The sequence below is a fragment of the Oncorhynchus nerka genome, linkage group LG21, assembly GCF_034236695.1.
Source record: "Oncorhynchus nerka isolate Pitt River linkage group LG21, Oner_Uvic_2.0, whole genome shotgun sequence".
Classification (NCBI taxonomy): Eukaryota; Metazoa; Chordata; class Actinopteri; order Salmoniformes; family Salmonidae; genus Oncorhynchus; species Oncorhynchus nerka.
The window spans coordinates 5,294,039-5,777,543 of record NC_088416.1 but is presented as its reverse complement, the minus strand read 5'-3'; the positions used below and the strand labels follow the sequence as shown (position 1 = coordinate 5,777,543).

At 44.8% G+C, this 483,505-nt stretch overlaps 9 protein-coding genes, 2 long non-coding RNA genes and 1 pseudogene across 12 annotated transcripts in view; 7 read left to right on the top strand and 5 right to left on the bottom strand.

The window, feature by feature from the left end:
- LOC115103712 (growth factor receptor-bound protein 2-like) overlaps window positions 1–15,239 on the bottom strand; it is a 39,397-nt gene extending 24,158 nt beyond the window's left edge. Inside the window, exons 1-2 of the mRNA XM_029624592.2 lie at window positions 15,069–15,239; window positions 14,027–14,316 (exon numbers count right to left, since the gene is read on the bottom strand). Of these exons, the coding sequence (XP_029480452.1) occupies window positions 14,027–14,104 (78 nt within the window). The 5' untranslated portion in view covers window positions 14,105–14,316; window positions 15,069–15,239. The remainder of the gene's footprint in view (window positions 1–14,026; window positions 14,317–15,068) is intronic.
- An 18,891-nt stretch (window positions 15,240–34,130) lies between these two features.
- Window positions 34,131–34,759, top strand: LOC135563670 (uncharacterized). The gene is made up of 2 exons (XR_010460427.1): window positions 34,131–34,540; window positions 34,711–34,759. It is a non-coding gene; the product is annotated as an uncharacterized LOC135563670 (long non-coding RNA).
- A 494-nt stretch (window positions 34,760–35,253) lies between these two features.
- Window positions 35,254–38,063, top strand: LOC115104404 (melanin-concentrating hormone receptor 1-like; annotated as a pseudogene).
- A 9,455-nt stretch (window positions 38,064–47,518) lies between these two features.
- Window positions 47,519–178,648, bottom strand: LOC115103711 (ubiquitin carboxyl-terminal hydrolase 43-like). The gene is made up of 16 exons (XM_029624590.2): window positions 177,630–178,648; window positions 160,938–161,087; window positions 118,727–118,833; window positions 105,437–105,529; window positions 103,957–104,092; window positions 92,728–92,872; window positions 82,556–82,718; window positions 79,532–79,643; window positions 70,180–70,283; window positions 60,217–60,294; window positions 59,951–60,080; window positions 59,311–59,430; window positions 58,896–59,154; window positions 58,475–58,633; window positions 56,267–56,473; window positions 47,519–51,444 (listed from the first exon to the last, which is right to left on the bottom strand). Exons 1-16 carry the CDS (start codon window positions 178,263–178,265, stop codon window positions 50,231–50,233), a joined length of 3,813 nt encoding a protein of 1,270 aa, XP_029480450.2. The 5' UTR covers window positions 178,266–178,648; the 3' UTR covers window positions 47,519–50,230.
- A 2,246-nt stretch (window positions 178,649–180,894) lies between these two features.
- Window positions 180,895–193,757, bottom strand: LOC115103710 (cilia- and flagella-associated protein 52). Its single transcript, XM_029624588.2, is given in 15 exon segments — window positions 180,895–181,303; window positions 181,578–181,689; window positions 187,074–187,176; window positions 187,999–188,150; window positions 188,397–188,542; window positions 189,182–189,330; window positions 189,723–189,820; window positions 189,822–189,894; window positions 191,043–191,143; window positions 191,249–191,365; window positions 191,832–191,931; window positions 192,098–192,226; window positions 192,449–192,585; window positions 192,801–193,000; window positions 193,453–193,757. Coding segments are annotated over 15 exon segments (1,860 nt in total). The 5' UTR covers window positions 193,514–193,757; the 3' UTR covers window positions 180,895–181,121.
- Window positions 193,758–197,378: 3,621 nt separating this feature from the next.
- Window positions 197,379–203,883, bottom strand: LOC115103536 (TBC1 domain family member 24-like). The gene is made up of 8 exons (XM_065006137.1): window positions 203,358–203,883; window positions 202,738–203,113; window positions 201,911–202,570; window positions 201,500–201,601; window positions 200,573–200,636; window positions 200,392–200,490; window positions 199,861–200,182; window positions 197,379–199,524 (listed from the first exon to the last, which is right to left on the bottom strand). The coding sequence occupies exons 1-8, from the start codon at window positions 203,785–203,787 to the stop codon at window positions 199,346–199,348; spliced, it is 2,232 nt and encodes a 743-aa protein (XP_064862209.1). The 5' UTR covers window positions 203,788–203,883; the 3' UTR covers window positions 197,379–199,345.
- Window positions 203,884–208,238: 4,355 nt separating this feature from the next.
- Window positions 208,239–257,485, top strand: LOC115103709 (syntaxin-8-like). Its single transcript, XM_029624587.2, has 8 exons — window positions 208,239–208,350; window positions 209,016–209,115; window positions 210,891–210,985; window positions 211,328–211,438; window positions 216,467–216,597; window positions 219,908–220,000; window positions 249,718–249,819; window positions 256,664–257,485. Exons 1-8 carry the CDS (start codon window positions 208,334–208,336, stop codon window positions 256,726–256,728), a joined length of 714 nt encoding a protein of 237 aa, XP_029480447.1. The 5' UTR covers window positions 208,239–208,333; the 3' UTR covers window positions 256,729–257,485.
- LOC135563669 (uncharacterized) lies at window positions 250,641–255,259 on the top strand. The gene is made up of 3 exons (XR_010460426.1): window positions 250,641–254,842; window positions 254,933–255,193; window positions 255,224–255,259. It is a non-coding gene; the product is annotated as an uncharacterized LOC135563669 (long non-coding RNA).
- A 350-nt stretch (window positions 257,486–257,835) lies between the features above and the next one.
- LOC115103708 (netrin-1) lies at window positions 257,836–357,771 on the bottom strand. Its single transcript, XM_029624586.2, has 7 exons — window positions 357,498–357,771; window positions 356,152–357,217; window positions 299,284–299,472; window positions 286,991–287,140; window positions 284,501–284,554; window positions 265,603–265,677; window positions 257,836–261,859 (listed from the first exon to the last, which is right to left on the bottom strand). The coding sequence occupies exons 2-7, from the start codon at window positions 357,164–357,166 to the stop codon at window positions 261,531–261,533; spliced, it is 1,812 nt and encodes a 603-aa protein (XP_029480446.2). The 5' UTR covers window positions 357,167–357,217; window positions 357,498–357,771; the 3' UTR covers window positions 257,836–261,530.
- A 4,127-nt stretch (window positions 357,772–361,898) lies between these two features.
- On the top strand, window positions 361,899–389,591 carry LOC115103706 (phosphoinositide 3-kinase regulatory subunit 5-like). Of its 2 annotated transcripts, XM_029624582.2 has the most exons (19): window positions 361,899–362,007; window positions 363,450–363,532; window positions 374,887–374,999; window positions 375,884–375,999; window positions 376,222–376,290; window positions 376,380–376,518; window positions 380,239–380,308; window positions 382,303–382,477; window positions 382,666–382,834; window positions 382,967–383,035; window positions 383,236–384,134; window positions 385,890–386,015; window positions 386,115–386,246; window positions 386,420–386,513; window positions 386,898–386,974; window positions 387,108–387,201; window positions 387,381–387,466; window positions 387,997–388,112; window positions 388,465–389,591. In XM_029624582.2, exons 3-19 carry the CDS (start codon window positions 374,900–374,902, stop codon window positions 388,610–388,612), a joined length of 2,679 nt encoding a protein of 892 aa, XP_029480442.2. In that variant the 5' UTR covers window positions 361,899–362,007; window positions 363,450–363,532; window positions 374,887–374,899; the 3' UTR covers window positions 388,613–389,591. The 2 variants fall into 2 exon arrangements, with proteins under 2 accessions (XP_029480442.2, XP_064862289.1); XM_065006217.1 differs by lacking the exon at window positions 361,899–362,007 and having other exon boundaries at window positions 363,285–363,532.
- An 8,549-nt stretch (window positions 389,592–398,140) lies between these two features.
- On the top strand, window positions 398,141–416,327 carry LOC115103707 (phosphoinositide 3-kinase regulatory subunit 6-like). The gene is made up of 20 exons (XM_065006218.1): window positions 398,141–398,316; window positions 401,532–401,626; window positions 401,752–401,853; window positions 402,646–402,737; window positions 403,252–403,320; window positions 403,888–404,020; window positions 404,252–404,321; window positions 404,551–404,743; window positions 405,723–405,873; window positions 406,476–406,571; window positions 407,168–407,660; window positions 408,059–408,158; window positions 409,882–410,004; window positions 412,166–412,276; window positions 412,779–412,881; window positions 413,042–413,112; window positions 413,385–413,475; window positions 413,825–413,877; window positions 414,103–414,209; window positions 414,612–416,327. Exons 2-20 carry the CDS (start codon window positions 401,614–401,616, stop codon window positions 414,769–414,771), a joined length of 2,331 nt encoding a protein of 776 aa, XP_064862290.1. The 5' UTR covers window positions 398,141–398,316; window positions 401,532–401,613; the 3' UTR covers window positions 414,772–416,327.
- An 86-nt stretch (window positions 416,328–416,413) lies between these two features.
- LOC115104403 (bMERB domain-containing protein 1-like) lies at window positions 416,414–463,385 on the top strand. The gene is made up of 6 exons (XM_065006219.1): window positions 416,414–417,344; window positions 442,569–442,689; window positions 458,136–458,209; window positions 462,041–462,155; window positions 462,446–462,516; window positions 463,030–463,385. Exons 1-6 carry the CDS (start codon window positions 417,260–417,262, stop codon window positions 463,143–463,145), a joined length of 582 nt encoding a protein of 193 aa, XP_064862291.1. The 5' UTR covers window positions 416,414–417,259; the 3' UTR covers window positions 463,146–463,385.
- The last annotated feature ends 20,120 nt before the right edge of the window (window positions 463,386–483,505 follow it).

Below are 483,505 nucleotides of genomic sequence, written 5' to 3'. Positions count from 1 at the left end.
AGCTGTGTGTTATGTGCTAGGCTAGGAGGTGGTTGTGTTGTACTGACCAGTACCCGGTGTTCGCGGGGTCCGACATGTCAATCAACCTGCTATCTGCCAATCACGGGAATGCCTGGAATGTTCTGATGCCGGGCATCCTGGTGGTTGGCGGAGTGGCGTGGAGGGGGGTTGGGCATTGAAAGTTAAGACCAGGTTCAGCCTTTGTTCTCTCTCTCTTACGTCTGGGCTTCACAAGAGAAGGTCACGATTGGCTTGTGGGTTATCTGTCATCTATTTGGCGTGCGCTACGGCCCAAACAGTAGCCTGTGTAAAGTTGGTTCAATAAATCGTCAATTCGCAAACTCAAGCCTCTGTCTGGACAATTGTTCATTTATGATCTAGTCAGGTCATTACATTGGTGTCAGAAGTAAAAACGTCGATACAAGTTAGCCAGCTAGCTAGCTGACTTTTGTGGCTAGCTACCGTAGGTGAGAACGGGGATTGAAAATGCTTCGAGGGAATCCGAAAGTGAAGGTGGAGGTAGGGGACGATTATGGCCAAGGAGGTGCGTGTGAATGGACGTCGGGGGTTCTGTCTGAGGAGATCGCCAGGGCGTCGGAGCGCAGAGGCCGCTTGAGGGAGGACGTTAGAGTGATGGTGGCTGAAGCGGGCATGAGTGCTTCGTCGAGTGTATTTCGCGCGGATTCTGGTGGGCGGACCAGTGGCGCGTCGACGCGGCGTGACGAGGAATCTGGGGCTCAGGATGTAAACAAACATGGCGGCGCCCAGTTCCGGCTGCGTCCGTATCTGTTAAGACCCCGAAGTATTCCGGTAAGGCGGATTGGGAAGCTTTTCATGCTCAGTATGAACTGTTAGCTCATTTTAGGGGTGGTCGGATGAAGAAAGGGCACTGCAGTTGGCTTTATGCCTCACGGATGAAGCTCTGTCCTGTTTGATATTGATTAGCCCCGAGGACAGGCATGATTATGGTGCTCTAGTGGGAGCACTGAGGAGCGCTATGGACAGTGTGTACAGCCCGGGCTACTGCGCTCCGAACTGAGGAATAGACGCAGGCAGCCTGGAGAGCCTCTACGGGTGCTAGCTAATGACATTGAGAGCCTCTCTCGGCGGGCATATGCTCACATGCCCCCTCCGTGCAGAGCGAGCTAGCACGGGACCAGTTCATACAGGCGCTCTCCCCTACGGAGCTGCGCATACAGACCCAGCTGGCTCATCCTGAGTCATTGCAGACAGCCTTGAGGAGAGGGGAGCTGGTGTGGGCTGGGGCTTCAGCTGGGGCTTTGGTGGGGGTGCAGGGAGACACACCCTCTGTGCGAGCTGGGGGCAGAGCAGCCCGGAGCCGGAAAAGCCTGCTTGGGTGGCCGAAATGACAGAACTCATTCGGGCTGTGTCGCTACAGGCGGCACGAAACACAAGCCCTGGTCCCAGGGTCTGCTGGGGTTGTGGCCAGCCAGGCCATCTGCGCCGAGATTGCCCCATGTCCCCAGAGCTCAGGAACGGCTCGGGGTCCGCATAGACCGGGAAGTGCGGACCCCTGGCTTTCTATCCCAACCACAATCATCTTCAGGAGGAGCCCACCGGCACAGACGGGGAAGCAAGGCTCCACTTCCCCAGAAGCAGACGAGGGCAAGCGGAGGGAGCCTGTTGTTGTGGTGGGCCGGACCTGTGTTGGGGACTTTTGTCATGTCCCTGTCACTGTGGAGGGGGTGCCCTGCTCCGCCCTGGTGGACACTGGGTCCACAGTAACCCTGGTGAGGCCAGATATTGTGCCAGGTTGGACTCAGGGTGAGCCTACAACTGTGCAGCTCCGCACAGTCACAGGTGAGCTGGCACCCATGAAAGGGAAGGGAATAATGACTGACAGTAGGGGGCAGGACTGTGCGTCATCCTGTGTGGGTGGCGGCTGTGCAGGACCCTTGTATCCTGGGGTTGGACTTTCTTAGGAGCACAGGCTGCCAGTTAGACCTAAATAGGGGCACACTGAGCTTCCAGGGAGGGACGGAAGTCACCATGGCCCCCCCTAATGTCACATTCACTCAACCCAACAAACCCTTTACTCCAACAGTTAAAGCAGCAGAGACTCATGGCTGCGCCCCCTCCCCCACAGCTGTGTGTGACTTTTCCCCAGTCCCCCTGTCACCTACGGCGGTGTGTTACATTCCCCAGCTACCTCCATGACACAGCCCTCTGTGAGCCCGGGCCGCACCCCCCAGCCCAGCTACCCCAGATGGGAGAGGAGAGGACACTGTCTGCAGTGAGGGAGATATGGGGGAGGAACTGTGTTGGTCTTGACCCTGAGCAGCAGGAACGGTTGTGGCAGTTGCTGTTTGAATTCAGAGACAGCTTTGCGTTGAGTGAGGAAGAGGTGGGTCAGACTCTTCTGGTGCAGCATGAGATCGACACAGGTGATGCTCGACCCATCAAGATGCGTCCCCGCCGTATCCGCTGGCACGCCAGGAGGCGGCAGACAAGGCTGTGTTGGAGATGCAGCGGGCAGACTTCATTGAGCCCTCAGACAGCCCCTGGGCGGCGCCAGTCGTCATGGTTCCGAAGAAGGGGGCAAGCTGAGGTTCTGTGCGGACTACAGGCGGCTGAATGAGGTAACCAGGAAGGACTCATACCCCATACCACGTATCGATGAGTCGCTGGACCTGGTTAGGGGTCCTCCTGGTTCTCCTCACTAGACCTCCGCAGTGGCTACTGGCAGGTGCCCCTCTCCCCAGAGGCCAGAGCCAAAACTGCGTTCTCCACTAACAGAGGACACTGGCAGTTCAAGGTCCTGTGCTTTGGCCTGTGCAACGCTCCAGCTACTTTTGAGCGTTTGATGGACAGGGTGCTGGATGGCATCCCCCGACAGCAGTGTCTGGTATACCTCGATGACATCCTGGCCCATGGCAGCTCCTTCCAGTCAGCCCTGGGGGCGCTACGGCGTGTGCTGGAGAGGGTGGCTGCCGCAGGTCTGAAGCTCCACCCCGAGAAGTGCCACTTCATGAGGAGAGAGGTGTCCTTCTTGGGCCACCGAGTGGGGAAGGAGGGGATCAGCACCATGGAGGACAAGGTAGGGGCTGTCAGAGACTGGCCCACCCCACCGACCAGCGTCAGCTGAAGAGCTTCCTGGGCCTGGCCTCGTACTACAGGAGGTTTGTACGGGGCTTCTCAAGCGTTGCTGCTCCACTGAACCGCCTGCTGCCGAAGGACAAGGCTTTCACTTGGACAGTGGAGTGTGAGGAGGCGTTCAACACCCTCAAACGTGCACTGATCGAGGCCCCCCGTGCTCGCCCCCTGACCTCACCTTGCCCTTTATCCTGGACACAGACGCGAGCAATGTGGGCATGGGTGGGGTGCTGGCCCAGGTGGGGCCAGAGGGGAGAGAGTGGTGGCGTAGTTCAGCAAAACATTTGACAAACATGAGCGCCGCTACTGTGTCACCCGAGGCGGGAGCTCTTGGCTGTTGTGGCTTCCGTCAAACACTTCAAGTACTACCTGGGTGGTCTGCCCTTTACTGTAAGGACTGACCACTCTGCTCTCCAGTGGCTCATGTCTTTCAGAGAGCCAGAGGGGCAGGTGGCACGCTGGTTGGAGGAGCTTCAGCCGTATGACTTCACGGTGGTGCACAGGGCAGGGGCACGCCACTCCAACGCCGACGCCATGTCCCGTCGGCCCTGTACTGCAGACGGCTGCCGCCACTGTGAACGGAGAGAGGGACGGGGAGAGAGCTGCGGGCAGAGGAGGGTGTCTGTGCCACAGTGTGTCGGGCGGCGGGCCTGTCTGCTGTGAGCTGCAGACTGTCGACGTGGCTGAATGGCGGCAGCAGCAGGGACGGGACACAGACCTACAGCCAGTGCTACAGTGGGTAGAGGCGCAGGTGAGGCCACCATGGGAAGAGGTGACAGCGCTCTCACTCGCGACCAAAGGGTTGTGGTCGAAGTTTGAGAGACTGCGGCTGGCTGATGGCGTGCTACAGCGGGCATGGAAGGAGTCAGCTACGGGAGAGGAGAGGTGGCAGGTGGTGGTCCCAAAAGCATTGCGGGAGGCTGTGCTCCAGAGTACTCATGGGGGGTGGGGACTGGACACTTTGGGGTCACAAAAACACTGCGCCGTCTCCGTCAGGGCTTCTACTGGGGGCAGCACAAGAGGGATGTGGAGGACTTTTGTCGCCGCTGTGACAACTGCACAGCGAGAAAGGGCCCCCAGGCCGCTCTCATGCTCAGCTCCAACAGTTCCCAGTGGGGGCTCCCATGGAGAGGGTGGGAGTGGATGTAGTTGGGCCGTTCCCCACCACAGACAGTGGAAACCGCTGGGTGCTCACGGCCATGGACTATTTCACAAAATGGCCCGAGGCCTATGCTCTGCCTGACCAGGAGGCAGAGACCATCGTCGACGCCCTGACAGCGGGGATGTTCAGCAGGTTTGGAGCTGCAGAGTCCATCCACAGCGACCAGGGCAGAAACTTTGAGTCCCGTGTGTTCGCCACCATGTGTGAGAGGCTGGGTATGCACAAGACCCGCACTACTCCTCTCCATCCTCAAAGTGATGGCCTTGTGGAGCGCTTCAACAAAACGCTTGGACAGCAGCTGGCCATCGTCTCTTCCAAACACCAGCGTGACTGGGACAAGCACCTGCCTATGGTCCTCATGGCATGCCGCTCCGCTGTCCAAGACTCCACCTCCTGCACGCCTGCCCTCCTCATGCTGGGGGAGAGATCCGCACCCCTGCGGAGATGGCGTTTGGTCGGCCCCTGGATAGCCCTCATGTTCCTCCGGGGCCGGAGTATGCCCGGAGACTCCAGGACCGCCTGGAGACAGCCCACACCTTTGCCAGAGAGCAGCTGGTGAATGCAGGTGTGAGGCAGAAAGGAACTATGACGTGCACACCGGGGAAGGCACTTTGTGGCTGGGGAGCTGGTCTGGGTCTACAGCCCCTAAGGAAAAAAAGGCAGATGCCCCAAGTTGGACAGTCACTGGGTGGGACCCTGCAGTGTCCTGGAGAGGGTAGGGGAGGTTGTGTACCGGGTGCAGCTTCCTCCCAGGGGGAGAAAGGCGGCACTGCACCGGGACAGGTTAGCCCCATACAGAGGGGCCTCTTCTCCCCAAACCCCAGGAACCCCCACAATTCCCCTCTCTGGCAATGACATTCTCCAGGCACCCACCCTCAGGTGCCGCAGACAAGGCTCCAGACAGCCCACTCCCCCTGTCTCCCCCCCCGTGTCACCGCGTGGTTCCCCAGAACCACGGACTGTATTACCCGTTCCCGCTTCCTTGTCCCCCATATCCCTGCCTTCATCCCCTGGTTCCCAGAGGGGCACTCTGCGACCATCACGGCCACGCAGGCAAAGGAGACCTCCGGGTCGCTTCAGAGACTTTGTTTGTTCCCTCGGGGACGAGGGACTTTGTGGTGGGGGGGCTGTGTAGCGACCCGCACAGACAGCTGTGTGTTATGTGCTAGGCTAGGAGGTGGTTGTGTTGTACTGACCAGTACCCGGTGTTCGCGGGGTCCGACATGTCAATCAACCTGCTATCTGCCAATCACGGGAATGCCTGGAATGTTCTGATGCCGGGCATCCTGGTGGTTGGCGGAGTGGCGTGGAGTTGGGCATTGAAAGTTAAGACCAGGTTCAGCCTTTGTTCTCTCTCTCTTACGTCTGGGCTTCACAAGAGAAGGTCACGATTGGCTTGTGGGTTATCTGTCATCTATTTGGCGTGCGCTACGGCCCAAACAGTAGCCTGTGTAAAGTTGGTTCAATAAACCGTCAATTCGCAAACTCAAGCCTCTGTCTGGACAATTGTTCATTTATGATCTAGTCAGGTCATTACAATATATTTAGCTTGCTGATGGACGTGACATTTGTATGACTTGTAATATGTGTTTTTGAATGTTTTAGACTCCTGAGCAAACCAGACTGTCATCTTGTGAAACCCAGTGCAGTGGATGTAAAGAATCTAGCTTAGCTAGCTAAATTCTACAATTTTGATTCTACAAATTTGTAAGCTTGTTTTGCTGTTCATGAACAAATATTTACACTTCTTTATTGTAGTAACTTAACTAGGGCTGTGAAATTTGGATTGTTGATGTTAAGAAAATCCCTAACCGAAAAGCGTTTTTTTCCCTCCTTACTAAATTTAAATCACAGCGCAGTTATCACAAAGCTACCACCAACAGGTCCTGATCAGCATCATAAAGGGATTTATTTTTTTATTTTACAAATACTTAACGCAACAATGCTGTAACATTTAGTAGGAGAAAAAAAACTAATTTTTACCTACTTCAGAGCTGTACGAGGGAGCGCGAAGCAGAGAAGCAGCCAGCCAGGCTCTTGAGCGGGGGAGGGGCCATGCCTTATATATATACACTGCTCAAAAAAATAAAGGGAACACTTAAACAACACAATGTAACGCCAAGTCAATCACACTTCTGTGAAATCAAACTGTCCACTTAGGAAGCAACACTGATTGACAATACATTTCACATGTTGTTGTGCAAATGGTATAGACAACAGGTGGAAATTATAGGAAATTAGCAAGACACCCCCAATAAAGGAATGGTTCTGCAGGTGGTGACCACAGACCACTTCAGTTCCTATGCTTCCTGGCTGATGTTTTGGTCACTTTTGAATGCTGGCGGTGCTTTCACTCTAGTGGTAGCATGAGACGGAGTCTACAACCCACACAAGTGGCTCAGGTAGTGCAGCTCATCCAGGATGGCACATCAGTGAGAGCTGTGGCAAGAAGGTTTGCTGTGTCTGTCAGCATAGTGTCCAGAGCATGGAGGCGCTACCAGGAGACAGGCCAGTACATCAGGAGACGTGGAGGCCGTAGGAGGGCAACAACCCAGCAGCAGGACCGCTACCTCCGCCTTTGTGCAAGGAGGAGCAGGAGGAGCACTGCCAGAGCCCTGCAAAATGACCTCCAGCAGGCCACAAATGTGCATGTGTCTGCTCAAACGGTCAGAAACAGACTCCATGAGGGTGGTATGAGGGCCCGACGTCCACAAGTGGGGGTTGTGCTTACAGGACGTTTGGCATTTGCCAGAGTACATCAAGATTGGCAAATTCGCCACTGGCGCCCTGTGCTCTTCACAGATGAAAGCAGGTTCACACTGAGCACATGTGACAGAGTCTGGAGACGCCGTGGAGAACGTTCTGCTGCCTGCAACATCCTCCAGCATGACCGGTTTGGCGGTGGGTCCATCATGGTGCGGGGTGGCATTTCTTTAGGGGGGCCGCACAGCCCTCCATGTGCTCGCCAGAGGTAGCCTGACTGCCATTAGGTACCGAGATTAGATCCTCAGACCCCTTGTGAGACCATATGCTGGTGCGGTTGGCCCTGGGTTCCTCCTAATGCAAGACAATGCTAGACCTCATGTGGCTGGAGTGTGTCAGCAGTTCCTGCAAGAGGAAGGCATTGATGCTATGGACTGGCCCGCCCGTTCCCCAGACCTGAATCCAATTGAGCACATCTCGCTCCATCCACCAGACTGTCCAGGAGTTGGCGGATGCTTTAGTCCAGGTCTGGGAGGAGATCCCTCAGGAGACCATCCGCCACCTCATCGGGAGCATGCCCAGGCGTTGTAGGGAGGTCATACAGGCACGTGGAGGCCACACACACTACTGAGCCTCATGTTAACTTGTTTTAAGGACATTACATCAAAGTTGGATCAGCCTGTAGTGTGGTTTTCCACTTTAATTTTGAGTGAGACTCCAAATCCAGACCTCCATGGGTTGATAAATTTGATTTCCATTGATAATTTGTGTGATTTTGTTGTCAGCACATTCAGCTATGTAAAGAAAAGGTATTTAATAAGAATATTTCATTCATTCAGATCTAGAATGTGTTATTTAGTGTTCCCTTTATTCTTTTGATCAGTATATTGGTTTATTTTATTTTATTTACACACCACACACACACGTAAATAAATAAAACAAATGCCACTTTGGGAACCACATAAGCAAAAGTTATGGGTGTTTTCATGCACATTATGTTGATGGAATTGTGTTCCATCACGACAGCTAAATTACAGGATGGGAAAGAAGAAATTGCTTAATTTATCTCACACACACGGTTCCTGAAACAATTACGATTTCCTGGAATGGAAGCAAACCAGTAAATAATCTTGCAGTGAGCATTTAGCCTGTTCCCTCCAGTTCCCTGAAGTATACAAATAGAGTGAGAACGATCAATATCAGGAAGTGGCTCTATTGACATCACAGTAAAGACAAATGTGGTGTGAGAAGGCAACTTGTGCATCCAAAATGGAACCCTATTTTCCTATATAGCGCACGACTTTTGATTGGGCCCATAAGACTGGTCAAAAGTAGTGTACTATATAGGGAATAGGGAGCCATTTCAGGGTGTTGTGATAAAAAAACAAACATTTAAAAGCTCAGGGGATGGAGGGAAAACAAAGCTTCTAGTTAGAAAGCCATCCGTATATAGCTAACAGGCCAAGGTATTGTACTGTATGGTTGGTCCACATGGGAGAAGGCCGGTTTAGGTTTAATCAATAGTTAAATAATTTGACTGGGCTTAGAGATATATCTTTGAAAGAACACTGTAGAGAGGGTGAGAGGCTGTGTGTGGTGAGAGAGAGGTGTGGGAGAGGAGAGGGTTGTTTCCAAGGTATTAGACAGAGCGGTGTTGGGGAACGCAGCTTTGAGGAAAAACATCATGTTGAAGAGCACACACTAGTCCCACTGCGGATTAGTTTAGTGTGTGTGTGTGCATGTGTGTTTTCTAGGGTGGGCTTGACACAGTTGTGTGTGTGTGTGTGTGTGTATGTATGTATGTATGCATCTGCTTGCATGCGTTTTATGAGGCTGAGAGTCAAGAGAAGCATTAGCTGTGACAGGAAAACATGTCTTGCTTTTCACACTGTCGGGCCCATGATCACACTCCTAGCTAAAGAGCAGTAGGGAGTGTGTTGTGGTGAGCCTCAACTACTGTAGCCCTGGAGAGAATTAAGACTGGCTGAAGTCAACCCATGCAAAATGAAACTCTGGCAAGTTGTGAGGTCTGGAAATTTCTGAGCACACCTGAAAAGATAGTCACTCTTTTCTCCTGAAATTTTAAAATCCCTCGTTCTTTTGATGTTGTCAAATCTCAGGACATTCCCAACAGAAATGGAGCGAACTCGGCATCTACCCATCCCAAACCACACAGGAGGACAAGCAGGAAAACAAGGAAGCAAGGCTCCAGGATGGCTTCAAAGCGAAGGTCCCTGAACACAGGGGTAATAAGAGCAGCCTTTGGCATTACGAATGGGTCAGACAGTAGCAGTAAACGTATATCTCTCTCTGTGCATGTGTGCACTGCCAGCCCTCCAGTCAGACGATCTCATACTGTAATTAGGTCAGATTCACTTCCAAGGGTAATAAGCATCATCTATGCTGCAGTAGCAAAAATCTTTTGAACACCCTGCCATTGTAGAGGGGAGTGCACGATTTGTTAGAACATCCTAACTTAACCTAGGGGGAGTGCACGATTTGTCAACACCCGGACATTAGTTCACAAACCTAACCTGATACATGATGGCTTTATGCTTAAAAATACCCTTGTTCTATCAATTTAGGTCTGTTTTTTTGGTTTTTAAAGTTGTGTCCATCGTGTAGTAAGGCAACACGATACGTCTTGGGATTCGGAGCCACTAATCTCATCAAGAAGGTTCCTCAACACTCGTCTACCTCTCCGTCTGCCATCCCACCCTCTCTTTCTTCGTCATGCTTTGTTTTTCTGCACTGTAATTGAAAACTTTATATACTGTAACTCCGTACACACAGTGATGGGAGGTGACGAGAGATCGCCTTGCACAGGAATGTGGGTTTACTTTAGGCCTGTTCTCCCTCTGTCTTCTTTAGCACCTCTAGCAGGTCACATGCTCTGACATGGGACCTGCTAGTTTGTTTAGGTCTTTCACTCACTCTCTTTCTGCCAGGGGAAATAAATAAACAGGGCCTCGTTCTCTCTATCAACAGTGCTTCAGTCTGCAGGATGAAGAGAACGAGGGATGAAGGGAGCAGAGGAGAGAAATGGAGAGACGGAGGAGTGCAGCCAGCCGCATCGCTCACCTTCATTTCCTCCTTCTGGAGGACAAAGATAAGGACAAGAGCTGTGACAGAGAAGGGCAGATGGATTAATGATTGTTCCGTTCTTCTCTCAATGGGGACAGTCAATGTGTGTCTATTGTCTTTCCTTGCATCGCCCTTGTCTTGACACTCATCTGGATAGAGTGGTGATTCCACCTTGTAATGGGAGCGTTGATATATTGTACATTCGCCCTGTCAAAGGAGTCAGTGTCACCCACACGCAGGTGCACACGCACCCATACACACTCATAAGTATACACATAGAAATGCTATGGTCAAATGGCAGAAGAACCTACTATCCACGACATAAGTGACCCATAGGATGCAGCTTTTGGTGTATACGGTCCTAAGAAACCTAGCCAGGTTAATATCCGCCATGGGAATGAGTTCAGTTCACTAGATCGTGTTGACAGACGCTGCCTGTACTTTACTGTACATTGACAGTACATCCCGTTTTAGCTCCCGCTGCCTCTGGCATTATGGGAGAGTGGTGTGGAGTGCTTTTTTTCTTTCTCTCCCTCTCTTTATCCTTCTGTGCCTGACTGCCAGCTCAGAAAACAGACTGCTGACGTCCCTGGGTTCACACCAAAAAGCCAAAGACCCAAAGTGAGACCAGGCAGGTCTGAGATCTGTGCTGTATAGCCTTAGCCAAATGGCACTGACAATGGCCATAGAATTTGGCTAAGCAGCAAAAACTAATCTGGGACCAGGCTAAGGTGCTGCTAATTCCCTAAAAACTATTTAGCCAGACACAATCAGGTGACTTGAGACCAAAGCTGTTTGTAGTTTCCTTCTTCTCCTTTGTTTGACCAGAAGTGATGCTCCATTCTCTTTGGACTTCTCTGTCACACACACAGACCTTGACCAGGTTCCTGTCTCAGATGGTTCTTCTTTCCACTCCTTGCTTGCAGGCTAAATTTAGACCTGATGCTGCCCGGCTTTTGTGCTGCAGCCTGAGTTGACAGAAAAAATAAAGGGAGAGAGAGAAACAGAGAGACGTTGCATGTCCCAGAGCCATTGAATGTCTGTCCTGAATCAAAAAAACTCTGTAAACAAAAACTGAGGTCTCCTCTCGTGCCCTTCTAAATGCATGAGAAAAACCGAGATGTTTGTGTTACTCAAGACAAGACTTCTGGCAGTAAGCGTTATTTATTTCTGTTATTCTCTTCCTGACAACTCAATTCCAGAGAATAAACTCCTCCACCCTTTGTACAGTGGGGGATGGGGGAGTTACCCTACATATTAGGAGGAAATAATCTCTCATCTTCACAGATCTCTAAAAATATCCATGAGAAATTAATGTCCCCTGTATTGTAAGGGGATCTCAAGAACCGAGCTAAATCGATCATGGACATGGCACGTCACGCATTGGCTGTATTCTAATTCTCAGCAATTCCCCAACACAGTAGGCTTATTCCATAAGAGCTCAATTCATCAAGAGAGTACACCTATTTCACAACAGCCACTTGACTGAACATCATGTAACACTTGTGTTACAGTACATGCTGGAACAGAACTGGGGTATTGACACAGTGCAAGGCCAGAAGCTTTGAAGTGTGTGGTTAAGAAGAGGACACCTATGGGTCCCGAGAATTGTGTCAAAGAGCCCCGTTCTCCAGCCATCCTCCCGCCACGGTCAGAATTCAATTCGGAAAAGAGGCGCAAGATCACTGCCGACGTTCCTGAATCCACTCCAGATTCTCCCTCTATGAACTCAGAAAAGCCAAGACTGCGTCAGCAGAGCGATCCCGGGAGGTTGCAAAAACGGAACTCGACAAGAACCCTTTCGCAACTCCAGGCGGAGTTTGTGCATGCATGCTGCGCTACGCAGGAAGAACCGAGCAGGGAGAGAGAGAGAAAAAAAAGAAAGAATAGCCTCGGGTGTAGTAGCATTTTTACCGGCAAGTTGTTGCCACACACCACACCACACTCTTGGACGATTAATATTTATGTGGCGCCCGCCGAGCGAGCGAAGCCTAAAGCCCAGGGGATGGAGCAAGCTGCCTGGCATACTCCCCATCAACTTCTACAGTGCTGAGATAAAGAATGTTCGCTCTCCATTGAGCTTCATTTCTGTGAACAAATCAGGTAACACAAGAAAGAAATCTATTGATTTGCCTTTTAGAATATAGCCCACTCCCAGATTTGTTTGTGCCGTCTTGCCAAATGCTATGGTCATTGTCACGCCGGCTAAAAGCTTGGCTAATACAGGAGGGACATTGGTTTGGGGGACAGAATGTACTATACGGATAGTAAAGGTTACTTAGACTAGTGTATACTGTATGCAATATAGCCTGCACTCACATGCCTCCTATCACCGATCAGCAATCGCACCAATTGTCCTTCAGATGCTCCTCTTGGGCAACCACAGACTTGTTAAGTCGGTAGATGCAGCCAGAAACGGCGTGACAAACACTGCTTCTCTTTGAAGTATGAAAGCCGCTGCATGATGAACTGAGGTTGACTCAGGCAACAAATTGACTGATAACTTTGTTCACTGTTTTCACAGCTCGCGGCCATATTCCTTTTAAGGCCTCATGATCAGATTTGTTCCTGTTTCTAGTGTGAACATCTTCAACTGATGTTTCTCTTGAGGAGATATGAATGCGTATTCCTGTCCTGGTTCGCCGGATCTGTTTCTGCCTCTGACCATGGCGTTGCCGGGGTACATTGCCAGAGTAGAGGAGAACAGAGCACAGGGCCAGACTGTTCTCAAAACACCAGCTGAAAGAGGGAACTGGAAAGAAGACAAGACTGCACACAACCAGACATTTACCTCGGACACACACTTCACTCTCAATCTTCTCTTTACTGCATATTGTTTTTATTACTATTTTTTTTGCATATGGTTTTAACCTGAACTGACACCAGTATTATGATTGCAGTGCAGGCAGTTGTGTCAGCGTGCAGTTATGCCACAAAAAGCTCAGCTATAATAGAGCTTTTATAACCATTATAACATGTCTTGAAGCAGAGCTGTTAAAGTACTGTTCTGACGCTGAAATGAAGGAGCTGTCATAATCCCAGCAAGGGAAGGGGTGTGGTTGTAAACATACTGCCAGCTCATCCTCTCTCTTTAGCTCTCCTTCCTTCTCCGTTTCTGACTGAGTGAGGGAAAATGTATAGAAGCCAAGGATGATACTGGAGACTTCCTGTTTCAGCATTATCACAGTCTCCTTAACCACAGAAGTAGTCCAATATTGCTGAACTACTGAGGATAATGAAAGGATTCAATGGAAGAGCTTATTAAGTGTAGTTTTTAACAAACTAGGGGGAGGGTTACTTACTTATTCTGTCTCCTCTTGTAGAATTTCTTTGACTAAAAATTGTCATATAGGCTACAAAGACTAATTTTGGGGTTGCTCATTCTGGTTCTCCACACAAAATGACGACTGCATGTAAAATGTGGCGTACAGTATAGGATGCTTGTTATAGGATGCGAGAAAGACAGAATTGTGTCCTGCCAAAGACTACCAGTGCTATCCTTTTCCATATCTGTACGGAAACAATCGCTGAACTTTTCCTTGAAAACATGACACCGATTACCATATGACTTGCCATTGACAAAGACATTAGCTGCCCCTCATTCAAATGTGTTGGAACCAAAGGATAACACCCATGCAACATGTTTTTCTTTATATTCCCTCTCATTATGTAGGCCTATCATAATAAATAGACCTCTGAAAAGACAAGATAAAATCTCTTACAAAATACTTGATCGAATATCGACCAATTCAAGTGAATTAAGGGACTTACTGGTTACACGTTTTTAGATAATGTCCTTAAAACCAGTTACAGGAGTGTCTAAAATTAAGACACAAAATGACCAACGACAAAAAATGTAACAGGCTATTGTAAATAGTGTAATAACTAGACATATTAATAACCACAAAGGAAAAATATCTGACACATTTAAGCATATAAATAGTGAAGCAATGGGCTGCTTACCTTCAACGTTTCTCCACGTTTAAAACTCAACTCATCATCTGCAGTGGCTTTGAAATCGTATTTGGCAATGGCCTCCATGGTGAGGATTGTTGGAACACCTGTATGCTGTGTTGATGAATGCACAAGTACCCTTCTGAAGTCTTTCAATTGAGTTTATTCCTCAAAGGAATGATGAAAATTATGAACAATGTCAGAAGAAAAAAAACAGAACAGCTCCGGTCCCGTTTTCCCCCTGGTCTGACCAGTCACTCCGAGTAGCGCAAATACCCTCACTGCACGCCGCTACAAACCTGTGAACAAGAACGCAGATAGAGAACCAGAGACTATGTAGCAGCAAATTAACATTAACCAACAACGAAAAACAATGGACTAATATGATAGTTTGTGATGTGATGCCGCGCCCATAGACAATACTAGCATTCTGACGCTCGCACAATCAGGAGAGGAAATATATAATCTGATTGACGTCTCCTCAGGCCAACTAAAGCACATCATCTCCACAATTGACCAATCGGATGTGAGAATACTGTCATATCCAATAGGTCTTCTGTAGCTGTGCAAAACCAATGGGATTGCTAATTTACACGCTTTGTAGAGGATTTTTTGACAGGCAGATGTGGTTGATGACTCAAACCTCGAGCTAAATGTAGAATGTCTAGTTTCGACTCAAAATCGTTTTATGTCGCGTACAATATTTTATGCCCTCTTTCCTTGCCATTAGCCAAGTCCTCATTTTGTATACCTTTCCAGCTAATTTGAGTGAAACATTGTGGAGTAAAAACAAAGCTGTGATATTTATTGCATTGTTACAATTTATTGTTTCCAAATTTGACAAGCAACAGTTTGTTACAAAGTTAAAAGTAACCTAATTGTCACAATTGCTAAAACTACGAAATGAGACTTGTAGGCCTACTTTAGCTCCAACAGAAGAAAGATTACGTAGATACGACTATTAGGCTATTGTTGTGCTAGTCCTACAATGTAGGTTAATTAAACAAGAATATAGGCTAAATCATTTTTTTTAAAGTGATCGATGGCCCACCAGGTCTTGCTTGAAGTGAAACTGTTCAGGTCTCCGAAGTAGCCTTGTCCACCTACACTCATTTAATGTTACCTTGTTTTCTACTTGCTATCCCTTGGAATTATACAAAAAAACGTGTTATTAGTAGGCTATCCACTTCCTAGAACGTGAGCTCTGTATATAGGAAGCTTCCTATCGCGACATTTTGGGATTACTTAAATCTGCACAGAAATTTGCCCACTCCCCTGTTCCACTGCTCCGCCCTCTCTCTCTCTCTTTGCAATTCAAAGGGCTTTATTGGCAGGGGTAACATGTTTAGATTGCCAATGGAAGTGGAATAGAAAATAAACAAAAGTGAAATAAACAATCATAAATTAACAGTAAACAAACTCTCAAAAGTTTCTTAAAGAATAGAGACATTTTAAATGTTATACTTCTGGCTATGCGCAGTGTTGTAACAATGTGAAAAGTACAAAAGCGAAAATAATTAGACAGATGAATATAGTTTGTTTTTTTAAATGGATTTTTAGCTTCACTGGTTGTCCTTTTGTGGCAACAGGTCACACATCTTGCTGCTGTGATGGCACACTGTGGTATTTAACCCAATAGTTCATCAAAATTGGATTTGTTTTCAAATTCTTTGTGGGTCAGTGTAATCTGAGGGAAATATGTGTCTCTAATTGGCATTGGCAATGCTCCTTATATGGACACATCACTGCACTCTAAACTCCTCTGTAAACTGGCAATCTCTGTGTACCCGTCGCAAGACCCACTGGTTGATGCTTATTTATAAAACCCTCTTAGGCCTCCCTCCACCCTATCTGAGATATCTACTGCATCCCTCATCCTCCACATAAAACACCCGTCTGCCAGTCACATTCTGTTAAAGGTCCACCAAGCACACACATCCCTGGCTTGCTCGTCTTTTAATTCGCTGCAGCTCGCGACTGGAACGAGCGGCAAAGCACACTCAAACTGGACCATTTGATCTCAATCTCTTCATTCAAAGACTCAATTATGGACACTCGTACTGACAGTTGAGGCTGCTTTGCGTGATGTACTGTTGTCTCTACCTTCTTGCCCTTTTGTGCTGTTGTCTGTGCCCAATTTGCACCCTGTTTTGTGCTGCTACCATGTTGTGCTGCTGCCATGTTGTCATGTTGTGTTGCTGCCATGCTATGTTGTCTTAGCTACCTCTTTATGTAGTGTTGTGTTGCTGCCATGCTATGTTGTCTTAGCTACCTCTTTATGTAGTGTTGTGTTGCTGCCATGCTATGTTGTCTTAGCTACCTCTTTATGTAGTGTTGTGTTGCTGCCATGCTATGTTGTCTTAGCTACCTCTTTATGTAGTGTTGTGTTGTCTCTCTTGTTGTGATGTATGTATTTTGTCCTATATTTTTATTTAATTTATTTGTATTTTTAATTCCAGCCCCCGTCCCTGCCGTTTGGTTGGCCGTCATTGTAACTACAAATGTGTTCTTAACTGAATTGCCTAGTTAAATAAAGGATACATTTTTTTTTACATGAGTTATACATTTGGCAGGAGGTTAGAAAGTGCATCTCAGTTTCCACCTGTTTTTTTTGGTTAGTTCTTTCCAATGTGACAAGTAATTATATTTTCGTTTTCTAATGATCGCTCTCTCTCACACACACAAACACACACTTTTGCATGAATATACATGTGTGAAGAGTAGAAGACAACATTTAGTTTGGCTCTAGACCTCACCTGTTGTAGACTTGTCATAAGGTGTAAGGTACATGTCGGCCTAATAGGTGTGCAATTCCAACCATTGACTCCATAGCAGGGATTACTTGGCCATCTAGTGGTACAAAATTAGAATAAATTGTAAAATGATACAGGAGAAAGAATATGCATATAATTGGATAGGCTACATACAGGTAATTGCCCCCAAAAATGGATTTAACACTTTAATAAATTAGGGATACAAAATATATTGAATGCAGGTGCTTCCACACAGGTGTGGTTCCCGAGTGAATTAAGCAATTAACATCCCATCATGCTTACTGCCCTGCAACACTATAGACATCGGGCGTCCAGCATTGCCATCAGCAATCAGATCAACTTCCAAATATTGTTTTACAAAGTAAAATGAGAGCGCAAGAGACAGAAAGGCTTTTTCCATGAGCTCATATGCCATCACCAGCAAGACTCATTGGGTGAGTCAGTGGAACTAGAAAGCATTTTTAGGACTATAATTTTGAGTTGGATGACCGTTAAACTAATATTCCCAGTCGGGAACTTGTTTTTCCCCGATTTCTCAGTTGCCTTGAACACACTGAAGTCGGAGACTTTCCCAACTCCTAATTACCAGTTTTTTGAAACGCAGAATTAAAAACGATTATGCCAAAGTCTCCAGTCTTCTAAAATGACGTAGAATTGCATGAAATGCGTTTATAAAAGGCCCAACATTTCCCGGACACTAGGCCACAACATTTCCCGGACACTAGGCCACAACATTTCCCGGACACTAGGCCACAACATTTCCCGGACACAAGGCCACAACATTTCCCGGACACTAGGCCACAACATTTCCCGGACACTAGGCCACAACATTTCCCGGACACTAGGCACAACATTTCCCGGACACTAGGCCACAACATTTCCCGGACACTAGGCACAACATTTCCCGGACACTAGGCCACAACATTTCCCGGACACTAGGCCACAACATTTCCCGGACACTAGACCACAACATTTCCCGGACACTAGGCCACAACATTTCCCGGACACTAGGCCACAACATTTCCCAGACACTAGGCCACAACATTTCCCGGACACTAGGCCACAACATTTCCCGGACACTAGGCCACAACATTTCCCGGACACTAGGCCACAACATTTCCCGGACACTAGGCCACAACATTTCCCGGACACTAGGCCACAACATTTCCCGGACACTAGGCCACAACATTTCCCGGACACAAGGCCACAACATTTCCCGGACACTAGGCCACAACATTTCCCGGACACTAGGCCACAACATTTCCCAGACACTAGGCCACAACATTTCCCGGACACTAGGCCACAACATTTCCCGGACACTAGGCCACAACATTTCCCGGACACTAGGCCACAACATTTCCCGGACACTAGGCCACAACATTTCCCAGACACTAGGCCACAACATTTCCCGGACACTAGGCCACAACATTTCCCGGACACTAGGCACAACATTTCCCGGACACTAGGCCACAACATTTCCCGGACACTAGGCCACAACATTTCCCGGACACAAGGCCACAACATTTCCCGGACACTAGGCCACAACATTTCCCGGACACTAGGCCACAACATTTCCCAGACACTAGGCCACAACATTTCCCGGACACTAGGCCACAACATTTCCCGGACACTAGGCCACAACATTTCCCGGACACTAGGCCACAACATTTCCCGGACACTAGGCCACAACATTTCCCGGACACTAGGCCACAACATTTCCCGGACACTAGGCCACAACATTTTCTTCCCATGTGTGTAACTTCTGTAAGTGCCTCTACTCTACGCCACTACTCAAATGTGATGATATGCATGACTTGCTTTATTATAAAGATGATTTTCTATTGCATTCTGGTACCTCACCACACCCTCATATGCCATGTCTTGAAATATGCATATAGACGGACTAAAAGTACATTTATACTGTAAAACCGTGCTTTTACACCTGCATTGTTTGCTGTTTGGGGTTTTAGGCTGGGTTTCTGTACAGCACTTTGAGATATCAGCTGATGTACGAAGGGCTATATAAATAAATTTGATTTGATTTGATTTAAAACTTCTGACAGCCAACTTTCTAACTCCATCCACAACTTTTGGACATTATGGCACTGCAGAAGGCAGTTGAGTCACTGTTAGTTTTAGTTTGTGAATTTTGTCTCTTGTATAATCAATTCTGTACATTAATTTAGTTACAGACCAGCTCCAGACATAAACATATCAAACTTTTAATTTGTTTAGGAACTCAGTCGAGAATAGTAGAATACACAAGGTGCAAAAGTTCTACATTTTGTTGTATCAACAGTTTCTCTTGTTTGGTCAGTCACGGACAACTAGCCATGTCAGCTAACAAGTTTTTAATTGGATGTGCCCTGGGGACCTGAGCTCCAGGGGGACCCATTGATTTTGTTAGTCACGGTCACGTTGTATAAATGATTGGAGACAGCCGCAGGAATACGTAATAAGGGGTTTTAATACTCCACCCAAAAATACAACATGCCATGAAAAGGCATCGGGACGAAGCCCAAAACAAACAGGTATACAAAAACACTCTGGGATGTAACCCAAACAAAACAGTGAGGTTAAACCTCTAATAAATACACGGGACATTACCCTGAATAGCAATACACGGGACGAGACCCGTAATAACAAGTGCACAACAATACACGGGACGAGACCCGTAATAACAAGTGCACAACAATACACGGGACGAGACCCGTAATAACAAGTGCACAACAATACACGGGACGAGACCCGTAATAACAAGTGCACAACAATACACGGGACGAGACCCGTAATAACAAGTGCACAACAATACACGGGACGAGACCCGTAATAACAAGTGCACAACAATACACGGGACGAGACCCGTAATAACAAGTGCACAACAATACACGGGACGAGACCCGTAGTAACGAGTACACAATACACAAAGCACGAAAGCCGAAACCACAAGGCACAGGTACTCACAAGCCCAACGGACATGGGAACAACACCACAAAAGGTTGGTTCCAATAGTCTTGGTTCTAATAGTTAATATTGTTTTCTGTAAGGTTTTGTATATCTTTGTATATCTTACCTATCATATGGGTATACTTTTCTGACTTAAATAGCAATCCCTCAAGTTGTTATAGTGTTCTTAACTGTGAAGTTGTTCATGTTCTTAGCTCCATCCTTTGAAAACAGACATGTGAAAAGATTCTGGGATAAACATGCACATCTTCAATATGTTCCCATTGTTTCTCTTTCGTGCATTTAACAACATGTCGCAAGTAAAAGCCTTGGACTCCTCCATAAAGGCCTGATTGGTGGAGTGCTGCAGAGATGATTGTCCTTCTGGAAGCTTCTCCCATCTCCACAGAGGAATTCTAGAGCCCTGTCAGAGTGACCATGGTGTTCATGGTCACCTCCCTGACCAAGGCCCTTCTCCCCCAATTGCGCAGTTTGGCCGGGCGGCCAGCTCTAGGAAGAGTCTTGGTGGTTCCAAACTTCTTCCATTTAAGAATGATGGAGGCCACTGTGTTCTTGGGGACCTTCAATGCTGCAGAATTGTTGTTGATGGTACCCTTCCCCAGATCTGTGCCTCAACACAATCCTGTCTCAGAGCTCTACGGACAATTCCTTCGACCTCATGGTTTGTTTTTTTTCTCTGACATGCGCTTTCAACTGTGGAACCTTATATTGACAGGTGTGTGCCTTTCCAAATCATGTCCAATCAATTGAATTTACCACAGGCGGACTCCAATCAAGTTGTAGAAACATCTCAAGGGTGATCAATGGAAACAGGATGCACCTGAGCTCAATTTCGAGTCTCAGCAAAAGGTCTGAATACACGTGCCTGTATGACCTCCCTACAACGCCTGGGCATGCTCCTGATGAGGTGGCGGATGGTCTCCTGAGGGATCTCCTCCCAGACCTGGACTAAAGCATCCGCCAACTCCTGGACAGTCTGTGGTGCAACGTGGCGTTGGTGGATGGAGCGAGACATGATGTCCCAGATGTGCTCAATTGGATTCAGGTCTGGGGAACGGGCAGGCCAGTCCATATCATCAATACCTTCCTCTTGCAGGAACTGCTGACACATTCCAGCCACATGAGGTCTAGCACTGTCTTGCATTAGGAGGAACCCAGGGCCAACCGCACCAGCATATGGTCTCACAAGGAGTCTGAGGATCTCATCTCGGTACCTAATGGCAGTCAGGCTACCTCATCTTGGTGTTCTCTAGCAAATGCCAAACATCCTGCACGGTGTTGGACTGTAAGTGGACTTCGGGCCCTCATACCACTGTTTCTGACCGTTTGAGCAGACACATGCACATTTGTGGCCTGCTGGAGGTAATTTTGCAGGGCTCTGGCAGTGTTCCTCCTGCTCCTCCTTGCACAAAGGCGGAGGTAGCAGTCCTGCTGCTGGGTTGTTGCCCTCCTACGGCCTCCTCCACATCTCCTGATGTACTGGCCTGTCTCCTGGTAGCGCCTCCATGCTCTAGACACTACGCTGACAGACACAGCAAACCTTCTTGCCACAGCTCGCATTGATGTATCATCCTGGATGAGCTGCACTACCTGAGCCACTTGTGTGGGTTGTAGACTCCGTCTCATGCTACCACTAGAGTGAAAGCACCGCCAGCATTCAAAAGTGACCAAAACATCAGCCAGGAAGCATAGGAACTGAGAAGTGGTCTGTGGTCGCCACCTGCAGAACCACTCCTTTATTGGGGGTGTCTTGCTAATTGCCTATAATTTCCACCTGTTGACTATTCCATTTGCACAACAGCATGTGAAATTTATTGTCAATCAGTTTGGTTTCCTAAGTGGACCGTTTGATTTCACAGAAGTGTGATTGACTTGGAGTTACATTGTGTTGTTTAAGTGTTCCCTTTATTTTTTTGAGCAGTGTATTTAACGTTCTTCTTAACCTACTCCAGTCGACCACTCTCTGCAGTGTCTTCAGCCCAACTCACCAATACATCATTGAACTTTACCCACCCTTGCATCTTGTAATCCAATCACTTCAATGCCAGAACGGAAACCCCATTGTCATTTGTTAATTCAAATAACTCAACCCCTGCATGCAAATCCCATTGGCTATTTGCAACCATTTTAAATCTAAACTCATTAACACATAATTCATTTCTCAATACACCACATTCTATTTTTAGTGATTATTTTTATGTCTGCTGATAGTTACTTTTTGAAATGATTTGTTTGACAATAAGATGAAAACATCATGATGGTTGTGTTCATGCCAAATGAAAAGGTAATACAAACAAATATACTGTTACACTATTGTTATACTGTTACTGTTATACTGTTACTGTTATACTGTTACACTATACTACACTGTTACACTATACCTCTTTACTGTTAGGCCTCGAACCTCACGGTATAATTAATAATATGTTCACCACCATCAACAAGACACCAAATGGAATTTGTGGAAGAATGGTGTTGCATCCATAGCAATTAGAACACTTACAGACTGACTACGCCGCTCGCGTCGCATCCGGGAGCGTTGCAAAATACATTTTGAAATAAATCTATATTATTCAATTATTGCACCCACACTGCTCGTACGCGCCAACGAGGGTCTGCGTGGCCAAGGGCTAAAATAGAAGTCAGTTCTATTTCTGACGCAGATCGCGCTGCAAGTCCTGCCTCTCCCATCTCCTCATTGGTTTATAGAAGCAGGTGCCATCTCCTCATTGGTTATACCCACGTGGGTGACTGAAAGACGAAATAGGTCAGTGGCGGTTACCTAATTTATGAAAGTTGCCAATCGCAATATAAAGTCAAGAGAAGAAAAAGGCTGGAAGGAAGAGAGATGAGTAGAAACGATTCGTTTAACCATTTTATGTGTGGATTAATTGGTGGAGTTGAGGAACCTTGTGCATTTCAGGTAAAATAACAACTCAATGTTTATATCCCAGGACAAATTAACTAGCAACAGCAAACTAGCTAGCTAAATTGCCATAAATGTTTAATGCTTTTTCGATCAAATTAATATAATTGGTTCAGTTTGTTTTGATAGTTTACCCTGCGTGTTGTGATCGTGTTTGGTGTGGGGGGACAAAATACATTTATGCGCGTGTGCGGCAGTCGGTTTGGGTTCCGTGTTAGGATCTCTATGGCTGCATCCTTCCAAATTTAGTTCCAGACACTTGTAGGCATTGTCTGACGTTCGATGGCGTCACTTCTACGACACACAATAATGCCAACCAAGGTGCATTGAAGCTGTTCTGGCTCTTGGTGGCCCAGCGTCCTATTACGATGCTTTATGTTTATGTTTCCTTTATTTTTCGCAGTTAGGCTACCTGTAAGTTCCCAATTAGTTTTCAATTATCATAAAAATGTCACAATGAGTGGAACATGTTCGAGGTCATTTTGTCACAAAAAATAAGGATGGGTAGCAATAAAGTCCGGCATTGGATATGCAACAGTTTAAAAAAAAACGTGAAGTATGTTGGTGAAGGTATTCTTTCAGGTTAAGCTATTGGTCATCAAAGAACAAGGAGGACCACTCTTCATGCCATTAAAATGCCTTTATTGTGGTGCCATGTTAAAATGGAACAAAATATTTACAACATTTGAAACAGTATTTAATTAAGGCTTTCAGTAGCATAAAAAAAGTACACTGGCCCTCCTTGATCTTTGAAGTGGCTGTCAAAATGCATTAAATAATCGACATGTGAGACAAGACAACAGATACAGCGGTATACATCAATGGTGCCAGCTGGACTTCTAAACAGAGGAGTTGTCCTCGAAACTTCATCCTCAGCTAATGAAAGACGAAGAGTGCAGTTGCAAATAGACTATACAGTACCGCCGTGCAGCTGCAGGAGAGTTATCAGTCTCCTAGTAAAAAGCTTGAAGGCACTGGGCGTCTGTCTCCACTCCATCCAGCGCGTGCAAACAATATGCTACTAAGCAGTAAAGTCCACTACAAGAGCGGAAACGTTTATTATATTTTGATGGATCTCATGAATAAAATGGAGTGGCATTATTGAAGGTACACTGCTCAAAAAAATAAAAGGGAACACTGAAACAACACAATGTAACTCCAAGTCATTCACACTTCTGTGAAATCAAACTGTCCACTTAGGAAGCAACACTGATTGACAATAAATTTCACATGCTGTTGTGCAAATGGAATAGACAACAGGTGGAAATTATAGGCAATTAGCAAGACACCCCCAATAAAGGAGTGGTTCTGCAGGTGGTGACCACAGATCACTTCTCAGTTCCTATGCTTCCTGGCTGATGTTTTGGTCACTTTTGAATGTTGGCGGTGCTTTCACTCTAGTGGTAGCATGAGACGGAGTCTTACAACCCACACAAGTGGCTCAGGTAGTGCAGCTCATCCAGGATGGTACATCAATGCGAGCTGTGGCAAGAAGGTTTGCTGTGTCTGTCAGCGTAGTGTCCAGAGCATGGAGGCGCTACCAGGAGACAGACCAGTACATCAGGAGACGTGGAGGAGGCCGTAGGAGGGCAACAACCCAGCAGCAGGACCGCTACCTCCGCCTTTGTGCAAGGAGGAGCAGGAGGAGCACTGCCAGAGCCCTGCAAAATTACCTCCAGCAGGCCACAAATGTGCATGTGTCTGCTCAAACGATCAGAAACAGACTCCATGAGGGTGGTATAAGGGCCCGAAGTCCACAAGTGGGGGTTGTGCTTACAGCCCAACACCGTGCAGGACATTTGGCATTTGCCAGAGAATACCAAGATTGGCAAATTCGCCACTGGCGCCCTGTGCTCTTCACAGATGAAAGCAGGTTCACACTGAGCACATGTGACAGACGTGACAGTCTGGAGACGCCATGGAGAACGTTCTGCTGCCTGCAACATCCTCCAGCATGACCGGTTTGGCAGTGGGTCAGTCATGGTGTGGGGTAGCATTTCTTTGGGGGGCCGCACAGCCCTCCATGTGCTCGCCAGAGGTAGCCTGACTGCCATTAGGTACCGAGATGAGATCCTCAGACCCCTTGTGAGACCATATGCTGGTGCGGTTGGCCCTGGGTTCCTCCTAATGCAAGACAGTGCTAGACCTCATGTGGCTGGAGTGTGTCAGCAGCTCCTACAAGAGGAAGGCATTGATGCTATGGACTGGCCCGCCTGTTCCCCAGACCTGAATCCAATTGAGCATATCTGGGACATCATGTCTCGCTCCATCCACCAACGCCACGTAGCACCACAGACTGTCCAGGAGTTGGCGGATGCTTTAGTCCAGCTCTGGGAGGATATCCCTCAGGAGACCATCCGCCACCTCATCAGGAGCATGCCCAGGCATTGTAAGGAGGTCATACAGGCACGTGGAGGCCACACACACTACTGAGCCTCATTTGGACTTGTTTTAAGGACATTACATCAAAGTTGGATCAGCCTGTAGTGTCGTTTTCCACTTTAATTTTGAGTGTGACTCCAAATCCAGACCTCCATGGGTTGATAAATTTGATTTCCATTGATTATTTTTGTGTGATTTTGTTGTCAGCACATTCAAGTATGTAATGAAAAAAGTATTCAATAAGAATATTTCATTCATTCATTGTTCAGTGTTTTGAGCAGTGTATTTAATACTACTAGAAAAAACAGCAAGACAGTTGCATTATTAACTGCTTGAGAATTTTCCCTGAGCATTAACACTATCTTTTTTTCTTTACCCAGATTTTATTGAGGTTACATTGGAAGTTATCAATGGATTTCTGTAATGTGTCGGTCTTGATAACACCTCACCGGTTGCAGTGAACTCACCTGAAGCTTCAACAGGTAAGCATTTATCATGATTTAAAGTATTTTTACAGTTGGCTATTCAGTATAGCAATTAAATAACCAGATTGTAGAAACGTGTAATGGTCACTGCACTGGCGGAAATTTTTGCGGGTTTTTAAAATGACTCATAGCCTACAATGATTTCACATTATCTTATTATGGCACACATAATGTCGGCTATAATGAAAGCTACAGTCATCTTCTTTTTGATTTCATTTGTTTTTCCTTGAAGACGTTAAATGGTTGGTTTCCTTCACTGCTCTGTGTAAAACTTGTTATTCAGAGGGAAATTCAAATCTGTCTAGTAGCTTCCTGAAGGCACAGCTAGTGTCAACCTTTTCCTTTTTGAGTGACTTGTTTTTCGTCAGAATGGCTCATACTCTACCTTAATTTCAAAAGAGCAATGAAAATTCCTGTGAACTGTTAGCAACTATGGTCAAAGATACTGTATATAGCACATACCAAGGGCACTGAAATATATATTACTGGGCACTGAAAGATCTTCACAGGTTTGGTTTATGGATTGCCTTAGTCTACTATACTGTATATCATGATTTATTACAATGTTCCTCTGCTGTTAGTAAATTGGGGGGCTGAGGGGGGCTGTTTTCAAATCCAAACAGTGAGAGATTTCAACAAGACCCCTGATCCCGTGAGCTGACATGAATGTGGTATAGCAACACAGTGCCTTCAGAAAGTATTCAAAACACTTGACTCTGTTATGTAAAAGTGGAAGAAAAACAGAAGTGTTCAACCCCCTGAGTCAATACATATTAGAATCACCCTTGGCAGCAATTACAGCTGTGAGTCTTTCTGGGTAAGTCTCTAAGAGCCTTCCACACCTGGATTGTGTAAGATTTGCTCATTATTCTTTTCAAAATTCTTCAAGCTCTGTCTGGTTGTTGATCATTGCTAGACAACCATTTTCAGGTCTTGCCATAGATTTTCAAGCAGATTTAAGTCAAAACTGTAACTCGGCCCCTCATGAACATTTACTGTGTTCTTGGTAGCAACTCCAGTGTATATTTGGCTTTGTGTTTTAGGTTATTGTCCTGCTGAAAGGTGGGTTCATCTCCCAGTGTCTGGTGGAAAGCAGACTGAACCAGGTTTTCCTCTAGGAGTTTGCCTGTTCTTAGCAATTTGTTTTTTTTTATCCTGAAAAACTCCCCATCCCTTAACGATTACAAGCATACCCATAACATGATGCAGCCACCACTATGCTTGTAAATATGGAGAGCGGTACTCAGTAATCTGTAGTATTAGAATTGCCCCAAACATAACACTTTGTATTCAAGACAAGCCACATTTTTTTGCAGTATTACTTTAGTGTCTTGTTGCAAACAGGATGCATGTTTTGGAATATTTTTTTATTCTGTACAGGCTTCTTTCTTTTCACTCTGTCAATTAGGATAGTATTGTGGAGTAACTACAATGTTGATCCAGTTTTCTCCTATCGCAGCCAATAAACTCTGTAACTGTTTTAAAGTCACCATTGGCCTCATGGTGAAATCCCTGAGCTGTTTTCTTCCTCTCTGGCAATCGAGTTAGGAAGGACACCTGTATCTTTGTAGTGACCATCCAAAGTGTATTTAATAACTTCACCATGCTCAAAGGGATATCCAATAGCTGCCATTCTTTGCGAGGCATTGGAAAACCTCCCTGGTTTTTGTGGTTGAATCTGTTTGAAATCCACTGCTCGATTGAGGGACCTTACAGATAATTTCACTGAGTGACCTCACAGATAATTTTATGTGTGGGGTATGGAGATGAGGTATTCATTCAAAAAATCATGTTAAACACTATTATTACACACAGAGTGCAACTTATTATGTGAATTGTTAAGCACATTTATATTCCTGCACTTATTTAGGCTTGCCGTTAAAAAGGGGTTGAATACTTATTGACTCAAGACATTTCAGCTTTTAATTTTTCATTAACTAGTAAACATTTCTAAAAACATAATTCCACTTTGACATCATGGGGTATTGTGTGTAGGCCAGTGACAACAAATCTCAATTTTATCCTTTTTAAATTCAGACTGTAACACAACAAAATATGTAAAAAGTCAACGGTGTGAATAGGGCTGTTCTGGTGACCGTATTACTGCCACACTGGCGGTCACGAGTCATGGAGACAGTCACATTCCACATGAGTGTTTAGTCACGTAATTAGGCTTCTCCAAGCTCTGACGCTGCTGATGGTCATTAGTAACCTACCAAACGTGCTAACTGCCTGGTACTCAGCAGTCTATTGTCCCTCTAATCACTCTGACATAAATGCAAATGTAATCAAAAATCTAATCAAACACTTCATTAGAGCTCATGTTGCGCAACATTTCTATAGGCTAGGCAATTGGGGGAGTAAACAAAGTGATGGCCTTTATTAAAAAGAGGAGGCTCCGATCAGGCTGGGTTTCTGTACAGCACTTTGTGACATCGGCGGATGTAAAAAGGGATTTATAAATACATTTGATTGATTGATCAGCATTCTATAGGCTAGGCCTACTATATTTATTTCTGAACTTTCCTAATATTAATCACAGCACTTATCTTTACAACAGGAGTATAGCCGACCTGGCTGGCATGAATATGAACCACAGGAAAAGCGTCCTCCATTCACTATTTAAGTGCATAGAGGGGATGCCGCTGGGAAATATGAGGCATTACCAAGTGCTTGTCAAATTGTGAATGAGAGACTGATGAAGTGTGAACAGCCTGCGCAAAAAATAAAGCAGAGCTCATGCCTTTCAAGCGACTTTTTTCAAATCATCAAATCATTAGTCGCATCATGCAGCCTTACAATGTATAAAAAATCTAAACATATAGCCCAACGTTTGTAGAACAACTAAAGTTACAACAATAACTCTAAATTAAGCATATAGGAGGACCTATTTCTTTGTTAAGCGCTCAGCACAGAATAGCCGCATGTGCGCACTCCCTCAAATAGTTCGGAGAAAATATCCTTTCTATTTTATTCAGCTTTGTTCAATTGTATTCTTAATATTATAAAATAATATAAAATAATGCCACGGAATTCTAAGCAAATCTTGTCTGCTAAATGTACTAGTGTAGCCCACAGCCATTTGGCATAGACAGATCAGGACCGAACATAAGGACAACTATTGTGTTCTTCTGAAATAGACTACATTTTCTTCATATCATATTTCTTTAGACCTGTCTAAAATAAGTCATGGATTTATTGTGAAGCTTTAGGCTGTATTACAAGGATTTCTTAGACTTTTTAAAATGTAGATGTTCCAAAGCCTGGAGATGTTAAATGTCTTTGTTAGTCAATTACCGTGACATCAACAGTTATTTGCTTAACAATCACCGGCTGACGAAAATGTTGTGACCGCCACAGCTCTAGGTGTGAATACACTGTGTAACTGACAGTTAGACTTACAGGTTATGTCGTTGTCTTTTGTTTGAATTGTTTACGTGTCCGCTGTGCGGGGGAAATGATAATACAAGTGGAACTACGTAGCTAATACTGTTGTAACGGGGATCCTTATTGTAGCAACACACTTTTGGAGGGAAGGCAATCCTGCGCTGCGTTAGCTAAGTTTTCATGTCATCGGGTGTAGTTCATAAAGGTTGAAGAGTGTATGTTAGGATGAAGTGAGAACTCAATGCTCTTCACGAGCAAGAGAGAAAGAAGAATCTCATCCCGCTGTAAAACGTATACAAGATTCCCAAATCCTGGTAGACCCTGTCTTCTGCCAGATAAGAGCTTTGCACCTACCTGCAAACTAAGAAGAAAATCTCCACATAAGGAAGAATCGTGAGGCAACATAAGGTCAAGACTAACAGGAAAGTCAGACACGCAAGTACAAGTCAAGGTGTTTGAAGATGGTCCTAGCCTTGTGAACAGCTAATAAGAGACTTTAAGATTACAAGTCGTAAGGACTGGAGATAGTTGTGTATTTCAAGACGCTGGTATTATGCATTTGCTCTTTCTATCTTAATGTATCGTTTGTATGTGTGTTACTGGAAAAATGTTCTTTGATACTTACTAAAAAAAAATATATATATAGATAGTTGCAAAACATTAAGGGTCAGTGTACACCTATTAATTATATTTCACCTGTACGTTAATAGTGTAATTGTTTGGTAAGGTGTTTGTTCAAGCCTTTGTTACAAGCATTATACATGTTTATGTATAGGTTTAAATTACAGTGAATTAGAGTATAAATTACCTACTCACTTATCCAAACCTTAGCTAGAATTGATTTGACTTGATTTAGAATGTCAGAAAGAGGTAGTTTCACTAAAGGTGATAGAGATGGGGTGGGTCAAGTTGAGCAGCTGCAGCAACACCTCGCAAACTTCAAGCCTTCATCAGAACAAACAGAACAGCAGGAAGAGGCCCAGACTGGTGTGGAGTCACTTCGGCCAGTGAATGATGATACAGAGGCTGCTAATGAGATAGCAGGTTAACTGAAAAGGGCAGAGAACTGCGCGACGAAAGGTGGAGACAGCTCGAACATCGTTTCAGGGTCAGCTATGAGAAGTGGAAGGCTCTGGTAAAGGAAGCAAAACTGTCACTGACAGCCTGTTGCTCTGAAGATCTACTAGAAGACCTCTTAAACAAGATTAGCCATACCTCTACAGAGCTAAACCTTGTCTATGTAAATTTGCGTCAAATCGACATTCCCGACAACGATATACGACGCAGAGTTGATACTTGTGAAGCAGTTACAATGTCTATTATCAAGACTGTAAGGTGTCATTTAAAAGGCAGGGAAGAAGGTCAAAGTAACCAGATAGAGTTGCACTGGAAGGACAGCAATTCCTTGTGCATGTCCGAACTCTCACATAAGTCAAGTCTCAACTATCAGCCCTCAAGTGCTTCCTCCCAGTCTCAAAGCAACTCAAACGTCAACTCCAGACGCTCAAGCGTGTCATCTGTCAAGAGACAAGAGGCTGCGGCAGAAGTTGCTGCTAACCAAGCAGCTTTAGAAGTAATGGTTAAGCAAGAACGCCAACTAGAAGAGCTTCAGAGACTCGAAGATGAAGATAAGAAGAGGACAGCGGAGCAAGAAGCTGAGGCTGTGAAACGCAGCTTAGAAGAAGCTAGGCTGCGAGTCAAGTTAGAGGTAGAAAATGCTGCCAGACGAAGGATGCTAGAAGACAAGCGTAGAGAGTTAGAGCGCCTAGAAGTGCTCAAGAAACTAAATGCTGCCAAGGTGCGAATGCAAGTGTATGAGCAAGATGAAAACTCAGAGGACGAGAAGAGAGAACTACTCTCTAACTGCAAATCTGTGAAAGAAGTCATGCACAGAAGTGGCTCATTTCACAGTCTCTCACCACAACATGTTGTGACAAGCACACAGCAAGAAGATGGCACCAAGACCATGTTCAGGTTACTAGCGGAAGCAATCAGTGAAAGCCGCCTCCCCATACCAGAACCAGTAACATTCAATGGAGAGCCTCTCTCGTACACTGACTGGAAGGTCTCTTTTCAGACTCTGATAGACAGGAAGAACATACCAACAACTGAGAAGATATATTACTTAAGAAAATATGTCGGTGGGCCTGCCAAGAAAGCCATTGAAAGTTACTTTATGTTAGGAACAGAATCAACCTACCATGCTGCTTGGACCATTCTTGAAGAAAGGTACGGAAACAAGTTCTTCATCGCCAAGTCTTTTAGAGATAAGCTCAATGCATGGCCTACGATAGGATCCAAGGACAGTCTTGAACTTAGAGACCTTGTAGACTTTCTTCGCAGCTGTGAAGCTGCTATGTCTCAGAATAAGGGCATGGAGGTGCTTAATGACTGTAATGAAAACCAAAAGATCCTCGCTAAACTTCCAGATTGGCTAACTTCAAGATGGAATAGAAAGGTCACAGACATCTTAGAAGAAACAGAGATCTTTCCTAGCTTCAGTCAGTTTGTGAAGTTTCTCACGAGAGAAGCCAAGATTGCTTGCAATCCTGTAACATCCCTTCATGCTTTGAAACCAAGTGAAGATGGGAAACTTAAGACGCCAAGGATTCAAAACCCCGGAGCAAGGGTATTAGCAACTAACGCTGATGAGAAAGATACTGTTACTAGTTGTGTCTTCTGTGAGAAGTCAGGTCACAGTCTCCACAAATGCTGGAAGTTCATGGATAAGCCCACCGCAGAGCGACAGAAGTTTGTTCAAGAGAATAAATTGTGCTTTGGCTGTTTAAGGCCTGGGCATCGATCGAAAGATTGTGATAACAGGAACACCTGCGACACGTGTCAGAGGAGGCATCCATCCTGCCTGCACGAAGATCGTACTAAAGAAAGGTTAAGGGATAGGAAGACAGAGCCCCCACGAGATAAGGGGACAAGAGCGTCAAGTGAGGCCATATCTAACAGAGTCGTAAGGGACATTAAGAACACTCACACCTCCACAATCATTCCAGTATGGGTGTCAACCACAAGTGAGCCAGATCGTGAAGTTCTTGTGTATGCACTTCTTGACACCCAGAGCGACACCACCTTTATCCTTGAAGAGACAACAAAGGCTCTCAATACAAGGAAGGAGCCAGTCCAACTGAAACTCTCTACAATGGCTTCAAGGAATACCATTGTGCCTTGCCAGAAGCTGTCTGGTTTGCAGGTTAGAGGGCTTTACTTGGAGAAGAAAATCCCTCTGCCAACGACCTACTCGAGAGAGTTTATTCCTGCAAACAGAGATCATATTCCTACTCCAGAGACTGCAAGAGCATGGTCTCATCTTGAACACATTGCAGAGGAGATTGCTCCTCAACAGAGATGTGATGTCGGTCTCTTAATTGGCTACAACTGCTCCCAGGCTCTCCTTCCAAGAGAAATTGTGTCTGGTAAGGGAAATCAGCCTTTTGCTCAGAGAACAGATCTTGGCTGGAGCATAGTCGGCTATGGAAATCCATGTATCGACTATGGCGACCCTATTGGAGTGAGTCATCGGGTTATCGTTAGACAGGTGATGCCAAGCCTTCAATCTTCTTCCAACCTCACAAATCAAGTACACTATGTTTGTAGAACACGTGTAAGAGAGGTAATCACAACACTGGACATTATCAAGACACTTGAATCTGACTTCAACGAGAGAGCTGCAGAAGAGGACCTCATATCTCAAGAGGATATCCGGTTCCTGAAGAAAATGAAAGAGGGCATCAGACGTAAGGACAATGGACATTATGAGATGCCGCTGTCGTTTAAGGAAGAAAGACCCAATCTGCCGAACAATAAAACATGTGCAGTTCACCGACTCAAGTGCCTGGAAAGGAGGCTAAGGAGAGACAAGCAGTACTACAAGGACTACACAGCATTCATGGAAGAGACTATAGCTTGTGGAGATGCTGAGAAGGTCTCTAAAGAGGGAATTAACAAGCATCCAGCATGGTACATCCCGCACCATGGGGTTTATCACCCACAAAAGCCTGGGAAGATACGAGTCGTCTTTGACTGCTCAGCTAAGTTTCGAGAGACGTCCTTGAATGATCATCTCCTTACCGGTCCAGAGTTGACAAACACATTGCTGGGCGTCCTTTGTCGTTTTCATAAGGGTCCAGTTGCAATCATGTGTGACGTAGAGCGCATGTTCCACCAGTTTCATGTGAAAGCAGAAGATCAAGATTATCTACGGTTCCTTTGGTGGGAGAACGGAGATCTAGAGTCTCAACCCTCAGTGTATCGTATGAAGGTCCACTTGTTCGGCGCAGCTTCATCTCCTGGTTGCGCCAACTATGGTCTCAAACATCTTGCTGCCGAAGGACGAGGAAGCTTCAGCGAGAAGTCTATCCAGTTCATAGAAAGGAACTTTTATGTTGATGATGGGTTGACGAGCGTATCATCTGAAGCTGAAGCGGCCCAGCTGGTGAAAGAAGCAAGAGAGCTTTGCAGCATCGGCAAACTTCGGTTGCACAAGTTTATCTCTAACAGCAATGAAGTTATAGCCACAATTCCCAAAAAAGAATGTGCCGAGGGTGCCAAAGACCTGGATATGGCTCTGGGTGAACCACACATGGAGAGAGCGCTTGGTGTACTGTGGTGTGTCGCATCAGACGAGTTCCAGTTTAGAGTAGTTGTCAAAGAACGCCCACTCACAAGAAGAGGAGTGTTGTCTACAGTAGCCTCTGTATATGATCTGCTTGGGTTTGTGGCACCCTTTGTCCTGGCAGGGAAGCAGATCTTGCAGCGGATGTGTCGTGACAAAATCGACTGGGATGACCCCCTTCCAGATGACCTACGTTCCCAGTGGGAATTCTGGCTCCAAGGTCTACAAAACTTGTCTGAAGTAAGGATCCAACGAGGCTACTGGCCATCAAGTTTCAAGGAGGTGCAGAGTTATGAGCTCCATCACTTCTCCGACGCTAGTACCTCATGTTATGGAGAGTGCTCATACCTCAGAACAATCAACAATGACAGAAATGGAACAAAGACAGAAGAAACGCAAGGATTAATAACATTGTCATCTTGCAAGATGATACTGCACCACGCAACCAGTGGAAATTGGCAAAGGTTACAGAAGTGTACCCGGGACAGGATGGCCGGGTGAGAAGATTCAAGTTACTGATCAGCGACTCAACCCTAGATGAGAGAGGTAAACACATCACCAAACCCACCTATCTGGAGAGGCCCATCCATAAGACAGTCACCCTCCTGGAAGCCGATCAAGAAACCTGCAGACCCCTTTCACAGAAATCACCGGTGATTGGTGGGAGTGTAACTGACAGTTAGACTTACAGGTTATGTCGTTGTCTTTTGTTTGAATTGTTTACGTGTCCGCTGTGCGGGGGAAATGATAATACAAGTGGAACTACGTAGCTAATACTGTTGTAACGGGGATCCTTATTGTAGCAACACACTTTTGGAGGGAAGGCAATCCTGCGCTGCGTTAGCTAAGTTTTCATGTCATCGGGTGTAGTTCATAAAGGTTGAAGAGTGTATGTTAGGATGAAGTGTGAATTCATGCCAGGAATAATAAGTGTGAAGTTTGATTTCCTCCCTTCTGTAATAAGCAGCCAATGAGGTATTTTTTCCTTTATTCATGTGTTTATTCTGAACCCATTATAACGCCGGTTAAACTGTTATGTATGTAAGCACTTCAGAGTTATACCAAGCTAATAAGTCACTCGTAAGATAAGGTTGTAAGAGTGTGCTTAACTGTATTTTTCATTTACTTTATAGTTCTCACGGAAGGTGATAATTCTGACTAAAACTACAGAATAAAGCCGCCAGTTAAAATCAAGGAACGGTTGTGCTCGTGGTTACTGAAGGGAGCTACACACTGTATAAAGCTAGGTCTCATGAAAGATGGGAACAACACATTGCATGTTGCGTTTATATTTTTTGTTTATTATAGTATAATCTAATCTGTTCAAAACAGTGGCAGGAGATGCAGCAGTGGTCATTCAATTTTTACATGGAAACCTGAAATTGGTGTATTTATGCATTTGTTCAAATGCACAGATCGCTTTATACACTACATGGCCAAAAGTATGTTGACACCACTACAAATGAGTGGATTTGTCTATTTCAGCCACACCTGTTGCTGACAGGTGTATAAAATCGACCACACAGCCATGCAATCTCCAAAGACAAACATTGGCAGTAGAATGGCCTTTATTGAAGAGCTCAATGACTTTCAACGTGGCACTGTCATAGAATGCCACCTTTCTGCCCTGCTAGAGCTGCTCAACTGTAAGTGCTGTTATTGTGAAATGGAAATGTCTAGGAGCAACAATGGCCCAGCCGCAAAGTGGTAGGCCACACAAGCTCACAGAACAGGACCGCTGAGTACTGAAGCTCGTAGCGCATAAAAATCGTCTGTCCTCGGTTGCAACACTCACTACCGAGTTCCAAACTGCCTTTGGAAGCAACGTCAGCTCCATGGCCGAGGAGCCGCACACAAGCCTAATATCATCATGCACAATGCCAAGCGTCAGAACCAAGTTCTATTTTAGCGCCTAGCACAGATGCTTATTGACGGGTGCGAGCAGTGTGGGTGCAATGATTTAATAACATGTATGTGTGCATTTATTTTGCAACTCTCAAGCACGCGAGGCGAACGGTGTGGTCAGCATGTAAGAGTGTACCACCTGGGTCGCGGCAGCCAGGCTATGTAAATTGATGCTTGACAGTTCTGGTTTATGGATATATGACACATCATACCGGTATTTTAATAACATTCTCCTCTGCTGCTCTTGTGTAGGTGTAGGTGGGAGTCATGATGCCTACTACAACAACGTCATCTTGCCCACCATATTCGGCATCATCTGTTTCCTGGGCATTATGAGTAACTGCATGGTAATCTACACCATCCTGAAGAAGACCAAGTGCTGCGCCAAGCAGACCGTCCCCGACATCTTCATCTTCAATCTGTCCATCGTCGACCTCCTCTTCCTCGTCGGTATGCCCTTCCTCATCCACCAGTTGATGTGCAATGGCTCGTGGTGCTTCGGCGCCACTATGTGCACAGTCATCACCGCCCTGGACCCCAACAGTCAGATCGTGAGCACCTACATCCTCACGGTACCTGGCCACGGTCCACCCCATCTGCTTCAACTACGTTCGGACGTCGTGCGTGGCAACCGCGGTTATCGTTCCAGTATGGACGCTGTCGTTGCTGACCATCATCCCGGTGTGGATGTACGCGGGCCTCATGCCTCTGCCTGGCGACCTGGTGGGCTGTGCCCTGCTACTTCCCGATCCGTCTACCAACATCTACTGGTTCACTCTCTACCAGTTTGTCTTGGCTTTCGCTCTGCCGCTTCTCATCATCTGCATGGTCTTTTTCAAGATCCTCAAGCACATGGCCACCAGCGTGGCTCCCTTGCCCCCAGCGTGGCCCCCTTGACCCCCAGCGTGGCCCCCTTGCCCCCCAGGAGACTGAGGGTGCGCACCAAGAAAGTAACCCGTATGGCGGTGGCCCTTACTACATCCTCCAGCTGGTTCATGTTGGAGTCCAGAACTCCAGCCCAGCCTTCTCCTATGCCTACAACATAGCCATTAGCATGGGCTACGATAACAGCCGCATCAACCCGTTCCTCTACATTGTGTTGAATGAGACCTTCAAGATGCAGCTCATCCTGGCCATGCAGCCGGTCCACAGTACGTTCCAGGTCAACCCCACCAGCACCACGGAGAGTAGTGTTAGTCTGAGATTGACCACTGACAGACCCCAGCAGGATCAGAGCTCCAGGGAGCTGCTGCCTGCCAATATGGCCGACCACTGAGGGCTGTTGCATGACCATTTTTGTTTTGTTGAACCTTTATTGAACAAGACCTCTTTACCGAGGGAGACCTGGTGTGGCCAGTGGAAGAAGGTATGAGATCAGTGTACAAGAACGGTGCATGAGGACAATCTATGGATCAATGTATAGGAAGAACTGTGTATTTCATTACTGAATTTGAACAGTGTACAGGCAGGAACAGTGTATTGAATCAATGTATGGACCCCTGTACAGGATAGGGTTGCAAACATCTAGTAACTTTCCCCAAATCCCCTGGTTTTCCAGAAAATCCGGTTGAAAGATTCCCTGAATCAGGAAGTAATAAGTAAGAAATCCAAAATTCTCCAACCAGGATTTCTATAAAACCTTGGACTTTTGGGAAAGTTGCCAGATTTCTGCATCCCTAGTTTTTGCAACCCTAGTACAGTCTGTGACATTGTGTTGGATCCCTGTATGGGATCAATGATGTATGTCTACAGTTAATGAATCGATCAGAATAGAAGAGTACAATATGTGTGGCATCAGTGTGTAGGATCAGGCTGAGCCTGAGAGGAGATGTTTAACATAGTCAGGATGAGATTATTGAGTACCGGCCAACACATGGTACTCAGTACAGTAAACATAGGTACTGAAACATAAGGATATATATTTTTAAATGATTTGCTAATGATATTCAGTGGATAATGTAAAAGTGTGAGAGTCAAGAGGGTTCATAGCTCAATGTACAGATCAATGAATAAATACATACACAGACATAAATTACCAGCATGATTATGACTAGTTTTATATTGTGTCAGGCATTGTATTCCAATTCTTCAGGGAAGGCAAGTTTTAGCACAATCCCTTACTGTAGTTTTGGTTTGTCAATCTAACTAATGTGTGTTAAATTTCATTTCAATGTACAATGTTCACATACCACTTATATTGTACAGTATGTTCAATACCTAGTACCTATACTGCAATTGCATCATAAATGCATGTTTCACCTTCACTTAATGTTGCGTGTTACTTTTTATCATACTGTACATTTGTACATTGTCTAAGAAGTCATCATGTATGACCAATCATGTATGACCAATTGGATGTGTTGTAAATATATGTCACGACTTCTGCTGAAGTCGATGCCTCTCCTTGTTCAGGCGGTGCTCGACGTCACCAGTCTTCTAGCCATCATTGATCCATTTTTAATTTTCCATTGGTTTTGTCTTGTCTTCCTACACACCTGGTTTCAACCCCATTCATTACATGTTGTGTATTTAACCCTCTGTTTCCCCTCATGTCCTTGTCAGAGATTGTTTATTTTTGTATGATTGTGTATTATGTATTGGTTTTGGAGTTTTGTTAAAAGCTATTAAACTACTTCATTTATACCAAGTTCGATTCTCCTGCCCCTGACTTCCCTGCCACCTACACACACGACATTACAGAATCTCTGACCATAATATGGAGTCAGCAGGAGAAGGTACCCCGGCCATGGAGGTGGAGGAGCGCGTCCAGGAGCATGCGGAAATGCTTTACCATCTGGGCGCTGCCATGGATCTCGTTGTCCAGACAATGGACAGCTGGGAGAGACAGGGAGTTCTTCCAGCGCCTCCACCAGCACAACCGGAGTCTATCCTGAGCGACCCTTTCCCGCCTGAACCCAGTGGGATCCGTCTCTTCATGCCACAGTGGTACAATGGGAGTGCTGCCAACTGCCAGGGTTTCCTTCTCCAACTAAACCTCTATTTGGCCACGGTCCACCCAGCTCCATTGGACCATGAGAAGGTGTCCACCCTCGTCTCGTGCCTCACCGGGAAAGCCCTGGAGTGGGCCAACGCCGTGTGGAGAGGGGGAGATGCGGCGGTGGACCATTTTGAGGAGTTCACCCGCCGTTTCCGGGCAGTCTTCAATCACCCACCCGAGGGCAGAGTGGCGGGTGAGCGCCTCTACCATCTACCAGGAGACGAGGAGCGCCCAGGAGTTTGTCCTGGAGTTTAGGGCCCAGGGCCCTGCCGTCGCGGGATGGAACAACAGGGCCCTGATCGACCATTACCGCTGCAGTCTGCGCGAGGACGTCCATCAGGAGCTGGCCTGCAGAGACACCACCCTCACTTTCTACCAGCTGGTGGACCTGTCCATCCGCCTGGACAACCTGCTGGCTACTCGCGGACGTCCAGATCGGGGTCTGGTGGTTCCATCCTCCCGCACCCCATCTCCGATACCCATGGAGCTAGGAGGGGCGGTGCGCAGGGAGACCGGAGGGGGTTCCAGATCGTGCACCATCTGTGGCGGCAGAGATCACACTGCCGGTCGGTGCCGGGTTGGTTCCTCTGGGAATCGGTCAGCAGGCAGGGAGCTCTGGCGTCACCCCAGGTGAGCCGGCACCATTCTCACCCGGAGCCCTCTGTTGCACATATGTTTGTGTCTGTCACTTTTCCTGAATTTTCCCTGCATTCCCAGCATAAGGCGCTCGTTGATTCAGGCGCAGCTGGGAATTTCATTGATAGAGCGTTAGCTCATAGTTTAGGGAGCCCCATTGTTCCCATGGATGTGCCCTTCCCCATTCACGCCTTAGATAGTCGACCATTAGGGTCAGGGTTAACCAGGGAGGACACCACTCCTTTGGGCATGGTGACGCAGCGGGGTCACGTGGAAAAAAATAGTATTATCCTTATTGACTCTCCTGCGTTTCCCGTGGTGCTGGTTAGCTTGTCATAACCCCACTGTTTCTTGGCCACAGAGGGCTCTCACGGGCTGGCCGCGAGAGTGCTCAGGAGGGTGTTTAGGGGTTTCCGTTGGTGCTACTACGGTGGAGAGTCCAGACCAGATCTCCACGTGCTCATTCCCCCAGAATATGCCGATTTGGCTCTCACCTTCTGTAAAAAGAAGGCGACTCAATTACCACCCCATCGACGGGGGGATTGTGAAATAGATCTCCTGGTAGACGCTGCACTTCCCAGGAGTCACGTGTAGCCCCTGTCGCAGGCGGAGACGGTGGCTATGAAGACAAATGTCTCCGAATCCCTGCTTCAGGGGTACATTCAGCCCTCCATTTCACCCATCTCCTCGAGTTTCTTTTTTGTGAAGAAGAAGGATGGAGGTCTGCGCCTGTGCATTGATTATCGAGGTCTCAATCAAATCACGGTGAGGTACAGTTACCCGCTACCTCTTATCGCCACGGCGATTGAGTTAATGCACGGGGTGCGCTTCTTCACTAAACTGGATCTCAGGTCTGCGTACAACTTGGTGCGTATCCGGGAGGGAGACGATTGGAAGACGGCATTTAGTACCACCTCAGGGCATTATGAGTACCTCGTCATGTCGTACGGGTTGATGAATGCTCCATCAGTCTTCCAATCCTTTGTAGACAATATTTTCAGGGACCTGCACGGGCAGGGTGTAGTGGTGTATATCGATAAGATTCTGATATACTCCGCTACACGCCCCGAGCATGTGTCCCTGGTGCGCAGAGTGCTTGGTCGCCTGTTGGAGCATGACCTGTGCGTCAAGGCTGAGAAATTCCTGTTCATCCAACAGTCCGTCTCCTTCCTAGGGTATCGCATTTCCACGTCAGGGGTGGAGATGGAGAGTGACCGCAATACAGCCGTGTGTAATTGGCCGACTCCCACCACGGAAAAGGAGGTGCAGCGATTCTTAGGGTTTGCCAACTACTACCAGAGGATTATCCTGGGGTTTTGGTCAGGTAGCTGCTCCCATTACCTCACTGCTGAAGGGGGGCCCGGTGCTCTGTTTACCTCGGCTCCCGTACTGGCCCATCCGCATCCCTCCTTGGCGTTCATAGTGGAGGTGGACGCGTCCGAGGCTGGGATAAGAGCTGTGCTCTCTCTGCGGCCTTGAAGGCGTGGAGACATTGGCTTGAGGGGGCTAAACACCCCTTTCTCATCTGGACTGACAACCTAAATCTGGAGTACATCCGGGCGGCGAGGAGACTGAATCCTCGCCAGGCAGGATGGGCCACGTTTTTCACCCATTTTGTGTTTACCCTCTCTTACAGACCAGGCTCCCAGAACGTTAAGGCAGACGCACTGTCCCGGCTGTATGACACAGTGGAGCGGCCCATGGATCCCACTCCCATACTCCCGGCCTCTTGTTTGGTTTTCGGCGGTAGTGTGGGAGCTGGATGCGGACATTGAGCGGGCGTCACGTGCAGAGCCCGCTCCCCCTCAGTGTCCAGCTGGGCGTCTGTACGTTCTGTCTGCTGTCCGCGACCGGCTGATCTATTGGGCCCACACATCACCCTCCTTTGGTCATCCTGGGATCGGTCGGATGGTGCACTGTCTTAGCGGGAAGTACTGGTGGCCCACTTTAGCTAAGGACATGAGGGTTTACATTTTCTCCTGCTTGGTGTGCACCCAGTGCAAGGCTCCTAGACACCTGCCCAGAGGTAAATTGCAACCCTTACCTGTTCCACAACGGCCGTGGTCGCACCTGTCGGTGAATTTCCTAACCGATCTTCCACCTTCACAGGGTAACACCACAATCCTGGTCGTTGTGGATCGTTCTTCTAAGTCCTGTCGTCTCCTCCCTTTGCCCGGTCTCCCTACGGCCCTACAAACTGCGGAGGCCCTGTTTACACACGTCTTCCGTCACTACGGGGTGCCTGAGGATATAGTGTCTGATCGGGGTTCCCAGTTCAAGTCAAAGGTCTGGAAGGCGTTCATGGAGCGTCTGTGGGTCTTGGTCAGCCTTACCTCAGGTTTTCACCCCGAGAGTAACGGGCAGGTGGAGAGAGTTAACCAGGATGTGGGTAGGTTTCTGAGGTCTTATTGCCAGGACCGGCCGGGGAGTGGGCGGCGTTCGTGCCTTGGGCAGAGATGGCCCAGAACTCGCTCCGCCACTCCTCCAGTAACCTTTCTCCCTTTCAGTGTGTATTGGGGTATCAGCCTTGGCATTAGAGTCAGACCGAGGCTCTTGTGGTGGACGACTGGTTCCGGCACGCGGAGGAAACATGGGACACCGCCCACGTCCACCTTCAGCGCGCCGTGCTGCGACAGAAAGTTGACGCAGACCGTCACCGCAGTGAGGCCCCTGTGTTCGCACCGGGGGACAGGGTCTGGCTCTTGACCCGAGACCTGCTCTCGACCCGAGACGTGCCCCTCTTCTGCCCAGCCGAAAGCTGGGTCCGCAGTTTGTGGGGCCGTTTAAAGTCCAGAGGAGAGTGAACAAGGAATGTTATAGGTTACAGCTTCCCCCAGATTACCGCATTAACCCCTCGTTCCATGTGTCCCTCCTCAGGCCAGTGGTGGATGGCCCGCTCCAGGAAGCTTAGGTGCGGAGGTTCCTCCACGAGTACTCCGTTTGATCCATCCTGGACTGGGAAGGGTATGGTCCAGAGGAGAGATGCTGGGTTCCGGTGGAGGACGTGTTAGATCCTTCCCTGCTGCGAGAGTTCCACGTTCTCCATCCGGATCTCCCTGGGCCTCGTCCTCCGGGTCGTCCCCGAGGCCAGTGTCGACGTGCAGCTGGAGCCGCGTGTCAAGGGGGGGAGGATACTGTCACGACTTCTGCCGAAGTCGATGCCTCTCCTTGTTCGGGCGGTGCTCGGCGGTCGACGTCACCGGTCTTCTAGCCATCATTGATCCATTTCCATTGGGAGTTGAAAGTCCGTGTTGCCCAGCAACAGCCCCAAAACATCACTGCTCTAGAGGAGATCTACATGGAGGAATGGGCCAAAATACCAGCAACAGTGTATGAAAACCTTGTGAAGACTTACAGAAAACGTTTGACCTCTGTCATTGCCAACAAAGGGTATATAACAAAGTATTGAGATAAACTTTTGTTATTTGACCAAATACTTATTTTCCACCATAATTTGCAAAGAAATTCATAAAAAATCCTACAATGTGATTTTCAGGATTTTGTTTACTAATTTTGTCTGTCATAGTTGAAGTGTACCTATGATGAAAATTACAGGCCTCTCTCATCTTTTTAAGTGGGAGAATTTGCACAATTGGTGGCCGACTAAATACCTTTTTGCCCCACTGTGTATAGCTTCACGTTCTTGTTGTTATTTTGTTTAGTGTTCTTCGTTTAATAAAGAAGAATGTATTCATATCACGCTGCTCCATGGTCTCATCAATACGACAGAATAACCCACCAAACCAGGACCAAGCAGCGTGAAAAGGAGGAACAGCGCTTAATGGGGAAATGGACCTGGGAGGAGATATTAGATGGAGCAGGACCCTGGACACAGCTGGGGGAGTATCGCCATTCTAAGAAGGAGTTAGATGCAGCGAAAGTGGAGCGCTCTATTCCAGCTCCGTTCCAGCTCCTCGCATTTGCCGGGCTAGAATGGGCATCCAGCCTGGACGTATTGAGCCAGATCTATGTTCTGGATTTTCTCTTTATTAAAAAATGATGGCGACAAAACGAAGAACAAAAACCAAACCGTGAAGCTTTGGGCTAAGTGCCCTGAACAAAGACAAAGTTAACTTCCCACAAAACAGGTGGGGGAAAAGGGTACCTAAGTATGGTTCTCAATCAGAGACAATAATAGACAGCTGCCTCTGATTGAGAACCACACCCGGCCAAACACATAGAAATAGAAAATCATAGAACATAGACTGCCCACCCAAATCACACCCTGACCAAAGCAAAATAGAGACATAAAACGCTCTCTACAGTCAGGGCGTGACACACATGCAATTTTTCCCAAGCATAATGTTTGTTTCTGGTTATAATTAGGGAGTATATATTCTGGGTTGCATTGACAAATGCTGTGTACTTATGTTTCTAGACAAAATAAAACAGACGGTGAATTCATACTGGAAATATGTTTATGAATATATAACATTTAGTAGGGTCTTCCAAGGAATTCATTTCCTTAAAAAATACTCAGAAATCAAACAAAGTTCTATTTTTACCTTAGTGGGCTGAAATGAAAATGTGCTTGGCATTTGGAGAAAAGGAGCCTTCAGAAGCTGACCCAGAGCAGACACACTACAGGAAAGAACACACACATGACCTCTCTCTGGAGGTCATCATCTTTTTTTATAGTGTAGATTAATACTGCATGGGTGGGAGGTGTGTGTGTGTCTGTGATGAGCGTACCTCACAGTCACACAGACCTGATGTCCTGATTCAGCTGCAACATCAATTGCGGTACTTGATGTCTCAGCTTGCCCCAGGAATGATTCAGTATTAAATGACTCTGTGTGTGATTAACTGAAAATACAACGAATAGTACTGATTCTATTAAGAGCCATAGCTTTAACTTATAGGGCCTAATGACTGTCAGCATGTGATTTTTTATGAAGTTTTCTTTAAATGACGTCATCACCTGAAGCCTGGAGGCGCTCGCTGAGAGTTGGATTAAGAGAAAAGCTCCATAGTCCTTTAAAGCTCAATAGTCATTAAAGCTCCATAGTCACCATAGTCATTAAAGCTCCATAGTCACCATAGTCATTAAAGCTCCATAGTCACCATAGTCATTAAAGCTCCATAGTCATTAAAGCTCCATAGTCACCATAGTCATTAAAGCTCCATAGTCATTAAAGCTCCATAGTCACCATAGTCATTAGTCACCATAGTCATTAAAGCTCCATAGTCACCATAGTCATTAAAGCTCCATAGTCACCATAGTCATTAAAGCTCCATAGTCACCATAGTCATTAAAGCTCCATAGTCACCATAGTCATTAAAGCTCCATAGTCACCATAGTCATTAAAGCTCCATAGTCACCATAGTCATTAAAGCTCCATAGTCACCATAGTCATTAAAGCTCCATAGTCATTAAAGCCCCATAGTCACCATAGTCATTAAAGCTCCATAGTCATTAAAGCCCCATAGTCACCATAGTCATTAAAGCTCCATAGTCATTAAAGCCCCATAGTCACCATAGTCATTAAAGCTCCATAGTCATTAAAGCTCCATAGTGGGCTGATTTTCTTTCCACTTTGATTTTTAATTGAGCAAACAAGAGTGGCTATTAAAGGGCATCAGAAGTAATTATATTATTACATTAGTCACCTAGGGACTGAAGTTGAGCCTTCTTCATTTAAAAATCTGAAAGGTTACCAAGAACTCAAGAACTTTAAGTAAACCCTTAGAATGAGGGTAATATGGAAAGTGTAGCACTGCGAGTTAATGACAAAGTCAACTCAAACAAACCCAATGTCCCTTCACCTTATTGGCGAAGCTTAGGATGCTGTTCTTTCTCGTTTCCAAGAACAGGGTAATGTTCTGTCCATTGTGTCTGTTATCTTTGTTCTGTATAGTGGTCATTATCTCATTTAATCCCATTCATTCTACTGAGTCTGACAGTCCACTCTCCAGACCAGAACGCAGCCATAAATCAAGCCAACATGATCACATATAAGAACAAACTGGTTGCATCCCAAATTACACCCTATTCCCTTTATAGTGCACTACATTTAACCAGAATTACACCATATTCCCTTTATAGTGCACTACATTTAACCAGAATTAAACCCTATTGCCTTTATACTGCACTACATAGGGAATAGGATGCCATTTGGGACGTCTCCTCACATTGGTCAAAAATCACTGCCACAGAAAACAGATAAAACTTGTAGTCATTCAAATTAAATGCATCAGATGTATCAATGAGAGTACAATAGAGAGAGCCTGTTAATTTAAGTCTAAATGGGTGCCATCTTTGTGAAGACCGCCACAGGATACCTTTACCCTATTCATTCATCCCTTCTCCTTTAGTTCACACACTGTGGATCTCTGTCTCAGTGTGACTAAAGATAACAAGTCACATCTGTACATGTCTGTAAATGGCTCCGAGCCAGACTGGTCTGTTTCTCCATAGGAACTAAGGAGCTAATTGTATCGGCATCTCTACTGACCCTCAGGTGTCAGGGCAAAGGAGTGTTGAGTGTTCTACCTGACGGCTCACCATGTATCCCATGATTCACTGGTATGAAATCAAATGGAAGGTTAATATACACAATTTCATTTATACACAATTACATTTCTCAAGATGTACATTAAGCATAAATTACATTAAGACAAACTAATATGGATTTGTCTGGTCTCATTGCCTTCAATCTATGACTCAGGGCAGGTTTACTTTTCCAAACAGAATTAGAATGTGAATTTGTAAGTCGCTCTGGATAAGAGCGTCTGCTAAATGACTTAAATGTAAATGTAACTAAACCCGATATGATCAAACAATATAATTTGCACTCAACCACTAGACACAACCATACCAACTGCAATAGTGCCATCTACTGAGCAATTATTGCCAACCATGTGAAACTGACTTGTCTGACTTACCTAAATACTGGCATTAGGGTGAGGAACGTATGATGCATCATAGTGATCAAGTGAATGACAGAATGTCCCATAAAAGCCCCACTCTCTATGTGCATCCAAAACAACACCCTGTTAGGCTCTAGTCAGAGTATTGCACTGTATAGGGATAATGAGCACATCCCTTCAAGAAAAAACAGGAAGGGAAATAGCTTTGATTAACAGGCTGATCTTATTACCATTAAGATAAAAGCCTCTTGCTCCAACACTGTTGACGTATAAAGTACTAGAGACCAATTCGAATTGAAGGCAGTCAATTCAGAAAGTAAACTTCATTTAAAAAAAATTGCATCTATTTTCAATGACTTCTCAATAAACTGAGTAGTAGAAAGAAGCTATTTATTTCAAAAGTGTTTCCATTTCATATATTTTTTAAATCACCACCTGAATTGAATGCCTTCAATTCGAATTGAACCCAGCCCTGAAGTGCAACAATGTGAACCTTTCAAAGAAATACTGGCATGGTAGGTGGGAGAGATGATGTTTATAGGTGTTCTTTATGTAGACGCTTGAAGAGTATGAAGACAGCTCCAACAATGGAACCAGCACCATACTATACCCATGTATACTATACTCACGTATACTATACTATACACTGAGTGTACAAAACATTAAGAACAATAAGCAATAAGGCCTGAGGGGGTGTTGTTTATGGCCATTATTGCCATTATAAACTGGTTGCCAACGTAATTAGACCAGTAAAAAGTTATGTTTTGTCATACCCGTGGTATACGGTCTGATATACCACGGCTGTCAGCCAATCAACATTCGGGGCTCGAACCACTCCGTTTATAATGTACAATACATATGCAGCCAAGTGAGTGAATACATAATAACTGCACACAAGCCCAATTGTGATAAACAATGTGTTTTATTTGCAGTATAAAAAAAATGTAATTGGATATCATTACAGAGACATATTAGGCAGATACAAACCCTTGTTGTAGTTTTACAGTAATAGCATATACCTTGTCGTACTCTTGTGCATAGAAGAACAGTACACACCACAGTTGTAGCCTATACTTGTGCATCAGCCTTAACCTCATAGTCCCGCGATTTATACAAGGCTATGCTACATCATGTCTCCCTTTACATACATTATATAGAGCAATGCGTATTCATTCATTTACAAAACCTTTATAAAATGTAGAAAAGTTGCATATAAAACATCTTTATCCCACATTTCACAAAAGAATTGGAAAAAAAAATCCTTCATTTATAGTCTTCATTTTAAATACAAGTGCTCGTTTTGGTGACATAGAGTATAACTACAATGGCTAATATGGCACTATCTCGACACATTTGAATGAGACCATGTTGTCTATAGATAAGACATGCTATCTATCACCAAGCATAGCTCGGTCACAGAAAAGACCTACGGGCAACAGTGACGTTTTCAGACGGTTGACTGGGAAGTACTGTAGCAACTCAAACTCAACACCCCTCTGTCCCCCAGGAATTCAAGCTGCAAAGACAAATAACAAACGTCACAATTCAGGATTGTAATAGTATCATTTATTTGTGAACTATTTATTTAACATAAAACTGATGTGATCCTCCATCTTCCCAACAGAGTCAATAGTGTCTGGTGAGTTTGATATTGTAAGAAATTGCTCCAGGATAATACCAATGCTTTGACTTGGTCCACTAATTATTGTGAGTGAAAACTGGCTATACTAACAAAGGAAAAATGTGTTAAAGACATCAGCTGAAAACTGCCTATTAGGATTTGGTACCTTATTGTTATCCCTGCTTGGTGTACCAATGACAAGCTGTTGAATTTCTGCCCACAATGCTTCCTTCAACTTACACTTCAGCAGTATATTCTATGTGCAAAACATGGACACGACGTGACCAGACATTCATTCAATCTTTATTGCTTAGAACTGTGCCTGAGTGGCACAGACAGGTGCTAAGTGTGATGAGTTAATTAGTGTCAAGGACTAACTAGTGTGGGGTGTTGAAGTGTTTTTCTCACCCCTACGATAAAGTGCGGCACTGCTAGGTCCATTAAAAGTATCAACTGAAAGCTACATATACTGTAGCTGTACATATACTGTAGCTGTACATATACTGTAGCTGTACATATACTGCAGCTGTACATATACTGTAGCTGTACATATACTGCAGCTGTACATATACTGCAGCTGTACATATACTGCAGCTGTACATATACTGTAGCTGTACATATACTGCAGCTGTACATATACTGCAGCTGTACATATACTACAGCTGTACATATACTGCAGCTGTACATATACTGCAGCTGTACATATACTGTAGCTGTACATATACTGTAGCTGTACATATACTGTAGCTGTACATATACTGCAGCTGTACATATACTGCAGCTGTACATATACTGTAGCTTTCAGGAAGGAAAATGGATGACTAACAGCTTTTTTAACCCACAGTGAGAGCGAGGGGTGTTTCAATCAAACGCCCTACGCCGTCATTAACGCCAGGCGAGAGCTCTGCAGATTGGAGCAGAGGTGACCTTTAGTCAGTGGCCAAAGAGACTTGATGAGAGACACGATGGATGACAGAGAATGAACAAACAAAAAAAGATAAGACGGATCGAAGAGAGAGAGGATGAGAAGTAAGACTGGATAAGGGGGGGGGGGCAACGAGCTCATCACAGTTGATAAATAACATGTATGTGACATTCAGGGGTGGTCGGACCAGTGCATCTACTGTCTACTGTAGTGGACAGTCTGATGATTCAAATGATTCAAATAAATGACCTTACTGTTACAGTGACCTTACTGTTACAGTGACCTTACTGTTAGACCTTACTGTTACAGTGACTTTACTGTTACAGTGACCTTACTGTTAGACCTTACTGTTACAGTGACCTTACTGTTAGACCTTACTGTTACAGTGCATAATCCTTCATTGAGAACTGCATAATAATGCAATCCATCGACACTGCTTGCCTCTCTAATACAGTACCACATAGACCTACATACCAGACTGTCAATGTATCAGCATCAGTAAGTTCAATTACCTACCGGTAGCAAGAATAGATCAATCTGAGGTCATTTTTTATTCATTTAAAACACAGTCATTTCATTAGAATCATAAAACCAGACTTTAGTACTAAAAATGTCAAATTTCCATAAATTTTTTTACTTGAATTTATAATAATGGATTGTGTGGTCAAACTGCATATTTTCACGAGTTTAAGAATAAAGGGGGACGTGTTGCGTAGGCCAAGTTATATTGTCGGGAGGGAATCTTTCTTACTGCATGAAAGGGAGAGTTCGGTACCATTGGCATTGTAGAAAGTGCAATATCATAACCTTCATTTGCAATGTGCGAATCTATATAGCAGCCAGTTTGCAGTGCAAGCAGCACGTACAACCAGTTAAATCATTCATAGTTCAATCTAGGAGGAAATCACCTATTAAAGCTCTGATGTAGACTTCCAATGAATCAATGTTTTTGTCCAAATCATCTAGAGCGTACAGACATAACAACAAAACGTATTGTCATGACACTGTCATAACATCCCTTTAGGTGCCACTATTGGACAAACCGACTGAGGAAGATAAAGTGATGAATGCCATTCATTTACTACGATTTTAAGACACGAGTGTAGATAATGTGTGCGTGTGCATGCCTGTGTGTGTGTGTGTGTGCGTGTATGTGAGTGTGAATACAACATGTGCTTCTGGTGATGACCAGGTGTCCACAAACACATTGGTTTAAATCTGCATATCAGTTACTGAGGCACTTGTTAAGTCACAATCATTTTTTACAAATAAAAATAAATAAAAACAAAACTGGAATAAGAAAATATTCATTCTGATATGACATTTTGTTTATGTTAGCAGGCGTACTTCATGTGTCACCTTTCCTAAATGTTCTCCATGGCCCTGTGACTGGCTCTTTCACTGACGCTATACCCCTCCACAACACCGGAGGGAGCCACCTTGTGTTATATACACATGCCTGTGCTTCTGTGTGTACCTACAGGTGTATCCTTCCAGCTGAGCTCCATTGCTTTGATCAGGGTCAGATTGATTAGTGCACAAAGTCACCGTAGCAAAATCTAGTAAACGTTTTACAATGGAAAACAAAAACAAACATTTCTTACTGGACAAATGAAGCTAGTCCCTCCCTGTTTCAGTCCATTTTCTTCTGTTTGGTGCCTAGTGAAAACGACCCTGGTGTGTGTGTGTCAGGGGGTGTGTGCGTGTCAGCTAAAAGCTGGACTCGGGGACCGTCCTCTTGCGTCCCAGTGAGTTGGTACTATAGCGAGTCTTCTGCAGGGTACCGTAGGAGGGCTTCTCGGCTGAGAGGCTGCGAGGGGGCGGAGCCAAGTCATGGGACAGTCCTTTACGGTGTAAAGAGGCGGTCCTTCGCATGCTAGACTCCTCCTTGCTGGGGATGTTGGATGAGCTCTGAGAGCGTTTGATATCGGCGGCAGCGGCGCGTCTGGCTTTACTGTTGGGCAGCTCGTCTCCGAGACGATTGGCACCCCCGTTGCGGGGGGCTCCATTGGATTTCCCCTCCCCCATCTTCGTGGCCCCTCCTGGGGCTCCACTAGACAGGGACAGCCGAGAGGTGCTGGACCTGCCGACGTCGCCAACTTTTCCAGAGTCGGACTTGCGAGAAGATGACAACTCCTTGTCCTTCTTCTTGAAGTTACTCTTGAAGAAAGACAGCAGCCCCTCGTGGCTCTTGGAGTCCTCCTCTACCTTCTCACCTTTCCTGGTCTTTTCTCCCTCGGGTGGTACCAGATGGTCCCGTGGTGGTGGGCCCTGGAGGCCCTTGGCCCCTCTCCTCAGGGTGCCTTCCCAGTCTCTGTCCTTGAGGCTGTGGGTGCTGGAGCTGGACTGGACGCCTGCACTAGACCCCCTCCTAGATGGGGCCTCTTGGGGCTTTCCCTGGTCCTTCTCCTTACTCTTCTTGGTATTCCTCCTGGTCAGAGTGTTAGTACTACTACTACTGCCCATCCTACCCTCGTCCCTCTGGTCCCCCTGGTCTCTCTGATGCTGATGGGACCCTTTGCTACTTCGTCTCAGACTCCCTGTCTTGTCTGTGACTGGTCTTCTCTGGCCCTCTGGCATCTGCGGAGACTCTGGTTGTCCCATGCAGTTCAGGCTGCTTCCCACACTGGGGGAGCTGATGGCAGGACCCTTCCGGCTCTCAGAGCTCGTCATTAAATTGACTATAGACTCCTTGGTGCAGCGAGGTCTTCTTCCAGACTCTAGGTACTCCACCAGTTCCACAGGGGCAGGGGTGGGGATGGGAGCAGGGGCGGCCTCGGCTGCAGTTTTTCGGCGGTCCTTGGAGCCGAACGACCAGCGTAGGGGGAGGACCTTGTTCAGTGTCTCTTTGTTCTTAGTGGGGGTCCTCATGCTGACGCTACGACCCTGGATTCCCCGTACAAACGGCCTGGTCTCAAAACCACCTAGGGGTGAAAGAGAGAGAGAGAGAGAAAAGAACACTTTACCATAGTGTCTCTGACATTTAAAGCTAGACCAACTTTCATTTTCAAACCCCTTTTTATTAAATTGCAAATAACAAGCACAGTGATGAATATTAGCTTTTCTCCCGGAAACCTTATACAGTTGAAGTCGGAAGTTTACAGTGAGAGAAATAGTATTGATCCCCTGCTGATTTTGTACGTTTGCCCACTGACAACGAGAAATTATCAGTCTATAATTAATGTTAGGTGTATTTGAACAGTGAGAGACAGAATAACAACAAAAAAATCCAGAAAAACGCATGTCAAAAATGTTATAAATTGATTTGCATTTTAATGAGGGTAATAAGTATTTGACCCCATCTCAATCAAAAAGATTTCTGGCTCCCAGGTGTCTTTTATACAGGTAACGAGCTGAGAATAGGAGCCCACTCTTAAAGAGAGTGCTCCTAATCTCAGTTTGTTGCCTGTATAAAATACACCTATCCACAGAAGCAATCAATCAATCAGATTCCAAACTCTCTACCATGGCCAAGACCAAAGAGCTCTCCAAGGATGTCAGGGACAAGATTGTAGACCTACACAAGGCTGGAATGTGCTACAAGACCATCGCCAAGCAGCTTGGTGAGAAGGTGACAACAGTTGGTGCGATTATTCGCAAATGGAAGAAACAAAATAACTTTCAATCTCCCTCGGCCTGGGGCTCCATGCAAGATCTCACCTCGTGGAGTTGCAATGATCCTTAGAACGGTGAGGAATCAGCCCAGAACTACATGGGAGGATATTGTCAATGATCTCAAGGCAGCTGGGACCATAGTCACCAAGAAAACAATTGGTAACACACTACGCCATGAAGGACTGAAATCCTGCAGCGCCTGCAAGGTCCCCCTGCTCAAGAAAGCACATATACATGCCCGTCTGAAATTTGCCAATGAACATCTGAATGATTCAGAGGACAACTTGTTGAAAGTGTTGTTGTCAGATGAGACCAAAATGGAGCTCTTTGGCATCAACTCAACCCGCCATGTTTGGGGGAGGAGGAATGCTGCCTATGACCCCAAGAACACCATCCCCACCCTCAAACATGGAGGTGGAAACATTATGCTTTGGGGGTGTTTTTCTGCTAAGGGGACAGGACAACTTCACCGTATCAAAGAGACGATGGACGGGGTCATGTACCGTCAAATCTTGGGTGAGAACCTCCTTCCCTCAGCCAGGGCATTGAAAATGGGTCATGGATGGGTATTTCAGCATGACAATGACCCAAAATACACGGCCAAGGCAACAAAGGAGTGGCTCAAGAAGAAGCACATTAAGGTCCTGGAGTGGTCTAGCCAGTCACCAGACCTTAAGAGGAGTGGGACAAAATCCCTCCTGAGACGGTCTACGGTCCGGAACCTCCTGAGACGGTCTGCGGTCCGGAACCTCCTGAGACGGTCTGCGGTCCAAAACCTCCTGAGACGGTCTGCGGTCCGGAACCTCCTGAGACGGTCTGCGGTCCGGAGCCTCCAGCAACGGTCTGCGATCCGGAGCCTCTAGCGAGGGTCTGCGGTCCAGAGCCTCCAGCGACAGTCCAGAGCCTCCAGCGACGGTCCAGAGCCTCCAGTGACAGTCGGCAATCCAGAGCATCCAGCGACGGTCGGCAGTCCAGAGCCTTCAGCAGGGGTTCTCAGTCCAGAGCCTCCTGCGACGATCCACGGTCCGGTTCCTCCAGCGACGATCCACGGTCCGGAGCCTCCAGCAACGGTCCACAGTCCGGTGCCTCCAGCGACGACCCACGGTCCGGAGCTTCCGGCGACGATCCCCGCACCAGAGTCGCCATGGAGGATGACGTATCTGTGAGCGGAGTGGGTACTTCGCCCCGCACCGGAGCCGCCCCGACGCCCTGTGTCATCCTCCCCTATTGAGTCAGGTTTTGCGGTTGGAGTCCGCACCTTTGTGGGGGGTGGGGTACTGTCACGCCCTGACCATAGAGAGCTGTTTATTCTCTATGTTGGTTGGGGCGTGATAGTGACTAGGGTGGGTCATCTAGGTTATTAATGATTTATGTTGGCCTGGTATGGTTCCCAATCAGAGACAGCTGTTTATTCGTTGTCTCTGATTGGGATCATATTTAGGAAGCCATTTCCTCATTGTGCTTTGTGGGATCTTGACTATGTATAGTTGCCTAGTAGCACTGTTAGCTTCACGTTTCGTTTGTGCTTTATTGTTTTGTTTGGTGAGTTTCGATTTATTAAAATATGTGGAACTCTACGTACGCTGCTCCTTGGTCCAATCATTATAACGATCGTGACATTAAGAATGTGAAATGTCAGAATAATAGTAGAGAACAGGTTTTATTTCTTTCATCACATTCCCAGTGGGTGAGAAGTTTACATACACTCAATTAGTATTTGGTAGCATTGCCTTTAAATTGTTTAACTTGGGTCAAACGTTTCGAGTAGCCTTCCACAAGCTTCCCACAATAAGTTGGGTGCATTTTGCCCCATTTCGCCTGACAGAGCTGGTGTAACTGAGGCAGGTTTGTAGGCCTCCTTGCTCACACATGCCTTTTCTGTTCTGCCCACAAATGTTCTATAGGTTTGAGATCAGGGCTTTGTGATGGCCACTCTAATACCCTGACTTTGTTGTCCTTAAGCCATTTTGCCACAACTTTGGAAGTATGCTTGGGGTCAAAGTATGCTTGACCTCAATCATTGTCCATTTGGAAGACCCATTTGCGACCAAGCTTTAACTTCCTGACTGATGTCTTGAGATGTTGCTTTAATATATCCACAATATTTTCCCTCTTCATGATGACATCTATTTTGTGAAGGGCACCAGTCTCTCTTGCAGCAAAGCACCCCCACAAACATGATGCTGCCACCCCCGTGCTTCACGGTTGGGATGGTATTCTTTGGCTTGCAAGCCTCCCCCTTTTTCCTCCAAACATAACAATGGCCATTATGGCCAAACAGTTCTATTTTTGTTTCATCAGATCAGAGGACATTTCTCCAAAAAGTACAATCTTTGTCCCCATGTGCAGTTGCAAACCGTAGTCTGGCTTTTCTATGGCGGTTTTGGAGCAGTGGCTTCTTCCTTGCTGAGCAGCCTTCCAGGGTATGTTGATATAGTTTGTTTTACTGTGGTTATAGATACTTTTGTACCTGTTTCCTCCAGCATCTTCACAAGGTCCTTTGCTGTTGTTCGGGATTGATTCTCAATTTACGCACCAAAGTACATTAATCTCTAGGAGACAGAACGCATCTCCTTCCTGAGCGGTATGACGGCTGCGTGGTCCCGTGGTGTTTATACTTGAGTACGGTTGTTTGTACAGATGAACGTGGTACCTTCAGGCATATGGAAATTGCTCCCAAGGATGAACCAGACTTGTGGAGGTCTTGGCTGATTTATTTTGATTTTCCCATGATGTCAAGCAAAGAGGCACTGAGTTTGAAGGTAGGCCTTGAAATACATCCACATGTACACCTCCAATTGACTCAAATTATGTCAATTAGCCTATCAGAAGCCTCTAAAGCCATGACATAATTTTCTGGAATTTCACAAGCTGTTTAAAGGCACAGTAAACTAAGTGAATGTAAACTTCTGACCCACTGGAATTGTGATACAGTGAATTATAAGTGAAATAATCTGCCTGTAAACAATTGTTGGAAAAATTACGTGTCATGCACAAAGTCGATGTCCTAACCGACTTGCCAAAACTATAGTTTGTTAACAAGAAATTTGTAGAGTGGTTGAAAAACGAGTTTTAATGACTCCAACCTAAGTATATGCAAACTTCCGACTTCAACTGTATTTAGGCATGGACTGTGCATGTATAGGAAGAGATTACGTAAATGCACATCCACAGTTAGAGTAGAATGTGTTCAGCTAAACATTAAAGAGGTGATGCACTCTATGCTCACGTGTGGCGTATTTTCAGCAACATGGAATAATAATAACCATTGATTAGATGTAGCATTTTCCAGATGCTCAACGTGATTTAAATAGGGTAGAGTGGGGTAAGTTGAGCCAAAGGGGTAAGTTGAGCCACCCTTGTTTCTAGGAAACCATACACAATAATCATTTGACCAAATATTTAGGAAAAGGTCATCCTTTCTGGAGTCTGTGAAGGAAGAAACCACATGGAAAAAGTGGTAAGCAAGTTAGGTCCAAAAAAATGGATTTTCACAAAGTCAAATTAATGTATTGTGTATTTTTATGATGCTTGTGTCTAAACCAAAGTAGATCATTTAAAGATTGTTCTATACATCAGTTTGGGTCTCTATAAGCTTCAATATGAGGTCCTAAACCTAGCAGGAAAGTGCATCCTTGTAGCTGTGTGGGCTAATATAGTCAAAATGTTTGCCTTGGGGTAAGTTGAGCAATTGTATGTGTTTTCTTCCCAGGTGTAATGAAAGGCATTATCGCTAGGATATGAGGTAACAACAGGGCCTCAACAGTTTCCTGTGTGTGTCAAGAATGGTCCACCACCCAAAGTACATCCAGCCAACTTGACGTAACTGTGGGAAGCATTGGAGTCAACATGGGCCAGGGTTCCTGTGGAACCCTTTCGACACCTTGTAGAGTCCATGCCCCGACGAATTGAGGCTGTTCTGAGGGCAAAAGGGGGGAACTCAAGATTAGGAAGCTGTTCCTAATGTTTAGTATACTCAGTGTATGTAAATATCTTTGTTAGAAAGAATACTATATTTCCCTTGATGGACTCACATTACCCCACTCTCCCCTACTGTAGTAACGGGAAAACTCACCACCACCACCCTTCCACCACCAATGGAATGAAGACCTATGTTGTTGTTGTTTTTACCTTTCTTTGGTTTACCATGCATCTCATGTTTCCCAGGCCCCTCACCTTCCTCCTCTCTGGGCGGGTCATCAAGGAAGACGGGGGACTCTGGGGAGTCGGGGACAGAGGAGGGGCAGGTGGTGGAGGAGCGGGACACCAGACTACCCCTCTTACTGTCCCCATTCAGACGGACCAGCCAGTGGTCCGACGTGGAGGAACTGGTGGAGCCTACAGAGGGGAGAGAGACGTTTCTGTGACTATGGGAACTGGTGGATCCTACAGAGGGGAGAGAGACGTTTCTGTGACTATGGGAACTGGTGGAGCCTACAGAGGAGAGAGACGTTTCTGTGACTATGGGAACTGGTGGAGCCTACAGAGGGGAGAGAGACGTTTCTGTGACTATGGGAACTGGTGGAGCCTACAGAGGGGAGAGAGACGTTTCTGTGACTATGGGAACTGGTGGAGCCTACAGAGGGGAGAGAGACGTTTCTGTGACTATGGGAACTGGTGGAGCATACAGAGGGGAGAGAGACGTTTCTGTGACTATGGGAACTGGTGGAGCCTACAGACGTTTCTGTGACTATGGGAACTGGTGGAGCCTACAGAGGGAGAGAGACGTTTCTGTGACTATGGGAACTGGTGGAGCCTACAGAGGGGAGAGAGACGTTTCTGTGACTATGGGAACTGGTGGAGCCTACAGAGGAGAGAGAGACGTTTCTGTGACTATGGGAACTGGTGGAGCCTACAGAGGGGAGAGAGACGTTTCTGTGACTATGGGAACTGGTGGAGCCTACAGAGGGGAGAGAGACGTTTCTGTGACTATGGGAACTGGTGGAGCCTACAGAGGGGAGAGAGACGTTTCTGTGACTATGGGAACTGGTGGAGCCTACAGAGGGGAGAGAGACGTTTTTGTGACTATGGGAACTGGGGGAGCCTACAGAGGGGAGAGAGACGTTTCTGTGACTATGGGAACTGGTGGAGCCTACAGAGGAGAGAGAGACGTTTCTGTGACTATGGGAACTGGTGGAGCCTACAGAGGAGAGAGAGACGTTTCTGTGACTATGGGAACTGGTGGAGCCTACAGAGAGAGAGAGACGTTTCTGTGACTATGGGAACTGGTGGAGCCTACAGGGGAGAGAGACGTTTCTGTGACTATGGGAACTGGTGGAGCCTACAGAGAGGAGAGAGACGTTTCTGTGACTATGGGAACTGGTGGAGCCTACAGAGGGGAGAGAGACGTTTCTGTGACTATGGGAACTGGTGGAGCCTACAGAGGGGAGAGAGACGTTTCTGTGACTATGGGAACTGGTGGAGCCTACAGAGGGGGAGAGAGACGTTTCTGTGACTATGGGAACTGGTGGAGCCTACAGAGGGAGAGAGACGTTTCTGTGACTATGGGAACTGGTGGAGCCTACAGAGGGAGAGAGACGTTTCTGTGACTATGGGAACTGGTGGAGCCTACAGAGGGGGAGAGAGACGTTTTGTGACTATGGGAACTGGGGAGCCTACAGAGGGAGAGAGACGTTTCTGTGACTATGGGAACTGGTGGAGCCTACAGAGGAGAGAGAGACGTTTCTGTGACTATGGGAACTGGTGGAGCCTACAGAGGAGAGAGAGACGTTTCTGTGACTATGGGAACTGGTGGAGCCTACAGAGGGGAGAGAGACGTTTCTGTGACTATGGGAACTGGTGGAGCCTACAGAGGGGAGAGAGACGTTTCTGTGACTATGGGAACTGGTGGAGCCTACAGAGGGGAGAGAGACGTTTCTGTGACTATGGGAACTGGTGGAGCCTACAGAGGGGAGAGAGACGTTTCTGTGACTATGGGCACTGGTGGAGCCTACAGAGGGGAGAGAGACGTTTCTGTGACTATGGGCACTGGACCAGAAAGACACCTGTCAGTTCCATTCCAGTCAATACAGAAAACACAGAACAACTACACAGATAATTCCTATATACTATATAGCATTCAGCAATAGAAATATCACATTGTGGTTTTGCTGGTTCAGGTAGTTGAGCATGGTGCTTGGAACACCATACATTGCAGACATGAGTGAACCCTGCAGTTATGAGTTAACCTTTAGTGGATAAAGGCTGAATGGTCTTGTTGTATCTAAGACTATCTCTGTACGGAGTACAGCTGTAATGGAATGGAACCCTGAGTGAACTCTCTCCTGTGATGTGTGTGTGTGTGTCCATGCCTGTGTGTGTGTGTGGTACACTACCCACCTCTGATTGAGCTGCTGGCGGACCAGGGGGGGATGACGTTACGCCTCTGGTAGAACAGTATGTAGGCCCCCCTGGTACACACCTCCTCCTCAGGCACCAGGTCCACACTGCTGTCGTCATAGCTGTACCACTGGCCGTCCACTGAGTTCCTGCAGTACGCTGCAAAACGCACACAGGACTGTAGAGACAGGCTGCACCACAATCATTATGTCCTGGGTATAGTAATGTAAGTTGATGTGACCACTATAGAGGAGGGCACTGCACTGTTATGCATGTCCTATGAATCATCGTTATTTGGCAGTAGGCATCTCTCTCACTAACAATATTCTCTCCTCACTTCTCAATCAACAGCCAGTCAGTATACCTCTCTCCTCAACATCACGTCTCCTACACCAATGGTATATCAATGGCCAACCAGTACCTGTGTAATGTCCGCCGTGCATCCCACCATGGTGGTTACACACTGCATAGAGGTCATAGAGGAAGTCAGGAGGCAGGGCCATGTCTGGGTGACTAATATGATGACTGCTGCCTTCAGGCTGTTTCCATGTGGGGGGCCAGGGTCCCAGGTCCCCCAGGTTCCTCATGCTCTGGGACCTCTTCACCACGTGGGGGGCCATGTCCAACCCGGCCAGGGGGAAGCGCACCTGGGTGGACAGCTTGTTGCGCCGCTCGCCCACCTGATTCATTGAATTTTTCAAAAGACCAGTACTGCCGTTTAATCAACGATCAAAGGTTAACACAATAAATGGCTTATTTCCATTGTGGTCCTTTAAGGAAGAACAGACAGGCAAGGGAAGAATGGCAATCCGCTACATGTGATCGGCTCCAGTTACCTGTCGGAAGCGTTTGAGGTGGAGGATGAGGATGTCGGGGAGGGTCCACAGGGACATCTTCACCATGCCCTGCTGGAGCTGCTTACAGTGGGGACACTTCCATGCGTCGTCTGGGGCCAGCTGGAGAGAACACACACACACACACCTTTGTCAGTGGGGACACTTCCATGCGTCGTCTGGGGCCAGCTGGAGAGATAAAATGCACGGTCAGTTGGGAAGTCTCAGGTAAAGTTATATTCTCCATACATTCTGTTTGTCCAAAGCCATATAAAAATACACAGGGACTGGAAATATGAGAGAGAGAGAGAGAGAGAGAAAGAAAAAAGGAGAGAGAAAGAGAGAGAAAAAAGGAGAGAGAGAGAGAGAAAAAGGAGAGAGAGAGAGAAAAAAAGAGAGAGAGAAAGAGAGAGAGAGAGAGAGAGAGAAATCAACATATGAATCAACTAATGCAATATCAAAGCTGCAATATGTACTGTAACTTTTTGGTCGACTCGACCCAATTCACATAGAAATGTGTGTTATAGCGCTGTCATTCTCATTGAAAGGAGGTACAATTCTGCATAGTGCATCTTTAATGTTCAGTACCCCAGGGGCAGGTTAAGACCAGTTGCATTGGACAGTATTGTGTATTCCATGTTACCTGTTCCTCTTTGGTGTAGAGCTGAAAGCACTCGTCCAGGGTACAGCTGTGCTGCTGCAGGTGCTGCTGCTGCTGGACTCTCACACTCTCTGAGTCCTTCACCACCTCCTCCTGGATGTTACCAAATAGACTGACACACACACACGTACAGACAAAGAAAGTTGGGGGTATGAGTGTGTGTTTGTGAGAGGGAGAAAGATAAAGACATTGTGAATCCTTCTATACAATAAATAATGAATGTGTGTGTGTGTGTGTCCAGTGCTCACCATTCTTTGATCTTGTGTTCCCACTCAATCACCAGCTTCACGTGGGGAGGTCCTCCCGGGCCACATAACTTCAGCGCTCTGGAAAAAATGATACATAATGAATACACACTATCTTCTGGGTACAATGTCTACCTGAATACCACTGGATACAATATCTACCTGAATACCACTGGATACAATGTCTACCTGACTACCACTGGATACAATGTCTACCTGAATACCACTGGATACAATGTCTACCTGACTACTACTGGATACAATGTCTACCTGACTACTACTGGATACAATGTCTACCTGAATACCACTGGATACAATGTCTACCTGAATACCACTGGATACAATGTCTACCTGAATACCACTGGATACAATGTCTACCTGACTACTACTGGATACAATGTCTACCTGACTACCACTGGATACAATATCTACCAGACTACTACTGGATACAATGTCTACCTGACTACCACTGGATACAATGTCTACCTGAATACCACTGGATACAATGTCTACCTGACTACTACTGGATACAATGTCTACCTGACTACTACTGGATACAATGTCTACCTGAATACCACTGGATACGATGTCTACCTGAATACCACTGGATACAATGTCTACCTGAATACCACTGGATACAATGTCTACCTGACTACTACTGGATACAATGTCTACCTGAATACCACTGGATACAATGTCTACCTGAATACCACTGGATACAATGTCTACCTGAATACCACTGGATACAATGTCTACCTGACTACTACTGGATACAATGTCTACCTGACTACTACTGGATACAATGTCTACCTGAATACCACTGGATACAATGTCTACCTGAATACCACTGGATACAATGTCTACCTGAATACCACTGGATACAATGTCTACCTGACTACTACTGGATACAATGTCTACCTGACTACCACTGGATACAATATCTACCAGACTACTACTGGATACAATGTCTACCTGACTACCACTGGATACAATGTCTACCTGAATACCACTGGATACAATGTCTACCTGACTACTACTGGATACAATGTCTACCTGACTACTACTGGATACAATGTCTACCTGAATACCACTGGATACAATGTCTACCTGAATACCACTGGATACAATGTCTACCTGAATACCACTGGATACAATGTCTACCTGACTACTACTGGATACAATGTCTACCTGACTACCACTGGATACAATGTCTACCAGACTACTACTGGATACAATGTCTACCTGACTACCACTGGGCACAGTGTCTACCTGACTACCACTGGATACAATATCTACCAGACTACCACTGGATACAATGTCTACCAGGCTACCACTGGATACAGTGTCTACCGGACTACCACTGGGTACAATATCTACCAGACTACCACTGGGTACAGTGTCTACCTGACTACCACTGGGTACAATATCTACCTGAATACCACTGGATACAATGTCTACCTGACTACTACTGGATACAATGTCTACCTGACTACCACTGGATACAATGTCTACCAGACTACTACTGGATACAATGTCTACCTGACTACCACTGGGCACAGTGTCTACCTGACTACCACTGGATACAATATCTACCAGACTACCACTGGATACAATGTCTACCAGGCTACCACTGGATACAGTGTCTACCGGACTACCACTGGGTACAATATCTACCAGACTACCACTGGGTACAGTGTCTACCTGACTACCACTGGGTACAGTGTCTACCGGACTACCACTGGGTACAATATCTACCAGACTACCACTGGATACAATATCTACCAGACTACCACTGGGTACAGTGTCTACCTGACTACCACTGGGTACAGTGTCTCCCGGACTACCACTGGGTACAATATCTACCTTACTACCACTGGATACAATATCTACCAGACTACCACTGGGTACAGTGTCTACCGGACTACCACTGGGTACAATATCTACCTTACTACCACTGGGTACAGTGTCTACCGGACTACCACTGGGTACAATATCTACCAGACTACCACTGGATACAATATCTACCAGACTACCACTGGGTACAGTGTTTACCAGACTACCACTGGATACAATATCTACCAGACTACCACTGGGTACAGTGTCTACCTGACTACCACTGGGTACAGTGTTTACCAGACTACCACTGGGTACAGTGTTTACCAGACTACCACTGGGTACAGTGTTTACCAGACTACCACTGGGTACAGTGTTTACCAGACTACCACTGGGTACAGTATTTACCAGACTACCACTGGGTACAGTGTTTACCAGACTACCACTGGGTACAGTGTTTACCAGACTACCACTAGGTACAGTGTTTACCAGACTACCACTGGGTACAGTGTCTACCGGACTACCACTGGGTACAATATCTACCTTACTACCACTGGGTACAGTGTTTACCAGACTACCACTGGGTACAGTGTTTACCTGACTACCACTGGGTACAGTGTTTACCAGACTACCACTGGGTACAGTGTTTACCAGACTACCACTGGGTACAGTGTTTACCAGACTACCACTGGGTACAGTGTTTACCAGACTACCACTGGGTACAGTGTTTACCAGACTACCACTGGGTACAGTGTTTACCAGACTACCACTGGGTACAGTGTTTACCAGACTACCACTGGGTACAGTATTTACCAGACTACCACTGGGTACAGTGTTTACCAGACTACCACTGGGTACAGTGTTTACCAGACTACCACTAGGTACAGTGTTTACCAGACTACCACTGGGTACAGTGTCTACCGGACTACCACTGGGTACAATATCTACCTTACTACCACTGGGTACAGTGTTTACCAGACTACCACTGGGTACAGTGTTTACCTGACTACCACTGGGTACAGTGTTTACCAGACTACCACTGGGTACAGTGTTTACCAGACTACCACTGGGTACAGTGTTTACCAGACTACCACTGGGTACAGTGTTTACCAGACTACCACTGGGTACAGTGTTTACCAGACTACCACTGGGTACAGTGTTTACCAGACTACCACTGGGTACAGTGTTTACCAGACTACCACTGGGTACAGTGTTTACCAGACTACCTCTGGGTACAGTGTTTACCATACTACCACTGGATACAGTGTTTACCAGACTACAACTGGGATAGAGCGAGCCTTAGGTATCCCATACAGTCATTTCTTTCAATTAGACAAAGGTTTGAGTCTCACTAATGTTTTAAAATGCCATTACGATGGGAGTTGAATTATATGTGGTATTAAACTGCATTTATTGAAGTCCATCTGTAAATGACACTGTAATACACATCAGTATTCTGCAGCATGATACTTTTGTATCAGTTTGTAGGCACAGTCGTCAAGCCTTCGGAATCCAAAAGTGTCAGATATTGTTTTGAGATGCCATCAAGTCCCTGCTAACCTTTCCCTGTTAGTTATGGTGTATGTGTGGTTGTGTGTTTGTGTGGATGCAAACAAACATCAGTATTCTAAGTCAAGCCATTGTTTACCTGAGACTTCCATCATGGTAAAATGCTCCTGACTCAAACGTACAGGTAGTCTTTGTAAGTGAGTCTGATTGATGATAAGAAGTGCTGACAGAGTGAAATACAATGGGCACCGGTTCGTGGGCACAGTGAGAAGCTCTGAAATGCACCACTAGGTGTCAGGCTTCCATAAGGTATTGACGCCAAGAGCAAAATCAAACCACCTTGATCACAGTGTTGATTACTAAAACAGCACGAAATGAAAGTGACTGAAAATAAATAGATTTAATGAAAGAGACTGCTCTCTGTTGGAACTGTAAACGGAGTGCTTTTTGACTTTTCTTTGTGACTTTCAACTGCTGCCGAGCAGCTGCCACAATAGACACGATACTGTCGTGTGACAAGGATCATTCGTCTCCCTTTTGGTCTCACTGACACAAAGGGGTGCTATAGAAGGCAACCTTCAACGTCTCTCTCTTCAACAATCCCTCTCCAGGAAACAGGGAGTTCTGAGGTAGAAACACAGACGGAGAAATCCATCCGGGGAATCAACTTAGTGTCTGAAGCACTGCTGTCAGGAAAACAGTTGTGAGAGGATTCATTTGGTGTGTTTGTTTGTGTCCTTGAAAGTGTACGTTGTAAAGGTAAGTTAGTCCTCGGTTGTGTGACGGTGCTGCTGTCTGCCTTGGACTCAACCGAAGGTCACAGTCCCAGACAGACAGACAGTGATGAGTGATGAATACACACTGAGATAGATCTAACACTTCCTCTACCAGCAGGACACTGGGACATAAAGGACACTGCTTCAATAGTGGATGTCGTCTGACTTCGCTCTCTCTCTCTGTGTGTGTGTGTGTATGTGTGTGTGTTCATGGACCAGGGAGATCGCTTTAGTTTGAAGTCAAAGGAGAGACATCCATCCAGGTCCCAAGAACGTGAATAGAATTGCCTTCAAAAACCATCCACTAGGGGGAACGGTGAGTGCTACTACTTTTAAGTAGGCTGTTGGCTTGCTATAGGGCATTGTGGACAGGGATGGTGGATGGGTGTAAAAGTTGAGCTCAACTCAAAACTCAAAACTATGTTTAGATGCAACGCTGAGGGTTGCATCTAAACATAGTTTTTTAAGCTTTTCCTAAACTTGAACTCTTAACTTTACTGAGAAGTGACACCCCCAGCCCGACGCAAGTGTTTGTAATTTAATTTATGGGGAGTTAGGTAACAGTGTTTCACCTTAAAACATCAAAAACCAACGTTTACCATGACTTCACACATAGACGTTTGGAAAAACATGGACAAACCTCAAATTTCAAAGTGAAACTGATAACTTGTTAGCATGGATTGGTGTGTGTACACATACTGTATGAGCAAAAATAGCTGAATCTGTAAAGGATGTGTTGTGTGTGTGTGTGTGTGTGTGCGTGCATGCAATCATGTCTGGATGCATGTGTATTGTGTTCATCAATATTACCTCAGAATTAACAGCCAGCTTCCCTCCACAGACGACCGCGGCCCCATTAATTCCTTTCACGTTCACACATTATTCCAACCCGCCTTCAAATCCACGCAGAAACAATTGCAATTAAGGAAGAGAGGCTGCTTGTCAAAATGAATCTGACTGTGTAATTCAGAGTTGAAAAGTCTGCCACGGTCTGAACCCAACGTTTTAAATGCCTGCTTATGACTTTACTAACTGGGGGGCAAAGAGCAGGCACTTAGGCACTATAGCAGAGCTGCTTATAGGATTTGTTTTTGTCTCTCTGTCATGGAAGAGATTAAAAAAGAGTTACAGAGATGAGGAGAGAGAGTATGATGTCACTGTTATTCTTTTGACTGGATAAAAATGCTAATCCTACAAAAGGAAATCAAGGAAGATAACCTCGTCCCCCCTTGATTGTATCTTCAGTACAGGATGACCGTGTCAAGAGGCACTGATGTCAACATTCTTTACATTGGATCTTTGTCATATGTACTCTGACTTGGAATTCAAATCAAATGTATTTATATAGCCCTTCTTACATCAGCTGATATCTCAAAGTGCTGTACAGAAACCCAGCCTAAAACCCCAAACAGCAAGCAATGCAGGTGTAGAAGCACCCCATTCAGCCTCAATACACTCAGACCAACAATGCACTCTGATTCAAAGCACTATTGGGGTTCCAATTGCTCTTTCATCCACATGTATACTTGTCACACACACGCTCCTTGAAAAGCCATGCCTGTGTCTCATCCCCTGTCCGTCACACGCCATTCTAATTCCCTTGAGAACAGTCCTACTTCTCAAACCTCCCCCTCCTCTTCACCTTTCCTTTCCCTGCCGATCAATACCACTTCATTTTAGAATACCAGACCTCCTGATACCCTGAAGGAGCGGTTGAAATTAGCACCAGGGGAAAGAGCGAGAGAGAGAGAGAGACGTACACATGCATGCACACACTCCCAGAGAGGGTGGTGGGTGGTAGGAAGCCTGTCGAGCCCTTTCTCAGTGCCCTTGACCTTTCCTTGTGCCCTTTTCCAGTTCCAAAGGGCCTCATCTCTGACCTTCAGAGGATCACTCATTCATGGGAGAGCGAAGCTCAGAACCCTTGAAGAGTGGCTGATGATAATACCATGTCCCCCTGCTGTACAGAGCTGTCCACCTACTCAGTCCTCAGCCAACCAGCTACTTGTCAGTCAGCTGCTATTCCCTCTGACACTCTCTCTCCTCCTGTCTGTATACTTGATCTGAGGAGAAAGTCTCCTGTCTCCCGGTCTGTCTGTGTTTGTGGCTCACCTTCCCCTCTGCCTCTAGCAGAATACCTACCTGACCATACAAATCCCCAATGTGGTTCTTTCCTAAAGACTCCTACTCTTTAATCGAATCTTGTTCATACCTGAAATTGTTGCCTCAGGCTATGTACTGTTTCTGAGGAACATCATGTTCGACATTGGCCAGGGAACATTTGATGAAATAACTTCCATATGACATGTTTGTAAAGCCAACGCTGTATAGAGGTCCATACCCCAAGTCTCCTTGCATGCTCGTTTATGAAAAATGAGTTGGTGCAATTACATTGTAAGAGGAATACAGGCTCCTCTCTAGCTTTAGGGAAGAACACAATTGAAATAGTAACGGTACCATGTTTTCGTTTATAACCGCATCGTAATTCAAGGACCTTGGGAACTGAATGGCCATGATCTTGAGTGAGATGAATTGCCAGAGCAAAGGATAACGGATAGTCAGATAGGATACCACTTGTTCATTCTGGTCAATTCAGTATACTGAAGGGACAACTCAAAGATGATCCAGATCGAGACGGTTTTCTGATCAATCTATGTATCTCTGTATATAACGGATATGCGGTTTAACATTCCATGACACATCTTCTCTTGCAAACGCTGATGAGAGAGGGTCACACAGACAAGCCCTCTTCCCCGAACTCACCCACCCTGAGACAAGTTTACTTTTACCGAGCGTCTGACCCCATGTCCCACCTCCTCAACAGAACTACTCCACTATACCGTCACATCACAACAACAGCACAGCTTTAGATGGAGCTCCCTGTGGCTCCTACGACAGCTGAACCCGCTCTACAGGAGGGAGAATAAAGGCTTTTGTCTTATCTTCACTGCAACTTGATTCCTCTACCTTTGGCTTCTCAAAGACACTGCTTGCACAGAATAGGCAAGTGTTCAGAGACACCATGATTTACCATTTTATGTCTGACAGTGGCAGTTCAGTAGACTGGAAAAGCTACTCAATGACAGGCATTTTAGTGGGCTTTATGTACGAACAGTACCTTAGTTCAGGTATTTTAGACTGACTGACTGACAGAGAGAGAGAGAGAGAGATACAGAGAGAGAGAGAGATACAGAGAGAGAGATACAGAGTGTGAGAAAGAGAGAGATACAGAGTGAGAGAGAGATACAGAGAGAGAGAGAGAGAGAGAGAGATACAGAGTGTGAGAAAGAGAGAGATACAGAGTGAGAGAGAGATACAGAGAGAGAGAGAGAGAGAGATACAGAGTGTGTGAGAGAGAGATGTATGGGTAAACCACTTCTCCAATCTTTTTGGCTCTATAACAAAGAATAAAGAGCAAAAACATATACATGATCAAATACAGATCTTAGAATCAACTATTAAAGACTACCAGAACCCACTGGATTCTCCAATTACATTGAATGAGTTACAGGACAAAATAAAAACCCTCCAACCCAAAAAGGCCTGTGGTGTTGATGGTATCCTCAATGAAATGATCAAATATACAGACAACAAATTCCAATTGGCTATACTAAAACTCTTTAACATCATCCTTAGCTCTGGCATCTTCCCCAATATTTGGAACCAAGGACTGATCACCCCAATCCACAAAAGTGGAGACAAATTTGACCCCAATAACTACCGTGGAATATGCGTCAACAGTAACCTTGGGAAAATCCTCTGCATTATCATTAACAGCAGACTCGTACACTTCCTCAATGAAAACAATGTACTGAGCAAATGTCAAATTGGCTTTTTACCAAATTACCGTACAACAGACCATGTAGTCACCCTGCACACCCTAATTGACAACCAAACAAACCAAAACAAAGGCAAAGTCTTCTCATGCTTTGTTGATTTCAAAAAAGCCTTCGACTCAATTTGGCATGAGGGTCTGCTATACAAACTGATGGAAAGTGGTGTTGGGGGTAAAACATACAACATTATAAAATCCATGTACACAAACAACAAGTGTGCGGTTAAAATTGGCAAAAAACACACACATTTCTTCACACAGGGTCGTGGGGTTAGACAGGGATGCAGCTTAAGCCCCACCCTCTTCAACATATATATCAACGAATTGGCGCGGGCACTAGAAAAGTCTGCAGCACCCGGCCTCACCCTACTAGAATCCGAAGTCAAATGTCTGCTGTTTGCTGATGATCTGGTGCTTCTGTCACCAACCAAGGAGGGCCTACAGCAGCACCTAGATCTTATGCACAGATTCTGTCAGACCTGGGCCCTGACAGTAAATCTCAGTAAGACCAAAATAATGGTGTTCCAAAAAAGGTCCAGTCACCAGGACCACAAATACAAATTCCATCTAGCCACTGTTGCCCTAGAGCACACAAAAAAACTATACATACCTTGGCCTAAACATCAGCGCCACAGGTAACTTCCACAAAGCTGTGAACGATCTGAGAGACAAGGCAAGAAGGGCATTCTATGCCATCAAAAGGAACATAAATTTCAACATAGCAATTAGGATTTCGCTAAAAATACTTGAATCAGTCATAGAGCCCATTGCCCTTTATGGTTGTGAGGTCTGGGGTCCGCTCACCAACCAAGACTTCACAAAATGGGACAAACACCAAATTGAGACTCTGCACGCAGAATTCTGCAAAAATATCCTCCGTGTACAACGTAGAACACCAAATAATGCATGCAGAGCAGAATTAGGCCGATACCCACTAATTATCAAAATCCAGAAAAGAGCCGTTAAATTCTATAACCACCTAAAAAGAAGCGATTCCCAATCCTTCCACAACAAAGCCATCACCTACAGAGAGATGAACCTGGAGAAGAGTCCCCTAAGCAAGCTGGTCCTGGGGCTCTGTTCACAAACACAAACACACCCTACAGAGCCCCAGGACAGCAGCACAATTAGACCCAACCAAATCATGAGAAAACAAAAAGATAATTACTCGACACATTGGAAAGAATTAACAAAAAAACAGAGCAAACTAGAATGCTATTTGGCCCTACACAGAGAGTACACAGCGGCAGAATACCTGACCACTGTGACTGACCCAAAATTAAGGAAAGCTGACTATGTACAGACTCAGTGAGCCTTGCTATTGAGAAAGGCCGCCGTAGGCAGACATGGCTCTCAAGAGAAAACAGGCTACGTGCTCACTGCCCACAAAATGAGGTGGAAACTGAGCTGCACTTCCTAACCTCCTGCCCAATGTATGACCATATTAGAGAGACATATTTCCCTCAGATTACACAGATCCACAAAGAATTCGAAAACAAATCCAATTTTGAAAAACTCCCATATCTACTGGGTGAAATTCCACAGTGTGCCATCACAGCAGCAAGATTTGTGACCTGTTGCCACGAGAATAGGGCAACCAGTGAAGAACACACACCATTGTAAATACAACCCATATCTATGCTTATTTATTTGATCTTGTGTCCTTTACCATTTGTACATTGTTAAAACACTGTATAGATATATAATATGACATTTGTAATGTCTTTATTGGTTTGAAACTTCTGTATGTGTGATGTTTACTGTTAATTTTTATTGTTTATTTCACTTTATATATTCACTTTATATATTATCTACCTCACTTGCTTTGGCAATGTTAACACATGTTTCCCATGCCAATAAAGCCCTTGAATTGAATTGAATTGAATTGAGAGAGAGATACAGAGTGTGTGTGAGAGAGAGAGATACAGAGTGAGAGAAAGAGAGTGTGAGTACGAGAGAGTGAGACAGAAAGAGCGAGAGAGAGTTGGATAATGCAGGTGCTGGTGGTCTTACCTGTCCACGGCAGGGTGGAAGAGAGGGCGTCCATCTTGTGGGGACAGGTAGCTGTAGGAGGCAGATCCTCCCACCACTCTGACCTTGAACAGCGACCCTGCATTCTGCAGGGAAACACAGACATTCAACGGGATAAGTGAGACACGGGATAAGACGAGAAGAGGTAAGATAAGACGCCATGAGATAAGACGAGACGAGGCAAGACGACACGAGACGAGATATCGTACATTTGCAGTGAAACTTGCTATGCATCTGAAAGCTGCCTGGTCACCACAACAGTGGTGGTCGAAAATGTTCAAACTGCTTCTATCGTACCAGTGCATTGTAATACTGTAAGAACACTGCGGGACCAAGCAGTACGGTATCTTTCTTTGGCTAAAATAAAAATGTATCACAAACGGACATAGGTTCCACGCATAACAACAGGTTTGTTAGCGGTGTCTCTAAGCTCCACAGCTCCACCCTTGACTGAACAAGGTGCATTAGGGGATGAATTAGACAAGAGGGGCTAAGTTATTAGAAGGTAGAGAGGAGAATCACGTCGCAAATTAAACCTAATGGTCTCATTTGGAATGAATGCCACTGGAGAATAGAGCCGCAGCCAAGCATACAGAGAAATAAATGAGTAACCCTGCGTCCCAAACGGCAACCTATTCCCTACACAGTGCACTACTAGAGCCATAGGGCTCTGGTCAAAAGTAGTGCACTGTGTAGGGAATAGGGTGACATTTGGGATGCATCCTAGTTAATAAGACCGTGACCACCAAATGAAAACGGCAAAGAAGTATTTTGTTTGGGGGAGTGGACCATACATATGCGGGTGTGGGTTTATCTTTTGTAAGACCATAATGAACAACTCTGCGTTGATGAGCAATTAAGCTGAGTTTATAAGTGAGTTTGGGGAAGTTTGAGGGAAGTTTGGAACTCGAGGGAACTTCTTTGGATGAGGGAGAGTGGAGTGAAAGTGAGTGGAGGAGGTGTGTGTGTGTGTGTGTGTTTGTGTGCATGTTGAAGAATAGATAAACACCTGTTTATTTAATGCCTGTGAAGATTTCCTGTCATACCACTGTCTTTCTGGAGGATATCTGTAATACGTTTAATCTGTCTGGATTAGGGACAAATCAAGTGGGATTAAATATTAAACCGACAAAGCCTTGAGGAGAGAAAATCCTTATCTTCCTTTTCAGCAAATGTTTGTGTATTTGTTGGGTACAGACACAAATGATCAAAAAACACAGTTCGCGAGAACAACAAACTGTATGGTGCAGAAAATACACCAAGCCTGGATAAAATCACAGGCTGTGTCTAAAATGGCACCCTATTCCCTATATAGTGCACTACTTCTATATAGTGCACAACACGCATATCTTTTTCAAAGAGACACATCCTCTCTGAGCCTCAAAGTAATATGTCTTGTACATTATTATCTGTCTTGTAGATTTGATCTAACAGTTATCAGCATACTGCAATCAAATCGGATTTGTCACATGCGCCCGAATACAACAGGTGTAGACCATACAGTGAAATGCTTACTTACAAGCCCCTAACCAACAATGCAATTTCCCCCAAAAATATGAATAAGAAATAAAAGTAACAAGTAATTAAAGAGCAGCAGTAAAATAACTATAGCGAGGGGGGGTATACAGGGGAGTCAATGTGCGGGGGCACCGGATAGTCGAGGTAATATGTACATGTAAGTAGTTATTAAAGTGACGATGCATAGATAATAACAGAAAGTAGGGGGGGGGCAATGCAAATAGTCTGGGTAGCCATTTGACATGATGTTCAGGAGTCTTATGGCTTGGGGGTAGAAGATGTTTAGAAGCCTCTTGGACCTAGACTTGGCGCTCTGGTATCACTTGCCTTGCGGTAGCAGAGAGAACAGTCTATGACTAGGCCTTCCTCTGACAACGCCTGGTATAGAGGTCCTGGATGGCAGGAAGCTTGGCCTTAGTGATGTACTGGCCGTACGCACTACCGTCTGTAGTGCCTTGCGGTCGGAGGCCGAGCAGTTGCCATACCAGGCAGTGATGCAACCTCTCGATGGTGCAGCTGTAGAACATTTTGAAGATCTGAGGACCCATGCCAAATATTTTCAGTCTCCTGAGGGGGAATAGGTTTTGTCGTGCCCTCTTCACGACTGTCTTGGTGTGCTTGGACCATGTTAGTTTGTTGGTGATGTGGACACCAAGGAACTTGAAGCTCTCAACCTGCTCCACTACACCCCCTTCGATGAGAAAGAGGACTGAGTACGCCCCCATTTTCGTGTATTCCACAATCATCTCCCTTTGTCTGAAGTTGACACAATGCTGGAATGACTCATATGTAGGTGGGTACTAAAGCTTTTATGTAGTGTGGGATCTAACGAGTGCAAGATCTGACCTCTACAACACATGGTGTGGCGAGGAACTTACCAAACCATAACAGACACTTCTCCTCGCATGTTCTCATTTCACTGGTCTATTGCCTGTAAATTACGAATCTGTAAAGCAATCTCTTCCTTCCTCTTCCCTGCTAGAGGACAGTTTTGGTGGTGATACAGGGTTGTATATAGTGCTCAAAACATCACTTGTTACAGTGCCTTCAGAAAGTATTCACACACCTTTCATTTTTTCCAAATGTCGTTGTGTTACAGCCTGAATTTAAAATTGATTAAATTGAGATGGTTTGTTATTGATCTAAAAACAATACCCCATAACGTCAACGTGGAATTTTGGTTGTAGAAAATTGTATATATATTTATAAAAAACTAAAGCTGAAATGTCTTGAGTCAATAAGTATTAAACCCCCTTGTTATAGCAAGCCTAAATAAGTTCAGGAGTAAAAACGTGCATAACAAATCACATAATAAGTTGCATAAATTAAAAATTAACATGATTAAATAGACAATTACACACAATAATCCATAACGTCAGAGTGTAATTATTTTGGGGGCAAATCCAACACAACACATATTTTATAGTGTTGGCTGCATTATGTTATGGGTATGCTTGTAATCTTTAAGGACTGGGGAGTTTTTCTGAATAAAAATAAATGGAATGGAGCTAAGCACAGGCAAAATCCCAGAGGAAAACCTGGTTTAGTCTGCTTTTCACCAGATACTGGGAGATTAATTCCCCTTTCAGAAGGACAATAACCTAAAACACAAGGCCCAATCTATACTGGAGTTGCTTACCAAGAAGACAGTGAATGTTCCCGAGTGGCCAAGTTACAGTTTTGACTTAAATATCCTTGAAAATCTATGGCAAGACCTGAAAATGGCTGTCTGGGAATGATCAGCAACCAATTTGACAGAGCTTGAACAATTTTGAAAAGAATAATGTACAACTGTTGTACAATTTTGAAAAGAACAATGGACAAATGTTGTACAATCCAGGTGTGGAAAGCTTTTAGATTCACAGCTGTAATTTCTGCCAAAGGTGCTTCTACAAAGTATTGACTCAGGGGTCTGACAATTTATGTAAATTATATATTTCTGTATTTTATTTTCAATACAACATTTTTTTTCATTATGGGGTATAGTCTGTAGATCAATTTAAATCATTTTGAATTCAGGCTGTAATACAACAATATGTGTCAAGGGGCATGAATACTTTCTGAAAGCACTGTATGTTGTTGAGAAACCTACAGGCGGCTGCATAACATTTTATGAATTTCCTCTACCACAAAACAAATATGAATGACATAAGAAAGCCGGAACAACTACACTTTGAAGTGAAAAATCCCCCAGGGAGTCAAACAAACACCTCAAATACCAAACAATAATTCTGTCCTGAAACTTAACTATGAATTCAGTCTGCATACAGTTTTGCTATGAATGAGAAGTAAAGGGAACCAGACAGTGCAGTTGATGGTCACACAGCTTGACAGAGTTAACTTGACAAGGAGCTTGTTGCCGTGGAGATACAGATCAGTGTGTCAACACTAGGTGTAAAGAAATAGTTCCGTCTCTGTTGAGGTAGGACCTTGTCTGGGGCTTATCAGCCTTAGAACTACCTGAGACTTTGAGCCCAGGGCTGTTTGCTCTGGATAAGGCCTCCTTGTCAAACACTGCACGTCTCCCATAGCGACAGGGCAGCCCGCCTTAGGAGCTGAGGAGAGTTGTGTGTTGTGTGTATAAAAAGGAATGGTCAAGGTGAAGTGAGGGGGTCATTGTGGCAGTGTTGAACTCCCTTGGTCCCCGGCTGGTCGATCTCCAAGGCATTCCTAGTCGATCGCCCACCATTTATGTAAAAAAACAGGGAATATTGCCGCCCCAAAGCCGAGCTGGAGGCAGCGAAAGCAGAGGCGGCATTATGAGGAGCTAGCACGGCAGAGCGGCTGGAAGCCTGAGAGGCACCCCCATAAATGTCTTGGGGAGGGGCACAGGGAGAGTGTGGCAGAGCCAGGAGCCAGACCTGAGCCAACTCCCCCTGTTTACCGTAAGGAGACATGGATGTTATCGGAGCTATCGGCGAAGCTGAGGGCTGAGTCTGAGAGGGTTGAGGAGTTATTGGACAGAATGGAGGAGAGTGAACGGATGGGAGATGAGGAGACACTCGAGGAGGTGTTAATAGAATTGGGGGAGGGTGAAGAGAGAGCAGTTGATTTGGCGTAGTATGCAAGGCATTCGCCCTGAGGTGTGTGTCCCCAGCCCGGTACCACCAGTGCCGGCACCCCGCACCAGGCTGTCTCTCCGTCCCATCAACACAGGTGCTCCCGCCTGTCCGGCGCTACCAGAGTTTCCGCCCCTCAGTCCAGAGGCGCCAGAGCTTCTCTGTCCAGCGCTGCTAGAGTCTCCCGCCTGTCCGGCGTTGCCAGAGCTCCCGCCCCTCAGTCCAGAGGCACCAGCGCTCCTCAGTCCAGAGGCGCCAGAGCCCCTCAGTCCAGAGGCGCCAGAGCTTCTCTGTCCAGCGCGGCCAGAGCCTTCCTCCTCTCCAGCGCAGCCGGAGTCTCCCGCCTGTCCGGCGCTGCCAGAGCTCCCGCCCCTCAGTCCAGATGCGCCAGAGCCCCTCATTCCAGAGGCGCCAGAGCCCCTCATTCCAGAGGCGCCAGAGCTCCTCATTCCAGAGGCGCCAGAGCTCCTCAGTCCAGCACTGCCAGAGCCTTCCTCTCCAGCGTCGCCTGAGCTACCAGTCTGCCCAGCGCCGTCTGAGCTACCCGTCTGCCCAGCGCCGTCTGAGCTACCCGTCTGCCCAGCGCCGTTTGAGCTACCCGTCTGCCCAGCGCCGTCTGAGCTACCCGTCAGTCTGCCCAGCGCCGCCAGTCTGCCCACGGCCGCCAGTCTTCCCAGTGCCGCCAGTCTGCCCAGCGCCGCCAGTCTGCCCAGTGCCGCCAATCTGCCCAGTGGCGCCAGTCTGCCCAGCGGCGCCAGTCTGCCCAGTGCCGCCAGTCTGCCCGGAGCCGCCAGTGCCGCCAGTCTGCCGGAGCCGCCAGTCAGCCAGGAGCCGCCAGGATCAGTTAGATCCGCCAGTCAGCCAGGATCCGCCAGTCAGCCAGGATCCGCCAGAACTGCCAGGATCTGCCAGAACTGCCAGGATCTGCCAGAACTGCCAGTCAGCCAGGATCCGCCAGTCAGCCAGGATCTTCCAGATCCGCCATTCAGCCAGGATCCGCCATTCAGCCAGGATCTGCCAGTCAGCTAGGATCTGCCAGTCAGCCAGGATCTGCCGGAACCGCCAGTCAGCCAGGATCTGCCAGAACCGCCAGTCAGCCAGGATCTGCCGGAACCGCCAGTCAGCCAGGATCTGCCAGAACCGCCAGTCAGCCAGGATCTGCCAGAACCACCAGCCAGCCAGGATCTGCTAGATTCATCAACCTGCCTGAGCTTCCTCTCAGTCCCGAGCTTCCTCTCAGTCCCGAGCGGGGGGGGGTACTGTCACGTTCTGACCATCGTTCGTGTGTGTTTTCCTTGTTTTAGTGTTGGTCAGGACGTGAGTTGGGTGGGCATTCTATGTTGTGTGTCTGGTTTGTCTATTTCTATGTTTAGCCTGATATGGTTCTCAATCAGAGGCAGGTGTTAGTCATTGTCTCTGATTGGGAACCATATTTAGGTAGCCTGTTTTGTGTTGGGTTTTGTGGTTGATTGTTCCTGTCTCTGTGTTTGTTGCACCAGATAGGGCTGTTTCAGTTTTTTTCACATTTCTTGTTTTGTAGATTGTTCATCTTTATTAAAGATGTTTACAAGTAACCACGCTGCGTTTTGGTCCGCCTCTCTTTCCCCAGAAGAAAACCGTTACATCAGCACTGTCAACACTTTGATAAGCCATGAAATGTTCATTCTCCCTACTTCCACTAGCGCTACAACCAGCACTGCAGCTGCAATGAATGAGTAGGAAAGTGTATCTGTAGGCTTGCGTTGTTGTTATTAGCGGCTTGTGTCTATTTTAATAGCGAGGAATATTTCACTTTCTCTGTGCATTACATAGAACTAATGGGGTGCAAGGCAACATTCTCCATCAGCTAGAAGACGGTGTCCCTTTTCGGTCAGTGTCAGCGGAGGAAAGGGAGAGCGGAGGGACGTTGAGAGGCGGACCATAAGTCTGCTGTTCTCTCCCTCCGCTGAGACTGACCATCAGATGCAGGCTCCATCAGCCCAGTAAAATAAGAAAAAGCTAATTATATAAACGTACGCTCACTCAGCTGTGCCTCACAAGTAACAAAACAAATTATCTATTACCGGCGTGATCATATAGCCTACCTCAAATGTTGAAATATGAAATAAAAATGGTCTGAGAAGAACAACAATGGATTGGCAGGGCAATATACGTAGATAATGTTTTGGGCCTATAGCCTACTGCACAAACCTCACTACTACAGTACCGTTTTTAACAGGTTAATGTGACATAGGCTTACGTTTTAAAGTCATGTCCCCAACAAAATGTAACGGTAGATCTCGGCTTCCATTTTCACTCAAAGTGATCTGGACTCAAAGAAGGTTGGTGACCCCGGGTCTATAGAATAAATAATGCATGTGTACCAAACCATGGTTCCTGCTTAATATGTGTATAGAGTATCTCTACAGTGTATAGTGAATGTAGGATGGTCAGGGAAAGGGGCTCATTGCTTACAGTACTTATAATGTCTATCGTGGATCCACTGTAACAAACTGAGGACATACCGGTCTACATAACAGCGGTCTTGTCTTTAGTCACTCCTTGTATCCTGGATCAAATCTGTGTGTTATCAGGGCAGAAGCCACAGTGTGATGTATGGATGCTGACCCCACTCTGCTCAGTGCATCTAGAGTTAATTGCTATGGTGAGAGAACAATGGGGCTGTTCTGGTCGCTACAATATCTATGGTGAGAGAACAATGGGGCTGTCCTGGCCGCTACATTATCTATGGTGAGAGAACAATGGGGCTGTCCTGGCCGGCTACATTATCTATGGTGAGAGAACAATGGGGCTGTCCTGGCCGCTACATTATCTATGGTGAGAGGACAATGGGGCTGTCCTGGCCGCTACATTATCTATGGTGACAGAACAATGGGGCTGTCCTGGCCGCTACATTATCTATGGTGAGAGAACAATGGGGCTGTCCTGGCCGCTACATTATCTATGGTGAGAGAACAATGGGGCTGTCCTGGCCGCTACATTATCTATGGTGAGAGGACAATGGGGCTGTCCTGGCCGCTACATTATCTATGGTGAGAGAACAATGGGGCTGTCCTGGCCGCTACATTATCTATGGTGAGAGAACAATGGGGCTGTCCTGGCCGCTACATTATCTATGGTGAGAGAACAATGGGGCTGTCCTGGCCGCTACATTATCTATGGTGAGAGAACAATGGGGCTGTCCTGGCCGCTACATTATCTATGGTGAGAGGACAATGGGGCTGTCCTGGCCGCTACATTATCTATGGTGAGAGGACAATGGGGCTGTCCTGGCCGCTACATTATCTATGGTGACAGAACAATGGGGCTGTCCTGGCCGCTACATTATCTATGGTGAGAGAACAATGGGGCTGTCCTGGCCGCTACATTATCTATGGTGAGAGAACAATGGGGCTGTCCTGGCCGGCTACATTATCTATGGTGAGAGAACAATGGGGCTGTCCTGGCCGCTACATTATCTATGGTGAGAGGACAATGTGGCTGTCCTGACAGAACAATGGGGCTGTCCTACATTATCTATGGTGACAGAACAATGGGGCTGTCCTGGCCGCTACATTATCTATGGTGAGAGGACAATGGGGCTGTCCTGGCCGCTACATTATCTATGGTGAGAGAACAATGGGACTGTCCTGACCGCTACATTATCTATGGTGAGAGGACAATGGGGCTGTCCTGGCCGCTACATTATCTATGGTGAGAGAACAATGGGGCTGTCCTGGCCGCTACATTATCTATGGTGAGAGAACAATGGGGCTGTCCTGGCCGGCTACATTATCTATGGTGAGAGAACAATGGGGCTGTCCTGGCCGCTACATTATCTATGGTGAGAGGACAATGGGGCTGTCCTGGCCGCTACATTATCTATGGTGACAGAACAATGGGGCTGTCCTGGCCGCTACATTATCTATGGTGACAGAACAATGGGGCTGTCCTGGCCGCTACATTATCTATGGTGAGAGAACAATGGGGCTGTCCTGACCGCTACATTATCTATGGTGAGAGGACAATGGGGCTGTCCTGGCCGCTACATTATCTATGGTGAGAGAACAATGGGGCTGTCGTGACCGCTACATTATCTATGGTGAGAGGACAATGGGGCTGTCCTGGCCGCTACATTATTTATGGTGAGAGGACAATGGGGCTGTCCTGGCCGCTACATTATCTATGGTGAGAGAACAATGGGGCTGTCCTGGCCGCTACATTATCTATGGTGAGAGAACAATGGGGCTGTCCTGGCCACTACATTATCTATAGTGAGAGAACAATGGGGCTGTCCTGGCCGCTACATTATCTATGGTGAGAGAACAATGGGGCTGTCCTGGCCGCTACATTATCTGCTGTGTCACTGCTCCTTGTGTCTCAGGCCACTCCGGTTAATTGTAACGCCTCCCGTTTGTAACTAAAGCCAATTCCCTCTCACGATGGGGTTATTTCATCCAAGAAGTTGTTGAGGACACACATGCACACACACGGTGGCTTGTGTCTTAAGAGTGTCTGCATATGTCATTATGTGTGTGTGTGCGTACTCCCGGATGTGTGTGTGTGTGTGTGTGTGTGTGTGTGTGTGTGTGTGTATGAGAGACTCACTAGATCAATAGGATCTCCACCACTCTCCATTAGTGCATATTGGTAGGCTGAATGTTATTTCTGGTGGTAGTAGCACTAGGTAGGACTGTAATACTGTTTCAGGAAGTAAAGAGTAGGAACCAGTAGTAGTAAATGAATGGTAGTGACCAGTGGTGCCAGTGTTAACTGACCTGAGCCTGTGATCCGTTCAGCATCAGGTAATAGAGCTTGCTGAGGATACTCTGCTGGAGCTGGTCCCAGGACATGGTACGCTCCTCTCTCATGAGGAAGGGAGGGCCGAACCTGGAGGGGGGTGGGGGTGAAGGAGAGGGAGGGCGAGAGAGAGAGAAGGATGGAGAGAGGGAGAAGGAGGAGGGGAGAGAGAGGGAGGGAGGAGGAGAGGGTCAGAGAGGCGTGAAGGAGAGGAAGATGGAGTAGGGGAGAGGGAGAAGAAGAGGTAGCGAGATAAGAGAGAGGGGGTAAAAGAGAGAGAGGGAGACAGAACGGGATAAAAAAATACTATGTTATTTTGCAGTTGTTTGAGAGAGGCAAACATATGTTTGGATTTGCACAAAGTAGAGTACATTACAACCCTGTGGCCTTTTGAATGTGAAACGTAGTTAAGCAGGTCTCTCAACTCAACATGTATTTAATGACCACAGGACTACAAGTGAAGAGAAAGCCAGTATTTTCAATGCGGCACTGTAAGCATATTTCAGGCATGAGAACATTTTGGCTGAGAATGTCGTTTTTAAAATGATGGATTTACATTTCCAATAGCATTGTGTGGATTTGAGAGAGAACTAGTCAGTGATCCGAATGAGAAAACCTAGAAGAAAGCGCTTTCATTCAATGAATTGAACATATTTTCCATCTACTGCTTAGATTGGTTTTCTCATAAAACCAGAGGAGCCTGTTTTGAGACTTCAATGTGTGTGTGTGTGTGTGTGTGTGTGCATGTGTTTGCGTGTGTTTGTGTGCATACATGCACATCTGGTGTGTCTGTGTGAAACATAGTCTGTCCTCGCGACCAGCGCCATTCCGTCCCTCAAAGCGGTTTATTCGAGTGAGCAGGTAAAGCCATTGGCCCAAACTCTACCTCAAAGATCTATGATCACCATCCATTCAAACGTTCTGTTAGACACAAGGTGAAAATCCTCAAATGATGACCAGGATGTAACAACTCAATGGACTGGTTACCTGGACACATTCCTGGAGAATCTCTATTGCATTTTAGTCCAGGACTGAGCTTAATCTGTGTCTGTGAAACGGGCCCAATATCAACCACAGCAGCGTATTAATACCAGTATGTGGTTATGAGCAGTAGGCTTTTCCTCTGTTGTAGAGACAGTTGGGGGGGGTTCTACTTGACAGTAGGTTTCTGTCAAACAGGCAGCAATCTGGGACAACCACAGTTGACATGTGCCAGTCAGGGGGCATACACAGACCACCGGTCTCCCCATGGGGCGAAACATAAACACACGGGGCTAAGATGGGGCCTCCACAGGTACTCAAATATCCTCCTGACATTAACAAGCTGACCGTGGGACTATCCCTCCTCTGGTTCCCCGTACACACACACACACACACACACACATACGTGCACAAACGAGCATACACACTCAAGAATGAGTATGTGGAGGAGGGAGCAGACAGACAGTATATGACAGCATACAAAACTCAAAATTACTTTTTGATTGACAAGCATGGGCCAATAGTGGGCAGTTGGCTGGAGTGAGTGTTATTACATCTCTCTCTCTCTCTCTCTCTCTCTCTCAATTCAAGGGCCTTTATTACCATGGGAAACATATGTTAACATTCCCAAAGCAAGTGAAGTAGATAATAAACAAAAGGGAAATAAACAATAAAAATGAACAGTGAACATTACACTCACAGAAGTTCCAAAAGAATAAAGACATTTCAAATGTCATATTATGTCTATATACAGTGTTGTAATGATGTGCAAATAGTTAAAATACAAAAGTGAAAATAAATCAACTAAAATATGGATTGAATTTACAAATAGTGTTTGTTCCTCACTGGTTGCCCTTTTCTTGTGGCAACAGGTCACAAATATTGCTGCTGTGATGGCACACTGTCGTATTTCACCCAGTCTGTGTAATCTGAGGGAAATGTGTCTCTAATATGGTCATACATTTGGCAGGAGGTTAGAAAGTGCAGCTCAGTTTCCACCTCATTTTGTGGGCAGTGTGCACATACAGTAGCCGGTCTTCTCTTGAGAGCCAGGTCTGCCTATGGCGGCCTTTCTCAATAGCAAGGCTATGCTCACTGAGTCTGTACACCGTCAAAGTTTTCCTTAAGTTTGAGTCAGTCACAGTGTTCAGATATTCTGCCACTGTGTACTCTCTGTTTAAGGCCAAATAGCATTCTAGTTTGCGCTGTTTTTTGGTTAATTCTTTCCAATGTGTACAGTAATTATCTTTTTGTTTTCTCATGATTTGGTTGGGTCTAATTGTGTTGTGGTCCTGGGGCTCTGTGGGGTGTGTTTGTGAACAGAGCCAGGACCAGCATGCTTAGGGGACTCTTCTCCAGGTTCATCTCTCTGTAGGTTTAGGTTTTGATAATTAGCGGGTATCGGCCTAATAGTGTTTTACGTTGTACGCAGAGGATATTCTTGCAGAATTCTGCATGCAGTCTCTCTCTCTCTCTCAGACATTGAATAATTCAAAGCTGTTTACTGGGATTTACAGTATTTGGTTTCTCTCAGGAGCGATGCTCCCTTTGATTCTCAGTAGGAAAAAATACATGTTTTAAAATATGTCCAAACATGATGACCTATATTACCAATTAGTGGAAAAAGATCAGAATTGTTCTCCCTGTGTAAACGCAACCTGTGTAATGTGAACTGGAAAATGGAACTCAGAGCACGTCCCCTTGGGCCCAGTGGGTACTCGTTACAGCTGGAACTAGTAAAGAGAGAGCAGAGCTTTTGCCCTGATAAAATACACTCTGTTCAAACTGTTGGTGCATATTGTATATCATAACTCCTCTGTTCACCCATGAGATACTGTTTCGCTATAAACTAAAAAGGCTTGTTTGATTCACACCTAACCTCATATTTTCAAAATGACCTCTCTCTCCATCCCACCCAATCCAGACTCCCACCCACCCAATCAACCAATCCAGATTCCCACCCACCCACCCAATCAACCAATCCAGACTCCCACCCACCCAATCAACCAATCCAGACACACCTGACGGCCTGCTGGCCAGAGCCTGCCGTGTTGCAGATTACGAGGAGGACCTTGGTGGAACCACCGTGGTTCAGAAACTCTGAGGACAGAGTGGTCGATGGGGGTATCCTTTTACCCTCTGGCCCAGAGGTGTACGGCGAGGATGGGAGGCTGTGGTGGAAGCCTGAGAGAGGAGAGAGAGGTTAAAGGTTAGACACGGTCGAGAGAGGTCAAAGTTGAGCTCAGACACAAGGCCGTATACATAACGGGGGTAGCTTGTGCCAGAGTGTGCTCAAGAGGGGTTCTATCAGGTCTCAATGACTCAAAATGAAACCACCCACAACTGTGAAAACGAACTGTATCAAGTGAAAATCATTATACAATGGAGCAACGATTGTGGTTTACCCAAAGGGTGGCATTGTAAAATTGACATCTGTTACGTCATGTACACATTAATCGTAGGTAATAGCTACAGGGGGAGTGTGTAGGAGGCTGAATCTCTGTCTCCCGGGCAACGTACACATTGTAAATGTTGACATTATCTGAGGTTTTAATTAAACACACTTGTTCAACGCCGCCGAGCAATTAATCACTGTCGCTGTAGAAATGTGTCACACACACACACACATAAACAAGTACACACACACACAGCGGTGCATGTACTGAGGAACTCTAATCATTCAGGAGCACAGGAAGTGTACTGTAACATCGTATCATGTCAACTCAGATATCGAAGCTGGCAGAGAAAAGGCCACCACTTGAGTATCAACGGATGTATTCACCAGTGCATGGCCTTTGGTGAGTAAGACTAAGTGAATGAATAATCAAGTATTCCATTTTAATCAAGTACCCCCCCAGACTCGTCCCCCTCTCTGTTATTGAATTCCCCAATGGGAAGGTAAAAGGCACTGAAAGGTCAAAGTCAGCTTCATTTCAATCCACACAGAAAGGCTAGCCTGTTACCACGACAATAAGGAGCATAAGCAAATAATTAAATACCAAGGACACAAAAGCTTACTTCTCCCACAAGACGATAGCAGTATGCTATTTTAAACATATACAAAACCTACACTTCTATGTCCTAAAATGACAGTGCTCTGTTGGGATAGCTGAGTCTGTGAGGAGTGTGGGTGGGTCTGTCTGTCTGGCTGCTCTATCTTCCAGACAGGGTCTGAGGGGAGAACCCCATGCCAGACTCCCATTCTCACAATCTCGCCCTCATTCCCTCTTTCTCAGCCAGCCAGGAGAGAGGGATATATAGAGTGAGAGAGAGAGAGACAAGGAGGAGAGAGTAGGAGGGCAGTGCTAGTAGAAGGGGAGTGTCGCTGAAGTGTCTCTTCAGGGACTGAGCTGTTTAATTACAATTGTCACACTCCCACAGCTCTTCATCTCCATCTCCCTCCCTACTTCTGTCTCTCTATCGCTCTCTTTCTCCGCCCCCCCTCTCTTTTTAGACCTACTATTACACTATACTTTTTCCACACGCCGACACACACACTAGAAATTATCTCTCTCTCTCTTTCTTTAGCTATTCCATTGATGCTTTGGGGCTTACCTACTCCAATATTCCATTGCTGCTTTGGGGCTTACCTACTCCAATGTTCCATTGATGCTTTGGGGCTTACCTACTCCAATATTCCATTGCTGCTTTGGGGCTTACCTACTCCAATATTCCATTGCTGCTTTGGGGCTTACCTACTCCAATATTCCATTGATGCTTTGGGGCTTACCTACTCCAATGTTCCATTGATGCTTTGGGGCTTACCTACTCCAATATTCCATTGCTGCTTTGGGGCTTACCTACTCCAATATTGCATTGCTGTTTGGGGCTTACCTACTCCAATATTCCATTGCTGCTTTGGGGCTTACCTACTCCAATATTCCATTGCTGCTTTGGGGCTTACCTACTCCAATATTCCATTGCTGCTTTGGGGCGTACCTACTCCATTATTCCATTGCTGCTTTGGGGCTTACCTACTCCAATATTCCATTGCTGCTTTGGGGCTTACCTACTTCAATATTCCATTGCTGCTTTGGGGCTTACCTACTCCAATATTCCATTGCTGCTTTGGGGCTTACCTAATTAACTTCATTGTATCAAAACTGCAGTGAACAAAACCAGTGTCTAGAGTTGATATACACTACCGGTAAAAAGTTTGGGGTCACTTAGACATTTCCTTGTTTTTGAAAGAAACATGAAATTGATCAGAAATACAGTGTAGACATGGTTAATGTTGTAAGTGACTATTGTAGCTAGAAACAGCAGATTTTTTATGGAATATTTACAGTACATAGGTGTACAGAGGTCCATTATCAGCAACCATCACTCCTGTGTTCCAATGGCACATTGTGTTAACTAATCCAAGTTGATCATTTTAAAAGGCTAATTGATCATTAGAAAACCCTTTTGCAATTATGTTAGCACAGCTGAAAACTGTTGTTCTGATTAAAGAAGCAATAAAACTATCCTTCTTTAGACTAGTTGAGTGTCTGGAGCATCATCATTTGTGGGTTCGATTACAGCCTCATAATGGCCAGAAACAAAGCACTTTCTTCTGAAACTCGTCAGTCTGTTCTTGTTCTAAGAAACAAAGGCTATTCCATGCAAGAAATTGCCAAGAAACTGAATATCTCATACAGCGCTGTGTACTACTCCCTGGCTCTAACCAGAATTGAAAGAGGATTGGGAGGCCCCGGTGCACAACTGAGCAAGAGGACAAGTACATAAGAGTGTTTAGCTTGAGAAACAGACGCCTCACAAGTCCTCAACTGGCAGCGTCATTAAATAGTACCCACAAAACACCAGTCTCAAAGTCAACAGTGAAGGGGCGACTCTGGGATGCTGTCCTTCTAGGCAGAGTTGCAAAGAAAAAGCCATATCTCAGACTGGCCAATAAAAAGAAAATATTAAGATGGGCAAAAGAACACAGACACTGGACAGAGGAACTCTGCCTAGAAGGCCAGCATCCTGGAGTCGCCTCTTCACTGTTGATGTTGAGACTGGTGTTTTTCTTTCATCAGCACAACAGTTTTCAGCTGTGCTAACATAATTGCAAAAGGGTTTTCTAATGATCAATTAGCCTAATTAAATTATACATCTGGATTAGTTAACACAACGTGCCATTGGAACACAGGAGTGATGGTTGCTATTAATGGCCCTCTGCTATTAATGGCCCTCTACGTAGATATTCCATAAAAAATCTACCGTTTCATGCTTCAATAGTCATTTACAACAATAACAATGTCTACACTGTATTTCTGATCAATTTGATGTTATTTTAATGGACAAAAAAATGTGCTTTTCTTTCAAAAACATGGACATTTCGAAGTGACCCCAAACCTTTGAACGGTAGTGTATACTGACCAAAAATATAAACACAACATGTAAAGTGTTGGTCCCATGTTTCATGGCCTTAAAATAAAAGATCCAAGACATGTTCCATACACACAAAAAGCTTATTTCTCTCAAATGTTGTGCACATATTTGTTTACATCCCTGTTAGTGAGCATTTCTCCTTTGCCAATATAATACATCCATCTGACAGGTGGGGCATATCAAGAAGCTGATTTAAACAGCATGCTCATTACACAGGAGCACCTTGTGCTGGGGACAATGAAATGCCACTCTAAAATGTGTAGTTTTATCACACAACACAATTCTACAGATGTCTCAAGTTTTGAGGGAGGGTGCAATTGGCATGCTGACTGCAGGAATGTCCACTAAAGCTGTTGCCAGAGAATTGAATGTTAATTTCTCTACCATAAACTACCTCCAACACCATTTTAGAGAATACGGCTGTACACCCTACCGGCCTCACACCCTACCACACCAGCCCAGGACCTCCACATCCGGATTCCTCAGCCACGGTATCGTCTGAAAACAGCCAACAGGACAGCTGATGAAACGGTGGTATATTTCTGTCTGTAATTAAGCCCTTTTGTGGAGAAAAACTCATTCTGATTGGCTAGGCCTGGCTCCCCAGTGGGTATGCCCTCCCTGCACCTCCTATGGCTGCGCCCCTGCCCAGTCAAGTGAAATCCATAGATTAGGGCCTAACGATTTTTTTTCAATAGATTGATTTCATTATATGAACTGTAAAATCGTTGAAATTATTGCATGCTTGGTTTATATATTTTTGTTCAGTATAGAAGATGTAGGGATGCAGGGTGGTCGCACGAGGACATTGGAACACTGTAGCACACTGCACCAGAGCACTCGCAGCACCTGTCTCACATTCAGATAGGAGGAGGGATACGTATTGTAATGAACACCAAAATAACTACGGCTCTAATATATATATATATATATATATTTTTTTTTACAGTAACCCCCAGGGATCTACTTCTTCACCGCAGTTACCAAGGCCTACTTTTTTTTGCTTCACTCCTTTAAGCTAGTTTTAATATCAGAGCCTTATTTAAAACTGTGTTCCCTGAAGTACCATCATGCCGGATGACGACTCGATTATCTCTGTCTGACAAGATAGTGAGAATATATGAATACTGGCTCATTGATGATGACTTGACACACTAGTCTCTTCTATGACAGGGGGATTAAAACATAATACTTTTGAGATGTCAGTAGAAAAATAAAAGTGGGTTTACAACCTATTTGTGAATATAGGTCATAGGCATAAAGCTGTTGTTATCTGGCGAGCCTGCAGGCTTCAGCACATACAGAGCTGCTTGAGTTTAGTCTGACCATACATTTCCAGCTGGTTGTTGTGCCTGTGACTGCTGAATTGAATGCTCAACCGAAATCAATTATTACTGTGTACTAGTAAATATCACAAAATCATGCTTTTCAAATGCTTTACTGCTCCTACAAGCTTAGCCGTCTTGGTTTGTCACCTAGACGAGTGACCCCTGTCAATTCTGTCCACACTCTGTGCTAAAAATACCCAGGGGGTAGCTCTAGACGAGACAGACGTCGCAACATTTCCTGTGTCTGGTTGCCGTCACCACAGGTGACCAGAGGACACCTGAGTTGTCTGCTGCTTGAGTAAATGACAGATGGAGGAAGACAGCAGAGAGAGAGAGAGAGAGAGAGAGAGAGAGAGAGAGAGAGAGAGAGAGACACAGTATAAACCTGCCACACCTGCTCCCCCTTGCCGGATCCCAAACCTACAAAAAAAAAAAAAAAAAATCTCATCACCGCCACTCCAGGTCCCCAAAGACCTCCGACCCCTATGATTGATTCCACGGTTGCCTCCCGGTATCTCGGCAACATGTATCTTGATAAAGTATCTATCTGTGCTATCTATAGTGAATTAGTAAAAAAAGGAAATAGAGTCTTGGGTCTAAAATCCAGTAAATTATATGACACCGACAGTCAGAGATTATAGAGGCTGTAAGACAAGCAGGGGAAGAGCTGGCTCACTGAAGGAATGTTGGTATGTGGTTGTGATTGTGATCAGGCTGATGTATCCTCTGTGGGTGTATAACTAGAGTCTAAAACCACAACTACACAACTGGTCTATTCACATGGATGGCATTCTTTACTGACTTTAGACCTGTGCCCTCCCTCTTTCTGAATGGCTATCGCCCCATCCTGCCTATCTCTGATTGGATTGTGGAAAATATGCCATGACACTACTCCGGATGTTTACTCAGAAGTAAACAATAACGATGAGGAAATCAATTAACTCAAGTTTCTGAAGCAATTATGTTGACGTAACAGTATATCAGTGACAGAGATGAAACACCACGGCCATGCTGCTAACAGCTAAAAGACTGTCTTTCAACATACAGTTGAAGTCGGAAGTTTACATACACCGCAGCCAAATACATTTAAACTCAGTTTTTCACAATTCCTGACATTTAATCCTAGTTAGGATCACCACTTTATTTTATGAATGTGAAATGTCAGAATAATAGTAGAGAGAATGATTATTTCAGATTTGATATCTTTCATCACATTCCCAGTGGGTCAGAAGTTTACATACAATTAGTATTTGGTAGCATTGCCTTTAAATTGTTTAACTTGGGTCAAACGTTTCGGGTAGCCTTCCACAAGCTTCCCACAATAAGTTCCCCTGACAGAGCTGGTGTAACTGAGTCAGGTTTGTAGGCTTCCTTGCTCGCACACACTTTTTCAGTTCTGCCCACAAATTTTCTATGGGAATGAGGTCAGGGCTTTGTGATGGCCACTCCAATACCTTGACTTTGTTGTCTTTAAGCCATTTTGCCACAACTTTGGAAGTATGCTTGGGGTCATTGTCCATTTGGAAGACCCATTTGCGACCAAGCTTTAACTTCCTGACTGATGTCTTGAGATGTTACTTCAATATACCCATCTAATTTTCCTGCCTCAATTTAGTGTATGTAAACTTCTGACCCACTGGAATTGTGATACAGTGAATTATAGTGAAATAATCTGTCTGTAAACAATTGTTGGAAAAATGACTTGTGTCATGCACAAAGTAGATGTCCTAACCGCCAAAACTATAGTTTGTTAAAAAGACATTTGTGGAGTGGTTGAAAAACAAGTATACAGTGGGGCAAAAAAGTATTTTACACACATAATACAGTGGGGGAAAAAAGTATTTAGTCAGCCACCAATTGTGCAAGTTCTCCCACTTAAAAAGATGAGAGAGACCTGTAATTTTCATCATAGGTACACTTCAACTATGACAGACAAAATGAGAAAACTTTCAAACTACAGTATTTCTATCCCAAGTACTTCTGACGATGGGTTTAATAAACAGCACATCATCAATCATTGAAGAACTGCCTTGTAAAAGCAGATGGAGATATGTGGGCTGAGCCATTGAGCACAGCTGGGCCTTTTTCTTCTCAGTATTCTCTTCACCACCCATTAGCAGATACATCCACAACCTGTGTGTGTGTGTGTGTGTGTGTGTGTGTGTGTTGGTTTAAAGATGCTTGCCTTGAGTGTGTAAATATATATATATAATAATAAAATGTGCTCACTAAGGGCAGAGCTAATGGGCTCTGTGTAAGTGCCAATGCATCCTCCACTGCTCAAACAAACACCTCAGAGCTACACAACATTCAACCCCAACCATGTCTCCAGTCAATAGCTTTTAGCATTTTGATAGGATGAAAGGAAACTCGCACTGAGATTCTACCTGAGGACTTTCCATAGAACTCCTCTGTCCATTGTGAAGGGAGATGAATACTGAATACAATGGTGGAGAAAGAGTGAGAGTGTGTGTGCGTGTGTGCTTGTGTGTGTCTGTGTCCATTGACAGATTTCTTTATCTGGGTGGATATGTCCCTGCTTTGCCACTTTTCCCAGAGGGCACCTCTTCTTTCACACAAACCCTCTCTCAGCCTCTCAGCTCTGACCTCGCCAAAAAGACAACTCTGTCTTTAGAGCTTGATAGACTCTTTGATTACCTCAGGGACAACAGGCCTTTTGTAAAGTAAGAGTGTCTACAAAAGTTGGTAGGAAAGTTTCAAAGATTTCCTCAAACGGAAGGTTTTCTGTACTGTAATAGACAACTGACATATCTGTTCTGTTGAGAGATGAAATAGGATATTGTCATATCTGTATAAAGTTTCCTTGATTTTTTGTGAGTGTTTTCTATCATGAGCGCTTGACTCCATGGCTATACCACACTGTTTCCCCAAATAACACATCTCATTACTACAGTGTATGAAGGAGAAGGGTTGATCCAATATCCCTAAGAATGTCTTCCTGTGGTTTCCAGTAACTTCTAATATGAAAACTCAACAGAAATTCAGAACCATGAAACGGTGGAGACGATTCCTCCAGAGCAAAACACCCATCCATAAAATCTGTCTCTTAAAATAGACTATGACTTCCGCCTAAAAACATCTCACCTAAAGTTATATTTGTCCTTCTCTTCTGCCAGTGCAACACAAACACATGCCATTGTTCTACCAGCCAGTGTGTATTTTATACCTCTCTCTCTCTCTCCCTCTCTCTCTCTCTCCCCCTCTCTCCTAATGTTTTCAACAAATTTCTTAGGCTCTGCTAATTTTGACTCCCCACCAGGAGGCCAACAGTCAATATGGGTGGAGACAGCAGTGGTTTGAATGCTAGTCCAGATATACATATACATATACGTACGCGTCCGTTGTTTATTTCCGACGATGACAGCGGTTTACTGACAGGATGTCGCATTCTAACATGGCCCCATTGAAATGAGGCTCTAACAGTCTGCCAAGGTTCCACATCATCTTTCTGTGGCCACAAGAGGTAGGAATGTCTGGGTCTCGTTTGTGACAGACACAGCAGACAGAGCCGTCACACCGATGACGGCTCTGTCTGCTGAGGACAATTTCCTTATTAATTGTGGCTCGGCATGAAAATATCATTACAGCCTAGCCTACATCCTAAAATATATGATCAACCCAGCCCCATTGTTCAGTAGTACATTTCTATAGCTGTTGGATAAAACAAAGCGGGTAAATACGGTACCGTATGCTGAACCCACAGCGTTATGGTGCATATCATAATGCATATTTCAATGGCTCATTTGATTACATCCACATCACCCAGGGGTTCTGATTGAGTGATGATTACAGATGATTACAGATGATTACAGTAATTGGATACTTAACCAGCACAATAAGGAGCACACTAACCAATTAGACAACAATAGGATGTAACAATATCTCATCACGTCCTCGCCACAGCTCTGTAAAGCTAACAGTGCGCGTGCGCACACACACGCACGCACGCACGCACACACAATGTTACTCAGGCTTCTATTCAATCTATTCCATTCAAGCAATGAAGACCCTATTCAATAAACCTGTTACGAGCGTTTAGCTGTTGTGAAATGACCCGCCATTGTTATGGAGACTGTGGGGTAGTTAAGATGGCAGGGAGCTGTCAGAAACAGTAATGACGGTTGCAGTAACTGAATGCATGTTATGTTGAGTCTAATCAGCTCAGCTCAGGTTTTGAATCATTACATTGGTAATAGGAGTTCATTCATCATTCACAGTAGAGTGTGTATAAAAAATAGATAGTTATTGTATACATGTGCGTAATGCATGTGTGCTTTTGAGTGCTAATGAGTGTGTCGGTGTGTGTGTGTGCCTCTTCCTCTCTCCTCTACCCTTAGTCTGATCACCTCCAATAGCGCTGGGACATTATTTTCTCTCCTCTACCCTTAGTCTGATCACCTCCATTAGCGGCACAACATTATTTTCTCTCCTCTACCCTTAGTCTGATCACCTCCATTAGCGCTGGGACATTATTTTCTCTCCTCTACCCTTAGTCTGATCACCTCCATTAGCGCTGGGACATTATTTTCTCTCCTCTACCCTTAGTCTGATCACCTCCATTAGCGCTGGGACATTATTTTCTCTCCTCTACCCTTAGTCTGATCACCTCCATTAGCGCTGGGACATTATTTTCTCTCCTCTACCCTTAGTCTGATCACCTCCATTAGCGCTGGGACATTATTTTCTCTCCTCTACCCTTAGTCTGATCACCTCCATTAGCGCTGGGACATTATTTTCTCTCCTCTGTCTCCAGGTGATAAAGATATCATTCTATCGTTCCCGGAGAGAGATTGAGGATCGTACATTTTTCATGACCCCTTTGAGCACATTATTGAATTATTGATGTGGCCCTTTTCAGGAGCTAAAGAACGTTGGAAAAACACAGTAAGGGTTTCGTTTAGCGGTGTGTTGCTCTGAACGTAGCCTTTCGGTCGGGCGTCCCCCAGGGATAAGAGTTAAGACACCCTCTTTTGGAAACGGGTCAACTAGATAGGAGTCAACAGGTGAAAAAAAGTGTGTGTGTGCATGTGTGTGTGCGTACATGCGTGCATGTGCACTCGCCATATCAATAGTTAATTTGACGGCGCCTGGCAAACCTGGGGCTGATTTCAAAGGGAGGTGACGCAAGGCTGGCTCCATCTCATCCACGTTCACGATTCAAGTATGTGAGAGAGTGAGTGTATGTGTGTCGTGTGTGTATGAGTGAGAGCGAGCCTTTACCTCAGTACATCAAGCCCTGAGCTAGATATGAGACCGTCAGGGACACTGTCTGAGAGAATTTAATAACCTAGACAGAAATACAGTACCTGTCCATGAAATTGAAACAGCTAAGAACTGCACTATAGTGTTCAACAAATCCATTGTGCTGAAGCCAAATAGCTTCAGGCTAGCCTGAGAGAGAGAGAGAGATAAACACACACACACACACACACACACACACTTGGGGCTGTGGATGCAGCCATGGTTACCCGAGATTCTTGTGGAGCCTCCCCGTGTATGGAGGGGCGGAGCCTGGAAGGCATAGACCACATCGCTCTCGGCAACGCTGTTCAGATCGTCGTCGTCAGAGAACGAACGCTGGAAGCCGGTGGCGTAGAGCTCGGACAGGACCACCTGAAGGGAGCCGGGGGGGTGTTGAAAGGAGAGAGAGAGAGAGAGGAGAAGATTTGTTTAAAGAGATGTACATTGCTTAATACAGACACTTAGTACGGAAACAGACTTTATGTATAAACAGCCATGGACATGGCTAAGTGGCTTAGCATGGGGGTCAAACACCACATACACAGGCTACAAATTGTAGACAGACAAGCTATAGAGGACAAACAGGGAATATATGTGGCAAAGCAAACAGAGCAGACATGCTATATTTGCATTATAAGTCTGTTCAAGATCCTTCTAAAGTAAACACATATTAAAGGTCCAGTGCAGTCGAAAATGTGATTTCCACACTATGGGGTTGGAATAAAACTGATATAAAAAAATAAAAAATATGATAGTGTAAGAGCTGTTAGAAAAGATTGCCTGAAATGTCTGCCTGTTTTGGTGGGATGGAGTTTTGGACTGCCTGGTGACATCACCCCTCCCCACTCAGACTACTGTCTGACAGTCCTGGCAAAACTCTTGTGCCGTGATTTGACGATAATATTAATCTGAAGATTTGTTATTTATCTATTTAACTAACTATGTTTAATTGTTGCCTGACTAAATGAATAATGTAACAATTAACTCATTAGGATTTGGGGCATCACAAGAGCGGTTGCTTAAGGAGTCACCATCTCCTGAATTAAACTCTAAAAGTTCTTTACCTATCACATCCATAAACACACAACTTATTAATCGTAACAAAAATCACTAAAGCAGGAGACTCTTACCTCCCTCACTAGTTTTAAGCACCAGCTGTCAGAGCAGCTCACAGGTCACTGGACTTGTACATAGCTCATCTGTAAATAGCCCATCCAATCTACCTCATCCCCATACTGTATTTATTTATTTATCTTGCTCCTTTGAACCCCAGTATCTTTATTTGCACATTCATCTTCTGCACATTCTACCATTCCAGTGTTTAATTGCTATATTGTAATTACTTCGCCACCATGGCCTATTTATTGCCTTTACCTCCCTTATCCTACCTCATTTGCACATACTGTAAATATACTTTTTCTACTGTATCATTGACTGTAAGTTTGTTTATTCCATGTGTAACTCTGTGTTGTTGTATGTGTCAAACTGCTTTGCTTTATCTTGGCCAGGTCACAGTTGCAAATGAGAACTTGTTCTCAACTAGCCTACCTGGTTAAATAAAGGTGAAATAAATAATAATAATAAATAACCTCGTATGATATCACCATTCTGAACCATCATAACCTTTTGCATCTGCAAAAACCCGAGCTTTACTTATGATTCTGTACTACACAAATTGGTTTAATTATATATTTACTAGCTAATTAAATGGGAACACAGGATAAACATGCATTCTACACTGATATTGGAGACGTTATACGCTGAAAACAGATCCCAAGCAGAATGACAACATGGATAACATTGCCACATTCACAAACTACTCTCACCTACAATAACCATATACTTTCCACACAAACCGCCACCCGCTTTGAGCAAGAAATCATGAATGTATTTACGTGAAATGTCTGGGTTCACCGGGGATCTCTCGGTGAACAGGGCAGCCTCTGAAAGGGGGTTGGGCCTTTTTGTGGCACACTTGTAAGGCTCTGATTGTCCGAAATGTTCCAACAATTCTTCTACTGATGTCCTTCTTCATAGTTGTCCGGTATCCGGTGACTTGTCGTGTAGTCCTGAACAGAACTACAGAGTTGATTTTTGCCTTCCATTTACTATTGAAGATGCTTCTTTGAAGTTGGTTCGATGTTTCCCCAGTGGGGTGATGAGAGTGGCATAATGGTTTGAGCAGAGTAACAGGATGGTCCTATTTAAATTTGCTTTTGAAGATACTTTACTTAGGACAGCTAATCTGCCGTATTAGTGATTGTCCAGGAGGTGATTTTATCATCTCCACCTCATGTTGAGGAGGTGGGGATGATGTCATCGATGCACTTATTGATGAAGTCAATGACAGATGTGGTGTACTCCTCAATGCCTTAGGAAGAATCCCAGAACATATTCCTGTCTGTGCTAGAAAAACAGTCCTGTAGCTTAGTATCTGAAAGCAGGAATCAGGAGGAAGGAATTATGGTCAGATTTGCCTAATGGAGGGTGAGGGAGAGCTTTGTATGTGTCTCTGTGTGTGGAATATAGGTGGTCCAGAGTTATTTTCTTTCTGGTTGCACATTTAACATGCTGATAGTAATTTGGTAAAACTGATTTAAGTTTCCCTGCATTAAAGTCTACGGCTACTAGGAGCGCCTTCTCTGGGTGAGTTTTCTTGTTTGCTTATGGCAGAATACAGCTCATTCAATGCTATCTTAGTGCCAGCCTCTGACTGTGGTGGTATGTAAACAGCTACAAAGAATACAGATGAAAACTCTCTAGGTAGGTAGTGTGGTCTAGAGCTTATCATGAGAAATAGCTCGAGATATCCTTAGATATCGAGCACCAGCTGTTGTTTACAAAAATACATAGACCGGCGCCTCTTGTCTTACCAGACGCCGCTGTTCTATCCTGCCTGTACATCGTATAACCAGCCAGCTGTATGCTGATGTTGTCGTCATTCAGTTTAATCTTAAGCGTAACTCGTCAATTTTATTGTCCAAAGACTGCACATTTGCTAGCAGAATTGAGGGAAGTGGGGGTTTATTCGATCACCTACGACCGGACGTGAGTGCCTTCTGCTCCAGTTCCGTTTTATCTTCTCCCTTGATTTACGACCGGACGTGAGTTGTTAATCACAACTAGTTCTTTCCTTCCCCCTCTATGGGTGTAAGGGGGTCTGATTGAAGTTATTCATTGCAAACCTGATTCTCGTGGTCAGTCATGAAACTTGCTTGAGAAATTGCTTTTTTCTAAGAAGCTTTTTTTGTTTATTTTCTGACCATTGTAATTGAAAACAATCACAGTAAGACGCTTAATTGTCACCCAGAAAGGATTTGATTTTGAGATAAAAATGGCTGCATTGGACCTTTAAGGATTCCTTACTCTCTCCTCACATCTGTTTTCTGAGAAGGCTTTTATCAAATCACAAACAAACAGACAGACAGACAGACAGTGAAGTCCCATCCTGCTCCTTCTCACATACCATGACGAGACATTAGGCCCAGCTGTGGGACTGACAGCAGAGTGTCTCTGTCTGAAATATTCCTATCTTTCTCTGTCTATCTGTTCCCTCTCTTCATCTCTGTCATTCTACGTGTCTGGTGTGCTCCAGTCTCTGTCATTCTATGTGTCTGGTGTTCTCCAGTCTCTGTCATTCTACGTGTCTGGTGTTCTCCAGTCTCTGCCATTCTACGTGTCTGGTGTTCTCCAGTCTCTGCCATTCTACGTGTCTGGTGTGCTCCAGTCTCTGTCATTCTATGTGTCTGGTGTTCTCCAGTCTCTGTCATTCTATGTGTCTGGTGTTCTCCAGTCTCTGTCATTCTATGTGTCTGGTGTGCTCCAGTCTCTGTCATTCTATGTGTCTGGTGTTCTCCAGTCTCTGTCATTCTCTGTGTCTGGTGTGCTCCAGTCTCTGTCTGTCTAGCCCCTCTCCCTTTCTCTGTCCGTCTAGCCCCTCTCCCTTTCTCTCTCTGTCTAGCCCCTCTCCCTTTCTCTCTCTGTCTAGCCCCTCTCCCTTTCTCTCTCTGTTTAGCCCCTCTCCCTTTCTCTCTCTATCTAGCCCCTCTCCCTTTCTCTCTCTGTCTAGCCCCCTCCCTTTCTCTCTGTGTCGAGCCCCTCTCCATTTCTCTCTCTATCTAGCCCCTCTCCCTTTCTCTCTCTGTCTAGCCCCTCTCTATTTCTCTCTCCGTCTAGCCCCTCTCCCTTTCTCTGTCCGTCTAGCCCCTCTCCCTTTCTCTCTCTGTCTAGCCCCTCTCCCTTTCTCTCTCTGTCTAGCCCCTCTCCCTTTCTCTCTCTGTCTAGCCCCTCTCCCTTTCTCTCTCTGTCTAGCCCCCCTCCCTTTCTCTCTCTGTCGAGCCCCTCTCCCTTTCTCTCTCTGTCTAGCCCCTCTCCATTTCTCTCTCTGTCTAGCCCCTCTCCCTTTCTCTGTCCGTCTAGCCCCTCTCCCTTTCTCTCTCTGTCTAGCCCCTCTCCCTTTCTCTGTCCGTCTAGCCCCTCTCCCTTTCTCTCTCTGTCTAGCCCCTCTCCCTTTCTCTATCTGTCTAGCCCCTCTCCCTTTCTCTCTCTGTCTAGCCCCTCTCCATTTCTCTCTCCGTCTAGCGTCTCTCCATTTCTCTCTCTGTCTAGCCCCTCTCCCTTTCTCTGTCCGTCTAGCCCCTCTCCCTTTCTCTCTCTGTCTAGCCCCTCTCCCTTTCTCTCTCTGTCGAGCCCCTCTCCCTTTCTCTCTGTCTAGCCCCTCTCCATTTCTCTCTCTGTCTAGCCCCTCTCCCTTTCTCTGTCCGTCTAGCCCCTCTCCCTTTCTCTCTCTGTCTAGCCCCTCTCCCTTTCTCTGTCCGTCTAGCCCCTCTCCCTTTCTCTGTCGGTCTAGCCCCTCTCCCTTTCTCTGTCCGTCTAGCCCCTCTCCCTTTTCTCTCTCTCTAGCCCCTCTCCCTTTCTCTGTCCGTCTAGCCCCCCCTCTCCCTTTTCTCTCTGTCTAGCCCCTCTCCCTTTCTCTATCTGTCTAGCCCCTCTCCCTTTCCCTCTCTGTCTAGCCCCTCTCCCTTTCTCTCTCTATATAGCCCCTCTCCCTTTCTCTCTCTGTCTAGCCCCTCTCCATTTCTCTCTCTATCTAGCCCCTCTCCCTTTCTCTCTCTGTCTAGCCCCTCTCCCTTTCTCTCTCTGTCTAGCCCCTCTCCCTTTCTCTCTCTATCTAGCCCCTCCCCTTTCTCTCACCGTCTAGCCCCTCTCCCTTTCTCTCTCTGTCTAGCCCCTCTCCCTTTCTCTGTCCGTCTAGCCCCTCTCCCTTTCTCTGTCGGTCTAGCCCCTCTCCCTTTCTCTCTCTGTCTAGCCCCTCTCCCTTTCTCTGTCCGTCTAGCCCCTCTCCCTTTCTCTGTCCGTCTAGCCCCTCTCCCTTTCTCTGTCGGTCTAGCCCCTCTCCCTTTCTCTGTCGGTCTAGCCCCTCTCCCTTTCTCTCTCTGTCTAGCCCCTCTCCCTTTCTCTGTCCGTCTAGCCCCTCTCCCTTTCTCTGTCGGTCTAGCCCCCTCTCTTTCTCTGTTGGTCTAGCCCCTCTCCCTTTCTCTGTCTGTCTAGCCCCTCTCCCTTTCTCTGTCTGTCTAGCCCCTCTCCCTTTCTCTGTCCGTCTAGCCCCTCTCCCTTTCTCTCTCTGTCTAGCCCCTCTCCCTTTCTCTGTTGGTCTAGCCCCTCTCCCTTTCTCTCTCTGTCTAGCCCCTCTCCCTTTCTCTCTCTGTCGAGCCCCTCTCCCTTTCTCTGTCCGTCTAGCCCCTCTCCCTTTCTCTGTTGGTCTAGCCCCTCTCCCTTTCTCTGTCCGTCTAGCCCCTCTCCCTTTCTCTCTCTGTCTAGCCCCTCTCCCTTTCTCTGTCCGTCTAGCCCCTCTCCCTTTCTCTGTCGGTCTAGCCCCTCTCCCCTTTCTCTGTCCGTCTAGCCCCTCTCCCCCTTTCTCTCTCTGTCTAGCCCCTCTCCCTTTCTCTGTCCGTCTAGCCCCTCTCCCTTTCTCTCTCTGTCTAGCCCCTCTCCCTTTCTCTATCTGTCTAGCCCCTCTCCCTTTCCCTCTCTGTCTAGCCCCTCTCCCTTTCTCTCTCTGTCTAGCCCCTCTCCCTTTCTCTCTCTGTCTAGCCCCTCTCCATTTCTCTCTCTGTCTAGCCCCTCTCCCTTTCTCTCTCTGTCTAGCCCCTCTCCCTTTCTCTCTCTGTCTAGCCCCTCTCCCTTTCTCTCTCTATCTAGCCCTCCCCTTTCTCTCACCGTCTAGCCCCTCTCCCTTTCTCTCTCTGTCTAGCCCCTCTCCCTTTCTCTGTCCGTCTAGCCCCTCTCCCTTTCTCTGTTGGTCTAGCCCCTCTCCCTTTCTCTGTTGGTCTAGCCCCTCTCCCTTTCTCTGTCGGTCTAGTCCCTCTCCCTTTCTCTGTCCGTCTAGCCCCTCTCCCTTTCTCTGTCCGTCTAGCCCCTCTCCCTTTCTCTGTTGGTCTAGCCCCTCTCCCTTTCTCTCTCTGTCTAGCCCCTCTCCCTTTCTCTCTCTGTCTAGCCCCTCTCCCTTTCTCTGTCCGTCTAGCCCCTCTCCCTTTCTCTGTTGGTCTAGCCCCTCTCCCTTTCTCTGTCGGTCTAGCCCCTCTCCCTTTCTCTGTCGGTCTAGCCCCTCTCCCTTTCTCTCTCTGTCTAGCCCCTCTCCCTTTCTCTGTCCGTCTAGCCCCTCTCCCTTTCTCTGTCGGTCTAGCCCCTCTCCCTTTCTCTCTCTGTCTAGCCCCTCTCCCTTTCTCTATCTGTCTAGCCCCTCTCCCTTTCTCTCTCTGTCTAGCCCCTTTCCCTTTCTCTGTCCGTCTAGCCCCTCTCCCTTTCTCTCTCTGTCTAGCCCTCTCCCTCTCCTTTCTCTCTCTATCTAGCCCCTCTTCCTTTCTCTCTCTGTCTAGCCCCTCTCCCTTTCTCTCTCTGTCTAGCCCCTCTCCCTTTCTCTATCTGTCTAGCCCCTCTCCTTTCTTTCTCTAGCCCCTCTCTTTCTCTCTGCCCCTCTCCCTTTCTCTCTCTGTCTAGCCCCTCTCCCTTTTCTGTCCGTCTAGCCCCTCTCCCTTTCTCTGTTGGTCTAGCCCCTCTCCCTTTCTCTCTCTGTCTAGCCCCTCTCCCTTTCTCTGTCCGTCTAGCCCCTCTCCCTTTCTCTGTCGGTCTAGCCCCTCTCCCTTTCTCTGTTGGTCTAGCCCCTCTCCCTTTCTCTGTCGGTCTAGCCCCTCTCCCTTTCTCTCTCTGTCTAGCCCCTCTCCCTTTCTCTATCTGTCTAGCCCCTCTCCCTTTCTCTCTCTGTCTAGCCCCTCTCCATTTCTCTCTCCGTCTAGCCCCTCTCCCTTTCTCTCTCTGTCTAGCCCCTCTCCCTTTCTCTGTCCGTCTATCCCCTCTCCCTTTCTCTCTCTATCTAGCCCCTCTTCCTTTCTCTCTCTGTCTAGCCCCTCTCCCTATCTGTCTAGCCCCTCTCCCTTTCTCTCTCTGTCTAGCCCCTCTCCCTTTCTCTCTCTGTCTAGCCCCTCTCCCTTTCTCTATCTGTCTAGCCCCTCTCCCTTTCTCTCTCTATCTAGCCCCTCTCCCTTTCTCTCTCTATCTAGCCCCTCTCCCTTTCTCTCTCTGTCTAGCCCCTCTCCCTTTCTCTATCTGTCTAGCCCCTCTCCCTTTCTCTCTCTATCTAGCCCCTCTCCCTTTCTCTCTCTATCTAGCCCCTCTCCCTTTCTCTCTCTGGTCTAGCCCCTCTCCCTTTCTCTCTCTGTCTAGCCCCTCTTCCTTTCTCTCTCTGTCTAGCCCCTCTCCCTTTCTCTATCTGTCTAGCCCCTCTCCCTTTCTCTCTCTGTCTAGCCCCTCTCCCTTTCTCTCTTGGTCTAGCCCCTCTCCCTTTCTCTCACTGTCTAGCCCCCTCTCCATTTCTCCCTCTATCTAGCCCCTCTCCCTTTCTCTCTTTCTCTCCGTCTAGCCCCTCTCCCTTTCTCTCTCTGTCTAGCCCCTCTCCCTTTCGCTGTCCGTCTAGCCCCTCTCCCTTTCTCTGTTGGTCTAGTCCCTCTCCCTTTCTCTGTTGGTCTAGCCCCTCTCCCTTTCTCTGTCGGTCTAGTCCCTCTCCCTTTCTCTGTCCGTCTAGCCCCTCTCCCTTTCTCTGTCCGTCTAGCCCCTCTCCCTTTCTCTGTTGGTCTAGCCCCTCTCCCTTTCTCTCTCTGTCTAGCCCCTCTCCCTTTCTCTCTCTGTCTAGCCCCTCTCCCTTTCTCTGTCCGTCTAGCCCCTCTCCCTTTCTCTGTTGGTCTAGCCCCTCTCCCTTTCTCTGTCCGTCTAGCCCCTCTCCCTTTCTCTGTCCGTCTAGCCCATCTCCCTTTCTCTCTCTGTCTAGCCCCTCTCCCTTTCTCTGTCCGTCTAGCCCCTCTCCCTTTCTCTGTCCGTCTAGCCCCTCTCCCTTTCTCTCTCTGTCTAGCCCCTCTCCCTTTCTCTGTCCGTCTAGCCCCTCTCCCTTTCTCTCTCTGTCTAGCCCCTCTCCCTTTCTCTCTCTATCTAGCCCCTCTTCCTTTCTCTCTCTGTCTAGCCCCTCTCCCTTTCTCTATCTGTCTAGCCCCTCTCCCTTTCTCTCTCTGTCTAGCCCCTCTCCCTTTCTCTCTCTGTCTAGCCCCTCTCCCTTTCTCTCACTGTCTAGCCCCTCTCCATTTCTCCCTCTATCTAGCCCCTCTCCCTTTCTCTCTCTGTCTAGCCCCTCTCCCTTTCTCTCTCTGTCTAGCCCCTCTCCTTTCTCTCTCTGTCTAGCCCCCTCTCCCTTTCTCTCACTGTCTAGCCCCTCTCCATTTCTCCCTCTATCTAGCCCCTCTCCCTTTCTCTCTCTGTCTAGCCCCTCTCCCTTTCTCTCTCTGTCTAGCCCCTCTCCCTTTCTCTCTCTATCTAGCCCCTCTTCCTTTCTCTCTTTCTCCGTCTATCCCCTCTCCCTTTCTCTCTCTGTCTAGCCCCTCTCCCTTTCTCTGTCGGTCTAGCCCCTCTCCCTTTCTCTGTTGGTCTAGCCCCTCTCCCTTTCTCTGTCGGTCTAGCCCCTCTCCCTTTCTCTGTCGGTCTAGTCCCTCTCCCTTTCTCTGTCCGTCTAGCCCCTCTCCCTTTCTCTGTCCGTCTAGCCCCTCTCCCTTTCTCTGTTGGTCTAGCCCCTCTCCCTTTCTCTCTCTGTCTAGCCCCTCTCCCTTTCTCTGTCCGTCTAGCCCCTCTCCCTTTCTCTGTCCGTCTAGCCCCTCTCCCTTTCTCTGTTGGTCTAGCCCCTCTCCCTTTCTCTGTTGGTCTAGCCCCTCTCCCTTTCTCTGTCGGTCTAGCCCCTCTCCCTTTCTCTCTCTGTCTAGCCCCTCTCCCCCTTTCTCTCTCTGTCTAGCCCCTCTCCCTTTCTCTGTCTGTCTAGCCCCTCTCCCTTTCTCTCTCTGTCTAGCCCCTCTCCCTTTCTCTCTCCGTCTAGCCCCTCTCCTTTCTCTCTCTGTCTAGCCCCTCTCCCTTTCTCTGTCCGTCTAGCCCCTCTCCCTTTCTCTGTTGGTCTAGCCCCTCTCCCTTTCTCTGTTGGTCTAGCCCCTCTCCCTTTCTCTGTCGGTCTAGCCCCTCTCCCTTTCTCTCTCTGTCTAGCCCCTCTCCCTTTCTCTGTCCGTCTAGCCCCTCTCCCTTTCTCTGTCTGTCTAGCCCCTCTCCCTTTCTCTGTCTGTCTAGCCCCTCTCCCTTTCTCTCTCTGTCTAGCCCCTCTCCCTTTCTCTCACTGTCTAGCCCCTCTCCATTTCTCCCTCTATCTAGCCCCTCTCCCTTTCTCTCTCTGTCTAGCCCCTCTCCCTTTCTCTCTCTGTCTAGCCCCTCTCCCTTTCTCTCTCTATCTAGCCCCTCTCCCTTTCTCTCACCGTCTAGCCCCTCTCCCTTTCTCTCTCTGTCTAGCCCCTCTCCCTTTCTCTGTCCGTCTAGCCCCTCTCCCTTTCTCTGTTGGTCTAGCCCCTCTCCCTTTCTCTGTCGGTCTAGCCCCTCTCCCTTTCTCTGTTGGTCTAGTCCCTCTCCCTTTCTCTGTCCGTCTAGCCCCTCTCCCTTTCTCTGTCCGTCTAGCCCCTCTCCCTTTCTCTGTTGGTCTAGCCCCTCTCCCTTTCTCTCTCTGTCTAGCCCCTCTCCCTTTCTCTGTCCGTCTAGCCCCTCTCCCTTTCTCTGTTGGTCTAGCCCCTCTCCCTTTCTCTGTTGGTCTAGCCCCTCTCCCTTTCTCTGTTGGTCTAGCCCCTCTCCCTTTCTCTGTCGGTCTAGCCCCTCTCCCTTTCTCTCTATGTCTAGCCCCTCTCCCTTTCTCTCTCTGTCTAGCCCCTCTCCCTTTCTCTCTCTGTCTAGCCCCTCTCCCTTTCTCTCTCTATCTAGCCCCTCTCCCTTTCTCTCACCGTCTAGCCCCTCTCCCTTTCTCTCTCTGTCTAGCCCCTCTCCCTTTCTCTGTCCGTCTAGCCCCTCTCCCTTTCTCTGTTGGTCTAGCCCCTCTCCCTTTCTCTGTTGGTCTAGCCCCTCTCCCTTTCTCTGTCGGTCTAGCCCCTCTCCCTTTCTCTCTCTGTCTAGCCCCTCTCCCTTTCTCTGTCCGTCTAGCCCCTCTCCCTTTCTCTGTCCGTCTAGCCCCTCTCCCTTTCTCTGTCGGTCTAGCCCCTCTCCCTTTCTCTGTCGGTCTAGCCCCTCTCCCTTTCTCTCTCTGTCTAGCCCCTCTCCCTTTCTCTGTCCGTCTAGCCCCTCTCCCTTTCTCTGTCCGTCTAGCCCCTCTCCCTTTCTCTGTCGGTCTAGCCCCCTCTCTTTCTCTGTTGGTCTAGCCCCTCTCCCTTTCTCTGTCTGTCTAGCCCCTCTCCCTTTCTCTGTCTGTCTAGCCCCTCTCCCTTTCTCTTTCCGTCTAGCCCCTCTCCCTTTCTCTGTCCTGTCTAGCCCCTCTCCCTTTCTCTGTTGGTCTAGCCCCTCTCTTTCTCTGTCTGTCTAGCCCCTCTCCCTTTCTCTGTCCGTCTAGCCCCTCTCCCTTTCTCTGTCCGTCTAGCCCCTCTCCCTTTCTCTGTCCGTCTAGCCCCTCTCCCTTTCTCTGTCCGTCTAGCCCCTCTCCCTTTCTCTGTTGGTCTAGCCCCTCTCCCTTTCTCTGTTGGTCTAGCCCCTCTCCCTTTCTCTCTCTGTCTAGCCCCTCTCCCTTTCTCTGTCCGTCTAGCCCCTCTCCCTTTCTCTGTCCGTCTAGCCCCTCTCCCTTTCTCTGTTGGTCTAGCCCCCTCTCTTTCTCTGCCTCATTTTCATTTTTCTGTCGGTCAGAGCAGCAGGGCTTTCCATGATGATCCTGTTACAACGGGTAAAAAGCCTCTGTCTGGGAGGTATGGTAATTAACGGACAGAGATACTCACCACGAGAATGTTACAGTGAGTGACTGGAATAATGAATTTACACCCCATAGACATAGGATAGAGCAGGATAGGGCCTTTAAGATTTAGTAGGCTAACAAGTCTGGCCCACTGACCATGTGTGTGTGTGACCCTTACCTGGTCTGGCGTGGTCTTGCCCTCCTCAGCAACCATGGCACGCAGGCAGGAGATGGAGCCGATGAGAGGCACAGCCAGACCGACACGTAGATACCTCTGACCCTTAGTACCGAACACCAGGGTCACACGCATACACCTGGAGAGGGAGAAAGAGAATCTTGTTCCAGACAGTTCTTCACAAGCACACACACAAAGACAGACATTACACTTGCTGTGCTGGTCTCTTATCCCCTCCACAGTGTCTGTCTGGGCAGGCCTGACTGCAAGGCGATGCTAACGTGTTAGCATTAGCACCACAGGGAGCCTGTCCGTGTCTGCTGAGGCATGCCTATCTACAATCAACAGGAGCTAGCTAGTGCAGAAGATGTGGGCATGACAGGTGGAAGGATGAGCACTCAACGCTATTTGAGGGCACGGGTTTGAGGTACGACTCAGTTTTTTTATTTTACCTTTATTGAACTAGGCAAGTCAGTTAAGAACAAACTCTTATTTTCAATGACGGCCTAGGAACAGTGGGTTAACTACAGATTTGTACCTTGTCAGCTCGGGGGTTTGAACTTGCAACCTTCCGGTTACGAGTCCAACACTCTAACCACTAGGCTACCCTGCCGACCCAGTTGAGGGAAGAAGGGGTGGAGAGATAGAGAGATGGGGGGATGGATAGAGGAAAGTCTGGCAGAGAGACAGGAGCTCTGATGACGCCCCGGCTTCCTGCTTTCCCATCATGCATTATTCAGGAAGTGTCGTCGTCGTCGCTAACAGAGTGCTCAAAGAGCAGAGACACGGGGAGGATGTGAGCGCTGGTTTGTTGATGTTGTTAGACATGCTGAGATGAGACGAGACTGGATGAGAGGCGGAGATGCGGTGTACAAAGTAAGAGCCGGTGATGTTAGTTAACCCCCTGCTGATGTAAGAAGACACGACCATTATTGAGATCTCACTGAGATTTCAGTTGGAGACAGCGGGGCGTTAAGGGGAATATGCCATCGGTAAGTGAGGACAATGACATGAGAGAATTACATCCCCCCCCAAGGGGGGGGGGGGGCACAACGGAGTCCCAAAATCACTAACTGTGTGGGTCTGACTTGAACTGATGAGGATTCATGAAGTCAGTCTCTTGGTTTTAAGGTCATATACTGGATATGCAAGAGCTATACAAGAGTTATACCTTAATACAAATGCGGTAAGTTGCATCGGATAAGAGTGTCTACTACCAAACTAGCATGTTAATAGCATCAGTATATACCGGCCCTGTGGATAGACTGTCTGTGAGATAGAGAGGGACAATGCGATATATACTCTGTCCCAGCAAGCTGTTGTGTATCTATCAGAAACGCCCACCCTGCTTAGCACTAGATCATATTCCACTGTGTCTTGTCACAAAAAGGGAGAACTGGTAACATGAAAAGTGTACATGTCACACACATACACACACACACTCACTCACACGTGCAGTGGCTTTATGACTGGTGTGGCTTACCTGGTTTGCCGTAGGGGAATGGGCAGTGAGATGCAGAGGAAGGGGTCAAAGGTGTTGCTCTGTTTAAGGCAATGTGGACATGTCAGGGAGGACCTACAGACACAACAGAGAGAGGGAGAGAGGGGGTTGGGTTAAAGGGATATTTCACCCCAATTACTAAATGACATATTGGTTTCCTTACCCTGTAAGCAGTCTATGGACAAGGTAAGACAGCAATCCACGCTTTAGTTTTGTTTACCAAGACACTGTATCAAATGCTACCTTTTAAGCATTTGTTTGTGGCACAAATCCAATGCAAGTCAATGCTAACTATATTAGCATTTTTGCGCCTCATGTCCAAATCATCTATGTCACACAACACATTTTTTGATACGTTAGGATGAGTAAGCCAGATCCAATCGAGGGGGCAACCTGGTCAAATCCATTTTCCAACCAGCTCCTCTCACGTGAGGTGGGATGGTGTGGTACATAGACACATGATCTCGGGCACCGTGTGTGTGTGTGTGTGTGTGTGTATGTGTTTAGGTTGAGTGGAGAAGTAGAGATCTAACCTCACCTGGCAGGGCTTCTCTATATGTGTAACGTTATGCATGGCGTATTACAGAGTAGGTGGGCAGAACAGAGAAAGTACATTTAGCTCCACGAGAGACAACACTACACCTGGAGCCTCACATCCCCAGTTAGGAAACACACCGGAATAGACTGAAATATTCACAAGAAAGGAGAGAAATAATGTGGTTTTATTTGAATATTTCAGCAGGTGTTCAAAAACCATGATGGGAAGAGAGGAATGTGGGAACGAAAAAAGCTAAGTCAGAAAAAGAGTCACACAGCAGAAATGAAGTAGATGTAGGGAGGTTAACCGCTACATCGCTTAGCCACCTTAAATACATTTGACCGGTAATGCTTAGGTTCATTTTCATACTTTTGTAGGATTAAATTGGCACGCTTGTATTTCGTTTAGTCGTCATGCATCTTATTCGTCACACGTGCACAGCATGCAGAGCCTAGTTTGAGGAGAGGAATAGCCTACTTACTGCAGTGAAAACTGCTTTCGGAAGCCCAATCATTGAGCAACAAATAACAATTCTAAATGCAATCGCTTGTTAAAAAAATTGGTGTCCATGATTAAAAAGGAGTTCTTTTTATTTCTCAATATCAACTCGTAAAGCGCACCTCCCATTCGCCATTCGGATGCATACGCTGTAGCCTGCCTACCGTCGACTATCAGCGCGTCACCCACCATTTTACAATGTGAGCTTGAGGCAGTATAATTGTTTGAAACTTGAACGTTTACGTCACTTCAAATAATGAGGCATGCGTTACCTTGCTTCAAAGTAGCCTAGCCAAAATACCTCCATAGAAACGTGGAGGCAATTATTTTATAAAGACTTCCTCATGCCATTAACCAGCATTTCTCTCCTGTTCTATTGGTTTTCATATCAACTTTCTTTCATTGTCCAGCAGCCAAAGGCACAATCTTAATCACATTAGCAACCCATCATAGTAGTTGCTATTAGATTCCCCCTCTTTCTAAGTTTCTAATTGAGATGTCATCTCTGTCAAATGGAACTGCTCCATTAGCTGCACAGTTTAGAACTGGGTTTTCCACCAATTGCATTTTGGGTAAATGTTTGAAAAGGAAGTTTTATTAGCTGCTTCATTACAGGAGTTGCATGTTAAATAATAGGCTACAGCCTTTTGACTGTAAGACGATAGGCTTGCTTTGTTCCATGATGAAGATGAATGAAAAATGTCTGGTCCTTGTATGCATGCATATTATTAGAGGAAGAGGTGAAACGAGAGGTTTCACTCTCGCCCAAATAAGTCCAATGCGTTTCTATTAGGGATGCACTGACATGACATTTTTGGCCGATACCGATATCCAATATTTTCCTTGCCAAAAGAAAAACGATCCCGGTAACCGATATTTACATTTATTGCGGCCTTTTCAGCATTCTAGTTCAGTTAAATAGTTGAAACACACCCACACACACACACACTGACCAAAAAGTGATTTTGTTGGCATTTACGTATGTCCCCATTACCAGTAAAACATAATCAATACCAATTTATTTCAGTTAGGCCTACCTGCGGTGCCGTTTCGTTGTTCATTTGTTCAGTCTTAACCAGGATTTCATCATACATGTCAAGAAGTGACGTTTCAGCTGTCTGTCTGTCAGCGACCTCTCTTCTAATGCGCACTGCCACTGTGTCCGTTTCCGTCTTGTCCAGCTGTGTCTGTAACATTTCACATAAACCCTGTTTCTTGTCTGCATCGAAGTAGCGGTCCTTGTACCTAGCATAGAGCATGGTGGTGACACAGAGAGAAAACCACGGAATCTCTTGTTCACAGCCTCTTGTAGAGTACCTTTACAAGTTTTAACCCGACGGTCTGGGTCGGTGGTTTTGTTGAGCAGCGTTTCAATGCCATGACAGAGGGTATCACGTCTTCTGCAGACACAGTTGTTGAGCTTATTTCTCCAGTCAGTTGTTCAAATGGCGCTAAGAGTGTTCGTGTTTCCAAGTTTCAAACATGTTCTCAAATGCAATTGAAATGGCAACAGCGGTATGAGAACCAGCACATTCTTGAGCATGCGGCTTTCCTCAGTAGCGAAGCTAATAGCAGTGACGCCCATAGCGAGTAGCTCATGGATGTGAGTTTCAACAATACCGTGTAACTACGGTAGGGAAACATCTGAAAAATAGCACCTACTTGATAGTGTGTACCGGTGCTCGACCAGTCGGCGAAATCCAACTTCATCCACGATAGAGAACAGTTGATTGCCAAGGGCAATGAATTACATTATCTTGGCTTGAATGGATTTTGCCTTTGAGGTGTCTCGCTGAATTTTCATACTCTTTCAAATGGCTACACGACTTGTTGACTGCTCGATCCACACAGCAGACATTGTGGGCTAGGTTAGGAATGCTGTGTAGAGCTATATTTTTTGTGGCGTCATTACATCATCTACCTACGTTATATAGGTATGCACGTCAGCTTAGACATCGGTTTTGCACATTGGCGATAAACTAGACATCGGGTCGACGCCGATGAGAGAGCCACAGAGGTGATCAGCCCTACAGGGGGATCAGCAGGAGATGAGCCTGGGGGTTAAGCACAGAAACATGGAGGACAGCCAAGAGGACTGTGTCAGCAGCATCCCCAGGGGGAGGGGGTGAGAGGGGGAGAAGGGAAAGGCGGATGTAGAGAGAAAGATGGAGGCAGAGGAGAGAAGGAAGGATGCTGGGTGGTAGAGACGGAAGGATGATGGTTGTGGTAGAGATTGGTTGGAGAGAGAGAGGCAGCCATTAGCTTGTGTAGAACATATTGTGTGGAACATATTAGCTCCACCGTGCTGATACATCTTACTGCTCCTCTCTCTGCTTTCTCTGCTCTCTCTTTTCCTCCTGGTTGTTCTCAGCTGAAAGAGTCCAGGTTATCAGGTGTTCTGCTGAGTCACTCCAGGACAGTGATGCACTCAAGTATAGTCGGTACAGGTCTGAACAAGAGTTGTTACAACACAGGGCCTGTATCCACAAAGAGTCTCAGAGTAGGAGCGCTGATCTAGGACCTGTCCTTATAATCTTATTCCTTTTGATCTAAAAGGCTAAACTAATCCTAGATCAGCACTCCTACTCTGAGAGGTTTTGTAGATATTGTCCCAGATATAATAGAAATAGCATTACTATTTCAAAAGTATTATTTAGTTATTCTATTTCTATGAATCTAGTCAATCTATTTCTATGGATCTAGTCATTCTATTTCTATGGATCTATCACACATTCTGAGAGTTGGTTAAAATGATTCCTGTATTTACTCTGTTTGGGAAAGTGACAGTCACAGCATTAGTGGGGCTTACACGTTACAACATCACTTAGAATGCTCTCCATGGAGTCTGACGCGCACACGCGCGCACACACACACACACACACACACACACAGGCATTGCTTAAAACTCTGTATGTGGAGGCTGACAGCGTTTCCAGTCTGGGGTGTGTGTGTGTGTGTCTGTGAGGAGAGAGTCTGTCAGTGTGTGTGTGTGTCTGTGAAGAGAAAGTCTGTTAGTGTCTGTGAGGAGAGTGTAACGTAATCCGTCTTCCTCTGACGAGGAGTATGAAATATCGGACCAATGCGCAGCGTGGTAAGTGTCCATGTTCATATTTATTTAAACTCAGAACACTAAACAAAATAACAAAGATAATGAAACTAAACGAAACAGTTCTGTAAGGTGACATACACTAAACAGAAAATAATCACCCACAATTAAAATGGGGAAAACGGGCTACCTAAGTATGATTCTCAATCAGAGACAACGATCGACAGCTGCCTCTGAATGAGAACCATATCAGGCCAAACACAGAAGTACAACATAGAAAAAAGAATATAGACTACCCACCCCAACTCACGCCCTGACCAAACTAACACAAAGACAAAATAAAGGAACTAAGGTCAGAACGTGACAGAGAGTCTGTGTGTGTGTGTATCTGTGAGGAGTCTGTCAGTGTGTCTGTGGAGACAGAGTCTGTCAGTGTGTGTGTCTGTGAGGAGAGAGTGTGTCAGCGTGTGTGTCTGTGAGAAGAGTGTGTGTGTGTGTCAAACCTATCCTCTCACCACCATCCACTCTGCATTTGGCTGACTCTCACAGCACCAATCCCCTGGCCTCTAGCCCACAGCAACGAGTTAGCAGTCCTAGCGACCGACGGTCTACCAGAAACCATTATTCATCATTTATACAGATGAGGTTTTGAACAGCCTCTCTGCACTACCTAAATAAATAGTACGTGACCAGCATTACTAAACACGTAGCCTCATATCACCTTTCTTGAACGCAGCATCTATATCGCTCAAGACCACTGAATTACGAGATAATAACCCAAACGGCATGACTGAACTTGCAAGCCTCACCCTATTGGAATGCAGCTCTCGTGTCATAGGCCTACATATAGCACACGCTACGCATCAACATACATGAGACAGAATTCAAACATCATGACACAGACATAGTGCTTTTAGAGAAGGTCTGACCAGTAAATCGGTCCAAGAGCTTTCTTGAACGCAGCTCTCGTAGCAAACAGCTCATACCGGGCATTACCCTGAACCCACATGAGACAGAATGAGACAGAATGAAGATACTGTATCAAACACACAACACAGACCTTCTTGGTGAATACATTTGAACCCACGGTGAATCAATCCCCTTTTCCTTTCAGTTTCCCTAGCTAAAAACCTCTCTCTGCTTGAATAATGTATTTCAATGGAGTCACAGTCGATTTTATCCAAAAATTGAGAGGACAAATGCGAGATATAACTTCCCCAGGGGTTGGAGTCAGCCGGGTCTCATAAATACCCATGTGAAAAGCCCATTTGAGATTCAATATCGCGCCATTGGTGATTTGCATTTTCCACAAAAGTGGCTAAAAGCGAAGTGGTAGAGAAACATGGATGTCATAAGGTGAACGCACCAATTTGTAAGTCGCTCTGGATAAGAGCGTCTGCTAAATGACTTAAATGTAAATGTAAATGTAAACACATTGGTAATGGCTGGGGTGGCAAACGATGCCTGAACAGAAGTGCAAGGAGCCCAATCCCAGACACTGATAGATACAGGCCGGCACATAGGTCGTGATGCCATTCCAGCCCAGTGCCACTCCAGGACAAAGGCACAGGCTCGAGTATCCCCTCAGTCGTTCGACTAACCAATCAATCCACAGAGAAAAGTCTACAGTCTGCCCTGTAATAAGGCATAGCGTCTAAAGTAGAACACATGGCAAGTCCTTCCAGACTTTTACTCTACAGGTCAGCAGACAGTTCCTCCTCTGCTCCCTCCTTTCCTCTCTTCCTCATTTCCTCTCTACCTCATTTCCTCTCTACCTCGTTTCCTCTCTACCTCATTTCCTCTCTACCTCAATTCCTCTGACGAAACAGGGAGGGCTTCTGTAGCCAGAGCCAAATTCCCCTGTCAGTCTGTCTGGGTTGCTGGTGTTTGCGTTGGGTTGGATGAGTGCACTGAGGCTGATCTGCCTCTATCTGCTTCTCCATTAGAGACCTTTAAACAAAGGGCCCACGCCATGGGAAATTAACAGAGGGCTACGCCTCAAATGGGGGGTAGACAATTGTTTTCGGCTGCCTCTCTCTGAGGGGTGTGACGAGTTGGAAGATGAATTCTGGGAGCTAATGCAACGCGGGTTAGGAGACAAGCTGATTGGTCTGTTGAATGCTTCCTGTGCTGGGACATTGTGTTCAACTTCAAGAGATTGAGTGTGACATTTGTGATATTGGAGACAGCACTAAGCCAGAAAGGATGTTCATTTGTTTAAAAACTTTGAGTTGAACCCCCCCCCCTAAAATAGTTGTTGTGACCTTCATCTCACAGTGTTGATGAAGTTTAAGGTTGACCATCCTCATCATCCTGCTCTAGTATTTCCTCTGTTGATGATGAGTACTATCTCAGAGAGTGGCCTTTACAGTCCCAGTGTGTTCATGTCAGAGAGCTCATGAATATGCGTCCGGTTACTGCCTCTATCCACTCAGAGAAGGGTATCTGCATCCGTGCCTGTGTGTGCATATCCTGCTTGCATACTGAGAGGGGCGACGCGCTCTGGTCCCCATCTGCAGTGTGGAGATATGAGGCTAGACGAGGCTCTAAACGTCCCTCTGTCTCTCTGGTCTCGATCCAGGCCGTTGACAGCCTCCTCCTCCACGTCACCAGAGCATTGGGGACCCGGACACCAGTTGGTGAACTCATTCTCTAAACAAACAACGGCGCTGGGCTATCATCTCTGGCAAGCTCCAACTGCAACCACTTACTCTGTAGGCTCCTACAGTACAGATCCAACTCCATAAAAATCAAAGGTACATTGTGAGTGGGGCACGCACATCTGAGAACTCTCAGCTCCTCGCTCAGCTTAAGTACGCAATTTCTCTTTTTATTACCTCAGTTGTTACTGGGGTTTCAACAAGGAGGAGGGAAAACATATTGGCAGTCCTCACAATTACTCCACCGTCCTCAACCACTAGAGTCAATCACATCATGAAAGAGTGTAAATAGTTTCACAGAGAGTAATAAAGCGCATCAACTCTGACAGTACTGGGTCAATACAATTGTATTGGTGTTTGCTTGGCAGAGAGGGGCCCTGAAGGGTAAGTAAACAGAGTAAACTGAACTACTGTATTAGTGGGGTAATTGGCAGACCTGTGTATGTGCGAACAGTGTGTGTGTGTGTGTGTGTGTGTGTGTGCGTGCGAGAGAGAGAGAGAGAGAGAGAAAGTGTTAGTTGATGATAGTTAGAAGGTGTCGGGTCAGAAAGAGGAAGCAGGGCTTGGCAGAGTCTCTATGCTCTGTACGTTCACAAAAAAACACCAGTGGAGAGATCAAAGCAGCCCTCCACTTCAACAACTCTCTAACCCCCACTTCAAAGCATCCAGCCTGGGATGGGATCAGCTCAGAGACGCCCCAGGTAAGGTCATGGTGGAAGGGGGGAAGATGGCAGCCCAGGAGGCCTCCCCAATGAAGAAGGGGTGTAAGTGGGTCATCATGGTAATAAAATCAAAGGAGAGGTTGAATGAGGAGTGACTGTGAACTCTGGATAATCTGCTTTAAAAGGTTTGGCTACAGAAATCTGCACCACCATCTTGGGCAGCTGTGTTGAACTGAAGACACAGGGGAGAGTACGAATAGAAAGACAATATCTATTTCCTCAGTCCTTTGGGTGCCTCCCAAATGGCATGCTATTCCCTTTATAGTGCACAACGTTTAACCAGGGCCCATTGAAGTTGTGTAGCCTACTTTAAAAGCAATAGGGTGCCATTTGGGATGCTACCGTTGACACTAAGAAAACCAACGTTCCAAACTCAGCATGACAGACTGAGGGTGTAGACCAAGACTCATTTGAGGCTGAAAAGTGACTGTCGCTTGTCTCTCTCGTCTCTGCAGCCTAACCCACCAGACAGCCTCCACTCTAATCGCAAACATTTATTCAGATCAGAATGCCCCTGAGGAGTATCACAGATATAAAAAGACTGGCAGAGAGAGAGAGAGAGAGAGAGAGAGAGAGAGAGAGAGAGAGAGACTGAGAAAGGATGATTGATTCAGAAAGAGAATGAAAGAAAGACAATGAGACTGACAGATTCAGAGAGATAAATCCCTTAAATTGACATTTAATTGAGAGAGAGCGAAACAAACTAAGAGTGTATATTATTTTGTTTAGTCTTGCTATTAGAAATGAGCGCCATGGCAACCGCAATTATAGAAGGACAATAACATAAGGAGAAAGTGTGGAGGACGAGTCACAGAACCCAAACTCATCAGTGCCAATGGGTGTTTCTCGATATGTGTACTACTGTGCTCCACACTCTCATGCTCCAATGACGTTCTCTTGACTACATTCTTGTGAGGACGAGTGTGGAGAATGCATAAAACATTACATTTGAGAAGCACTTCCCCTACTCTTTGATCTCACACTGCAGGACAATGGCAACGATAGACAAAACAAGATATACACAAAGCAAAAGTTTTATTTCATAATTATCAGCTAGATGTTTGAATCGTAATAATCTAACTTGCCAGCTAGTTAAACAGGCATAAATGACGTAAAACGAATGTTAAACAAGGTAGAGTTGAAGTCGGAAGTTTACATACATACACCTTAGCCAAATACATTTAAACTCAGTTTTTCACAATTCCTGACATTTAATCAGAGTATAAATTCCCTGTTTTAGGTCAGTTAGGATCACCACTTTATTTTAAGAATGTGAAATGTCAGAACAATACCAGAGAAATGTATTTATTTCAGCATTTATTTCTTTCATGACATTCCCAGTGGGTCAGAAGTTTACATACACCCAATTAGTATTTGGTACTCTTGCACGTTTTTATAGTGTTCAGCTTCGCTGGCGATGAGAGAGAACGCAAACAGCCAGATCTTACCTCGTGACTGTCATTACGTGTGTGTGTTTGCGTTCCCATGTAATTCACTTTCCTCTCAGCATTGCTGACCTTGGCTTGGAGGGAGGTCGATGAGAGTTGGGTAAAAGGGAGAGCAGTAGGTAGGTAAACACATTAAAGTGAATATACTTAAATCTGGGTTGAATCAAAACAAGTCGGTCCGGCTGCCCACTAGGGCTGTAAAGGTTCATCAAATCCATGGTTCGGTGGTACGTATTGCGGTTTTGGGGTTACGGTTCGGTTCAGATTCAGTACAGCGGGAAAATGAGACACCAACCATAATGTAGTTCATTTTTGTTTACTTAAGAAATACAAAGTGTAGATATTCCAGATTCCATATACAGTTGAAGTCGGAAGTTTACATACACCTTAGCCAAATACATTTAAATTCAGTTTTTCACAATTCCTGACATTTAATCCGAGTATAAATTCCCTGTCTTAGGTCAGTTAGGATCACCACTTTATTTTAAGAATGTGAAATGCCAGAATAATACTAGAGAAATGTATTTATTTCAGCTTTTATTTTTTTCATCACATTCCCAGTGGGTCAGAAGTTTACATACACTCAATTAGTATTTGGTAGCATTGCCTTTAAATTGTTTAGCTTGGGTTAAACATTTCAGGTCGCCTTCCACAAGCTTCCCACAATAAGTTGGGTAAATTTTGGGCCATTCCTCCTGACATAGCTGGTGTAACTGAGTCAGGTTTGTAGGCCTCCTTGCTCACACACACTTTTTCAGTTCTGCCCACAAATTTTCTATAGGATTGAGGTCAGGGCTTTGTGATGTCCACTCCAATACCCTGACTTTGTTGTCCTTAAGCCATTTTGCCACAACTTTGGAAGTATGCTTGGGGTCATTGTCCATTTGGAAGACCCATTTGCGACCAAGCTTTAACTGATGTCTTGAGATGTTGCTTCAACATATTCACCTAATTTTCCTACCTCACGATGCCATCTATTTTGTGAAGTGCACCAGTCCCTCCTGCCTCAAAGCACCCCCACAACATGATGCTGCCACCCCCGTGCTTCACGGTTGGGATGGTGTTCTTCGGCTTGCAAGCCTCTCCCTTTTTCCTCTAAACATAACAATGGTCATTATGGCCAAACAGTTCTATTTTTGTTTCATCAGACCAGAGTACATTTCTCCAAAAAGTACGATCTTCTCCCCATGTGCAGTTGCAAACCGTAGTCTGGCTTTTTTTATGGCGGTTTTGGAGCAGTGGCATCTTCCTTGCTGAACGGCTTTCAGGTTATCTCGATATAAGACTTGTTTTACTGTGGATATAGATACTTTTGTACCTGTTTCTTTTGTACCAGCATCTTCACAAGGTCCTTTGCTATTTCTTTGTGGCTATCTGGCTAGCTAGCGAACAGTTGCAGCTAGCCAGTTAGCCCTATTAACTTATTATGGGCTTGTGTACCGTAGGCAGGTGAACATATTAAAATTTACACAGCATGTATTTATTAACATATCAACATAAAATATTCTAGTCAGGCAACATTTTACATGTGAATAAGCAGCATTTCACATTCGAGAAGTTCCCTCCGTGCTCCGCTTCGGCTACTTTGATTTGGACTCATACTCCGACCCTCCCGTGCTCCAATTTGGATACTCGGAGCACGGTAGTATGCATTTTGAAGAAAAAAAACATGGTCTCAGTCACACTACTACACTACCTGTCTTGTGTCTTTAGAAGTCTGGAAGTTAGAACACAGTCAATACTGCAACGTTGAGTTAGAATGTTGGAACGGAGCCCAATGTAACACAACAGTTTGAGTGCAGTGGATAGGATACATTACTTGTGTTGATCTGTATTCATACTCAAATGCACTTGCATGAACAGAAGCACAGTTATAGGCAGGCACAGTGCATTAACGTAACACATACAAAATCAACTTTAAAGATGGTCCCATGGAATGCCAGGCCAGGCAGGGGTGGGGAACAGCCAGGCAGGCTCTACCTCTCCCAGGCTCAACCTGCAAGGTCATCTGTAAACAAGCCCTTCAGCCATCTGCCCCCTCCATCTGTACCTCCCCCCCACCACCCTCCAGCCAAACCAGACAGCCGTTATCCTGCTACCTGGGTCTGTGTCCAAAACTCCAGAATTGCAATTACAGTGTAACCCTGCTACTCTCTAACATTTCAAGCTGTTGAGGTGGAGCCAGGCAGAAAATGACACGGTGCGTTGCGGGAGAAACAACAGAGTTTGGAGTAGTTCTGTAATCACTTTACAGTAGACTGCATAATGTGACAACAACATGTACTCAACACTGAGACGTATCCTTAGGGAGCAGACCATCGAAGTACTAATGACTGGTGCTTTAAGTGTTGTTTTGTAATCCCTGACTAAACACAACACACTACAGTCTACACTCTTTTTCTTTAGCTGTCCCCATTGGAGAACCCTTTGAATAACCCTTTTTTAGTTCCAGGTTGAACCTTGTTGAGTTCCATGTAGAACCATTTCCAGAGTGGGTTCTACATGGAACACAAATAAGTTCTACCTGGAACCAAAAAGGGTCCTCCTATGGGGACAGCCGAAATCCCCCTTTGGAACCCTTTTCTTCTAAGAGTGTACTACAACACCTTGGGCGTACAGATGTAGGATCTTAATTCGAGCTAGTTTACTACAGCGGGAAAATAACACTGCAGCAATGGGAAACATTCAACTAATTATGTGGATTATAATGAATGAAAATGTTTGTAGGGATGGATACATTGTTCGTTAAGGCAAATCAATTCTGAAATGTCAAAATTGAAACTACAAACTTTAGAAGCCGTTTGAAAACTAAAATGCACTAGAAGTTTACAACAAAAGTGGGATTAAATTAAGATCCTACATCTGTATATCCATCTACCTGAGGGGGAAGGATGGTGAGTCCAGACACTTCACAGCTGTCAGCCATAACTGTTTGTCTAAGTAGTGCACTATGAAGGGAATATGGTGCCATTTGAGACAAGAGACACAATTGTTGATGAGAGGAGCTATTGCATTAGCATTCTTTACTAAGCTGTTTAAGGATGCATTTGGAGTGTCTTGAAGGTTACGTCTCAGATTTCCCCTAGTGTCGCTACTCTTATCTGCTAATGAATTAACGGCTAATCTGATAATAGGACGTAAACACATCATAGCCAACAGCCAAGGGGGTTGGATGTTAAAGAAGACACTTTACTTTGAAGAGCAGGAGGGATCATCATCACATTCAAGGGAACACCCGGAATTCCGATATTCTGCCTCAACATTCCGATATTCCATTTTAGACACACATTTTTCCATAAGGGAGAATGGATTCGGAGAGCAATTTCCAATTAGCAGCCTGGAGAGATCAGTCTCCGCAGGGATACAGTGGGTTTAGATAAGTGTATAATCCATAATCCTGTGATGAGGGAGTGGGAATCATAATCTTGTGATTGACTGGGTGGTTAACCCCTGTGTCGGCATCAATACAGTCTAACTGTCTGGGGTTAACCCTATATTGATAGACTCACACTAATCTGCCAGCATGGTGTTAAATCCAATACTAAGCCCGATACAACTGGAGTCCTTTGTTATAGAGAGAAGAGCTGCCTGTTGCCTGCAATCGACTCCCAGCAGATTCTGTAAATTTACATTTACATTTACATTTAAGTCATTTAGCAGACGCTCTTATCCAGAGCGACTTCAGGTCTAATCTCATTCTCTATACAATATACAATGTGTCAAAGTCTAATCATCCGTTAAACTGCTCAGTCAATCCATGTGGTATACAGATCAGTCGTTGGTATCACAAATCAACAAGTGAAACGTTTCAACAGATTGATCTAAGAAGAGGTGGATGGGGAGGAAAGGAGCTGGAGAACATCATGACAAGGCTAGCAGAGGGTCACTGCATTTTTATTAGACTGCTGCTTCGTGTGTGTGTGTGTGTGTGTGTGTGTGTGCGTGCGTGCGTGCGTGCGTACACTGCAGACCAGGAGGAAGAGAGCCAAACAAGATACAGACTAATCCCAGAAAGTGTTCACAGCTAGCTCAACGTGACCTACTTTAGCAGGCTAGCGGTTCTTAACCACAGGAGGGAAAGTGCATGCTCACCTGTTCTGAATACCTATACTATATATAACGGCATGCTATAGATTCTGGGGAGAGAAAACTAACTATGCACACAGACATTACAAAAGCATTGGGATGAGTTTAGGTGTTTGGGTACTCCATGAAGCCTCATGGCGTGAGAAATCGCTATTGAATTGCTGCATAACTTAAGTATGCGTTATTACTTGACCTGTACTAATTGAATGTGACTCTCACCTCTTATCGTCTGTGACTACTAAAGCACCTGTATGATATTGTCTATGACTCGTACCTGTACTGTGCCTGAAAGTGGTCCTGGACGAAGCTGTGCCGCGTCCCAGGCTGTTGTGCTGCTGCTGGGCCGGAGACAGGGCTCTCCTCCCCTCCACCCAGCGGGCCCTGGAACAGAGTGAGAGAGAAATCGTGAATGTGTGAATGACCTGTATGTATAGGTGTGTGTGTGTGTGGGTGAAAACGTCAACACTGAGGCTAGAGCTGGACACCAGCAGGGTAACAAGGTGTTTCAGAGCAGATGTAAACAGGAGCACTACAATAGGACAGGTGCTAAATGAGGTGCTAATGCACGTTAACACACTCTTGTACGTTTTATAGTGTTCAGCTTCGCTGGCGATGAGAGAGAACGCAAACAGCCAGATCTTACCTCGTGACTGTCATTACGTGTGTGTGTTTGCGTTCCCATGTAATTCACTTTCCTCTCAGCATTGCTGACCTTGGCTTGGAGGGAGGTCGATGAGAGTTGGGTAAAAGGGAGAGCAGTAGGTAGGTAAACACATTAAAGTGAATATAATAAATCTGGGTTGAATCAAAACAAGTCGGCCCGGCTGCCCACTAGGGCTGTAAAGGTTCACCAAATCCACGGTTCGGTGGTACCTATTGCGGTTTTGGGGTTACGGTTCGGTTCAGTTTCAGTACAGCGGGAAAATGAGACACCAACCATAATGTAGTTCATTTTTGTTTACTTAAGAAATACAAAGTGTAGATATTCCAGATTCCATATACAGTTGAAGTTGGAAGTTTACATACACCTTAGCCAAATACATTTAAACTCAGTTTTTCACAATTCCTGACATTTAATCCTAGTAAAAAGTCCCTGTCTTAGGTCAGTTAGGATCATCACTTTATTTTAAGAATGTGAAATGTCAATAATAGTAGAGAAATTGATTTATTTCAGCTTTTATTTCTTTCATCACATTCCCAGTGGGTCAGAAGCTTACATACACTCAATTAGTATTTGGTAGCATTGTGTGATAGCGTGCGTCTAGGTGAGAGGTGTAGGAGTCAGGCGCAGGAGAGCAGGGATGTCTGAGAAGCGTGTTTTGATAAGAAAGTCCACCAACACAGGAATGGCACAATCAAAAGGTACAACGCCCTCGACCACAGAAAACCATTACAAACGTACGGAGGAACAAACAAAGTTCCGACACTCATGTACTTCAGAACCCGTGAAAACAAATAACGGTAATACTTAACCGAGCACCTCACAATCAACGACTAATCCCGCACAAACTTAGGCAGGCAACGGGTTACAATTATACACACAGAAATTAACGCAAATGAAACCAGGTGTGAAAAAGAACCAAAGACAAAACAAACAGAAAAGGAAAAAGGGATCGTGATGGCTAGTAGACCGGCGACGCCGACCGCCAAGCACCGCCCAAACAGGGAGAGGAGCCACCTTCGGTTAAGTCATGACACATTGCCTTTAAATTGTTATGCATTAGGTGGCGCTATTAACATTTTTGGATGAAAAACGTTCCCGTTTTAAACAAGATATTTTGTCACGAAAAGATGCTCGACTATGCATGTAATTGACAGCTTTGGAAAGAAAACACTCCAAAACATTCCAAAACTGCAAAGATATTGTCTGTGAGTGCCACAGAACTGATGTTACAGGCGAAACCCAGATAAAAACCCAACCAGAAGTGCAACATTTTTTAAAACCGCCTCATGCCAATGACTCCTTATATGGCTGTGAATGAGCTACGAATGAGCTTACGTTTTCCACGTATTCCCCAAGGTGTCTACAGCATTGTGACGTCTTTTTACGCATTTCCATTGAAGAATAGCCGTAAGGGACCATATATAGCAAGTGGTCACATGGTGTCTCCCGCAGAAAATCTTGCGTAAAATACTGAGGTAGCCATTTTTCCAATCGCTTCTTATGAGAAACCAATTGCCTCGACGGATATATTATCGAATATATATGTTAAAAACACCTTGAGGATGGATCCTAAACAACGTTTGCCGTGTTTCTGTTGATATTATGGAGTTAATTTTGAAAAAAGTTCGGCGTTGTATAAGTAGCATTTTCCGGGCGATTTCTCAGCCAAGCATGATGAACAAACGGAAGCTATTTCGCCTACAAAAATAATCTTTTTGGAAAAAAGGAACATTTGCTATCTAAATGGGAGTCTCCTGAGTGAAAGCATCCGAAGTTCTTCAAAGATAAATTATTTAATTTGGTTGCTTTTCTTATTTTCGTGAAAATGTTGCCTGCTGCCAGCAGAGCCTAGCATAGCATTATGCCATGATAAACTTACACAAATGCTTGTCTAGCGTTGGCTGTAACGCATATTTTGAAAATCTGAGATGACAGTGTTGTTAACAAAAGGCTAAGCTTGTGTTTGAATATATTTTTCATTTCATTTGCGATTTTCATGAATAGGAAAAGTTTCTAGGGGTATTTATGTCCGCTGCGTTATGCTAATTCGTTTGAGGCTATGATTACGATCCCGGATCCCGTTCTGCCCACAGATTTTCTATGGGATTGAGGTCAGGGCTTTGTGATGGCCACTCCAATACCTTGACTTTGTTGTCCTTAACCTGTTAGTACTCTAGGGGCAGTATTTCATTTTTGGATAAAAAGACGTGCCCGTTTTAAGCACAATATTTTGTCACGAAAAGATGCTCGAATATGCTTGGAATTGATAGTTTTGGAAAGAAGACAGTCTTACGTTTCCAGAACTGCAAAGATTTTCACTGTGAGTCCCTTAGAACAAATGCTTCGGGCAAAACCAAGATGTATGACCGACCAGGAAATGCACAGGATTTCTGAGGCTACGTTTTCCATGATCGCCTTATATGGCTGTGAATGCGACAGGAATGAACGGACTCTTTATCTTGTTTCCCCAAGGTCTCTGCAGCATTGTGACGTATTTGTAGGCATATCATTGGAAGATTGACCATAAGAGACTACAATTGCCAAGTGTCCCTCTTGGTGTCTGCGTGGCATTTGGTGCGCAAAACTCAGCTCCCAGTATTTTTCCATTCGAATCTCAGAACAAACCAGGCTACAAGGACGGTGCTTTCAATGGAGAGATATATGACAAACCACCTTCAGGATTGATTCAAACAACGTTTTCCATGTTTCAGTCGATATTATGGAGTTAATTCGGAAAAAAGTTCGACATGTAGGTGACTGAATTTTCGGTTAGTTTCGGTAGCCAAATGCATAGTAACAAAAGGGAACGATGTGTCCTACACAAGAATCTTTCAGGAAAAACTGGACATCTGCTATGTAACTGAGAGTCTCCTCATTGAAACATCTGAAGTTCTTCAAAGGTAAATTATTTTATTTGATTCCTTGGCTGGTTTTTGTGAATATGTTGCGTGCTAAATGCTAACGCTAAATGCTAAGCTAGCTATCACCACTCTTACACAAATTATTGATTTTCTCTGGTTCTAAAGCATATTTTGAAAATCTGAGACGACAGGATTGTTAAGAAAAGGATAAGCTTGATAGCAGGCATATTTATTTCATTTCATTTGCGATTTTTAGAAATCGCTAACGTTGCGTTATGGTAATGAGCTTGAGGCTGTAGTTACGCTACCGCATACGGGTTTGGGCGGACTATGAGGTTAAGCCATTTTGCCACAACTTTGGAAGTATCCTTGGGGTCATTGTCCATTTGGAAGACCCATTTGCGATCAAGCATTAACTTCCTGACTGATGTCTTGAGATGTTGCTTCAATATATCCACATAATTTCCCTCCTCATGATGCCATCTATTTTGTGAAGTTCACCAGTCCCTCCTGCAGCAAAGCACCCCCACAACATGATGCTGCCACCCCCGTGCTTCACGGTGTCAACAACGCAGCCACTGCCAGCTAGCCTACAAAGTCAACAACGCAGCCACTGCCAGCTAGCCTACTTCAGCAGTACTGTATCATTTTAATCATTTTAGTCAATAAGATTCTTGCTACGTAAGCTTAACTTTCTGAACATTCGAGACGTGTAGTCCACTTGTCATTCCAATCTCCTTTGCATTAGCGTAGCCTCTTCTGTAGCCTGTCAACTATGTGTCTGTCTATCCCTGTTCTCTCCTCTCTGCACAGACCATACAAACGCTCCACACCGCGTGGCCGCGGCCACCCTAATCTGGTGGTCCCAGCGCGCACGACCCACGTGGAGTTCCAGGTCTCCGGTAGCCTCTGGAACTGCCGATCTGCGGCCAACAAGGCAGAGTTCATCTCAGCCTATGCCTCCCTCCAGTCCCTCGACTTCTTGGCACTGACGGAAACATGGATCACCACAGATAACACTGCTACTCCTACTGCTCTCTCTTCGTCCGCCCACGTGTTCTCGCACACCCCGAGAGCTTCTGGTCAGCGGGGTGGTGGCACCGGGATCCTCATCTCTCCCAAGTGGTCATTCTCTCTTTCTCCCCTTACCCATCTGTCTATCGCCTCCTTTGAATTCCATGCTGTCACAGTTACCAGCCCTTTCAAGCTTAACATCCTTATCATTTATCGCCCTCCAGGTTCCCTCGGAGAGTTCAACAATGAGCTTGATGCCTTGATAAGCTCCTTTCCTGAGGACGGCTCACCTCTCACAGTTCTGGGCGACTTTAACCTCCCCACGTCTACCTTTGACTCATTCCTCTCTGCCTCCTTCTTTCCACTCCTCTCCTCTTTTGACCTCACCCTCTCACCTTCCCCCCTACTCACAAGGCAGGCAATACGCTCGACCTCATCTTTACTAGATGCTGTTCTTCCACTAACCTCATTGCAACTCCCCTCCAAGTCTCCGACCACTACCTTGTATCCTTTTCCCTCTCGCTCTCATCCAACACTTCCCACACTGCCCCTACTCGGATGGTATCGCGCCGTCCCAACCTTCGCTCTCTCTCCCCGCTACTCTCTCCTCTTCCATCCTATCATCTCTTCCCTCTGCTCAAACCTTCTCCAACCTACCTCCTGATTCTGCCTCCTCAACCCTCCTCTCCTCCCTTTCTGCATCCTTTGACTCTCTATGTTCCCTATCCTCCAGGCCGGCTCGGTCCTCCCCTCCCGCTCCGTGGCTCGACGACTCATTGCGAGCTCACAGAACAGGGCTCCGGGCAGCCGAGCGGAAATGGAGGAAAACTCGCCTCCCTGCAGACCTGGCATCCTTTCACTCCCTCCTCTCTACATTTTCCTCTTCTGTCTCTGCTGCTAAAGCCACTTTCTACCACTCTAAATTCCAAGCATCTGCCTCTAACCCTAGGAAGCTCTTTGCCACCTTCTCCTCCCTCCTGAATCCTCCTCCCCCTCCCCCCCTCCTCCCTCTCTGCAGATGACTTCGTCAACCATTTTGAAAAGAAGGTCGACGACATCCGATCCTCGTTTGCTAAGTCAAACGACACCGCTGGTTCTGCTCACACTGCCCTACCCTGTGCTCTGACCTCTTTCTCCCCTCTCTCTCCAGATGAAATCTCGCGTCTTGTGACGGCCGGCCGCCCAACAACCTGCCCGCTTGACCCTATCCCCTCCTCTCTTCTCCAGACCATTTCCGGAGACCTTCTCCCTTACCTCACCTCGCTCATCAACTCATCCCTGACCGCTGGCTACGTCCCTTCCGTCTTCAAGAGAGCGAGAGTTGCACCCCTTCTGAAAAAACCTACACTCGATCCCTCCGATGTCAACAACTACAGACCAGTATCCCTTCTTTCTTTTCTCTCAAAAACTCTTGAACGTGCCGTCCTTGGCCAGCTCTCCCGCTATCTCTCTCAGAATGACCTTCTTGATCCAAATCAGTCAGGTTTCAAGACTAGTCATTCAACTGAGACTGCTCTTCTCTGTATCACGGAGGCGCTCCGCACTGCTAAAGCTAACTCTCTCTCCTCTGCTCTCATCCTTCTAGACCTATCGGCTGCCTTCGATACTGTGAACCATCAGATCCTCCTCTCCACCCTCTCCGAGTTGGGCATCTCCGGCGCGCCCACGCTTGATTGCGTCCTACCTGACAGGTCGCTCCTACCAGGTGGCGTGGCGAGAATCTGTCTCCTCACCACGCGCTCTCACCACTGGCGTCCCCCAGGGCTCTGTTCTAGGCCCTCTCCTATTCTCGCTATACACCAAGTCACTTGGCTCTGTCATAACCTCACATGGTCTCTCCTATCATTGCTATGCAGACGACACACAATTAATCTTCTCCTTTCCCCTTCTGATGACCAGGTGGCGAATCGCATCTCTGCATGTCTGGCAGACATATCAGTGTGGATGACGGATCACCACCTCAAGCTGAACCTCGGCAAGACGGAGCTGCTCTTCCTCCCGGGAAGGACTGCCCGTTCCATGATCTCGCCATCACGGTTGACAACTCCATTGTGTCCTCCTCCCAGAGCGCTAAGAACCTTGGCGTGATCCTGGACAACACCCTGTCGTTCTCAACTAACATCAAGGCGGTGGCCCGTTCCTGTAGGTTCATGCTCTACAACATCCGCAGAGTACGACCCTGCCTCACACAGGAAGCGGCGCAGGTCCTAATCCAGGCACTTGTCATCTCCCGTCTGATTACTGCAACTCGCTGTTGGCTGGGCTCCCTGCCTGTGCCATTAAACGCCTACAACTCATCCAGAACGCCGCAGCCCGTCTGGTGTTCAACCTTCCCAAGTTCTCTCACGTCACCCCGCTCCTCCGCTCTCTCCACTGGCTTCCAGTTGAAGCTCGCATCCGCTACAAGACCATGGTGCTTGCCTACGGAGCTGTGAGGGGAACGGCACCTCAGTACCTCCAGGCTCTGATCAGGCCCTACACCCAAACAAGGGCATTGCGTTCATCCACCTCTGGCCTGCTCGCCTCCCTACCACTGAGGAAGTACAGTTCCCGCTCAGCCCAGTCAAAACTGTTCGCTGCTCTGGCCCCCAATGGTGGAACAAACTCCTCACGACGCCAGGACAGCGGAGTCAATCACCACCTTCCGGAGACACCTGAAACCCCACCTCTTTAAGGAATACCTAGGATAGGATAAAGTAATCCTTCTCACCCCCCTTAAAAGATTTAGATGCACTATTGTAAAGTGGCTGTTCCACTGGATGTCATAAGGTGAATGCACCAATTTGTAAGTCGCTCTGGATAAGAGCGTCTGCTAAATGACTTAAATGTAATGTAAATGTGTTTTTCGGCTTGCAAGCCTCCCCCTTTTACCCCCAAACACAATGATAGTCATTATGGACCAGAGGACATTTCTCCAAAAAGTACAATCTTTGTCCCTATGTGCAGTTTCAAACCATAGTCTGGCTTTTTTACGCGGTTTTGGCTGATTTCTTTTGATTTTCCATGATGTCAAGCAAATAAGCACTGAGTTTGAAGGTAGGCCTTGAAATACATCCACAGGAACACCTCTAATTGACTCAAATGATGTCAATTAGCCTATCAGATGCTTCTAAAGTCATGACATAATTTTCTGGAATTTTCCAAGCTGTTTAAAGGCACAGTCAACTTAGTGTATGTAAACTTCTGACCCACCGGAATTGTGATATAAGTGAAATAATCTGTCTGTAAACAATTGTTGGAAAAATTACTTGTGTCATGCATAAAGTAGATGTCCTAACCGACTTACCAAAACTATAGTTTGTTAACAATAAATGTGCGGAGTGGTTGAAACATTAGTTTTAATGACTCCAACCTAAGTATGTGTAAACTTCCGACTTCAACTATATATATTTTATCTATTCATTCGGTTTCACAGTGTGGACCAAACCAAGGTCCCTGTACTGAACCACAGACAGTGAGAGACTAACAGTTAGAGAAGAAAACTAAAGGAAAATGAAGGAGGTTTGAGTTATTGTAAGACGTGATACAGTAAATAGAGGTTTGCATGAGCCATTGAAGGAACGTCTAGAACCCTGACAAATCTCTCTCCAACAGTAGATATATCACAGCTAAAGACTGTGTTATTACCCAGATCGACAGGTAAATAAACATATGGATCATACAAGCATAAAGTATAGAGCAGGCCTGAACTGAACCCTCGAGTCACTTTTTGAGAGGGAACCAGGCTGTGGCACGGACGGACCTGAAATCCATACTGAAATCAGTCACAAACCGCTGGTGTATGAATTGACGGCTTTCACAGAGGGACAAAATGTCATTTGGCATAACGTGTCATCAACCTGCGGGACATATTTCCTTTTTACCACAGCCAGTCATCATCTTCTGGCTTTCTTACAAAATCATTCCCAGAAATCATAAGATCGATTATTTTCGCTCCCGGGGAACGAATGGGTCTTTGAAGCAATGTTTTCCACAAGCGCACACACATTGCCACCATATATATGATGGATAAGTGGAGCTACCAGGCACTTATGTGACTGAGTGGCATGACAGTAGTATGTCAGTCTAAATGACACAATAGGAAAAAAACGGATTATTAGGGGGGGGGGGGGGTCTTTCAACAGGCTGATTTGAAGAGATCTGCCTCTACTTTTTAGCCTGTAGTTTTGATAGTAGCGCTCATGAGCCAAAAGTGGTTCCTGAAAATCTGCTGTGTATGCTGCTTGATAGCTGTCACTCAAATGGAGAAGGGCTGAAGCTCATTGACTGGAACTCGAATTGCTATGGGGCTGGCCCATGTGTTAGAATGTGTAGGGGAAATGGCACTGCACAGTTGCTTTCAAATTATGGATTTTGTGGATAATTGAGGTACGAAAGTAATTCTGCTCATAGATTTTGCATGTATGAACTACACATTGACACATCCAGCCCAAAGTGGAAGGTTTAAAGAATACTTTCTTCGTGGCCAAAGTTCCGTTTACCTGACGGGGTGAGAGAAACTGCATTAACCCACAACTATAATTTATTAAAGTGCTTTGGTAGTTGGTGTTTTGAGCTCTGTTCAGTGGACAGCGAAATCAAACGAAGGAGAGAGTGAATCACATAATTACCTGAACAGTGCCTGCTTGATGTAATCAAAGAGCAGCACACTGATATATTTTCCACAAGAGCTTCTAGACTCAGGTGTGTTATATTTTGGAGTGCCTTTAAAAAGACATTAGTCATCATAACCATACTAATCACTTCCTGCTAAGCTGAAGGAGACAGATCCACTGGATTATGGAGCTTATAGAGCTATATGCTTCCATACTGGATATTCATTGATACTCTCAGCCAATGAAAATGATCAAATAGACATTTCAATCAAATGTTTTGTGGCGTATATTATTTGGGACATGTGTGTTGTGTGATGACTTTCAGCACATTTAGTGTACTGGCTCGATAAGATGATTATTGTTGTCTTGGTTGGAGTAGAGGTCGACCGATTCATCGGAATGGCCGATTAATTAAGGCCGATTTCAACTTTTCATAACAATTGGTAATCGTCATGTTTGGACACCGATCACGGCCGATTACATTGCACTCCACGAGGAGGCTGCGTGGCAGGCTGACTACCTGTTATGCGAGTGCAGCAAGGAGCCAAGGTAAGGTGCTAGCTAGCATTAAACGTATCTTATAAAAAACAATCAATCTTAACATAATCAAAACACATGGTTGATGATATTACTAGTTACTCTAGCTTGTCCTGCGTTGCATATCATCGATGCGGTGCCTGTTAATTTATCATTGAATCACAGCCTACTTCGCCAAACGGGTGATTTAACGAGCGCATTCGCGACAAAAGCACTGTCGTTGCACTAATGTGTACCTAACCATAAACATCCATGCCTTTCTTAAAATCAATACACAAGTATGTCTTTTTAAACCGGCATATTTAGTTAATATTGCCTGCTAACATGAATTTCTATTAACTAGGGAAACCCTCTTGCGTTCTGTTCAAGCAGAGTCAGGGTATATGCAGCAGTTTGGGCCACCTGGCTCGTTGCGAACTGTGTGAAGACCATTTCTTCCTAACAAAGATCGTAATTAATTTGCCAGAATTGTACATAATTATGACATAACATTGAAGGTTGTGCAATGTAACAGCAATATTTAGACTTAGGGATGCCACCCGTTAGATAAAATACGTAACGGTTCCGTATTTCACTGAAAGAATAAACATTTTGTTTTCGAAATGATAGTTTCTGGATTTGACCATACTAATGACCTAAGGCTCATATTTCTGTGTGTTATAATATTATAATTAAGCCTATGATTTGATAGAGCAGTCTGACTGAGCGGTGGTAGGCAGCAGCAGGCTCGTAAGCATTCATTCAAACAGCACTTTCCTGCATTTGCCAGCAGCTCTTTGCAATGCTTGAAGCACAGTGCTGTTTATGACTTCAAGCCTATCAACTCCCAAGATTAGGCTGGCGATACTATAGTGCCTATAAGAACATCCAATAGTCAAAGGTATATGAAAAACAAATGGTATAGAGAGAAATAGTCCTATAATTCCTATAATAACTCAAACCTAAAACTTCTTAACTGGGAATATTGAAGACTCATGTTAAAAGGAACCACTAGCTTTCATATTTTCTCATGTTCTGTAATTGCTGCCAAAGGTGCAAAGGAACTGAGTAAAGGGTAAACGTTAGCAAGAACAGTTTTTTTATTATGAGCACTTGAAGAAGAAATATTGTACATTTTTTTACTTTCTTCTCCAACACTTTGTTTTTAAATTATTTAAACCAAATTGAACATGTTTCATTATTTATTTGAAACTAAACTGATTTTATTGATGTATTATATTAAGTTCAAATAAGTGTTCATTCAGTGTTGTTGTAATTGTCATTATTACAAATAAATAAAAAGCGTCCGATTAATCGGTATCGGTTTTTTTTGGTCCTCCAATAATCGGTATTGGTATCTGCGTTGAAAAATCATAATCGGACGACCTCTAGTTTGGAGTGTTGTATGAAGCTACATACTTCCATACTATTACTCTTTCTGTGAATAGCCTACGAGAGAGGCCTTCAATTAGTTGCTATGCAAAAGATAGATAGCCTCAGCAAACAAAGGGGTGACAGTGACATATCCAAGCTTTTATGGGGTTACAACTGATTTAATTGCAATCTAACTCATTCAGTTGAAACCTTGTAGAGAACCCTTTGGGAGCTTTTGGGCCATGGGGCCAAAGTAGTGCGTAAGCCCCATGATACATTACATAGTATATGTGAGCCTATACTGACTGGACATGGGGCCAAAGTAGTGCGTAACCCCATGATAAGCTACATAGTATACGTAAGCCTATACTGACTGGACATGGGGCCAAAGTAGTGCGTAACCCCATGATAAGCTACATAGTATACGTAAGCCTATACTGACTGGACATGGGGCCAAAGTAGTGCGTAACCCCATGATAAACTACATAGTGTATGTAGTCCTATACTGACTGGACATGGGGCCAAAGTAGTGCGTAACCCCATGATAAACTACATAGTGTATGTAGGCCTATACTGACTGGACATGGGGACAAAGTAGTGCGTAACCCCATGATAAACTACATAGTGTATGTAGGCCTATACTGACTGGACATGAGGCCAAAGTAGTGCGTAACCCCATGATAAACTACATAGTGTATGTAAGCCTATACTGACTGGACATGGGGCCAAAGTAGTGCGTAACCCCATGATAAACTACATAGTGTATGTAAGCCTATACTGACTGGACATGGGGCCAAAGTAGTGCGTAACCCCATGATAAACTACATAGTGTATGTAGGCCTATACTGACTGGACATGGGGCCAAAGTAGTGCGTAACCCCATGATAAACTACATAGTGTATGTAAGCCTATACTGACTGGACATGGGGCCAAAGTAGTGCGTAACCCCATGATAAACTACATAGTGTATGTAGGCCTATACTGACTGGACATGAGGCCAAAGTAGTGCGTAACCCCATGATAAACTACATAGTGTATGTAAGCCTATACTGACTGGACATGGGGCCAAAGTAGTGCGTAACCCCATGATAAACTACATAGTGTATGTAAGCCTATACTGACTGGACATGGGGCCAAAGTAGTGCGTAACCCCATGATAAACTACATAGTGTATGTAGGCCTATACTGACTGGACATGGGGCCAAAGTAGTGCGTAACCCCATGATAAACTACATAGTGTATGTAAGCCTATACTGACTGGACATGGGGCCAAAGTAGTGCGTAACCCCATGATAAACTACATAGTATATGTAAGCCTATACTGACTGGACATGGGGCCAAAGTAGTGCGTAACCCCATGATAAACTACATAGTATATGTAAGCCTATACTGACTGCTTTCAGTGAGAACAGTACAGTTGACGGTAAAGAAATTGAGCAATGTGTGAATAAGATGAAGGAGCTATTTGAGTGGCTCTGCCCCTACACATCACTTTAGTAGCTGTTGCCGACCTGGATGATAATGGACAATTTAGATGCCCTGCGTGAGGTAGTGAGATTGAAAATCGTCACCTGGGGACCAGAGCTAAGGGTCGGAGGCGATTTTGAAGTCGACATCAATTTCCGTTTTCGGGGTGAAAGTTCCACCCTGAAGTTTGTGCCTGTCTAAAAATCTCTAATTACCTCAAACTAATTTAGGACACATTTACAGAAAGGTCACATACACACATACAATATCAATATCTTATGTTGTGATATTGCATCCAAATGTGTATCAATAAAACATTAGTACTGTACAACCAAGATTGACAACATAACCCTGGAGAATATCTGTCAGCTTTGTTTCGTCAACATCTGTGATGTCATCAATTATTTGACACACTTCTGTGTCAACAGCAAAAGGCCTAACTGTTATTTATACCTCTCCTCCCCTCTTCGCATCCTAAATGTGTCACCATGTTCTTAAAGAAAGGTAAGAAAGTTCAATATGCTTCCTGTGACGAAGATGTGTGTGGTACACTTTCCTAGCCTCCCCAAAGGCAGGACAATCTCATCGAGCCAATAGAAACACACTCTTCAGAAGAGCACTCACCTACTTTAGGAATAGCAGCAGTAGAGTGTGTGATGCATCTACAGTAAGTGTTAGTAAGAAACTATAGTGGTCTGAAAGTGTGTGAGACATCTAAGTGTTAGTAAGAAACTATAGTGGTCTGAAAGTGTGTGAGGCATCTAAGTGTTAGTAAGAAACTATAGTCGTCTGAAAGTGTGTGAGGCATCTAAGTGTTAGTAAGAAACTATAGTGGTCTGAAAGTGTGTGAGGCATCTAAGTGTTAGTAAGAAACTATAGTGGTCTGAAAGTGTGTGAGGCATCTAAGTGTTAGTAAGAAACTATAGTGGTCTGAAAGTGTGTGAGGCATCTACAGTAAGTGTTCATGAGGACGTGTTAAAGAGTCTCAATAGGTTTGAGTCAGACTCATAATGGCCGTGCTTTCTTCTGACAAACTACATTAGAACAACGTTTAGCAAGAGCTAAGGACAAGGGTACACCAATTAGAAATAGTCTTACGCGTTATTACATTATGAAAGTGAGGAGCAAAACCATGACAACATTTTACAACAACCATTAAAAATAGTTGCATAATGGCCTCCATAATAGCTTGTCATCCAATGTAAAAAAAAACACACACACAAAAGAACATTATGATGCACAGCAAACTCCAAACTAGGTAGTAATAATATTGTTTAGTCTCTTATTAAGTCTTTTCAACCAAGAAGCTATTCCACTGATAATGATGAGCCAAATGAACAAGATGTCTCTTTCAAGCCGTCGAATCCTCAAAGCAATTTTTTCCGTCGCTAACACAATTAAAGATTAAATACAGACATGGATGGCCTGAGACGTGTTGGGGAATAATGGTTTATTGGAGCTATTAGCGCACTCGTGAGAGAGAGCGAGCGAGAGAAAGCACTAGAAAATATTACATCTAGGGATTCTGCAAATTCTACAACACAGTGCAGAAGTTGCGCCATTAGAGAGGTGAATTTGAGTCTCTTGGTTTTGTCTTGTTAGCAGAGTTGTGTACCCGATAAGGTTGGAAGCTGACACAGTTAGCTGACCAGCAGCTCTGTGCCTAACTCAAATGTGACCTTCCTTTCTTTCAAAATGTGGACAAAAACACAGGATATGCTAATAGGTACAGTCCTTCAGGTTAGCTAACTCAAATGTGACCTTCCTTTCTTTCAAAATGTGGACAAAAACACAGGATATGCTAATAGGTACAGTTCTTCAGGTTAGCTAACTCAAATGTGACCTTCCTTTCAGTCAAAATGTGGACAAAAACACAGGATATGCTAATAGGTACAGTTCTTCAGGTTAGCTAACTCAAATGTGACCTTCCTTTCAGTCAAAATGTGGACAAAAACACAGGATATGCTAATAGGTACAGTCCTTCAAGTTACCTAACTCAAATGTGACCTTCCTTTCAGTCAAAATGTGGACAAAAACACAGGATATGCTAATAGCTGACAGTAAAAACCGAGACCAATAGCTTGAGTAGATGGAAGAATCAACACAACTACAGCCAGAGACAGAACTAAACCATAGAGATAGTATAGTATACTAGCATAGTACAGAATCCTCAGCTAAGTAGCCTAGTCCCAGTACTTACACAAATCACCATGGAAACATGAAGTTCCTTTCCCATCAAAATGTGGACTGAGGAAGACATTTTTCATTAAACACAGCATCTCCTTGGAAATGAGTTGTGAGCTTAAAACCACGAAGCACAAACTCTCCCCGCAGCAATTCATCAAATACCTCAACATGCCTTTTAACAGTTGCATATTGCAGAGTTGTGTTTATTCTCTTTTCCTAATAGAGAGGGAGGGAAGCTAGCGGGCTTAACCTGGGTTCTATTGCTTAGGTACCAAATGGGGGAAAACAGACAAACAGGGAGGAACTAGCTGATCTTGATCTCGTAGAATAAGAAGTGCTTTTTTTTAGTTCTCAAGAATGTGTTATTGTAAGAGGTTCACAGTTTCGCAACTCTGCACTACGGAACGTGCTTTCACCCATCCGATTGTTTATAATGCCACTAACAGGTTAAGGTAATACATAAGGCTTTACATAAGTAGATAGACACACTGTCCTGGGGTGTGTAATTCTGTCGAGAGTGAGTGGCTGTTAAAGAGAGGCTCCGGGCGGATGCTGCAGTAGTAGCAGCAGGAGTGTATAGTGGGGAATACCAGCCGACCCAAGGCATGTGTTGCCAGGCACTGCAGCGAAGGCTCGGGCTACTTAATTCTCTATTCATAACAAATCCAAAGCACTGGTGGGCTTCGCTGCACACTAGAACAGGCACCTTCCCCACAAGTAGGTCAACAGGCACTTAGCTGGACCTTAGAACAAACAGCAGATGCCTCCATTCAACTGTGATTTCTCTAAAAGTGGGTGTGTGCGTGCAGTAACATTTTCTTGAATAAATACCCCTATGGTATGTTTCCTTGCTCTGCCATTGTCTGCCAAGGCAGGCGGGGCCTGCCAAAACTACATGCGAAGCGGGAGCTAGCGTAACGTGAGAGATGCTAATATCCAAAAAGGGCTCAAATGTTAAATTGTGTAATCTAAAAGCACTGAATGCTAACAGCTAACAGATCCAGATCCATTTTCTGGGGCCCCTGTTGCTCAGAGGAGAATATTAGCAGTGGCGTCCAAACCCCTCCAGGCTGTGAAATTGATTTCCAGGATTTAGATGAAAGGAGCAGAGCAAGATTTCAGAAGTTATTCCACAGCTAAAGCATATATATATATATATATATATATATATATATATATATATAATATACAATATACACTGGCTATGTGAATCTTGTATCAAAGGGGAATCTATTCCCAAGCAGACAGAAAGTGTGATGTGTCTTTGGTAAAGGTTATTATATATACTGATAGCTTGCGGAATGGGTTTCCCTAAAGTTAGGTGAGAAATCAAGCTTACAGAACTTCAGACATGGGAAGCCAAGTGATCATGTGTATGATCGTGCACTGTGTACATCCACCCATTGTGTGTACTGCTAGGCGATTACATAAACAATACATTTAGTTTCATTCTACGTCTGATTTCTCACCATGCTTGCAGTGAACATTACTGCCCTAGAGCATGTATTGAACACAGGCATGAAAATAACCTTCGCCTTTTCTCCCTCAGAAGACCCACGATCCTTTTCCACTGTTGCTTTTGCCATGACGTCAAACAGATACATATCGCTGCAATCAGCAGAACTAAGGAGGCGTCGCAGGGAGGAAAACACAAGGGTGTACTCATGGGTATTGGGTATCAGAACATCACATTTTTGCACACGCATGACCCGTAGACTCAAGGGCTGAATCCCAAATGGCACTCTATTCCCAGATTGTAGTGTTTCCTACGAGCCCTGGTCAACAGTATTCCATCACAAAGGGAATAGTTTCCCATTTGAGACGAAGCCCAAGGACACGCCCTCTCTTCCGTAACACGAGGTATCAATAGGACGGTCCGGTCCGCTCATGCGGACTGGAACAGCTCAATACGTCACAGCCATGTCCGCTACAGTACGTGTCTGTCTCGACGGTGTGATGATCTCATCAGAGGACACACGTATCAATAGGACTCTTTCATAAGTCCCAGACAGACATCTCCTGCGTGTCCGTCTTTGCTGGACATACCGGGGGGGACATACTCACGCAGGGGGTGTGTGGCTGTGTTTTTGACACAGACATTGCGTGATCCTGCCAAAGTCGGAGACATGGATACAAGCTGGATGGATGATGATCACTGTCACTTCTGGATTCGGCTCAATGTAAAAATGCAGTTGAAGAGTAATAAGTCTCTTATACGAAGCGGTGACCGAATGACATCTTCTCACGATGCCGGTCAACTGCCCCCAAAAAACTGGACCGCTCACTTTTTCGTAAGTGAGGCCGTGTATGCCAGCTGTAGGGCTACGGCAGGACTGGGCAGGGAGGGGACTACCGCTGAGTTTAGCCCAAAAATAGAGCTCTGCTGGCAGAGAGGCAAGCCGTTGTCCTCCCCTGCCAGGACCCACGGACCTAGCACACCTTCTGCAGGAGCATGAGAGACGTTGTGAGGTGTTGCTCACTGTACCACCATATGCTCAGTGCTGACCTAAAACACACTGTTCCTGGGCTGTTGCATCCTGGGCCGTACTCTCCCTCCTGTCCGGGACTCACTATAGGAGATTGAGGTGCTTCTGTATAGTAGGAGCCCAAGCTCTCTAGGGGTCCCTGAAGCTAGCCTGTGACTATACCGCTGGGTATGCAGAGGTAACCTTACAGGTCCCAAAGCAAACAGGTTCTGTTTGTCCCCAACAGGGCTCCTGTACAATTCAACTCACACTCACAACAGTCGCAGTGTGAGGCCTAATTTATTCTGTTCAGGTCCTGTGATATCTGAGAGAAACAGACAGAAGCAGCAGCTCACATAGGACTCTCCATGGTCCTGTGCTCTGTGATCCATGTAGTGGCAGAGACGTCCCTGGTTGCTTCTTCTGAGGTTTTCATAATGCAGCAGCCCTCCAGAACATAGAAACACATGTTGTTTTCCTACCCCTGTTTCACGGTGTACCGCAGTGTGTGTATTTATGCACCACGGTGTGTGCGCATAGCCGCAGGGAGAATGTTTGGAGTTGGGGGTGCTGGGCAGAGGTTGAACAGAGGTGTTTTTAGGAACTGAATTTACATGATAGATTACATTAGAAAAATAATTTTAACACCAAACAAATGACCGAAATGAGTGGCTACTCTGACAGTGATAATATATTCCTCCTAGTATTGTACATTCTGTGTGTTTTAACATTGGGCTGGGATATTGTTTGGTTTCAAGACCAGGTCATTTTTATTGCTCTCAGTAGCCTATAATAAATATATATATGTATTATGCTACAGTAAGCTACTAAATACACTTTCCAGAGCCACACTGACTAACCCAATGATGAAGATGAAGCTCACCGGTGATGGCCCATGCACTCCTGCCATAAGTCTATCACACAATGACAAAGCTACTTTCAAAAACAGTGCCGTAAACTGTTGTTGAAATAAATTGTTAGCTTCTACAGACAGACGAGTCTTCTCTTTTCAGCAGTAGTCATTTGCTTTCCTGTACATTTTTCTCACAGTTGCATTTTGAAATTTGCAAAAGGTGAAACTGACAGCTGCAATCAACTGTAGATATATAACCCATAGATGGCAGTTCCGATTCAAGTCAGGACTGGCAACCATTGCTAATGCAGCCATTAGTTTAACAGTCAAATTACCAGGGTTAGAGGTTCCAAAACCCCTCTATGGGCAACAGTGCCTTCAGAAAGTATTCACACCCTTTGCTTTTTGCAAAATAATTTGAGATTGAGATTTTAGATTGAGATGTTGTGTCACTGGCCTAGTGTACATACAATACCCCATAATGTCAAAGTGGAGTTGTGTTTTCAGAAATGTTTACAAGTTCATTTAAAACTGAGTCAATAAGTATTCAACCCCTTTGTTAAGTTCAGGAGTAAAACATGTGCTTAACAAGTCACATAATAAGTTACATGGACTCACTCTGTGTGCAATAATAGTGTTTAACATGGTATTTGAATGATTACCTCCTCTCTGTACCCCACACATACAATTATCTGTCGAGCAGTGAATTTCAAACACAGATTAAACCACAAAGACCAGGGAGGCTTTTCAATGCCCTGCAAAGAACAGCATCTATTGGTAGAGGGGTAAATATAAAAAAGCCGACATTGAACATCCCTTTGAGCAAGGTGAAGTTATTAATTACACTTTGGATGGTCTATCAATACACCCAGTCACTGAAAAGATACTCATTTGCCGGAGAAGAAGGAAACCGCTCAGGGACTTCACCATGAGGCCAATGGTGACTTTAAAACAGTTACAGGGTTTAACTTCATTGGGATAGGGGACGGCATTTTCATTTTTGGATGAAAAGCGTGCCCAGAGTAAACTGCCTGCTACTCAGTCTCAGATTCTAATATATGCATATTATTAGTCGTATTGGATAGAAAACACTCTGAAGTAGTTTCTAAAACTGTTTGAATGATGTCTGTGGGTATAACAGAACTCATGTGGCAGGCAAAAACCTGAGAAAAGATCCAGCCAGGAAGTGGGAAATCTGAGGTTTGTAGTTTTTCAACTCAGCCCCTATTGAAGATACAGTGGGATATTGATTAGGTTGCACTTCCTAAAGCTTCCACTAGATGTCAACAGTCTTTAGAACGTTGTTTGATGCATCTACTATGAAGGGGGGCTGAATGAGAGGGGAATGAATCAGAGGTCTGCCAGCAGCCATGAGCTCAGTCACGCGCATTCACATGAGAGGTAGCTCCTGTTCCATTGCTTTTCTACAGACAATGGAATTCTCCGGTTGGAACATTATTGAACATTTATGATAAAAACACCCTAAAGATTGATTCCATACATCGTTTGATATGTTTCTACGAACAGTAATATAACTTTTTTGAATTTTTGTTCGACCTTTCCACTGGAAGTTGCACGTTGGAAGTCCGCTGCGTGTTTCGATTTGTTTACCAAATGCCCTAACAAAAGGAGGTATATGGACATAAATGATGAACTTTATCGAACAAATCAAACATTTATTGTGGAACTGAGATTCCTGGGAGTGCATTCTGATGAAGATCATCAAAGGTAAGTGAATGTTTATAATGCTATTTCTGACTAATGTTGACTGCGCAACATGGCGGATATTTATTTTGGCCAGTTTGGGCTCTGGTATGCTTTTTCCGTAAAGTAAAAAAAAAAATCTGACACAGCGGTTGCATTAAGGAGAAGTTTATCTAAAGTTCCATGCATAACACTTGTATTTTCATCAACATTTAGAATGAGTATTTCTGTAAATTGATGTGGCTCTGCAAAATCACCGCATGTTTTGGAACTACTGAACATAACACACCAATGTAAAATTATATTTTTGGATATAAATATGCACTTTATCGAACAAAACATACATGTATTGTGTAACATGAAGTCCTATGAGTGTCATCTGAAGAAGATCATCAAAGGTTAGTGATTAATTTTATATCTATTTGTGCTTTTTGTGACTCCTCTCTTTGGCTGGAAAAATGGCAGGGTTTTTCTGTGACTTGGTGGTGACCTAACATAATCGTTTGTGGAGCTTTCGCTGTAGAGCATTTTTTAAATCAGACACTGTGGCTGGATTAACGGTAATTTTATCTTTAGAATGGTGCCTAATACTTGTATGTTTGAGAAATTTTATTTATGAGATTTCTGTTGATTTGTATTTGGCGCCCTGCAATTTCATTGGCTGGGGTTCCGCTAGCGGAACGTTCCCAGACAGGTTAATGGCTGTGATAGGAGAAAACAGTGGATTGATCAACAACATTGTAGTTACTCCACAATAATAACCTAAAGGACAGAGTGAAAAGTTAGAAGCCTGTACAGAATAATAACATTCCAAAACATGCATACTGTTTGCAGTAAGAAACCAAAGTAAAACTGAACAAAATGTGGCAAAGAAAACATCATGTCCTGACTAAGAATCATGTGCAAATATTGTACAATCCAGGTGTGCAAAGCTCTTAGAGACTTACCCTGAAAGACTGTAATCACTGCCAAAGGTGATTCTAACATGTATTGACTCAGGGCTGTGAATACCTATGTAAATAAGAGACTTCTGTATTTAATTTTCAATTCATTTCTCATGCCCTGACCTTAGAGATCCTTTTAATTTCTCTATTTGGTTAGGTCGGGGTGTGATTTGGGTGGGCATTCTAGTTTTTCTATTTCCTTGTTGGCCGGGTATGGTTCCCAATCAGAGGCAGCTGTCTATCGTTGTCTCTGATTGGGGATCATACTTAGGCAGCCTTTTTACACCTTTAATTTGTGGGATCTTGTTTGTGTGTAGTTGCTTTCTGCACTGCATGTAGCTTTACGTTCATTTTAGTATTTTGTAGTTTTTTCGGTGTCATTTAAAATAAAAGTAAAATGTACTTCTACCACACTGCACCTTGGTCCAATCCATCTCTAAACGATCGTGACAATATTTGCAAAAATGTCTAAAAACATGTTTTACTTTGTCATTATGGTGGTATTGTGTGTAGATGGATGAGCATTTGTATGTATTTTTAACCTATTTTGAATTCAGGCTGTAAACACAACACAATGTGGAATAAGTCTATGGGTATGAATACTTTCTGATAGCACCGTATATGCCACAACACAACCAGCTGTTTTATATAAATTGCGGCCTTCTGGACTGTAAGTGCTTGTGATAAAACATCATCCACAGCTATTTTTTAGAAGCTCTCTGGTGTAGTACTTTGAATTATTTTATTTGTAAGTTCAGACAGGGGTAATATCATTTTTGGCAAAATTATTTTAATGTATCAGGTGGCTATGGGTGTGTGTGCGTACTCATGAGAGAAGTCGCTTAGATAATCCTGTGAACTGAAGGATGAGTGGCTGTGTCGATTTGGAGTGTGAGTGAGTGAGTGAGTGTGTGTGTGTGTGTGTGTGTGTGTGTGTGTGTGTGTGTGTGTGTGTGTGTGTGTGTATGAGTGAGTGAGTGTATGCGAGTCGGTGTATGGATTTGGTGAAGGTGTGTGGGTTTTGGATGACAGCTAAAGATGCTAGTGATGGGAGGGGAAATTGATACAGTTACATATTGCAATATTATTCTTGACTGAAAGTATACATTTGTACCTGCTACTGTAGCTGCTACTGTAGCTTGCGCTAGTCGGCTTAACCTGCACCAAAACGCAGCTATTTTTCATCCTATAGCTTGTTATCTGAGTCAACATGTTTTCAGCACTTTTTTATTTCCATAACATTTACATTTTTTACATTTAAGTCATTTAGCAGACGCTCTTATCCAGAGCGACTTACAAATTGGTGCATTCACCTTATGACATCCAGTGGAGCAGCCACTTTACAATAGTGCATCTAAATATTTTAGGGGGGTGAGAAGGATTACTTTATCCTATCCTAGGTATTCCTTAAAGAGGTGGGGTTTCAGGTGTCTCCGGAAGGTGGTGATTGACTCCGCTGTCCTGGCGTCGTGATCAAAACTAGTTCTCTCATCCTCTCGTCACTCTGCAGCAGACATAGTGAGTTTGGAACATCAAATCGCAATAAAATCGCAATACACATCGTATCGTCACCTAAGTATCGTAACAATATGATATCGTGAGGTCCCTGGCAATCCCAGCCCTACAAAATGCTACAAATGTTTGAATGCAAAGTCAGCGACTGTGTTTTTGTAAATGACAAACGCCACAGTGAATCTTCAGTCAACATTAGACTACTAACCACTAAATGTAAAACTACAGTCATCAAACTACAGTCATCAAACTACAGTCATCAAACCACAGTCATCAAACTACAGTCATCAAACTACAGTCATTAAACCACAGTCATCAAACTACAGTCATCAAACTACAGTCATCAAACTACAGTCATCAATCCACAGTCATCAAACCACAGTCATCAAACTACAGTCATCAATCCACAGTCATCAATCCACAATCATCAAACTACAGTCATCAAACTACAGTCATCAAACTACAGTCATCAAACTACAGTCAAGCTACAGTCATCAAACTACAGTCATTAAACTACAGTCATCACACCACAGTCATCAAACCACAGTCATCAAACCACAGTCATCAAACTACAGTCATCAAACCACAGTCATCAAACTACAGTCATCAAACTACAGTCATATCAAACCACAGTCATCAAACTACAGTCATCAATCCACAGTCATCAAACTACAATCATCAAACTACAGTCAAACTACAGTCATCAAAGTACAGTCATCAAACCACCGTCATCAAACCACCGTCATCAAACCAGTCATCAAACTACAGTCATCAAACCACAGTCATCAAACTACAGTCATCAAACTACAGTCATCAAACTACAGTCATCAAACCACAGTCATCAAACTACAGTCATCAAACTACAGTCATCAAACTACAGTCATCAAACTACAGTCATCAAACCACAGTCATCAAACTACAGTCATCAAACTACAGTCATCAAACCACAGTCATCAAACCACAGTCATCAAACCACAGTCATCAAACTACAGTCATCAATCCACAGTCATCAAACTACAGTCAAACTACAGTCATCAAACTACAGTCATCAAACTAAAGCCAAACTACAGTCATCAAACCACAGTCATCAAACTACAGTCATCAAACCAGTCATCAAACTACAGTCATCAAACTACAGTCAAACTACAGTCATCAAACTACAGTCATCAAACCACAGTCATCAAACTACAGTCATCAAACTACAGCCAAACTACAGTCATCAATCCACAGTCATCAAACTACAGTCATCAAACTACAGCCAAACTACAGTCATCAAACCACAGTCATCAAACCACAGTCATCAAACTACAGTCATCAAACTACAGTCATCAAACCACAGTCATAAAACCACAGGCATAAAACCACAGTCATCAAACTACAGGCATCAAACCAGTCATAAAACCACAGGCATAAAACCACAGTCATAAAACCAGTCCCAGAGCCAGTGATTACTTCCGAGACCAAGATTAAGTGATAATTTCAAAACAAATGTTTTCATCAAACGTAGGACTACAGCTTAATGACATTGGGACGAAGTGCCTGACTTTGGGTATTTTCTGTGTAATTCTGTGTTTGATCTATGTTCATTTGCTTCTACATCCCCTGTGCTTCCTACCACCTATCGTGGTTTTGACTAATTTCAGCAGGAATCAAACCGGTCTCTGATTATTTCAAATAGTTGGACTCTTGAGCTTAACACTATCACCTGTGCTTCCTATAGTGTCTCTGAGTCAATCCCTGCAGCTCCAGAAGCTCAACAGTCAGCCATAGATTCGAGCTGAATCTTAATACCCACTGGGCACAGACGTCAATTCAACGTCTATTTCACGATGGTTCCACATAATTTCATTGAAATGTGGAAACAACGTTGATTCAACCAGTGTGTGCCCAATGGGTAGCGACATGCTCTTGTGGTCAAGAATCCAGAGCATAGAGACATGGGAAGAGGCTTTGACAGGACAGAATTTGGTCCCCTGTGATGGTTTCTGTACTTGGATCTTTTTCCTCCCACACACACTGAATGGGATGTGTGTGTGGGAACTATATGGAGTCTCAGAAGACTGCGTGTATGTGTGTGTGTGTGTGTGTGTGTGTGTGTGTTTGCATGCATGTGTGTGTGTACAAAAACTTTCTTTGGATATGTTCCACAGACACCCCACAGAAGCACATGCTGTAAGCCGGCAGCTCAGTGGTTCTCTGTGCTGTAAGCCGGCAGCTCAGTGGTTCTCTGTGCTGTAAGCCGGCAGCTCAGTGGTTCTCTGTGCTGTAAGCCGGCAGCTCAGTGGTTCTCTGTGCTGTAAGCCGGCAGCTCAGTGGTTCTCTGTGCTGTAAGCCGGCAGCTCAGTGGTTCTCTGTGCTGTAAGCCGGCAGCTCAGTGGTTCTCTGTGCTGTAAGCCGGCAGCTCAGTGGTTCTCTGTGCTGTAAGCCGGCAGCTCAGTGGTTCTCTGTGCTGTAAGCCGGCAGCTCAGTGGTTCTCTGTGCTGTAAGCCGGCAGCTCAGTGGTTCTCTGTGCTGTAAGCCGGCAGCTCAGTGGTTCTCTGTGCTGTAAGCCGGCAGCTCAGTGGTTCTCTGTGCTGTAAGCCGGCAGCTCAGTGGTTCTCTGTGCTGTAAGCCGGCAGCTCAGTGGTTCTCTGTGCTGTAAGCCGGCAGCTCAGTGGTTCTCTGTGCTGTAAGCCGGCAGCTCAGTGGTTCTCTGTGCTGTAAGCCGGCAGCTCAGTGGTTCTCTGTGCTGTAAGCCGGCAGCTCAGTGGTTCTCTGTGCTGTAAGCCGGCAGCTCAGTGGTTCTCTGTGCTGTAAGCCGGCAGCTCAGTGGTTCACTGTGCTGTAAGCCGGCAGCTCAGTGGTTCTCTGTGCTGTAAGCCGGCAGCTCAGTGGTTCTCTGTGCTGTAAGCCGGCAGCTCAGTGGTTCTCTGTGCTGTAAGCCGGCAGCTCAGTGGTTCTCTGTGCTGTAAGCCGGCAGCTCAGTGGTTCTCTGTGCTGTAAGCCGGCAGCTCAGTGGTTCTCTGTGCTGTAAGCCGGCAGCTCAGTGGTTCTCTGTGCTGTAAGCCGGCAGCTCAGTGGTTCTCTGTGCTGTAAGCCGGCAGCTCAGTGGTTCTCTGTGCTGTAAGCCGGCAGCTCAGTGGTTCTCTGTGCTGTACGAGATGACATCTGTCCCGCTGCGCGTGCGGATGAGACAAGCCAATATTGACACAGCCGTCTGTTTTCACGTTTATAGAAGAGCCCCACCGCCTCCTGTCGTTCCTTTCCAGAGTTTGGACGGCGTGAGCGGATTCAGATGGAAGGAATAGCGCAACCGTGTCATCAGCACGCTCTGAAGCTTCATAGAACACGACAGGGAAGGAAAGTAATGGGTCTAGCAGGGCTGAGGTCAATTCCAATTGAAGTAAGTCAATTCCTGAGGTAAACTGAAATTCTAATTACAATGATTATTTTCCTCATTGACATGCATTCCATTTACTTCCTGAATTGAATTAATTGAAATGGAGTTGACCCCCAACCCCTGGTCTCTATCCAGCTCCCTAGTGAGTTCTTCCCTCACCCAACCTTGTTTCCAACTTCTGTCCCAGCATCATGTTCTGTTCCGGTTAAAGGGGGGATTAAAAACCAAACAGTGAGAACAGAGCTACATGGCAGCATGGATGGCAAGAGTTGAAAAGAAAGGGAAGAGGTCAGCAGGAACAGAGAGAGAGAGAGAGAGAGAGAGAGAGACAGAAAGAGACAGAGAGAGAGACAAAGAGACAGAGACAGAAAGAGACAGAGAGAGAGACAGAGAGAGAGACAGAGAGAGAGAGAGAGACAGAGAGAGAGAGAGACAGAGAGAGAGAGAGAGAGAGAGAGAGAGAGAGAGGGAGGGGGTCTGAAATGCTTGCCCTGCAGTAAAGGGGCTGACTCACTCCTATTCTTTTAGCAGCGGAGAGCTGCTGCTAATTCGTGTCTATTCAGTGCAGGCTTACGGTAATGTGGCCGTCTGGTTGATAAGAGGGGAAACCATAGGCATTCTATAACTCCCCTCCCTTCCTCTCTCCTTCCTTCCCTCCCTCCCTCCCTCCCTTCCTTCCTTCCTTCCTTCCTTCCTTCCTTCCTTCCTTCCTTCCTTCCTTCCTTCCTTCCTTCCTTCCTTCCTTCCTTCCTTCCCTCCCTCCCTCCCTCCCTCCTCACACATGTAGACCATCCATCCCTCCCTCCCTCCTCACACATGTAGACCATCCATCCCTGTCTCTCTGCTTCTGTCACCTCTCTCTGTCAGTTATGATATCATTGCCCACTGTATGTCACCTCTCTCTATCAGTTATGATATCATTGCCCACTGTATGTCACCTCTCTCTGTCAGTTATGATATCATTGCCCACTGTATGTCACCTCTCTCTATCAGTTATGATATCATTGCCCACTGTATGTCCCCTCTCTCTGTCAGTTATGATATCATTGCCCACTGTATGTCCCCTCTCTCTGTCAGTTATGATATCATTGCCCACTGTATGTCACCTCTCTCTATCAGTTATGATATCATTGCCCACTGTATGTCCCCTCTCTCTGTCAGTTATGATATCATTGCCCACTGTATGTCACCTCTCTCTATCAGTTATGATATCATTGCCCACTGTATGTCACCTCTCTCTATCAGTTATGATATCATTGCCCACTGTATGTCACCTCTCTCTATCAGTTATGATATCATTGCCCACTGTATGTCACCTCTCTCTATCAGTTATGATATCATTGCCCACTGTATGTCACCTCTCTCTGTCAGTTATGATATCATTGCCCACTGTATGTCACCTCTCTCTATCAGTTATGATATCATTGCCCACTGTATGTCACCTCTCTCTGTCAGTTATGATATCATTGTCCACTGTATGTCACCTCTCTCTATCAGTTATGATATCATTGCCCACTGTATGTCACCTCTCTCTGTCAGTTATGATATCATTGCCCACTGTATGTCACCTCTCTCTATCAGTTATGATATCATTGCCCACTGTATGTCACCTCTCTCTATCAGTTATGATATCATTGCCCACTGTATGTCACCTCTCTCTATCAGTTATGATATCATTGCCCACTGTATGTCACCTCTCTCTATCTGTCCAGAATCTAGATGAAGGTCACCACTATATTCCTATTAGAGGAATACATATCAACTGTTGAAGTGAAGAGCAGTAAATATATGTAATGGGTTTCTCTCTTCAATGTTGGTTATCATACCATCAGACACAGAGAGAGAGGCCACTCCTTTCCAATTTGGCCAAAACAGGCCCACTGAGCACATATGGGCAAGTGTGTGCCTAAAAACTAGGGCAGGGAGGATACCAGTATAGTCGCTACTATTGTGGCAAGGAAACAAATCACACAGTGTATTTCACTTATTTAAGACAACAGTTCTAATGATGGAAACAGACATTATGTTGTCATCCAGAGTCACATGTATTTATTTTCCAAGCTAGTACACAATATTTTACATACAGCTGGTTTTTAAAGGACCAAGTAGTTTGGACTGCTTCGTGTTATCATGTTTTCCATGAAAAAAATATTGCGCCCCGGCCTTACTAAAAACCCAGTGAAACTTGCCAACCAAGCCTTCTAACACTGATCCTAGGTCCTTTAATAATTCGTCCAAAGAGTGCTGGAACTGGGTGTATACTCTCCGATGGCATGGGGCGCAGCCAAACTCTCTGCCCTCTAGCAGTTTCTATGGAGAAGCTCGCTGAACCAACATGCACACACACACACACACACACACACAAAGACAAAGACCAAAAACAGAAAACAAGAGGCCACAGAACAGAGCTCTTGGCAGCTCCTTCAGAGCCAAATCTGACTTGGCAAAGACCAGACAGGGGTGAGAGGAAGAGAGGAGAGAGGAAGAGAGGGGTGAGAGGAAGAGAGGAGAGCGGTCTCTAATTTGCACACTGGCTATGTTCACAGGCAAATATTAATTTCAGAAATAAATTATGCGACCTCAACTAAGAGCGGAAAGAGGAAGGAGAGAAAATCTATTATTTTGTGAAGAGGAACGGGTCGTAGAGGTCAGCGGTTTTTCATTTTGGTAAAAAGTGATGCCTTAAGATAAAACCACATTCCACAAGAGTGCCCATGTGTAAGAGATCTCCTACAAAGCTCCCTTCAGTGCAAATTCCTTTTTAACGTGAAATGTGGGAAAAGCAGAGGATTTGTTTTCTCACTCTCTCGTTATCTCTCTTTCGCTCTATCTGAAAAGTTACAAAGGACAACACCCATTAAAAAAAACATCCTCATATCACTTTCACATCAAATTGGGTTATAAAATCTGGTCTAGGTTGGTTTTATGGTGGGATTGCAACATGGGCCACGTTGTAGAATGAAACCTTGAGTGTCTTTGTCGCCAAATTGAGTGTCTACCAGACTAGAGTTCAAAGGGTTAAGTGGCAATCTCACCAAGTAAAAGAAATCACAACCATTCTTTTAAAGTGACCAGGAAAGAGGACACTGAAAGGGCCAAACATCCAGTTAAACTGAACAGGAGACAAGAGTACGAACTACGAAGTAAACAAAGTCCACTTATAAGACAGAGAAACAGAAAAAAACAGACAAGAGACGGTGAACCAAAACACACCTGTTGCGGTGTTACAAAACAGGCTCCTGTTCCTCTGTGAAGTGGAACGCAGCCAAAAACAAACTCAGGACCGTGACCTTTCTGACCCTCAGGGTTCAAAAATAACATTTGCTGAAGGTAGGTAAACAAAAAAGGACGCTAGTCCGGTCAGGTGTTCAGTCAGAGGAGGGGAGAACAGAATGCAAATATTCTTGTCAGGCCACAAGCCAAAGGGTGTGGAAGAGAACGTCTGTGTTCCTCGGAACAGGTAAAACTACATTATAGCCACCACTCCAGTTATACAGCTTCAGAGTGCCAGGAAGGTATTACCTTATATGGGAGCGATGACAATAAAGATGGGTGTGGGATATGATGACACAAGACAATGGGCCTCAAGGCCAGACATTGTTAACTTGTATTATTGTCAAACAAAAGGCACCACTGTACTCAGTTGTATTCTTTCAGCGCATTTTCCACACGAGCAGAACAGGTTGGCATTTACACACAGAGACTACGGAGACAAAGCGAGACAATGGGAGCGTGAAATAGTGAGGTAAGGAGAATGACAAGTCCTCAAGGCCTGTGGAGTACAGTTGAAGAGGTGGGTCTCACACAATAAAGTCACAGACAGTGCACTTCTCCATTGAAGACTTTCCTCCTATGTAGTGCACTACTTTTGACCAAGTAGTATCAGCACATTAGCGAGAGTGAACTTTAATCGGGACAATGTCCTTGCGGCAAATGCACCTTGTTGCTCCACCTTTCTCTTCCCTTGGTCTGTGTCTGCCACTGGCGTAGTAAGCCAGCCTAAATGAGGAACACAACAGCATCGTACAGAACAGCCCCAACAGCGGGAGCAGTAGCCTCAGAGACTAACAGGAGGTCAACCTCATCCATGGGGACCATTATTACCTTCAGCCCAGGGAAGCTCACTGCTTACAAATCCATCCAGCTGTACTCAAATTATGCTTCAAATCAAAATAATCAGTATGCATTTACACAGGTGTTATTCGTGTGTGTGTGTGTGTGTGTGCGCATTTTCCTTTTAACTCTAATAAAGCAGTCATGGAGAAATCCGCCAGGCACATAAGGAGATTTATTTTTGAATTTCATAAATTAGGAGGAGAATGAAATGATAGTGTATAGCTCTTTAACATTCAAACCATGTGTTGGCGTTCATCAAAGGCTTGAGTGGTGCTTCTCTCCCTGGCTGAGCCCAGCTCTGATTTTACACCCAGAGAGAAAGAGATCTCAATTCCTCAGCACTAACACAACTCAACCTTCCACCAACCAAAATGCTATACACACCAGGCTCGCCCTCAACTTAGTAATGAGCGTCCTTTTTCTCTCTCAAAGGAGGAAAAAAATGTGTTGATGCCGCTGAATATTTTAACTATTCCTGAACTATTTAGGGGGTCTGGGCGTCTTTTGAAATATTCATGGATTTAATCAAATGTTAGCAAAGAAATGTATTCAATATTTCAGGCAGGTGTGTGTGATCCATTAAAGGCCTTTAAAATGGCAACCCATGGCAGTCAGCCGTCTCTGTGTGGCAACTCTGAGGCACCCTACCTCTGTGTGTGTGTGTGTGTGTGTGTGTGTGTGTGTGTGTGTGTGTGCATGTGTGTGTGCGTGTGTATAGAAGATGGGTGGTCTGTGAAAGTGGAGAAGTGGGACAGTCGCATTACTTACCTCCCCGGAGGATAGAGACATAGTAGAAAGGAAATGGTAAAAAGACAGAGAGAGAGTGAGAAGTAGTATGTATATGAGTGTGTTTGGAAGCCATATGTACTCCGTCTGTGTTTGTGTGTGAGAGGAACTGAGGCTGAGTGCCTTTAGAAAGCCCACTGTGTGTGTCCTAGACCCCTTCAGCCCGCACTGTTAGCACTCCACCACACACAGCACTCAGTCTCACCTACATGCATGGTCCGGATGTTACCTTCTGCCCTCTCAGCAGATCGATCCCGGGGATAATGTTCCTGCCATTAATGGAGCGGCGGCCGGCGCTCTTCCTCCGACTTTGAGCTTCTCTCCTGACCCCCAGGGAGATTCCATTTCATTAGCCCCCTGTGGGGCTTCAGGCACAGGCAATACTCTGAGAGGCCTAGCTACCCCACAACGAGCCTGGATGTCCACAGTTAGATAGGGGGTCCCTGGGTAGGGTCCCAGAGCTAGAGTGCTCTCTCTGGAGGCTCTGTGGAAAAGCCAGGGCACATTGGGATGATAATAGACTCTGGGTTGACTCCTGAAGGGGACGCTGAGTCCTGACTCTGCACCATGTTGTGACTATGGCTCTCTGATGCCCCTGTGGGAGCGGTAATTGGCTTGGGCAGCAAGCAGACGCATGCACACACACACACTCTTCCTCCTCCTTTATCTTCATCACTCTGTGGCACGAGCACGACGATAGACTCCTTCTCTGACCCCATTATGACCTCACAGATGATGTCCAACAGCGCTTCAACTTTTCTCTCCTTCCTCTGTCTCCCCATGTGACTCTGTCCCTCTGGTGTGCACTGTGCTGTAACCATACCTGTTAGTCTACTACCACACTTCCTGTCTGGGGGGAAGGAGGGTCAGCAGGGATCAGGGATCAGCTCAAATCCCTGGAAAGCTTCAGTGTGGTGCGAGACAGTTGTTTGTCCTGGTCTGGACTGGCTGCTGGACTAGCTTTCATCTTAGCGAACCAGGCAAGCAGGATAACGGGCTGCTGGTGACTGATTAGGGCACCTGATCCACAGTGATGGTTCTAGCCAAACCACTCAGTACCACTCTCTTAGTATCTATCTCCATCTTTGGCCATCAATGAATTACTGACGGAAGAAAAGCAGGCAAAACCGGAGGAGAGGTTTACAGGGCATCATCTTTTGCAAAGTAAGGCCAAGTGGAAGACAAATAACACCTCAGTCTCCAAAAAGGCTTCGAGCTCTTTCAGAAGCGCTAACTGATCAGACAAACCTAGACAGAGGAGCGTTGATACCTAGACGGCCCAATTCAGCAGGTTTGACAAAAGAACACAAAGCAGCTATCTGCTCAGTTAGGTGAATCCCTGAAGCTGAGAGCTGCTGGTGTCAACAACTTTCTATTTGTCTCTCTCGATACCATGCCACTCCAAAAGCTCACCTGAAAGCTTTTCTTTCTTTTATCCCTTAGAAGCATTTTGAAATGAGTCAGGGAAGGAGGGAGGGGAGAGGGGACGCAAATTGGCCCTGCTCAATCATTTATCTTTCAATAGGTGAATAGTAGATGGAGCCATGTTAGGCGGAAGGAGGCTTTAAAAAGACACGGAAACGGCTCAGGGTGAATAATGGATGAAGAATCCAACGTTGAGAAAAGGAAAAAGGAGGCACGTTGAGAAATATTTGATAAAGCAGAGATTTTTTAAGCGTTTTTTTTTGTTGGTGTTGTAAATCCTATTATAAGGTGAGGTAGTGTGTGTATGTGTGTGTGTGTGTGTGTGTGTGTGTGTGTGGTGTAGTGTAGCGTAGTGGTGGGATTAGTTCCCCCTCGGTCCCAGATTTCCTTCATTCTGGGCCACTTGTTTTCAGTGATAAAAATATACACCACACTGCCACTACTACAATACTACTACAATGCCCCTCTCCACTGTGTTCTTCTTTATACAGTAGTGTAGCAAAAAAAGGGGTATTAGTGGTGATATTGATGTTACTGTTCCATGACAGGAAGCCGCAAATAAGGAGTTTTGCTTCAATTTCCTTCCTCTCCAGCTGCTCAATTTCACACAAAATAGACGTCTATAAAAGGAAAAGGAGATGGAAGCCCATCATGCAGTCAAACAGACAGGGGAAAATCCACCAACAAACATCTCGCCCCATCTCCTTTTCTCCCTCCCTCTCTCCCCCACTCTCTCTCTCTATGCCGTGTGGAATTTGAAGCATCTGAGAAATGTCACTGGTGTTCTAATGGGATTGTGGCTGGGTTTCGGCGGGGCTGGCGGGAGAGGTGTCGTTTGAAGTAACCTGCGAGGTTGAGCAGGGATCGCCGGAGCAGAAGGAGAGAGAGTCTGTGGCCGTCTGCCCCGTCAACCCCTCCGCCCTGATCTTAACACTCTGGCTGCGCTGGGCAGGGCAGCTGTAGCTGACGTCTGGCAACAGCTTAGACAGCTCGGCCAGACAGACATGTGGAGAGATGAGTCAGAGGAGAGAGAGAGAGAAGCAGAGAGAAAGAGAGAGAGGGAGAAGCAGAGTGGAGACTGTGAGCATGGGAGAAAAAGGGAGCGAGTGAGAGAGGAAGCAAAGGAAAGATAAGCGACCTGTGAACCCCAATGTCTAATCAATATATAATACTAATGTGCAAACAGACAAGAGAGTAAAGCTGACTTCATTTACCTCGAGAGCAGTAGATGGATCACAGAGATGTCCAATGGTAGATACATTCTCTCTATATGACGGACTGCCAGTGTCAAGTCTGATGGCACAACTGAATGAGGAGTATCAGAGCTTTAACATCCCAATGGGCAAAACTGACAGGAGACATCCGATACAGCATCCATCAACCCCTACCTGTCTACCTGTCATCGACGTCTGATCTGTATCATAAACAAACACATTTCTCTGGAGAACAGGGCCTCTTAACCCTCACATCCGTAAATGTCAAATGGAAATCCGTCTTTCAATAATATGTTCTATCGCCGCCTCGCCGGCTGCCACAACGTCCAGAGACTAAATTTCCAAGTCTAAGCAGTTTACTTCCATCTATCCAGGGCTGTTTTTTTATTTTCTTTCTTTCCCTCCATCCACTCACTCTGTCAACTCTCTCCGGGCGCAGAGCGAGAAGCCATCTATTATCGACATTTAAAATGGAATAATACTTAGATCGTGCCTCTGTGAGTTAGCAGCGGTGTTGGGGTGCTTGGCATTGTTTACCACTACTGTCCGTAGGGGTGAGACGGGTAGAGAGAGAGAGAGAGAGAGGGGGGAGAGAGAGAGAGAGAGAGAGAGAGAGAGAGAGAGAGAGAGCAAGACGTCCAGATGTAACTATTCTAAACGCAGAGGGAAATTTTTTGCCACGTTTGTCCCGCACTTTGATGATACAAACAAAGTTAGTTTGTCTGATTTATTTTCATTCCGACACCAGAGAAATATTGTGCAAACCGGTTTCGATAGGCCTGATACTTTCATATTATGAGAAATACTGTTGTCAAGGGGTTGGACGAAGGCGACACGCGTTATTTTACACTGGCCCTTTAATCCCCGTCTACTACGATTCTGGTTCAAGGAGACTTGGCTTCCTTCAGCAAACATCCGTTTACTGAGCTGCCTCTGTTGACTGACTTCCTTACGTAACCTTCCACTGGCTGAGGAAAGTGACCCGGCTCAGCTGGTCACATGGCTGGTTGTAGGTATGCTGGACCACAGGTTATAGTAGGTCCCGGTTACTGAACCAATACAGATAAAGTAGGTCCCTGCTACTGAACCTAGCGCTGGGCGATAAATCAGTAATTATCGAGGTAATTACTTCCCTCAATAACGATATAAAAACGTTTAGATTCATTTTCGATAATGTCGATATAGAATAATTAGGTCCAGCAGTCCATTTCACCTCTGTGACGCAGCAGGAACGTGCGGAGAAGTGACAATATGCACGTGGAGAGGTAAACGCCCACTAAAAACCACTTAGCACCTCGAGTGATGGAGTCACCACTATTAACCACGACAAATGAGTCATGTAGGCAAAAACAGTGGCAGTGATAGCCATGGAGAAGGAGCAGCTTCCAACGAAGAAATTATTGATAAAAAGGGTTAAACTGTTTCAGTAATTTGGTTTGGATTTTTGAAGTCTGACAAAGAGCAGAGCAATGTTCGGTGCAAATTGTGCCGTAGACAGGTGGCTACGAAGTCTGGTAATACGACAAACCTTTTTCAACATCTGAAGCAAAATCACTCTTTGGAACATGTAGGAAGTTTGAGTTTGCGCAACAGTATTGATAAACGCCCCTCAAGCACCAGCCAATCTAGGGATGTTTGCCCGAAGCAGTCAACACTGATAGTGTTTATGCCCAACAAGCAAACATCGAAAAGACAAAGACATCACAAATGCTATTATGCATTGCATTGCATTGCTAAGGACATGCTGCCAATTAGCACAGTCGAAAAGGAAGGTTTCAAGAGGCTTATCAATGTAATTGACCCCAGGTACGTGTTCCCTGGCCGCAAACATGGAACAATTTTCCTTAAAGTATAATTTTATGGGTAGCTCATATAATTTTATTATATTAATGTAACCTTTATTTAACTAGGCAAGTCAGTTAAGAACAACTTCTTATTTACAATGACGGCCTATCGGGGAACAGTGTGTTAACTGCCTTGTTCAGGGGTAGAACGACAGATTTTTACTCAGCTTGGGGATTCAATCTAGCAACCTTTTGGTTACTGGCTCAAAGCTCTAACCACTAGGCTACCTGCTGGTTACTGGCCCAACGTTCTAACTACTAGGCTATCTGCTGGTTATTGGCCCAACGCTCTAACCACTAGGCTACCTGCTGGTTACTGGCCCAATGCTCTAACCACTAGGCTACCTGCTGGTTACTGGCCCAACGTTCTAACCACTAGGCTACCTGCTGGTTACTGGCCCAACGTTCTAACCTCTAGGCTACCTGCTGGTTACTGGCCCAAAGCTCTAACCACTAGGCTACCTGCTTGTTACTGACCCAATGCTCTAACCTCTAGGCTACCTGCTGGTTACTGGCCCAACGCTCTAACCACTAGGCTACCTGCTGGTTACTGGCCCAACGCTCTAACCACTAGGCTACCTGCTGGTTACTGGCCCAACGCTCTAACCACTAGGCTACCTGCTGGTTACTGGCCCAACGCTCTAACCACTAGGCTACCTGCTGGTTACTGGCCCAACGCTCTAACCACTAGGCTACCTGCTGGTTACTGGCCCAACGCTCTAACCTCTAGGCTACCTGCTGGTTACTGGCCCAAAGCTCTAACCACTAGGCTACCTGCTTGTTACTGACCCAATGCTCTAACCACTAGGCTACCTGCTGGTTACTGGCCCAAAGCTCTAACCACTAGGCTACCTGCTGGTTACTGGCCCAACGCTCTAACCACTAGGCTACCTGCTGGTTACTGGCCCAACGCTCTAACCACTAGGCTACCTGCTGGTTACTGGCCCAAAGCTCTAACCACTCGGCTACCTGCTGGTACGTTGGGCCAGTAAGGCTACCTGCTGGATACTGGCTACCTGCCTAGTGGTTTGTTCAGGCATTAGTCATCCTTGTGCCTGAAGCAGATATGCACCTTTTAAACATTATTTGATTAATATCGTGATAATTATCATTATCGAATAAAAAAATATATAGATATCGTGCTAATTTATTTGCCATATCGCCCAGCCCTACCTGAACCCATACACCAATAACAGAGGAGTGATCTTAAAATGGAGGACTGCAGGTGCATTAGCTTTGAAGTTTGGTTTCTGCTCTGTTCTATGGACCTTGCAGGCCGGTGTGATTTGTCTTTAGTTTTGCAAAGGTGACAGTAAAAGTGGGGTGTAAGGTTGGAGAAGAATTGGAGTAGAAAGTGGATGTTGAAACTAAGCAGTTATAGAGTTGTAAGGAAATGTACTGTAGAGGAGGAGATACCGTGAGCTACAAAAGTGACATTTTTGCTCTGTACTCCAGCACTTTGAAATGATACAATGACGAGGAGGTTCAAGTGCAGATTGTCAGCTTTAATTTGAGGGTATTTCCATCTATATTGGGTGAATCGTTTAGAAATTACAGCACTTTTTGTACATAGTCCCTCCATTTTAGGGGACCAAAAGTATAGGGACAAATTCACTTATATGTGTATTAAAGTAGTAAAAGGTTAAGTATTTGGTTCCATATTCCTAGCACACAATGACTACATCAAGCTTGTGACTCTACACATTTGTTGGATGCATTTGCTGTTTGTTTTGGTTGTGTTTCAGATTATTTTGCGCCAAATAGAAATTGTAAATAAGGTTTTGTGTCGTTTTGGAGTCACTTTTATTCTAAATAAGAATAAAATGTGTTTCTGAACACTTCTGCATTCATGTGGATGCTACAATGATTATGGATAGTCCCCAAAAATGGTTAGCATGTCTTGAGGGTATGATATTTGTGTGTCGAACTTTCTCACACATCATTCTTCATGATTCATTCAGGACTATCCGTAATCATGGTAATATCCACACTAATGTAGAAGTGTTCAGAGACATATTCTTTTCTCATTTACAATAAAAGTGACTCCATTTACCATTCATTTCTACATGGCACAAAATAATCTGAAGCACAACCAAAGCAAATGCATCCAAGAAATGTGTAGTCACAACCTTTATGAAGTCATTGCATGATAGATATATGTGACCAAATACTTTTTACTACTTTAATACACACAGGTTAATTTGTCTCAATACTTTTTGGTCCCCTAAAATGGAGGTACTACGTACAAAAAGTGCTGTCATTTCTAAACGGTTCACCCAATATGGATGGAAAAACCCCTCAAATGAAAGCGGATAGTCTCCACTTTAACCTCATAGCCATTGTATCATTTAAAATCCAAAGTGCTGGGAGTACAGAGCCAGAACAAAAGATGTGTCACTGTCCCAATACTTTTGGAGCTCACTGTATAAGAAAGGTACCATTCACTCAGTGAAAGAGGCAGGCAGGGTCAGAATGTGTCTCCTCGGGTTTCTGTCAGGTCAGCAGATTGATCTGGGTCTTCTTTGCTCTCACTTGAAACGCCCGTTTCACAGGCTCTGACGACGGAGGTGTCACCCTGCCCTGCTCTCACTCTCTCTCAGCCCATCAATACATACACCCATCCCTCTATCAATCTGTTCTGTCCATTTGCTACCTGTGTGTACGCTCTACGCCGCGATGCACACAATCAGTACTCTAACACCAGCCAATGGAGAGAGAGAGAGTAGGACGGAGGAGGAAAGGAGAGCAGAGGAGACGAGGGAGGTGAGAAAGATGGAGCTATAAACAAACAGAGAATTAATTAAATTACAGAAAATAATTGGAAATGGATCACACACACATACACACAGCGTTCTCTGAAATAGCTTCTTCTTTCTCGGGCCGGGGCGTCGGCGGCAAAGCGGCTTTATGGAGCCGTGATTCAGCGGCGGCTAATGACAACCAGAGCCCTGAGCTGTTGACGTGGCATAAAGAGCCTCCTCTATAGCGTAGCCGCAGAGAAAGGCATTAGCTGTTAGGAGGCGTCGCGATGGCAGTCAATGAGAATAAGGACTTCATTGGCTAATAATAGCGGACGGAGATGAGCAAAAGCCAAAGAGGATACGGATATGAAAAGCAATGAAGCGAGGCATCATTGTAACCATCGCACACCCTAAAGGGGCAATGTGTATTTAAATTTAATTTATTAGAGATCACATTATAAGTCATAGTATGCCGTGCTTTCTCTGCCAATGTGGTACACCCTCCTCTGGTCCCTTCCCCTCTGCAGCAGCAGCCAGAGGAGAGAGGAGAGGGATGGAAAGAGAGAGAATGAGAAGGGGCATCACACAGCAGGCTGCCAATTCAACAACCTCTCCTGCTACACACAAACACACACACACACACACACACACACAATGGCCCGTTTCAGAGGCCCCGGTGGGTAAATAGTAATACAGCCATGAGTGACACAACACTCAGACGCCGCAGTGGCTAGACTCATCATTCCCATTGAGAAAGGGACCAGGGTCGTCAAGGCAATGGGATTCTAAAGCGGCCTCATATCACACATTCCGTGTCTCTTCTTCCTCAAATGCATGAATTGATTTCTGTGACCTGGCTGGGTGAATATAACAAGTACGGTGCTTTTGTACTATTCTCTTCAGGCAATGCAAGAGGAGCTGAGGAGAGGGCCCACGGTGGGGCCTTCATTCCTTAGCCTGCGGCCTGTGCTATTGGTCGACTCTTCTAACGAGCTGGCCTGCTCATTAACATTTACATTACATTTAAGTCATTTAGCAGACGCTCTTATCCAGAGCGACTTACAAATTGGTGCGTTCACCTTAAGACATCCAGTGGAACAGCCACTTTACAATAGTGCATCTAAATCTTTTAAGGGGGGGGGGGGGTGAGATGACCTGCCTCTCATCAAGAAAGTTAATAGTCAGTTATGTTGTCTATTGTTTTTGACTATGTTTGTTTATTGTAATACATATATATACACAATACCAGTCAAACAGTTGGACACACCTACCACTTAAAGGATTTTTCTTTATATTTACTATTTTCTACATTGTAGAATGATAGTGAAGACATCAAAACTATGAAATAACACATATGGAATCATGTAGTAATCAAAAAAGTGTTAAACAAATAAAATATATATTTTAGATTCTTCAAAAGAGCCACCCTTTAACTTGACAACAGCTTTGCACAATCTTGGCATTCTCTCAACCAGCTTCACCTTGAAGGAGTTCCCACATATGCTGAGCACTTATGGCTGCTTTTCCTTCACTCTGCAGTCCAACTCATCCCAAACCATCTCAATTGGGTTGAGGTCGGGTGATTGTGGAGGCCAGGTCATCTGATGCAGCACTCCATCACTCTCCTTCATGGTCAAATAGCCCTTACACAACCTGGAGGTGTGTTGGGTCATTGTCTTGTTGGAAAAAAAATGTCCCACTAAGCGCAAACCAGATGGGATGGCGTATATCACTGCAGAATGCTGTGTAGCCATGCTGGTTAAGTGTGTCTTGAATTCTAAATAAATCACAGACAGTGTTACCAGCAAAGCACCCCCACACCATCAAACCTCCTCCTCCATGCTTCACGGTGGGAATCACACATGCGGAGATCATCCGTTCACCTACTCTGCGTCTCACAAAGACACAGTGGTTGGAACCAAAAATCTCAAATTTGCACTCATCAGACCAAAGGACAGATTTCCACTGGTCTAATGTCCATTGCTCATGTTTCTTGGCCCAAGCAAGTCTCGTCTTCTTATTGTAGTTATTTAGTAGTTGTTTCTTTGGAGAAATTAGACCACGAAGGATCTGGAGAAGGTCTGTATGGAGGAGTGGGCCAAAATCCCTGCTGCAGTGTGTGCAAACCTGGTCAAGAACTACAGGAAACGTATGATCTCTGTAATTGCAAACAAAGGTTTCTGTACCAAATATTAAGTTCTGCTTTTCTGATGTATCAAATACTTATGTCATGCAATAAAATGCAAATGAGTTACTTAAAAATCATACGATGTGATTTTCTGGATTTTTGTTTTAGATTCCGTCTCTCACAGTTGAAGTGTACCTATGATAAAAAATTACAGACCTCTACATGCTTTGTGAGTAGGAAAACCTGCAAAATCAGCAGTGTATCAAATAATTTTTCTCCCCACTGTATGTACACACACGTTTACAGTGCCTTCGGAAAGTATTCAGACCCCTTGACTTTTTCAAAATGTTGTTAGGCTACAGCCTTATTCTAAAATGTATTTAAAAATGTTTCTTCTTCAAGCTACACACAATAGCTCATAATGACAAAGCAAAAACTGTTCTTGAGACATTTTTGCAAATGTATTAAATATAAAAACTGAAATAACACATTTACATAAGAATTCTGACCCTTTACTCAGTACTTTGTTGAAGCACCTTTGGCAGCAATTACAGCTTCGAGTCATTTTGGGTATGACGCTACAAGCTTGGCACACCTGTATTTGGTGAGTTTCTCCCATTCTTCTCTGCAGATCCTCTCAAGCTCTGTCAGGTTGGATGGGGAGCGTCACTGCACAGCTATTTTCAGGTCTCTCCAGAGATGTTCGATCAGGTTCAAGTCTGGGCTCTGGCTGGACCACTCAAGGACATTTAGAGACTTGTCCCGAAGCCACTCCTGACTTGCCTTGGCTTTGTGCTTAGGGTTGTTGTACTGTTGGAAGGTGAATATTTGCCCCAGTCTGAGGTCCTGAAGGCTCTGGAGCAAGTTTTCATCAAGGATCTCTCTGTACTTTGCTCCGTTCATGTTTCCCTCGATTCTGACTAATCTCTCAGTCCCTGCCGCATAAAAATAATCCCCACGGCATGATGCTGCCAACACCATGATTCACCGTGGTGCCAGGTTTTCTCCAGACGTGATGCTTGGCATTCAGGCCAAAGAGTTCAATCTTGGTTTATTCAGACCAGAGAATCTTGTTTCTCATGGTCTGAGAGTCCTTTAGGTGCCTTTTGGCAAACTCCAAGCGGGCTGTCATGTGCCTTTTACTGAAGAGTGGTTTCTGTCTGGCCACTCTACCATAAACACCTGATTGGTGGAGTTCTGCAGAGATGGTTGTCCTTCTGGAAGTTTATCCCATCTCCACAGAGGAACTCTGGAGCTCTGGCAAAGTGACCATTGGGTTCTTCTTCTTCCATTTAAGAATAATGGGAGGCCACTGTGTTCTTGGGGACATTCAATGCTGCAGACATTTTTTGGTACCCTTCCCCAGATCTGTGCCTCAACACAATCCTGTCTCAGAGGTCTACGGACAATTCCTTCGACCTCATGGCTTGGTTCTTGCTCTGACATGCACTGTCAACTGTGGGACCTTATATAGACAGGTGCCTTTCCAAATTATGTCAAATCAATCAAACCAATCAAGTTGTAGAAACATCTCAAGGATGATCAATGGAAACAGGATGCACCTGAGCTCAATTTCGAGTCTCATAGCAAAGGGTCTGAATACTTGTGTAAAACAGGTATTTCAGTTCTATTTTTAATATATATGCAAAAATGTCTAAAAACCTGTTTTTGCTTTGTCAATATGGGGTATTATGTGTAGATTGATGAGACAATTTGTTTTTAAATGTGGAAAAAAATCAAATAAATACTTTCAGAATGCACTGTGTGTATATGTATATATATATTAATATATATATACACACATATATATATATACACATATACACATATATATATATATATATATAAAGATATTTAATAGTCATCTTGGCCGGTGTCGGACACATGAAAGGACCAGTAATTTGCTTTGTTGTCATTGAGACAAGCTCTTCATATTGAGTCTCTATTATATCTCTTGAGAAGAGAAATATGCACTCAGGGGAACCTCAGAGCTGTTTTGCTCTACTGCACTAGGAGTAACCTGGTTAGGTCGTGAGCAAATCCAAGGCTTACAATATGACTCAATTGAATGCAAAAAAAAAACATGTTGATACATGCTAACCAAGTTCAATCTCAAGTTTGCTTATTAGTCCAGTGTTTCTCCTATATTCATTTAGCAAAGGTGGCCCAGCGGTGGCACTAGCGGTAGCAATCTCTCGTCCCAACGGCCCCACCCTACACTATGTACGTGTGTGTGTACGTGTCCCGCTCTAAAGTAAGTTGGTCGATGAGCAAGGCAAGACGTGTGTGCTCATGAGTGGGACACAGGTGATATGATGACTCAAGCCTCTGCAACTCTTCCACCTGAATAAGGAGCTATTATCGGCCTCTGCAACTGTACCTCTGCTCTCACACAGCTGAGACTGACGACGCTGCTACTGTAGAATGCAGAGAGCTCTTTGCATTTCGGATTGCATCCACAGTTGGATAACATAATACTACCATCACCATCACTACCAAAAACCTTACCTCAGCTAAGTTGTTGGCTACAGTACATCTATAATGTGTCATGAGTCAGGACCGATCGATCACAATAGTGATCATTCTTTTTCAAGATGTTTCAGTTTGGTGACAGGTGTTCTTATGTTGAGATGTCAACACAAGACAATGTCTATGATACCTGAATGTCTTTGTGACAGTGTTTGGTCTGCTCCTACCTTTCCGGCTTTGGTCTTGCTGCTGCTGTGGTTGTTGTTGGTGGTGGGGTTGGCATCCTCATGGACGCGGTCCAGGAGCCAGAGCAGGAACTCCAGGGCATCGTGCTGAGAGTTCCCCCTGAACTGAGAGCCGTACTTGGACACAATACTCTGGGGACAGACAGGGAGGAGGAAATCAGATGAGGACATTACAAAAGACATAAAACGACTTTCCAACAAACTACAGTAGAAGCTCAAAGATATTAACCTACAGACTGACCGGTCAACCAAACAGGGAATATCGAACACGGTCAAAAAATGATGTAGGCTATGTAGTCTGTTGGCTAAATACTCTGAGGAAAGACCGGGAGGAAGAGATTAGATACGGACAAGAAAATAAATATCAGTTAGGTTTCCAGCAAAGTCCTTTAAATCTTCCGACAAAATACATGAGCTGAGAGTTTCAAAGAAACTACTGTTCAGAGTGTTTATTTGTAGGAAAAGTTGTCTGGTGGTAAGTAAACAGCGTCTTTCGACAGTGTATTCAATCAGGTCCCCTTAGGCTCGGGGAGTAACTGATAACCTGTAATCAGTTACATGTTATTTGATAACAGAAAAATGTCAGGGGTTCTTAAACTTTTTCACGCAGGCCCCCCATTACCACAAAATCTATGGGCTAAAAAAACCAAGCTAAAAAAACATTAGCTGACATGGGCTAGTTGACCTGGACATTTCTGACAAGTTATAAATAGCTCTCTAAGGTATGCAAAGACTAACATGAACAGAAGAAAACTGATGATGCACTACTCAATTTCTAAATTGCACCTATTAAAACTTTCAGGAGTAAGTTGAACGCCAGACTGAGTTCCTTAAAAATATACTTTTCTAAACAACGACCATAAGATCACAATGCGCAATGCCAAGTGTTGACTGAAGTGGTGTAAAGCTTTTTGCCACCATTGGACTCTGGAGCAGAGCAAATGCATTCTCTAGAGTGATGAGTAAAGCTTCTCCATCTGGCAGTCCGACGGAGGAATCTGGGTTTGGCAGATGCCAGGAAAACGCTACCTGCCCGAATGTATAGTGCCAAGTGTAAAGTTTGGTGGAGGAGGAATAATGGTCTGGGGCTGTTATTCAATTTCCTCTTGACCCCTTTAGTTCCAGTGAAGGGAAATCTTAACGCTACAGCATACAATGACATTCTAAACGATTATGTGCTTTCAACTTTGCGGCAACAGTTTGGGGAAGGACCTTTCCTGTTTCAAAGCGAGGTCCATACAGGAATGGTTTGTCGAGATCGGTGTGGAATAACTTGACTGGCCTGCACAGAGCCCTGACCTAAACCCATCAAACACCTATGGGATGAATTGAAATGCCTGCTGCGAGCCAGGCCTAATCGCCCAACATCAGTGCCCAACCTCACTAATGGTCTTGAGGCTGAATGGAAGCAAGTCCCCGCAGCAATGTTCCAACATCTAGTGGAAAGCTTACTCAGAAGAATAGAGGCTGTTACAGCAGAACAGGGGGGCCCGACTCCATATTAATGCCCATGATTTCAGAATGAGATGTTAGGTGAGCAGGTGTCCACATAGTTTTGGTCATGTAGTATATATTATGACACCTTTCTGTTTTCTCAATGACATAACATTTTGCATTGAAAATGTGGAAAGTTCAAGTTTGTTTCACCTGAGCGAGTCTGACCAGAGTCAGAGACCACTATGTCTACGATGACACACCAAATGCGTTTGATTGATAATTGTTGTCTTGTTCTAATGCCTCTTTTTTTTAATTTTTTTATTTTACCTTTATTTAACCAGGTAGGCTAGTTGAGAACAAGTTCTCATTTGCAACTGCGACCTGGCCAAGATAAAGCATAGCAGTTTGACACATACAATGACACAGAGTTACACATGGAATGAACAAAAACATACAGTCAATAATACAGTAGAAAAAAAAGAAAAAAAAGTCTATATACAGTGAGTGCAAATAAGGTCAAATAAGGGAGTTAAGGCAATAAATAGGCCACAGTGGCGAAGTAATTACAATATGGAAATTAAACACTGGAATGGTAGATGTGCAAAAGATGGATGTGCAAGTAGAGATACTGTGGTGCAAAAGGAGCAAAATAAATAAATACAGTATGGGAATGAGGTAGATAGATGGGCTGTATACAGATGGGCTATGAACAGGTGCAGTGATCTGTGAGCTGCTTTGAGAGCTGGTTCTTAAAGCTAGTGAGGGAGATGGAAATCTCCAGCTTCAGTGATTTTGGCAGTTCGTTCCAGTCAGTGGCAGCAGAGAACTGGAAGGAAAGGCGACCAAAGGAGGAATTGGCTTTGGGGGTGACCAGTGAGATATACCTGCTGGAGCATGTGCTACGAGTGGGTGCTGCTATGGTGACCAGCGAGCTGAGATAGGGCGGGGTTTACCTAGCAGAAACTTGTAGATAACCTGTAGCCAGTGGGTTTGGCGACGAGTATGAAGCGAGGGCCAGCCAACGAGAGCGTACATGTCGCAGTGGTGGGTAGTATATGGGGCTTTGGTGACAAAACGGATGGCACTGTGATAGGCTACATCCAGTTTGCTGAGTAGAGTGTTGGAGGCTATTTTATAGATGACATCGCCGAAGTCAAGGATCGGTAGGATGGTCAGTTTTACGAGGGTATGTTTGGCAGCATGAGTGAAGGAAGCTTTGTTGCGAAATAGGAAGCCGATTCTAGATTTAATTTTTGATTGAAGATGCTTAATGTTAGTCTGGAAGGAGAGTTTACAGTCTAGCCAGACACCTAGGTATTTGTAGTTGTCCACGTATTCTAAGTCAGAGCCGTCCAGAGTAGTGATGTTGGATGGGCGGGCAGGTGCGGGCAATGATCGGTTGAATAGCATGCATTTAGTTTTATTTGCGTTTAAGAGCAGTTGGAGGCCACGGGAGGAGAGTTGTATGGCATTGAAGCTCGTCTGGAGGTTAGTTAACACAGTGTCCAAAGAAGGGCCAGAAGTATACAGAATGGTGTCGTCTGCGTAGAGGTGGATTAGAGAATCACCAGCAGCAAGAGCTCTTAAGGGTAAAGTAATCCAAAAGTAATCAGATTACGTTACCGAGTTTGGGCAATCCAAAAGTTACGTTACTGATCACAATTTTGGATTAGTAACTAGTAACTGTAACATTTAGAAAGTAATCTACCCAACCCTGGCTCTCCTTGAGACAGTGACGGGCGTAGCTAATAACAACACCATCATGACATCCAGGTGGCTACTTTCCATTCCCACCAGCCATTTCTCTCTCTCCCTCTCTCCTTCTATCTTCTCGCCCCATCCACTCTCTCCATTCTTTCCTCCGCCCTCTGAGTAACAAAGCCCGATTCCAGACGCTCCTCCACGCTTCATAAAAAATTGCTGCATCACACCGCCAGTGTTCTAAATATAAACATGGGACAGGATGTGAGGCCCCCTACCTTCCTACTACCTGAGATGGACCACTAATGAGCTTAATCATTATGAAGGGGGCCCTCCAAGGGAGTAGGCATGTTGACTGTGTCTGTATCTGAAATGGCTTCCTATTCCCTATGTAGTGCACTTCTTTTGACAAGGGTTCTGGTCAAAAGTAGTGCACTATATGGGGAATAGCGTGACATTTTGGACACAGACCTTTTCACTAATCCTAGTCACTCTCTCTGCCTATCAAAGGACAGTGCAGTTATGTTATGTTATGTTGCTACCCCAGAAAGGGTAAAAGGGAAAGGGGGAAACAGAGTCTGGGGTGGCGGAGAGAGTGGTGGGGACAGCAACCGATGTGTCCAAGGTTACCGTGGGCCCGCTGTGTCTGGGAAGCAGAAACCTGATGACATCACAGAGCTGTGATGGCTTCATTAGGACAGGGGGTTGAGAGAAGGAGGGCTTGGAGAGAGGGGTTATGTTCTGCTGTGTGCACACATTTTGTTGCGTTGACGTCCAGAGGTGATCCTGCTACTATGGCATGTTAATGGGTCTGCACAGCAACACTGTTGCTAAGTAAGTAAGGACCCCATCGCATCCTTCAAAAACAGATTGCACTTCTCGTTCAAAGGAATTCCCCTTGATATCTGCATAGACATATCAACATAGTCTTTACTTTTCACACCCACCCTATGCCTGAGAGGAGATAGAGGCGTAATCCCACCAAAGTAGTACGAATAACATTCTCCAACATGTTGAGGCCTGTTTGAGTAAGCCTGTATCAGCCTCCATTTATCACCATCATCATAACCAACCAAATCACAGACAGACAGCTCAGACACCTGACACTAACATTTAATGACTGGCCATGAAGATGCCAAAACAAACATGATATACTGTGTTTCTGTCCCCACGGGGAGCATGGGAATAATAATCCAGGCTATTTGGTAATCATTGAAGGGATTTGAGAGAGCCTGGGTGTAAAATGTGTTGGTTGGGACATTTTGAATCGGATTACTATATCAGGAAGTAGAAATGTCAAATGTGTTTTACACATAGTTTGTTGGATTGAATGATTTATGACTTTGTGTGTGTGTGTGTGTGTGTGTGTGTGTCACTGTGTGACAGCTGAAGATGCCAGACCATATTTGCTCGCCTCTTTAAAAGATGTTTGTACACCTCAGCTGTCTTTAGGGCACTGCTGGTCTCCAGGGTGAAGATGCATCTTATTCCATAACCACTGTAAACATAGGCAGACTACACGGTACTACAGTGCACTCTCCTACCGCCATGTCATGGTGCCTTGCAAGTTACTTCTTACTAGAGAGGTGAGGCAAACATTTGCTGGAGGGTGTGACTAGAGACAGATAGAGAGACAGAAATGATTGCAAACACTCAAAATACAGTTAAGGGTGACCTAACCTAGCCTCTTAAATAAACACAGGTACACCATTAACCTGCACAGTCTCCAGGGGCAGTTGACAAAGTCGCCCTCTCTCACCCTCTCATGTCTAAGAAGAGGTTGAGACCCCCACACTCAGGTAATAACATTACACCACACATACACACTCACACACACCACACCTGCCCTTGCATCCAAGACAGTGAGCTGGAGAGTGTTTGACTTTCCCCTGTTTAGCGTTGGTCTCACAGGTACCCCACATCACCTTCAGTGTAAACAGCTAGGTATAAGGAGAGCTCCATCGGGACTAGGAATATGCCATACATTAACAAAATGACTCCTCTCCTTCAAAAACACATCTACAGGGTCACCCCAACTCACCTCACCCCAACCTGGCCTGTCAAATGGACCTTGTTAGATTCCACAATGACACTCTGGGAGGGAGAACCATGAGGAATTATGACATTACATAAGCTTTAGAGTTTGTGATGTTGACCCACACAAGCAAGAGCTTGGGCACACACACACACACAAAAGAGTAGATGTTGCTGCATAGTGGGAATGAGGCTGGACGGTATCCATCAACATAATTTCTGGCACCTCCATTCCTTTTACATTTTTCTACAGCAGCCTTGTGTTGCTGGTTGGCGATCCTCTCCTCCGCTGACCAGGCAGACACTGACGTGTCATCAATTAATTCCTCTCCTGCCCTGCCTCTCCTTCCATTCCCTCCACTCAATAAAGCCTACCCCTTCTGCTCCCTCCCTTTTTCCTCATACTCCATCTCCCTCGTTCCCTCTCCCATTTTCACCATTCTTTCCACTCATCAATCTCAGCTGAGCTCCAGACGACCCAGCCTCCCCCCGTTTCTCCCCTGGAGAGAAACACAAACCTTGGCCCACCGCAGTCCCGGCCACCAAGCAAATGCTCTTGCCTGTCTCCTGGCTCCTGTCTCCTGTCTCCTGGCTCCCCACGCTAGACGCCCCCGTCTGAGTTTTTTTAAGCCTAAAACTCTTTGATCCTGATTAATCTGAGTTATACTGTATCTGAATTCACCCCAAAAAATATATATGATGGCAGAGGACGTACTAGTTTGGATGCTAGACTTCATGTATTCACCTCCAAAAGAATGAAAACCACTATTTATTATGGCAAGACAACATAAGATTTTGGATGCAAGGCTCTCCAAGATTTCATTTCCTCAATATTCTCGGTAACATAACATGAAATTCTCCTCCAGATATGCTGCCAGTGTGTCGAGAGAGTAAAGCCTAAAGCCTTTGCCTTGTCTCCGCGACGACGACCCTAATGTGGGATTTACTACCATCAAGAATAAAGAAGGAAACATAGTATGAATTGTGATTGGTCATAATCATCTTTGAGTGGTTTACAGCCTGGGAAAGGCTCTCTGTTAACACTACTGTAATGGAGAAGTTTAAACTCCTATAGTTGCATCCCAAATGGTACCATACTTCCTATAAAGTGCACTACTTTTGAGCAGGGTCCATAGGGCTCTGGTATATAAAAAAGTGCACTTTGTAGGTAATAGGGTGCCATTTGGGACGCACACTCTACAACTTACAGTAAATGTGCAATTGTTTGGGAAGAACGAGGGTCTGAGCTGTTACTGTATCCTCAATCCACTAGTACATATTTGGGGTGGCCAAACAGCAGCCCTACCACATAATTTACAATAAAGCTGAACAATGGAGTAAAATAACCTCATCATTTGGGATATGGTAGGGTAAGACAGTTGTACTAAGCTCATGAGGCATTTGTGTTGTATTCTTCAAGAATCAATGGGTGTTCTGTATATCATTAATTAAAATGACCACTGAACAGCTGTAAATATTGCAGATTGCTCCTTTAACGGTTTCTGTGCCATTCTCTTCACTATGATAAAGTGGGGAGTAATGTCGTTCCAGCCACCTTCTACGTGATTGGGTGGTCTTACAGCCTATAGCGTAGTTGAAATTGAACCTAGACCATTAATCATGGTGTTGAATACATCCATCAGAAATTTGCTCAAATTGCAGTACTTACATTGCCATATCACAGACATATTTCTCACTGTGGTTTTCATTATATTGTTTTGTCAGAGCTTTTCGGGTAAAATGAAGTAGTAATGCCATGACAATTTCTGAGTAGAGAGAGAGAGAGAGAGAGCGAGAGAGACTGTGTGTGTCAGTACCGTAGCTCTTGAAAGAAAGCAGAGAGAGGAAAACACAAACACTGCCTGTGCTCCAAAACAACCAACATGACACCCACTCACACCCACCACCGCCTACACAGGAGTCATGGAAGAACATGATACAACCACCACCTCCAGACTCAGCAAGGATAGTGAGGGAAGGGAAAAGCTCGCAGAGCCAATTTCTATCCTCACACAGTCACTGTTGAACTTGTTCACCAGGCCAATGCCTCTGACTGGTGCTCTTTAAAAGCACACTGACATTGACAAAAACAATTAGCTGTCAAAGAACCACTGTGCAGAATCCTTCCTCATCACAAACTAGTACCATTCATACAGGGGACAGGAGTAAATGGATAGGTGGGTGTTTTCCTGTCTTTCACCAACACGATTTCTTGTTTGTTTTGGAGCTCACTGCTGCACTCTCCATACGCACCAGTGGAGCTTGCTCAGTAGGGGGTCTCCACCTTTCCCAGGCTAAATGCACTGGGCTGCACTGCTACAGCAGTAAACATCCACATCTCACCCATAGAGGACCAACAGATAGAAATCAGTGTATTGTTCAAGTCAAAGCCATCCGTACAACTTTTTTTATTTTTTTACCTTTATTTAACCAGGAAAGGCTCATTGAGATTCAAATCTCTTTTTCAAGAGCGCCCTGGCCAAGATAGGCAGCACCAAGTCATTACATAAAAATTACAGACAGACAACATGAAAAACTACAAGTAATCTAGTAAAAACCATTGAATTCACAAGAATATAAAACAGCAAATTAAAAACATTGACAGAATCAGCCTCAAAATCCTTCATCTGTGATTTAAAAACACCAATCGGGACTAGTTCTTACAGTTTAAAAGTATTTTGTAAGGTGTTCCAAGACGATGGCGCAGAGTACATAAAAGCCCTTTTACCAAATTCAGTTCGGACATCTGGAACAGTTAGCAGGACAAAGTCCAGCGAACGAACAGAGTACCCACCACATTTCTGAACAATAAAAATGCACAAATAAAAAGGTAGTAAACCCCAAATGGCTTTGTAAATAAAAGTATACCAATGACTGAGCCTACGAGTGACTAGAGAAGGCCAGCAACCCTGGTGTACAAAGTGCAGTGGTGCGTAAGGGTTTTGTAGTTTAAAATAAATCTCAAAGTGCCATGGTAAAGAGTGTCAATTGATCTCAAACATTTTTTTGTAAGTTGTTGAATATGCAATTTAAAAGAGAGGCCGTCATCAATTAAAATTCCAAGATATTTATATGAGGTTACAACCTCAATCTCCTTGCCGTGACAGGTAGTAATTAGGTGAAAGGTTCAGAGGTCTATTTCTTGCATTAGAAAACACCATTAGTTTAGTTTTGTCAGTAATGAGGATAAGCTTCAATTGACACAAGGTATGTTGAACAGTATAAAAAGCAGTTCGCATGTTCTGGAAAGCTTTTGTAAGAGACGAGGCACAACAGTAAATAACAGTATCATCAGCATAAAAAATAAGTTGTGCATTTTGGACATTTTTGTCTAAGTCATTTATATAAATAGTGAATGAGAGAGGACCAAGTACAGAGCCTTGGGGCACACCATTCAAGACAGACAATTTAACAGACATAAGCACCTCAAATCAACTGCAGTGAGAGGAGGGAATGAATGAGAATGAACGAGGGAATACCTATACCCAAGGGCAATTGATTATTCAATAGATCTGAGTACTAATTTTGAGAGACTGCACACAAAACTTAACATATAAACTTCAAAAGTATCTCACTTGGCCCTACCTGTTCTGAAGCTTATGAAATCCTTCACCTCAAAGTCCTCTATCTTTGCATCGCAGTTCGATTTCCACAAATTACTGCTGTAAGCATAATTAGATTAAAGCCTATTAGCCAAACCAAATCAAAATGTCCTAATACAGAATTCTGGTACCATCTATATTTGCAGCATAGGTCCAAAGGTTCCAGCAAATGAGAGTAAGCAATGTCATTCATCCAGGCCCTGGGGTATTCGCTTTGGGCACTGTGCCCCTGGAGGACCAGCCACAGGTGTCCCTGAGGGGCCAGACCATAGACATACAGTTGGAAGTTTACATACAAGTCGGAAGTTTACATACACGTAGGTTGGAGTCATTAAAACTCGTTTTGCAACCACTCCATAAATTTCATGTTAACAAACTATAGTTTTGGCAAGTCAGTCAGGACATCTACTTTGTGCATGACACAAGTCATTTTTCCAACAATTGTTTACAGACAGATTATTTCACTTATAATTCACTGTATCACAATTCCAGTGAGTCAGAAGTTTAACATACACTAAGTTGACTGGGCCTTTAAACAGCTTGGAAAATTCCAGAAGATTATGTCATGGCTTTAGAAGCATCTGATAGGCTAATTGACATCATTTGAGTCAATTGAAGACATACCTATGGATGTATTTCAAGGCCTACCTTCAAACTCAGTGCCTCTTTGCTTGACATCATGGGAAAATCAAAAGAAATCAGCCAAGACCACATCATTTTTTTTGTTATTGATCTCCACAAGTCCAATTTCCAAATGCCTGAAGGTACCACTTTCATCTGTACAAACAATGTACACAAGTATAAACACCATGGGACCACGCAGCCGTCATACCGCTCAGGAAGGAGACATGCTCTGTCTCTTAGAGATGAACATACTTTGGTGCGAAAAGTGCAAATCAATTCCAGAACAAAAGCAAAGGACCTTGTGAAGATGCTGGAGGAAACAGGTACAAAAGTATCTATTTCCACAGTAAAACAAGTCCTATTTTGACATAACCTGAAAGGCCACTCAGCAAGGAAGAAGCCACTGCTCCAAAACCGCCATAAAAAAAAGCCAGACTACGGTTTGCAACTGCACATGGGGACAAAGATCATACTTTTTGGAGAAATGTCCTCTGGTCTGATGAAACAAAAATAGAACTGTTTGGCCATAATGGCCATTGTTATGTTTGGAGGAAAAAGGGGGAGGCTTGCAAGCCGAACAACACCATCCCAACCGTGAAGCACGGGTGTGGCAGCATCATGTTGTGGGGGTGGTTTGCTGCAGGAGGGACTGGTGCACTTCACAAAATAGATGGCATCACGAGTAGAGGTCGACCGATTAATCGGAATGGCTGATTAATTGGGGCCGATTTCAAGTTTTCATAACAGTCGGTAATCTGCATTTTTGGACACCGATTATGGCCGGTTACATTGCACTCCATGAGGAGACTGCGTGGCAGGCTGACTACCTGTTATGCGAGTGCAGCAAGGAGCCAAGGTAAGGTGCTAGCTAGCATTAAACGTATCTTATAAAAAACATTCAATCTTAACATAATCACTAGTTAACTACACATGGTTGATGATATTACTAGTTAATATAGCTTGCCCTGCATTGCATATAATCGATGCGGTGCCTGTTAATTTATCATTGAATCACAGCCTACTTCGCCAAACGAGTGATTTAACAAGCGCATTCATGAAAAAAGCACTGTCGTTGTCACATTCTGACCATAGTTCTGTTAGTTTATTCTTTGTTTTAGTATGGTCAGGGTGTGAGTTGGGGTAGGCAGTCTATGCTTGTTTTTCTATGTTGGTTTTTGTGTTCGGCCTAGTATGGTTCTCAATCAGAGGCAGATGTCGTTAGTTGTCTCTGATTGAGAATCATACTTAGGTAGCCTGGGTTTCACTTTTGGTTTGTGGGTGTTTGTTTCCGTGTGAGTGTTTGGGCCACACGGTACTGTTTCGGTTTTGTATATTTCACAGCACTTTCCTGCGTTTGCTAGCAGCTCTTTACAATGCTTCAAGCATTGCGCTGTTTATGACTTCAAGCCTATCAACTCCCGAGATTAGGCTGGCAATACAAAAGTACCTATTTGAACATCCAATAGTTAAAGGTGAAATATGAAATACAAATGGTATAGAGAGAAATAGTCCTATAATAACTACATCCTAAAACGTCTTACCTGGGAATATTGAAGACTCATGTTAAAAGGAACCACCAGCTTTCATATGTTCTCATGTTCTGAGCAAGGAACTTAAACGTTAGCTTTTTTACATGGAACATATTGCACTTTTACTTTCTTCTCCAACACTTTGTTTTTGCATTATTTAAACCAAATTGAACATGTTTCATTATTTATTTGAGACTAAATTGATTTTATTGATGTATTATACTAAGTTAAAATAAAAGTGTTCATTGTTCATTCAGTATTGTTGTAATTGTCATTAATACAAATATATATATACACAAATCGGCCGATTGATCGGTATCGGCTTTATTTGGTCCTCCAATAATCGGTATCGGCTTTAAAAAAATCATAATCGGTCGACCTCTAATCACGAGGAAGGAAAATGATGTGGATATATTGAAGCAAATGGGTCTTCCAAATGGACAATGACCCCAAGCATACTTCCAAAGTTGCGGCAAAACGGCTTAAGGACAACAAAGTCAAGGTATTAGAGTGGCATCACAAAGCCCTGACCTCAATCCCATAGACAATTTGTGGGCAGAAACTAAAAAAGCGTGTCCGAGCAAGGAGGCCTACAAACCTGACTCAGTTACACCAGCTCTGTCGAGAGGAATGGGACAAAATTCACCCAACTTATTGTGGGAAGCTTGTGGAAGGCTACCCAAACCGTTTGACCCATGTTAAACAATTTAAAGGCAATGCTACCAAATACTAATTGAGTGTATGTAAACTTCCAACCCACTGGGAATGTGATGAAAGACATTATTCTGACATTTCAGATTCTTAAAATAAAGTGGTGATCCTAACTGACCTAAGACAAATTTTTACTAGGATTAAATGTCAGGAATTGTGAAAAACTGAGTTGAAATGTATTTGGCTAAGGTGTATGCAAACTTCCGACTTCAACTCTAAATATTCATACATCATCAGGCCAGACAGACACCTGCGCAGACTCAGCCGTCTGGTATCCTGGCAGTCCCTGACCACAGTGTTGACTTGGTCTGGCTCACTCTCATCAGCACTCGGGAAAACTCCACCACCCCTACATGTGAAGTACCACTCCCTTCCAACCAGTAAGGACATCCAGGGAATGCAGACAAGCTACCTCACCTGGGTTTGTTGCAGGTGGGAGCCACATGGCACACCCACAGCATGCTTATTAGTTAGAAAATGTGCCCTGATGTGTGGTCAATGGTCATTAGGCAATAGGCATTGACACATGGTTTGGACCATGTTTGTGTGGGGGGGGAAAGAAAAAGAGAACCCGAATTTCGACATTAATCCAAACATATGGGCGTTTTGACACTGCCTGTACTGCTAGCACATGTCTCACCTGTTTTGACCGTTGCCACAGGGTCCTCCCCTGAAATGCTACCTGTCTGCTTACACAGAAATAGGACGTGAGAACTGTTGAGTCGGTTCTGACTAGAGGGAGTACAGATACGACCGGAAATGACTTTTTCATAGCAGGTTAAGAGAATTTACGCAGCAGGTTAATTAAGATAATTAACGTGGCAGGTTAGGAGACTTACTGTAGGTTAAGGTTAGGAAACGGTTTAGGCGTAGGGTTAGTTAAAATGCCTCCGATCTTAGCTGTACTCCCTCCAGTCACAACCCACTAGGCACACCACTTCATTTCAGTGTGGAAATGTGGGTAAAATTTGGTTGAGAGGTTGATCAATAAGATTTCAACTTTTATTCACTCATTCATAAAAACAGCCAGAAGTTTGTTGAATTCCCAATGTGTTATCACTATGCTTTCAGCCATCTAAAAGCACAACCAAATTCCATTGAAAAAACAATGTCAGATATTTTGGATTTATACAACAACTTAATGTGTTATTACTGTGCTTCATCTAAAACCACAAACCAAATTTTTTTTATTTTTTTTTTCACCTTTATTTAACCAGGCTAGTAGGCTAGTTAGGAACAAGTTCTCATTTGCAACTGCGACCTGGCCAAGGTAAACGCGTAGCAATTCGACACATACAACTACACAGAGTTACACATGGAATAAACAAAACATACAGTCAATAATACAGTAGAACAAAAGAAAACAAAAAGTCTATATACAGTGAGTGCAAATGAGGTAAGTTAAGGAAATAAATAGACCATGGTGGCGAAGTAATTACAATATAGCAATTAAACACTGGAATGGTAGATCGGCAGAAGATGAATGTGCAGGTAGAGATACTGGGGTGCAAAGGAGCAAAATAAATACCAGTATGGGGATGAGGTAGGTAATTAGATGGGCTGTTTACAGAAAAGCTAAGTACAGGTGCAGTGATCTGTAAACTGCTCTGACAGCTGGTGCTTAAAGCTAGTGAGGGAGATGTGAGTCTCCAGCTTCAGAGATTTTTGCAATTTGTTCCAGTCATGGGCAGCAGAAAACTGGAAGGAAAGACGACCAAAGGAGGAATTGGCTTTGGGGGTGACCAGTGAGATATACCTGCTGGAGAGCGTGCTACGAGTGAGTGCTGCTATGGTGACCAATGAGCTGAGATAAGACGGGGCTTTACCTAGCAGAGACTTGTAGATAACCTGTAGCCAGTGGGTTTGGCGACGAGTATGAAGCGAGGGCCAACCAACGAGAGCGTACAGGTCGCAATGGTGGGTAGTGTATGGGGCTTTGGTGACAAAACGGATGGCACTGTGATAGACTGCATCCAGTTTGTTGAGTAGAGTGTTGGAGGCTATTTTATAGATGACATCACCGAAGTCGAGGATCGGGGATGGTAGTTTTACGAGGGTATGTTTGGCAGCATGAATGAAGGATGCTTTGTTGCGATATAGGAAGCCGATTCTAGATTTAATTTTGGATTGGAGATGCTTAATGTGAATCTGGAAGGAGAGTTTACAGTCTAACCAGACACCCAGGTATTTGTAGTTGTCCACGTATTCTATGTCAGAGCCGTCCAGAGTAGTGATGCTGGACGGGCGAGCAGGTGCGGGCAGCGATCGATTGAAAAGCATGCATTTAATTTTACTTGCGTTTAAGAGCAGTTGGAGGCCACGGAAGGAGAGTTGTATGGCATTGAAGCTCGTCTGCAGGTTAGTTAACACAGTGTCCAAGGAGGGGCCAGAAGTATACAGAATGGTGTCATCTGCGTAGAGGTGGATCAGAGAATCACCAGCAGCAAGAGCAACATCATTGATGTATACAGAAAAGAGAGTCGGCCCGAGAATTGAACCCTGTGGCACACCCATAGAGACTGTCAGAGGTCCAGACAACAGGCCCTCCGATTTGACACACTGAACTCTATCAGAGAAGTAGTTGGTAAACCAGGCGAGGCAATCATTTGAGAAACCAAGGCTGTTGAGTCTGCCAATAAGAATGTGGTGATTGACAGAGTCGAAAGCCTTGGCCAGGTTGATGAATACGGCTGCACAGTAATGTCTGTTATCGATGGCGGTTATGATGTCGTTTAGAACCTTGAGCGTGGCTGAGGTGCACCCATGACCAGCTCTGAAACCAGATTGCATAGCGGAGAAGGTATGGTGGGATTCGAAATGGTCAGTAATCTGTTTGTTAACTTGGCTTTTGAAGACCTTCGAAAGACAGGGTAGGATTGATATAGGTCTGTAGCAGTTTGGGTCTAGAGTGTCACCCCCTTTGAAGAGGGGGATGACCGCGGCAGCTTTCCAATCTTTGGGAATCTCAGACGATACGAAAGAGAGGTTGAACAGGCTAGTAATAGGGGTTGCAACCTTTTTGGCAGATAATTTTAGAAAAAAAATGGTGGGGGCTTTGGCGGGTTGCTGTGGAGGGTGCCGGGCAGTTGACCGGGGTAGGGGTAGCCATGTGGAAAGCATGGCCAGCCATAGAGAAATGTTTATTGAAATTCTCAATTATAGTGGATTTATCGGTGGTGACAATGTTTCCTAGCCTCAGAGCAGTAGGCAGCTGGGAAGAGGTGATCTTATTCTCCATGGACTTAACAGTGTCCCAGAACTTTTTTGAGTTAGTACTACAGGATGCAAATTTCTGTTTGAAAAAGCTTGCCTTAGCTTTTCTAACTGCCTGTGTATCTTTGTTCCTAACTTCCCTGAAAAGTTGCATATTGGGGGGCTATTCGATGCTAATGCAGAACGCCACAGAATGTTTTTGTGCTGGTCAAGGGCAGACAGGTCTGGCGTGAACCAAGGACTATATCTATTCATAGTTCAAAATTTTTTAAATCCAATGACCTGGATTGCAGTTGAGATTACATTAAAAATGGATAGAGCAAGTGATCAATGCTGTTTGATATTCTGCACAGATTATTATAGCACTTGTGAAGATCTCCAGAGTCATGCGACCTCTGCATGTTATCGTAAAACATGCACACTTTCTATGATTACATAAGAAGAACATTTCTGTTACAGTAGGCTAACCTCAAAATGTCACCATTGATGTGTGACTCATTTTAAGGTTGAATAAATGTTGTTTCATTTGTAAGAGCCTTGACTTTAGGCTATTTACTGTATAACAAAAGTAATATTGAATTGTGTTTGTATGGAACTATCCAGGCAGAAGATACATCTCCTTCAAATGTTGATATTTGGTTGCGTTGCCAACCACACTATTCAATATCCAGTTTGTCTATAAATTAATAATTGATATGTTGTATTCACGTCTCCATCTCAACCCAAAATGTAAGTTAAAGAATAAGACTAAATCTAATCTAACTTAAAATCCTATTCTTTAACTTCAATTTTTCGTTGAGATAGAGGTGAATCCAACATATTTATGATTAACTTGAAGATTACATTTGAAATCTACCAAATCTATGTATTATCTATTTTTAGTTGAACCCTGGGTTGAATTGAAACAATAGCTGTTGATGTCTTTGCAAATGCTATATAGGCCTAAATAGTATCATTGATGATACAGTGTATGACTTATGAAGTATGTTTACATTTCATTTACTTTGTTAAACCTACCCATTGGAATGACTTCGATAGCAACAGCAAATATATTTAGCTATTAGGAGATCTCTCAATAATCATTCCTACGATAACTAATAGTCAGTGATAGTAGACAGTGACAAATATTAAAGCTAGGCTTGGTTAAAACCCTGAATGGGAGACCAAATGAATGGCTGTAGATAAATCAACTCTCCAGCTTATTGTATTTTGCTGATTGTGGATATAACATTGAAGATCTGACATTGTTACAAATTCAACATATTTTAGCACATACAAGGTATGCCTATGTTGAAAATTGGTTACAATGATGACATAATCCTGTGGTTGAAATTTCACCCCAAATTCACCATCAAAACAACATTGATGATTTTTTTTCAAATCCAATGTATTTCCACGTAGATTCCACGTCACAATACGTTGACAAATTATGTTGAAACAACGTTGATTCAACCAGCTTGTGTCCAGTGGAAACCTGTTGAGTCTGACCGTTGATATTGCCGCCCACACATAGGCCTACTGTTATTACTATGACAAACCCTCATTGTGAAAGGAACGATGTGTTCTCTTTAGTTAAATATTTATTTTTCTTTTTGAATCATTCGCAAATTCCTATCCTTGTAGAATGAAATGCTGTGCTGGAAACTGTAGCCGACTCGGTGGGCACGCGATTGCTCCGAGCTTTGAACATTTGTCATGATCAGAGTCGCACTGAAGCCGTAAATAGGTCTATAGGTGAACAAGAGCGGGTACTGTTATGGAAATGAACCAATTAAGCCTCCAACATGAGTTGTGTTTGAAGTGTTTTTACACAAGCGACTCACCTTGAATTCCACGGACAGTTGAGGGGTATATTCAAGGGTCCAAAGCGCCCGCACCAAGGACGCCAACTGTGTGGTCACCTCACCCCTGGCAAGTTGCGCGTCCTCGTTTTTTACAATTCCGTTTACTCTCCCCTGACACAAATCAGACTTGTATTGTTCCAAACCAAGGTACTCGGCCAGCAGGTCCGTATTACTGAGGCACTGAACCACCGCATTCATGAAACAAGTGTTTCCATGATTCTTCAGCCCAAGGACTCCGGGAGTTTTGTCGCCATAGCACCACGACAGCCTGTCTTTTATAGATCCATGAGAAGACAAAGTTGAGGCGCTCTTTTTCACCTTAATCTCCCTCGAGACCTGAAGTTCTTCTTTATTCAAATTCCCTGAGTTGGCACTCAACGTGCACGCGGCGCTGTCTCTGAACCCGCCATCATCATCCTCACCGTCAGGTGGCTCGACGTCGCCGAAGTGTGCCAAAGTTCCCAAAGTTTTCAGTATCCTGCTCATAAAATTCCCAACGGACTTCAACGATTTCCTTCTGAAAAGCTTCCCGGCTTTGTATTTCTTCTCTTTGCGTTTTGTAGATTTGGTTTTCATGGACTGTTTCCTTATCTTATTCTCCTTGTGGTTATCCATGGTGGTTGGTTATTTACCTGGTAACGTTAACAAGAAGTGAAAACGAAACAACTACTGAAGCAATAGACGCCTACCTGTCTGCCCTACCCCTCCTCCTCTCGAAACCACTCCGGTATCTGCTAATAGACAATACCGAGGTTTAGGCACATGACTAAACAATGTCCCTCAGACATTCCGGTAATTCCCGCCAGGTCTCGGCGCGCCCTTGTCATACTGTTTCGCTGGTAAAATGGTGAAGCAGCGGGCACCTGTAACCAGTAACCACTGTGTAGGTGAGTTGTCTTCAACTCCATGGTCCTCGGTCGTAGTGAGGCTCAGTACTTCCTCGTCGTTTACTAGGCACATACAGCTGGCGGTCTTTCTCTCTCCCTCCCTCGCCACTCCGAGCGCTGCTGGAGTGGTTTTCTGTTTGGTGGATAGTGCGCGTTATTCCCGCCCTCCTACAATTTTAGACTATATTAAATCAAATCAATGTGTATTGGTCACATCCAATGTTTAGCGGATGTTATTGGGGGTGTAGCGAAATGCTTGTGCTTCTAGTTCCGACAGGGCGGCAATATCTAACAAGTAATATCTATCAATTTAACAACATATACACAATACACACAAATCTAAGTAAAGGGATGGAATTAAGAATATATAAATATATGGACAAGCCATGTCAGAGCGGCATAGACTAAGATACAGTAGAAAAGTATAGAAGGCAGTATATACATATGAGATGAGTCATGCAAAATATGTAAACACTATTAAAGTGAAATTATTAACGTGACTAGTGTTCCATTTATTAAAGTGTTCCACATTGAAGGTGGCGCACGTAGTGACACGACTCTGAAACGGATGGATATTAGGCTTATAGGCAACTTAAACAAGCTTGCTGACACTCATTTAGTAACAGGCTTATAAACTTCCCTTATAATTAGATGCACGATAAGGACTATTGTGTATAGTTGAATCAAAAACTATTGCAAGCGTTCTGTAGGCCTATATGAACAAATACTGAACCTATTTGTATCAGCAATTCAAGGTCTGCACTTTCTTTCCGTTTTTACTATTATCTATATTGGCATGATGCGAGTAGGCTACAGTGCATGGTCCCAACGGAAAAAAGAATGATATTTTTGAGGTGTGTAGGAGCCCCCTACTGTTTTAGGCAGAGATTGTTCTGCGTCCTGGTGATAGGACACTAATAGACTGCACCTGCACCATCCTATCCTCTGATGGAACGCCTCATCTAATAATGCACTGTTGGAGATTTTACTGCACTGTTAGGAGATATTACTGCACTGTTGGAGATATTACTGCACTGTTGGTGCTAGAAACATAAGCATTTTTTTCTGCACCTGCGATTACGTCTGCAAATCTGTGGACACGACCAATCAACTTTTGATTGGATTATTCATCACGACTATCACACAAATGTCCTAAAAATAATTTTGTCAGGCTGGCACATCCCCCTGCCTCACTGCGATCTGGAGACACACACGTGGAGGAATCAAATGACGGGAAAGACACAGAGAATAAATGGTCTTAATGCTACTTGGTAGTGCATGTTTTGTACCGCAGAGGACATACACTGCTGATATTCTCAATCAGTTTCGGTTTTAATTTCACAGCTCGCCAAGACCATAGATTGGATTTAGTGATCCATATGTGCTGATTTACTCAAGCAGATGTATAATATTCATATTTATCTTGCAATATTTTTATAAGCTCACGTATTATTGCAGTGTAATCGGAAACCTTGTATTTCTGAGGAGTCTGCACTCTGCAGCACCCGCTTCCAAACTTCTGCAATGAGTCAGAAACTCAAACGCGTCCATATAGGGCTGTACATTACTCTGATCTTCTAGCATGGCCTCCTGCGTATTCAGTGTGTGTGCGTGCGTGCATGGGCAGTTGGATGGGATGCCCTATTTTACAGAGCTTGGGGTGTAGGTTATGTTTTGCTGACTTTGTCCGTCCATAGCGTACTGCAGGTTTGCTCTCTCTTTTTGTGGGTAGCGGACTAGCTATTAATTATTGCGTTTTGAGCTTCTGAGCAGTCGAGAGGGGAATGCGTTTGGGAAGATGGAGGCATTCCAAGGGGCTCGCTGGTTACACACACACACACACACACACACACACCTTACCGAAGTCTCTGGGGAATCTCCAGTGATAGATTAGCTGACAGTAGCGGTGTGCTAAAGTGCCTGTGAATCTGGGCTTCGTCGTCTCTCTTTCTCTTCTTTACCACAGGACACGCATAAGACAGTCATGTCTGTATGAAATATGCATTTAATGTACTGTGTAGCCTGCCTTTTTACACTCACTGCCTATTAATGGGGAAAAGGAGGATGACACAATCACTTCTGTTCTTCCCATAGAAAATCAGAGAGAATGCTATGCAAGGTTATGATGAGCAGATGAGTATCTTTATGTGACTACAATATCCAGCTTTGCATTGATGAGGTTAAGAGTCCCTAAGTCAAATGATTAGGTTAATTCCATGCATATTAGAACATGTGTGTCTGCCAAGTTTGTTGATGCAGTACATTATTAGTATGGCGAATACCACACAAAAACTATGCAATTACCTTCAACAAGCAAAATGTAGCTAGTAATGCATACTTCAGTCAATATCGCACAATCAAAATTATATCAATTTATTTTCATGAATGAATAAAACATTTGCTCTATAATGGCATTACTGGCAGTGTTCATGACTTCTTCGGAGTTGTTTGGTGTGAGGACAGGTGTGTATTGGGACTGGTCAGGGTCAAGGTCAAAAGTTTAAAGTTTGTAGGGTAGGTGGGTCAAAGGTCATAGGGTCATGTTTTTTTTTAACCTCTGTTCTCCTGGCATCCGAGAGGCACTCTAGGGAGAGGAGGGATGGGGGTACCTCCACCGGAGCACGGCCCCGTCGGAACTGGTGCTCACCATGCTCCCGTTGTCGGAGGAGATTGTGACGCTGGTGATGCTGCCGCTGTGGCCGACGCCCACGTGGGTCACCTCGCCCTCCGAGTAGTCCCACACCTTCACCAGCTTCTCGTCTCCACCTGACGTGGGCCAGCAGAGACACATATACCATGTTTATTTCTACTGCAAAGCCTACAAACATTGATCCAACCGAATGCTGGGTGAAGTCACGCTCAACCAAGTGCCTCTTCACGATTGTCCCGAGCTATTGAGAGTCGATACAGGGATATTTAATGGACAGACCATGGGCTGTCGTTGATTGACGGTAGTCAACAGTAGCCTAGTCCTAGATCTGTTGGAGCTGTGCCAACTCCTATGTCAATGTCAACAAAACCAATGTAAAGGGTACTGTACCAGTGACAAAGTGCTGTCCGCTCTGTGAGATGTGCATGCCATTGATGGCTCCTGACAGGGAGCCCTCCAGTTCTCTGATGGCTGAGCCATCATACACCTCCCAATAACCAATCTGGGGAAAGAAGAAGGCCATTCAGGTATATGGAATATGAATGAGAGAGCTGGTACATATAAGACTCGTCAGATTAGTTTATTTGACATATTCTATGTAAAATTACAAGAAATTACAAAAATGACCATGTATCACAGTGATTATAGTAAGGATGAACGCCACTCCTTGTGTCTTGTCTTCTGTTTGTTCATAGTATAGTAATTCTGCCTCACTGAATTATCTATCTTCATTATTCCAGTGACAAAAGCATGGATTAATTTTTTCTGCATCATTTTTGGACAGAAAGTTTCTGATTTTTGCAATGTTTAGATGGAAAAAAGCTGTCCTCGAAATGGTCTTATGTTCTTCAAAAGAGAGATCAGGGTCCAGAGTAACGCCGAGGTCCTTCACAGTTTTATTTGAGACTACAACCATTAAGATTAATTGTCAGATTCAACAGAAGATCTCTTTGTTTCTTGGGACCTAGAACAAGCAGTGACGAGTTTAATAGTAGAAATATGTAAATGAGGCCGGAGAGAGTCTATCAAGTTTTCGTGCGCCCGCCACCGTTAAAACAACATGTTCGTGACTCTAAATGAGAGTTAATCGTCCCGAGGGTTTGCAGCTGTCAAAGACTTGCGCCTCTCAAAGGCTCAATTGTTATTTGAAGTTTATTTACAGCCGCACAGTAATGCCACAATCTCCACACACACACACGCGCAAGGTCCTTTCTTGTTATTTTTATGACAAAGCTAATTACAACTACAAACTAACTGACGCATATGAGAGGACATTAAAATGCAGCATGTGAGTGCTTCTTCAGGTGTCAAGGAAGAGGAGACTTGCAGCTTAACTGGCTGGCAGCACAGAACTAAACCATTTGTGATTTTAAGTATTGGAACTGGCCAAACTGATTGTACCTGGAAACAAATTATTTCTTTATATGCACAACTTGCTTTATTAACTGAAAATCGAATCATCAACGAGTCAATGTTTCGGCTATAGAGTGAATATTACAATACCCAACACAATCTCCTCATACAGAAGTGAGAAAATGCCTAGTATATCTGAATGAACCAGTTCAGAAGATTCATCAGAAAGGCATAGGCCTATCAGAGAAGAAAAAACTCCAGCTGTATGCAATGAAACAAGTAATGTTACATGGGAGAGAGCTCAGAAAAGCATTTACGAGAATAGCTTCTCGGACTGGATTTCATCTCTTAGTAAGACCACAAACATAATGCATTACGGGACTGAGGAAATGTAATCTCACAAAGACATATCAAATACAGTTTGTAATAATGGGATTGAAGAGAGACAAATGGCAAAAAAACAACAAGGTATTTATAGTTTTAAGAATGAAAAACAGCTCTTAAAGCACAGAGGCAGCCTAAGAGACACATTTCTGTGGGACGGTAAAAAAACACTTTTGTACCTCAATATCATTCAAATTCAATGGAAAAGCTTACTGACTGGAAAACACATTTGTTAGACATTATTGAGAAATACACAACAGTCAGGGCCGTTCTTCAGTGTAATTCAATTCAAATGGAAAGGCTCAAGGTTCTTTGCATGCATCATTCATTGTGAAAACATTTGGTCAACATAATGACCAACAACCATAATTTATGCATCCATTATCTTTTTTTCAATATGATTGAAATTAAATGAAAAAATCCAAAGTTCTTGGCGTGCATTCATTCACTTTATGAAATAACATTTTTGGTCAGCATAATGAAAGAAAGAAAAACCCCTCAATACCAGCAGCAACTAGCTTACATTTTTTATTTTATTTTACTAGGCAAGTCAGTTAAGAACAAATTCTTATTTTCAATGACAGAAAACAGTGGGTTAACTGCCTTGTTCAGGGACAGATTTGTACCTTGCCAGCTGGGGGATTTGAACTTGCAATCTTTCGGTTACTAGTCCATTGCTCTAACCACTAGGCTACCCTGCCGCCCCACATGACTTGAATCTTAATCAAATCACTGGCTATCATATGAGGTGAGATATGACACAGCCAAAAAAGTGAGAGGGAGAAGAGTTAGCCCAGTAGCAGACACAACGCTCCCTCTCTCCAGTATAGTTTGTGTTGTGTCATATAGGGAATGGGTTCAAATCCAGTTTGATTCTCTAGTCACGACCTCTCTCCCCTCTCCTGGTGTCATGGAGGGCTTATTTGAGAGCAGCACCTGTGTGAGAGTGGCCGAGTCACCCTCACCCATCTGTGTTCCCTCCCTTCTCCTGTGGAACCTGGCTGCCATCCACGGCAACATCCACCAGAAATTAATTACATCCAAGGCTAGCATGTGCCTACTGCTAGCATTGCTTTAGCCTTCAATGCAACCTAACTCTCCTATTCAATGAGAGTTAGGTTGAAGCATTAGGTTGCTGAGAGAAGGACATACTGAATTGACTGGCTTGAATTGTGAGAATGACCACACAATTTATTTTCATAATGGTCTATTGGTTTTCTACCCAAAGTTGCAAAGGAAATCTATTTAATAAGCACAAGAGACCAGCAAAATAGACAAAAGAGTGTGGCGGTATAGCAGGAACTATAGCAGCATCTAGTGGTCAAAATATGGTACTTTCACACTTCTTTATGGTAAATAATGCAAGTGACTTCAATGATTAATTTCTCTGAACAGGGGGAAAAACATCACCAGATTCACAGGAAATACACTACAGTATGTAGAAGCAGTACTCCAAGCCACAGCTTCATTCTACTTGTCAAACAGAGAACTGATACTGTATAACGGTTGTTGGGGTGGGATTGACATGAGGTGTGTGGGGCCCGTGGGTGTCTTTTTACTATTTTTTGGGATACCTAATTTTTCTCATTAGTAAGAAGAGGGTTGGTCCAAATTGAATGTTTGGTACTATATTTATTAAATATTATCTGAATCCTGTCAATTAAAATGGCCAAATTAGCTTAATTTCTCAGATATAACATTTCATTTTAGCAAAATAATGTTTCAGGAATGCTAATCTTACCTGTTTCTAACGACAGAAACCATTTCAGAACAATCTGAGATGGTGGGTGTCATGGCTTGCTGAAATGACATGGAATGACTCTTGTTTTAAAGGCACAGTGCAATCAAAAACATGATTTTTCTGTGTTTTATATATATTTACACACCATGAGGTTGGAATAATACTGTCAAATTGTGAAAATGATAATAATGCCCTTTTAGTGTAAGAGCTGTTTGAAAAGATTGCTTGACATTTCTGCCTGTTTTGATGGGATGGAGTTTTGGCCAGGCAGTTTAAGTTAATAGACCAATAACAAAGATCATTTCAAACCTCTCTGCCAATAACAGCTAGTTCTCAGGTTACATATCCCTCCAATTAGGCTTGTCCAATTATGCCACTGACTCAGACCACTCCCAAACAGTCCTAGCAAAATTATTGCTTGAGAAATTGCTCTTTGCTAAGAAGCAATTATTTATTATTTTTGACCATTTAAATTTAAAACATTCACAGTAAAGTGCTTGTTGTTACCCAGAAATGATTGATATTTGGATAAAAACATCTGCATTGGAACTTTAAATTCTAATTGCCTAGCAAGGATGACTTCAGCTATAATTCCTACAATCACTACAATGCATTGAAAGCTACGCCACTGTGCCGAATCGAGATTACATGTCTAGTCTTTTGTGAAATCTTATGGTACAGTATGTGTTGTGTAATTTCAATACCAGTATGTTGAAAACACGAATGCATGCTGTGCCAAGATTAGTCTACATTTTTTCACTCTGTTGTGTGTAGAGTGTTGTGTAATTCCACCTACATGTTGAGGCACTACATCACTGAGGACAGTAACCCACTTTACGAAGGGCTGTACACCGATAAAGCCTTCTTAGCTACTGTGTGGGCTTCCATTTATCCCGACGCTACGCCCAGCCGTGTATTTGACCATGCTAATCCATTTACACATACAGAACCTCTCGCCAACAAAGTATAATCCCCCTCTTTTAATTGAGCATCTCAAGGACGTCCGTCAAACAAAGAAGTTATAGGACGATCAAGAGCTCGCTTCTCTTTTAAACGGAATACTTCAGAAGGTCTTTATTGTCCTATTAGTGCTGGACAATGGGAAGGCCACAGAAGCCTATATACCATGCGTCTGATAACTGACATGCCACAATAGAACACAGGATCAATCCCAAGACCCTGATGGCCCTACACCACAATCAGCCCAAACTGGAACCAACACCCAGGAGTGTTGGGTCATCATCACAAGAGGCTTCTGGCTGACCCCACCACAGAACCACCAGCAGCAGTAGTCCGTTCTGTTGTCTCCGTCCATCCGACAGACTGGAGAGTGTGAAGCTGTCCCCAAAGACCCTCTACCACTGACTGAACTCTGAGCCAAGGAGCTGCTGCATCCAAACCCTCTCTCTCTCTCTCTCTCTCTCTCTCTGTCTCTCTCTCTCTCTCTCTCTCTCTCTCTCTCTCTCTCTCTCTCTCTCTCTCTCTGTCTCTCCCTCTCTCTCTCTGTCTCTCCCTCTCTCTCTGTCTCTCCCTCTCTCTCTCCCTTCTCTCTCTCCTCTCTGTCTCTCCCTCTCTCTCCTCTCTGTCTCTCCTCTCTGTCTCTCCCTCTCTCTCTCTCCTCTCTCTCTCTCCTCTCCTCTCTCTCTGTCCCCCCCCACCCGTCTCCTCACTCAAAGTGTGCGTGTGTATCTGTGTGTGTTACTGTTTGCTCACCCCAGACAGAGCGCCTGTGTCCTGGAGCGAGCAGATGGCGTATCTGGCACACGGGCACTTGGATGGCATAGGCAGGCATCGCATCCGCAGGAAGGCGCCGAGAGCCAGAGCACTCTCTTTCTAGTCTCTCTTTTTTTCCCCTTCCCTCATTTCCTCAGTCTCAGCGCATTCACAGTGCTCGCTAATCAGTACAGCTTGTCCTCACCTCACAGCGTGGTGTTGAGCCAACAATACGGGCCTTATTAGTCTGTAGAGCTTGCGATGAGTGGATATTAAGGTGCATATTGAAGAGGGGCTATTGTGAACCTCGGTTCGCACCTTATGCAACGCGGTTTTTATTCTAGGTAATCAAGGCGTAAAGAGGTGTTACATACACCTGACTGCTACGTCGTGGCTTATGACTGGTAAAAAAAAAAAGAGTTTGGAAACATTTCGAAACACGACAAAGCTGACGTGGGCATGTGAACAAGCTCGGCATGGCCTTTCTACAGCACACTAATACTCGTCTCTCTAACAGAGCTCATCTCGAACATCTAACATCTGGAGATGAGATGAGGGCTAACAAGGATGCCTCGATACGGAGAACAGCCTTACTCTGACTTTCCCGCGACTGGGGACTGGGGACCACACGCTGCACAGAGAAGTCATCAGCTAGCTACAGTGTGCTGTGCTGTGAGTCTTTTCTAATTCCAAACCTTTCTGTCGGTGCCACTGGTGATGATCTGGTACTCCTCAGGGTGGTAACACACACTTCTGAACAGAGTGTTGGCCAGGACCATCTGATTCCTCACAAATCGCCTGCAGTCGGGAGGAGGAGAGAGGGAGAGGAAGGGAGAGGGGAAGACAGAGGAGAAGCAGGTAGGGTACCAGGGAGAGAGAGGGGTGGGGTGGGGGAGGGGAAGACAGAGAGGAGAAGCAGGGTACCAGGGTACCAGGGAGGGGTGGGGGGAGAGACAGAGGGAGGGGTAGGGTACCAGGGGGGAGGGGGGAAGACAGAGAGGAGAAGCAGGTAGGGTACCAGGGAGAGAGAGGGGTGGGGGAGGGGAAGACAGAGAGGAGAAGCAGGTAGGGTACCAGGGGAGAGAGGGGTGGGGAAGACAGAGAGGAGAAGCAGGTAGGGTACCAGGGAGCGAGAGGGGTGGGGGGAGGGGAAGACAGAGAGGAGAAGCAGGTAGGGTACCAGGGAGAGAGAGGGGTGGGGGGAGGGGAAGACAGAGAGGAGAAGCAGGTAGGGTACCAGGGAGAGAGAGGGGGGGGGGGGGGGGAGGATGGAGAGGAGAAGCAGGTAGGGTACCAGGAAGAGAGAGGGGTGGGGGTGGGGGGAGATGGAGAGGAAGGAGAGGGAAGACAGAGAGGAGAAGCAGGTAGGGTACCAGGGAGAGAGAGGGGTGGGTGGGGGGAGATGAGACTTGAAATGAATGTTGAATACAGGAAACACATGAATGGAGGCGTGGTATTAATGGTAGTGGTAGTAATTATGTGTTGAAAGCCTCTCACAGTGGGAAGCCAAGTGTTTGTGTATGTGTGTGTGTGTCTACACAGCTACATGCGTTTATGGATTTGAGCATGCATACATCCATGCGTGTGTGTGTATACATGAGAATGTGCATTTGAACTCACACCAAGTCCCAGATGATGCAGGCCCCATCCGAGCTGGCGGTGACACACTCCTTGTCGTTGCTCTTGATCTTGATGCTGGTGACGGTGGCTTTGTGCTCCTTCATGGTCTCAATGAGCCGGTGACAGCCCTGCAGGATCTCCCACACACGTACCTGTAACAGGCCAGAGACTGGCACTAGGACTCAATACAATGATGCTGTTGAGGAACACCATAGGTATGTAATAATACAAGTTTTTTTGTGGGAAGGATGGGGGAAAAGGAAGAGCTTAAAATATTTGTACAAATGTCACATTCAAGGGCTGGTTCATTAATACTGGTGATTCTTTAATCTATGCTCTCTATTTAAATATAGACTAAAAGGGGTCCTGTGACATGCCAGGGTGACTTTTCATCTGACCTGTCCCTCTCCTCCTCCACTAACGATCCTCTTGCAGTCCCTGGTGCCAGCGATGGCAGTCACGCCCATGCTGTGGGCATTGTGGATGACCAGCATGGCTCTGCCAGTCTCTGGGGCAAACACACGGATCTTCCCATCGTTCCAGGCTGTAAAACAATTGGAACAAGAAAAATATATTAGATGGGAATAGTCGATACATGACATTCCTAAGTATTTCTTCACGGAGATTGTGCCATAATGTGTTGTGATGATAGCAGATCTATTTGTGCCATCATGCCAAACACTGTGGCCATTCAGCAGTCGTTGGCATGACAAGGAGTGGCAAGGAGTGGTATGATGGCCCAAACAGACTAGTATCCAGGCTACTGTGAAGATTGTGTGCTCAGTCCCTCCCTAGTGTAGTACATTGGACGTGTGTCTAAACTGTAAATGGCTGGAATGGAAATGTACAGTCGAGGATCAAACCATTTATTATTATCATGACTCAGTCAAGGCTCCAACAATGAGTAGGAATTTCAGGCACATTCACACCCTCGCTTTAAAAATACTGTCATTATCGTACAGGCTAGTGTGCTCCATAACATTTGACGCGAGTCTTTCATCGTTCTAACTTAAGACAATGCCATACGCTGCAATGATGACGTACCATCCCTCCCTAGTGTAGTGCTAGCCACATCAGGGTTGTGGTTTTGATTCCCGCATGGACCACATATACTGTGTGTGTGTGTGTTCATTTTTTTGATTGACCCCATTGCCAAACAGAACTACTAATGGTTCCTGCCTACCGCTGATGATGCTGTGTCCGTCGATCATGAAGTCCAGGGCGTTGCAGGTCATGTTGGGGACGGAGATCCGCAGCAGCTCCTTGGAGGTCTCGGCGTGCCACACTCTGATGTCATCCTGGGAACACGTGGCAAACAGCTCCGACGAGCCACTGGGAGAGAATCAGAAACGTCGCTGGAATAAGTTTGCGACCAGTCATTCTGCACTTTAGTCCACGGAACAGGAGTTACTTTGTACTGGAGCCACAGGCTATAATACATGTTTATGCTTTAAACATGCTCATATCGCCCTCTAGTGGGAGTAAATGGGCAATGACGGCAAAGCAATGTTGTTTGAGGCAGTCTCTCTTGACAGCATAGACTATGGTTGAGGTGCAGATAGGTAAAGACAGCTATATATTTGAGGTGACATATGGCAATCAGGTAGTAGTGATAATAGAATGTGCGCTGTAAAACAATATCATGGGGGAAAAAAGAGTAAATCACGTACAGTATGTAATCTAGTCTCTAAATGGGTGCCTGTATTTTGAAGGGTGTCACTCACAAAGGGAAGGCCACGTCGTTGACTGCACTGTTGTGACTGGTGGCGATCAGCTCCTCCTTGAAGTCTGTGTAGCCAAAACGGTAGATCTGAGCCGCCTCCTGTTCCTGCAAAGAACTGGTGGCCCTCGCCTCTCACAGCGATGGACGTCACTCCCCCCTCCAACTGAACCTTCCTATGGGGGTTAGATGATGAATGGCAGAATGCCACATTGAGTACATTATGTATTTCTACACATAGCGTTAAAAAAAATCTCAGCCCCACCTCTTGGTTTGCCATCAAATCAAATGTATTTATAAAGCCCTTCGTACATCAGCTGATATCTCAAAGTGCTGTACAGAATCCCAGCCTAAAACCCCAAACATCAAGCAATGCAGGTGTAGAAGCACGGTGGCTAGGAAAAACTCCCTAGAAGCCATGACGCTGACGGGCTGAAGAAATGTAACCACTCTAATGTATAGGCTAAGATACAGTATATGGATGCAATATGACAGTTTGAGATAGATGATATAAACCAGTGGTTCTCAACTGGTGGGTCGCGGCCCAAATTTGGGTCGTAGGAGGTTTTGATTGGGACGCAAAAAAATACTTGGCTCTGAATTGAAACTACTAATACCAGGTAGAAAGTGTGTATAAATTATAATCAACATACATTTTTTTTTAAAATAATTTATTCTCCTAATTGTTTTATTGTATTGTTTTTATTCGATCACAGTATTTATATAAAGAGTTATTAGCTGCGCTATTCAGCAGATTTGGTTCATTTTGTGGTCTCAAACAAGTGAGCTTGCCAACATTCTTCCTCAAGAATATGAGCAATATGGATTCAATTGACAATGAAAAAGTTGTGAATGTTGTCCGCTTGTCTAATATACACTGAACTGGAAGAAAGGGTCATCCCGCAGGGACCTCAGGAATATGACGTGACCGATACAATCTGTCAGTGCCCACCAGTCATGAGAAATCCATAGATAGGGCCTAATGAATTCATTTCAATTGATTGATTTCCTTCTATGAACTGTGACTCAGTAAAATTGTTGAAATTGTAGCATGTTGCGTTTATATTTTTGTTCAAGTATATATTTTGAATTCTCACGCATGCTCACTCTAATATATTTACCCCTGGATTGTTCTTTCTTTTCTTCTTGTTTTGATTATTTGTGTATGTGTATTGTATTTGAGAGGCATTCTACTGCACTGCTGGAGCTAGTAACATAAGCATTTCACTGCACCAGCAAATCTGTGTACGCAACCAATAAACTTTCATTTGATTTGATATAGACAACTTGATATCTTGTCTGTCAACCTGCAGCACTTACTTACTTGATGGTTTTGAAGTTAGGTCCCGAGCACAAAGTGAACATGCCATCCCCAGAGCCCACCAGGATGTCCCCAGACTTCAGCACCTTCAGTGTGTTGACACCCTGCACCAAAAAGACAAAGAGGGACAGCTGTACCAAATCTCAACTGCAGTAGGATCTCAGAGATATGAACATATGGAGGTCACTCAGGACACTGAATAAACCCACCTTGCTGAATTTCTGTTTTCGTGGCCCACAGCTGTTGAGGAGGCGGGTCTTCAGGTTGACCTTCAGGATGTCACCACTGGTGGTTCCGCAGTAAAAGAAAAGGTCGTCGTCTGGGATCTGTGATGCAACGGGGTCACCTTAGAAATAAGCTTTTCGTCTCCACCTGTACTATTTTGAGAGGCTGCTTGATATGCAGGGAAATTCTTTATCTTTATCTTAATTCAGAGGTCAATCGACCTCAGACAACAATTGTCATGTGAATAAAATAACAGGAACCTGAACTTGTGTGTTTACAGATTTCCTCATTAATAAACCATAACAAGTATTGATGAATAGTTTATCTTTGCTTGGTCTCAAAACGTACTTCGAGTGGTTAAGAATGGGTCGTACAAAATCATTTTGGGGGGCATTTGGCACCATTGTGCAATTTACTCACTGGTTGAATTAATGTTGTTTACACATAATTTCAACTAAATTACGTTGAACCAACGTGGAATAGACTAATTGGCATCTGTGCCCAGTGGGTATTCAGTCAGTACCACTATTACTTTGAGCTGTGTCTGCTTTCTATGGTTTAGCTCACCTCAATGCATTTGACAATCCTCTTCAGCTGTCCTGTCTGGCATTCCGTAGGCCGGATCTTCCTATTTGGAAGGTCTATCTCCCAAACACGCATCGTACCACTACAGAGAAACAACATATTACAAGTGTGTTAATTCGAAAGTATTAATAATAAACTGTATGTATTCAATAATTCTCCGTCGTCTTCAAGTCCAATAAAGATCCGTTCTGATTGACAAAGTAATGCTCTATTCTAACAGCAACCCAGAGTCTCTGTAAGTCACTCACTTGCCGGCGGAGATGAAGATGTTGTCGCTGTGGTTGGTGTACTCGATGGTGAGGCAGTGGCCTGCACTGTGGGCAGAGGCCGGGCTCCCACAGATCGCTTCTTTGCTCTCAAGGTTCCACACCACAATGCTGAAAACACAAACCATTCACATTTACAGCCAGACTGTAGTATAACCTACAAATTACTGTTGAAATTCTTCCAATGTGAAAGTAGTTTTTAAAGTGACACACTCATCCAAAGCCTGTTGTATCTAACCAATCTAATCATCTAATCAAAGGTCTAAGGACCAGCTGATGGTGTGTTATAGCAGGACTGGAACAAAATGTTCACTACATTAAACTACCTCTTACCTTCCATCATCCTGTCCACCCAGGGACACAAGGTACTTGTCATTGGGGGAGAAGGCAAGTCCTTCCACCTTCGCTTTGTGGAGCTGTAGTCTGGCGTGGATCGCTCTCTTCTCATAATCCCAGATGATCAGATCAGCCTGGAACAACATAGATTAACTCTGTAATCTACTGCCATTCATGTGTTTCCCACGTTCAACATTCATCTGTAGCCTCTCCCTCCGTGCCTCCATCCAACTGTGTCTGTCTGTATGTCTGCCGTTCGGTCTGTCTGTCTGTCTGCCTCTCTCTGATATCAAGAGGCGAAACATGACTGCTCTCCTAATACTACAACGTTTCACTGTCTTTAGTTTACCTTGAAGCCCATGAAGGTGACCTGTCCAGAAGCGATGTAGCGTCCGCTTTTGGACACAGTGACACAGGAGACGTTGTTGGTGTGTCCATGGAGGAACTCCTGTTTGCCATCTTTCAGGCTCTTCAAAATAACAGTGCAACCAAGAGGATAGATGAAGTGTTCTCGGTCTGGGTGCACTCTGAGGCCAGAAAATACGTGTCCTGTCAACAACAAAAAATGTTTGTAAAAGCAAGTAAAGACATGCTTTAGACCAGAACTAAAGATGAGGATAGGATTATGATTGAACCTAACTCGTCTGAAGGATTCAGGAGAAACTCATCAAGGTAAACAAACATGGATAGATTAGAGTTTTGAAGGAAACTTCTAAATACTTTCCATAAACTGAACAGCACATGACAAATTATTTAGTTGTCTTCAGACACATTGAAAAGATGACAAACCAGCTGAAAGCCCCACTAGCGACAAGCAACAGTAGTAGCTGGTACAGGTAGCTACCATAGCATGCCCTGATCCTAGTGACAACAACCATATCACCCAGGGCAACAAATAACGTTAGATAACGTTAGTATTACTTGTTACCAGATAACTTGGTTAGCTCAGCTGAATATGTTAGCTAGCTAGCTAAATAGGCTGGCAGGATATTTTACATTACCATTGAACCCAATTACAGCCTCCAGCTCAAGCCGTGGAATATCTTGCGCATCTCCAGCCATGATTCAACACAATTGCACCTCTTTTTTTACTTTGAAGGTGTTTACAGCAAGTCTTCAAGCTTGTAAAATCCTATCGAGCTTCAGCTACCTTTCGCTCATTTGCCATCCCGACAAACAAACGTTGCCTAGCAGCTTAACCATTTGTTTGGGATCAGTTTCTATGGTGATGTAGTAGTTTTGTAATGCATTTGGGTGCGTCTTTGGAGTGTGATTGGTCCATGGAGATCGGTTTCGTCTAGAAGGGTTACAGCTTTTGTCAAAATGGACTTTTCGTAGCAGGTTTAAGAAAACTTGCATAGCAGGTTAGGTGACTTAACGTAGCAGGCTAGGAAAAGGGTTATGGTAAGAGTTAGCTGTAATGCAAAAACAAAACAACTTTTGAAGTCAATTTGACAGAAGTTGTATTCCATCTAGACATGGCTAGAGATCTTATTAAATTTGAAACCCTCAAAGTTCCAGAATGGAGTGAAAATGGAAGCTATTGTGGTCAGGGAGAAATCTAAACAAGTCTGGAATGAATATGCAGTAAAGGCATAGGTGATGCACTTCTTGCTTTTACTTACGCAGGAAAACAAAAAGTAAGGCTTTTTGATATATCAGAAATGATGTAATATAAGTATTGTCAACCTAAACTATTATCATATAATTATAAATACAGTTTATATGGACAGGTTTTATACACATTTTCTGTATAAATAGCCTATAACATAAACGTAAATAGACCATAATAAATGTCTAAATTTGCATTTTATTCTAAAGTGTAATTATATGATACAATATCAGTACTTGTTGCAATTACAACGTGTCTAAGTCCTATCCTCAACTGATTGTTTGAACGGAATGTTGACATATTTATTGGCAGTTATTACGAAACATTTATGGGATCACTCCTCTAAAAACTGTCTGGTTAGTTAACAAACATACAGTGCAGATAATATATAAATTCATTGTTTTACACTCTTATCAGAGCATTGGCAAACCATGGTTGACCAACTCCCTTACCAAAATGTCTGATACTTTATATTTCCATCATAAGAAGGTGCATGCCCATTCTAGAATTCTGATTCCTAAGTCTATGGATTGGTCACTGCCAGGGACTAGCCAGGGAACTAGCCAGGGAACTAGCAGGGAACAGGGAAACATAAGCTCTTGGTGTGATTGTGTGGTTGGAGAACTAATACCAGCTGCAAATCCCATAAATCAAGACCTCTACATATACTCATCCCTGCCACCTCCATTCTGCCAGATCGTAATATCTGCTCAGTCCGTTATCACGCTAGCCTTTTGTCTATGCTCAAGATCCTGTTGCTCTGCTGCGCTCATTTTCCTGCCTTACACCATTTTTGTCCTCTCCTTGCAGTTACCTCTCTGGCTCCTGTCTCCTGTTCCACATCTCACCACCAACCACCTTGCTCTGGATATCACTCACCACCATTACCTTGGATTCCCCTCTGGACCTGTTCCCCTGTTCTACTCAGCCAACTCCAACCTCACTCTACACTCCTGGTTTTTGCAACTCATCTGAGCTACCCCAGTTCTGCACTCCCCATTTCTCTGTACTCAATAAACCTTTTTGTGCATTCATCCCGGCTTCCTCTTCTGAGTCCGCTCTTGGGCCCCCCCACCCCCTTTCATTACGCACACCTGTCACCATCATTACGCACATCAACGCTCATTGGACTCACCTGGATTCCTTCACATTTTGATTGTCTTCCCTAAATCTATGTGTTTCCTCTGTTTCATCCCTGTGTCAACATTATTGCGGTTTCCGTTTCCCCTGTCCAGACGCCTGTCCGTTTTCTGTCTCTGTCCTGCTCCTGTCCGTGGTTATTAAATGTTCACTCCCTGTACCTGCTTCTCGTCTCCAGCATCAATCCTTACACAGAGCCAGTTTTAGAAATGTTTCCAAATTAATCAAAAATGAAAAGCTGAAATGTCTTGAGTTAATTAGTATTCAACATGTTAAGATAAGTTGAGGAGTAAAAATTGTACAAGTCACAATAAGTTGCATGGACTCACTCCGTGTGCAATCCCCCATTTCTGTAAGGTCCCTCAGTCGAGCAGTGATTTAACCACAAAGACCAGAGGTTTCCGATCGTTCGCAAAGAAGGGAACCTATTGGGCATCAACGGACATTGAATATCCCTTTTGAGCATGGTGCAGTTATTAATTTAACAGTTTAGATGGTGTATCAATACACCCAGTCAATGGTGATTTTAAAACACAGAGTTTAATGGCTGTGATAGGAGATAACTGAGGATGGATCACCAACACAAACAAAAATCCACAATACCAACATAAACTACAGAGTAAAAAGAAGGATGCTTGTACAGATCTTTTTATTTATTAAACATGCATCATGTTTGCAACAAGGCAGTAAAGTAATACTGCAAAAAAATGTAGCAAAGAAATGAACTTTATGTCCTAAAAATTATGTTTGGGGCAAATCCATCACAACACATCACTGAGTACCACTCTTCATATTTTCAAAAATGGTGGTGGTGCATCATGTTATGGGTATGCTTGTCATCAGCATGAACTAGGGAGTTTTTTTTTAGGATAAAAATAAACATAATAGAGCTAAGCACAGGCAAAATCCTAGAGAAAAACCTGGTTCAGTCTGCTTTCCAACAGACACTGGGAGACAAATTCACTTTCAGCAGGACAATAACCTAAAACACAAGGTCACATACACACTGGAGTTACTTACCAAGATGACATTGAAGGTTTCTGAGTGGCCTAATTACAGTTTTGGCTTAAATCGTCTTGAAAATCCATGGCAAGACTTGAAAATGACTGTCTAGCAATGATCAACAACCAACTTGACAGAGCTTGACACATTTTTTAAAGAATAATGGTCAAATTGTCATGTTATGTCTTGTCCCTGTGCTTTCTCTTCTCTTCGTTTCCCCCTGCTGGTCGTATTAGGTTACTATCTTTCTCTCTTTCGTTCCGTTCCTGCTCCCAGCTGTTCCCCATTCTCCTAACGACCTCGTTTACTCTCTCTCACCTGTCTCCTCTTTTGCCCTCTGATTATGTCTCTATTTCTCTCTCTGTTTCTGCTTCTGTCCTTGTCGGATTCTTGTTTGCTTTGCCCTTGTCCCGTCCTGTCGTTATCTGCCTCTTCAATTAGATGCTGCGTGTGAGCAGGTGTCTCTGTCCTCTACGGCCCGCACCTACCCAGAGGGACCTGCAGTCTGTTGCCGCTAGCCCTGCAATTCTCCCCTACTACTAGTAGGAGGACTCCCCTGCAAAGATAGAGGATTTATGTTTTCCCTGTTTGGACATTAAAAGACTGTTTCTGTTGAATCGCTGTTGGGTCCTCACTCACCTGCATAACACAAATATTGTACAATCCATGTGTGCAAAGCTCTTAGAGACTTACCCAGAAAGACTCACAGCTGTAATAGCTGCCAAAGGTGATTGTAACAAGTATTGACTCATGGGGTTGAATACTTATCTAATCAAGATATATTACTGTTTTATTTTCCAATAATAATAATAACTTTTTTTCACTTTGACATGCAGAGTATTTTGTGTAGATATTTTACAAAAAATGTCAATTAAATCAATTTGATTCACACGTTGTAACACAACAACATGTGGAAAAAGTTGAGGGGTGTGAATACTTTCTGACGGCCATGTATATCCTCCCTTTGCAACCCTATTAACATATGCACAAATATACATTCTCATTGATAAGTAGATGAATAATCAACAAACAAATATAGCACACAATTCAAATAGCCCTAAACTTTTTACACATTTTGTTATGTTACAGCCTTATTCTAAAATTGATTAGATCCTTTTTCCCTTCATCAATCTACACACAATACCAAATAATGACAAAGCAAAAACAGGTGTGTAGATTTTTTTTGCAAATGTATTAAAAATTACAATAACAGGAACCTTATTTACACAAGTATTCAGACCCTTTGCTGTGAGATTCAAAATTGAGCTCACGTCAAATCAAATAAACTTTTATTTGTCACATACACATAGTTAGCAGATGTTAATGCGAGTGTAGCGAAATGCTTGTGCTTCTTGTTCCGACAATGCAGTAATAACCAACGAGTAATCTAACCTAACAATTCCACAACTACTACCTTATACACACAAGTGTAAAGGGATAAAGAATATGTACATAAAGATATATGAATGAGTGATGGTACAGAACGGAATAGGCAAGATGCAGTAGATGGTATAGAGTACAGTATATACATATGAGATGAGTAATGTAGGGTATGTAAACATTATATTAAGTGGCATTGTTTAAAGTGGCTAGTGATACATTTTTACATCCATTTCCATCCATTTCCATTGTTAAAGTGGCTGGAGTTGAGTCAGTATGTTGTGCATCATGTTTCCATTGATCATCCTTGAGATGTTTCTACCACTTGATTGGAGTCCACCTGGGGTAAATTAAATTGATTGAACATGATTTGGACACAGCTGTCTATAAGGTTTCACAGTTGACAGTGCATGTAAGAGTAAAAACCAAGCCATGAGGTCAAAGGAATTGTCAGCAGAGCTTGAGACAGGATTGTGTCGAGGTACAGATCTGGAGAAGGGTACCAAATTTCTGCAGCATTGAAGGTCCCCAAGAACACAGTGGTCTCCATCATTCTTAAATGGAAGAAGTTTGGAACCACCAACACTCTTCATAGAGCTGGCCGCCCGGCCAAACTGAGCAATCGGGGGAGAAGGGCCTTGGTCAGGGAGGTGACCAAGAACCAGATGGTCACTCTGACAGAGCTCCAGAGTTCCTCTGTGGAGATGGGTGAACCTTCCAGAAGGACAACCATCTCTGCAGCACTCCACCAATCAGGCCTTTATGGTAGAGTGGCCAGTTGAAGCCAGAAAAAGACACATGACAGCACACTTGGAGCTTGCCAAAAGCCACCTAAAGGACTCTCAGACTATGAGAAACAAGATTCTCTGGTCTGATGAAAGATTGAACTCTTTGGCCTGAATGCCAAGCATCCTTTCTGGAGGAAACCTGCCACCATCCCTACGGTAAAGCATGGTGGAGGCAGTATCATGCTGTGGGGATTTTTTTAAGCGGCAGGGACTGGGAGACTAGTCAGACAGATCCTTAATGAAAACCTGCTCCAGAGCGCTCAGGACCTCAGACTGGGGAAAACCTTCACCTTCCAACTGGACAACAATCCTAAGCACACAGCCAAGACAACGGGACAAGTCTCTGAAGGTCCTTGAGTGGCCCAGCCAGAGCCTGGACTTGAACCCGATCGGACACCTCCGGAGAGACCCGAAAAGAGCTGTGCATCGACACTCCCCATCCAACCTGACAGAGCTTGAGAGGATGTGCAGAGAAGAATGGGGGAAACTCCCCAAATACAGGTGTGCCATGCTTGTAGCGTCATACCCAAGAAGACTCGATGCTGTAATCGCTGCCAAAGGTTCTTCAACAAAGTACTGAGTAAAGTGTCTGAATACTTATGTAAATGTGATATTTCAGTTTTTTATTTTGAATAAACTTGCAGAAATGTCTAAAAACCTGTTTTTGCTTTGTCATTATGGGTTATTGTGTGTTAATTGATGAGGGGAAAAAACGATTTAATACATTTTAGAATAAGGCTGTAACGTAACAAAATATGGAAAAAGTCAAGGGGTGTGAATACTTCCCGAATGCACTGTAAAAACCCTATTTAGTTTAGCCCATTGTCATCCACACACATAACTACTTTGAATTGTGTGAACAGAAAATATTTCATTATAAACATTAAGAAAAATATAGTCTAATCAAATGGACAACAGAATTAGCAGAAACCAGTTTATATAAGAGGTGGAAACACATGTCAGCTTCCTCTTTTAATGACAGTAAGAGAAGTAGTGTGAGAACGAGGTGGAGTTCTGAATTCCCCACACTTCCAATGACCGGATCTTGAAGTGTCTCTTGCAGAGAGCGGCACTCTCGAAGGTGTCACATTGCTCCGTGTAGCCCCCCTCCAGATCTGCCTGGAGGCAAAGAGCGTGACCCCCATCGCCACCTGGCGAAACAAACACATCGCACTCACTGTAAAAGATGTCAGCATTGAATTTACAGTAATAACAGCAGCCCACTTCAAGCTGCTGCACTTCTCAGTAATGTTGACATCAACACAAAGAATACAAAGGGTGGATGCAAAGAATAGGCCATGTGAGAAACCCTAAGCTGTTTCCTACCACCATCGTCAATGTCGCTGCAAAAAACTATTGTACGTGGCAAGAATGCTCCTTAGGCCATCAGGCCTATTCAGGTTTCAGAAGGTTGTTGATCACTCTTTGTGACACTCTACCAACGACTCTGAACAGCAAACACTTTAGCATACATATGAGCAGCTTACCAATGACTAGCCTCTCGTGGTCTCCGGCGATGAACATGAAGGCCCCTTGTTCCTTGGCCCTCTTGGGTGAGGGGGAGAGAGGTCCGGGGGAGGAGGAGGTGAAGGGAATGTTCAGGTAGCTGGGGTCCTGGAGGGTCCCGGCTGGACAGGTCAGGGTGGTGTGGTTGGTAGTAGAGGTGGTGGAGAGTGGGGTAGAGGAGGAGTCCTCTTTACCAGAGGAAGTGTATACACAGACCATAGCAGCTCGAAGGTCTGGAGAAGGTTGTCTCTTGGCCGTAATGTGAACCACAGCCCGTTGGTAGCGCTCCATGCCTGGACGAAGCTGAAAGAACAACGAATTAAGAAAATGAACAATTAAGTTCCTGAATTGACTGATTGACATGGGAAAGGAATGGAGCCTGTGTTCTTCTACGGCATGATCCGTAAAGATTTCAACCAGTATTTTCTACGCTAACACAATTGTTCAGAATCAAAGGAAAAAACATTAGCAAAATCAGCTATTTCAGATCTGTAGATCGTAATTTCTCTCACCGTGAAAACAAAGCTCTCCCCAGTCCCAAAATACGCAGGTTCTTCTGAATCATACTTTTTCCGCTCAATCAAATCTGTCGACAGGAAGGCACCACAGACCTGTGGAGTGACACAGGGGTAAGAAGTCTGCATGAGTGTCAAAAAATAGACAAAAAAAGGTTGTCTGCTACTGTAAACTCACCTCTTCATCCATAGTTTTCAGGAGCAAGATCACTGGCTCATGCCCCTCAACACGGGAATAAAATCTTCAAATGAGAAAAAAAACTTTAACTACTTTAAGCACTTGTAATGTTTTTAGACAACGGTTATTCAACAATCCCAGCCCCTTGGAATGTCTTTATGGGGGTGAAAGTTCAAAGTTCACTGGATGGGTCACGTCCTGGTCAGGGTCAGACTTTTAATTGGGGTCATCACATCCTGTCACGACCACCCTGTCAGAGAATCCCAATATGGCTAGAACCAATTCCTCAAAAGCATGTCTGCTGTACATTTACATTACATTTAAGGCAGGTCCAGACGTGTCAGACATCCAGTGGAACAGTGACAAGGGGGGGAAAGTCAGAGAATCCCGGAAGGTGGTGAATCAAACTCTTTGAAGGACATCAGAGTCAACATGCCATAGAGCCGTTCCCCTCACAGCTCCGTAGGCAAGCACCATGGTCCGGATCATCAAGAGCCAGTAAAATAACTATTGAACACCAGAGCCTCACAGCGTTTTGACTATCTCTAGGACGAGACAACAGCCAGTAATTGTGACATTGGTATTCAGAGCATTTCTAAACGGATTTGCAAGTGATGAATAATATTACCTTCAACATTTTCTCCTAACAGACCAACAGAACACTTCTAAAGACATGAATAACTGTTGTTAACCGATGCCACGTTAACTGTTCCAGCCAACAAACTGGAGGACACTTGGTCATTCACCTTAAGGCAATAATGTTGTTGATACTAACAACACAGCATTTCACTATTATGTCACTGAACCATAAGGTGAGTTTATACAGCTCTGGGCTGTTGAATTTACTGTAGACAGTTCTGGGCTGCTGAATGTACATGTCTTCACTACTTGGTCCACTACTAAGGTAAAACAGTGAATAAAAGTCACTTACGAAGAGCTGTAAAGTGTTTATAGATCAAAAGGATCCAGGCCCAGACAATCCTCATCTCTGGAATGCTGGAGCTGAAGCTGTCAAAATCCAACGACTGCCTTTATGGAGGAACAGAAACAGTCTGAGAATGTAAAGCAAACTGAGCTGTAAAGAACTCAGAAAGTAAAGAGCTGTAAAGTGTTTATAGATCAAAAGGATACCGTATCTAGGAATGGTTTAGTAGAACGACTGTAGCATCTCTATAGCAAACTGAGCTGGAAGTAATCTGTCATAATAACCCTATGAGGAGTAGGGCTGACTTGGTGATGGCTTGCTATCTTTTGTTTTCCATTAACAGAGAGTGGACCAAGTAGATGTTCAACAAGAGTAGAAACATTTTCTGGAAGAACTCCCTTGACCAACAGCCTCACCTTTTCTGGTGGATACTGATGCCCTTCTGCATGAGTGAGTCCTTGTTAGCGTTGAACAGTAGGTTGAGCTCCCTCCGCGTGGCCAGTTGGATACTAAAGGCCCTCTCCAGCAGCTTCTCCACCGTGCAGTGACGCACCACGTTCTCCACAAAGCTCTTCATGTCTCGCCTGAAGTCCTCCACGTCGGCGACACGAGACGAAACCGAGACCTTGTACAAGCTGAGAAGAGCCAGAGCCACCCTGTAGAGAACCTTGTAACCCTCCAGAAGATAGACATCCAGGACCCTCATAGCGTATGTGAAGGGGAGGTCAGCAAATATCCACATGATCCAATCAGAGTAGAACTCAAAGAGGTTCTGGTGGGAGCTGGCGATGAGCTTGCGGATGCCGCGGCAGTACTTGTTGGCCAGGTCGCCGAAGGTCATGCAGGAGGCCCGGTAGGTGAGGAATGTCTGATCGATGTAGCGCTTGTTGGGGTCATTGTAGGCGATAAGGCGGCAGACGCTGTGGAAGCACTCTGCTTCGTCTTCGCTGAAATGCAGGAGGAGAGCCACCAAGGCTGGGAGGATTGGGCAGAAGTTGATGTCCGGGAGGTGCTTGCCAATGCAGAGGAGGACCTTTTTTACAGAATTGAGACCAGCTTTGTTGAGGCAGTACCTGGGGGTGGGAAGAAGAACATAACATGAGCATAACATGATGTACATGCAATATTGGAAAAAAGCATGATAACTTCCAATTGTCCTGTCAAAGTTTAATGACAAAAATTATTTGATCATGATTTGATCATCTGAACCGTTTTTCTCTGATAGCTTCATAGCCAGTACCTAGGGATCACGCCATCATCCATGTACTCAGGGAACGGGTGTGTGCTCATCTTCTGCTCTCCGAAGAGCTTCTTGGCCACATCCTGGTAATGATCTCGATCCGGTTTGATGGACCTGCAGTTGATACCATGAATTATATGATAATAGGCCTTGGCCCTTAGTGTATGGGGCATGACCCAGAACCCTGATCGACCCATGGTCTTCAGCTCCTGGTGATCCGAATTCAGGATCCTCTGGTAGCGCTCTGAAGCTTCAGGGTCGATCTTCTCCCAGTCCACAAACTGGCCATACTTCATGCCAGAGCAGGAGCTGATCTCCCAGTTCTCTGATTCAGAGATGGTCATCATGGGGACACCCTTTAGACTGCCTCTTCGGCCTATTGGAGAGAGGAAGGAAGAAATTAATAAATTGATTCTTTCAGAAAATATTACAAATCTGTGTTCATCCATAGTAACATTCCTGTTTTTGGATTAAGAACACTGTGTTTGTGCATATTCTGCATTTCTCCCCCCCCTGTTCTTCATATAACACCAGGCATATGGCAAAATACATATTTTTTAAACATAATTTGTCAAATAAACATACATTGGACACTTTTAAACATCCTGTAATTTGCATACCATTGAGATCTCTGCATGGCAAGTGTTTGTTGGTGTTGGACTTGGATCTCTTGGAGTTGAGCCGAGGTAGGATCCCCTGATTCCCATCCGCACTACTCTTCTCCTTCTTCCCGTCCCCACTCTTCTCCAGGGAGTTGGATCTCGGCCTCATGGCGTTGGACCTGGTAAAGTTCCCCTCTCTGTAGAGCTCAGACGTCTCATAACTATAGAAAGACCTGGAGCGTGGCCTGACAACGTTCTCATCTGTCGCCGTCTCGACGCCATACTTTTTGGCGTCCTCTGGGCTGTAGTAGGAATGGGACCTGGGTCTTCTGTGTCTGGCTGCTGAGCTCAAGATCTGGTCCTGGTCAGCGGTTGTTTCCATAGGAGACGGGTCTAAATGTATAGTCCCACAAGTGGAGAACTTGGGCGTTCTTGAAACATGGATCATGCTGCCTGGTACAGTATTCTCCTCTGCAAATGTCTGGTTCTCCTCTGTATCAATGACAAGACAGTCTCCAGTGGCGGTATACTCCCCTTGTCATGTTTTTCATCTGAGTGCCTTGTGGATGTAGGTTTCATACACAGTTGTCAGTTGGTCAGGTGACCAGCACAGAACGTGACATGGGTTTGTTTACAGTGTTTTTGTGTATTCTGAGTGGAAAATTCCTCTGACTTAAGTTCCATTACTGTGGCGACAAGGAATGCCTCCTTTCTTCGACTTCCAACACCAGAGGACAGCAACGAATGAACTAGGGCAATGAAATCAAAACATCACTGAAGTGGCAGATTATTGTTTCATTTGATAATAGGCTACTGTGTAAAGGACAGTCTATACTGCCATATATGGGCAGTGAATGGCTATGCTATTATTTTCATACACACATATCAAAATGTGTATGAAAATCATGACGATACAGACTTGAGTGTTCTCACAAAGCATGTATCCTACTTTTAACCAGGGTATCTTCCTATGGTTTATCTGGTATTGTATCTGGTATCTGGGTTTGCCTGGGTTGATCTTTTCTTGTTAATTTACATGTTAATGGCAGCATTTAGCAAAAAACATGAAAGATTATTTGACTTTCTAACTCTTTTCAGAGGGGTTGGGTTAAATGCGGAAGACACATCTCAGTTGAATGCATTTTCCTTTCCCTTCCCTTTTCCTGGAGGAACATACAGTAGCTCTATGAAACTGTTTTATAGGAAAACATGGGCGTGCCAAATGAGCGCCTCTATTCCTAGAATTAGCAAAGGTCATCATTTCACACAACAGATATTGTTTTGATCAAAACACACATTGTTTTGCTGTGAAACAAAGAAACCTCTGTAAATAGATCAATTTAAATGGGGGCATACATGTTGAGGAGAAACAAACTCAGTGCCTATCTTGATGATTGAAGGAGTAGTAGCCTACAGTATGTTCATACTAGTAGTGGTCATAATCCTAGCATAATGTTACAATAAGGACTTCCATATCACTAGACAAACAGGGGGCAACGTGAGGTAATGTTGACATTTTCCAGATTTCAAAAACAACAAAACATGAGTAGTGGTTATGTCGACCTTTATTGACCTCTATTCCACCAAAACAAAAATAATTACATTGCTGGCTGTCGCCAAGGCAACACAGCCACAGCTCTATAAATAAATAGAAACAAGTGAAGTCATAATATTTATTATAGATGATTTGGATATTGTCTTTTTTATTTATTTATTTTATGAATGGATGAGGGTAGTTACACATCAACACAGTGACAGAGACTGGATGGAAGATTTGTAAACTGTGAATTAACATTTGGTTTGCAGGCTACAGTGAGTCTGGTGTGGAACTTTGGGGACACCAGCAGCTCTGTCAGAGAGCAACATTCCAATTTGATTTGGATTCATTTGATCAGCTTCTCATCAAAGCAACATCGAGGTTACAGTAAACCAGTGCTTCTCAATTTGTTTTTGTTAAGCCCCCCCTAGGAAGAAGTAAACATTTCCCACCCCCCAACTCTCCGCCGCGACTGTAAATAGTATAATTTGTCTATAAAATTGTTATAAGTACACCTCTGCATAACATTGTATCCATTGTATTTGATACTGAAAAGTAAAATGAAATATAATCAATAAATAATACATTCAAATTGATCAGCAACATTAACGCAGGAGCACAATATATGAAACACTTTGACCTATAAAACAAAAATGAATAAAACAATTTGTGCTGATTTAAAAAAAAAATCAAAATGAGGAAGTCAGGATTAATGGCTACAATGAGCACGTTTTGCAGAGCACAGCTTTTTGAAGAGGGGTTTGAAGCATGAGACTGCAACTCTCAGCTCCTGCTCAATGTTTAGCTGGGACCTGTACTTGGTCTTCAGTGGAGCAACAGCAGAGAAGCCAGTCTCACAAAGATAAGATGTTGCAAAAGGAAGAAGAATGCCCATGGCTCTTTGCCCTAAGAGTGGATACTGCCTCTTTACACTCAGCCAGAATTCACTCAGTGTCTGTGATGTGAACCTCAGTATCAATGTGGAGTCAGACGTCATATCAATGAACTGGTCCTCCTCTGCAGAGCTGAAACTAGTTGGAGTTGGTGCATTGAAAGGATCTCTCACCCAGTCATATTGGGAACTGTTTTCAGGGAAGTACTTTTATTTTTGCAGCACTTGAGTCATCCAGCATGACAGAGACCATGTCTGACAGAGACCATGTCTAATGCCGCAGGCAGTATCAGCTCCTCTGCTATGGAGTGGGGTTGTTGCACTGAGCAATTTGGTACGCCACCTTACATGATGCTAACAGTGCTCGCTGGTGTACTGAAGTAGCATTCACAAAGCGGGACGATTGTTGGTAATATTCGGCACGTTTTCGCTGAAAAAACTCAAGCGGCTTATCAGCGTGATTGAGGTGTAATGTCTTTAAGTGACGCCTTAATTTATTTGGCTTGATGCTGTCCAGTCTTTCCTCGTCCCCCACTGTAGTCACAGTTAAGCCAAGCGCTACATACGCTTCGTCATACACTGCTCAAAAAAGAAAGGGAACACTTAAACAACACAATGTAACTCCAAGTCAATCACACTTCTGTGAAACCAAACTGTCCACTTAGGAAGCAACACTGATTGACAATAAATTTCACATGCTGTTGTGCAAATGGAATAGACAACAGGTGGAAATTATAGAGAATTAGCAAGACACCCCCAATAAAGGAGTGGTTCTGCAGGTGGGGACCACAGACCACTTCTCAGCTCCTATGCTTCCTGGCTGATGTTTTGGTCACTTTTGAATGCTGGCGGTGCTTTCGCTTTAGTGGTAGCATGAGACAGAGTCTACAACCCACACAAGTGGCTCAGGTAGTGCAGCTCATCCAGGATGGCACATCAATGCAAGCTGTGGCAAGAAAGTTTGCTGTGTCTGTCAGCGTAGTGTCCAGAGCATGGAGGCGCTACCAGGAGACAGGCCAGTACATCAGGAGACATGGAGGAGGCAGTAGGAGGGCAACAACCCAGCAGCAGGACTGCTACCTCCGCCTTTGTGCAAGGAGGAGCAGGAGGAGCACTGCCAGAGCCCTGCAAAATGACCTCCAGCAGGCCACAAACATGCATGTGTCTGCTCAAACGGTCAGAAACAGACTCCATGAGGATGGTATGAGGGCCCGACGTCCACAGGTGGGGGTTGTGCTGACAGCCCAACACCGTGCAGGACGTTTTTCATTTGCCAGAGAATACCAAGATTGGCAAATTCGCCACTGGCGCCCTGTGCTCTTCACAGATGAAAGCAGGTTAACACTGAGCACATGTGACAGACGTGATAGTCTGGAGACGCAGTGGAGAACGTTCTGCTGCCTGCAACATCCTCCAGCATGACCGGTTTGGCGGTGGGTCAGTCATGATGTGGGGTGGAATTTCTTTGGGGGGCCGCACAGCCCTCCATGTGCTCACCAGAGGTAGCCTGACTGCCATTAGGTACTGAGATGAGATCCTCAGACCCCTTGTGAGACCATATGCTGGTGCGTTTGGTCCTGGGTTCCTCCTAATGCGAGACAATGCTAGACCTCATGTGGCTGGAGTGTGTCAGCAGTTCCTGCAAGAGGAAGGCATTGATGCTATGGACTGGCCCGCCCGTTCCTCAGACCTGAATCCAATTGAGCACATCTGGGACATCATGTATCGCTCCATCCACCAACGACTGTCCAGGAGTTGGCGGATGCTTTAGTCCACGTCTGGGAGGAGATCCCTCAGGAGACCATCCGCCACCTCATCAGGAGCATGCCCAGGCGTTATAGGGAGGTCATACAGGCACGTGGAGGCCACACACACACTACTCAGCTTCATTTGGACTTGTTTTAAGGACATTACATCAAAGTTGGATCAGCCTGTAGTGTGGTTTTCCACTTTAATTTTGAATGTGACTCCAAATCCAGACCTCCATGGGTTGATACATTTGATTTCCATTGATCATTTTTGTGTGATTTTGTTGTCAGCACATTCAACTATGTAAAGACAAAAGTATTTAACAAGAATATTTAATTCATTCAGATCTAGGATGTGTTATTTTAGTGTTCCCTTTATTTTTTTGAGCAGTGTATTTCCTCTTCTTAGCTTTCGGGAGACTTACGTTTGTCTCATTATCTCTGTCTCTCTCCACCTTTCTTTTCATTCCTGTTAAATATTTTTCCATGGTGTCTCTTAAGGGTTTGTTATCTGCACTTCATATCTCCTGCTCTGTGCTGTGTGCTCTTGTTCGGTGCAACAACAAAAAACTACTCCCTGCGGCAAAAAAAAAGCATGTTCCCCGGGGTCACACGCGCCCCCCCTGGCATCGCTCCGAGCCCCCTCAGTGGGGCGCGCCCCACTATTTGAGAAGGACTGCAGTAAAATAATCACGGCTGAAAGTTTGTTGCTCACAGGACACCATCCTGACGTCACACACAAACAGGAAGTGCTCCCTGCTTATCAGACAATTTATGGAGTAAATATCGACACATTCATTAATTATAAGTGGTTAACATGTCTCAAGATCCCTGGTAAGCAGCTTTTAAGGTGGAAATTATGAGTATTTTTAAGATGGCATTTGGATAAAATATAGAAATACGTCTTCAAACCTATATATTTGTGTTATTAGCTAGATAGTTAACGTTAGCTACAGTAACAGTAACTCGTGTCACTTCAAACAGCTACTTTTAAAAATAAATAGCTAGCAACGACTTGACTCGATAAGTTATATTATTATTCCCATTGATAGTTCACACGAAATTAATTACAATGCACTTTCGCTGAAAACAATATACTGTATGCAGGGTTATGACTTAAGTAGCTAGCTAGCTAGCTAGCTAATGTATCTAACGTTACGGGTAGCTATGATGAGGAACAAATTGTCGTCACATGATGACATCTCAAGCGTGAGCTCAAGCAGAAAGATCTTGTGATTTAGATTGAGTACCACCAAGAACTCAAATGACACAGCTCCAGTGCTGAATGACAGTTAGTCTAAACTTGAGACAAAGCTGGTCACACTCAATCAGCCCAAATGAATTTGTCTACAATTGTTTTGTTTGTTGTTATTATTACACCTTGAAGATTTGCAGCATCTTCTTTGGAACTGGCTTTATTATAGTGGTTCATACACAAAATATTTTAACCAAATAAACAACTATACTCACGATAATTTTATAACAACCTGGTTTTGTAGGTTACAGAATTATGATGCCACTTGCCGCCTTGTTCAGGAAATTGCAGAGAACATTCATGAAAGAAACAGACAACAGAGGACAGGAGGGAATCCTGCAAAGGTAAGCGTTTGAAACTATGATGACAAACTGCTAAACTACACGTTTGTTTCCTCAAAAGTATATAGCAGTGCCTTCAGGAAGTATTCATACCCCTTGACTTATTCCACATTTTGTTCAAATTCAAAATGTATTGAATAGATTTTTTTCCCTCAATCATCTACCATACACACAATACCTCATAATGACAGTGAAAACATGTTTTTAGAAATGTTGGCACTTTTTAAAAAATGAAATACAGAAATATATAATTTACGTATGTTTTCAAACCCCTGATTCAATACTTTGTAAAAGCACCGTTTGCAGTCTTTTTGGAAAAGTCTCTAAGATCTTTGCACACCTGGATTGTACAATATTTGCCCATTATTCTTTTTAAAATTCTTCAAGCTCTGTCAAGTTGAATGTTGATTACATTTACATTTAAGTCATTTAGCAGACGCTCTTATCCAGAGCGACTTACAAATTGGTGCATTCACCTTATGACATCCAGTGGAGCAGCCACTTTACAATAGTGCATCTAAATCTTTTAAGGGGGGTGGGGGGGGTGAGAAGGATTACTTTATCCTATCCTGATTATTGCTAGACAGACATTTTTAAGTCTTGCCATAGATTTTCAAGACGATTTATCTCAAAACTGTAACTAGGCCAACCAGGAGCATTCAATGTGGTCTTGGTAAGCAACTCCAGTGTATATTTGCCCTTATGTTTTAGGTTATTGTCCTGCTGAAAGGTGAATTCATCTCCCAGTGTCTGGTGGAAAGCAGGCTGACCCAGGTTTATCTATAGGATTTTGCCTGTGATTATAGCTGTATTGCGTTTCTTTTTATCCTTTAGTCCCTGCCGATGACAAGCATACCCATAACATGATGCAGCAAAGAGTGGTACTCAGTGATGTGTTGTGTTGGATTTTCCTTGCAGCCTTGTTGCAAACAGGATGCCTTATTTGGAATATTCTTATTCTTTGCAGGCTTCCCTTTTTCACTCTTTAATTTATGTCAGTATTGTGGAGTAACTACAATGTTGATGCATCCTCAGTTTTCTCATATCACAACCGTATTAAACTCTGTTTTAAAATCAACATTGGCCTCATGGTGAAATCCCTGAATGGTTTCCTTCCTCTCCGGCAACTGAGTTAGGAAGGACACCAGGATCTTTGTAGTGACTCGTGTATTGATACACCATCCAAAGCCTAATTAACCACTTCAACACACTCAAAGGGATATTCAGTGTCTACTTTTTAAAGTTGTACACATCTACCAATCGGTACCCGTCTTTGCGAGGCATTGAGAAACCCCCCTGGTCTATGTGGTTGAATCTGTGATTCAAATTCACTACTCGATTGAGGGACCTTACAATTATCTGTATGTGTGGGGTACAGAGATGAGGTAGTTATAAAAAAAAATCATGTTAACCACTTTTATTGAACAGTGAAATAGTACATGCAACTTATTCTGCGATTTGTTGAGCACATTTCTACTCCTGAACATATTTAGGCTTGCTATAACAAAGGGGTTGAATACTTGTTGACTAAAGACATTTCAGCTTTTCATTTTCTATTAATTGCGAACATTTTCTACAAACAAAATTCCACATTGACATTATGGGGTATTGTGTGTAGATCAGTGACACAAAATCTCAATTTAATCCATTTTAAATTCAGGCTGTAACACAACAAAATGTGGAAAAAGTAAAGGAGCGTGATTACTTTCTAAAGGCTCTGTAGCTACTGTATTTCATGCTTAGGAATTGATTGTAGAAGTGTTTATGTGTCTGTCCAGATGAACATGACACTGCGAGCTTCGCTACAGAAGCTGAAACAGAACATCAACCAGCTCAGAGAGAGTTTGCTCCGAGTCTCGTCCTCCCGGCGCATGTATCCTTCCTTTCACCACATGATCACTGGTCCTCCTGGTCATGTGACTGATGACACGCAGCACAGTGCCCCAAACCGGTTTGGTTTCACATTCATGACACTGCATAGTAGTTGTATGTGAAGGTCCTGTATGTAAAGGTCCTGTAGAGGGCAGTGTTTTGTAAGAAATTGCATCAATCCTTCACTCTCTGCAATGGAAATCTGTGATTTGCATTGTCTGTTACTTTATAGATGAATGTTAGTAAAAAATAATAGTCCATTTTCTTGTTAATCATGTTGTGGGGTCTAAATTATGTTTTTTTTAAAACCATAATCTCGACCTTAATACAACCGCCCTTCCAGAATGCAGTCGGAAGCCGATCGGAGACAGAACCTTGTTGACGACCTGGTCACCAGGGACAAGCAGCTAAATGCCACGTTCAAGGGTGACGTTACACAGCCAGAGCCCTCGAGGTATTTCTCCCTCTTACAGTTCATTAAGTATAAGTCATTTACACACACACACACACACACACACACACAGCTCATTAAGTCTCCTTTTAGCATACGCCACTCATGGTAAGTGAATGTAAATGGACCAGAACCTGAACAGCAGTCATGGGCAATTGGTGAAAGCCCGTCCTGCCTGCAGAGAACTATCTCTTTCTATCTGCTAGTGCTGCCAATTAATCCCAGTCTTGACTTTGTCTCAGCCCAGATGTGTCTAAAGGGTCTAACGGATCCACGGCCACTAACTTTGTGTGTAAAGGAAGTCTTTAGGCTTCCGTATGACCTTTTGCCTGAGCCCATTGGATGCCTTTGGAAGTCTAGTCTGCCATATTGGGGCCCGGTGCAGGGCAGTTGACTTCTACACCGCTCAGTTTCTCATTCATCAAGAGGCTTTGCTTGCCTTGCACTGGTGATCACACGCTTGGCACTTCCCGAAACTGGTACACTGAGGCTCAGTGAAAAAATTAAAGGGGTCGGATGTGCAACCCAAGCTTTTCGAGTTTATAGTTTATCACTCTCCACTGAGCTCATATCCTCATCCTGTCATCCTCATCTGCCAGTGGACCAATCAAAGCACTGGACGCCACCGGCTATATCCTGTATTCTCATATTATTCTTAATTGTAGTGACAGCTCTGTACAGGAGCTTAGGAAAACACTTTGGGAAATGGTCATTACTTAGCATCGGGCTTGACCTGCTCCATCCCAGGTGACATATATTTGGACAGCCAGGAGGTGAAATGAATGACGCTCACTCAGTGGTAACGACATGGACTTCCGCTGTCAGGTTTTGAGTATGTTTTGTATGAAATTAAATGAGGGTCAAACTCCATTCATTTGACAGGATCGTGTTCTTTTAATAACGCACACGCAACAGAGATAATACAGAGGTTTTCAACTTGCCTTCAAGGAATAGTGGAATAGTGGAATGGCCGTGTGTGGTAAAAGTGAGGTAAAACTCAGGATCAGTCATCGATTGATCAAATGAGCAGACTTTAGAAACGTTAACTATTTTCTTATCAGTCTGATCTGAGACTTTATACGTGTTTTACGTACTTTCTTGTGTGGATTAATCCACTTAGGGGCTGAAAGCGGGGAGGGAAGGGAACACTTGCTTTTATCTTTTTATAGATCCCACAGCCAATTACGAACATTGGTGGCCCATAACTAAATCAAATGGCAACTAATGAATTACACAGTTGATCTTACTCTTGTGATCTTACCGTTTCAAGTTTCCCCGGGAAAATATACAGTACCAGTCAAACGTTTGGACACACCTACTCATTCCAGGGTTTTTCTATTTTTTACATTGTGGAATAATAGCGAAAGACATACAAAATATTAAATAACACATGGAATCATGTAGTAACCCAAAAAGTGTTTAAAAAAAATCTAAATATATTTGATATTTTTCTTCTTCAAAGTAGCCACCCTTTGCCTTAATGACGGCAGGTAGCCTAGTGGTTAGAGAGTTGGGCCAGTAACCGAAAGGTTGCTCAATCAAATCCCCGAGCTGACAAGGTAAAAATCTGTAATTCTGCCCCTGAACAAGGCAGTTAACCCACTGTTCCTAGGCTGTCATTGTAAATAAGAATTTGTTCTTAACTGACTTGCCTAAATAAAGGTTCAATCAAAATGACAGCTTTGCACACTCTTGGCATTCTCTCAACCAGCTTCACCTGGAATGCTTTTCTTTCATTAATTATTTTGAGCCAATCAGTTGTGTTATGACAAGGTAGGGGTGGTATACAGAAGATATCCCTATTTGGTAAAAGACCAAGTCCATATTATGGCAAGAACAGCTCAAATAAGAAAAAAGAAACGACAGTCCAACTTTACTTTAAGACATGAAGGTCAGTCAATCCGGAAAACTTCAATAACTTTTAAAGTTTCTTCAAGTGCAGTTGCAAAAACCATCAAGTGCTATGATGAAACTTTCTCTCATGAGGACCGTCACAGGAAAGGAAGACTCAGTTACCTCTGCAGTAGAGGACAAGTTCATTAGTTACCAGCCTCAGAAATTGCAACCCAAATAAATGCTTCACATAGTTCAAGTAACAGTCACATCTCAATATCAACTGTGCACATGAGACTGCGTGAATCAGGCCTTCATTGTCGAATTGCTGCAAGAAACCACTACTAAAGGACACCAATAAAAAGAAGAGACTTCCTTGGGCCAAGAAACACGAGCAATGGACATTAGACCGGTGGAAATCTGTCCTTTGGTCTGATGAGTCCAAATTTTAGATTTGTGGTTCCAACCACAGTGTCTTTGTGAGACGCAGAGTAGGTGAACGGAGGATCTCCGCATGTGTGGTTCCCACCGTGAAGCATGGAGGAGGACGTGTGATGGTGTGGGGGTGCTTTGCTGGTGACACTCTCTGTGATTTATTTAGAATTCAAGGCATACTTAACCAGCATGTCTACCACAACATTCTGCAGCGATACGCCATCCCATCTGGTTTGCGCTTAGTGGGACTATCATTTGTTTTTCAACAGGACATTGACCCAAAACACCTCCAGACTGTGTAAGGGCTATTTGACCATGAAGGAGAGTGATGGAGTGCTGCATCAGACCTGGCCTCCACAATCACCCGATCTCAACCCGATTGAGATGGTTTGGGATGAGTTGGACTGCAGAGTGAAGGAAAAGCAGACAACAAGTGCTCAGCATATGTGGGAACTCCTTCAAGACTGTTGGAAAAGCATTCCAGGTGAAGCTGGTTGAGAGGATGCCAAGAGTGTGTAAAGCTGTCATCAAGGCAAATGGTGGCTACTTTGAAGAATTTCAAATATAAAATATGTTTTGATTTGTAACACTTTTTTTGGGTTACTACATGATTCCGTATGTGTTATTTCATAGTTTTGACGTCTTTCACTGTTATTCTACAATGTAGAAAATAGTAAAAATAAAGAAACCCTTGAATGAGTAGGTGTGTCTAAACTTTTAACTGGTACTGTATTTTGATGTACAGTGTATTCTGTACTTTGATGCTGATGTGGGGTGGTTGGATTATTTGAGAGGGGGTGGGTAGTGGGTAGGTAGGCCTGGCACTTGGTGTGTGGTCTTTTGGGTGGGTGGGTATTAGCCTTGCTTGGATAACCTAAGCTGTTCGATTTTTTTCGAGGAGAGGGGTTGGTCCGGGATAAGGGGGCTTATTTTATTTGTGAAACAATACATTAGAGAGAGAGATTAGCCTCTAATCAAGCAAAGAAGGGACACGGCACCTCCATTTTGAAGGATCACTGCACCCCTGACCCCTTTGGAACACCCCCCAGCCCCTTTACCGCTCCTTTTCCCTTCATCAATCTCTCCTTATATTTAATGTTTTTAACCTTTATTTAACTAGACAAGTCAGTTTAGAACAAATTCTTATTTACAATGTCGGCCTACCAAAAGGGAAAAGGCCTCCTGAAGGGGACGGGGGCTGGGATAAAATTTGTAAAAATAAGTAGGACATAACACACATCACAACAAGAGAGACACCACAAGTCTACATGAAGAGACTTTATATTTGATCACTCCTGCAACAAGTCGAAATGAGTTCAATCGGCCCTGTCCGAGTTAGAGCCTCAGAGGCCTGTCTGTCTATCGGGTCCTCGGCGGCGGTAGAGTGTGATACGGGCTGCCCAGAGATGCCTGATTAAGTTGGCGGGCCCCAGTGGGCGGTTAATTGGATAAGCTTTAATCTTCACACAGTCGGGAGGAAGTGGAGATCGGCCACGCGGTAGGATAGTTACCAAACATGTCAGAAAGATTAGCTTAGCGCTGGCTGCCGGCCTCCTTGTCTCGCCCCGGCCGCCGCTGCTAAGTAAGCTGGGCCAAGGAGTAAAGAGAGGGAGTTGGGGTGCTTCAAATTTCACACTCGCCCCCGGAAAGAGGAAGGAAGGAGGTGGCGTCATGGCGCTATGCTTGACACACATCACAACCAACTTTGAGCGCCAAGTTTGGACAACCTGTCCTGTCCAATACCAGCTTGAGGAGAGGAACTTCACATCCACAAGTATACCTATTTGAGGTTTCTGATCACACCATTACTTTACCTGGTGACATTGTGGTTTGTTATGAGCCTGGAATCACATCTACAATGACATATCTTTTAATTCTTTTCAACATAGTGTACCACAAGGATTTGATGAGCTGTATAATATTGTAGTAAATGGGCTTTGTTAAAGGAAGTGGAGGAGATTTTTTTAAGTGCCTACTTCTGACAGCCAATGGCCACAATCCTAATTTCCCTGACAGAACATGGCTGTCCCCCAAGGTCCCCTGACACCCAATGCCAGTCCTCCAGTCAGCTCTGTCTGAGGGGAATTGCTGGACCTGGGTCTGACCAGTAGGTGACACTGTCTTGACGGATGGGACTGATCTATCTGTGCTAACAGAGACCTTGACACTTCACCGCAACACAACCTCAGGGTCTGAGGCAGGCTCAGACAGCTTTTTCCCATTACCAGAAAAATAGCTCGAAACCACACAACAGTGTAAAGCGCTACACAACACAACAAGAGCACTCTGGTCTGTTTGTGTGTGTGTCAGTCAGAGTGAAACTCGACTGGAAACTTGAGGGCCTGTGGCTGTGTATGATTAGCATGCAGTGTTTACATGTCGAACAAGCCGGTCCTCATTTTCTTCTTTTTCTTTTAAGCAACAAAAACATATCTGCTTCCTTGTTCAGAACGTAAAAACCAAACAAGAAAATAAACAAGCCTTGTCTCATCTGAAGGGTTCTGAAGGGAAGGACATGTTACAAAAGGCAACATCAGATGAGTAACATGAGTGTTACAGATGTAACCGCTTGCTACAGAGGTTGCACATGTATCCGTTGTACCGTGTTTGTTTGCGGAGCCGAGGGTTGACGGCGCGTGTCAGTTGTTCGGACGCGTGTCAGTTGTTCGGACGCGTGTCCCGGTCAGGTGATTGACAGGCACAGCGAGTGCGTTCGCTACACCCTTGGCATGCTGATCATGTTGTTGTTGTGACATTCCCCAGGTCGACCCTGATGGCTGGGGCGGGGGCAGAAGGGGGGGCCGCGGTCAACCCCTGGCTTGTCCACGAGCCAGAGGAGACCAGGGGCCTGGGCTTCTCCGCCATCAAACAGCAGCAGCAGCACATCATCGAAGGTAAGGTCACACCACGGTCAGATCGAAGTGCATGCTGCAGAACTGTCGGGTGGACTAGGGGGTGTCGTCAGCTCTATTCGTTGTATATCTATCTGCAACGGTCAGAACGTTTCACATCACTGATTCTGAATAGACCCCTGATCAGATCTAGGATTAGCTTGTACCTTCAGAGTCCTAACTTTACCCAATAGAGGAGTGGGATGCAAAACTGACCTGTGATCAGTGCCTCTGGTAGGAAACACAGAGGTGGCGGTCCTCCTCGAGGCTACACCTTGATAACTAAATCCACACTGTCACAGGATGAGGTGAACACAGTAACTCACATTCGGTAGATTCGTTTTCCCTACCTCTCCCAGTTCCTAAATCGTTTCCACATGGACTGTAAAAGGCAACATCCAGGCTGATCCTAGTACAGTTCACCTGACTCAACATGACTCTCCTGTTATGTCTCCATTACGGTTCTGGCTGCGATCTGGCTATTGTCAGTTTGTCAGTATTGTGGGGATACAGTGAAACCGCATCAAGGTTTTGAGCCCCCATTGGGATTTCCAGATGGAAGTTTAGGACCTATAGTGAGCGACCAAATCTGTGGTCGCCCAGATTCCTGTGGTGGTGTCAGTGTCAAATACAGAGACAAGGGGCCTTCTCTCCTCACCAATTCCCTGAACCCCCATGAAGCACATACTAAAACCTGGACAAACCCAGTGTAACACCACTCTGTAAAATTGTGATAGAGAATGATAGTTTCCCACAAGTTCTGTATCCGTCTCTGTCACAAAGTCACTGTTCAGCTGCCCCTCTCTCCTTTTTCACCCTGTACAGTTAGAATAACAGAAGTCAGGCTGAGGTGTGTGTGTGTGTGTGTGTGTGCGTGCGTGCGTGCGTGCGTGCGTGCGTGCGTGTGTGTGTGCGTGCATAAGTGCATGTCTTTGCCGTGCGTTTTAAGTGCTAGTGAGTCACCTGTGGCATGCTGCCCCCTAGTGTTGTTCCCCAGTGCTGAACCCCAATCACGTCATTCCTACTCACCAAAGGGTTGCCCTGTGAAAGCAGTGCATGACCTTTCTCCCTCTCTACCACTGGGTCATTAAAGAAGAATTTCGGCAGGTCTTTATAGTTTTTACCACCTCTCCGCTGCTACATCTGACACATTTTTGTGTGGATGCGTAATGTGCTCTTAGAGTATTTGTATGGCAGTTGAATGGGGTTTTCCTTATTATGGGTTGTTTATTGATGAACTGTATAATGCAGGAATCATCAACTAGATTCAGCTATGGGACCATTTTTGTTTCTTCTTGAGGGGATGGTCAGGGGGACGGAACGCAATTACAAATCATTTGTAGACTGCAAATAGACCGCAAACAAGCCCAAACGGATGTATTTCACTGAAACATCATATTTTCAAACCTTGCTTACATTTGTATGGGATCACGTATCTCTCTCTATAATGAGTGTGAATACTTTGGAACAGATTTCCTAAATGAAGATCCCTTAGAGCTGATTTGGTGTTTTTACCGTCTGGTGTACAACAACTACAACAACGAATACAAATATATACAGTGCCTTCAGAAAGTATTCACACCCCTTGACCTTTTCCACATTTTGATGTGCAACGAGGTGGGATTAAAATGAATTTAAGTGCACTTTTTTTTTTGGTCAATGATCTACACAGAATACTCTGTCAAAGTGGGAAAAAGATTCCAACATTTGCAAAAGAAGCAAGAGAAATTAAACACGAATATATCTTGATTGCATAAGTGTTCATCGATACATGTTACAATCACCTTTGGCAGCGATTACAGATGTGATTATTTCTGGATAAACTTTGCACACCTGGATTATACAACAATTGTACATTATTCTTCAAGCTTTGTCCAGCTGGTTGTAGATCATTGCTAGATCATTGCCATTTTCAAGTTCTACCAAAGATTTTCAAGTAGATTTAAGTCAAAACTGTAACTAGGCCACTCAGGAACTTTCAATGTCTTGATAAGCAACTCCAGTGTATATTTGGCCTTGTGTTTTAGGTTATTGTCCTGCTGAAAGGTGAATTTCTCTCCCCGTCTGAACCAGGTTTTCCTCTAGGATTTTGCCTGTGCCTATCTCTATTCCGTTTATGTTTATCCTTAAACAATCTGTAGTCCATGCTGATGACAAGTATACCCATTACATGATGAAGCCACCACGCTTGAAAATATGAGGAGTATGATGCGTTGTTTGATTTGCCCCAAACATAATTCTTTGTATTCAGGACATAAAGTTAATGTATTTTACTTTAGTGCCTTGTTGCAAACAGGATGCATGTTTTGGAATATTTGTATTCTGTACAGGCTTCTTTCTTTTCACAGTATTATGAATGAACTACAATGTTGTTGATCCATCCTCAGTGTTCTCCTATCACAGCCATTAAACTCTGGAACTGTTTTAAAATCACCATTGGCCTCATGGTGACGTTCTGGAGCAGTTTCCTTCCTCTCCGGCAACTGAGTTAGGAAGGACACCTGTATCTTTGTAGTGACTGGGTGTATTGATACACCATCCAAAGTGTAATTAATAACTTCACCATGCTCAAAGGGATATTCATTGTCAGTTTTTGTCATTTTTATGTATTTAAAAAAAAAAAAAAAATAGGTGCCCTTCTTTGCAAGGCTTTGGAAAACCTCCCTGGTCTTTGTGGTTGAATCTGTGTTTGAAATTTGACTGAGGGACCTTACAATTATCTGCATGTGTGGGGTACAGAGAGGAGGTAGTCATTCAAAAATCATGTTAAACACTATTATTGCACACAGAGTGAGTCCAAGCAACTTATTATGTGACTTGTTTGAGCACATTTTTACTCCTAAACTTATTTAGGCTTGCCATAACAAAGGTGTTGAATACTTGACTCAAGACATTTCAGTTTTCATTTTTAAATGAAATTGTTAACATAAAATGTCAAAAATAATAATAATAAAAAAAGGGGTGTTGTGTGTAGGCCAGCGGCCCCAAAAAAATCTAAATTGAGTCCATTTTAAATTCAGGCTGTACTTTCTGAAGGCACTGTAGATATATACTTTTGAGGAAACAAATGTGTAGTTTAGCAGGTTGTCATCATAGTATCAACGCTTACCTTTGCAGGATTTGTATTTCTTTGCTCAGAAAAGTTGGAGGGCCAAATAAAATCACCCTTGGGCCCATGAACCACCAGTTGGGGAACCCTGGTATAATGTATGGGTCTCTCTCTTATGGAGCCTTTCTCTATTTCTGTCTGTCTCTCTATCATGCTGAACAGGGATGAGTTAACCCCTTTCTCTCTCTCCCTCTCTCTGAACAGTTCAGGATGCTGGGTTGGACGCGTTAGCCGCCGTCATCAGCCGACAGAAGCTGATGGGTCAGGATATAGGCAACGAGCTGGACGAGCAGAATGGTAAGGAGGGGTGTGTGTGTGTCTGTCTGTGTGTGTGTGTGTGTGGTACATCTACTATTGCTTCTGCAACCTACTCTGCATCAATCAGATAAGTCCACCCTACCTTTCAGCCCTACAGTAAGACACAAGCTCTTTATCATATTATGTGTGTGTCTCTCCCTAACAAGGGGAGGGTGTATATAGTTCATGCATAGTTCTACCAGCCACACCCCACTCCAAACCACTGTGTGAAATCAATCAGACACGCTATTATTTCAGTCATGGAACAGGGGTCAGTACCCTTTACTAGTGCTCCAAACCACCTTGGTCAGAGTCACAGAATTAAGTGAAGTGTTCATCCCAAATGGCACCCGGTTACCTACAAAGTGCACTACGTTTGACCAGATCCTGGTCAAAAATAGTGCGCCGTATAGGGAATAGGGTGTCATTTGGGACGGAGACGATGTATGTCTGGTTAAAGTGACCTCACGGTGAGCTCTCAGAAAACGTCTAGCCGTCTTTGGAGAAGCGCTCTGCTGGGGGTGGATCTGTGACTGTGTCAGGCTGTATGGTCTGGTTAGGAGGAATGTGAGCTTCCTGACGCACTGTTTTAATGCGTTTGCCGAGAGAGTCAAGTGCTGTCCTGGAATCAGATCCGCTTTGAGGTAATGTCTGTGTTGCTGTAAATAGCTCTGTCATAGGAGGCAGGCGGCGGGCAGAAGGCAGGTCTGAGCATATCGCTCCGGTTCGTCTACAGATGGAGGCACTTGAGAAAAGGTTGTAGGATGCCAGATAGTCATCATCCGCCTCTCACAGGACCATTAGATCTCATTGTTTCCTCAACTGTACACTCTACATCTCAACTATACATTTCTTAGTTGTAACCACAAGAGACTCCAGTGTCGCCTGATTATTCGTTTTAAATGTCCAATGCAGCCGTTTTTATCTCAATATCAAATCATTTCTGGGTAACATTTAAGTACCTTACTCGGATTGTTTTCAATAAAACCAATCTAAAATTAACAAAAATAGCTTTTGTAGCGAAGAACAATTTCTTCAGCAACAATTTTGCTCGGACTGTCTGGGAGTGGTCTGAGTGGGGAGGGGAAAACGGAAAACTTGCTGTTATTGGCAGAGTGGTTTCTTATTGGTGTATTAACTCATTTACCATCTGGTGTTGTCACCAGGCAGTCCAAACAGGCAGACATTTCAGGCTGCCTTTTCAAACAGCACTTACACTAAAAGGGCATTACCATCATTTTCACAGTATTATTCTAACATCCTAGTGTGGAAATATATATAAAACACAAGAAAATCTTTTTTGACTGCACTTTTTTTTTTTTTTTTTAAAGGCCCCCCCCAAAAAAAAACGATCACTTGCCACTTTTGACCTTTTGTCTACATTCAAAGCGATGTTTTCTGAGGACAGAATAGGTTAGGGCCCTCGTGATGTGTGGAGGACACCCAAAGCCCATAGGAGGCAGAGGAAAGATGTTTGGTGTCACTGTATATTGACTGTAGAGCGTATAGAGTGAATGGGCTTAGTGGTCTGATAGAGGAACGTTACACTGAGTTCATTAGTTCCTGCTTGCTGTTCTTGGCATGTTCCCGGGCCGCACCACAACGCCACAACCCCGGGGGCCAGACAATTAGTGGGCCGTTGGACTAAATGGTGCTTTTCTTTCCTCCGCCATGAGCACAATGTGATGACATGATTGATGTTCTCTCCCTAAAGAGCCCAGACTCCTTCCTCTGGGACATTGTAAATGTAGGCTATATCCCAATAATGTTAAATAGCTTCTTAGTTATCTTGTTTTAGCTATCGATGGTCATAACGGAGAGGAGCGGATGAAGCCATAGCCCCAAAATCACACCACTTTTGTTTATATTGTTCAGCCGTTTTGATGGACACCGATGAATATTCAATGCATATTTCAATGTATTTATAGTGTGTTTGTCTGAGACGGCCAGTTCCAAGTTCGGTCAGATGACTTTGTATGGTCCTTTTCTGAGGCTGTGCTCCGATCCCACAGGGATGCGTAATCGAATGACCTTTTGAGATGGAAACAAACGAGTTTCCCTTCTGCTGCTGGGAACAAACAGTAGACGTTTGGCCTGCGATCCTCCCGAGTCAGAGAGAGGGTAGCTAACGGCTTGATTGTTTCAGCCTGCTCTCCTCTCACCTTATTGAGCTAGAGAGGGATCATTGGTTTCCCTTTAATCCTCAAGAGTCCGAACCGGCGCATTTTTTTTTCCTCTTTTCACCTTTCTTTTTTAAGTGCGTGGCGTGGCTGTGTTTCCAATAACAAGAGACCTCGGGGCGGGAGAAACGTCCGACGCGGCGGCTGTAAGTGGAGTCCGGACCCGATGCCCCTGCAGCAAGCGAGCGGAGCAGGCGAATGAGAACTTCAGCCCTGATACAAAGTGGCTTTCATATTTTAGCGAGGTAGTCCACATTCCCCTAAAGTGCACTTTGTCCAAAGATTTTGATAACGGCTCTCTCTCTTTCACTCTTTCCATATTTTTGATCACGACCGACTGCTTCTCCAAACGCTGCCTATTCCCCTGTGCATGTTCGAACCTCTAACCAGGTCCGCATGGTTGAAATTGAAACCAAACCCGGCAAATGAGAGTGTTAGGAGGCCAGCCTGGTCACACTGACCGGCCCACCTGTATGCCTGTCCCCGGGGGTATTACTTAGAGGTGATAAACAGAAGAATGAGGTGGGGGGGGCTCCAATAGTGGATCAGTCCAACATCTTGCGGTCTCCACCGGCTTCCCATCTGAATTTACAGTGGGGCTCAGAGTTCACGAGACCAACTGACTATAACTCACCCGGTCTCACACATAGGCCCTCAGGGCTCTGGATCCCTCAGGCTTCCTTCGCTTTCTCTCTTCCTCCCCTTGTTACCTCTGCCCTTCTCCTCCCTTCTCTGTATTTTCTCCCCTTATGCCTTGATCCCACCGACAGTGTCGTTGCATTTTGGTAAACCAGAAGTGCATTAGTTTCCAACTGAGCGCCGCGTTTGCCTTGCAGCATTGCGTTGCAGAGGCAGTTGCAGTGTGTTCTGTGTGATGCAGACGTTGGATTTCTCCAACGTCTGCATCAATCTGTGTGCGTAGACGGCTTGGCAGAAATGGTAGCAGAAGGTGAATGTTGAACTTTTGTTGCACACACATCCCGAGGATGCCACGTACCATTTTGCGCAATAACGCTATGGGTGTGATCGAGGCATTAACCTCTCTTTTACCCTCTCTTTCCTTTCTATCTTTCTCTCTCTCACTTTAATTTCCCTCTCTTTCTCTCTCCCTACTTTTCCCTCTTACTCTCTGCCTCCTCTTTACCTCCTCTGCCCCGTCCACCTCTACCTCATCTCTCTTTCTCTCTGCCTCCTCTTTACCTCCTCTGCCCCGTCCACCTCTACCTCATCTCTCTTTCTCTCTGCCTCTTTACCTCCTCTGCCCCGTCCACCTCTACCTCATCTCTCTTTCTCTCTGCCTCCTCTTTACCTCCTCTGCCCCGTCCACCTCTACCTCATCTCTCTTTCTCTCTGCCTCCTCTTTACCTCCTCTGCCCCGTCCACCTCTACCTCATCTCTCTTTCTCTCTGCCTCCTCTTTACCTCCTCTGCCCCGTCCACCTCTACCTCATCTCTCTTTCTCTTCTCCTCTCCTCCCACCTACCCCTCTCTTTCTCTACCTCCTCTTTACCTTTCTCCACCTACCTCCCTCTTTCTCTCTGCCTCCTTTACCTCTCTCGTCCACCTCTACCTCATCTCTTTCTCCTTTCTCTCCACCTCCTTTCTCTCCACCTACCCCTCTCTCTCTCTCTCTCTCTCCCACCTACCCCTCTCTCTACCTCCTCTTTCTCCACCTACCCCTCTCTCTACCTCCTCTCTCTCCACCTACCCCTCTCTACCTCCTTTCTCTCCACCTCCTTTCTCTCCACCTACCCCTCTCTCTCTCCTCTCTCTCCACCTACCCCTCTCTCCACCTGCCCTCTCTCCACCTGCCCTCTCTCCACCTACCCCCTCTCTCCACCTCCACCCCCTCTCTCCACCTGCCCCTCTCTACCCCTCCCCACCTACCCCTCTCTCTCCCTCCTCTCTCTCCCCACCTACCCCTCTCTCTACCTCCTCTCTCTCCACCTACCCCTCTCTCTACCTCCTCTCTCTCCAACTACCCCTCTCTCCACCTACCCCTCTCTCTACCTCTTCTCTCTCCACCTACCCCTCTCTCTACCTCCTCTCTCTCCACCTACCCCTTTCTCTACCTCATCTCTCTCCACTCTCCACTCCTTCTTCTCTCTCTCCCCTCTGTGTGAGTTATGGCCGAGATGTCATGGTCCCAGAAGAGGTGTGGGACAGGTGGAAAAATAGGATATATCACACAGCGTGGTGAGCAGGGGAGGCCAGGGAAGGACTTCAAACAGCCAGGCATACTGATTGTTATTGTCCTGGGAGTTCCCATTCTTGATTTAGGGTCTGAACAGTCCACATAGGGCCCCACAGGCCTTGCGGGTGCTGGAGGAGAGGAAGCCGTGGCTGCAGGCTGGAGAAACTGGTGGGTGACTTGGATCCGCACCAAATCAAGCCATGCCACCCTGAAGACATCATACCACTCAGGTTCTGATGGGCATACTGTATTTGATGCTACAATTAAGAATGTGCTGGTGTTTTAAAAAGGTCTTTAAGCTATAGGGCTATATACACAAATGCATGATGGAATGCGGGCCTGCAGGCACGCACACACTCAGAAACACACACACACACACATACACACACATCTACCTAACAGAACAGTTAATGCTTTATATGCGCTTATATGAGACACAGAGGTTCGATTAATGTTTTCTGCATACTTCATGAGAATAAGCGTTTGGAATGTTTTTCTTGCCGAGTTGTACTTAAATGACCCGTATTATTGCTTCATACAGCTTTGTAGGTGCTGCATTTCTTACTTGTATTAAATGACAAAATCGACAACGTAAAAAGTAACAGGATAGCATAATGCTTATGGAGAGGCAGAGAAAATGTTTTTCATTTGAAAAGCCTAGACTCTGACAGGTCGAGTGTTCCCTCTCTCCGTCTTTTTAGGGGTTCTGTTTTTCTCCTGATCTCAGTCCTGTTGCAGTGTTTCCCTGTAAATAGATTAAGCTCTGTGCCCGGAGCAAGCCTCTGACCCGAGTGCAGTGGAGGTTGCAGTCGGCTCCTTTTTGGGAAAGAGCTTGAAGCCAGGGTCATCTGTGAAGGTGACCTGTTATGAGTGTAAGAAATGAACCCGAGGCCCTCGGGTTTCTCTTCCAGCCCCGTCTTCAAAAAATCATAACGAAATGGCGAGGAAGAGTTGAGCAAAGTAGTAACAATTTCAATCCCCAAGCTTTGCAGGTGTGAACTGTGAAGACAATAAATACTTTAGATCTTTTTCTTTCTTCAATACCTATAAAAAGAAAAAGTGAATCTTAAGTTTTTGGGTGTGAAGATTATTTATGATGTGTGTCATCACCAGGCGTATTCACATTTCCGACATGATGTGGCAGAAATCAACCATATTTCTTTCTTTCCAAATGCAATGTGGCAGAAAATGTGCCTGTGCGTCTCACTAAATGTTCTATATCAACAAAATTATTATTTTTTGCTGCTAGAATCAACTTTGTTTGACTTTATTGGTGTTGATTCGGGTCTGGAACAATGACATCAGCCCGTGTCACAGTGGTCTGTGATTATGAGTGACGGCCAGTCTTGTAAAAGTGGGTCTTTTCGCGGGGCTGTGGAGGGTTCCAGCTGTAGGGACTAGTTTTCCACAATACACCCTCACTTTGGTTGGAATAACCAGGGAAATGGGGGTGTGTGGTTAAGCGTTTGTACACACACACACACACACACACACACACACACACACACACACACACACCATTTCATTCCAGGGTTTGTCTCTCTTCCCGATTACAAGCCTCATTAAAAATCCAACATAGTCGACATGGGCTGATCAAATGGATGGATGAGTTCATTTATTTTCCACACACTGTTTGATGCTATTTGATCAGCCCATTTATTTTCCACACGCTGTTTGATGCTATTTGATCAGCCCATTTATTTTCCACACACTGTTTGATGCTATTTGATCAGCCCATTTATTTTCCACACGCTGTTTGATGCTATTTGATCAGCCCATTTATTTTCCACACGCTGTTTGATGCTATTTGATCAGCCCATTTATTTTCCACACACTGTTTGATGCTATTTGATCAGCCCATTTATTTTCCACACGCTGTTTGATGCTATTTGATCAGCCCATTTATTTTCCACACACTGTTTGATGCTATTTGATCAGCCCATTTATTTTCCACACACTGTTTGATGCTATTTGATCAGCCCATTTATTTTCCACACACTGGTTGATGCTATTTGATCAACAAAGTTTCCCGCTCAACCGAGCCCCTTCAACCCCCCCACACACAAACCTTTCAGAGGAATCAGCCACTGCTGTTTGTTCCATTGTCTTTCCTTCCTCTTTCCTCCACCTCTTCTCCACTTTAATAACTAGACTGTGGTCCCGCGACGACTCCCCCAAATGTCCAGCCGGGACCTCTGTGGGTACTCCTGCCTGGCTCTGCTTTGCTAATAACACTCTGAGTGGATTTCACCATCGCTAGGCAACACGGTGTCCATGTCTTTCTGTTAGAGGGCTATATTTTTGTACAGAAGTGAGCTCATTCGGAACAGAGAGAGGGAAACAAAACTTAATTTAGATTAAGATCTGCCGGTGGAACATGACGGACAGATCCAGAAGGAAGAACGCCTTGAACAGCTAACAATGCACGTGACCTAAACATCCAGGATCGTTATGTCTAAGTGTCAGACGTGTATCCTTTTCTGTATGAGTAAGTGATCATAATAGGAGTCTATCGTAATAGGAGTCTATTGTCAGTGTTGAGTGTTGAGGATGGGCCTATGGGCTAGCCTGGTACCCAGATCTGTTTGTGCGGTTTAGCCAATGTTTGGCATGACAATGACCATACCGTATATAGGACCTGGCAAGATGGCACACAGATCTGCGACCAGGCTATCTCTAGCCCTCAATAGTTAGCACCGACTACCACCCTCGCTCTTTGTAAAGGAGTCTTTATGCTGGGGGGGGGGGATATGATTCTATGATATAGAATTAGTCTGTTAGTTCCCACTAATAATTACATCATTGATTCACTGCTGCATCATCAGAGTCAAGGCCGGGGAACTCTAATGAGGTCCAAATAAATAGTGGAACCCGGGAAGATTCTGGACCGTTTGTTAGAACTGCTGGAGGACCAGTGACCACACCAGTGGGGTGGTCAACCCTGACTGTGGAGAACAGAGCTCTTGGTCACACTCTTCAGAGAAACAGTCCCGCGAACCAATAAACGTACGCTAATGGCGGCGCTCGCCGCCAGGGCAGAGCCGGGTTGCCGGGGCGGAGTCGGCGATTGATTTAACGCCCGTCCTCTTTGCTCCAGCTGCGAGCCAACGGTAGGGTGGTCAGGTAACACCGTAGTAGGGCGTGGGGAGGAAGAAGGAGGGGTGGGCTGGTGTTTGTGTCACGAAAATGGGTGTCGTCGTCATACATGAAGACACGCCCAACTCTTGTCTGGTGTCGCTGAGCCCCACATAGTTGGAAAGAGTGAGGATTCTTCGTGTACTAGATATAAGAAAATACACCGTGTATACCTTCAAGCCTAACACCTTAAAACAAGTCTGTTGGTGGTTCATGGACAGTTCTACGGTTCAGGTTCAGTGTTATGGTGCTTTGGAACGCTGAACGTGTCAAGTGCTACTGCTGGCTGCCGTGTCGTACCCTCTCTCATTGAAGAATAGCCTAATTTGACTTGAGTCACACTATGTTATTTTCCACAAATCTCTCTCTTCTCTGAAGGTGTCCTGTGGAAGCCCTCCTTTCTGTAACAGTCTCAGAGCATGTACATATTTAGTCACTTCCTCTGAGTCGGGGGTTTTATAGGTCAGAGTAGGGACAATGATCTAAGGTCAGTTTAACATTTTCTTTCCTTTTGATTATGGTTCAGATTTGGGGAGGGTAAGCTGACCCTAAATCAGTACCTAGGGTCTGCCTCAGCTTTTAAAACCGGGTTCATGCCCACTTGGTGACTGTGACTCTCTAAACTTCTGACTCAGATGGAAAATATTTTCTGAAAGGCCTGGGAACTTGCCAGAGGTTTTGTGGACAGAACTCTGGGCGAGAAGGTGGTGGGCAGCACAGGTCTTTCCATATGCAGTCATTTTAATAGCCTTTGGGGGGAAAGGACATTTGAAATGACGTATTCTGAATATCTCACAGCAGTTACGCTTCCCTCCTGATTCTTTCTCATAGAGATCATCTGACAAATGTGATCAAGTTGTAATTGAGAAAGATCTGGGAACAACCAATCCAGCGGGAGAAGCTGGTTAAAACCACGTCATTATCCAGGATAATGTCTACATTATCTGGGAATGTCTACTGTGCAGACTAGCGCTGCTGCAGGAATGTGAATTCACTGCCCACCCCATTCATAATGACACTGCTCTGTGATCGAGTGACAAAAAATAGCCAAGGCGGGAAAATGCTAGACGGGCCTCCTGTTTGACAAATCCTGACCTGGACGCGATCGATCATATGCCATCTCCTTGTCCCATGCGATGGTAGTTGCATCCGTCTCTGTCTGGGGCACAGTGTCACTACGGAAGAGTGGAAGGGGACAAAGTAACAATGAGGTGGTGAAGGGGATTCAGGCAAGGGCAAGCGACCACGACAGCATGGTGATGAATGATCTTCTGTTTGCGACCGCTAGCAAATTAGTATGTGGGAACTCAAAGGGTTTCTGGAGAAGGTAGCTTCATCATTCAAACGTCTACTTAAGTTTTCCCTGTCAGATTGATTCACTCTTTTTCACTTCTTCGTAAAGCTTCGTCTTCTTTGACATTCCATTTGTTGGCCTTGCATGTGCCATGTCCCCGATTTTGCAAATGGTTTCACTATTTTCACTTCCCAATGACCTCTTGTGTGAGGTTCCATTTGCTTGTCTTGCACTGTCTCACGAATGGCTAGTGAGGCGTTTGGTCGGTTTCTCCGATCTTTTTTTTGTTTTGTTTTCCAGAGGGGGTTTGTGACAAACATGAGGTGGTCAGGATGGAATCACAAAGACAGTCCAGCTGGAGGAGAGAGCTATGCGGCAAACTGCCATTCATGTATTAAAGAGTACAATTCAACGCAACTGTCAGGATTGATTAAGTCATATCCTTTTCATGGAAGTCCAAGCTTTGGAACTCTGGAACTTCTTCAGGTTGTGTCGTAGTACCGTAGCTTGGTCCCAGATCTGTTTGTGCCGTCTTGCCAACTCCTGTGGTCATTGGCGCGACCCCACATGACCGCACAGACAGATCTGGGACCAGGCTAGTGTAGTACTGCCTCAACCATCGAGTGATTTAAAGAGATGTTATCCCAATGCATGGACTCCTCTGCCAATGGTGGTTTGTGAAGAAAGACCACATACCTAAATGAGTGTCTAATGTTTATTTATGTGGCTGAACTGGAGAAGTGCCAATAGGCTGATTCTCCAGTCACACATTTAACAGTATTATATAGCGACACTGGGGGAAAAGGGGTCATACCTGGCATCGCTCGGGGCTTTCCATGTGTTATACATGTTGGAATAGTTAGTGTTTTGGGTGACACAGTAATTGCCGTTCCTCTCATCTCAGGCACGTCCCATGATTCATATGCAGTTTAGGCTCTGAAACAGCAGACCAAGAATACACAGACGATCTCTGTGTAGATCTGTATTGTGGTCGAGGCTAAACAACTTGTTTTCCCTGTGCAAGTGGCAGTCTACTGTTAACCATTTAAATACTGCCGCAGCTCGGAGACCTCGATAAAAGCTGTAGTTTCTGAGAGAGAGAGAGAGAGAGAGAGAGGAGGGAGAGAGAGAGAGAGAGAGGAGGGAGAGAGAGAGAGAGAGAGGAGAGAGAGAGAGAGAGAGAGAGAGAGAGAGAGAGAGAGAGAGAGAGAATTCTCCGATTTATTGTATTTAAATGTTTTGTTTTTATAGATGCCATAAAGCACGTAGGAGGTATTCCCGCCGTCGGTCCAGGCCGCTGTCTTGCTCGGAGGATCTTGGCTTTGATTAGCTGCTGTACATCTGGAACGAATGTGGCGCTCCGCTCGTGACAGTCGTTAGCAACACGCACACACACACACACACACTAGCAGCAGAAATGAGACCCACATTAAAAGGCAACTGGCAGGAATTCCCAGACGCCGGAAAAGAGGAGTGATCTATGGGTGTGCAAACTATGTGACGGAGAGGGGGCGAAGCACGACCCGGAGAGGGACATTTAACACCTCTTCACACATTCTTTGTCATGTTAGGACAACTGTACGGAAAGTAAATAGAATTATTTAGGAAAGTCCATTCTTTTTTCCCAACCCAGTCTTTTTCTCTCTCTCTCTCTCTTTTGCACCAATAATGTCAGTACAACAAGGGCAATGTAAATGTATATCGCAGGTTCTGGCACATTCACAAACATGCGCGATAGAGGCATATGTGTATAAAGAAGTGTAATTAACAATAATTTGCTGCGGAATATGAACGAGATGACAAGATTAAAAGCGAGCTGTTTTCAAAACACACTGAGGAATGGCAATGCATTGCGGTTAACCCTAATTTAACTTTAATGATCATTTACCCTTTTAACACAATTAGCTCGATTAGAATGTGGCCTTGTTTAGCTCGCTTCACCACCAGAGAGGGAACGGCTTTGAAAGAAGAGGCGGGCTCTCAAAAGCTCTTGTTCGTGTATTTCTTTCTTTCTTTTCCCATTTTGTTGGTCGTCTGTTCTCATTGGCTAAGGGATTGCCAGTGCTGTAGAGCCCTATGGATCGAATGACCCTGAGTCTGCTTTTAAAGGGAGCGGCGAAGCCTGTCCACGGCTAATTGTGCTTGGAATAGCTGGATAAAAAACTCAAACCAAGACAATTCAACCCTGCGTATATCGCCCGTTAAGCACAGCCTTTGCAGTAACACATCCACAGCATCCTCGAATAAACCATTACTAGTGCCAACTTTCCTCCTGACACTTTTGTCAGCAATTAAAAAGACTGCTAGCTGACAACTGTCCTCACTGTGGGGATGTTATTGGTCTTAAAGGGATGAGTGTGTTTGATGAGCGTCTTAGAATGATTTCCAGGGGATGTGAAGATTAGCTGGCTGCCTCTCCGTCTCGTACTCCAGTATAAAGAGTTACTCATCGAGTTACTCATCAACCAGTTGCATCCGACCACCCGTCCCTACTTTTGGCGTGGGTGAAAGTGGAGACTGAGGAAGAAGCTCTCTGGTCCAACACGTTGGTCTGACGCACACACGCAGGCGGGCACACTCAACACACACACACACACACACACTGTTTCTCTCTGATGGAGACAACTCACCACCCCACAGCAGCAGCCCAGGGCAGGGCGTCAGAGACCGAGGTGTCGCCCAGCTCCGGCTCATCTGCACCACGTCTGTTTCTCAACGGGGCCCCAGATCACCTCCAGATGTCCCCTAGCTCAGAGCCATGTCCTGGGCCCAGAGAGTCAGTGGGAGAGGCTCCTCGGTCCTCCACTCACAACAACCACATCCAGATTGCTTGGCAGTGACACGCTCATTCGCAAACTATCAATTGTGTATTTAATCCCTTGGAAAACCACAAACTAATAAGCAGTAATAAGCAGTAAAAATAAGCAGTAATTAGCAGTAAAAACTCCATGTAAGGAAAGTAAACTATGATTTCACCAGCAGGCTCACCCCCCTCGTCTTTACTAGTTGGTTGTTTTAGAATGAGACCATGCTTGGAAACGTTTGGTTCAAGTCGTTCTCATTACCGTGTCTTTGAGTAATCTGCCTCTTTTTAAAGTGTCTTAGATGACATTAAATGGTCTTAGCTGGTGTTAAGGTTTTAAAATGGCTTCTTGTTAGACTGCGCAACACACATCAATCAGATGGTTGAGTCCTGTTGCCTATTAAGGTCAAGGAGGGACTTCAATCAAACTCAAAATGTGTTTTGAAAAATGACATTGTTCTTACACTGAGATAAAACAATCTTGCCAGAGGTTTTGTCACTTCTCCTTCACTTAAAGCTTGCATTTTCACAGTTTTGTGTGTTTGCCATAGTGTGGGTTCGACTGAATTCCAGCATCGATCGACCTCCCTGCGTTTGACCCAGAACTTCTCTTCAGGTGCCTTGACAGCACCGACCTCACTAGCTCCTCCTCAGAAGCCAAGGGGTTAACTATGAATACCGTACCTTCGTTCACATACCCGTGTCACCGCTATTACTTTTCAAGGAGCGTTACCTCACCACAGTGGTATGTGTTCGATTTAATGCCAAACTGGCCTTAACGTCTTAATATCGCTCTGTAATATCCCCCAGGAGGGCTTCATCGCAGATTGCCCCATGGGGAAGGGAAAGTGCATTTGCCATGTGGTGAGGTTGCAATTTCAGCTGGCACTTTCCCTTTTGGTGGAGGGCAAAGGATTCCCTGCAATTTAATGCTACTTTGTCCCTGGCTCGGCTCTCGCTTGGCTCAGCCGGGCCTCGTTGGCTAACGTGAGTGACAGCGAGGACAAATCTCCCACTCTGTTTACTTAATCGCTAACCACTCCGGGTTTGGAAGCCACATCCAACGGTTTGGAACCCGCCGGGGATCTCGGTGGAGTAAATGTATTTAAAGTACCGCCTCTTCTTCGCCACTCGTCTGGAGGTAAAGTGGGTCACCCCATATAACGAGTGGAAGGGCTTAGACTTACCCACCACCTCAGTCCAGCAGGTGGTTCCCATTTCGGCAGGGCTAAAGGGGCAGAGACCTTCATCTACTCTCCCTTTTTAATAGAGAGAATATTCACCACTGTTACTTTTTTAACATGCCACACATATGGAATATACATTGTGTATTGGGCATGTGTTCTCACTCAGGTTGTGATTAGTGAATAGGATAGGTTTGTACGAGTGTGACCGGGTGGCTGAGGGGAGGCTCAAGCTACCTGTAGAGGGTTGGGGTTGGGTGAAATGTTACACAGTCAAATCGAACTCGGTGTTAAGCATGGGCTTAGAAATACACTGTGCAATGGCATTGAAGCAAGGCAGCCTAGAGACGGGTCATTTTCCAATGATTTCATCCATGGAGAGAAAGAGTGGGTGTGAGAGAGATGGGAGGGGGGTGCTTTTGGAAGAAGCAGCCAGTTGAACCACACAGCAGGGACTCATTAGAAGCCATTCATCACAGCCGATGCAGAGAAACGGGGAGACGGAGCTAGGAAAAGAGAGGGAGGCTTCATGTTTGAATTAGGTAATGCTTCATTAGCGTCTCAAAGTCTTTGGTGAGCTTTTGAAGGGCGTCGTTCCATAAGTGAAAATGTGGAGGATGTGATGGGGGGGGCTCCAGACGCCAGGCTTGTTCACAGTCTCTCGGCGATGGGAACGCACGCCTCTTTAGGCTGTTGAAAATGTGGAGGATGTGATGGGGGGGACTCCAGACGCCAGGCTTGTTCACAGTCTCTCGGCTGTTGAAAATGTGGAGGATGTGATGGGGGCTCCAGACGCCAGGCTTGTTCGCCTCTTTAGGCTGTTGAAAATGTGGAGGATGTGATGGGGGGGGGGGGGCTCCGATGGGAACGACGCTTTAGGCAGGCTTGTTCAGACGCCAGTCTCTCGGCGATGGGAACGCACGCCTCTTTAGGCTGTTGAAAATGTGGAGGATGTGATGGGGGGCACGCCAGGCTGCCATGGGAACGCACGCCTCTTTAGGCTGTTGAAAATTGTTCACAGGCTTGTCTCTCGGCGATGGGAACGCACGCCTCTTTAGGCTGTTGAAAATGTGGAGGATGTGATTGGGGGCTCCAGACGCCAGGGCTTGTTCACAGTTCACAGTCTCTCGGCGATGGGAACGCACGCCTCTTTAGGCTGTTGAAAATGTGGAGGATGTGATGGGGGGGACTCCAGACGCCAGGCTTGTTCAGGCTGTTGAAAATGTGGAGGATGTGATGGGGGGGACTCTTGTTCACAGTCTCTCGGCGATGGGAACGCACGCCTCTTTAGGCTGTTGAAAATGTGGAGGATGTGATGGGGGGGGGGACTCCAGACGCCAGGCTTGTTCACAGTCTCTCGGCGATGGGAACGCACGCCTCTTTAGGCTGTTGAAAATGCGGCGCACACATGTTTTACAGTGGAGTTGGTGGGGATGGTGGAATTGTTTATTAATCTGTAAAGACACCTTACTAAGCACATTTTTAAATGGAATTTGTCTAATTGTCAATTCAAGTCAGGGGAGTGTCATTGCCAAGTTGTAGCCTACTTATTACGTTTGATTTGAAGTTGGTCCCATTGTACATTTTGGGGGGCTTCCATGAAGTATTAGATATTGCATGAAATGAAATCCATCTCATATTGCCGTGCTGTAATCCTGGAACATTGTAGTCGTGTGAATCCCGTCTTCTGTTCCAGCCCTTTGCCACAAGTGTCTGACATCACCTGTGAAGATTACTCATCTGAGTTACCGCCATCATGTGACCAATGGCTATCGTGTAAACCCTCAAGTCTTCGCAGAGACTCGCAACCAGTCCCAATCAAAGACTTAAAGAGCAGTTCAAAGGCTTTAATCAAATGATTATTTGAAACCCGCGGCGGATGAGTGTCGCTTATCCAACTTTGTTTCCAAGATGAGGCTTTTGACATGCTTCAAAAGAGGACATCCTGTTTCTGTCCACTCTATTTGATCTATGGTCCCATGTGTGAAATCCACAAGACAAACACATGGAGTGGAGGGTTTGATAAAAGTCGTCATCTTCACGGCTCCCTCCCTGCAATCGTATGGCGAGCTTCAAAAGCAGTTTGCCCTCACAAATGAGCTCTTTTTAGACTCGTTTCGTTAAAGGTTGAGGAGCGCTCTCTGTGTTGTCTCTCCGATCGCCTACGCTCGGATGAACAACCAAGTCCTTTTGATCTAGTCCAGCGTCTTATTTTTCTCCTCTGTTATGGTTTTGGCTTAATACTGTTGCCGTTTGATTCTCGGTCGCTGCTGTTCCGTTTCCCAACCAGGCGGTGTAAAAATATATTTTTTTATGGAGGCCTGCATCCTGAGAAAAAGGCAGAATTCCCACAATGTGAACAGGAATAATACACTGAGTGCACAAAATATTAGGAACACCTGCTTTTTCCATGACATCGACTGACCAGGTGAATCCAGGTGAAAGCTATGATCCCTTATTGATGTCACTTGTTAAATCCACTTCAATCAGTGTGGATGAAGGGGAGGAGACGGGTTAAAGAAGGATTTTTAAGCCTTGAGACGATTGAGACACGGATTGTGTATGTGTGCCATTCAGAGGTTGAATGGGCAAGACAGAATATTGAAGTGCCTTTGAACGGGGTATGGTCGTAGCTGCCAGGCGCACCGGTTTGTGTCGAGCACTGCAACGCCGCTGGGTGTGTATCACGAATGGCCCACCACCCAAAGGACATCCAGCCAACTTGACACAACTGTGGGAAGCATTGGAGTCAACATGGGCCAGCATCCCCTGTAGAACACGTTCGACACCTTGTAGAGTCCTTGCCCCGACGATTCGACGCTGTTCTGAGGGCAAACTGTGGTGCGAGTCAATATTAGGAAGGTGTTCCTCATGTTTCATACACTCCGTGTATGTTGTGCCAGGATCCACGACAGCAAAGTGTTTGTGTTAAAAGATACAGAGTGAAATGTTGCGGAAGAGCAAAGGTGTTACCTGTACCTACCTGTTGTCAGGGTGAAGTAGAGTAGACACAAGGTGTTACCTGTACCTACCTGTTGTCAGGGTGAAGTAGAGTAGACACAAGGTGTTACCTGTACCTACCTGTTGTCAGGGTGAAGTAGAGTAGACACAAGGTGTTACTGTACCTACCTGTTGTCAGGGTTGTCAGGGTGTCAAGTAGAGTAGACACAAGGTGTTACTGTACCTACCTGTTGTCAGGGTGAAGTAGAGTAGACACAAGGTGTTACTGTACCTACCTGTTGTCAGGGTGAAGTAGAGTAGACACAAGGTGTTACTGTACCTACCTGTTGTCAGGGTGAAGTAGAGTAGACACAAGGTGTTACTGTACCTACCTGTTGTCAGGGTGAAGTAGAGTAGACACAAGGTGTTACTGTACCTACCTGTTGTCAGGGTGAAGTAGAGTAGACACAAGGTGTTACCTGTACCTACCTGTTGTCAGGGTGAAGTAGAGTAGACACAAGGTGTTACTGTACCTACCTGTTGTCAGGGTGAAGTAGAGTAGACACAAGGTGTTACTGTACCTACCTGTTGTCAGGGTGAAGTAGAGTAGACACAAGGTGTTACCTGTACCTACCTGTTGTCAGAGTAGACACAAGGTGTTACCTGTACCTACCTGTTGTCAAGTAGAGTAGACACAAGGTGTTACCTGTACCTACCTGTTGTCAGGGTGAAGTAGAGGTGTTAGACACAAGGTGTTACTGTACCTACCTGTTGTCAGGGTGAAGTAGAGTAGACACAAGGTGTTACTGTACCTACCTGTTGTCAGGGTGAAGTAGAGTAGACACAAGGTGTTACTGTACCTACCTGTTGTCAGGGTGAAGTAGAGTAGACACAAGGTGTTACTGTACCTACCTGTTGTCAGGGTGAAGTAGAGTAGACACAAGGTGTTACTGTACCTACCTGTTAGAGTCAGGGTGACCTACCTGTTGTCAGGGTGAAGTAGAGTAGACACAAGGTGTTACTGTACCTACCTGTTGTGTTAGAGTCAGGTGGTACCTACCTGTTGTCAGAGTAGAGTAGACACAAGGTGTTACTGTACCTACCTGTTGTCAGGGTGAAGTAGAGTAGACACAAGGTGTTACCTGTACCTACCTGTTGTCAGGGTGAAGTAGAGTAGACACAAGGTGTTACCTGTACCTACCTGTTGTCAGGGTGAAGTAGAGTAGACACAAGGTGTTACCTGTACCTACCTGTTGTCAGGGTGAAGTAGAGTAGTTACTGTACCTACCTGTTGTCAGGGTGAAGTTAGACACAAGGTGTTACCTGTACCTACCTGTTGTCAGGGTGAAGTAGAGTAGACACAAGGTGTTACCTGTACCTACCTGTTGTCAGGGTGAAGTAGACACAAGGTGTTACTGACCACCTGTTGTCAAGGTGTTACAAGGTGTTACTGTACCTACCTGTTGTCAGGGTGAAGTAGAGTAGACACAAGGTGTTACTGTACCTACCTGTTGTCAGGGTGAAGTAGAGTAGACACAAGGTGTTACTGTACCTACCTGTTGTCAGGGTGAAGTAGAGTAGACACAAGGTGTTACTGTACCTACCTGTTGTCAGGGTGAAGTAGAGTAGACACAAGGTGTTACTGTACCTACCTGTTGTGTTGTCAGGGTGACCTGTTGTCAGTAGAGTAGACACAAGGTGTTACCTGTACCTACCTGTTGTCAGGGTGAAGTAGAGTAGACACAAGGTGTTACCTGTACCTACCTGTTGTCAGGGTGAAGTAGAGTAGACACAAGGTGTTACTGTACCTACCTGTTGTCAGGGTGAAGTACAGTAGACACAAGGTGAATGATCTAGGATAGTCTTCCCAGGGGGTTCGTGCACTGACTGGCGTGTGGATGGGAGCTGATACTGGCTGGAGGACAGAGTCCAGACAGATACAGATCTCGACATCACAGGGCACGCCGGTGTTTCATCTTACCGCTTCCTCCCTATGGCAGCTTCTGTTTCTATGGCTCTCTGCCAGCCGAGGCCATATAGGAAGGAACATCAGCCTTGTACACACTACCTTTTTGACCTTTCAGTCACAACATAACCGTATTTTATCTATACAGAGGTGTCTTGAACACAACGACCAGAACACGAGGAGGACGCTGACTGTCTAGTCAGTGTGCTGGTTGGCTGCTGCCCTGTGCGGTACAGTGTGCTGTAATTCAGCTACCTCGCCACCAGTGGGCAGTAAAGGAGACGACAGCTGAGACTGTTCTGATGAAGAAAGGGGAGGTTTTGCCGGGATTTGTGGATTTGAGGGGAGGTTTTGGGTGGAGGGAAAGTCGTAAAATATCAATTAAGGTTTGTTAATTTGTTTTGTACCTCAGAGGAGGTTTCCCTGTCTGTAAGCGATCACCACCTACTCATGTTCCTCATCAGCGGTGAGGGCTCTCTGTAATTATACAGCATCTGCACTCGCAGCTGTGGAGACGATTGCTGCATAGTATTCCCCTAAAAGCCTCTTCTTTTCACTTAGTTTTCCTATGTACGTTATGTGATGGCATTTAGATAGGTTGCGCTTGTGTATGTTCAGTACATGATTGTGTGAGTGTGTGTGCGCGCGTGAATCCGTTTGTGTGTGTGTGTGAATCCGTTTGCGCGTGTGCACGCTTGCAGCATGTTTCGGTGTGTGTTTTGGTGGCGAAATACCTTCTTTGGTGTCCAGAAGCTACATAGGGGGGGGGGGGGGGGGGGTATTTTTCCTGTATGGATGTTTTTTCAGGAACACTGTGCCTAAACATTTATTCTGGCGTGAGCTACAACAGCACATAGCCCTGCCACGGCCCAAGTTTGTAGGTTTTAAACATTTTAATAGAGGGACTTTTACCACAATAGTATCCCCACCTCTCTCTCTCTCTCTCTGTCTGTCTGTGTGTCTCCCTCACACACACACCTCTCTGTCTGTCTGTGTGTCTCCCTCACACACACACAATCTCTCTCTCTCTCTCTCTCTCTCTCTCTCTCTCTCTCTCTCTCTCTGTCTCTTTCTGTCTCTCTCTCTCTGTCTCTCTCTCTCTGTCTCTGTCTCTTTCTGTCTTTCTCTAACCCACAGTTTATAATGGTATCATAAATTAAAATAACATAACATAAATAAAAACAGCTTCAGGGAAACTTTCAGAAGGGAAAATAACATGTTGTGTATGTTTGAAGGTGACTTTATTATTTCACCTACTTGCTGTTATTTTAGTCTTTGTATGAAGTGCTATGGGATTTTTACAAGCCAATGATATCACCCCTATCAGAGGTGTTACGGAGTTCTTCTGATCCAATCAAAACTTTGAACCCAGGTCACAGCATAGATCAGCAGCAGACTTCAGGTGCACTGTGGTAACGTACTGGAACTTGGAGCCCTGTGACATGTAAGGAACCATTCGAAAGGGCAGTCATGCTAAAGGCAACCCAGCATGCAAAACAACGCTGTATTCTGGTTGTAAACTGGTTACAGTGACGTCTTTTCAACCCGATTGGCCCGCTTGGAAGTACATCCTGTTGGCCTTACCCTTTTGCCCCCTAATGTCTTACTCAGCTCATAGATGTCACTGACTTAATTCTCTCTTCACATGAGTCATTCTCCGATTTGTCAAGTTATCGTGATACTTTTTATTTTATTTTTAATACTCAGTACCAAAACTGTCTCTTGTTACACATTCCTGTACTCTGAGTGGCTAAACAACAGCTGGCGGTGGAATCCTTTTTCCATAACAAAACGTCTCCATCATAGTTTCCTGTTTGAGACACGTCTTTCCTCTGGACTTCTTCTCCACTGTCACTGGACAGTGAGGGACTTGGCGTTATTATGGATGGTGAATCCTCACTCTGGGGTCCTGGCAGAATGTGTGTGTGTTAAACAGGCCCTGTCTGCACGTCAAAGTCCCACTACAACCCTTAGCAGGCATTCAGACACACTCCGTGTACTGCCGGGAAGCTCAGCTCAGCACCACAGGGGTGCAGTATAACTTAGTCCAGATTTGTTTTGTCGGTGAGAAACATACCGTCTCTGCAGGTGGTGTTTACACAGAACACTCACATTGACAATACCTACAGGGTGTTTCTACAGCACTGCTGTGCCAGGCCAGCGAGACGATGCGAGATCCTGGCAATGACCTAATGCTTTACTGCGTCTGTGCCCTCTGTAATCGGCCCAGAGTTTGTGTTTCCTGTTGCACTGTTCCACTTTTCCCTAATAATGATAACAGCATGGTCATTTAGCCGACACTTGTATGCAAAACGATTTCCAGAACTGTCAACCAATTCTTAGTTGATGTGTCCCTTGCGGAACACCCACGCCCCTGGTGTTGCTACCACCATACTCTAAACTGAGCCAGTGGAGGCACAAGTGAAATGTTCCCCCGTTTCAATGTGTTACCCCCTCCTCCAAGGTCTTGGTAAGGAAGTGTGATTTGTGGGTCCGTGCCCACAATGGTTCCCCTGCCCTGAGTCCCGTGCTTCTGGGCCGTTCTTCTGCCGGCACCCTCGTGCTCATCACTCTCCCATTGTTCAGTGGCACCTGGCCATGATCGGAAGCTGCTGGATCAATCTGGAATCTGGCAACCCTCTGAAGCAATATCCTGAATGGCTGCGGCCTGGTGGGTATGAAAGACCTAGGTTTGGTTCTGAGAACCTGGCAACCGACCAGTATACTACGTTCCACGGTGTGCCCGACCTGCGCTGTGGGTTTCTGCTCTTTTTAAAAGAGGCATCATTTTCATTTTTTTGTCCCCTGAGATGATTTCCCAGAACATCGACGATCGGCACGGGAGGGTTGACGTTTACCTGAAGAAATGCTCAATGCATTTTCACTCTCGAAATGGTTCGGATTTGCACGTTCCATTGGAAAGCGTGTTATTTGAAGGATTCACCCCCCCCCCAGAGAAACCCAGCAGAATGACATGATCGTACAACATGACGAACGCAGTCTTTCCAAGTGGTCATAAGCCCCCCACCTTGTCCTTCTACAATGTGGTTAAACCAGGCAGTCCTATCTACTGCTCCCTAACCTCGCAAACCTCTCCTCGGAGACCCCCCAGCCGTTCCATGTGTTTCATCTCTTCCAGAACTAGAACACCTGATTCAACTTATTGACTATTCATCAAGCTCTTGACTAAGTGAGTCAGATGAGCTAATTCAGGGCTACAGCAAAAATTGTGAAACGTCTGAGGGACCCCGAGGAGAGGTTTGAGAACCACTGCCGTAATTCACCAGACTTCCGGTTTCGCTAACGCCAGTCGGACCCAAATTGACTGTATTTTGTCAAAGCAAGGGCACAGCGACGGGATAGGACTGCCCCCGTCAAAGTGAAAGGCTCAGTGGTGGGGATGTCTATGGCTTCTCTTTCTAGTGGAGGTTCCACCTTAAACAGAGTCATCCGTCAACCCGACCTCCATTTTGGGTGTCCGTGTGACGACTGACGGCGAATATTTGGGGTAAATGGTACGGGACCCCATCGTGCTCGGTGGAGGGCTGTGGATTCATGGAGGCAGGGGCAATTCCAACCCTGTGGTGAGACTAATCTATGCACATGTGCTGAGGCACTTCAGAAGACCAGATGCTGGGAGGAAACGCATGGAGATGCTTCAGCTCCAAAAAGCTCCTGGCGAGTGTGTTATTGCTTACAGACAATGACTGACACACACAGGAGGAAGAGACACACGGACACACACTCACACACATCTTCGACCTCGTGGCAAGGCTATTTTCTGGTGGCCCAAGGTGCCATTTGTCAATGCCTTGGTCGAGGCCTATCGATCCCCTCTCGTAAAAGCAGTCCATTCCACACGTACTTTTCAGCTCCGAAGAGCCTTAGAGGCTTTACAAACCTTGTATAAATCAGATTCATTGGACAAGCAACGCTAACAGGGCCAAAAGTAGTGTTTATTTTTTATTATTGTTGATTTTGTTATTTTTGTGGTCACATTTTTTCATCATGAATCAACATGTCTTGAGGCATGTTGTTGGTTTTGGATCCACTTCAGAAATCAAGGCATTAACTTCCCATCAGCAAGTGGTCTTGTAAACCTCAACAGACACGCCATTATGAACAAATAAACGGAGCGCTCTTTTTTTTTTACTAGCTACGCTTGATGGTTGTTAGGAGAAGAAAGTGGCGTTGTTTATTTCTTCTTCTTCCCACATGTCAGACTGGCCAAAACACATGTTCTGCACTGTTTCTTTACCCAAGTCCTTCTTATTGAGACCGAAATGGCTCCTTTTAGTTTTTTCTCTCCACATTATTGGACCCAGCTCATTGTTGCTTCGCTGTCAGTTTATAAAGTCTGAAAGCTCAGAGCTGGGAGTGCAGCCCTTAATGATCCTCACTCAGTAGCCACTCGGGTGCGTTTGTTTACGCATCGAGGCAGGGGGAAAAGTCTTAAGAAGACAAAGAAGACAAAAACTTTGATGGAAAGGCGCAAATTCTTGTAAAATAATGTAATTGCCCGGACACTACAGTGTATTATCCAAGCGGAGTGCTGCGTACACGATGTGCGCCAAGTGAAGTTTCAGTAACGACAGTGTGTTGTGTTTTGCTTGGCAACCAGGGACCTCTCCTCTATACAATTGGGACCACTTGGTAACAGTTGTGGTGGGTAACTAGCGACAGGGGCCCAGGATTCAGAGTGTAAAGTGGAGCTCTCTGCCTGTCATATCCTCAGGAGAAATCACTCGGGTAAGTGCAATGAAACGAGCGCCTGCCGAGTCGTTTTGTGTTTGTAAAAAACAAGCAGCACTCTCTCTCTCTCTCTGTCTCTCTGTCTCTCTGTCTCTGTGCCCGGGCCATCGGATTGGGAAGGCATCCTACAATAACACACACAGTTAATACAGCGTGTCCTGGAGCCATTGGGGTGTCACTGTTTAGAATGGTGCCCCAAAGCCGCAACAGCAAATCCAGTACAAATGAGTCAGCAACTTGGGTGTTTGGAGGGATATGAAGGAGGTTGGGGAGGGAGTGAGTCCCCTCTCATTCATCTCGAAGAGCGACATTGCCCTTTGTTTTGTGTAGGGCTGATGTTAGTTATCTGAGCCCTGTTGTAATAGCCTACAAGAGACATGGTTTGAGGGGGGGGGGGGGGGGGGGAGAGAGAGACAGACAGACACCCACACACACACACACACACACACTCGAGGCCTAGGACTGCTGCTTTGCCTCTTCTACAGACTCTGCCGTGACAGCTCCTGTTGGTGGTACTGGATGCCTATTGGCCTGTGGCCCAACACCACATTCTGTGGGGGATGAGACTGGGAAATCCCTCCCAGGACACTGCATTGACAGACCCCAATACCTGAGCCATTGCTTCACTCAGTTGCACTTCCTGCCCCTTGACGAACTCCACTCCATTTCGTAACTGGCGCCAAGGCCACAGCTCTGCTCCAATGGTCCCGAATGGCCTCTTTACTTACAGTGGGGAGAACAAGTATTTGATACACTGCCAATTTTGCAGGTTTTCCTACTTACAAAGCATGTAGAGGTCTGTAATTTTTTATCATAGGTACACTTCAACTGTCAGAGACGGAATCTAAAACAAAAATCCAGAAAACCACATTGTATGATTTTTAAGTAATTAATATGCCTTTTATTGCATGACATAAGTATTTGATACATCAGAAAAGCAGAACTTAATATTTGGTACAGAAACCTTTGTTTGCAATTACAGAGATCATATGTTTCCTGTAGTTCTTGACCAGGTTTGCACACACTGCAGCAGGGATTTTGGCCCACTCCTCCATACAGACCTTCTCCAGATCCTTCAGGTTTCGGGGCTGTCGCTGGGAAATACGGACTTTCAGCTCCCTCCAAAGATGTTCTATTGGGTTCAGGTCTGGAGACTGGCTAGGCCACTCCAGTACCTTAAGATGCTGCTTACAGAGCCACTCCTTAGGTGCCCTGGCTGTGTGTTTCGGGTCCTTGTCATGCTGGAAGACCCAGCCACGACCCATCTTCAATGCTCTTACTGAGGGAAGGAGGTTGTTGGCCAAGATCTCGCGATATATGGCCCCTTCCATTCTCCCCTCAATATGGTGCAGAAAAGCATCCCCAAAGAATAATGTTTCCACCTCCATTCTTCACTGTTGGGATGGTGTTCTTGGGGTTGTACTCATCCTTCTTCTTCCTCCAAACACGCCGAGTGGAGTTTAGACCAAAAAGCTCTATTTTTGTCTCATCAGACCACATGACCTTCTCCCATTCCTCCTCTGGATCATCCAGATGGTCATTGGCAAACTTCAGACGGGCCTGGCTTGAGCAGGGGGACCTTGCGTGTCCGCAGGATTTTAATCCATGACTGCGTAGTGTGTTACTAATGGTTTGCTTTTCTTTCTGTGGGCCCAGCTCTCTTCAGGTCATTGATCAGGTCCTGCAGTGTAGTTCTGGACTGATCCCTCACCTTCCTCATGATCATTGATGCCCCACGAGGTGAGATCTTGCATGGAGCCCCAGGGGGTGATTGACCGTCATCTTGAACTTCTTCCATTTTCTAATAATTGCGCCAACAGTTGTTGCCTTCTCACCAAGCTGCTTGCCTATTGTCCTGTAGCCCATCCCAGCCTTGTGCAGGTCTACAATTGTATCCCTGATGTCCTTACACAGCTCTCTGGTCTTGGCCATTGTGGAGAGGTCGGAGTCTGTTTGATTGAGTGTGTGGACAGGTGTCTTTTATACAGGTAACAAGTTCAAACAGGTGCAGTTAATACAGGTAATGAGTGTAGAACAGGAGTGCTTCTTAAAGAAAAACTAACAGGTCTGTGAGAGCTGGAATTCTTACTGGTTGGTAGGTGATCAAATACTTATGTCATGCAATAAAATGCATATGAATTACTTAAAAATCATACAAGGTGATTTTTCTGGATTTTTAGATTCCGTCTCAGCTGGCATTGGACCTGAAGGCAATCAGAAACATTGTTTAGAGAAGCAGTGTAATTGTCTTGGACGGGACATGATGGGACTCTGAGAGGGCGCAGTGTAGTCGGCCGCAGAGGAGAAAGGAAAGGTGTGGGTGACGTCATCGCAGAACAACATCTGTGTCCTAAGTCTTCGGCGGCGCCATGTTTCCTCAGAAGAACGGGACCGTCGTCCTACGGTGCACCGGTGTGGTCGGGGAATTGCTGTGTCAAATGACGTCCCTCGTGGCCACGCCTACACCTTTCCTCCTCGGCAACCTGTACTGTACTGCAACCTGAAAACAAAATCAATCTCATGCGAGGGTGCTTTCCCTTCTTTGCATATAGTTGAGAGAGAAAGAGCTCCAGAAAGAGAGGAAAGCAAGGTGACAATGGCGTGTTCCCTTCTGGAAGAGACAGGATTGCGCTGTTTATTTTGCGGTTTGGGAAGGAAAGTCTCTTTTTTTTTTTTTTTTTTTTTCAGAGCTGTGAACTTGGCCTGTCAGTTGACGCGTCCGTGTAATCTCAACAGCACTGCTGTCTCTGTCTTTTGGCTGCCAAACAACCACCCACCCACCCGGTCTTTCCCCCAAGCGACTGCGCCTGGAGGTTTTAATTGTGTTTCTAGCTAAACAAATGAGGTGACAATGGAAACAGTCGGTATCCATTAAGAACTTGCTAATTGCCTCCTACATTTTCTTGAGGAATGTTGGAACAAGGACATAAATATCTTTGCGTAGATGAATTAAGAAAAGTGTAGTTAGTTTCTTGAGTGTGTATTATGACGCTGATAGATTCATGTCTCTTTCCTCAGGGAAGGAAGAACATCGAAGTTGTCTTAATAGTGAAGAAAACTACTCTTGTTTGTTTTTACCAATGTACTCTTCCTCTGACTTGCAATCACTTGTCCCTTCATTTAAAAAAGGTGGAATATTGAGGGCTCGTTGCCCATTTATCTGCATTTTTTAAAGTCTTTGCTTGGAGTTTTTTCGTCAAGTTTTAGATTGCTGTTTTAGATTGGGCTTTCACATTGGTTTGTGTCTGTGGGGATGTGTGGGTGGAGAAATCCATTCATTAAACTTGTTGATGTGCTGTGCACTGAATAGTAAACTAGACACAAACAGCTGTGTCCTGCCAACTTTCTCCTCATTTAAGTTAAGTCTCTGGCATGTTGCTCCTGAATTCTCAAAGTGAGATACTGTCTAAGCAGACTCTTAGCAATAATGCCTCTCCTTGACTGTGGGCTGTATTCTAAAGAGAGCTTCATCACTGACATTGACAAAAGGCTCTGTTGGACCACCAGACCTGAGCACACATTCCAAAGAAAGATGGCTTCCTCTACTTACCAATGTGAAAGGAGGGGGGTGGGGTTGCAAGCCGTCACTTACAGTACACCGGAAACTGCAAGCAGGGCGAATGACACCGCTGTGCAAGTATGAGCCTATGACTCTGTGCTCTCTCCCACACTGTGGGTTTGGAGGTTTATCCAGTGTAATAGCATTTAAAATAAACAACCTTCGTTTTGGAACATGCCATGTATTTGTGGTGTGGCTGATAGGCCTGGTCCGAGCCAGGGAGAGCAGCTGTCATGTATCGGAGCAACGTGCTACATTAGGAAATTGGGAATTATATCTCTGGAGCGCGGCATGCGAAGAGGGAAAGCGAGTTGGTTCGTTGTTTTTTTTTTTTTTTTTGTGTGTCCCAAGGGGTCGCTGGTCGAACTTGTAAGACCGTCTCTTGGTGTCTTTCTCTCTCTTTCGCCGCTCATAAATTGTTGCCTCATGCTAGGATGAGGTGGATGTCCCAGGAGATGTTTTACACATTGCCCTCTCACGTCTCTTCGTCGCCCCTCTCCTCCGTACTTTGCCCCTTTAGAGCTGACGCTGCCTGACCCGTCTCACCCAAATTATCCCCAACTTAATTATCTGAGTTGGGCTGAAAGCAGGTTCAGTCAACCACTGATGACTCCACTTACCGAAGCATGTTTTCTCACTGGCGAAGGGGCGTCTCGAAACTAGGAAAGACAACTTAACTAGAGATAAGAATAGTCTGATTATGACCTTCGAACTCACTCGTGGGAATTTCATAATTTATCCTAGTTGATGTTACACAGGACGGATGCAAATTGTATTGGAGTAATTTTGTAACCTGCTAGAAAACCCTCTCTTAGCCATGTATGTCTGTCTCAGACATCAGAAAACAGGTAGTTTCCTGGAAATAAGAAAGCAGCTTGTTTGAGTTGGCAGCCAAAGGAGACCTGTAGGTGAAAGACTTGCTTTCCTTTCCTGAAAAAACTCCAACTTGCCAAATCGGGTAATATGTGAACAGAGTTTCTGTCCATTCAGTTGGTCTTTTTCTCCTCAGCCTCAGTTTGTTTAAAAAAAAAAAAAATGTCAGTCCACAACACTTCACTGTTCGTGCCCCTAGCATTTTTTATTCTGTCAAAGGGTTTGCTGGAGACTGGAGAGGACCTATCATCAAGGCTTTGAATCGAACAAACAACGAGCCAGTGCCACACAGCTCGATCTACAGACGTACCCCCAAACTCTAAAGATGAAATGGATCATTTAGATTCTGTTTAGCAATAAATAATTTAATGTAGAACTCGAGCAATGAGCCATGCTGTTTTGACACTTTTTTTTCGCTCATATTTCTTCAGATATTTCTTCATGTTTGTGTTTCATTGTTGAGTAATTGCTTTACTCGGCCTATGAGTTGAATGGCAAGTACAGCAGTGGAAACATTTTCAAAGGCTCTCGCCGCTGAAACATTTTCAAAGGCTCTCGCCGCTGAAACATTTTCAAAGGCTCTCGCCGCTGAAACATTTTCAAAGGCTCTCGCCGCTGAAACATTTTCAAAGGCTCTCGCCGCTGAAACATTTTCAAAGGCTCTCGCCGCTGAAACATTTTCAAAGGCTCTCGCCGCTGAAACATTTTCAAATGCTCTCGCCGCTGAAACATTTTCAAATGCTCTCGCCGCTGAAACATTTTCAAATGCTCTCGCCGCTGAAACACAGTTTACTCAATGTCATACAAAAACAGGCTCTTGCAGCGAGTGAAGAGATTTAATATGTAAATGATCACTGCATTTCCCAGGGAGCAAAAATGACTTATTTTATTTTTATGACCAGTTTTTCATTCATTATGACGTCATGTCAACCACTTTTGCCTGCTGGGATTTTGCTGAGCTGTTGTGTTGGATGGCAGTGACCTAAGTCGTGGTGTCGGGTGGTTTCCAGCAGTTGTGGACTACTGTGGCTGTCGTGTCACCACAGCAACTCGTCGTTATGAATCACAGGCCTCCAGCTGGACGGCCTTCAAGACAGGAAGTCCTACTGTATTGCAGCAGCGCCCGGGCCGACGTCTGTTCCACGAGCAGCCATTAAATCACAGTAGAGTCACTGATTAAAGCCAGCATTGATTCAGGAAGTACTGAACGATTTTGAAAGGGAAAAGAGTGCTTTCACACATTCCCCCCCCACCCTATCGCTCTTGTCTTTTGTCTCGAGGGCTGTTTGAGGCTGCCGACAGCCCCTATATAGGCTCTGTTTCCTTCCAAGTCCGTAGGGTTTCTATAAAGGGGGATTTTATTAGCGAGTGCCGAGAGCACAGGACTGTTGGAGGTCTCTGAAATCTGAAAATAATCATACTTTTTTCATTTCTTCAAATCAAATCAAAGTTTATTTGTCACGTGCGCCAAATACAACAGGTGTAGAACTTACAGTGAAATGCTTACTTACAGGCTCTAACCAATAGTGCAAAAAAGGTATTAGGTGAACAAAAGGTAAGTAAAGAAATAAAAACAACAGTAAATAGACAGTGAAAAATAACAGCAGCGAGGCTATAAAAGTAGTGAGGCTACATACAGACACCGGTTAGTCAGGCTGATTGAGGTAGTATGTACATGAATGTATAGTTAAAGTGACTATGCATATATGATAAACAGAGAGTAGCAGCAGCGTAAAAGAGGGGTTTGGGAGGGGGCACACAATGCAGATAGTCCGGGTAGCCATTTGATTACCTGTTCAGGAGTCTTATGGCTTGGGGGTAAAAACTGTTGAGAAACCTTTTTGTCCTAGACTTGGCACTCCGGTACCGCTTGCCATGTGGTAGTAGAGAGAACAGTCTATGACTGGGGTGGCTGGGGTCTTTGACAATTTTTAGGGACTTCCTCTGACACCGCCTGGTGTAGAGGTCCTGGATGGCAGGCAGCTTAGCCCCGGTGATGTACTGGGCTGTACGCACTACCCTCTGTAGTGCCTTGCGGCCGAGCAATTGCCGTACCAGGTAGTGATGCAACCAGTCAGGATGCTCTCGATGTTGCAGCTGTAGAACCTTTTGAGGATCTCAGGACCCATGCCAAATCTTTTTAGTTTCCTGAGGGGGAATAGGCTCTGTCATGCCCTCTTCACAACTGTCTTGGTGTGTTTGGACCATTCTAGTTTGTTGGTGATGTGGACACCAAGGAACTTGAAGCTCTCAACCAGCTCCACTACAGCCCTGTCGATGAGAATGGGGCGTGCTCGGTCCTTCTTTTCCTGTAGTCCACAATCATCTCCTTAGTCTTGGTTACCTTGAGGGATAGGTTGTTATTCTGGCACCACCCGGCCAGGTCTCTGACCTCCTCCCTATAGGTTGTGTTGTCGGTGATCAGGCCTACCTACCGCTGTTGTGTCGTCTGCAAACTTAATGATGGTGTTGGAGTCGTGCCTGGCCATGCAGTCATGGGTGAACAGGGAGTGGAGTATAGGAGGGGACTGAGCACGCACCCCTGGGGGGCTCCAGTGTTGAGGATCAGCGTGGCAGATGTGTTGCTACCTACCCTCACCACCTGGGGGTGGCCTGTCAGGAAGTCCAGGATCCAGTTGCAGAGGGATGTGTTTAGTCCCAGGATCCTTAGCTTAGTGATGAACTTTGAGGGCACTATAGTGTTGAACGCTGAGCTGTAGTCAATGAATAGCATTCTCACATAGGTGTTCCTTTTGTGGTCTTTGAGATGTACTTTAACTGATATTGAACTGAAGCATCGTTCCAACTAACTTTGTCCCTTCTCTCTTTCCCTCTTAGAAATCATTGATGACCTCACCCACCTGGTGGACAAGACGGATGACCGGATCCGCAACGAGACAAGAAGGGTTAAGCTGGTGGAGACTAAGTCGGCTTCCTGCGGTGAGCCCGTCTTCCTTCTCATTTCATCTGCTCGGTGTTCCTAACCCAACTGTAATAAGTCTGTCTCTCATCCAGATTTACAAGCATCGGTCCCATCTCCTTTTTCTCTTTCTGCAGCTCTCAGTACAGTTCAGGGTGCTGTGAATGGCCTAGTAAAGGGAGCATAGACCTTCAGTAATGGGAAAGCCAGACCCAAACTCTAAATGCACTCAGTTATGTGTTATATTGAGTCTCGGTCCTATAATCTTTACTCTCCAGGTAAGTCATTCATGATGGTTAAAGATCGTGTTAAAGAGCTCCTATCAGAACCCTTTAAAGATGTGTTCTCCCAGAGTAGCTCAATCCATCGTTGTCCATTCAGCGATATCATTGCTGTGCCTACCGGAAGCAGACTCGATGCTGCTTAATTGATCAGAAACAACGACATTAATGGCGCCGAAACACCACACAGTGGCGTGGGGATTGTCTCTATCACATCTACTACTCTCCGCTATAGAAAACAGCCACATGTGTCACCCTATCCAATCGCCAGCCCCTTACTCTCTGAAAGGGGCTTCCAAGAGCCAGGCTGTAGTACAGACTCTGTAGTAAGTCAAAAAGCCTTTCTTGATACCACTTTCAAAGGACTCCCAGGAGCCAGTCTGTAGTGTAGTAAGTCAGCACCACCCTCTATTGGTACCAGTCTTTGATGGAGTTCAGTGGTTTACAGAGCTAAAGAGGAGCTGTGATGCTGTGTCAATGGGGCCCTCCCTCACCATTACCCCCCCCCCCCCCCCTTTAATTTGTTTAACTCGGCTCTTTGGTCTAGCCCTTACAAAGCCCGGCTTCCCTTTCTCAATGGCCACCCTGCTTATTTCTCTCTGCTGGGAAAATGATATGCCAGAAAGGGGAGGTAGCTAGGCTAGCTACCGTACAGCGAGAACGGGAATGTGCGACAAAGCTTGTTGGCGTCGTCAAGCTATGTTTCCCTTGTAAACGCCAGTCTGCATCACCTTGGAGATGGTCGCATTGTTGCACCAGGAGGCCCCCACTAACAGGCGAATAGTGGTGCGGGGATACAACAGTAAGATCTGGGGATGCGATGAAGGATCAGCTAATATAACAGTTGATGTCATTTCTGCCCAGTCACCATGACACCCAGAGAAGGTTTGTTTGAGGATCTCAGAACTAGAGTCACTGGGCACATTGTGCTAACCCAGGAGTCTCCTCTCTCTCTCGGTCTCTGTCTCTCTGTCTCTGTCTCTATCTCTGTCTTTTGTATCTGTAAGTGTCTCATTGTTGTCTCTTTCTCTCCCTATCCCTTCTCTTCTCTAGAGTGCCAATGCTTAACAATTCTGTATAGTGGGGGGGAGTCCCCGCTCCATTCCTCCTTTTTCCATCCTCTCTTCTCCTGGTTTGTTTGACACTTGTCTTGGTCTCGTGCAAAGAAATAATTGAAACTAGTACACGCCACACATCTTTTGGAGTGTTTCTCCTCTTGTTCTTGGGTGTGTGTTGATGATTCCTGAGCCTGGGCTTTATTTGTTTTTGGAACCCAGCTCGTCCAAAGCCCAGGCTTGAGTGTTATGTCTTCCTTCAGTTCTCCTATGGGTGGGAAAGACTGGCTTTGACAAGGAGACGTGCATACTTGACATACTTTCTCTCATAAGAGAAGAAACATCCCAGATTATGTACACTGGGGGGCAGAATCCTGATTTAAGATGTGCGTTTAACTTGAGGATTTAACATAAGATGCTGCTGTTAGGATTTGAGCTGTTAGGAGTTGCAGCCTTTAGATGCGTTACCTGCAGCAAATTCACATCTTCTTATATGTGTACTGATGGAACCAGGGGGTTTTGTTTGCAGTTGTGTCAATCTTTAATCAACCTCTTAGACCTTCTGCCAGAGATTTTTTTTTTTTTTAAAACAAGGAGAGAGAGATGAGTGACTGAGGACGCTGTGGAAAATCCATCCTACCTTTGTGTTTAGTTGGCAAGCTGAAGGCTGGACGAGCACGGGCTGAACATGGTTAGGGGTCATCTCTCCGCTGAAGGTTGGAAGGACCCACATAGCATAACATACCGCCATGGATCCGTCCTGCAGCAACGGGTGCATGACTGGATCTCAGGGCAGGCTTGTGAAACATCCTGGGTCTTGTTGAGACAAAATAGAGAGTCGAGACACGAGCACATTACAAGTCCTCCAGCTATCAGTCTCACGGTGCTGAGGTTTACTGGGGAAGAGCCACAATCAGACCACAACACGGTCGTGGATTTCACCAGGATATATTATGGGTGACAAGAAAAAAACGTTCCAAGCTTTTAAAGCTAACTTGGGGTTAGCCTTTTTAAACAGTGTTTTAAGCTTTGAGCGAAATGAGAAAGTTGAGGCTGCCCAGTAAAACGATGCAATAAAGTAAAGCCTACTTTTCAATGTCACTTCCCTATGGGAAATGGGTAGTGAACAGGTTTTGAGGGGGGTAGGTGGCATTAGAAAGGCAGATTACTACTTAGCGCCAAAGGGCCCTAGGAGGGTGGTGTGAGTTTCCCAGGGCTTAAGTGACTCATCAGGCAATGTGGGGGCAGACCTCTCTCCAAAGGACTAATCCCATGGGCCTGCGGAGGCTGGAGGGAAACCCCACACCCACATACAGACTCACAGACTCGAATCCCGCAGGTGGCTTACATCTCAAATAGGCCTGAAATGTTAGGGCTTTCGAGGGTTGTCTTTGAGGGTAGGTAAAGGGTGCATGTAACTTCATTTCACTGAATCCCATCAAGCCTGTTAAAGTAAACCTTGAATACTTTTGAGGGCCAATTTTGATGACAATGCCGATATGATGATGTTTACCAGTCTCCCATGTGCCCTAGCATTCATTTCCCCCCCCAAATACTGAAACAAACCGTTCAAATCGAATCCAAGGTTGTTGCACGTGTGGCGGTGTTGAACCCGTGACCTAGAGGAGTAACAGGTCCCGACGTGTCATGGTTTGTCACGTTTACAAATGCTTACCTCACCTTTACCACTTGTTTTTGGCTGGCAAGAGTGGAACATTGGATGGCTGTAAAACAAAAGATCTGAAACCGCAGTCGCTTTACTGCTTCTTTTTCCAACTTCATAAACATCCGACAGATTTGATCAGCCCCAATGAAATGTGTTATTCCTCTGCGAACGCTTTTCACTTGACTGTATATTACTTCAATATGATGTCTATCAATGTGTTCTGAAGCGATATATTCATATTGCAATGGAGTTGCTGGAAGACAGGCAAAGGGCAAGAGCGGGGGAGGTGTGTGTATGTGTGTGTGTGTGTGTGTGTGTGTGTGTGTGTGTGTGTGTGCGCACAGAGACAGAAGTACAACCTCCACCCGCCTCCCTTTTCTCCACCAATTAAGATTTGTCTCACTGATATGTCAGAAATGCTTAAAAAAAAGGGTGTTCCCCAATCCTTCTTACTCTGCTCGTCTCTAAAAATCTTGGGGCGTCAGTTCGACTGCACTGCAGACCTCCTGGCTTCAATGACAAAGCGTCGTCTCATCTATTTGGCCTGCAAATGTGATTGTTGTCATTACTTTCGTCGAGACTGGGTCAGGAGTAACTTTATTTGGTTACTTAGCGAGACGGGGACAGTCCCAAAGAGAAGGGGAGGGAGTGTTGGTAGGGTGTCTGGGGCCTGAGGTGACTGGGTGGTAGGGAACATATCGAAGAAGATGATGACTTTATTATCCAACGATGTACATGAACGTCTAACGTAATTTGACTTCAGAAAGTTTATCTGCCCTCCGTCAAGTCGAGCTGAATGTAAAGATGACAGTCTACTATCCTGGTTTAATATCCTTCACACTGAAGCGTAGCTAAGTGTGTGTGTGTGTGTGTGTGTGTGTGTGTGTGTATATATATTTCTCTAAGTGTGAGGTGTTTAAAAGGCCATCATGAGGGCTGTTGGGAGGAATGTTCCCACTTGACATTTACGTTGTTGCGGCTCTGCTCACATGTGTAAGTTATCAAGTGGGGAGGTCCTGTCTCGACCAATGATCATTCTGAGAGGTCGGCAACTAGCGTGCTAGGCTTCAGACAGAGCGGTTTGATTGAAAGTTTGAAATCAAAATCATACACAGGGGGAAATAGGACTAATTGGTTGCATGTAGAGTATGGTGCCACTAAGTTGTGCCAGCATCTCCTTCACTCAACTCAGAGAGATTTCCCTCAGAGGGATCTTTCCCTCAGTTTACTGTAATCAATGAAGAAATCCTAAAAGTAGGAGAAAGTGTCGCAACCAACCAAGCTAACGAGGCATCCAGACCTTTGGACTTGCTGCTGCCACATCCAAGCTTCCTAGCCAAGTCCTATGTCTCATAAGAACACCTGATCTAGGATCAGGTTTGCCTTTTAGAACAAAATGAACCAGATTCCACGGGGGGATGGGGGACGGGCGGGGGCTGATCCTAGATTAGGAGTTCTACTCTGACTACGACCCAAGCAATTAGTTCAGCTTGGGTTCATCTTCCCCCTATCTCTCCCTGTGGACCAGACTGCAATTACGCTGCAGAGTAGAATGCACGACGAGAAAGCCAAAGTATGAAAGAAATGTAAACCAAAAGTGAAAAGTCCGGGAGGGGGAAATACCACCTCGCATGCGAAACGACCACGGACAACTTGAGTCAGCCAGAGACTGTCGACAGCCATCAAGCCATCAGATTCTCCAGGATGCAGTTGTTTGAAATCTTCACCCCCGATGGTGATGCCGTTCAAGGAGAAACACCAGAGAGCGAGCGAGAGGAAAATGTGGCTTAAATGTGTCCTTGGAGCTAGTTTTCCATATCAACTGTAATGTGTGGCATGGAGTTGGGAGAGAAATCCCCCTAGCTGAAAGCTGACCCCGGTTGAGAGGTATGACACTTGACACCAGCCGTCCACCAGTCCTTTTATTCCTACCAACACCTTAGAAAGCTGACCCCGGTTGAGAGGTATGACACTTGACACCAGCCGTCCACCAGTCCTTTTATTCCTACCAACACCTTAGAAAGCTGACCCCGGTTGAGAGGTATGACACTTGACACCAGCCGTCCACCAGTCCTTTTATTCCAACACCAACACCTTGAGAAAGCTGACCCAGCCGTCCACCAGTTGAGAGGCATGACACTTGACACCAGCCGTCCACCAGTCCTTTTATTCCTACCAACACCTTAGAAAGCTGACCCCGGTTGAGAGGTATGACACTTGACACCAGCCGTCCACCAGTCCTTTTATTCCTACCAACACCTTAGAAAGCTGACCCCGGTTGAGAGGCATGACACTTGACACCAGCCGTCCACCAGTCCTTTTATTCCTACCAACACCTTAGAAAGCTGACCCCGGTTGAGAGGTATGACACTTGACACCAGCCGTCCACCAGGTATGACACTTGACACCAGCCGTCCACCAGTCCTTTTATTCCTACCAACACCTTAGAAAGCTGACCCGGTTGAGAGGCATGACACTTGACACCAGCCGTCCACCAGTCCTTTTATTCCTACCAACACCTTTAGAAAGCTGACCCCCGTCCACCAGTCCTTTTATTCCTGAGAGGTTGAGAGGCATGACACTTGACACCAGCCGTCCACCAGTCCTTTTATTCCTACCAACACCTTAGAAAGCTGACCCCGGTTGAGAGGTATGACACTTGACACCAGCCGTCCACCAGTCCTTTTATTCCTACCAACACCTTAGAAAGCTGACCCCGGTTGAGAGGCATGACACTTGACACCAGCCGTCCACCAGTCCTTTTATTCCTACCAACACCTTAGAAAGCTGACCCCGGTTGAGAGGTATGACACTTGACACCAGCCGTCCACCAGTCCTTTTATTCCTACCAACACCTTAGAAAGCTCACCCCGGTTGAGAGGTATGACACTTGACACCAGCCGTCCACCAGTCCTTTTATTCCTACCAACACCTTAGAAAGGTTTCAGGATTTGAAACAGCTGTAGGTTAGATGACAACGGGACTAGCCGAGACAACTGGAAAACCCATTGAACGCCTGTTGTCGGCTAGCCATCTAATATTCAAACCCATATAAAACAAGCCAATATGCAAACACAGAACAACGATCCATTTTACGGTCTTGATAATAAATGTCGGTCTTTAACTTTTTAATGCTTTTTCTATAATGTCTTGGCCTTGATTAGAATTCAAACGTGATCTGTGGAAAGCCTCGTGTCTGGATCATTTTGAGGTCCTGTGGGGTAAAAAGCTTTTGATTTAAGTGTGAGGTGGCTACAGTATAATCTTTCGGGGCTCCTCTGTCTCCACAGCTTTGATGGAAAAACATTGATTACCCTCGCTCTCCAGTGAAGTCCGATCCGAAACACATTTCCGACTGCAGTATGATCTGTGCCAATAAACCTGTCACAATTCTAGATTGCATGTAAACGTGTATTATGTCATCTTGGTGAAAATGTGCAGGTAATATGAGGGTAGTAGCCTAATCACTGGGGCGCAGCGGGGATTTAGAAAATTGGGTAGGGCCAAAGGTCTGAGCTAACTAGATAAAGGCCTAGGCCTAACTTTTTCAAGTTTACTGATTGGTTGCTTTTCCACCACCTGTTCCTTTGGTCTGTGGCTGTCCAGCTTAGCCTGATAAGAAGAATTTAGGCAATGTGTAGAATTCCCTGTCTATGTAACTTATGTACTGTACCTGTTTATGTAACTGTTATGTACTGTACCTGTCTATGTAACTGTTATGTACTGTACCTGTCTATGTGCTGTAACTACTCTGTATTAGGTACACTTTGTACAGTGTCATTTTTTGTTGTTGATTGTTTGAATTTCTGTCGAGTTGCCCCCCCGACTTATCCTTCTGTTTGTGTTTCTATTCTTGTTTCAGGGATGCTGGTGGTGATCGTGCTCCTGCTCATTGCTATAGTGGTGGTTGCTGTGTGGCCCACATAAGGAAGAGGCTGAGGGGAGCGTTTTGGACGTCGCACCGTCCGTGGGATGACCACTGAGACTGCGTGGAGAGCCTACAGGGGAGACGAGGTGCAGAGGCACTTATGCAGGTATGTATCAAGCGTGCTGATTTAGGACCAGGTTTGCCTTTTATATCCCAATGAATGAAAATGACATAGACAAGGCAGACCTGATTCTAGACCAGCACTCCTACACTGAGACGCTTGATACATACCTCTGACACACCACCCCTGTGCCCTGTTAAACACACACCATACACTAATAATGACACACAGACTCTTCCACCCCCCCTCTCTTCTCCCTCCCTCTATATTTCCCCTCTCCTTTCCCCTTGTATGAAAACTGAGTGTATTGTAGTTCTCTACTGTACCTCAACACTTGGAGAGTTGAGCCCTGGCTTATGAGGAACCAGCAACAATGTTTTATTTTCTTACGTGGGTGTTGGTTGGGTAAAGGGTAGCACTGACCCTAATTCTGTCTGTGGGCTGAGAGGTCCTGGGTTCCGGGTCGCTAATTCTGCTAGCTTAGCAATTCACTCACACACATCTCTTATTATATTAATTATTCTATTTACCCACTAGCGGTTCTAATGGTATCATTTGTCTTGGGATTTGATCATGTTTGTAGGATAATTCCAGCCAAAACAAATAACACGTATGACTGTCACTTTTTAACATGATGCGAATCAGTTTAGCTCAATGCAACCTTGTCATTTCTAATAAACAACATTTACAGTTAACAGCACGATCCATGGACTCCTTGGTGTAAAGAGTATAGTGTTATATAATATTGGTCATCTACTAAGGATAATGTACTGTATCTATAGCCTACTCTGCATTCTTCCACCATGTCAATTTAAAAGCCTTGCGGATGCCGCAGAAGGTTGGGAGATGCTTGCTTGCGTCCGTGTGAACAGTATAGCTTGGATCTACACCCAGCATGCTTCGCCCTCTACTGTACTGCCCTACGTCACACGTGGAGCTGTTCATAGAAGTGTGTATGTTTACGCCCAGGACTCCGGCTTCAGAGATCTAAAGCAGACATTGAATGATTTTAGGGGCATAAGAGAAAAAGAAAGAGTCACATCAGTGGCGACTTAACAGAGTTTATTTCAACTGAATTCTGGATTTAGTTCTACCAGCTTGGTGTTCAGTAGTTATTGTTTCCTTCTTAAAATCACAACCATCTAAACAACAACAAACAAGTTTTTAAAAATAATAATAATTAAAAGGAAAAAAGACAGAATAAAATCCACAATGTCTCGTGTCATTAAATATATCCATATATAATAACCATATATTAGTACACATCGTAAAACAAACATCGCAAAAAAGGTATCGCAAAGGCCAACACAGCTAAACAACATTTACAATTTAAAAAGTATGAACAAAAGCAATGTTTTGACAGGTCTGTGGTAGTAATATTTCATCAAAGAGGAGGTCATTGTCAATCCATTGCTTGGAAAAGTCATCTAAAATGTATTTACATCATGGGGATACAGAGACATAAATGGGGGGGGGGGGGGGGCGATTGAGGTTTGATTATATATTATGTGCCAAACAGAAATACATTTACATTTAATGTCACGAGTATGGATATAACGATGAAAGGAAGTAACATGTAAATGTATGTATAAATACGTGTAATATGTCATCTGTATATTTCAATACACTAGCACAAAGCATGTGTATGTATGACTATGTACACAGAGAGAAACGGTACGGAACACAGATGCTGGCAATCAGACCCTCAATGTACATCTAATTGGTTTGAAATAAAAACAAGTATGTGGTTTTAATTCATTTGGGGTGATTGAATTACATGATTTTCCTCCTAGTCCTCGTTTCGCCCTGTTCGAATCGCTCTGAACTGAATTAATTTGACAGCCTTGTAAGAGACATCGAATAATGTCTGCAGCTGTTGAATAGCTGCCGCTACGGCATCCATATTAGGAATTCCATGTTAGGAAGACCACTGACAGTTTTGCCTGAAATCGGACAACTTGCTAATATGGATGCCGTACCACACTCAAGACAGAATTTTCAAGAACTCTAGAGTGACAGTCAACATGTAACATGTATATCTTATGCACAAGGGTGAGGTCTATGGACAGTTACGTGTGTGTGTGGGGGGGGGGGGGGGGGGGTGAAGCAAGAGTTTAGAGAGCTTGTGTAATAATGTTTGGAACAGTTCACCGTCAGTCAAGGAGGTAAACTGCACTCTTCCATTTCTGTTGCCTCAATACAACAAAGAAAATACATGCTGTTCTTAGAGGTGCACTCTGTCCATTCTCTTTGCTAAAATCTACAATCAATAAATTGAAGTTAATAATAGTTATATTATTGAGAATTTTCACATAAAAATACTACCTATTCAGATGTTTAATTGTTGGCTGCCAAGGCCTTTGTTTTGTACCTTGGGGAAGAGGCTTGTTCCAATTACAAATGCTTTACACATTGTGATTAAAAATAATAATAATTGCATCCAAAATAGGGTGAATTTAATACTACACAGAAGAATTCTGTGCCAATTGGTGAATAGCCTACAGTATTAGGAAATATTGTTCCTAGGGAGAGGTCATATAAATATGTAACACTTTCAATTCAATATCTCACTGCTTGGTTAACGTTCTCTGAAAACAATCAGATTTGTGTTGTAGCTAGTCTATTTGAAACCTTAGGTATGATAAGGTTTTTTATTCACATCATTGAAAATGCTTCCTTTTGTATAAAGCATGTGTACTGTATAATAATATTAATGTCAATTCATCTTTCAGAAATGTACACCTTCAATATAAAAATGTTAAAAAACATCTATATTCTAAATCTGGGCAACATGGGGAAGAACCACACTGCTTTCTGTCTCTTAGAAGGACTGGCTCCTAAATCACTTGATCATTAAATATATACTGAACACAAATATAAACGCAACATGTAAAGTGTTTTATGAGCTGAAATAAAAGATCCCAGAAATGTTCTATATGCACAAAAAGCTTATATCTCTCTTCAATTTTGTGCACACATTTGTTTACCTCCCTGTTAGTGAGCATTTCTTCTTTGCCAAGATAATCCATCCACCTGAGAGGTGTGGCATATCAAGAAGCTGATTAAACACCATGATCATCACACAGGTGCACCTCGTGCTGGCGACAATAAAAGGCCACTCTAAAATGTGCAGTTTTGTCACACAACACAATGCCACAGATGTCTCAAGTTTTGAGGGAGGGTGCAATTGGCATGCTGACTGCAGGAATGTCCACCAGAGCTGTTGCCAGAGAATTTAATGTTAATTTCTCTACCATATCTCTCTGCCACATCCAGCTTTTTCACATGCGGCATCGTCTGAGATCAACCACCCGTACAGCTGATGAAACTGAGGAGGATTTCTGTCTGTAATAAAGCAATTTTGTGAGGGAAAAGTCATTCTGATTGGCTGGGCCTGGCTCCCCAGTGGGTGGGTCCCTGCCCAGTCATGTGGAATCCATAGATTAGGGTCTAAATCATTTATTACAATTGACTCATTTCCTTATATTGAATTGTAACTCAGTAAAATCGTTCATTTTGGCATGTTGCACGTATGTTTGTTCAGTATAATTGAACCAAACGTTAATAAAATATTAAAGCAAGTGATCCTAAATTGAAATCTGGTTGTTATTGTTGTAATAGCAGGAGTCTTTGAAATCCCAGACATTTTGTCTTCTTGGGAATCCAGCAAAATTATTTTTAAAAACACTAACCATGAAATTAGGCAGCAGCACCAGTCAAAAAGAGAGGAAGGATACAGTGTCCATATTAGGACATCAACTCATCTGACGCTGTCCTAATATGGACGCCATGTATTTGACATAATAACCATCCTTTTTGGAGACAGGTTGACATGCAGTTTGAAACTGTACAAGAGTGTGTTAATCACCACAATTCACAATGAACGTGCATTCATTTCTGATTACTGAAACCGGACAAAGAAAAATGTGTAGATTTAAAATAATATCCTTAATTAAGCGTAGTTAACAATGCTGTAGTCAAATATATTGTACACCTTTAAGAATGGACATGAATTTTCTTTCTTGCCATTTCACTGTCTTCATCTAGGGGCCAACATTCAATCAAATGTACAATATGTCACACCCGTGATATAATAAAGAACGTAGCTAGTTACTGTGCGTTTTAGGTTACATACGACCGGGTGAAGCGAAAGGCAACTTATTTGATAATACATGAAACGTGCATTTCCAAGGCGCAGAACCAATGTTATTTTATGGCCCTTTTTACTGCACTGCCAATAGGATACACAATTTCAACACAAAACGTTTGACGATGCAGGCTGGTTTGTCAGTGATATTATTAGCTAACCCTAAAAACGACAGAAAACAGAGCTTGTGATAATGCAGTGGCTTGATTGGTGGGGTCTTCGCACCAGCACATAATACTCATAAAATAGGGTTATGAAATATCAATATGAAAAAAAAATGAAAACACATAACTTTATATATACTGGTAATAGGTGCAAACTTGGCAAATCCACAGAGACAAATCTCAAAGGAAAAAACAACGAAGCAATGACACCTGCAGCGTGAGCTCCTTCACAAAAGTCCACTAGAAAAAAAATCTGCTCAATAATATTCTCTTCATGCTTCTACTCGAAAAAGTAGCGACAACGCACAGTCCCTTTCTCTCCTTCCTCGGTCTCCCTCGCTCTCCTCTCGCCCTTTTTCAACACCCACTCGTCCGTTCTCCTGTCCCGCGTTCCATTCCCTCGCTCCAGGCGTCGGCCGTCCTTTCCGCCTATGCCTTCTTGCACTTGCCTTTCTTCTCACGTTGCTGGAACTTCCTCAGCCGACGGGCCCATGTGTCTCTCCACTGGATGACCAGGGAGCCCTTATCGGCCACCACTCCAGACTGCCCTGGAGAATCCTCATTGTTACCCAGGAGCAGGTACTTCTTCCCGGTCTTGATCTTTGGACACTTGCACGCCACATCCTTGGCCCTGACCCACAGGAACTGGTCGCCGCGGCGGATGCGGCTCTCGCCCTGCTTGTAGACAGAGATGATGTTGACGGTGAACTTCCACCACTCGCCCGCCTTGTCGGCCTTCAGAATGTGCACCTGGACAGCTGGGGAGGGGGGAGAGAGACTATTTTTGTTATGTCTTTGTGTCTGACTCAGTTCTAGCATTAGAGTTTCCTGCTCAAAGGGATACACGTGACAGTGCTGTTATTCTTATCTCTATCACCAGGGTTTGTGTCTGTATCACAGACTTCAATTAAAACCCCATCCATGTCCTCTTGGCACAGGAGAGCAACGCGGTCCGTATCGTCTGCTCCATTCCTGCTATCCTGACTTCTCTAGACCCACACACCATGATCCCAGCAACAGTTACTATGGCACCCGGGGACAAAATAATTCAGTTTGACCGAGTCAGACATTTCCCATGGAATCCCTTTTCCTTCTTGCAAAAGCTTTGCCTAGACATCTCTCTCTCTCTGGCCATTCAGTATGACAGGAGAGAGGGAAAAGTGCTAGTGTATCTCCCACTACAGATGTAGGATCTTAATTTAATCACCCTGTTGCAAGTTAAGTTTCCTGCAGCGTAGGACATTTAAGAAGTGTAGCGTCTTTGAGTTTTAAAAAGGTTTCTAACGTTTCTCATTTCCACTTTGTAATTTCAGACTTGATGGTCCCTCCCTTACGATACAAAAATATCCAGTCATTATAATCCACATACTAATTTACATTTCCCGTTGCTGCTGGATTATTTTCCTGCTGTAGGAAAGTGGCTCATATTAAGATCCTACATCTGTAAGTCTAGTATGCTACACCGTGTCTAGTACCATCCAGCAGCCAAAAAGGGTATCAGACAGACCGTGAAGCAGGCGGTACTGACGCCGGGTAGCCTGCTGTCTGTAGCTGAATCCTCTAGCTCTTAGTCCTCTGTGTCCACTGGTCCATATGCGTCTCCAGTCAGTGCTACTAGCTCCACAGACTAGCGCCATGAGACGCTGTGATCTCCACTGATGAAGCGGCATTACGGGACACTGAAAACACCATAACTGACAAAGCCTCAAGGGCAGGGTTCTGTTCTATTCTCTTTTTTAAAATAAAAAATAAAGTGAGGTTGGCTTCTCCATCGGCAACTACCTACTCAGCCGGCCCCAGTGGACAGGAGACTGGACCTGTAACCTAACCAGACGCCCATCAGAGGCTTGTATCCTCCAAGGGAAGTGCTGTCAAGACAAACGTCGCCCGGGAGCAGATCCAGCTCCACGTCCATTATAGATGTCAGGGGATTTGATTTGGGACGTGATTAAGAGGCAGGGATGGGCTGTGAGGAGATGGGTTTTTGGGGGAGCGGATATGTGATAGTATGATTTATTACTGAGAGGATCAAGGAGAGAGAGCACCGACAGCTCTCAAAAGCAGCATAGATCACCTTAAAATGGAACAGCAGTCGTTAAACCAGGGGTCATTAGCTTAACCTCCTATACACACAGGCTGACTATCCCCGAGCGTGAATGTCATGGCTCTCTAAATGGCTCTAAATGAGACATATCCTGCACTGCACTGCAGATTTTACACCATGCATGGTAGATCACAGGGTTATCAAATAGGGCCCTGGTGTCCTTTTCTGCTAGCATTAGCATTCCTGGTGTCTTTAATAGTAATATTAGCATGGGCATTGGTTGAACTGGCTGTTGACCTGGTGGCGAACCCTATTGGTGCCCTCTGTCACCCTGTCCTTCCCTGGTGTCACCACTGGAAGGCGCTCTCTGTTTGTGCTTGCACAACAACACAGGGTGAAACCCTGAGAGACCAAACTGTAAATAACTCAACCTATTGTGAAGCCCTGTTCCACTGTCATTTCAGCCCTTTTGTATGGAAACATTGCTGTATCCAAGCACCCTGTGGTTCTCTATGGGGGTTGGAGTGTGTCTGCATGTTATCCAGCACAGGCCCGAGACACTGCACTCTTAATGCTCTCCGCCACACCGGGACCCTCCAGTAAACCTTCCTGAAGTGTAAAGCGCGAGGCGAGTCTTATCCCTGTACAGGACCAGTACAAAGCCCCCCTGAGGTATGGTGAGGCAGGGAGAAAGTGGATTAAACCCAGGCCTTGGCAGGGAGGCTGGACCCAGGGCGGGTTAGGGAGGGCTGCGTAGGGCTTGGGTAATGTTGGAGACGGCCAGAGGGGGAAGCAGAGGAAATGGCCTGTGATTGGTCATTGAGGAGAACAGTAAGAGTGAAACAGTGGGGGTTCCCTTACTGTAGCCTGCTCTGAAGCAGAGGAGCGTGTGCCCTAACCCCACTGTGGACCATTACACACACACACAAAACATGTAAGTCACAGCCTTCCCTGAGGCATGCTGGGGTGGTGTTGGGATCACTCATCAATGCCAGCAGGTCCCCTCTACACACTCCTACTCCGGTGCCTGCCAGACCTGCCTGCCTATGAGAGACTAGGATGGGGGTAGAGGACACTCCCTGTGTTGTTGAGCTGCGCTCTCAACACTGCTGAGTCTGAGCTACGGTGAGACACACTATGATGTCTTGATGACATGCACCTGGGGTGCACCTGGGTAGGGTCCCACCTCACTCCCCATCTCCTCTCCCCTATGGGTCTTCAGTGGGCACTGACAAGTTCTGACTTATAGACAGACTTATTTTCAGTGTATAAGGGTAAGAGTTTGTACAGCTGAAGACCACAACACATCACTGGGCTTCCCCAGGACAGAGTGCGTCTCCCTACGGGGAGTCCATTGATTCTTGCGTGGGCCTGAGAGGAGAAACATGGCCCCGTTACACTCCATTGGAGGTGCATGTTCCAAATCCTCCACCGAGGGCTCCTAATGCCTGACTCACTGGAGACCCTAACTGCTACACCTCCTTCACACATGAGCTCCGCTGCCGGGGATCAATGATCCACAGAGCTTTTGTTTTTTACCACTCATTAAACCTGTTCGCCTACAAATGGCCACAAACTAGTTACTGTGGTGCAGAACTTTTCTTTATTTGCATATGCATGGCAAGCTTATTTTTTATTTTCTTATTTTTGACCAAACACCACACGGCAGAGTATTTTCACATCTATAATCGGCCATCTTTTTTTTTAGCAATTGCCTCTTAAAGAGCTGCAAAGAGAAACAATTTATGCCACTTTTTATTTGTGGCACAGGGGATTCCTCCTGACACCATGCCTGGATCCAACCCCTCAACAACAAAAAAACTCAAGAACAATGCCTGGGCTGTCATTCATTCAATCTGCCAAGGTATTTTCAGGCAGGATGCCCCTTCTTGGTTGACTGATTTAACAGACTGGCTTCAATCAGGTCAGGGTCAAACCTCCACAACCTTCACCAGGGTCTTAACCACCTAAAGCACCTTTTCAACCTTTTCAATGGCCAGGGCAGCCGGATGGGATGGCCACAGGAATGCCCGTCTGAAAAGGCCCATCCCTTAAGTTCCCCTTAATGAGGACCTTTAGACGCGCACCCCAACTGTCCGTCACACCGACTTTGCTTTATACATTATCCGCCTTGCCCTTAAATACCTGCTGGGCTGTCCATCATCCCGGGAACCCCCCTCCCCTTCGCACCCTCTCGATCCTCACACCCTAAGCTCTTCTCTCTGATGGCTTGTCCCCCCCCCTTTGTTTGATCCTTTGACTTTCTTTCTTGAAAAGCCGGAGTAAGCCGTCACTAGAATGCCCAGGAGCTGTAGGGTTGTCCTGGGGGGGATGCCTGGGCTTGGTGTAGTAAATAAAGATGTAGCTAGCTACTAGTCCACCGGGGCTCAGGAGGCAGCGTGAGCTTCTACTGTAGGATTGTAGACTGTACTGCACAGAGGATGGAACTCAACTCACCGTAATCTTTCTTGCAGTATTTCTTCATGTTGATCTTCAGTTTGCCTTTCGACGCCTTGCAATAGGAGTCACAGTCTGCATGTAGGAGAGAGAGAGAGAGAGAGAGAGAGAGAGAGAGAGAGAGAGAATAAGATGCACACTAGGTTAAAACAACTAAAGAGGTAGCAACACAAACTGTGAAAAAAAAGGCAAAAGTGAGACCACATCACATCTCCTTCAAGATTCCTTGCACTTACTCCCGATACACATCTGCCAGGTTCAATTGTGTCTTCCTCTAATAGGGCTTATGGTGCATTGAGAGGAGTGGTGGCCAATAGAAATGAGACCTGACAAAAAGGGTCCTGCGGATGCAGGCGTCCGCCCCGGCCCTATAGCTCTGATGGGAGGACCTCTGGACTGCTGCTTATTGTGCCACCAACCAGGCCACCGCGTCAGAAAACCACTCAAATTAACCCCCACGCCGACCGCCACCCAACATTCCCCTGTCAAAGTGCCAGTTTGGGACTGATTAATGCCTGTAGAAGCACCCCCAAGCCCCCCAACACCCAGAGCCATGGGAAGTAGGGGTGCTGGAGATGCTGCTTTGCCTCCTGATAAATTGAAATAATTTTGCCTAAAATTATAGTACTCTTGGCTGAAAAATTCATGCCCATATACTACACCAGAGAGCATAATTTAGCAGCAGAATCTCAATAGCTTTTTTTTTTTTTAAATAGCTGTGGATTAAATTATCACTTACAGTCAGGAAAGCACTCTAGCCAAATATAGAACCGCTTGTTGCGTTGTGGCCATGGACATATAATCAATAGAAGGGTTTTAGAACCTCTAACACTGACAGTTTGACTATTAAACTCATGGGTACACTAGCAATGGATGCCAGCCCTGACTTAAATGGGAGCTGCCATCTATGGATTATATATCTATGGTTGGTTGCGGCTGTCAGTTTGCCTTTTTCCAAATACAATCGGGATAAAAACATACAGTTAGGAAAGCAAATGCCTACTTCTGAAAAGAGAAGACTAATCTGTCTGTAGAATCGTTTAAAAAAAACTTGATTTTTGAGCCATTTTGACTTGAGTGATTCTGAGCAAACAGCACCGTTTTTCAAAAGTAGCTCATCTTGAGATAGGCTATTGGGCCATCACCGGTGAGTAGCCTTAGGCTTCATCTTCATCATTGGGTAGTGCCACTGAAAAGTCTATTTAGTAACCTACTGTAGCCAAAATTTAAGGGATAAACACCGACAATCTGTACATTACCTTGGAAATAAAATGTTGGTTGCCAGTCGTTCGTTCGATTAGTTCGATATTTATGGACGAGACCCAGTCGTTCATTCTATATGTTCCGTTGCCATGCTCGCTGACAACCTCCATCTTCCTTTCTAGTTAGCACAGTCACGACCTCTGCCGCCAGAATAACAGCAAAGTAGCCGCATTTGCATTTTTTAAAAGCTGTTTTCTATTGACATTCATTTGGATACATCCATAACGATTTTACCTGGCATAGCGAGAAAAGTTTGCCTTCTCGTCAGGACACTCGACACTGTTCATTACGAGGAGATAGCATATCAAACACTAGAATAGAAAAGCAGGCTAAATACACTGAACAAAAACAAACGCAACGTGCAACAATTGCAAATATTTTAATGGGTTACAGTTCATATAAGAAAATCAGTCAATTTAAATAAATCAATTAGGCCCTAATCTATGGATTTCACATGACTGAGAATATCTTTAATACCTTTAAAAAATAGGGTAGGGGCGTGGATCAGAAAACCAGTCAGTATCTGGCGTGACCACCATTTGCCTCATGCAGCGCAACACATATCCTTCGCATAGAGTTGATCAGGCTGTTGACTGTGGTCTGAGGAATGGTGTCCCACTCCTCTTCAATGGCTGCGTAAAGTTGGATGTTGGCAGGAACTGGAAAACGCTGTCGTACATGTTGATAGAGTGCAACCAAACATGCTCAATGGGTGACATGTCTGGGGAGTTTGAAGGCCATGGAAGAACTGGGACATTTTCAGCTTCCAGGAATTTTGTACAGATCCTTGCGACATGGGGCCGTGCATTATAATGCTGAAACATGAGGTGATGGCGGCGGATGAATGGCACAACAATGGGCCTCAGGATCTCGTCACGGTATCTGTATCAAATTGCCATCGATAAAATGCTATTCTGTTCCTTAGTTTATGCCTGCCCATACCGTGACCCCACCGCCACCATGGGGCACTCTGTTCACAATGTTAACATCAGCAAACCGCTCTCCCACACGACGCCATCTTCCCGATACAGTTGAAACTGTAATTCATCCGTGAAGAGCACACTTCTCCAGCGTGCCAGTGTCCATCGAAGGTGAGATTTTTTCCACTGAATTCATTTAAGATGGCAGTCAGGTCAAGACCCTGGTGAAGATGACGAGCACACAGATGAGCTTCCCTGAGACGGTTTCTGACAGTTTGTGCAGAAATTATTTGGTGGTGCAAACCCCCAGTTTCATCAGCTGTCCAGGTCGCTGGTCTCAGACGACCCCCCCAGGTGAAGAAGCCGGATGTGGAGGTCCTGTGCTGGCGTGGTTACACATGGTCTGCGGTTGTGATGCCGGTTGGACATAATGCCAAATCCTCTAAAACGACGTTGGAGGCAGTATACGGTAGAGAAATAAACATTTGATTCTCTGGTGGACATTCCTGCAGTCAGCATGCCAATTGCACACTCTCTCAAAACATGAGACATCTGTGGCATTGTGTGGTATACCAAAACTGCTAATTTTAGAGTGGCCTGTTATTGTCCCCAGCACAAGGTGCACCTGTGTAATGATCGTGATGTTTAAATCAGCTTTTTGATATGCCACACCTGTCAGGTGGATGGATTAACTTGGCAAAGGAGAAATGCTCACTAACAGGGATTGTAAGGACAGACGCTGGGAGAGGAGAAGCAAGTACAGGGAGTTAAACAAAACAAAACAGGAACAGCATCTTGATGAGGGACACAACAACATTAATGCTGACTCGGGAAAGAAACTGAGGAAGTGACCAATATAGAAGGGAAGTAATTAATAATGTGATGGAGTCCAGGTGAGTCGATGAAGCCGCTGATATGCGTAATGATGGTGACAGGTGTGCATAATGATAAGCAGCCTGGTAACCGCAAGAGCCAGAGAGGGGGAGTGGAAGCAGGCGTGACAGGGATGTAAACAAATGTGTGCACACAATTTGAAAGAAGTCAGCTTTTGTGCTTATGGAACATTTCTGGGATTTTTTTTTCAGCTTATGAAACAAGGGACCAACACTTTATATGTTGCATTTATATTTTTGATCAGTGTAGTTTGTTGCTAGCGAACCTGGCAATGACAACCCGAATTCAAAAATACCCGTTGCTGAAAACAGCTGGTCAAACCAGAAACATCCGGTAGGATTTGACAGCATAGCGCCACGCGCATCATGACTGGAACAGTAGGGACCGGGAAAATGTATGTTCATCACTCACCACACCACGTTAGGTCATCAGATGCTCCCAAAAAGGCCTCTGCAAAAACAAATCAATGCTACTGTCGCTAGAACCTTTCCCTTGTTGAACCTGCATTTACAATGTATACAATTTCGGTTTGTGTGGTTTTTGGTTTAGCTTTTTGTAACTTTGTAGCAAGTACAGTCTGCATGTGTAGACGAATATTGCGTAATGATTGCAAGGTGTCCCGATATCTTTTCCAACTGTCCCGTAATCTGGTTTTAATGTCCATTCTAGAATGCCCTTCTAACCAATCAGAAATGAGTACTCAACAATGTTGTGGTATAACATACATTGGGGAGAACAAGTATTTGATGATTTTTGTATGATTTTTAAGTAATTCATTAGCAGGAGTGGGCCAAAATCCCTGCTGCAGTGTGTGCAAACCTGGTCAAGAACTACAGGAAACGTAAGATCTCTGTAATTCCAAACAAAGGTTTCTGTACCAAATATTAAGTTCTGCTTTTCTGATGTATCAAATATTTATGTCATGCAATAAAATGTAAATTAATTACTTAATCATACAATGTTATTTTCTGGATTTTTGTTTTAGATTCCGTCTCTCACAGTTGATGTGTACCTATGATAAAAATGACAGAACTCTACATGCTTTGTAAGTAGGAAACACTGCCGATTTTGCAGGTTATCAAATACCTATTCTCCCCACTGTATATATATTCCCCCTAGTAATGTACAATCTGTGTGTGTATATATATTCCTCCTAATAATGTACACTCTGTGTATATATATTCCTCCTAATATTGTAGAAATGTCTCTTCATTGGCCTGGGCTTGTTGTTCGCATTCAAGACCAGATCATTTTTATTGCTTTCAGTTTGTCAGTGTTAGAGTAGCTGGTCATTTCGGTGTGGTATTAAAAAAGATTCTGCTAATGTTTTTGATCATATAAATGACATTAGGCAACAACAAAAAGTCCAAACCTATACTAAAAAAATCCCATGTGGAAATCCTCAAAATGCCTCTACTCAACGTATGCCACTATGCAAATACAATTAGATATATATATATATATAATAAGATAAAGGAGTTGGCATAGCCACAAGATGTTTTGATTTCAGGGTGCAACATTTTCTCTTGTCAGCTCAACCACTATGTCCCTCCAAACCCCACTTTCCAGACCTATACATTCCCTAGACCCCCACCGACTTACCCCAACTCCCATTCCTTTTCAACTCGCCCCCCAAATCCACCCTTCGAGACCCCCCCCCCTCCCCCAGGGCCGTGTCAAGCTTTGGCATTTATTGCAATGGGGGAACCTAGGGGTGGTGGTCCCGGTGATGGGTGGGAGGAGGGGAGGTAGGGGGTCATAGCCACGACAAAGAGAGGTCAGGAAGGAAATTAGCGGCCCATGAAGCGTTAGCCAAAGCCCTTTCTGATGTCCGCTCCTCCACAGTGAACAAATAAATACCTGACACAGCTAGGGCCCGGCCATGGGCCTCATTTATAACCATTGGGTAAATTTCAGACTAAATATCTGCATGTGCAATTTCTGAAAATAATACGTATGTCTAAAAAAATGTATATTTATAGACTTGGCGCACGCCATACATATGCATGTTTCCCGTTATAAATCAGCCCATCGTAAAACTGTGCATTATAACTCCGCCTGGAAGCGCCCTGCATTCACCTTTCATGGTTACAATAAACTCATTTATTTACTGTATAATCTGGAACTATTAGAATTAGGCCACGGCAGTTTCAACAATAAATGTTATCAAATGTTTATGGAGGTGTTGCCAGAATGTTTTCATCTTTTGCAGTAATTTATTCTGTGTTTGGCAAATGATTGTGACAGTTTATGAAAGAAAAAACAATGGAACATTTATTTGGACCTGTCAGCAGAAGTTAGAATTCAACAATGTTTTGCATTGACTTTTTCCCCAAATATTCCGGACTGTCGTGAATTCTGTATTACAGTATTACTGTACATGCATACTTCAATGTAAAAGATCAACTGTCTGTTCACCTGTGAAATTCGACTGTATGTTATAATCTGCGCTGCCTATAGGATCACATCGGCTACAGCAAAACTAGAAATGCAGTGCCTTCAGAAAGTATTCAGACACGTTAACTTTGTTGTTGTAGTAAAATGGATTAAATACAAAAAAATCCTAAGCAATCTACACACAATAACCCCCTAATGACAAAGCAAAAACATGTTTTTTAGAAATGTTTGCAAAGTTATTAAAAATAAAAAACAGATACTTTATGTAAATAAGTATTCAGGCCCTTTGCTATGAGACTCGAAATGTAGCTCAGGCGCATCCTGTTTCCATTGATCATCCTTGTTATGTTTCTATGACTTGATTGTAGTCCACCTGTGGGAAATTCAATTGATTGGACATGATTTGGAAAGGCACACACCTGTCTATATAAGGTCCCACAGTTGACAGTGCGTGTCAGAACAAAAACCAAGCTATGAGGGTCGAAGGAATTGTCCGCACAGATCTGGGAAAGGGTACCACAATATTTCTGCAGCATTGAAGGTCCCCAAGAACACAGTGTTCTCCATCATTCTTAAATGGAAAATGTTTGGAACCACCAAGACTCTTCCTAGAACTGGCCGCCCGGCCAAACTGAGCAATCGGAGGTGAAGGGCCTTGGTCAGGGAGGTGACCAAGAACCTAATGGTCACTCTGACAGAGCTCTAGAGTTCCTCTGTGGAGATGGGCGAACCCAGAAGGACAACCATCTCTGCAGTACGCCAACGATCAGGCCTTTATGGTAGTGACCATATGGAAGCCACTCCTCAGTAAAAGGCACATGACAGCCCGCTAGGAGTTTGCCAAAAGTCACCTAAAGACTCTCAGACCTTGAGAAACAAGATTCTCTGGTCTGATAAAACCAAGATTGAATTTGGCCTGAATGCCAATCGTCACTTCTGGAGGAAACCTGGCACAATCCCTACGGTGAAGCATGGTGGTGGCAGCATCATGCTGTGGGGATGTTTTTCAGCAGCAGGGACTGGGAGACTAGTCAGGATTGAAGCAAAGTACAGTTAGATCCTTGATGAGAACCTGCTCCAGAGCACTCAGGACCTCAGACTGGGGTGAAGGTTCACCTTCCAACAGGACAACGAGCCTAAGCACACAGCTAAGACAACGCAGGAGTGGCTTTGGGACAGTCTCTGAATGTCCTTGAGTGGTCCAGCCAGAGCCCGGACTTGAACCCGATCGAACATCTCTGGAGAAGCCTGAAAATAGCTGTGCAGCAACGCTCCCAATCCAACCTGACAGAGCTTGAGAAGATCTGCAGAGAAGAATGTGAGAAACTCCCCAAATACAGGTGTGCCAAGCTTATAGCGTCATACCCAAGAAGACTCTATGCTGTAATCGCTGCCAAAGTACTGAGTAAAGGTCTGAATACTTATGTAAATGTGATATTTCAGTTTTTAAAGTTTTATAAATTAGTAAAAAATGTTTTTGCTTTGTCATTATGGGGTATTGTGTGTAGATTGATGAGGGGGGGGAAACAATTGAATACATTTTAAAATAAGGCTGTAACGTAACAAAATGTTTAAAAAGTCAAGGCCTATCTATTTAGACTAGGTACTGTGCAGTATGTATAGAGCCATGTCATCATGGAATGCTCTGCCACCAGAGGTTAGTCAGGCAAAAAGCAAGTTTAGCTTTAAAAAAACAGATGATCTATTTAGGCTACTAGGCCCAATTAAATGAGAGATGCATCATTGTTTGTTGCTACTTCGGGAAAATGTACCGATCCGGCTAGAAAATAGGAGACATTTATTCTGCAGCGGTTATGAAAATAAAATAAACAGGAAATCGATTCCTAAAGTGCCTAAAGAAAGTTTTCACACCCCTTGAATTTGTTCACGTTTTGTGTTACAGCCTGAATTTAAAATTGATTTACTTGATATTCTATGGCCTACACACCTACAAGTCAAAGTGGAATTGTGTTTTTAGAAATGTTTACAAATGAATAAAAAAATGAAAAGCTGAAATGTCAATAAGTATTCAAGCCCTTTGTTACGGCAAGCCTACATAAGTTCAGGAGTGAAAATGTGATTAACAAGTCACATAATAAGTTGCATGGACTCACTCTGTGTCCAATAATAATGTTTAACAGGATTTTTGAATGACTACTTCATCTTTGTACTCCACACATACAACTATAAGGTCCCTCAGTCGAATAGTACATTTCATACGCGGATTCAACCACAAAGACCAGGGAGGTTTTCCAATGCCTTGCAAAGAAGGGCTCGCATTGGTAGATGAGTAAACAAATAAAATGAACAGACATTGAATATCCCTTTGAGCGTGGTCAAGTTCTTAATTACACTTTGGATGGTGTATCAATACACCCAGACACTACAAAGATACAAGCATCCTTCCTAACTCATTTACCGGAGAGGAAGGAAATCGCTCAAGGATTTCACCATGACTTCAAAACAGCTACAAAGTTCAATGGCTGTGATAGGAGAAAACGGAGGATGTAGTCACTCCACAATACTAATCTAAATGACAGAGTGAAAAGAAGGAAGCCTGTAGAGAATACAAATATTTCAAAACATGAATCCTGTATGCAACAAGTCACAAAAGTAATGCAGCAAAAAAATGTGGCAATGAAATTCACTTTTTGTCCTGAATACAAATCTTTATGTTTGGGACATTTCCAACACATCACTGAGTACCACTCTTCATATTGTCAAGCATGGTGGTTGCTGCATCATGTTATGGGTATGCTTGTTATCGGCAAGGACTAGTTTTTTTTTTAGGATTAAAAGAAACGGAATAGAGCTAAGCACAGGCAAAATCCTAATGGAATACCTGGTTCAGTCTGCTATTCAACAGACACTGGGAGACAAATTCACCTTTCAGTATGACAATAAAATAAAACAATTGCTTACCAAGATGACATTAAATATTCCTGAGTGGCCTAGTTACAGTTTTGACTTAAATCGGCTTGAAAATCTAGTGCAAGACTTTAAAATGGCTGTCTAGCAATGATCTACAACCAACTTTGACATTTTTTAAAAGAATAATAGGCAAATATTGTACAATCCAGGTGTGGAAAGCCCTTACCCAGAAAGGTGATTCTAACATGTATTGACTCAGGGGTGTGAATAGTTAAGTAATTTAGTTATTTCTGTATTTAATTTTCAATACATTTGCAAGAAATTCTAAAACATGTTTTCACTTTGTAATCATGGTGTATTGTGTGTAGATGGTTGATTTATTTATTTATTTAATCGATTTTGAACTTTAACTCAACAAATATGGAATAAGTCAAGGGCTATGACCACTTTCTGGTACTGTATGTCAAGTTATTTTAGATTCCAAAAATAAAATACATTGATTTTCACTCTTCTCGCTAATGGCAGCATATTGTTGTTATGTTTTCCAATTTATTTTTGGGGGTTTTGGGGAAAAATCATGTCATGTCATATCCCCAATTTTGCACACAATACTTGCATGTTTTGCAATACAATATGGGCGTAAAATGGGCGCATGCATGTTTTAGGGGTATATTTTATATGTACACAACATTTATAAATGAGGCCTCTGAACTGTACTGTGCTGGCTCAGATATTTTGTTTATTCCACCACAGTTTCAGCAACTATGGTAGATGCATCAGGCCAGCCTAGTACTGCTTGCTTTAACTCGGTTTGGTTAGGTAATGTGAAAAGGTAACAGGTTTGTGATGAATTACTGGGACTTTAAGTGTGTATCCACACAGCCCACTTCTCTGAGTTCACCTTGACAGAAAAGGTGCCATGGCTTTCCTGATTGCCCCACGCTCCGCTGTCACACAGCCAGTCACCTTCAGTAAAGAGTGTATGACGCGAGGCCAAACATAGAAATTAAAATAATTTGTTCCCCTTTATTCACCCCACATTTTTCTTCTTTCCCTCTCTAACTGACACACATTGGATCCAGAGTACTCTATCGGCACAGTTCCCTCGAAACTCTGAAAAAGCTTTAATAGTGTTATCTTTTCACAAAGTGAGAGATGAAGGGAAAGAGAGAGAGAGGGAGTGAGAGGGAAGGATGAGTAGAGGAGGGGGTGATGGGCTGGTAGGAGGAAGGATAAGACCTTTCAGCCAGCCTGAATATGAACAAACTTCATTGTTGTGACCAGGTCCGTGCTCCATGCCTGCCTTATACTTCCCTTTATATTCTGGGTGAATGAGGTTGCCTGGGTAACGCTGAATCGAGGAAAAATGCACCCAAAGTAGAGGAGGGCGGGAGAGTGGCTATTGGTTTGGGAGGGACACTAGAAGAGGACGAAGTTGGTTGGCGGGGTGAGGGGATTCAAGTAAAACCAAAATCGTCTCAGCTGATGGGGTTGGAGAAGGTAGTTGTGGGGGGGGAGTGGCACAGTAGATGAAATTGAGTCTATACTAGGCAGAGCGGCGCCTGATTTCCATGTAAATGATGACCCGGACCTGTGGAAAAGGCTGCTTTTGTTTTCCCATAAACCCCCTTGATGGCATCATGATACTTTCCTTTGATAGCGCTCGTTGGCCATTAGTGTACTCCTGAGACGAGCACCCCCAGATCCCCATACAGGACCAGGCAGTCCCCCACCGCGAGGACAAATGTACCCTTTGTGTGGGACACTCTAGTCAGGGGAAGTGGAATGAGTCCAGTGGCGCTGAGCTCTGTGCACCTCCCCTCCGCGCCTCCTCTCTCCATCCCCTCTCTACGCTCTCTTACTGGGAGGTGTCGTTCCCGTTGTTTCTCGGTTGTTTGAGCGAGGAAGGAGAAGCGCTGAGAGACGCTCTTTTGCCGCCTGGACGTGTCAGGGCTTCTTTAGCAGTGGGAGAGATTGATTGACACCCTCCACACAGACGTTTACAGTCTTTTAAATCCTAGGCACATTTTTCAGACTTTTATCTACGTGGATAAAAGTAGCGCAAATACCTAGACAGGACCCAGTGACAGGGACCTGCTTAGCTGGAACAAAGAGGTGTAAATAGGGGCATGGGGGAGGCCTTTCTCCTCCCTACGTCTTTCTTCTCCCTGAACAAGACTGATTGAGAAACAAATTGTGGCAAATAAAGCATGTAATTAGATTATAGCCACAGTGCCGGGGCTGTTGGGCTGCTGGAACCATAGCAGTAGGGCTGGACCCTGTCCAAAAAGAGGGCGTTTTCTTCATTGTTTTCTTTCTTTCTTTGTTTCTTTATTTCTTTCTTCTCTCTGGCCGTGTCCAGTGTTGTAGTACTTGAGGCCAGTCTCGAGACCAAATATTGAGTGTTCTGTGTAAGGAAGAACAAACTGTTCTTCTGAAATATGAACACAGAACATTTTGAACTGTTATCGTTGGCGATATGACACACTTACAATCATGGTGTTGAATTGGACTTGCATTTGTCTGGTCTAGGTCTTGACTTGGTCTTGACTCGGTCTCGATTTGCTCCGGTCTTGGTCTTGACTCGGTCTCGATTTGCTCCGGTCTTGGTCTTGAATCGGTCTCCGTTTAAATGGTCTCGAACACAACACTGGCCGCGTCCAACACCCACAACAGTAGGCATTTTTGGTATGTGAAAATAGAATGTTTTTACAGTATGTTAAAAAAAAATAGTATGCTTTAAAAGTCATGTCATAATCGTTTCGGCTTTTCATCTACTACAATTTCGCTGCCTGCTATTGAGGAAGATAATCTCTTTTCAGATCCAGACGTGTTTGACAGCAGCTGATAGTGAGACCTGCTGCACCATAATGATAGAATGGAGGGAAACGGTGCAGTTTCACATCAGATGACGTGTTCTCAGTATGGGTGAGTCTAGTATGGTGATATCTGTTGCTTATTGAATACATTTTGACTGAACAGTACGTTCTAAATAGTATGTGGTATGGTTAGGACACAGTATGCAGTTTTAGTAAATAGTAGGCAAGACCGATTTCGGACACAGCCTCTCTCTCTCTCTTTCATTCATTCTATCATCCTGAAGTAAGGGAAAAGTTGTGTTTTCGATCCCAGTGAGTGACAGCTGGGAAACAACAGAGAGCGAAAGCGTCTATTTATGATTCATGACATGATGATTTTGTGGGTTGTTTGTTTTGGGCGGCATGTTCTGTGGAACCAATCTGAAAACAAGAGTGTGGTCATCCCTATTACTGCAATTGAGTTTCAGTGGAGTCAGTGGGCAATGATGCTGGCTCCATCCCAACATGCAGACAACAGACGAGAGTGAGAGAGGCTGATGCCAATGTGTTCATGTTGTGAGAGCCAGGCTGAGATTGCCAAGCCATAAATCATATTGTGAGTTTAGCATCGATGATGATGATGGACACGCTGATACAATGCTATTACGATGCTATTTTCTTCCCGTTCTCTTTCTCTCCCTCACTCTCGGGTCACCATTTCTCTCTCCTCTCTCTCACTCCTCTCTCTCTCATATTAAACTCGGAGCAGGTAATAACATCCCATGACACAACACTAAAGCCCAGTGAGGCAGCAGAGAGTATTAACAGGGTGTAATGGCTGTCGTGGGTTGAAGAAGGTGAAGAGGACCAAAGTGCAGCGTGGTACGTGTTCATGATGTATATTTATTTGAACTACGATCAAAATAACAAAAATAGACCAACACGAAACAGTTCTGTCTGGTGCAGAACACAGAGACAGAAAACAACTACCCACAAACACAGGTAGGAACAGGCTACCTAAGTATGTTTCTCAATCAGAGACAACGATTGCCAGCTGCCTCTGATTGGGAACCATACCAGGCCAAACACATAGAAATACAAAACCTAGACTACAAAACATAGAATGCCCACCCTAACTCACGCCCTGACCAAACTAAAACAGAGACATAAAAAAGGAACTAAGGTCACGACGTGACACAGGGTGTGTAGAGTGGACCCAGAGAGAGACTCATGTCCCAAATATCCAGGGAGTGTCTCACCGCAAATCCTGAACCCTTCCAGCCATCATCATTTTCATCATCATCATCGTGGCCCATTATCTTGGATCATGTTCATAAGGGCACACCGTCCCGAAACGTTTTGTAACTGAAAACGAGCTCTTCTCATTGGACGTCTTTCGACAGTAACTCCCCGTTTTATAACGGTTCTGACTGTTTTCTTCCATTTCGTGCCTAATGAATACCACGTCACTGGTTGGTATCATGGTGGTCAGCTCAGCTGTTATAATCTCCTTCACATTCCGTTGCTCTACAGACATCTCTGTCAGGCAACGACCAAGGGGGAGTGACTACTCACACTATCCGTGACCTAACCGCACAATATGTGTTTTGTCTGGGCCTTGCCTTCCGAGGTATTCGCCATGCATTCCACCCCTCCATGTGCTCTGGGAGGTGGGGAACCCAGAACACGTCGCTGGAGACAAATGAATAGCCCCCCCCCACTTCCCTCAACCGAGTCCGATGGGGTTGAGGTAGGGGGGAGGCACCTGCTGCACAGCTGTCCAGCCTCGCGTATAATCAGCCCACCCCAAGCATACCGATTTCTTTTCCTTTAGTCCAACCTTACAAACCAAAGTAGCAATAAGGTCATGACTCATCACTTAGTCTCTCTATCTAGATAAAACGATGTATAAATATCTGCATATCGCTCTCTCTCTTTCCCTCTACTGAACAAAAATATAAACACAACATGTAAAGTGTTGGTTTCATGAGCTGAAATAAAAGATTTCAGAAATGTTCCATTGCACAAAAAGCTTATCTGTCTCAAATTGTGTGCACAAATTTCTTTACATCCCTGTTAGTGAGAATTTCTCCTTTGCCAAGATAATCCATCCACCTGACAGGTGTGGCATATCAAGAAGCTGATTAAGCAGCATGATCCGTACACAGGTGCTGGGGACAATAAAAGGCCACTCTAAAATAAAAGGCCACACAGTTTTGTCACACAACACAATGCCGCAGATGTCTCAACTTTTGAGAGAGCGTGCAGTTGGCCTGCTAAGTGCAGGATTGTCCACCAGAGCTGTTGCCAGAGAATTGAATGTTCATTTCTTTACCATAAGCTGCCTCCAACGTCATTTTAGAAAATTTGGTAATACTTCCAACCGGCCTCACAACTGCAGACCACATGTAACATTCGGCTTCTTCACCTGCACCATCGTCTGAGATCCTGAGGCCCATTGTCGTGCCGTTCATCCGCCGCCATCACCTCGTGTTTCAGCATGATAATGCACAGCCCCATGTCGCAAGGATCTGTACACAATTCCTTAAAACTGTAAATGTGTCCCAGTTCTTCCATGGCCTGCATACTCACCAGACATGTCACCCATTGAGCATGTTTGGGATGCTCTGGATTGACGTGTACGACAATGCGTTACAGTTTCCTGCAATATACAGAAACTTCACACAGCCGTTGAAGAGGAGTGGGACAACAATCGTCAGGCCACCGTCAACAGCCTGGTCAACTCGATGAGAAGGAGATGTGTGGTGCTGCATGAAGCAAATGGTGGTCACACCAGATACTGACTGGTTTTCTGATCCATGCCCCTACCTTTTTTTTAAGGTGTCTGTGACCAGCAGATGCATATCTGTATTCCCAGTCATGTGAAATCCATAGATTAGGGACAAATGAATTTATTTCAATTCAGTGATTTTGTTATATGAGCTGTAACTCAGTAAAATCTTTGAAATTGTTGCATGTTATATATTTCTTCAGTGTGTGTATATGCTTCACTAAAGACATAGGCACTCATTTGGGGGACTGGTGGTGAGGTAGCCCTGATAAGAACAACCACATCTGTCACCAATCATGTATTGGATGAGATCCCATTTCTCCATGTACTGAGCCATCCAGTGGTTGGCTCAGTTCAGACCCAGTAATGTATGCAACTATGCATCCTCTGGTTTGGAAGCCTGAGTGTTCCCGCCGGACCTCTGTTTGTCTACCCAGGAATCTGACGTGACCGATACAATATGTCAGTCAAAGTGCCCCACCTTGCAATCTGCTTGATTTCAACATCTCCCATTTCTGTAGAACGTTCATAGTATGTCGCCCCATTCAACTTGTATGTACAGTAATTCCCCCAGGTGATTACGTTATGCGGAGTTACGTGGTCTGTATCATTATACGTTACCTCTGTAAGGATGTTTACATTGGTCCGATGACACAGTTTAATCAATAGGATTATAATTGGAGCTCTTTAGTCCTTATTCCGCAAGAACACCTACGCCTTAATGCTCACTCAAATGCAGAGAACCAGGGTTGACTGAACTAGCGAGAACTATGGCAAATTATCAAGCGATGTCGAAAATCAAGAGACCAGTCAGTGATTCACTTGTGAGGCCTTTTGAAAACCTGTGTTCACTGTTCAGGATACAAAAAATGAAAACCCACAGTTTGTTTAGTTCGGCCAGGGAAAAACACCTACTTTTCTTCCCTCACTTAATCACAAACACACTCCACAAGGGAAAATAATGTGTTCACACCAACAATGACAGACCGTGCCACAAAACCAAACTCACACATCACCCCCTTAGTGTTATTAAGAGGAAAAAAGCATGGAACAGAGGAAAAGAAGAGAGGAGAACAGAAGAAGAGAGTCTACCTTTAAACCTACCTAGACAAGATGGAAAGAGAGAAGCAGGAGGAACCAACTTGAAATACTACCCATGAGGGGAAAAGGAATGGCGCCGGAGGGGATGGCTGCCGTTTTACAGGCTCCTGACCAATTGTGCTATTTTGTGTGTTTTTTCCACATAGTTTGTAACTTATTTTGTACATAATGTTGATGATACTGTCTCTTATGACCTAAAAGAGCTTCTGGATAACAGAACAGCAATTACACACCTCAAACTGCACAAATATGTTGTGTTTAATTAGTCTGATGCGAAGGATATTATGTTGCTCTCCAGACAAGGCCCAGATCCCCGTCATTTGCATAAAGAAAATAAGGAAATACAGGGGGCGCAGATCGGGAGAATACGTCGGTGAGTAGGTTACCCGCCTTTACCATCCGTTCTATTCGCCAACATGCAATCACTGGTGAATAAACTGGATGAGCTCTGTTTGAAACTATCCTACCAACGGGATATTAAAAAAGGTAATATCTTATGTTTCACCGAGTCATGGCTGAATGATGACCCGGAAAATACACAGTTGGCTGGATTTTCCGTGCATCAGCAGGACAGAACAGCCTTGTCCGGTAAGACGAGGGGTGGGGGTGTGTGTCTCTTTGTCAATAACAGCTGGTGCGCGATGTCTAATATTAAGGTAGTCTTGAGGTATTGCTCGCCTGAGGTAGAGTACCTCATGATAAGCTGTAGACAAAACTATATTTTTCGTGGCCGTCTATTTACCACCACAAACCGAACCTGGCACTAAGACCGCACTCAACGAGCTGTATAAGGCCATAAGCAAACAAGAAAATTCTCATTCAGAAGCGGCGCTCCTAGTAGCCAGGGACTTTAATGCAGGCAATCTTAAATCCGTTTTACCTCATTTCTACCAGCATGTGCAACCAGAGGAAATAAACTTCAGACCACCTTCACTCCACACACAGAGATTGGTGCAATGCTCTCCCCACCCTCCATTTGGCAAATGTGACCATAATTCTACCCTCCTGATTCCTGCTTACAAGCAAAAACTAAAGCAGGAAGAACCAGTGACTCGCTCAATACGGAAGTAGTCAAATGACGCAGATGCTACGCTACAGGAATGTTTTGCTAGCACAGACTGGAATATGTTCCGGGATTCATCCAATGGCATTGAGGACTATACCACCTCAGTCACTGGCTTCATCAATAAGTGCATCGGCGACGTCATCTCCACAGTGACCGTACGTACATACCCCAACCAGAAGCCATGGATTACAGGCAACATCTGCACCAGGATAAAGGCTAGAGCTGCAGCTGTCAAGGAGCGGGACACTAATCCGGACGCATTATAAGAAATCCCGCTATGCCCTCAGACGAACCACCAAACAGGAAAAGTGTCAATACAGGATTAAGATTGAAACCTACTACACCGGCTCTGATGCTCGTCGGATGTGGCGGGGCTTCCAAACTATTACAGACTACAAAGGGAAAACCCGGACATGAGCTGCCCAGTGACGCGAGCCTTCCAGACGGGCTAAATGCCTTTTTATGCTCGCTTCGAGGCAAGCATCACTGAAGCATGCATGAGAGCACTGGCTGTTCCGGACGACTGTGTGATCACGCTCTCCGTAGCCGATGTGAGCAAGACCTTTAAACAGATCAACAGATGGATTACCAGGACGTGTACTCAGAGCATGCGTGGACCAACTGGCAAGTGTCTTTACTGACATTTTCTACTTCTCCCTGACAGAGTCTGTAATACCTACATTTCAAGCAGACCACCATAGTCCCTGTGCCCAAGAAAGTGAAGGTAACCTGCCTAAATGACTACCGCCCCGTAGCACTCACGTCGGCAGCCATGAAGTGCTTTTAAAAGCTGGTCATGGCGCACATCAACACCATCATCCCGGAAACCCTAGACCCACTCCAATTTGCATACCGCTCAACAGATCCACTTATGCCACAATCTCAATCGCACTCCACACTGCCCTTTCCCACCTGGACAAAAGGAACACCTATATCAGAATGCTTTTCATTGACTACAGCTCAGCGTTCAACACCATAGTGCCCACTAAGCTCATCACTGAGCTAAGGACATTGGGACTAAACCCCTCCCTCTGCAACTGGATCCTGGACTTCCTGAGGGGCTGCCCCAGGTGGTAAGGGTAGGCAACAACACATCTGCCACACTGATCCTCAACACCAGCTCCACTAGGTGCCCCTACTAGGCGGTGTCTGAGGAAGGCCAGAATAATTGTCAAAGACTCCAGTTACCCATGTCATAGACTGTTCTCTCTGCTACCGCATGGCAAGCGCCAAGTCTAGGACCAAAAGCCTCCTTAACAGCTTCTACCCCCAAGCCATAAGACTGCTGAACAATTAATCAAATGGCCACCCGAACTGCTGCTACTCGCTGTTTATTATCTATGCATAGTCCCTTTACCTCTACCTACATGTACAAATGACCTCGACTAACCTGTACCCCCGCACATTGACTTGGTTGAGGTACCCCCTGTATATAGCCTTATTATTGTTATTTTATTGTGTTACATTTTTACTTTAGTTTTATGTAGTCAATATTTCCTTAACTCTCTTTTTTTTTTAACTGTATAGTTGGTTAAGGGCTTGTAAGTAAGCATTTCACGGTAAGGTGCTACAACACCTGTTGTATTGATTTGGTGATACTACAAAACAAAGCGTGAAACGGGGAGAGAAGAGAAGTGGTGGAAAGAGGAAGGGGGGGGGGGCTTTACTCTCCGACACCAGCAGTACCCTCACTTCCCTGTCAATCTGATCTGTCAGAGCAGCAGTAGAGAAATGAGAGCAGCTGCCAGGCGTTCTCGCACGCTACGATTCCTCTCGCTGTCTGAGAGAGGAACACCACTATGACTACACTTTTCCACAAGCTAGGGGCAAAGAATACGTCTGTGGCCTGCGTTGCCCCCTGACAGGTTCTTGTGTTGACTTAACTCGTGGCAAATCTTCATTGTCATCTTTGCTCATTTGTAATGTGGTTCTTAACATTCTTTCCTGAATAGTTTATATCACATACCATGTCTCTGGCTTCATTTTCAAGTTTAACAGATGTTTATATAAAAGTGCCTTCAAATTCCATTTAATCTCCCCATGTTGATTAACAAGATTTAACTAAGGAAGTAGTCCATTCAATTATATATACAGAGTACTGCTGTGTTTTGACAGTAGCTGGTGGGAGAGTGATGTACACTGTATAATTTGGAAGAATTTTCCTCTGAACAAGCTACTGTATCCTCTCTCCTGAATTCGAGAAAGAGCTGGCTTCCCTGATTAGCGCCAGAACCCCAAATTCCTTTCTTTTCCTCTCTCTACCATATTCCCTCTCTTTTCCTCTTAGAGAGAGACACAATCAACAGATCAACAATATCATGGCCCAGCGCGTTGCCGTGCCAACACCCCACTGTGTTCCTGTTACACCCCACTGCGTTCCAGTTACACAGTTAATTGGATGAAGAGTGTAAGATTAAAGGAGCTACATCCCAAGGCAATGGCTAATTGATTTAATATTTATGAACTTTGAGCGAGGGGGGGAGGCAATGGGGATCCAATTTAAACTGTACTCGTTCTAACTAACATTTCACGTGAAGGAAATGTTTAGTTAGAAGGGGTGTGGATGGAAGAGCGGGAGAGCGGTTCTTTCTGTTTTCTGTTCAGCCTAAATACACACTGTAAACCAAATCCTAGCTACAGGCATTATGGGTAGCCAGTGGCATTTAAACAGTTTGATATCAACAAATAAGTCTCAAGAACATGTTCTGATAATCCCATCTTGCAGAGGAATTAGGATCACACAAGCAATATTAGGATCACACAAGCAGAGAGATAAGGACTGAGACGAGCCACTCACCTGCTGGCTTCTCTGTACTGCTGGCTGTGGTTGTCGGAGGAACAACGGGAATCTCTGTTTCCAGGTAAAAACACCGCACAAACACAGACAAAAGTTAGCTTCATTATGTTTTAATACATTCGCCATAGGATTAAAGACAACTGTTATTTTGATGAAAGAGTTATGTAAAATAAGACGAGTATACAATAAGAGTGTTTATTCTCCAGCAGACAAGCTTTAGCATTAGTGTACAACCTACAGTTTTTCAGTAGATGTAGACGTGCCGTGTGGGGTAACCGTACGAAGGGATGGTTACTGGTTAGGTTTCACCTGTAGAGACTTACTCTCTCAGCTGTACAGCATCCATATTAGGAAGGCTTGAGAACGGAGGACTTCCTAATATGAATGCCATACAGGTGGAGCTACCTGGCAGATCAGATCAAAGGGGAACAGCGAGATGCAATCTTAAGATCTGGAGGGGGCGATAGCAGGAGGGGTGTGAAATCTGTAACGTCTCTCCCCTCACGCCTCTATTCGCCCCCACGACGAGGTCTCTGCGGTTTTGCATCCAAGACTTCATTCTCTCAGCTCTACTTCACCCTCTCGTGTCGGCTATTCACAGAGGCAGGAAGTTGACGTTTGAAGTAAGCCATGCATAAAGAGAGCTCCTATTATCTCCAAAGGAGCAGGATGGTAACATTAGATGTAGATATAAAACATAATGCATTTTGTTACACTGGCGGCAAAAGGGGGATAAAACCACCGAAACAGGTGAGTAAGCAGTGAGGGGAAGCAAGGACAGACAAGCACACATACCGCTGTATGAGAACACATAGATCAAAGGAAAGGGTGGCAAGCTAGATAAGATACACAGGAAAGGAGTACAATAGCAGTGTACCGTCATGCATAGATTGAAGATTCTGTGTGGTAAAGGAAGAAAGAATCAAGTCTTTTGATCAACGTCTCTGATTGGATTAGTTTGCAGGACTTATTCCAATCAGGCAGTATAGTATACAATACTGTATACTGTATATAAACATTAGGAATCTAAAAGTTTACTCATCATAGGGGCGGCAGGTAACCTAGTGGTTAAGAGTGTTGGGCCAGTAACCAAAAGGTCGCTCCCGTACTGCCTTTGAGCAAGGCAGTTAACCCTCAACAACAACTGCTCCCCGGGCGCCGGTGACGTGGACATCGATTAAGGCAGCCCTCCGTACCTCTTTGATTCAGAGGGGTTGGGTTAAATTCGGAAGACACATTTAAGTTGAATGCATTCAGTTCTACAACTGATTAGGTATCACCATTCCCTTAATTGTTTCATTTATACAGGCCTAATTTGTTATTTTCTCATTAAGAATAAAAGCGTCTGTCTTGTGACAAGAAAAATAATTGCTGCCAGAGGCCATATGGTTTTTATTCCCTACTGATTACTCTGTGTCACTGCTAATCGACCTGCCAAGCCCTGATAGCCGATCAGGATTCAGCCACGCGTGCCAGATCACATAATAATAATAATGAGCCCCTTTCTCATAATCAACTCGTATGGTCTGATTTATGGCCCTCTACATTGGAAAGTATATGAAGTCAGAGATATGACATTTTATCCCTCCCTGTTAAAACTGAAATTGGCAAGAGGTTTCAGTATCGCTAAATGTTAATGGGAAGGGCTTTAAAAAAGATTATTTAGCAATTATTGAAGAAACTAAATATTTGTGTTGATCCCATCTGATCGCTGGGACCTCAGCATCTCCAAGTTTCACACCTCCGACTGAATGGCTCGACTTTCCCAGGAAAATGAAAGGTATCAGATTCCAATGGAGTTTGTAGGTTTAATTATCCCCTTGGCTTGGACATTGGCCAAAAATATCCCTTCGGAATAATTAATTTCATAAGAGCTTTTGTTTAACCTCCGAATCATAATTTTATTGACTAAAAGCAGCAATTAAAATGTATTGTTTTGGGGTCTGAAAACAAATGCCAAAAAATTCAGATATTTTTGGGGGGAGATGCCGATTGCCCTTGGTCATTGGCCCTTTTCCCTTTTTAGCCAATGAGGGACACTGGTGGATCCTAAAGTTGGTGTTCGTTAACTCGGCTCTGGACATGGCACTGTTGGATTTATGGGGACTGTCAACATAGGGAGGTTGAGGCTTCACAGATGATTCTGGGGGATGATTTGTTTATTTTAGCTTTCAGATTTACCTGTTGGTCAGAACACTGGCTAAATGCTTGTCTGAGGAAACCAATGGAAGAGAGAAAGAAGAAAAGTAGGATTCTGTGCCATGTAGTGTGTGTTTTTCAAGCCAGGATAGAGTGTGGGGGGGGGGGGGGGTTGGTTGGGAGGGTTGGTGGTTGGTTGGTTGAGTGAGTGAGTTTGTTCCTTTTTGTAAGTTGTCAATTTTCTTTGTGGAGGTGTGCATGAATGTTTAAGCATAGAGATGGAATGGGCAAAAGTCATATGCGGCTGGTGAGGCAAGTTCAGGCAACTAGGAAAGGCTGGGTTCCACGTACTTATGCAGGGGGCAATGGGCGAGCGGCTCTGCTGGTAGCCTTTAGCGCAGCGGTTGCACGTGATACCAGTCACGCCGTCTTTACAGGGACATTGACCCGTGGTTTGGTTACAGGTTTTGCCAGCAGCACCCACGGGATGGCAATCACATGCTGTGAGGAACAGAAGAGAAGAGGTAAGAGAACACACGTTTGGCGTGGGTGGGGACACAACAACACGTAACACCCATGTACAGAGAGAGAGCACAGATACAGTACAAAACAACAACAACAGCAGTGGTGGTGGTAACAACAGGGTTGGAAACGTGAGCGTCGAGGACAGAAGAGACAGTGAAGCTTGTGAGGCTTTGCTGCAGGAAGAGTGACAGGACTTACTTGGGTCCACAACACGACAAGCTTGACTTGCAGTGCCATCGCTGCAAGAACACACGAACAGCATACGCTCAGCATATTCAAACTGGGCATACAGTGCTGGTTGACATTGACTGCTGGGAATCGTTAGCTCTTTCTTTGTGGGAAAGAAGGAGACTAGAGCAGGCGACTGTGTTTACTAGATGATTAAATCGGAGTGATAATCCTGATTGGCTGTTTTTTATTAATCAGTGGTTTGAGTTTGGAACCAAAATGGCTGTCAGATTTCCTCTCTGCCTGGGGAGTCTAAGACATATGCTTCTGGAATGCAACATTTTTTGCCTGCACTAGGCTAACCCCCCTGTCTTTATTTTCAACTAAACCCACAGTTGCTCTATCTTGCCAACTAAACTCACTATATCAAGTTTGATAAAGTGTTCAATAACAGATAAACAGTGATAATATATAATGGTAAACTATAGGCAAAGTTTTTCCTTGTGTTTGTACTGTCATATCCAGGCATGGCGTGGTTACCATAACGATATGTCACACATGACACAAATCCTATATTCTAATCAATACCAGAACTTCTCTAATAATCTTTCCTCTAGTCACCAAGCCCCTAAACTCCATGAGACGTTGTTGCCAGGGTAACAGAACTATGTGACTTGGGTCTGGTTGTGTGCATCCCATGGGCTGTGCTCCGTGTTGAATGTCCTACAGAACAACCAACGATGTCGGGGTTTCAGCAAATTTCTGGTTTTCAGCCAGTGATGTCAGGTTTCAGAAAATGACTTTTGGATTCAGCCAGTGATGTCGGGTTTTAGCCTGCGGGCGTATTGTCCTTCAGAATGACCCCTCCCTACATCTCTCTAGTGTCACTTCTCACTATGAGAATCATCAAAGGTCTCAGTTTGAGCTATGCAATTTGAGGTTTTGTGGGTATAAGCGGTTACACTGGTGTTACAGACCACAATGTGCATTCTCGTTCCCCGTGGTGGGAATGTTATGTGAATGTTGCTTAGCCTCTGCTTTTAACTGGAACTCTACTAAATGACTGGATCTAATGACCAGAGAGTGTTGAGATTAGGTACAAGATTTTATGAGAAGCTTTTGTATTTTGGTTGATTACAGGCTATGAGCCAGTCTCTCTCTCTCAATTTCAATTCAGTTCAAATGGCTTTATTGGCATGGGAAACACATGTTAACATTGCCAAAGCAAGCAAGTGAAGTAGATAATATACAAAAGTGAAATAAACAATAAAAATTAACAGTAAACATTACACTCACATACGTTCCGAAAGAATAAAGACATTACATATGTCATATTATGTATATATACAGTGTTATAACGATGTACAAATGGTTAAAGTACAAAAGGGAAAATAAATAAGCATAAATATGGGTTGTATTTGCAATGGTGTTTGTTCTTCACTGGTTGACCTCTTCTTGTGGCAACAGGTCACAAATATTGCTGCTGTGATGGCACACTGTGGTATTTCACCCAGTAGATATGGGAGTTTATCAAAATCTGGTTTGTTTTTTAATTCTTTGTGGATCTGTGTAATCTGAGGGAAATGTGTCTCTAATATAGTCATACATTGGGCAGGAGGATGGGAAGTGCAGCTCAGTTTCCACCTCATTTTGTGGGCAATGTGCACATAGCCTGTCTTCTCTTGAGAGCCACGCAGCCTTTCTCAATAGCAAGGCTATGCTCACTGAGTCTGTACATAGTCAAAGCTTTCCTTAAGATTGGGTCAGTCACTTTTGATGGCATAGAATGCCCTTCTTGCCTTGTCTCTCAGATCGTTCACAGCTTTGTGGAAGTTACCTGTGGCGCTGATGTTTATGTCAAGGTATGTATAGTTTTTTTGTGTGCTCCAGGGCAACGGTGTCTAGATGGAATTTGTATTTGTGGTCCTGGCGACATCAACACCACAGGCCTTTTTGGGTTGGAGGGTTTTTATTTTGTCCTGTAGTTCATTCAAGGTAATTGGAGAATCCAGTGGGTTCTGGTAGTCTTTAATAGCTGATTCTAAGATTTGTATTTGATCATGTATATGTTTTTGCTGTTTGTTCTTTGTTATAGAGCCAAAAAGATTGGAGAAGTGGTTTACCCACATCTTTGTGTTGTTGTTTGTTTTAGTGTTTTCCAATTTTCCCAGAAGTGGTTAGAGTCTATGGATTCTTCAATTACATTGAGCTGATTTCTGACGTGCTGTTCCTTCTTTTTCCGTAGTGTATTTCTGTATTGTTTTAGTGATTCACCATAGTGAAGGCGTAGACTCAGGTTTTCTGGGTGTCTATGTTTTTGGTTGGACATGTTTCTCAATTTCTTTCTTAGATTTTTGCATTCTTCATCAAACTATTTGTCATTGTTGTTCATTTTCTTCAGTTTTCTATTTGAGATTTTTAGATTTGATAGGGAAGCTGAGAGGTCAAATATACAGTTAAGATTTTCTACTGCCAAGTTTACACCTTCGCTATTACACTATCTAGAACGTTTTGTCCAGGAAGTTGTCTAAAATGGATTGAATTTGTTGTTGCCTAATTGTTTTTTGGTAGGTTTCTAAACTACATTCCTTCCATCTATAGCATTTCTTAATATTACTCAGTTCCTTTGGCTTTGATGTCTCATGATTGAGTATTGCTCTGTTCAAGTAGACTGTGATTTTGATGTGGTCTGATAGAGGTGTCAGTGGGCTGACTGTGAACGCTCTGAGAGACTCTGGGTTGAGGTCAGTGATAATGGAGTCTACAGTACTACTACCAAGCGATGAGCTATAGGTGTACCTACCATAGGAGTCCCCTTGAAGCCTATCATTGACTATGTACATACCCAGCTTGCGACAGAGCTGCAGGAGTTGTGACCCAATTTTGTTGGTTATGTTGTGCCTAGGGGGGCATATGGGGGAGGGAATGCTGTCACCTCCAGGCAGGTGTTTGTCCCCCTGTGTGCTGAGGGTGTCAGGTTCTTGTCCAGTTCTGCCATTTAGGTCGCCACAGACTAGTACATATCCCTGGGCCTGGAAATGATTGATTTCCCCCTCCAAGATGGAGAAGCTGTCTTCATTAAAGTATGGGGATTCTAGTGGGGAGATAGGTAGCACACAGGAGGACATGTTTCTCTGTTAAGATCATTGAATTTCTAGCCAAATGTAAAATGTTCCTGTTTTGATTAATATAATGGAATGAGTTAGGGGTATATGCTAATTTGGTAAAGAGCATACCTGAGTCCCTTACCTGTTTATCACCTAATAGTTTGGTGAATGGGACTACCAGCTCTTATGGGACTACCAGCTCTTGTGGGACTACCAGCTCTTGGTCCTCAGACAGAAGGTCTAGGGCTCGCTGTGTGTTTGGACACCAGAGTGTTTGGGGAAAAGTTAGTTTTTTCTTGTATATATTTCCCATTTGAGTCCATAAGGAGTACAATCTGTGTCTTGTGTATGCCCTCAGTGGGTGTGGGGGGTTGTCAGGAGGGCTATCAGGGTGGCTGACAGGGGGTGGGGTGCTCAGAGGGGGTGAGAGCCCCTGGGCTTGGGGTTCTTCATTTGTCTGTTCTGCTGTGATGTCGACTCTATGGTCAGGGTCTGGTGTGGACTGTTCTGCTGTGGGGTCGAGACGTTTGTTGGGAGCTGAGGTGGGCTGTTCTGCTGGCTTCTCTGTGGGGGGTGGCCACCTCTCTAGTGGGTTGTTCTCTGTCACACGCCATCCCCCTCACCCTCTCCTCCAGCAGTCTAATCCTCTCCTCTAGTGCTCTGTTCTTCTCCTGCTCTTGCTTTTTATATGATTAAAGTCGTCTCACCACAGTCCAGAGTGCAGATGTCTCTCTCCACCTCCAGCTCTCCGGGTCTGGTTAAGGGGGTGTTGTTGTGCTGGACTGTTGTCTGAGTCTGTGCTGACTGGAGTGTAATCGCCTGCTGTTCCAGCTCCACCTGCCTTACATCCAGCTGGGTAAATGTATCCTTCATTTCAATGAGGGGGTTGTACTCTGTGCTGGGAGGTTGACTTTCCGCTTGGAGTTGCACGTCTGTGGGGTTCTATAATGAAGAGGTCTGGTCTGACCCGCTCGGGGTGGGGGTATCTTTCTCAAGGGCGAGATTCTCCTGCTGGGCTAATTCTTTGATTAGGTGGACGTCCAGCTGAAACTGTTTGCCCTGTATCAATACTGTTCCAGACTTATAGAGATTTATATTAGCTGACTCCGAGTCCTTGTTGTCTAGTATCCTGAGTTTCCACCCCTCGTTAACACCCCCCCACTCTTAACAGTGTGTTAATATAGCACTGTGCCATGCCAGGGGATGGTTTGTGTGGAAGATGAGGTTGCTGATGTTCCCATTTTTATAATAGTCAGCCAAAAGTATCTCTTGATTTTCCATAAGGAGCTTCATTTGGTGATCTTTTCTTGCCTTATCATTCTTTACATACACAGGGTTCTGTATTTTAATTACCTCTGAACAGCAGGATGCAGTTTCTAAGGCCTCTCCATTTGGTTGGAGTAGACTGTGCGACTCTCCTGCCATTGTTGGGCTAAAAGGCTTAGACAGCTCTCACTTGACACATCAGTGCTAATTGAAGTTGTATCAAGTTTGGCAGCCTTAATTTAGCATTCAGTCCATATAAAGTCATGTCATGTATTTTTCTTCTTGGTTTTTGGAAATAAAATATAGCTTCAGACTAAACATTACTCACTCAGTTCCATGTTGGATGGTGTTTTAGGTTTCTGTTGTTTTCCATAGAATTTGCTGTATAGTGTTGGAATAATAATCTTTGGTAGTTGTAAGCCTTCCAGGTGATTCCGTAATTCCGTCCAAATTCAGGTTGTAGGTTTTGCGTTTTGATTTGGAGTGAAGGTTATGTTGTAGAGGGTAGCATCCTGTATATGTTATGTTGTAGAGGGTAGCATCCTGTATATGTTATGTTGTAGAGGGTAGCATCCTGTATATGTTATGTTGTGACCAAAAAAAAAATCCTGTATATGTTATGTTGTAACACTCCTGAACAAAAAAATCCAAGTTTATCTATCTCCTTTTTTCCTGAACAAAAAAATGCAGGAGCTCATCTGATCACTAAATCTGTCTGTCTGTTGTCTGTCTGTCTGTCTGTCTGTCTGTCTGTCTGTCTGTCTGTCTGTCTGTCTGTCTGTCTGTCTGTCTGTCTGTCTGTCTGTCTGTCTGTCTGTCTGTCTGTCTGTCTGTCTGTCTGTCTGTCTGTCTGTCTGTCTGTCTGTCTGTCTGTCTGTCTGTCTGTCTGTCTGTCTGTCTGTCTGTCTGTCTGTCTGTCTGTCTGTCTGTCTGTCTGTCTGTCTGTCTGTCTGTCTGTCTGTCTGTCTGTCTGTCTGTCTGTCTGTCTGTCTGTCTGTCTGTCTGTCTGTCTGTCTGTCTGTCTGTCTGTCTGTCTGTCTGTCTGTCTGTCTGTCTGTCTGTCTGTCTGTCTGTCTGTCTGTCTGTCTGTCTGTCTGTCTGTCTGTCTGTCTGTCTGTCTGTCTGTCTGTCTGTCTGTCTGTCTGTCTGTCTGTCTGTCTGTCTGTCTGTCTGTCTGTCTGTCTGTCTGTCTGTCTGTCTGTCTGTCTGTCTGTCTGTCTGTCTGTCTGATGTGAGTCAGTAGCTGTTGCTGCTACTCTCGCTTATCTTAATCAGACAACGAAGGGGGAATCCGTAGCCCTCTCCCCTTATCAGGCCGGCGGGCTTTAAAGCGAGTGTAACGATTACCACTTTCAGGCCAATCTGTCACCACGTTTCATTGCCTCATTTTGTCTGGGAGAGGTGGGGAGTGTTGGAGGCTAGAAAACAGAGAGAGAGATAGACAAAGAAAAAAAGGGAGGGGCTTACACAACCTATAAACAAGTGTCGAGGCAAATCAGGCAGGTCTTCAGGCACGTAAAGTTAAGAGCCTGTCAGTGGGGCGGAGGGGAGTGGGGTATGGGGGGGGGGGGGCGTTAGGGAGGGCAAAGTGCGGCCCTCTTCAGAGCTTCTGAGAGCTAGCACCGTGTTTTTAAGAGCGTCTGCCCCACTAACCACAGCTTAAGCCTGCCAGTAAATCAAGTTGCTCCGCACATGGTCTGCAGGTGGGCCGCTCTTTTTCACTTGTTCTCTCGATTTCTCTCTCATTCTCTGACTCTCTTGTTCTCTCACTCTATCGCTCTCACTCGCTCATGCTTTCTCTCTCTCTCTCAATTTCAATTCAGTTCAAAGGGCTTTATTGGCATGGGAAACACATGTTTACATTTCCAAAGCAAGTGAAATAGATAATAAACAAAAGTGAAATAAAGAATATAAAATGAACAGTAAACATTCAACTCACAAAAGTTCCAAAGGAATAGAGACATTTCATGTCATATTATAGCTACATACAGTGTTGCAACGATGGGCATATAGTTAAAGTACAAAAAGGAAAATAAATAAACATAAATATGGGTTGTATTTACAATGGTGTCTCTCTCCTCCTGCCCTTGCTGACTGCAACAGCCTGCTGGGGGCCCACCTGGTGAGAGTTTAAGCTTGAAGTGTGTGTCCACTTAGCACTTAAGTAGCTACGTTATCCTGCTATCCTTCCTCACAGCTACTCCAGATGGCTGGGCAAGATAGGGACACTAGCTAGCGAAAAAGGCTAACTCCTTCCATCCTCCAGGCCTCATTCACACACACTTGTAGAGGGCAGAGAAAGTGCTAATGAGCCCCTCATGGTGAGCTAGTTACAGGGGCTAGCTAGGCTACACTTGAAGTGGGGAGAAAGTGCTTCTCTTGGTCCTCAAGATGAGCTAGTTAAAGGAGCAGTCGGAGAGAATAGGCCTTTTTAGGCTCTGAAGGTTGAGGGACTTGGTCCTGTATATAAATGTTTCGTTCCTCTACATGAAGACCTTGAAGAGGCTCAGATGGAGCTATGCTTGCGTTCCCTACTAGTTTAACACACACACTTTGAGGAGGGAGTTGCACATAAAAGATTGAAAAATGTTCTTGGTTAACGGGGAGGGTGATGGAAGGCATTTCAAAGGAGCTCGCTCTTCATAGGAGACGATCATTGCTCAATGTGAGAATTTTTTAACTCTGCCAATCGTTTACCATAAAGCATTTGAAGTTTGAACTGCAAAGCTCCCCCTCAGTTTGGGTTTGTGCGTTCGGTGCCTATAAGAATAATTTGTTGGCTGTTGGATAAGGCCCAACCCGAGCCATGTCTGTGTTCTATTATAATTAGGTTTCTACTGGTCTGCAAAAAAATGTGTGGAGAGGAGAGATTAAATAGTGTTACATGACTCAGGCCTTTTTTCAATTACATGTTTATCTGATGCAGGGAATGTCGATCTCAATTTGGGTTTTCATAAGTTTTGGTATTTTATTGATACATTTTTTTGGGGGGGGAAACCTTAGGGATGTCACACTTTTGGCCAAGGCAAGAGCCTATGGGCATACAGACAATATTATTCCTATATAGTTTCCATTTTACATGCAACACAATACATGTAAGTCATTATAATTGACAACAGCAACATAAATATGACTTTATTTTTCATTTCCAGAGAAGTTATGACAAACACTAATTATTTTTATTTTTAATCTCTACCATAATGTTATTTATGGTTAATACAGTTCAAGACATGTGGAGAGGAGAAACGTAATCACTTCTACATGTTATTCTAACTGAAAGTAAGAGTTTCCTTTGACAAAGACACATTTTTGTTCTGTTTGTTAAACTTGTTCCTCATGGTTCAACTCACTGAAGTAATGACACACTGGCTGACGTTACGGTGTGAATTACGATGAAAGTAAATGGCACTAATATGGTTCCCCGCTGCACTAAGCTTGGTATTTCTCTCAGTAGAATAACTTTCAGACACTCGCCTTTCATCGTCAGATTTTTAAAAGCATCATAACCAAAGATCCAAGGCTGGTGTCAATGATTTGTTTTCTTTACCGTTATCACGGCATTTGAATATTACTTGGCCACACACCTCCTAAAAGGGGTGCCATGGCAGCCAGCGTATCAAACTCTTTATCAACTCGACTAATATTTGCGGTGCTGAGTTTGTTCGATTCGTAACCAGACCACCCAGAGAGCTTCTACCCTGTTGCCCACCTTGGCTATCATACCATGTTAATTAACTATCTATACTTGCATGGGATTTAGGCCCAACCTCCTGTGTGGTATCAACAATAGGTTCCCTATCCAATAAACTGTAAGCATGGTGGGCCTTGGGCCACGCCCGAACACTGTGCCAAAATGGGATATTATTATAGCTCTGCCAACAAAGGTGTTGGAGAAACGAACAAGATGCACCTTCCAAAAGTAGTCACTTAGGGCCCAGGCCCTCAATCAAAATGCATTCTGTGTTTACGCTCTAGTCAATGAGGGGTGAAGCCATAAATCTAGGCTCTGGGCACTGTTCTTTCGGGCCGGTTGCTCTCAGTTTCCTTCGCAATGGTCTCACATGGGAGTCATTGGAAGTGATCGAGTTTCTCATATAAAAGCAAGACTCTGTACTCTTCTACCCTCTTGTATTGCTAAAGGGCTTATTCTGCCCAAGAGCTACCCAGCAAAGGTTCCCGTTGAACAATAAATGACTGAGGGCCTTAATTGCTGTCACTTTAGTGTAGCTGCATGGTGTGTATTTATGTCACTGGAGGAGCGAACAGACATTAGTTACACGGTTTTAGTTTTCATTGAATTATCTTGAGTTATGATATGCCAGACTTTAAATAATTTTACAAACTAAGCACGAGATGGTTCATAGGAGTTGATATATAATAGGTAAAGCACTGTGTGTGGTAACTTCATTAACAGAGAGACAGCGAGACAGAGCCTGTGTGCCTCTACATACTGTGTCTGCCCAGCTCTCACACATCACACCGAATGTCGATCTAATGTTCGTCCGCAGATCGATCAGCGCACTCTGTTTAATTTTTCACTCGGTTCGCAAATTACGTTCAGAGGTGTTAAGTACTCTCGGCCAGCAAATGCTATTGAGCCCTAAGGCTTGTAAAAGTTCTCGAGAACATAAGTAAGAAGCTTGACTCAATCCTCACTAGATTCCAAAAAAAAAAAAAAAAAAACACAGATGTAGACTCCATTCCTAGAATCTTCTAGAAATAAAAACTGGAACCACGTCATATATATTCCACAACCTGCGTTAAAAACATCACATATAAAGTAACAGGAGAGATGTGTACAGTTTGGCCATCAAGTTGGCAGCAGCGAAGAGGGAGAGAATCAAGCAGTTACGAGCATGAGTCAAAAACATGAAGACCAGCCTGGAGAAAAGTAGACATTGAGATGATGAAGGAGGCACAGAGAGTTCTCGGTTTTCCATGTCGGTAGTGTTGGCAGTTGGTACAATCAAAGGAGTCAAGAGACGTTCAGAGCCTCACATGTCTCGGATGCACACGTTCAGAATTAGATGCCTAGAGGTCCACACTGATGCATTTTTCACAGCTTTTTGACACGTTGTTTTGACATAATATTTAAGGCATCAGTCTCCTGCCATTAAATAATGGACATAATATTGAATTAATAATTTACAGTAAATCCTAACATTTTTTTTTTAAACTAGGAAACTAGACTTGCAAGATCTCAACAGAAATAAAGTTGGTTACTCTAGGCTCTGCAGTAGCTATAGACCCAAACACTCATTGTGCATATTGAGGGTTTTGAGTGGCATTTCAACTTTGGCTTAACTAACTACTCAAAGCTGCAGTGAATCCATTAACGAATTCCTGCTAGTTTGTTGACCCTAATTCAGCTACGTCTGAGAAATCCTCCGTGGCCTCTGACACACACACACACACACACACACACACACACACACACACACACACACACACACACACACACACACACACACACACACACACACACACACACACACACACACACACAGCCTCGGAAATCCTCTGTGGCCTCTGACACACACACACACACACACACCACACACCACACACACAGCCTCGGAAATCCTCTGTGGCCTCTGACACACACACACACACACACACACAGCCTCGGAAATCCTCTGTGGTCTCTGACTCAGAACCAGAGGTCTTCATTAGCTCTCCAAGTAAAGCAAATCATATTTAATAAAAAGCCAGAGTAAAAGGGTTCACCTGGGAGTAAGATGGATTATTCATTTTGGTCCTTATTAAAATCTGCTACGGTTCTGAAAATCGGGGGTAAAAGACGAGCAGTAGTCTTTTGATAGTGGAGCTTCGCACACATATCGGGGAGCACTGCGGCATAAATATAAATGAATAAATGTAATTGATGAATAAATGTCATTGAATTCAAATGTTAATTGAATTAAATATGATTATCTAAAATCAACACGGTGATAAAATGCATCAGTAGACTTAAATCTATCACAGGGAAGTCCACCGTGAGGCTGAGTTATGGTGCTGAAAGAATCAACTCTTGTCCACATGAAAAAAGGGATGGATTTGAGTAACAGAGGTTAAATCCCCAACAATTAGACAGCCTCATAGAGATGGGGAGGGTATATAGTATGGGGGTTAATGATACACAGCCTCTCGTGATGGATGTTTGTTTGCATTCCGAATCGACATTCCCGAAGTGTTCATGTCAGTTGGGAACACTGCAATAATGGGATGGATGGATGTTTGGGTTAGGTTCCATGACTTGTTATTAGGACTTTTTTTCGTGCAGAAGAATGAATCATGCTGGATGTGGTGTTTGGATAAATCGGACGGTTTACTCTTAATCTCTCTCTCTTTCTGTCAAATCTTTTAGAAATGTAACTTTATAGCATGTTTTGCAGTTATGTGAAAATATGACATTGAACAGACACAAGCAAATAATCACAAACAATACAGGAAATAGACACTTATTCCACATTCATACTGTAGTGTTGATGTCAGGTGTGGATAAATGAAGAAAACAACATAACAGTTGAAATACATCGACTTAGGCATCCCTCCTCCTGTGAATAGTGTCTATGGCTTGTCTATGGCTTGTCTATGGCTTGTCTATGGGTTGAGCTGCACAGATGCACTTTTTTTCTCAGACAGACAAGACAGCCTCTCTGTCAAACTGATTGATTTGTTTGTTTATTTACTTCCTCCATGAATAATGTGGGAAAACATGGGGTGTAATATTTCCCTTTAGTCCGCCCTTGGAAGGAAGCGCTCTATAGGGTGTGTCTGTGTGTGTATGTGGGTGTGAATGCGGGGCACGTTCACAGTGTTACCGGGGCCTTGTTTGAACAGAACTTTAGCTCCCTGCTATCAGCTATAGGAGGTTTGAAAACGTCATCTTTCTTTTTGCCCTCTTCTCTCCCGAGGTGAAGGTCAAAAACGTCAGGAAACTGAGGCGTCCTTTCCACCCTCCCACTGCCTGATGAACCCTGATGAGCACACGTGGTGTAGAAGTGCGCGCCCCCCCCCCCCCCCCTCCTGTCGCCTCCTACCCATCCCAGAATCCCTCTCACTCATCTGACCTGCGCCTCGCCCGGGGATCACTTCACACCTCTCCTGTTTGTTTTGCTTGCCCTGTCATCCCCCCCCATCCCTCGCCCCAAATGAAGCCAAATAACTCTGTGTCGGTGAGGAGACCCCCCCCAAACCCCTACCTCACCACAGACTCCCACTGACCCATCTCCACTGACAGAGCTGGATGGGGGTAAGACAGGCCAGGAATGTATGGATCCCTGTGTTTTTCAAATTATCCTGATTCTGCTCTTAACTTTTCCATTGAAGATGTCCCTCCCACATAGCTTAGTGGTTAATTATTCACCAGTCAACATGACTAGCTGGGTTATTAAATAAATATCACAATATGATGTTTTCAGATGAGGAGAATTTCTAAATGTACTCAATTTATGACATAAAGTGTAACTTTGGATAACAGTTGTGTATCATAGAGCTACATGTCACTATAGCGACAAGAGAGACCCAGAGTTAACAGTCAGACCGGGACAGAAGCCCTCACCAGACCCCTTGTACCTTTGCAGGCTTTCCTGTGAGAGATGGTTTTGGACAGGTCTCTGTAGTAACCCTCCTTGCAGTAGTGACAGTGGCGTCCAGCCGTGTTGTGGCGACAGTTGAGACAGACTCCTCCGCTCTTCCTCCCAGACAGCTTGTACAGCTCCATGTTGAAACGGCATCGCCTGGCATGCAGGTTACAGTTACAGGCTGCGGAGACAGAAAGGAAGGGAGAATCAAGGGATGAACAAAGGGGAACAAAATATATATATACATTCTTCAATTGAATTACAAACTCTATAGATTACTGCAGTGTATCTACACCACTTCTGGATGCCTACACCCGCTTATCAGTCTGGTGCCTGACAACCGATAAAGCGTTGTGAATAATTACAGTATTCTCTATGTGTATGTTTACCAGATATACAAATCCTACTTGACACCTGGGCCTCAGCAGATCAGCCCCCCCCCCCCCCAAGGTAAAATACTGTGAGAGTTAACTTCCCTGATAATGAGGTCAAGCACTGAGCTGAGTCGAGTTGTTTTCGCTCTCTCTTGTTCTCTCTCTATCTATTTCTCTCTTCCTCTCTCTCTCTCACTCTGCCCTCCCCTCTCTCTCAAGGTTATTCTCTCCTCCTAGAAGACTCTACCAGACATGGTTTCAGTACAGTATTATCATTCCACACCAAATCCCCGGTCGTGTTTGCTGCTGGTTTACTAATGAATAAAGTTGCTACGGCCAAGTTTAATTAGCCAGCTGATGTTTATTCATGACTCGTCGTTTGGCTTAACTTCATTAAACCCCCCGTCTGACTACACACACACACACACACACACGTCCCGTCCGGGTCTCCCTTCCTCGTCAATGATTTACCACAGGACACAATAGTTCCACTACAATGTACAGCACCAAATACTGCATCACAATGCCAATGCCACAGGAGGGGGGAGGGAGGGAACATGTGGATAGGGCTCCACCCTGACACATCTGCATCTTTTCAGTTCACTCCCTCCCGAAACACACACACTCAAGTAGGCTACTTCCTGTTACCATGTGCACTTGCACCAGTTAAAACAACGATCCATTGAAGGGCTGTGGTGTTTTAGTCCAGACACTGTAATTAGCTCCTTCACACAAGTTATGTTAGAGACTGGAGAGGAGTCTCAGGGGGTCCACACACAGCTCAGTCCCTTATCTGTAGGGTCTGGTTTCCCAGCTCTCTACCGGACACCAGGGGTCCTTAATTAGGGCTGTCCTCTTTTGCTTGTTTTCTTCCCGCTCTGGGACTGTTGATTTTTAGTTGCCTGGGCTCACACTGGGCTTTAGCCCCCTCACCTCTCACTGCCTTAGAGGCATCACGGTGGAAAACTACCCATCTGCCTTGGGGGCATCGCATAGGAAACCTATTCTTCCCTTAACCCTCTTGCCTGGAGGCCCGGAGGTTTAGGGATTGCTGGCAGAGAGAGTTAAGGAACGGACACACCGGTAGCGTTTACCAGCAGAGAGTACTTAGCACCTCTGAACAGAGTGGCAGCCGTAATTTGCCATCCGATTCTACATGTAGAATCGCGCAAACACGTCGGCAGTCACCCGAACGAACCGCGAATGAACGGCAGATGGACACTCGGTGTGGTGTGTCCGCTCCCTCAGGCTGCCGGATCACTGCTCAGACTGCTCCAGGCAGCTCTATAGTTACACTACCCAGACTCCTTCACTTCCTGTCTAATGGTGGGAGCAGGGATTACAACAACTGGGCAATATACATTCTCTCCATCTTTACAAGAACAGAGATATGCTACAGGGCGTGTTGGCTATCATACAGTATGCAACTGGGATGCAAAGGTGTAATACGCTTCAAGCTACAGTAACTGGTTCCAATTGCGACCAATAGGAAAGAGCAAAACACACTTTATCTAAGCTTCTGGTTCTTAGAACCTTAGAAAGTGATAGACCTGCATCACAATAGCCCGTACAGAGTCAGACCTCTTGTCTTCAGTCATCCTCCTGGGCTTGAGAGGGGTTCCAGCAATGCATTGCACCGTGCTCTCAATGCACTGAGAAAGAAATGCCACATGACATTTAAACCGAGCAACATACGAATATCAAAGTGTTTGAGTACAAACTGCTTTAACGATTACATCATTCTGCTAGTTTCCTTCTCTGCTAGACTTAATGAAAAACAATTGAAGATAAAAGCTGACGTGCCGCTTGCTTGTCTGGTATTGGCTTATCGCGTTTCCTGCAATGTTGTGATGTCATTCAGGCTTCATTCAACCCTTATCCATTCATCCAGGTGGAGTCCCCCCTTTCATGACTTCAACCAAATAATCATCTTGCTTTGTCTTGGTGGTAACTATGGCGATACAGCCGCTTGCCATTGAATACCTGTTATACTTGTGGGTTTTTTCTATATTTCCGAGCTCTGAAGACAAGGCCCATGTTGTTTTAACACCTGCATTGACCTGGGACATTCTCTGTGCTGAGGTTTCACAGCCACAGCTCTTCCTGACAGGCCTCATCTGAAGTTGAGACACCTTCACAGTCGCAGAGGAACTAGAGGAGGCTGGAGAGCAACCCCCGCTGGTGCTGTTAAACACACACACCGTGCAAACGTACGCAAACACACACTTCTACGGTGGGATTCCTGTGATGAGACCCCAGCCAAATGAGAGAAAGAGAACAATTGTGTTTTCCGCTACTTTCAACACAGACGCACACAAACAGAAATAAGCTAGTCACACCTGCTCCGTGGGCCAGGCAGGATTCAGGGTGACTGCCCTTCAATAGAGAAACACACAAAAGCTGCAGGCACCTCGCTCCTGCCAGACCTTTCAGCACACACACCTACCTATACGACCATGAGACTCCAATGCACCTCAACACACACACATGGGAATGCCTGGCACGTACTGTGTGTTTTGAAGTGCTTTCTCTCTCCCTCATTTACCAACTGTACAGCCCCTCATTGTAAAAGTTGTTCTTAACTGACTTGCCTAGTTAAATAAAGGTGAAATAAATGAATAAAATACTAATGTTGTCTTCGGGGCATGAGAACACATGATCTACTATTACGAAAGCAAGGTGATAACTGAAAATATTCAACGAAGAGACATGACACAATTATTTGTAGTGCAATTACTACTTGTTTTGTTTCATATAAATGGAACATACTGTACATTTAATGTAAGATTGAATCTGGAAGTAAAAAATTACACCGGGAACCAAAAGTGTGGTAATTTTCAAACCCCATGGGGCTATCAACTCTAACCCTTCAGGTTGGGTTACCGCGGCAACCCACCACTAGTTAATGACCCACAGGTAGTAAAATGTGTTAACTGATCCCTTTAAGCACATATAATTGAGTTCGCTGGATCAAGCTAAGCTGAGTCCTCCTAATGACACTCACACCTACTGTAAAGAGGACCATTAATCCCTCAAATACATTTCTTTAAAATAAAAATTAATTTAAAAAAAAAATGCTTAAAAAGTCATTTGAATTACAACGCCTAAGAAAAAATATCAGAAAGTAAAATACTGTGGTATTTGCGGGCAATATAAAATGAGGCCTAGATCTATCAGTTGTTTCTGTTTCTCGCACATCCTGAGAAACACCCCACATTGGACCACCAGAAAGAGTTGGATCTAAAGAGAGTGTGTTTGTGTGTGTGTGTTGCAAAATTGGCAGATGTTCGCTCCGAACGGTCCCCAGGCTCTCGGACTGACCCCATTGCTATCACTAACACACAGCCCCGCTTCCTCATTTTCCTAATTAACCAAAAAGTTTGACCCTGGGAGTCAAGCTCAAGTTGAGATATGTTCCACTCGACAACTGTTGGTCTAGTTTCATATAGAGATGGATTTGTTCAGGAAATTGACTGCTATGAAGAACTTTGTTACTGAATACATTTATATACGTCTAAACTTAATTGGAGCCATATAAAACCTTCATTAGAGCCTGACCACCCACTCTGCAAGACATTTTCAAAAATGTTCATCTCACTGTCCATCCGTTGTAACATTCAGGGGTCACAGACTGACCTGAGTCCTGTCATCGATATTCCACAAACACCACGAATTCCATCTCCCAGTCGCCTCAACCCTTCACTATCCCCCTAAACCAGACGCAATAGCAACACTAGAGTGTCAGAGCAGGAGTAGGGAGCAGGGGTAGGGAGCAGTAGTAGGGAGCAGGGGTAGGGAGCAGTAGTAGGGAGCAGGAGTAGGGAGCAGGCATAGGGAGCAGGGGTAGGGAGCAGGAGTAGGGAGCAGGGGTAAGGAGCAGGGGTAGGGAGCAGGAGTAGGGGTAGGGAGCAGGAGCAGGGGTAGGGAGCAGGAGCAGGGGTAGGGAGCAGGAGCAAGGGTAGGGAGCAGGAGTAGGGAGCAGGAGTACAGGAGTAGGGAGCAGGAGTACAGGAGTAGGGAGCAGGGGTAGGGAGCAGGAGCAGGGGTAGGGAGCAGGAGTAGGGAGCAGGAGTACAGGAGTAGGGAGCAGGAGTAGGGAGCAGGGAGCAGGGGTAGGGAGCAGGGGTAGGGAGCAGGGGTAGGGAGCACGGGTAGGGAGCAGGAGTAGGGAGCAGGGGTAGGGAGCAAGAGTAGGGAGCAGGGGTAGGGAGCAAGGGTAGGGAGCAGGAGTAGGGGTATCGAGCAGGGGTAGGGAGCAGGAGCAAGGGTAGGGAGCAGGAGTAGGGAGCAGGAGTACAGGAGTAGGGAGCAGGAGTAGGGAGCAGGAGTACAGGAGTAGGGAGCAGGAGTAGGGAGCAGGGGTAGGGAGCAGGGGTAGGGAGCATGGGTAGGGAGCAGGAGTAGGGAGCAGGGGTAGGGAGCAAGGGTAGGGAGCAGGAGTAGGGGTAGGGAGCAGGAGCAGGGGTAGGGAGCAGGAGTAGGAAGCAGGGAGCAGGGGTAGGGAGCAGGGGTAGGGAGCAGGAGTAGGGAGCAGGGGTAGGGAGTACGGAGCAGGGGTAGGGAGCAGGAGCAGGGGTAGGGAGCAGGAGTACAGGAGTAGGGAGCAGGAGTAGGGAGCAGGGAGCAGGGGTAGAGAAAATGGAGCAGGAGTAGGGGGTAGGGAGCAGGGGTAGGGAGCAGGAAGCAGGGGTAGGGAGCAGGAAGCAGGGGTAAAGAGCAGGGGTAAGGAGCAGGAAGCAGGGGTAGGGAGCAGGGGTAAAGAGCAGGGGTAGGGAGCAGGGGTAAGGAGCAGGGGTAGGGAGCAGGAAGCAGGGGTAGGGAGCAGGAAGCAGGGGTAGGGAGCAGGGGTAAAGAGCAGGGGTAGGGAGCAGGGGTAGGGAGCAGGAGTAGGGAGCAGGGAACAGGAGTAGGGAGCAGGGAACAGGAGTAGGGAGCAGGAGTAGGAGTAAAGAGCAGGGGTAGGGAGCAGGGAACAGGAGTAGGGAGCAGGAGTAAAGAGCAGGAGTAGGGAGCAGGGGTAAAGAGCAGCAGGGGTAGGGAGCAGGGGTAGGGAACAGGAGTAGGGAGCAGGAGTAGGGAGCAGGAGTAAAGAGCAGGAGTAGGGAGCAGGGGTAAAGAGCAGGGGTAGGGAGCAGGAGTAGGGAGCAGGAGTAGGGAGCAGGGAACAGGAGTAGGGAGCAGGGGTAGGGAGCAGGGGTAGGGAGCAGGAGTAAAGAGCAGGAGTAGGGAGCAGGGGTAAAGAGCAGGGGTAGGGAGCAGGGGTAGGTGGCAGGAGTAGGGAGCAGGAACAGGAGTAGGGAGCAGGAGTAAAGAGCAGGGGTAGGGAGCAGGAGTAGGGAGCAGGGAACAGGAGTAGGGAGCAGGGGTAGGGAGCAGGAGTAGGGAGCAGGGGTAAAGAGCAGGGGTAGGGAGCAGGGGTAGGGAGCAGGAGTAGGGAGCAGGGAGCAGGGGTAGGGAGCAGGGGTAGGGAGCAGGGGTAGGGAGCAGGGAACAGGAGTAGGGAGCAGGGGTAGGGAGCAGGGGTAAAGAGCAGGGGTAGGGAGCAGGGGTAGGGAGCAGTAGTAGGGAGCAGGAGTAGGGAGCAGGCATAGGGAGCAGGGGTAGGGAGCAGGAGTAGGGAGCAGGGGTAGGGAGTACGGAGCAGGGGTAGGGAGCAGGAGCAGGGGTAGGGAGCAGGAGTACAGGAGTAGGGAGCAGGAGTAGGGAGCAGGGAGCAGGGGTAGAGAAAATGGAGCAGGAGTAGGGGGTAGGGAGCAGGGGTAGGGAGCAGGAAGCAGGGGTAGGGAGCAGGAAGCAGGGGTAAAGAGCAGGGGTAAGGAGCAGGAAGCAGGGGTAGGGAGCAGGGGTAAAGAGCAGGGGTAGGGAGCAGGGGTAAGGAGCAGGGGTAGGGAGCAGGAAGCAGGGGTAGGGAGCAGGAAGCAGGGGTAGGGAGCAGGGGTAAAGAGCAGGGGTAGGGAGCAGGGGTAGGGAGCAGGAGTAGGGAGCAGGGAACAGGAGTAGGGAGCAGGGAACAGGAGTAGGGAGCAGGAGTAGGAGTAAAGAGCAGGGGTAGGGAGCAGGGAACAGGAGTAGGGAGCAGGAGTAAAGAGCAGGAGTAGGGAGCAGGGGTAAAGAGCAGGGGTAGGGAGCAGGGGTAGGGAACAGGAGTAGGGAGCAGGAGTAGGGAGCAGGAGTAAAGAGCAGGAGTAGGGAGCAGGGGTAAAGAGCAGGGGTAGGGAGCAGGAGTAGGGAGCAGGAGTAGGGAGCAGGGAACAGGAGTAGGGAGCAGGGGTAGGGAGCAGGGGTAGGGAGCAGGAAAGAGAGCAGGAGTAGGGAGCAGGGGTAAAGAGCAGGGGTAGGGAGCAGGGGTAGGGGGCAGGAGTAGGGAGCAGGGAACAGGAGTAGGGAGCAGGAGTAAAGAGCAGGGGTAGGGAGCAGGAGTAGGGAGCAGGAACAGGAGTAGGGAGCAGGGGTAGGGAGCAGGAGTAGGGAGCAGGGGTAAAGAGCAGGGGTAGGGAGCAGGGGTAGGGAGCAGGAGTAGGGAGCAGGGAGCAGGGGTAGGGAGCAGGGGTAGGGAGCAGGGGTAGGGAGCAGGGAACAGGAGTAGGGAGCAGGGGTAGGGAGCAGGGGTAAAGAGCAGGGGTAGGGAGCAGGGGTAGGGAGCAGGGTAGGGAGCAGGAGTAGGGAGCAGGCATAGGGAGCAGGGGTAGGGAGCAGGAGTAGGGAGCAGGGGTAAGGAGCAGGGGTAGGGAGCAGGAGTAGGGGTAGGGAGCAGGAGCAGGGGTAGGGAGCAGGAGCAGGGGTAGGGAGCAGGAGCAAGGGTAGGGAGCAGGAGTAGGGAGCAGGAGTACAGGAGTAGGGAGCAGGAGTACAGGAGTAGGGAGCAGGGGTAGGGAGCAGGGGTAGGGAGCAGGAGCAGGGGTAGGGAGCAGGAGTAGGGAGCAGGAGTACAGGAGTAGGGAGCAGGAGTAGGGAGCAGGGAGCAGGGGTAGGGAGCAGGGGTAGGGAGCAGGGGTAGGGAGCACGGGTAGGGAGCAGGAGTAGGGAGCAGGGGAAGGGAGCAAGAGTAGGGAGCAGGGGTAGGGAGCAAGGGTAGGGAGCAGGAGTAGGGGTATCGAGCAGGGGTAGGGAGCAGGAGCAAGGGTAGGGAGCAGGAGTAGGGAGCAGGAGTACAGGAGTAGGGAGCAGGAGTAGGGAGCAGGAGTACAGGAGTAGGGAGCAGGAGTAGGGAGCAGGGGTAGGGGAGCAGGGGTAGGGAGCATGGGTAGGGAGCAGGAGTAGGGAGCAGGGGTAGGGAGCAAGGGTAGGGAGCAGGAGTAGGGGTAGGGAGCAGGAGCAGGGGTAGGGAGCAGGAGTAGGAAGCAGGGAGCAGGGGTAGGGAGCAGGGGTAGGGAGCAGGGGTAGGGAGCAGGAGTAGGGAGCAGGGGTAGGGAGTACGGAGCAGGGGTAGGGAGCAGGAGCAGGGTAGGGAGCAGGAGTACAGGAGTAGGGAGCAGGAGTAGGGAGCAGGGAGCAGGGGTAGAGAAAATGGAGCAGGAGTAGGGGGTAGGGAGCAGGGGTAGGGAGCAGGAAGCAGGGGTAGGGAGCAGGAAGCAGGGGTAAAGAGCAGGGGTAAGGAGCAGGAAGCAGGGGTAGGGAGCAGGGGTAAAGAGCAGGGGTAGGGAGCAGGGGTAAGGAGCAGGGGTAGGGAGCAGGAAGCAGGGGTAGGGAGCAGGAAGCAGGGGTAGGGAGCAGGGGTAAAGAGCAGGGGTAGGGAGCAGGGGTAGGGAGCAGGAGTAGGGAGCAGGAGTAGGGAGCAGGGAACAGGAGTAGGGAGCAGGAGTAGGAGTAAAGAGCAGGGGTAGGGAGCAGGGAACAGGAGTAGGGAGCAGGAGTAAAGAGCAGGAGTAGGGAGCAGGGGTAAAGAGCAGGGGTAGGGAGCAGGGGTAGGGAGCAGGGGTAGGGAACAGGAGTAGGGAGCAGGAGTAGGGAGCAGGAGTAAAGAGCAGGAGTAGGGAGCAGGGGTAAAGAGCAGGGGTAGGGAGCAGGAGTAGGGAGCAGGAGTAGGGAGCAGGGAACAGGAGTAGGGAGCAGGGGTAGGGAGCAGGGGTAGGGAGCAGGAGTAAAGAGCAGGAGTAGGGAGCAGGGGTAAAGAGCAGGGGTAGGGAGCAGGGGTAGGGGGCAGGAGTAGGGAGCAGGGAACAGGAGTAGGGAGCAGGAGTAAAGAGCAGGGGTAGGGAGCAGGAGTAGGGAGCAGGGAACAGGAGTAGGGAGCAGGGGTAGGGAGCAGGAGTAAAGAGCAGGGGTAGGGAGCAGGGGTAGGGAGCAGGAGTAGGGAGCAGGGAGCAGGGGTAGGGAGCAGGGGTAGGGAGCAGGGGTAGGGAGCAGGGAACAGGAGTAGGGAGCAGGGGTAGGGAGCAGGGGTAAAGAGCAGGGGTAGGGAGCAGGGGTAAAGAGCAGGAGTAGGGAGCAGGGATAGGGAGCAGGGATAAAGAGCAGGGGTAGGGAGCAGGAGTAGGGAGCAGGGAACAGGAGTAGGGAGTAGGGAGCAGGGAACAGGAGTAGGGAGCAGGGGTAGGGAGCAGTGGTAAAGAGCAGGGGTAGGGAGCAGGAGTAGGGAGCAGGGGTAGGGAGCAGGGGTAGGGAGCAGGAGTAGGGAGCAGGGGTAGGGAGCAGGGGTAGGGAGCAGGAGTAGGGAGCAGGGAACAGGGAACAGGAGTAGGGAGCAGGAGTAGGGAGCAAGGGTAGGGAGCAGGGGTATGGGGTAGGGAGCAGGGGTAGGGAGCAGGAGTAGGGAGTAGGGAGCAGGAGTAGAGAAAAGGGAGTAGGGAGTAGGGAGCAGGGGTAGAGAGCAGGAGTAGGGAGCAGGGGTAGGGAGCAGGCGTAGGGAGCAGGGAGTAGGGGTAGGGAGCAAGGGGTAGGGAGCAGGAGTAGGGAGCAGGGAGCAGGGGTAGGGAGCAAGGGGTAGGGAGCAGGGTAGGGAGCAAGGGGTAGGGAGCAGGAGTAGGGAGCAAGGGGTAGGGAGCAGGAGTAGGGAGCGGGGATAGGGAGCAGGGGTAGGGAGCAGGGATAGGGAGCAGGGGTAGGGAGCAGGATTAGGGAGCAGGGGTAGGGAGCAGGGGTAGGGAGCAGGCATAGGGAGCAGGGGTAGGGAGCAGGAGGCTCTTGCTATTCTGCCCCTAGGTTTAAAACAAACAGGCGGGGAAGCCCTGACACGCACAGTTTACTTTTAATCCTACGGGCGCCCCTGAAAGTAATCAGATTAGACCCAGAAAGCCCCTGAAGACAAAATGAGAAAATATTGTGTGTCTCTACTTCGGCGATTGTTTTGGTTTTCGAGCGGTTTCGGCGGCGAAGGGGAGAAGGGGAGAAGGGAGGTGTGTGTGTTTATGTTGTCCATGTGTGGAGGGGTTGATGAATTCTGCTTGTTACATCAGCAGCAGAATGGCCCGGTATTACAGCACATTACAGACATTTTTAGAATGCAAGGCATGACGCAACACTGAGCACCAAATGTGTCTCAAAATGACATCGTATGACTTTTAACCAGAGCCCCTCTGGTCACAAAGAAGTGCACTATTAGGGTCAACAGTTCAATGCCCTCTACCCCGCTAACCTATAGACAGCATGCTTAGGACTGGTCTATATCTGGAGACTGAAGGAAACATTACATTAGACACGCACCAGCAGTAGTTGAGAGGGAGTTGTGCTCCATACAGCCGAAAGTAAGAAGATCACCCCGCTCCCCACCTCTTTCAGGAATACCTAGGATAGGATGAAGTAATCTCTCACACCCCCCCCCTCCTTAAAAGATTTAGATGCACTACTGTTCCACTGGATGTCATAAGGTGAATGCACCAATTTGTAAGTCGCTCTGGATAAGAGCGTCTGCTAAATGACTTAAATGTTAAATGTAAATCACATAATTGACGTACAGCCAGGAGATCCCACCTCAGACTAGATTCATGCTAGAGATCTAATACACTTTAATCCACTCTACAAGTGGGTATAAAAGTCTGATTGGAAAAAACGGACACATATGACTGCACTCTATGGTACACCTTCAGCCGTGCCAGACCAACACGCACGCACGCACACACACTCTAATGTACACACACGCGAACGCGCGCGCACACACACACACACACACACACACACACACTACTGCTTTAGATTCCTTGCACAATTTAAAGCCTTACGTAGGGGGTATAATGATATCGTCTGTGATTTTTAAATCTTTCCCATCTTTCTCATACTTCAGCCGTAAGGCCTTGCGTTATAGTTAAAGTGCACCAGTCACAAACAATCATTTTGATTCACACATCCGCAGCTGGCAGCAGCCTCTTAGGCTACTGGCAGACAGCCAGATTCACTCAATGTTGACACTTTCCTTGGCTACGATTTTTTTTATTTTTAAATGTGGTGTTTATGACAGTTAGCTAGGCCCACTTCCCACAGCTCTTGTAGCCAGGACAATATTGAATATATCAGGACTGAGGACCACACCGATGCTGTAGTATGTGTATAATTCACATGTCCTGGAATTCCGCCTCTCCCTCATAAAGAAATAATAGTTTCTCCGCGAACAAAATGACTGTTTTTTTGCTTAACAACCCGACAGCATCTCACTTTCTCAAAGCCCATAAAAACAGCTGGAACACTCAAACACACACACACACACACAAAGCATCAACTGATCTGAGAGAGAGGGGGGGGGGATATTTACGCTGGCTCTGTAGCTATGTCGTATGTATCACACTCACTCAGATATCAACTAATAAATCGGACGCATTAAACCTCATGACAACAATTACATCAATTGCTTCATGTTACCGCAGTGGTTTATTCGTGGTGTGTTATTTTTCCTTTTACATTGGAACAATATAGTTTTTGTTGTCTGGTTTATTTGTTGATTTAGACACTGCCATGGTAAAAGCTGGGCATTAGGTCATTCCGGAGCTGGGAATTCCCAAATAAATCGAATGTATTCAGAGAGTTTAATGGGTGACGTCACACTTATAGGCCTGACAATGTATGTTTTGAGACGGTCCCTTTGGAACAAGTTATAGCATCAAGTCAATATGATCAGATGGTCCTGACAACTTCAAATGATGCATAATATACAGATGAAAGAGCAGTCTGGTGTTGTTTAGTACACATCTAATAACTGCCAGTCAATTCAACAACAACTAAAATGTAATAGCTGACATTCTGTTTTACCTTCGATCGAATGAGGGAGCTTTATTGAATCAGATTAAATCCTCTATTCAAATCATATCCACTTTAGCCAACATCCGCATTAACGGTGGTTTTGGCGGTGTTGGAGGTGGAACTGTGTTAGCGCTGTATACATAAAGCGGACATTGCCATTGGCTGCACGGAGTCGCGTTAGGACAAATCCCATGCAGCCTTGTTTACAAGTTCGAACACTGGAATGTGAGATGTAATCTACACCTCGATTAGGCTGACAGAAATCCTCATTATTTCGTTGAATTCGTTTAAATTTGATCTTTATTATTTCTACAACTACATTTTGTTGTTCTGAACTTCTACGCGAGCGGATCGGTTTTAGTGGCTTCCTGACAGTGATCAAGAGCAGCTGCTCACCAATTTGACAGCTCCAACGTAGTTACAACTCCGACAGAGTGGAAAAAGCATCTACTTTCTTTTCCCCCGATAGAAATAACATCATTCTCCATGCACTGTCAATTATACATTGATAAGAGCTAAGTAAATGAGTAATCAGCTTGGTGAAGGGGATTGTAATTACACATAGCAATAGTTTTAGATGATTTTTGGGAGACATGTAGCCTATTTGAGTCATTATGGACCACACAGGATAAAGCTGGAGCCTGGAGCACGGTTCACAACGACTGGACCCTTGTCATTACAGTTCCATGATTAGTAAGGATTAGGGTAGATTTATGGGACTATTGTTGAACCCTTATTGAAAAAAATGGTCAACCTTCCTGTATTTCACAGATTGAACTTGAATATGACAACTTTCAGGATGAATCAAACCACAGTATTTTTGATTCATCAATATATTGATATATATATATATATATATATATACATACTTTCCCAACCCTAAAAGGTGTCTAAATAATCTACAAAATCTGAGTATTTTTAAATCTACCATTGTTTTGGGTTTTATGCATTAAAAGATCTGGTATGATGGCGCATTGATACGTTATACAGTTTAAAGTCATTATTTATGTGCTTAAAGTAACTGCCCAGTGTTTTCAGGATTCCATTAAATATTACCTGTAATTACTTACAATATGAGTTCAATTGTTTTCCTTCCCAAAAAATTGTAATTAGGTATGTTAAAAAGCCTATTTTCTGTGTTGGAATGGTGTGGGCGTACCTCAATGACAAAATGTTGTGGGCATACCTCAATGACAAAATGTTGTGGGCATACCTCAATGACAAAATGGTGTGGACGTACCTCCATGACAAAATGTTGTGGGCGTACCTCAATGACAAAATGTTGTGGGCGTACCTCAATGACAAAATGGTGTGGGCGTACCTCAATGACAAAATGGTGTGGGCGTACCTCAATGACAAAATGGTGTGGGCGATGGTGTGGGCGTACCTCAATGACAAAATGGTGTGGGCGTACCTCAATGACAAAATGGTGTGGGCGTACCTCAATGACAAAATGTTGTGGGCGTACCTCAATGACAAAATGGTGTGGGCGTACCTCAATGACAAAATGGTGTGGGCGTACCTCAATGACAAAATGGTGTGGGCGTACCTCAATGACAAAATGGTGTGGGCGTACCTCAATGACAAAATGGTGTGTTCAAAATATCCCTCAAGAGAGGCATAATAAGTAAATGTCAAACTCTGTAGAATTGCAGGAAATGCATTTTAAAATGTTTTAAAAAATACATCTGACACCACAATTTCGCCCTTGGTGTAGGAAAGGCGTGTGTAGGAAAGATGTGCCTAGGAAAGGCGTATATTTCCTAAGTCGGAATCGGGCCCTTAGTGAACAGTGTCAACATAAAATAGAAATATGAAATCACAGGCCAAGTGTCAAACCGTGCCCCTGTATTTAAAAGCTGTACACCCCTTACATATACTGCTGGTGCGGTTAGGGAGACGCATTCCTTTTAAGTCGTCCATTCAATTAATGTCTCTCTCATTAAAGAAAACTCCAGCTATTCTCCTATTCCTTCTTCCTTTTGTTCTCCTCTCCAGTCCAGACGGTTTCAATATCATCCGACGTGCGTCAAACATTTGTAATATTTTGCACAAAGCCAGCTGTTATTTTGGACGGGAAGGGAAGGGAACACAACGTCTTGGGTTGGAGCCACGGAGATAATGATGATTCATTTTTACAAGTTACCGGAATGTTCCAGGATTGCTTTGATGGTTTGACGGAAATCTAAACTTTTTTAATTGGAAAAAGAAAAAAGGTCTGATGTGAAACTACAGTATCACCTTGGCGTGACACAAACAAATAAAAGATTAGAGAGAGAAAGCGTACCAGGAAGGAACGTATTAAGATGACGGTTCTTTGATCATCTTAACCAGAGTGGACAAGGCCCCACAATAACAAACTCTGATTTCAGATCAGTTTCCAGGTGGGGAATGAAGGGAATGGAGTCAGCGATATGCTACTAATGAAACACACATTTAACATAGCGGCGGCCTTCGTTTGTCTGAATTCATGGCCGGAAGAGAAGGATTTATGTCATTCCCGTTCAGACAAACACCTGTATCTGTATCGATGTGTAAGAACGTAAACGCTCCGTATTTAATTCGAGACAACTGTCTGTATTGTCAAACAGGACCCCGTCGACTCCATGGTCACTCTCTCTACAGAGGTTACAGTGGAGGCTCAGTCAAAACAAACAAATGCGCTTTGCACAAGTTGTTCCATTCTTCCATGTGTGACACAATGTGAAATCATGTCCCCGCAATGTTATTCCATATTTTCATGAAATATTCATTGAGAGCCATCTGATTGAAAAAGGTGTACCTGTTGTTCCTTTAATTGGCAATCATCAGCACAAGATAGTCATGGCAAGTTTGTAACAGTTTCCCCTTCAGGCCTGTTTCAGGTCCATCCTCCAAGTGTATTCTAGAGTTGTAGATCTTTCTAGGGTTGTAGATCTTTGTAGAGTTGTAGATCTTTGTAAGGTTGTAGATCTATGTGACTTCCATACTTTATATCAACCTCAAGGAAACTACTTAAGCCCACAAATTTAAACCAGAAGCATAAAAGAGGATCAGGGAGCGTAGGAGGAAAGGGAGAGGCATGGGCCTGATTTCTGGAGGTGTGAGGCAGAGGAAGAGGGGGTCAGTTTGTGGGTGTGGAGGGGTCAGTCTGCCAGAGAGGCAGCGCAGGACCTCCCTGAAACTTCCCAGGGATGGAGAGGACAGAGAAGGAGAGGACAGAGGGAGAGGACAGAGAGGGAGAGGACAGAGGGAGAGAGGACAGAGAGGGAGAGGACAGAGAGGGAGAGGACAGAGGGAGAGGACAGAGAGGGAGAGGACAGAGGATGGAGAGAGGGGTGCTGACAGCCTGCTGAGATTCTATCAGGCAAATTTAATTCCATTATCACTGCTAATTAGCAGTATCTCTCTCTCGCTCTCTCTCTCTCTCAAGAATGGCATGTCTCACATGCACACATTTTAATGACTCGTCTCTGGCACATAAAATATTATTTTTATCAGTCTGTTGCTTGTTAAATCTCAGGCTCCACTTAATTAAAGAGATGTGGGTTGTGTGCAAAAGGCCCCCCCTTTTCCTATTTAGTGCACTACTTTTTACCAAGGACCATAGGGCTCTGGTCAAAAGTAGTACACTATATAGGGAACAGGGTGCCATTAGGGACGTAGCCTTGTGCAATTGAGTTTCGGGCTGTATATTCATCAGTGTTTTAAACCTCCTGTGGTTGTGATGAAATATGTACTGGTCTAGCTGTGGGACTGAAATCTGAATTGAACTGTTTTCAAATGGGCAGGATTTTTTACGAACCAAAACAGGCTTTTTCCCAAAAAGTGTCACCTTTTTTTATATCAGTCAAGCTGTTATGGGTTTGTGTCTAATTTCAGAATTTAACTCCGGCAGCCGCTGGCTTTGGATGTTTCTTACACATTTGCATTCTCATATCGTTAATTTTCCTCCTTCAAATTAGTCAATTCCCCTCGCAGACAGACGGGAATAGCCTGAGCTCCTGTGTTTCTGTTCTGTTCTGTTCTGTCAGTTGGCTAATAAAACATATTCCGCCGCAATTAAGAGCTGTGAGAAAGCAGGGTGCTCTGCTGCGGGGGGAATCCTAATGAAGCCGGGGTTCTAAGGCTAAGGTTAATGCTAAGCAGAGAGGATTTGGGACTGGAGGAGAATGAACATTAACTGCAGAGCAGGATTCTCCATCTCAGCATTCCCTCTGTTTCAATCAGGTGGAATGTCTAGTCTAGGGGATTGCCTATGGGTCCAAAATGAAGACTATCCATCCTTTCAATTTGACAGTTGTACTGCAAACAATGTTCTTTCTGAAGACTGAGGGCCCATGGTGACCGTAGAGTACAGTTTGAAATATCTAATGGTACTATACTGTATACTGTCCTGTCGCTCTGGGTAGAAGTTACAGAGGTGAAATCTTCCTTTGGTCAGTGTTCAGGGGTAACTTTATCCCACGGGTGAACTGTGTGCTCCAGGATGTAAACAACTATTCCCATGTGTGTCCTCTCCACCCTTTATGACTCTTACCAGTCCCTATATGTTCCTCATGGGTCACACTTCCACCACCATTTCATCGTCAGCAACCTGCAGTAGCAGAAATCACTCACCCTAAGCAGCCCAGATAAGGAAGCCTCCATGGGGGCAGATAGTCCCACAGCATGGGGACTAATCAGGCCTGTTGATCTTGCCACACTCAGGGGCCAACAACAAAAGGGCCCCAATGGCCTCCTCTTTCCCCGCATTAGCGCCCATTTAACGTCCGGCCTGCCCTCTCGTTAGGGAGCCCTGGTGTGGCCCCGGGCCCCTACACACCCTCCAGGCCCCCGGGGCCACTCTGGCACTTCCACCTCACGCTGGGCTAGTTTGTAAAGGGGCCGGCTTCTGATCTGAGGTGCATCAATTTGCTGAGTAAGCAAGGCTTCTATTGTCTGGTTGTGTGTGGAGAGAGATTTTGTGTGTGTGTGTGTGTGTGTACAGTATCTGTGAGTGTTAGTGTTTCTGTATCTATTCTCAATCGTGTGTGTTTGGATGAGTAATTGCTAAATAAAGCCGCCGTTGCCTGGAAAAGATCTTCCCTCCACTTCTTCAGTAAAACAACGACATACCAACACACAGGGAACACTAAAGGCTTGAGGCTGTTGATCCTGATGGTGCGTTGTGTGTGAACTAAGCTCTGAAAATGCCATGGGGGCAATCTGACGTGGACAGGCCCCATTCAGGCCGTGGCAGTGAAAGCCCTTTAGGGGTGAATAAAGAATACAATAGGGGCTGTCAGGCCTCCCATAGACCCTCACCAAACAATACCCACAAAGACCCAGCCGTCTTAATAGCGCGAGGGACTGATACCCATTGGGGACGCAGTGCTGGACTGGAGGAGCATCCATCCACTTGCACTGTCAGTCACAACTCCGACAACTGTGTCAAGGGTGGGATCCGATTAGGTTCCTGTAGCTAAGAACTCCCATGAGTGAATTTGATTGGTAGACAGCATGAGGACACAGTGCTGGAGCATCCACTGACACTGTCACTATCGCCCTCCGACAACTCTCCCACTGGTGTCAGCGGTGGGATCCGCAAAGCCTGGTTTAACCAGACTGAGCGCTGTATTCACCATGAGTTAAACCGGGATATTGTGGCCAAAAACTCCACGAGTAACCAGGCTAGTGGTTGGTTACTGTAGCCGAGAGCTCCACAAATAAATGAATCTGATTGGTCAATGGCACAGGGAAGTGTGTTGAACACAATACAGATTGAGAATGTCTGGATTTATAGCTTTCGGTGAGGGCAAACCAAAATCTCTGCTTTCACTTATGTAGCGGTTGGGTTTTATTTTATTGAACGGTAAGAGAGGGGAGCATTGGGGACTAGAAATGGGTTTTATTTTATTGAACGGTAAGAGAGAGGAGCATTGGGGACTAGAAATGGGTTTTATTTTATTGAACGGTAAGAGAGAGGAGCATTGGGGACTAGAAATGGGTTTTATTTTATTGAACGGTAAGAGAGAGGAGCATTGGGGACTAGAAATGGGTTTTATTTTATTGAACGGTAAGAGAGAGGAGCATTGGGGACTAGAAATGGGTTTTATTTTATTAAACGGTAAGAGAGGGGAGCATTGGGGACTAGAAATGGGTTTTATTTAACTGTTGGCGCATTGGAGCAGTTTTTCCTTTTTCACAGTCAAATTCCAGACCGAATCGTTGTGCTGAGCTTCGTGCTTCCTTTTGCCAGACCAAAGCTCATCCGATGGGTACTGTGGTAAATCTTTGGATAAATCCTGCCCTCTATCTGATCCTGATCAAACTGAACCAAGACCTCATCACATCGACGGGAAGTCGGGAACCAAACTGTGTAAAACAATTGCTCAACCCTTCGCAGCCCCGGCGCAAGTCCCGGCGTCAACACGACCTTCAAAAGCAATGATAATACTGTTCCACTCTGTTTTCCACAGTTGGACAACCAGCCGTACTACTTAACTGTGTGTCTTCTCCACCTTGCTCAGCACTGGACATCAACAAACGGCTCTTGGACTACACTGACCCAACACTGACCCAACACTGATCAGAAAGATGTGAGACGGATCTCTGTAAACAACGTCTCCCTCCCATCTCCCTTCTCTTGTCAAATATCACCTGCAGTCTATTTGGGCTGCGTTGCTTTGGTTTCTATGAGACCGATTCAAAAAGGGATTTTCTGATCTCACATATTTTGACAGGCTCTTCTCCCCTTGCCTGAGGGCCTGGCTGAGAAGGCCAAGTTGTCGACTAAGACACTGAGACGGCGGGCGTACGGCACTATGCTAACTAAACCAACACTTATCATAACTGCGGTTTACACTAATCCGGCAGAGTCTGCAATTAAGGCGGGCCTACACACACACACACACGGCCTGCGTCTCCAAATGAAGTTATTAACCTGTCATATTAGTCACAAAACAGAGGTGACAGGCAGTTTCTGTTACAGAGATGACTGGCTGGATTTTGAGGGAAAAGATCACATAAAACAGTGTTTGAAGATGAATGGGGTTAGTGTTAGCAAGGCCCTTCAGGCAGGGAAAGGTAGGGTACGTTTCCTGTCTTGTCTCCTCTGATGCTGACGGGAAGAGACAGACATGAGGGGATATCCCCTCTAACACCATCTCTGTGACACGTTATTTTTTGTTCATATGTTGAAAGACGGCGGAGAGGGGTTTGTCGTTCGCTAAGGCTGGCTCTTCGCATATTGGACTTTTGGGAGAGAAAAAAAAAATCCTCGTCAGCAGACGAACCATGGATGAGAGACGGCTAGTAATGTCTTTTTGGTTGGCTAATTGGGCTATGCTTGGTTTTATGGGGTCGTAAAACGCACTTGTTGTGTGAGTCACTCTGGTTTGGAGTGTTATGCAAAATCACTAACAAGTGATGCAAATACTGTAGGTTAGTAACAGAATGTCCCCAAAGTCTTCACTCTCTTTCACCTATAGTCACTGTATAACTATAGGACTGTTCAGTTTAATCAAGTAAAGCAACCCCTTCCAATGGCCTCCTTGGGAGTTTTCAGATCCATTAATCAGAACACACAGCATGTCAAATAATTGCCTTGTTTCTCACTATCTGGCCCAGAGTGATGTCACGTATATCGTAAATCCTGGCTTGAATGTACGATTAATTGACAATGAGGGACTTCTTTAGCGATCAGGGACCTAGAACAAGCATCCACGATAATATCATTACTGTATGATCACAGCCAAGAGGAAGTGAATGGGGGATGAATGAATGAATGAATACACTCTTAGAAATAAAATATCTAGGGTATCTAGAACCTAAAAAGGGGTTTTCGGCTGGCCCCATAGGAACCCTTTGAAAAGCCCTTTTTGGTTCCGGGTAGAAGCCTATTGGGTTCCATGTAGAATCTTCTCCCCAGTGGGTTCTACATGGAACCAAAAAGGGTTCGACCTGGAACCAAAAAGGGTTCGACCTGGAACCAAAAATGGTTCTACCTGGAACCAAAAAGGGTTCTACCTGGAACCAAAAAGGGTTCTCCTATGGGGACAGCCGAATAACCCTTTTTTCTAAGAGTGTAGGAGTAAAGTAATATGGTAAAACCCTCTCTAGTCAATCGCTCTGCTCTATTCAATAAACCAGCTCCACTTCTCTCCTAGCCTCATTAGTGATTATAGCACTAGGGCCCATTGTCACCAGGTGCGTGAACTTGAACCTTTTCGCGCTACCCCCAACCACGACCCGCTGGGTCTTCTACCACCGCAGAAATGTGGCGTGACACTTCTCGGGGGACCGAGGAGAACCGGGGGCTTTCCTTCCCTGCCTGCTGCAGATGTCGTTAGCATGTGTTACCTCTCGACGATTTACCGCCGTCCGCGCTCTGGCCTTAACAAGTTTTCACGCTGCTTTATTAGAACGCAAGTCCACCGCAACTGATTTTTTAATTTTTTTTATTAAAAGGCATGAAAATGACTTTAGTTTGGGCAAAAGGGGAGGAGAGGAGAGGTGGTGGAGAAGAAGAAGAGAAGCGCCAGATAAAGAGGGGGAGTAAAGGAGGAGAGAAGGGGTGTAGAATCTAGATTCTCTGCTATAGGCTATGCTCTGCAGGCCGACTGCTTTCTCTCTCCCTGCAAACTAAACACTTGTCCTTTCCCTCTCCCACTGAGTAAGTTACCTCTCTTTCACAGAGCATTCAGGTCTGGGATATTTAACTTGCCTGATCTTTTCTAGCTCTTTTAACAATCAGTCAATTAGTGCAAAGAGTCTCGGGGGGCTGATCGCAGCACAGGGTGCAATGAAAGAACATGGTTAAACCAACTCAATGACCCTGGATGATGGCTGTGAGCAGAAGAGTCGCAGCTTGGTACTTATTTAAGGTATTTATTGTTGGCTGGCTCTCGATGGTAACCTAACTTGGGAAGCATTCAATGAACATAAATGTTTTTAGGAGGAAATTCGATTTAATTGAAATGACTTGTGCCAAAGTTCTCAACCCCCTGATTCAGCCGTTAAACAGCCTGTTTTTCCAGTCATTTGAATCACACGAATGCCTAAACTGTAGATTCCTAATTGAGTTAGGAACAACTACTTTCATAACAACAATATACTGATATTACATCAACATCCCTCTGTAAACTGGCCTACATGAGATTTGTCAAAAGATACATCTCCAGCCCTCTTTCTCACACACAGAAGCACACATACACAGAGACACCCCCCCCACACACACACACATCTCATGAGTTACAGGTTCTGTGTGTGTATAACTGTGCTCAGAGCGTCTGGACGCAGCCTCAGCCACAGTGTAAATAGAGAGAGACTGGGGCTGTCAGAGAGCTGCGGTCGGGGAGGCATTTGCACTGTCTCAGCTCAGATACTTTGTAAGATAAAAACCCAACCTGTAGCTACTAAACATTGAGCCTGTTCTGTGAGCCTGTTCTCCTGGGCCTCCGGGGCAGACTTCTTCATACGCATGCAGACTTCTTCGCTCATTGAAATGAGGGATGAGGGGGAGAAGGTTGCAGGAGGAGAGGAGCGTATTTGACTCCCTGCCACACATCTAGTGCAGTCTCTCCTATTGAGAAGAGGGACCTAGCAGGAAGCAGCGAAACCGTAAATTAGGAACCTGCGGCGCTCCTCAGCCTTCCCTTGGACACGTTTATTGTTCTTTTCTCCCCACCTCTCTCTCTCGTTCCTCTCTCGTTTGTAGAATGACAGCCACTCTCGCCCAAATTCCACAACGCCGCACATTTTTTCGGGTTTGTGTTTTTCGATTGTGTGTGTCTCTCCACAGTACGACTGTGTGTGTGGAGGAATTCACTTCCCGCCATGGCCCTTCTTTCTCCACCCCTGTTTGAAGCCTTCAAAGCCTCAGCGTGGCTTAGGATGGCTAATAGGGTGTGAAGCCAGCGCTTCTGCCCCGGCTCAGGAGTTGTTCTTGGACGCGGCAGCGGAGAGAGAGCACAGTGTGGAAGATGAGCTCACACTGAGACACTCTGCCAGGTCTAGGCCAGCTAGCCAGAGAAACTCACATCAGGACACTAATACGGAACGGTAATGTTCTAGAGTCAAATACAGTGATGAAATGATGATGATGATGATGCTGCTGTTCCACTGTTTAAGTGAGAGGGAGAAGGGATGGTCATAATGATTTTGTAATGGGCCTGGACCCCTCCACAAATGGGCATACACAGACCTTATTACAGTAGCATATTCTGGATCTTTACAAAGTCTACAGTACATATTTCAGGAATATGTCTGCTGGATGATTCTTATAATAAATCATGGTACATCAATCAATACATCTGCCAAAACCCAGATTTTAAAAAAGCTTGCTAGGACCAGGAAGAGGTCTTTTCAGGGCCTGATAAAAAACAACATATCATAGCTTGCTAGGACCAGGAAGAGGTATTTTCAGGGCCTGATAAAAAACAACATATCATAGCTTGCTAGGACCAGGAAGAGGTATTTTCAGGGCCTGATAAAAAACAACATATCATAGCTTGCTAGGACCAGGAAGAGGTATTTTCAGGGCCTGATAAAAAACAACATATCATAGCTTGCTAGGACCAGGAAGAGGTATTTTCAGGGCCTGATAAAAAACAACATATCATAGCTTGCTAGGACCAGGAAGAGGTATTTTCAGGGCCTGATAAAAAACAACATATCATAGCTTGCTAGGACCAGGAAGAGGTCTTTTCAGGGCCTGATAAAAAACAATATATCATAGCTTGCTAGGACCAGGAAGAGGTCTTTTCAGGGCCTGTGTAGCCGAACACTCAAGCTATAGAAGAACAAGTCTCTTACTGCAACACTGGAGGAGAAACACAATGGCGTGACACAATGCCTCGTTACTCTACAAGTATTTGCACAAGCACTCCGAATGAAAAAGCGAGAAGAACAATGACTTAGACATATTTCTGAGGGGTTGCTTATTATTACGCTAAAAATGGAAACCAGCAGATATCCATATCCAATGACAACAATGGATGGTTATATTTTTTGTTCAAGTGTAACTACACCAGCTGGTTCTGTCCAGGCAGATTGCTTCTGACACTGATGGAGCTGAAAGGTTGTTTCTGAACCGGCTCCCAGAACCGCAGTTACCACAGAACACTGCCATGTCATAATGCCTCTTGCACAGCACCCACCCCCTACCCCTCGCCCCACTGGAATTCTGGGAAACCCACAGCACACACCAACCATTGGATCCCTCTAACTCTAATTGCCGCTATGGAACAGTAGTTCCTGGAGTTTTTTCCCCCCAAACGTTAGTTTGAACGAAATTACAGCTTCAGGTCCCCGTAACCGATTCTGACACTTCTGACTTGCGGGGGAAGGATACAGGGGGGCGTTGAGATGGGGGGTATAAATAGCCCTTCAAATCCTGAAACCCAGAAACCCCAAACCTTGTTGTAATTAACTCATCAGGAGTGGGTCAATTAGGGAACCTGGGCTGGGATTTGCAGAGCAGAGTTTGCGGAGACGTTGAGAGTTTGTTTTTCGAAGTGTTGCGCAACAAGGTCCAGATTCACAAATGGTAATGTCACAATGGAGGAAGTCCTACATTACCACTAAATAATGATTACAAGCTCAGCAAGGCTCTCTAATTGCTGAAACAGAACCGTTTGGAACCGGAGGTGGCCTTGTGCACACACAAAAAAGGCCCAAGTTTCCAAAAAATGTCCAACTTTGTGGAAAGAAAAGCAAACGGGCCTAGAAGTAATTGCTGCATTGTTTGAGTGGAAATGCTGAGGAGTCAGGAGGTAATGATTTGAGGATTTTGGTCCCCCAGATCAGAAGAGTGGGGGAAACATCTCGTTATTTTTAATGTCTCATTTCCCAGTCTGATTTATTCAGATGAAAGACAAGGCTGGGGTAAAAGTTCATCTCTGATGACAACCTTTGGGATGGAAGGCTTTTCCTGTCGAAGGGAGCTGATGAACAATGTAGGCCACAGAGGCCACAGAGGCTACAGAGGCCACAGAGGCCACAGAGGCCAGAGGCTACAGAGGCCACAGAGGGGCTACACTGTGATCAAATGTTTTTCCCCAACCAAAGATGAGTGCTAAAGTACTGTATTGAATCTGGTCGAAAGTTGGAATGGCGACTGAGTAATGGTTCATCAACAGGAAGTCTCTGCAGTACGCACACTGCGATCCCAGGTGTGATTCAACCCTTAGGTCTTCATTGGGAAACTTTGATGTTTGGCACCTGCTCAAAGCCAATGGATGTGCGGATCAGAACGGTATGTTTCTGTCCTTTCTTATACAGAGTATCTGAAGGAAATGATCTGAAGTGAAATGTGCTTGTTTGACCAGGACAGAACAAGGAAGTGACAGAGTGGATAGAATCTCTCAAATGATAAAATATTAACAGTATCAGAAAACACAACGGAACTCCAAAAACTTCCTGTTCCTATCAGATAGCCTATGACATGCCCCAGATTCTACCTATAGGATTTCTATTGGCTCCCTGATACCACTCCTGTGGCCTGTTTGGCTGCTGAGAACTAGTTCAGAGTCATCCAACAAAATGAAAGTGGTTGTGTAATTTATGAAAAGAATAATATTACCTTAAATGTTCTATTGATTCTGTAGATATGCGGTTTTATTTGCTCTGGCAGGGGACTCGCGGTTTGAAACCGATTGTGTTCGGTGGGCCAGGAAAATAAACCATAATTATTGTCAATGGACCACTTAAACATAATCTATTGAAAATGACTTTGGATTAATTCTCTGACATTCTGGGGTGGAAAGGTGTTTTTGTCTCAAAAATGTGCAGCTGATATACTGAGCACTGAAAACTAGGCCTGCATTAACCAATCTAGGCTATTTGGTATAAAAATAAAAAAATATGCATTTTAGATATGCGTGTCAATCAAAAAATATCAAGCATCCTGTTGTCTTTTTGCTTGGCCATCATTGTGCACGTGCCATCAACCAACTTTCAGAATTTTCACTGTTCCAGGATCAGTCTCCTGTCAACATTTGTCTATTGTCATACAGGGGGAGTGACCAATCTGAACAGGCCAGAAAAAAAAGTGTAATTTCCGACTAAGGTCAAAGAGCCATGGTGCAGAGGTGCAGCCCAAACACTTACCTCCACTGTTATTCTATTTCTTAATCCAACTCCATTCTGTCTCTGTCACTGTTTGTTATTGGGGCTCTGAGCTCACTTCAATTTCCCGCCCGTCGCCTTGACAACACCTCCACTTCGCCGGAAACCAGATAATGTATCTCGTGGAAACGCATCTCGCTTCCTCCCCAGATAAATAAACGGTCGTCGACGAGGAGCCCCTGATGCCACAGGGCCGAGATATCAAGGGATGGTGTCACGATCCTTCTCAAGCACCCTCCCTCTCTCTCTCTTTGACACCTAACAAGGACCACATATACCCTGGACCTCAATATCTCACAACACCCCAAGAGGGCAGGGCAAGACGGGAGGGAGTTAAGGCCCCTGTACTGCCACGGTCAAGGTCAGAATGGCTACTGTTGCAGCTCCCATATGCCACAACCACAGTACTCTACCACATGAGTTTTAAAAAAGGTGTTCTGGGTTGGGAGTGAGCCGCCCAACCACCCACCCACTGCTATACGACCGGCCCGGCTCCATCCCGCTCTCTCTCCGCTCTCTCTCTCTCCTCAGACGACGGGAGACAGAAACACAGGCTCTTACGGATCATCTCTCATCCCTACCCTGGCTTTTATCTCCGGCCAGCGCCCTGTCCTCCTAGCAGCCTCCGGGAGAAAATATGAGGAGTCCTTGGAAAAATGAAAAAAAGAGAGGGAAACATTCCCGAATCCCAAGGATCTTAGAGGCGGAAAGAAGGGAGGTTATTCCTCCTGTTCCTGTTGCTTTCGATGTAGCCTACCTCTGGATATCCACTGGATATGTGGCCTACCTCCTGGATATCCATTGGATATGTGGCCTACCTCTGGATATGTAGCCTACCTCTGGATATCCACTGGATATGTAGCCTACCTCTGGATATGTAGCCTACAACTGGATATCCACTGGATATGTAGCCTACCTCTGGATATGTAGCCTACCTCTGGATATGTAGCCTACCTCTGGATATGTAGCCTACCTCTGGATATCCACTGGATATGTAGCCTACCTCTGGATATCCACTGGATATGTAGCCTACCTCTGGATATCCACTGGATATGTAGCCTACCTCTGGATATCCACTGGATATGTGGCCTACCTCCTGGATATCCATTGGATATGTGGCCTACCTCTGGATATGTAGCCTACCTCTGGATATCCACTGGATATGTAGCCTACCTCTGGATATGTAGCCTACCTCTGGATATGTAGCCTACCTCCTGGATATCCACTGGATATGTAGCCTACCTCCTGGATATCCACTGGATATGTAGCCTACCTCCTGGATATCCACTGGATATGTAGCCTACCTCCTGGATATCCACTGGATATGTAGCCTACCTCCTGGATATCCACTGGATATGTAGCCTACCTCCTGGATATCCACTGGATATGTAGCCTACCTCCTGGATATCCACTGGATATGTAGCCTACCTCCTGGATATGTAGCCTACCTCTGGATATGTAGCCTACCTCTGGATATCCACTGGATATGTAGCCTACCTCTGGATATCCACTGGATATGTAGCCTACCTCTGGATATGTAGCCTACCTCTGGATATCCACTGGATATGTAGCCTACCTCTGGATATCCACTGGATATGTAGCCTACCTCTGGATATGTAGCCTACCTCTGGATATGTAGCCTACCTCTGGATATGTAGCCTACCTCTGGATATCCACTGGATATGTAGCCTACCTCTGGATATCCACTGGATATGTAGCCTACCTCTGGATATCCACTGGATATGTAGCCTACCTCTGGATATCCACTGGATATGTAGCCTACCTCTGGATATCCACTGGATATGTAGCCTACCTCTGGATATCCACTGGATATGTAGCCTACCTCTGGATATCCACTGGATATGTAGCATACCTCTGGATATGTAGCCTACCTCTGGATATCCACTGGATATGTAGCCTACCTCTGGATATGTAGCATATCCACTGGATATGTAGCCTACCTCTGGATATGTAGCCTACCTCTGGATATCCACTGGATATGTAGCCTACCTCTGGATATGTAGCCTACCTCTGGATATCCACTGGATATGTAGCCTACCTCTGGATATCCACTGGATATGTAGCCTACCTCTGGATATCCACTGGATATGTAGCCTACCTCTGGATATGTAGCCTACCTCTGGATATGTAGCCTACCTCTGGATATGTAGCCTACCTCTGGATATGTAGCCTACCTCTGGATATGTAGCCTACCTCTGGATATCCACTGGATATGTAGCCTACCTCTGGATATCCACTGGATATGTAGCGTAAGGAGGGAATTGTTAGATTACTTGTTAGATATTACTGCCCTGTCGGAACTAGAAGCACAAGCATTTCGCTACACTCGCATTAACATCTGCTAACCATGTGTATGTGACCAATAAGATTTGAGTTGATTGATCGAGATTCTTGATTGTTCATTTCATGTAGAGGGGGAGGACCATGGTTGAGACCAAGGCCAAGATTCAAACCAACACGGATTAAAGACCTGTGCGCTCCGATTGACTTTTAAATGTGACATCCGCAGCGTTTACAGGATCTCCGTCTCGGACGTCTGGGGAAATTGCTTTTACAAGTCAATCGCCGTGCGTAGGCCGTTAATCTGCGTCGGTTTGAATCCCGGCCTAAATCTCTGTCTCTGTCTATCATTCCCCAGGTCCAGGGGTTCATAGTTCTAAGATAATAACCAATCCTCCTGAAGGGAACGGGGGCCCCCATTGGAAATACATTTCCACTAGAGACCCAGAGACCCTTCTCTCTTGGGCCACTTGACGCAGTATCCTCTCATAAAACTAATATTAGCAGTAATGACGCCATTTTCTTATCGCCCTCATAATTAGGGCCCATTTGTTGGCTTTGTCATGTTCCAGTGCTAGATAGAACTTTTGTTATTAGAAGCAGGAAGGGACCCATGCAGGAACCTAATGGCCTTTTCAGATGGGGATGGGGGACTCATATGAATGACTCACACCGCTGCACACAAACGCACACACACACACACACAGTCTCTCTCTTTCTCACATACACATTTCTGTCAGACCCCCAGACAGCAGTGGAGATGTGAGAAAAGAGGAAGCTATTTAAAGCTCTTACTGGTAACTTGCTGAGTCAAGAGCCCAGCAGCTCTCTCTATAAAGGGCCCATAACGGACCATCAGGGCTGAGTAAGCAGGGGCTCACTGCACTACCCTTCTCTTCCCGGCTGGAAACCAAGCCTAATTAAAATTGATGGAGGCAACAACGAGAGGGAAGGGGTTAATGGGGAAGGGGGAGTGTCAGGCTGACAAGGATGTGGAGCTTATTCTTACTGGCTGGTTCTCTCTCCGTTTCTTCTTACTGGCTGGTTCTCTCTCCGTTTCTTCTTACCGGCTGGTTCTCTCTCCGTTTCTTCTTACTGGCTGGTTCTCTCTCCGTTTCTTCTTACTGGCTGGTTCTCTCTCCGTTTCTTCTTACCGGCTGGTTCTCTCTCCGTTTCTTCTTACCGGCTGGTTCTCTCTCCGTTTCTTCTTACCGGCTGGTTCTCTCTCCGTTTCTTCTTACCGGCTGGTTCTCTCTCCGTTTCTTCTTACCGGCTGGTTCTCTCTCCGTTTCTCTCTCTTGACTTGCTCTCTCTCCCTTTCTTAATAATGTGTGTGTTTGCGGGGGATGAGATGAGAGAGATATGGGCTCCTCTCCCCGACCTCCTATCTGTCTTGTGAGACCTAATGGGTGATGGATTAACCCATGGATCACCCCTGGCAAATTGAGATGACCTCGCAAACTTTCCCGGGAGCCTTCCCAGCAGTACGCATTCCATCCCACACACACTGGTCTCAAACACACACTGGTCTCAAACGCACCCAAACACACACACTCCCGCAAATACACATACTTGCAAACACACGTTCATCTTCTCTTTCTCTCATCTCTCGCGCGCGCGCACACACACACACACACACACACACACACACACACACACACACACACACACACACACACACACACACACACACACACACACACACACACACACACACACACACACACACACACACACACACACACAGAATAGTATGGTCCGGTTGCACAGTATGCCCAAGGTGAAACCCAGTCTGCTGCTATGTTATTATATAAGAGTCACAGTGATTGATGTCAATCTCTCCCCATCTTCATACCTGCTTTATTTACCATAGAACTAGAACAAATAGACTTGTAACGTCTCTAGAAAACAAGGATAGAAATTGGAAGTCTGACAGTCATGCATTTATTATTTTTAGTCCTATCACAACCTGACCGTGAGACCTCTGCTGCCTAAACACACACACACACACACACCACTCTTTGTGACCTGCGTCCATGGTGATACAGTGATTCAATCCAATGCTTGTGGACACCCACCGTCCAACCTCCCTGTTCCTGACATATATGGGAAAGACAAAGATAAATCACCTTCACCCACTTTACTCATCCTACACCAACTCCAGGGATACATTATTTTTGGCCATCGCATGTTTGACTAACTGTCACTGTTTGACTGTCTCGTTTGATCTGACCGCAGGTGTTCTGCTTTACTCGGCCTGTGCCCAGACGTTTTCCCTAACCACAGATCTAGGATCAGATTACCCCGGCTCAAATGCTAACTTGAACTTTCAGAAGGATGAAAAATATATCCGTTAGGGACAACTTTAAACTGCTCTAAGATTTGCAATCCCCTCAGACGTCAGCAGCAGTACCGGAGGGAGACAGAAGGGGGCGCTCTGTCCAACACGTCCTACACTGCAGGGGGATTTGGTACATGTAATAACTTCATGCACACATTAATCATATATAACTATAGACTGGACCCCGCTTTGGGTCCAATGTGCTCATTCTCACTCTAGGTGGTCCTGTCGACGAGCGCAGGGGGACTCGAGCCAGCTGCGTTGCTACACCAAGGGTCTCACCTTGAACCACTCATCGAAGCACACACACACACATTTAGCTCTGTGTCTGCGTTTTATTGCTGCTGTTGTTGCTGTAACAGCCCAACGCTCTAGAATAAAAAGAGTTGATGTGAGTTGTAATTGGCCTTGCAAAGTTTCCCGTTTTCAATGTTCACAGACTTGGATACTGTAGTGTCGCTAGAAGAACACGGGGCTTTAGTGCTTGTTGGTGCTCAGTGCATTGCCTTCCCCAATAGGCTAGAACATACAGATACACTAGGACTCTGACCCAGGGAAATAACAATACACTTAAAGCCTTTTACTGACCTCTACCTTATGTACTGTCATATAATACACAGCATGAACCATAGGGTACTGAATTAGCTGACCAGTGAAGACGCAATTACCGCTCTCCCTCCTCTCCCTCTTTCTCTAGTCCTCTCTCCCTCCTCTCTCTCTAGTCCTCTCTCCCTCCTCTCTCTCTTTCTCTAGTCTTCTCTCCCTTTCTCTAGTCCTCTCTCCCTCCCTCTAGTCCTCTCTCCCTCCCTCTAGTCCTCTCTCCCTCCTCTCTCTCTTTCTCTAGTCCTCCCTCCCTCCTCTCTCTCTCTCTCTAGTCCTCTCTCCCTCCTCTCTCTCTCTCTAGTCCTCTCTCCCTCCTCTCTCTCTTTCTCTAGTCCTCTCTCCCTCCTCTCTCTCTTTCTCTAGTCCTCTCTCCCTCTTCTCTCTCTTTCTCTAGTCCTCTCTCCCTCCTCTCTCTCTTTCTCTAGTCCTCTCTCCCTCCTTTCTCTCTTTCTCTAGTCCTCTCTCCCTCCTCTCTCTCTTTCTCTAGTCCTCTCCCTCCTCTCTCTCTTTCTCTAGTCCTCTCTTTCTCTAGTCCTCTCCCTCCTCTCTCTCTTTCGCTAGTCCTCTCCCTCCTCTCTCTCTCTCTAGTCCTCTCTCCCTCCTCTCTCTCTCTCTCTCTAGTCCTCTCTCCCTCCTCTCTCTCTCTCTCTCTAGTCCTCTCTCCCTCCTCTCTCTCTCTCTCTCTCTCTCTAGTCCTCTCTCCCTCCTCTCTCTCTCTCTTTCTCTAGTCCTCTCTCCCTCTCTCTTTCTCTAGTCCTCTCTCCCTCCTCTCTCTCTTTCTCTAGTCCTCTCTCCCTCCTCTCTCTCTTTCTCTAGTCCTCTCTCCCTCCTCTCTCTCTTTCTCTAGTCCTCTCTCCCTCCTCTCTCTCTTTCTCTAGTCCTCTCTCCCTCCTCTAGTCCTCTCTCCCTCCTCTCTCTCTTTCTCTAGTCCTCTCTCCCTCCTCTCTCTCTTTCTCTAGTCCTCTCTCCCTCCTCTCTCTCTAGTCCTCTCTCTCTCTTTCTCTAGTCCTCTCTCCCTCCTCTCTCTCTAGTCCTCTCTCTCTCTTTCTCTAGTCCTCTCTCCCCTCTCTCTAATTGTTGTATATTTGCCTTGGCTCCTAACACTTGCCCACAGCCCGGTAACCACCTGGTAACCACCACACAGAGGTGCTGAGGTCATCATGTGTGATCCTCCACAGTACCCCTGGCCTCAGGAGCAGGTCACACACACTGCTGAATGGAGCTACTACGACAAACACACACACACACACACGTATTTGTCTACCCTGTTTACTGCTCTCTTTACGACTTCTGTTAAAAATCCAGTGACACTTTAAAGAGCTAGACAACTCAGCCCTGTCTATTACTGTAATGAATCAGAAACAGTTCAACAAGGGCCTGTTGCCACACATGGAGAACCTGATGACTTCACAGTTCACAGAAATGCCCCAAATAAGCACTTGAAGGTCGGGTAAAGTACACAATTATGAGAAGGTAGAGGGTTAAGGAAAGACATACAGTTAAACACTGCTAAGTAATGGAACGTGATAGGGATGGGAAACGGGGCGATGCCGCAGGGGGAAGCTCATCCTGGATGGGGCGATGCCGCAGGGGGAAGCTCATCCTGGATGGGGCGATGCCGCAGGGGGAAGCTCATCCTGGATGGGGCGATGCCGCAGGGGGAAGCTCATCCTGGATGGGGCGATGCCGCAGGGGGAAGCTCATCCTGGATGGGGCGATGCCGCAGGGGGAAGCTCATCCTGGATGGGGCGATGCCGCAGGGGGAAGCTCATCCTGGATGGGGCGATGCCGCAGGGGGAAGCTCATCCTGGATGGGGCGATGACGCAGGGGGAAGCTCATCATGGATGGGGCGATGCCGCAGGGGGAAGCTCATCCTGGATGGGGCGATGCCGCAGGGGGAAGCTCATCCTGGATGGGGCGATGTCGCAGGGGGAAGCTCATCCTGGATGGGGCGATGCCGCAGGGGGAAGCTCATCCTGGATGGGACGACCGTAGAACAGCAGCAGCCGATCTCTCCAGTCCAGATACTTCTTTCTGGAGCCATTAAAGGAACATGTCTGGGTACTGTTGAGGCTCTGTGATGTCTGTGGGTTTTGTCTGTCTACTCCCTGGAGGTGCATGGTATCTGGCACTACAGCCGGGCCTCTGTAGTACATCTCACATGGGCTCTGCAGTACATCTCACATGGGCTCTGCAGTACATCTCACACGGGCTCTGCAGTACATCTCACACGGGCTCTGCAGTACATCTCACACGGGCTCTGCAGTACATCTCACACGGGCTCTGCAGTACATCTCACACGGGCTCTGTAGTACATCTCACACGGGCTCTGTAGTACATCTCACATGGGCTCTGAAGTACATCTCACATGGGCTCTGCAGTACATCTCACATGGGCTCTGCAGTACATCTCACATGGGCTCTTCAGTACATCTCACATGGGCTCTGCAGTACATCTCACATGGGCTCTGCAGTACATCTCACATGGGCTCTGCAGTACATCTCACATGGGCTCTGTAGTACATCTCACATGGGCTCTGTAGTACATCTCACATGGGCTCTGAAGTACATCTCACATGGGCTCTGTAGTACATCTCACATGGGCTCTGTAGTACATCTCACATGGGCTCTGTAGTACATCTCACATGGGCTCTGTAGTACATCTCACATGGGCTCTGTAGTACATCTCACATGGGCTCTGTAGTACATCTCACATGGGCTCTGTAGTACATCTCACATGGGCTCTGAAGTACATCTCACATGGGCTCTGCAGTACATCTCACATGGGCTCTTCAGTACATCTCACATGGGCTCTTCAGTACATCTCACATGGGCTCTGTAGTACATCTCACATGGGCTCTGCAGTACATCTCACATGGGCTCTGCAGTACATCTCACATGGGCTCTGTAGTACATCTCACATGGGCTCTGCAGTACATCTCACATGGGCTCTGCAGTACATCTCACATGGGCTCTGCAATACATCTCACATGGGCTCTTCAGTACATCTCACATGGGCTCTGTAGTACATCTCACATGGGCTCTGAAGTACATCTCACATGGGCTCTGCAGTACATCTCACATGGGCTCTTCAGTACATCTCACATGGGCTCTGCAATACATCTCACATGGGCTCTTCAGTACATCTCACATGGGCTCTGTAGTACATCTCACATGGGCTCTGAAGTACATCTCACATGGGCTCTGCAGTACATCTCACATGGGCTCTTCAGTACATCTCACATGGGCTCTGCAGTACATCTCACATGGGCTCTGCAGTACATCTCACATGGGCTCTTCAGTACATCTCACATGGGCTCTGCAGTACATCTCACATGGGCTCTGCAGTACATCTCACATGGGCTCTGCAGTACATCTCACATGGGCTCTGCAGTACATCTCACATGGGCTCTGCAGTACATCTCACATGGGCTCTGCAGTACATCTCACATGGGCTCTGCAGTACATCTCACATGGGCTCTGCAGTACATCTCACATGGGCTCTGCAGTACATCTCACATGGGCTCTGCAGTACATCTCACATGGGCTCTGCAGTACATCTCACATGGGCTCTGCAGTACAGCAATGCCAGTGTTTCAACAACCTGGGACATGGAAAGTAGCCCTATCGTGATTTATAGCCAATGAATTGGTTGTTAAGATACAGCTCTTTTGGAATAGTCTGCACATTATTGCCATTCTTTGGGGTAAAGCGCATCAACATAATATCAAACCAAAGAGCATATAATGTACTAGTTAATTGCTGTTTGATCGTGCAGACGGTGTGCTCATTCTGTGGTCAGAGTGTCATTGATAAACAGAGTGATTCAGCCCCGTGTGACTGGGTACTGAAACATTACACTGTCTAACGTGTGAATAACACATTGATGTCGTCTGGCGTTGGCTTTAATTGCTCCTAATCGTCTGTTGGCTGCCCAGTCTACCAAACCACCCAAACTTTCCATTAAATATCTCTCCCTCCGTCTCTCCATCCCTCTTTCTCTCATCCCACCCCGTCTTGCTCCAAAAACCAAAATCTCTGAAACACCGCCCTCCATCAGGACAAGCTCTCTCTGTGTCATCTCCCTCTTGTTCTCTCTCGCTCTCATCCCTCCACACGTTCTCACTCGGTCCTTCCCTCGCTCACTCGTCCCTCATCCCTCTATCTCGCTCCAAAACCACTGCTCTGAAACACCGCCCGGCACAGAGACACATAGCTTTTACTACGGCATCAACGGCCCTCCATTAATTCATTAGCTGAACTCGCCCCGAGGGCTAGAAACAACCCTTCTACAATACATCTCTGTACTGTAAACAGCTGTTGGCTGATGAGATGAGTGAGTCAGGTACCGACAAGGACTCATCCAAACAGCTAAACGCGGCTGTCTGGAGCGGGTTGTGTGTTCAGTGCCAAAGGTGGGAGGTGTTGAGTGAAGAGATGTTGGGTGTGAATGGACAGTCGGAGTCAGGTAGACAGACAGCCTGAGGAGCACTGAGCACTGACACTCAAATCAATTCAAGTGTGATTTGTCAAACGCACCGAATACAACAGGTGTAGACTTTACCCGGAAACGCTGGTTTACGAGCCCTTAACCAACGAGGCAGAGTTGAAAAATAAAATAGTAACACGTGGAAGAACATAAAGTACACAAGAATGGCGCTATATACAGGGAGTACCAGATCACTGTGCAGAGGTACGAGGTATTTGAGGTAGATATGTACATGAAGGCAGGGTAAAGTGACTAGGCATCAGGATAGATAATAATAATAAGAGTAAAACAAAGAACAGTGGCAGCAGCAAATGATGAGTGTAAAAGTGTGTGTTAATGAGTGTGTAATGTGTACGTATGTGTGTTTGTGTTGTGTCGTTGTGTGTGTGTGTGTTTGAATGTGTGTGGGTTTTGTGTGAGAGTGTCAATGTAGTGTGTGTGAGTGAATGAGTCTGTATGTGGTTTATATAATCTAGTGAGTGTGTATATGGTGTGTATATGGTGTCTAGTGAGTGTGTATATGGTGGGTGTATATAAAGTCTAGTGAGTGTGTATATGGTGGGTGTATATAAAGTCTAGTGAGTGTGTATATGGTGTCTAGTGAGTGTGTATATGGTGGGTGTATATAAAGTCTAGTGAGTGTGTATATGGTGTGTGTATATAAAGTCTAGTGAGTGTGTATATGGTGTGTGTATAAAGTGTAGTGAGTGTGCGTAGGGTCAGTGCAAAATAGAGTCCGTGCATATAGTTTGGGTACCATTAATTGACTATTTAGCATTCTGGCTATTTAGCGGTCTAATGATCAGGCCTACCACAGTAGTGTCGTCAGCAAATTTGATGATGGTGTTGGAGTTGTGTGTGGCCACGCAGTTGTGTTTGAACAGGGAGTATAGGAGGGGACTAAGCACACACACACACACGTGTTGAGGGTCAGCGTGGCGGGGGTGTTGTTGCCTACCCTCACCACCTGAGGCCGGCCCGTCAGGAAGTCCAGGATCCAGTTGTAGAAGGAGGTGTTTAGTCCCAGGGTCCCTAGCTAGGTGATGAGCTTTGAGGAGACTATGGTGTTGAACGCTGAGCTGTAGTCTATGAACACCATTCTTACGTAGTTATTTCACCTCTTGTCCAGGTGGGAGAGGACAGTGTGACGTGCAATCGCGATTTCGTCATCTGCGGATCTGCTGGGGCTTTATGCGAATTGGAATGGGTCCAGGGTGTCTGGAACGATGGTATTGATGTGTGTCAATACCAGCCTTTCAAAGCACGTCATAATTACAGATGTAAGTGCTATCTATCGCCCTGATAGTCATTTAGGAAGGTTACCTTGGAGCTCTTGGGAACAAGGACAATGGTGGTCATCTTGAAACATGTTGGGATTACAGACTGGGACTAGTATAGTGTCTGTGAAGACACTTGGCAGCTGGTCTGCGCATACTTTGAGAACGCGCTCTGGTATCGCGTCTTGTGATTGTCAACCCGTTTAAATGTTTTGCTCACATCGGCCACAGAGAGCGAGATCACACAGTCATCCGTAAAAACAGGGGCTTTCATGCACGGCACAGTGTTACACTCCTCTAAGTGAAAATAAAAACATTTAGCTAGTTTAGGAGTTCTGCATCACTGGGCAACTCATGGCTGGGTTTACCTTTGTAATCCATTATCACCTGCAAGCCCTGCCACATGCGACGAGTGTCGGAGCTGGTGTATTAGGATTCCACCTTCCTCCTATATTGTCCTTTCGCATGTTTGATGTCTCGCCGGAGGTCGCAGCGGGCTTTCTTGTATGCATCCATGTTCATGTCCCGTTCCTTGAAAGCGGTAGCTCTAGCCTGTAGCCCAGCGCGGATATTGCCTGTTATCCATGGTTTGGATACATTCTTATAGTCACTTTGGGGATGACATCCTCTATGCACTTATTGATGAAGCCAGTGACTGTTGTGGTAAACTCAATGCTATCAGATGAATCCTGGAACATATCCCGGTCTAGCAAAACAGTCTAATAGCCTCGCGTCTGCTTCATCCGACCACTTCCACATTGAGCGTATCACTGGTACTTCCTGTTTGAGCTTTTGTTTGTAAACAAAAAGCAGGAGAATGGAGTCGTGGTCAGATTTGCAGCAGGGAGGACGAGAGAGGGCCTTGTATGCATTTCTGTGGGTAGAATAAAAGTGGTCTAGAATTTAAGCGCCCCTAGAGGCACAGGAGACGTGTTGGTAGAAGTGAGGTAGGACGGTTTTAAGTCTCCCCGTGTTAAAGTCTCCGCCCACCGGTTTCTGGTTTGTTTATGGCCCCATACAGTTCATTGAGTGCCAGAGTAGTGTTGGCTTGGGGAGGGATGTAGGCAGCCATGACAATTACGTCTGAGAACTCTCTTGGTAGATACAATGGTCTGCAGCTTACCGTGAGTTATTCTATAGCAGGTGAACAAAAGCTTGATATTTCCTTCACACTTGAACCAGCACAGCAGTTTTTATTCATGAAAATAAACACACTCCACCTCCTTTCAACTTCTCCGTAGCCGCTGGACGATCCTGCCACTGCATAGAGAATCCACTGAGTACTACGTGCACAGCGTCATCATCCAGCCACGTGACTTCCGGCGCCGACAGAGATGGCCGCCTCGCTCGCGTTCCTAGGAATCTATGCAGTTTTTTGTTTTTTTACGTGTTATTTCTTACATTAGTACCCCAGGTCATCTTAGGTTTCATTACATACAGTCGAGAAGAACTACTGAATATAAGATCAGCGTCAACTCACCATCAGTACGACCAAGAATATGTTTTCCGCGACGCGGATCCTGTGTTCTGCCTTACAAACAGGTCAACGGAATTGATTCCATGCAGCGACCCCAAAAAACGACTTCGTAAAAGAGGGAAACGTAGCGGTCTTCTGGTCAGACTCCGGACACGGGCACATCGCGCGCCACTCCCTAGCATTCTTTTTGCCAATGTCCAGTCTCTTGACAACAAGGTTGATGAAATCCGAGCAAGGGTAGCATTCCAGAGGGACATCAGAGACTGTAACGTTCTCTGCTTCACGGAAACATGGCTCACTGGAAAGACGCTATCCGGGGCGGTGTTTCGTATTGCGTCAGATAACAATATTGACGAATACGCTGATTCGGTGTGCGAGTTCATTAGAACGTGCGTTGAAGATGTCGTTCCCATAGCAACGATAAAAACATTCCCTAACCAGAAACCGTGGATTGATGGCAGCATTCGCGTGAAACTGAAAGCGCGAACCACTGCTTTTAATCAGGGCAAGGTGTCTGGTAACATGACCGAATACAAACAGTGCAGCTATTCCCTCCGCAAGGCTATCAAACAAGCTAAGCGTCAGTACAGAGACAAAGTAGAATCTCAATTCAACGGCTCAGACACAAGAGGCATGTGGCAGGGTCTACAGTCAATCACGGACTACAAGAAGAAACCCAGCCCAGTCACGGACCAGGATGTCTTGCTCCCAGGCAGACTAAATAACTTTTTTGCCCGCTTTGAGGACAATACAGTGCCACTGACACGGCCTGCAACGAAAACATGCGGTCTCTCCTTCACTGCAGCCGAGGTGAGTAAGACATTTAAACGTGTTAACCCTCGCAAGGCTGCAGGCCCAGACGGCATCCCCAGCCGCGCCCTCAGAGCATGCGCAGACCAGCTGGCCGCTGTGTTTACGGACATATTCAATCAATCCCTATAACAGTCTGCTGTTCCCACATGCTTCAAGAGGGCCACCATTGTTCCTGTTCCCAAGAAAGCTAAGGTAACTGAGCTAAACAACTACCGCCCCGTAGCACTCACTTCCGTCATCATGAAGTGCTTTGAGAGACTAGTCAAGGACCATATCACCTCCACCCTACCTGACACCCTAGACCCACTCCAATTTGCTTACCGCCCAAATAGGTCCACATACGATGCAATCTCAACCACACTGCACACTGCCCTAACCCATCTGGACAAGAGAAATACCTATGTGAGAATGCTGTTCATCGACTACAGCTCGGCATTCAACACCATAGTACCCTCCAAGCTCGTCATCAAGCTCGAGACCCTGGGTCTCGACCCCGCCCTGTGCAACTGGGTACTGGACTTCCTGACGGGCCGCCCCCAGGTGGTGAGGGTAGGCAACAACATCCCCTCCCCGCTGATCCTCAACACGGGGGCCCCACAAGGGTGCGTTCTGAGCCCTCTCCTGTACTCCCTGTTCACCCACGACTGCGTGGCCACGCACGCCTCCAACTCAATCATCAAGTTTGCGGCGACACAACAGTGGTAGGCTTGATTACCAACAACAACGAGACGGCCTACAGGGAGGAGGTGAGGGCCCTCGGAGTGTGGTGTCAGGAAAATAACCTCACACTCAACGTCAACAAAACTAAGGAGATGATTGTGGACTTCAGGAAACAGCAGAGGGAACACCCCCCTATCCACATCGATGGAACAGTAGTGGAGAGGGTAGCAAGTTTTAAGTTCCTCGGCATACACATCACAGACAAACTGAATTGGTCCACTCACACAGACAGCGTCGTGAAGAAGGCGCAGCAGCGCCTCTTCAACCTCAGGAAGCTGAAGAAATTCGGCTTGTCACCAAAAGCACTCACAAACTTCTACAGATGCACAATCGAGAGCATCCTGGCGGGCTGTATCACCGCCTGGTACGGCAACTGCTCCGCCCTCAACCGTAAGGCTCTCCAGAGGGTAGTGAGGTCTGCACAACACATCACCGGGGGCAAACTACCTGCCCTCCAGGACACCTACACCACCCGATGTTACAGGAAGGCCATAAAGATCATCAAGGACATCAACCACCCGAGCCACTGCCTGTTCACCCCGCTATCATCCAGAAGGCGAGGTCAGTACAGGTGCATCAAAGCTGGGACCGAGAGACTGAAAAACAGCTTCTATCTCAAGGCCATCAGACTGTTAAACAGCCACCACTAACATTAACACTGACATTGACACTGACCCAACTCCAGCCACTTTAATAATGGGAATTGATGGGAAATTATGTAAATATATCACTAGCCACTTTAAACAATGCTACCTTATATAATGTTACTTACCCTACATTATTCATCTCATATGCATACGTATATACTGTACTCTATATCATCGACTGCATCCTTATGTAATACATGTAGCCACTTTAACTATGCCACTTTGTTTACTTTGTCTACATACTCATCTCATATGTATATACTGTACTCGATACCATCTACTGTATGCTGCCCTGTACCATCACTCATTCATATATCCTTATGTACATGTTTTTTATCCCCTTACACTGTGTATAAGACAGTAGTTTTGGAATTGTTAGTTAGATTACTTGTTGGTTAGTGGTGTGGGGTGTGGGGGCTGTGCTTTGGCAAAGTGGGTGGGGTTATATCCTTCCTGTTTGGCCCTGTCCGGGGGTGTCCTCGGATGGGGCCACAGTGTCTCCTGACCCCTCCTGTCTCAGCCTCCAGTATTTATGCTGCATTAGTTTATGTGTCGGGGGGCTAGGGTCAGTTTGTTATATCTGGAGTACTTCTCCTGTCCTATTCGGTGTCCTGTGTGAATCTAAGTGTGCGTTCTCTAATTCTCTCCTTCTCTCTTTCTTTCTCTCTCTCGGAGGACCTGAGCCCTAGGACCATGCCCCAGGACTACCTGACATGATGACTCCTTGCTGTCCCCAGTCCACCTGGCCATGCTGCTGCTCCAGTTTCAACTGGCCTGGGCCCTAGGACCATGTCCCAGGACTACCTGACATGATGACTCCTTGCTGTCCCCAGTCCACCTGGCCATGCTGCTGCTCCAGTTTCAACTGTTCTGCCTTACTATTATTCAACCATGCTGGTCATTTATGAACATTTGAACATCTTGGCCACGTTCTGTTATAATCTCCACCCGGCACAGCCAGAAGAGGACTGGCCACCCCACATATGCTCTCTCTAATTCTCTCTTTCTTTCTCTCTCTCTCGGAGGACCTGAGCCCTAGGACCGTGCCCCAGGACTACCTGACATGATGACTCCTTGCTGTCCCCAGTCCACCTGACTGTGCTGCTGCTCCAGTTTCAACTGTTCTGCCTTATTATTATTCGACCATGCTGGTCATTTATGAACATTTGAACATCTTGGTCATGTTCTGTTATAATCTCTACCCGGCACAGCCAGAAGAGGACTGGCCACCCCACATAGCCTGGTTCCTCTCTAGGTTTCTTCCTAGGTTTTGGCCTTTCTAGGGAGTTTTTCCTAGCCACCGTGCTTTTACACCTGCATTGTTTGCTGTTTGGGGTTTTAGGCTGGGTTTCTGTACAGCACTTTGAGATATCAGCTGATGTACGAAGGGCTATATAAATAAATTTGATTTGATTACTGCATTGTCGGAACTAGAAGCACAAGCATTTCGCTACACTCGCATTAACATCTGCTAACCATGTGTATGTGACAAATAAAATTTGATTTGGTTTGATTTGGTTTGATTTGATTTTCAGTAAGACATGTAATACTGCAGCTTTTCAAATCTCTCTGATAAGAGACTCTCGAATGAAGCTCATCCACCTTATTGTCGAGTGACTGGACATTTGCCAATAGAACGGAGGGGAGCGCCGTTCAGTGTTCTCTTCGCCTCACTTTCACCAGGACCCCACCTTGTCTCCCGCATCTACGCCTGCAGCGTTTTGGTATGCCGTGCTCACTTAGACTCACTTAGTGTTGAGTCGCTCAACACTCTCAGGCCAATAGGGAGAGAGAAGAGAAGAAGAAACAGAAGAGAAGGCCTTGCTGGTTAACGCAAAGTCCTGTCATCCTCCGACCCAATTAGCTCCAGCTGTTGTGAGAGTGCTGAATGAGAAAGCGTGGGAGTCTGCTTCACATTAAGATGGTGCTGTTTTAACGCACCCAAATGATCAGAGCAGAAACACGTGTCCCATGCCGACCAACCGCCAACCCGTTCTGGAGGCCGTGAGGGGATGACATCACACACGGTGATGGCGGACCATGCAATAAACCAGTGACAGTGGACGAACTTACTACCGATGAGTGGAAGCAAACACAGAGCCAAGGTGGTAATGCAATATTCTCCTTCCACACAACGATATGGCTTCCCACCAAACCACCTCTCTAAACAGGTTCAAGGTTCAGTCTCTAGGAGAGTAAAAGCAGAAACGTGTACTCAAGCAAGCTACACACACACCATCGGTGGTATCTGGGTTGCATTATGCATTTAACCCTAACTCGCAAAACAAAACAAAAGCCAGAGGAAGCCTGAAATTCCACAAAAAGCTTTGAATGAATGCATTTTTGCTATTCTGTCAATCAAACACATCCCACAAGCCCTCAGTGTTATGGCGTGAGCGTTGCCGAAGGTTACGGAATGTATTGTAGCAACAATGTGTTTCCACAGGAGATGGTATAGATTTCCCATACTGTAATCAGAGTATGTGATGTAGAGATTGCATGTGATGTAGAGATTCTCTCTCTCTCTTTAATTTACTGACTTTATTGTCCCCGAGGGGGGAAATGTTGTTGCAGTATCATGTACATGTTTAAAATGGTGTTTTCACGCACAAACACACACACCCTCCCGCTCAAATGACTGTTTTCTGTGTTACCAGCCCCGGCATCTATTCTCCTCATTTGACATTCTCCTCCATATATAAGATGTTACCATTTGGAATACCCTTCCAAAATCTGTTATCTGGGCAAAGCTGGAATTCCGTCAAAGCAAAATTGCGTCTTAAAACAGCCCTTTCACTTCACATCATCCTGCTCAAAATTCCCCTTTTAAAAGACGTCCGGCCAAAATAGACTTCAAGATTTTCAGTTTGTCAAGATAACAATAGAATATCATTCTTAATATGTCTAAATTTCACTAGGTTTCGTGAGTAGAGTTATTGCAGTTCATATGAGCGCAGTCTTTGGGAAGTTAACCAGAATTGTCTCTGTGTGAATCGTCAAAAAACGATAGTTCCTCATCTTGTTGTCAAAGAAAGCGAGAAAGAGACGGAGAGATCCAACACAGGGGGCTCTGACTAGCACAGATTGACCTGCTCGTGTGTTGACCTTGCTGGGGGAAGATGGCCCAGGGGGCTCTGACTAGCACAGATTGACCTGCTCGTGTGTTGACCTTGCTGGGGGAAGATGGCCCAGGGGGCTCTGACTAGCATAGATTGACCTGCTCGTGTGTTGACCTTGCTAGGGAAGATGGCCCAGGGGCTCTGACTAGCACAGATTGACCTGCTCGTGTGTTGACCTTGCTGGGGGAAGATGGCCCAGGGGGCTCTGACTAGCACAGATTGACCTGCTCGTGTGTTGACCTTGCTGGGGGAAGATGGCCCAGGGGGCTCTGACTAGCACAGATTGACCTGCTCGTGTGTTGACCTTGCTGGGGGAAGATGGCCCAGGGGGCTCTGACTAGCACAGATTGACCTGCTCGTGTGTTGACCTTGCTGGGGGAAGATGGCCCAGGGGGGGTCCCTGTCTTTGGGGATATTTTTACTATGTTTTTTTTTTGTATGTACAGTCCATACAGTCCATACAGTCCATGCATTCAAGGTCCTACAGTATGACCGTCCTGGACAGCTGTACATGTGGCCCTTACAATACAGTGAAGTATGGATCCTCTAAATGTCCAAGAAACCATCAAGTTTCAATGTGTCTGTCTTTGGTACCAATGTAAAATGCCATTATGATCTTATTGTCAAAGTGACTGACAGTTAGCTACTGTACGGAATCCCTTACATGCTAAAAAAAACTATGTGCTGTCTCTCACAGCATCTTTCTGTGAGGAACACTGTCCTGGTGGAAAGTTATGAGATAGTCAAACTGATTTAGTGGATTACTGTAACTCATCTGGGACTGATACTGTCACAGACCACGGAATTAATTTTGTCTAAAGACTACGATGATCAAAAGAGATGCCTCAAACTCAAAGCAATCTGCATCAACCCCCTTTACAATCTGTATCAACCCCCTTTGCAATTTGTAGCAACCCCCTTTGCAATCTGTAGCAACCCCCTTTGCAATCTGTAGCAACCCCCTTTGCAATCTGTATCAACCCCCTTTGCAATCTGTATCAACCCCCTTTGCAATCTGTATCGCAATCTGTATCAACCCCCTTTGCAATCTGTATCAACCCCCTTTGCAATCTGTATCAACCCCCTTTGCAATCTGTATCAACCCCCTTTGCAATCTGTATCAACCCCCTTTGCAATCTGTATCAACCCCCTTTGCAATCTGTATCAACCCCCTTTACCAATCTGTATCAACCCCTTTGCAATCTGTCAATCGCAATCTGTATCAACCCCTTTTGCAATCTGTATCAACCCCTTTGCAATCTGTCAACCTTTGCAATCTGTATCGCAATCTGTATCAACCCCCTTTCGCAATCTGTATCAACCCCTTTGCAATCTGTATCAACCCCTTTGCAATCTGTATCAACCCCTTTGCAATCTGTATCAACCCCCTTTGCAATCTGTATCAACCCCCTTTGCAATCTGCATCAACCCCCTTTACAATCTGTATCAACCCCTTTGCAATCTGTATCAACCCCTTTGCAATCTGTATTGCAATCTGTATCAACCCCTTTGCAATCTGTATCAACCCCCTTTGCAATCTGTATCAACCCCTTTCAATCTGTATCAACCCCTTTGCAATCTGTATCAACCCCCTTTGCAATCTGCAATCTGTATCAACCCCTTTGCAATCTGTATCAACCCCTTTGCAATCTGTATCAACCCCTTTGCAATCTGTATCAACCCCTTTGCAATCTGTATCAACCCCTTTGCAATCAATCTGTATCAACCCCTTTGCAATCCCCTTTCCAATCTGTATCTGTATCAACCCCCTTTGCAATCTGTATCAACCCCCTTTGCAATCTGTATCAACCCCTTTGCAATCTGTATCAATCAACCCCTTTGCAATCTGTATTCAACCCCTTTGCAATCTGTATCAACCCCCTTTGCAATCTGTATCAACCCCCTTTGCAATCTGTATCAACCCCCTTTGCAATCTGTATCAACCCCTTTGCAATCTGTATCAACCCCTTTGCAATCTGCAATCTGTATCAACCCCTTTGCAATCTGTATCAACCCCCTTTGCAATCTGTATCACCCCCTTTGCAATCTGTATCAACCCCTTTGCAATCTGTATCTGTATCAACCCCCTTTGCAATCGCAATCTGTATCAACCCCTTTGCAATCTGTATCAACCCCCTTTGCAATCTGTATCAACCCCTTTGCAATCTGTATCAACCCCCTTTGCAATCTGTATCAACCCCTTTGCAATCTGTATCGCAATCTGTATCAACCCCCTTTGCAATCTGTATCAACCCCCTTTGCAATCTGTATCAACCCCCTTTGCAATCTGTATCAACCCCTTTGCAATCTGTATCAACCCCCTTTACAATCTGTATCAACCCCTTTGCAATCTGTATCAACCCCTTTGCAATCTGTATCAACCCCCTTTGCAATCTGCATCAATCTTTCACAATCTGTATCAACCCCTTTACAATCTGTATCAACCCCTTTGCAATCTGTATCAACCCCCTTTGCAATCTGTATTGCAATCTGTATCAACCCCTTTGCAATCTGTATCAACCCCTTTGCAATCTGTATCAACCCCTTGCAATCTGTATCAACCCCTTTGCAATCTGTATCAACCCCTTTGCAATCTGTATCAACCCCTTTACAATCTGTATCAACCCCTTTGCAATCTGTATCAACCCCTTTACAATCTGTATCAACCCCCAATCTTTGCAATCTGTATCAACCCCTTTGCAATCTGTATCAACCCCTTTGCAATCTGTATCAACCCCTTTGCAATCTGTATCAACCCCCTTTGCAATCTGTATCAACCCCCTTTGCAATCTGTATCAACCCCTTTGCAATCTGTATCAACCCCCTTTGCAATCTGTATCAACCCCTTTGCAATCTGTATCAACCCCTTTGCAATCTGTATCGCAATCTGTATCAACCCCCTTTGCAATCTGTATCAACCCCCTTTGCAATCTGTATCAACCCCCTCTTTGCAATCTGTATCAACCCCCTTTGCAATCTGTATCAACCCCTTTGCAATCTGTATCAACCCCTTTGCAATCTGTATCAACCCCTTTGCAATCTGTATCAACCCCCTTTACAATCTGTATCAACCCCCTTTACAATCTGTATCAACCCCCTTTGCAATCTGTATCAACCCCCTTTGCAATCTATATAATTTGAGGAAAATGCTACCAAAGTTCTATCAGCACATTGACTGTAGTACTCGCGCTGCTGAAACACTCGACCACTGCTACTCCAACTTCCAGATGCCTTCAAGGCCCTTCCCCGCCCTCCCTTCGGCAAATCAGAACATGACTCCATTTTGCTCATCCCTTCCTATAGACAGAAACTCAGACAGGAAGTACCCGTGCTAAGGCTATTCAAAGCTGGTCTGACCAATCGGAATCCATGCTTCAAGATGGTTTTGATCATGCAGACATAGACATGTTCCGGGTAGCCTCTGAGAATAACATTGACGTATACACTGACACGGTGACTGAGTTCATCAGGAAGTGTATAGCGGATGTTGTTCCCACCGTGATTATTAAAACCTACCCAAATCAGAAACCGTGGATAGATTGCAGAATTTGTTTCAAAACTGAAAGCGCGAACCCTCACATTTAACCATGGCAAGGTGACTGGGAATATGGTTGAATACAAACAGTGTAGTTATTCTCTCCGTAAGGCAATCAAACAGGCAAAACGTCAGTACAGAGATATAGTTGAGTCGCAATTCAACGGCTCAGACATGAGACGTATGTGGAAGGGTCTACAGACAATCACGGATTACAAAGAGAAAAGCAGCCACGTTGCGGACAATGACATCTTGCTCCCAGACAAGGTAAACACCTTCTTTGCCCGCTTTGAGGATAACACAGTGCCAATGCTACGGCCCGCTCCCAAGGACTGTGGGCTCTCGTTCTCCATGGCCGATGTGGGTAAGACATTTAAACGTGTTAACCCTCGCAAGGCTGCTGGACCAGATGGCATCCCTAGCCACATCCTCAGGGCATGCATAGACCAGCTGGCTGGAGTGTTTACGGACATATTCAATCTCGCTCTATCCCAGTCTGCTGTTCCCACTTGCTTCAAGATGGCCACCATTGTTCCTGTACCCAAGAAGGCAGAGGTAACTGAACTAAATGTCTATCCCCTTGTAGCACTCACTTCTGTCATCATGAAGTGCTTTGAAAGGCTAGTTAAGGATCATATCACCTCCACCTTATCTGACACAGTAGACCCACTTCTATTTGCATACCGCCCCAATAGATCCACAGATGATGCAATTGCCATCGCACTTCACACTGCCCTATCCCATCTGGACAAGAGGAATACCTATGCAAGAATGCTGTTCATTGACTACGGCTCAGCCTTCAACACCCTAGTACCCTCCAAGCTCATCATTAAGCCGGGTCCCTTGGTCTGAACCCCGCCCTGTGCAACTGCGTCTTGGACTTCCTGACAGGCCACCCCCAGGTGGTGAAGGTTGTAAACAACACCTCCACTTCACTGATCCTCAACACAGGGGCCCCACAAGGGTGCGTGCTCAGCCCCCTCCTGTACCCCCTGTTCACCCATGACTGTGTGGCCACGTGTGCATCCAACTTAATCATCAAGATTGCAGACGACATAACAGCTGTAGGCCTGATTACCAAAAATGACGAGAGCCTACAGGGAGGAGGTGAGGGCCCTGGAGGAGTAGTACCAGAAAAATGACCTCTCCCTCAACGTCATCAAAATGAAGGAGATGAACGTGGACTTCAGGAAACAGCAGAGAGAGCACATCCCTATACACATCATCGGGACCGCAGTGGAGAAGGTGAAAATCTTCAAGTTCCTCGACATACACATCACCGACGATCTGAAATGGTCCACCCACACAGACAGTGTGATGAAGAAGGCGCAACAGCTTCTCTTTAACCTCAGGAGGCTGAAGAAATTTGTCTTGGCCCCTAAGATCCTCACAAAAATTTACAGATGCACAATTGAGAGAATCCTGTCGGGCTGTATCACCGCCTGGTACGGCAACTGCACTGCCCGCAACCGCAGGGCTCTCCAGAGGGTGGTGTGGTTTGCCCAATGCATCACCTGGGGGCACACAACCTGCTCTCCAGGACACCTACAGCACCCGATGTCACAGGACGGCCAAAGAGATCGTCAAGGACATCAACCACCCGAGCCACGGCCTGTTCACCCCACTACCATCCAGAAGGTGAGGTCAGTACAGGTGCATCAAAGCTGGGGCCGACAGACTGAAAAACAGGCGCTATGTCAAGGCCATCAGACTGTTAAATAGCCATCACTAGCCGGCTACCAGCCGGTTAGTCAACCCTGCACCTTAGAGACTGCTGCCCTATATACATAGACATGGAATCACTGGTCACTTTAATAATGGAACACTAGTCACTTTAATAATGTTTACATACTGTTTTACTCATTTCATATGTATATACTCTATTCTACTCTATTTTAGTCAATCCCACTCCAACATTGCTCGTTCTAACATGAACATATTTCTTAACTCCATTTTTTTACTTTAGATTTGTGTGTATTGTTGTGAATTGTTAGATACTACTGCACTGTTGGAGCTAGGAACACGAGCATTCTGCTACACACACAAAAACATATACTAAATATGTGCATGAGACCAATACGATTTGATTTAATATCAATCCCCTTTGCAATCTATATCAAACCCCTTTACAGGAGAATTCAAAAACTAAACAAAAAGATCACCCTTCATTTAGTCCCCCCTCTCTCTCTTTCTCTCTCTCTCTCTCACTGGCACACACAGGCCACCACTGCAGCAGCATTTTGCACAGAGCCAGTAATGTCATATTTCAACACATTCTCCCACTAGCTACGTGTGGCGCCCAGCAGGGTTCAGGGTAGTAGTGGATGGTAACACACTACTAGGTTTAAACAAGGTACAGATGGGCCCATACTGCAGCCCTGCCAGCCATCAGGTTGAATTTGCTGTGGCCCCGCTGCGATGGTCCCGGGCACCCTGCTGGAAACAGGCCTGGCCCACCCCTCTTTTCCCGTCTCTGCCACCAATGCAACAGAATCCTTGGTGGCCCCTGGCCAGTACAGACGCAGGAGGGAGGTCTGGGCCTCCTCAGAAACCTAACATGTGGCTTCTCACTGTGGAGGAGGTTTTACAAATTACAGTTGTCTGATTGGCTGTCTGTTTTGGCTGTCTGCTTCTGTGGCTGGTTTCAGTGAGCCCAGAATCAAAGTTACGGTCACAGTTATGCATCTGTGAGTTGGACTGGCTCTGTGGGACGTTGCAGGCACGCATGCCCGTATGTGAGTGCACGCATATGCTAAACTTAAACAGTGGCTGAGCAAGTTGCAAGGCTGTATAGAACACAGTTAACCAAAAGTAGAAGTCCTTAGAGTGCGTCCAAATCCAGACTCTGAATAAACCATTATGCAATGGTTTTAAAAACAAGTCGTAAAACAGTGATAACACTTTGTAGGAAGGAGGTCCTCGTTGCGTGAGGGAGGTCATTCACCCCTTTGAACTACCGGCACTGGTGTCGCGATTCTTCAGGGGGGGGGGGGGATTACGCCACGGTGCAAAGTGCAAACTACTCGGGCACTCTTTTCGCACCTCTGTTTCTCACTCCGTTTGTTTGCCAGGCGTTGTCGGGCAGGTGAGTGTCAGGATGGTCAATGCGTTTGGTGGACGGCGGTCGCCCTTTGAAGATGAAGGATACGGCAGTTCATAAAGGATGGCGATCCTTGGTGGCAGCTCAAACATTAACCAAACCACATCACCATGCCTCATCATGGTATCATTGTTAATGAATATTGCTGTTGTATTCAGTTGTAGAGGATCCTACATGAAATGAAAGGTGTGAAAGGACAACACTATACAGTATACTTTCTTGTGAAGGGTTGCTTTGTTTTTTAAATTAAATCTGCAGGAGACCATATGAATGTAAATACTAGTCTTACATTTTGACAATCTAACCGACATTCTCAAAATGATTGTCTTCATTGTAGTTCCCCCGTTCTCCATTTCCAAAAACATGAATTAGTTATTTCAGGTGAGAACGTTTTAATTACTGACATATCATCATGTCAATGTTGATCTTTCTTCCTTCAATGGAACTAGGGAAGATTCTATCAAAAAATCTCAGCAAAACACTGTTTCCTCTAAGCAAGTGGTTAGAGCATTTAAGCCCAATTATCTGAAGGGGAGACAAATCTCAATGTCAATCCAGCACCACAGTCATCTTCCCCATGTCAATCAAACTGTTGATTGAAAATAACACCTGGGAGCGTATTTAGGTCTGCAGGTCTGCTCAAATCGGCCAGATGATGTTGCGGTTTGAGGTTGGATAAGTGAAGTTATCTACGGGGGGGGTTCTCGGGGGGATGAGGGGGATCCATGGAGATTTGGACGGGCTTGAAGCGATGTCTGTGCCAAGTCACTGATATGCTTTCTATGTGCCAACAAAGTTCTAGAGCTGAGAGAAGGGCCCTCCCCCTCCCCTGCCCCGCCCTCTCCACCCACTCTATGAACAAGTAGAAAAACTACCGTGAAGTGGTTCTCAAGAAAAGATAAAGCCTGTTTCATCCAAAAAGTCTCTCTCTCTCTCTCCCTCTCTCATATTGTGCATGCCTCCAAGCATTCTTCTTAATCTCTCTGAATTATTCAAGACCCCTTCTCTCAACACTTTCAAGCTATGGAACCTGAAGCTAATAAAACAGGACAAACTCAGGCAGATAATGCAGTGGAACAGCATTGCATTTAATTGTCTGTATCTGAAAGACTTTCCTCCTAAAGTGATCGTCTTCCTCATCACAATTAGCCGAATTGGCGTCTCCTTCATTCTCCTTCAGATGCTGTAGTGTCACTCTGAGTGGATAGAGTTCTAAAGCAAGAGAATCTAGTTGATTCAATTGAGACACTTGCGTGCTTTACTTACTTACAGGTAGTTGAGCATCCTTGCTGACGCCGACCGAATTCAACATGATGAGACAGTCTGGATGAGAAAGAGTCTATCCATCCAGCCATGTCTGTCAGGCCGAGACTGGTCACACCTGAATTGATATTGAACCCACGATTCTTCCTCCTCCATGCCTCCATTCCTAAATGCATTAGATTACAAAGACGGTCTCCCGGCGTGGCCTGTGAGAATCAATATCCCAAATGGACCTGGAAGTGCATGAAGGTCCTCTAAGATTCAGACGAACTAATCAGCAAAGTGCACATCAAGGAGGGAAGGCGACCTGCAACCTGTTTCAATGGGTTTTGTTTTTGTAAGACCAACTGCATTCAAATCACTCCACAAATGCAACGCTATTTGTAGTGAAATGCCTAGGCCTTATATATATATACTGCTCAAAAAAATAAAGGCAATACTAAAATAACACATCCTAGATCTGAATGAATGAAATATTCTTATTAAATACTTTTTTCTTTACATAGATGAATGTGCTGACAACAAAATCACACAAAAATAATCAATGGAAATCAAATGTATCAATCCATGGAGCTCTGGATTTGGAGTCACACTCAAAATTAAAGTGGAAAACCACACTACAGGCTGATCCAACTTTGATGTAATGTCCTTAAAACAAGTCAAAATGAGGCTCAGTAGTGTGTGTGGCCTCCACGTGCCTGTATGATCTCCCTACAATGCCTGGGTATGCTCCTGATGAGGTGGCGGATGGTCTCCTGAGGGATCTCCTCCCAGACCTGGACTAAAGCATCCGCCAACTCCTGGACAGTCTGTGGTGCAACGTGGCGTTGGTGGATGGAGCGAGACATGATGTCCCAGATATGCTCAATTGGATTCAGGTCTTGGGAACGGGCGGGCCAGTCCATAGCATCAATGCCTTCCTCTTGCAGGAACTGCTGACACACTCCAGCCACATGAGGTCTAGCATTGTCTTGCATTAGGAGGAACCCAGGGCCAACCGCACCAGCATATGATCTCACAAGGGGTCTGAGGATCTCATCTCAGTACCTAATGGCAGTCAGGCTACCTCTGGCGAGCACATGGAGGGCTGTGCGGCCCCCCAAAGAAATGCCACCCAACACCATGACTGACCCACCGCCAAACCGGTCATGCTGGAGGATGTTACAGGCAGCAGAACGTTCTCCACGACGTCTCCAGACTGTCACGTCTGTCACATGTGCTCAGTGTGAACCTGCTTTCATCTGTGAAGAGCACAGGGCGCCAGTGGCGAATTTGCCAATCTTGGTGTTCTCTGGCAAATGCCAAATGTCCTGCACGGTGTTGGGCTGTAAGCACAACCCCCACCTGTGGACGTCGGGCCCTCATACCACCCTCATGGAGTCTGTTTCTGACCGTTTGAGCAGACACATGCACATTTGTGGCCTGCTGGAGGTCATTTTGCAGGGCTCTGGCAGTGCTCCTCCTGCTCCTCCTTGCACAAAGGCGGAGGTAGCGGTCCCGCTGCTGGGTTGTTGCCCTCCTACGGCCTCCTCCACGTCTCCTGATGTACTGGCCTGTCTCCTGGTAGCGCCTCCATGCTCTGGACACTACGCTGACAGACACAGCAAACCTTCTTGCCACAGCTCGCATTGATGTGCCATCCTGGATGAGCTGCACTACCTGAGCCACTTGTGTGGGTTGTAGACTCCGTCTCATGCTACCACTAGAGTGAAAGCACCGCCAGCATTCAAAAGTGACCAAAACATCAGCCAGGAAGCATAGGAACTGAGAAGTGGTCTGTGGTCCCCACCTGCAGAACCACTCCTTTATTGGGGGTGTCTTGCTAATTCTCTATAATTTCCACCTGTTGTCTATTCCATTTGCACAACAGCATGTGAAATGTATTGTCAATCAGTGTTGCTTCCTAAGTGGACAGTTTGATTTCACAGACGTGTGATTGACTTGGAGTTACATTGTGTTGTTTAAGTGTTCCCTTTATTTTTTTGAGCAGTATATATATATATGATAACCAATATCCAGGTTCAGTCAACGACAGCAAGTAGCAAGATTCAAGGACTTGGACAACGATCATCATCTGGAGAGAGATCCTGACAGACTAATAGGCTGTACACATTTCTTATTCTCAGCCATTGGCTCTTTGGACCATTAACAAAAACAAGTGCCTATCATTATCTCTATAATAAAATAGAAATACCTATCCCTGTGTTGTGTTTCACACACACCGTAGAAAAAGATGCTGGTCTTGATGACGTTTCCTTTCCCCACCTGGCGCTTCCTTCTCATTTACTCTGACTGTCCCCACTCCGTATCACTTTCGCATTCTACACTGGATCAACTCTGTAACTGAGAACCTGTTATGACTGCAGAGGATCCAGAGAGAGCCTTTCAATTTACGGACTGTCAAATAGTGCTGGAAGCTTTCAATATTTCAGCACATCCAACCAAGCAGCTCATAGCAAAGCTTGTCGTATAGTACTGTACATCTCGTTCTGACATCACTTCTCTGTTACTGAAGCTTATAGTACACACAGTGTTTTCTCCTAGCCATATCTTTATGCTACAATTACTGATTGCAGTGGAGGCTGCTGAGGGGAGGACGGCTCATAATAATGGCTGGAATGGAGTTAATGGAATGGCATCAAACACATGGAAACAATGTATTTGATACCATTCCCTTTATTCTGCTCCAGCCATTCACACGAGCCCGTCCTCCACATTTAAGGTTCCACCAACCTCCTGTGACTAATTGCTTTTACAGGTGGTAACAGACAACAGCACTATGCCACACACTACTACCCCAACTCCAACTCCACCTCACCCTCTCAAAAACCCAGAGAGGTGTCAGGCAGACTATTCTTCTCCCTGAGGCGGTGTTTGTTTTAGCAGAGGGTGTGCGACCACAGCACCCCTCCGCACCCCGCTCTGCACGCCTTGTCTGACGGAGCAGGCGGCCCGCAGCACAAACAGCGCAGAGGAATGCATTGCTACAGGGGTGTGTGTGTGTGTGTGTGTGTGTGTGTGTGTGTGTGTGTGTGTGTGTGTGTGTGTGTGTGCTGACAGCATGATTGATACAATGAGTGATGCTCCTTTGTGGCCCCATGCGAGACACACACACACACACACACGCTGTTCCGGTAAAAATAAAGTGTCAAGGATACTGGGGATAGGGGGGAACAATTCATTCTTCATTCCTATAGCGGAGTGGTTGTGTCTAAACAAGTCTGTTTGCTTCTCCAGGATGGGAGCCCTGGCGACCCAAGGAGGGAGGCACAGCCTTCCTTTCCTCTTCATAGAAACTGCCACTGACAATCACTTATTCATTTGTCACTCTGTGTTTCACCTATTTGATCAACTTAATTTAGTCATTGTCACTCTGTGTTTCTCATCGTTGGCAAACTAGTATAAATCTTGGATTTGACGGCAGGGCTTAGAAATGTAGCCTGTAATATGGAGGACTGCGGTCAGGATATTGTGAGTGGTATATTATCAGATTCAGAGCTCTCTTAATTGAGGTAACACCTCAAAGTTTTATACATGACTGGGGTGACCTTCTCCAAAGTGTATTCGTAGCCAGTCACCATAGTAAAAGCGTAGATATTTCCACAAGGCTCAAGCCTGTTTATCTGCCGCAGAGAACCACTCTGTGGGAATGGACACAAACAGCAAACAAAACCCTTTAACGTGTCAAAACAGTCAACATGTGTCATGGATGACTGTCAAACAACACAGCCCCACTTTCCCCCCAACCACAGTGACATAGAAATACCGGGGTCCTCCCGGGTGGCGCAGTGGTTAAGGGCGCTGTACTGCAGCGCAGCTGTGCCACCAGAGACTCTGGCTTGGCCGGTAGGGGATATCCTTGACTCATCGCGCACCAGCGACTCCTGTGGCGGGCCGGGCACAGTGCGCGCTAACCAAGGTTGGTGTTTCCTCCAACACATTGGTGCGGCTGGCTTCCGGGTTGGATGTGCGCTGTGTTAAGAAGCAGTGCGGCTTGGTTGGGTTGTGTATCGGAGGACGCATGACTTTCAACCTTCGTCTCTCCCGAGCCCGTACGGGAGTTGTAGCGATGAGACAAGATAGTAGCTACTACAACAATTGGATACCACGAAATTGGGGAGAAAAGGGGGTAAAATAAAAAATATCAAAAATAATAATAGAAATACCGAGACAAAGTTGGAGTTTGAGTCAGTTCACTTTACTGTTGGGTCTCTCCGATGCAAACAAGGAGTCTCCTGTCACTGTAGGGCGATAATTAATGTGTGCCATGAAATCGCAAATCCAATCTAGAGTGGGTTACAGTGAGAAATCAAGGTTTATCCAGCAATGTCTCTTGAGACAATGACTCTTGAGATTCACATTGCATGCCCTAATAAGTCTTGAACTATTATTATAAATGTTTGGTATACAATGCCAATGAAATACTGCACATTTTCAGAGTTGATATAGAGTAGGCCTAGTGGGGGTGGTTCCCCCCCACATCCATTAGTTCGGGTACTACGGTCAGGGAACCACCCCCCACTAGGCCTACCTCTCATCTTAACCTCGATAGCATGCATGTATCGGGCAGTTACTTGGCTTATAAAGGGTGACATATTTCACAAGGAATCAATTCCCTTCGCTTACAACAACCCATAATCACAACTTTTAACCACACTCATCATGATAAAATCGTATACAATGTCAACAGTCAACAGCCAAGTCAATATCAGACTACAATTTTCCAATAATTCATTCTCCTTTATCTAAACCAGTAGCACTCACATTCTCACCAAGCTCATGCAAGCTCCCGCTCTCTCCTCGTCTAAGCATGAATACATACTATCTTTAAGTGGGTCTTAGGCATGTCTGGCAATAAAAAGCAACTACCATATCTTTGATTCTGCTGTGACATTGTCTCCATCTCTATAGCAGCTGATTGAGCCTCGCTGTTGGAAACAGTGTGTTGAAAGGCACGATGTGATAACTTCCTCTATGTGCTTTATTAGTCTTCATGGGGGCAGACGGGGAAGCATAAATCTAAATGGGCCGGTTCATTGAAGATTGGAGTAGATATGGATTCCGGTTCCTTTTAATCTTGTAGGCCTAAAGCATTCACACGAATTAACTATGTCCGATGATATCGTTGAAGACCAGCACATAATACAAAGCAGATCATATGAACACTAATAAGTAGCCTATTAATAATATTTAGAATGATTACAATAGTAATGATAACGGGTTATGGGTGTAATTAATAATGATTGCCTGATAATATCACATGTATTTGAGTATTGGGCTTAATAGGTGGATTAACATTTAGCAGATTGTTTCCAATTAAGAAAAAATCATATTGTAATGTTTAAAAAATATATTTAAAAAAGGCCATTTCTTTTGATATAATAACAACAACAACAATCTTTATCATAATAGTTTCGGGATGAAATAATGATTTTTTTTAATATACTTTTTTTTTTTAATAATAGTTTTATGATACATAAATGTACGTAATTTAGACCTATAATTCACTTTGATTCAAACGATAATTAAACGGGCAGAGAAGTCTGTTCAATTACTGTGGTGGTGCAGTTTAAAATGGGCTTGAAATAAATGACAGTGCGTCGCTTTATTGTAGCGATAAAGTTGGAACTGTACATCAGTTTTCCCCATGAGAAACATTTCAACGCGGTGAATGATTAGACATTGTGATGTGGCGGTCTTTCTGAAGTGGGTGGTTGTTATAAACCTCCATTTGAGCTATGGCGGTAATGGGCTTTTAGGTTTTCAAATTGAGATGTGAGTTTTTATGTGCATGGACGCGCGACATCATTTCATTGAAAGAGAGTGCATTTTGTGGCGTGCCGAACAGTGGTTTTGGTTTATCCTTAATTCAGACCTCTTTAACAACCATACAAGCCTTCTTTTTGATAGCCTACATTTTCAAATCACATCAGTATCATGTTTTAATGAAGACATGGTCTATTAATACAGCGTGGGCTGATCAGACTAAAATTGACATAGCCTAATAAAATGCTTAAAACTATAAAAATGAATTTAGAGACAAAATAAGAATAAAAATGATGATAATTATTATTATTATAACATTTTAATACTAATACGGATTTTAAATTGTTTTCCAGAACTATATGAACTACAACAAATGATAGGCCATTTTTCCTCAAGCCTTGGAGTTGGAAACCTAAATTACACAGGTTTTGTAAAAATCGTGTGTACTTGTTGGTGCGTAATATGATGTGCTATAATCCCATTTTTAATTCATGACAATACAAATAACTCTTATAGTATATCTGAATCTTTGTTTTTCAACAGAACTGACAAATGCGCAGTGCCCACCTTAGCAATTAACTCAACCAACCAATACCAACATTACCAAATTTAAAAACAGTCAAATCTCCCATGACTGTACAAACAAGAGTCACCCAATAATACAAGTTATGCCAAATGTATTTTCGCTTGTGATACAGGCATTGTGTGGAGAGGAAACTGCTGCAGTGCTTAAAGATCATTTGGATGGTTTTTGGAGATTATACTGTTTTGACTTACCGACACATTCGTTGGCTTCTCTAGCTGTTGCGCGTTGCCACGGCCGATCATAATGGAAAGGCTTGCACCTGTCGCACTCCGGTCCCGCCGTATTGTGTTTGCACTCACAAACAAGGTTTCCATCCCTGTCTTTTACGCACCGCGAAGCGTGGCCATTGCATTTGCATCGACCGCCAACTTGCAGATCGGACACCGCATAGAAATAAGAGTCCCGGGCTAGCTCCGAGTCATCCTCGTTCTCATCACCGAAAGTGTGCAATCGGCTGAACGTCACCTTGATATCCGTGGCGGTGACCCAGTCCTGGAGCACCGGCGAGTTGTCGAAGTCGTGCGCCGACGGTCTGCCGTCCAGAGTGCTGAAGGCAATGAGACCGCCGGATAGAGGGTGCATGTCCGTGTGGGAGTCCGTGCATATCGCCTCTTGTTCGTTCTGTTTGGTAATGGTGGCCTTGCTCGGTTTGGTGTACATTTTCCTGCACTGGGCCGAATAGTATTGGAAAGGTACCCAAGATTTGCCGTAGTCCATAGACTTGAAGATAGCCATAGATTCGGGTCGAGGTGAGCAGAACTGCAGGCTTACGTAGGTGACTTCGAATTTCTTGCCCAGTGACAGTGTTATGGTGACGTTTTGGGGGTATTGGATGTAATTTTCCGATTGCCAACATGTGAGATTATGGGGGTTGTTGAGATCCGTTAGATATGCCGGTGGGTGATACTTTTTGGGGTCCGAGGCATCGCAAATATGGCAGTTCCTATTTCTCTCATCGCCCTTCTCTGTTACCAAGCAGTACCTACCCGGGGTTTTACCACAGGTGCTGGAAGTGCGGACTTCCTTTCCGAAAGCAGAGTTCACAAAATCGGGGATGCATCTCCTCGGGTTACCGTTCTCGTCGTAGCAAGGGTCCGGGGGGGATGTTTGCGCGGCGAACATGCTCACCCCATAGCCACCGAGCACCCCCTCTACCACAAAGGAAATGGTCACGACAGTGACCACGGTATCCAAAATCCTTAGCATTGTATTCCTTGTTCTTCAGTGTCTCGTGCGCTGAAAAACACCAGCCGTTCCCTGAAAAGAGAGATAATAAATAAGACACTTTTGCAAGATGTCCAAAAGAGCACGGCAGATGTAAAGCTATGATTTAAAATAGAAAAGCAACACCTCAATAGATAATTGAATTTACCATGCACATAGATCGAATAACATTTTCATATAGATTACCATCACATGAAAAGCCTACAGAAAATATCATTTGAACCGTTATTAATATGAACACACTGTCAGAAGAAATGTACTTATAACATTAGCCTTTCATAATGCACCTATTAAGTGAAATAAATGGGCTTACGAGGTTAAGAAATCTCCACATATGACACTATTCCTCGGAATAATAATTCAGCTAGGCAGAAAAGTCATTCAAATATTTCGGTCGGGTGCCTGTCCTGTCACAAGCGCGATCTGTTGTGTTCTTGTTTGTTTTATTTTGAATCTCGGGAGCAAAATATCTACACGCGTCTAGATGTAAGAGCCGCTACTCTCGCTCTGTCTGTTTCACTCCCTGTGTGCCCGTCTTTCTCATTCACTCACTCACTCCCTTCCTTCCTTCCTTCCTCTATCTCTGTCTGCCGCACTGACCGTAGAGAAAGTGAAGGACGATTGGAGCGTCTGCAGAGCTTGAGGTCATCTTGAGGAGTGACACTCCCGCAAAAAAAAGAGTGAACAACGACATCCACTGGTAGTTTATCGATAACAAGATAGATACGGCTAATTAAGTGCCACGCGAAGGAACAACAAACTGATCAAGTTTATCTGATTATCACGTAGATTATATCACGTAGATTACATAATCCAAGGCTTCCATATAAAACCGTTTCTATATTGCTAAACGAAATGGAATCTTATATTTCATCATGAATATTGACTTTGTCGCATTAGCCTTTTATTAGGTTAAAATATATGCTTTTTAATCTATTTATTATTATTATTAGTAGTACTACTATTATTATTGTTATTTCTGGGGTATTATGGTGCATTTGTATTTCATAATTTAGACTGTGAGCCAGTTAAGAGTTATTAAGCGTATTATACGCATGCCTAATGTTTTTTCTTCCCATTCGGTAAGCCTATCAGTTTTCCAAAAGTTTAAATAATCAAACCTTCATGGAAACCAAGTGAAAATAACGAAAAAGTGTGTCCTATTCTATAATATGATAAGACTTCTGTGCATATTTTATAAACTGCTCAAGACCACTATAAAAATATGACTTTTTCGATATTTCTGACTTCACAATTGTTGAAGAAAATAAATGCAGTGAATACTATGCATATTATATCTCTCGTAATGCTTCCATAGCCTTTTCATTGGGGATTACGCCTATAATACACTATATATACAAAAGTATGTGGACACGCCCTCAAATGATGAATTCGGCTATTTCAGCCACACCCCTTGGTACCAGGTGTATACGATCGAGCACACAGCCATGCAATCTCCATAGTCAAACATTGGCAGTAGAATGGACTTACAGAAGAGCTCAGTGACTTTCAATGTGGCACTGTCATAGGATGCAACCTTTTCAATGTGGCACTGTCATAGGATGCAACCTTTTCAACAAGTCAGTTCCTCAAATGTCTGCCCTGCTAGAGCTGGCCTGTCATCTGTAAGTTCAGTTATTGTGAAGTGGAAACCTCTAGGAGCAACAATGGCTCAGCCGCGAGGTGGTAGGCCACACAAACTCACGTAATGAGACCGCCAAGTGCTGAAACGCGTAGCACGTTAAAAAAAATCATCTTTCCTGGGTTGTAACACTCACTACCAAGATCCAAACCTCCTCTGAAGGCAACGTCAGCACAATAACTGTTCATTGGGTGCTTCATGAAATGGGTTTCCATGGCCAAGCTGCTGCACACAAGCCTAAGATCACCATGCGCAATGTCAAGTGTCGGCTCGAGTGGTGTAAAGCTTGCCGCCCTTGGACTCTGAAGCAGTGTAAACTCGTTCTCTGGAGTGATGGATCACGCTTCACCATCTGACAGACAAATCTGGGTTAGGCAGATGTCAGAAGAATGCTACCTGCCCAAATGCATAGTACCAACTGTGAAGTTTGGTGGAGGAGGAATAATGGTCTGGGGCTGTTTTTCATGGTTCGGGCTAGGCCCCTTAGTACCAGTGAAGGGAAATCTTAAGGCTACAGCATACAATTACATTGTAGATTACATTCTACAATGTATTACATTCTATTCTGTGCTTCCACCTTTGTGGCAACAGTTTGGAGAAGGCCCTTTCCTCTTTCAGCATGACAATGTCCCCGTGCACAAAGTGAGGTCCATACAGAAAGGGTTTGTCGAGATCGGTGTGGAAGGACTACAAATAGGCCCTGCAGTGTAGGCCTGCTCTATTGCTAGAATAGTGGGTTCAAATCAGCAAATTCTCTGTTGTAAATTGAGTTCAAGAGCTTGATAAATCTGTTATAACCCTAGGAGCCATTTTGGCCTACTAATATTGTTTTTGTGTGTATAATATATATATATATATATATATATATATATATATTTTTTTTTAACTTCATTTTCTTATACTAGGCTCTAAGATGATGGATAAATGAAGATATCCCATCAAGGCCGTTTACCATTGGAAAATAATGTCATATTTCCGGTATACTTAAAGATGCAGTCAGGGATTTTAACCAGTAACAAATGTGTAACATACATGTATTGTATGAATTGGAATTCATATCATACTATATTTTCCACGACCCGTTTTGGCTGCTGAGCACTACTTTCAAAACTACCGGTTGAAATTATGTAAAACCTTTGGAGCATCTGGGTGGCTCTCCCGTAAGACTTGGCCATAGAGATAGATAGATAGTGGACCTTAAGGCCCAAAATCCTGTTTTAGCATGGGCAGCGCCATTAAGAACTTTCACCATTTTGAAGTAGTCAACTTGGTGGGACTTCCTATGGGTTAAGGAAGGATCACATTATTCCATCCTGGTCATCGGGAGGGATCAGCCAATGAATTATACTTGTTAGCAAACATTCCACAACTGCAGGTGACAATAAATCACAAATCTTGGTTTTATACCAGTTCAAACAACACTCAAGGTTTTCCACCATTCATTTTTCCCATAGGGGATTTTAGAAACACTTAAAATAAGGTCTGTGTTTTGTGTAGGCTTATCCTGGTGTGACGTTTAGGTAACCATGTAAATCTCTCTAGGACAAGGTGACTTTTACCAATATATTCGCCTGTATTTACCCCCTAAAAATGAAATGCCAATTAGCTGCTAATGTGGCTATCATAAAGAACTACACATGCCATAATGATCTGGAAAAGACTGCTGAATCGAGGCAAAGGTAAGAATCTCTGGATAAACTAATGTTAGCTCAATTTATTAATAAATAAATGGCCTACATTTCTTTAAATGTAACATTTTGTGAACGGTCTTGTGTTTTCAATTGACACAATACCTGTTAGCAAAGGTGTCAGCTAGTAGCCTGGTCTCAGAGGCTAGACGTAACATAGTAAATGTAAGTCTGGGATACTCAAATTAGTATGCTATGTTAAGTTTGGTATGGTTACATAAGACAGATAGTTACGTAAGGCAAAAACAAAAGTAGTGTGGGTTGGTCGGGGTGGATGGGTAGGTGTATACCGCAAATGTCTAGTAACCCAAAGTTGTTTCATCATGTGCAACTTTAGCATTTTAGCTAATTAGAAACTAACTACTTACTCCTTTTTAGCTAATTTGCAATTACTTAGCATGTTAGCTAACCCTTCCCCTAATTTGAACCCTTTAACCTAACTGCTAAACTTAACCTTAACACCTAACCCCTAGCCTAGCTAACATTAGCCACCTAGCTAGAATTTGTAACATACTGTATCATACATTTTGCAAATATGTAACATATTGTGCATTTTGCAACTCCGTAACATATTATACATTTGCAAATTCATAACATATATGAATTGTAATTCATAACATATTGTACATTTTGCAACTTTGTAAAATATAGTACACATTGTAAATTGTAACACATCATATGAAATGGGTGATGGACATTCACACATTAATACATACCATACTAAATGGAGTGTCATTTAGATTTACATACAGAATAATACAAATTCTCTGAGACCAGGTTGCAGCCACGTGCAGGAGCTTCCAGCGATTTGTAGTCTTGCATGATGTCTACTTAGATGCAAATTATATTTTCAAATCTGAGAGTAAATAGAGCTGAATATATTGATAAAAGTTCTTGTCCAAGATACATTTACATGGTTATCAAAACGTCACGCCAGGGTAAGCCTACACGAAACACAGTCCTTATTTTAAGTGTTTCTAAAATTTCCTAAGGGAAAAATGAGTGATGGAAAAACAATTGGAATCATTTCCCTGTTTGACTGCTAGGTTTTATGGGTATTATGACATCTCTATGGGGCTCTATATCTTGGGTCATGGGTCACGTGTGTAGGCACACAGTTGACCAGGAAGTGGGAATGCAAAGGTATGGAGAGCATACATTTTTACCGTTTATACATTGGAACGATGATTTCGCATATGGTATGGTTTTTATATTTGCTTCGCTGCTAATGAAAGGGCAAGAGACTCCACCAAAGATCCCGTCTGGAAAATGGTTTGTTTTGCACGCGTTAGAGGGGCTGTCAGGCACGTATAACTAGGTTGCCAGAACAATGATGTCAGCAGCATTTTTTTTATTGCGTATTCCATTTATCTCTTCAGATGGCTGTGGAGTGGGAAGTTGATGTTCTGCATTGTTTGTCAAGCACCTGTAGCACGTTTAATATCCCGAGGCTGTGGAAAGAGCGCCATCTTTTGGGAACAGGATGGAACTTGGTACGTTTGTTCCAAATCATCATCAATAACTTAAAACTTTGAGACAATGTAGTGCTGTTTATCCAACATTGACCAATATTAATCTGGCACCTTTTTGATATTATGTGCAGTAGTCAAAGAACTAGGGAAGTTTCGTGATAACCCACGTCCTTGTCCTCACCACTGCTGTAGTCTAATGACTTCATAACAGGAGGTGGCAGTATTTCACCACTGTTGTTGTAGGTTGGCTAACTGGGCTGGCTACTGTACTTTGTGGGGTCTATTCAATCTCATTGGCATGATGGCATCTGTGTAATAGTGGCCTTCACTGGTTGAATTGCAAGTGGAGAACCATCTTTATTATTAGACTGAGCCTCTTCCAATAACTCAAATGCACATTTAAAGTCAGTTTAAATTATATAATTTTCACCTTTGACCTTTCTATTATAGTAATCAGACTTCAGACTTCCAGAGTAGGGCCTATATAAAAAAAAAGTGATAGGAATAAAGTAATCCATCCCAAGCCCAGAGTAATACAGGAACTACTCACATTCCCCTTCATTGTGAACCTCATGAAGTTACTGTTTATTTACTGCCATTGTTTTTAGCTAATGCATCGCGTCCTGTTCCCTCTCAGAGAGGGGGAGAGAGGGGAGGGGAGGGATTTACCGTAACACATGAGATGCAAATCACAGTCAAAGTGGCATCAGGGGAAGTAGGGAAACCAATAGTGCTGCCCTGAGTGAGAAGAAAACAGTTGGCAGAGAAAATGACAGAACTGCTGAATTGGACCTGGAATAGTGGCTGTTCCAATGAGCTCAGATCCATTTTTTCATTTCAAAATAGGCTCGTTGTTATGTAGATATTAACCTTTTGGAAAGTCTGTGTAAAACTAAAAGTAGTTGTTTTTTTCTATTCGTATCCTTTTAATATTCATCACACAATTCAGAGTTCAGTTGTCATGTGAATAAACTTGAACTTGGACAAACTCTCAGGTGTGTTTTCTCTCAAGCGTATCGGGTAGAGATATGTGAAACCTACCTTTGCAAAGATGGGGCAAAATGCTATTGGGATTAGTAATAAAGATGGTCAATCCTATTAAATCAATGACCCAGCCAGTCAAAACTAGAAATTGAAAGATCAAAGCCCAACATTCAAAACAATGTAACACATTTTTAGTCATGAAAATAGCAGGGAAACAAACAAACGAGACAAATTACTTCCTTTAGGGAGGCCAACAGACACCCACAATCTGCCTTCCTCATTGTGCTTACATGCACCTCTCTCATTCACTTCCTGTTTGACACAAGCCCTCTGCGTGTACAGGGACTATATCTCCACTACTACTACTACTGTGGCTACTGTGACTTGTGGTAGTCTACAGCTGTTGTTTCTCTGGAGCCCTGCACAGCACTAGTGGCTCATCTGCGCTCCCCCTCTTCTCTCTTGTGAATGAATGGCAGTGGGATTGGTGTCATTGGACCTGAGGGGCTTTCGCACAAACTAACACCGAAAGGCTATGGATGTTACTGGACAATAACAGCAGGTAAGCCGTGTGGAGGACTAGTGGGCTGTCTCCTAAAGGGGATCTGGTGCGTTGTCTGTGGTTGTAAGCCTGCAAGGCTATTGTCTTTTCACAATGCATGCTTTTGTGGCACAGTCGATGGTGCGCTGGGCTTCGGGCCAGAAGGTTGAGGGTTAAGGGGGAATTTGGTGGTGGTGGTAGCCCCGACTGGGACTCGAAACCCAGGTCCAGCAACTGCCAAGAGGTCCGAACTCACACGCGGCATCTAAATTACTGGAGCCTAAATCCAGAATAATAGGCAATAGAAACGTTTCAGAAGTGTAACGTCTGGACACTTTGTAAAGTACTGAAGTGTCTGACTCCAGACTCAGACATTCAAAATTAAATTATATTCAAATTTAGACGTTTGAACTTGGATATGAGTTAGTATTGTCAGTTGTCTTCATCTGTGGACGATGCCTTATTTTTGCAAATCTCTAGTTGCCATTGCGCCCACAACTGCAAACAGAGAAAATACTGGTTCCATACATCTGAGAAGGGAACATTTTGTGTTTGCACTAATCCTGGGAGTAGACTCGCCAATCGAATAAACCTAACCAATGCCCAAGTGTCATATCATTTCCTCAATGCTTGTGTTTCCGAGTTTGTGGCTGGCGGTTGGTCCAGGGGTATAAGAAAAGGGTATTATGGGACTCCCAAGTGGCGCAGCGGTCTAAGGCACTGCATCTCAGTGCTAGAGGCATCACTACAGACCCTGGTTCGATTCCAGACTGTACCGGCCGTGATTGGGAGTCCTATAGGGCGGTGCACAATTGGCCCAGCGTCATCCAGGTTAGAGTTTGGCCGGGGTAGGCCGTCATTGTAAATAAGAATTTGTTCTTAACTGACTTGCCTAGTTAAACAAAATAAATAAATCGTAATAAGGATAGTTAAAGTTCTGGTGATGGGGTATTCTGGTTAGTTGAGGTCGTTATCCATTAAACTGATAGGGATTTTACTTGCAAATTCCACAAATGGATCAAGAAACAACACCGATAAACCCAACTGTTTGAGTTTGTGGTAGATTATGTTAAAGTGATGGGAAAGGCTAAGGGGCTGTCAAAATAATGTCACTGACACACAAGGAGTAAACTTGCAGACCCCCACCAAGCAGCATTTTGGTGGCTTATTTTTAGACACCCTGTGATTGTACTGTCATTATTCTAATACACAATGAGGAAGTTGATGAATAAGCATGTGTTGGTTGCATGGATACAGTATGCATGCAAACCATTTTTATATATACAGTGGGGAGAACACGTATTTGATAAGACTGCCGATTTTGCAGGTTTTCCTACTTACAAAGCATGTCTGTAATTTTTATCATAGGTACACTGTGAGACGGAATCTAAAACAAAAATCCAGAAAATCACATTGTATGATTTTTAAGTAATTAATTTGCATTTTATTGCATGACATAAGTATTTGATAGATCAGAAAAGCAGAACTTAATATTTGGTACAGAAACCTTTGTTTGCAATGACAGAGATCATACATTTCCTGTAGTTCTTGACCAGGTTTGCACACACTGCAGCAGGGATTTTGGCCCACTCCTCCATACAGACCTTCTCCAGATCCTTCAGGTTTCGGGGCTGTCGCTGGGCAATACGGACTTTCAGCTCCCTCCAAAGATTTTCTGTTGGGTTCAGGTCTGGAGACTGGCTAGGCCACTCCAGGACCTTGAGATGCTTCTTACGGAGCCACTCCTTAGTTGGCCTGGCTGTGTGTGTCGGGTCATTGTCATGCTGGAAGACCCAGCCACGACCCATCTTCAATGCTCTTACTAAGGGAAGGAGGTTGTTGGCCAAGATCTCGTGATACATGGCCCCATCCATCCTCCCCTCAATATGGTGCAGTCGTCCTGTCCCCTTTGCAGAAAAGCATCCCCAAAGAATGATGTTTCCACCTCCATGCTCCACGGTTGGGATGGTATTCTTGGGGTTGTACTCATCCTTCTTCCTCCAAACACGGCAAGTGGAGTTTAGACCAAAAAGCTCTATTTTTGTCTCATCAGACCACATGACCTTCTCCCATTTCTCCTCTGGATCATCCAGATGGACATTGGCAAACTTCAGATGGGCCTGGACATGCGCTGGCTTGAGCAGGGGGGGGACCTTGCGTGCGCTGCAGGATTTTAATCCATGACGGCACAGTGTGTTACTAATGGTTTTCTTTGAGACTGTGGTCCCAGCTCTCTTCAGGTCATTGACTAGGTCCTGCCGTGTAGTTCTGGGCTGATCCCTCACCTTCCTCATGATCATTGATGCCCCACGAGGTGAGATCTTGCATGGAGCCCCAGACCGAGGGTGATTGACTGTCATCTTGAACTTATTCCATTTTCTAATAATTGCGCCAACAGTTGTTGCCTTCTCACCAAGCTGCTTGCCTATTGTCCTGTAGCCCATCCCAGCCTTGTGCAGGTCTACAATTTTATCCCCGATGTCCTTACACAGCTCTCTGGTCTTGGCCATTGTGGAGAGGTTGGAGTCTGTTTGATTGAGTGTGTGGACAGGTGTCTTTTATACAGGTAACGAGTTCAAACAGGTGCAGTTAATACAGGTAATGAGTGGAGAACAGGAGGGCTTCTTAAAGAAAAACTAACAGGTCTGTGAGAGCTGGAATTCTTACTGGTTGGTAGGTGATCAAATACTTATGTCATACAATAAAATGCAAAGTAATTACTTAAAAATCATACAATGTGATTTTATGGATTTTTGTTTTAGATTCCGTCTCTCACAGTTGAAGTGTACCTATGATAAAAATTACAAACCTCTACATGCTTTGTAAGTAGGAAACACTGTCGATTTTGCAGGTTATCAAATACTTGTTCTCCCCACTGTATATCATTAAGCAGATGCTTTTATCCAAATCGACTAGCATGCATACATTCTTCAAACGAGAGTTCACGGGAATCAAACCTTCAATCCTGGCATTGCAAACGCCGTGATCTACCAACCAAGCCACAGAGGACCACAGTTATAATACTCTAATACCCCACCTGTCACCTACAGTATAACTATGTGTTGATGTGATGCACCACTTACAGTAATCTAAAGGTTTTAGAGTGCATTCACAAAGTATTCAGACCCCTTGACTTTTTCCACATTTTGTTACTTTACAGGCTTATTCTAAAGTTGATTAAATAGTTTTTTTCCCCCCTCATCAATCTCCACACCAACACGCCATAATGACAAAGCAAAAACAGGTTTATAGATTTTTGTGCAAAATTTATGAAAAATAAAAAAAATGAAAGTATTCAGAACCTTTACTCAGTACTTTGTTGAAGCAGCAGTAACAGTCTTCTTGGGTATGACGCTACAAGCTTGGCACACCTGTATTTGGGGAGTTTCTCCCATTCTTCTCTGCAGATCCTCTCAAGCTCTGTCAGGTTGGATGGGGAGAGTTGGTGCACAGCTATTTTCAGGTCTCTCCAGAGATGTTGGATCGGGTTCAAGTCCGGGCTCTGGCTGGACCACTCAAGGACATTGAGACTTGTCCCGAAGCCACTCCTGCACTGTCTTGGCTGTGTGCTTAGGGTTGTTGTCCTGTTAGAAGGTGAACTTTTGCCCCAGTCTGAGGTCCTGAGCACTCTGAAGCAGGTTTTTATCACGGATCTCTCTGTACTTTGCTCCGCTCATCTTTCCTCGATCCTGACTAATGTCCCAGTCTCTGCCGCTGAAAAACATCCCCACTTGCTGCCACCACCATGCTTCGCGGTAGAGATGGTGCCAGGTTTCCTCCAGACGTGACACTTGGCATTCAGGCCAAAGAGTTCAATCTTGGTTTCATCAGACCAGAGAATCTTGTTTCTCAAGGTCTGAGAGTCCTTTAGGTGCCTTTTGGCAAACTCCAAGCGGGCTGTCATGTGCCTTTTACTGAGGAGTTGCTTCTGTCTGGCCACTCTAACACAAAGGCCTGATTGGTGGAGTGCTGCAGAGAAAGTTGTCATTTTGAAAAGTTCTCCCATCTCCACAGAGGAACACTGGAACTCGGTCAGTGTCGGGTTTTTGGTCACCTCTCTGACCAAGGCCCTCCTCCCCCGATTGCTGAGTTTGGCCGGGCGGCCAGCTCTAGGAAGAGTCTTGATGGTTCCAAACTTCTTCTATTTGAGAATGATGGAGGCCACTGTGTTCTTGGGGACCTTCAATGCTGCAGACATTTTTTTTGTACCCTTCCCCAGATCTGTGCCTAGACACAATCCTGTTTCAGAGTTCTACCGACAATTCCTTCGACCTCATGGCTTGGTTTTTGCTCTGACTTGCATTGTCAATTGTGGAACCTTTTATATAAACAGCTGTGTGTCTTTCCAAATCATGTCCAATCAATTGAATTTACCACAGGTGGACTCCAATCAAGTTGTAGGAACATCTCAAGGACGATCAATGGAAACAGGATGCACCGGAGTTCAATTCTGAGTCTTATGCCAAAGGGTCTGAATACTTATGTAAATAAAGTATTTTTAATACATTTGCAAAAATGTCCAAACTGTTTTTGCTCTTGTCATTATGTGGTATTGTGTGTAGATTGATGAGGGGGAAAAATGGCATTTAATCCATTTTAGATTAAGGCTGTAACGGTCTGAATACTTTCCGAGGGCACTGTAGATGGGTAAGTGAATACTTTCCGAGTGCACTGTAGATGGGTAAGTGAATACTTTCCGAGTGCACTGTAGATGGGTAAGTGAATACTTTCCGAGGGCACTGTAGATGGGTAAGTGAATACTTTCCGAGTGCACTGTAGATGGGTAAGTGAATACTTTCCGAGTGCACTGTAGATGGGTAAGTGAATACTTTCCGAGGGCACTGCAGATGGGTAAGTGAATACTTTCCGAGGGCACTGTAGATGGGTAAGTGAATACTTTCCGAGGGCACTGTAGATGGGTAAGTGAATACTTTCCGAGGGCACTGTAGATGGGTAAGTGAATACTTTCCGAGTGCACTGTAGATGGGTAAGTGAATACTTTCCGAGGGCACTGTAGATGGGTAAGTGAATACTTTCCGAGGGCACTGTAGATGGGTAAGTGAATACTTTCCGAGGGCACTGTAGATGGGTAAGTGAATACTTTCCGAGGGCACTGTAGATGGGTAAGTGAATACTTTCTGAGGGCACTGTAGATGGGTAAGTGAATACTTTCCGAGGGCACTGTAGATGGGTAAGTGGAAGTCTGTCACAGTCATGCATATTTCTGCTCAGTGTTTTGCTCAAAGATTAGTCAAAGATTGGGAAATGGCCTCTGCAGTTGGGTGTTGCAGTTTATCAAATAATTCAAGTAAGGAACTATTTAATCCATATCCCAATCATCAGCGTGGATCCACTGGTTTATGGTGAATGCAGAATGAAACAGGATACTTCATTTCATATCTCCAAATGCACTTTCTAACAACCTGCTCTTGATGTGCAAGTGTGTTTCTGTTTTAGGTTTCAGTCTATTGAGAGCACTGAGAATATTTGTAACCCTAACAAACTATTAACCAAAGTTCATTCTCAAACATTACCCAGAGCAACTCTGGTTAAGTACCATGCTCAAGGCCACATCGACTGATTTTTCACCGAGTCAGCTCGGGGATTCGAACCATAAACCTTAAGGTTACTGGCTCAAAGCTCTTAACCGCTAGGCTACCTGCCGCTCTTCAGCGTATGATTGGAAGTCACCTACCTCCCTATATCTATCTCCAAGCACTAGTGAAAGCGGCAACACCCATTTTTAGCAGACAAGATCGTTTGGTTAGCACTCACATCAAAACGCCATGCAGTACGGTCTGCACAACCTCTCTTCCTGTTTACCTCTTTACCAGTCTTATCTACAGAATCTATGTTTTCACAGAACTTTCCCACATGATATACACCTCACTCACCCAGGGGTACGCTCAGGAGGCAAACGTGGAACGCGGCAGATAGAAATGTAGTGAATAGAGCTGACATGATTCCTTATTCCACATATCGGAGAGAGGCATGTTTGTTCTACATATTTTGTTAAACATATTTCTATCCGAATGTCACCTGAACACGCCCCCAGGTCTTCCACATTGCATATACTATATCTACATTGCACATTATACACAAATGCTTGGGTTAAGAGCCGTCAAATATTATACACCTTACTGATTTTCCTTATTTACATATCATGTGCTCAAGATATTCTAACTGACAGTCTAGCTATAAATGTGGACATGCATAAAATGGTGTGGATGTTTGGTATCCGTGTCTTATATCAGGCCTGGCTCGTAGTCCATAACATCCAGTGCAACAACAACAACATCATGCAATTCAGACCATATTTGCATAATTGTCCACTCCCTCTCAAAATGTCTTTTTACTGGGGACGTGAGGATCAAAGTCTGTGTATAATGACACTGTTGTTCTAACTCCCATCCACCTTGTGGATCTATTGTCTCTTGTCTAAACGTGTCCTGAATCTGATCATAAAATGTGTGTAGGGTATAACATGTGTGTAGGGTATAACATGTGTGTAGGGTGTACACTAAGGACTCTACTGCGGGGGAAAAAAATATTTTTTTGGTCCGATTTGAAAGTGTTCAGTAACTGCAGATGTGGCCGCTTCTATACTTCCACCATAGAGTCTAATGAACTTTACCATCATCGATACCCTGCCACTGCATCCCACTGTACCTGGTTGGGCCTGTACGTGCAAAAGACACCCGCTGGCCGGTAGTTGCATTGAACAAAAGAGGAAGCATTTTACAGCGGAGCATTATCGTATTATTGTTCAACTTTTGTTATTTCCTAAAATCATAAGAGGCTGGTTCTCATGCAGTTGTCCAGTGGAGAGAGAGAAAGGAGGGTAAGGTGATACAGGGAGGGGGTCTTTAGTGTTTTAAACCCAACAGAGGAAGATTGGATGGGGATATGGGACTATCAATTAAAGTACAATGAGACGACCCCCCCACCACCACCACCTCCCTGGTCTGTGGGAGTCTATCTGAGAGGCTGATCACACCACAACAATGGACAGGCACCTGCTTCCCTTCCAGGGCTGGGGAGCTATCTTCCTGTTTGGAAGCTGTTGGAAATGTGATCAGGCTGGGCCAGAGGAAAGGAAAGACTTGGGAAGAAGGAAGAGTCTCACACTGTGTCTGAGGGTAGTGCGTTATAGAGGCAGAGAAGAAATTTGAGGGCTAACCTGGTTGCCAGATCTGTTGCTCGTTGTCATGGCTGTAACACTGTTTTTGAGGGAAGGGCACCATATAATTACATTAGTCATTTAATAGGATCTCTGTGGGGGGTACAGGCAGAGTGGGAAGCTACTCTGGTTGCCATATCTGCTTGTGCTGACTCTTCTGTTGTTCATTGTATTGGAGAGTTGGCTAAAGCATACACAGATCTGGCAACCCGGCTAGCGGCAAGCTGAAGATCTTGTTACTGTTGACTTGAGGTTACTTGAGGGCCTTCATCATGCCGCAGCTGTGTGCAAGGGTGCTCCACCAGGGTTGAGTCACATTCAGGCTTGACCTATAAATCTGCTGACAATAAGACTAAATAGTAAGGTTGTGTTCGGTCAGGCTCAATATGACTCGCTTGTTGGCTTGATCGTGGCACTCCAATCCAAGTATTTTGGTTTATACGGGGAGCCAAATGTTTGTGTTGATCTAACTGAACCTAATTGATTAATTGGATGAGGTCGGCTGTGTCAGGCTAGTACCTTGGGTTGAGATCAGAGATTAGTGGAAAACCTGCAGACGCTACACTTTTAGGAAAAAAAGGGTTCCCAAAGAGTTCTCCGGCTGTCCCCATAGGAGAACTATTTTTAGATCCAGGTTGAACCCTTTTTGGATCCAGGTAGAACCCTCTGTGGAAAGGGTTCTAGATGGAACCCAAAAGGGTTCTACCAGGAACCAAAAAAGGTTCTTCAAAGTGCTCTCCCATGGGGACAGTCGACAAACAATTTTTGGGGTTCAACTTTCTTTTTTCTTTTTTTCCCCCGTAAGAGTGTAGGGTACTCCAAAATGATATGTGCCATGTAGGACAAAGGAGAGACCGGGGACATGGCACCTAGAGACAGACATGTGACTTTTAGTCAGCTTTCCTTATTAACCTCTGTTGCAACAGCTGAAAATGTGGAAGTGACCTTGTTGACGTTTGAGAGGACATTCATACATCCTCTTATGAAAGCCCACAGTTTCATATAATTTCAGTAGTTGCCATGTAAACAGAATGATTCAATACCTGAATAGAATTTTGTATAGAACAGCCCGTTTTTAATCTTTGCTTATTGTTACATCGACAGTGTGGAACACATCCAACTGTCACTGATGTTTAGAAAATGTTTAACACTTTTGTTTGTTTTTGTTTGACTCCACTACACATTCATAATCCATATTTAATGCATTCGCACCACTACATAAGCATTTAAATAAGTTAATCATCGACAGTCAGACATTATATGGCAGTGGATGACTCACTCTTGAATGTCCTACTGTAAATGAGATCATAAGAGTTGCTTTATTATACTCCGAATCAACATCTGACCCTAGACTGGATACAACCATCAGAACTTATGTGACTTATTAGTTCCTTCCCATTCCACCTGGCCGGTGTCCAACACAGTATAGTTCCACAATGACCGGTAGGTCATTTACCGGTTAGTATCAAACAGTAACTTTCCTACACCTGCTGACCGTGCCGCTCGTAACACGTCTTGCCTGGTCCCAGACCTGTTTGTGTTGTCCTGCCAACTCCTATGGTCACTGTCAACTCAAACAATGGCAAGACAGCCCAAACAGATCTCGGACCAGGCTATAACACGTCTGGGGATACAGTACACCTTTTAGCGTGGGCGACGGGGGCTGAGAACCATGTATGGAAAGTGTTTATGTTTATGTAACTTCTATTGTTATTGTCAGGGTTTACCATATTGTTGTTAACTGTAGTGGTGCTGGAAAATCATGGTTGAATTATTCTGACCCCCCCCCCTGGCCTTTGGTCACATGCTCTTCCTCTCATGGTTCCTTAGGGGCCTTAAATGGTGGGGGCGCCCCACCGGTTAGCTTCTGGAGCCGGGGGGGGGGGGGGGGGTAACCCTAGATTTATTTTTTTCCCCATCCGTCTGACTCGTGCTCTCTGGCCCAGCTCTGTTTGTGTGTGTGTGTGTCACAGGAGGCTGCTGAGGGAAGGATAGATCATATTAACGGCCAGAACGGAGTGAATGGAATGACATGGAAACCATGTGTTTGGTGTATTTGATACCATGCCACTGATTCTGCTCCAGACATTACCACGAGCCCCGTCCTCCTCAATTAAGGTGCCACCATCCTCCTGTGGTATATTTGTGTGTGTGTGTGTGTCCCAGGCTCATCTGTACACAATGCCAGTTTCCTGTCCTGTGGTCAATACTGTGAAAAGTCCCCCACAAGACCTACAAATAGGGAGACTTCTCACCGTGAGCATTTATATCATTGCCTCGCTCAACAGCAGCTGCATGACCCGGTTGAGAAAGCTTGGCTTGGTCTGGCCCCTGTAACATTACTTTAAAAGCTGAGTTTCCAGGACCCAAATGAAGCCTGCTCCTGGATTTGAAAGGCTTCAAATGAGGTGGTGCTTGTTTTGACTCAAAGCTGAAACATAAAAACAGACTCGTATCGCCGTAAGGCCAGTGAGGAACACTCCCAGATGCGCATCGGTTGGTCAGAATCAGCATAATTCCACTCAGAGCAGGTGTCTGGTGGTTTTTCGTTCACCGTAATTTGGTGAGATATTACCACTAATCACCATGGCGATCACACCTCTGACCTTTTGTTTTGTGCATTTGTGTGAGTCATTCATAGGCACAGATTCACATGCAGCGCGGTGCTATCTGGCACACATTCACTCACATGTGGGTTATAGTGGGTTTATAGGGGATTTCTCTGTCTCGATGGGGAGTTTTTGAGCCTGTTATTGGATACAAACACTTGCAGTTGGTGGGAGGGATTGAAGTGTCTTGTCTTATGGGAAAAAACGTTTGTTTTCACTCAACAAAGGAAGCTCCACTGTCCATGTCGGAAACCCCAACCCTGGGCTCTAACCCATGGTGAAGTTCCCCAGTGGGGCAAGACAGGACAATATGTAGTGCGGCTTCCGCCGAGGACAGTACAGTTGGATATGTCTCTATATTGGAATCTTAGAATGTGTACAGTCAATTCATACACTCCTAGCCTGGTCCCAGATCTGTTTGTGCTCTTGCCAACTCCTACTGCTGTTATTGTTATCAGGATAAAGGTATGACAATGAGTGAAACGAAGTTGGGCATGATGGCACAAATAGATTGGCGCTCGGGCTAATACTATAGCTGCTTCTATTGTGAATGTCCAGGATCCTACATTACTGTAGCGGGTCAACAACACACCGATGACTTTGACAGTCATTTTCACAGGCCTTTCTTGAGACATCTGCAGATTGTGTCATGACCAAAACAACGTCCGGCTGTTGATCAATGTGCGGTCAACACGTTCATACAGTAGGCTACTGTACTTATCACTGTACGTTATCAAGTGGTGAGGTAGTCACATGTCACCGACATTACTTGAAGATTGTTGTGAAAAACGATTAGACATTTTAGTTCAATTACATGATTATTAACAAATGACTACCAGTTATTATGGTAATAGACAGAAAATGAATCAGCCTCCAGTAGTTTTGAGGAGATAATGTACATTTTTATTAATGTGACTGTTATTGGATCTTATTACGTTGATGCAGAGACTGGATTACAGAAACATGAAACTCCTGTGATTGAGAGTGAAATTGCCTGTTATAAATCAACACCCTCATCCTGTCATGCATAACAGGAGATTCAACACAATTACAACACGACTGAAACAAAGCCCAACCATAGATCCTAACACCTGGGTCGAAACAGGCGTGAAACAGAAACATTTTGAAGCCGAAAAATGAGATTTTTTTTAATATACCAGTTCATGTTCTCTGTTTCAAAACATGTTGAAATTGTTTGGTTTCTACTGAACATGCCCCTGTTGTGCGTCCTAACATCAGGAAGCCCAAGGTCCTATTGTCTCTATATGATTCCCAGGAACACAGATGAGGGCGATGCCTATGAAGGGCCATAGAAATGTAATAAACTATAAGAAGGGCAGGAAGAGAAAATAGAATAACTGTTTGTTTATCTCTCCATCCCCCTGAAATTCCCTCCTGTCCTGTGGCTTTTCCGCAGAACTCATGAGGGCATTTTCATATGTCCCCTGCGATGTATACCAAGATGCAAAACTGGACCGGTGTTTACTTCCTTGATCTGATGACAGTCTAATATGCTTTCACGGAATGGGAGGGATGACTGGAGAGAGGTGTGATGTTTATCTTCTTATCCCTCTCTTCTACTCCAGGCCGTGAGAAGACATGCAGCACACGTCGTGTACTGAGGACCGGATCCAGCATGCTCTGGACCGATGTCTGGATGGGCTCAGACCCAGCCCCACGGCGCCACAACCCTGGAACGGTAAGCCTCATCTGGGCTGAGCAGGGTCGGACGTGGGCGGGTGTATTTCATCTCTTCGCTGGTGACTTCTTATTCATTCTCAGGGAATTTGATTCCCAGTGTATTTCACTTGAGACATACAGTGCTTTATTTCTTTAAGAAAGGCACAATATGGTTGTTCACATGATATGGACAGCAGGCCTGTTCATTGTCACCGTTGCATGTAGTTCATGTCATAGTATTGTTCCAAACTGTAGGGACGTTTTCTACGTGTGGTGTCACAGAATATCAAAAAGCCTGAGACGTTTCACATTTCAAGTGTCCAGCCACATGTTAACACCTCCGCTGGAAAATCTCCCTCCGTCATCAGTCAGATCACACTGACCGTAAATTGTTCTTTCTCAACTTCTGAACACCAGAACTGTTCGTGGTGACCGGTATATCTGAAGCCCAGTAGGCCTAGTGAGTCTGTCTGTTGTTGTAAACTGTCAGTGGAGTGTAATTACGCGCTAGAGGAAGTATCAACGTTGACACTATGGCTGTGGCGGAAGTGGTGTGTGTGTGTGTGTGTGTGTGCGCACACACACACAGAGAGAGAGACCCTGGTGACATAGACCGCAGTGTGCCTGAAGTATGATGAGGTAGTGTGAGGGGGTAGGATCGGTTTGTGTAGCAGAGCGTAGCAACACCAACTGTGTCAGATATCATACACCTACATACACACTGTGGTTTTATACATCACATTTTCAGGAGGTACCTTGTTGCCACATACGGTGTTGAAGTGACGTTATTAATTTGTTCGAAGTACACTGTGTACCCTTCAGGGAAGCTGCATATTCTATATTCATAACATGTTGCACAATGTGGCCTCTGATGTGACGTGTGTGTGTGTGTGTGGGATTCAGTCCTGATGTGCTCGGCGGGCCAGTCGATGAACCGCTGGAGTCTGGAGGAATTGGTGAAGAGAGACCCAGAGAACTTCCTCATCCTCCTGCAGCAGGTCCTCAGGAAGACCCGAGAGGTGAGGGGTCACAGGTCATTACTGAAAGGGCAGAGGCCATCATAACTCCTCTACTTAGGATGCTGCTATGACCTAGATTCTTATGGTCACATGTCATGATGACCCCACGCCTCTACAGAATGTGATTAGGAGCAGTATGGCACCTTGTGGTGGGAATTGAGAACTGAAACTGTGAAGTGTGGACATGTGAATGAACTTTTGGATCTCTGTATGTGTGTGCAGGTCCAGGATCAGTGTCAGTATGAGCTTGTGGCTCCCCTCGCTATCATGTTCTCCTCCACTCTGTTACAGGTAATCAATCAATCAATCAATCAATGAATAAACCAAACACAAGAACCCCAACCTTAGTGACCTGTAACTATGTGTTTTTCTGGTTGCAGACCCCCTTCTGTCCCCCTGCCACGGAGCTGCTGGAGGAGGCCTGTGAGGTGTTTGGCTGTTTCCTGACTTGGCCAGAGCCTTACTGTAGCGTGTGTAAAGGACTGCTCTCCACCTTACACCAGGAGCTCAAGGCCCCAGGTAAACATGGAAAGACGTGGGCTACTCTAGGTTTTATAACTATCCATGCTTCTATGGGGTTTTTGAACTTTTCATTTACTTCATTGATGATCATGATGTGGACTGTGAATTAATACGAGGTCAAAAACAGACATGTGTAAGACAGCCTTCCTTTTTTTGCGAGGCAACAAGTGCTTAGGTTGACTTCTCTCTCAATGGTCCGAGCCATAGTTGCTCAGGGGTGAAATCATTACGCCGATTCTGTTGCAAAACGTTGTGCAATAAACTGTTTACTCCAAACAGAAAACGCAAACAAGAGTTTCTGTTGAACAAATTCAGGTGTGTCCCTCTCCGTTTCGTTCAGTTTTACTCTGGTCAATTCCGTTTGATTCTTAAACGGTAAACATTTTTTCCGTAATGAATACACCCCATGTCATGTACTGTGGTGTGGCTCAGTCACCCATGATCAGTGACTGCCCCCTAGTGACACAAACAGATAAAACAGTAAGATAAAACGCACAAATACAGTGCCTTCAGAAAGTATTCACACCCCTTCACTTTTTCCACATTTTGTTGTATTAGTCTGAATTTAAAATGGATTAAATGGAGATTTATTTTATCACTGGCCAACACACAATACCCCATAACGTAAAAGTGGGATTATCTCCTTAGAAATGTTACTAATTAATAAAAAATGAAAAGCTGAAATGTCTTGAGTCGTTAAGTATTCAACCCCTTATTTATAGCAAGCCTAAATAAGTTCAGGAGTAAACATGTGCTTAACAAATCACAGAATAAATTACATGGACAACATTGTTGTTACGCCACCTACTTGACAGAGTGGGGAAAAATTAAGCCTGTACAGAATATAAATATTCAAAATCATGCATCCTGTTTGCAACAAAAAATGTGGCAAAGCAATTCACTTTTTGTCATGAATATAAATTGTTATGTTTGGGGCACATCCAATACAACACATTACCTGGGTTGGGGAGTAACGGATTACATGTAGTTACATGTAAGGGATTACAACAACAACAAAAACGTTACATTACCAGCAAAAATATTGTAATCAGAGTACAGATTACTTTTGAAAAACTAGATGGTTACTTCAAGGATTACTTTTAAATTCAGAAAGGATGTTTGCGGAAAAAAACATTTGACACTTCTGTTTTTTCAATGACATTCAAATCGGCATTGAAAAAAGGGGCACATTTTTTAAGTTTGTTCCACCTGAGCGAGTCTGACCAGAAGTCCGAGACCACTATGATGACACACCAAATGTGTTTGATGGATCGTGGGAAAAGAGCAGGAATAGGCTTTTGTAGGCCACAGTCCAAGCTATGTGTTCCAATGGTGCGACTGCTGTCGGCGGTAAGAATGACAGCAGTGGTGTAGTCTACGGGGATATCATTTATTATTGATATCTACATACAGTTGAAGTCGGAAGTTTACATACACCTTAGCTAAATACATTTAAACTCAGTTTTTCACCATTCCTGACATTTAATCCTAGTAAAAATTCCCTGTCTTATGTCAGTTAGGATCACCACTTTATTTTATGAATGTGAAATTGCCTTTAAATTGTTTAACTTGGGTCAAACGTTTTGGGTAGCCTTCCACAAGCTTCCCACAATAAGTTGGGTGAATTTTATCAGAGGCTTCTAAAGCCATGACATTTAGCTCTTTGGTTGTTGTGGATGACTGTTCACAAGTCTAAATGTGTATTTGAACCCAATAATGGTTGAATACAAGAAATGTAAACTTCCTATCAATCATTGTTTTTGAAACCAGTGGACAGCCAGTGAAAAATGTGCTCTTGCAGCTGCATAGTGCAGATCCAAGCCTATGGAATAAAAGTGGGGCTTTTAATGCGCAATATAATTAATGCTGATAAAAATAAATCCATAGGCCTGATGGACACATGCTCAAACTTACACCCTTTTGATCGACTTGAAGGGGCAATCTGTAGTTGCTAGATCCATTTTTGGACTTGTAAGTTATATATAAAACTTTGGACACCCCTACTCATTTTTATTATTTTCTACATTGTAGAATAATACTAAAGGCATCAAAACTATGAAATAACACATAAGGAATCATGTAGTAACCAAAAAAGTGTTAAACAAAATATATTTTAGATTCTTCAAAGTAGCCACCCTTTGCCTTGATGACAGCTTTGCACACTCTTGGCAAAGCATGCCATTCCATGAGCGCAACATTTTATTTTTCAACTCAAATAAATGAGTCCTCCATGACTACAAAATCATTAACAACAGACTAGGGCTTGCTAATAAGTCCCAACATGACCCCAAAACTATTTGGCTAATCTATACTTCCATATTTCTCTGCAACAGAGCCTGGACTTGAACCAGGATCTCTAGTGGCACAGCTAGCTAGACTACTGTGCCACTCGGGAGGCCTAGCTATGTAAACTTTAACATGGATTTATGCTGCAATAGATGTTGTTCAATTGGTAACATACATTTTTGTCTTCTTAATGTCTCTTACAGGGAAAGTAATCTAAAAGTAATGGAATGTAATCAAATGACGTTGCTGAGTTTGGATAATACATACGTTACTGATTACAATTTTGGACAGGTAACTGTAACGGATTACATTTCGAAAGTAATCTACCCAACCCTGCACATTACTGAGTACCAGTCTCCATATTTTCAAGCATAGTGGTGGCTGCATCATGTTATGGGTATGCTTGTAATCGTTAAGGACTGGGGAGTTTTTCAGTATAAAAAAAAAACAGAATGGAGCTAAGAACAGGCAAATTCCTAGAGGAAAACATGTTTCAGTCTGCTTTCCAGCAGTCACTGGGAGAATAATTCACCTTTCAGCAGGACAATAACCTAAAACACAAGGCCAAATCTACACTGGAGTTGCTTACCAAGAAGACAGTGAATGTGGCTGAGTTACAGTTATGACTTAAATCTACTTGAAAATCTATGGCAAGTCCTGAAAATGGTTGTCTAGCAATGATCAACAACCAATTTGATAATAATGGGCAAATGTTGTATAATCCGGGTGTGGAAAGCTCTTAGAGACTTACCCAGAAAGACTTACAGCTGTTATTGCTGCCAAAGGTGCTTCTACAAGTATTGACTCAGAGGTGTGAATAACTTATTTAAATTAGATATTTCTGTATTTCAATTTCCATACATTTGCACAAACAATATGTCATAACTTTATCATTATGAGGTATTGTATGTAACGTGGGTGTTTTTTTATATTTATTTTTTACAATTCAGATCAATTTTGAATTTGGCTGTAACACTGCTATATGTGGAATAAGTCAAGGGGTAGGAATACTTGAAGGCACTGCAGATATAACATTCATATGATTGTATGAACCTGATCACCTCAAATTGTTCAAGTTAGGTAAACCTGTCTGCGCAAACATGCGCCAGTGATAATGGAGAAGTGCTTGACGGTTCTGTGGTAGCCTGTTCTTTGAAAGCGGATGTGTGATATTTCAATTCACAAAAGGGAAAAAAAGCAGAACTATAATAACCTGTCAACTACCTGGAAGAGGATAATGACAGATAAGATAAAAGAATACCGCTGAAATGTGAGAAAGTCACGTCAGGTACAGGCCAATGAATGAATGAATGAGCTTGCAGTGGATGTGAATGGGGATCACTATTTTGTGAGGTGAAAATATATAATTGTGTGCAGTACAATACTTTAGTCAAGAACAATCAACTTATTCAGTGTGTGTTCACTTCACAGGCATTTCCTATCACAGACTGGTGAGAGAAGAGCAAGGCCTGGCCACTTCAAAACATCGCTCAAAAACAATGTAGGTTGTCAACAGTTTAACGGCTATATTTGACTACTTATTATTATGAATGATTGTGCAATCTTGTCATGCACACGTAAACCACACGTCTGGAACTCCTCTTCAGTTATTGGTTCTCCCCACCCCTTCCCTGCCCAATGTATCACTCCTTCCTTTTCACTCTCGTGTTGGTTTTTCTTCTGTTAGCGTTCCCCTTGTTCTGTTTCTGTGTAACTGCATGTGTATTTACAGTTGAAGTCGGAAGTTTACATACACTTAGGTTGGAGTCATCAAAACTAGTTTTTCAACCACTCCACAAATTTCTTGTTAACAAACTATAGTTTTGGCAAGTCGGTTAAGTAATTTTTCCAACAATTGTTTACAAATAGTTTATTTCACATATAATTCACTGTATCACATTTCCAGTGAGTCAGAATTTTACATACACTAAGTTGACTGCCTTTAAATAGCTTGGTAAATTCCAGAACATTATGTCATGGCTTTAGAAGCTTCTGATAGGCTAATTGACATCATTTCAGTAAATTGGAGGTGTACCTGTGGATGTATTTCAAGGCCTACCTTCAAACTCCGTACCTCTTTGCTTGACATCATGGGAAAATCAAAAGAAATCAGCCAAGACCTCAGAAAAAAAATTGTAGAACTCCACAGGTCTGGTTCTTCCTCGGGAGCAATTTCCAAATGCCTGAAGGTACCACGTTTATCTACAAACAATAGTACGCAAGTATACACACCATAGGACCAAGCAGCCATCATACCGCTCAGGAAGGAGACGTGTTCTGTTTCCTAGAGATGAACGTACTTTGGTGCGAAAAGTGCAACTCAATCCCAGAACAACAGCAAAGGACCTTGTGAAGATGCTGGAGGAAACGGGTGCAAAAGTATCTATATCCACAGTAAAACAAGTCATATATCGACATAACCTGAAAGGCTGCTCAGCAAGGAGGAATCCACATCTCCAAAACTGCAATAAAAATGCCAGACTCCGGTTTGCAACTGCACATGGGGACAAAGATCGTACTTGTTGGAGAAATGTCCTATGGTTTGATGAAACAAAAATAGAACTGTTTGGCCATAATGACCATCGTTATGTTTGGAGGAAAAGCTTGCAAGCTGAAGAACACCATCCCAACCTTGAAGCACGGGGGTGGCAGCATCATGTTTTGGGGGTGCTTTGCTGCAGGAGGGACTGGTGCACTTCACAAAATAGATGGCACGAGGAAGGAAAATGATGTGGATATATTGAAGCAACATCTCAAGACATCAGCCAGGAAGTTAAAGCTTGGTCACAAATGGGTCTTCCAAATGGACAAATTACCCCAAGCACACTTCCAAAGTTGTGGCAAAATGGCTTAAGGACAACAAAGTCAAGGTATTGGAGTGGCCCTCACAAAGCCCTGACCTCAACCCTATAGAAAAGTTGTGGGCAGAACTGAAAACGTGTATGCGAGCAAGGAGGCCTACAAACCTGACTTAGTTACACCAGCTTTGTCAGGAGGAATGGGCCAACATTCACCCAACTTATTGTGGGAAGCTTGTGGAAGGCTACCTGAAACGTTTGATCCAAGTTAAACAATTTAAAGGCAATGCTACCAAATACTAATTGAGTGTATGTGAACTTCTCACCCACTGGGATTGTGATGAAAGAAATAAAAACTGAAATAAATCATTCTCTCTACTATTATTCTTACATTTCACAATCTTAAAATAAAGTGGTGATCCTAACTGACCTAAGACAGGGAATTTTTACTAGGATTAAATGTCAGGAATTGTGAAAAACTGAGTTGAAATGTATTTGGCTGAGGTGTATGTAAACGTCCGACTTCAACTGTATATACACGTCTTTCTATGTGTGCCGAGAGACAAAGGCATTTGTATCTTCCTGTTCTACAATGCATGTAACAAGGAATAATAATATTGACTCGTTTTTAGAGTGCAGACCTCTATCACCCCTGTGTTTTTCACCATGTCAATCCTATGTCATCTCATCCCTATAGGACGGTTCTGTTGATGAACCCTAGTGAGGTTCCTCCTGAGTTCCTGTCTGTAGCAGACCAACTGAGTAGTATCCAACGGTCCCAGAGAGAGACATACGTCAACCTGGTCAAACATGCCTACCAGGCTACCCTGGGCACCAAGTACACACTGGCCAGCATCCACAAAGCCCTGCAGGTACTGGACGACGCAATATACCACTGTACAGATACCGATTAGAAATATAGATTTGTTTTTTAGTTAAGATTTTGTTAGTCTTGATGGCTGTGTAATCTGTTTAGTTTTCCATCATAGTCAAAATCAATGTTTAGTAGTTTGTTAGTACCCATCTTCTGTACAGTAACACAACATGACTCTCTCCACAGGTCAAGAGTCTAGAGGAGCTGGCGGAGATCTTCTCCATGGTAACCGACGTCCTGGAGACGGCCGCTGCCATGGACGACCCGGCGAAAGGCCGTGATCATGTGACCCAGGGCCTGGAGGGGCTGAGGGAGAGGATGGGTGTCCCAGCGTCCAATGGCAGGAAGTCTGATGGTGAGAGGGCGGAGCCTAACCTATTCTAACCTATCCTAACCTATTCTATTGATTTGTCAAAATGAAGCTAATGCGAAAAATTTCCATACAGTATGTGTAAATGTTGTTTCGTTGTATTTATTCTGTTTTTAGGAATGTTGCAAACTCTACCACTGCCCACAGCCAAGTGCTACATGTTTCACTGGGACAAGGACAACTTTGGTAAAGGACTTTGGTCTTCACTCTCTCATGAAATGGCTTGTCATGGGATCCCCCTTGAGTCTGGTTCCTCTTTAGGTTTCTCCTACCTAGGTTGACTTTCCTTTCTGTTTGATGGTTTCGACTTGGATTGTGATAAATTCATTTGTATACTGTGCTTTACAGTACATGCAACTGATGGACTGTGTCTTTGTGATTTTCAGATATCCTCAACACCATCCTGGAGAACGAGCATGACCTAACCGGCTTCCAGACCTCCAGTGGTCAGGGTGACGGCGAAGATGATGAGGAGGAGGAGGAGGAGGAGGAGGAGGAAGGGGCAGAGTTCGACCTGGAGGAGGAAGAGGGAGAGAAGGAAGAAGGAGAGGAGGAGTTTGTCTCCGCCATGTCTATGTACAACTGCTGCAGTGTGGACCACCGAGCCTCTACCTTCTCCACCGTCTCCTCACTCTCCACTGCCTCTAAAGACTCCATGTACTCCACCTTGTCCTTGGCTTCCGGATCCTACGCCCCCTCCGTTCTCTCAGTCACTTCCGGCATCGACAGCGACTTCTACGAAGACCCCGAGGACGCCACCTCCAGCCCCTCCCCTTTGGAACGGAGCCCATCATCCGGCAAGTCAACCAAAGCTTCGGCTCGTCTGAGCCAGCACTTCTCCCGTTTCTTCAAGACAAAGACGCAGTCCCTGACCAGAGCCAAGAGCCTCGGCAGCCCAGATGCTAAGGACTTGGTCGCGCTTCGTTCAAAGCGCTCCAACTCTCTCCCGCAGCAGGTGCACCTAGTCAGCCCAGACTCTTTGTTCCAGACCCCCTGTACCCCCCAGGCCCTCAAGCACGTGTGCTTCCGCCGGAGGCCCATCCTTAGCAGTGACGAGGAGGGTAACGTTAATTCCACTACCCTGAGGGTGGTAGTATTCGGGGCTGACCACGTGGCGGGCAAGGTGGCGAGAGCCTATAGTAACCTACGCCAGAGAGAGAACGCTTGCCCGAGCCTCAGCAGAGCCTTCCGGCTGCAGTTCTTCTTTGTGCCCGTGAAGAGGGATGGTGTTGTGAGGTGCCCTAGCCCCGGAGGCCAGTTGGCTAGCCCACGGAGAGGAAGTACAGTGAGTACAACTGTTATAGTGTAGTGGCTCTTTTTAAGTGGCCCTATCAGATTTGTTTTATTTCACCTTTATTTCACCAGGAAGGGCTCATTGAGATTTGAAATCTCTTTTTCAAGAGCGTCCTGGTCAAGATAGGCAGCACCAAATCATTACAGACAGACAACATGAAAAACCACAAGTAATCTAGTAAAGGCCATAGAATTCAACAAAATCGTAAAACAGCAAATTTAAAACATTGACAGGTCAGGGAATCAGCCTCAAAATCCTTCATCAGTGATTTAAAAACACCAATCGGGACAAGTTCTTCCAGCATAAAAATATTTTGTAAGGCGTTCCAAGCCGATGGCGCAGAGTACATAAAAGCCCTTTTGCCAAATTCAGTTCATTTGGAACAGTTAGCAGGATTTTTATTTTACCTTTATTTTACTAGGCAAGTCAGTTAAGAACAAATTCTTATTTTCAATGACGGCCTAGGAACAGTGGGTTAACTGCCTGTTCAGGGGCAGAACGACAGATTTGTACCTTGTCAGCTTGGGGATTTGAACTTGCAACCTTTCGGTTACTAGTCCAACGCTCTAACCACTAGGCTACCCTGCCGCCCCAAGATAAAGTCCTGCGAACGAAGAGAGTACCCACCACATTTCTGAACAATAAAAATGCCCAAATAAAATGGTAGTAAACCCAAAATGGCTTTGTAAATAAATGTATACCAGTGACTGAGCCTACGAGTGACTAGAGAAGGCCAGTCAACCCTGGAATATAAAGTGCAGTGGTGCGTAAGGGTTTTGCAGTTTAAAATAAATCTCAAAGTGCCATGGTAAAGGGTGTCGATTGATCTCAAACACTGAGCGGAAGCATACATAAAATATCCCCATAGTCTAGTAAAGGCATAAATATAGCTGATACTAGCCTCCTTCTGTTTAGTTTTGTCAGTATTGAGGATAAGCTTCAATTGACACAAGGTATGTTGAACAGTATAAAAAACAGTTTGCAAGTTCTGGAAAGCTTTTGTGAGAGACGAGGCACAACAAGTAACCGTATCATCAGCATAAAAGCGAAGTTGCACAATTTTGTCTAAATTATTTATATAAATAGTGAATAAGAGGGGACCAAGTACAGAGCCCTGGGGCACACCATTACAGACAGACAATTTAACAGACATGAGCCCATCAACTTGAGTGCACTATCAGACAGATAGTTAGCAAACCATGCAACTGCATGTTCCGAAAGACCTACACTCAACAATCTCTGTCTCAGTATAGCCTGATCAAATGTATCAAAAGCCTTAGAGGGATCAATAAAAAGTGAGTCACAGTGCTGTTTTTTGTCAAGGGCTTCAGTGACATCATTAGTTAGGTTAATAGTATAGTGGCTGTTTTTAAGTGGCCCTGTCAGAGTTTGGGTCAATTCTATTTCAATTCAAGTCAATTGGGGAGATAATTGAAATTGGATTTATAATATTTGTTTTTTCAATTTATAAATTGAACTTCAATTCACTTCCTGATAAGGTTGACCCAAACCATGTTACAGTTTCTGGTGCACCATAAGAAACATCATCTCTAAAGCTTAACGTCAATTCTAGATAATGGGTTGATAGCTGTTTAGGAGACTGTTTCCCTCAGGACCAAGTTTGGCAAACCCTGCGATAGAGCAGCGGCATTCAATTCAGGATGAGTCGTCAGGCAATGTTTCTGTGGCCATACAATACTATTACTACTCTGCAGCTAAAATGAGACTGACCTATTGTTCTTTTAGGAGCTCAACAATCTGGGCACAGAAGACAGCACTAACGACATAGCCCGTTTCATTGGTATGCTGGACCCCTGGTACGAACGCAACACCTTGAGCCTGCTCAGTCTACCAGCCAGCGTGGTGTGTCAGGTAAGACCACACTTTGTGTGACATATCAAATGATGAACATAATTGAAACATGGATGTGTTGTCTCACACTCAGTCAATGGTGTTCCCTGTGTCTTGCAGCAAACCTCTAAGATAGAGTCCGATTTGTATGATAGTTCCTATGAGGATCGTCTGCCCATCCTGGCTGACCTGGTGTTGTACTACTGTCGCCATGCCGCCAGGCCTGCACTGATGCAGCTCTACCAAGCTGAGGTGAGGCCTGGATTCTCTTTTCTGTCCTTGTTCTCTGTCATGCTCTCTCTTTCTCTCTCACACACACACACACACACACACACACACACACACACACACACTGCACATCTCCTATACTCAACCTCCATGTTATAAATGTGTGTGTTGAGTGTTTGATGTCCTTGGGGTTGTAGATGACGTTAGCTGGAGGCGAGAGGAGGACAGAGGTTTTCATTCACTCCCTAGAGCTGGGCCACACCGCGGGTACACGAGCCATCAAGGCTATGGGTACGTACATCTGCCTCAGCACCGTCTCTTAGCAACCTGCACATAATAAACAACAGGCAGGTAAGATTTTCCAAACAGAAAATATGCGTCTTGACTTCAGCCGGGAGTCCGAGGTCTGGATGGATTATGGCTGAGGGAACATCTGCTGTTTCAATCTATGATTCAGAAACTCAGTTTGTCTCGTGGTTCCATGTCGTTTCTTCCATGTTACATGACAATCTCTTCCACCGCTTTTTATTTCTTAAAAGACGAAGTGACACTAAACGTATAAATCATCATTCTTCATATTCACCATCATCAATGATTGATTATTCATCTTCAGCACCATTTTCAGCTCTATGGCTGTATCCTAATAGGGAAGCTCTGTGTTTGTCCGTTTTGTAGGTGCAGCGAGCAAGAGGTTTGGGATCGATGGCGACCGGGAGGCAGTCCCTCTGATGTTAGAGGTGGTTTACAACAGGGTAAGATGGTGTTCAGCAGCTCTTCATCCCACTAGAAACATACTGACCGTGTCAACTGCATAACGAATCAGCGTTGTCTGATGCATTTCTGATGTATCGCTCTCTCTCTCTCTCCTTCTTTTTCCTCTCTCAGGTGGTCATCAGTGGGAGAAGTCAATGGACGAAGAAAGACAAAGTTTGCACCTCCATCAACCTGACCAAAGCCTGCAAGAATCCAGAGGAACTAGGTGATATAACTACAGCAATACAACGAACTACAGTAATATAATGTTCTGGGTTCATTCATGAGTTGGACATTTTTGGGCTCACGCATGTTAGGGAGCGGCCAAATCAGTTGTAGGTTTGAAAGTTTGTTTCGTCAGCGCAGACATCCTGTTTTGATCCCTTCCTTCCCCCACGGTTTCAGATTCAAAGATGGAGTGCTTGCAGTTGACAATGACAGAAGTACTGAAAAGGCAGAACTCAAACAAATCTAAGAAAGGCTACAATCAGGTGAGCAGGATGTTGTTAGATCGAGTCGGTGCGACTTGCGGTTAGACGGCATACATCAACAACTTTACGTAAACCACAGTGCTCTATAGGGACTCCATAAGTGGAGCAACATCTCTCGTATCCCGAGAACGAGCTTCTTTCTAGATCAACCCGATAGGAAACCCGATGTACACTTTCACAGGCACGTCTCAGTTTCTACCTTAACAGAGCACGACTTTCACTTGACTTTTTTTTTGTTGTGGTTGTTGTCCAACACTTTTCCTGTTCACTTGATCTTACGTTAATATGACACACTGCATCCTGTAGCTCAGACAAATACAGCATTAATGCCACTAATAATTATTTTCTATATGTCATTAGGGCTGGTTTCCAAGACACAGATTAAGCCTAGTCCTGAACGATTTCACTGGAGATTATCCTTTGATCGTGTTTTTGATCCAGGACTGTGCTTAGTCTGTGTGTGGAAAAGCCGCCCTTGGAGTCCCAAAATATACTTGTTATGCTTCTAATGGTCAGTTTCTACTTGACAGCAACTGAGCGTTACTGAGGTGAAGGTGGACAAGGTGCAGGTCAGTGGGACTGGTAACACCACCTTCGCTGTGTGTCTGGACCAGGATGAGAAGAAGATCTTCCAGGGTGTCACCAGGTACAGGCATATACACACACACACACACACACACACACACACAGTCAGTCTTGTACAACTAACCTTGTGGGGACACACAATTCAGTCCCATTTTCTCTAACCCCTAAACCTTACCTGTACCCTAAACCTAACCCTAGCTCCAAATCTTAAAAATAACCCTTAACCTAATCCTAACCCTAAACCCCCTAGAAATAGCATTTGACCTTTTTGTCCCCAGTTGGTCACATTTTTGTTGGTTTACTGTTCTTAGTTAAACACATCCACACAGTCCCCACAAGTAAAGTTAAACATGCACACGTACAGACACACACTATCTGACCACAGTCTCTTTCCCTTCCTCCTCCTCTCCCAGGTGTGAGGTGTCTGTATGCTACAAGCCTGACAGCTCTACAGACTGGAGGTTAGACCAGGGTCTGTCCGCCCAGATCCAGCCTCTCCACCCCACCTTCTGCTCCCTCCTCTGCCTGCCCATAGCCACCTTCAGCGGGGCACAGCCCTGAGAGAGGAAGACCAGCCTTAAACATATATATACTTGAATGTATTTCTGACTATTTTGTAGACAGCTGGTAACAGAGGGGAAGACTAGAAAGTGTAGGTGAAAAGCCTGGTGTCTGTGGACCAGACTAAAATGAATGGATGAGACTCTTTTTGGAGCCAAGGGACATTATGGCTGCTGGATGGTTCAGCGAACCATCCTCCTGTGATGACTAACATTGCCTGAGACCTACAGACTTCCGTTGGGCTAACAGTCTTGTGACGTTCAGGAGACCCGGGTTCAATACCCAGTTGCTGAAATGGACACTATGGATTATGTAAATGATGTACATTTGTATACTATATATTTCTTCCCTCAAAATAACTTCATCATTACACTGTAGCTACACTAGCATTGGTGCAAGTCCTCTCTTCCGGCAATGCAATGAGTAACGGTTTCCTGAAAGGGGACATTTCTGAAATATCACAGTGACTTCTTTAGACCAGCAGGGGAGTCTATTGTGTTCACTTTCCCACACGAGAGTCACGTATGTCAGGATAATGAGGTAGGAAAAACAACCTTTCTCAGGACTCCACAGACTCATCCGATAGCAGTTATGTTCAATGTTGTTTTTACATTTGAATGTATATATTTGACATTGTATTAAATAATCCCATTTTTGACATGCCATTGTACATAGTATAAGATGTATCATACTAAGTAGCACCCTGTAATGTTTACTTGACACTGTATTTGACATAAGATATATATTTTTATTTACTTGATACTGATGACCGCAGGGACGCAGAGACGACATCGATATTCCAGGGTAGATTGACATGGTGTCATAGACCAGTCTATGGTGCTACAGAATATACTCATCCAGTCCTGTTGTTAATCAGTTGTCTAATTTATTGTTGTCTACAGCTTTGCACTGCAGAAAATATATAGCAGAATATCAAAATATCAATCATATAGCAGAATAAAATGCACAGTAAAAATTGCTTAAAGGTTGAGGTTGGTATTTTAGAAATCTTTGTGTTAAACATGGGTAGGGCCCTGGGTTTATCCTGGCTGTGACCTAACCAGTTTCCCTATGTTGTCAGGAAAACACAACAGATTAATAGATTGCACATGTACACCGAGTCTACAAAACATTAACAACACATTCCTAATATTGAGTTACACCCTCTTTCGCCCTCACAACAGCCTCAGTTCATCAGGGCATGGACTCTACAAAGTGTCGAAAGCCCTTCCACAGGAACACTGGCCCATGTTGCCTCCAATGCTTCCCACAGTTGTGTCATGTTGGCTGAATGTCTTTTGGGTGGTGAACCATTATTGATACATACTGGAAACTGTTGAGTGTGAAAACCCCAGTAGCGTTGCAGTTCTTGAAACATGCAAACTGGCACCTTCTATCTTACCCTGTTCAAAGGCACTTAAATATTTTGTCTTGCCTATCGCCTGAATGGCACACACACACACAACAAATCCTTCTTTAACCTGTCTCCTTAAGTGACATCAATAACTGATCATAGCTTTCACCTGGATTCAAATCTAACTTTATTTGTCACATGCGCTGAATGCAGCAAGTGTAGACCTTACCGTGAAATGCTTAATTACAAGCCCTTAACCAACAGTGCAGTCTACAGTATGTCATGGAAAAAGCAGGTATTTCTAATGTTTTGTACATTCAGTGTATATTGCTATATAGCTAACTTCAATAAACAGATGTCAAATAAACAGAAATGAAAGGTACTGTACATGTAACAACACATAACAAAGTAGTGTTGTATGGCACTTCTGTTCTCCATATGGTACCAATTTTTATGTTAGTCTTTATTTTGTCTTATCAATGTTCTATAAATTGTTTGTACTATATGAGAAATCCTACAAGAAATAAATAATGATGAAAGAAGATAAAATGAGAGGCTACATTAAAAAAAAACTTGTTTCTCTGGATGTCTTTGAACATAAAGTAAGTAACAGTAGGCTGACTTAAACAGAATATCAACTGTGTTAAAAATCGATTCGAAGATGAGAAACCTCAACTAGCACGACATACAAGTAAAGTATATGTTGTAGGCCTATTTGATAGGATTTAGCCAATCTAGATCGCCAGGGAAACATTTGAGACATCGTATTGGTTGAATAAATCCTCGGTGGGCGTGGTCATACTGTGCTGCTGTCACAGCTGCAACTGTAGCAACGTGTGAAGAAGTTGTACTTCCCGAGTTCAATCACCTTTATAGAAAGTTTATGGATTTCTTTGCTGAACCGAAAAGCAGGTAAATAGTGATTTTATCAACAGAAATAAGCTCTCTTTTTAAATGTATGGGGTTTTTGTTTTGTTAATTTTGAATGGTTCTATAGTAAGATAATTGCTCTTGGACCATTGCATGATTCACGTTTTATGTTCAAGTTGCACAGTTTTGTAACCTAAATACAATGCAATAATGTTACACTGTTAAACTCCTTTTCTGATATTTTTCTGTAACCTGTATTTAACCAGGAAGGGCTCATTGAGTTTTGAAATCTCTTTTTTTCAAGAGCGTCCTATCTCATTACAAGATTACTGCATATTTTGTTTGGTTCCAATCTTTTACTGTTGCTGTTGAAGTTTTCCAGTGAATGAGAATCGGCTTCATTCTTTATCAATGTGGCAGTGTGGTACTACACTTCGAGAAGGTAACCAAGTCTTCAGAATCTGCCACACTGTAACCTAACCAGATCAACAGAGTAGACATGGGAAGAGGTTGTTCTATTTTTAGTCTTAATATAAAAGCTCCTTGCCATCATGCCTTTTCAAACACACTACGCCCCAACTGGAATACACAAAGCACAACAACAGTTTTTTTTATCTCCTGAGATAATGACAACAGTTTTATAACACAATGCCTGATTGAAGCTCTGGCTCTGTGGGCGATGTTTGTTTTGTATTGGTGAGTCTAAAGCACAGCTGTCCAGGGTCCTTGTTTTTAGATTCAGGTTTCCTGGTCATTCTGGGTAGCTTTGGGATGAGTGGTGGTCTGGTCCCAGATCTTTTTATGCTGTTTTGCCAACTCGTATGGTCAACAGTCAACAAGACAGCACAAACAGTTCTGGGACCAGGCTAGATGCGTGATTGGTTGTTGGTGATGTTGTTTGGGCAGAGTTCGAATTACTCATCGGGTTTTGGTGCCCATTTCCAGCTATTTAATTACTGTGTTACTAAGAGCAACTTAAAGATGCACTATACAGGAATCGCTCTGCCATTTCTTGGTTGCTAAAATTCTAAGGGTGGGATGCACCAACATGGATTAAATTGAATTGTTCCCCTAATTTCAGTTTATGTGACAAAACAAGCAAGTATATTGTAGTGAATCATTGTACCATCTAAACCACTGTGAAATATATTTTCCATATCCAAGCTGGTGTACAAAACCTAAAGTAAGAGAGCAAAAATGAAACTTAAGAACAGGGGGTATAGAAATAGTGCACGCAGAACAAATCTACCGCTTCTTGGACATGCTTTCAATGCGAATGACAGATCTATAGCTCACATTTCTATGTTCATTTTGTTAGGTCGACCCAAAAGGTTACATATTGCAGCTTTAATGTATGGGTAAAGTGTTAATTGCTGGATCAATGTTCATATTTCGTGAAATTATGTGGGTTCCCAAGTTTATATTTTAAGTGCTTTATAGCGGTGCTCTGATTTGTTATGGGAGTGCCCATAAACCCTGGCCACCCCTGAATATGGACCCTCAATGACATTACCTATTGGCTTGGGTCTTCTGTATGGGATGCTGGTAGTTTCCATAGCTGAGGAGAGCTTAGGCAATGTAATTATAGGTAAAGCCCTCTGTCTCAATGGGGTTATAAAGTAGCAACCCAGGAGTCACTGGATCCAAACACTCTAGGCTTATGGCATGCCTATGTTGACATAAATCAAGAGTGGCCCTCTTGGGAATATGGTAGCCTTGGTGCCAGTCTGTTCCACTGTGCCTGGTTTCCTTATGGAGAGCAGTAACACACTGGCACCCAGGCTAAGAGTCTGGCATTAGAAATGAAGATTTTGCCTCCTTGTTTAACTGAAGAATTGTAAATTGAAATGCTACCTTACTCACGGTCTAAGCCTGACGCTATGAGCACATTGAGGTCACAGGCAAACCACAGACACACTTCAGCTCAGACGCACTTCAGTTTTATTTCAACAACACACCACCTGTTTGTTTTCCTAAAGAAGAATATAAAAACAAAGGCCACACTTTTGGCATCGTCGTGTGCAAAGCCTCCTGGGAGGTTGTCTCCACAATGGCTCGACATGCTCCCTGCCAAGTGTGTGTGTGTGTGTGTGTGTTGCGACCACGTCTAGTCTGACGCCCTGCGTACATCCTGCCCCAGTGGCGGATAGATTGCATTACACCAAACAACCTCCCTCGATAAATGTTTACGTGGTCATTATAACATGTCTTATAATGACCACGTACAGCAGCATTGTATGTCAAAACCAGCCCTACTAGAATCTACAAAACCATTCCTTAGGCATTCAATGGAAAAATGCCATTTATGCTTAGGCAATGTACAACACTGTAGCTATGGTAACAACCTTGTTTTCAAACCTGGATTTTTGCTTGATAAGCATTATATTTCCCTTTAAGGAATTAATGGGAAACCGTTAAGTGCAACATTCTTATTACTTTGATAAGAGGGAAAATGATATAATTTCAAAACCTCGAACAATATGTTTCATAAATGGCTGTAAAAAGCATAGTCGTGATAAACCAGGATCAAACTTTCTGTACTGTAGGTCTTTGTGAAAGTTGAATAGTTGCCATGGCTATAAAGTGTCATATTTATTTTGGTTAGGTTTACAGTATTTTTTGTGCGTGCTTGTGTGAACATGTGTATATTTGTGCATGTGTGTGTACAGTTCTGTACAATACAGTTGGCCACTGAGTGCTGGTGCCCAAACAACAACCACCCCAGGAGCGAAATCCTCAGGTGACCCTCTGTACAGGGGCTGACCCAATTCACACCAACAGACCCCCCTGGGGACCCCCTCTTTACCCACCCTCTTCCTCTGGTCTTCCTCCATCCAGCGTGATGGTTTTAGCACATGGGGTATAAATCTTCCCCTTAGCCCCGTTGTGTCCAGTCAGAATTGTGTGTGTGTGTGTGTGTGTGTGTGCGTGTGCCTGCCTCCTGAATGTGTGTGTGCATGCTCATGCGTGGGTTTGACGCAAATGTGATGGGGGAACTTATGGTAGAGGGCCAGAGGGTTGCGAGAGTCCAGTGGTCTTCAAACACTTCCTCACATTGTTCCTGCTGTGAATGCAGGAAATATCCTTGATTGATATCCCCCCTCACACCAGCAGCATAGAGCGTGCATCTGAAATGCCACCCTATTCCCTATATGTAGAATGCACTACTTTTAGGACATATATGTTTATTTTCTTACAGGCACTTCTGCCGCTGGTGGAGGAGAATCATTGACCAGTTTATCTTGTATGGGTTATGGTTACGTAAGGTGTTTATGGGTGAGAGGGGTTGGATGTAGGTTTACTGCTTAGTTTGATGGAGAGAAATACTGTTGGTTTTCAATGGTGTCACTTTTAGATTATTTTTTTCTGTACATGGTGCCTTGTTTTTTTATGGAAATGATCGATGAACAACATTTGCACCATTTGTTACTGGACTCGTTTCCAACAACAACAGAAACCTTTGTAGTGTTAGTTTGTGACGTGCGGTTTTAGCGTTTTTCGTCATGAATCTTGTTCTGGAGGCAGCTCTGGAGAGTGGTCACTAGCTGGCACAGCCACAAAGTAATAAAATCTGTTTTTAAACTTAATCACACTGCTAACCCTAACCTTAGCCTTAAAGCAATTTTTCTCATTAATTTGTAGCATATATCGAAGTTTGACTTTGCAGCTGGCCTGTCTAAGGGGAAATCACTCAGTTCTGCCTCCAGGACAGAACTCTTGACAATAAACGTCAACTTGCTTGTGACGTGAGGCGTTGCTCAACAACATACTGTAGCAACACAATTTAAGAGTTACTTTAGCTGGGAAATTTCTTTGCTTATGTCATGAAAGGAATGTTCTACCGGACTATTTTGACACTGTGCTTGTCTGGTTTTTCAACTGTGACATAATCGACTCTACACGAGACTAGTTCTCAAGGTATCTCTCTAGGTTTTGTGTACAGGTACATGTGAGCCTACAGTCTATATATATTGTTTTGCTGCTCACTGTCCTAACGTTGGGATTTCAAGCCTCAAGCCACACACACACACACACCCCTCATCCTCCCTCATCCCCACCAATGACTATACTCTCTCTTCTTCCAGGGGCTGGAAGAAGTTAGTTTACTTGACATTGCCAGGCTGTGGTATGTCTGCGTCCTTGTTGTCGTCCGCAGGAGCATACCAGCCAACCCTGTTCATTCCTTTACTGGGTACTGCCACTGCCTGATTGGGAATGTAACCAACCAACATAGTCAAAGCAGAAAATATTTGACACCTTCCATCGCTACCTTGCAGCCCAGCCAAGGTGCATGAATAGAGAGACATTGAACACTGGTCACTTCAAATGCTGTTTATATACTGTTTTCTACTCACTGTGTATACATAGTATAGTATACATAGTACATACTGTATTCTCGTAGCTCATCCTAAGATATTTACTACTGTACCCGTGTTCATTTTGCCACTCTTTTTTTATTTATATAGTCATGGAAATTCTAGCATAGCATATTTCTATCTGAACATTCCAAAAACGTTGCATCCTGATGAACGCGCCCCAGGTTGTTAGCTCTAGCTAGCTAATGAGGTAACATGACACGGTGTAGCCTAAACAAATGGTTAACGGTCTGGTCCGCAAGTAGCCTTGTTTTAGAACGGCCAGCGATACGCTATGTGAAAAGCACCGGTATTATGGGTCATGCAGTATCGTTTGGACGGTAGTCTCTCAAGACATTTTCTCTAAAGAAAAAGAGGTTGACTGGCTATAGAACCTGGCTATGAAATGCAGTGGGAGGGTTGAGCGAGACGACAAATTCATAGACAGCCTACTTTTCTATACTCAAAAGAGAGAAAATCATCACTAGACATCGCTAATTTCGTAAAGCAGCTTGTGTTTGTTAACCAAACAAAGGATAGCTAACTAGAAGGCCGGTGGTTAGCTGCGAGGAAGCAACAGAGTCGCCTGCGCGTCTGCCAACACTCATCGCTTGCTCCCCTGTACATACCATTTGCTTTTCCAAATGTTACACTGTCAATACACACCACGTAATTTATATTTATTCAGGGTTCTGAAACTGCTCACTCTAATTTATCTGCTTGGATTGTTAATTGATGTCTTGTTTTAGAATCTTTTTTTTAATTCGATTTTTTTGCTAGACTTTTGCTAAACTTAGATTTGATTGATTAGATTTGAATTAAGGAGCAGGAAAAGACACTTCTGCAATCTGCATGTTTGCATAACGTTTTGCCCTTAAACGGATTACAATGCCTAGGGCTATTAGACTAAAGTTGCCCAGGTCATAAATTCAATCTCAGCCATGGACTCTACACCTGTATAGTCCTGCACAGTAGTTTTTATGGGGTGCGTTTGTGCACGTGCGTTCATGCATGCGTGCGTGTGTATGAAACCTTAATCACCTGAGAAACCCTGCATATACTGTAGGGTGTATATATGTATGTGATCATGTGAAAGGGGCGTGGTTATCTGGGTAAACACAGGTGTGACTGAAGTAACGGGAAAGGGTTGTAAACCAGGCAGAGAGATTATCAAACTGGATGGGTCAGATTACTGAGCCCTGAGTGACTCCACTCCTGCAGTGCCTATCAGATTTATACAACTTGCTTTACTTTTGTCTTTGTTATGATAAGTCATTGTGAGTGCAGTGCCCTTAAAGAGTGAATTACTGCATACAAATATTTATTTTCCTCCTTGAGGATCACATCTGTTTTTAGCCATGTACCATGTACAATTATACAGTCTGATAAGGGTATGTTTGATTGTATTGTAGCACATTGTTTGTGAGTGTTCATGTCCACTTGAGGCCTGGGGTTTTGGGGTGGTAGAGCACTCCCCTCTGCAAACTTGGACTTCAGTCTTGTACTTCTTTCTTGAAGTACAAGCTTTTACCATTGGTTTTAGCTATTCTTATCAAAAGCTCCAAATCTCATCCACAGGCAGAGCTCTAGTTGTGTGCCACTTGCAACACCCATATCAAATCTAGACGATATACAGACCTAGAATTGTCTGCAGATCACTTCTCATTGTTGCGACACGTACACTTTCCTCTCTCAGCTTGCAAGGACATGAATACTTAGTGCAGAAACTGACATTTTTTAATTGACCGGCTATTTTTAGGCAATGCATGAATGAAACCTCTGGGGCACACACACTCACACATATTAATGCATGCACACACACACACACACACTCCAACCTAAATATAGCCTGTTGAGTGTGGTGCAACCCTACGCATTCACACAGAGAGGAAATGTCTCAGGTCCTGTCCTCCCTCCGCACGTAAGGTGTTAAAAAAAAACAATATGTTAGTGTGTCTGTGAGAGACGGGTGTTGAAGAGAGCGAGTGAGGGGGAGAGAGAGTGAGGGAGGATGGAGAGAAAGGCGAGGTAGTGAAGGACAGCGTGTAGAAAGAGAGAGAGAGTGAGAGAGAGACAGACCAAGTGAGAGAAAGAGTGTGAGAGAGACCGACAGACCAAGTCAGAGAGAGAGAGCGAGAAAGGAAGAGAGTGAGTGAGGGGTGCATCAGGAACAGGAAACGTGTGGTCACCCAGGCAGTTGCTGAGTTGCTGAGGCAGCACTGTTATCCTTGTTGCTGTCATTCCCTGCGCCGTGCTTTATTGCAGGGATCAAGGTTAAATCCCCTCCAACTTAACCTCCATTTTTCTACTGTAGCCTCAGGAACAACCTCAACAACAGAAAGACAAAAATAGAGTCCGAGCGAGAGAGAGAGAGAGGAGAGACAGAGAGAGAGACAGAGAGAGAGAGAGAGAGAGGCAGAGAGAGAGCGAGACAGAGAGAGACAGAGAGAGAGAGAGACAGAGAGAGAGACAGAGAGAGACAGAGAGAGAGAGAGAGAGAGACAGAGAGACAGAGACAGACAGAGAAAGAGAGACAGAGACAGAGAGAGAGGAGAGACAGAGAGAGACAGAGAGACAGAGAGAGGAGAGGAGACAGAGAGAGGCAGAGACAGAGAGAGAGACAGATAGAGGAGAGAGAGAGGAGACAGAGACAGAGAGAGGCAGAGAGAGAGAGACAGAGAGAGAGAGAGACAGAGAGTGAGAGAGAGAGACAGAGAGAGAGAGACAGAGGCAGAGAGAGAGAGACAGAGAGAGAGAGACATAGACAGACACAGAGAGAGAGAGAGAGACAGAATACAACGTTAAACACAGTTCAAACAGGTTGCTGCTGTTACCTTGCCCCCAAACCTCCACCTCACTTTCCTCCTCCCCCTCTACCTCTCTCTCCCCCTCTCTCGGAACACTGCTACTTCTTTCTCTCTCCCCCTCTCTCAGAACACTGCCACTCTCTCTGTCACCACCCCCACCACCTCGTCACCACCTCCCAGTTAGAGGAAGTTCACTCCACTTCACTGTTCTCTCTGTCAGACCCTGCAGCAGCACGTTGAACACTGGGCCAGTGTGACGGAAATTAAGGGGACCTTTTGTGTATCGCTGAAAAGAGGAACCTTCCTGGGAGGGAAAAGGTAGGGGGATTTGTTTTTGGCGGTTCCCCTGTTTTGGGTGCTTTGGTCGGTAGGTACTGGATGGTGGATGTGTCTGGGATAGAACTTGAAGCTGATAACTAATTGTGAACTTTCGGTATGAGAACTAACACGGAGAGAGAGAGGCATTTTGGCATGCTCTCTGCCTCTGGCTTAGGGAACCGTTACATGGTTTGTCAGATTTCTTTCCATGTTTCGACTGGATCGGAAATGTCTCAACAGAACATTTGGTGACACTTTATAGACTAGTAAGGTGACAATTCAATTCAGCTGTGTTATTTTGGGTCAGGTTATTCAAAACTGAGGAAGTGATGCTGAGAATGTTTCACTTTTTAAAAAACATCTTAGTATGCTGTTAGCTGAGGCATGTCGTGAAAGTCAAGTTGTTGGTATAGTTGCTGCAGAAACAATGCAGTATATTCTATTTGGCAATTTAATTCAAATGGAAATATACTTGTAATTTATTTTACTCCCATATCCTCTATCTCTACAGTTATACACCTTTTAATGCTCAGTAATGTTTAGAACTCCACAGCAGTTTCACTAGTTCACTGTTCGTCTACCTCCATTAACCCGTACCCCCCATTGACTCGGTACCAGTAACCCCCTGTATATAGCCTCGTCGTTGTTGTTGTTGTTCTATTTTTTACTTTAGTTATTTTGTAAATATTTTCTTAACTCTATTTCTTGAACTGCACTGTTGGTTAAGGGCCTGTAAGTAAGCGTTTCACGGTAAGGTCTACTACACCTGTTGTATTCATCATTTCACGGTAAGGTCTACTACACCTGTTGTATTCATCATTTCACGGTAAGGTCTACTACACCTGTTGTATTCATCATTTCATGGTAAGGTCTACTACACCTGTTGTATTCATCATTTCACGGTAAGGTCTACTACACCTGTTGTATTTATCATTTCACGGTAAGGTCTACTACACCTGTTGTATTCATCATTTCACGGTAAGGTCTACTACACCTGTTGTATTCATCATTTCACGGTAAGGTCTACTACACCTGTTGTATTCATCATTTCACGGTAAGGTCTACTACACCTGGGGTATTCATCATTTCATGGTAAGGTCTACTACACCTGTTGTATGCGGCGCATGTGACAAATAACATTTGATTGGATTCTATCTTGTCTTGTGATGATGCGTCCTGCATGTACAGTTGAAGTTTACATATACCTAGGTTGGAGTCATTAAAACTAGTTTTTCAACCACTCCACACATTTCATGTTAACAAACTATAGTTTTGGCAAGTCGGTTAGGACATCGACTTTGTGCATGACACAAGTCATTTTTCCAACAATTGTTTACAGACACATTATTTCACTTATAATTCACTGTATCACATTTCCAGTGGGTCAGAAGTTGACTGCGCCTTTAAACAGCTTGGAAAATTCCAGAAAATGATATCATGGCTTTAGTAGCTTCTGATAGGCTAATTGACATCACTTGAGTCAATTGGAGGTGTACCTGTGGATGTATTTCAAGGCCTACCTTTAAATGTAGTGCCTTATGCTTGACATCATGGGAAAATCAAAAGAAATCAGCCAAGACCTCAGAAAAACATTTGTAGACCTCCACAGGTCTGGTTCATCCTTGGGAGCAATTTCCAAATGCCTGAAGGTCCCACGTTAATCTGTACAAACAATTGTACGCAAGTCGTCATACCGCTCAGGAGGGAGATGCGCTCTGTCTCCTAGAGATGAACGTACTTTGGTGCGAAAAGTGCATATCAATCCCAGAACAACAGCAAAGGACCTGGTGAAGATGCTGGAGGAAGCAGGTACAAAAGTATCTATATCCACAGTAAACAAGTCCTATATTGACATAACCTGAAAGGCTGCTCAGCAAGGAAGAAGCCACTGCTCCAAAACCGCCATAAAAAAGAGACTACGGTTTGCAACCGTGGGGACAAAGATCGTATTTGTTGGAGAAATGTCCTCTGGTCTAATGAAACAAAAATAGAACTGTTTGGCCATAATGACCATCGTTATGTTTGGAGGAAAAAGGGGGAGGCTTGCAAGCCGAAGAACACCATCCCAACCGGGAAGCACGGGGGTGGCAGCATCATGTTATGGGGGTGCTTTGCTGCAGGAGGGACTGGTGCACTTCACAAAGTAGATGGCATGAGGAAGGAAAATTATGTGGATATATTGAAGCAACATCTCAAGACATCAGCCAGAAAGTTAAAGCTGACCCCAAGCATACTCCCAAAGTTGTGGCAAAATGGCTGAAGGACAACAAAGTCAAGGTTTTGGAGTGGCCATCACAACTTATTGTGGGAAGCTTGTGGAAGGCTACCCAAAACGTTTGACCCAAGTTAAACAATTTAAAGGCAATGCTACCAAATACTAACGTGAGTGTATGTACATTTCTGACCCACTGGGAATGTGATGAAAGAAATAAATGCTGAAATAAATAATTCTCTCTACTATTATTCTGACATTTTACATTCTTAAAATAAAGTGGTGATCCTAACTGACCCTAAAACAGGGATTTATTTTACTAGGATTAAATGTCAGGAATTGTGAAAAACTGAGTTTAAATGTATTTGGCTAAGGTTCCAACTTCAACTTTATACTGTAAGTGTACTCATCACAGATCTGAATATCAAGAAGTCATCGTCTCTCACTGTTGGGAACTTTCATTTTGACATGGTTGGTCGTTTTATACTTGACGTGTGAAGCTGTCCCATAGACCTCCGTACATCCCCAGTCATTTTAGTCTTTGTTATGGGGGATGGTGAGAAACAGGTGGGTAGATGACTGATCTCTAACTAAAGCCAAAAAAACGAAATACTTTGGAACGGGGTATAATTCTATTCGCGCTGCGATAAACTAGACTGTGAGAAAGAGAAGCAGAGAAAGAGGCTGTTTATGATGCAATGAGAACGATCAGCCTTGTTCTATTGGAACAGTAGTGTGACTGTGACCGCGGCACCTGCTGCTGAAACTCATTATGTCCAGTCTTATAGCTCGGTGTTGTGTGTGTGTGTGTGTGTGTGTGTTTCGTGGTCAATTCACTGGCTCTACTCTTGGGGACTCACAAGTCCTAACACCTCTGTGCCACAAGAAATGTCCAGTACATCATTTAAGCCTTTTCCTGGTTAAATAAAGAATAACAGCCCCTGTCATGCCTCCGGTGGGTACCGCTAACAGCTTAGACTTTCTCCCTGTTCCGTCCCTATAGACACCAGGCCGTGGCCCCGCCATGCATGTGAGACATGACCAACAAGGCAGCCTGAGATAGCTCGAGCAGCCCCCCGAGCAGCATGGAGCCTATAGGTAATATATGGGGAATAGGGTGTCATTTGAAGAGTGGAATACATGTACATTTGATCCAAAATGGAACATTTGCTGTACGACTTTTATTAATATAGACTCTTAACCTCTGACCCCTGACTCTCCAGGCAGCTGCGCCCCCTTGGCCTCAGAGTCGGACATCTACCGCAGTGTCCAGGCCGTGCTCAGGGAGCTGGAGAGCCAACACCCCTCCTCTGTGCTCAATAAAGGTAAACCCATCAGTAGTTTCCACTAGACTCTTTATGGGGTTTACACACTGTTGAGTTGAGCAGAGCTGAGAGAGAGTGAACCGGCTTGCTTTCCATTGAGCATGGCTCCGTTTCAGGTCAGGCTGCTTTTGTTGCACATTTCCAGTCTGGTTTGGTCAGTTGAAGCTAACTGGCTAGCTTCAACTGTTAGTGCTAGCTAAATGCATAGCAAGCTTCATCAAGTAACCCCCACATTACTGACCCAAAGCTCAATAACGATACATATGGGTACCTTATATCACAGGAGGCTGGTGAGGGGATGACTGCTCATAATAATGTCTGGAAGGAAGTGAATGGAATGGTTTCAAGCACATGGAAACGATGTGGTTGATACCGTTCCATTTATTAAATTCTAGCCATTACTTTGAGCCTGTCCTCCCCAATTAAAATGCCAACAGCCGCCTTTGGCTTACCTACAAAGCATCTAGGTTTAAAATGGACTGAAGGTCCCTGACTTGCCACTCTGCTCCACCGTCCGGAAGGAGTTGATCCTCTTTAATGTTCCATATTAATCTGCCCAAACCACATGAGAATGACACATAACCGCTGCCTGACAATAATCGGAAAATTGCACTGAGCTATTAGTTTTATCCACAGTTTGGGTTCGTTGTGCAATGGAACAAAGCATTGGTACTGAGTCACACCAGCTATTTGTGTAGCGCTTTGTCTATGGAAACAACAGAGAGTGTGAGTGCTGTTTATTGCCATCTGTGGAAATGTTTGCAAGTGCTGAGTGTGTGTTTCTACTCGAAGGGATGCTAAGATGGACGCTGCACAAGAAGGTTCGGAACAATCCTGCCAACAGTCTCATTCTGGTGAGAGTCGTCGTCAAGGAGCTGGAAAGGGTATGTCATCAATGTGCTCCGTTAGGCCATTCCGGGGCCTTATATGGAGAAATATAAGTCTCTGGGCCATTCATTATTAGTTTACACTGTCGTGTCAAGAGATAAGACAATCAACGATTGCTACCCAAATACATTTGAAAAGAACACTGAGAATGTCAAGGACATTGTGCGACAATGTGAAACATGAATGTTATGTCTAGTGGGAAACGGGCGGATTGGCCATCTGGCATTTCGGGCAAACACTACATGGAATGGTTTATTTTTAGCCCAGTGGGTCTGTCAAACTTTTTTAAATTTTTTACACAAAATTATAATTAACTTGCTATTAATTAATTGGCCGGTGTGGAGGCCTCAAGGAAAATAATAGTCCAATGTGTTAGAAATGCCAGGGCCGATTTCTGTTCCCAGTCCGCCCCTGGTGGTAACAGATAAGCTATCTTTTACAGACAAACTTTGTATTAGTGAGTAACTGACTAACACAGTAGTTTGTGTGCTTGTCTCTTGTTGTCTTCAGGCTGAGAGGGTAGACTGTCGGACACACATCATCCCCCTGCTCCACACACTCATCTATGCTGTCATCCAGGTTGGTTCCCGGAGCTTACTTTACACAAGGAAACACCTGTCAGACATGACAACAGCATCTTTACAGACCAGTCTCAGGGTTTGCTGGGGAGAAGCTTTCATTTGGGGGATTGGATCATTTCCCACCACTGTTTTGATGATCTCCCCTGATTCGATGAAGTCTTACTTCCTGTTAATCGTCTCCTACACTTCCTGGTCAGGCGAGGTCAGGACTCTGTACTGTCGTAGGCCTTTATCTCTTCTTTATCTGTTAGTGTCTAATTAAAGAGACAGTTCTTGTTGTTACCAGAGCCATAGGCTCTTTATAGTAGAATAGAATAGAATGGGATGGAAAACAATAGAATATTACAAACCATTAATGATTGCTAGCAATTTAAAACAGTATATGTTGTATATAGTAGTTTTGGGAAGTTTAGTGTATAGTATTTATGGAGGGAAATGGTGCTATACTGTATTTGAGGGTTGTGTGTATGTACCATACCAATTGTGTTTGGTGGTTCAGGCAAGTCCGAGGACAGCTGTGACTGACTGACAGTGCTAACTGTGCGTATATCTGTGTACGTTCCAGTCAGCCTACCTTCCCGACGACCTGTACAAGCGGGTATATGACTTCTGCAAGAGGCTGCTTACCCTCCCCCAACCCTACTGTACTGTAGGCCTCAGCTACACCAGACGCATGAAGACAGAACGCTACACACCAGGTACTGAAACCGACGTACATCCTTCGACCAACCTGTCGAGTTATGTGTTTTTCTATTACGTGCTAGACAAGACTTTATTGGTAGACTTTACTGTCTTCGAAAGGTGATCATCGTTTTACTGTAACACACTTTAGAATGAAGAGGGACGGTTTTTTGTTTCAACGCATTCGAGGGCCGTAGTACGAGAACGTCACGTGTTTTACTTGGATAGTAAATATTTTTGACCCACAGGAGTGCTGTATCAGAGGATGGTGGTCGCAGAGCAGAGCCTGAAGAATGACTACCATTCCTTTCAGGAGAGGTGAGAGATCAACCTAACTTGCTGTTGTATGCAACACGGTGACACAGAGAGAAGCGCAGTACAGTGTAGAAGCCATTTTTCCTCGCGGTATAGAATGACATGCTGTTTGTAGATAAAGTAGCTTGTAATAATAGCAGGTTGCGTGTGAACTGCCCGACCAAACAATTAGGTTACTGGTTAATCAAGGATAACCAAAGGCAATAACTCAATCTCTCCTACGGTCTCCTAGGGTGTTTGTGTTCGCCGATCCGGCGGTCTTCTCCGGCCCCCACGGTGAGGCGCTGAGGGGGGACATCGAGGCCTCGGGGTCAGGGGGGTATCTGAATCCCCTTGACCACATGCGGAGCGTGGTCCAACACTCCATCCAGGCTGCTCTCGGAGGGGAGCTGTGCCACGGTCCTAAACTGGCACAGGCACTGAAGGTCAGTGTGGTTGCGCTGTGGTTGTGTTAACGTTGAGTTTCGCTATGACGTTTCTTCTTCTATTAAAAGTCTGGTCTTTCCTGAATGCGAATGTGATGATGGGTTTCAGGGTCAAAGTTATTGGTAAAACCCTTCATTTACTTAGTTTCTTTCTTTTTGGCTTTGTTTATTTGTCCGTCCATCCCACTTCGGAGAACAAAAGTCACTTCGTTTATACCACATTGTTTATGTTACATGTACATTCTTGCCACATTTTACACAGTGGAAAAACCTTTTGGGTTTGACTTCTGTTCGAGGGGTAAAGAAACTTGTTTTATGGTCTTGATATTTACTTTGATGTTTAATCTCAGCTTGACTTTGGTTTTGTCGTGTCATTTCGCAAATGTTGCCGTGTTTTGTTCAAAGTTATCTAAATCAATACCACTTTGTGTTTGACACTAGTTTCTATTTCAATGTATTGCACAAACCCCTTTGTGGTTTGAGCAGTTTCAATTTGCACCAAAGCAAAGCTCAGAAAGCTAAAGGTCTGTACTGGTGCCTCATACATGCCATCTCAGTCATATTCAGCAATACACTTATCTATAATGACTCAATAGTGTGTTGTTTAATTGAGCAGTTCCATGATCTAGCAGAGGTTGACACCATTCCCATTAAAACACACACAGACACACACGCGCGCACAAACAGACACACACACGCAAACACACACACACAGGTCCTAATATAACACTCATCTCAACAGGATGTGTCAAACTCAGACTTCCAGATGTGTTTGTCTGGACGCTGATGGCCTTTCACCTGTATTCTATTCATAGACAGTGTGTGTGTGTGTGTGTGTGTGTGTGTGTGTGTGTGTGTGTGTCTGTCTGTTTGCGTGTGTGTGTTTTTGTGTGTGTTTGCGTGTGTGTGTCTGTTTGCGTGTGTGTGTCTGTTTGCGTGTGTGTGTCTGTTTGTGCGCGCGTGTGTGTGTTTGTGGCAGGAAATTGGCCAGGACGTGGAGCCGTACTTCCAGGAAGTGGTGGCCAGTCTGGAGCAGAGTGTGGAGGAGGGCACCAAGGGGGAAGGGGTGGTGCTGAGGGGGAGACTGGGACAACTCTACAGAGAGATCCTCACCCATACTGACACATCAGGTACAGGATCATCATAGAGGGGTCATCTTTTGACTGCTTGAAACCAAAACCAACTGATCTAAAAAAGCATCCAGACATTATCTCCCATTTCTTTTGGACTAGCATTTGGTTTCTGTTTACAAGTGAAAATGGAGGGGTAATGTTAATGTAGACGACACTTCAAGGTATTACAGCTGGTACGTGTATTTAAGTAGTTATACATTTTTCACATAGGGCGTATTCAGAGAAATACTGCCAACCCGGTCCTTTTTTTGTGTTAGTGTGTCTTCAAGCTGACACATACCGTACAGTGCAGCAGTCACTGACTCAGGGAAAGTTATTAATAGATCGCTGTATTGGTCAGCTGATCTTTCACACGGAATTCCTCCAAGCCTAAATCTGTCGAGTCAGAGGCCCCCCTTAGGACAGATGTACACTGTATTTCCCTTTTAATACATATTTATTCTTCTCATCATAACAACTATCTTTCAAATGGACAGTACACTGTCTCTCAGGCCAGCTGTGAGACCATATACTTAGTGTAGGGGATGGGGACCAGGAAGTAAGCGGGTGTTGTGTTGTTTTTGGTGTTATTGTGACAGTTTGGGCTCTTCCTGGTTTAGGCACATTGTCCTCCGGTGGTGGGGGATGCCTGTGTGACATGCCGCTTCCCAACCCGGAGATGAGCTTCCACCTGTGGAGGGAGGATGAGGAGATCTGTGAGTGGCGAGATCTGTTGTTTATACACACCAATGAGAGAACTCTGTTACATGAACTCTGTTTCTCTGTTTAATAACAGTATACTTTTTTTCTCTCAAAAAGGTAGGGGTCAAAATGATTGACACCCCTAAAAATTCTTATAAACATAGCAGTCAAAAGTTTAGAATTTGATCCCATATTCCTAGTACGCATTGACTACGTCAACTTGTTACTCTACAAACTTTTTGATTGCATTTGCAATTCGTTTTTGGTTGTATTTCAGATTATTTTGTGCCCAATAGAAATGAATAGTAAATAAATAATAGTAAACATTTTGGAGTCACTTTTATTGTAAATAAGAATAGAATATGTTTCTGAACACTTCTACATTAATGTGGATGCTACCATGGTTATGGATAATCCTGAATGAATCGTGAATAATGATGAGTGTTATTCTAACACACTGTGTTCTCACCCGATGCAAACATCCAATATTATAGCTCTTTCTTGTCTCGCTGCTTCCTGTTCCCATTGACCTGTATTGACATTCATGTTATAGAGATACAGTATATATGTCTTCTGATTCCTATTTCTCTGATGTCACCTCTACCACCAGGGCGCGAGCTGGCCAAGTGCGTGCGCTCCAGCTCCATGTCGTCGGAACACTTCTGCCTCAGCCAGGACCAGGAGACCGACTTTGACCTCGCCGACCTCCCCGCCGACCTCACTTCCTCCTCCGCCATGCCCCGCCACTCCGTGATGTCCACCGACAGCGGCATCGAGAGGGACCTTCCCCCTGGGGTTGAGCCTTCAGTGGTGGAACCCTCTGGTGGCTCGGAGGAGGGGGAGGCCAGGTTAACCCGACGAGGAGGCATCAAGATGAGGCCGTCAGTCACGGACAATATGGCCCTGATGCAGGACGCTCTGGAGGAGAGCGGGAGTGTGGCCGGGGGAGGGGGAGGCAGGGGAGGGGGGACACTTCATAGGAAGGCGGGGTACAGCGGGACCCCCTCATTCTCCAAGCAGCAGAGGCACTTCACAGCCCGGATCGTGGTGATGGGGGACGACAGGGTGCTGGGAAAGCTGGCTAAGGCCTTCTACTTTCTCCGGTGAGGGACCAGGATCATGGGTAATGTAGTCTGAGAGACTGCATGTAGTTTGTAATGGATATTGGATATATTAGAATGGATACTGGATATAATCGATTTCTGTTAGAAATGATCACAGTATACTTTTTGGTGACAGTTCCACCTACATCATCTCAATTTGGTTAGCCCTATACTATGCTGTAGAAAATGTTTTATTTCATAATGTCCAAAAAATGGAATTTCCGTGGTCTAGTCAGGAAGAAGGAAGTTGAATGGAAACCATGACACATTAATAGTTAATGCGTCAGAAATATACAATGGGATTATTCCTAACTAACTCAAGACTGGTTGGTACACTCATTTTGGTGTGCCGTGTAGCATGGTTTGAGGGTTAGTTAATCATTGGTTTCACTCTGCAGGAAAAGGGAAGCGCGTCGTCTCTTTCTGACCATGAAAGTCAACTTCCAGTTTTACTACATCCCTGTCTGTGAGGATCCCAGTACCACCTGTCCTGTCAGAGTAAGACCACAAACTAACACCTCCTCTCTATCAGTTTACAACCTGTCAAGAGACAACGATATGACTCATTTCAGTGTTTCTGTTTGGGAACACACACCCACATACACACACACACACACAGCCACACACACACACACACACACACACACACACACACACACACACACACACACACACACACAGCCACACACAGTATGTGAAATGATCACGTCAAAAGAATGACATGCGGGTTGAAATAGCAGATTTGGTCACTGATAAGTGCCTGCATTGGAACGCAGTGGCTGTACAGTAATACGCTGTAAACGCTCCACAGCGCTGTGCGGGTTTTGACTGACAGCCGTTCTGAACTTGAGCAAGGCACGCGACAAGAAGTTGCCCACATCCCACTAATCGGACAACGTTTGGAATTTTGTTGTTGTCTGAGTGAGGGGAATGCTGTAGATGATGTATTTTGAAAGATGAGATGTCCAAATGTGCACTTCACATTTCCATATCATAAAAACTCCTGTAATCTACAGTCAACGTTTATGATGACTATGTTCGATGTACAGTTACAAGAATGACATCAATCAATCGATCACATTTATTGATAAAGCTCTTTTTATTTAGATCAGCAGATGTCATGAAACACACACAGAATCTTAAAACGCCAAAACAGCAAGCAATGCACAGCGTCGTATCCTGGTTTGTCCTGAACAGAATCTCACTTGGCAAAAACGGGTTGAATCAATGTTGTTTCCATGTCATTTCAACAACAAGACATCTAGTTGATGATGTTGAATCAACGTGGAAACGGACTGGATTTGAAAAAAGTCGTCGACGTGTGGAAATGTGTTTTTTTTCACCCAACTTTGAACCTAAATCCAATGACAGTGATATTTTTGGTTGATTTCACGTTGACAACACAGCCAAATGTAAATCAAAACTAGACGTTGAAATGACGTCTGTGCCCAGTGGGATGTTTGTGTATTATGAAGAAAATCTGCAGCGGAACACGCACATGAATGCACATGAATGCACCTGAATGCACCTGAATGCACCTGAATAGTCCTTTCTATGCGCACCAAAATGACGATATGTTCTCTGAACTGCCCTGTGAAAGCGTAACACTGTAAGATCATATTTTATAACTTAGCTAGTCATGTTGGCAATAAAACAGACTTTCAAATGATGCCCATCTGACTCAGATTGTGATTTATAATGGTCCGTTTCTGGATTGCGTAAACAAGAACAGTAATTGTGTGACGGCGGGGATGCAGGGCTGTGTTCCAAACACAACAACTACAAGTGTGCTTGTTCTAGTTCCTCAACGGCACAGCTAGGAGAGCTCAAAACAAAGCACCTCATAGTTGAAGACTTCTTTGAGTTATAAAAGTGAATTGAAATGACTTAGGAACTGTGCACACTTTGGAGAGGGGTGGGGCCACTTGGAGACAATTGTTTTTGTCTTATGTTGCACCTACCCTACATTTTCCAGGAGTATTCTTATCCTGTTACTGAATGGAATTCCGAGAATTTTAAGATTATTTTTTTTATCAACAAATGCGACGAAAAGTACAGTAAATATAAAATGCACATAAAATCAACCGTGTCATTTTTGGATTCAGTCGTCAGTTGAACTGTCGTTCTCTGGTTTTACACTGAACTTGGCTGTGGTTGAGTAACCCTAACAGTTTAGTACAGTAGTGGATCTTTAATAAACCATGTTGTACTTCTCTATCAGGAAAACCTCTCCCCATCCCGGGAAAACCCCTGTGCCCTGGGTTCCTACTTGGGAATGGTGGATCCATGGTACGACTGCAACATCAACAGTCTGGGTTCCATGATCCCCAAGATTGCCAAAATGGTACAGTAACCTACTGTTTCTACGTTTATGTTGAAATGACAGCATCAAATAATATTTTCTGTTCTCTTTTGATACTTTTGATTGAGCCTGCCTGGAATGCTAGATTGACAGGGTTTGCACTTTCGGGACTATTTCATTAGCCTGGCAAGCTCAATCAAGTGTCGCTTTCAGGATTTTGAGAGGAAACGCAATACTAGTCTAATCTACAGTAGGTCTGATTTACAGTAGATAAAATTGTGGTTATGTTGACTGTGGTTTATGCTCTTCAACCGGTCTGTACCATATAAAAAAAGTCAACAAATGACCTTTTGCATGTTTCTAGGTGTTTTGAATGATTAGCAAACAAAAGGGAGTTGCACTGTACAGTAGTTGCCTGCTTACAGGAAGTGAAAAACACATCTGTGGGCTCTTACCGAAACTAGGAACCTAGGAGTACTGTATGCAAATAGTTTTGCTGTTATGGGTCATCTTAGCATTTAGCTGGATAGAGGGAAGAGAAACTGTTTGACACGGTGTAGGGAAAGACAGGGAAGTATCGGGGGGTAAAAGATTGTGAAACGTAGCAGGGACACAGGGTCAGGTTGATGCTGCATCGTAAAAAAAAGCCTTTGTGCACCACACAGACTTCCGGAAGTAATCAATGCACTCATGTAATGGCATAATGAAAAAGGCTTTGTGCACCACACAGACTTCCAGAAGTAATCAATGCACTCATGTAGTGGCATAATGAAAAAGGCTTTGTGCACCACACAGACTTCCAGAAGTAATCAATGCACTCATGTAATGGCATAATGAAAAAGGCTTTGTGCACCACACAGACTTCCGGAAGTAATCAATGCACTCATGTAGTGGCATAATGAAAAAGGCTTTGTGCACCACACAGACTTCCAGAAGTAATCAATGCACTCATGTAGTGGCATAATGAAAAAGGCTTTGTGCACCACACAGACTTCCAGAAGTAATCAATGCACTCATGTAATGGCATAATGAAAAAGGCTTTGTGCACCACACAGACTTCCAGAAGTAATCAATGCACTCATGTAGTGGCATAATGAAAAAGGCTTTGTGCACCACACAGACTTCCAGAAGTAATCAATGCACTCATGTAATGGCATAATGAAAAAGCCTTTGTGCACCACACAGACTTCCAGAAGTAATCAATGCACTCATGTAGTGGCATAATGAAAAAGGCTTTGTGCACCACACAGACTTCCAGAAGTAATCAATGCACTCATGTAGTGGCATAATGAAAAAGGCTTTGTGCACCATACAGACTTCCAGAAGTAATCAATGCACTCATGTAGTGGCATAATGAAAAAGGCTTTGTGCACCACACAGACTTCCAGTAATCAATGCACTAATGGCAATGCAGACTCATGTAAGTGGCATAATGAAAAAGGCTTTGTGCACCACACAGACTTCCAGAAGTAATCAATGCACTCATGTAGTGGCATAATGAAAAAGGCTTTGTGCACCACACAGACTTCCAGAAGTAATCAATGCACTCATGTAGTGGCATAATGAAAAGGCTTTGTGCACCACACAGACTTCGGAAGTAATCATGCACTCATGTAGTGGTAATCAGATGCATGCTCATGTAGTGGCATAATGAAAAAGGCTTTGTGCACCACACAGACTTCCAGAAGTAATCAATGCACTCATGTAGTGGCATAATGAAAAAGGCTTTGTGCACCACACAGACTTCCAGAAGTAATCAATGCACTCATGTAATGGCATAATGAAAAAGGCTTTGTGCACCACACAGACTTCCAGAAGTAATCAATGCACTCATGTAGTGGCATAATGAAAAAGGCTTTTTTACAACACGTACAGTAGGTGGTTTTTTAAATTCTTGCCAGGCATCAGCCAGAAATCAATCAAGGCTTTTAAAAATGGTCCACTACATGATACTGCCTTGATTACTTCTGGAAGTTTGTTTGCACAAAGGCTTTTCGATAGTATTTCATCCCATGATCAAAGAGCACCTTGTGAATGAACTATAAACCAAAGAAGCGCTCCTCTCCTGTGTCTCTACATCAATGAAATAGAGTTCCTTCCTAAACATGAGCATTCAGTGTATTAAAAAGCTAATATTATGTGTACCCCTATCTGTCTTGGTCAACCCCAGGCTCCATACTAACATGATCCCATCTCTCTCCAGCAGTCCAACAGCAGTAAGGAGGCAGAGCCTAACCCCTTCCTGTCTGATGTCATTTCCTACTACGTGCGGACCGGACTGCAGCCTGTTTACTTCACCATCTATTCTGTCAAGGTGAGGAGACATAGGATGCATCTGAAATGGTACCCTAGTCAGAGCCCTGTGGGCCCTGGTCAAAAGCAGTGCACAATATAGGGACTAGGGGGCCATTTGTGACACAGCCATAGCCATATGCTTCACAAACAGGTCTAGTTGTCGCTTAAACACTGTCGAATCTCTCTACCACTGTCTGTTGTCGATTGTGTGACATAATGACAGTAAGTCTGCGGCGATGGACTGAGCATAGTTTATCGTTAGCACTCTAGCATGTTCATGATTATCAGTCCTCACTCATAGACCAAAAAAGACCAAATTCCAGAGTGCACATTATCTGAATGGTCATATATTATCACAATAATATAGGCCATTTAGCAGATGCTTTTATCCAACGCGACTTACAGTCATGAATGCATACATTTTTACGTACGGTTGGCCTCAGCGGGAAACGAACCTCCTTGGCATTGCAAGCGCTTTGCTTTACTGACCCACGACGGTCATCCTCCTGCCTGTGTTCTAGATCTGCTTCTCCAACCTGACCAAGGACCCAGTGGAGGACGTGTTTCTCTCCCACTTGGGGCTGGACTTCCCCGAGTTCAAACAGTCCCCAACTACTTTGAAAGGTAACATTTAGCCTGTGTACGCCGATCAACGTTCTCTGCATCTGATGTTTTGTTTCAAACTGATTTGAAGTGTGTGTGTGTACGTGTGTGCATGCATTGGTGTGTGCACGTGCACATGTCACTCGTCCGGTCTGATCACGTCTGTCCTCCCACTCTTCAGCCACAACCATCAAGCAGAAGAAGAACACAGGAGACGTATGTGGTGCCGTCGTCTCTGTCAACTACAAAAAGGTCAGCGAAGTTCAACCGTGTTTTTAACATTACCTCATCAATATACATTAACGTAAAAGTGCTGCATCTGGCTATAAACGAATGGGTTGCTCTGTTTTCGTCATTTTTGGGATTGATACTGTTGATGCAACGTCTGTTTTTCTCTGTTTAGAGTTTTGAACTGCACCACGAGAGTGGCCTGACCTGACGAGAGATCATATAACCTGCATTTGACGTTTAGCTGTTAGTTTCCCTCTATGACCTCCGACCTGTGTCTCTGTCCTCCTCTCCAGGTGTCGTTGAGTGGTAGAGACGTAGATAAGGGTATGTCATTGAGGACCTCAGGTGTTCAGATTAGTGCCATTCCCTCCCATGAAACTGAAGGTATACAACACTACATATCACACACAATGATATTTACTACATTCATGTAATTCATTGCTAGATTCATCTGTCTTGTGATCAGTAGTCACTGAGTTGTCACCCTATGGGTCTATTCCACGTCGGTTCAACGTCATTTCATTGAAATGACGCGGCAACAACGTTGATTCAACCAGTGGGTGCCCAGTGGGCAAAGTCACAATGTAAAACATTAGTGCATGTTCATGCTGTTGTATATTGATACAATTGTGAGAATGTAAAATAAGTTCTGAAATGTCTACTACTTTTCCCATATGATTCTGTATATCTGTTGAAGCCTGGCCTATGTTCTTGTTTTTGTTGTCGTCTTCAGATCTGAACTGTCTTACAGTCGCTTTCAACGAAACTAAACCCAAGAACACCATGGTGAGTTTACACCGTTTTGTCACACAGATGTCTATTAGCGAAGGTAGTTCTAAAATTCAGAGACATAAAACATATTTACTTCATCCTCTTTGATATTCTTGGGTCTCCGTCTTGTTCGTAACGTCAACAAAGGCCTGGTTCGTTTGACCAAGCCATGGTGGCCACATCGCTTTATGATCTCACGAACCTAGAACCCAAACCTAACACACAGACTTAATTCCACAGGAGGCCCAGATCCGTACCTGTAACATTAAGATCAGGACCCTGGAGATGAAAACCTTCACTGTGACCCTGGACAAAGACTCTAGGAGAACCTTCAGAGACGTACAGAGGTGAGAGACGTTGCTGTAGCTGTTGCCTACGGTTGGCCTACCATGGAAACTTGAAATAGATGAAAACAGGTCAGAGAGTGGTTTGGTGGCTAGACACATGATCTTGTTACCAGACGGTTGCTGGTTGAAATGTCTTCTGAAGCGTGTTAGTCTAACCTCATTTGATTAGCCCTAGTCATACTGCGTGTGGTTTAGTTACATATGCACATGTTATATATATTGTGTCATGTTACAGTATATATGTTGTATGTAAATAACTAAATGCACATATATGCTTTTAAAAAGTGTAATATTGTAATCCTCATTCAATGTTCATTGTCACTAAAGCCCCAAAAAACTGGCAAACATACTTATCTAACTCTCATAATTTGACATGTCCTCTATCAATGAATTCATTTCCAGCATAGAGATCGCTCCCTGTCTTGACCCTGGATACTGTGTCCAGAAGACCATGCGGTCCAAATTCAGTTTGGGGGAAGAGGAGAGGGACGCTGGCCTCAGCAAGTACATGAACAAAGGACTTCCTCTACCAATCAATACCTTCGCTGGTATCATCAACTGATCCCACAACCATCTGGATGGACTCCACTGTACAGAGACTGAAATGTTGAGACCATCTACATTGCATGAGGATCAGGGACGCGCTTAGTACTCACAACAACGCCTCAGTGTAGCTTGAAGGGATGTGGAAAGAGAACCTGGGTGGCAGCTACGGGTAACCCACGGTTATGTACCTGGTGTAACCTTGACAAGAAAACCAGTTGAGTTTGACAAGTGTTAGATTTGTCAACAAACAAATTAATTTGCCATGGGTATTGGATCTCGTTCCAGTTTCTGCTTGTGACAGTTGTCATATACTGTGCCCATGGGCATATCTCTGACTGACAGCATAGTCAAAGAACAATATTGCCTCTAAAATTGACAATTTTATGAGAGTGTATGAGGCATGAGAGTGAAGCTCAGTTGGTATTAGCTCCTAGATAAGCTTTAGCTCAGAGGACTAACATAAACAACCTGGGTTCAAAATCTGGTCCGTCAGAAGAGTAGCCCACCCTCCCAATCATCTAACCTAAGGGAAGACTCATCCATCCCTTGACGTCAGGGTTGGGGCAAATTCCATTTCAATTCAGTAAAGTTATGGAGTAAACTGAAATTCCCATAGGGATTGACTGAATTTAAATGGAATTGACCCCAACCCTGCTTGCCATGTAAACACACTACCTGCTGCTCTTTGAGTTCTGACACTGAATAACCCTGGTAGGGTCATTTTCCTTACTAAGCTTGGCAGAAGAACAACTTAAAGATAGTTTGATGTCTTGGTGAGCTAACAACAGAGGCTCTTGGATTAACCCGTTCTTTAAGAAACAGGTTCCATTTAAAGGGGCATATAGTCTATTACAGGCCACGTCTGCTCTGAGCTCTTCTATGTTCTTGAGAGTCTGAATGCACTGTGCACAAGCCTTCAGTAAAAACATGACACAAAAGAACAGGCACCTATTTTAAGATCCCTAAAGAACATGTTGCATGACAGGAAACTGACTCGGGGGGGGGGGGGGGGGGACTTTGTTCTGTATGCTATACTAACAAGTGGTGCAAAGCCCAGTGTGGTTGACTATTACCATGCTAGGAGGCCTATGCTAAAATGAAAGTTAAACTCTGTTTCAAATGAATTTATCACGCCTAACTTGAAGGTGATGGAACACAGTCACCACTGTCAGACATAGGCTGGTTTACAATAAATCATGAGGTAATGGGGACTAGTTATCATATATGCACCCATAAAAAGTATGTAGATGACAGAAAGACGAGAGAGAGAGAGAGAGAGAAAAAGACACTGACTGACTGAATGGCCACATCTATAAAAGCCACTGTCATAATACCATTGAAAAAAACGAGGGTCTTAAAGAGAATTCTGATCGCCAGCTAGTATGTTTGAAATGCATCATCAATCATCAACAGACCTTTTTGCACACTTGTCTATTTTTTAAATGTTATGTATGTAAGACTAATCATTGGAGTATGGTGTCATTGCAATTACTTGTTTAATAGTAGTGTAAATACATGTATTTTTTTATATAATTACTGTATATTTTATATAAAAAGAGATAGAATTTGAAATATGAATGAGCTGATTATTCTATTCTTAAAGGGATAGTTCACCCAAATTACAAAATGACATTGGTTTCCTTACCCTATAAGCAATAAGTCTATGGACAAGGTTTCCCTGGTGCTGTTCTACCGCAAATTTGAGCATTTATGGCACAAATAATATATATATATATATTATATAATAATATACTGATATTAGTATTTTTCCACATCATATTCAAATAATCTAGAAGGGACTTTGTTGAGCTTCACAATACATTTGAGATACTTTTAGATTATTTGGACTGTACCATGACTTGCATGGGATTTGTGCCACAAATGTTAAAAACAAAGCAAGACAACTCGTAAACTCCGAACCTCAGAGTTCAAATTTGTGTACGTTTTTTTGTGTAGAGCTTCCTATTGGTTGATTTTAATACTTTCCAAGTTGGAAACTATGACCTCATCTTTCTACGAATTTCCAAGTTGGACATTTCAGAGTTTCCTATTTCTGCGTTTTCTTGAACGCAGCGTTGCAGTGTAAGGAAACCAACGTGTAGTTTTGTAATTTGGGTGAACTATCCCTTTAAGTACAGTGATGTTGAATGAGAGGGATACTGTGGGGGACATGTATGTACTACCACCGATTAACGTAAGGTGGCGCCATGGTCTAATATAAAAGTATATATTCGAGTTTACAGTTGGTATTGAAAACATCATCAGCCTTGGCTTGAACACCGCAAACTCAAATAACGGCAAGAGCGTGACAACACCAGCACGTTGTGGAAGCGTTTTTACACAATTCTCTGCCATGCAGCTTGGTACTTAATGAAAGACTGTGCGCATAGACAGCTCCAGTTGCCTTTTCTTGTTAGTTTTCCTTATCGGTTTCCAAGACACAGCATTGTACTTGTTTGACAGCGCATCCTTGACCAGTTTGGAATCGAACCCACGGTTGAGAGATGGAAAAGGAAAATAAACACGGATCATCACATCAGTACGGCTCTCTGGAATGCACTAAATGGAATACAGACAATTCCAAAACAGGTAAATACATGGAACTGTTTGTGTGTGCATAATTGACCTGAAAAGTAAAGACAATAGTATTTATTACAGGGGAAATGCTTGCAGTTGCATGCAGACGTTGATGTTTGTTTCATAATGCACGTCTACAGGTGGCAGTCAACAGCTGTAACTAGAGGGCATATTTTAGTTCATTAGGATCCCGTCAACTACTGCACATGCAGCAGCTAACTCTTCCTGTGGTCCACATAAAACGTACAAATACATGACAAAGTACAGAACAGTTATAGACAAGGACATGAAATTCAAAATAAAAAAGAATATAAGAGTTCTATATTGGAAAGACACCAAGAAACAACTAAAATTATATTGACACACTATTCATATACATATACAGTACAGTTACATTTGATATTTAGAAAGAGGAGAGGTGCTGTGATAGAATATGTTTTTTTTTTAAATCCGTTTTTAATAGTTAAACTTGCTTTTGCCTGAGTAACCTCTGGTGGCAGAGCATTCCATGATGACATGGCTCTAAACAGACACTGCCTTCGGAAAGTATTCATACCACCTTAAATAATTCCTAATTTTTTTAGGTTACAGCTTTATTCTAAAATTGATTAAATTGTTTTTTCCCATCATCAATCTACACAAAATACCCCATAATGACAAAGCAAAAACAGTTTTTTAGAAATGTTTGCTAATAAAAAATAAATACAAATTAAATATCAAATTCACATAAGTATTCAGAACCTTTACTCAGTACTTTGCTGAAGAACATTTGGCAGCGATTACAGCCTTGAGTCTTCTTGGGTATGACACTACAAGCTTGGCACACCTGTATTTGGGGAGTCTCTCCCATTCTTCTCTGCAGATCCTCTCAAGCTCTGTCGGGTTGGATGGGGAGCGTTGCTGCATAGCTATTTTCAGGTCTCTTCAGAGATGTTCGATCGGGTTCAAATCCGGGCTCTGGCTGGACCACTCAAGGACATTGTCCGGAAGCCAGTCCTGCGTTGTCTTGGCTGTGTGCTTAGGGTCGTTGTCCTGTTAGATGGGGAACCTTTGCCCCAGTCTGAGGTCCTGAGCACTCTGAAGCAGGTTTTCATCAAGGATCTCTCTGTACTTTGCTCCATTCATCTTTGCCTCGATCCTAACTAGTCTCACAGTCCCTATCGCTGAAAAACATCCCCACAGCATGATGCTGCCACCACCATGCTTCACCGTAGGGATGGTGCCAGGTTTCCTCCAGACGTGACGCTTGGCATTCAGGCCAAAGAGTTCAATGTTGGTTTCATCAGACCAGAGAATCTTGTTTCTCGTGGTCTGAGAGTCTTTAGGTGCCGTTTGGCAAACTGCAAGCAGGCTGTCATGTGCATTTTACTGAGGAGTGGCTTCCGTCTGGCCAATCTACCATAAATAATCGATTGGTGGAGTGCTGCAGAGATGGTTGTCCTTCTGTAAGTTTCTCCCATCTCCACAGAGAAACTCTAGAGGGCCCTTCTCCCCAGATTGCTCAGTTTGGCCGGGTGGCCAGCTCTAGGAAGAGTCTTGGTGGTTCCAAACTTCTTCCATTTAAGAATGATGGAGGCCGCTGTGTTCTTAGGGACCTTCAATGCTCCAGAATTTTTTTGGTACCCTTCCCCAGATCTGTGTCTCAACAGAATCCTGTCTCGGAGCTCTACGGACAATTCTTTCGACCTCATGGCTTGGTTTTTGCTCTGACAACTGTGGGACCTTATGTAGACAGGTGTGTGCCTTTCCAAATCATGTCCAATCAATTGAATTTACCACAGGTGGACTCCAATCAAGTTGTAGAAACATCTCAACGATGATCAATGGAAACAGGATGCACCTGAGCTCAATTTCGAGTCTCATAGCAATGGGTCTGAATACTTATGTAAATAATGTTTTTCTGATTTTTATTATTAATGCATTTGCAAAAAAATCCCAAAACCTGTTTTCACTTTGTCATTATGGGGTATTGTGTGTAGATTTATTTTATTGTTTTTATTTAATCAAATTTAGAATAAGGCTGTAAGGTAACAAAATGTAGACAAAGTCAAGGGGTCTGAATACTTTCCGAAGGCACTGTAACTGAGTGACGCATTACATCTGTTTTTAGTTTGGGTACAGTGAAGAAACCCATAGTGGTGTGTCTGGTGCGGTATGTACAGTGTATGTCTGTTTGAAGTGTATGCAAATTGATTATTAAAATGTTTAGGCATTTTCAACACACAAATGTTTCTTAAAAAGACTACAAGAGAAGTTGTCAATTTCTCCTAAACCCTCAAACATGAAATATTATTATGCATGTTGTTGACGTTAGTTCTGTGTGTGCAGTTAAGGACAAGGTGTGCTGCTTTATTTTGAGCCTGCTGCAGCTTTAATAGGTCTTTCTTTGCGCCACCTGACCATATTACCAGACAGTAATCAAGATCCGCGCCTGATGTAGTACAGTTGTGTCAAAAACGCAGAACATCTTTTTATAACAGACATACGTACCTCTCCCCATCTTTACAACAGCTGTGTCAATATGACTTGACCATGATAACTGACCATCCAATGATACCCCTAGGAGTTCAGCTTCTTCCACTTGTTCAATGGTCACACCCTTAATGCACAACTTCATTTGAGGTTTAGGTCTAGGAGAATGCTTTGAACCAAATGCAATACATTTGGTTTTAGTATTTAAGGCCAGTTTATTGTTAATGACCCATTCTGACACTGACTATAACTGACTGTAGCTTCTTGTAAGACAAGTGGCAAATCGTTTTAAAAAATTGAGAAGAGTAATGGCCCAAGGCAACTGCCCTGAGGGATACCACACTGTACATATCTGACGTTAGAGAAGCTTCCATTGAAGGACACTCTCTGGGTTCTATTGAATAAGTAACTCTCCAACTATGTGATGGCAGGTGATGTGAAGCCATAAGTGAGCTTTTTTCAGTAACGTGTGTGTCCATTTTAGAATAATGTGTACAGTCACAGGGTGTACGCCATTATAGTCAGTAAATTGCACCCCAAATTATAGATGATGGCCTGCTGATGAGACTTAACAGGACATTGAGACTGGAAGAGAACACTGTGAGTGTCAGTTTTGCAAGACTGAGGACACACTGTTCCCACACTATTGATATCATTACATCAACAATTCTCTCAGAGTCAGTTCTCCTTTTGCTTTCATGTTTCAACAACAAAAGGAATAGGAAATTGTTTGTTTGTTGAGAATAATTTATATATATTTTTGTAACTAAACACTTTATTGTTTTAGTCATTATCTTCTATTTCTCTTCAATCAAAGTACCTGTAGGCTATTACTGCACTTGAGGAATCTCTCTCTCTCTCTCTCTCTCTCTCTCTACCCTTCCGCCCTGCCTTTAGACTGTCCGTTAGTCCGTCACTGCGTGATATCTACCTCTTTAAGAAGAAAACCACCCAGGCTGATGGAGGGGGAAAAAATAAGGGATAGGGGGAGGGGAGAAGAAAGACAGCAAATTGAGGCCTTGTTTAAATCGCGCTGTGGCAGCTCTCTTCGAAGCATAAAATAATTAGACTTCAGAGGAGTCACATCCATTGTTCTATGCTACATTACATATGCTATGTGGATACTGAATGCTAACGTGTAATGGTTGGCTAACAGATCCAGCAGTGTCCTCCAATTGGCAGTGACAGTGTGCTAGACATTCTCTTAGGGAGGGTGAGAGACATGGACTTAGAGCGAGCCGCAGTCAAACTTTTAAAGTTAGCTCCGCAGAGCGAGGTTGAAAACCAGGTAGTAGTGTACTTTTTAATTGAGTTTGGAACACAGAAGTCGTCTCAACATGAGAAGCTCTGCAGAGGAATTGGATCACTGTTCTTCCAGTGTCTCTATTATTAATTTCTCTCTCTACACACACTCACACACATTATTACACACACACTATTACACACACATACATACACTATTACACACACTTCTGCTATGCACTCTCACAGTGACCCTAGCTCTAGCTCCAGGGATGACCCCCCTCCAGCCCTACTCCGATCTCTTTCCCTTAGTGCAGGGGTGTGAACATGCCGCCTAGTTACACCAGACCCGACCAACCTCTCAGCCCCAGACGTGATGATGGCTGTCAAGGTAATGGGTGCCGGAGGCTGGGTACACAGTGAACCTCTCAATGATGGCTTTTGGGAAACCTGTTGTGGCATTTTGAAATCCCAACGTGCCACTGGTGTTGTCCTTAACAGGGAGGAGGTGTAGGTCAGGGGAGGGATGGGAATAGACACTAAAGACAATAGAGTTATAGAGAGGTTTGAACTTCAGGAGATGTTGGGAGTGTTGTCAGGTTTACTTGAATGGAGTTCGAAACATTGGCAAGTTTTTACGATCCAGAGTCCACTAATCAGTCTTTATGATGAGACCACCCCTCCCTCCGGAGTGAAAGTGCCATGGCTGTCTTGACGTAAGCGCTGTCGTAGCTGGTCACATCAGGAAGTGTGTCATACTGTAGTAACACAGCTGAGCGTCTCTGTGAAGATTCATATAGCTAAGTATGCGTCTTTGTGCCTGGCTGAGAAAGCTGACTGCTTTGGCTCTTTGGGAGTCTCAGGCTTGTGCACAATACAATGCTGACAGATGCCAAAGGGATAAGAGTGAATATACACTGCTGATAGTCATCAAGTCTCTTTTCTCTCTCAGTACAAGCCTAAGGTCACAGAGCCTAGTCAGCAGTGGTGTGTATTCATGGATGCCAAGGGAAGCCAGACTTCCCCCCCCAAAAATGACAAAAAAAACACACCATAATTTATCTTTAGTCTCTCTGTGTTTCATCATTTTCCTTCAATTCGCAAAAGGCTGAATGTAACTCACAGGAGAAAGCATCTGAGTGAGCAAAACAGCGCCCCGCTGTCTCTCTGTGTGTAGGCCATCTATCTGATGCTGTCTGGTCCAAATGAGTATGACATTGTTGCCACCCGTAGCATTGAATGCAAAGTAATCCAGCGAGCATCTGGTCTCCCAATCAGCGTTGAGCTAAACTGAGCGAGCTCAACTGTGAATGGTCCTGGCACACCAAAAAAAAGTATGCTCTCAAATCCCATTGAGAGCATACGTCATTGATAGAAAAACTTGAATTGCTGCATCTCGTTGTCTTGTTGTCCTCCTTTGGCTAGCTAGCCAGCTAGCTGAAATGGTCCCTTTCCTAAATTAGCCATGGATAGAGATAGGGATTTGTACTTGTGCTTTTACTTTTTTCTCCGTACTGGTCAATAATTATAATGGCAATTCTTTTTATTTTTTTATTTAAAATTTGACCCCCTTTTCTCCCCAATTTCGTGGTATCCAATTGTTAGTAGTTACTATCTTGTCTCATCGCTACAACTCCCGTACGGGATCGGAAGAGACAAAGGTCGAAAGCCATGCGTCCTCCGAAACACAGCCCAATCAAGCCGCACTGCTTCTTAACACAACGCTCATCCAACCCGGAAGCCAGCCGCACCAATGTTTCGGAGGAAACACCGTGCACCTGGCGACCTGATTAGCGTGCACTGCATCCGGCCCGCCACAGGAGTCGCTAGGAGGAGGCCAGCAATTCTGATCCAACCATTAATTCATACATTGTTGTGCCCCTGACCTGAGACGGGTTGCATCACTGCCTGGTATGGCAACTGCTCGGCCTCCGACCGCAAGGCACTACAAAGGGTAGTGCGTACGGCCCAGTACATCACTGGGGCCAAGCTTCCTGCCACCCAGGACCTCTATACCAGGCTGTGTCAGAGGAAGGCCCTAAAAATGGTCAAAGGCTCCAGCCACCCTAGTCGTAGACTGTTCTCTCTGCTACCTCACGGCAAGCGGTATCGGAGCACCAAGTCTAGGTCCAAGAGGCTTCTAAACAGCTTCTACCCCCAAGCCATAAGAATCCTGAACAGCTAATCAAATGGCTACCCAGACTATTTGCACCCCACCATACACTGCTGCTACTCTGTTATTATCTATGCATCGCCACTTTTATAACCCTACCTGCATGTACATAATGACCTCAATTACCTCGACACTGGTGCCCCCACACATTGACTCTGTACCGGTACCCCCTGTATATAGCCTCCACATTGACTCTGTACCGGTACCCCCTGTATATAGCCTCCACATTGACTCTGTACCGGTACCCCCTGTATATAGCCTCCACATTGACTCTGTACCGGTACCCCTGTATATAGCCTCCACATTGACTCTGTACCGGTACCCCCTGTATATAGCCTCCACATTGACTCTGTACCGGTACCCCCTGTATATAGCCTCCACATTGACTCTGTACCGGTACCCCCTGTATATAGCCTCCACATTGACTCTGTACCGGTACCCCCTGTATATAGCCTCCACATTGACTCTGTACCGGTACCCCCCTGTATATAGCCTCCACATTGACTCTGTACCGGTACCCCCTGTATATAGCCTCCACATTGACTCTGTACCGGTACCCCCTGTATATAGCCTCCACATTGACTCTGTACCGGTACCCCCTGTATATAGCCTCCACATTGACTCTGTACCGGTACCCCCTGTATATAGCCTCCACATTGACTCTGTACCGGTACCCCCTGTATATAGCCTCCACATTGACTCTGTACCGGTACCCCCTGTATATAGCCTCCACATTGACTCTGTACCGGTACCCCTGTATATAGCCTCCACATTGACTCTGTACCGGTACCCCCTGTATATAGCCTCCACATTAACTCTGTACTGGTACCCCTGTATATAGCCTCCACATTGACTCTGTACCGGTACCCCCTGTATAAAGCCTCCACATAGACTCTGTACCGGTAGCCCCTGTATATAGCCTCCACATTGACTCTGTACCGGTACCCCCTGTATATAGCCTCCACATTGACTCTGTACCGGTACCCCCTGTATAAAGCCTCCACATAGACTCTGTACCGGTACCCCCTGTATATAGCCTCCACATTGACTCTGTACCGGTACCCCCTGTATATAGCCTCCACATTGACTCTGTACCGGTACCCCCTGTATATAGCCTCCACATTAACTCTGTACCGGTACCCCCTGTATATAGCCTCCACATTGACTCTGTACCGGTACCCCCTGTATATAGCCTCCACATTGACTCTGTACCGGTACCCCCTGTATATAGCCTCCACATTGACTCTGTACCGGTACCCCCTGTATATAGCCTCCACATTAACTCTGTACCGGTACCCCCTGTATATAGCCTCCACATTGACTCTGTCCCGGTACCCCCTGTATATAGCCTCCACATTGACTCTGTACCGGTACCCCCTGTATATAGCCTCCACATTGACTCTGTACCGGTACCCCCTGTATATAGCCTCCACATTGACTCTGTACCGGTACCCCCTGTATATAGCCTCCACATTGACTCTGTACCGGTACCCCCTGTATATAGCCTCCACATTGACTCTGTACCGGTACCCCTGTATATAGCCTCCACATAGACTCTGTACCGGTACCCCCTGTATATAGCCTCCACATTAACTCTGTACCCCGGTACCCCCTGTATATAGCCTCCACATTGACTCTGTACCGGTACCCCCTGTATATAGCCTCCACATTAACTCTGTACCGGTACCCCCCTGTATATAGCCTCCACATTGACTCTGTCCCGGTACCCCCTGTATATAGCCTCCACATTGACTCTGTACCGGTACCCCCTGTATATAGCCTCCACATTGACTCTGTACCGGTACCCCCTGTATATAGCCTCCACATTGACTCTGTACCGGTACCCCCTGTATATAGCCTCCACATTGACTCTGTACCGGTACCCCCTGTATATAGCCTCCACATTGACTCTGTACCGGTACCCCCTGTATATAGCCTCCACATAGACTCTGTACCGGTACCCCCTGTATATAGCCTCCACATTAACTCTGTACCGGTACCCCCTGTATATAGCCTCCACATTGACTCTGTACTGGTACACCCTGTATATAGCCTCCACATTGACTCTGTACCGGTACCCCCTGTATATAGCCTCCACATTGACTCTGTACCGGTACCCCCTGTATAAAGCCTCCACATTGACTCTGTACCGGTACCCCTGTATATAGCCTCCACATTGACTCTGTACCGGTACCCCCTGTATAAAGCCTCCACATTGACTCTGTACCGGTACCCCCTGTATATAGCCTCCACATTGACTCTGTACCGGTACCCCCTGTATATAGCCTCCACATTGACTCTGTACCAGTACCCCCTGTATATAGCCTCCACATAGACTCTGTACCGGTACCCCCTGTATATAGCCTCCACATTGACTCTGTACCGGTACCCCCTGTATATAGCCTCCACATTGACTCTGTACCGGTACCCCCTGTATATAGCCTCCACATAGACTCTGTACCGGTACCCCTGTATATAGCCTCCACATTGACTCTGTACCGGTACCCCCTGTATATAGCCTCCACATTGACTCTGTACCGGTACCCCCTGTATATAGCCTCCACATTGACTCTGTACCGGTACCCCCTGTATATAGCCTCCACATTGACTCTGTACCGGTACCCCCTGTATATAGCCTCCACATTGACTCTGTACCGGTACCCCCTGTATATAGCCTCCACATAGACTCTGTACCGGTACCCCCTGTATATAGCCTCCACATTGACTCTGTACCGGTACCCCCTGTATATAGCCTCCACATTGACTCTGTACCGGTACCCCCTGTATATAGCCTCCACATTGACTCTGTACCGGTACCCCCTGTATATAGCCTCCACATTGACTCTGTACCGGTACCCCCTGTATATAGCCTCCACATTGACTCTGTACCGGTACCCCTGTATATAGCCTCCACATTAACTCTGTACCGGTAGCCCCTGTATATAGCCTCCACATTGACTCTGTACCGGTACCCCCTGTATATAGCCTCCACATTGACTCTGTACCGGTAGCCCCTGTATATAGCCTCCACATTAACTCTGTACCGGTACCCCCTGTATATAGCCTCCACATTGACTCTGTACCGGTACCCCTGTATATAGCCTCCACATTAACTCTGTACCGGTAGCCCCTGTATATAGCCTCCACATTGACTCTGTACCGGTACCCCCTGTATATAGCCTCCACATTGACTCTGTACCGGTACCCCCTGTATATAGCCTCCACATAGACTCTGTACCGGTACCCCCTGTATATAGCCTCCACATTGACTCTGTACCGGTACCCCTGTATATAGCCTCCACATTGACTCTGTACCGGTACCCCCTGTATATAGCCTCCACATTGACTCTGTACCGGTACCCCCTGTATATAGTCTCCACATTGACTCTGTACCGGTACCCCCTGTATATAGCCTCCACATTGACTCTGTACCGGTACCCCCTGTATATAGTCTCCACATTGACTCTGTACCGGTACCCCCTGTATATAGCCTCCACATTGACTCTGTACCGGTACCCCCTGTATATAGCCTCCACATTGACTCTGTACCGGTACCCCCTGTATATAGTCTCCACATTGACTCTGTACCGGTACCCCTGTATATAGCCTCCACATTGACTCTGTACCGGTACCCCCTGTATATAGTCTCCACATTGACTCTGTACCGGTACCCCTGTATATAGCCTCCACATTGACTCTGTACCGGTACCCCTGTATATAGCCTCCACATTGACTCTGTACCGGTACCCCTGTATATAGCCTCCACATTGACTCTGTACCGGTACCCCCTGTATATAGTCTCCACATTGACTCTGTACCGGTACCCCTGTATATAGCCTCCACATTGACTCTGTACCGGTACCCCTGTATATAGCCTCCACATTGACTCTGTACTGGTACCCCCTGTATATAGCCTCCACATTGACTCTGTACCGGTACCCCTGTATATAGCCTCCACATTGACTCTGTACCGGTACCCCTGTATATAACCTCCACATTGACTCTGTACCGGTACCCCTGTATATAGCCTCCACATTGACTCTGTACCGGTACCCCCTGTATATAACCTCCACATTGACTCTGTACCGGTACCCCCTGTATATAGCCTCCACATTGACTCTGTACCGGTACCCCCTGTATATAGCCTCCACATTGACTCTGTACCGGTAACCCCTGTATATAGCCTCCACATTAACTCTGTACCGGTACCCCTGTATATAGCCTCCACATTGACTCTGTACCGGTACCCCCTGTATATAGCCTCCACATTGACTCTGTACCGGTACCCCCTGTATATAGCCTCCACATTGACTCTGTACTGGTACCCCCTGTATATAGCCTCCACATTAACTCTGTACCGGTACCCCCTGTATATAGCCTCCACATTGACTCTGTACTGGTACCCCCTGTATATAGCCTCCACATTGACTCTGTACCGGTACCCCCTGTATATAGCCTCCACATTGACTCTGTACCGGTACCCCCTGTATATAGCCTCCACATTGACTCTGTACCGGTACCCCCTGTATATAGCCTCCACATTGACTCTGTACCGGTAACCCCTGTATATAGCCTCCACATTGACTCTGTACTGGTACCCCCTGTATATAGCCTCCACATTGACTCTGTACCGGTAACCCCTGTATATAGCCTCCACATTGACTCTGTACTGGTACCCCCTGTATATAGCCTCCACATTGACTCTGTACCGGTACCCCCTGTATAAAGCCTCCACATTGACTCTGTACCGGTACCCCCTGTATAAAGCCTCCACATAGACTCTGTACCGGTACCCCCTGTATATAGCCTCCACATTGACTCTGTACCGGTACCCCCTGTATATAGCCTCCACATTGACTCTGTACCGGTACCCCCTGTATATAGCCTCCACATTGACTCTGTACCGGTACCCCTGTATATAGCCTCCACATTAACTCTGTACCGGTACCCCCTGTATATAGCCTCCACATTGACTCTGTCCCGGTACCCCCTGTATATAGCCTCCACATTGACTCTGTACCGGTACCCCCTGTATATAGCCTCCACATTGACTCTGTACCGGTACCCCCTGTATATAGCCTCCACATTGACTCTGTACCGGTACCCCCTGTATATAGCCTCCACATTGACTCTGTACCGGTACCCCCTGTATATAGCCTCCACATTGACTCTGTACCGGTACCCCCTGTATATAGCCTCCACATAGACTCTGTACCGGTACCCCCTGTATATAGCCTCCACATTAACTCTGTACCGGTACCCCCTGTATATAGCCTCCACATTGACTCTGTACCGGTACCCCCTGTATATAGCCTCCACATTAACTCTGTACCGGTACCCCCTGTATATAGCCTCCACATTGACTCTGTCCCGGTACCCCCTGTATATAGCCTCCACATTGACTCTGTACCGGTACCCCCTGTATATAGCCTCCACATTGACTCTGTACCGGTACCCCCTGTATATAGCCTCCACATTGACTCTGTACCGGTACCCCCTGTATATAGCCTCCACATTGACTCTGTACCGGTACCCCCTGTATATAGCCTCCACATTGACTCTGTACCGGTACCCCCTGTATATAGCCTCCACATAGACTCTGTACCGGTACCCCCTGTATATAGCCTCCACATTAACTCTGTACCGGTACCCCCTGTATATAGCCTCCACATTGACTCTGTACTGGTACACCCTGTATATAGCCTCCACATTGACTCTGTACCGGTACCCCCTGTATATAGCCTCCACATTGACTCTGTACCGGTACCCCTGTATAAAGCCTCCACATTGACTCTGTACCGGTACCCCCTGTATATAGCCTCCACATAGACTCTGTACCGGTACCCCCTGTATATAGCCTCCACATTGACTCTGTACCGGTACCCCTGTATATAGCCTCCACATTGACTCTGTACCGGTACCCCCTGTATATAGCCTCCACATTGACTCTGTACCAGTACCCCCTGTATATAGCCTCCACATAGACTCTGTACCGGTACCCCCTGTATATAGCCTCCACATTGACTCTGTACCGGTACCCCCTGTATATAGCCTCCACATTGACTCTGTACCGGTACCCCCTGTATATAGCCTCCACATAGACTCTGTACCGGTACCCCCTGTATATAGCCTCCACATTGACTCTGTACCCATTGACTCTGTACCGGTACCCCCTGTATATAGCCTCCACATTGACTCTGTACCGGTACCCCCTGTATATAGCCTCCACATTGACTCTGTACCGGTACCCCCTGTATATAGCCTCCACATTGACTCTGTACCGGTACCCCCTGTATATAGCCTCCACATTGACTCTGTACCGGTACCCCCTGTATATAGCCTCCACATTGACTCTGTACCGGTACCCCCTGTATATAGCCTCCACATTGACTCTGTACCGGTACCCCCTGTATATAGCCTCCACATAGACTCTGTACCGGTACCCCCTGTATATAGCCTCCACATTGACTCTGTACCGGTACCCCCTGTATATAGCCTCCACATTGACTCTGTACCGGTACCCCCTGTATATAGCCTCCACATTGACTCTGTACCGGTACCCCCTGTATATAGCCTCCACATTGACTCTGTACCGGTACCCCCTGTATATAGCCTCCACATTGACTCTGTACCGGTACCCCTGTATATAGCCTCCACATTAACTCTGTACCGGTAGCCCCTGTATATAGCCTCCACATTGACTCTGTACCGGTACCCCTGTATATAGCCTCCACATTAACTCTGTACCGGTAGCCCCTGTATATAGCCTCCACATTGACTCTGTACCGGTACCCCCTGTATATAGCCTCCACATTGACTCTGTACCGGTACCCCCTGTATATAGCCTCCACATAGACTCTGTACCGGTACCCCCTGTATATAGCCTCCACATTGACTCTGTACCGGTACCCCTGTATATAGCCTCCACATTGACTCTGTACCGGTACCCCCTGTATATAGCCTCCACATTGACTCTGTACCGGTACCCCCTGTATATAGTCTCCACATTGACTCTGTACCGGTACCCCCTGTATATAGCCTCCACATTGACTCTGTACCGGTACCCCCTGTATATAGTCTCCACATTGACTCTGTACCGGTACCCCCTGTATATAGCCTCCACATTGACTCTGTACCGGTACCCCCTGTATATAGCCTCCACATTGACTCTGTACCGGTACCCCCCTGTATATAGTCTCCACATTGACTCTGTACCGGTACCCCTGTATATAGCCTCCACATTGACTCTGTACCGGTACCCCCTGTATATAGTCTCCACATTGACTCTGTACCGGTACCCCTGTATATAGCCTCCACATTGACTCTGTACCGGTACCCCTGTATATAGCCTCCACATTGACTCTGTACCGGTACCCCTGTATATAGCCTCCACATTGACTCTGTACCGGTACCCCCTGTATATAGTCTCCACATTGACTCTGTACCGGTACCCCTGTATATAGCCTCCACATTGACTCTGTACCGGTACCCCCTGTATATAGCCTCCACATTGACTCTGTACTGGTACCCCCTGTATATAGCCTCCACATTGACTCTGTACCGGTACCCCTGTATATAGCCTCCACATTGACTCTGTACCGGTACCCCCTGTATATAACCTCCACATTGACTCTGTACCGGTACCCCTGTATATAGCCTCCACATTGACTCTGTACCGGTACCCCCTGTATATAACCTCCACATTGACTCTGTACCGGTACCCCCTGTATATAGCCTCCACATTGACTCTGTACCGGTACCCCCTGTATATAGCCTCCACATTGACTCTGTACCCGGTAACCCTGTATATAGCCTCCACATTAACTCTGTACGGTACCCCCTGTATATAGCCTCCACATTGACTCTGTACCGGTACCCCCTGTATATAGCCTCCACATTGACTCTGTACCGGTACCCCCTGTATATAGCCTCCACATTGACTCTGTACTGGTACCCCCTGTATATAGCCTCCACATTAACTCTGTACCGGTACCCCCTGTATATAGCCTCCACATTGACTCTGTACTGGTACCCCCTGTATATAGCCTCCACATTGACTCTGTACCGGTACCCCCTGTATATAGCCTCCACATTGACTCTGTACCGGTACCCCCTGTATATAGCCTCCACATTGACTCTGTACCGGTACCCCCTGTATATAGCCTCCACATTGACTCTGTACCGGTAACCCCTGTATATAGCCTCCACATTGACTCTGTACCGGTACCCCCTGTATATAGCCTCCACATTGACTCTGTACTGGTACCCCCTGTATATAGCCTCCACATTGACTCTGTACCGGTACCCCCTGTATATAGCCTCCACATTGACTCTGTACCGGTACCCCCTGTATATAGCCTCCACATTGACTCTGTACCTGTACCCCTGTATATAGCCTCCACATTGTACCGGTACCCCCTGTATATAGCCTCCACATTAACTCTGTACCGGTACCCCCTGTATATAGCCTCCACATTGACTCTGTACCGGTACCCCCTGTATATAGCCTCCACATTAACTCTGTACCGGTACCCCCTGTATATAGCCTCCACATTGACTCTGTCCCGGTACCCCCTGTATATAGCCTCCACATTGACTCTGTACCGGTACCCCCTGTATATAGCCTCCACATTGACTCTGTACCGGTACCCCCTGTATATAGCCTCCACATTGACTCTGTACCGGTACCCCCTGTATATAGCCTCCACATTGACTCTGTACCGGTACCCCCTGTATATAGCCTCCACATTGACTCTGTACCGGTACCCCCTGTATATAGCCTCCACATAGACTCTGTACCGGTACCCCCTGTATATAGCCTCCACATTAACTCTGTACCGGTACCCCCTGTATATAGCCTCCACATTGACTCTGTACTGGTACACCCTGTATATAGCCTCCACATTGACTCTGTACCGGTACCCCCTGTATATAGCCTCCACATTGACTCTGTACCGGTACCCCCTGTATAAAGCCTCCACATTGACTCTGTACCGGTACCCCCTGTATATAGCCTCCACATTGACTCTGTACCGGTACCCCCTGTATAAAGCCTCCACATTGACTCTGTACCGGTACCCCCTGTATATAGCCTCCACATTGACTCTGTACCGGTACCCCCTGTATATAGCCTCCACATTGACTCTGTACCAGTACCCCCTGTATATAGCCTCCACATAGACTCTGTACCGGTACCCCCTGTATATAGCCTCCACATTGACTCTGTACCGGTACCCCCTGTATATAGCCTCCACATTGACTCTGTACCGGTACCCCCTGTATATAGCCTCCACATAGACTCTGTACCGGTACCCCCCTGTATATAGCCTCCACATTGACTCTGTACCGGTACCCCCTGTATATAGCCTCCACATTGACTCTGTACCGGTACCCCTGTATATAGCCTCCACATTGACTCTGTACCGGTACCCCCTGTATATAGCCTCCACATTGACTCTGTACCGGTACCCCCTGTATATAGCCTCCACATTGACTCTGTACCGGTACCCCTGTATATAGCCTCCACATAGACTCTGTACCGGTACCCCCTGTATATAGCCTCCACATTGACTCTGTACCGGTACCCCCTGTATATAGCCTCCACATTGACTCTGTACCGGTACCCCCTGTATATAGCCTCCACATTGACTCTGTACCGGTACCCCCTGTATATAGCCTCCACATTGACTCTGTACCGGTACCCCCTGTATATAGCCTCCACATTGACTCTGTACCGGTACCCCTGTATATAGCCTCCACATTAACTCTGTACCGGTAGCCCCTGTATATAGCCTCCACATTGACTCTGTACCGGTACCCCCTGTATATAGCCTCCACATTGACTCTGTACCGGTAGCCCCTGTATATAGCCTCCACATTAACTCTGTACCGGTACCCCCTGTATATAGCCTCCACATTGACTCTGTACCGGTACCCCTGTATATAGCCTCCACATTAACTCTGTACCGGTAGCCCCTGTATATAGCCTCCACATTGACTCTGTACCGGTACCCCCTGTATATAGCCTCCACATTGACTCTGTACCGGTACCCCCTGTATATAGCCTCCACATAGACTCTGTACGGTACCCCTGTATATAGCCTCCACATTGACTCTGTACCGGTACCCCTGTATATAGCCTCCACATTGACTCTGTACCGGTACCCCCTGTATATAGCCTCCACATTGACTCTGTACCGGTACCCCCTGTATATAGTCTCCACATTGACTCTGTACCGGTACCCCCTGTATATAGCCTCCACATTGACTCTGTACCGGTACCCCCTGTATATAGTCTCCACATTGACTCTGTACCGGTACCCCCTGTATATAGCCTCCACATTGACTCTGTACCGGTACCCCCTGTATATAGCCTCCACATTGACTCTGTACCGGTACCCCCTGTATATAGTCTCCACATTGACTCTGTACCGGTACCCCTGTATATAGCCTCCACATTGACTCTGTACCGGTACCCCCTGTATATAGTCTCCACATTGACTCTGTACCGGTACCCCTGTATATAGCCTCCACATTGACTCTGTACCGGTACCCCTGTATATAGCCTCCACATTGACTCTGTACCGGTACCCCTGTATATAGCCTCCACATTGACTCTGTACCGGTACCCCCTGTATATAGTCTCCACATTGACTCTGTACCGGTACCCCTGTATATAGCCTCCACATTGACTCTGTACCGGTACCCCCTGTATATAGCCTCCACATTGACTCTGTACTGGTACCCCTGTATATAGCCTCCACATTGACTCTGTACCGGTACCCCCTGTATATAGCCTCCACATTGACTCTGTACCGGTACCCCCTGTATATAACCTCCACATTGACTCTGTACCGGTACCCCTGTATATAGCCTCCACATTGACTCTGTACCGGTACCCCCTGTATATAACCTCCACATTGACTCTGTACCGGTACCCCCTGTATATAGCCTCCACATTGACTCTGTACCGGTACCCCCTGTATATAGCCTCCACATTGACTCTGTACCGGTAACCCCTGTATATAGCCTCCACATTAACTCTGTACCGGTACCCCCTGTATATAGCCTCCACATTGACTCTGTACCGGTACCCCCTGTATATAGCCTCCACATTGACTCTGTACCGGTACCCCCTGTATATAGCCTCCACATTGACTCTGTACCGGTACCCCTGTATAAAGCCTCCACATTGACTCTGTACCGGTACCCCCTGTATATAGCCTCCACATTGACTCTGTGCCGGTACCCCCTGTATATAGCCTCCACATTGACTCTGTACCGGTACCCCCTGTATATAGCCTCCACATAGACTCTGTACCGGTACCCCCTGTATATAGCCTCCACATTGACTCTGTACCGGTACCCCCTGTATATAGCCTCCACATTGACTCTGTACCGGTACCCCCTGTATATAGCCTCCACATAGACTCTGTACCGGTGCCCCCCTGTATATAGCCTCCACATTGACTCTGTACCGGTACCCCCTGTATATAGCCTCCACATTGACTCTGTACCGGTACCCCTGTATATAGCCTCCACATTGACTCTGTACCGGTACCCCCTGTATATAGCCTCCACATTGACTCTGTACCGGTACCCCCTGTATATAGCCTCCACATTGACTCTGTACCGGTACCCCCTGTATATAGCCTCCACATAGACTCTGTACCGGTACCCCCTGTATATAGCCTCCACATTGACTCTGTACCGGTACCCCCTGTATATAGCCTCCACATTGACTCTGTACCGGTACCCCCTGTATATAGCCTCCACATTGACTCTGTACCGGTACCCCCTGTATATAGCCTCCACATTGACTCTGTACCGGTACCCCTGTATATAGCCTCCACATTGACTCTGTACCGGTACCCCTGTATATAGCCTCCACATTAACTCTGTACCGGTAGCCCCTGTATATAGCCTCCACATTGACTCTGTACCGGTACCCCCTGTATATAGCCTCCACATTGACTCTGTACCGGTAGCCCCTGTATATAGCCTCCACATTAACTCTGTACCGGTACCCCCTGTATATAGCCTCCACATTGACTCTGTACCGGTACCCCTGTATATAGCCTCCACATTAACTCTGTACCGGTAGCCCCTGTATATAGCCTCCACATTGACTCTGTACCGGTACCCCCTGTATATAGCCTCCACATTGACTCTGTACCGGTACCCCCTGTATATAGCCTCCACATAGACTCTGTACCGGTACCCCTGTATATAGCCTCCACATTGACTCTGTACCGGTACCCCTGTATATAGCCTCCACATTGACTCTGTACCGGTACCCCCTGTATATAGCCTCCACATTGACTCTGTACCGGTACCCCTGTATATAGTCTCCACATTGACTCTGTACCGGTACCCCCTGTATATAGCCTCCACATTGACTCTGTACCGGTACCCCCTGTATATAGTCTCCACATTGACTCTGTACCGGTACCCCCTGTATATAGCCTCCACATTGACTCTGTACCGGTACCCCCTGTATATAGCCTCCACATTGACTCTGTACCGGTACCCCCTGTATATAGTCTCCACATTGACTCTGTACCGGTACCCCTGTATATAGCCTCCACATTGACTCTGTACCGGTACCCCCTGTATATAGTCTCCACATTGACTCTGTACCGGTACCCCTGTATATAGCCTCCACATTGACTCTGTACCGGTACCCCCTGTATATAGCCTCCACATTGACTCTGTACCGGTACCCCTGTATATAGCCTCCACATTGACTCTGTACCGGTACCCCCTGTATATAGTCTCCACATTGACTCTGTACCGGTACCCCTGTATATAGCCTCCACATTGACTCTGTACCGGTACCCCCTGTATATAGCCTCCACATTGACTCTGTACTGGTACCCCCTGTATATAGCCTCCACATTGACTCTGTACCGGTACCCCTGTATATAGCCTCCACATTGACTCTGTACCGGTACCCCCTGTATATAACCTCCACATTGACTCTGTACCGGTACCCCTGTATATAGCCTCCACATTGACTCTGTACCGGTACCCCTGTATATAACCTCCACATTGACTCTGTACCGGTACCCCCTGTATATAGCCTCCACATTGACTCTGTACCGGTACCCCCTGTATATAGCCTCCACATTGACTCTGTACCGGTAACCCCTGTATATAGCCTCCACATTAACTCTGTACCGGTACCCCCTGTATATAGCCTCCACATTGACTCTGTACCGGTACCCCCTGTATATAGCCTCCACATTGACTCTGTACCGGTACCCCCTGTATATAGCCTCCACATTGACTCTGTACTGGTACCCCTGTATATAGCCTCCACATTAACTCTGTACCGGTACCCCCTGTATATAGCCTCCACATTGACTCTGTACTGGTACCCCCTGTATATAGCCTCCACATTGACTCTGTACCGGTACCCCCTGTATATAGCCTCCACATTGACTCTGTACCGGTACCCCCTGTATATAGCCTCCACATTGACTCTGTACCGGTACCCCCTGTATATAGCCTCCACATTGACTCTGTACCGGTAACCCCTGTATATAGCCTCCACATTGACTCTGTACTGGTACCCCCTGTATATAGCCTCCACATTGACTCTGTACCGGTAACCCCTGTATATAGCCTCCACATTAACTCTGTACCGGTACCCCCTGTATATAGCCTCCACATTGACTCTGTACCGGTAACCCCTGTATATAGCCTCCACATTAACTCTGTACCGGTACCCCCTGTATATAGCCTCCACATTGACTCTGTACCGGTAACCCCTGTATATAGCCTCCACATTGACTCTGTACTGGTACCCCCTGTATATAGCCTCCACATTGACTCTGTACTGGTAACCCCTGTATATAGCCTCCACATTGACTCTGTACCGGTAACCCCTGTATATAGCCTCGCTATTGTTATTTACTGCTGCTGTTGAATTATTTGTTTTTCTTATCTCTTACTTTTTTGGGGGGTATTTTTCTTAAAACTGCATTGTTGGTTAAGGTCTTGTAAGTAAGCATTTCACCGTAAGGTCTACTACACCTGTTGTATTCGGTGCATGTGACTAATAACATTTGATTTGATACAAGTTCAATATGTAGCTAGATCTAGAAGGATAATGTTAACTAGCCAAAGTTTGCCATGAATGGAAGTTAGGCTAGCGAGCAAGCATTTTAGCCAGGTAGCCTAGGACAACAAAAAGGAAAATAATGTACTGTATGACAGAATGATAGAACGTTTCGTCAACGTCAAAGAGAGGAGGATGGCATTGGCTTTTCTCTACAAGTAGGGTGAGTCAACATGTTTCTCTACTTACCCACACACACACACAGAAAAATCAGAACCATGGACAGCCACATCATATTTAGCTTACATTGGTTGGACTAAATTGTTTTTGGTATCTTTGAGTTGTCACTGTATTAGACTAAGCAGAGGTGATTTGATAATGTTGAAATGTTGAAGTTGAAATGGTGCCAGAATAGTGGAGGCAGCTCCTGCTTTCTTTGTGACTTGCGGTGACTCTCCGTGGTGCTACATAAATAGTTGTTTAGTGGACCCGAAAATGTCAGAAACATTAACTAGCTTACATGTAACTGTCTGTTACTGTACATGCTATATAGGTTGTATTATGACTTTTTTTGTGGATGAGTCGACAGGGGCTTGGCTTCCCCAGTGATTTTACCCACGCATGTTACACGGAGTGGAACAGGGGAACCCAAGAGCAGACTCAGATGAGGAGACTGGGATGAAGTAACCAAGGTATTTATTGAAACACAGGGGGAAGATGGAGTGCAGGTCAGGGGAAGCTCGGGCGGGTTGCAGGAAACCAGGTGCTGAGGCTGAGGCTGGAGTGAAAGGGGTTGGGACAGGGTAAGCAGGTCCGGAGGGGAATCCAGGACAGAGTAGCAGGATGACGAGACGTGGGACTGGAGACAGGGACCAGAGTCAGAGCGGGTGGAAATGTAGCGGAGAGGAAACCAGCATCAGGCCAGGAAAACTGGCACAACAGGATAACATGATCTAACAGTACCAAACAGCTAGAAGCGTAGACTGACTGATTAGAGATTATGATCTGGCAGCGTGGAAGTGGCAGGCCGAGTATTTGTAGAGGTCTTGATTATGGAACAGGTTGCAGCTGTTGGGGATCTGCTCTGACTCCAGCACACCTGTCTCCACCCACACAATCACACAGAGGGAGGGAGAGAGTACTGGGGGAGTGGCGGCAGGTTAAGGAGACACAGGATGAGCAGTAGAGGGCGTGGCAGGAGCAGATGTAACAATGCACCGCTGGTGCTAGTTAGAATACACCTCTTCTCTTCCTTTCAGCTCCCTCAAAGGATGTTATATCTGATTCTGCACATCAAGCCCAGTCTAGCCTTCCATCCCTGGGGCTAGCCTATGTGTGAGGAGGAGAAAAGGATATCTCTCTCTCGCTCTCCCCCACCCTTCTCTCTCGGCTTTATTTTCAATTGACTTTCAGACATTTACATTTACATTTAAGTCATTTAGCAGACGCTCTTATCCAGAGCGACTTACAGACAAAACACACATCTTGTATGTATTTGCCATGGTAAAGAGTATCAAAGTAGACAGTCTCATCCCTCAGGAGGAAGAAGGAGACTATCAGATTCTCTGTTCAGTCAGTGGTGGTGGTGTGAGGTTTCTCAATCCCCAGTCCAGCTGGTGTCTCAGTTAGTCAGGCTCAACACAGAGCAGCTCAACAGCGGGGGAGAGTTAGTTAGCAGAGCCGCTAGGGAACCAAGACACCAGCAGACGAGACTCAGAAGTGACTCGGAGGAAGAGAAGGCAGACTGACCGAACTGTTGAACCTCTGACTTCCTTTAGCTCAGCAGGCTAACACAGTCTTTTGGCACACAGGACACTCATCAGCATACCTCAATACGCCTTCAACAAGGAATTACTGGTCTTTCTGACAGGTCTAGGATCAGTAAATAAAGTTAAATCCATGTATAATCTGTTTTTTTCTGTGACTTGAAAGTGTAAATCTGCGAAACAAATAGGCAGTTGTGGAGAATGGATGCAGTTGAACGTTTGATCAAGAAATACTGATCTAGGATGAGATGGTAAATAAATGTAGAATTCTCTTTTGTGCGACAAGTAGGCATAAATCTGTGAAAGCAAGAGGGAGTTGGGGCGGTGGACGCAGTGGAATGTTTGATGTCATGGCAGAGTGTTTAGCTCGATTGAAATTCTGCACCGGGTCTGAAGCTGAAATGCTTTGAACTGGCTCCATCTCACACTAGTTATTGGGACTGAGGGAAAACAAAGCTTGATGTTAACAGCTTGGGGCAGACAGATAAATGAGTGAGATATAGCGGCTGAGATGTGACAAAGCTTATAAAGGTTATCTATGATCACATGATGTAACAGCAGGTTAGATGGAATAGAGTTAAAGGATGGTAAACTACCAGTAGCAATTACACTCTGGTTACCAAAGTAGTATAAAGCCAAGTAAATGTTATAAAGCAACTTAAAGAAATGGCCTGGCAAGGTGTGCCCTGCATAAATTCAAGAAATGCACATTGACATAAACATTAGTATTTATTATAATGTCATTCTGTTAGGTATTTCCTTGTTGATGTCTGGCCGCCGTTGTAAAACTCGATAAGTAGCTGTTCATACTTAGACTTATTTTTCTTGGTGATTTATATTCCGCTCAAAGGGGGTGAGGGAGGTAGGACACTCATAGGCAGACTCACTCGTGCGCAAACCTTCTCTTTCTCTCGCTCAGTGTCTCTCTCATTTACTCACTAACTCACTCACTGTGTGAGCCAGTCTGCACCAGAGCACTCGGACAGTCAACTCTTTTCTCAAATGGTTCCCCAGAGTCTCCATGGGTTCAGACCGTCAACAGTAATTACAAGGAACACAGTTCTTCTACCTCTGCTTCTCAAACGCTGGGAAATTGGTAAAAGGTCTTTGTACTTTTTACCTTCAACATTTCTCATAACAATGACTGAGGAAGAAGCTTCCAACCAAAGCGTGGATTATGTGACTTAATGAATTGTTTTCATCAGAGCTAGATTTTTTTAAAGAAGCATATCTCTCTGTTTTTCAGTTTTTGCTGTGTACAGTTGAAGTCGGAAGTTTACATACACTTAGGAAAAACTCGTTTTTCAACCACTCCACACATTTCTTATTAACAAACTATAGTTTTGGCAAGTCGGTTAGGACACTTTGTGCATGACACAAGTAATTTTTCCAACAATTGTTTACAGACAGATTATCATCACAATTCCAATGGGTCAGAAGTTTATACACTAAGTTGACTGTACCTTTAAATAGCTTGGAAAATTCCAGAACATTATGTCATGGCTTTAGAAGCTTCTGATAGGCTAATTTACATAATTTGAGTCAATTGGAGGTGTACCTATGGATGTATTTCAAGGCCTACCTTCAAACTCAGTGCCTCTTTGCTTGACATCATGGGAAAATCAAATGAAATCAGCCAAATTGTAGACCTCCACAGGTCTGGTTCATCCTTGGGAGCAATTTCCAAAGCCTGGAGGTACCACGTTTATTTACATTTACATTTACATTTAAGTCATTTAGCAGACGCTCTTATCCAGAGCGACTTACAAATTGGTGCGTTCACCTTAAGACATCCAGTGGAACAGCCACTTTACAATAGTGCATCTAAATATTTTAAGGGGGGTGAGAAGGATTACTTTATCCTATCCTAGGTATTCCTGAAAGAGGTGGGGTTTCAGGTGTCTCCGGAAGGTGGTGATTGACTCCGCTGTCCTGGCGTCGTGAGGGAGTTTGTTCCACCATTGAGGGGCCAGAGCAGCGAACAGTTTTGACTGGGCTGCGCGGGAACTGTACTTCCTCAGTGGTAGGGAGGCGAGCAGGCCAGAGGTGGATGAACGCAGTGCCCTTGTTTGGGTGTAGGGCCTGATCAGAGCCTGGAGGTACTGAGGTGCCGTTCCCCTCACAGCTCCGTAGGCAAGCACCATGGTCTTGTAGCGGATGCGAGCTTCAACTGGAAGCCAGTGGAGAGAGCGGAGGAGCGGGGTGACGTGAGAAGACGTTTATCTGTACAAACAATAGTACGCAAGTATACACACCATAGGATCAAGCAGCCATCATACCGCTCAGGAAGGAGATGCGTTCTGGCTCCTAGAGATGAACGTACTTTGGTGTGAAAAGTGCAAATCAATCCCAGAACAACAGCAAAGTTCCTTATGAAGATGCTGGAGGAAACAGGTACAAAAGTATCTATATCCACAGTAAAATGAGACCTATATCGACATAACCGGAAAGACTACTCAGCAAGGAAGAAGCCACATCTCCAAAACCCACTTCACAAAATAGATGGCTTTATGAGTAGGGAAAAGTATGTGGATATATTGAAGCAACATCTCAAGACATCAGTCAGGAAGTTAAAACTTGGTCGCAAATGGGTCTTCCAAATGGACAATGACCTCAAGCATACTTCCAAAGTTGTGGGAAAATGGCTTAAGGACAACAAAGTCAAGGTATTGGAGTGGCCATCACAAAGCCCTGATCTCAATCCTATATAAAATGTGTGGGCAGAACTGAAAAAGCGTGTGCAAGCAAGGAGGCCTACAAACCTGACTCAGTTACACCAGCTCTGTCAGGGGGAATGGGCCAAAATTCACCCAACTTATTGTGGGAAGCTTGTGGAAGGCTACCTGAAACGTTTGATCCAAGTTAAACGATTTGAAGGCAATGCTACCAAATACTAATTGAGTGTATGTAAACTTCTGACCCACTGGGAATGTGATGAAAGAAATCAAATCTGAAATAATCATTCTCTCTACTATTATTCTGACATTTCACATTCTTAAAAAACAGTGGTGAGCCTAACTGACCTAAAACAGGGATTTTTTCCTAGGATTAAATGTCAGGAATTGTGAAAAACTGAGTTTAAATGTATTTGGCTAAAGTGTATTTAAACTTCCGACTTCAACTGTATGTATTTGATTAATCCTGGAACAAACACTAATTTAATTCCTTAGCCTGCATTGAACCAGACAAAATCAATGTTTCGCTTGGCAGCATAAAAAGAAGATGATCTTGTCCCAAGCTACCTTATCCATGATGCTACAGTAGGACATGTGTGATACAGCCATATTCATGCATATGCGAGCTTTATCTTGTCACAATGTTACTTTGCTGTGCCAATCCAACTGTGTGTGTGCGTGTGCATGTGCGACTGTGTGTGTGTGTGTGTGTGTGTGTGAGCATGTTTGCACGTGAGCACACGTTTGCCTACCTATTCTACCATATCCATATCATTCCAAAATGTAGAACTGGAAAGGAGTTTAATAGAAAAAACAGAACGTTTGTCTGTCCTTCTCTCTGATCAGAAGAGGACATCGTCTCCATGGCAGACTCCACCATCACCATAGATGACATTGAGGGAGAGCTGTTCAAGATTGACCGGATTCGAGATGTGCTGGTCAGAAGAGAGTCAGAACTCAGATACATGTGAGTATGTTGTATGTCTGTTATCTCTAATCTGGATATCTCTAATCTAGATATCTCTACTGTGTTGTCATGTATTATTCTGAATAGCAGGGTGGTGTGCTTGTGTGTGTGTGTGTGTGTGTGTAACAATACAGTTCAAGTGTGGTGAATCCTGTTCAATCTAGTGTTGGTTCTCTAAAGCTTGGGATGCCACACAGGAGGGAGAGTGGAAAGAGAGGAAGGAATGAAGGAGGGGGAGAGAGAGGTAGGGCTGTTACGGTGACTTTAGTACCGCCACAGTGGCGGTCACGAGTCATGAAGGCCATCATATTCCATGTGACCGGTTAGTCACGGTAATTAGGCTTCTCCAAGCTCTGATGCTGCTGATGGTCATTAGTAGCCAATCAACCTTCTAACTGCGTGGTACTCAGCCCTCTATTGTCCCTCAAATCACTCTGACATCAACGCAAATGTAACCAAAAATCTAATCAAACACTTCATGAGAGCCCATGAGCTCATTTACCACCACATTTTTATAGGCTATGCAATTGTACGAGAAAAAAGAGTGATGGCCTCTACTAAAAAGAGGAGATTCCCCTTTAGCTTTCTATAGACTAGACCTACTATATTCATTTCTCAACTTTCCTAATATTAAGCACATTGTTTATCTTTACAACAGGAGTATAGGCTGCCTGCCTGGCTGGAAATGAACCACAGGAAAAGCAGGAAAAGCATCCTCCATTCACTCTTTAAGTGCACAGACATGTATTTTTTCCCCACTGCCCCTGTTTCGAGACAGGTGCATGATAATGGTCCATTCTTAATCAAAACAAATGTCATACATATATTATTTACTATATGTAAAGACAAGATTAAATCAAGAATAGTCTGATGGGTGACAATATTAGCCTATCACTTGTGAATGATGCCCAGCATAAGAAACAGAATAGTTGCATGTGTGCACACCCTCAAATCAGTTGTATTCTTCATACTATAAAATAATATAAAATATAATGCCACGGAATTCTAAGCAAATCTTGTCTGCTAAATTAACTAGTTTAGCCTACAGCCATTTGGCAAAGCCACATCAGGACATAACATAAGGACAACTCAGAGTATGCTATTCTGTTCTTCTGAACTAGACTACATTATCTTCATATCATGCTTCTTTAGACCTGTCTAAAATAAATAATGGATTTATTGTGAAGGTGTAGGCTATATTACATGTATTTATTTTACTTTTTAAAATATAGATGTTCCAAAGGTCTGCATCAGTGGCTTGTAGGCTATGTGTGGAAGTCAGAAGATGAGAAATGTGTTTATGTTAATTAATGGTCAATTACAGTGAGACCGGCAGTTATTTGGATTGGCTCTACATAATACTGTACGCTTTCATGAACTTGTTCTGGACTTGGGGACTGTGAAAAGGCCACTGGTGGCATGTCTGGTGGGGGTAAGTGTGTGTCTCAGAGCTGTGTGTAAGTTTACTATGCAAACCATTAGGACATTTCAACACATTAATGTTTCTTATAAAAATAGGAAATTATGCAGTCAGTCTCTCATCATCTTTACAACCATTGAATCTACATGTTTTGACAATGACATTTTGTTGTTCTTTCAACAGCCACACCATTCAATACCATATTCAGAAGAGGTCTAGAGCTTAGGGAATGATTTGTACCAAATACAATGCTCTTAGTTTTAGAGATGTTCAGGACCATTTTATTACTGGCTACCCATTCCAAAATTGACTGCAACTCCTTGTTAAGGGTTTTAGAGACTTCATTAGCTGTGGTTTCTGACACGTATATGATTGAGTCACCAGCATACATGGACACACAAGCTTTGTTTAATGCCAGTGGCAGGTCATTGGTAAAAATAGAAAATAGTAAAGGGCCTAGAGAGCTACCCTGCGGTACACCACACCCTACATGTTTGATATTAGAGAGGCTACTATTAAAGAAAATGGGTCTTCCAAATGGACAATGACCCCAAGCATTCTTCCAAAGTTGTGGCAAAATGACTTAAGGACAACAAATGCAAGGTATTGGAGTGGCCATCACAAAGCCCTGACCTCAATCCTATAGAAAATTTGTGGGCAGAACTGAAAAAGCGTGTGCGAGCAAGGAGGCCTACAAACCTGACTCAGTTACACCAGCTCTGTCAGGAGGAATGAGCTAAAATTCACCCAACTTATTGTGGGAAGCCCGTGGAAGCCTACCCAAAAAGTTTTACCTAAATTAAACAATTTAAAGGCAATGCTACCAAATACTAATTGAGTGTATGTAAACTTCTGAGCCACTGGGAATGTGATGAAAGAAATAAAAGCTGAAATAAATCACTCTCTACTATTATTCTGACATTTCACATTCTTAAAATGAAGTGGTGATCCTAACTGACCTAAGACAGGGAATAGGATTAAATGTCAGGAATTGTGAAAAACTGAGTTTAAATATATTTGGCTAAGGTGTATGTAATCTTCCGACTTCAACTGTATGTCACTTAATCAGATCTAAGTTCAAATACTACAGCGGCAAGACAAAGTATGTGAACCCTTTGGAATTACCTGCATTTCTACGTAAATTTGTCAAAAAATAAATCTGATCTTCCACAACAATACACAAAAACAGTCTGCTTAAACTAATAACACACAAATTATTTTATTTTTCTTGTCTTTATTGAGTACATCATTTAAACATTCACAGTGTAGGTTTGAAAAAGTATGTGAATCCCTAGGAGTGGCCGTCCTGCAAAGACGACTGCAAGAGCACAATGCAGAATACTCAATGAGGTTAAGAATAATCCTTGAGTGTCAGCTAAAGGCTTACAGAAATCACTGGAACATGCTAACATCTCTGTTGACGAGTCTACGATACGTAAAACACTAAACAAGAATGGTGTTCATGGGAGGATACCACAGAAGAAGCCACAGCTGTCCAAAAATACATTGCTACATGTCTGAAGTTCGCAAAAGAGCTTGTGGATGTTCCACAACGCTACTGGCAAAATATTCTGTGGACAGATTAAACTAAAGTTGAGTTGTTTGGAAGGAACACACAACACTATGTGTGGAGAAAAAAAGGCACAGCACACCAAAATCAAAACCTCATCCCAACTGTAAAATATGGTGCCGGGAGCATCATGGTTTGGGGCTGCTTTGCTGCGTCAGGGCTTGGACAGCTTGCTATTATCAATGGAAAAATGAATTCCCATGTTTATCACGGTGTTTTCCAGGAGAATGTAAGGCTATCTGTCCTCCAATTGAAGCTCAACAGAAGTTAAATGTAAATGTAAGTTGGGTGATGCAACAGGACAACAACCCAAAACACAAAAGTAAATCAACAACAGAATGGCTTCAACAGAAGAAAATACGACTTCTGGTGTGGCCCAGTCAGAGTCCTGACCTCAACCTGATTGCGATGCTGTGGCATGACCAAGAATATTGCTGAATTGAAACAGTTTTGTAAAGAGGAATGGTTCCTCCTGCCTGTTGTGCAGGTATGATACTCAACTACAGAAAACATTTAGTCCAAAGGAGGGTCAACCAGTTATTAAATCCGAGGGTTCACATACTTTTTCCACCCTGCACTGTGAATGTTTACACGGTGTGTTCAATAAAGACATGAAAACATATAATTGTTTGTGTTATTAGTTTAAGCAGTCTGTGTTTGTATATTGTTGTCATCTAGATGAAGATCAGATCAAATTGTATGACCAATTTATATATATATATATATAAAACAACACCTCCCCCATAAGCATTCCTGTCTCTTCTATAGATGTTATATCCTTGTATTGCTACAGCTGTATCATCAAAATAATGATCTAAGTGAGTTTCAGAAATGGCTAATATATGAATGTTATCTGATAGCAAATTATTGATTTCATTAACCTTATTTCTAAGGCTACCTTTATTAATATGGGCTATTTTCAGCCCTTTCCTGGGTAGCTTCTCAGAGATAGACATAATATGGAAAATAACAAACAAAGCAAGAGAACCAAAAATAAAACATTCAGCAGTCCATTAATCAGTTGGGAGTGTGACAGTATGTGTGTGCTGCAGGGTTGAAACTACGAACCCATAGGCTTGGCTCTCTTATCCCTTCCAGGCTTTTGGGTCAGGGTTAAACTCAACACAGGGACACATATGTGTATGTCTGTGTGTGCGTGAATGCATGTTAGAAGAGACAAGGTGATCCAATAGAGAAGAATGGAAGGAGAGGAATCCAGGAATGTCTATACACAGGCATGTTTATACTGCAATTATACTGGTGCTACACCATAATCATAACCCAATAGAATGCACTACAGTGACATCGTCTTCCTTACTGTGACACAAAGACAGGGAATGAGCTGTGATTCATTTGATACACAGTAATCTAATTAGACTAGGCCTTAATGAGTATATAAAGTGTAAGTAGTTAGTATAATAATCCCTGTATGTTGCCAATTCGGGAACATGAGTAAATCATGACTCGATCAAATCAAGTTTATAGAAAACCCACCACTCATAACAATAATAACAAAGAATAGAAGCAAAGTTGCTTCAACGATTTAATTATAATAGAATAGAAGGGAATATAATCTGTTTAAATAGAACAGTGGGGTTCCTCTCAGGTCATACATCGTCTGTATTCTACACCTTGCCCACCGCAGGTCCCTATTCATCCCGTCTGACAGGTAGATGAGGTGAGGCTCTCAGTTAGCTGACAGTGATGGATGTCTAGGCTCAGCTACCCAACTGTAATGCTGTGAAACTGGGTTACCGGAGGGCTACAGTTGTCCTACAGACAGGGGGAACCATAAGAACAGTACTCTGCCATTCTCTTTGTCTTAGATAAAGAATAGAGTAGCATGGGTTCAAGCTATAAACTGTACAAGTCAAGATTCAGCTTCATCTAGGCAACCTGTAAACCGACAATGAACTGTTTACTGCATGTAATATAACAATAAATAATATATGCCGTTTAGCAGATGCTTTTATCCAAAGCAACTTACAACAGTGAGTGAGTGCATAAACCTTAGGGCATTGTCCCTCTCAGCTGGAGTGAAAAACAACTTTCCCTATAATCTTCCCTATTGATAATGTTACTAAACTGACCTTCTCCCTCAGTAGCTAGTGATGTCACGAGGCTGGGAACTCGGAAATGTCTGACTTCAGATTTCAGTGGTTCAAGACAACCAGGAACTTTGAAAAAACAAGATCCGACTTGGATCCAACTTTCCGACCTGAAGATCACGGACGCCATGATTTGAGCTTGTTTTTTTTCATCTTTCCCAGTTGTCTTAAAAGCACCGTTACTCAGTAGCTAGTGCTGTCCATTCATAATGACGTCACTAGGCTGACCCCTCACTCAGTAGCTAGTGCTGTCCCTTCTTAATGATGTCACCTGGCTGACCCCTCACTCAGTAGCCATGTCCACAACATTCTAATTATACCGCTGCCACTTAGCCCTGAATTAACAATGATGTAGCATACTAATGATGACACTGTAGCTGACCCCCTCACTCAGCAGTGATGTTCTGCTCTATCTACACTACAGTGTGAATAATGTTCTGCTCTACAGTACGTCACTACACTGACCTATGAGTCATCACTTCCTCAGAAGGGAAATGTGTCATGTGGCAGGAGACCAGAACTCACTATGGTCTGATGTCTCATCCTCCTAGTCATGGATGATGTACCCTGTCTGTCTGACACCACTCTCCAGCCTCTAGAGCAGGGATGGGCAATTCCAGTCCTCGAAGGCCTGATTGGGGTCACAGTTTTGCCCCAGCCCCAGTTAACACACCTGATTCCAATAATCACCTAATCATGATCTTCAGTTTAGAATGCAGTTTGATTAATCAGCTGTATTTGCTAGGGATGGAGAAATCATGTGACACCAATCAGGCCCACAAGGACTGGAGTTGCCCAACCCTGCTCTAGAGGAATGTTAGTATTTTGACCAGTGGTTGACCACCACTTACTGACAACGTGTGGCATGTAAGGAAATGACTGTGTGTCTGTGTTTATATTCAGTCTGCTTCGGCCTTTACCCAGGCTGCTTTGAGTTAACCTCCCGGATAGGGGTCAGAGGTCAGCCTGATATATCCTCGGTGATTGGCACTTTGAGACCCGTGGTTTCCATGGTGATTGGCACGTTGAGATCCATGTTTACCATGGTTTCACACTTCTGGGATTTCCCCCCATCCTGTGTGTTTCAGCGTTGGGATGATGTCATCATTGGCCTGTGAAGGAGTTTTAGATCAGTGATTGACAGATTGCACTGTGATCTGAAAACAAGGCTTCAGCATCAGCACTTCCATCATATATTGGGACCTAATGACTGGAACATGGTGTATAAACTAGGATCTTATTTTCCAATGATTGCACGTTGGCCAATAGAACAGATGGCAGTGGGGGTTTACTCGCTCACCTACGAATTCCCAGAAGGCAGCCCGACCTCCGCCCCCTTTTTCTCCGTATTTTCTTTCTTCTCAGTCTTTTCTTCACACAAATGACAGGTTTGGGCCTGTTCCCGAGAAAAAGGTAAATCCTTTGGGCTATGTACAGGTGCAGTGATCTGTGAGCTGCTCGGACAGCTGGTGCTTAAAGCTAGTGAGGGAAATATGAGTCTAGCTTCAGTGATTTTTGCAGTTAGTTCCAGTCATTGGCAGCAGAGAACTGGAAGGAAAGGCGGCCAAAGGAAGAATTGGCTTTGGGGGTGACCAGTGAAATATACCTGCTGGAGGGCGTGCTGCTATGATGACCAACTCTATCAGAGAAGTAGTTGGTGAACCAGGCGAGGCAATCATTTGAGAAACCAAGGCTGTTGAGTCGGCCGATAAGAATGCAGTGATTGACAGAGTCGAAAGCCTTGGCCAGGTCGATGAATACGGCTGCACAGTAATGTCTCTTATCTATGGCGGTTATGATATCGTTTAGGACCTTGAGCATGGCTGAGGTGCACCCATGACCAGCTCTGAAACCAGATTTCATAGCGGAGAAGGTACGGTGGGATTCGAAATGGTCGGTAATCTGTTTGTTAACTTGGCTTTCGAAGACCTTAGAAAGGCAGGGTAGGATAGATATAGGTCTGTAGCAGTTTGGGTCTAGAGTGTCACCCCCTTTGAAGAGGGGGATGACCACGGCAGCTTTCCAATCTTTGGGAATCTCAGACGATACAAAAGAGAGGTTGAACAGGCTAGTAATAGGGGTTGCAACAATTTCGGCAAATTTTAGAAAGATAGGGTCCAGATTGTCTAGCCCGGCTGATTTGTAGGGGTCCAGATTTTGCAGCTCTTTCAGAACATAACTATGTGGATTTGGGCGAAGGATAAATGGGGGAGGCTTTGGCGAGTTGCTGTGGGGGGTGGATGGCTGTTGTTCAGGGTAGGGGTAACCAGGTGGAAAGCATGGCCAGACATAGAAAAATGCTTATTTAAATTCTCAATCATAGTAGATTTAACGGTGGTGACAGTATTTCCAAGCCTCATTGCAGTGGGCAGCTGGGAGGAAGTGCTCCTATTCTCCATGGACTTTACAGTGTCCCAGAACTGTTTTGAGTTTGTGCAACAGGATGCAAATTTCTGCTTGAAAAAACTAGCCTTAGCTTAGCTATAAATTATTAAAATAGCACAGTTCGTTAGGAGCACTTAAAATATCAGCCATCCTCTCCGGCATCATTCTACGGGTGTGCAAGTAAGTGCATGTGTAAACACTGATACCCTGTTAACAGCCAGTTCACTGAATATCTGGTGGTTTCCTCTTTTCTGTCTTCCTCCCTGCAGCGGCACTACGTATTTGTCCTCTTCTGACGAGGACCTGGATGTTTGTCTAACCCAGCCTTTTTTAAAGGGCCCACCACTAATGGTGGGTCACGACGTGTCAGAGTAAATGTATAATTATTTCATTCATTACTGGAACTGATTTTGCCAAATGCAACTGCACTCTCTGTTCAGTGCGCTCTCTGCTTAGCAGCTGTGTCTCTGCTCAATTTGCCAGCTGCGCGAGTGGGAGGGAGATGCCTTTGTGCTTTGCTGTTTACGAGATCTTTTTTTTCTGCAGTTTTATTGAAGATCACTTCGCGACCCACACGCTGCAGGGCTGTGGTTCAGCAGGAGATGATGCGCTGTCAGCCACTGCCTTGTCATTCTCACTCGCTTGGTTTCATACAAACTTTGAGAAATAACCAGAAGCGCCCACAATGTGTTTTGTGCAGGGAAGTGCTTAGTAATGAGTCGCTCAAAACGAACAAATTAAAATGACACGTCCTGACAAAACATCCACAGCATGACGGTAAACCCAGGGAGTTATTTCAGAACACCTACAAAGTGGTTATGAACAACATCAATTGCCCAACGTTTAATTATTGCCTTAGCAAGTTTATCCGGACTTAAATTATCATCAAAGGGCATCCGTGCAGACACTCCACGTTTGTTGAAGTCAGTTCAATTGACGCAACCTCCCGTTTGGCAGCAAAGGCTTCTAAAATGATAAATAGGAACATAATTACAACAACTAAGGAGATGGGGGATCTGACTGAAGAAACAGTATTTCACTGAACAGACTTCTCTCGTGGATAAGAGGACTCTATCCTCTGTCTTTGGAATCACAATCTAATTTTGTGGTTAAAATGTATCTGCAGAAACATCTGTCTCATATGAGCTCTGGTTTAAGGATCAGGAGAATGATGGGAATAAGGTGCAAGGTGTTAAGATAAGTAGGTGTACACGGGTGTGGGTGGGTTCATACTTCACCTTTCTTCAGGGTATTGAATACTACGAAGCTCCATTTACAATCGCTGACAGGGTATAACGTTACTGCTCCACTTTTTTTTGTCGGGGCACAATGCTTCAGAAAACAGTGCTTCGACAGTGGAAAAGTAAGTCAGCTAGCATTGACCGAGGTAAAACCAGTTTCAGGTTGGATATTCGCCTGTAGTTTTCCTTAGGTCCACCAAAAGCAGTTAAGGACCGTCAACAAAGTGACAAATCAAAATGTTCACATTTCAATAGCTCTTTAACCATTACTCCTAACACTTTCAAAACTGGTTGTAGTTAACCTGATGGCATAGACACACATTGCACATCCTTTAGTTTGTCAATTTTCAGCTCCTTGGTCATGTGACCTGGTGACTTCAAACCAGGTTCAGAATGTCCACTCCGTGGGCCTACACATTGCACACCCTTTAGTTTGTCAATTTTCATTTCATATGGTTTTACATTCATTTTTCAAAAATTTGAATTTCAAAAGCTCTTTGGTCATGTGACCTGGTGACTTCAAACAAGGTTCAGAATGTCCACTGACTACCCTTCTATATTGCACACCCTTTAGTTTGTCCATTTTCATCTCACATGGTTTTACCTGCATTTTTAAACATTTTAATAGCTCCTTGGTCATGTGACCTAGTGACTTCAAATAAGATTCAGAATGTCCACTCCGTGGCCCTACACATTGTACACCCTTCAAAAAGAACCCAAACCGTCTGGGCGCGTGTGCCATCGTACCCTATCGTGCATACATTTATTTTGCCCCCCCACACCAAACGCGATCATGACATGCAGGTTAAAATATCAAAACAAACTCTGAACCAATGACATTAATTTGGGGACAGGTCGAAAATCATTAAACGTGTATGGCAATTTGGCTAGTTAGCTTGCACTTGCTAGCTAACGTTCATTTGTCCGATTTAGCTAGCTTGCTGTTGCTAGCTAATTTGTCCTGGGATATAAACATTAAGTTGTTATTTTACCTGAAATGCACAAGAACCTATACTCCAGCAATTAATCCACACATAAAACGGCCAACCGAATCGTTTCTAGTCATCTCTCCCCTTCCAGGCTTTTTCATCGTTTAACTTACATGGTGATCACATCTAAACTTTCATTGTAGTACCACGACTACCGGCAAAACAGTTCGTCTTTCAGTCACCCACGTGGGTATAACCATTGAGGAGATGGCACGTGGGTACCTGCTTCTATAAACCAATGAGGAGATGATGGGAGAGGCAGGACTTTCACCGTGATCTGCGTCAGAAATAGGAATGAGTTCTATTTTAGCCCTTGGCGTCGCAGACGCTCGTTGGCGCACGCGAGCAGTGTGGGTGCAATAATTTAATAACATGGATTTCGACATTTATTTTGCGACGCTCGCGCTCGCGCACGTGACGTGTCCAGTCTGGTCAGCATGTCAGTTTGTCTATTTTCATCTCACATGATTTTACAATATTTTTTCTTAATGTAACATTTCAATAGCTCCTTGGTCATGTGACCGAATGTCCGCTGACTACCCTTCTATATTGCACACTCTTGTTTGTGTACTGTAAAATCACGCGGTGTAACGTACATTTTTCATAGTTTCAAAGTTGCAATAGCTCATTGGTCATGTCAATTACACACCTACGAAGCATGCAGTGGATATACACCCATATTGCATAACCTCTTGTCATGTATCTTCTATATTGTACATTAATATTAGTTTGACAATTAAGGGGGTTCAGTCCAGTGTTGTGTTTATTATTTTCTTTAGTATTTATCTACAATAAATTGGTAGTTCAAAGTACTTATTTTCCATGTTTTTTATTTTTCCACAGTATTTAACAGTGGTACACAATAGGAGAGAGACAGATAATATCTCCTTTCGTCGTTAATATCAACCATAAAGGAAAAGGGCAAAGTATGAGAGTCATGCTATTAATTGTCCAAAGCAGGGATGGAGAGTGAGCTTGTGAGGTAGGCTGCAGTGGGTTTACTGGTCAATACATATACTGAACATGTAACCACAGTAATGGTGGCCAGTAAGTCAATGAATAAAAATTTAATATTGACAAATTAAACAGACCTGTAGACCTTTCATCTTTTCCAACATGTCAACAGACATTTAACTTCAATTAAGTATGAAACATTTCACAGTTTTAACTTTCTCTTTATCCCTGGTTGAGGTACATTTCAGAGCCTCTTCAGTGTGGATGGGGTATAGCATACATTTTCAACAACAGACTGCACTTCCAGTTTGTGTTCTTTACTCTGTTGAACTCTTTTGTCTTCATTCCGAGGCACAGCACATGGAACCACCGTTGGCAGGCAATACAGTCAATCAAAACAAAACAAAGCGTAACACGTTAAAAATAATATCAAATATCAATGCAGTACGACGAATGACGAATTAGCCATCCATTGTGTTATATCATAAATTGCCTTACATGCCGTCACTGTTGTCAAAAGATTATAAACATGTTAAATTTAAGTTACTAACCCAGTCAGTCTTTGGGCCACATCCAGGTTCTTTATCAGTGACACACGTGAAGCAGTTGTTGGCTCTGTTGAACTCTGAAATCATAGGCATGAACTGAACATGTCCCACACAACTACATAAAAATAAATAATTTACATTTACTGTGAATTAAATGTCATTTACATACCAGACATTTTTAGTATATCCTCAGCCATTTCTTTCCGCAGTTGCTCCATGTGTTTTTGAAGGTTCCATATGAATTTGGGATGTTGGGGAAGTTCTGTGCACCTTCCTTGGCCATCTACACCAAAAAATAAAATATAGTTTTTGACCTAATTGTCACATAACAGCTAACCATTCATTATTGAAAATATAACTATCAAACCTGCATTACAAAGACCCCACAGCTGAAGGTGTCCTGCTGCATGGTGTGAGTTATTTCCCCTCCTTTACACTTTATGTCCGCCCAGTCGTCTTTTCCATGGCAGGATCTTCTCATTTTGAAGTATTCTCTTTTTTATGTAAACATAATGGAATTCTGATTAGTTATAGGCAAATGAATACACAAGCCAAATTTGCACGCTGTTTTCCTTATCACTATAATCTAGTAGTAATTTATTAGTAGAGGTATTTTCCTTTATTCCCCATTCTACACACACAGCCTAAATTATAAGCACTAAACCATTTACAGGACAATAATAAAAGTAGCATATAGGATCCAACCCTGTCACAGAGTGAATAAATGTAGAGCGTCTGTAGACTTGAAGAAAAAAATATTAAAGTGGCAGTTTCATCAGTATGTGCTTAAAGAAAGTCATATCACAAAGATCACAGATGACAGTGCCCACCAAATCTATGACAATAGAGAATGAATTGTAAGTACCAAAGTGTGTTTGTCAAAATAATATCTGAAAATGTCAGTTGTTGAACATAATACTTCTATTTGCAATAGCAATTTATGATATATGCAGTTGAGGAATATTCCATGTACCAACACTACATGTAGGACGGACATAAGACATTCCCACATACAGTATTTTTTGAATGTTTTATTTCACCTTTATTCAACCAGGTAAGCCAGTTGAGAACAAGTTCTCATTTACAACTGCGACTTGGCCAAGATAAAGCAAAGCAGTGTGACACAAACAACAACACAGAGTTACACATGGAATAAACAAACAAACAGTCAATAACACAATACAAAAGTCTATATACAGTATGTGCAAATGAAGTATGATTAGGGAGGTAAGGCAATAAATAGGCCGTAGTGGCGAAATAATTACAATTTCGCAAATAAACACTGGAGTGAGATGTGCAGAAGATGAATGTGCAAGTAGAGATACTGTGGTGCAGCAAAGGAGCAAAAAATAAAATAAATAAAAATATGGGGATGAGGTAGTTGGATGGGCTATTTATAGATAGGCTACGTACAGGTGCAATGATTTGTAAGCTGCTCTGATAGCTGATGCTTAAAGATAGTGAGGGAGATATGAGTCTCCAGCTTCAGTGATTTTTGCCATTCGTTCCAGTCATTGGCAGCAGAGAACTGGAAGGAAAGGCAGCCTAAGGAGGAATTGGCTTTGGGGGTGACCAGTGAAATATACCTGCTGGAGGAGGTGCTGCTATGATGACCAGTGAGCTGAGATAAGGAAGGTCTTTACCTAGCAAGGACTTATAGATGACGTGGAGCCAGTGGGTTTGGTGATGAATATGAAGCGAGAGCCAGCCAACGAGAGCATACAGGTCACAGTGGTGGGTAGTATATGGGGCTTTAGTGACAAAACGTATGGCACTGTGATAGACTGCATCCAATTTGCTGAGTAGAGTGTTGGAGGCTATTTTGTAAATGACATCGCCGAAGTCAAGGATCGGTAGGATAGTCAGTTTTAACGAGGGTATTTTTAGCAGCATGAGTGAAGGATGCTTTGTTGCGAAATAGGAAGCCGAATCTAGATGTAATTTTGGATTGGAGATGCTTAATATGAGTCTGGAAGGAGAGTTTACAGAGTTTGTTTGTAGTTGTCCACATATTCTAAGTCAGAACCGTCCAGAGTCGTGATGCTAGGCGGGTGGGCAGATGAGGGCAGCGATCGGTTGAAGAGCATGCATTTAGTTTTACTTCCATTTAAGAGCAGTTGGAGGCCACAGAAGGAGAGTTGTTTGGCATTGAAGCTCGTCTGGAGGTTAGTTAACGCAGTGTCCAAAGAAGGGCCAGAAGTATACAGAATGGTGTTGTCTGCGTAGAGGTGGATCAGAGAATCACCAGCCGCAAGAGCGACATCATTGCTGTATACAGAGAAAAGAGTCTGCCCGAGAATTGAACCCTGTGGCACCCCCATAGAGACTGGCTCATTTGACACACTGAACTCTATCTGAGAAGTAGTTGGTGAACCAGGCGAGGCAGTCATTTGACAAACCAAGGCTGTTGAGTCTGCCGATAAGAATGTGGTGATTGAGTCGAAAGCCTTGGCCAGGTCGATGGATACGGCTGCACGGTATTGTCTTTTGTCGATGCCGATTATGTTATCATTTAGGATCTTGAGCGTGGCTGAGGTGCACCCATGACCAGCTCGGAAACCAGATTGCATAGCGGAGAAGTTACAGTGGGATTCAAAATGGTCGGTGATCTGTTTTGTTAACTTGGCTTTGAAGACCTTCGAAAGGCAGGGTAGGATAGATATAGGTCTGTAACAGTTTGGGTCTAGAGTGTCTCCCACTTTGAAGAGGGGGATGACCGCGGCAGATTTCCAATCTTTGGGGATCTCAGACGATACGAAAGAGAGGTTGAAATTAATGTAAAACCATATGAGATGAAAATTGACAAACTAAAGGGTGTGCAATGTGTAGGGCCACTTAGTGGACATTCTGAACCTTGTTTGAAGTCACTAGGTCTCATGACCAAGGAGCAAACTAAAGACAAGTACAGAAACAGACTCAATGCTGAGCATGACCTTAGGGTTGCACTGTCAAAAACTGAGCCCAGAATAGACATTCTTGATGAAAACTTCAACCAGCCACACACCTTTCATTAGGAGTGTGTGTGTGTGTGTGTGTGTGTGTGTGCGCTTGCGTGTTTGTTTTCTGGTCTACGTCTGTGTGATATGATCAATTTATTCCAGTTCAGAATGAAAATGATTTATTGTATTTTAACACCAACCATTCCAACCTAGACTGATATGTAAGAGTGTTTTTAATGGGGGAAAATAAACATGAATCGCTATTTATATGGGTATTTCATTTCATTGTCATGTGTTTTTGTCTTTATTACATTTGTTTTAAACATAAGGGCAATTAAATGTACCTATATGTACCTATAGTTGCAGGTTTTCATAAGCTTGGGTCCCAGGAAAACACAGAATTTCTCATTTGGGTCCCAGGCTGAAAAAGTTGAAGAATCCCTGGTCTAACCACATGGAGCAGAGCGCCTAGTCCTACTCCCTGTATTGTAATGCTTGGAAAGTGTTACATGGAGGGAGGGAGAGAGAGAGGGAGCGAGAGAATCCTTTCCTCATTCATTGGAGGAGGGAGGTTTTGGCACAGGCAATGTATGGAAGCCCGGCAGTGTTTATTTAATATATGGATCTTGTTTTTAGCCTTTGATGACACTGTTTAAAATCTGATATCTAATAAGTCAGGTATTCTGTTTAAAGCTGTGCCAGTGGGTTCAGTACAATGTGATGGGAGAGAGAAAGGCAGCTGAGTACAGGCTGAGCGGGGGGGGGGGGGACTTTCTACCATTGACGTTAAATAACATTGGAGATGTGAGGCTGGCTGCTCAGAGACAGTAATGGTATTGGATGTGGCGCTGTAGAGAATACCAGAGAGGTCTTATGTCACACCTGAAAGAACTCTAACTCATGGAATGATTTTAGAATTCAACATTACAGTCCAAGTGTGATGAATCCTGTTGAGTCTAGTGGCTGTTCTCTGAAGCTTGGGATGCCACATGGGAGGGATTCTGCACCTTGCCCACCGCCATCCCTGTTCATCCTACCTGACAAGTAGAAAGGTCGAGGAGGTGAGGCTCTCAGTTAGCTGACAGTAATGGATGTCTCTAGGCTCTGTGATGCTGTGATACTGGGTTACTGGTATCAAAAATGTACACTCACTACTGTAAGTCGCTCTGGATAAGAGCGTCTGCTAAATGACAAAACATTTGAATAAATACATGTAAACTCAGATTGGACCGTTTGCTGAATCATTCTGAATAATGCAGGGGTTTTAAATAATTACATGTTTATGTCTTTAGGATGGATGACATTCAGCTGTGTAAGGAAATCACTCGCCTCAAGAAGGAGCTCCAGAAACTGGTGTCCATACCAGGTATAATCTATGTTTACATTGTGTGCCCAACTATTATTTATTTATTATTAATATTCTTTTTTATATTCTTTTCTTTACTTTAGTTAGGGCAATGAGTATGAGAATAGTGTTTTGGATGGAGAGGTCAACTACTGAGAGGTCTTGAACTGCAGACTAAGGTACAATGGATTGTAGAGGGTTAAATTCCAGACATACTGTAAAACTTGCCGTCAATGGCAGTAAAGATTGCCTCTGATTGGACAGACAATCTCGTCCTGACCTCTGTCCAACACCACACCCTCTACAGTTTCAGAGTACACACAGAATCAGGAAGTGGCGTTGTGTCATAAGCATAAACACTTCTCGACAAACAATACCCATCTTTCATACTCAGCTGGGACCATGTGGGGCCTTTCTCACGCAGGGTAAATTAATTTGTGCTTAATGAAACTGACATTGTCTTTATATCCTATGATATGTGTAAATTGTTGTGCTGTAAAATAGTTGGTAACACTTTACTGTAGGTGTCCTTATGCATGCATTCATAAAGCCTTATAACAAGTATATTAAGGCCAGAGGGGGTGTGGTATATGGCCAATATACCACGGCTAAGGGCTGTTCTTACGCACGACGCAACATGGAGTGCCTTATTGCTGCTATGAACTGGTTACCAACATAATTAGAAGAGTAAACAAGTAGTTTTGTGTCATACCCATGGTATATTTAAGCAATAAGGCCTGAGGGGGTGTGGTATATGGCCAATATACCACGGATAAGGGCTGTTCTTTTGCACGACGCAACATGTGGTATATTGGCCACATATCACAAACCTCAGAGGTGCCTTATTGCTATTATAAACTGGTTACCAACATAATTAGGGCAGTTAAAATACATGTTTTGTCATACCCATGGTACACAATCTGATATACCATGGCTTTCAACCAATCAGCATTCAGGACTCAAACCACCCAGTTTATAATGACTGATAAACCACAGCTTTCAGCCAATCATCATCCAGGAGCCAAACTACCTAGTTTATAAAACACATTATAACATTTGTCATAAGCTGTTATAAGTAGTTTTAATGAATCATGATTCACAGCATGAGATGTTATAAAACCAGATCTAATTAGTTTTAAAAATTACTGTTCATCCTGTTGTCATATATTGAGTTTGTTCTACCACTGATTTAACCCCTGTTGACAGTGGATATATTTCGCACAATTGACCCAGGTTCGTCCGGGTTTGGCCGGGGTAGGCCATCATTGTAAATAAGAATTTGTTCTTAACTGACTGCCTAGTTAAATAAAATTAAAATGTAAAATTAAAATACAGTGACATGTTACCAAATAATTAATAAGTGAGGTCAGTAGTCCCTTCACCATCCACAAAATGTAATAGCTGTATAATTTGTACTTAATTCTTGAAACGATTCTTCAGCACAGCAGAATCCTGTGAAGAGATACTGTATACATTGTCATTATAGAAGTGATCAAACTCAAACCCCCCTTTAAACAATGTTTCCCTATTAACATGGAATACTCTACCGAAATATATCCACTGTCAACGGGTCAAATTGGTGGTAGAACAAACCCCTATCCCGTGTTCATTTCGTCAGCAATAAATATCAAGAAAAATAATCATCAACAAACTATTTTTCCTGACTAAAACTATGATGATAACAAGACGACATTCCCTGGGGAAAAAAACGATAACTATTACAAAATTGCTTTTCATTTTAGTCAAAGAAAATATATTTCGGTAGAGACAAGAAATTGATATGCGGACCATGGCGGGAGACAGAGTAACATGCTAACCATACCGCTTGCGCTAGGGACATCTGCGTAGGCAGGCGGTAAAATTGAAATTGGTTCTATTTGTGATGCTCAACGTGCTGCCACAAGGGTTTCTACAGTTGCCCTCTGTGTATGGAAAGATTTATTCAAAGGCCTGTTCTGAAGAAAAACACTCTGTTGGCTGACTTCTGAATCTGAAGACAGGACTCCAACCTACTCCTCCATTTCACTGTTATGCTGATTTTGGAGCTGTGGAGTGTGATTTTTGTTCTGGTAGAAAACTCAAAGCTGTCAAGTCCTGTCTGGTGTGTCTGGCCTTTTGCTGTGAGACTCACCTCAAGCCTCACTATGAATCTCCTACCTTTAAGAAGCACCACTTGGTCCAAGCCACCACACAGCTACAGGAGAAGATCTGCTCTCATCATGTTAAACTACTAGAGGTTTATTGCCGGTCCGATCAGCAGTTTATCTGTTATCAGTGTTTGCTAGATGAACATAAAGGCCATGAAACAGTCTCAGTGGAAGCAGAAAGGATTGCGAAACAGAGAGAGTTGGGGGAGACATTCCAGTAGAGGACCCAAGGGATAAAGAAGGAGAAGAATAAAGTAAGAAAGGCTATGAAGTCACTCAAGCGATCTACATAGGGTGCGGTGAAGAACAGTGGAAATATCTTTACTGGCATGATCTGTTCCATTGAGAAAAGGCACTCTGAGGTGAAGAAGCTGATCATAGCCCGGAAGAGGGTTGAAGGGATTCATGTTGAAGAGCGATTGGTGCGACTGGAGCAGGACGTGGTTGAGCTGAAGGAGGAGAGGCAATGAGCTGGAGGAAACTGAGGATCACATCCATTTCCTCCAGGCTGTCCAGTCTCTCTGTGTCACTCCTGCATCTGAAGCCTTACCTAGCACTGTCGACCAACATGTCTCCTTTGAAGATGTGAAGGAATCAGTCTCCGGACTAAAATAACGACTGGAGGATGTATTGGAGGAGGACATGGCCAAGATATCTGGAAATTATCAGCTCACATTGGATCCCAACACAGCACATAACAAACTGTATCTGTCGGTGGGGAACAGAGATGTTAAATGGGACCAGTGTCAGTTGTTGGAATATCCTGACCATCCAGACAGATTTACCTTCTACCCCCAGGTGCCGTGTAGGGAGGGTCTGTCTGGAGCCTGCTACTGGGAGGTACACTGGGACGGGGATGGGTCAGTTTGTATAGCCGTCTCATATAAAGGGATCAGCAGAAAAGACAGAGGCAGTTTGTTTGGGAAGAATGATCGATCCTGGTGTTTAATCTGCTCTGACTATAGCTGCACCTTCTACCACAATGATAAACAGACTGATATCCCTGTCCCCTGCTCTTCCAGAGTAGGAGTGTACCTGGACCACAAGACAGTAATTCTGTCCTTCTATGGCGTCTCAATGACCCTCCTCCATAGAGTCCAGACCACGTTCACTCAGCACCTCTATCCTGGGTTTGGGGTAGATTTAGTGGGTTCTGTGAAGATAATGGCATTAACACATTAACTTTGATAAGAATGTAAGCAGAAAATTGCATCTGGTGATTTGTTTCTTTTGTCAAGATGTATCCACTGCATGTGGGACCTAACACAATTTGTGCTTCATAAAACTTTTGTTGTAAATTGTTGTGGATTTTCTGATTTCTGATTTTTCATGAGTTGTAAGTGCTGTAAAATAATGATTACGGCTGGATTCAATCCATATCGCTGAAGTTCAGCGCTCTAGAGCAATTTAAAGGTAAAGGTCATTTCCTATTGAGCCGACATACGCAGCGTTTGCCGGGAATGCAGTCTCATCTAACACGGGAACACTACCTTTACATTTCTATCACCCTGTAGCGCAGCTCTACAGCACCACAGACTGAATCCAGTCGTAAGTGAGATCATTAAATCCTTCAACAAGCACAAAATGTATGTTATGTGTCAATAATGATTACAATGTGTTAATATCGACTTGGGGAATGAGACACTGTGTAATCATACATTATCATGACCAAAGTGATCAAACTCATAAAACAATTCTGTTACAGACAATGACAAGTCCAACGAGGACAGGCAGAAAGAGGAGGATCTTCTCCAGCAGATCCACAAGCTGGTGGAGACCAGAGATTTCCTTGTTGACGATGTGGAGTTTGAGAGGCTAAGGCAAGTGAGACCGACTGGGGTTCGAAACCAGGTGTCATGCTCACCAGAACACTGTTAGCTCTCTGAGCTAATGCCTAGGCATTTACCTTGGGGTCCCAACGTACAGTATGTTGTCCCCCCAGAAATACAAATACAAATACAATACAAGGTAATAATTGATTGTTTTTGAGGCATGTGAAGACACCCAGGGAGAAAGGGCATGAGGATATGGAGTCTTAGTCATCGCTAGCAGGAACAGACAGAAATGTAGCGTTTCAAGTTCCACTCATCCATTTTTCTTCCCTCTACAGGGAAAGGGAGGAGGACAAAGAAATGGCTGATTTCCTCCAGTCCAAGTTCCCCAGAAACTCCAAGAAGAAAGGTGTGTGTGTGTGTGTGTGTGTGTGTGTGTGTGTGTGTGTGTGTGTGTGTGTGTGTGTGTGTGTGTGTGTGTGTGTGTGTGGTCATAGTGAGTTATTATTTTCCATTCAAATGCTCAATTGTATGTCTCAACGTTTTCAAGTATTCACTTTGAGGCAGTAAGAGTCAGTGGCCTTGATTTGATGACGATTTCTTTGGACAGTTTGGCGCCTCTTTCTTGTTAAATTCTTTCTTCCCTACTGAAGCATTTATTTTTGAAACTATGTTTTTCACCCACAAAAATGCATACATCTTTGAACTGGCTCCCCACCGAGCAAAATTTGTTTTCATCAGCGTGTATTCTGCTCATATCAGATCATCTGAAGGCGTGTGTGTGCATGCATGTGTCTGCGTACCCTTGTGTCTGGGTGAGTCTGAATGTGTGTGTCATTATGTCTGATCTACTACTGCATCACCAGTGCTCCACCTGGTACATCCCCATATCCTCTGACTGACTCCACCTCCTCTTCCTCAGGTCAGATTCCAGCCAGACGGCTAACGTCCAGGGCCCAGCAGACCTCGTCCCCCTTCACCAAGACAGGCCTGTCCCTGCTGAAGGAGTGCTGTGGCTTCACCTGCTCCATCATGTAGGCCGGGCCCTCAGGGGCTCTACCATGGAGCCAAAATAGAACCCTGTTGCATCACAGTTTCAGCTTTCCAACCCGAGTAACACTTGAAGTACGGACAGACAACCAGCCAGTGGAGTAGGTTGGGTATGTCGCCAGGATGAGATTAGTGGTGTTTTATCTCCCAGTCTATGCTGCATCCCGTCTGGGCTGTGTTTCTCTTTCACTCCTTTGTTTCTGTCTCTCTCCCTGACCAACCCTCCCTCCCCCCTTCTCTCTCTCTCTGTCTCTCTCTGTCTCTCTCTGTCTCTCTCTCCCTATCCAACCCCCCTCTCTCTCTCTCTCTCTCTCTCTCTCTCTCTCTCTCCTGTCCCTCCCTCCCTCTCTCTCCCTCCCTCCCTCTCTCTCTCTCTCTCTCTCTCTCTCTCTCTCTCTCTCTCTCTCTCTCCCTGTCCAACCCTCCCTCCCTTCCCCCTCTCTCTCTCTCCCTGTCCAACCCTCTCTCTCTCTCTCTCTCTCTCTCTCTCTCTCTCTCCCTGTCCAATCCTCCCTCGCCCTCTCTCTCTCTCTCTCTCTCTCTCTCTCTCTCTCTCCCTGTCCAACCCCCCCTCTCTCTCTCTCCCTGTCCAACCCCCCCCCCCCCTCTCTCTCTCTCTCTCTCTCTCTCTCACACATTAGGGCCCCAGTCCTATCTGCACTTCTAGTTGAGTTCTATACCCAGTGTCCCCTCTCCGCATCAGGCTCATCCCCCATGAGGCTGTGCAATGATCTTCCGTCGTCTGTATCAGACTATTCTCATTCATCATTGTCAGAGTTCCTCCTACTGCCTCTCCCCGCCTCTCAATGGTGTCACCAATGCTCTCAGAGCAGTTCATTCTGGACTATCTCACTGGCTTTGGTACCTTTATATACCTAGAACCTGTCCCTTCATCGAGATTGGATGTAAACGTAATTTGCATGAGTCAGATATTGCTATCAAATTATGTACAAAGCTCTGCTTGTCCACCAGTGGCAGATGTTAAATATTGCTGCCCCGGTGTAGATGATTATTTGTGATGCCTGAGACTAAACCCAACAGTGAAGATGTACTGTACAGTATTTTCTAATTGGAACATCATACATACATCTCTTTAAGCCCTGTTTAGCCTCCTTAACTCTTTTACCTTTCAAATTGCTGTAGTTGCCTTTGAACAGACTTCCCACTGGCTCACTAATTCATAGTCAGCGTTAATTGACGGCAGCCTAATCATGCTGCCAGGTCAACGTTAGCCAGACATGCAACTGATGGGCTAATTGATGTTTCGTGATAAGAGTATGGTTTCGTGATAACGTGACACTAACGTCGGACTATAAGCAACTCACTAAAAAAAAGAGGTCATTAGTCACAGACTTGACAACTACGTCCAATTAAGAGGCCTTTAGGAGTGACTGAACATACTGAACAACTTAGCTTAGCAGATGACTCATCACTCGCTTCCTTTCCTGTTGTTGTTGTTGTTATTTAATACATACACTCAAAGTATATATTTTATGGGACTACAAAATGACTCGTCCTTCCACATTGCTGACTTTACACACACTAGAGGTTAGTGTGCAGTATACCGATCAGCAGGAAAGGTTTCCACCGTAACAACAGTCATTTTGAGTGGAACTGCAGCTCACTGCAGCTAACATTGTTGCACTGTATTACTGACAGCCTGTTATTATTACTGACAACATGTTAAACTGTATAGGTCTACTGTAAACTGTGTCGGTAATTGTCAGTAATTACTAGGCAGTCCGTGTCAACACGGAACCACAGTTCAGTGTCAAGCCTCTCCATGGCTACTCATTGGAAATGGAGATGATAACTTTTCAGTGGTCGCCCTAGCAACCACAGCGTAGGAAGTCCGAACATACTGTATACAATGAGAAAAAAGCACTACATTACACACACGCTGGTATCTGTTGGGTGTGTTTTTATTTTTTTATTCTCTGAAATCAGGGTCCCTCTGAAGTCTCCTCTGAAAGCTGGGTTTCTCTGAAGTCTCCTCTGAAATCAGGGTTCCTCTGAAGTCTCCTCTGAAATCAGGGTTCCTCTGAAGTCTCCTCTGAAATCAGGGTTCCTCCGAAGTCTCCTCTGAAGTCTCCTCTGAAAGCAGGGTTTCTCCGAAGTCTCCTCTGAAAACAGGGTTTCTCTGAAGTCTCCTCTGAAATCAGGGTTCCTCTGAAGTCTCCTCTGAAATCAGGGTTCCTCCGAAGTCTCCTCTGAAATCAGGGTTCCTCTGAAGTCTCCTCTGAAAGCAGGGTTCCTCTGAAGTCTCCTCTGAAATCAGGGTTCCTCCGAAGTCTCCTCTGAAATCAGGGTTCCTCTGAAGTCTCCTCTGAAATCAGGGTTCCTCTGAAGTCTCCTCTGAAATCAAGGGTCTTTTCTTTCCTAGGCAGCCCCTATGACATGCTATTGAATGTTGGTACCGTCACCACACCTCAATTATAAAACACAATTTCATCATGCACCATTTGCCACGCTCATCCCTTATTCCCATATAGAACAAGGTGGTAATTTTGTGTTACCGAGGGGAGGGAAGGAGAGGGGTAGTCTGGCTGACACGACCCACATGACTATACAGCGAAGAGCTGTGACCCACTTCGAGGACTTCGAAAGCTGGTGTTAGCCAGACCAAGAGAGATGGAGGAGAGGAAGGATAAGCTAGTGTGAGTCATCAGTAGTAGAGAGAGGAGAGAGCTTTGACAAAGTTCCTGTTGTTGTCGCGAGTGTCCTTGGTGAGCTGCCAGAACGGTTAGTTTTGTCAATCAAACAAGCAGCAAGCATAATCCGGTGACCCCCACGCTCTATCTCTGCACCTCACAACGCTTTCCTCTGAGCAGGGGGGACACGGGGGAAGTGACACGCGGGTGACATGTAACTGTCATCACAAGGTTGCTATGACCACCCTTGTTTTGGCAGCATACCTCCCCTGAGTTGGTTCTCTCTCCTTGTATCACAGCAACAATGCTGGATTCAAGTGTTAGTTGTCAAGAACTCAATACTTCTGCATTGCTCTCCCACCTAATCCGAATCTGTCAACCTCAACTCAATACTTCTGCATTGCTCTCCCACCTAATCCGAATCTGTCAACCTCAACTCAATACTTCTGCATTGCTCTCCCACCTAATCCGAATCTGTCAACCTCAACTCAATACTTCTGCATTGCTCTCCCACCTAATCCGAATCTGTCAACTTCAACTCAATACTTCTGCCTTGCTCTCCCACCTAATCCGAATCTGTCAACCTCAACTCAATACTTCCGCATTGCTCTCCCACCTAATCCGAATCTGTCAAGCCAGTATAGTCACATAACAGTGCCCTCCAGAGGCATCATGCCCATTGAAACTGAGGGACATGTGCCCCCTTAATATCATCCGTTTATAGGATGAAATTGAAGAAAAAAAACACACTAGTAGTGTTTGAGAGGATGTTGCACACTTTAACTTTAAGCAAGTCGATGTTGATGGGAGGATGAGTATAGCCCAAAGGGTTTATCTTACTTGAAGATTCCAGAATGCACTCTAGTTCGTCTCTCCTTTGTATTGCTGTGTATACTGTGTGTGTGTTTGTGCTCGGGTCCTACTTTAAAGTGCGATATGATGGAGACAATTCAATTCTCTTTTATTACTCCTCCTCCACACATACCCCTCTTTTGTCATTTTCTCTCCTTCCCTCTCTTATCCCCCCCTCCCTCTTTATCTCCTTCCCTCTCTTATCCCCCCCTCCCTCTTTCTCTCCTTCCCTCTCTTATCCCCCTCCCTCTTTCTCTCCTTCCCTCTCTTATCCCCCTCCCTCTTTCTCTCCTTCCCTCTCTTACCCCCCCTCTTTCTCTCCTTCCCTCTCTTATCCCCCCTCCCTCTTTCTCTCCCTCTTTTGACGAGGTCTCTGGAGCCTGATGTCTCACTCGCTTCATCTCTCTCTCCTTCTCTCTCTCTCTCTCTCTCTCTCCTGTCTCTCTTTCTGGGTGTTAGGGTGCAGGATGTGTCTAATTCTGTGTTGCTGTCAGTTTAGCTCCAATGGTCCACAGTCATACGGCCTCTCATGAAACCTGTCAACCAAAACAGTGTTGTGCTTTGTTTTTTCTTGTTTCGGGGAATTTGTATGTGTGGATAATGTATTATCAGGACATTGGCTATTCCATAGAGTGGAGAAACCAGTAAAAGCGAGTATTTTTGTATTTGACAGACCTGTTGTTGTTGGAAAGGTTTCATTATTCTGTGTTCATTGATTGTACAGTATGTTTTTATTAGATGTGTGTATATCCTGAGAATAGAGTGTAAAGTCAATGCTTCAGCGGCTGTATTTGTTACTGCATGCATATTGTAACAATGTTGAATTGAATCGTGTAGCTTACTATATTTATGTATATTGAATGTCCAGTCATTCATCATCTTTGCTTCACTGAAATATGTGTCGTAACAGGGAAATAATAACATTTCCAAAGAACCTAAGTGGAACAGGACAAAGCGTAACTCTAAGATGATATATTAAAAGATTGTGTATGTATAATCTGTGCCAAATATTTGGGAATCGTATGAAATTGTGTAGCATAATAACACAAGCTATGGATTTCAATACTGTATATTGAAAAATAAATATTGAGAATAAAATGGTAATAAGATATTGTTTATTCCTACTAACTTGTGCTCCGTATGTGTGTCCATTTGCTTCAGCTTCAGAGTTCGACCTGCCCTGCACCACTGCCCTAGAGAGTTATTTTATCTCAGCAGGACCAGTATTGGCTAACGTTGCTAATTAGCGGCACAGTGGCATCTGCCGCTATCAGGATGCTAATTGCTGGAGCATTAGTACCTTGGGCTTTACTGTTTCATGATTTACAGAGTCTATGCCCTGATGGGTTTGTCTATAAAGAGTTACTCGGGCTGATGGAGAGACCTGGTGGGTTACGTAATAGATTGAATGCAAATGTTAACCATGCTTCACCAACTCCATGGTTAAACTACTGCAACAAGCGTTGAGGGTTTAAAACGTTGTGATAAGGGTGTGTCGTGTCTTTGGCTATGCCGGATTAAGTGATATGACATGCTATTCTTTAAAATAATTTCTCCGTAATTAATATTACCTGATTGAGCTAATCATGTAAATGTAATTAACTAGAGAGTCGGGCACCACGAAGAATATTTGTAGAGCTGTTATCTTACGAATAAACTCTTAAAGACCTAGTAATATTTTACATCAATAGCAGTCAATATTAATCGCCATCTTAATTCCGTCTCATCTGAAACTTGTAAATTCTTTCTTATCTGCACGAACCCTGGCTAACAATTTGAATCAGCAATAATCATTTATTTATTAAATACCTAACTAATCACACAGAATTACACATACACATAATTAAATCATAACTTGATTACAAATTACGTCATAAAGGAAAACGTCCCTAGCGGGCGGAACAGATATGACAGCTGGTTACACAAAAGAAAAGGGGCTGGGTTTGAGTGAAAGAGCGGGAAGACTGAGGGACAAAGGGAGAAGCTGTGCTATCGTAAATACAGTATCTTATGCATTCTAAATGACCACCCATTTGGAAAAGGAAAATGCAATAAATATTTACTCTGAGCTGCACTTCGGTAGGTTGGTGGTAGATGGAAGGCCGTGTTGCCCAACCGAGTCCTTTGAAGAATGTCTCTGGTGGTCAATTGGATACGTTGTAGTAACGTTGTTGTGTGATAGACGGGATACTCTGTCTGTTCCTTCCTAACCCTCGTTTGCATCTGCTGTTGCTAACTTAACAGCTAGGAGGTATCACTTCTGTAGTGAATAAGAGTTCAAAGTTCATACCATTCGCAACCAAAGCTCACGCTGATGTTTGCTTCGTTCTGTAGTTATTATCTGAACCATTCTGACATCGGACTGTCGTCCTCACATCTTCGGAACAGATGGTTACATTGTCGTCAAGGGCTTATATAGGAAGGGAGAGGAGGGCGTGTTTGAGAAGTTTTATAGCCCATGTCCCTTCACAGAGCCCTATCTTATGAAAACCCAAATCTCACATTTTAGAAGCTAAAATCACATTTCGTCCCATCACGAATAATTTCATATTCAAACATTTAAATTGAACAACAATTCCATGTGAATCCGATTACTCTGATGTGTAGACTTTCCACTGTAGAGATTGTCATCTGATCATTGATGAGAATGTCTCAGATGACAACCGAACTGACATCATATTCATTAAGTACCACCGCATATGTTCCATTGGTCGGATTACCAGAATGTTAAGCAAGGGTTTTGTTAACCAATGGTTTTGCAAATGTAACCTCAGTAGGGTAGAGAGAGGAAAAAGGGGGGAAGAGGTATTTATTACTGTCATAAACCTACCCCCCAGGCCAACATCATGACAGGTGTTAACATATTGTAAAAAGTATTGAGGAATAAACCATTGTAACAAGTGCTGAGTACTAATGGTTGTGGTGGTAGCGTGGCAGGGGGCCAAGATCTATTCATTGTACTGTGCTCTGGCTTTGCTAAAGACACTGAAATGGGTCAAATTGAATTTCCTCATTTAATACAAAAAATATTTGAGTCATCTTCCATACATCCATCTATCCTTCATTCTTTTTACACACACACACACACACACACACACACACACACATCTAAATAATCAGGTGATTAAGATGTAGCGAGTTGCCAGCCCAGCACAGAAACTGCATCACTGCTTATCTTCTTCTCATTATGTCAACAGCACCTAAATGCAAATGTTTTGGTACAAGAATGGAATATTCACACAGGTCTGCAGAAGAACTGAGTGACTCAGAGAGTTACTGGTAATTGAAGTACACTTGGTATCATAAGTATTCACCCCCCTTGGAGTTTTTCACGTTTTGCTGCATTTTCAAAGTGGAATTGAAATAGATTTAATTGTCATTCAAATAAACAAATATATATATATTTTTTTTTTAAACAAATTAATACAAATTAAATAACTAAAATATAGTCGTTGCATAAGCATTCAACCCTTTTGTTTAGGCAAGCCTAAATTAGTCAAATATGACTTAACAAATCACACAATATGTTACATGCACTCACTCTGTGTAAAATAATAAGGGTTTAACTAATATTTGAATGACTACCCCTGCCTCTGTCCCCCATACATACAACATCTGTATGGTCCCAAAGTATTGAGTTGCAAGCACAGATTCAACTACAAATACCAGGACGGCAGGCAGGCTCAGGGTCAGGGTCAGGGCAGGCAGAGGTCAAAACCAGGGGGGGGGGGGGTGAGAAAAGGAGAGACCGGGGGAAAAGCAGGAGCTGAGAAAAACGTTGGTTGACTCGACAAACAAGATGAACTGGCAACGGACTAACATTGAACAAAGGTTAAAAAAATACAACGGGGATAATGGGGAAGATGGGCGACACCTGGGGGGGGACAATCACAAGGACAGGTGAAACAGATCAGGGTGTAACACACCATACATCACTGAGTGACTGCCTCCTTATTTTCAAGCTCAGTGGTGGCTGCATCATGGTATTAGTATGCTTGACATCGGCAAAGACGGGTATTTCAGGACAAAAAGAAACGGGATGGAGCTAAGCACAGGCAAAATCCTAGAGGAAAACCTGCTTCAGTCTGCTTTACACCAGACAGTGGGGGAGGAATTCCCCCTTCGGCAGAATAATAACTTGCAACAAAAGGCCAAACCTACACTGGAGTGGCTTACCAAGACAGTGAATGTTCCTAAGTGATCAAGTTGTGACTTAAATCTGCTTGGAAATCTATGGCAAGACTTGAAAATTGCTGTCTAGTCATGATCCCCAACACTTTGCTTGAAGAATTTAGAAAATAATAATGGGCAAATATTGCACAATACATGTGTGCAGAGCTCTTATGAGACTTGCCCAAGAAGCTGTAATTGCTGCCACTACATGTATTGACTCAGGGGGGGTGAATACTTATCTAATCAAGCTATATTAGTGTTATATTTTTCATTAATCTTTATAAAATGTTATAAAATTGTCTTCCACTTTGACATTACAGCGTGTTTTTTGTTGATCGTTGACAAAACATGACAATGAAATCCATCTGAATCCCACTTTGTAACTGTTAAGAAACCCAAGGGGGAAATACTTATGACACAGCCTGGGATCGAACCCGGGTCTGTAGTGATACATTGGATATCACCTTGGATCATTAAGAGATGTGTCATTTACAGGAGAAGGTAGTCCCTTGAATAATATAGATTCATTCTGTTGATATAGGCAGGAGGGTATTGAGCGATGAGTCTACGTGAATGAAGTGTCTTGAATAACAGGATTTCAGTGTTGTGTGTGTATTGTGTGTGTGCTCCTAATCAGCTCAGCCCAGTCCAAGCTCTCCTCCGTCCTGGCACCCCAATGGTGGAACCAGCTTCCCCCTGAAGCTAGGAAAGCAGAGCCCCCCCCCCCCCCCAACTGATAGGAACTTTAATGAGGAAAAGTGTACTTACTATGACTGTGATATGTGGTTGTCCCACCGAGCTTTCATGAGATGGATGCACTAACTGTAAGTCACTCTGGATAAGAGCATCTGCTAAATGACTAAAAAGTCAAATGTAAGTGTGTGTGTGTGTGCTGTGTGTGTGCCGTGTGCCGCGTGCCTGCCTCTCTACTGTTGCTTTTTTTTGCAAATATATAACTCTACATTCATCTCCCTATTTGTATTATGCCCTTGTCATTTATGGAAATCTTCTATTGAAGTCAACAATTATAATGAGCCATTTGGCTGCTCTAATCATTGAATACGCTATTATCATTCATTGAGTGGTGTCATCATTAGACCACTCGCAACTGCATTGTTGGTTAAGGGCTTGTAAGTAAGCATTTCACTTTAAGGTCTACACCTATTATATTTGGCGCATGTGACAAATAACATTTGATTTGAGCTCTCTGATATGCACTGGATATCACCTTGAATAATATAGATTCATTTAGTTTATATAAGCAGGAGGGTATTGGGCGATGAGTCTTTGTGAATGAAGTGTCTTGAATAATACGATTTCAGTGTTGTGTGTGTGTGTGTGTATTGTGTGTGTGTGTGGTCCAGTCTGTTATATCCTCCATAGCCAGAGTAGCTAGTTAGATCCTTTAGACTAGTGTTGGTGTTCACTATGCTGGGTTTCTCTTACAACTCTTCAACTGATCAGTATATTACGTGGATAATGGCTTACGAGGCCATGCATAGCCAGACGATAGTCATGTATCTGTATCTGTATATATGTTATGTATCTGTGTTACCAGTGTCAATGTGGGTGGCCTAATGGAGATGTCAACAAATTACAGGGAACAGTCTTGATGGTGATTGGCCATCAAGTGTTACCATCTGACCCTTGACCAAACCTCTATAGTATCCTGGGGTCCTGACCGTGTCTATGATTGTCATGACAACAAGCGTGAGAATAGAGTGTATATGGTGTGCTAAGGCATGCCACACACACACACACACACACACACACACACACACACACACACACACACACACACACACACACACACACACACACACACACACACACACACACACACACACACACACACACACACACACACACAGAGGCTGCTTACTCTGTCACACACGCACATGCACACACACAAAACACACAAACACACACACACAATCCTCAACGCGTCTCTCCTGAAGTGTGCTGCATTGCAGAGACGGTGGATGACTCATCCTCAGGTCTCAGGCAAACACACTTTGCATCGCCATGGGTACCAGGACCCACAAGCCCTTGCTGTGTACATGTACGTTAGTCACGTCATGTATATGAGTCACTTGTTTCAGCTATTGATTCCTGTAGTCCCTTTTGGAGTTAGTTTTCCTAACTGTTGCATACCCCTACTACTTTAAGTAATTTAATTATCTGATAAAAGCATATAATTGACCACGTGTTGCACCACAGATGTATTATCTTAGAATTCCTTTTGTTGGGGGCTAATCTTATGTGATCTGGCTATGCTGCATGAGTAAAAAAGCGATGCAAACCTCGGTACCATGCTAGGTAATTCAGCTATCTGATTGTTTCTCCCTCCCTCCCTCTCTCTCTCTCTCTCTCTCTCTGTCTCTCTCTCTCCCTCTCTCTCTCTCTCTCTCTCTCTCTCTCCCCCTCCCTCCCTCCCTCCCTCCCTCCCTCCAGCTACCGACCTTGGTACTGGCTTGACTTCTGTTCTGTGAGCCTCAGTCAGAATCTTGTTAGAAGATTCTGATCAGCAGACATTAAAAATGTATGCATTTTTCATCCAAATCGATTTTTGGGATAAATACTTTTCTTTCGAAAGAAGATACGTAGGTTACCATTAGTATACATTCTCTATACATTCATTCTCGAGATTTATTTAGGGAAGAAGAGAAAACCTCTTACTGTCCTACATGTCTTAAAATACAGTAGAGCAAATGGACTTTAAATAACATTACTGACTTTCACACCATAGTGCATCCTTTTTCCCCTATTAAAGAGGAAGGTTAGAGAGACCTCTCTCTCTCCCACACACACACACACTACAGAGGTCCAAGTGTGTGTGTGCGTGGAGGGGGGGGCATTAACCTTCTAGGAACATGTACTTACTGTATGTGTATTCTGCAATTAGCTACATTCACACCCGGCTCTACACCCCACTGTTCCTTAGCAACACGCCAACAAGCTGCAGCATTAACATGTATATGGGAAAGTCATTATTTTCCATCAGTGAACAAGACGCTGCTATGTATAGGCTTGCCTGCATGTCATTCGTGGTTTAGTTGATGGAGCTGTCTTAGCTGTCAGTCAGATTTGAGGTACGTTTGTTTGTCCAATGTTATTGTGTGTGCCCACAGCACACACAACTGGTTGTATGCAATCACATGTTTGAAATTAGTTCTTGTATTAGTTCTTTTTTGTTTTTTTATACTTTACCCCCTTTTTCTCACCAATTTCATGATATCCAAATGCGATCCAATTACGATCTTGTCTCATCCCTGCAACTCCCCAACGGGCTCGGGAGAGGCGATGGTCGAGTCATGCGTCCTCCGAAACATGACCCCCGAAACCGCCCTTCTTAACAACCGCTCGCTTAACCCGGAAGCCAGCTGCACCAATGTGTCGGAGGAAACACCACTCAACTGACTACCGAGGTCAGCCTGCAGGTGCCCGGCCCACCACAAGGAGTCGCTAGAGCGTGATGAGCCAAGTAAAGCCCCCCAGCCAAACCCTCCCCTAACCCGGATGACACTTGGCCAATTGTGCGCCTCTCTACGGGACTCCCGGTCATGGCCGGTTTTGACACAGCCTGGGATCGAACCCGGGTTTGTAGTGACGTCTCAAGCACTGCGATGCAGTGCCTTTGACTGCTGCGCCACTCGGGAGGCCGAAATAATAATTATTTTATGTTTATGGTTAATGCCTTTTGCTTTTTCAATTTGTTTCAAAGGTCACACACACTTGTGGAAACTAAAAGGCACTCATACTTGAACCTTTCCACACTAAGGTTGAGATTATCATCAAGATCCTAAGAATGTATTCTGTCAGAGGGGTTGGGTTAAATGCGCAAGACACATTTCAGTTGAATGCATTCAGTTGTACAACGGACTATGTATCCCTCTTTCCCTTTCCTTTCATCTATTTTAAAGCAAGTGTTTTTTTGTGTTTTTTTAAGTCCTAATGCACAAAAGAGGATTTGGATGCAAGGTGGCGTTGTCCTGTCGTGGCTCATTGTGGCTTAGTAATTAAATTGATTCAGTTTCATGAATTCTGGTGGCAACAAAGGAAACTAAGTCGTAACTGTGGCTCAGGGGAAATTGAACATGAACTGATATTATTCTGATGGGGAAATCTGAAATTGTGTTGTTCTTTCAGGATAGGATCAGACTGTTGAATGAATTTTTCTGCATTTTCTCTGCCTTGGTCTATCGTTTAACATTTCGGAGGAGATTGACATTTATGAGTGATATATGTACTTGATAAAACCAGGCATATATAAAAAAAAATGGTAATACATTTAGCTTCTCGCAAACTAGAACTCTTTATAGGCTCCCTGCGTTTTTACTACAGTACTACAAAACAGCAGTGTTCTGGTAGTATAATTCCATCTCACAGTGACGATAGTAAAGGGTAGAAGCCACATATTTACCAGCTGGCAGTTGCAGCTGACAAATTCATGGACACAAATAAAGAACGTCCCATTTTCTCTCCCGTCACAGCGAGCGTGATGACGCAGGTAAGGCAGGGACGTTGACATTCACACCGACTGGCTTCTTCGTGTTTATCTCACATCTCACCTATGTTCTTGTCACATGCTTTGTTTTTACACTGAATGTGGAGGAAGACGTGTGGAGAGAGACAGTCAAAAGTTTAAAAAAATCTGAACATATACACTTCTTCAGAACGTTCATTAACAAGGCCTATATGGTTTTGTGTCTATAGCAGCCCAGCCAGGGACAAACTATCTTCAAGTGGGGTCGGGTGGAGTCAAGTCAGAGGAGTTTTTGACTGAACAGGAACGAGCAGCAGAGAGTTCTTGCAAAATGGCGTGCTATTAGGCGATCCCTGGAACACCAGCTCTGGCACACCACTTGTTTGGTTTCTCTAGCCAGAGAACGCTTCTTTTGGCCGAAGATGAGAGAAGAAATGGAACAGTGTGTGACAAGAGTCCGCCACTGTCTGAAGCAAAACAAATCAAACAGAACCACAAGAACCACAAGAACCACAAGAACCACAAGAACACCACTGCAAAGCATTGAATCCTCTGCTCCATTTGGGACGATCTCAATCGACTACCTTCATCTTAAATAAGAATAACTGACTTGCCTAGTTAAATAAAGGTTCAATTTAAAAATTAAAAAATCTGGGGAGAAGCAGTTGTGGTATTGAATACATTCTGGTTTTGGTAGACCACTTCACAAAGTTTCAGCAGACTTAAGCTACACCGAACAAGTCCAGCAAGACTGCAGCACGCAAGATCTTCAATGATATCATTTTGTGATTCGTCTACCCATCAGGGGAGGGAGTTTGAGAATGAACTGTTCAGAAAGTTGCAAAGCTACAGTGGGATACAACGCTCAAGAACGACCCCATACCTTCCACAATCAAATCCAGCAGAAATGCTTCAATAGAACCTTGTTAGATATGCTGAGTAAACTGGAAGAAACACAGAAACCGAACTGGAAGGATTACTTCAACAAAGTTGTTCATGCCTTTAACTCAACTGTACATGAGTCAACCCTTTTTCTTTCTCTTTGGACTAGAACCAATGCTGCCAATCGACCTGATATTCCTGAGAGAAGAATAAGGAAGAATACAGTCTCGTGCAGGATATGAAGAGAAAAGTAAAACTTCGATGCGGGAAGTTTACTACAATTACATTTCATGGAGTTCAGTACTGGAACTTGGAGACCATGTCCTGATACGAAACCTGTCACAGAGAGGAGGACCTGGTATAATCTGTGTTTACTGGGAAAACAACATCCATGTGGTTAGGAAAGAAGAGTAGTGAACAGTCTAGTCTGTGGTTCAACCATTCGATGGAATCGGACAACAAAGAGTCTTACACAGAAATCTTCTGTTACCCTGTCCTTACCTCATCGATGGACAAAACACACAGCGAAACACAGCAAACCTGAAAGAAAAAAAACACAAAAAACTCATTTAAATTTTCATTAGAACAGTAGGGAGGCAGTACTTTAGTTGGTACTTTGGTCTTTAGTTCAGTATTTTTCAGTTGGACCATGTTTCAGACTTGGAGAACTGAATGGCTTGGAGAACACTAATGGCAAAGGAATGGTAATGGTTCCTTGGATTATTGAGTCATAGGTAAGAGGCAGAGAGAGAGAGAGAGAGAGAGAGAGATAGGGAAGGACGGGGATTTGGTGGCCTTAACGGATGGCATTTGTCAATGAGTGCTGGGGCTTGAGCGTAATGACTGCATATCATGTGAGGCCAGTGACGCGGGGAGGAGGACGGAAGAACAAACAGTGAGAAAATATCTGTTCCTGGGAGACCATGGTGAGTCATCCACCCATCTGCGTCATCTGAATGACGAGAGAGAGAGAGACAGAGACAGAGAGAGAGAGAGAGAGACAGAGACAGAGAGAGAGACAGAGACAGAGACAGAGACAGAGACTTAAACAACAGTAGGCAGGTAAGTACACAGTTGATAGCCTACAATGTATGAAATGACCTATGATCAAAGGGACGCCTGTGTTTAATACATGTGTTGCTTTCCGGCTCCTGTGAACTAGTACAACATGGTCTGTCCTGAACACCTGCCAATTAGTATTCATTAGACAGTCGTAGATGGACAAGACACAGACACCCGTGCTTAGGGAGGTGTGTAAGTGACTGAGCAACTGACTGACTGACGCCTGCAGGTGTGTAAGTGACTGACTGCAACAGCTTCAGGTTTCATTCAGGTTTCATTCAGTTTCATTCAGGTTTCGACCAAACTCCGGTAAATCTACATTTGTTGCAAAACACTAATGACACTGTAGACCTTATTATAGGAAACAATAGTAGCCTACCAAGTCTAGCAACCGTCCCATTCCTTACATGCAAACATCCTCCCAGAACTTCATCTCTGCATATCATACTCGCTGAGTCTCAAGCTGTTTCTCTCTACATTTCTAAAGTTACTCTGACCTCTACTGACAGTAAAGTGTAAAGTCATGTCAGTTCTCAGGTTATTTCCAACATTTACAGAACTCTGTATGTTTGAGCTTTTTTCCGCTAGAGGGTGGCAAACATTCATTCATTCACTGCATGCCTTGGGCTGGTAACATATGCTCAACAAAAATATAAATGCAACATGTAAAGTGTTGGCCCCATGTTTTATGAGATGAAATAAAAGATCCCAGAAATGTTCCTTATGCACAAAAAGCTTATTTCTCTCAAATTCTGTGAATAAATTTGTTTACATCGCTGTTAGTGAGTATTTATCATTTGACAAGATAATCCATCCACCTGACAGGTGTGTCATATGAAGAAGCTGATTAAACAGCATGATCATCACACAGGTGCACCTTGTGCTGGAGACAATAAACGACCACTCTAAAATATACAGTTTTGTCACACAAAACAATGCCACAGACGTCTCAAGTTTTGGCATGCTGACTGCAGGAATGTCCACCAGAGCTGTTGCCAGGGAATTGAAATTGAATTTCTCTACCATAAACTGCCTCCAACGTCGTTTTAGAGAATGTGGCAGTACGTCCAACCGGCCTTACAACCTCCGATTACGCGTAACGATGCCAGCCAAAGACCTCCACATCTGGCTTCTTCACCTGCGGGATCATTTGAGGAGTATTTCTGTCTGTAATAAAGCCTTTTTGTGGGGGAAAATGTATTCATATTGGCTGGGCCTGGCTCCCTAGTGGGTGGGCCTGGCTCCCCAGTGGGTGGGCCTGGCTCCCAAGTGGGTGGGCCTATGCCCTCCCCGGCATAGGCATAAGAATTTGTTCTGAACTGACTTGCCTAGTTAAATAAAGGTTAAAAAAAATCCAATTAATATTATGCTCCTTGATCTTCAACAATAGGACTTGGAAATATGGAAGTATAGATAAGCCAAATAGTTTTACCTGAGCATGACCCCAAAACTAAGTACTTATTAGCCAGCCCTAATCTGTTGTTTATGATTTTGGTGTCATGGAGGACTGATTAGGTTCATTGATTGAAGTTGAACACACTGTGTAAACATTCACAGTGCAGGGTGGGAAAAGTATGTGAACCCTTGGATTTAATAACTGGTTGACCCTCCTTTGGCAGCAATAACCTCAAACAAACGTTCTCTGTAGTTGCGGATCAGACCTGCACAACGGCCAGGAGGAATTTTAAAACTGTTTCAGTTCAGCAATATTCTTGGCATGTCTGGTGTGAACTGCTCTCCCCCCGTTTTCTCCCCAATTTTGTGGTATTCAATTGGTAGTTACAGACTTGTCTCATTGCTGCAACTCCCGTGCAGACTCAGGAGAGATGAAGGTCGAGAGCCGTGCGTCCTCCTAAACAACCCAACCCAACCTTGACACAACCCCGGAAGCCAACCGCACCAATGTGTCGGAGGAAACAGTGTGCACCTGGTGACCGTGTCAGCGTGCACTGCTCCAGGCCCGTCACAGGAGTCGCTAGTGCGTGACGAGAAAAGGACATCCCTGCCGGTCAAACCCTCCCCTAACCCAGACGATGCTGGGCCAATTGTGCACCGCCCCATGGGTCTCCCGGTCACGGCTGGCTGCCGACAGAGCCTGGACTCGAACCCAGAATCTCTAGTGGCATAGCTAGCACTGCGATGCAGTCCCTTAGACCGCTGCGCAACTCTGGAGGCCGTGTGAACTGCTCTCTTGAGGTCATGCCACAGCATCTCAATCGGGTTGAGGTCAGGACTCTGACTGGGCCACTCTAGAAGGTGTATTTTCTTCTGTTGAAGCCATTCTGTTGTTGATTTACTTCTGTGTTTTGGGTCGTTGTCCTGTTGCATTGCCCAACTTCTGTTGAGCTTCAATTGGAGGACAGACAGCCTAACATTCTCCTGCAAAATGTCTTGATAAACTTGGGAATTCATTTTTCCTTCGATGATAGCAGGCTGTCCAGGCCCTGAGGCAGAAAACAGTTCCAAACCATGATGCTCCCTCCAACATACTTTACAGTTGAGATAAGGTTTTGATGTTGGTGTGTTGTGTGTTCCTTTCAAACAACTCAACTGTAGTTTCATCTGTCCACAGAATATTTTGCCAGTAGTGCTGTGGAACATCCAGGTGCACTTCTGCAAACTTCAGACGTGCAGCAATGTTTTTTTTGGACAGAAGTGGCTTCTTCCGCGATGTCCTCGGAAGATGTTAGCATGTTCCAGAGATTTCTGGAAGTCTTTAGCTGACACTCTAGGATTCTTATTGAGCATTCTGCGCTGTGCTCTTGCAGTCATCTTTGCAAGACGGCCACTTCTAGGGAGAGTGGCTACAGTGCTAAACTTTCTCAATTTATAGACAATATGTCTTACTGTGGACTGATGAACATCAAGGCTTTTAGAGATACTTTTGTAACCCTTTCCAGCTTTATGCAAGTCAACAAGTCTTCTGAGATCTATTTTGTTCGAGGCATGGTTCACATCAGGCAATGCTTCATGTGAATAGCAAATTCAAATTTTGTGAGTGTTTTTTATATGGCCAGGCACCGCTAACCAACATCTCCAATCTCTTCTCATTGATTTGACTCCAGGTTAGCTGACTCCTGACCCCAATTAGCTTTTGGAGAAGTCATTAGCCTAGGGGTACTTTTTCCAACCTACACTGTGAATGTTTAAATTATGTATTCAATATAGACAAGACAAATATAATAATTTCTGTGTTATTAGTTCAAGCACACTATGTTTGTCTATTGTTGTGACTTAGGTGAAGATCAGATCAAATTTTATGACCAATTTGTGCAGAAATCCAGGTAACTCCAAAGGGTTCACATACATACTTGCCACTGTACTCATTCAAGGGGTTTTCTTTATTTTTGGTATTTTCTACAGTGTAGAATAATAGTGAAATAATGAAATAACACATATGGAATCATGTAGTAACCAAAATAAGTGTTAACCTGTTGCGACGAGCAATCCCGTATCCGGGATCTTAAGTATAGCCTCAAACTCATTAGCATAACGCAACGTTAACTATTCATGAAAATCGCAAATGAAATGAAATAAATATATTGGCTCTCAAGCTTAGCCTTTTGTTAACAACACTGTCATCTCAGATTTTCAAAATATGCTTTTCAACCATAGCAAAACAAGCATTTGTGTAAGAGTATTGATAGCTAGCATAGCATTAAGCCTAGCATTTAGCAGGCAACATTTTCACAAAAACAAGAAAAGCATTCAAATAAAATCATTTACCTTTGAAGAACCTTGGATGTTTTCAATGAGGAGACTCTCAGTTAGATAGCAAATGTTCAGTTTTTCCAAAAATATTATTTGTGTAGGAGAAATCGCTCCATTTTGTTCATCACGTTTGGCTAAGAAAAAAACCCGTATCCGGGAGTGTAATTATAGCCTCAAGCTCATTATCATAATGCAACGTTAACTATTCATGAAAATCGCAAATTAAATGAAATAAATATATTGGCTCTCAAGCTTAGCCTTTTGTTAACAACACTGTCATCTCAGATTTTCAAAATATGCTTTTCAACCATAGCAAAACAAGCATTTGTGTAAGAGTATTGATAGCTAGCATAGCATTAAGCCTAGCATTCAGCAGGCAACATTTTCACAAAAACAAGAAAAGCATTCAAATAAAATCATTTACCTTTGAAGAACTTCGGATGTTTTCAATGAGGAGACTCTCAGTTAGATAGCAAATGTCCAGTTTTTCCAAAAATATTATTTGTGTAGGAGAAATCGCTCCGTTTTGTTCATCACGTTTGGCTGAGAAAACCCCCCGAAAATTCAGTCATTAAAACACCTGGTAAATGTAGTCTCTTATGGTCAATCTTCCAATGATATGCCTACAAATACGTCACAATGCTGCAGACACCGTGGGGAAACGACAGAAAGTGTAGGCCCATTCCTTGCGCATTCACAGCCATATAAGGAGACATTGGAACAAAGCGCCTCCAAAATCTGGGGCATTTCCTGTTTGAAATTTCATCTTGGTTTCGCCTGTAGCATCAGTTCTGTGGCACTCACAGATAATATCTTTGCAGATTTGGAAACGTCAGAGTGTTTTCTTTCCAAAGCTGTCAATTATATGCATAGTCAAGCATCTTTTCGTGACAAAATATTTTGTTTAAAACGGGAACGTTTTTCATCAAAACATTTTAATAGCACCTAATGCATAACTGGTTAAACAAATCCAAATATATTTTATATTTGAGATTCTTCAAAGTTGCCACCCTTTGCCTTGGTGACAGCTTTGTACATTCTTGGCATTCTCTCAACCAGCTTCATGAGGAATGCGTTTCCAACAGTCTCGATGGAGTTCCCACATATGCTGAGCATTGGCTGCTTTTCCTTCACTCTGCGGTCCAACTCATCCCAAACCATCTCAATTGGGTTGAGGAGGGCAGGTCATCTGACGCAGCACTCCATCACTCTCCTTCTTGGTTACATAGCCCTTACCCAACCTGGAGATGTGTTGGGTAATTGTCATGTTGAAAAACAAATTATAGTCCCACTAAGTGCAAACCACATGGGATGGCATATCGCTGCAGAATGCTGTGGTAGCCATGCTGGTTAAGTGTGCCTTGAATTCTAAATAAATCACTGACAGTGCCACCAGCAAATCACCCCCACACCATCACATCTCCTCCTCCATAATTCACGGTGGGAACCACACATGCGAAGATCATCCGTTCACCTTATCCGTTCACCATTCACCTATCCTCACAAAGGACACCATTCACCTACTCTCACAAAGACATGGTGGTTAGAACCTAAAATCTCAAATTTGGACTCATCAGACCAATGGACAGATTTCCACTGGTCTAATGCCCATTGCTCGTGTTTCTTGGCCCAATTGCTTGTGTTTCTTCTTATTGGTGTCCTATAGTAGTGGTTTATTTGCAGCATTTCGACCATGAAGGCTTGATTCACTCAGTCTCCTCTGAACAGCTGATGTTGAGATGTGTCTGCTACTTGAACTCTGTGAACCATTTAATTGGGATAAAATTTGGGCTGGTAACTCTAATGAACTTATCCTCATCAGCAGAGGTAACTCTGGGTCATCCTTTCCTGTGGCGGTCCTCATGAGAGCCAGTTTCATCATAGTGCTTGATTGTTTTTGTGACTGCACTTGAAGAAACGTTCAAAGTTCTTGAAATGTTCCGGATTGACTGACCTTTATGTCTTAAAGTAATGATGGACTGTTGTTTCTCTTTGCTTATTTCAGCTGTTCTTGCCATAATATGGACTTATTCTTTGACCAAATAGGGCTATCTTCTGTATACCACCCCTACCTTGTCACAACACAACTGATTGGCTCAAACACATTAACAAGGTTCACATGTTAATTGAAATGCTTTCCAGGTGACTACCTCATGAAGCTGGTTGAGAGAATGCCAAGAGTGTGTAAAGCTGTCATCAAGGCAAAGGGTGGCAACTTTGAAGAATCTCAAATATAATTGTATTTATTTATTTGTTTAACACGTTTTTGGTTACTACATGATTACATGTGTTATTTCATATTTTTGATGTCTTCACTAACTATTGTTCTAAAATGTTGAAAATCTAAAAAATAGAGGAAAACCCTTGAATGAGTAGGTGTCTTTTGACTGGTACTGTATATATATAGGCTTGGATCCGCACTATGCAGCTGTTGCAAGAGCGCATTTTTCACTGGCTGTCCACTGGTTTCAAAAAGATTTGTGAACAGCCATCCACAACAACTACAAATTTGATCATCTTTGGATGCCCAC

What these genes read in the sequence shown, in the direction of transcription:
- LOC115103709 (XM_029624587.2), top strand. An exon ending in GTCTCGTCCTCCCGGCGCAT is followed by an intron (nt 210,986 to 211,327) that starts GTATCCTTCCTT and finishes CCGCCCTTCCAG; the next exon opens with AATGCAGTCGGAAGCCGATC. An exon ending in GCAGCAGCACATCATCGAAG is followed by an intron (nt 216,598 to 219,907) that starts GTAAGGTCACAC and finishes CTCTCTGAACAG; the next exon opens with TTCAGGATGCTGGGTTGGAC.
- LOC115103706 (XM_029624582.2), top strand. Translation starts at nt 374,900, where the DNA reads ATGCAGCACACGTCGTGTACTGAGGACCGGATCCAGCATGCTCTGGAC. An exon ending in AAACATCGCTCAAAAACAAT is followed by an intron (nt 380,309 to 382,302) that starts GTAGGTTGTCAA and finishes TCATCCCTATAG; the next exon opens with GACGGTTCTGTTGATGAACC. An exon ending in ACGAGCCATCAAGGCTATGG is followed by an intron (nt 386,514 to 386,897) that starts GTACGTACATCT and finishes TCCGTTTTGTAG; the next exon opens with GTGCAGCGAGCAAGAGGTTT.
- LOC115103708 (XM_029624586.2), bottom strand. Translation starts at nt 357,166, where the DNA reads ATGCTAAGGATTTTGGATACCGTGGTCACTGTCGTGACCATTTCCTTT. An exon ending in AGAAGCCAACGAATGTGTCG is followed by an intron (nt 299,473 to 356,151) that starts GTAAGTCAAAAC and finishes CTGTCTCCGCAG; the next exon opens with CCTGTAACTGTAACCTGCAT. An exon ending in TCACAGGAAAGCCTGCAAAG is followed by an intron (nt 287,141 to 299,283) that starts GTACAAGGGGTC and finishes TGTTCCTCACAG; the next exon opens with CATGTGATTGCCATCCCGTG.
- LOC115104403 (XM_065006219.1), top strand. Translation starts at nt 417,260, where the DNA reads ATGGAAAAGGAAAATAAACACGGATCATCACATCAGTACGGCTCTCTG. An exon ending in GAGTCAGAACTCAGATACAT is followed by an intron (nt 442,690 to 458,135) that starts GTGAGTATGTTG and finishes TTATGTCTTTAG; the next exon opens with GATGGATGACATTCAGCTGT. An exon ending in CAGAAACTCCAAGAAGAAAG is followed by an intron (nt 462,517 to 463,029) that starts GTGTGTGTGTGT and finishes CCTCTTCCTCAG; the next exon opens with GTCAGATTCCAGCCAGACGG.
- LOC115103711 (XM_029624590.2), bottom strand. Translation starts at nt 178,265, where the DNA reads ATGGATAACCACAAGGAGAATAAGATAAGGAAACAGTCCATGAAAACC. An exon ending in GCAAGACCACGCCAGACCAG is followed by an intron (nt 92,873 to 103,956) that starts GTAAGGGTCACA and finishes GGCTCCCTTCAG; the next exon opens with GTGGTCCTGTCCGAGCTCTA. An exon ending in TTCCACCCTGCCGTGGACAG is followed by an intron (nt 60,295 to 70,179) that starts GTAAGACCACCA and finishes CATTTTTTCCAG; the next exon opens with AGCGCTGAAGTTATGTGGCC.
- LOC115103536 (XM_065006137.1), bottom strand. Translation starts at nt 203,787, where the DNA reads ATGATCCATGTTTCAAGAACGCCCAAGTTCTCCACTTGTGGGACTATA. An exon ending in AGTATCCACCAGAAAAGGTG is followed by an intron (nt 201,602 to 201,910) that starts AGGCTGTTGGTC and finishes TCCTCCATAAAG; the next exon opens with GCAGTCGTTGGATTTTGACA. An exon ending in TGAAAACTATGGATGAAGAG is followed by an intron (nt 200,491 to 200,572) that starts GTGAGTTTACAG and finishes GTCACTCCACAG; the next exon opens with GTCTGTGGTGCCTTCCTGTC.
- LOC115103707 (XM_065006218.1), top strand. An exon ending in CTCCTCTGTGCTCAATAAAG is followed by an intron (nt 401,854 to 402,645) that starts GTAAACCCATCA and finishes TTCTACTCGAAG; the next exon opens with GGATGCTAAGATGGACGCTG. An exon ending in TACCATTCCTTTCAGGAGAG is followed by an intron (nt 404,322 to 404,550) that starts GTGAGAGATCAA and finishes ACGGTCTCCTAG; the next exon opens with GGTGTTTGTGTTCGCCGATC.